Source organism: Drosophila elegans, unplaced genomic scaffold (genome assembly GCF_018152505.1).
Source record: "Drosophila elegans isolate 14027-0461.03 unplaced genomic scaffold, ASM1815250v1 contig_208, whole genome shotgun sequence".
In the NCBI taxonomy this organism is placed as follows: domain Eukaryota; kingdom Metazoa; phylum Arthropoda; class Insecta; order Diptera; family Drosophilidae; genus Drosophila; species Drosophila elegans.
The window spans coordinates 7,632,952-8,198,881 of record NW_024545578.1 but is presented as its reverse complement, the minus strand read 5'-3'; the positions used below and the strand labels follow the sequence as shown (position 1 = coordinate 8,198,881).

General features: G+C 40.6%; 55 protein-coding genes across 111 annotated transcripts in view; 29 read left to right on the top strand and 26 right to left on the bottom strand.

Annotated features, from left to right (window-relative positions):
- LOC108146820 (probable calcium-binding mitochondrial carrier CBG00135) overlaps positions 1–11,860 on the top strand; it is a 12,372-nt gene extending 512 nt beyond the window's left edge. For 2 of the 3 annotated variants that reach the window (XM_017273010.2, XM_017273011.2), the window contains exons 2-8: positions 181–821; positions 2,119–2,245; positions 2,302–2,389; positions 2,449–2,560; positions 9,765–9,923; positions 9,993–10,566; positions 10,975–11,860. In XM_017273010.2, coding sequence (XP_017128499.1) covers positions 366–821; positions 2,119–2,245; positions 2,302–2,389; positions 2,449–2,560; positions 9,765–9,923; positions 9,993–10,566; positions 10,975–11,210 — 1,752 coding nt within the window. In that variant the 5' untranslated portion in view covers positions 181–365 and the 3' untranslated portion in view covers positions 11,211–11,860. Of the gene's footprint in view, positions 1–180; positions 822–2,118; positions 2,246–2,301; positions 2,390–2,448; positions 2,561–6,273; positions 6,807–9,764; positions 9,924–9,992; positions 10,567–10,974 lie in introns of those variants that run through there. The other variant, XM_017273012.2, reaches the window with a different exon arrangement.
- Positions 11,861–13,186: 1,326 nt separating this feature from the next.
- On the top strand, positions 13,187–15,909 carry LOC108146979 (SET and MYND domain-containing protein 4). The gene is made up of 5 exons (XM_017273236.2): positions 13,187–13,896; positions 14,182–14,524; positions 14,585–15,121; positions 15,224–15,445; positions 15,512–15,909. The coding sequence occupies exons 1-5, from the start codon at positions 13,314–13,316 to the stop codon at positions 15,828–15,830; spliced, it is 2,004 nt and encodes a 667-aa protein (XP_017128725.1). The 5' UTR covers positions 13,187–13,313; the 3' UTR covers positions 15,831–15,909.
- Positions 15,910–16,118: 209 nt separating this feature from the next.
- Positions 16,119–21,956, top strand: LOC108146742 (RNA polymerase II-associated protein 1). Of its 2 annotated transcripts, XM_017272865.2 has the most exons (13): positions 16,119–16,310; positions 16,370–16,671; positions 16,739–16,967; positions 17,027–17,474; positions 17,534–18,019; positions 18,081–18,390; positions 18,461–18,546; positions 19,357–19,594; positions 19,732–19,889; positions 19,944–20,481; positions 21,015–21,153; positions 21,220–21,632; positions 21,700–21,956. In XM_017272865.2, exons 1-13 carry the CDS (start codon positions 16,184–16,186, stop codon positions 21,871–21,873), a joined length of 3,648 nt encoding a protein of 1,215 aa, XP_017128354.1. In that variant the 5' UTR covers positions 16,119–16,183; the 3' UTR covers positions 21,874–21,956. The 2 variants fall into 2 exon arrangements, with proteins under 2 accessions (XP_017128354.1, XP_041564386.1); XM_041708452.1 differs by lacking the exons at positions 19,357–19,594; positions 19,732–19,889; positions 19,944–20,481; ... (1 more) ...; positions 21,220–21,632; positions 21,700–21,956 and adding an exon at positions 19,173–19,274.
- On the bottom strand, positions 18,377–19,336 carry LOC108146744 (general odorant-binding protein 69a). Its single transcript, XM_017272870.2, has 5 exons — positions 19,159–19,336; positions 19,029–19,107; positions 18,875–18,966; positions 18,712–18,814; positions 18,377–18,658 (listed from the first exon to the last, which is right to left on the bottom strand). Exons 1-5 carry the CDS (start codon positions 19,300–19,302, stop codon positions 18,558–18,560), a joined length of 519 nt encoding a protein of 172 aa, XP_017128359.1. The 5' UTR covers positions 19,303–19,336; the 3' UTR covers positions 18,377–18,557.
- A 2,536-nt stretch (positions 21,957–24,492) lies between the features above and the next one.
- On the top strand, positions 24,493–48,455 carry LOC108146743 (bumetanide-sensitive sodium-(potassium)-chloride cotransporter). 3 transcript variants are annotated; one of them, XM_017272866.2, is made up of 19 exons: positions 24,493–25,281; positions 36,085–36,604; positions 39,589–39,768; positions 40,283–40,397; positions 41,917–42,175; positions 42,263–42,516; positions 42,576–42,690; positions 42,746–42,888; positions 43,041–43,206; positions 43,286–43,428; positions 43,488–43,597; positions 43,946–44,081; positions 44,142–44,952; positions 45,111–45,170; positions 45,647–45,694; positions 46,273–46,370; positions 46,428–46,657; positions 47,316–47,551; positions 47,875–48,455. In XM_017272866.2, exons 2-19 carry the CDS (start codon positions 36,327–36,329, stop codon positions 48,117–48,119), a joined length of 3,627 nt encoding a protein of 1,208 aa, XP_017128355.1. In that variant the 5' UTR covers positions 24,493–25,281; positions 36,085–36,326; the 3' UTR covers positions 48,120–48,455. The 3 variants fall into 3 exon arrangements, with proteins under 3 accessions (XP_017128355.1, XP_017128356.1, XP_017128357.1); XM_017272867.2 differs by lacking the exon at positions 45,647–45,694; XM_017272868.2 differs by lacking the exons at positions 45,111–45,170; positions 45,647–45,694.
- Positions 48,456–67,966: 19,511 nt separating this feature from the next.
- LOC108146877 (gonadotropin-releasing hormone receptor) lies at positions 67,967–80,725 on the top strand. Its single transcript, XM_017273109.2, has 6 exons — positions 67,967–68,448; positions 70,780–71,751; positions 76,003–76,186; positions 76,245–76,450; positions 77,742–77,893; positions 78,641–80,725. The coding sequence occupies exons 2-6, from the start codon at positions 70,948–70,950 to the stop codon at positions 79,071–79,073; spliced, it is 1,779 nt and encodes a 592-aa protein (XP_017128598.1). The 5' UTR covers positions 67,967–68,448; positions 70,780–70,947; the 3' UTR covers positions 79,074–80,725.
- A 1,695-nt stretch (positions 80,726–82,420) lies between these two features.
- On the bottom strand, positions 82,421–83,019 carry LOC108146638 (U6 snRNA-associated Sm-like protein LSm2). The gene is made up of 3 exons (XM_017272682.1): positions 82,948–83,019; positions 82,818–82,885; positions 82,421–82,744 (listed from the first exon to the last, which is right to left on the bottom strand). The coding sequence occupies exons 1-3, from the start codon at positions 82,948–82,950 to the stop codon at positions 82,528–82,530; spliced, it is 288 nt and encodes a 95-aa protein (XP_017128171.1). The 5' UTR covers positions 82,951–83,019; the 3' UTR covers positions 82,421–82,527.
- Positions 83,020–84,512: 1,493 nt separating this feature from the next.
- Positions 84,513–92,197, bottom strand: LOC108147001 (LIM homeobox transcription factor 1-alpha). Of its 2 annotated transcripts, none has more exons than XM_017273264.2 (3): positions 91,289–92,197; positions 85,799–86,677; positions 84,513–85,212 (listed from the first exon to the last, which is right to left on the bottom strand). In XM_017273264.2, exons 1-3 carry the CDS (start codon positions 91,962–91,964, stop codon positions 84,947–84,949), a joined length of 1,821 nt encoding a protein of 606 aa, XP_017128753.1. In that variant the 5' UTR covers positions 91,965–92,197; the 3' UTR covers positions 84,513–84,946. The 2 variants fall into 2 exon arrangements, with proteins under 2 accessions (XP_017128753.1, XP_017128754.1); XM_017273265.2 differs by having other exon boundaries at positions 85,799–86,674.
- Positions 92,198–111,713: 19,516 nt separating this feature from the next.
- LOC108146676 lies at positions 111,714–111,878 on the bottom strand. Its single transcript, XM_017272729.1, has one exon. The coding sequence runs from the start codon at positions 111,876–111,878 to the stop codon at positions 111,714–111,716; it is 165 nt and encodes a 54-aa protein (XP_017128218.1).
- Positions 111,879–127,179: 15,301 nt separating this feature from the next.
- LOC108146962 (LIM homeobox transcription factor 1-beta) lies at positions 127,180–133,238 on the top strand. The gene is made up of 6 exons (XM_017273219.2): positions 127,180–127,758; positions 130,547–131,261; positions 131,769–131,983; positions 132,040–132,227; positions 132,611–132,887; positions 132,946–133,238. The coding sequence occupies exons 1-6, from the start codon at positions 127,722–127,724 to the stop codon at positions 133,149–133,151; spliced, it is 1,638 nt and encodes a 545-aa protein (XP_017128708.1). The 5' UTR covers positions 127,180–127,721; the 3' UTR covers positions 133,152–133,238.
- An 11,031-nt stretch (positions 133,239–144,269) lies between these two features.
- LOC108146899 (inositol polyphosphate 5-phosphatase E) lies at positions 144,270–148,016 on the bottom strand. Its single transcript, XM_017273140.2, has 5 exons — positions 147,898–148,016; positions 147,445–147,479; positions 145,852–147,387; positions 144,877–145,791; positions 144,270–144,818 (listed from the first exon to the last, which is right to left on the bottom strand). Exons 3-5 carry the CDS (start codon positions 147,063–147,065, stop codon positions 144,710–144,712), a joined length of 2,238 nt encoding a protein of 745 aa, XP_017128629.1. The 5' UTR covers positions 147,066–147,387; positions 147,445–147,479; positions 147,898–148,016; the 3' UTR covers positions 144,270–144,709.
- A 607-nt stretch (positions 148,017–148,623) lies between these two features.
- Positions 148,624–154,790, top strand: LOC108146885 (spermine synthase). 2 transcript variants are annotated; one of them, XM_017273119.2, is made up of 4 exons: positions 148,624–148,982; positions 150,883–150,994; positions 152,851–152,973; positions 153,390–154,790. In XM_017273119.2, exons 1-4 carry the CDS (start codon positions 148,698–148,700, stop codon positions 153,971–153,973), a joined length of 1,104 nt encoding a protein of 367 aa, XP_017128608.1. In that variant the 5' UTR covers positions 148,624–148,697; the 3' UTR covers positions 153,974–154,790. The 2 variants fall into 2 exon arrangements, with proteins under 2 accessions (XP_017128608.1, XP_017128607.1); XM_017273118.2 differs by lacking the exon at positions 150,883–150,994 and adding an exon at positions 152,335–152,443 and having other exon boundaries at positions 148,626–148,982.
- Positions 154,791–155,326: 536 nt separating this feature from the next.
- Positions 155,327–156,753, top strand: LOC108146870 (delta-aminolevulinic acid dehydratase). The gene has a single exon (XM_017273100.2). The coding sequence runs from the start codon at positions 155,397–155,399 to the stop codon at positions 156,378–156,380; it is 984 nt and encodes a 327-aa protein (XP_017128589.1). The 5' UTR covers positions 155,327–155,396; the 3' UTR covers positions 156,381–156,753.
- A 139-nt stretch (positions 156,754–156,892) lies between these two features.
- LOC108146869 lies at positions 156,893–159,186 on the bottom strand. Its single transcript, XM_017273099.2, has 2 exons — positions 159,056–159,186; positions 156,893–158,959 (listed from the first exon to the last, which is right to left on the bottom strand). Exons 1-2 carry the CDS (start codon positions 159,074–159,076, stop codon positions 157,517–157,519), a joined length of 1,464 nt encoding a protein of 487 aa, XP_017128588.1. The 5' UTR covers positions 159,077–159,186; the 3' UTR covers positions 156,893–157,516.
- A 3,097-nt stretch (positions 159,187–162,283) lies between these two features.
- On the top strand, positions 162,284–208,598 carry LOC108146728 (the record flags this gene model as incomplete). Its single annotated transcript, XM_017272826.2, has 3 exons — positions 162,284–162,378; positions 187,439–187,460; positions 207,742–208,598. Coding segments are annotated over 3 exons (261 nt in total), but the record flags the coding sequence as incomplete, so codon positions are not given.
- Positions 208,599–208,702: 104 nt separating this feature from the next.
- Positions 208,703–223,568, top strand: LOC108146727 (palmitoyltransferase app). Of its 3 annotated transcripts, XM_017272823.1 has the most exons (9): positions 208,758–209,058; positions 212,794–212,954; positions 213,565–213,749; positions 215,438–215,549; positions 215,617–215,771; positions 216,285–216,406; positions 216,461–216,668; positions 216,978–217,110; positions 221,845–223,568. In XM_017272823.1, exons 1-9 carry the CDS (start codon positions 208,868–208,870, stop codon positions 222,660–222,662), a joined length of 2,085 nt encoding a protein of 694 aa, XP_017128312.1. In that variant the 5' UTR covers positions 208,758–208,867; the 3' UTR covers positions 222,663–223,568. The 3 variants fall into 3 exon arrangements, with proteins under 3 accessions (XP_017128313.1, XP_017128312.1, XP_017128314.1); XM_017272824.2 differs by lacking the exon at positions 221,845–223,568 and having other exon boundaries at positions 208,703–209,058; positions 216,978–221,838; XM_017272825.1 differs by lacking the exon at positions 216,978–217,110 and having other exon boundaries at positions 221,845–221,968.
- A 236-nt stretch (positions 223,569–223,804) lies between these two features.
- On the top strand, positions 223,805–225,210 carry LOC108146888. The gene is made up of 4 exons (XM_017273121.2): positions 223,805–223,881; positions 223,934–224,049; positions 224,112–224,299; positions 224,358–225,210. Exons 1-4 carry the CDS (start codon positions 223,820–223,822, stop codon positions 225,147–225,149), a joined length of 1,158 nt encoding a protein of 385 aa, XP_017128610.1. The 5' UTR covers positions 223,805–223,819; the 3' UTR covers positions 225,150–225,210.
- Positions 225,211–225,310: 100 nt separating this feature from the next.
- Positions 225,311–226,595, top strand: LOC108146890 (adenylate kinase isoenzyme 1-like). 3 transcript variants are annotated; one of them, XM_017273126.2, is made up of 3 exons: positions 225,311–225,540; positions 225,604–225,734; positions 225,790–226,595. In XM_017273126.2, the coding sequence occupies exons 1-3, from the start codon at positions 225,373–225,375 to the stop codon at positions 226,088–226,090; spliced, it is 600 nt and encodes a 199-aa protein (XP_017128615.1). In that variant the 5' UTR covers positions 225,311–225,372; the 3' UTR covers positions 226,091–226,595. The 3 variants fall into 3 exon arrangements, with proteins under 3 accessions (XP_017128615.1, XP_041563926.1, XP_017128614.1); XM_041707992.1 differs by having other exon boundaries at positions 225,311–225,552; XM_017273125.2 differs by having other exon boundaries at positions 225,311–225,734.
- A 306-nt stretch (positions 226,596–226,901) lies between these two features.
- On the top strand, positions 226,902–230,306 carry LOC108146889 (adenylate kinase isoenzyme 1). Of its 2 annotated transcripts, XM_017273122.2 has the most exons (5): positions 226,902–227,272; positions 228,923–229,006; positions 229,300–229,422; positions 229,585–229,962; positions 230,033–230,306. In XM_017273122.2, exons 1-5 carry the CDS (start codon positions 227,270–227,272, stop codon positions 230,132–230,134), a joined length of 690 nt encoding a protein of 229 aa, XP_017128611.1. In that variant the 5' UTR covers positions 226,902–227,269; the 3' UTR covers positions 230,135–230,306. The 2 variants fall into 2 exon arrangements, with proteins under 2 accessions (XP_017128611.1, XP_017128612.1); XM_017273123.2 differs by lacking the exon at positions 228,923–229,006 and having other exon boundaries at positions 226,911–227,272.
- Positions 230,307–231,651: 1,345 nt separating this feature from the next.
- LOC108146825 (brachyurin) lies at positions 231,652–232,991 on the bottom strand. The gene has a single exon (XM_041707991.1). It carries the CDS (start codon positions 232,822–232,824, stop codon positions 231,967–231,969), a length of 858 nt encoding a protein of 285 aa, XP_041563925.1. The 5' UTR covers positions 232,825–232,991; the 3' UTR covers positions 231,652–231,966.
- A 4,567-nt stretch (positions 232,992–237,558) lies between these two features.
- On the top strand, positions 237,559–238,824 carry LOC108146824 (THO complex subunit 6). Its single transcript, XM_017273015.2, has 2 exons — positions 237,559–237,795; positions 237,851–238,824. Exons 1-2 carry the CDS (start codon positions 237,683–237,685, stop codon positions 238,788–238,790), a joined length of 1,053 nt encoding a protein of 350 aa, XP_017128504.1. The 5' UTR covers positions 237,559–237,682; the 3' UTR covers positions 238,791–238,824.
- Positions 238,777–240,569, bottom strand: LOC108146822 (esterase P-like). The gene is made up of 2 exons (XM_017273013.2): positions 239,150–240,569; positions 238,777–239,093 (listed from the first exon to the last, which is right to left on the bottom strand). Exons 1-2 carry the CDS (start codon positions 240,540–240,542, stop codon positions 238,846–238,848), a joined length of 1,641 nt encoding a protein of 546 aa, XP_017128502.1. The 5' UTR covers positions 240,543–240,569; the 3' UTR covers positions 238,777–238,845.
- A 759-nt stretch (positions 240,570–241,328) lies between these two features.
- LOC108146823 (esterase P-like) lies at positions 241,329–243,047 on the bottom strand. Its single transcript, XM_017273014.2, has 2 exons — positions 241,640–243,047; positions 241,329–241,582 (listed from the first exon to the last, which is right to left on the bottom strand). Exons 1-2 carry the CDS (start codon positions 243,030–243,032, stop codon positions 241,344–241,346), a joined length of 1,632 nt encoding a protein of 543 aa, XP_017128503.1. The 5' UTR covers positions 243,033–243,047; the 3' UTR covers positions 241,329–241,343.
- Positions 243,048–243,769: 722 nt separating this feature from the next.
- On the bottom strand, positions 243,770–245,549 carry LOC108146911 (esterase-6). The gene is made up of 2 exons (XM_017273153.2): positions 244,108–245,549; positions 243,770–244,055 (listed from the first exon to the last, which is right to left on the bottom strand). Exons 1-2 carry the CDS (start codon positions 245,507–245,509, stop codon positions 243,808–243,810), a joined length of 1,650 nt encoding a protein of 549 aa, XP_017128642.1. The 5' UTR covers positions 245,510–245,549; the 3' UTR covers positions 243,770–243,807.
- A 410-nt stretch (positions 245,550–245,959) lies between these two features.
- Positions 245,960–247,842, bottom strand: LOC108146954 (inositol oxygenase). Its single transcript, XM_017273209.2, has 4 exons — positions 247,719–247,842; positions 247,481–247,655; positions 246,294–246,870; positions 245,960–246,235 (listed from the first exon to the last, which is right to left on the bottom strand). The coding sequence occupies exons 1-4, from the start codon at positions 247,734–247,736 to the stop codon at positions 246,127–246,129; spliced, it is 879 nt and encodes a 292-aa protein (XP_017128698.1). The 5' UTR covers positions 247,737–247,842; the 3' UTR covers positions 245,960–246,126.
- A 2,506-nt stretch (positions 247,843–250,348) lies between these two features.
- LOC108146944 (carbonic anhydrase 1) lies at positions 250,349–253,789 on the bottom strand. The gene is made up of 4 exons (XM_017273198.2): positions 253,530–253,789; positions 251,767–252,239; positions 251,475–251,702; positions 250,349–251,118 (listed from the first exon to the last, which is right to left on the bottom strand). Exons 1-4 carry the CDS (start codon positions 253,591–253,593, stop codon positions 250,864–250,866), a joined length of 1,020 nt encoding a protein of 339 aa, XP_017128687.1. The 5' UTR covers positions 253,594–253,789; the 3' UTR covers positions 250,349–250,863.
- A 4,492-nt stretch (positions 253,790–258,281) lies between these two features.
- On the top strand, positions 258,282–269,293 carry LOC108146601 (opsin, ultraviolet-sensitive). The gene is made up of 4 exons (XM_017272648.2): positions 258,282–258,570; positions 264,241–264,768; positions 265,664–265,989; positions 266,861–269,293. The coding sequence occupies exons 2-4, from the start codon at positions 264,533–264,535 to the stop codon at positions 267,751–267,753; spliced, it is 1,455 nt and encodes a 484-aa protein (XP_017128137.1). The 5' UTR covers positions 258,282–258,570; positions 264,241–264,532; the 3' UTR covers positions 267,754–269,293.
- Positions 269,294–269,826: 533 nt separating this feature from the next.
- LOC108146781 lies at positions 269,827–277,691 on the top strand. The gene is made up of 3 exons (XM_017272929.2): positions 269,827–270,106; positions 274,497–275,029; positions 276,216–277,691. Exons 2-3 carry the CDS (start codon positions 274,595–274,597, stop codon positions 276,573–276,575), a joined length of 795 nt encoding a protein of 264 aa, XP_017128418.1. The 5' UTR covers positions 269,827–270,106; positions 274,497–274,594; the 3' UTR covers positions 276,576–277,691.
- A 118-nt stretch (positions 277,692–277,809) lies between these two features.
- LOC108146779 (neurexin-4) lies at positions 277,810–288,478 on the bottom strand. Of its 2 annotated transcripts, none has more exons than XM_017272926.2 (12): positions 288,041–288,478; positions 286,053–286,169; positions 283,351–283,547; positions 282,302–282,443; positions 281,064–282,242; positions 280,876–281,001; positions 280,364–280,567; positions 279,376–280,305; positions 279,133–279,312; positions 278,726–279,070; positions 278,528–278,665; positions 277,810–278,466 (listed from the first exon to the last, which is right to left on the bottom strand). In XM_017272926.2, the coding sequence occupies exons 1-12, from the start codon at positions 288,144–288,146 to the stop codon at positions 278,276–278,278; spliced, it is 3,855 nt and encodes a 1,284-aa protein (XP_017128415.1). In that variant the 5' UTR covers positions 288,147–288,478; the 3' UTR covers positions 277,810–278,275. The 2 variants fall into 2 exon arrangements, with proteins under 2 accessions (XP_017128415.1, XP_017128416.1); XM_017272927.2 differs by lacking the exon at positions 283,351–283,547 and adding an exon at positions 282,592–282,788.
- LOC108146780 (L-aminoadipate-semialdehyde dehydrogenase-phosphopantetheinyl transferase) lies at positions 284,388–285,924 on the bottom strand. The gene has a single exon (XM_017272928.2). The coding sequence runs from the start codon at positions 285,338–285,340 to the stop codon at positions 284,471–284,473; it is 870 nt and encodes a 289-aa protein (XP_017128417.1). The 5' UTR covers positions 285,341–285,924; the 3' UTR covers positions 284,388–284,470.
- A 509-nt stretch (positions 288,479–288,987) lies between the features above and the next one.
- Positions 288,988–291,071, top strand: LOC108146846 (eukaryotic translation initiation factor 3 subunit L). Its single transcript, XM_017273048.2, has 4 exons — positions 288,988–289,125; positions 289,248–289,726; positions 289,786–290,758; positions 290,818–291,071. The coding sequence occupies exons 1-4, from the start codon at positions 289,093–289,095 to the stop codon at positions 290,950–290,952; spliced, it is 1,620 nt and encodes a 539-aa protein (XP_017128537.1). The 5' UTR covers positions 288,988–289,092; the 3' UTR covers positions 290,953–291,071.
- Positions 291,072–291,270: 199 nt separating this feature from the next.
- LOC108146847 (rho GTPase-activating protein 68F) lies at positions 291,271–296,166 on the bottom strand. Of its 2 annotated transcripts, XM_017273052.2 has the most exons (7): positions 296,062–296,166; positions 294,838–294,992; positions 293,562–293,593; positions 293,356–293,481; positions 293,228–293,263; positions 292,975–293,170; positions 291,271–292,899 (listed from the first exon to the last, which is right to left on the bottom strand). In XM_017273052.2, the coding sequence occupies exons 5-7, from the start codon at positions 293,253–293,255 to the stop codon at positions 291,855–291,857; spliced, it is 1,269 nt and encodes a 422-aa protein (XP_017128541.1). In that variant the 5' UTR covers positions 293,256–293,263; positions 293,356–293,481; positions 293,562–293,593; positions 294,838–294,992; positions 296,062–296,166; the 3' UTR covers positions 291,271–291,854. The 2 variants fall into 2 exon arrangements, with proteins under 2 accessions (XP_017128541.1, XP_017128538.1); XM_017273049.2 differs by lacking the exon at positions 293,562–293,593.
- Positions 296,167–296,718: 552 nt separating this feature from the next.
- On the top strand, positions 296,719–297,842 carry LOC108146598 (NADH dehydrogenase [ubiquinone] 1 beta subcomplex subunit 5, mitochondrial). Its single transcript, XM_017272646.2, has 4 exons — positions 296,719–296,895; positions 296,972–297,201; positions 297,408–297,514; positions 297,578–297,842. Exons 1-4 carry the CDS (start codon positions 296,811–296,813, stop codon positions 297,714–297,716), a joined length of 561 nt encoding a protein of 186 aa, XP_017128135.1. The 5' UTR covers positions 296,719–296,810; the 3' UTR covers positions 297,717–297,842.
- On the bottom strand, positions 297,796–298,401 carry LOC108146600 (autophagy protein 12-like). The gene is made up of 3 exons (XM_017272647.2): positions 298,238–298,401; positions 298,047–298,183; positions 297,796–297,987 (listed from the first exon to the last, which is right to left on the bottom strand). The coding sequence occupies exons 1-3, from the start codon at positions 298,311–298,313 to the stop codon at positions 297,865–297,867; spliced, it is 336 nt and encodes a 111-aa protein (XP_017128136.1). The 5' UTR covers positions 298,314–298,401; the 3' UTR covers positions 297,796–297,864.
- Positions 298,402–298,656: 255 nt separating this feature from the next.
- LOC108146921 (protein KRI1 homolog) lies at positions 298,657–301,401 on the top strand. Its single transcript, XM_017273165.1, has 4 exons — positions 298,657–298,825; positions 298,877–300,369; positions 300,433–300,596; positions 300,651–301,401. The coding sequence occupies exons 1-4, from the start codon at positions 298,708–298,710 to the stop codon at positions 301,309–301,311; spliced, it is 2,436 nt and encodes an 811-aa protein (XP_017128654.1). The 5' UTR covers positions 298,657–298,707; the 3' UTR covers positions 301,312–301,401.
- On the bottom strand, positions 301,322–303,016 carry LOC108146922 (differentially expressed in FDCP 8 homolog). The gene is made up of 2 exons (XM_017273166.2): positions 302,188–303,016; positions 301,322–302,134 (listed from the first exon to the last, which is right to left on the bottom strand). Exons 1-2 carry the CDS (start codon positions 302,927–302,929, stop codon positions 301,425–301,427), a joined length of 1,452 nt encoding a protein of 483 aa, XP_017128655.1. The 5' UTR covers positions 302,930–303,016; the 3' UTR covers positions 301,322–301,424.
- A 4,566-nt stretch (positions 303,017–307,582) lies between these two features.
- Positions 307,583–368,880, top strand: LOC108146739 (collagen alpha-1(XV) chain). 17 transcript variants are annotated; one of them, XM_041708465.1, is made up of 25 exons: positions 307,583–307,738; positions 308,336–308,518; positions 322,047–322,156; positions 322,782–323,320; positions 346,613–346,708; positions 347,230–347,265; positions 347,364–347,432; positions 347,727–347,793; positions 347,893–348,038; positions 348,480–348,617; positions 350,682–350,828; positions 354,502–354,615; positions 357,191–357,442; positions 358,939–359,016; positions 359,120–359,366; positions 359,545–359,622; positions 360,460–360,614; positions 360,708–360,800; positions 363,075–363,197; positions 363,853–363,879; positions 364,459–364,473; positions 365,791–365,921; positions 366,469–366,648; positions 366,714–366,947; positions 367,407–368,880. In XM_041708465.1, exons 3-25 carry the CDS (start codon positions 322,066–322,068, stop codon positions 367,510–367,512), a joined length of 3,162 nt encoding a protein of 1,053 aa, XP_041564399.1. In that variant the 5' UTR covers positions 307,583–307,738; positions 308,336–308,518; positions 322,047–322,065; the 3' UTR covers positions 367,513–368,880. The 17 variants fall into 17 exon arrangements, with proteins under 17 accessions (XP_041564399.1, XP_017128336.1, XP_017128338.1 ...); XM_017272847.2 differs by having other exon boundaries at positions 308,206–308,518; XM_041708466.1 differs by having other exon boundaries at positions 307,586–307,683.
- On the bottom strand, positions 337,570–338,739 carry LOC108146740. Its single transcript, XM_017272864.2, has 2 exons — positions 338,347–338,739; positions 337,570–338,170 (listed from the first exon to the last, which is right to left on the bottom strand). Exons 1-2 carry the CDS (start codon positions 338,590–338,592, stop codon positions 337,706–337,708), a joined length of 711 nt encoding a protein of 236 aa, XP_017128353.1. The 5' UTR covers positions 338,593–338,739; the 3' UTR covers positions 337,570–337,705.
- A 5,796-nt stretch (positions 368,881–374,676) lies between the features above and the next one.
- LOC108146860 (GTP-binding protein Rhes) lies at positions 374,677–401,289 on the bottom strand. 6 transcript variants are annotated; one of them, XM_017273083.2, is made up of 5 exons: positions 401,215–401,289; positions 378,639–379,463; positions 377,780–377,973; positions 376,730–376,913; positions 374,677–376,493 (listed from the first exon to the last, which is right to left on the bottom strand). In XM_017273083.2, exons 2-5 carry the CDS (start codon positions 379,160–379,162, stop codon positions 376,085–376,087), a joined length of 1,311 nt encoding a protein of 436 aa, XP_017128572.1. In that variant the 5' UTR covers positions 379,163–379,463; positions 401,215–401,289; the 3' UTR covers positions 374,677–376,084. The 6 variants fall into 6 exon arrangements, with proteins under 6 accessions (XP_017128572.1, XP_017128569.1, XP_017128571.1 ...); XM_017273080.2 differs by lacking the exon at positions 401,215–401,289 and adding an exon at positions 395,874–396,188; XM_017273082.2 differs by lacking the exon at positions 401,215–401,289 and adding an exon at positions 395,960–396,188.
- Positions 382,826–386,101, top strand: LOC108146861. Of its 2 annotated transcripts, XM_017273087.2 has the most exons (3): positions 382,827–383,228; positions 383,973–384,188; positions 385,875–386,101. In XM_017273087.2, the coding sequence occupies exons 1-3, from the start codon at positions 382,880–382,882 to the stop codon at positions 386,093–386,095; spliced, it is 786 nt and encodes a 261-aa protein (XP_017128576.1). In that variant the 5' UTR covers positions 382,827–382,879; the 3' UTR covers positions 386,096–386,101. The 2 variants fall into 2 exon arrangements, with proteins under 2 accessions (XP_017128577.1, XP_017128576.1); XM_017273088.2 differs by lacking the exons at positions 383,973–384,188; positions 385,875–386,101 and adding an exon at positions 383,335–383,421 and having other exon boundaries at positions 382,826–383,228.
- LOC108146579 lies at positions 392,163–394,080 on the bottom strand. The gene is made up of 5 exons (XM_041708499.1): positions 393,741–394,080; positions 393,557–393,683; positions 393,207–393,479; positions 392,886–393,154; positions 392,163–392,328 (listed from the first exon to the last, which is right to left on the bottom strand). Exons 1-5 carry the CDS (start codon positions 393,956–393,958, stop codon positions 392,163–392,165), a joined length of 1,053 nt encoding a protein of 350 aa, XP_041564433.1. The 5' UTR covers positions 393,959–394,080.
- Positions 401,290–405,664: 4,375 nt separating the features above from the next.
- On the bottom strand, positions 405,665–406,315 carry LOC108146603 (pupal cuticle protein Edg-78E). The gene is given in 3 exon segments (XM_017272651.2): positions 405,665–405,888; positions 405,891–406,152; positions 406,219–406,315. Coding segments are annotated over 3 exon segments (381 nt in total). The 5' UTR covers positions 406,231–406,315; the 3' UTR covers positions 405,665–405,781.
- Positions 406,316–407,674: 1,359 nt separating this feature from the next.
- On the bottom strand, positions 407,675–408,721 carry LOC108146602 (pupal cuticle protein Edg-78E). Its single transcript, XM_017272649.2, has 2 exons — positions 408,618–408,721; positions 407,675–408,537 (listed from the first exon to the last, which is right to left on the bottom strand). The coding sequence occupies exons 1-2, from the start codon at positions 408,627–408,629 to the stop codon at positions 408,031–408,033; spliced, it is 519 nt and encodes a 172-aa protein (XP_017128138.1). The 5' UTR covers positions 408,630–408,721; the 3' UTR covers positions 407,675–408,030.
- Positions 408,722–413,574: 4,853 nt separating this feature from the next.
- On the top strand, positions 413,575–414,219 carry LOC108146641 (pupal cuticle protein Edg-78E). Its single transcript, XM_017272686.2, has 2 exons — positions 413,575–413,682; positions 413,749–414,219. The coding sequence occupies exons 1-2, from the start codon at positions 413,671–413,673 to the stop codon at positions 414,118–414,120; spliced, it is 384 nt and encodes a 127-aa protein (XP_017128175.1). The 5' UTR covers positions 413,575–413,670; the 3' UTR covers positions 414,121–414,219.
- Positions 414,220–415,710: 1,491 nt separating this feature from the next.
- Positions 415,711–448,081, top strand: LOC108146784 (formin-J). The gene is made up of 11 exons (XM_017272948.2): positions 415,711–416,305; positions 433,118–433,531; positions 433,930–434,104; positions 437,987–438,020; positions 440,693–440,840; positions 441,383–442,407; positions 443,012–443,362; positions 443,429–443,808; positions 444,228–444,795; positions 445,774–445,907; positions 445,977–448,081. Exons 2-11 carry the CDS (start codon positions 433,349–433,351, stop codon positions 447,944–447,946), a joined length of 4,968 nt encoding a protein of 1,655 aa, XP_017128437.1. The 5' UTR covers positions 415,711–416,305; positions 433,118–433,348; the 3' UTR covers positions 447,947–448,081.
- A 346-nt stretch (positions 448,082–448,427) lies between these two features.
- On the bottom strand, positions 448,428–450,477 carry LOC108146785 (protein male-specific lethal-3). The gene is made up of 6 exons (XM_017272949.2): positions 450,284–450,477; positions 449,979–450,157; positions 449,352–449,915; positions 448,808–449,292; positions 448,667–448,751; positions 448,428–448,613 (listed from the first exon to the last, which is right to left on the bottom strand). Exons 1-6 carry the CDS (start codon positions 450,383–450,385, stop codon positions 448,496–448,498), a joined length of 1,533 nt encoding a protein of 510 aa, XP_017128438.1. The 5' UTR covers positions 450,386–450,477; the 3' UTR covers positions 448,428–448,495.
- A 551-nt stretch (positions 450,478–451,028) lies between these two features.
- LOC108146948 (Bardet-Biedl syndrome 1 protein homolog) lies at positions 451,029–454,108 on the top strand. The gene is made up of 3 exons (XM_017273203.2): positions 451,029–451,522; positions 451,859–452,926; positions 453,553–454,108. The coding sequence occupies exons 1-3, from the start codon at positions 451,243–451,245 to the stop codon at positions 454,020–454,022; spliced, it is 1,818 nt and encodes a 605-aa protein (XP_017128692.1). The 5' UTR covers positions 451,029–451,242; the 3' UTR covers positions 454,023–454,108.
- LOC108146950 (acyl-CoA-binding protein-like) lies at positions 454,052–454,366 on the bottom strand. The gene has a single exon (XM_017273205.2). The coding sequence runs from the start codon at positions 454,364–454,366 to the stop codon at positions 454,112–454,114; it is 255 nt and encodes an 84-aa protein (XP_017128694.1). The 3' UTR covers positions 454,052–454,111.
- A 614-nt stretch (positions 454,367–454,980) lies between these two features.
- Positions 454,981–455,532, top strand: LOC108146949 (acyl-CoA-binding protein). Its single transcript, XM_017273204.2, has 2 exons — positions 454,981–455,089; positions 455,155–455,532. Exons 1-2 carry the CDS (start codon positions 455,018–455,020, stop codon positions 455,392–455,394), a joined length of 312 nt encoding a protein of 103 aa, XP_017128693.1. The 5' UTR covers positions 454,981–455,017; the 3' UTR covers positions 455,395–455,532.
- A 1,398-nt stretch (positions 455,533–456,930) lies between these two features.
- Positions 456,931–457,605, top strand: LOC108146933 (acyl-CoA-binding protein-like). The gene is made up of 3 exons (XM_017273182.1): positions 456,931–457,006; positions 457,081–457,119; positions 457,278–457,605. Exons 1-3 carry the CDS (start codon positions 456,932–456,934, stop codon positions 457,521–457,523), a joined length of 360 nt encoding a protein of 119 aa, XP_017128671.1. The 5' UTR covers position 456,931; the 3' UTR covers positions 457,524–457,605.
- A 328-nt stretch (positions 457,606–457,933) lies between these two features.
- LOC108146934 (acyl-CoA-binding protein homolog) lies at positions 457,934–459,843 on the top strand. Its single transcript, XM_017273183.2, has 3 exons — positions 457,934–458,030; positions 458,825–458,856; positions 459,469–459,843. Exons 2-3 carry the CDS (start codon positions 458,842–458,844, stop codon positions 459,715–459,717), a joined length of 264 nt encoding a protein of 87 aa, XP_017128672.1. The 5' UTR covers positions 457,934–458,030; positions 458,825–458,841; the 3' UTR covers positions 459,718–459,843.
- A 1,126-nt stretch (positions 459,844–460,969) lies between these two features.
- On the top strand, positions 460,970–471,081 carry LOC108146797 (protein melted). 3 transcript variants are annotated; one of them, XM_017272967.2, is made up of 10 exons: positions 460,970–461,776; positions 466,400–466,524; positions 466,582–466,833; positions 466,906–467,707; positions 468,114–468,868; positions 468,924–469,161; positions 469,262–469,431; positions 469,498–469,626; positions 470,108–470,389; positions 470,447–471,081. In XM_017272967.2, the coding sequence occupies exons 1-10, from the start codon at positions 461,767–461,769 to the stop codon at positions 470,702–470,704; spliced, it is 3,021 nt and encodes a 1,006-aa protein (XP_017128456.1). In that variant the 5' UTR covers positions 460,970–461,766; the 3' UTR covers positions 470,705–471,081. The 3 variants fall into 3 exon arrangements, with proteins under 3 accessions (XP_017128456.1, XP_017128457.1, XP_017128455.1); XM_017272968.2 differs by having other exon boundaries at positions 466,391–466,524; positions 469,280–469,431; XM_017272966.2 differs by having other exon boundaries at positions 466,391–466,524.
- On the bottom strand, positions 471,001–486,515 carry LOC108146795. Of its 2 annotated transcripts, XM_017272964.1 has the most exons (8): positions 485,416–486,515; positions 474,006–475,900; positions 473,638–473,947; positions 473,277–473,574; positions 473,002–473,211; positions 472,771–472,942; positions 472,102–472,323; positions 471,001–472,018 (listed from the first exon to the last, which is right to left on the bottom strand). In XM_017272964.1, exons 2-8 carry the CDS (start codon positions 475,881–475,883, stop codon positions 471,782–471,784), a joined length of 3,327 nt encoding a protein of 1,108 aa, XP_017128453.1. In that variant the 5' UTR covers positions 475,884–475,900; positions 485,416–486,515; the 3' UTR covers positions 471,001–471,781. The 2 variants fall into 2 exon arrangements, with proteins under 2 accessions (XP_017128453.1, XP_017128454.1); XM_017272965.2 differs by lacking the exons at positions 471,001–472,018; positions 472,102–472,323 and adding an exon at positions 472,389–472,445.
- Positions 486,516–487,811: 1,296 nt separating this feature from the next.
- LOC108146624 (RNA-binding motif protein, X-linked 2) lies at positions 487,812–488,653 on the top strand. Of its 2 annotated transcripts, XM_017272669.1 has the most exons (2): positions 487,812–488,267; positions 488,323–488,463. In XM_017272669.1, exons 1-2 carry the CDS (start codon positions 488,003–488,005, stop codon positions 488,352–488,354), a joined length of 297 nt encoding a protein of 98 aa, XP_017128158.1. In that variant the 5' UTR covers positions 487,812–488,002; the 3' UTR covers positions 488,355–488,463. The 2 variants fall into 2 exon arrangements, with proteins under 2 accessions (XP_017128158.1, XP_017128157.1); XM_017272668.2 differs by having other exon boundaries at positions 487,812–488,653.
- Positions 488,654–489,067: 414 nt separating this feature from the next.
- LOC108146782 (Down syndrome cell adhesion molecule-like protein Dscam2) lies at positions 489,068–525,290 on the bottom strand. Of its 17 annotated transcripts, none has more exons than XM_041707934.1 (22): positions 524,652–525,290; positions 517,896–518,228; positions 517,658–517,819; positions 516,689–516,835; positions 516,450–516,567; positions 514,014–514,462; positions 512,143–512,287; positions 507,424–507,575; positions 504,903–505,175; positions 504,009–504,296; positions 499,703–499,822; positions 499,331–499,504; positions 499,038–499,188; positions 498,691–498,971; positions 498,134–498,634; positions 496,598–497,914; positions 495,992–496,282; positions 495,788–495,937; positions 494,813–495,081; positions 494,329–494,455; positions 493,216–493,306; positions 489,068–491,641 (listed from the first exon to the last, which is right to left on the bottom strand). In XM_041707934.1, the coding sequence occupies exons 1-22, from the start codon at positions 524,698–524,700 to the stop codon at positions 491,215–491,217; spliced, it is 6,015 nt and encodes a 2,004-aa protein (XP_041563868.1). In that variant the 5' UTR covers positions 524,701–525,290; the 3' UTR covers positions 489,068–491,214. The 17 variants fall into 17 exon arrangements, with proteins under 17 accessions (XP_041563868.1, XP_017128427.2, XP_041563869.1 ...); XM_017272938.2 differs by having other exon boundaries at positions 494,918–495,081; positions 498,134–498,619; XM_041707935.1 differs by lacking the exon at positions 504,009–504,296 and adding an exon at positions 503,305–503,589 and having other exon boundaries at positions 494,918–495,081; positions 498,134–498,619.
- Between the last annotated feature and the right edge of the window lie 40,640 nt (positions 525,291–565,930).

The following is a 565,930-nucleotide window of genomic DNA, read 5'->3' as shown; positions in this document are numbered from 1 at the left end:
GCCTTCAAATTAGCAGCGAAAATCAATGGAAGTGCCAGGAGACCTTTTACGAGCCAAGAGGAAAAACCAACCCAGATGACTTCATCACGGGGAAATTTGATACGCTAAGCTTGTTTATTTATCTCTCGCCCCAGACATAACATTTGAAATCTAATGTGTTCAATGTATAATACCTTTCAGGCCACTCGTTTTCCAGTTAATTTCCCCGAGGTGACCAAAATGCACCGGCCATAGGAGTAGAGCAGCAGTTTTCCCGAACACGTAATCCCCTAGAGAAATCGCAACCCAAAAACCGAGCAAACCCAGAGAAATCCTTCAGCTGCCAGTAAAAAACTCTAGGTAAAGTGTAAACACGAGTGTGGAGAATGGTCAGAAAGCAAGTTGGAATCGAACACAGCGCATCCTTAGCAGTAAGCAAGCAGCAGGATCAACGGGAGCAGGATCAGGATCTCAAGCAGCAGGATAAGAAGCCAAAGGATCAGGAGCAGCAGCGCATCGACTTGGACTTAACCCCCGATCCAGCCAGGAACTTCAACTTCGCACAGCAGGCGCAGGTCATCTACTCCGCCCGCACCCTATCCACCAGCTATGAGCACGGCCAGAATCTCGGCCTGCAGCATGCCCATCTCGCCGCCATGCCCTACGACCTGCACGAGGTCGCCAGCTCCGGCTCCATCCTGCCCACCGAGATCCCCATCGAGGATGAGGAGCGGCTGGAGAAGATCTTCAACAAGCTGGACCGCGACGGCGACGGCAGGATCGACATCCACGACCTGTCGGCGGCGCTGCACGATTTCGGATTGTCGAGCGTCTACGCGGAGGTGAGACAGGATTAATACAAAATTCTTTAAAAGGGCTAATTCAAGTATTCCTTAAAACAGAGTTCAGAATGTAAATATTTTGTTCATAATTTTATGGTTATGACTGAAAACAAGGGTGCATAAAACGAATTTATTTTATATTGACTTAATCGACTTAAAAAATTAAAAAAAAATGAGTTTTACAAACCTTTAAATATTTTACAAAGTTTAGTATCTTCTTTAAATTCATAATGTGTTCACAAAGACACTTCAAAAGATTAGAGAGCGATTTTATAGCTAAAGAAAAGATATGTAATTGTCTTTAACAATTGTTTTAAAAGGGTCTTAAAAATATCTTTAGAATTGATAAACATTTGTTTAAAATTTTGTGAGGGAAAAGATTGCCCGGGGCTTGCTTTTCTTAAAAAAAAAAAAAACTGCAGTGCTTTTGTTATATGTTATTCTATAGCAAACGGTATAGATCAATAATATGCGGCCTTGAGGGCGAATGTATCTGAGAATCTTAATTTATACAATGTACATTATTAGCTTGCCCTGATCTGGGCAAACCATTTGGCACGGCTGCTGACCCTGGGCAACTTAACCCTCCGTATCAAAGTGTCATATCTGTACTTCCCAAAAAAGGGCTCATTAAATCAAGAGCGCTGTGATTTGCCAAAAGAAGAAAAAGGAAAGAGAAAATCTATTTTTAGACGAGCACAACAATTTTGCCGTAAAAATGTTTTGTTTGTCTAGCAGATTCTGTTTTGCTATTATTACCTGCTTTATTTACATTTTAGACATAAACTAGTAGTCATTGCCCATGAAGATATAGACATCTAGATAAAATATGTATACCAGCTACTATTTCAGGCTTGTATAAACTGTATGGTTTTGTTCTTAAGTTTAACAATTAAATATGTTTCCTCTTGCTTTAATATTGTAATTTTTCCTTTAATCTTGTACAAATCATCAGATTGTGAAATAAGATGCCTCAAGTATTTTAACAATATAGAAAAGTAATCAGAATTGGATTAGCTGGTAAACAGAGGGTTAATGTGCAGACGACTGAGGCGATTTTTATGGTTTCTGCGGACGAAGCCCTCGTGATACGTGAAATTGATTTGTTTTTGACGATTCAGGTCGATACTCTAGTCGGGGGCTCATTATGCGCGAAAATGCCAAGCGGGTGACATTAATTTCTGGTAGTATTCCAGGAGTGATTAGGAGCCAGTAGCATTCCATACTAAATTTCCTGTACGGCAATAATTTCAGTAATTTTCCTTACTTATTTTCTGTACTCTTGTTTTCTTTTCAGAAATTCCTTCAGCAGTCGGACAAGGATCAGAGTGGCAACGTGGGCTTCGCCGAGTTCCTGCATTATGTGCGGGAGCATGAGAAGAACTTGGTCTTGCAGTTCTCGCACCTAGATAAAAATCGTGATGGTGGGTTTTCTACACATTTTAAATAAATTAGGTTTAACACATTAAAGTTATTGCAGGCAAAGTGGACCTGGAGGAGCTGATTTCCGCATTCAAGGACCTGGGCCTGGACATTGACTTGGATGAGGCCCGGAATCTGCTTACCAGGTAGGCACAACTATTATAATTTGATTTACATTTGTTTTAACCTATGGTTTATTTTGCAGAATGGACAAGGACGGCAGCCTGAACATTAGCTTTAACGAGTGGCGCGACTTTATGCTCTTGGCGCCCTCGACGGACATTCACGACTTGATTAAATTTTGGCGGCACTCTACTGTAAGTATTTTAAGTAAATACCCTAAAATCGTAGTAATTAGTGCAACCTCTTGAGTTTATAAGCAGAGAGCAGTGGAAAGGTCCTCACTGCCCATCTGAAATAGTTTTGTTCTGTCGTGTTCTTTTTACCTACCACTGGGCATTCAATTTAGTACATTTGTAGCTGTTTAACGTTCTCTTGTTTTAAACTAATTGCCAACTTTTACCCTTCTTATCCCTGCCCATATCCAAAACAAAATTAAACCAACAAAAAACACTCCACACCCTAACGATCTAAACTGTCGAATGTAGTTCCTACACCCACACTACTCCTGACTAACTGAGGAAGATCTAAAGGTACATATCCGTCAAGTTACATATTACGATTACCATTAATATTGTTGTAGACCCTCCCACGTAGAAGCAGGGCACTCGAACACACATACCCACATACTGAACACACCCATCCCACCCACTGAGAAAGGCCTTATCATCAGTCCCATTCGCTAATCAGCCACAAATTTTATTGCCTGCATGTGTATTATTTTTGTAGTATTTTACCTTCACCCGAGAGAACATTTCAATCTGACAATTTTCGAGGACCGAAGCTTTTGCTTTACCTTTTCGAGCTCTCTTAATCACACTCTTTAGCTGACGTAAATGTTACGCTTATTTCATCAGACTGTTTAAACTGCCGCTTTATGGGAAGTCCGTGTTTGATATCATTCCGCCCTCTTATCGGGATAATTTCCACATTGTCATAAACATCCAGCATTTTTTGTTACACAGCGAAAAAGGGATCACATTCAATAGTTATTATTTAAATAAAAGCTAACCCTCAACTGATTACTATATGATCTAACTTAAAGACCCCACTTTTCAAAGGTTTTTAAATAAGTATTATTTAGCTTTGATTGCCAATAATCAATACCAATATTTGCAAGTAATTTTTAGTTTTAAGCCACTTATCTGAATGAAAGAATTAGTGACTCATTGACGAAACTGTTAAATTGGTTTCCATTAGTAGTTAAACGTGTACCAGCTGCGATAACGCATAGAACCTTAAAATCTTTAAAAACAGCAAACAGTAAGAGGTTTCCGTAAAATTAAATTAGTCAAGGGCGCAGCTGTACTATAAAATTAAAATAGTTTGTTACTACCATTTTGGCTTTCTTTGCGCACAAAAGTAATTAATACTTTACTATTGATAAGTTAAGCTCGATGAATTTTATGAAAAATCATTGCTTTATCTAATTTTTTTCGGTGTGCTGGGGCAGGTGACGATGTCATCGCTTTGTTGTCTGCGTAATCATTTTGTTTACTTTTATCATCTTTTGCTCACTGTTTATTTCCACAATTTATATCAATCGCAATGTAACTGGAAAATCACATCAAATGAACGCCTCTGAATACTTGCAATTTTAGAGGAATCCCAGTGATTGTCGAACAACTTATTCAAATTTCAGATAATCAGCCGCGGGTTTTTTTTTTGTATTTTGCTTTCATCGACTGGCGACTGTGCAGACTTGAAATCTTAAGGTCAACCGGCTGGCTCCAGGGGATTGTTGTCAGGCAGACTTGGTAGAATTTGAGTACGCGGCAGCCGGTTCATTGGCTCTGACGTACTACTACTTCTACTACTGCTACTACCAGCTAGACAGGTCCAGTTTCGCTTCTATTTTTAGGAACCTGGCAAGGACACAGGTCCGGAATAGCAATTGTCTTGCATTAGCCTGATGAACAGGAAAAGTGAAGCCTGCGCACTAACTTGGCTTTAATTAAGTTGCGGCCGTAATTAAGTTGCCTGCAATACGATGATTGATTCTTTCAGAGATTGAACGCATTTTCACGCCGATAAGACCTTTGTATGTTTGTACTTGCTACGTCGTTAGTATGTTGCGAAAAATATTTACGCGAATTATGCCCCTGTAATCACTCTTGGCCAAAGTCCGCAGTCTGGAAGTTGAAACTGTCGCGCACTAGCGATATTTTTCGAGAACTCCCGAGGCAGCTGTAACTAGTGATAGATTTCCTGTTGAAGCCTCTTAAAGTGAGTTAACAAATAACAAATTGTATAAGTTTGTTGGGCAAGGTATACGAGAAATATTCTATCAGTTGAAAATTGGACAACTCTATTCACTAAGTACTTGGATGATACTTGCATGACTGTCGCGATCATATAACTTAAGTGTTTCTGGGAATTGCTGTTTATTATCGCGAGACATTGGCAATTTAAAACCAATGGGGGCTCGTTAAGTAGGCAATTGAATAGTTAACCACATCTATTTGCTGGGCATCGTAAATTAATTCGAGCTTGTTAAGGTATCACTTACTCTCACCCAGGGGCCGGCCCTAAAAATGGGTGTGTTTGCGGCTTTTCCTCGGACATTTTTATTTGTCTTATCTCTTGTGGTCAGAGCTCAGTTTTCAATGACTAGCTTGTTATTCGACTGTATTTTTTCTGGCTTGATAAGAGTGAGCCATTTTATTTTGCGTTTTTATAGAATTTTTAAATGTGTTTTCTGTTGACGACACGCGAAAGGTTCGCTGGAACCTTTTGGACTGGGACTCTGGCCTAATCGGAAACATTATTTACAAATATGACGAAAGCATACTAATAAAGTGGAAAAAGTTTCCACCGTCAGTAAACAATTAAGATCACCTCTGGAGAGAGCGTCATCCCAAGCGTGAAGCTAATAAAGTCACACGCCCGTCATGTGGCTATCAACTGGGTGGCAGACCATCGAGATGGTGCTAAATTCGGTGCGATCCGGTTTAGCATGCGAAAAGTGGCTTTGTGATAAAGAATCGAAACGTGTAAACAATAACAGGCATATAAATGCCTAAAGTGTCTGGCCCATTGACTAAAGATATCATTTATTACTAACTTTTCATACCCCATAGTTTGGAGTTGGAACAGCGTGCTGATTTCCAGTAGCTGTTTAGATTTCGCTTAATTAATTTCTTCTGAATTGGAAATTATATTCTTTTAAAATGCATGAGAATTGCAATTCCAATAAGAAAACCGCTAAAATAAATAAATATGGTAATTGTAAAATAAAATTAAAATATGTGAGCAGGATTAAGAAAGAATATACATGTGTATAAAGTATAGTCAAGTGCTAAATAAAAGAGATTTTAATTTTATTAAGTTTTGTAAGAAATATATTTATTTTTAATTCTGTATATTAATAATGTGTATTTGGAAATTCATAATCTATAAAATGTATTACGTATTTGGAATTACGTTTGCAAATTTCAACCCGTAATATACAGATTGGATTTGATCAAGTTTTATTAGAAACCCATTATTTATGTGTTATTTGTGTATACGATTTTTTATCTAACATGTTTTAGGTGTAGGGTATATATAACTTCGATCCTTCATCCCCAGACGTTCCTTTCCTTTATTTGTTTGTTTTGACTGTCAAAAATAAGTGGGAAAAAACGTAAAGGGGCATGGGAAATGGGTGTCGAGAAAAGGCTCAAATAATGATAACTAATTGGGAAGAAGCCGATTCTGGATGGGTGGTGGGGGTTTGTTTTCCCTGGTAGGGGTTGTTCAGAGGCCGCACGCGCGCTGTCCCATCAAAACGAATCAAATCAGAGGGAACCAGAGAGGTAGTCGCGAAAAGCACACAAAAACCCACGACGAGTGTACTTTGCTCTCGGGCGAACAGCTATTATATCGCGAAGCTTCGGCGGCGATCGACGAGGCTCTCACATTCGGTTTTAGTCTTCAGTCAGCTGGCTCCCGCGTTGGTTGTGCGCGCGTCGAAACCCCAAGCCCCAATTTGAAATAAATGCCTCTGCACTGGAGCGTAGTTATATAATTGAGCTTCGAGCGCTGTTCTCTTTCGCGACAAGTGTAAACACAATTGCAATCAAGCGAATCGGGCAAAGTCTGGCCGCTCTAAAAGGCCACAGCATCGACAAGATAATCTATATTTAAAGAAAATATCGAAAGAAAATTACAAAAACCAAAGAGAGCTGCTGAGCTGCACAACACATATATTTTGTAACAGCTTCGAGTGAAAGTTTGCAATTGTTTTTTGAACAGTGAAAGCCACATTCCGTAGCTAAAATAGGCGGAAACGGAAAACGCAGTTTTGGATCGGAAGTGAAACAGTGCAAACGTGACAAGATGCTGCGGAATAGCACCTATCAGTACAATTTGCCCGTCGATTACCACAATATCCAGCAAATGGCAGTCGCTGGCGACATGATGGAGGATTTCGTGGTCATATTCCGGGATATGATGGGACGGGTAGGTTGATCACAGGCCCTCTTTACGATCCTTTTCAGGCTGGTGTATTCTAAGAATCGATACTTTTTACGAGCAAGTGCAGCGGAAGCTGACTCATTCGTCAATTATTAGCTGTGATTATCTTATCGTTTGTGGTTTTTCCTGGAAGTTCAATGGGGATCACCATGAGGCAGTCTCTGTTTTTTATGGGATTTACCCTGTAACATGGAGAATAACAAAACAACTAATGAGTTAACTTTATCTTTATTATGTCAATAAACCAGAATTAAATATTAACTATTAATTCTCATAAATAATCTATAATAAACCGCTACGGTTTGGGCTTTAATTGTTTGCTATTCCAGTTGTGAGCTATTTTATTGATATTTTTTCTCTGTGCATCTATAAATACCCTTCGAAATGGCAGCGCGATTTAATTTCCATTCCGCTATTCAACTTCGCAGCTGTTGCAATTGTTCGCTGCACTTGTACTTACACAATATTTCATTTGGTCGTCTTGTGGTTTTGGTGTTCGTTTTTCAAGTTGCCCCATGGACGTTAAAGTCGCCTAGCAACAGACGATCGATGGATGGCGGTCTTAAACGAGCTCCGTCGGCTGACGTGCTGATATGGAACCGGTCCGTCCCCCTCCCCGAAGTCACCCTGCACACAGTCTTTAACTTTAACGATCGGCGAAGACGACATACTTTGCTCACACACACACACAAACTCGCGGCGATTGGCCTAAGATTTGCGATACGCGTGGCTCTCCCTCTTTTTTTTTAGTTTCCTCTCGATTTTAAACATTTTATACTTGTTGCCAGGCGCTTGCAAACGTCACGCTTTTGTGCTCTTGGCCAACAGGGCGTATGTGTGTTAACGTGCCTCAACTCAACATATGAGTGTAACAAGTATACGCATAGTGGGCGACTGAGTCAGCACCTTGTGACGACCCCTCCCTTGGCCCCTTATCCACGTTTTGGTCAAGCCCCCACAATTTGCGTGACGTCAACAGTTTTCTCTCTGTTATAAACGTGTTGATATTTACATTACACTGGTGTATACTTTGAAACTGACTGACGTCGACGGGGAATTTGACTCGCAGCGAATTCTGCGGGCATGAGTCAAGTTCATCGGTCGGTCGACGATCTACTCTACCAATATGCCTTGAAAAAACCCCAGATATCGGACACCTTTAGCCTTCATAGCTTGCTCGATCGACCATTCAAGCGTAGTCGCCTTGAATTTGTATTAGTCCAAGGCGTTTAAAAGTTTGTAATGGCTTATTCGTAATCAACGATCGTTCATTCATGGTTTTTAAAAACCTAGGTTAATCGTCTATTAACCTGTTTTTCTTTTATCAAGACTACGCTCCTTTCACGGCCGTTTCTACGTTTATGCGCCAATTTCACGGCTGAGATATAAATAGATCATTGTCTATAAAAAAAGCTCTTTTTCGCAGTCATGTGACTTGGTATCTGTATATAAAATATATATAACAATTCGGAAATTATAAATTCCATCACGAATGACGTTGCAATAAGAGGCCAATTAACATTCCAAAAAATTTCCATCGCTCTTTTTCAACCAGATTAATATTCCATTTTGTTAATTGAGCAACTAATTCCCACAATCCAGAGAATGGGCCCCATGTGATTGCTAGTCGCTAATTATGAGTGCAAACTCAAGTTGTTTAAATTGTTAAGTACACTTAACCCATTCAGTGAACTTAACCCTCCTTTTCCATCATGATCAAGGGTTGGTTTGACATTCTGCGAAAAGTATTTTCCAAAATTGTCACCGTGTGAATGTGACAAGCACGCAAAATGTGTTTTAGCACATCCAAAGCGGATGTGTTTACCGGGAAATACTGGATATTTCTTGCCATGCTAAATAGATAAACAAATCATTTTAGTGCTGTGATTATTCGCTTGCCTATTGTCCAAATTAATTTAAATGACATTCGGCCGTGAGGGGAAAAAGTGTAATAACCTCTCATTTTCGCCCTGAACTTGTGCGAATTTTCCTTATAACTCTGCCACTGGGAGTGAATCGGATTCAGTGCGGTTTTCGCTAGCTCGAAAGCTTTAGACATCACAAGACTTGATAATTGTTATCAATTTCAGACAGCTTTTCGCCTATCAGCGGCATTTATTCGATTTAAAGCCATAAGCTGTGCAATTCATAGGAATAAACAAAATTCCACTTCTCATTCCGGCCTATTCGGCGTTAGTTTTTTTTTTAAAGAGATCCGCCAAATTGCACAACCAATTGGCGAAGTATTGTACAAAAGGCGGGCCAATTATAATTATTTTCGGGGCGGTGAGGCTGGCACGTCTGAGGAAAACAGAAATCGAGAAAATTAAGTATATAGTTGCGGCACGAACCCGATATATAGTTGCATGTGTGCTTTTCGCTCAGGCAGCCAAACTAACGTGAATGATATAACATTTGTTTACGGCTGCGTTGCATCGTTCTTTTTCGCCCGCTTCCGCAATTCTCATTCAGGCGATGGGGATTTACGTGGCGCGTGTGGCTTGCGTAGTTCGCCCATCACATCACTCATTTGCACTTTGCATTCTGCACTGGCAGTCTGCAAATATATTGATATTACCTCACGGCAGCACCAGCACCTGGTTGTTTTTGAGAGCAGAGCAGATTAACACATGGCTGTGCTCAAGCATTGGGTTAAGGTTGAGGAAGAAGAAGTCCCAGGATGTCGACCTGTCGAAGAAGTTGTGGTAGAAAATCTCATTTTTATTTATATTGTTTAATCGCTTTGCTTATATGTTGTATTTTTAACTCGCTGCTAGGAAAATTGCATGCAATAATTAAATTTATAATCCCATCACCCTTCTTTACTAAGTAGTCTTTCATTTTAATCAACATATACTAGCTTAGTCCTATATAGCCTATATCCTATAGCCAGAAACCAAATGTATTCAATTGTTTTAACCTTTTCCATTTTGTTCCTTACAGTACCTCGACATTGGCGAGGATATGAATGTACCTGATGACTTCACACAAAAGGAGATGCAGACGGGCCTCTGGTGGCGACACTTGGTGGCGGGTGGCATTGCCGGAGCAGTTTCCCGGACGTGCACAGCGCCGCTGGACAGGATCAAAGTGTACTTGCAGGTTAGTCTCTTGCTAACATTTAAATGACTACCATATAAATATTAAAACAATTGAATCCTCTCGATGTAGGTACAAACGCAAAGAATGGGAATCTCAGAGTGCATGCACATCATGCTGAACGAAGGCGGATCGCGAAGCATGTGGCGAGGCAATGGCATCAATGTGTTGAAGATTGCCCCCGAAACTGCCTTCAAGTTCGCTGCCTACGAGCAGATGAAGCGACTGATCCGCGGCGAGGATGCCAGCCGGCAGATGAGCATCGTGGAGCGTTTCTACGCGGGCGCTGCGGCAGGCGGAATTTCACAGACCATCATCTACCCCATGGAAGTATTAAAGACGCGTCTGGCGCTCCGCAAGACGGGTCAGTACGCGGGTATTGCCGATGCCGCGGCCAAGATCTACAAGCACGAGGGAGTGCGCAGCTTCTACCGCGGCTACGTGCCCAACATCCTGGGCATCCTGCCTTACGCCGGCATCGATCTGGCGGTGTACGAGACCCTCAAGCGACGGTACATTGCCAACCACGACAACAACGAGCAGCCCAGCTTCCTGGTGCTCCTCGCCTGCGGCAGTACATCGAGCACACTGGGACAGCTCTGCTCCTACCCGCTGGCCCTGGTGCGCACTCGGCTACAGGCTCAAGGTGAGGAATATGGCAAACAACAAGGGCTACATTTAAACTAAACTTTAAACTTGATTCTATTTTCATTAACGTATCGGTTAAACAACAATAGTTGGGATTATAGATTAATTAAATCAGTTGGTTATCAATACTTCAAATTAAAATATCAGTTGCACAAATTTATTTGGAACATCCTTCAAAACTTATATATAACTGACTTTATAGATAAGTCATGAAAAGACTTTCAAATTAAATAAATCTTAATAGTGAAGTCTTAGTAAACATTTTATCAGTTGAACAAATATATTAGGAACTATGACTGATTTATTAGTTAGTTATCAATATTCATCATTAATTTCTTTGTATTTGAAAGTGATTAGTAGTCTATATATCGCAATGCTATAATTATTTTCGTATTTTCTCTTGCAGCCGCCGAAACCATTGCCAATCAGAAGCGGAAGACGCAGATACCCCTGAAGAGCAGCGATGCGCACAGTGGCGAGGAGACGATGACGGGCCTCTTCCGCAAGATCGTGCGGCAGGAGGGTCTGACGGGGCTGTACCGCGGCATCACGCCCAACTTCCTCAAAGTGCTGCCGGCGGTGTCCATCAGCTACGTGGTGTACGAGTATACGAGTCGCGCCCTGGGCATCAAGATGTCGTGAGATGTCTGTCTGCCCCAATCTCGCTCCGATCAGGTCAACGCGGCTCGACTCGGCCCGGTCGTCCGGCTGTGGTTCCGCTCTGCAGGGCGGATCGGGCTGCGGCCGGGCAGGCGGCTGGTTGCTGGTGATCCTGCCCAAGCTGTGCTCCATTTGTATAGTAGTAGCGGTAGGTTAAGACGGCCAGCCAAATCGTCCGCCACTCGCTCTCTGCTGCATCGAGACAGTCTCGTGCCGCTTTCCTTAAGTGTAAAGCTAAACAAACACAGGCCTCTTCCATGTTCTGGGTTATCCTTTTAAGTTTTTATAGTTGAATTAGTTTGGTTATTTTCTTAAAATACAAAATAAGTGATACTACGGCTAATTTATTTATAAATGCAAAGGCGAGAAAATGTTACATTTTGGCGCGTGAATGATGCGAGCTAATCCCACACATTTCTTAGGCTATCTATCCTGCGACCTACAAGTAGGTCTAGGCCACTCTATCTCTTAAGTGCTAATTTATTTACAAATGTACGCAGTCTACTTCGAGGGCAATCGCACTCAGTAAACTGCCAAAAACACACATACCAAAAACGGAACCGGCTTTGCGGAGTTTCACGGGTTTTCAGTTTGTCCTATCCGACTGCTTTCGAAAGCGAAAAAGCGAAATAGTGAAAAAAAAGCGTTAATCAGAGTGAGCGAGGCAGGCTGAATGTAAGGGAATCAGAAACCTAATGAACATATAGATATTCGGCAGCGTTTTAAGCTTAAACACAAAAGACATTAAAACTACGATGTACTCGTTTCTGCTTAGACTAATGGATTACACAAAATAATGAGAAACACTTAACGTTTACAATGTGATGATAATAGTTTATAATATACACATATATACACATATACCTACGATAATACCGACTTGTAAGCTTCGCAGCTGTCGCAGTCTTGAACAAGTTCGACGGCGAGGCTGAAACTTTTTGTAGCATTTTATTTGTTAAGTTTAGTAACACTTTCTCTTAGATCGTATTGCAATTGAAGCCAACGAGATTAATTGTGACTAAAGCTAACAAACAAAACACAACACAACATCCACACACCATGTAATTTATTTAATATATCATGTGAATCTGAACCCGACCAATCTTAAGTTTAATCCTTTTATATACACATTGTAACGGTTCTGAATTTAAAAGTTTATGTATAATCTGTACCTTACTCTTAATTAGCCAATTGAATTTTGTACGTCTATAGTGAAAATAATGACTCTTTAAATATGATTTTTCATTACCCCTAAACATGCTTGACCGCAACACCGCATTTCTATGAAATCATTTGACCTATTTAACTAAAATTGACCATTGAAAACCATGCAAACATTATTCGAGCAAATAAATACAACAATTAAAATGAAATTTCAACACAGAATTTGTTTATAATTTATTAGTCTTATGTTTCTCAATTCCACAGGATTTTCTGATACATCTAGTCAGAGATAATTTAAGTTTTGTCCCTAAGCCCGTATTTGTTATGACGAACGGAGTGCTACAGAACAATGTTTAAGAAAATACTCTCTTCTTCTTTACTTAAAGGTCTTTCCAAACTGAAAAACGAATGGTTGACAAAGTCAAAGTCTATCTAGTCCATGAAAAAATCTTAAACTTAATGAAAATTTAAACTTAACTTTAATGTTTTCCAGGCGAAGAAAATATACTTAAAACATTTAACTACGAATATATAACTATAAATACTCTGATATACATATTGTTATATTTTTGTACGTTTAGCTAATTTTTAAATAAATTATTTAATGTGATTTATAAGCTCGATTCCAGTTACAAATAAAAATGAATATTATAACTGATCGCTGGCGTTTTAAGTGGAAGAAAGTTCAAAATAAATCAAATCCCAAAAATATATCGAAAGCGAAAACCGATGACTACTGGTTCTAGTTCAGAATTCACCGTCGAGTATTTATAATGCGGCGAACTGAACGATCGGTGCTATTTTTGGAGAGCGAACGTCCGCCAGCTGTTTTCAATACTCAGTCGGAAAACGCGGACGAGATCATTTTTTCATCCGCTGCACTGAAAATCTGAATAGGATTTTACATAATTTGGAGTAACAATGGAGTTCGACACGTCCTATCATCAGATATGCTCGGCGCAGACAGTTCAGTCGGAAAAGAGGGGATTCTTTAACGAGTTCTGCGTGGATGTGCGGGATGCATGTGGCGACAAGTGGCTGCGGAACTACTTTGGCAAACTGAAGTCCAATGCGGCCCGTGTTCTGTCGATCTTCAGCGACCGCGAGGTGTGTGATCCCGTCCTGGGTGTCCTGGAGCACGTTCAGCCCGTCTTCAAGCAGAAGGATGCCCTCTTCTCCGCCCAGCGACGTGCCCAGGCGGACAAGTTCTATCTGATGAGTGCCAATGGCAATGGCAATGGCGAAGACGTGGAGAGCAGGGAGCTGCTGCAGCAGGCCCTGATGGCCGCCAATCTGGCCGTGATGCGGGCTCCGGACCGGAATGTCGATCCCGTCATCGACGATGGCCTCACCCTGGCCCTGGCCTACAGGTCGAGGGCCTCCATCCTGATCCGCCTGGGCGAGGGGGAGGCTGCCCTGAGTGACCTCAAGCTGGCCACCAACTTTGGACTGGAGTTGAAGTCCAGTGTGGAATACTACTGCAAGATGGCCAAAGCTTATGCAGGTGGGTGAACCATTAATGCCCTACAGGTTTAACCATGTTAAACTAAAATATAATTTTATTATCAGTGTGATCATCACCTAAAAATATTCAAAAAAATGTTCATTATGATGAATAAGTTTGAAATGAATATTTTAGTTGAATTAATTTTCTTTGGTAAAATAAATTTAACTTCAAAAAATAATCAATGTAATAAAAACCATTAGCTGCTGTGGGGTTTGACTAATTTTAATGGATTTTCTGAAATTTATGAATAAAATAATATAATTAATATTTAATTTCTTGCAGTCATGGGCGAACCGGCCCGTGCTGAGATCTCACTAAAGATTGCCGAGAAGATGGCTGGCTCCGATCCCAACCACATCGCCCTGTGTCGCAAGGAAATAGCTGCAGTGAAGCCAATTGCCAAAGTGGCCTCCTCAGAGCAGGTGCCACAGTTGGCCCATGGCGAGAACCCCGAACTGAGTGGTGCCTCCAAGGTAGTGAAGCTGGTTGAGACCAAGGAGAAGGGTCGATTTGTGGTGGCCAGCGAAGGCATAAGGACGGGCGATGTGCTGCTCTGTGAGGAACCAGTGGCCGCCTGTCTGGATCCCAGTTTTTTTGGCACCCACTGTCACAACTGCTTTAAGAGGTGAAATTACTCCTTATATTATCAGGATATATCTCTATATGAAAAAACTTTAAATTTTAGACTGCACACTCCAGTTTCCTGTCTGCATTGCTCGGGAGTCGCCTTCTGCTCGGCTCAGTGCATGGGTGAGGCTTGCTCCAGCTACCATCGGTTCGAGTGCGAGTTCATGGATCTGCTGATTGGCTCCGGAATGTCCATATTGTGCTTCATCGCCCTGCGCGTCTTCACGCAGGCGGCCAACTTGGAGCAGGGACTGGCCACTGCCAACCTGCTGTTCGAGCACATGTGCTCCCACGAGGACGAGCGCCAGCCGGAGGACTACTTGCAGCGATCCCTGATGGCTGGCTTCCTCATGCGCATCCTCCAGAAGTCCCTCTATTTTGGGCGTCGCAAGACTGAGGGCGTGAATCCCACGGCCGTGGAGCTGCAGGTGGCCACCGCCTTGCTGGGGCTGCTGCAGGTGCTCCAGTACAATGCCCACCAGATCTACCAGACCCAGGTAACCGAGGAGCATCGGTTCGACGGCAGCAAGATGGTGCATGTGGCTGCTGGACTTTATGGCACTGGTTCCTACTTCAATCACGAGTGCTGGCCCAGGTGGGTTTTTGTATATAAACAATATTTGAAATGCTAATGGAATCTTCACTATAATTTATTATTTATTTATATTATTAATTTTTTAAAACGATTTATTTTTAGCACTGCTTGCCATTTTGTGGGCAAAAAGTTAGTCCTCACGGCCAACAAGCCACATAGGCCCAACGAAGTGGTGGCGGTTAATTACGGACCCATTTTCATCAAAACGAATCTCAAGGAGAGGCAGCGAAACTTGCGGGGCAGATACTCCTTCAGCTGCAGTTGCATGGCCTGCCAGGAGAACTGGCCTTTGTTCCAGAAACTGGACAAACAAGTGCGATTCTGGTGGGTATTAAATCGAAAATAGAATCGATAATATTATATAAAAATTTTAATTTAATTTTATTAAAGGTGCACTTCAGCGAACTGCGTTAACTTGCTCAAGTTTCCCAAGGACTTGGCGAAGGATGTGCGCTGTCCTCGCTGCCGCAAAAACATTTCTCTTAAGGAAAGTGTAGCCAAATTGATCAAGATCGAGGAACTATATCGAGAGGCTGCCCGCGCCATGGTGGCCCAGAAAACCGGAGAGGCTATTGAACTTTTCAAGGAGGGAATCGAGATGTTCTTCCATGTGGCTGCTTTGCCCCACAAGGACACACTGTTGGCTCAGCAATCGCTTAATAAATGTTTGTCCGACACGGGCACCACTTTCAAAAAGGATGGAAAATAGGAAACAATTTGTCACTGGCTTATGCATGTATTATTAAATCGTTTTTTCTACTTGAATACAAAATAAACTTGAAATAAAATATGTAGTTAAAATATTTTATAGGACTTTAACAAATTGAAGAGCTTTTTCTGGCTCTCGTAAGGCTAACTGATATGTTTGCATTTGAGAATTTAACCGCCTGATTTCAAATTATAAATGTTCTAAATTCCGATAAGAGTCTAAGTCTATCGATATTTTTAGAGCGATTGTCCGATTCTCTTATTTAATAGGTATTTGCTGTCAGTCAAGATACGGTCACACTATTCCCGACTCGCATTTGTTTTGAAATATTTTATTTTGTTTTTCCGGCCAAAATGTTCAAAAAACTGAAGCCAGGCGAAAGCGAGGACGATGTCCTGCGAATGGCAGCTGAGTTTAATGCGGAGAAAGCGAAAAATCCCGACTTCCAGCCTGCTGCGGCCTTTGTGCGAATGGATAGGCGTAAGACCATATTGCAAAATATTTAATGAAATACATTGCTTATGTACCAAAATTTGTAGCCACTAAGGTGTCACTGTTTGCCCAGAGACGCGAGCAGGCGAAACTGGGTCGTATTACCTCCGTTCCAGAAAAAAAAGAAGAACTTTCTCCGGCAGCTGAAGAACTTCCAAAGATGTCAACAAGTGCCTCCAAAGAGAGTAGAACACATGTCAACCAAGTTCTGCTTGATGAAATTCAGGAAAACATTCTGGGCGATGTGAAGGGAACTAAAATATATCTAAGTTCCCTAGGCCATGTATTAGGTGAAATTGTAGAAAGAAATGAAGAATCCATACGGCCTGTCTTTCAGCCAATCAGACAGGTATTTTTAATCATGCAAAAAATTGTGGTACATGTAAATATGTAAATAATGATTCTGCTTACTTAAGGTCAACACCAACAAACCCTTGAGCATTTTTGCCAAACAACTTTTGGGATCACGTCCACAGAATCCTGAAACATCGAAAATCCAGTCGGATTCACCAATAAATGATACAAGTTCTATAGTAAAAGATGCTAAACTGGGCAAAGAACTGCACAAGGAAAACCTTAATGTCCTAAGCCAAATGAGCGAAAAGGATATTTTGGCAGAGAAGGAACGGTTGATGGCTTCTTTGGGTAAAAATTAGCTTTTATATAAGTACTATTACTTTAATAAACAAGAAATTACCTTACAGATCCCTCACTGATTGCTTTGCTGTCCAAGAAACGTCAAGCCAGTCAAAAACCTGTGGCAAAAACAGCTTCTCCCAGGATAATTGAGGCACCACCACAGCCACCTAAAACCATACAGTCTTCAGAAGTCCCTAGTCCAGAGATTTCCTCTCTATCACATTCGAATCCAGCTCTAGAGCTTTTGCAACAGAGTGATGCAGGCAATTGGGTTAATTTCAATCTCGTGGAGGAACACAAGCTGGCGTGGATGCGGGACATTCCAACCAAGGTAAGCGAATTGAAGCCAGGACAGCAGTTCAATGCCCGCTTCGATTGGAAGGGTGTACTCTTGCCCCACACGCTTAAGGATCAGGATATTTCAAAGCCATTGGATGAACGAGAGCTGTATCTACATGGCGAGGAGGCAGAACGTCCGGGCTATGCACTTCAAGAGCTGTTTCGACTGGCTAGGTGAGCTCTTCAAACCCTTAACGATAATGTTTACTTATCTTACATTAAATTGTTTCCAGATCCACTGTCTTACAACAAAGAATATCCGCCTTTGGAGCCATAGCTGGGATCTTTAGCATATATAACCAGGGTTTCTACGATCAGGTGCTGTCCCTGCCAATATCGAAAATATTCTTCCTACTGCGCTATGGTCTTGATGACAATGCCCCCGCACAACTTGAAGTTGTAAGCAGAGCTCTAGCCAACCTCTTCTACAACGATACGGACGAAGTGCTCCTTGATCATATTCAGGATAACGCGTACTGTCATTGGCAGCCAACGCTGCAGGTTTTGGGAAATGGCAGCGATGACAAAGAAGGAAATACAGATACCAATTCTATAGCTTTTCTACAACGCACCATGAAACTACTGACCACCAGTCAATCTGTGCGCGCGGAAGTAGAGGAAGATGAGTCGGAGAGTCGCATGTCCATGGATGACTTTCAACTGGCGGAGACTGACTTAATGGACTGCCTGCTCAGAACAAATATAGTGCAAAGGATCAGGTAAGCTATTATGAATTATATAGTCTATTATGAATTATACCTAACAAAGTTCTGCTTTTAGATTCATCTTGGTTTCAGTGAAACCAGACAATAGCACAGTAGAGTCCTGCCTGAAATTGCTTATAAGGATCGCTCGCACAAGTCTCAAAGTGGCTCGGCAGTTGGCAAACGAAAGCCATCTTATAGATATACTTTTCACCCATTTTCTACCCTCTTCGAATGGAAATAGTCAGTTTTATGGCCAGCCCCAAGTTCTTTTTCTAAAACTGATTCGAGTGTTGATTTGCCAACACTTGGATATAGCCAAGAGTCTCTCTAAAAGAGTCCTAATTGTTCGGCTGCAACAATACTTGTTCCTTCAAGATAATAAGGTTTGTATTAGAATTTATGTATAATTTATGTCAAAGTATGTATATGAATTAAAGGGAATCTCATTGGCAGGTCCAGATGGTGCGCGTTCAGATCGAGGCACTGCGCATCCTGCGCTGTCTGCTGCTCTTGGGAATCGTGGATCGGGATGTGTTCAGGTGGGTGAGCGCTACCCAAGTAGCACTATTATCTCATCCCATAAAAATTGGCCATTTACTGCGATGTAGCACTGGATGGTCTCAAAAGCGGTGTCACAGCCATCTTTTCCCTCTGTGGAGCGTTCCATATAAATCGATATATATTTACCAAAATAGTGTACCTACTCTTGGTGCCACATGCGCTGACTAGTCCATTGATTGTGTTGTGTATTTGCTCTGGTAGAATTTCCAGCAGTGACTCCAGGTGCATGACGTTCTGCGAGTCAATCTGTGGGCAAGATGGTCTAGTTTTTACATTTTTTTATGTATTTATGTAGAGTATACCAACCAGTCCGAACATGTCAAACATGCAGTGTACAAAGCATTTGATGTGTGGATCGTTGGGTATAACTCTATTCTTGGTCGACTGCTCCAATAATTCTTTTATTTTTTCGGATATTTGTTTATTCCTTCTGAGTTTTATACCTATAAATGTCACTTACCTAAGGAAGCTCCTGTCTGATTTAAGCATCGCAATTGTAGTTTCTTTACTTGTTTGATGATCATGGGGTTAATCTCCATCTATGGAGCGAAACTTAGTGCATTTTCAAGCAGTTTTATGAAAAAACTTACTCCTTGGTTTACAGGAATTGAATCATATATAAGGAACACCGCCAGAAGTAGTCCGAAGTTCCAGGAGGCCATTGTATAAATGATTTTGAATCCGGCCGTAAAATTGACTAAGTCGAACTGAGCTTCGTTTAGACGGCAGCTCATTTTTATAGCCAATACCGAGTGCTGATAATAACTATGATTTGAACTCATTTTCAGGCAGTTCCAGCCCGCCCTTCGTCAGCTATTGGACTGGCATGGCAATCATTGTACTTTTGAGCAAGTGGGCGGATCGCGGCTGGTGCGCCAACACGCATCCGCCCTGTTGGTCGCACTGGTGGCAAGTGGCGAGAGCGGAGCATGCGACGTCGAGGGTCAGAAGCTGCTTCTGGAATCGCTGAACAACTGCTGCTGCAGCTGGCTGCATTCAGCTGCCCGAGTCGAAAAGATCAAAGATGTAAGTTGTCATGGTCACTGATTCCAGTAGATCTCTGTTATCAGGTTTAAGATCAAATTGAGTCAATGCCGCGCTTTGTCCCATTGAAACCTTTGCACTTTATAAACGTGCATTTGTATTATAATTTTTATTCCTAGTTCAGCCAGATGACGCTTTTGAGTGCTGCCCTGTATGCAGTCACCTGGTTTTCTCGCAATGGCTACCTAGGAACTACCAGTTTCCAGCCCTTCCTGCGCAGCATCCTTCCGAAATTCGTGCAGTCCAGCGGCTTCATAGCAAGCGTTCATGACCTGGAGTAAGTTGAGTGTGGAAGACGCCGGTTGAATCACATTTAATTGCTATTTCGCAGCAAGGGATCCGTAATGCTGCGACGCCCTGTTGATCGGCGCCACGTGCATGCGGCGTTGCCCAATGTGGGCGCAGTGCTGATGCACGACTACGGTCCGCAGTTGATTGTCAGTGAGACGTATCCGGTGCACCTGTTGAGTAACCTCTGGGCCCTGCTCGCCGTTTCGCTGGAGATGGGCGAGAAGTCATTGTTTGCGGCGCTTATGCAACCGCCGGTGCTGGAGCCGCTGGCCAAGTATCTGCGCCAGTTGAGTTCCCAACTGAACCGCGTCCTGGCCACCAATTTCTTTGCCCGCAGCGAGCTGAGGTTCATCCACCAGCTCCTGACCACGGACGGAATGGAGACCTACTTGGAGCGCCAGCAGTTGCTGCAGTTGGTCTACAACTACCTATGCTGCCTGTCCACCGCCCATGCCACTCAGATCAAAAGCACATTTGAGCGCTACATCTTGAACGGAGAGTTCGTGAAGTTGGACGAAGCTAGTCTTAAGCTGCTGCAACAAACATGCCTGGAAATGGTCTATCCACACATAATTGCTGTACGTATACCATGACACTTTAATAAGGGAAAACTTATTTTCACTAGAGAACCAATATCCATTTATAAATAATTAGAGTCCTAATTAAAAATTAGACTTGCTGCATCCTGAAAAACCAAGAATGTTATTTGCCTTTAATATTTATGTAGTAATATATTATGATATACCTGTTGTGACTAGAGTTACAATTAAAGGTTTTTTATTTTGCAGCTTTAGGCTAAAAATTCTCAATAAGAAACAATAAGTTATCTTTGAAAAATAACCTCTGCAGGAATTTTAAAATAATTTAAAATATAACTTTTATATGATAATAACCTTAATTTATGCATTGCTATTCTTTTTATTTTTATAGTACTTATTAATGAATTCAAGTTGAATTATAAGTTTTGTGTTTAAAGAGTTTAAAAGCATTATTAGTATTAAATATAATTAAATCTAATTTTGCCAGACATCCCATTAATTTTTGTCGATGTAGCTAAACATCTCTTATTTCTTCCATCATACTTATAAATTTTTTTTTTGCTTTCCCCCAGGACAACTCGGAGCCGTCACTATCCTTGAGTTATACCCAAGCACCCATCCTGCCTGCCGACTGGCCTTTTTTCCAGCTGCGGCTTATCCTCAGCAATTACTTGCAAAATGTTCACCAGCGGCCAGCGGCAATATGCTCAGGTGAGAACGAACATCTCCAACTTTGCTATTCTTGGGAATTACAAATATTTTGTTTTTGCCGAGCAGAAAACCAGATGGTCCGCATGACGTTGACTTTCGTGCGGCAACTGGAGCAAGAGGGCTTGCAGATTGTAAGCCCGCTGGAGAAGCTAATGTATCTGATGATTGCCTTCATGGGTCCCGACTCACAGTTTCTGGCTCCGGATTTGCATGAGCTGCTCCGGGACTGCCTGATGGATTTCTACAAGCAGAACGCCTCGCATGACTTTGACTTTGATGCGGAGCTGGTAGATAAGGCCAGGTTCGAGCCGCTCTACTATCTCTTTGTGGAACACTTCGAGGCAGCCAGCTATGGCGATGAGCTGTTCAGTTCGCTGGTGCTGTTGCCATTGGCCCAAAAGTACGATAACAAGTGGCGAAGGCGTCTGTGGTCTGAGCATGTGCAGGCAGTGCGGTTTATAAACTGCGATGAGAGTTTGGTGCGTACATAAATGAATTTTAGTTTAAATAAGCAAACCTAGTTCTGGTTATTTTGAATATTTTCAGTTGATGGGCGGCTTGTCTGCCTATTTGGAGCCCGTGGAAGAGGAGCCTTCAATGGTGCAGCTCTACGGGGATGCTTTGCAGCAGAAGCTGGTTCGTCCAGGCAGCATTGCCTATCGGATAGCACAGCACCACTTCAACAACTCGAAGGCAGTGCATAAAGCCAAATTGTTTTGATTATCTGAACATTAATTGCTGATATTCGTAGGAGCTCTTCAGGGAATGTGATGAAACTGCGATAAAGCTATTTAATTTTGGAATCCAAAGTCTTTTGAATGTGACAATATGCTATTTTTGAAAGCTGACTGATTTGGGTTTATCTGTTGGCTGTTCAAAGTGCTACCTTGGAGTAAGGAGTGTATAATTTTTTTAAAAGACAATTAGTAAGTTGACACAAATTCAAAAATATTTTCTTCAGTTAGGCGATAGTTAAAATTGTACAACTTGTAGTACAAACATAAGTAATTGCTGGAAATTCCCTTAGGTCGTTTGTCATTATTGCGTTGCAGTTTGGCCAGAGTGGCCCAGTGGTCCATGGCGAATAATTAGTCTTGCGGGTGTATTTCGATTTCGGTTAGAGGATTCCGTGGTTGTGTAACAGTGCCTTTTGAGGTAATTACGACCAAACGTAATACAGTCTATGGCAGGCTGTCGGTTGCAGAGCATTTTGCTATCGACCTCAATTAATTAACATCATTTGACTTATTGACACATGGGCCACGACAACTTACCTCCTCCTTTGAGGCTATCGCAGCCGTAAGCTTTGACGGCTGATAAAATACATATATGTAATTAAAATGAACACAATTGAGGGGCCAGTGCTAATTAAATCATTTGATCTAAGTACTCGTGCATGTTCGTTTTTTGTTTCCTATTTCTATACTTGCCCATACGCCTTGGGTTCTTTTTCAGCACCCCACACTTGTCAAGTGACTTGTCACGGGGCTTTCGTTTGACACATGGCGTATGCGCAACATTATGCCACATAATTTCACTTTCGCATGATTTATACCCATCGAAATAAAAAAAAAAAACTAAAAATCGCGTGGCATAAGCCTATGAGTGTTTATGTGATAATTGGTTTCAAATGGACGCTAATTATTTTATTACTGCGAGGTGTGAGCGCCATCGGTAAATATTTGCGAAGACCTCATAAATTTAAACAACGCTAATCTCTTAAGTCAACCGAAATTATATTTCGATCGAATGGTCTATTAATAGGCTGTCCAAACTTGATTGCCACTTAAGAATCGAAACTGATATTGAATGAACTGCATAAATGTATAGCTTCAAAGCTAATTGCATTGTTATCATTGACTCCTTGAGAATTAATCATCGGTGATTTAAAAAGGTGTTTGATTTGGAAATAAAATAGTACAAATTATTAAAATAACATCTCAAAAAATAAACCATGCATGTTAACTTTATTCAAACTTCACTGGTTGAATGAGTTTTTCTTTACAAAATCAATAAAGTGGGCCAATGATTTTGTTTGATAAGGCACCAAGGTTTCACAGAGTTACATTTGCCCACTTTGATGGTTGTAGGCCAAATTTCTGGTATTTATATATGAATGCAGGTATCCGGAGTCGCTCCTTATCGTTGATAAAAACATTCGAAAAGCTAGATAAGCAAGCTCCCATTTATTGGAGGCCCTCGATATCACTGTGCTCGCCAGTTAATGAAACCCATTGGCCTCTGTTGGCGATCAACCTCCAAATATTTGCATAGCATGCACTTGACAAAGAAACCGGTTTTGATTGCTCCGAATCCCTCTTGGGATTCCCCAATTGTCATCCAGAAAAATATTTGCCCCTTTCTCTGTCGTCCAAGCGAAGGTATGTAAAAATGTCGCATAGCGATATCTGTCTCTTGTATTTGCCAACAGCTGGTAAATATTTGGAATTAGTCGTGGTGAAAAAACAACTGTCAAGTTTGCAAAATTACTTTTTAAGAATTCCTTATTAAAAGCTGTTAAAAATGGATTTCTCAAATGCTTATTTGAAAAAATTTGTATATCCATCTGATTTGATTTTTAAAATTTGTAAAGTGGAGTTTTTTAATTAAAAAAAACCAAGTAAAGATAACCTTTGGATTTCGAATTTTTAATCTGAAAAATATAAAATTCTTAATTGGTAAAGTTTAAATAATTAAAAAAGAAACAAGTCGAGCCTTGGCAGTAAATAAATATATATAAAATTGTGGTATAAATATTTCCAAATGTTCACATTACCTTCTATATTATTTAAATCATATTTTCTGGGCTTTATTATTATGAATGTCTTCTTTAGAGAAAAACCTGACTGTCTGATTGATTCACGAGTATAAATATTTTCTTAAAGTGATTAACTCGAATTTTTATCGCTCGAAGTGTATCTAAATGCATAGACTCAGTAACAAAGTTCTGGTTACAGCGCTACCTGAGTCATATTGTAACCCATTCAGTTTGCAGTCACGAAGGTATTTCAGTAACGTATACATTATGACACGATACAACAAACATTTGTAAGGGTGCAAAAGCCACCACCAAGTTTCAGAACTCAAGAATTGCAGATATCCCACAGATACTATTATACCAAACTCGGCGAACTCCGTTTGCGCGTGTGTGAAGTGGAATTTTTGTGCCGCTTGTTTGGGCAACTTGGGTTCGATTCGATCTCGCTATATACTATATACTATATAGGTCGTTATGCTGTCATTTGGTGCCTCAGCATTTGTTTGTTCGCCGCATTCGGCGGCGGCGAATTCGTTCGTTCGTCGCCGTCGCTTTTGATATTTTGTGGCGATCGCGGCGCTAGTTGGCCTCAGTCATTCGTCGACTCTCTGCACGTGCGTTTGGGTTAGCTATATAGCTCATAGCTCACAGCTCCTCATCGGAATAGGGAATCGAAGATCGGGAAGTGGGAATCGCAGGTCTGCCACGTTTGTGCGCCCAAAAAACATCCATCGATCGAAGAAGTAAACACTGCGTTATTTTCGGTGCTGGATATTTATTTTCGAAACAGGCCCCTCTAGGCAAGTGCTCAAGAGTGCAAGATACAAAAGTATACGCGTATCCGAGAGATACAAATGTATCTGCCCCACCTAGGAAACAATCCATACCCATCCTAGGCTGCTCATCCTACTGGAACACTATTAATTAGCTCGAAAAAAAGCGTTTTGCAGTGCGAGAAAGCGGAACATTTAATGAAAATGCAAATGCAATTGCTTGTGTTTAAATTCCATTGAAGTGCCCTTCTGTACAAACCAATTTGTTGTGACGGTGCAAAAGTACTTTTGGGGAATTTTAAGTGGGTCTTGCGACTCGTATTGGAATTCACCCGAATCTCAAGTACTTACCATACAGTTCCGCCACTGCTGATAATAAAATAATTACTTGTATGCCCAACCACAAGTGAGCTACGTTTTCATTTTCGTTTTCGTTTTCCGATTTCGAATTTCGCTGGCGCGGGTAAATATTTACCAAAGAGTACAAGAAAGTGTACAGTGAAAAGTTCGTAAATTACCGGCAATTTGGCACACACATGTAGAAGCAGAACAAATTTATTAATTACCTGCCAGTTGGATATTAATTTTTGAGTTTCGGTGAGTTTGCAAAGCAGCAAAAATACACGTTTAATTTTATTCACCTTCTGGTTTCGGCTTTTTGGCCAGCTGTGTTGCCTTTGTTTATCTCCCTGTTTGCGCAAACGTGGGTTTTTTTGTCTATGCGGCCTGCAGTAATTTAATAAACCTCACCTCCTCCGCGACCGCATTCAATTTAATTATGAAAGCTTTTAAACAAAAGTCTTCGTATACCCTCTATTCCGATTGTCTCCCCTTTTGTGTATAAAATATCTTAGGACGATATTCACTCTGGTCAGCAGTCTTATCAAACCGCTTTTCCAAGTTTTTCTTCCCGCGAAACGCACATTAACGTATTTTTTAGCATCTCTGTCAGTCTGTCAGTAATTGCCTTGCACTTGAACTTGAAAGCCATTTACCAGTTTTCCGGGTCCGGTCTCGTCTATCTTTGGCAAGTGCTCTCGTTCATCTCCACGTATTTGTGACACTAAATAGGGTAATAAATCATCGGTGCAGTCGTCTATCTTTTCGAAATTCTATAACGACAATCTTGAAGACGCTGTAATAGAATCATCCAGCTTGGATTGCGGTCAGTTGTCATTTATTGCGAAGCATTCCTATATATCTGGCACTAGAGTTCGTTATTTAATAGCTTACAACTATTTTGTTTTTATATATTTTTCCATGCCACTTAGTATACAAATATACACTTTAAGTCCTCTTCGAATTACGAAAATTTGGATTTTGTTTTTCATATTTCATTAATTTACTTTAAGATATGCAAGAAGTACAATTTTTAAATTTAATTTGTGTACTTTAAAGCCTATTAAAACTTGAAGTACTTATATAAAATGTATACAACATTTTCCAGAAATAAATGTTGGTTTTCTTTCAAGTACCTTTTCAAAACGGCTTAAAAGTTTTTAAGGGGAAAACCAATAACAAGTGCATTTGAAAGTGCATATCAAATTGTGTTAAAAAATGTTTAAAATTAAACAAAAATGAAGAACTCCTGAAATTTGATATTTTTTTGGACAAACTTAGCATATGGGAAAAATACAATCCCATCTGGCAACAGAAATCCTGCATATACCTTTTCTATCTTCTTAAAATTTGGAATCCATGGGAATTTCTTTGTTTTAAGGATTTTAAAAAACACCAAATATCTTTATATTGATAATTAACAAATATTAAATGCATTTTCACACCAGAAAATGCATATTTTTTCAATATTGAAAATTAAACAAAATTAAAGACCTACTGAAACTGGATATTTGGTATTAAATATTTATCTTAAAGTGTAAAGCAAACACTCGCAGAGTAGATTTCATAACTTTTGAACCTGCGCAAACAAAAGGAAAAGCCGAACAGCATGAAATGCAGCTGCATATGTGGTACGAAATAGCGCCTGGCAACAGAAATCCTGGTCCTGGGGTTGCAGTCCTGCCACCCCGAATGGCGAACCCCGAGCCCCGAACCCTGAACCCTAGTGATCGACATTTGTTATGGGGTTGCATTTGAAGGTCGTGGCCTATATAAGCCACACGGCAATGCATCCGAGTGTGTGTGAATATAAAACTGAACTGGATTCCGCGGGGCTCAGCTGGTCGCTGTCGGAGCCCATAAAGGCGAACTGGCGAACGGAATAGAACACATGCCCCGATTAACTTGTCCATTTGCCAAGCCATTGACACAGCCCGACTAATGGAAATGCAACTCAAATTGTCACTGCTCCTCTTAATGGTTGTCGACTGGTGCTGCTAGATGTGGGTGCGGCGGGGGTCGCTGGATTTGCGGCTCAACTGGCGCTAAAGCTGGCTGATCCAAGAGCTTTGACTGTCAGCCACAGACAGTGGGCACACCGCCCCCCCTGCCCATTCCCTAGCAAATGAAAAACGCGGGGAAAGCAAGACAACGAACCGGAGATCACAACAGAACAGAACGCAACGCAATGGTGAACAAATAACAAATAAACTAATAAATCATTGACCTTGCGAACCTTGACGAAGCGAGTGACTGCACGGGTTAGACTTAGACTGTCGACCAAAAAGTGCACGGATGTCATTTGATGGTGACTAGACGGTGATACACTAAAAATAATATGTTATTTCTGAACTAAATACAAAAAATATTTGCAAAAATCGGAACATATTTATATATTGAAATTTGTTTTAAAAAGAGTTTTTCAAAAAATACAAATAAATAGCCATTTAGTTCTTAACCTATAACTAAGCTAAAACATTTTAAATATTTTTAGTGCTTTAATTGAAGTATACCATTTAAATTTAAAAAAAATAGATTCAAGCAGTTCGAAGTATTTATAAACTAAACCAAATGCCCAAAAAGCACATGATCAAAGCTGTATGTATCAGAAAATTATGAGCACTCGGGAAAATATATATGGCTTCTAAGATTAATAGAAAACAATAAAATTTTTGGTATTAAGAAATACAATATAAACTAGTAAATGTACCCTGTAAAATTTATTAAGATTCTTCACTCATAAAAACTTATAAGCTGATAGCATATCCTATAGTATCGAAATCTGTCAAATATGTAGGATGACCATTAACATTTCTGTAAGTGCATTGAGAAATTGCAGGCCACGGCGGAAATGGGAATGGAAATGTGAATGTGAATGGGCCACTGGATCGAGAATAAGAATGAGAATGGACTCACATGAGTGGCCGGGGTACGGCTGGAAATTATGCAAAGCGCAGCGTCAAGTCACGAAAATACCGAGTAGCGGTGCAGTCGCCACGGCGTTGACAATTTTCACCTTTTCGCCTTTTGTCTTTGCACGACGACGTTTAATCAAGATTTATGGCAATTGACTGAGCGATTCCTGCCGAGATATATGTGATATAGCGATTGCGTGGGCGTGTGTCGGACGTCCAGCGGAATTCTTTTGCGTAAGAAATGCGCTAATCAAAGTGAGGTGACGTCTGCCCGCGGAATCCGCAAATTGAAAACGCGTATAATTGAAATTAGAAGCCGTGCCCTTTCAAGCCAGAAATACCCAGTGTGCATTAGCATTAAATAATTTGGAGATTGTGGCCAGTTGGCTTTGATGTCGGCTGATGGTCAGTAAATGGGTTAGAGTTACCCGCCCCATCCCAAAAATTCAAATTCTAGCCCAGAGACTGGGAAACAAACGTTTTGGCCAGAACAGAACAGAATACCATGGCCAATTGGGCAGGTAAACGGCTTTCGGTTCTCCGCTTTGCTTTGGCATTCTTATTGGTTTTTTAGGGCCACAAACTTGAATCTTCACATGTCTGTTGGGTTCGTATTTATCATATTTTGCTCTGTTCCCACTTATATACTTATATATACATACACTGATAACAAAATGGAATAGTAAAAATAAATATCTGACTATTGAGTTCAAAATTGTAAACTTAATATTTAAATTAAATATTAATTTCAAGTTTTAAATACAATGCGTATTAAATTACATGATTAAATGTCAAATACTTTAATTAATGTTGAAGGTATTAGATTTAAAATAGTTCCTAATTGATAAAAATACAATTTACTTGGATATTATTAGTTATCAGCTATTAAAATCAATTACGAAAATAGTCAAATTATAAATATTAACATATTTTAATATTTTTTTCTTTTTTAAAATAACTAAAAAAAATTAAAAGGTACAATTTTTAAATTGATTACAAAGTATTTGAATTTACTACGTTATTTTTACCAGTCTATTTATCTAGAACCATGGTAGATAGGTGTGTGCTGAATAGTGTGTTTGAAATCTGACTGAATCATCCTGACGCCGGTTGTAACAATGCGTGCAATGACCTGTGAAATTATGTGGATTATATGAACTTATCCCTCCCCCGTTTCTCTCATTTCTCTGGGATTCCCCGAAGGCTCAACCTAAGCTTTCCTGGAACTCCTCGTATTCTCACGCCTGTGTGAATGTTATTTTAAAGCTGAGTTGCGTTTAAAATACTGAGAGCGCACCCGTCTGCCAACAATCAATATATTAGTGCGCTTATTTACTTACTAATGTTTACCGTTTTCGATTTGCATAGCAAACCTGAAATATAGATCGAGTTTGGCTTGCCCGCCAAGTTGCTGATTAGACGGCTTAGAATTTGCTAATTGACAGCCAAAGTCATGTTGGCCAGGGATTAACTATACTATCCAATCAATATAAATTGGGAGAACGTGCAAATGACCTGCTGCGATTTTGTGCCTTAACGAATAAGTTCTCCTTTCGGGTCAAGTTTGCAATTGCCAAAGGTTTTAGTTGGGCTTATTTAGTGCTGTAATTTTCTTTGTAAATCACACATTTTGCTAATTTGTTCTTAATTAAATTACAACTCGAAGGAAAACTATTTTCAGGCTAGTACATATGGACTTAAACCAGACCTAAACCAATCATACATTCAGTACGTGCTTAAACCCAAAAGCATGCCATCGCAAAATGAAAAAGAATGACAAAATGCTAACAAGCATTCTTTGCAGTTTTTAACGAATGAACATGCTTTTGTCGATATTCCACTGGGTGTCATGTGATCCATTTGGCTACTGGGAAATGCTGGAAATTGATACGACTTAAAGGCTGTCACTGGCACATGCCACATGACCCATATCCACTTTTATTGCACACTTAGCCAGAGTCATTAAGCTGCGGTTAAGGCGACAATATTCATATGTGTCGCCGCGCTGCTTTACGATCTAGCTCTACCATTTCGCCTAGGTCTGTAGCTTAGCGGCAGGTGCTTACTTTAATAAGCTGCTGGCAAACAAACTGAGCAATCAGCACGATTTTGGACCGCCATCTCGAATCGTCAAAATTCTCTAGTTCAAACCACTTACCCAATTCAAAATATGGGTTTTCAAGTGCAGGAAATAGGTCAAATATATTCATCACCCTTTTTTTTGCTTTACAAATTTGTATAAATTATTAAAAATTTTCTCAAATTAATTTGAATTTTTGAGGCAACTTATCGTTTGCGTAAAAATGATTGCTGCATTTTAAGATTTGCTTAAAATTTGAAATGGTTTAAAACTTGTAAATAATTATAGCAAAAACAAATTGTCTCTTGAACTGTAACAAATATACTTACTAACGAATTTTAAGTGTACAAAGTTACATTTATAAATACATTAATACATCTTGATTTAAAGCACTTTTTTCAAAAAAGAAATGGAAGAAATCTTAAAGTAGCAATCTCAAACGAAATTGATTTCCTTGAACCGATTTTAGTTTCTCGGATTTCAGAGGAACTCAATTCGTGTAGTTTTGTTGATTCTCGAAATCAATCAATACAATCAGGCCTTGTTAAAGCTTTCCTTTTTTGCGAATCACAAAAAGTGTTCATCAAGAGTCTTTATTTCGCTCAAAGTAATTTTTCTTTCCTGCGCACACATACTCGTATAGAGGTATGAATATCCCCGACCCGTGGCAATTGCAATATATTTTTATTAGCCTTTCTTTCGATTCGGCTGCTTTTGTTTTCCCCGCCTGGCGTGTGATTTGTCCCGTGTTTGCTCTTGCGTCTGTGGGCCTTTGCACTTAATTTATGCCGCCACAAATGAAGCGGAATATAAACAGTGGACTCATTCGGGGGCCGCCTCCCATCTTTGGGCTCCAAAGTCAGCTGGGTACTTACCAAATGGCATGATATTTCCATTTCCGAGTCGTAAATACTTGCTGGCTCCACGCTCTTTACGACTTTAAATCATAAAAAGTCGTCGCCTGCTCCCTTGGACCCTCTGAACCCTCAGAACTTCAGATCCCGAACCCACTTACAAGTACCGTCCGGCCCTAGGGCTTCTGTTTGCGGCATAAAAGCCCGCCAAATATTATTTATGGTTATTTTCATTTGAAATTTATAACCGAAAAACCATATGATATAAATAAGCAAGTGTGTCGCACAACGGGCAGCTTTTCCTGGTCCCCGGATCCGTATTTTCATATTGGGAGAGGTCAATCCCCGGCGTCACACAACTAAATTCGTTTCATTGTTTCACGCTTTTCTCGAGCAGAGAAACTTATGGCGGAACACTTGACTGCTTTCATTGTTCTATTTATTTATAGCATTTCACTTGCCACTTGTTGTTTACCTATTTTCTTGAACGCAACATGAATGTGGCTTGAATTCAGTGAGAGGAACAACTTATTCGAGTGGTCTTGTTCAAGTGGGAGTTATTCGTCTGATTAGGAACTTCAAACTGCTTTCGCAGTTTTCAGGTGAAAAAGATTGAAGCTTATTGATAAGGTTTCATATAAAAACATTTACATTTATTGCATTGCATTCCAAAGTTTTCGTCTTCAAAAGTAAATTCCTGTTACTGTGTTCAAAGAGTTTATGTCTTTTAGTCCAAGCCTTTTTCCTGAAACTGATAAACTGCAACTTTCTTTAGTTAATTGAAAACAAAACTGTAACAAGAATTTATCTATGTTCGACAAGTAAATCAATCAGATATTTCCCAGTAAACCAAACGTTCAAACGCATTTGTGATTTACCTTAGGCAAACAAATCTTGCTATGTGGATAACATGTAGCTAAGTTTTGTGTTGACTTTCCAAATACACTCAATTCTGAATAACTATCAAATTAGTCTGTTTTAATGACAAACGAATTTTGATGGAATTCGGTCAAGCTTAAAAGGTGCACGCTATTAAAATTAAACCATAAATGGCATCTTCATTGCTATAAAATGATTCAGTCGCAACTAAAGTATGCACCTGACCAAAAAAGCAGCTCAATGAATATTTAAATTCTGTGGCGTATTATGGCCAACTATTTGGCAATAAAATTTAATGTTTGATAAGCTGATTCTTTAATAGAATGTTTTTAAAGGATACTTTATTTTCATAAATTCTGAATTAACTACACAAAGTGTGTTTTCGATGTGAACGCTCTGCAGTGCTTCATGTGAAAGGTGCTTTATTTACTTAAACGAATCTGTGGCCTTCCTTTTGAAAGGATTTATGTCGACATATAGTATACAGTGTATGCCGAAGAAGATACTTTTTCCCAGAGAAGACATTAAATTGTGCGCGGATAGCAGGACAGAACTTGTGGGCGGAATGAGAAATGTTGCGTCATTTCTCAGGACTGACAACATGGACGTTAACACTTTAATGCCTGTCAGTCGCATAGCTCCTTAATCGCTTAAGCGGTTGACGCGCGGGCGAATTCCCGGCAACCCTTTGGGACGACATGAAATGTGGGCCAAAAGAATTAGCCCGATTGCCAAAATGACTTCCATTCTTGTTTATTACCAAACAGTGCTTGCATTTTTTGGCTTAAAACGAACATCCGTCCTTTGGGTCCTTATGTCCATATGTCCATTTGTCCATGGCATACTCCTGGTATCCTGCCTGCCCCAGATGTTTAGCATTTTTCTCCCATTTTCCCTACTCGTCTGCTTAGTTTTTCTTGCCGTCTAGTAGCTAGTTTATTTTGGCCATTTTCGGTGGGCGTACAATAATGTAATGCGGATCAGCACGCTTGACTTGCGCAACTTCTGCTGTGTGCTTTTGACACTTTGTTGCTCCGGCTTTTCCGCTTTTCCCCCCAGCTTTCAGTTTTCAGCTTTCAGTTTTTTTTTGGGGTGGTCCTGGTTTGTTAATCCGCTTTGATGCCCATCCGTGAGATACACACATATAGTATGTTTGGCCTGGCCCGGTGACCTCCTGTCATCCACTGATGGACGGATATACTACCGTCATCAGTCAGTCAGCTGGGTGGCCGAAAGTTTTTCGTTTTCTGTGTTTTGTGCGTGCCACATCACTGATTGCCGATTGGGATAGATTGTATCGAGCATGGGGCATAAAAACGATTGATATCAATATCGGGCAATGGCGAATACAAGTAACACGTGACTGGCGATGACCTGTCATTAGGTCCTTCTTAGTTGCTGACGACGAGGCAGTGCTTTATGGCCATCGCTTTTTGCTGCTTCGAGCATCTTGTAATTGAGGTCGTGCAATAAAATTCTTGGCCACTTGCAATTTAATGACCTCATACCGTGTGTATTTTTCTCTTGTAAATTATGCTCGCTTTTATTTTGTTCTTTTCTCTCGTCTACCAAGTTTAATCCTAGATGGTTGCAACTTTTTAGCTGATGCCGGCAAAGAGTTGAAAACTCCGCGGGTGGAGCTTCAACATCCTTTTGAATTGGGTTTGAACTGGGGCTAGGACCATTAAATCTAAGCATTTAATTCGGTCTTATAGCCTTGGGCGTAGAACAAGCTTTATATGCAATTGTTGCCAAATACCACCGACGTTGTAAAAATCGTATTTTATGGTGGCAATTGAATGGCGAATGGGCGTGGAATTGAGTAATGAAAGCAATGCGGGTACCGCTTCAAATAAAATTTCCAGCGAGCGGCAACCACAGTGGCAATCACAACTGGGTCCCCAATGTCGCTGACATTGTCAACAATTATTACTCTGATACGTTTTTTACTGCACCCAACGTGCTTCCCTTTTTTAGCTGGCTTTTGAGCAATGACTTGCTAAATGCTTCTCCCAACCCCCCAAATGGCCAATTAATCAGAGATGTGGTCATAAATCAGGCAAATTTTGGTTCTAACTTGAATACATGGAAAAAATCATAAACTGTTTCATATTTAACCATCTCATGGTGAAGGAAAGAGGATAGAAATCAAGAATAATATAGTGTAATATATACGAACAGGTCATAAGTCATTCAAACTCTAACTACAATATAACGAAATTCGTAATTAAAAAAAAATCTTTTTGCAAAATTATGTATGTTACTTTTGTGCTTATAAACAGTCTGTTTACTTTTAAAAATACTACCTTTTCTGTTTTGAGGACTAAGTTTATTTGATATCTCATTCGCTTTAAAAATGTAAACATTTTTCTTTTAAATTCTTGTTTTTCCAAATATACAATTTTTTAATACGTTTAACATTTTGTAACAATTTTATATTTCACCAAATATCTTATTAGTTTTTTCTCCCATGTTAATTATGCATTTATGTTAGTCTACAACTTTTCTCACTGTGTATCACCCAGAGGACCAGGACCAATTTGCTATCTGTCGAAGGCCAGCTGACGGTTGGGAAACTTTTAGCTCAGCAGCTTTTGCGCTTTTCAGCGTACGACTGCCGGGGTGAAGGGTCAACCAGGCCATTGTGTCCCACGCTGATAAGCCGATCCAGAAGTTTCGCTGCACCTGCCCAGGATGCCTGTCAACTGTCATCTGACATCTGTTGGCCTGGAATTGGGATTGGGAACGGGTTCATTGAATTAAAATCTTAATTGCTGCAATAAATTCGTGCAAATTCTGCGCTGCCCAGCTGAGCAAAGTTCCCACAATTTGTGTAAAAATGTCGTAATTGGCGTAATTAGCCAGCGTTTTGCAATCTCTTTCTCGCAGTTTATCTCGGTCTCTTTCCGTTCATCTGTTTGGGTTTCCTATTATGCTATTGGGCGTTTTGTTATGCTAATTGTCCGTCTTTTTTGTGCCTTTCGCACTTGTCGCTCTCAACTTGACCTATAAACGGCACATGCAGAGCTGGCTGTCATGGAAAACTGTGACTGTGACTAATTGACGACCGTATACGCAACTTCTTTGTCACATCCGTTTCCGCATTCGTTTTGCTTTTCCGTCACCCTTTCTCCATTTTCCATTGTCCATATTCCATTTTCCATTTCTCATTTCCCCATGGGGGCAGGTGTGCCAGGGATTCCCATGAAACATTCATCCACCTGGCAACCACATCAGCCGACTAATCATGATTAATTTGCATCAATTTGAATTTGGGCTATTTTTAGTCAAGCGGCACTCGTTGCATTGTGCCGCCTTAATCGTTTCGAGTAGAGGTAGAGGTCTTTTATTACCTCACGGGAATGCCAGCGCGGCTTTCTCGGATTTCAACACTTGACACTCGTGTCACTCAAATGGACAAAAATTGATATATGACATGGAGCCAGCCAATCGAATCGCAATTTCTATATTGATGAACTTTGAAATCACTAAGAAGAACACGATATATCACCAGAAAAGGGGTGGCCTTAAATTCAATTTCATAGTCAGACAAGATTTTCCTTTCAAAGCTTAAATTTGATATAGTAGTTCAATATAATGTTGTTTTTGCCATTCTAAAGTTCTTCTTGCATTTTACGGGCCTAATTAAAATTCACCCTAATTGACTCCCAGTTGATGTGAGTAACATATTTAGTTACATGACTAATTACCACATAAAACAAATGATATTTGCAAATTACTTACAACTGACACTTAATTCAATGCCTAGTGATTTACACAACAATTATGAAGGCAAATTAAATTCAGTATCAGGAGTTGCCGTTTTAAATTTCATTACGAAAATAATTGATTTGTGTTAAATCCTAAATTTTTTGTTTGTGTGCGTTTCTAAGCGAATACCTCTGGGTCAGGATATTCAAACCTCGATGTGGAAAAATAAACATTCAGCTGTTTTCACTAAATGACCATCCGAAGGGTTGTGGGAATCTCGCCATCTGGCCAAGGCAGACGAACAAACTTCAGACAACTTGGGGATACAAGCTTACTGTTGTGCTTTCTTTGTCTGCGACAACAAGAAAATGTTTTCATTTTAGTGTCCTCAGAACGAAAAAAAGGACCCGCAGACAGGAATTACAAAACTACGTTTAATTGTGTATGCATGGGTCGGCAGACGACACACAAAACTTCCAATGCATAATCGAGTGTGTTTTCATAAGGAAAAAAACCTTTTCGTCATCGGCACACTCACTGATTCAGCGAATTCGGATCTTTTTGATGGGATTTCAGTTCAACTTGATTTATGGGACTATTTTTTTTTCTCCTCTTTTTGCAGATAGCATTAAGCGCTGAGCGAGTGCCACTTTAACCGCCAGCAACCAATGTCCTGATTTTACTTTGCCCAAGAACCGACGGAGGGATACCTATATACACAATTAGCCACATTGGATGGGTCGTCGGAATAGGCTTCCAAAAGTTTTGTCCCGCACACGGAAACCGCAGAGGAAGTTCTAGACAACATCTTCCCGGGGCGAGGAGCCCGAAATACAACCGGCGAACAAACAAACACAGGCCCAGATGTCGGACACAATCTCCTTCGAGTTGGGCTCGGCAGCCGACCGACCCCCCAATAGGTTTCAAGTGAACCCGGTCAACGGCAACAGTCGCAAGACACAAAGTTCGGGTTCGGATGGCCCAGAATCAGGATCGGAGGTAGTAGCAGGAACAGGAGGAGCAGGAGAGGATGGGCCCCATGAAGTCTACCGTCGCCTTACGAACGCCGAGGGCGAGCTACTCGAGGACGACACATTCGATGCCACACAAATGCTCAACCAACACCAGCCCAGGCAGCAGAGGTGAGTCGAACGGGTCAGGGATCAGGGGCTAGGGTTCAAACGGCATGGACCTATACACTTAGAAACATCAGGGTGTTGCTGATAAATCGAATATTTTAGTATGAAACAAACACAAACCCTTATTTTTAATATATATGAAAGATTATATTATAAATATTATTTATTGCACTTGTTAATTCTATATATACTACTTAAAGACTTAGAATATTTGTATTTATTTGAAGCATATTTCTGAGTACTATACCTCCATCCTTTTTTTTCTTTTCCAATTTTAGCAGGTTTAAAAGTTAAGATGCAAACAAAGGGTTTGTAAAATTCCTCTGGTAAAACTAGCACCTTAATTTGTAGTTTGTATCCTTTAAAATGGTTTTCTAAATTTGTATGTATTTCCCATTAAAATGGTTTTCATAAAGCTCATTGCATTATGGATTTTCTACTACTACTTCTTTTTTCCTTGCCAACTCGATAAAGGTGTTGGATACTAAAAAAAGAAATAATTTATTTAGTTGGACTTACACATTAAGCTATTATACATTTTCAACCTTCTCACAAATGTGACTTTATATAACATAATTTAATAAGTATTAAGTAGTTACCCCATTTTTCTCTAAGTTTAGTCAGGGCCTAGAACGGGTGCGGTTTTTAGGATCTCGTGCTAGCCGACCTTTTCCTTTGTGTATTGTGGCGGAGAATGTAAATTTTTTGAATATTTCATTTTCTGGTAATTGTTTAGTGTTTCATCAAACAAGGATTGCTTTTGTCGCCTCCTGTATTTTGTCCTCGCTTAATTATGGCGTTAACATTCCGCCCATCTTCCATCTGGTCACAAAGCACGCCGTGCCAAAGACAACACGGAATGCCTGAAAGCGTCTCGAGAATTACCGCTCCGGCAGAATGGGCCTTCGAATGAATTACCGCATTAGCAGGGCTCGAACTTGAATATCACTTGGCCAGAAAATGGGCAAAAATGCAGATGAAATTGATGTGAGAGCCCATGTAAACTGGGCTGTGGAGTGCCAACATGCCAGCAGCTCAACGAGTTGCCAGTTAATCATTCACGCCACATTTGCTGCAAATGCAATTTTCAGTCCATCGGCTTGTAGTGCAATCATTCAAAATTGATTAAACCCTGTTGAATTCCGTGGGCCCGTGGGCCCCTGGGCCCGTGGGCCGTGAAGCCAAGCCAACAATCGGAACATTCGCATCTATCAAATAGCCAAGGTTGGCCGACCTGAGGCAGGTTCAACACTCGCCTATGCAAAGTTCAACACTCGCCTGCGAAAATCAAACAATGACACCAATCACAGACCATAGTAATAACCATCACTTACGCTTGTGTTCCCAATTGCCAGTGGACAGCCAATTTGCATAGTCCTGGAAATGTCGACGGGGAATTGACAGACATCCTTTGTCTCATTTTGCCAACTATAAAATGTTCGTTTCGATATGTCGCCGTTACATTATGGCCATGTCTGCCCAAGTACCATTCAAGTTATGATAATGAGGCTTATGAAAATATTATAGCCCCGTTTATTTCTCCAGCCAAGTAGGAAACATTCTGGCAAGAGGAGACTGCGAAGCCAAGGCAACGGAATTTCGATTACGAGGCAAGCGGTTACGTATAAAAACTCAGTTTAATCGGCTCAAATTGGCAGTGAGTTCCTGCATAAATTAATGATAAGCTTACTTAAGGGTCTTAAGGCCTTGAGTTTTAAGCGACTTCCTTCGCCTCTCCAGATTGATAATTAATTCCTGAATTTTCCTCGGCTTTCCCCCCACCGTTGCCCCACAAATTAAATCAATCTCATTGACATACAATCGACTGGATCATCATTATGAGTGCGATTCACGTTCACGGCTGCCAAGCAATGCGAAGAGCCGAGCAGACAAGCCACCCATAAATTGCTCCACTGACAACGGAGCACATATCATATAAATATCTTGAGGCCATTGAGCAAAGTCGTTTGGTAAATTGGAAGGAGCAGTCAGCGTTTCTAGCACGACTGCAGGATACTTTTTCATTTACCACTTTGGTATACCTTTTTCACTATGAATTTTATACGACAAAGGGAACTTTTTTAATGGTTAAATGGTTTAATAAGCCGATTAAGCCGCTTAGGTGCAAAAAATGTATTTTAAATATACATAATTAAAGCATGAGATCTGGTGAAGCAGTTAATTTATGTTTTGTGAACTTATTACTCATACGCAGTGTTGCCTTTTAGCAATGTTTTTCAGGCTTACATTAATACTACATTCTAGAATATTTTTGTAATTTGTTTTCAAATTACCATTTTAATCCGACTTATTTATTGCTTCATTTTGTGGTTAATTATTAATATTTTGCTTTTGCAGCTAACAAGGTACTGTTTAAATGGGTCACTAATAATTAATACCTGAAAATAAAATTTTGAACAAATTTAAAAATGTTCTCATTAAAGTTTATGAACCATTTAGCTTGTTGTTGCGTGGAATAATGGGTTTTCGAAGTCCTCTCGATTAGCGGGTGCAACCAGCAAGGTGTCAGGGTGTCAGAATGTCAGGATGTCAGACGCTCGCTCATGCAACACATTATCGACTAGAAACGGGGGAATGCCGGTTGAACGGCCTTCTAGGCGCGTGGGCGTGTCCTCGGGCCGTCTGCTCTGTGGCAGACTGGCAGGAATCATCTGGGACACCGACACAATGGGCGGCAATCAGAAAGTGCAAGTTTGCGTTCCAGGGCTAGAGCTAACTAAATCGAAATAAATTCAATTGGATTTCGTTGAACTGAATTGGTCGATAATGAAACTTATTGGCTGCGGATTTAAAATTGAATCCTTGTTCACTGGGCGTTTCAAGTCGTTGATTGGCCTTTTAAATGTAATCCGAAACAAATCTTTTTATTCAATTTCCAATTAAAGTGGCACCAATCGGCCATAGGGAGAGACAGTGTGACTTAAAAATAAATAGCCTGATAGCATGTCTTTGTTTTCCCTTCGCAGGCAATCCATCAAAAGCAGTTTCCGCGACAAAGATAAACCTTCGCGGTTCAAGGACCTGCAGACGACGACCCGCTTCCAGGTGGACCCGCAAAATGAGGAGTCGGACGAGTCGAACGATTCGCAGGAGGAGCGCGAGCTGCTGGACAACGAGTACGACACAAAATATGGTAAAAGTTTCCGGTCAGTTTGCATTGCTCCCACCCTTTTTACACAGAGAAAAAGCTAATAATACTAATTGCAAAAAATATATTTTATTTCTATAGAAATAATTATTTAACTTATGTGGTTTTATTTATAATCAATATTTGGAGTTAACAATAATTCGACACAATTTAAAATATAGTTTTAAAGTAGTAACAGAAATAGAAAAAAACTTACAACGGTCGAAATTCATAGTGTTTTGAAACAATTTATAAACCTGTTTAAAAGTATGCATACATAAAACGATGTTATTTTTGATACAGCATACTTTTTGACATATTTATAAGAGATTTAAAAATATTAGGGACTTCTGTAGCACTCTACAATTGTATATTTTAATATAGTAAATTAGTTTATTAAAATTAACTTTCCTCATTCCCTAATTGCCTTTACTTTTATACCTTAATTTAAAGTTTTTGTTCGATACTTTTCTCTGTGTATCCGCTGCTTCGCTGTCGAATCTGCCAAATTAAACTCCCACGCTGTTCCACAGGCATTTTACGCGAGAGGCGTTACCACGTTTGGATAATTATCGTAACATGATGTCCATTCAGGCCGCCTACCGTCCAACGCTCGACGAGCTGCACAATGCCACGCTGACGGGCAAGGTAAGTCTTTCAAACCGCTGGGGATTCGGTAGACTAAATGAAAATTAACGCCTGGGTCATAAACACTACCGAGAACCCTAAAAGGCCACAAATTACATTTTCTCTGGACCCATAAAGTGGCATTCACATGCCTTACGCGCTCGGTGTCGCAGTAAAAGTCAAATTTAAATTTACTCTTCGACGTCTCCGCCAAATTCCAAAAAAATTCAATACCCTTAACCCATGAAGTGACCCGGACCCGGCAGTGTCACTAGCTCGGCGGCAAGTGTCACCCCGGCTCAGAAAGAAAGAAAGCCATTTGCAGGCACATGAGCGTGACTGCGAATGTTTGCCAGGAGTTAAAATAGGCGGTCGTTGGCACTGCAGGCTTTCAAATCCCTTGGAAATTACTTGTCAACTGCAATACTTGCGGTTGGGGTGCACACTTTACGTTAATTTATTCCCAAAATAGGAGAACTTCGGCAGACTTAACCGATTAAATTGGACTGCGGAGCTGTTAAATCTGACAAGTCCATTGACTTTTCATTTGACTTCTAAGCCCTGGTTATGATTCATTTCGAAAAGTTTTCTATACCAAAGACACTGTGCAGTGCCACCAATTGGTCCTAATTGATTTCCACACTTTTCAGACTAATTGCCGATGTTTTCGTCTCACAATTGGCTGAGCAAACGACTGTCAATAAGAGGAAAAATAAATTGCTTTTGGCTGCATACGAAGGTCCATTGAGAAATTGATGCATTGCACAATGTTATTGCACAGACAGACATATACTAGTAATCCATGAGGCAATCACTTTTTATATTAGCTGGCATCCAGATAACATGCCGTCCAATCCAAGACTTGATTCTACTAATTTACTACAACGGAGCTCTCTCAATGTCATTTGAACATCTTGTAATAATAAGCAATTAAGAAGGGGTCTCGTTAAAAGTGCAAAGTTCACAAGTTCAATTGGCGCAGCGGGTGTTGCGGTTTCGGGGGCGTATGATTAATCTATTAATAATGTTCACTGCGGGAGTGCGCCGGCTTGCCAGAATTCCTGGTAGCTGAAGTCATCCATTTCCGAGGGAGATCTTTATTCGTTTGGCAAAAGAAAGGCCCTTTAAAATTCCATGTTACTCCATGACCTGAAATAACCAAGGAAAAGACAGATATTTACCCCACCTGCAGCTTAAGGTTGAGCGTCGAATCATTTATCAACACTAGACAGCTTTATTGAAATTTTCTCAAGAACCCTCTACCCTTTGTACTAAGCGCCCACTTACACTCAGAGAAAATTTTGTATTTTGTATTAGAGCATTTGGGAGATAATTTTGTCCTAATGTATTATTTTAATAGTTAAAAGGAATTTGTGACTGATTTTCACACATAATCTAATATAGCTTACAAAATTATCTTTATGATGGATTTAAATAGACGAAATATGCTAATAGAATGTGTATTATTTATGAGTAGGCATACGATAATCCCATTTGCCTGTGTAAATTTACCGAAGTTTCGTTATCTGTACGCCCGCAGAACACGCACAGCTTGACGCGCAATCAGGACCCGGAGGCGGGCATTATGAACGGGGTCCTGAAATTCGGCTGGATCAAAGGTGTGCTCGTCCGCTGCCTGCTGAACATCTGGGGCGTGATGCTGTTCCTGCGTCTCAGCTGGGTGGTGGGTCAGGCGGGCATCATCGAGGGATTCCTATTAATACTGACAACGACTGCTGTCACGACCATCACGGCCTTGTCGATGTCGGCGATAAGCACTAATGGTGTCATCAAAGGAGGTGAGTTCATAGCCACACCGCTCCCGCCCCCGCCCCTCCTTCTTTTTGCGGTCGCTTTTAAATGGCTCTAAATGGTTTTGACGATAGGTGGCACATACTACATGATATCCCGGTCTTTGGGTCCCGAGTTCGGCGGCTCCATCGGTCTGATTTTCTCGCTGGCGAATGCGGTGGCGTGTGCCATGTATGTGGTCGGCTTCTGCGAGTCCATGCTGGCCATGATGACGACCTTCGAGTGGGAAATCGTGGACGGCGGTGTTCAGGACGTGCGCATCATAGGTTGTATCACCATCCTGCTGCTGCTGATAATTGTGGTTGTCGGCATGGAATGGGAGGCAAAGGTGGGTGTGCATCCTAACGAGCAGTTATTCAGTTAATACCTTCCTTTTTGATTAATTAGGCCCAAATCGGACTACTTATCATCCTGCTGGTGGCCATTGCTGACTTTGTCATTGGCAGTTTCATTGGACCCAAAAGCGATCTGGAACTTTCCAAAGGATTCTTGGGTTACAATGGTGAGATGGGAAAATATTGAACCGTCTTGTACTAAATTGCATTATTACTTCACAGCAACTCTGTTTAAAAATAATCTATTTCCCGACTATCGTCAGGAGAAGGGTGGTGTTCAGCACGATTTTTTCTCAGTATTTGCCATTTTTTTCCCTGCGGCTACGGGCATTTTGGCTGGAGCTAATATCTCGGGAGATCTGAAGGTAGGCTTTATTTATTCTTGTTTTATTACTGGCTATGTAAATGTATAAATTCGAAATACTGAAACGCTTTCTGGTACCATTTCTTATTATTTTCATTGTTTAATTAAATTTGTTCAATAATTGAGTTTTTGATAACGAATGTATATTTTTAGGATCCTCAAAAATCCATTCCCAAGGGCACGATTCTAGCTATTGTCATCACCACCGGAACCTATTTAATCATGGTCCTGCAGTGCGGAGCCACAGTGGCTCGTGATGCCACTGGCAATTTGTCTGATGTGGTTAATGGCTCCTTCGCCTTCCTCGACTGCCAGCCGGGTAAGGTTCTTTTTTAATTACCAGCACAGCTTATTAACCTTGAAAATTAATTAAAATTTCGCCACCTATCCCCCTTTAGGCGAATGCAGTTATGGTCTGCAGAACTCCTTCCAGGTGATTGAGTTGGTTTCTGGCTTTGGTCCTCTGATTTACGCCGGTTGCTATGCTGCCACACTTTCCTCTGCACTGGCCAGTTTGGTTTCCGCACCAAAGGTTTTTCAGGTATGCGATCGATATGTTTGCATGGGGATTAAATTTATATTTAATACAATTTTTTTCAGGCTCTGTGCAAGGATGAACTGTACCCGAAGATTGTTTGGTTTGCCAAGGGTTACGGCAAGAACAATGAACCAGTTCGTGGCTATGTACTAACTTTTATCATTGCATCCGCGTAAGTAGATATTTGAATAACATTTTGATTGTTCAAGTTAAAGTTAATGGAAGAAAACAGTCAAGTTAACCATGCTACCATCATTAAATGGCGATTATCAGAAGATAACTATGTATATTTCTATAAAGTAAGAAAGAAAGAAAAACTATTCATTTAAAAAACCAAAAAACCGAGTATCACAACTATTTAAGCTAACGAAATTGTAAGAATATGTAAGCAAGAATGAATGACATCTTCACAGAACCGAGGATTTAAATTATTTTAGTAAAAGAAAAACTAATAATTTTTATTTTATTATCAAAAATAATTTAAAAATAATTAATTAATTATTTTATCCCTCTGTTTCAGCTTCATATTGATTGGAGAACTGAATCTGATTGCCCCGCTCATATCGAACTTTTTCCTCGCCGCCTACATGCTGATCAACTTCAGTACCTTCCATGCCAGTCTGGCCAAGCCAGTGGGCTGGCGACCAACCTTTAAGGTGGGCAGTTAATATTAAGTCCCTCAGATAAATGTATTAACTAAAATCGTTGTGTTGTAGTATTTCAACATGTGGCTGAGCCTGCTGGGCGCCATTCTCTGCGTGGCCGTGATGTTCCTCATCTCATGGGCCACCGCACTCATCACCTTTGTGGCGGTGCTGGCTCTGTACTTAATCGTGGCCTACCGGAAGCCGGATGTCAACTGGGGCTCCACCACGCAGGCACAGACGTACAAGAATGCCCTGATGTCGGTGCAGCAGCTGAACAATGTGGAGGAGCACGTGAAGAACTATAGGCCGCAGATTCTGGTTCTTTCCGGCCTGCCCAACACTCGACCTGTCCTCGTGGACCTGGCTTACATGCTCACCAAGAATTTATCGCTGCTCGTGTGTGGCCATGTGCTTCGGGGCTCGAGTTCCCAGAAATACAGGACCAATCTGCAGGAAAGGGCGTCCAATTGGTTTCGCAAGCATCGCGTTAAGGGCTTCTATGCCTTGGTGGATGGTGAGGACTTCGAGTCGGGCACGAGGGCCCTAATGCAGGCCACGGGAATCGGAAAGCTGAAGCCAAACATTATCCTGATGGGCTACAAGACTGACTGGCAGACGTGCGATCGCAAGGAGTTGGTGCAGTACTTCAACGTGATGCACAAGGCGCTGGACATGTACCTTTCGGTGGCCATCCTGCGAGCTCCCCAGGGTCTGGACTGTTCGCTGCTGCTGGGTTCCCAGGATGGCTGGAAGCCCTCTTCCGAAGTGCCACGCACCCTGCAGCCAAACGAGAGTTCCGGCGACTTGCAGGCCGTGGACAACAATGCCCGGAATGCTTTGGGCGGCAGCATTGACTCGCTCAGCAGGAATGTGTCTCAAGGTAAGGAACAGGAATCTTGTATGAATTCAAGGAATTAATACCACAACTTAACTATTAATCTGCTTATATCTCGCATGTCTCTCTCTGTACCCCCAAACTCGCACCTGTTTAACAACCCACCCAATTGCACCTTCTGCACCACATTTGCAATCACGTAGAGGACCGAAACCGCAACCAGCTGGTCCACAGCGAGCAGAACAGCCTGAAGATAGTCAAAAGTGAGTAGCATGCTCAGCGAAATGGTAATGGTGAAAACTAGGGTGGACCTACTGCAGAAGTGGTTCTAATTGAAATCTATGAATTCCAAACACATTAAATCAAATATAGCGATTTGAGCTTAAGTTTTTATCTTACCTATGAGACATAAATTGTTTTTTTTTTTTATAAGTATTATTTTTTATAGCGAAACTAATGAATTAAATGAACTCATTACATTATGTTGTTCAAATAATACTAGATAAACTAGACGAATTTTTTTTTTTAATTTTATTAAACAGTCTTTAATTATGTGCAAACCTTATAGTTGGTAAGTCTATCAGGAATAGCAATAGCTTTTTTTAGGAGCCCAAAAATAATCTTTAACGGAGTTTAAATTTGAACCAAGTATAGGTCCACCCTAAATTCAGACCCAAATATCCAATTTTCCGTAATTATATCGGTGTATCTTCCTGTCTTCTGGGAAATTAAACCGCAGTGCGCTTCAAGCAGAGCCTGCGGAGAATCCGCTCCTGGCCAGGTGCAGGTGAAGTTATGTTTTTGCTAAGATTGCGTGTCTTAAGATACTTGAATGGAATGTGAAGTTGTTGTAGGCTGAGTAGGTAAATATGAATGAAATACAAGCAGATGAAACTCACACCGTCACCGAATCTCGCTACCACGCATGTCAGCTGCTGCATGTTGCCTTGACTCGCAAACAAGCCATTAAGTTTCCAGAAAATTAACGACATTTAACAGCCAAACTTGGTTATTTGGAGGTTGCCACTTGGGCCTTCTGGACCTGCGAACCCGTCGGCTGTTCGACATCTGTTCGAAAATTAAATGCAATGCTGGTAAATTTGAATTTTAAATTGTGGCCGAACAATGTCCGGCCAGGAGGCTGCCGTTGATGGGGAATTGGAAATCAGACTGGCCCACATGGTCGCAGCACGTGGCCCAAGGGGTCGGTTGTTTGTTTTGAATATATATGGCATAACCGTTGGGTTGCTGCTGCACTGTTTGTTGTCTGTGCATGTTCTGAATGAAGTTGTCTCGTTGTAGCCAAGTTTTTTGTTAAGCTTATTTGTTGCTCTTGTTTAAAGTGAACTTATATTTCCCATTTAGCCTCCAGCACGAGCGACCTGTCATTCATTGCGGGCAATCAGGCGAAGGATGTATCCGGCATGCCCGATCCGTTGGACACAAAGTCTGCAAATCTTGTGGTAATTGGAAATCCATTTAATTCACCATAATTTGATTAGCTACTTTGCTTCCTTTAGAACAACTCACTGCGCAAGTCGAAGCTGAAGCATGATGACCCAGCCTCCCTGTACAAGGGTCCTGGTGGCACGGAGCTGCCCAAAGAGGTCCTTTCCGATCTCACCCTCTTCACCAGGAAGCGCAGCCACGCCGTCATCGATGTCTGGTGGCTGTATGACGACGGAGGACTCACTCTCCTGCTGCCGTACATCATCAGTACTCGGCGCACCTGGCAAACGTGCAAATTGAGGTGAGCATATCGCGAATTACCGCGAAATTGTTATTGGCTTTATCGCTTGGCTTCTGGCTAACGAGGAACTTTGTGCCAGTAATTTTCACCAAGGGAATTTCCAGCCATGTGCGCGTCCGTCGAGAGCAGATTGGCTGATTACGCCATTTCAAGGTCACATAAAGTTGGGCCACGCTTAAGGGAAATATTTTATTAAATTTTGTTTGATATCTCTCACTCCGATTTTTCATAAAATACCTTTGCGTTGCAAAAGGCTTACTTTTTTTTGCCATGCCAGCCTTAGACTTATTAACCTTGCAATTTTTATTCTTCTTAAACCGAAATTTTCTTTAAAGTAATATTTTTGCAAAATAAAAAATTAGGAAAAAATTTCAGTTGTACCGAATGTTAGTTAGTTTACAAAAATAACTAAAAACATCTCAAAATAAATCTAAAAGTAAAAAATTGCTGCATTTTAGAAAAGGAAGAATGTAGTCAATAGTTCTGTTTCAGTTAGTGGAATCAGTTTGGCATGACTGAGCATTGTGTATTTGTTTCGTGTTTTTCTCTGGAAATTCACAATTAGTTTCATGTCTTTCTTGGGAAATTCACAATTGCAGCAATCAACCTTTGTTTCGTGTAGTAAATCCAAACATTTCAAAACATTTTCCTTTCGCAGAGTTTATGCTCTTGCCAACAAAAAAGCTGAGCTGGAGTTCGAGCAACGCTCCATGGCCAGTTTGCTATCCAAGTTCCGGATCGACTACTCAGACCTGACATTAATTCCGGACATAACGAAGAAGCCGCTGGAGTCATCTACGCAGTTCTTCAACGAGCTGATCAAGGACTTTGTTGTGGCCGAAAAGGAGGGCGAGAATGGAAGCAGCAGTCGGGCGACCCTTAATGAGGATGAGGGTGAGCTTAATTTATATTCCAATCAATATTATAATATTTTAAGACTATCTAGAATTGTTTTAAATTTGAAGTTAGCTAAGAGTAGTAGTGTTTAAGATAACTTTTCCATCAAATTAATCAAACTAATTAAATTACTTCCAAATTAAAAATAGTATTTGGTATGGTAATTTTTCGTAATCAAATGCAAATTGACACGGAATTCCATCAAAACGAGTATTATTTCTTATTTATTTTTTTTACTTTGTCCGTAGACTGCTATCTGAATACAAAACCATTTTGGGTCGCAAAAAATTTATTAATTTTGCACAATTCTGCTTTTTTAGCCCTGATAACCGATGATGATATGCTGGCGGTGCAGGACAAGACGAATCGATACCTTCGCCTACGGGAGTACCTGCGCGAGCAGTCGACCAAGTCGGATCTGGTGGTGATGACGCTGCCGATGCCCCGCAAGAACATCGTCTCGGCGCCGCTCTATATGGCCTGGCTGGAGAGTCTGAGCCGGGACATGCCACCATTCCTGTTCGTGCGCGGCAACCAGACCAGCGTGCTGACCTTCTACTCGTAGGATCAGGATCAGGATCTGCAGTCCGGATGGGATCTATTGTATTCTACTTACACCTACCGACACCCACACACTCTCACCTTTATTGTTAGGCGAACGAGTATTTTATCTCTTAGAAGTACCACCCATGTACATAAATTTAGGGACACCCAACGGAACGCACAGAGGCACTTTCAGCGGCGGAGGGATCGGGAATTGTCTGATGGCCCACTACAGCTGTTTCATATTATTTAATGAGAGGGCTGCCTTTCCCGGTCCATCTCGGCGTCGTCAATATTAACATTTGTCCTAGCTATCGAGTTTAAATCATATTTAAATACAGTGCAAATAATTTTTAAAGTCTCTTATTTATTTCGGTTTATACGGAGCTTGAGAGGTCCTACAAACAAGCTTTACCAATCATCTTAAATCAGGAAACATTTTCTTATATTCTATTGAAGCATTTAAAAAAAATCATGTTAGACCAATTTAAGACCAATTTTGAAAAGCCCCCTTGTTATATCGTAATCCATCAAATTATCGTCAAACATTTTCTGCCCTGTCAATTTAAGTGACTGTCTACTTCAATTTTAAACAGAGTAGGGTTCGCCTTCGAACATAAAACTAGTTGCAACATGTTCGAGTTGGTTGGTGTTGGAACGCAAAAACTGTAAGTGGGATTAGAGGTAAGTTAAGGACTTGAGCTGAATAAAATCTATCTTAAACATTTGTTTTATTTATATATTTGTTAATTATCAAAGAATTCCTTTGGTACGCAGTTATTTTTGAAAGGACCTTATTTTTAATTTAGATTTTAGTAGCTAAGCAACTACAGGACCTTGTGGACCTTATCAAATGTGTCAATTAGCTTTGCAAAACGTGGGGGTGCTATAAAATAATTTTTTTTTTTTGCAACAGTGTATATGATTTGTCTCCTTCTTTGAGCCAGCCAACTAGAAAATGGAGTTTGTACTATTTTAGCATGTAGAATGTTCCTGAAAGCTGAAGAGCTAAACTTTTGAGCCAATTTTGCAAAAAAAAAAACATATTTTTATCTTAAGAGCCAAATAGCGACAGCTTTTTATTAACATTGTGCAACCAATTTGTTTCCTAATAGCCAATTAAATTTGTCGAACAGTAACCATTATATTCTGTGAGTCCTTAGAAACATTTTTCCGAGCCAATACATTATTTACGAATATGGAAATAAAATGCACCCAGCGAAGACTAAATACTTTACACAGCTTTGAAGTCTACATTTGTGAGGATGTCTTGAGGGAGGGTATTTAATGTATCGGTCAGTTATAGTTTCACAAAAAGCCAAGCAAGCTTACCGTGCGATGTCATAGAAACGCTGAAAGGACATGTTGCTGAATGGTGTTTTTCCTTGTATACAAGCTATTCATATGTGCTCTCGTAATAACATGTCAGTTTATTTATTGTTTGGTTCATAGCCCCGCTATTAAACAATAATGAGTCTTTTCATTAAAGCCAAAAATGACGACCACTTCCGTTATTAATGATTGCCCTTGTAGTGGACACTAAGGATTTTTTTCACTTCCTTTGGCCTTAGTACGTGTTCTATCCTTTAAGCTCTTTTATTTTTGGAGTTTTGTTCAGCCAAGTTTTATTGTCGCTCGGTGACTCTACGCAATTCGTTTTTGCCCTGCATTACATTGTTTATTTCTGGTGAAATATTAGGGCTTAACTTTATGTCTCCTTCGGTTAAGATGAGATGGGTACGACATTTATTCGTTTTAAAATGCAAGTTGCACGGAGACTTAGTAAATTGTTATAAACTGGCATAAAACGTCGTAATTGCGGCATTAATATTAATGCCCCTGCGTGCGCTTAATGCTCCGGAAATCGAAGAGGGCATGAGGTCCTGCGGCGATTACTCCTTCGGCTTTTGGTATTTACCTGGGGAAACTTTTATGGTAGCTCGCGGAAGACTGTGGCTCAACTTAAATTGCATTCAGCGGCAGTCAATCGGTATTTCAATAAACCGCCATAAAGTACTGTACTATAGCCCCTGGTGTTTCGTTCGATTCGACCCCATAATCCACAGTCGAAGGTCACCGGCCCGGAGATATCGGACTTGTTGATTTCTTGCTGTGTTTTTCTTGTACTCCAAGCGTGAGAACATAAATAAATATTTAACGAGTAAGCCATTGTCACCCGCACGAAACCACAAAGAAGCACAAATCGAAGAATCGGAATGGCGTCCACGAGTCTCCAGCGGCCAACAAACTCTATGGGACACACGTGGCCATTTTTGAGAACTTTGCACTTTGTCTTTAAAAGTAAACAACATTTGAACCCTCGACTGGGTGGGTACTTTTACATATGTATCGATTTCTTTTGCTCTCGGCTAACTAGTGACTTGAATAATAACTTTTCCAGCCATTTATCTTTTTCTAAGGCCAACATGATACATATTGTTTGCAGAGAACACAAAACCTAGACAAACAGCAGTAACATGTTTTATAAATCACTTTTCTACTTGAGTTTGCCACTTTTTATATTTGACAAAAAGAGCAAACAACCAGATCTCTTGTTGACTGACACTATTTTTGTATTTTCTTTTATTTTTTTCTCACATCCTGTTGGATTTTCTAGCTATTTCCGCCTGTCTCGCCATGAATATTGCAAACGGATTTCTTTTTTTGTGTCCAAAGTGCAGGTAAATGTGCGTTGGAAAAATGTTTTGAAATCAGTTATCTAGTTCTTTTTGAAGCGATTCGCGAAGAGGTTACATTTTCTTTGTGCCTGGGAAAAAGGTTTATAAATCTTATTTCTTCTTCTTTGAATAGGATTATCAGGACACCCATTACTTTTTCTGCGAAGGAGGAGACTTTTTCTGCTGATATGCGTCAGATGGTTTTCTTCAGTTAGTTGGAGTCGCCTCACAGCTTTACCTGCAGGCATCTTAAAAGCAACTTTTAAACTGCATATTATATTTTCAGCTACCTAGCTTTAATTAACAACGTCCTTCAGGGCGTTTAGAGTGAAAAATAATTTTAACAAGAGTTTTACTCAAAGGCCTCCACTGACACTATATTTTTGATGAAAATAATGATGAAAAAATTTTACTGTTATAGGTATTAAATATTCAAGAAAAATGGTACAACGTTTATTCGGTTGATGGTTGAGGTAAATAAAAAAAGCAAAGTAAATTGTATTGGGAATTTGCAGTGCAAACTACCACAGCTAGCTATTCTTTTAAATGCAGAAGAAATACAATATTTTTAAAAGCCAAATTTTAATTTTAGGAGAAAGCAGAAGACTTCTTTTTTAATATCATAGAATGACTTGACCTTGACCTTGATTTTCCTGCAACGTTGGAGTTAACGTTAAAATTCTCAGTAGAAACTACATATTTCATCAAGGCTACCTGCCTAAGCGGCGCACGGCTCATTGTCGTGTGCGTTGTTTTAATCAATTAGGCGTTTTGAACAACAAATGAACTCGTGCGTCGCCAAGCGATTATATGTGTGGTTAAGGTTGCAGGACCCAGGACACAGGACTCCACTCATGTCCTTGCCAGCCGATTAAGCACTTTACGTGCTGCAGTTAACGCTGGTGGCTGACGTGACAGATGCTGTCGCGCAATAACATACGTCCTCGTACACCAAAACTAAAGTTTAGTCGGGCGTAACGTGGAGTAAAACTCTGTTATTTGATTGCCCGGGCCTGTGCCTGTGCCGATGGTCCCTTATGGGGTTACATCTGCAAGATGTCGAATGATGGAGATAGCTCACGCGAACGGGAAACTAACAGGAAGTGGGACAAGCATGACCTTTTTGCTCCGAACTCTACGAAATTCTATGCCTACAAATTTAAACAATTTTCTTTTTGCCCGACTGTGATGCTGATTGTGACAGCAAAAAAGAGAGCTTCAATGAAAGCACACTTGTAGGTCCCGTCATTCCAGTTTAATGGAGTTAAAATTCATTGAGAAAAATGTTTCGAATGATGGTATCAAATATGAAAAATAAGTTTTTAGCCTATCATTAAATGAATTTCCTTTTTTTGCGCCTAGCTTAAATTTATTTATTGAGTTGCTGAAATATAAATAATTTTTTAGGAGAATTTTGTGGACGAAAAACTAGTTTATTTAATAAAACATATTTTTTTAAACTTACGAACTAAATTTATACTACTTTTGCAAGCAAATAACTTTATAACTTACATAATCCATAACCTATAGTGAAGATAAACCTAAAAAGTTTGAAAAATTATAAAAATATTGTTTAAATAGACATACGTAGTTTCCAAATGTTATTTTTATTTTATTTTCGCAGCAGTTGGGTGCATGGCAATAAATTGCATAAATGAGCCAAGATGAATTTTTAGTAAAGCTCGTTTAATTTGTGGTTTTTTCAACCCTTTCTCCGCTTAATTTCCATGCTCACAAGTCTTTAAATGACTTTGTTCTCAGTGTTCGCGGATGTGTGTAGTTCGTTGCGTGGGCGCTGTGTTGCTGAGGTAATGTAAAACGGCGTTGACGCGATGTGGCTGTCACTGTCTGTTTTATGAGATTCACGCTCGGAAAACAGCAGTTCTCATCCCTTTGCGCCCTCGTTGAAAATGCTCCATAAATCTCATCACATTTTCGTTGGCCCTTAAGTTGAATGTGCGGTGCAGATGAACATTCTGAAGTGCGCCTGAGGGTGCGGCATTTGTTATTTGCTGCTTCTTCACTTTGTACTTTCGCAACAGAATGTCTTTCATTACTTTCAAATGAAAAAGTTCGCCAAAGTTGTGCAGCTGATTCATTGATTATCGGCGTAAAATTACACGCTTGCTTATTAAATGGCTATGGCAATAACTTTGCAGCGACATATTGGACTCCCTATTCCTCTTTCTTAGGGCGAAGCTCAGGGCACCTTCCTGGAAATCCATTGTAAGTAGCCTACGATGTCTGTCGCCTGGATTTTCTCAATGTTATCAATTTGCACGATAAGCCGCTTTCGAAAGTTATTAATGCCGTAATGACAGATTTGGGCCCCCAGTTAATGGCAGTAATTCTCCTGTGACAGTCTGATCGATATGCCTTTTGCCTTGAAATTCTCACCAGCACCTCAAACCATTTAATTAATTGCAAGCAAATTTTCGTTGTGAAAATTCATTAAGAGCTAAATTACGAAATAAAGGCACTTAGAATTCAATGATTTCTGTTAAACAGAAAGAAAGAAAAGGTGGGAAAATGCAAAGGAAAGCTCTTTTGCTTTATTGAAATGTGAGTAAGGTAAAGCTAATTTGTTTTTAAAAATCAGACAGACAAATTTTCTTTGTAAAATTCCCAGAAAGGCTTAGTTAGGTGCCTCAAAGCAGTTATTGATCTGTGTATAACTATTAAAGCATAGTTCAAAGATATTTGTATCAACTTAAGGATTTTTTTATGAACGGGCTGTAGAATATCCAGGAGTACTGGAAAATACGGCAATGAAGCTTTTCTATAAGTGACTATTGAAATAAGAATTAAAGTATGACCAAGTTGGGTATTAAGGTATCCTTAAGTGACTGATACGTTAATCTCTGCACACCTCATCACATACTTTAAATTCCTAGACTAGCACTTAAACGGTGAGTAGACTAATAAGATATAAATTAAAGATATCTGCCGCATGCAACTTAAGCTATTTATTTATACAGATGGGCTATTGATAGCACAAAATAAACAAGCCAACTTTTTAATAAGTGACTGTTTTACTAAGATGATAAGTATGTGTGCACACGACATGCACTTCAAATTTCTAGAGCATTTCTGGCAACTCTTGAACTGTGAATAGACTACTAAAGTATAAACTTAATATTTCTGCCACTTTTTTTATAGATATTGAAACCACCAGAGAAAGCACAAATACATCAATGAAGAAGCTTTTCTATTAGTGAAGTCTTTACTTCTTACTTTTACTTGTGTTAATGTACCCTTAAGTGACTGTTGCTTTAATATCGGCACACCACATATCTGCACAAATTCTTTGGGTGCTACTCGAAACTATTTAAATGGGCCTCGCCTATTAAAGTATAAACGAAAGATTTGTGGCACAGGCAACTTAAGCTATTTATTTATAGGTATTAAGAGGCCAAAAGAAAACAGAAATACATCAATGAAGAAGCTTTTCTGTAAGTGACTATTGAACTAAGAGGTAAAGTTTGGCAAAAGTTGGGTATTAATGTACCCTTAAGTGACTGATACATTAATGACTGCACACCCCATGCACTTCAAATTCTTAGGGTCTTACTCGCAGTTGTCAGGCTATTTCCGGCGATAACGTGTGCTCTCTGACCTACATCAATAATTCAGTTGTGGGCCCCACAACGGGAAAGCAATTAAAAACTGGCAGCACGCACATCCTAGCAGTTGTGCTTTGGGTGGCGGAGTGTTGCCTACTTTGGGACTTCGGAGGGGCGGTAGCCATAAAGCATAAATCACACGCACCAACAACACGTGCCCGCCGTAAAGGCAGCCCGCTCGCTGCTCGCTCAGTTGAGCTGTCAGCGGTACGGACCGGAAGTGGGCGGGGCTCTGGGCGGTGTAATTGCAAATTCCATGCCACGCACTGGAGTCCTAAATCAAACCGAATGCGAACCATTAATGTGACCGCAATTGCATAAAATTATCACGCACCAACACGGGGTGAAAAGCGAATGGAATAGGGCTTTGAAAATGGAGGAAGCCCATCAAGTTCCGCTTCACAAAACTCCCGTGTCAATGGCCCGGGGTATTTAAAAGAAAGGTACAACACGGCGTATGTGCAATGTTTGCGCATTTACTTTTTAATTAAATAAAGCCTTGTGGCCTGGCTGTCTGAAAAGTTAGCGGAAAAACACACACAAATAAATATTGGCAATGACTTTTGAAAAGGCGCGCGAAACTTTTCGCGGAAAGTTTCCAATACTTTGGGCTGCTTTTAATTGGCACCCACTGACTTGGCAAATTTCATTGAACAGCCTCTTAAACGATTTCGCCTGTGGCAAATCGACGAAACACAAGCCTGCCAGCGGGTGGAAAAATTTGACAAAGTATATAATAAATATTTTATTGCCGCGGCCCACGACCGTTGGCAACAGAATAAAATGTTAGCTAAAATAAATTTGCATGAGCAAAAAACAAAAGCAAAAAGGAAAAACAGGGTCACAGGACAATCTACTGCGGTCCTGATCCCAAGGATGCCCTAAAGTGACTCCCGACAGCAAAGCTACCCAAAGTTGGCCACTCATCATTGTTTCAGTTTTGTTTAATGTTCCCATTATGTGAGCAGATGACGAAAGTTTTTCGAAGTATCATATTCTAAAATGCCCTGCAACTGCAGTAAATCAGTGGGTAAAAATGCAATAATTATCCAGGGACAATGGGACGAGTGCTTTGCATTATTAATCAACTCGTCATGGCAAGCACTTCCGAGAAAAGCCCATTTTGGCCAGTTGCCTCATCGCCTGTATGTTTTTGTTGCTTTTTTTCAGACATGGCTCGCGTTTCTGCAGATGCGTGAATAAAGCACTAAACATTTTTAATGAAGCTTGAAATCGAATGCTCGTGCTGGCGGACTTCCCCGGGGAACACTTTCACGCCAAACTCATCCAAACCCATCGTGTGTCACGTGTGGGCTTTAAAGAACCGAAGGGACGAGCTAACCGAAATGGCTGAGCGAGAACAAATTGTCGAGCTTATTTATAACGACTGGAATTTGTTGTGTTCGCGTGTGTTTCGGGATGCCTTCCACGGAATTAGAAAGTGCGCAGGAAAACCGGAGGAAAACCCACTTGAGACTCGGACAGGAACTCGGTCTCACATGAGGCATTAGCATGTTATTTATTCTTAAGTACGAGCGCACATTACTTGCCAGGAAAACCACTCCTCCCAAAAACCCAACCAAAAAAAAATGCCTTCACTTTGTGTTTGCCATTTATTTTTGGGCAGACGCATCTGCTCCATCTGCAGACAACGAGACTATGACATGATTTGAAGAATTTTGATGATACATTCATTTTCCGAGCTGACGGAGAACGCTTTCATGGTCAGGACATGTGTGGCAGGCCACACATTGCCTTGCCAAAGGTATTGTGCATCTGAAATGGTTATTTGGCTCTCCACACATGAATTTCTCTACCGCCTTCCTTTAGCAATGAGCAAACACAAATGTTGGAATTATTGAACACACAGGCACAAAAACACTTGCGCTCTGTGGCAGAAACGAATTAGTCAGAGCCGAGAAATTTAAGAAACATTATTTGAATACTTAGCTTTTTGCACTCGATCCACAGATAACCGAATATTTGTTAGTAATTCCAAGTAAATTCCTTAAATTCCTTCAAAGCTATTGCTTCTCAACTAAATGATAAAGTAATTGCTATCCTACAAAGGGCTTTAAGGATAGTGTTGATTTTCCCTCTTAAAGCCAGCATATACCCCGCCCAACAACTCTGCACATTGTGTTGCTTGATGATGATGTGTTAATGAGCCCAAAGGGGTAACTATTTGGTAATGATTATAAGAGCATCGGGTCTCAGATGTGGGAAAACTTTTGGGGAAACACATACGTACTATACAGCCTAATGTTGATACATACTTGCTCCTATGTATTAAAGTAGTGATGCATAAATCATGGCACTCGGTTTGTTTTTATTTGTGGATTAGATTTTAAGCCGGGTCGGCCGAAAGAGCCCAAAAGAATTGCCAACAACATTGTGGAGTGACCTTGAAAAAGGCTCCGCAAACAATGGATAATTTTATGTACATTTCGGCCAACTTAATTGAATCGCCCGGCATTAATGAAGACGTTGCCAAGTGGGCAGGATGCAGGATCCAGGAGCCAGAAACCTCATGTTCGTAAGGTGGGCGGTCTAGGGTCGACTCGTGCTGCTCGAGCAGTTTGTTATGATAATAATGTAAATTAATTACCGCTAGCAGTCATGGATTAGGTTGGCCAGCGGGCCGTTAAAGTGCTGCCGTTTTTCGGCCATCGCCCGTAATAATAATTTCCGTTGCGGAGGTGCTGCTTAATGGCAAAGTCTTAACTTCACATTTCCGCATCCCTTGAGCTGACGGTGTGTAAATGGCTTACATAATCACTTGGCTTCTTGGTTAACTGCAATTTGGAATCACTTGGCCTTGTCTGATCCCCGTAATTGCGATCAACTGCCAGTGGCTGTGTGCGAATTAGGGAAATCCTGCGGTGCTTTAATTTATTGGAATTTCAACCAACTATTTGGGGAGCGTTTTTTTATTACTAATTAGCTTTGAATTTGACATAGAGCGAGTCGAACATAAATCACGGTCATCCGGCGCTCGCACAAGGTATTTATTGCCTTTTTAACTAAATGCCACTAATTACGAAAAGTAGCTTAAAGCGACCGAACGACTTGGCCAGCAGTTTTTATATGGCATAAAATATTTATGACCGGCCAGGTTCATAAAAAGTCAGACTTTTTGGGCTGTGGTTCTGGGGCTGCCAAAATACCGAAACACTCGCCAGAACCCATAAAACCCCAATAGGCGATACCCAATGGGTGAAATGTGACAGCGCAGTGGGTTCGCTCAGTGGATCACTGGCCAATGGCCCGAGGGACCGAAAGTAAGTCCCAGGCCCACCGAACCACTTTGTATGCACAGCGTTGTCGCCGTTTTGTTTGCAATAAATGTTTAAACTCTGCATAACTTCTTAATAATTAAGCGACGCCCATAAATCACGTAGCCGACTGTGGGTCGGGCGACTTGGCCGTGCTGCGTACATTCCATTAATTAAATCGCTGCATTAAATGTATTATCGTTGCTCCTCTCTTATTGTTATCGTTATTTGCTGTGGCCATGCCCAGCTGTCCTCCCAGTTTCGTCCTGCTGGTTTATTTATGCTCCTGTCTAATTGGCTCTGCTAATCACAATTTGCGGTGCTCGACGATTTGTGGCTGAGGACCGCAACATGTGTTCCCTACATTCCGAAATATTTGGCTTTTATTTTATGTATGTTATGTTTACCAATAGCTATTTGGGATTTTAAGCCATTTCACACAAAAATAAAGTTTGATTAATAAACTGTGGCTTATGGTAAAATAAATTTGCTTTAGGCTTCAACTATGAATCAATAAGTTTGTATCTAAACTTTGGCTTTTGTGTTCTTATCATTTTTGATTTAATCATTTTAAACAGAACACACGTTTTCACATTATAATTAATTAATTCCAAAAAAGTCTAGCAAGGGCTTTTTATGCATTTTTTGTTTCTTTAAAATTCTTAAATACTTAAATTTTAGTAATTTGTAAATCACATAACATAATTAATAGCTTTACTACAAATCTTCATATACACAGAGTACAAGGAGTTTCTCTTGCTCTTATGCCAGTATAAATCTTCTTACATGTTTACTTTGATCTGCAGAGCTTTAAATGCAAAATGTTAACAAGTTGTTTTGTAAGTTGCCAAGCTTAACATGTGAAAAATGCCGCAACATTCGCTGTAGACACTGATAAAGAGTTCACCTTCTGCGGGGTGCTGCACTGCGCAGCTTAATATTAAAACCCTTTGGGAGTTCATGAGGGCAGATGCGAATCGGTTGAGTGGGAAAACGCTGGAAAAGAACAACAATCCGTTGAGGAATAATATAAATAAGCCGGCATTTGCCAGACTTTGCTTTCGACTGGCTGTCAGTTTGCTCACAGGTGTCTTTGCCTTACAGGTGCTGCCAGTTCGAAAGTCGCTGCTGGCTGCGAATAAATGTTTTGCGGTTTGTTGTTTTGCCTAACGAATGAGTTCCTTAACCCATTGCCTTTATTTATGTTGTGCCAAGCAAATTAGCTTTGGGTTGTGTTATAAAATCATGACACGGTGTAGCATACTTTTTAGGGCAAATCGCGTAGCGACTGAAAAGAGGTAATTAATTGAATGTGTGGACCTCTGAAGCGATTTCACTTGAATATTCAAGTATTTGCAGCTGAGACAGGAGAAATCAATTGCCGAGACAGACACCTCTGAGTGGTCAACTCCATTAGCTGGCTCTCAAACAATTGTATCAGCAGTGATTAGACACTTTCACTTAGCTGTCGTGACTCTTGATTACTTGTTTGCTTCATGAGTGAACTTAGTGACACTTAAATACCCATGGGTTGAAATCGCTCTTGAACTTGGGTTCCCTGACCCGACAGGGAAAACAAAAACTGACAAGGTAAAAAGTAAATCTCTGCCAGACCTCTGAATCTCACAACCTACTGACATTTGCCTTACTCATTGGGTATGAATAACCGAGAACACACATTTGTTTGATGTTCACGTACAATCGCACATTGCTTTATCTCATTGTGTTCGTAGAAAATACCAGTTTGCTAGTGAAATTCCCTCGAACTGTTTGCACTAGCCAACGGCCAACCTGCCCTATCCACAAGTGTCTGTGACTGTGTCTGCCACTCGTTAGAATGTCATTGTTTTTATCCTGCCCGCCTTTCGTTTAAGGCGGCTTAAATCAATAGACCACCTGGCACTTTTGCACGTGCCCAAAAGAGCTGCGTAAATATGTTCCTTCCGAGGAACTAGTTCGGTGTGGTAGCGAAAACACACCTGTGTAAATATTGTTGCTTCTCCAACTCACAATGCTGACGCATTAACAAGCGTCATTCCATTCATGGCCCAAAATGGTCGGTTGGTCGAGAAACGCTTTATTATTTTAAGTATACGTCTTCCGTGTTTTGATTTAACACCTTTACAGGTGCTTCGGTTGAACCTGGCACCCATCAATTCCTTGCTGCCCTCCATTGGGCACTTGTATAATCGGGAACTCTGGCCTGCTCGGGTGATTTATAATTTTAATGATGCTGCCATACCAGGCATAAAAACCGAATCGGCAGCGCGTGTTTTGCTTTCAGCACATTGCCCTCGTCGAAGACCCCTGTTAGCCAGATTCCTACTTCCTACCACTCACCCACCTACCAGTCATTATATCGTACGCACAGAGCTGAGTTCCTGGTGCTCTTCTTCCTGGGGGATAATTCGGCACTGTTTGCTTACCACGTTTTACCCTAATTTCGGCCGAAAACACCTTTCGATTTGCGCCGATCAAGGCCTGTTGATTAAGCTGTTTACTAAAATAGTAGTGAACCGGTGGCAAATTCGGAGGCACAAGTGCCGGCCCACACCCCGCCAATCGACTCTGGGTAATGGACGCGGCCGCACGGCGTATACTTAATGTATCAGCAATTTGCCAAGTGTATTGATTTTGATTGGACTGCAAAGCCCGACCGCCATTAATTTTCTCGGCCATCCAGTCTATTTTATTTCGAATTTGGCTCTGGACCAAGTTAAGTGTTTTGTAAATTGCGTTACCTTACCTGCTGATTTGAGATACTTTTATCGTGCGGCAATTTTGTTTCAAAGTGTCGCCATGATAGAAACGTGTAGTAGATTAACTCTGACATTGGAATGGGCAAAGGTGTTTTTCACATCCAGTCAATGTGTCAATCACATTGAGGACAAAGTTTCTGTTTACCCATGTAAAGGCTTTTCAGCTTGTCCCTTCAGTTGTTTAAAAAAAAAATCGGCTTAGGCTTGTGTAAACCAATATTTGTGTATCAGTTCTGACCCCAACACACCTGCGAGGTCCTCGGGGCAGGATCTAATACCCGAATTGGAAAGACGATGACAGGCTAAGCCAAGCTCAGGAGCCCAGACAAAAAAGGTGATGCTATTACCGATTTGCCTTGTTATTGTTCGAATTGACCGTTGATGCTTTTGCGTCGAACAGTCACATTTTTAAGCGCATTAAGGGCAGTGCCTTCCCTCCTCTGCGAATGGAGCAAATCCATCTGACGTGGCGTTTCCTTTCTCTTGTTAAATTTGTACACCGTGTGCCGGCTTAGTGTTTGTCGCTCAACTGATTACGTCAACAACTGTAAACGATGAGTTATATGATACATGATTTGGTTTATAGTTGTTAATAGTTTCCATCAAAAAATGCACTTTATTCATAGGTTTCTCGATTTAGTGAAGTTTACTATTGCAAACTCAGTTCTGTGCATTTGTTAAGCCGTTACTTAAAAATTTTTCTTAACAAAAACTTTAAAAATATTTAACTTTTGCAAATCAGCATAAGGTGATTAGGAACGTTAATTGAGGTCGCTGTGCAAAAAGATTTTTAATTTAATCAAAACAAGCCAAATTCTTTTTTTTCGTCGTGTATTAGCAACAGCACTCACTACTTGGTATTAGGCCCATAGTCGATGGCTCTTATTGAGCATGCATTACTTTGGCACAGATAAAATTTTATTCGCACTTGGCGGGCCTGTCTCAGCGAAGTGCTTTTAGTTTTTACCCGCCAGATGGAGGTTTGAGACGCAGTCATTTGGTTGCGGTTCATTTTGCGTTCAGCTCCCTTTGACATTATCGCAGAGAGCTAAGGCCTGTCGTTAGTTTCTGCTACATTGGGCAGCACGTGATGCATACAGAGCCAGCTCGAGGATTCAAATGCCAAAGTCCGGTCTTAAGACTCTGTCACAAATGCTTGACATCGCCCCCGGCAAGGCTGTCTGATGATTTTGTATTCATTCCGCTTTTCACCGGACTGCGTGGGAGTGTCCTGGGCCGGTGTCCTGCCTATTAGCCGGCTCATTTATGCCGTTCGTGTGCGGCTGAGGCAGCAAAACGTATGTGTGTCTGACAGATTTGTGTAACTCCGGCACGCATTCAATTAAGCATGTGCGAGTCTGTCTTCAAATCACAATGGCGGCATTCATCGGTGGAAGGATAATGAGACAATGTCCGCTTAGCTTAATTAGAACACATGACCGGCGAGGCTTATTAATTCGACCTAATTGCAGGCATCCGTCACCACTCGTGGCATTTAATAATTGTTATATATCAGTGGGCAGTAGGGTGCCCATTCAAGTTCTCCAGGCTGGGAACCCTAATTAATCGGTTCGCAGTGCTATATTTCAAGTGGCGAAATTCACTTAATTGCCATTGCTGCGGAATGAAGGGGAAAATTCAAATTTAATTATACCGAATGCCTAATGGCCTTGCGTATTTAAAGCCCAATTCCTTTTACGACCCTCAAAACGGAAACTTCCCGTGCGAGAGCCTTTATGAGTGCGACGTTTCTTTGTTTCCTTTATGTCGAGCAATTTGCAGCTTGTCCTGCTCCTTGTTTGCATGGCTTTTGACACGCCAGCCGGAGTGAGTTGTCGTCGCAGGATGTGTTCGGGTTTGGGGTCCCTGGCCACCCCCCAAAACCCCCAAGCCTGCGACTAGACCAAAGCCATACCTGCCGAGCCAGGCCGCAAGTTGCCGACAGGGGAAATATCCTGCTTAAAGGCTGTTTCATTTGTAGGTTTAGGTCGGGAAAACTGGCTGCTGTCAGTGGCAGTCAGGATCATTTCCTGGGCTGCTCATATTTCCTCCCCTCTGTTCGGTGCTTACAGCTCTAGTTTATTTGATTAAATCAATAAAAACACTCATAGCTTAAACAACGGGTGCTTTATGTTTGATGAATGTGCAAAGCGCGAAGCGAAATGACTGCCACTGACTTTTGAATGGGGATATTTCCCGGAGACGTCTTAAGTGTATTATTCCTCCTCCTTGAAATAACAGAGTGAGTAAATGAATAAATATAAATGACAATTGGGCAGCCCGGTACTCCGAAAAATTGAATTTTGCTTATATTATCAATGAAAACATGCTGTCGCAAACAATGCCAGAATCTCTACCCTCTTTTCTCAGCTTTTTTCGATTTCTCTGACACTCAGACAATATAAATGAAAAACAGAGTCCATATTTTAAGTATCTTTTCATCTGCTTAGGATATTTTGATGTTTTGCATTATTGATATTCTTCAAGCTCTGACTATTTAATGTATTTGTTGCCAGAAAATTTGGCCCGTTAAAATCACTCAATGCAATACAAATTCTTGCACAAAGCAAGTACCCTGTATACATTTGTTAGCTGGAAAGCTCGAGTGTCCGTATCTTTGCAACCCTTTTGTTTTGTTTTGTTTTGTTTTAAGTGGAAAAAGGTCAGCGGGATTTCATCGAGGCCCAGACAGAAATTATGGCAACGAGATTGTCAATTGCTTGGACGTGGACCGTCCGGAGTTGAATGACAGCGAAGTTCAAAGTCCAGATTGGCATCCACCATTGGTAACCACGTTTTCCAGCTGGGGACAAGGGCCCAAATATCCGTATCTGGGCACAATTAGTCACTTGGAATCTGGGCACGCACTCTGGAATTGTCTCGCATCTGCTGGCCCAAGGCACAAATATATTTGCATGCGTTTATGGCTCTTTTATTCGAGGCTCGTAAAAATGTTTAATAAGCGCTTCACAAGTAATTCTGGCAAATGTTTCCATGGGCTCGAACACAGTCATAACAAACATATAGGCACGTAATTGAGCATGGCTTTTAAAAATGTTGATGGCGTAAGGCTGTATATTTTTTAATTGCATATTCCTCTGGTGGAACAACATGCACAACACACAAAAGATAACAACAACATGAAATTTAAGCAATCAAATTGTTTAGGAATTTTCCTGCCCGGGCAAAAATCAAAACACGAGCTACCAAAAACACAAACAACACACATTTTTTGAAAATGTAACCACAAACAAAATGTATTATTTAATTTAATAAATAATCAATTTTGATTTGATTTGAAACATTTTTCCAGGTATGAATGGGTACAGATTTGGGAAAATTGTGAATAATTTACGAACTCTGGTAAATTTGTTGGTACTTTTATTACTAAAACATTGCCCTCCCGAAATTGTGACCTTTGATTGACAACCGAATGATTGAAATGCTGTGGCGATGGATCATGAAAGAGGATAACAGGCTATTTTGTTCCCTGGAGAATTCAGTTCCTGACTGTTGGAACTATTTGTTTCATCTCTTTAAAAATTACTTCATACAACTCGGTTAGGAAGTAGGCCTTTAATAAACTGAAGAGGAATTGTGCCAACTCAAAGAAAAGTTATCAAACGAATTAAATAAACGAATCCGCATACTATGAATGAGGCATTGTAATTAATGAAATACTTTTGCTTGTCTACAAGTAACGCAATATGGTGGCGCACAAGAAAACAGAAATTCAAGTTCAACGTACGTATGCTAACAAGTCATTCAAAGAATAAACTTTCTTATTACAAGATACTTATTACACTTGGCATATTTTCCTCTCATCCCCGAAGACTGCAACTTGAGGCATTCCAGCAGAGGGGAATTTTGGCTTCCGTTCAGGCATGTGCCCTCGAAAATGCTTCCTTTACTTTGGTTTAAAGCCTTGGAGAGACAACAACAACAGCAGAAGCAAGCGGCACTTCAAACAACCAGATGTCCAAATAAAGTAGTTTAAAGCACCCAGCGGAGGATGGGAAAAAAGGAGGGGAAAATCCGAGAAAACCCGGACAAAAAGGAAAGGAAATCGAGAGACGGCATAAGCTCACGTCGAAGAGAAATAAAAAATATACTCGAATACTTTTCAAAATGAACAACGCCGAGCAAGAAAAGTGGGAAAAGCGAACGGAAAACCAAGAGGCTGTGCGACAATTTTCCAGGGTTTGTGGGCGACAGCCTCAAGTGGATGTGGATCCGGCCACAGTTGAAGCCACAGCCGCAGAAAGCTGGACGCCGCAGCCGAAAGCTAGCTGAAAATCAATTTGTTCGACATTTTTCCCAGACCGACACACATTGGCACAGTGGGCTGAAAACGATGAAACTTTTCCGGTTCGCAAAAGACGTAACTTGCCTAATACGATTTGCATTATTTGTACATATCTCAAGATGTTTTCTTTATTGGATTACCATTTCGGGGGCAAAGTTAATTTCTGCAATGCAAAATTTTGATTTGGGTCAATGTGGAACTCACTGTCAGTTATCGACTCAGCTTGCCTGGCCTCCCCTTTCGAATCTGTGCCAATTTGGGATCGGGATTTGGGTGCTGGCATTCGTGCCTTTCGTTTACTCATAAACTCTATTATTTATGCGGCACACTCTAGCAGCACATTAGTCGTAGGCACGTGTACAACGTGGACCTCGCCCAATATTGGGGAATGCTTGTTTGTTTTTTCCCGACTCTCCCTGTGTAATCAGCGAGGCATCCGAAGCTAATGATGGGATGCTGGGATGCGAGGCTCCTACAAAGTCCCCTCACCCACCTGCTGTTCAGTCATTTGCCTTCCGCCAAGAAAGCCGAGCAAGCCAAGCGATTTCACTTTTTAAACTGGCGTCCTTTATTGTGTCGAGTCGAGGTCTGGCATATACACACAGACATGCTTTACATACAACTCACAAGATTTTGGCAGCAGTGACAAACTTTTGCCAGTCGCCGGATAACATCTCCGCCGGGGCCCAAAAACCTTTCGCAAACATACATGTTCCGCAAAGAGCAGGATCCAAGTCGAATTCCATGACAACTTGGCGCAAAAGTGAAATAAATCACCGGAGAAACAGGAAGCGGGAGTTCCAAACTGGATGCCATAATTTTCCAAGGCAAATTATGCACTTTGCGGGGATTATACAACGTAAAGTTCTTCCGGTTGGGTCCCAGAAAAAGCTGAAAATTTTATACACACGAGTTGTTAAAGGCATGCGTGCTTGATAGTTAATATAAGTATTTATTCAATTTTAACCCAGCCATCGAAAGTTTTAAAATATAATTTCAAAGTGCGTGTCGGCATGGAAATACTGATGGTGGCGCCAGTGTGAGTATTTCAAAAGCATTTCTCGTGCCAATTTTGTAATGCCATTATGCGGGTATTAATTTGCCAGCTCAAAGAGGGCGAGCTTCTTTCTTTCTGTAAACACATGCGGTAAGCCTCTCAGGGTCGTAATGTATTAAAATTTATTTTGATTGTCAGCCGCAGCGCACTGCGTAAATTTAGTTGATAAATGTTCGAAAGTGTTCACCCAAATATTCGAGTGCTCTGATTTGCATAAATCTTTCATGATATGAACGATAATTTTTTTGTTTAAGGGTAAGCAAACAATAGATCGGCGGGAGAAGAAATTATTTAGTCATCAGTTTTCGCAGCTCGTTTGATGAGATCACGAAATGAACCTGAAGGAGCGGCTCACAACTCCTGACAGCTGCCACAGAGCGTCCTGGCATCGATATCCGCTGCTCACATAAGTGCCGGGAAAATAATACCCCAGGAGGCGGGTTTTTTTTGGGGGGGTTATGGCAGATAGCATCCCGTAGATTGGCTGACATTGTTGTCGGTTCATCACACGTGACTGGGTTGCCACTCAGTGCGTCATTTGTCATGTCGCACTCCTTTGTATCCTGCCAGCGGTATTTACTCGCATCTGCTCATCCTGCCAAATGGATTCCTCGAGCGACTCTGTAGTTTTTTGCTATGCCCTGGCTGCAAAATGAACTCCATTCGGCCTAATGACGGGTATAGCTCTCAGTGTGAAAACCACAGATGAAAGCATTCATCTCGTGCTTTTCTTTTCGGCACACTTAGGTTTCCCCATTTAAAGGCAGGTAAATGTACTTGTTTATTTTGTGGAAGCTTAATTAGGGCGGCCAAATGGAATGTGCCGTGAGCGTGCTTTAATGCCTTGTTATTTACCGAAAAAGGGTTTACGCACTTGAATTGCCTGCCTGGGCATGTGCGTAAATTAACTAATTGTGGTAAATAAAATAAATATGCTGGCCAAATAGCATTGCTGCTCCATTATAGAAAGATAAACATTTCTTACTAAATCTAGGCACGCCAGTCGCCACTATCGCCGAAGCAAAAACAGCTTGTTAGCACTCAGAGAAATGGCCGAAGGGTTTGGGAGTGAACTTTATGGTCGTGCAGGCAGGATAAGCCAACGTCGCGTATGAGTAATGTCTGCCGAGCATTGCCCTTGACGGGGACGCCAACAAGTTGCACGTCGTACGAGCGAGGGTCGCTCTATCAGGTGGCGTTGGTTTTATGAATGAACCCGCTGCTCGCAACATGTTTGAAGGCGACTCAAACTGGTTCGAACGAATGGCGCGACGATTTGACTTTGACCGCTTCGATTTTTCAAAATCAGTTGCCAGAACTCGACGTGCCGCATCGGTTGAAAAGCGGAAAAATTCAATTGCCAAGAATTGCTTGGGTGAAAACATTAAAGCCGAAACCAAAGAGATTGACGTTGCCAGAGTTCAGAGCAACTTAGTGATAAGATAAACAACAAGCAAACAAAAAGGGCAAATAAAGGCCAAAGTGTACCAAGTGAAATTTTAGCATTTAAGTAAATCCCGATCTAAGGGAATTTTTTGTGAAATCTCAATTTATAATCAGCTATTTAAAACCAAAAATCTACGTGTGCATTTATTTGGTGTAACATTTTAAATCGTTGTACTTGTCCTTGATAAGCAACAAATAAGTCTTTTAATGAAATAAGTTAAAACTCACAAGGCAAGTTTACAGTTCACTTAAGTAAACATTTATAAAAATATAATTTAATAACTAAACTAACTTAAGCTTAATAAAATGTTCAAAAATTAAATGCATTTTTTGTATATACATATATATATATTTTAAAAATTGAATATTTATCCTGATAAAGAAACATGCTTAAAAGTTAGTTTTATTTTTCAGGTATATATAATTTATTTTAAAATAAAAAAAAGTATTTACATTTTGTTTAAAAGTTTAACGTTGTAATGGAACAGAGTAAATTACGTTTCAATGAAGTGTGCATAATTTTTCAATCAGCTTGGTTAAATAAATTTCAATTAAATTTGGCATCTGATCAAACGTTGAAATTACTTTTTTTATGCGTGTGTGTTTGCGGACTTATCTATGTGGTTAACCCAGGGCAATAATCAAAATGGCATCAAGTGCTCAAGAGCTCATGAAAGCTATGTGATGTTAAGCAAGCAGTAAATTGTGCATACATTGGAGACACAGATATATTATATGTATAATAAAGTACTCGGATACTCCGCTAAACTTCCAGAGTTCTGACAGGGCTGCCAAAACATTAATGGCATGTTAATATTTAAGCTGGCAAGACCAAGACAAGTAGCCCGCGGAGTTCAGTTAAGTGTATTCCGTACTTCCCGTGTATTTGGTGAAGCGGCCCAACTGTGTAAACACCGCAGCTTCGGCATAGACAAAGCTCAAAGTGTCCAAATAAATGTGAAATGTGAATACAAACATGAACGACGACTCCAGAATGCCAGTATTAGCCAAGTTGAATGCAAATATCCCGACAATTCGAAGTAGTGTGCGTTTTCTTATCGTGAAAACTTTTGGGACACTGTACCCTTAAAGCTAATAGCTCTCGGAATTTTCCTTTTTAATCGACTGCGGATCGGGTGTGGGGGTTTGTCTGCCTGCCGTTTATTGGGCAGTTTATGAACTCGCCAAGTAATTAGAAAGTAGAGCCGTAAGTATAACAGAAAACTGCTTTAGGAATTACAACAATCGAAGTGAATGGGCAAAGTTTGCGTAAAAACAACTCGAAAAAAATGAACTGTAAAAGCGGCTCAGCTAAAATGCTTTCCATTCACAGAAACTTTTTTTCTTAAACTAAACTTTGGAAAATCAACCAAAAATAAAAATGTGAAACTGATACTACTTTTAGCATCACCATTAATTTTGATCTACAGAGAAGCTCAATGCCAGCAAGTTTTAAAAGCAACAAAAATATTTTATCAAGTTGCACAGTTGTTACGTATACGACACGTTGTTGAAAATATAAATATTCAGTTGCATTTCCATGCTGTTTTAATTGAAGGCTTTCATACATGCACAATCACTTTATTTATTTTCGGATTTTTGCACGCAAAAACAAGATGCAAATAATTCTATAAGAAAATATGTTTCTTTAATTGGGTTTTTTTTAAAGCATTTCAAGCAAGTATGTGGACAAAATATTCTGCACTTGTTCAAAAAAGATCTGATTGTGAATCAAAAGAAGCAATAGTCTAGACTTTTTGGACAGCAATTTTTTTCTGGAGCTGAGGCTTTTAATGCTGGAATGCAAATCAATCAAAATCGTTGCAAACAATTGGCTTAAAACTTTTCGCCTAAGTTCGCGCTGCTCATCTGTCGCCGCCATGGGGATTATAATCGGGATCCCAAGAACATGGCACAGATGTGCTTTTCGCTACTTTTTTGGGACCCCAGACGCTGGCCTCGGCTGCTGATCAATCAAATGCGCATTTGTGTATTAATCGCGTTGATTAAACGGCCTGCGAGGGTGACGAGCCAAATGGAATGGGAAATTTCACTTTAAGATGCGGGTCGGGGCAATCAAATACAAATTGCTTTAGTGTCACCGAGCCGCACAGGTCATGAGCTATTAATCTGGTTTAATCGAGTGTCTAGATTGCACATGGGTAATTAGCGATAAAATGCTGGACAACAACCCGATTCACATACGAGTCGGCCCAATTAATATTGTATAATTTTTAGCGATTTATTTCAATTGAACTGCCTATATTGGGCAGAAATATTTTGTTTTATTCGCGTATTCGATTGGAGAGTATGTGTTTTGCACACGCGTTCCGGTAAATTGGGTTTATTGCTTCCCCATTGGCGAGGGAACGCCAATAGCAAACGGCAAACCAAACGACCAATTTAATTTATGAACATAAATTAATTTGGAAAATGAAATTTTATGGAATTTTACTTTGAACCTACACTGCAGAACCAGCAGCATGGTCAAAGTCGAGTTCTAAGGCGAAGGCGATACTGGGAACATCGTTGTACAGTATCTATTAAATTTAAATTGAGCTCGCTGCAGCACCTAATCGCAAATACTCAAGGCAATTACACGCTTCCAGGTAATTGCAACTGCACAGGTCAGCGACGCCACCGATTATGAGCTTGTTACCGCTCAGGGTGGCGTCATTACGGTGCTGCAATATAAACTCAATCAGCTGGAATTGACCACTTTTGCCATCCAACAATCTAGTTCGTATCTTATCTGGAAACAAGTATTAGCCTCCCTTCGTTATTAAATTACACAGATTTATTTTTTCAAGATTTTGCATTTTTTTATAGCAATTTAAACTCGTATAATTGTACATTGCAGAGGTAACATTTGAATGGTAATGAGAAATTAATGTGGTTAATGCTTTTGTCGGCATTTTAATTTAAATGGCAAATCCTTACCGAGAAGTTTAACTCTGGTTTTGCATTTGCATTAGTAATGGATTTTTAAAAAGATTTTAAGCTTATTTATTTGTAACCGCTCTGCTTTCATTCTGCCTTGCTAAATTGTTTGCTGAATTGTACCTAGCCAATCAATATTCGACTTTGGTCGAGACTCTTCATATATTATTTTCAATGAAAACCATTAAGTCAACCAGACAGCTGAATAAAAAATTTTGAGATCACATGGTGTAAATTTTTTTTATCGAATAATAAATCTATGTTGGGAAGTAAGTTTTAATCTTATTTAAAATAAAATTCAACCAGGCTGTGAAGATTATTTTGCTGTTTAAACACGAATAAAATACCGTGCCTGGAAAATCATATTGGATATAATGCATATTAAATTTGATTTAAAGCCCTGCTGCCAGAATTTTTTCGAGTCCATGGAAACCAGAAGCTTATCAACGCAGGCAGCTTTAAGTATTACATTTCGTAGAATTTCCTGAAATCAATGATTGCCTGCCTCTATGATTTCAATTATGTTTTTCTCGTGAAATTGTTGAAGATTTATAATTAAAAAGCCATCTAATGTCTCTTAATATTACTCTACTTGCAGTTGGAACTAACTTAAGATATCATGTCGGTAGTATATTAATGGTAAAAGTAAAGATAAATAACCAAACCAAAATGTAAGAGAATGCAACACACATACATGGAATCACCCAACCCTAAACCACCGCCCAAACTCAGTGAATCAACCAATTAGGGAGAAATAGTAGCCAAAATGGAGGCCGAGTGGAGCTTGGATGACCCGTCCGCCTCCTTCGGTCGCCTGCCCTCCGTTCCCAGTGCTCCGATGGACTTGGAGGCGGATAACGAGGTGGCCAGCAACTGGTCCACATTGGCCAACTTTACTCGACTCGTGGCTGCCTCCGCTCCGGACATCGCCAACTTTACACTCAAAATGCTGGACTTGAGTGTGGGCGTGGGTGTGGGCGTGGGAACGGATGCGTCCAATTTGAGTGCCAGCACCACGCCCCTGCCCGCCTACGCGATCGCCAATAGCTCCTCACTGGCGCACACGAACAGCCTGCACGAATCGCCTCCAATGGCGGAACAGGTGCCCGAGCACGTGATGGACCACGCCCCCCAGTTGTCCCGTTCCGGACTGCTCAAGGTGTATGTCCTGGCGGTGATGGCACTGTTCTCCCTGCTGGGCAACCTGCTGACCATCTGGAACATCTACAAGACCCGCATTTCGAGGCGCAACTCCAGGCACACGTGGAGCGCCATCTACTCGCTGATGTTCCATCTCTCGATTGCCGACGTCCTGGTCACCTGGTTCTGCATCATCGGGGAGGCAGCCTGGTGCTACACGGTGCAGTGGCTGGCCAACGAGCTTACCTGCAAGCTGGTCAAGCTCTTCCAGATGTTCAGCCTTTATCTGAGCACCTATGTCCTGGTGCTGATCGGCGTGGATAGGTGGATAGCGGTCAAGTATCCCATGAAGTCGCTCAACATGGCCAAAAGGTGTTATCGACTGCTCGGCGGAACTTACATTCTGTCACTGGTGCTCAGCCTTCCACAGGTAAGTCCTAATATTTAAATGTTCTTAAATAAGACCATATTATAAATTCATACTTTAAAACCATTATTTGCCAGTCTTATAAAACTTTTTATATTTTATAAACAAATGCATTTTAATAATCTTTGCACCTTGTTTAAGAAATGTAAATTGTTTAATTCCTTAAGCCCATAAAAAGTATGCAAATAATTAAAATCTTTAAATAAAATGATAAAATGACTTAATATAATTGAAAATGCACGCCCTCAGCATTGTGGAACTTAAAACAAGACAATTTATTCTAGACAATGAAGGGCTCAACCTTTGGAATTTTAATATGTTTGATTTATGGAAATTCATTATTAAAAAAAAAAGATTAAAGCGCGTGCAGGTTATTCCCTTTCAAGAAAAAGCAGTTATAAGAAGGCTTATTCGCGTCGAAAGACTTTTAAGATAAGTGCGGCTATGGCACGCTTATGAAAATAATCTGGCCCACTTGCAGTCGCCTTCGGAGGGTGTTCCATTAACCCGAGGGTAAAGCTGCGGCTCATCACCCCTAAAAGCCACTCCAGTTTGCCCGCGCGCTGATGAAGTTGAAGTAATATGTTTACTTTACAATACGCATACGCCCCGTGGCAGGGCGCAAATAGTCTTGAGTAGGCGCCAGAATGTGTGCAGACATTAAAAATGATTGCCCTTCGCATAACAAGTGTGCACTAAATGTGGCTTTAGGCCGCTGCCACGCCCACATACGCACACACACGAGCCGTGGGCAGGCGGCCGGTCGGTCGGATGGGACAGCCAATCGAATTCCGGCCGCCCGACTTACAAAAGGTTTTTTTTTGGGAACCTACAAGAAAAGGTCCGGAACCTTGAATCCGGTTTCCGTACTGGCGGCAAGTGTCTGCCTGACGACAAACATTATTCATATTCCCGATTCATTGTGTGCAGATAGGCCGGCTCTGATATATTCCTTTTCCCTGCTAGCTGGCGGATAAGCCAGAATGGGACTGCATAAATGGGAATCTCTTGCTTTGTTCTACGATTCGGCTCCAGCTTTCCGGCACATTGATTGTATAATATATGCGATTGAATACTTGTCCGGGATTTATGGCCCCGGGTGAAGTGCTGCGTAGCCAGCTCGTTTATCAGATTAGCCGAAGTGCCGTGTTTCTGACTGTTGCTCCTCGAGGAGCAACTTCCAGGGCATTTAAGCTCAGGAGGTGTTGCCAAGGCAGGTAATTAGACAGAAAGCCACTTCAAAGTTTCCAAGGACGGGGCAGGAACTAATTTAGTTTGATTGAAAAGTGGCTGCTGAAAACTTTCCTCTGCTCCTTTGTGACCCGGTTCTTGAATATCAAGTGTTGACTGGCCATAAATTCGAGTGGACCTTTGGGTCACCAACTTATTCACCTTAGAGATCCCAAAATAGAAGAGTGCTTAGGCTTATAATTAGAGCGAGGGAAAGTTCTCCCTATATTCCCGACGCGAATTATGCTATTCACACATTTTCTCTTATTCGCCCCCGGCCTTGCGCTCAAATGTATGCTATATTTTAACGCTTTTAATTAAGGGAATTAACCACACTGACGCGATTCTGCGCGAGCCATGTTTTCTTTTATACGAATAATGTATTGCGTGAAGCAATAATTGCCAGCGTACTGCCAAATTCGAGGCGAGATTATATTGCCACGCTTTTCGCAATATGTGTTTTTGGGCTGGAGGGTGTGAAAAGCGTGTGCGTGCCTGCATGTCAAAGTGTCTGACTTGTTTAAATGCCACAAAAAATGTCGAGACTAATTACATTTAGATGTTTTCTCTCCCTCCTGCCGTCAACCGAAATATTTGGCAGTTTTTGAAGCGGGTTGGCGCTCTGTCAAACAATAATAAAAAGGATATAATGTATTGGCTTGCATTTTAAAAAAGGGTCTAACTTTGTTTAGCCGTCAGTTTAGTCGTAAATATTTTATTCGGCTCGTTGTTACGAGCATAAAAAGCTATTATGATATTGCAGAATCCATTTTTAGGCAGTCGCCCATATTGTTACATAATTAAAAAGCCACTGACACACAATTAACCGAAACTTGGCAATCATTATGCCATTTTTATAGACCACTTTTCGCCCTTAAGATGACCGTGGCTCGAAAACTTTCTTCATTTCGTTTTATTGAACATGCGACATAAAATTTATGCGGCTCACAGACGTGACAGCCCAAGCGCAGTGGCCAAAACATTCTGGCCAAAAATAAGGGAATCATCTCAAACAATTTTCCGGACAACTTTTCCGATGTCACACGTCCATGCACCAACCAGCACATGTTTGTAAGCAGCCATGAGCCACATCGAATCGAATATGAGACGCACCGCTGAGCTCTTTGGTTTCAAATAAAAAAACCGAAATGAAATTTCACTTCGACTGCCAATAAACAACAAATGTTTTCAACAGCGGCATTTATTTGGCTCCTTTTTCCACTTCGCAGCAGAATAAGGCAACACACACGCATACACACCCCAAAATTGCCGAACAATAATACTCAATGTGAAGTCAAGTCAGCACAAAGAAAACATGGCGACATACTAGAGTCAGACTAAAAGTTATTTACAGGGCTCCAGGACAGTATTATTGTGAATTTAATTGCAATAACAACGCCCAACATTAACATCCCTTCAAGGGAACAATTTTCAATTTCCTAGAATCAATTACAATTTGATGTGGAATTATCCCAACAGTCCAAAAACCTTTGTTAATTTTGCATTTAAATTAAACTTAAAGATTATCTAAGGGCTGTGTTTATTTAAAAGGAGTCCTCAAGGTTAGCTTAACCAAAGAAACCAAAATGGTTTTAACTGCTTTCAAAATTGCGGACACATTTTCCGTGTAACACTGTGGATTTCTGCAACTGAAAATTTAATGAACCTAAGCCACTCACACAATCTTCTGAATAAAAGAAAATCAAGTAATGTAATTTGGTCTGAAATACTTAAGTTCTTTTGTTTTGCTACCACTTACATTTCACTTCCAGGAGGCGCTTTTATAAAGTTTTTTGGTGCAACTTGCAACTTTTGAACCAATTTTTGTGTGAAATGGTTTTTCTCTTGAACGCTCTTTAAACTTCCTAGGACTTTTTAATGAAAATCAAATATAGAAATACCAACTATGTAAATACATGAATAAAAAGTTTGTTGTAAAAGTAAGTTAGTAATACCGCATTCAGTTTAAAAAAAAACATTGTTTAAAGGGAGCGAATAGGGAGCCACAATTATCGGTTCTTACAGCTGGTTTTTTCTGGGCGGCCCTGACCTAAATCAATCTATATCCCCTGGCCGTTTCGGCAAAAGGAAACGGCTTGGAAGTTATAAATGTGAAAAATTAATAAAAATCAACCATTATACGATCATCCGCTTGTCGCTAGTCCCCGGGGTTTTATGTAGTTTCACTGCGCTGCTTAGTTGTGCGTGGCAAGTTCCTCCATTCGGGTCAGCTGTTGACACAGCGGCTGACAAGAAACCCATAAAAAGTGCAAATAAAAATACTTTTAGCGCATTAGTTATGCGCCGCCACATCCAATGGTAGCTAAAAACAGGTCACAAATTCGCTATATTCGCTTTATCAGCGCCAGCCAGACCTGAAATTTTCCGAGAAGCTTTTCCTCGAACATAGTCTTCCTAGAAATGTTGAAACTAATGTACTTCAGGCGAATTGATTGCACAGGAAGCTCTAACAATGGAGTATTTAACTGCAAACTGAATGGAGTTCCCAAAAATGTTCCCTCAATTACGGCCATATTCAGACTGCGCGGAATTTAACCAAAAGGGCTTTTACTCATAACCGAGGTTCTTTTCCCGCAAAATGGGAAGCGGATCAAATGTTCTATTTGCGTCAGCAATTTGCTACTACTTTTAATGTTTTTTTCATAAATTCATGTCATTATATAAAATTTACTTCAAAATCATTCAAAAATATTTAATACTATGTAGGATACCTATACGCTTACGACTATTCATCTAATTTTTAGAACCTATCAAATTGGTATCTGCGTGCATTTATTTTGTTTTATAATTTGAACGTCTTACTCGTGGAAAGTGTTGCTCTTAATATTTAAAAAAAAAATACTTTTTGTACAAATAAATTGTCTTAAATATATATATATTTCTTAGTGGCACCATTGAATAAATCCATTTAAATGTACAAACGAATTTACATTAATCAAGTGACCTTTAATTCCTTCATCCTTTTTTCGCGTTTCCTTTTAATGTCGACGGTTGTGGCTGAAGTTCTTCATTTTCCACGTGGCTCGGGGTCCTTTTGTGGAGGAGTTCTACCAGTGCGTCACCCACGGATTCTACACAGCCGACTGGCAGGAGCAGATGTACGCCACTTTCACGCTTGTTTTTACCTTCCTGCTGCCGCTGTGCATCCTGTTCGGCACCTACATGTCAACCTTCCGCACCATTTCAAGTTAGTTCATTTTTTTTGTTTTTAGAAACACAGAAAACACTTTTTCTGCCATCCATAGGCAGTGAAAAAATGTTCCAGGGATCGAAGCTGGCCAACTATTCGACGGCAAAGCTGCCCACACAAACGAATCGCCAGCGGCTGATACACAAGGCCAAAATGAAGTCGCTCCGGATTTCAGTGGTGATCATCATAGCCTTCCTCATCTGCTGGACACCCTACTACGTCATGATGATTATGTTCATGTTTCTCAATCCAGACAAAAGGGTGAGTTTTAAAGTAGATTCCTATTACCAACGAAATTTCCGGTGGGCTGAATGACAAGCAGATAGGATTCCTGGTATCGCCCAAATGCGAGGGCACATCAATCAGCAGTCGATTTGTCAGTTTATTGCGATAGGCTGTGGGCGGGGAATCCTTTGTTGTTCTGCCCAATATTTTCAGCTCGGGCCTGGGGCTGTAAAACACGAGAACCCAGTCGCAGATGGCAAATCCGTTCAGGGCCACAATCTTTTCCACGCTTTTCAAACGGCCCGACGCACATAAAAATGATTTCTTATGCTCAATTTTTAATTAATCGTAACGGCACCCGACCGGTCGGTCGCAATTTTTCCTTAACGGCGCCACCGGACACGGCGTCCCAACTTTGATGACTTGCCCGAGATTGCCCGTAAAAGCTGGCCGAGGTAGGAGATTAAGGCTGGAATGGCAAAAGAAAAACACAAGCTCGGCTGGCCGCAATCTAAGCATCCTGTAAAGTTACGGGAAATGATTGGGCAGGAAAAAATGTATTGGGCAAGAGTATCGAATTTATCAAATAGATGAGTAAATGTTCCAATCGTATTGATTGAATCATTAATTTATTTCATGATTAATTAACATTTAATTTTTATTGTGTTTAAAAAATATTAAAACATTTTGCTTTAATATTTATGAGGACAGCTTATTTTTATAAGAAAACTATAATTTCTATTAATATTTTACTTATATTAGCATTTAAAATTAGTAAATTAGTGAAAATATTTATAAGTAATTTGTTTAGAAAAAAAATGTTAAATGCAAAATCTTTTAAGGATTTTATTTAGATCTTAGAAACGAATTCAAAAATGCAAATGACAAGTGAAAGTGTTGCCTATTAAAAATATTTATGAGTAATTTATTTAGATTTTAAAAACAAATTCAAAAATGCAAATCAAAGGCAATAATGTTGTTTATCTAAGGTTACATTTTTAAAATTTTTTGTATCTAGGAGTCATTGTTAAAATTCTACAGTTGATAAAAGTTTATAGTCCATTCTGCCCAATTTAAACAGAAATGAGTGCAAATCCAAGAAAAACTTTTTGAAATGAATTTTTCACAGAAATGGTCTCTCAATTAGTCGCGCTTACACAGTCCATTTTGGAAGAGTGGTTAAAACTACATTGAAGCACCTTTGAGCACAGGGTACGCAGGGGCAAAAAGGACCCAGTCCGACCGCAAAACGCCCACAATCTGCCCACTCAAACATAAAAATGGTCTGAATGAAAGAATTAATTTCAATTTTACGCAATGCTTGCAGCTGGGCGACGATCTGCAGGATGCCATCTTCTTCTTCGGCATGTCCAACAGCCTGGTAAATCCGCTCATCTACGGAGCCTTCCACTTGTGTCCCGGCAAAGGAGGCAAGTCGAGTGGCGGCGGCGGCAACAACAACGCCTACAGCCTGAACAGGTGAGTGGACAAGCTTGTCAAAATGAAAAAGAACATGAGCAACAAAATTACTCCTGCAATTTGAAACTTTTTCGTATCAAAATAGTTACATTTCACAAAAAGTGTTTATTTTCATGATAGTCAAACAAGATTCGCATGCTTAAATGGGCTGTTTTTTGTGGGGTAAAAATGAATAATTTAACTTTTTCACGGGCAGTGCAAGCTGTGATAAATGTTTTTAATAATATATTCATTGGGTATCTAAAATAAGTAATAACTTTTTTGTACTTTTATTGAACGGTATATTTTTAAAAATTGTATTCATTGAGTATGTATAATAACTATATAAGAGGATTAGATGTATTTTTAAGAGCTGTTACTATCACAGAAGGGACAACTTATTTTCAGCTCATTGTGCAATTTTACAATTCTAATTATTGCAAATCTCAAATCGACTCAATAATTTTTCTAAGGATAAAAAATATGATTGTTTTTATTCAAATTATATATTTTCTTCATAAGTTCACGGTCTAATGATTTATGATTTCATGCATCACCAGAGATTTCTGACTTATGTTATTTTTCCACTCCACTATGAGTTTACACGCAATATACTCTGACTTATATGATTTTTTCCACACTACCATGATTATTTTGATACCGCAAAAAGTACATAAAAAAGATTGGCAATAAACTGATAAATTCTTTCCGTCTGGCTTTCATCACCGTACCTCATCGTCCATTCCCCCACCCAATCCGCATCCTTAGGGGCGACTCGCAGCGCACTCCATCCATGCTAACGGCGGTGACGCAGGTGGATGGCACAGGTGGTAGTTCCCGCCAGATGAGGGCCTTCCGCCAGCAGAGCTACTACCGCAGTTCGAGCAACGGCACTGCTGGATCCGGCGGCGGTGCTCCGTTCAAGGAGCAAGTGGGTCTGCTGCATGTGGGTTCTGGCACGGGTACTTCTGGCAATGTGGGCTCCGTGTCCAGCAATGCCACGCCGCAGCTGCTGAGGAAGGGCTCGGCACTCCTGGCCCGACATCCCAGTTGCGTGCGGGAGCAGGAGCACCAGCAACGACTCCTGCTGCAGGACAAGCCCTCCACTCTGATCCTCAACTACGATAGCCAGCGCGGAGGCGTGGGAGTGGGCGTGGCCAGTGGGCTGTTGGACAACAACGAGCGGGTGTCGAGCGTGTGAGAGCAGCTGGCGATGGCGGCGGATGCAGCGGATGCAGCGGATGCGAATGCAAATGCAGATTTAAGGACGGAGGACGCCTGTTCCTGCTGCCATTGCCTGAGCAGGGAGCTGGTGCGACGGCAGCTAGAACTCCAAGAGCTTCCAGTGCAGTGAGGCGACCGCCAGAGGATTTGATCCCCAGTGGCCTCCCAGTGGGGAGTGGATTCCGGGTGAGAATCGAGGAAGGAGAGTGTGAAGGCTTCGATGATCAGATCACCGGGGCGCGCAACTTGTGCTTAGTAAATGCTAATCGAGAGTTAAGTCTTTAAACACAATGGGTGTGCTTAGGAGTAGCGTAGGATTAAAGCTTGTCCGTATGGAAAGGTTGCCCAACAATGGGAGAAACTCAGGTTACAAAACCTCTGCCGAATTTTCAGTTAAATTTCTCAGTTCTCAAGCAAATGCTCCAAAAGGTTTTTTTATTAAAAGTAATAACTCCAAATATTTTGCATTTTTTATATATCATAACTATGAAATATTTGAAGCAAAATCCGAATTATATAATATGAAAATGTACCTATTCATAAGTCTATAAAAAACTATCTTGTTTGTTTGCTAATTTATCTAATAATTAACCAAATCACTATTGAGCCCACAAATCAGGTTGTGAAAATAGGTTTAAAATCTAAAAAAAATGGTTCGCATTTCGCAGCTAGTTTGTTTCAGTGAAAGCTAATAAAGTACAATAATTACAATTACTTAATCTATGTGCAATCAATCTGCAATGATAATTTAATTGGTTAATTAAAATATATGACTTCAAATGTGTTTCTCCCATTAGCAGGGCAACATTGTAACGTTAATTAAAAACACGGATGTCCGTTTTTCCTTTTGTTTTCCCTTTTACGTTTTTCAAAAAGCAATTGTCAAATTGTGTAAAAAAATTAAAAGCCAAAAACAGGGTAAAAATAAACATTGTAAATATACTGAAATATTTTTCAAACAAATTGTGGCTACCACATTTTTAAAATTATATTTGGAATAATGTTATAACTGATGTAAAAAAAGATTGGAATAAAAATGAGTTCTTGTTCAAAAATGTAACAGTAAGACCTGTAATTTTAAGATGACCTATTCTTTGATTTAATTTAAGAAACCTATCATTATATTGTCTAAAATCCAAAGTCATGCTCATACTTTATAATTTTCAATTAGTTTTGGTTTATTTTCGTTTCAAAGCCCCAAGGTCGCTTCACTTAGAATCGTATTTTTCCATTGTAAATGGCACTCTCCCCAAAGGAATCCGCAGCTTACGACCAACTGGAAATATCAACTTAAGCCGGAGTTCCTTTAAACGTATTACACCAAACACCGCAAATCAATTTGGCCAAGAAGTCCCCCGAGACAAACGGATATGATATGCTTCTGACGAGTCCGGAGGAGGATATACAGGTGCACACATGCATGTGTCATTGAAGGATCCACTGCATTATGGGAACGGTTAAATTTCCACAATTCCGCATGCTAACGCCCATCATCTATCCCATCATCCCGTTTGCATATTCATGTGCTCGTACTCCGCAATTTTGGTGCGTACTTATGTATAAATAATCTGTGTCAAATTTGTATAGTTTATTTTTTAATAAAACCCGAATGATCCTTGCGAAACTTTACGAGCAAACTTTTACGCACCACGCGCACACAGGCCAACACGTTGATGAACTAGCTGGGCTTGGCTTGGCTTGGGCCTGGTCCCATAAATCCACATCCAGCGGGGCTCACGTCCATCCGGAGCTCGGGGTATATTACAAAATTTTATGGGCGGCGCAGGCGGAGGTCGCCCATCGCGATAGGTCATACCCGGGGACACTTGCCTTACGGGTGGGGTGGGGGGTGGTTGAGACCCCCAAAAATAAAAATAAAAATCACCCGCCCCTCCAAGAAAAAGTTTTAGGCCCAAATGCAAAACAATTTTTGCGAGCCGGCAAACAATGCGCCCGAAAATGCGCCGGGAAGGCTGAACGCTGAACTTAGAAGCTGCGCCGGAAACAGGAACCCAATTACCACAAATAATGAAAGATGGACTCTGCTGGGGAGTCTGGATGGACCCCCCCTTTAATTATGCACAGGCAGACGGGCTCCGAGTTGCCACACTGAGCGAAAAATAGACCAAGTCGTAACCAAGTCTGGTTACAAAGATTTTCTGAGAATTTCAAACAAAATTGCAATTAGTAAGGTTTTTCAAGGTTGTTGTATTTTCTTGCATTTTCTTTTGTTCAGTGCTGTTTTGATTGAAAACTTTTTAATAAAGACTAGAAAGTTTGATTTAATTTTTTGCGACCTATTGTGCAAGGGTATTATTTTAAACAGTTTTTGCTTTCATATTTTGATGCTTAAAAGGAATAAGTTTAAGTCAAACTTTTCTAAATAGAAGGCTAGAGTTCAAGTTGATATACATTTAAAAGATGCTTTAAATATAATTGATGTACTTAAAAAAAACTAATTTTTAATGTAGATAAATGCAAACATTTTTGTAAGACTTTTCCGATTCCCAGTTATTTTTATAAATGATGCAGTAAAACTGAATAATATAAAAAATAATAAAAGCTCATGTTTTTTTATAACCATTAAATTAAGAAACAAAACCAACTAACGAGAGTACACCAGAACATAAGATTTTATGATGAGAAATTATTTGAAAGAGGTAAGTATTTTGATATTTAAAACCTTGAAGTTGTGAGCTATAAATATTTTTTCTGCCTGTACCCCTTGAACTTTTGATTGCTTGATTTTCCGTACGGTTCCGCTGCCCAACTGGCAAAGTTTAGAGCGCGAGTCCTGACCATTCCGAAATGTAAATGCCGGGCCAAAGTGTGCCACGAATGCGTATTTTATTTTAAGTACGCATTCCATCCAACAAAGCGACTCAATGGCGGACGGAGAGGCACTTAACGAGCGGGTCGAGGTCCACAAATTAAAAGCATTCCGCCGGGCGACTCCTCCGTTTTATTGGGGATAAAAGTTTGAATTCGAGGGCCGGGCAATAAGAGCAATCGTAAAACGGGCTACAAGTATATACCATTCTGAAGTCCGAATGGAGTACACTAGTATATATATATATATATATCTAGTGATGTGTAGACAAGACATCAGAAGACATCGTCGTTACAGCAATTATATAAATTTATGGACCATTATCAACATGACAAGAAACTTGGCCTACATATCCGCACTACACATGCTCCATTCAAGCGTAGAGCGATAAAAACAGAGACATAAAGCAGGAGGCTCACCCCCCGGAAAGCCCAGTACAAATACAGACTGACTCATCATCGGGAACTGATGGACCGTAAATAAAGTAGAGGGGATTCTTACGGGGATTCCTCTTATTGGTTTTGCTTTAACATAATTTCACTTAGTTGTAGGGCAGATATTAGGGAACTATCCTGGGCAGGTCATGCAGATCCCGGGCATCCTATCTCGTGCTCACAACAGCCTCTTTTCGTGCCGCATCCTGGAGTAGCTGGGTGTCCACCTCGTCGCCAGGAAGTTGCACGTAGCGCACCACGGAGCCCCGGATAAAACAGTTCTTGACGCTCAGCATATGGGGGTATTTATCTGGATCCGTAACACTGATGTCCGTCAGCTTGATGTTCAGATACTGGTCCACGGAATGCAGAGTGCCACATATGCTTTGTTTAACAAATAAAAGTATGACTTTAGTTTTCCATTTTACCGGCAATGTGGTAAACAATCCGAGCTCACCTGAGGTCGTTCTTCAGTTCCACGACAACTTCTTTGCCCACCAGCGACTTGAAAAACGAGTAGAAGAGCTGGGGATTTCACAAAACATCTAGTATAATAGTTAAATCTCTTAGAAACTGACATTTCTTACCATTGTTATTGTTTATTGCAATTTTTGCAGAACGCGTTGTTTTTGGTGTTCTTTTTAACGTCTGGCAACGTTACGTGAGTGAGTCAATAAATATCGATAATATAAGTATCGGCAAAGGAAGTCTTGCCACGCTCAATAAATTTCCTTACGTACGGCAACGCTGCGATGCCATTTGGGAAGTTTCACAGCAGTAAGCTTTTGACTGCCTGCAAATGGGCGCTTGAAATATTCGTTTATAAAATTTAAATTTAGATGCAATTTAAACTGTGCTAAACTTACTTTTGCGTTAATAAAACTAAATTAAAAATAAAAGCAACGCCTTTTTAATAAGAACAAGAATGGGGGCAAACCTTGACAACCGAAGTTTCATACCCTTGCAGCTTATGCAATAATTGAATATTTTCTAAAACAGCTTTTATTCGATTTGTATGCAAATTTGTTTAAAAACTGTGAAACTATGACGATTTTTAATTTTAATGATGTAATCCCTTTTTAGTTTTAATTCTATAACTTTTCTCACAGACATTCCATTCTGAAGGGGTATATCTTTGAAGTCTTGTAGCTTTATTTTCTAAAAATCTGCATTTAAAAATTGGTTTCTAAAATCGGATCGATTTTTTTGTAATTTTAATGATGTAACACCTTTCTAAATTTCTGAAAAATGACTTGTCAGAAAAGTGACAAAAAAGCTGCAGTTATAATTCTATAACTTTTCTCACAGACATTCCTTTCTGAAGTGGTATATCGTTAAAGTCTTGTAGCTTTACTCTCTAAAAATCTGCATAAAAAATTGGTTTGTAAAACCGGGTCGATTTTTTTGTAATATTAATGATGTAACCCCTTACTAAATTTCTGAAAAATTACATTTCCGAAAAGTGGCCAAAATGCTGCAGTTTTAATTCTGTAACTTTTCTTACAGACATCCCATGCTAAAGTATATGGTATATAGTATATGGTATATCTTTTAAGGCTTGTGGCTTTATTCTCTAAAAATCTGCATTTAAAAATAAGTTTATAAAGCAGGGACGATATTTTTTGTAATTTTTATGATTTAACCCCTTTCTAAATTTCTGAAAAATTACTTTGCAGTAAAATGGCAAAAAAGCTGCAGTTTTAATTCTAAAACTTTTCTCACAGACATTCCATTCTGAAGTGGTATATCTTTCAAGTCATGTAGCTTTATTCTCTAAAAATCTGCGTTTAAAAATTGGTTTGTAAAATCGGGTCGATTTTTTGTCATTTTCATATGATATAACCCCTTTCTAAATTTCTGAAAAATTATATTTCCGAAAAGTGGCCATAAAACTGCAGTGGTATTTCTGAAAAATGACTTTGCCGAAAAGTGGCCATAAAGCTGCAGTTATAATTTTATAACTTTTCTTACAGACATCATATTCTTAAGTGTAACTCTTTAGTCTTGCGGCTTAAGTCTCTCAAAAGCTGCGTTTAAATTTTGGATAGTTATTTCAGGTCCATTTTTTGTAATTTTTATAAGGTTGACGATTTCTAAATTAGTTTTTAAGTAAGCGAGCCAAAGACATTTGCAAGAATTCGGTTAAGATGTTTATTTTAGGGGAACAGATTAAATTGCACTTGCTAATACAATTATTGACTTTTAAATTACATTTAATAACAATTTTTCGGGGGGTTTAAAACTATTTACAAACATAGGGGGCACATTGACCGTTTTAGCATTGCGGGTGTTTCACATTTTTTGCCTCTAGTGCTTAGACTAACAACAAAATATGCTGCCCGCCCTGTTTCGCCGCGTTCAAATCGCCAAGAATCTTAAAATTTCAATTAGCTTAAAAAAATCACATTTCATGTATCTTGTATCTGGTTCTACAACTCCAACTTAATGCCGCCGTCTCGAGTGGGTTTGCCAACTACGCGCTACGTGTAAAGTAACAGCAAGGACGCGGTGTCCTCTTGCGATCGGTGCCTGCCACTCTAACGCTAATAAATTCGTCACTATCCCGTCGATCGCCGCATTGCTCGCCTAATGTTCGGAGCTGAAATACGAGTTCTGCATGAGATACAGCTTGTCGATGGGGTTTATCAGGCTGTTGTTCAGGTTGGCCAGCATGTCGTGAGGATTCGAGTGGGTGTGCGAGTGGGAGTGCTGGTTGCCCGAGGAGCTGGTCGACTGCAGCTCCAGGTTGTTCAGCGACAGCGAGTCCGCGTCGTCGTCCAATTGGTCGAAGTTGCTCCCGTCCAGCGAGAGATCCGAGCTGCAGAAGCTGTCGTTTGAGTTGGCCGGATAGTCTGTAAAATCATAATTAATTAGTAATTATGTACCTTGGAATTACATAAAAACTTGTCTTATTCGAACCTCAATTTACCACTTTTTCCTTTATTTTTTAGAAAATGTTTTATTTTTGTTTTAAATATTTAATGGAATTTACAGAGTTGTTTTATACAATTAAAAAAAAACTCTGAGCTATGTGTGATTATTATCTCCTAATTTTATTCTTCTAAAGTTTATAAATATTTTGTTTTAATTTTGTCCAATTTAATATTTCGTTGAATTTTTTTTTTGGTTTTTGCTTGGTTTGTTTTTTTTTCGATTTATTTCTGCTTGATAAATGTTTCCAAATCTTGTTCTTCTTGAACTATTATTGGTTTTTCTAGTTTATTTTAATTTGAGTGTTCTTTAATACTAACATTAATTTGGTGGCTTTTTTCGAATTCTTTCATTTGCTTTTTATAAACTTATTAATTTTCGAAATGAGAAAATATAAAAAAATATTAAAATATTAAATTAAGAGGAATCTAATTTTCAACAATTAACTAGCTCCATTTAAAGTGGTCAAGTTCAACATAGAAAAGTTAAAAAACAGCTTTTGCTTACCATCCGGTGAGAAGGGCAAATTGGGATTCAGTGGCTGGCTGGCGAAAGTGTTGTCCAATCCGCCCAGATAGCCCGAGCTGTCTCCTCCCAGTTCCTGCTTGACGCACTTCTCGTCCTTCTCGTTGGTGTCCTTCTCATCGGTGGCACTCGAGTTGCCCGTGCCGCGCCCACTGCCCGAGCCTCCGCCGGAGCCGCCGTTCTGCTTGGCCTTGCGCTGGATCTTCTTCATCTTGGCGCGCTGATTCTGGAACCACACCTGCACAACGCGCACCGAAAGCCCGGTGTCCTTGGCCAGGGCTTCGCGCACCTTGCGACAGGGCTTGGGCGACTGGTCAAAGGAGGCCTTGAACTGTTTGCGCTGCTGCGAGGTGAGGATGGTGCGGGGACGCTTCGGACCCCTCCTTCCGTCCCGCGGCCTCAGTAGATCCTCCTCGTCCAGGCCCACAAATCCACAATGCTGGGCAGCGGCGGCGGCCAGGAACATCTCCTTCTCCAGATCGTGGCGATAGCAGAAGAGCTGGCCGTCCCTTAGAAGGAACTGCTCGCCCTTTTGCAGCGGTAGACGGCAGGCGTAGCACACGAAACAGGGCAGGTGAAAGACGAAGTTCGGGATCGGTCGCATCACCAGCTCCTGCGGCAGGATCGCGTGGCAGCAGGAGGCGCACTTGACCCCGAACAGTCGGTCGTAGTCCATCTTGCAGTAGAGCTTCGAGTTGCGCACGTAGCAGGTGTGGTGGAGCTGCATGCCGCAGTAGCAGCAGGCCAGGCATTGCTCGTGCCAGTTGGCCTCGCCCACGTTCATCAGGAAGCGGTCGTGGATCTTCTGGCCGCAGCCCTCGCACAGCTCAAAGTTCTTCTCACACTTGATGTGGCCCACTTCTGGGGAGCAAAGAAGGAAAGGGGAAAAAGTGGCGTTAGTAAGTCACAGAATCAAATTTGGGAAGCTCGCTCACTGAGGAAAAATAATGATCTGCCTCTTAGCCCTAAAATAAACATAAACAATGTTGACAGTCTTCAACCTTGTCACAGACAAAACATAATAAATTATAAAAAAAAAATTATTGCCACATGATTTCCGATAACAGAATATAATGAAAACAAGGACGAATACAATTCTATAACTATTTATTTGTTGTGTTAAGATAAAACTAGTTCAAAAAGTGTAAAACCATATTATATGTAAATATGAAAATTTATAAACAGCTTTGAACTTTAAATGAAGTCGAGTCTGAGAAGGAAACTAAATTTTAATACACAATAATATAAGCAATAATAAAAAACTCTTTAAAATTCAAAATATACCTAAAAACAACGTCAACCATCGGTAGTAAAAAATATTTAAGAAAATGTAGTTCTTTTAGTCTTCATTCAATAACCTCTGATTTTAACAAAAAAAAAAGCACTGTAAAAATATTAGCTCTACATTTTTGGAGACACGCTCCGAATAAATAATTTGTTTTTCCAAGTGCAGCGTTCGCTATTCGTTATTCCCCTATCCTTCATTGATGGGCGGACGTGGCGTATACGTGTTGGCAGCACACGTCGCTGCGAAATTATCATGACATGTGCTGCCAATGGCGCAAGGACCGCGCTGACAATCGAATCGTGTGAAAACGCTTCGACGTCTCTCTTGTTTTTCCGTTCGCTGTTTCGCACTTCACGGGGAAAAAGTGAAAGAAAGAAACTCTTGAAGGAAAAAAATTATCTGTCGCCGTGCTGCGACAGCTTGTATTGAAAGCTTGTTGATGCGTAATTGAAACGTAAAGTTTTCTTTATTTGTTTGCTATCATCGAGCAGCATCGCCTCGATTATCTGTATGTGTATTCCACTGACAATGGCTCAATTGATTGGGCACACCCTACCAAATTTAATCCGATATTTAACTCCCTTAAAAACTGGTACTCTTCTATTAAAAAGGCTCTGTATTTTAGCTCCCCATTCCGGCAAGTAAAACGCCCCTAATCCTCCATCCGTAGACGCGCTCTTGAAACTGTAAACCAGTCATAAAAAGTAGTACCCGAAAACACAACAAAAGCTGCCTGCAGTAATCATAAAAAATATATGACGACCGCCACGAAAAATGTATGGAAGCATTTGAAAAATGAGCAGCGAGTTGGGGAAAAAGTGGAAAGCTGGGGGAAAAGCGAGGAAAAGGGAGGAAAGCCGAGGACTGGGAGTGTTATATTATATGGCTGTGGCTCAGTGGCAGAAAAATGTGCATGATTTATGGTTGGCACAATGGCGTCCCCACACACAGTCGCCATATCTATGCAGATGTGCGTGTGTGGGTTATATATAGTGTAGTCGACGGAATAGGGACGAAAATCGCTCTACAGCGCTTTATCCGCTAAGCCAGTGCAGCGGCAAGTTGACAATGTCCTCGGGGGTTCTATTTTTTTTTTCAGTCCTATCCCATTGTGCAGTATCCAATCGCATCGCCGACAAAGGTTTTCAAGCTCAAAACAAAAAATCGACAATGATTCATTTGATAAAGCCCAGAGGGGCCAGCGTTTTGAATTTTTTTCCAGAGCTTTGAGCATCGATATCGTGACTGGATTTCGTTTGTGTAATCTAATCGAAATTTATGGCATTTCGCTGCAGTTTTATGAATGCTTTTATTCCTACTATTTTTTTTTTTTTATTTTTTTGTTTTGTTTCAGTTATCAAAGGACGCTTCATTGAGTGTGTATGTGTGCTTTTGGGCTTTTCTAGGCTGGGTTGGCTTTCCATTCAAGCCTTGGCGAAAGTTGTCCAAAAATCAACAAACAACAAGCGCAAACAGTTGAAACAAGTGCGGCACACTCATGTCGAATACATAGATTAAACAGCAGATAAATCCAAAATCAACTCGACGATAAACAGACAAAAAAATATAACCAGCTAATAGACGACAGCGTCGAAAGTGTCCTCGTCGTTATCGGCGATAAAATGGGGCTTATCTGCCGACCGCCCCTCGATTGTCGCACTATATGGTGCATTTATTGACACATTGACAGGCAGGCGGAGGTGTATGGAGATAAATTGGGCGACAGCTCCGAACTTCTGGCACTAATTCGGGCGCTAACTGGAGTCCAGTCCACGTGCCACGCAGATTTTGGCAGCAGTTCCCCATTGACAGACAGCTCATAATGGGACGGCTTTAATTACGGCTGACGACTGACTCTTTTAAACTCATTGCTTCTATCTACACGCAACCAAAAATGTTAAATACAACATCTTAGCTAAATTGGTTTACTTATTGAACAATGCATTTAGACCATTAAGGCTTGAATTTTAAGTTAAAGGGGTTTTAAAAAGCATAATATGATTTGGGAAAGCATGGAAAAGTTGGCTTAAAAATGTTTGGGGTTTCGAAAAGCTTAAATTGTTTTCGAAAAGGGTAGAAGAGTTATGTGACACGACTCAAAAACTTGTATGTTTAAGCAATTTTTGTTTATTAAGATTCTAATAATTCAAAGTTCATTTTTCAGAGTGTAACAAAATAAACATAATCATGATATTTTTCAAAATAGTTAATTAATTGTATTACACATTTGGCTTTACAAAATATTAAATGCTATGGTCTAAGAACAGTAGCACCTTGGAATAAAATATCTTATTCGAAGGGCGAATTTTCTTTAAACCAAATATGTCTTGTGCACTTAAAGTTGCAAAACCAATCGATTTTTTACATTTTTTTTCTTGATTTAAGAAAAAGTTTTTAGCCCAGTGCATCTGGATCTCAACGTGAAAGTGACATAGAGCTATGCGTATGGCATACTTCCGCCACACAAATGCACACCTATTCTACTGGAGAATATCCGTGCAGATGGGAGAAGTTGGAGCCACCGCAGAAGCCAGATATGTATGCTGATACGCTCGGTGGAATACCTGACACTGAGTGTGCTCATTTCCGTGGTCTGCCCTCCGATCCCCGCCCCTATAAACCTCGCCCATTCGGAATTCCTCGACCTCGCCAAAGTGTGGGGCATTGATAGTAGTTTAGCAGTCTACACGCAAGTGTTTGCGCAGGATAGTGGAGTTTGGTGTGGGATGCGGTCGGAAACGGAAACTATTTGCTGCCATTTTGGCAATGGCAAATGGCAGAATGCAAGCGTTAATAGAAATTTCATAGGCAAATCTAAAGTTTACCGGAAAAGGAGCAGTTGTGGACTGAGTAGTGAGTAGTGGCTGATGAGAGCCCCTAAAAAACCAAAAACACAATCCACTTAGCCTCGGACGAGGTCTGGTCTGCATATGCATCACACACATTGTTCGCACACTTTGCATTTCGGAGGGAAATTCGCAAAAGTTTTCCCAGCAACACTTTCGTTGCAGCTCGGCTGAAAAGTGTTGCCTATTTTGAGGCTGTCGTACGAGCTGATATGTGTGTGTGTGTCTGCATGCCAATGCACAAGTGTGTGTGTGGGAGTGGAAGTGGGAGGATGTGGATGTGGCATGCCTTAATAGCCTTTTATTGGTCGAGCCACGCCCTCTGGCAGGTTCATTGTCAAAATTATTTTGTGGTCAACTTGCGTTCATACTTCTGGAAATACTTTCGCCCCACGTCCCGCACATTTTGAACCACCAAACTATCCCCAACATGTGTGTGCGACACCACAAATTCATAATTCATTATCCGCCTCTGTCAAATCACTTTTAAGTCTGAATAAAATAATTACCTGTTTCTATTTGCCTGACTTCTAAAAGCCCGATACAAATGGAAACCAACGCCAGATTAAATTGAAAATCTACCTCTGGCAATTTATTAGGCAAAAAATTGACTCTGACTCTTTGAGCGCGCATAAACATGAGTTTTAATTAAGTCCTCAATTAAACAAAGCTGAATGTAAATATTGATAATTGAAATATAAACATACATACAAGTAAATTCATCGGTAATTTAAATAATTTAAGAGAATAAATCTGAGAGACCTTCAGTTGATTTGTTTTTATTTTTTACATGCATTGGTTGTAGTAAATTAACTCCAATTAAAAACGGAAAACAAAATCATAATAAAATTTTAAAGTCCTTTTAAAATGTTAAAATTTAGTTGCAAGAAAATGAGACCATTTTCAATGCAAAATGAATACAAATTTAGGTTCTAAAAAATTTCAAAGCTCAATAAAGAAATATGAAATAAGCAATAAAATATTCAAGCAAACAACTTTGAAATAAATACCCGCAACGTTAAAGTTGATTACCAAACAAAAATCAAGAAAATATATGTATTTCCACCTGAAGGCGAATTTCTCCGACCCGGCCCAAAAAGCCAAGAAAATCGCACGCAAACTGCCGGCATAGTCAGGTGTGGGCGGTCGTACACAATCTGGAGCCCCGTCCGTCCAATCCGGCCAATCCGTCCGATCCGGCCGACTTGGACTCACGGAGCTCCGACCAGCAGGCCGGGCACACCCAAGTATGCCAAAAACGAAAAGCGTGAAAACCCCAGAAACGGAACGAGCCGGTAAATGCCTCGACTGCCGGTGAAAAATACTTTTGGAACATACCTGTGCGTCCACTACAATCGGCAGACAATTTGGAAGCCGCTGCTGCCGAGGCCGTTGCAGCAGCTCCTCCGTTTCCATTTCCATTTCCGTTTCCTGTTGCCGCGGGGGACGATGTTGCTGTCGTCGCAGCGGCAGCAGCAGCAGCAGCAATCGCAGCAGCAACTGCTCCGCCTAATTGCGAGGTGGCTACTGAGTTGGCTATTGCCGATGGAGCAGCAGCAGCAGCAACAGCAGCAGCTGTTAATGTGTTGCAGGCGGAGTTGAGGTTGCTGTTGCTGTTACTATTGTTGTTGTTGTTGTTGTTGCTGCTGCTGCTGCTGCTGAGGGGGCTGTGTCCTGTGGGCGTGGGGCAGCTGTTAATTGGCACTGGCGTGGTCGAGGCTGCGTGTTGCTGCTGCTGATGTTGCTGGTGGGGGTGTTGCTGTTGCTGGTGTTGCTGCTGCTGCTGCTGTCCCGTTAATGAAGCCGTTCCTGTGGGACTATTGTTGCCGGAAATACTCGTTGGCAGATTGTTGTTGCTGAGGTGCAGGGAAGTGTTGCTGTTGCCGCCGTTGGCCGTCATGCTGCCGGGATTGGGATTGTCCAGGAAGCGTGCCCCGCCATGGTTCTGCTGCAGCGAGTACAAGCTGCCACCGACTGGATTCAGATTCGTGGGCATTGGGTAAAACTCCAGCATCTTATACAAGTTCCCACTACACACACTCTCTCTAATCAGTTTTTTTTCCGGTTTTAGGTCTGCAAAGCCAAATGTCACATGCAACACCACTTAAAAACACGCGAAACACACCCACGAAATCGGGTCTTTGATTATTTTTACTTCGCCTTATATACTGTTTGGTTTACGTTCCAACGGTCGTCTTTCGGTCGTATTTTTCCGTTTCGGGAGCGAGGACAACCAGCCGCGTTCGCTGTCAGTTGGCGTGTGATCGAACAATCAGCGAAATCAAAGCATTTCACTTTGCCCTTCCGAAAAATCCCAGCTGAAATGTACCCCCGCGCAATGCGCCTGCGCCTGTTTACAAAAGCAACGGAGCAACAACTGCCGATGTCCCCGCGGCAACAGCAATTGCCGTTGTTGCACGTGACGCCGGGGGTTGCCCCGGTGCAAGGGTTGCAGCAACCCCCTCTCCGCTCGCACTGCGCATGTCTCAAGTGATTATTAGCAGCGAGGGAAATTCTGCCGGAGAGCAAGTCCCTCGGAAATCGCAGGCCACACCTCAGCTGCGTTCCGATTGGCCGGCGATTTCCCCGGCGTCCATTTTGCGGCATTGCGCATGTGCGCAGGGGAAGTGGGTTCTTTTTTTGTTCATCTTATATTCATGCCTGATGTCTTGGCTTTAATTCTACACCAAGTTGACTTTTGGGCGGCCATAAGGGGGCGTGCTGCTGCTGGTTGTTGCTGCTGTTGCCGCTGGTGTTGCTGCTGCTGCTGGGGCACAAAGACATACTTGCACTTGCACTCGCGGCAACTTTGGCGTGTTCGCCGCTCGACGGCGACAATTTCCTCGAGTTGTTGCTGCTGCTGTTGGCTCTTTGAGTGGCACGACTGGACCAGAATGCCAACAACAACACCCGCAACAACACCAACACAAACAACAGCTCCAGCAGCATCAGCAGAGGCAGAAAAAAACAATGGCCTTGTCTTCTTTTGCGCTTTTTTGCAATTACATTTTACTTTTTGTGGGTGCAAAAAGTTGGCGATAAACAAGCTTGGCAAGAGGGTGCTCCAAAAAAGAAAACCTGCTCAAGTAATTGAATATGGTACATTTAAAGATTTAAAGATTAAAGACTCTATAGAGTCTATAATTAGTTAATGCAAAACAGCATTGAACTTTCATCTTTTGTGCTTATGTGGTATTATTTATTAAGTATTTCTTTTGACCAATTATTTCTTTTGAAACCAATATATTTTTCACTTAAAGGCTTACTTATGTGGCCTTTTTAAAAACATTTTTCTCGAAAATTTTAATATTTAAAAAAACACATTTTTAATTGTAAAAAGCTAACAGTTGAAACTGCTAGATTAATTTTATGAATCACATTAAAACTTAACACCTTTATGGGAAATAAAATAACGTAACGTATAAACGTATTTCTAAGCCATATCTAAAATTTATATTTTTATCTAATAGTTAAGATATTTATTTAGGTAGTACAGACTTATTATTATCATTTTTATTATTTATGTAGTTATTTTTCGTTTATGGATAAGCGACTTTGATATTTATCTTTTTATAAATCCTAATATGATTTTTCTTAAAAAGACAATAATTTGAGTTTACTTATAAAATTATTTGTAGAGTTTCTTTAATGAAAGCAAATAATTTTAAGTGTTCGAATTTTTATACTTTTTATGGACTTATTTCCCGGTTTTTAGGAGATAGTCTTAATGTCACCCTGTACGAGCATTAAAAACCAACCGACAACTGACTGGCAACCGGGGTGAAACCCCATTTCCGCCGCCCCCAAAAAGGCCAAAGCCAACTATCCGCCCACGCAAATACACACACACACACAATCCCTCGCACTCACACACAAAGAAAGGAAGAAAGTCGAGCGGCAAGGAGAAAGCGGAAGCTGGAAAGACAAACCAAACATGGTGCTGTGCATAAAAGTTTGACGTTACTTCTGGAGTCGAAGCTGGATTTCTTTTTGCCCCCGTCCTCCCCCTGGTAACTCTACATTTCGGCCCCCGGCTTAAGACTAGGCTTTGGCTCAGCGGGCTACTAGGCGTGCGACTTCTGGACCAAAGAGTCGCCCATCCTTGGCCGCCAAGTTGGATATGTTTTCGCTGGCTTAGGATACCTGCGAAGAAGCCCGGGTGCCGGTTGCCAGTTGGCCAAGTGGGAGAATTTCAGCTAACTTGTTGGCATCGAGCGGCACTTGTTCAAGGAATTGGCATGGCTTCGTCTTTTCCCCCTTGTTTTTCTGCTGCTTCGTTTCACTTCACCACTCCGGATTGTTGTTGCTGCCAGTTTGTGCAACTTTGAAAACTTTATTTACCGATTTCGACTGGCACAAAGGCCACCGAAACAGCAGCAATGTGCGCACTTGCTGTGGAATTATATCAAAGCAGCGAAAAAGTATCTCCTGCACGAATTTTCCTCAATCTGCACCGACCTAAAGGGAATTCACAAAACAAAGTCGACGCCAAGTGTGCCTAGAATTTAAAGCAATTATTAGAAGCTTACAAAGGCAATTTTCGAGATCCGAATCCCCAAATCGGTGGCTAAAATGGAACAAACTGTGTATAATGTTGGGACTTGAAGCTAGATTTTGCGATAGTTTTAAAAACTCTTAAAAAACTGTATAATCGATTTTTAGCTCGCATTATATGGGATGATATATATTTCAAAAATTCTAAAGCAATTTACAAGATTTAAATTTTAGAAAACATTAACATTGACTTAGTAAATAAAATAAATATTCTTGCTCTTTTGTTTTTGCTGTTTACATGTTACTTTATAGTTAAGTAAATAATTAATGCAATTTGTTGTAGTAGATTACTCAGAAGCAGGAAGTAATAGTTTGGTTAATAATATCCTATGAATAAGTCAAATGCCAAAGAGCGAAACCCTAGCCAGCGATATCCAAATAAAACATTTACGGCTATTTCACGGCAATCGCTTCGCTTTTCCGTCCAAAGTCCACTGGCTTTATGACGCCAATCGACTACAATTCGGAGGCGTGTGCATAATTAATCCTTTGCCGTAAAACCCATTGGACGGGGGATCAAGGAGATAACGTTAATGGAGAGGGTCAACCCGCCGCTAGTATCCTGGCCACTTCTGTGGCGAAATTATGGTTTACAGGCCCCCATAAAGATAGATGGTAGATAGGTGTACTGAGTAGTTGGCTCATGTTTATTTTAGGGAATATCTACAAGATAGCAACAGTAGAACGCAGCAAAGCGAAAATTCAATTAACCTTGACAACTGGCAAGCGAAAACCCAAAACCCATCCACTAATCGGCATAATGATGACAACATCATGCTCTCGATAAGTTCGAAGCCGACAGACAAAACCGAGAGCGGTAATAAAATCAAATCGACAATGGCAAAAAGTGGAAATTGTCATAAAACTCGTTGGCGAACAGGAACCAGAAGGGCAAAATAATGTTAGGGGCACTGGAAACAAATTTAATAAAACATCGAAAACGAAAAAAAAGAAAACAAATGGCAAAGGGTAGTGATAGGGGTTTTGGGTTGGGTTGGGTTGGCATTCAGATTCTGATTCGGGTTTGGGTTCAATGCATCCATTGTGTATGTCCTGCCCCTCACCCCCTCTCCATTTCCCCCTTATCAATGGACAACGACTGAGTAATATTGAATAACCACAACAACAGCAACAACAGCACGCTCGGCAGCCTCAGGATAAATAGTTTTTCTATGGCCCTTCAATTACCATTTGAGCATGATAAGCGCTAAAGAGGCACGAAGGGCGGCCAACACACAGACATTGGCATTGGAAAGTGGTAAGCGGTAAGTGGTAAGTGGCTGTAAGAAAGAAACCCAGTCGAAGGAACCGCACAAGACTCCTTGAAAATCAGCCTCAGGACCTACAGCAGGAATAGGGATACGGGTCGTTGAATGGAAACATTTACTCTAACTGAACAGCTCAACTCGCCTATATCATTGGCGGCCAGTCAAGGAGAAATTGCCCAGATGGAGCGGGTGGTGTCATTGTTTGTTTTGGCAATAGTCGGGAGTAGGGACACTATATATACTCGTAGGCACCCAGCCACAAGAAGGACGCCGCTGCAGCTGCTCAACAGACACTGGGAGAACTCCGTAAACTGTCAACACTACACGCGCCTCCTACACCGGAAAAAAATATCACAAGCTATTTTTATATCTACTAGTTTGACTCATTATAACACTCTTTTAAGCATGCATTTAGATTTTTTACAATATTATTATAACAGGTATAAGGGTAAATATAAAAAAAAAAATTTTGTTTAAACAAAACATAATAAAACACACTTTTCTTTGATTAAAAATATAGTATATATATAAAATAATGCGAGGTTTTTTATTTGGAAAATGAAAATAAATCATAAAACTATTATTATCAAACAAGTATTACAAAAATTTATAAGTAAAGAATTAAAAATTTAAATTAATATTTGCTTTTCAAGAACATTTATTTTACTGCTTGTTACTAAGTATTGTTTTTAGTGTGTACCTTCTCCGTTTCTCTCCCCACCAAGCACGATGTGTGTAAACAATGGGTATGAGATATGCTGCACTGCACCCGCTCCGAGGAATGAGTTTGAGTCCAGCGAGCAGAGAATAGAGGGCACGCAGCAGGATCGACCCTGAAGTGGGCTAATTTGACGGTGCCCCGCGTAGCAAACGCAACCCCAACAATGGGTTGTCTAGTGTCCAGGCCGAAGGAAAAGTGTTAAAGGATTTATGCGCGTAATTTTGCAGATGTTTAGATTTCGCTCTCGACTCGCTGCAGCTCAGATACACTAAGGGAAATGAGTACATCATTTACGGGTTATTATTTAAATTTAATAGGGAGTAAATAAAATGTTGCCAGCGTAAATATTTGTCATTTTTTATTTTAACTGAGTATTGTATGCAAACAATTTTAAAAGTGTTTTCTCTTATCTATGAATTTTGTATAAGCCATTAAGACATTCCTAACTAAAAAAACAAATTGCAAGAGTTATAACTGTAACTGCATTTGATACAGACTTTCTCTTCATAAAGTTAAGCAAATTTAACGCAGCTAAAATTATTTTTTATTGATGATTTTCATTTTCATTGTTGTCTGCTTGCTCTGAACTTTTTTCCAGTGAAACTCAGTCCAATAATTTTGTGCCTTGTGTGCCGATCTGTGTCAACAGCCTCTGCCTCCCATTTTAACCCCAATCCATTCGCAGGCAGGCTCTGACAGACATGTTGTCTCGCCTCACTCATAACCAGGGCATGCAGGACATGCAGGACCTGAGGGACACGCAGGACTGCTATTTCGGAGTTAGTCTAAAAACGGACCTGAGACGAATAAGTCGAGACTCGAGTGGAGGCTGGGACTGTGAAGTGGCGCAGCATGTGCTCAATTTAGTTTTGAATATCGTCTGTCTTTCCAAGTAATATTCCCTGTTTGTTCAATGTCAATTTTAGTGCTGTTTGTTATTGCCCCATATCACGGACCTCTTAAATCCAAGTCCTGAGGCGATTGAAATGGCCATCAATGATGACTCCCACTGATTCTCTGTTTATTATTGGCTGTTCTGTGGTTTATTTGTCTTTGGTTTTTGGTCCCAGGCTTTGTTTATAATCGAGAATTAAGCGAGCTCAGAGCCCTGCACTTTGGGAACAATGTTTACGCTAAGCTTTGACTTGATTTTAATGAGGCTGTGGGAAGAATGAGTCGACGTCAACCCGTCATTTTGCAAATGGCAATCACATTCGATCTGCATTCGTGCATTCTAGCGCAAAAACAAACAGTTTTGAGATGGTGTGAAATTTTTGAATTCTGTGAACTCCAATTTTGTGGCCAATTCCCCTCACTTTTGCACAAATATTTAAGCGCCTGCAGGTCATCGTCCTTCCCCGTTTGCCAACTCACCATCCAGTCTGTCAAAATGAAAATGATACTTTGAAGTTTTGGGCAACGACAAACGCCAAAGACAAATACAAATATTGGCAATACGCTAAAGCCAAAATCAAATAGAAACCCCCCAATGTTGGCCAAACCGAAACCAATATTCATTTGGCGTGCGCTGGAGCGGCAATAAATTGCTCAGCTGCCAGTGACTGGCTACGCCGGAGATTTGCAGATTTCAAGGTTTGGGGGCTTGGGAGCGGCCAAAATGGGGGTGGGCTATTAGGAGTGGGGTTTTGTGCCAGCACCATTGCGCGTCCATACGCGTGTTTAGAGCCGCCCAGCATAAGCCATAAAACTTATATTTCCAAATGGCCAGCGTCAATAGCCAGGCACTGTGATTCACAATTTTTATTTTTAATATTTTTTCTATTTCGAAAAATTAAAAACAACATTTAATTTGAGTGATTTACAGTTTTAACAACTATTAAATAAATTTCGCTTATGATCAATAACATAAATAATTAGACATAACTATTTATATTATATTGTTGTTTCATATTTTTGATACCTACATTTTAAAATATTTTGTTAAAAATTATCTAAGTGTATTGAATATTTTTATGTTTTAGTCTACTCTCGAAAACTTTAGCATTTGCTGAATAAGATAGCATTGGAGCACCGTGAGGAAATGTTTTACCATTACTTATTCTTTATAAATTAAAAAAAAAAATTGAAAAGGAGCGAAGCTTTAATTTTTGTTAGGTTTTTTTGTGTCCGATTGGTCATATGGGAGCTATATGATATAGTCGCCCGATCCAACTCGTTCTGTCTTATATACAACCTGCAATTGAAAGACCACTTTTGGTATACAAGTATAATAAGATAACTGTCTAAAATTGGTAAAAGAATTCTAAAACAATAACAACGACTTGATTTGATTTGGAAGAAATTAAAATAGAATTCCAATCTTATATGCAGTCGTTTAAAACCCACATCGATTTTAAAAGCTGAATTATTTATTATTTGTTTTTGAAAAATATGAAAAACATTCGTAATTTCCAGAACACTGTGCCACGCAGTATCGATGGCCCCGCAAATTGTTTGCGTGCTGCTTCTGCTTGACTATTTTTCATTTTGCTAGTCGCCGATCCGGCCGCGCTGCCCTTTCCCCCCCAAACCACTATACCCACCCACCAGATGGGTAAAATTTTCTTTTTGCTTGCCAGAATATTTTCCAATTTCATTTGCGTTGAGAACGCGGAATGTGAGCGCGAACGGGCTTTGGGCGCATTCATCATTGGCAGGGCGCCATCATCAGTTGCAGGCTTGGCATCATCGCCATCATCGTCACCATCACCATCTCCATCGCCAGCTCCAACGCCCCACAGTCACCCAATCCCTCAATTCCCCAACCAAAAAGCAGGAGCAGCATCATCATGGCCAGCCAGTTGGCCGTTTGAAAAAGCAACATTTCAGCCATATTTTTCTTGCTTTCAATTTGGCGTATCGCGCTTTGGCCATTTTTCATACGGGCGCTTTGATGCGTAACCCTGCAAAATGCCCTCCTCAGCCACCCACTTTATCTACCACTCTTTGGATCTCCATTTTTGCCTTCCCTTTGGCTGCGTTTTTTTTTTCATTTTTGCCTGTTTTTATCTCGGTTCTGGCCAAAACGCAAACGCATAAAACGCGTCCTTTGAGCGATTTGAAGTCAAGTGTAAAAAGCGTTTATGCCAAAAAGCGGAGAACAACAAAAGTGTTTTAAGTTTAATTTGGAAAGTATTTGAATTTTGAGCATTTCTTGGGTCAGTGGTCAGTCATTAGATCGCCCCCACAATTGGTGTGAATTCCGCTTATTAGCCATTGAAAGCGGGAGAAGTTATCTGCATATGGGTGTGAAAATCTACTCCGATACATTTCAGTCTTGGCATATAGTTTCGGCATTAATGGCTCACACAATCGTGGAAAACAAATAGCCCTTTAGAAAGTTTCACACACTCACACAACCTCCCCCAATAACTCCCCCTATTTTGTCCTTCAGTTTGTCAACTCCAATCAGCCGCACAATCTCTGATTGCGACTCGTTCGCAGCGCAAACGTTTCAATATTTACACAAATTGCCTTCGTACGGATACGGATCGCATCTGTGACCGCCCAGCCGTTATCCGTACTTCATGGCCAATCTCCGATACTAAAAGTTGTCATTTCAATCTGTCCCCGAATGTGTGTGATTCGGCCCATGGGAACGATTTCGAGGTTTGTTTAGTGTGGAATCAATGAGGACGAGATTGGTGAGGGCAAGGGCTGGGCTCTAAAAACAATCGCTTTGACCCTGGGTGGCATTTGTTCTTCCCCGATGAGAGATAGGAAAAGAGCAACTCATTTGAATTATGGCATTTAAACCAATCCCATTCATAGTTTTATTGTTGATCTTACAAATCAGAATTTAAAATAAAATAGCAGCCAAAATATTTAAAAAATATCGTAATAAAATGTAGACTTCATAAATGTATCAAAAATTGATTTATTAGTACAAATGTTCAAAAAATTAATAGTTTTAATGGTACTTTTTGAAGTTCAAAATTAAATGTTTAAACAGTCAATAGATATTACCAGCCATCAAAGGCATGGATATTTAAGTCCTTAATTGATAATAATTCTTTGATGATTTTACAGATCTGCATTATAAGCCATTTAATGAAATCGACTATTTTTAAATAACGACTAAATTTGAGATTGATTAAATTCGTTAAAAATATTTAGGATTATTTTTATAATTGAAAAAATGCATTTTTTGGCAGAACTTTATCATTTCGGATTCAATTGTTCCTCTAATACTTGGCCAACCAATCTTGGACGTTTCGCAACTCCCTGCCAAACCGTCTGGTGCGCTACGAAAATGGCCAATGGCTAGCCAGCGTTTATAGGAGCCAAACCAGCTTGAGGTCAGCATAAAAATGCAGAAGCATAAAAATACTGACCAAGAGTGAATAAACAATAAAAAAGAGGGAAAAATACCGAACCAACGACGTCACTTTCGGCAGTAGCTTTCTGTTGGCCATGTAGCACTTGTTGTGGTTGTCGGAGTTGTTTTTATTGTTCCCAGTGCAAAGAAAACCAATGGCGAAAGCCAGAAAAAATACGAATACATGGCCAACACACATACACACACAAACACTGGCAAACTTAGAGGCTCCATCTCATACATATTCCGTATACGTAGCCCGTTCGCTTAACTGTTGTTTTTATGCGCTGCAGACAAATATTTGCTTTCCGACAATAGTCATAAATACCAAAAGCTACATGCTCGGCATACTTAGAAATACTCTAGCACACACGCTCACTACTGGCACACACAGATACACACTCACACACACATATATAAGCGCCTGGGGCGCAAATAGAAATCGAGGAAAGCAAATAGCGCACAGGATATGGTTTTTGGCAGCACCACCAGGATAGTGGATAGTGGCAAAAGGAGCATGGCAAAAAATGTGATGCCAGCGAAAAATGCTAGCGACTCGATCCGAGTCGAATGCCATAGGGTTGGGTGAAACTAGTGTGGTGAGGGGAGTGGGGGAAGGGGGATCCAACAAAATGGCTGCGCAAAAAGCGGCAGCAGTCGCCAAAAATATTAGAAGGAAAAAAGTCCGCCGGCCAAAATGGCAGCAAAGCAATAGTGGCCACATACACAATACACACCCTTACGAACACGTCGCTATATCTACAGAAACAACACAGTAATGGTCATAAGGACATGCCAAAAGGTTTAACAACCAACAAGCAATATGAGAACGTTCAACTACAGTGAGTACTTTCGGTTAAGGAACCTTTGCTTAAATTAAAAGATAAAAAGATAAAAATGGTTGTGAAAGCTTACAATTATAAAATTGATATTGATATACTTCCGCCAACGATTTAAAGTATTACAAACTCATTTATATACAATAAATTCTTATATATGAATATGACTATTATAGATAATTAGTGAGTTCGTGTCCCTTAAATTATATATTACTAACATATTTTTTATTTTTCTCAAACCAATAATCTAACTCATTAAACTTAACATTGTACTTACAGCGCTGATATAAAAATTAATGAAATAGAAAACAACGAAATGAACTAAATATTAATATAGCTATTTATTTTTTCTTTTTTTTAAACCTATTTTTAACAAGACTATAACAAGTGCCCCTTGTATGTTACCTCTCAGATTCGATTTGAGCCAACTTCAGTGGGCCGCAAAGTTTTGACCCGCGAATCGGAAACAAGAAATGGGAAATTGTGCAAGAGCAAAGGCAAAAAGCGTATCCATGTGAAAAATCTGTGCCGCGTGTCCGAGGCACGCGCTCCTTGTTTTGCCCCGTTTTTGCCTTTAACATATTACACCTTTCGAGTCGTGGGCACCGTGGAATCGGCAAATCGTGAAATCGAAAAGTGAAGAGGAGCGACGGACTTTCTGGCTGGTCGGCAAACAAATAAACAAACAAGAGCTCACGTGCCTTGCCGGAGATTATCCGCGCATCGCAATCGCAATGGCAACAAACAAACAAATAAACTACCCGCCGCGGAGGATTTTGATCTGCATCGAAGTCCCATTTGGCATTGTGAGAGGACCTGTTTGACTTGCAAAGACCACACACCCCGAGTCCCTCCTTCGTTTAAACTCCCCTTTTTGTTCGCTTTTTGCGATGCTAATCTCGGCGAAATGTTACAAAATGTTTAACAATTAAGTAGCGACACGCGCTGCCACGTTTCGAGTGTGTGTGCCCATGGGAGTTTTTTTATTGGCAGATATCGCTTACAGATATGGATACTCGGTACTCGGATATACTACATATACAGATACCCGCCACTCGATGCTCGATTGAGCGGAGGGCTGATGATGACGACGACACTTGATGATGATGGGCCGATGTCGATGCTGATCGCAGCGATAAAAAATGCAAAGAGCTAATCAAGAGTTCAAGTTGCGCGGGGCTAACATGTGTAGTCCTTGAGCTCCTTGAGGACAAGTGCCCTGTCATCGGGAATGTGAGAAAAGATATTGTAAGGGGAACCGCAATACAACAAAGGCATTATGTATGCCTTGAATTTGTATTCTATGTTAAGTTGCACTTGCGATATGTTAGGAATATACAGGGAAATAGAATTATTCATATTTAATGGTGATATGTTTTGCGTTAGTACTTAAGAATAAGCGCAGATGAACGGGTCCATGTGCCTATTTATTGTACCTACAAAAATAATAAAAACTAAATATAATTCCTGTAAAATATTTTTTATATAATTTGTTGTTGACTTAAAATAAGCCTTTTGAATTTTGGATTTTACTAAAAACAAGTAAATCCCTGAATCCCAAAAAAATAAACAAAGAGATTCCAAAAATGTCTTTCGCTCGCGCAAATCGATATCCAAGATCCAGAAACTTAATTTAAAATGGAAAGCCTGAAAAAACTAGCCAAACTACTGGCGCAGCCACAGGAGAAATTAGAAAAAGCGGGAGCAAGTACAAGTAAGAAAAACCAAAAAAAAAAAAGAAACGGTGGCAAGATGGGCGAGGACGACAAGGAAACGATAAAGGACCAACGACAAGCGACAAACAAAAACGAGAACGACAACGACAAAGTGCGGGAAGTTTGCGCAAGGACATTGCATGCACACCACATGCATGCACACAAGGATATAAAAGTCCCCTCCCCTCACTCACACTCACACTATCTCTCACACACACACACAGTAATACATCCGCAGGCACACCGATACGAAAGCACTCGTTCAACCGCATGGCAGGCAAATGACACAAACAACAAGCCAACGAAACGAAGTGTAACCAGTGAAAAAATCAACATGGCTTCAGTGGAAAAGCAGTTAAACGGCAATGGCTTTTTGCCTTTGTATGAGTGAGTGTGCACATGTGTGTGTGCTCCTGGCAGGACAACCAATTGAGGCTCCACTTGTCATGCACGTACGGACATAAAAAGAAACACCCCCACTGCCGGACATCCCATGTCAATATGCCCGGTTACATTTTGGCGATTCAGGAGTCCCAGCTCCCCAGGATCCAGGGTTCAGGATATAGCATCCGGGAGTCACTTTTCGCCCGCCTCCAGAGTCCTCCCACTTTGGCCAGCCCCTTACAGTGTCCACTTGGTGGACGCTTCACTGCGTCCAATGACAAACCAAATATGTTTCGTGGTTTTTACGCAAGACTCGTTGCCGGCCATCGGAAAGGTTACATGCACACACAACCCTTATGCACAGAAAAAAAAAAAACAAGTACTGATTATATTTTCAATTTCTAAAAGGTTTTCGTCAAGAGCAAAACTGTATGATTAATTCAAAAACAACATTATATTTTAAAAGCCTAAACAATTATTTTAAGCTTACATATTTACTGAAATCATCCATGTTTTTTTGGAACTGGATTAATACATATAAAAAAGGGATCATAGACAAAAGCGTATATTTTTCATGACCATAAGGTATAATTTTGCTAAGGAATATTTATATTACTATGATTTTTTTTCCGTGTGCGGACACGCACTCGAAATCAATCAGTCGCTGAGAGCAGGACATGTTCCATGGACGCCCAGGCCATTGCCATCATTCAGTCAATGTAAATGTAAATTTGCGCCTTTTTGTGACTCGCACTGCGACTGCGGTGGAGTTCGGACTCGGGACTCTGGACTCCGCTCCGGAGTCGTGACTCCGGCCGTGATGAAGTACTGGCATGACGTTGGCGGGAGCAAAGGAGTTCGAACCGTTGGCCATTGTTGACATTTCAACGTTTGACCACCGGCCAGCTGACAAGGACACACATATTTGCTCCTGCCACGGCCACCGCAGAAAGCTGAATGCAGCATGCTGCGTGAGGGCCAGGTTGCCATTCCCATTCGGGGCCATTGCCACTGTTACGGCCACTGCAAGTGTTGCAAAGTTAATTACCAACTCGACTCCAGATTCGGTTGCAGTCGCAGGTTGTCAAAGGACACGCAATTTGCTGACCATTCGTCAGACTTGCATATTGAATATTGAATCGACTGGCCTTTTGGAAGTTAATCGTTTATGTAATCAATTGTTTTCCTGATTGAGTGTAAAAAGCTTGAAATAAATATTTTAGAAGAGGTGCAGCAAATATCTTAACACAAAGCTTAACTTTTTACATATTTTTTTTAAACATACTTTAAGTTACAATACGAAACAGACTTACAATAACATTTGAGTTATAATAAGCAAACTACCCTGCACTTCCAACAAAAATCAATATTTCTGTTTTCAAATTTCCTAATAAAAGGCTTTGATCTCATGTTTTTTTTTAGCAGAATATGCTGTCTTGTTACTTACATTTTTTTTTTAAATCTTAATCTTAAACCTTTACCTCAAAGAGAAACCGCACACATTATTGTCAGTTTAAGTTAATGTTTTAGTGTTAAACATGAGGCGAGTTGAACTTTACAAGCTGCTTCTACAAAGTCAAAGGAAGGCAACCCGGTGAACACCACACGTTTTGAAATCCAAGACTTATTAAAATTCATAGAAGAACCGAGAATTTCCTCCTATAGGGACCCCAAAGCCTCCTCGAAGGAAGCCAGCATAAACAAAGTAGTTGCCTTAGCTCGACGCAAAGTAAACATAAATAAGAGCAAACGGAAACTGGGAGCTCCGATTAAGTAAATACGAGGTGAGCAAAGGAGGCGCTTCAAAGGATTCGGGATGCGACGACATCTTAATGATGATGTCATGAATAAATTAGTCGGCATGTGACTGGGTGGAAAACTAAAGTCCTGGCTGGAGCTAAATCATCTCCACGTGGCGGGGCGTATTTGGATTTCAGTTCCCGCAACTTAATGACAAAAACGAAGTGAACCGCAAAAGGTGGCATTGCGGTTGGCTGAAGGGCGTGGCAGGCTTAAAGCTCAAAAAATGTGTGTGGCACACGTGTGAAAATCCCCAGCATACTATTCCATATAAAAACCAATGAAGTCATTTTAAATAAGTTGCAAATTATGTAAATGTGAAACTTCCTTCTCATTTGCTTCTTCCTTCTCCCTGTACGGATAAAAAGCGGATCGTCCCGTTTGCAGGTGGCCACCGGTTTGACATCATCGATGCAGCCACGCCCCCTTCAACACCCCATACTGTCAGGGTCGAAAATTAATTAGTTGCGCCTATTTTGGCGATCAATCATTCAATTTTCTGCGCCATAAAATCTCGCCAGCAGAGAAAAAACAAAAAAGGAAACAAGGCTTTCCGCAAAACAAGGGCGCCACTTGTCCAACAAGCTGCCTCATCGCCCCCGCCCTCGAATTCGTCCTTACATCTCCGTTCCGCACTGTCTCGCTTCAAACAGCCTTGTCATTTATGCGCTACGCTTTTTACGATGCGGCCTGCAACCACCCGAGGTCGAATTTTGGGATGGGGTTTCGGTTACGATGAGTTCAACCGGGTGGTTGAGGATGACGCTGAAATCGGGCTTGTCAGGCAACGCAATCTGTCACCAGAATGGAATAGTAATGAGAAAAAAGACGATCATGATTGCTATTACAATTCAGCAAAAACTATAATGTATAGTGCCTGTACTTGTCATTCTATTACAAAATATATTTCAAAATCAATTCACCAAACCTATCAACAGATCAAAAGTACCGAAACTTTAAGTGAAATAAAAATACATACCATTCTAGGCTCGGCGAAATAAGTTTTGTACTTTGAAACGATATTATATGCTCAAAAAAAAATATTAAATGTAAAATAAGAATCAAACGTTTATATTTCAAATTAAAATTATGTATGTTGTGTATAGTTTTAAAATTCACTTTCTCATTCATTTATTTGGTCATCACAACTTTATTAAGTCATGTGCTGACTTTACTTTGTATATAATAATTAAAATATGTAGCTATTAAAATAAACAAAACCATTACCAAGTGCATTAGTTATATTTATTTACTGTACCCACCAATACTCTAGACTACAGTGTTTACAAATTTATACCGCACTAAATCGTGGTATTCTTAACAAAATGAAGCCCTTCGGTCGCAAATTGTTTTATATAGAATAATTCGAAATATTCGAGCCCGCAGTGAAATTAGCCAAATTAACACCTTGCTAAGTCTGGCCCGGCTTAGCCCGGAAAATAATTGAAATATTTTTTGCTCTAATAAAAAGACCCAAAGTCAAGAAAGTTTGCCGGGGATGAGATAAGCCAGAGTTGTGTGGCACATTTAAATGAATTCGCAGGGGGGTGTGGAGAGAAAAAAAGGGTGGCGCAGATGTGGGTGCATGCAAAAAAGTTGACCTTTTGTGCCTTCCTTTGTTCCCCGCACTCAATTACGGCGGGCAGGCCGCGGCATTCTCCCCAGGACCCGACCAAACTTGGCAACAGCAGTCTATTTGGGCAAATACTTCGAGCCATTTAAACAATTTCCATTAACAAATATGCGCAAATTGCCCATCGGCGGTTTTACAAATAAATTGTACAATGCCAAAAAAAAAACACAACAAATATTTGTCAAAAATGGGCAGCAAAAACCGAAATACATGTTTAATCTTTTTCAACCGAAATGCATGAAATATTTGTACAAATTATTTTTATGCACTTCATTAAATATTTCAGCAATTTGGGTGCCCAAAAGCGCTCCGAGCATTGAGAATCGAGAATCGGAAGCTTTTGGAGCAGCAGCCTGGCGCACTTAAATCAACCATAAAATGTTGACCTTTTTGGATCCCGGGCCGCAACATGTTGTCGAAATTTCTGGAGCACCACCGGGCGGAGGATGTGGGTGCTATATGATGTGGTGTGGGTCAGGGATTTCGGGTGGCGCGCGTGTGGTGAGCCTAATGGACCGACGACCCCGGACTTGCACTAATAGTAGTAGGGTTCCCCGGATTGAGACAGCTTTCCCAGCCTGCATTTACATTTACATAATTTATGCCGCGCTAGGAGAAAGGAGTTTCGACTGGAGACGGATGTGGATGTGGAGCTATAGCCATAGCTCAGTTTATGACATCCTCGAACCTTGTCGTCTCCGGCTGCTACGCCATCTCATAATTTCCACGTGGCGAGTGACTTTGAGGTTTTATGGCCAGGACGTTTTAAATGAAAAGCATTACAATATGAAACACTGGTCCGTCACAATAGAATATTTAACATTTATTTATGCGCATATAAATGCACGAGGCAATATACACATATATTCAATGGCCATTCGGTCGCACATGCATTATTTATGCATTTATACGTGCCACAAAATTCATAAACATTTGTTGTGCAAATTTCCCTGCGATGTTTCTCACGCCCCTGCCCACCCTTCTGACCACGCCCCCCAACCCTCGACCATCTCATCTCTGGCGATTGCCAATAAATTCACATCAAAGGTCTTTATTTGTATTTGCTTAGCAGCGAGCTCCGAAAAGGATGCTCCCAGACTCACACAGCCAGCGGCCGGGCCTGTGCAAATATCGTTTTCGTTTCAATTGAGCATCTCGGCTTAGGGCATTACTCGTCCCAGGACTCCCAGCGACACTCCCGTCATCAGCTAATCCTGCTCATGCTCCTGCTGCCTGGCAACTAGAAAATCATTTAGCAGCAGCCCACAAGGAGCACATCCACAGTGCGAGCATATCCTCCACGATGCGACCGGCACGTGTCAATTGAGCGAACCTGAAGACCCTCTTCTACACTGGAAAACTAGTACTGCTTTACTATTTATTGCAATAATTTGTTGTATTAAAAAAAATTGGATCTGTGAATTAAAGAAGGAATTTTATTATTTAATTTAACGGGAACACTCAAGACAAATTTCAAATAAAAAATGGTCTATGTTGTCTTTATTTTACAATTTAAAAATTAACGGAAATAAATTAAAACTTTTTTATACAATTGACTTTTAACTTTAAACATTTATTTAATAATGTACAAAATTATTTAAGCCAAGTTCAATTTTTTCACAAGGTTAACGTAACGTTTTTTACAGAAAATTCTGATAAAATGTCGAAACCACTGTGTTTTTCCCAGTGGAGGGGTGTCTGTGGCCGTCCCGAAAATTGTCGAACGCCATGCATTGCAATGAACTCAACACTTGAGCCGCCGGACTGACAAAGTAACTCTCGGCTTAAGTCGAATGACCGCCAATGGATTTTTAAATACGCAGCACACGCTCCTCAGGCTCCGGTGGGCGGCCAAAATTAAACGCTCTGCCGCCCTCGGCGAAATGATGCCCAAATAAATAACTCAATTGTTTTGTTGACATTTTATTTGACACGTGACTTTGACTGGTTAAACACACGACCTTCCCCCGCCCGTCCCCCTTTTTGAGGCCGTTTTTGGGCTTAATGCTTTGTTCTTTTTGCGGTTCATGTGGTAGCCATCGTCGTTTCGCCGACGTTGCCGGGAGCAATTAATCTGGAAGGTGTCCATTAAGGCAGACACGCGCTTGCCGGCTGTGAAAACTGAACATACAGGTAGGCGACGGTCGACAGGCGGTGGGTTGGATTCGGGGGCGTGGTTCAGGGGGTGGTGCTGTGAATGACCGTGTAATAGTGTCAATTTGGTATTTATGGTCTTTTGCCGGCTGCCCCATTCAGTGATTTGTGTTCACTCCTTAAAGCGAAGGCATCATCGGAATACCTACGAAGGAGGGTTGAAATCCAAGCGATCCAATAAAGCTGGCTAAGTGCGATGTTTTTAAACGGCTTCATTAACTAAATATTCTAGGCAAATTACTTACGAAATTCTTAAAGGGAAAACTTGTTAAACTCAATTTAAGTTATGCAAAAATTTAAAACATGTCGTAATTGTCGTAATATATAAAATAAAATATGTTAGATAACTCTGTGGATAATGGATTCAAGTTGTATCTAATATTATTTCATAAACCTATTTTAAAAAAGTACATTTAAATGTAAATAAATTGGAGCTCCGAACTGATATGAAATAATCCTAAAAATTAAACATTTATAAGTATCGTTAAAATAAGATTAAATCAACCTCAGTACAGAAAAAAGTATTTTTAAATACAATACCAAATGACAATATTAAATAATAAAGGCTCAGAAATAGGCCTGTAAAAATTTCGGTAAGAGTTTTAATTGTAAAATAATACATATAATAGTATGCGTATATTAAATAATTCCCAAAATTCACAAAAGTTTATTTTTGCTTTTATATTATTAGCTAATACTTAGAACCTTAAAAGGACATTAATTATCTCTTTGAAGCGGTTTAATGTTTATCGGAACCAGTGACTCGATAAACGGGAGTAGAAGATTTTCGTTTCCCTCTGCAGACGAAGAAGTTTTCAAGTGAAATATGTAAATGTGCGCCGAGTTTCCGGCAGGACTAATGCAAATTTCCTCAAAATAACCGGCAGAACAGGCAGGCAAAAAATTAGCATACGTATGTGTGTGGGGTCTTAACTGCACTTGTATTGGAAACGGCAACGGAAACGGAAGTGTGGAGCACTCGCACTCACAGACATGCACACACACCCAACAACCGCACACAGGCAAACAGAAGCGCACACACACACACGCTCAGAGCGAGGCCGAAAAATGTGCATGAGTTGTTTAGTTTGAAAAAGTTTTGTCCGCCCGAGCCACCTATTTGCCATGCCGCCCATCTTTCTTGTTTGTCTGCAAAGACCTTTGACTTTCTTTTAAAACAATTTGGCTTTTGTGTGCGTTCGTGTGGTTGCTGACACAAACCAAATTTTAAACAAAAGAAAGCTGAAAGCATTCGGCGCTGCTCATGAGACAAACCAACTTAGGCTGTTGGCTAACGGATACCGCACTCACACACATACACTTGCTCACTCGCAGGATCTCCCGTTCATACACACACACACACACACACATATCCTTCCAGTGCTAAGTGACTCTTGTTCTTTGTTGTTCCTTTGAAGCAGCAGCAGCAGCAGCAGCAGAAGTAGCAGCTACAGCACTGAAGTATATTGTTAACAGGATATATAATACACAAAATAAAGTTTTCAGCCAAAGTTACACAAAAGTATTTTACAAGTCCTCCCGTCTCCCACGTTTCGCCCACTTAAGTCCTGGCTTTGGTCCTGCCCAGGATGCTGAAGATGGAAACGTGCATCACCTTTCAGCCGTTCTGTGTGTTTGATTTTTGGTATTGTTTTACTTTTCTTGATTCTACGTTCTTGCCCGCATAAGAGAAAACTCGAGTAGAATTAAATAAAAATGAATATCTGGCTGCGTCTCAGCACTTTTTTGGAATTTGGAAATTTCGGTCTAGTTTGAGATGTTCTTGCCATTTCGATTACTTTTAACGATATATAAATATAATTGGATGTATGGTCAAGGATTTTGTTTAAAAGGCCAATTGGATATAATATTAAGTTGCCTATAAAATTTGCATGTTAAGATCACTTTTTTTTACAACTTAAACCTTTTTCTATCAATATCTTACCTATCAATAGCTTTAGTTATATAATTCCTCTATTTTTATGATATTTTTTTCGTTTTTCGAATTTTTGTTAACTTTCAAAACTGGTAAAATGCTTGGCTTAACGCAACGAACGAGGACAAATAGAGGACTCCCAGCCATTTATCAGGATTCAGTTTACGGCTGGGAAAGGGAATCTGCGGATCCTGAGGATGGGCAAAAAATAAACTGACAACTGGCAACTGGCGACGAGCTGTCAGCTGGCTAAAGCTTTACGAGTATTGAAGTATTCGTATGGGGCAAAAATAAATGTTTTCAAATGTTTGACGCGTACTGACAACAAATAAGCACATCCGAGTGTCCCCCCACCCATCACCCACCAGTTACCAACACACAGGCAGACACGCACACACTCTTTTTGGCACGGATGGGGAACTGACTGTGCGTGAGTGTGCGTTAGTGTGTGCGTGCGTTTAATGTCTGTAATTTACCGTTAAGTAGACAAGTATTAATGGTAGAATACCAACGGAATGCGTAACAGAACGCAGCTCCACAAACATACAAAACAGGGCCATAAGAGTCACAGACGAGACGAGAGCAGTCAGAAGTCATGAAAGCCATGAAAAAGCAGCAGTGCACTGTGGAAAATTATGGCTCATATTTGTAACAAGTTCGACGAAAAGTGGTTTAAGCTTTTTACAAATAACGACAACCATTGCGAACAATGTTAATATAATAAAATTTTCTTTGATAGAAATAAAAATTAAGATTTAAATTTAAATTTATAGTTAACTTGAAGTGTTTATTTTCAAAGACACGATTTTCATGAGGTTTCTTGATATTTTCAAAAACATTTTTAATTGTGCAATGGTTTTTATCTAATGTTGATGTTTTTGATATTTTCTCTGTACGTTGGCATTGGCAAAAAACAAAATGGCGACGAGGACGAGGACAACATTCGTTTGACTTGACGTTGAAGTTACATGTTAACTGTGGCAGTGCCACCCCCACGCTGCGAAACCCCCATCCACCCACCACCCACTTACCACCCACACACACACAAGTAAGCAATTGTCATTGTGGCGCGCGCATGTTGCCTCCCCAGCAGAGATGTCAAAAACAAAAAAAAAAGGAGAAAAAAAAGTAAACTGAGCCAAGGAGCAAGCAAAAAAAGAAACGCCAAGAAATTCCAAAGAAAACTCAACTTTGGATTGTTGGCATTTTTGTTGTGTGCTTTGAATGTCGAGGGGCTGTGGAAAAGTGGGTGTATTGGGAATCGGGGGGCTCGAGAGGCAGAAATACTTGAGCGTTAAAATAGTAGATAAGGCGAAGCGAATGACAAGAGAGAGTGCCGACAAAACAAACGCGCCATTTTCCCTCTGACGTTTAGCAATTTGACATTCTACGTGATTTTGGACCGGGGCTAGCAAAGAAGCTCTCTTTTTTTTTTGTTTGGTTCCACTTAGCCCCGGCAATGTGACTTGCCATTTGCCGAAAATTACAAACTGCCAAACTGTGTGTGCACGCTGCTGCGCTTATGTAATTGAGTTCGAAAGCGGCCAGCTCGGCTCAACCACTGAAAAAAAGCCACCCACTGGTACGCCCAACCAACCAAACAGCCACCAACAGTCAAAGGACCTGAAGAAAAGAAGCTGGAGCACATTTTTCACAATTCATTTCATTTAGCCGCGTTCGCTGCGAGGCAACATTATTACAAAAAATATTGCTCAAAATAGAAGAAAGCTGCGAACAGCAGAAAGGAAACGAAAAAAATGGCAGCATAACTTAAGGCGCTTTCGCATGAACACACAAAAAAATGAAGCGCTTTAAAAAACAAAAAAAAAAATAGAAATAAAAAAACAAAAGCAGGCGGGTGAACAAATGCTGCAGAATAATTTCGTTTTTTGTTTACATTTGCACTCCATCTCTGAGAGCTCCGGCAACATTTCAAAGTCCTCGTTGTCGTCATCCCCATCCTTATTCTCATCCTCATCCTCATCCATATCCTTAGTAGTGGATGTGACTAGACTAAGATGGATTAAGCCCCAAGTAGAGCAGCCAGGCCATTTTTCTCTGGTAGCACGAGAGTGAAGCGAAAGAACTAAACAATTTTTCTTGATTTCGCTTTGCCATTTCTTTATTTTTTCCCCGTTTTCCCCAGCCACCCATCCATCCATTCTTGCCTCCGGTTACTGGCTTTGTTTGTGTCTTCGAGCATTAGAAAATAACATTTTATTCGCTTCACTTACAATTTTTCTTGTAGTGCTTGCGCTTGACTGCATATTCCTGGACGAAAACGAGGATACGGTTGTGGATGTGGATGTGAGTGTGTAAGCGGTTCCATGCGGGAAGTTGCAAAGCGGAAGCGCCGCCATATTGTTGGAGTTGTTGATGTTGAAAAATGTAACATGCCAGAAATTGCTGGTTACCCACATGGAAATTACGTTGCATGTTTCATTGAGGAAGCCCAGCCACCAGTGGCCCACCAAAGTGCAGCTGTTAGCTACTGACTGGCACTTTTCACACGACTTTCGAGGCATTTTCCGTCCGGCGTTCCATCTTGTAATCGACGATATGCAACCAAGCATCGCCACAACTAACATATTTGACCATGACATGACGCATCCTTGACATGTGTCATATGAAACCCCCACATTCCAAATTAAAAGCTAACACTGCTTACACTTGTTGAAAATAATAACATAAGTGTCTCATGGTTTAATAGTCTTAAATCATAAAAATATAAAATAGCATAATTGTCAATAATAATGATTTTAATATTTTTATTTGAATTAACTAAAATGAATAGAATTATCTTAACTTTAAAAATAAAGGATTCTTGTTATGCTTTATATATTTTTAAAATAAACTCCAAGAATTACAAGACTTGAATTATTTTTTCAGTTTTTTATTTAATTAAATCATTATAATGAGCATTTTACAGAATTTAAAGTAATCCTACTTCAGGGAAACGAAAGAATTTCGACTAATCCGCATACCGGCGAAAGAATTCGGAGCCAGGGAAAACATTTCGATCACATGTAGCCCTCATTTTGCAAATGATTTTGTTGTGCCGCATAGCTCGGTTAGTTGTAAACCTTTTTGCATTTAATTTTCCAACTATGCATTGAAGCAAAAATTCGCAATATGCGCGTGAACGCAGGGCTCTTTACACACAACACAACACACACAGCCGCACACACACTGCTCGTGGTGTAAGCCAACAAAAATCAATTTTATTTGAATTTAACAATTTAACCGTAAAACCACAGAAAGAATTTTAAACGCATTTTTAATAGACTCAAATATGTGTTACATAAAACGAGGATCCCAGGCCCCTCAACCGGAAGGGGCGGGCAAAAAAAATAGGGGCGTGTACCGCTGGGCACGCATCGATACTTCCGGCATTTTATTTTGTTTGTTACAAAATTTCGCGCATTTACAAAGCGGCGTTAAAATATCGTTTGTTTTGTGAACAACAGAAGCTGCATCCCTGCTATCCCGCCCTTCCGCTTTACCCACAATTTTCTCTTTTATTTTGCTGATGAAAAATTAGTTTTTCCATGCACATAGATCTATGTGTACGATGTGGGGGAGTGTGTGTATGGATGTTTGCACATTGTCTGCATACTTTCGGCGCTGGTACAAAGTCGCGTGCCTTTTTGTTCGCCATCGTATACGCGAACAGCAAATATTTGTGCAATAAAAAGCACTCACCTACGCACGCCACTAAGCGGCTTCCATGAGCAGCATAATAAGCAATTCGTCTGTGGTTCCACTGGAACTATATAGTGGTTTAACGCTGTATAAATTGGGGAGCTAATTAGGATAAGTTGAGTAAAATCCAAACAATTATTTTGCTGTTATCAAATGAATTCTGCAAAGAATTATGCTTTATGTTTTACAAGCCCCGCAGATAAATACATTTGTATGTTGCATTATATTAACAGAAAATATCATTGAATTGAATGATATAGAGATAATATTCAATATAACAACTTAAATTATTTAGTGTCCCTAATCAGACAATAAACTAATAACTTTGTATATAAATATAATTTAAAACATTAACATTTAATAAAGATTTTCTTTAACCCATAATATTTCTTTAAACTAAAAAAAAGACAATCTCAATTTAATTATTTTATCAAAAACATTTAATTTTCTAACAGTTCGTAATAATATTTATAACTTAAGGACTTATCGGTTTTGGAACAAAATTGTTTCAATAAATAGTTATTTACTAGTTAGTTTAGCTATAATTTCACAATTTAAAACATTTATCTACATATCTGTTGCCAGTTGAAAATAAACTGATACGAATATTAAGCTATTTCTATTTATCTTTTGTGTTCCCATATTCAAAGGAGTTTCTTGGGGAAATATGAGAGAAATCTACCCAAAGTGCAAACCATTGGCCACACATGTTGCTCGACCCGAAACCATAACGCCAACTGACCATGAAATGAAAGTGCATAAAATACTTCGATGGTGCTGTTTTTGCTGACAATTGCACGTTGTGTGGTCAAATAGAATGGAAAACAATGGGACAAAAAACTGAATAAAAGGGCTCCCGTCCCCACAAATGTGTGTATTTGCTTTGGGGTTTCTGGGGTTTCTGTGTAGCCAGGGCAACCTATGAAATGGTCAAGTTGGGGAAGAGATATCAAAAGCTGCGATTGACGTTACCATGGTTCAGTTTTGAACACAGCCACGTGCACCCATCTCCGAATCCATATCCACATCTTGCTCCCGGGGAGGTGACGAAACTCGCCTTCTGCTCTGACAATTTCAACATAAATTTCGTCAATTTTTACTTGCGACAACTACGTTGGGGCGCTTGGAAAACATCTGCCGCCATTTGCAGTTCAATGGAAACATATTGGCAGGCGGGGGCAGGTCACTGCTGCGTCACTCCTTTATAAATACTATACTATATAGTGGAGGCCCGAGCAGCAGGAGAAAACCATGTCCATGTCAGCACCACGGGATGCTCGGACGGCCATCGATGCTTTTAATTCCTGTCTAAGCCGGTTTGCCCTACAGGGTTTTCTTTTTTTAAAGCCTTAAAAACTAATGATGGTTTTATATATTGAATAAAGTTTTCATTTTTGTTCATTTTTGTTAGTTTTTAAAATTTAAATTGTTTTGCTATGTTTAACCGAGGATTATTGTATAGTTTTTTGGCCAATGCATTCCAATTTTATAAAGAATTAACTTTCGTTATGTATAAAAAATATTGTAGTTCCTAAAAATGATCAAAAAATTAAGATTTTGAATATTATTTGTAACGTTTTATATGTATATAATCAAGAAAATAACAAATTAGGTTAATTTTATAGGGATCACCCTGTTTTGGCCCGTAAAGATTACACTTAATATGTAGCTCAAGTAGCGACCAAGCAGCACAGGACGATCCGAAAGGAAAGGCAAAGCCGTTTGGCAGGCAGGACAATGGCGAAGGCAACGGCAATCTAAGAAAATGCTACAAGCTTACACACTGACACTTTGACTGGCTGCACAGCCGGACTTCTGTGCCATTTCCATTTCCTAAGTGCCAGCAGGTGTGTGGCGGCCTGTCCACCATCCTCAGTCCTCTGGCCTTGCCTCCTGGCCCAGATTCGAGTAGAAGGAGCACGAGGACGAGGACACTGAGAAGCTGGGATAACAGAGTCACGGCAGTTGCACAGGCACAGGCACTGGAACTGGCACTGGCGTCACGTGGTCACAACATAAAAACGTGATGAAATTTCACAAAAATAAAAGCTCTCACCCATACGGTTCCTGGCCGACAAACGACTCCCGACCTCGAGTGACAACCAGAACGGCCAAAAGCACTCAGAAAAAATATTTTAGTATACCAAACAACAGCCTGATTATTTATATTTACTGTCTTTATTTTGGAACATTACCGTTAAATTTTTTGTAAAAATAATAAACTTCATTCAATTTGAGTTCAAAGCATTTTTTAAAAGACAATTGATTTATACTGGTTATATCCTTCAATATGTTTTCAAGAAACCAAATATTTATTAATCTAAAAGAAGAAATAGTCTTTTTAAAAAATTATTTTAAGTAATAAAAATTGTACATCGTTTTCTGATATATATTACAAGTGTATTAATTACAAATGAAACAAAAATTATAAAAAGCTTTCATATTTAATAACAATAATAATTATTCATTTAAACAATTTTCTAACAATAACATACATATCTTTAAAAACTGGAGCTTTAAAGCGTCTAGGAATCGGAAACTTCTAACAGAAAAATGATATAAAGTGATATGGGAGTTCCTAATTATCAACCTTAGTTAGCTCGTTTTTTCTGTGTGCATTTGGCTATCGAATGGGGGCGAGTGCTGGGCTTTTACGACCTGGGCTATGCGATTGCTTCACACGGCTAAATGCGCCGTAGTGGCGTAAATAAGTAGTAAAAAATTTATAGGATTTGCGTTTTTGGGGTTCGCACAACAGTTGCAAAGGCACAACAGAGCACAACACAACACAACACAACACAACACGAGGGAGGGCAATTAATAAAAAAATCGCAGGCATCACTTGACGCTGTACCCAAAGCCGTTGCTTGAAGCATCCCGACCGCGACATGATAAACAATTAGAAATGTCACATCGAGAGAGACTACCCAGCAGAAACCATAATAACGTAAGCTGCAAATCCCCGACCCATAAGCGCAGCTCATAAAAGCCAAAGGCAACAAACAAAATAGCAACACCAACCGCCTGTAAACGGAGAGGAGAAAGAGTTCTCCCCGGGTTCGTCCATTTTTATAATCGCATTTTTATGATTAAGACGCATTTTATGGGATTTTAACTGCTATTATTTTCGCTTTTAACTGTCACAATAAAGTCAAACTTAAAGACAGCAAAAGCTGCACACAGAGTTCCTTTGTTTATGCGGCCCATCCACAGACCCTCGTCCTTCTTCCCTCGGATCCCGAACCCCAAATCCCCCTTCTCGGTATAAATATAAATGCCTTATATCCGATGGAGGCAGAGTAACAGAGCTGAGGGACTGGAAACTGAAAAGAATAAAGCGCTACAGAAAGCAGACAATTCATCTTGCCTGAGAAAAGTTTGTTATGCAGATTGGAAAAGAGTTTTTGCAGAGAATAGCGCTTGGTGCGATTAAATTATACCCCACAAATTGAATTGAGTATTGACCTCAGGGAAAATAACCTGAAGAGTGAATTAAGTCTGCTGAGTTCCTAATATTGTCAAAAACGATTGACAGTTTACTCAACTTAGACTCTTTGTAAAAAGGAGGTATTCGTTAGACTTAGAGAAACGCTTAGTAATAAATATACCTATCTTGTAGTTTATTTAAATAAGCAACTAAGCTAATAAAATATTGGCCTTAGATGCAATCTAAGCTACTTTATTTAAATATAAACAAAACATTTTAATGCTCTATATTTTAATAAAAGTTTAAAAATTGTGAGAACATTTTGATTCTCATTTATTTAGAATTTCAAAGTAATCGTTATATTTGAGTTTGTCTTTCTTGTAACTAAAGTCTACCAAAAAAGGACCAGCAATTAATGCTTTTATTAAAAGCCCGTTCAGTCTGGTGTGGTCGAAGCCAAAATGGCAAATAAATATTGTTGTAAACATTGATGTGCACTTCGATGCTGGCTGCTCCACATTAACGTTTACGGGTGGCCAGTAAAAAGAAAATCCCGAGACGGAATGGCCAAAATGCCCGACAACTCAGTAAAAATGCTACGATATGAACTCTTTTTTAATGAGGTGCTAAAAATGCCGTTATTGTTATGACAGCAAGGAGGCCATTTGACGACCGCACAGCTCGAAATCAGTCAGGACATTAAAGTGAACTTTATCCGGGGATGCGCATTCAGTCCCAGGACCGTTTAAGTTGTCTTTAAACATCGATTTGTAAATTGTTAAATGATTGCCGGCTAAATGCGCGTGTCTAATGCTTTGGCTTCAGCAGCTCAGCAACCCCTGCTTTTGTTTTTTACCCATTTATTTCCATCTATTTTCCCTTAGCCTTTCCATTCCGCTCAGTTTGGCAAGGGTTGTTTTTTGGTTCCGTGAGTCGGGGTTTCGCCTCGAATTCCAAGCATTTTCTCGCAATGCGCTCACATTTTTTCGAACGTTTGCGAGTTTGATTTTCGATATTGCATGCAATGTGGGGCTCCGCTGCCCAGTTTCTGTATTTACAACTCTCGAAGGGAGATTTCTCGGGTCCTCAAGTCACTTCACTGGAGGAAGCGCTCTTGGCGACCCCAAGTGCTACTCCAAGTTGAAGGGCGGAAGCTGCCATTGAATATTCAAGCGATGAAGCTTGGGCAGCGCCTTGTTTCATTGGCGGTTTTTATGAAACTTTGGCAGCCATTTAGAAAAAAATGTTGTCCCGAAGACAAATTGAACCGGCCATTTGTTCGTTGCTTTCTTCGCATTTCCTTCTGCTTTTTCCCTGGCGCACGCATAACACTTTGCAGCAGCAAAAGTAGCAGCAGCAGTTGGCAAACAAATTTGAATTTATATTAATTTATTAGCATAGGAAAAGCGCAGCCTTCGGCTAAGTGTTAGCCGTAAGTCGTCGAATCGCCGCAGTTGACACAAAAAGTTTGGCCAACGGCGAGTATAATGAAAATGAAAAGTAATTCCAGCATTTTTAGCAATGAACTTGCTAATTTGAAATGTAAATTGCCGTGCTAAGCGGCGGCCAATAAAAAAAGAAAAAATCTTAAAAAAGGGCAAGCCAAGGCAAATGAATACACAGGAAAAAAAAGTATTTAAGAACTGCTCATAATTACGTTACAAATATAAGAATTTTGTAAATATATCTAAAATGCAGCTGAGATACAATGTTATAATATATAAAAGATCATGTAACAAACTTGAAAATTTAACATGAATTTTAAAGTTTTCTTGAAACGAAAGATTTTAATTTTTTCAAAATTTCTCCAAGAATCTTTAATATTATAAATTAAATCGGACCATATGTATGATCGATTCCAAATTAAGAAATACTATAATATTAATATGATTTTATAAATATTATAACGTCTTATTATAATATCAATTATACATATAAATTAAATAAAAATTCATTTGTGTGTATCTTTGACGGAATGGTCGACTTTCAGCATATTTATTAATACGCGCATTTCTCACTTTGGATTTGCATGAAGTGGGGTCTTAGAGAACCCAAAGCAGCGACTTCATTTTGCGTTTTAAGTGGTCCCCAAAAATATGCAGCACTTGTGTGAAATATGCGCCACAAAGCCAAAGTGCCAGCTATGCAAAATTATGCTAATGCCAGGTGGGATTTAGGGGGGCATTTGGCCAAATGTCAACCGTTTTGGCAACAGCATGCATTTAGCAGCGAGTCGACCCCCAGGTGCAAACGCCACGAACTTTAACACGCCCATTTGCACTTTAAAGCTCTGCCCTCGGCCACTTACCCAAACCATTCCCAAACACTTCCATCTAGCCATCCTCACTCATAAAATGCGCATTAAACACACGCAGCTCGAAACTGTTGCCGGCTTGGCCAAATCCAAAGGATTTAGTTACGCCGCAGGAGGCGGTTACTCCACGTCTATTGCGCCATCTTTGCATACAGAGACCCATGTTGGCGCGAACCGTTGGAGCGTCTAACCAGCTAGAAACCCCAGTAAAAACACAATCCACCCACCCACAAGCACACACACACACACACACACACACACTCGCTGCTGGCAACCTTTGCGCCCCAGCTGGTTACATCAATGGCTTTTTCATCCATCAAACATGGCGTCAAACGTCACGGGCTGCGAGCGCAAAAAGGCGAGCTATTGTCGTCTAATACCGCAGCGACAGCCCGGCATCCCAACAACCTGACGGCCCAACAGCCGGATCCCCGCCAGCCGTATCCCGCATCCCGCAACCCGAACCTCGAATCCTGAACCCAGATCCCAGAAGCCAGAACTCTGAGCCCCCAAACCAAGCTCCCGGCAGACCGCACCCCATGCATCACATCACTTCCGCCTGCCTGCTAACACTGGCGATGTTGGTTGGCACAGAGGAAAAAATATAGCCCACCCATTATTAAAAATTATATTTATATATATGTTATATATATTTTATAAAATCAAAGTTCTCTTAATTAAAAAATGTATTTTTAAATGTAAAAAAGGTTTATTTTCAAAGAATTTATTAAGACACTACGTTCAAATATATTTATCTACATTTTTTAAATTTTAATAAAAATGTAAAGGATTCAAACTATTTTTTTTTTTTGAATGACAATTAAAAAGCTTTAACATATATATCTCCTATGTCCATATACTTTGAATTCTTTGGCTCTTATGTTAGTACTTTTAGATCTTAGGAATAAGCTTAATTTTTTAGAAAAATCTTTAAAATTAAAAAATAAATGTACCATTAGCCCTCTTTTAATTAAATTCCTGAGTTTTTGTTATAGTATGGTATAGTTATTTAATAATTTGATATCTATTTTTATAGGCCTTGTTCAAAACTAAATAATTTATATTTTTAATATTTTCTCGGAGTGCACAGAATGGGAGCGGCTGCCACCGCCGTGGGCTACATAATCTTGCCAGCTTTATGTGTGCTGATGACTTGCTGAGCCTCGAAGATGGAGATGCGAATGGGCGGAGTGGAGCAGGAGCAGGAGCAGAGCAGGAGTGGAGTAGGAGCAGGATCTATGGCCGGGGTCTGTGGTGCACTGTGCTGCGAAAGTGCTGACTCGGATTTTGTGCCTGGCCGGATTTTCTGTGTCCCAAAGTGTGGGGGTGAATGGGCCAATGGAATATGGTTGCTGTTGGCTCAGCATGTTGCTGGCGTCTAAATACATGGACACACATACACCGGCACTTGCATAAGCATAGACATTCATATAATGCTTGTAATATTTGCGCTTAGCCTTTGGGGGGATTCGTTTTGGCCCCCAAAAGCGGGCTGTCCGGCTGTTTGGGGGGTTTGCCTTCGCTCCAAGTGTCCTTGGGGCCTTCGGTCGGTTGGCGGGCGCTTCAGTCGAGTTCAAAATGTTTATTTTGTTGTCCTTAGGTTAGTCGTTTGCTCATTTCGCTTCCATTGCTCTGCCTCCCCAGCTTGTTTGCAGAAATGTTCGCTCGCATGTTCAGAGCGAAAGCCAAATGTGGATGTGCATTGCCTTTTTCCAGCTTGTGTGCTTGGGTGTGCTATTTGATTTGAACTGTTTGCATTTTGCGCTGTTTACATTTCTCAGGAATATCTAGCCCGTGCCTCTAGCAAATATCCTTGATCCATTTGCAAACAGTAGCAGTAGCTAAAAGTTGCCGAGCTTGCTCGTGTTTTAAAGTTATATTTTGGATCAAGAGAGCCTTTACATGAAGTTATGGTCTTAGTTATAAGCTGCAGCTCAAGATTACCTTGTCGTGAATTTAAAAGGACTATTTAATATTTTTTAAACACAATTTTATAACCAAGATAGGAGTAAAAAACAAAAGCATACCAAAAATGCTTATATAGAAATTAAAATAAAAATGTAGCAAAACTATTTAGTTAATTGTGCTGATAACAAGAAATGTTGTTATTTGTTATTTCGTATATTACAACTTTCAAAGTAATTTTTTCTAGCAAGTAAAAATATTCATTCCTCAAAATTAATAGTCTTCCAACATATTGGGTAAATTTAAGATATTTAAAAAAACGATAAGACCCATCCCGTTTAAAAGCTGACTTTTACGATTCATAACCACGACATAATTCGCCTTTAAGTGTCCATATCCCCCAGAGTCACTTCTTGTGCACCACAATGGAAAAGGCGCAATCAGCAAACAGTTTTCAGCTCAAAAAAGATTTGAATGTCCGTCATAGCCAAGCGCCGTGTAATATGAAAAGAGTGAGCCGCATAAAAGGAGCACAATGCTGACGCCTGATTCTGATTCTGATGCTGAAGCCAAAAGCTGATGCTATCCTGATGATGACGATGATGAGCGCAGCGCACAAAACGATGATGCACAAATCCCTTAAGAGCGGATTTGGAATTTCTGCGAGATGGTGGGTGTGGACTTCCTGGAGGGGTTGGGATGCGAAGGACACAAAGACGAGGCGTTTGGACGAGGCTTAACCGGAATGGGGGACCCTGTGCCAGGGAATATATAGTGAGAACGAGGGGGACAGGCTTTAAAGTATTGTGAAATAGATGCCAACTCAGATCCCTATAAGCCGCCTGCTGCGAACCAGCGGGATCCCATTGCGATTGCGTTTGTAGTCAATGTTTTTGATATGACATGAGGTCTCTATCGCCAAGGCGTTTGCCCAAAGGAAGTGTTATATTTGTAGTGCTGAAAACTATTTGTTTTAACCTGCTGTGCGGTCCTGTGAGCGAAATGTTCGCAATTCCATGCTATCTGCCATTCGTAATGGTTATTGGAAACACAGCCCAAAATTGGCATCAAATATTGACTCTGTCTGGCTGCGTTGCTATTTGCAATTCGTGCACAGAAAAAAATATCTAATATATAATATATATATATAATGTAGTGCAGTTTTGAATTGTAAGCTTACAAGCAATTATTTTTAACATATTTGTATTCTCTGAAGGAAATATTCATATTTTGAATATTTATTGGATATTTATATTATAAAGAATACATTAACGACATTAATTTTAATAACATACGATTTTAACAAGGTATTTGATGCTTCTTATAGTTTAATAAATTTAAGTTTAAGCGTTTAATCACATTAAAGAACGATTTTTGAGACACATTTGGTATGGATCTTTTTGCACTGTGTTCCGGCGAGTGAAACCCTGGAAACTTTCCCCAATTCGCTTTCGCAGCGCACTGTCAGCCATGAACTTTTATTATGCCTTAAGCTAAATTGTTTTATTTATTTTTTAGGCCTGTCGCCAGCCGCACAACGATGGCAAAAGCATCGCCAGTGGCGCTGGGTCCTTGGGCCTACGTTCTCGGTCCTGGTCAACGCATAACTCAGCGTTACTTTGTTGCCACACTGACACACACACATCCACCACCCACTGAGCATACAGCATCCGCAATCGCATCCGCATCCGCGTCCGCATCCCTTTTGGGCCGACGGCCAACAAAAAATCGCAACAATTTGTAATGCCAAATATTTTATTCATTCTGCGTTTGCCAAGCCGCCTCCTTGGGCCACATAAATAAATACATATTTGTGTATTTATTTTTTTAGCCCTGTCGGTCCGATTGGCTCAACAGGTCAGAGCAGCGGGAGTTCAGGACCCTCGCGGCTGTGTCCTCATATGCGGACATTTATGGGGCGGCTTTTCCTGCATACAAATGCAGCCAGTTTTTCACTGCCCCGGAAAAGCACGGAAAAGTCGAGCCGCAGAAATTTATCACGCCATTAGTGGAGCACAGTATGACGGGGATATGTTTACAATTTGTTCATGTCAATTGCATGTAAGCTTTTGTTTTACAAAATGAATAAATAAATTATATCTCCTGTTCCTGTATCTGAATTAAAGCATATTTTTTTAAATCAGAATGAATTAAATCTCGGCTTGTAATGGGTTTACAAATTAACAAATTTTTTGAAATCTTTAAGGTTACTCTTAATCTTTAAAAATGTAAAATGTAATACTTTTTCCATGTCGATTTGAGCAAAAACATAATTTAGGAATATTTAAGAACACTCAAATAAAACCATTATAATAATATATTTTAAAATTGATCAGATAATCTTATCAACAGAATCAGTAAACTGACTTATACCTAAAGAGCAGTTATAAAAGTACTTAAAATACATAATTTAAGTTTATAAATATATTTCTCTATAAATAGATTAGCACTTAAAGAAATATTGCCATTCGGGTGCCTTATTTAGGAATTATACCCTCAAATAGCCATCAGTTTTCAGTTCGTAAATCAGTTTTCCAACAATATTCGGGCACGCACTTGGCTGCCAGTGGAATAGCGCCTGAAATTGTAACTTCATAAACGCATCAACACGCCGACAATTCCAGCATAATGAACTCGGAGTTAGTGCGTCAGGTCATTTGTCTATTATGGCGCATTGATTAGCGCTTGGCACCCATTTCGCAGTTCACACTTGCGGGTCACCAGAGCTCCACCCCGCCCGCAAATGCACGCTATGCCACACATGTCGTGTTTAATTAACCCCGAACAATTTCTGTTTCCGCTGCACGCCGCCAAAATCCCTCCACAAATGCACACGAACACATGCACTCAGCTAGCTGCATATTCATTCATACAAAAGGCACGCGCATAATTCCCATCCGTAGTTTGTGCACTCCCCATCCGAACCACTTTCTACTCCCTCGCAAATGGCCCCAATATCGGGGACTGCCGTCGGCAGCACACTGACCCAAATTAATCTTAGTCATTAGCAGAATGTGTCGAGAGGTATGGGAACTCGGGGCCCTGACAGCCGATGACATCGGGATTGGGCGCTGGAGGGCGAAGGACGAGGACAGGGACGAGTCCTTCCAAAACCAACGCCCTTGAGTTTCTATGTCTAGGCTGCGCGTAGACAAATTTCCAAGAGTTTACACGCCGGTGCGAATCAAAATTCACAACATTCAGATTCAATCAATTTTTCTACTTATAAAGTATTCTTTTAGAATCTCAGAAAGCGTACACAAATAAAGACCTACCGCCAAAGATTCTGTTGATAAAAACTATTACTTCTAAAAGATTTAGCATTATGAACAAAATTTGTGAGACCTTAAAAAATTATGAACGCTGCATTGATGCTTTAATAAAAACTTACTGCTTATTTATAGCTTATTTTATCAAGGCATGGAATCAAGAGTATTTAGAGATTTAAACATTTGAAAGCTTATTTACTTCATTTTATGCTTTAAGAGACATTGTTCAAATTAATAAACCATAACATTTAGGTACCATAAATTAAACCACAATGTTTGTTGGAAAATCTTTTTAGAAAGAAATTTATAGAATATTACATTTTCCTACAATTTATTTCCTAAACCTTAAGGAACAATGTATTATTTATAAAGCATATAAGAACAAAAGAAATACCAACTAAATGCCCGAAGGGTCAACTATTTAATGTGGCTTTATTGCACTTTAAATTCTTCGTACATCCCCGTGTTTCGTGTAGCGATTATGAATCGCAAAGATTACCGCACATAATTATTATCATCATCGGGGTTGGGAAAAGAGGGCGCTGAAGGCGAAAGGTGGCTGGCAGTTAAATGGTCCGCCCGCACACTAATTGTGAGTAACACGTTCGCGTTTACGAAACTTTCTGAGTATTTTCGTCGGCAAGCAGGCAACAGCCGACCCAAGAGCCAGGAGTTTCGGCCAGACAAGTCCTCATCTCGCAGCTCGAAACTCTCAGCTAGACATGCAGTCAGCCGGCAAGTGCTTAGACATTAAAGTTTGGCGCGCTGGCTTAATAGACCAGAAATTCATTTGGACCAAGTTTAAAGGTCCGTCGTCATTAACAGGAAAGATCGTGCGTCCCGACACTCCTGGACAATCCCCAAACTTAAATTAAAGCCAGGACACTGCTCGGTGGTCTTTAATCTTAGTCCCTTTTATTATAGCGTTCGAAAATCAATAAATTTAAAATGTACAAGCCACTGCGGAAAAAGGGAATAAAATCGTAGCCAGCACACGGCGGAAAAAAAAGGAAAATAAAAAAAAAAATAACAACAAAAACAAAATTCCAGCCATAGAGGGAGAGTCCCTTTTGGGGGATGTTGTTGCTGAGGCGACAAAGCAAGCAAGAAATCGCCCAGCCAAACATCCTTTTGTCAATACAAAATACGTATAGTAGTGCCATACAACGAAACAAATAAAAGTACCGAACGAGCCCCACAAAGACAAAAGTCAAAAGTGCAAAAACAAAGGCAAAAAACAACTCAGAAGCGCCACCAGGACTCGGAATCGGAATAAACGGATGAGGATGAGGATGATATGGGGGCTCCGACGCATGCGCCAAATGCTGGCGAATCTCACAAAAGCTGGGGAAACTCGAAATGGCTGGCTCTCAACCTATTTTTTGCTTGCAGGGGATGGAGCACAGGATGTGATGTGGCTAAAATGGCGCACACGCACACAGACAAACACTTTGGCCATTTCTCCTTCGGATTGGAGAGAATTTCCTAGCGGCAGCACATCTCGGCAGCAGATGCTTGTGCATTTTGCCAAGGAAGAGCAAATGATTTTTAACAAATTTCATTAACATCAGAGGTCCGTAATCATTCAAGCATCGCGTTTCGTAACAGGGCCAGGTCAGAAGTCCGATTTTGGCCGCCCAAACAGTTCCCCACTGCAATTATATCGACAGTCCGAGTCTGAAATGTGTCCCGTTTGAAAGTTCTCGCCAAGGACCTCGCAAAATGTGCCAACATACGTAGGGAAAAGCCCGAGAAAAGTTTCTGCGAAAATTATGTAAAAGTCAGTGACCGTGAATTCACAGTTTTTCTTTTCAAAACTGAGCAATATCAACATGATCGACGAACAGCATCCCATGCAGATCGGAATGTGTAAGTATCAAAGGCTTTAAGAATGGCAAATTACGCTTTTTCAGGGTTCCGAAAGCCGACGGCTTTTCAAACCACATATTTATGCAATGCCGTCGGCATTTTTTTTATCATAAATTTTAAATGGTGACCTAAATCTTGATAAGAATTAAAGTCCGATAACTGCAGAATTTAAAACTGAACATATTAAACTCAACTTAGGAAAATTAACAAAATCAAAAGGAAAGGGATAAATACTAAAAAGCTAATACTATGAAAATCTTTTAGCATATCGATTAAACATACCACATTTATATAAATTCTTGTTCTACTTATCTACACAAAAACTGAAATGTCATGGCATAAGCCGAAAAAGTTATTAAATAAAAAAAAAAGCTATTCAGATTCTGAAAATGATTATTTGATCTTAACAGATAACTTAAATTAATAGTCATAGTCATTAATGCCCAAATTAATAGTTTCAAAACTTCAGTAATATTTCTTTACATAAACTTAAAAATAAAAATTAACCCATATCAAACCATGCCTTTATTAAAGTTTTTTTGTAACAAAATCGTGACAAATATATAAAAGGCTGTTTTGAGGACAAACACTCCCGATTTAATCTGCCATTAAAGATAGAATCTTAACACCAAAAGTGCCAAGTATGCATATGAGCAATTTCACAAACTTCAGTTGAACTGGCTCAGCGCCAGTGAAAATTATAACATATTTTCCAGAGCAAAGCAAATTTTGACTTCTGTCAGAGATTAGGCCAAAACAAAGCATTTACGCTGCGATTGCTGGCACAACAAAACGGCACCATAACTTCATTGTCTGCCCAAATCCGATTAAATAAAACGCTGTCAGTTGCTGCCGAGCCGCGAACTGCGAACAGCGAACTGCTGGCAACTGACAGCGGAATCAGGGGCAGAACACAGCATCCTGGCTGCCCCCGCAGCCCGACATCCTGGCATCCTGGCAAGGGTTTCCAAGGGTTTCCGCTCGCGAACTGCCGACTGCCGACTGTCGACTGCCAACATATGCCGCCAGCCGCCGAAACCAACATCATGAGCCCCGTGCCTCATCTCCGGTTATTTGCTAAGCCCGAGCATATTTTCCATAAGGGTGGAAATCCTCCTGCTAAATGCCCCCGATTCAATGAAATTCGTTTATAATCTAGTTATAAGCAGTGCAAGGGGTGGCATTTCCCGCCCCTCAGTTCCCGCTGCACATTAGAATCTAATTAGAGCGAGGGGCGGAAAAAGGGGGAAGGACTATCAATGTCGGCTTTGCACTTGTCTTCCCAAATCCTCGAGTTCTATGCTCTGACATGTCCGGTAAACATGTTGGAATATTTTCGAATGCCAAAAGCCAAATGACAAAGCTCAAAAAGTGTAACAGGTGCGACCGCTAAGCGGATTATTCCGCTGCACTTCTTAGTAAATAGCTCCCCTTCGATCCAAGTGTCGCAAGTTAAGGTTGGTAAGTAGATTAGGATCTGAGCCTTGCAGAGTGTGTGACAGATTTGTGAAGACTGCAGTTACTATTGACAGCTTGTAGAAAAATAATGTTTATGTTACGCCGAAGTCACCCCAAACTCACACCGAAAACAAATTCAATTAATTTGTCAGATAAATTAGCAATGATGCTACAAAAAACCCAAGCTTACAATACAAATGTTTCCTAATCTTAGCAAAAGAAAAATTATTTGGTGACCTTAGTAAAAAACTAAAGTAAACAAACATGCACTTAAATATAGCAAATTTTCCAAAAATCATCTAATTGATTAATAAAGAACCGACTGCTTTGGAAATCCATTTTCAGATGTTTTTTGTTTATTGATTTCCATAAATTTTTTTACTTACAGTATTCCTAGCTGCAAACGGCAATTAATTTTCAGTTCAATTAAATGTACTCAAAACTGCAAACGATTATTTTCGTATTTATTTACCTTTTAGCGACACAAAATAAACAAAAACACGAGTAAAGCAATTCATGTCAATCAGTGTAAGAGGTGTGGCAGAATTGTTAATGTGAACGATGGCAGAAATACTTTAACATTCTGGAAATATTTCTGGCATAAATTGGCATACCAGATATAATTTTTGCAAAACATTTAATGAAATTACGCACACACTTAAATCACTCAAATGCGGAATGACAAACACACACACGCAGACAAACACAAGCCGGGGAAAAATGCAACGGAAACAAGTGAAAAACCCAAACAAAATGAACGACACTTACACACATACAACCAGGGAAACAAATTACGGTGAAATTTCAGCAATTTGCCATAAATTGAGACAACAAGGCACAAAAAGCCAACCAGTCAGCAGGACCGCAAATGTACAGTAATTTTTTGCCACCAACCCGAACAATCGCACATACGCATCGGTTACGCATACGCAGCGTTGTCTGTTTTACTTTATTTTTTTTGTTTTACATGCCATTTTGCATGGCATTTCGGGGAATTTCGAGTGCAGTCGCACACACTCACTCTTTGTGTGTTGGAAAAGTCATTTCAATAATTGCAAAACCACAAATTTACTACAACTCGAAACGGTTATGGTCACAGTGCCCAGCAGATGGACACTGCCCGCAAATACAAATCCCTTTTTTCCCTTTCGGCCTCTGCTATAGTTGTAAATTTCAGGCAAAGGCTAAAAAGGAGCGGGCGGCACCGCAGTATGTATGCCAAAGTGAAAATAAAAATAACTGAAATGTTTCTCATTTGCATGTTTCCCGGCGGAATGGGGTGGGGATCGGCGATACTGGACCCACGACACGACCGCAAAAACCAAAATAGTTCCGATGGACATAAAATGTCAACAGCAACAGCAACTGGAAGCGAACCAACCGCAGGCTGGGGGCCTCAATCAACTGCTGTTGAACGGAAATGAACGCATGTTAACAACACCAACGACAGCATCAGCATCAGCATCAGTGGCGGTGGCAACCGGAAGGGGTAAGGTCGGTGTGCCCCACAATGACAAAATGGCGTCAGTCGGCAGAAATGTCAACGGAAGTTGCAGCAACAGCGGCAGCAGCAACCACAACAACAGCAGCAGCAACGCCATAAACAAGCAACATCAGCCGCAGCAGCCGATGGGCATGGGCCAAATGCCAGGCGGACCGGGAACAGGACCTCTGCCAGGACCTGGACCACCACCCAGCCACCCGTCCCTCTGCAGCCGCATCACCTTGGGCGAGTGCAGCCTCAATGGAATGGACAGCTTTGCCACACCGGCCGCACCTCCATCATCGGCATCCAGCACACCGCAGGCGCCTCAGGGAATGGGTCCTGGTGCGGCAATGGGCATGGAACTGGGTGTCGCCATGGGTGCCCAGCTCAGTGCCCAGTGCGCCCACTGCTGCCAGCCCATTTGCGATCGCTACATAATGCGCGTGGTGGAGAACTCCTTCCACGAGGGCTGCCTCAAGTGCACCGCCTGCTCGCTGCACCTGGTGCACTCCTGCTACGCAAGGGAGGGCAAGCTCTACTGCCGCATCGACTATGAGAGGTGAGTCCTGCCTGCCGGGTGACTCCCACGTGACCTCTGCGCCGAGTGCCAGCCACACAAGGCAACGCACTCCCATTTACTTTGAGCTTAGGGTAGATTAACTCCTCTATTTATATAAAATTAAGTTTTGTTTTTTTTTTCTTTGTTTATAAACATTTTATCGATTTCCCATAGTTTACATATTCAAATCCTTAGAAGATATTATAGCATTAAATAAACTTAAACGAATTTAGAAATTTAAACGTTATAAATTTATTTACTGCAATAATTTTTATTTAATTTCATTCATTTAAATATTTTCTTTATAATGCTATTGGCTGTTAAAATATAAATTACTTTTAAAGAAATAATTATTTTTAAAATAAATATTAAAATATTTCTTATAACTTTACTTGTATATGTTTTTCTGTATTTATTTTTAACATATGCATCTTATTAGTAGAAAATTTTCCAAAAATGGATTGATGGATAGTAGTTTTCTAAGTGTGATCCCTTCTCCCTTCGCAGACTCTACATCCGCAATCATTGCCTTGGCTGTGGCCTTAAAATCGCTTCCGATGAGCTGGTGATGCGGTGCCACGAGAACGTCTTCCACCTGAAGTGCTTCGCCTGTGTGGTTTGTGGGTCTCTGCTGAAGAAGGGGGAGCAGTACGTGGTCAAGCAGGGACAGCTCTTCTGCCGCTTTGACTACGAGAAGGAGGTGGAAATGCTACAGGGATATGGTGCGTACAATACCCATTTCAATTGAGTTCACAATGGTCATCATAATATTGAGTAGACTTCTATGGCGACGAGCTTTTTCCGCCCAAATTGGACGGACGTCGTGGACCCAAGCGACCAAGGACCATTCTAAATACCCAGCAAAGAAGGGCCTTTAAAGCCTCCTTCGAAGTTTCACCGAAACCCTGTCGCAAAGTGAGAGAGAATCTGGCCAAGGATACTGGTCTGAGCCTAAGGATTGTACAGGTAATAAACATATTGTTATTTAAATAAATGTTAAGACTAAATAAATGACTGTGCTCTAAAGTACAACCAAATTTTGTAAGGATAATTATTAAGTTGCTTTAGATAACCTTAAAATATTAACTTGAAAAGTTGTTTAAGTGCTTCTTAATGTAATATTTAAAACATATTGGAGAAGCTTATGTTTTAGGTCAAACTACCATATTATTGGAACCAAATAAGTAAGGCCTTTCTAAACTTGCAAATTATTCATGTTCTTAAAAGGATCATTAAATAAGCAATGTTGTTCAAATAAAAAGAGAAAAGTTGTTATCTAAATTATAAGCTTAAGAATATCAGATACCTTTAAAGTCTCACATTTTAATAAATTTATTTCCCAATATCAGGTGTGGTTCCAGAACCAAAGAGCAAAGGTCAAAAAAATACAGAAGAAGGCCAAGCAGGAGCCGCCCAGCAAGGGAGCCAGTGACTCGCAGGACTCGCAGGAGTCCCTGGACAGCAGCCTGGCCACCAAGATCAAGGACGAGGCGCACAGCGACAGTGAATCGCAGCTGGAATCGCCTTATTCCACGACCTCGACCTCGGACGGACTGACCCGGATGCGATGCACCATTAAGGACGAACAGGAGCAAGTGCCCTTCAGCTGCATGGAGACCAATAAGGGTGGGTGTGGTCCAAAAAAGGTGATAAAGCCCAGGGAAACTAACTAAATGACTTACAGAGAATTGCAACAAGAACAGCGAGCCCATACTGAATACCATTTTGGGTCTGAGTTATGCCACATTTCAGCAGCTAATGGGACCCTTTGCTCAGACGCCCATGATCAATCCGATCGACCGACTATATAGCATGCAGAGCTCCTATTTCCGGCCGGAGGAATTGCAGGCCTACGGCGAATGCGGCATCAAGGACTCCATGGATCACTAGTCTGGCCTCCAAAGGCCATCGAATTTTAAGCCCAAATCAAAATTAGACCTTGTAAAATAAAAGAATGTTAATGTGCTAGCAGTCGAACTTAAACACACCCCGGTAAAGTAGATTTTCTGCACTCTCCCCCGCCCCCTTTCCTGTCCCCTTGGAAGCTGCACCACTTGCGCAATCACCCCACTTGCAGCATCACCATCGCATGGGTATCAGAGGCATAGAAATCGGTGGCTCTGCAGGTGCAGCCTCGAAATTAGTTCCGCTCGGTTGACAGGCACAAAGGCATTTGCCACAGCAGTCGCAACCCCGTTTGGATTGCGTTTTTGGCCTTTGCTTCGGCCCGGGAATGGGCGTAAAATGCCGATTCGTCATGGATAGTTCAAAGGGACGGATCCGGATCCGTAACCTCCCCACGATGACGGCCCGTTTGACAGCGTCGACATGAATGTGTTGCAAATGCCGCCCAAGGACCCAAAATTCGACAGGCATCCAGTTCCACCGTCCTATTTGTTTGAGTTCAGGAGCAGGAACTGCATCGGCATGTCCTGAATCAATGTGGAAAGGAAATTTCAGTGGACTACATCTTTAACATTTACAACCAACACATTTTGGGTCAAAGCTAACCCTTAAACATTTAAATATTTTTGAATATGCAACAAATAAATAACATACAAATGTTTTCCTATTTCAGAAGGCCGTACTACTTGCTAAAATTATAAAAATACTGGTTTTTCTCCGTTTTACTACCTGAAGTTAAAAAAAAATTCATTAAGTCAATTCTTGAAACCAACATTTTATTACTTATACAAGGATTGTATTCATTAATTAATGTTTTATTAAATGTAGTCCTTAGGTTTTTAGAACGTAACACCTTTCAATATTTTACAGAAGCTTGCAAGCTTAAAAAAAACTTTAAAAAGTAGGAAACTTACAATTATGATTCTATATAATTTTGTTGTATATTTTAAACTGTAGTATATGAATTTTCAATTTATACTTATAATCTTTTCAATTTAGGTACCGCTCACAACATCGAAAAAATCGAATTAGGTATCCCTTTGCAATAAGTCGGAATCAGAGTTTCAAAACTTTAATGGAAAACACTTGGGCAATCGGTGGCTAATTGATTTACGAGGAACTGCAACACGTGTTTACACAATTCCGGCCGGGTCCAACCCCGCCAAGGAACAAACACCCCCACCATTCCGCTAAGCTCGGTACAAGTTCATGCAATTTGTCACAATATGTGTCACATTAGCCACAGCAATTGTGCTTAAACGTCACCGTCTCGCCGGGTATCCTGTTCTCCGGTTCTCCAGCTCTCCGGTTCTCTGGCTACTTTCCCGGCTGTCGTCATCAGGGCCGCTAACCAGATTAAACCCCAATCGCGACACCGATACGGCCAAGGATAGCCTTGCGGCCCTCGAAGGGGATGGTTGTGGTAGGGGTCGCTGCGAAAATGGGCAAACAAAGAGCCGGGACTCAACCACCATTGAGTTCTGGCACTGCCACCACCACTACCTAGTATAGTATCTGCACCCACCCCGTGTCCTTTCGTCCTTTCTAGGCATGTAAGTCGTTTGCAGATACACGCATTAACAGCGGCCGTAAAAAAGAGATCCAGTTCCAGATCCAGTGTCCGCATCATTAATCAAAAGCGGACAAGGCCAAACAAGTGCAAGGGGACATTCGGAACAAAAAAAAATTGGCCTGGCGAATGACGAGGTAAAGTCCTCTGGATTCTGCAATGTCCTTTTGCACTTGCACCTCATTCGAGCCACGTCCTTCTCCGCTGAACGATCTCTTTCCGCTCGTAAATGTGTAAATTACGTAATTAATTACCGTGACGGTGGAGAATGGTGAGGTATTCAAATGCTCTTTCACGGAGCTTAGAGGATAATTTTTTTGGTCTTCGAGTTCCGATTTTAGTCAGAAATATTTGTTTCAGCATATTTACTTTTCAAACAAAAATCTTCATCAGATTTTAAACTAAAATTTTAGAACTTAATAAAACAATCAAGCCATTTTAAATTCCCAATCGAATACCAATTGCTTGTTTAATTTTTAAATCGTTTTGCCATTTATTAAATGAATATTTTGCATACCCATACTCCAAATCAAACATCGATTTGTGGCCCCTAAATTGTCCTCGAAATCGCACAATGATTATTATAGGGAAATCACCCGAGAAAAGGCTTTTAAAATTGAATCAGTTCAAAAAATCGTTGACAAAAGTGGATTTTTATACGGTACTTGTGAATTTCCAGCTCTTAATACTTGCCTTCAGCATTTTATGTAAACAATAAAAATCAAAAATCAATTTCATGTTCCCATAAAAGACCATAATAATACTCAGTGCACAAGGATTGACAAATCGCAAAATAAACCATATAAAATTCGGCAACAAAATGTGCATTTCCTTTTATTTTCATAGGACGCATGTGTTGACAAAGGCTAAAAGCCCACATAGAAGCAGCGAGCACAAAATGAATGGATTTTTGGGTGAAAAATGTTAAAAACAATATTTGGATGACAGGGGAACCAAAATCGTGGAAACTATATCTTTGATTTTGATTTTTGACATGAAAACATACTTATTTAATAATAAATTGTATTTAAATTGAATTTCCGATAAAAATGTATACTTTGAAACAACCATCCAAACAATTTTACAAATTTTGATATCTAATGTTTAAGAAACTACTTAAGCTTAGATACCATTATGTTTAATCCATAAAGTTATTTTTTTGTTTTTTAATAACTTAGTTATAGATTTTACTTAACCTTTTCATAATATACGATTTATGAGGATAACATATAACATTTATCGTGGGAATACTTGGGAAACCATGATATCCCTTCTAGACAAGTACTCGGCAAAAATCGACAGAAATAAGGGAAAGCGGATTGTTATACCAGTAGTCGGTAAAACTATTTGTTTGGGAAACCATGGGAAACGCAGATTCTTTGTTGCAAACTTTCCACTTATAATTATGTAAATCGGTGCCCATGAACACGAACATCTTACCGCAGAGGGCTGCACAAATTGTCGAGCAGCAGATGTCACTCGCTGGCCTCTTCCTGACCAAACAGTTCAAAGAAGTCACTTGTGGCAGTTGTTTGGCATCATTGGGTTAAGGGGTTTCTGCGGGCCGGATGACTTCACTGGGCGGAATGGGGCGCAATCTAAATGCAAATGGACGGCCAATGACTAAATGTGAGCCGCTGGCCCAAAAAGCCACAAAGCCATAACCAGGAATCTCTCGCATAATACAGAGCAGCCAAAGAGGAAAGACGAGGAAAGGGATCTGGAGTGGCTTAAATGAGGGGACGGAACCGGCACCGAACCGAGTCACTCAATGTAGTTTCTGTTGGGATTGCCATGTGCATGTGTACGTGCCACGTAAGTGTTTGAGTTCGACATTTGGCACAAAATTCATAAATGCTAATTTCAACACATTGCGCACACGCTACAAATATGAATATTTACCATAACTACGCAAACAGCACACACACGCTCGAAGGCAAATCGACTTCGATTGCCTGGGATTCTTGGATCCTTGGCAGCCAGGACACCACACCACTGCCCCCCAAACCAGTCAGCCCACTTCCAACCCACTCTTTTCATCACCAAACAGCCTGGCACTTGCCTTTATCGACCAACACTTTGCTTCGGTTTCAACTTCACTCGGGTTCGGGTTTAATAAAATCCTTTTGCAAAATGAAGCAATTGTGCATTTCAGCATGCTGATGCCTCGCACATATACACTGGAAAAAAAAGTCTTATAAATAGGCAAAACTATCTACCTGTGAAAAAAGTCAATGTTGTCAAAAAATGTTTTAGTTGGAATTTTCAAAAGAGTTTTATTCAAGCGATTGTTGTATAATATTCTTACTAATATGTTGTATAAAAAACAATATATTTTAAAGAGGATATCTGTTTTGATTACCATTTTCATGCTCCAACTTGTTTTACTTATTTTAATATTTCAGGATGCTTCTCATGTTCTCCAATTATTATTCTCCTATCTTGTTCGTATTGTTTTAATGGGGGCAAAGTTTGAATGAAATGTTACAAATGATTTTTATTATTAAATGAATGATATAAAATCTATAACGAGTCTTTGCCAAAAGTCAATCATAAAATTAAATTTTGTTCAGATTTTGTATTAATTTATTTTTTCTACCTGCACAAATGTGAGTATCAATGACTAAGAATAGTGGGTGGGTGAGGTAGTTTTAGGCCAGGCAAATATGCGTCAAAATCGCACAGACGCACAGTTTTTGAATGCCAAAAGGAGACAGGATGGGAATGCATTACGTGCATAGGCATACAATAGTCTATATTTGTCTACTTGATGCCACAGATTGAGATTGGTATTATGCCCTGTGCCGGAGCCTGAATCCGTAATTGGCCTCTTGGCTGCCGACTCGGCGCCAATTGCCACTCTTTTGGTTTTCCAGGAGATGGAAACATTGCCCCGGAACCACCGCACTTTGCTGTTAAATTGGAAAATTTCTTTCAATTGAGCTGCCGATGGCCAACAGACGAGGCCACCACATTATTAGTTCAAACTTGGCCGGACCGTGCGACTAATGAGTTTCTAATAGGCCGGAAAGTGGCCCCTACAGTATGTTTCGGTCCTTCAACGGGCATCGGAATCTAATGAAAAAGTCGGTTTTTCGCCATATGCTGCAGTAATCACTACTAGTTTGTGAAATTTCTAGTTCTTGGATTCTGCATACAAATTATCCTTGTTACTTTTTGCCAATTACTTTGTAAAGGGTACGTCTAAATGTACTAAAAACTTAAATGATTCTATTAATAATATTAAGAGATTAAAGCAGATTAAAAATACCTACTTAAAATTTTTACAACATCTGGTGAAAAAATGTATAGTTTAAAATTTAATTGAATATTAAGTATAGCTAAAATCCAGACTCTCATAATTCGAATTTAATTTCATTCAAATATTATTATTTTTTTTACCTATTTAAGCGCAAATCCTTTTATTGCGAAATTTATCACTAAATTGAATTTACTGGTAGGCTTAACTCCTTAAGCCACAGTCATTATAATATTTTTTGTTGCGTTAAGTAAGAATCTCTTGCTGAATTTAATTGTATCCAAATTTGCCCTTAGACATTTGCCCTTGCTGGCCCCGCCCAAGATGCGAGGATGATGTGAAATTTGAATTGCAAAGCTCGACAGCTGGCGAATCGAACACGAACTACGAGAACGTGTGGTAGCCCCAATCCAATACCCAAATACCCAATGTTTCTCTGGCTCATCGTTGCCTTTTGCCGGCTGAGTGTGGCAGGATCGGAATGGGAATCCGAATCTGAATCAGATTCAGGACCAAAACCAGGACCAGTTGACAGGCCAGACATCAAAGGGGCGTAGTTCGAGGCAATGAATGTATAGCTACAGCTGGATGAAGATTGACTTTCAAGGCAAGGTGTTGCCGACGACTCAAAGCCAAATGCAAATGAGCGGCAGTCGCTTAATATGCAAATTTCGAATACATATTTAAAGGGAAATACAGCTAGTTCTTTAGTTACTGCAACATTTTGATGGCCGTAATTTGGGCAAAAACAAAATCAAGAAAAATCCAAAAATGCATCGCATATTTGTGCATATGACTGGAATGTTTTTCATTATGCTGCCAATAGGGCCAAAAAAAACCAAGGAAAGCGAACATCAAATGGATGCCAACCAAGAACCAACAGTACGGATGAGTGTTCTAAGTGGGTGAACCTACGCACACACCGAAAGTCGCGAGCATGTATTAAAAATATCTTGTAGATACTTTAGAAGCGGCGGAACTGAGAGTTCAGTAGCTCAAAGCCAGAAGTTGAGCTCCGAGCCACTAGAAATCGGCTGCAGCATACGGAATAAAAAATAAGATGTTGGCTGCAGCCGTTGGAAAAAATGTTTTTATTACATTTCGCGAGCGTATTTTACGCTACTCACGAAATACTTGAAAAGCATCAGCAGCACCGAGTCAAAATAAATAAATATCAAGGCGCATACAAAAAAAGGGAAAGGGGAGGTATAATTCCAGGGCCTCAACCTAGCGAAAGGAAAGAACCCTCGGTGAAAAATAAAAAACGCCAACATCAGTCACACTCCCGCACAAAGCCACGCGCATCAAAGCGTATTCACAAGTGGTCCTCGGCGCCTTACTGATTCTCCAAAGGCCATATCCAAAGGATATTTAGCCGGCAGTCCCTCGACTTTCTTTCCGCGGACCTGAAGGAGTTGTCTAAGAAACTTTTCTGCCAGCTACTCAAGTCGCTGCTCAAGTTGTTGGTCGTGCCCCGCGCAAATACAAGAAGCTGCCACGGCGGAAGCATCAAAAATTCTGGCAAAAAAATTAAATGGAAAATTGAATAAAATGGGGAAAAGAATGAAAACGCAACCAGATACTTGCCATTGCCTAGCGGATCGGATAGTAAAGAGAAGCCTTCAATATATGAACTGCCGGAAAAGCCGCTCAAATCAATTGAGTAAATAAGTTTCCAATTGCGTTTGTCATTCAAATAATATTTGATTTGATTGCGTGGTTACTGGTTCAAATGAAATAATTGAATAAAAATATACGATATATTAATATTGTAAGAGCAACTTTTAAGTAAACTTAAAATAAAGTCAATTTTGTACACTGAAGTTAAAATTGTATGTTAAATCCTAATGCTATTATTTTTTGTATGGCTTTAACAAAAAAAGGAATCTTAAAAACCTGTAGAAATATTGGCAAGCCTTTCCTCTTTAAAAATACAATCAGACATCTATTTTTATATTAAATAAGAAAATATACAATTTAAAAAAAATAAAGTTCAAAACTAGTTTTAAGAAAACTTATATTTAATCTAATTGTAATTAAATTATCAGTTCTATGATTTAAACAAACAAAGCTTCAGTCACATTTTCACCAATTATGAAGAATCTTAAAAACCTCTAGAAATATTGGCAAGCCATTCCCTCTTGAGAAATGGAGAACACAATCTGACATCTGGTAACGGAATTTGGCGACCAACAAAAGTCCATGAAAGCACTCTTGAGCAGTCCTGTCGCCATTTAATACATTTTTTCAGCAGGATATCCTTGGCGCTGCCTTTCCCTTTGCTGAGCGTTTTTCACTCGCGGGCTTGGCTTTGGTGTTCGCTCTGCGATTTTTCCTTTTCTGAATGCAGATTATGTTTTCATTAAATTATGGTAGCTATGGATACTTTTATACAATCCAAAGCTACTTCAAACGCGAGAGTGGTGCGTGCGAAGCAGTTACGACCCGTCGCCGCAGACTCCGCCCTTCCAGCGCGACTCCCTTTTCCTTTTTAAGGTGGCAGGACACCCCAAAGAAACGCCATGATATTCGCATAATACATATAAAGAATTGCTTGGTGGGCAGTGAATACATAGAAAGGGAATGGGAAAGGATATGGCGGGTGCAGGGCTCCAGAATAGTCAAAGAAAATCGTAGTTTATTTTTATTACATTTACTCGTATTCCAAGACTGCCATTTTTAACACACATTCGTTTCCATGCATTTGCATGCGTCGCGATCGTGACATGTGCGAAGCAGCGAACCAAGCGGAAACAAGGTATTTTAGTTTTTGTAAGAATTTTATCAAAGAAAACCTAGGATTTAATAACAAACAAGCATTTAAACTTATATCGATATATGTTTTTTCGGAAAAAATCTGAATAATAGTCGTTTCTTAAACAAACAAACATTACACCTTAACTTTGGGACATCAGTGAATATAAAAAAAATATTAATATATAAATGTTACATTTTTAGTTCTTAAGATGAACAAATAAATTACTCAATCAGACTCCCGATAAAGATAAAAAAAAAATTTTAAAAAATTATATAAAACGGCTTGAAAGGATATTTCCAACTTCGGCCAGTCGAAGTTTTTCTTATTTTATCGTGCTAAATTGACACGATGCATCGCTGTCTGTGAACGAGATGTGTGTAAGTTTTTCCTTCAGCTTTTCCGGGTGTTGTTGTTAGTGCGGCACGTACTTTTATTACTTTTCCCTTTCTCCTCGCTTTTCACATACATTCGCCAGCTTTGGGAGCAAGTGCGATTCGCAGTCTCCTACAGATGCATGCAAAACGGTATTCATTTTTTATTGCGAAAATGTAACGTGCCGCATGCGAATTGGTTGCTTTGCCTTGCCCGCCACCCTTTTTGCCCACCCCACTCCTCTTTGCAAGGGAAAAAGTCACTCCGGCAGCCTTTTCGGCACCGCCATCGCCATCGCTTTTAATGTTAACTTTTTCTGCGCCCCACTTGCGAAGAAAATATGAAAAATATTCGTAATAGAGTTGTTTGAAATGTACAATAAGCATTCAAGTGGCTTCGCGAATGCCGGGTATATTCCACGGAGGGTTATCCTTGGGGGAACAACACCAGTGTGGGATATCGCGTATGCGAACTGCCATTAATGTGGAGCCGGAACTTCGCCGGGTAAATGGGCCACAAATCACATTTTTACTACTAAGAGTTTCAATATTCAACAAAATATTTTTTTAATTTAATATACTAAATTATAAAGCTTTCTAATTAGTTTATGACCAATTATACATATTTAAAAACATACAATTAATTTATCCCCAATTATATGTATTTGAAAACATAAAATTAGTATCGTTAGGAAATTTCGGCTAGTAAAACTATAAAGATTTTTAAGAAGAGTCTGATAATTGAAAAGTAAATAAGAAAATTTTGGTACGTTAAAAAAAAGGTGTATAAATATCTTTTTTAATAATCTAACCTTATTCAATCTATTTATTTTTATGATGCACCTAAAATTTTATCTAACTTTAATCATTAACTTATGTATTTTTTTAATAACAAAAGTACGTTTTCTGGTACCCAAAAAATAACTACTCTATAAAGATCCCATCTTTTAATTACGTATACGCACTAGAGGCCCACTGTCCCCTACCCAAGACACCTAAAGGACTCCCATCCATCATGACGGCTCCTTTCATCGTTCCGGGGTGCATCTCGTGGCATCTCGCAGTTACATATGAAAAAGTTCAGTCTGTGACGGTGCAAACGACTGCCTGAGATACGGGTAGGGAAAATTTTTAATAATTTCTGCATCTCCGGCGCTGTGAATGAAAATTGTTGCTTTGATGGCAGCAGCAGCGTAACTAACAATAAAACTTTTTAGTGTGAAGCGGCGAGGACAAAAATATGGACACATATGAAGTCATAAAGTCATATTAACACGTACGAATGCGCACAGGATATTAATGTGCACACACACCCAGCCATGAGGACAGACAGCAGGGGCATAGTTTTTATATTCGCCAAGTTTTCCCGACTCCAATGCTAATATAATTTCATATATTGTGGTTAAATTTTCGCACCGGCCCTGCAGTCGGAAAAGGAAATGAGCTTCAGTTTTTTGTTCCCACTTTTCATATACAATTTTATTTCGCCAAACCGCCGCAAACTAATTTCAACCAATGCACCAGGGGAAACCAAAAAGAATGCAATGCACCAAAAACTTTATGAATTACAGCAGCAGCAGAAAAAACAATAACAGCCAGCACCCAAACAGCAATGCCAAGCCCTTTACCGCAACGAAAAAACTGCATCCAAAATTGTTTCTCGTTTTTTTAAACAAATTCTCTGGCTTCCATAAGAGATCCGTGAGTTCTCGTGGGGGCACTCAAAGTGGAAATGGACAAACGGATCCGAGTATGTCTGGCAGGGGTATTTTAATCACTGACTTCTTCAAAATCGTTTTCGAAAACGGATTTTGGACAAGTGGTTGGAACACTCGAATGAATATTCACATGAACGAGGGGGGATTAATAAATTTAAGAAAAAAAGGGAATTTATTTGAAAAACAAACGATTTTCAATAAAAATAAAAACTATAAATAATTGCAGTTAAAAGAGTATTCAAATATAAAACTTATTGAGCTCATATCTTCACGTGAATCGAAAAATCTGTCTATATATTTATAACATTAAAATTAATAAGCAAAAGAGATAAAAAATATTGCTTTATAGGCCATTAAATTTGTTCTTTGTTTTTGTGAAAATAAAATAAAGTATTATAAAAATCGCTCAGGAATATGGCAGTCTTCTTACCAATTCTAATCCTTAAATATTTTTTATCGATTTATATAGATTAAAAAAAAATCAAATCAATCATACCAAAATCCGATTTTTAATTACCACAAAGGTGACTTTACTTAACTTAGTGCCATAGACCATTCAGAATGTTGGTTTGTTTTAGTGGTAATATAATATAATATAATAAAATTCGCTCAGGAATATGGTAGACAACTTACCAATTTTAACCCTAAATTATAAACTTAACATCCGAATACTGTTAAATTAAACAAAAAAACTCACTTACTCTGATTAAAAAACGCATCAAACAACAAGATCAGCCCTCGGTTGACGCTCTCTCACACGCATATTACCCGTAACCACAAATGGCAACCGGCTTTTTTGGGTGGAGTTGCACTTGCAGGACGAGGGGATGGGTGCAAATGGGCGGAGGTGGCAGGCAGCAGGTTGAAGGTAGGAGGTAGGAGACCGCGAGGCCACTTGTATGGCGCACAAGTGGCGGTGCCAGTGGCAGTGCGACTGCAGCATGGCCATCAAGCGCCATCCAATCGCCATCGTCATCCAATAAATTGCTGCCCCCGGAGTGTGTCCGATGGCAACCAACTCAAGTTGAAATTGGTCAAAAGTTTAACATATTTGCGTGTGTGTGTCCGAGTGGCGTATTGGTTGCCGCGGGTTTGGGACTCGCAGTTGGTCTTTCCGGTCGTTTTTGGCGCATTTTCGGGGTATAAACGACCCCGAGCTATTGTTTTTGTCGAGTGCCACCCGCCGCAATTTTCGGATTTAAGTAAGGAACCGTCGAGCTCAACCGTTTAATCGTTTAATAAAAGTAAACAAAAACTTAACGTTTGCTTATAACAAATTAAAAACTTCATTCGGATTGTAAATTATAAAAATAATCAACTTCACTATACGTAATTCAACAGTAACTCTTAGAAAAACTAAATAAGAATTAAATAATAAAGCTAACAATAAATATTAAATGTATTTCAACAATTAATAAAGCTCTTTGCCAGATTCATATAGTATATTTACTGCTAGTTTAGATTACACATTCAAAGTAATTCATATTTCGATTTCATTTTAATATTTGACTAAACTTTAACTAACAGATTTAGTTTAACTACAGACTAAGCTTGTGCTTCAGAGTAGAGGTACAGAATTGCTGCTCGAGTATGTATTCAATAATCTCATAAGGAACGTATTACGACTAAGGCCTCGAGGCGAAAGGCAGCGCCTAAGAACTACCGCAGCATTGCAGGGTAAGTCACGGCTAAATCATTATTTAGGTATCCAAAAGCGCACTAGATAACAATCTAATCGGGGTACTACAAAGACGTCACACAACCGTAGGAAAGCATTGACTAGTACTTTGAGATTCGAGTAATGACTAAATAGATTCCCAGGTAAAGAAGGCCTACTATTCCTAACTTTGGTTAGCACCTCAGTAGTTTACTGTAGCACACACACGGCCGAGGCGCCGGTATATTGGTTATTCAATCGCCGTCGCATTCCCTCCAGGTAAATGTCGCGGCTGAAGAGGCCAGCAGCCAGGGGAATTCTGAAATAAAGACGACGTTAACTAGCAGTTCCATGGTACCAAAGAATGTCAAGCTTACGCATCGGTTCCTGCTCGGATGAGTGTTCGGAAGAGCGCCCACACCGGCTTGTGGTCCGAGGTGGTTATCGACGGCACCGAGTCGTAGAGCAGGCACTGGACGTAGGGCTGCGTGGGCGTGGACACGCCCGGCACAAGAGTCTGCCGACGGATGACCAGGCCCTGCATTTGGCGGTACTTGTAGAGAATCCGATCAGTATAAGCGGGCGCCCGCTGCTTCGACGAAGTGTCAAAATTCTGACTTCCCGGATCGTACTTGTACGTAGGTGGAAATGTGATGTTCGCCTCCATGAATCCGCGAAAAGCGGCGCCATCCGCAAGCACGGAAGTCAACTGATCCGTGTGCATGTAGCCGTGCGGCAAGTGCGATGGCAGCGGGAACTTGGTATTCTGAATCCACTCCAGCAGCTTCTCCCGTGGCTCGCCCAGCCGAAAGTTCAGATCGCCGCACCAGAACACATTGTCAAAGTTCTGTGTTACATCCTTATTCTTATGCCGCAGATTGGGCAAATTCCTCGGCAAGTCCAGAGCATTGATAATGCGCTTCACGTCCGACACCCGCTCCTTCACCTTCTGCTGGTGCGCCGTTAAATGCGAGGTCACGAACAGCATGGAAGTGCCGAATAGGCAAAAGGATATGGCCACGGCTCCCTTGGTGCGAAAGGCGGATCCCGTGCGCACGGACATGGAGGCATCCTCGGGCACCGAGCAGTACCAGATCAGATCCCGTCGCATGTAAACCGCCAGGTGAAGAGTGCCCAGTGTCGTGGCGTGAAAGAGCACGTGGGAAGGTCCTAGCGTCTCCTGAATGGTCACTTCCCACTCAAAACGGTCGGGCGTGGACTCCTGGGTGCCCATTACCACAATATCGGGAACGTGCTCCACATTGGGCGGCAACACAAAGTCGTTTAGTTGTCTGAAATTAAGATATCTCAAATTAAAATATATTTTTTTTAAATTTATTTGTCTTATTTACTTGGGCGGACTGTGTCCATTCATGTTCCACGTGCCCACGAAGATGGTGACCTCCTTTTGCGGCAGCACGCGACCTAGTTCACTGGGTCCCAACAGCGAAGACGATCCCAGCCGGCCATCCAGATAGCTTCGTTCCCTGGCCTTGTCCGCCGGGATGAGATTCAGTGCGTGTGCCGCCATCAGAGTCTGGCGGGCCAGATTGGAGCCGGATCCTTGTCGTTGGAGGGTCATGTTCTCGTGCGACATAAACCTCACACCGGGCTGCTCCTGTATGGGTTCTATTTCATCTGGCTGGGTGGCAATATTGGGCGAAGACATGTGCTGTGGCGTGGTGGCTCTCTTAATGTCCCCCGGCTCCTCGGCGGACTGCAGCGGCGGCAGCTCCTGCCCGGGTGGATAGAGCTTTAAACGCAGTCGGGAGCGACAGGCAGATACTGCAATGGGTCTGATGGGCGATCGATTTTGTAGACTTTCGCTCCTGGCCACCGAAGCGCTGGCCGCAGCCGGACTGCACTGGGCAAAGAAGGTTTTGGTGGCCACCGGCGACTCGGGGGCACTGGCACACTCGCTGGACGGACGCGGTCGATGCGAGGATCCCTCGCTGGAGTGCAGCGACACCGAGTTGTTGTCCACCATGCTCCAGCTGAGCGAGAGGTTGTCCCGCCGCAGCACGCTGTTGCTATCCGGGATGGAGTTGTACCGCACAGTGACAGGTGGCGTCAGCGGTTTCTTCTCCGCCTTGCAGCACAGACTGAACTGGTGGCTAAAGCGGTTGTGATTCGGCGATCGGTGTTTGGGCGATTTGCGTCGCATCACCACATCGGCTCCTCCATCGCTCTGGGATCCCGCATCCGTGCTGTGGCGGTGCGAGTGATTCTTGCTCTTCGCGGGCTTGGCACGCCTGTGGAAGCTGATCAGCCCGCTGTGCGACTTCTCCAGCGGCAGGGTTTGGCTCTTGTGAGTGCTACCATTGTTGTTCACATGATTGCCGGCCGTCTCGGCACTGCACTTGGCGAAACTCACATCGTACTGTCCGCAGGCGGACAGGGGTCTTTGCTGGACCCTTGGGGATTCGGGGGTAACAGGATGGGGCTCTACTTTGCTGGGTCGCTTGCTCAGCAGGCCAAACAGGGAGCCAGCGGTCTTGTGGCCGGACCTGGGGCTGCTGGTGGAACTGGTGATCCGCTCCTCGCTGCCCGCGGTGCTGTGCTGCATGGTGGCTGTACTGGTTCGTACCGAAATGTAGCTATCATCTGGGGTGCTAAGTGGTCATCGCGCCCGTGCCTTTTGTCAAGTAAATGAGCGCTATCTGGCAGATCTCTCGAACCCAGCTCATTGTGCTATGGCCTCTGGCCCGCTGGCCATATAAATAGTAAAGCCAGACGTCACCATCGAGCACAATGCAAAAGGCGACTTTGGTCCGGCGTTTTTGGCTGCCCGACCGCGCAATGCAAATTATTTTGGGCCCGGCGATGACGTACACGAAATCAGGCTAATTGGGTTGACTGGCGGGGATTGCGTGTGTGACGGGTTGGGCCTGTAGGATTTTATAATGGTTAGTTGGCAGTACCAAGGGTATAAAACACTTACTCACCGGCAGGTAAATATGAAGGATCCGGCGCCAGAGAGCTGAAAGGATTCAGAAAATCAATATGCTGGGTAATAACTGTGGCGACACCACCGCGAAATAAAACGAAAGGGGAGGATTTGGGGGTGAACTTAGGGGGTGGTTGGGCGCAGAGGGTGAGTGGGTGGGTGCTGCTGCCGACGACGACGACGACGTAACAACATTGGCATGCTGCGGCGCCCACACATCTAACATCTCTGAACACGAGCACAATGAACGTCGTCTGATGATTCTCGATTCTCTGGGATCGAGAGATTTATAATTAGCAAACCATTGTTGCCGCCAGCAGCCTTGTTTTTGTTGTTGTTTGCTTGGCCTACGTCTAGCATAAAAGCAGCAACAACACACGCGACATTCAAGTTCAGGTTCAGGTGCGCCAGGAATCCGTTTCTGGTATGTTTCTTATGGCGCGCACAGTACCTTCTATGTCTTTAGGCCACAGTCATCAGAGAGATTTATGTAATTTCACAAGAACTGCCGCGTTTTTAAGTTGTTTACGAAAATTGGGAGCAAGTGCGGCCCGTGCCGTGGGAACTGCGATTTAGTGGTGGCAAGTGGGTAACCAACCACCGAAAAGATATCGATATTTGCGATATTAAAATTTAGCAATCATCGACACTATCGATGGGACTGATTTTTAAAATATTTACCGCTTTTATTTTTAATTCCGATTTCTTCAGCAGTTATTTTTATTTGCAATTTGTTTTACTTTCTTCTGCTCAACAGTTTACCAATCGATTGAATTTCTGAATTGCTGAACTAAGCTTAGTTTGAAAATTCAACTGGCTAAAATTTCAGCAGGTTGATATATATATTGCCTGCTATATTGCTTGTAAAATAAATCAAATAGTTTGGCGTTTTCAATTCAAGCAAGATCTAGGACTTACCAAGCTAAGTCAATTAAAATATAAAATAGCTGTTTACCTCAATGGCTGAAAATTGATGCTGAATTTTATTGTCTCTTTCTGAGCTTCAACGAATTTGACAATGAATGTTTCCAACAATGTAGTGTCATAGGGAACGCCCAAAATAGTTCCACGTTTGAATTTAGGGGGAAAACTGGATTTTATAGCGGGAAATCGGGGTTGGTCGAGATTATTTAGGGGGAAACGGCTTTTACATCTGGCAACACTGACGGTGGAATTACATTTATCGTTATCGGCGGGTGACACTATTTCGGTTCGCGGTTCTACGGTTTTGTTTCACTGAATTTCGACACCATGGCGGCCCAGACAATATTGTTTGATTTTACGCTGGACAAGGACAAAACCGCCGACGAGGAGTCGCGCCTGAAAGTGGCGAAGATCCTGCGGAGCGAGCTGGAGCAGGTGTTCCCCCAGCTGGAGCTGGCCTACTCGATGGAGTCGCCGGAGAACGGATACTTTGCGGTGCTGCACGAGAACAAGGACACGGTGATTACCTGCCGGATCTTCCAGCACGGTCTGCTGACCCTCAACGTGGAGTACTTTCTGCCCGACGGCAAGGAGCCGAGCATATCCTTCGACGTACGTAGGAAGTCCCAAGTGTAGATTCCTTGGTTGAAAATTCGACCCAAACCCAAACACCCAACAAAAAAAGGAAACACCACCCACATTTACCGCCCGTTTCCGAGTCGCGGCTGATTAGATTGGGAAAGGGTTTTCTCCACCCACCAAGTAAAATTGATTTTCCGCGCACTTGCATACCAGTATTGTTCGTATGGTATATGGTTTATGATATATGTGTGGGTGTGGGTGTAAAAATGGGGGCTGGTGTGTGTGCTCTTGACCATTTTCCGTGCTCAAATCCCCGGCACTTGGTCAGGGTCAGTGCGTCCGTCCTTGGCCTCAGCCTCAAGTGGCCCCCAGCCATCACTTTCCCCGGTTCTATTATCTAACACCTATGTATGTACATGCCGCCATAGCACATTGGCTTTTTAGCTGGGCTTTGCTAGGTTAACTCGCAGCCCCAGTCCCGTTTTTATTTCTCTTTTGGGGCGGCGCACGTGGGTCCGATTCGAGATCTATTGATTGGATGCGCCTAGGCCCTGGGGCATGGTTCTTATACAACAACTACGGAGAAACACCGCCCACAGAGCCCATTAAATGTTTGTCACAGATAGGCGGGCTTTTACCTCTCCTTTTTTATGGCAAATAATATTTTATATTAACTGTTCTCGCCTCTTTTTACAAGAGCCACACTATATGCCTATAATCTCATACGCAAACATTTTAAAGCAAATAGCTTTAAACATAAAATCTATAAGAGATACTACTACTAAATATAAAAACCTTGGTTTGGTAACAAAAAAAGGAGAAATATAGTTCATAACTTCTAATTTAAGTATACAAAACTACGACAAAAGTAGAGCAGGCCCATGTATGCCTATACACTTATAGCCAAACAATTAGCATCAATATATACAGTTCACTGTTTTGCGAAATGAGTTTCTTTTTAATGCATTCTAAAGCAAAAATTATTTCAATCAGTTTTAAAAAAATATATAAATAAAATAATAAACATTAACATATAAAAATATTTTTAAAAAAATTTTATTTATTTGCTTTTGACTTACAATTAATTTGTAAGTAAAATAATAAATTCAAAAATATTTAATTATTAAAATAAAAATTATTTGTTATGATTTAGTTACAAATAAATCAATAAAATATTAAACGCATATTTTATTTTACAAACAATTGATATCAAGTTCTAAGACACAATGTTTTGCACATTTTTTAAAAATATTAAAACTAAAAGAACAAAGACAAATTTATTTTGATTTTGACCTTTTAATACAACAAGATAGAAAATGTATAAAATTTTATATACTCGACAAGAAAAAATTGAAGGGGATTCTAAAACTATGAAGATAAATATCCAGAGGAAAACGAATGGTTTTATAGGCGTTTCGTACACAAAAATTTACATGCCGAAAACCCACTGATTTTAATGAAAATCATTTTAAATTCCAATATATGCCATTATTATTTTGAGAGCAGCTGTTGTGGAACTTTCCTTATCTGGCCGGCATCGTGTTCTGCTTAGGACAGCTTGCTGTTGGTTCGGTTTGTTGGATTTCGCAATCCGCGTGTGGCTGAGCCTTCTATTGTAATTTTGCGATTTTGCAATATGCCTGCACACACAATCACCACATGCATATTTGCATGGCCCGCTATATATTCCCTTATTCGTTCTGTTCACTTTCCTTTTTCATAAGTATCAAGTATTTGGACTAAAAATAGGTTTTGTTGGGCCGGGCTGCCTGTGTCGTCTGGTGTGAGTGGTGGTGGTGGGCCGTTCGAAGAGTTTCCCGCTCGGCGGTTGAAGGTCACCTTCCATTATTATAATTTAGCCATCGTGCCCCCCAGCTGCCCACACACATCCGCCTTGCAAGGACTTAAATAAAGGAAATTACCATTGCAGACCATGCGCACAGTGGAACTGATTCTGCGCCAGAAATTTGATTCCGATCGGTCCAAGTACTTGCCGCCGATTAAGCGCGGTGGATATATCGACATATACATGACTAGCTCAGGTTGGTCGAACTTAATGCAACTTATGTACAATCAATCAACCAAATCCAGTTTAGTTCCTGCTAGTTCCATTTGCAATAAATATTTACTCGAAACTCACTTTACATACAACCTACAATATATGCCGAAATTCTCTTTCAAAATTCCACTGCAGAATCTAGAACACCCGTGCAGTTTTTCAAGTACCACTAGTTTTTCCGATTGCCGCAACCAAAAAAAAAAAAAAAAAAAAAAAAAAGAAAAACCCCATTACCATCACCTGAATTGGACACCTGCCTGGGTCACCGAATTTCAGACTTTGTAAATTCGCCAAGTTGTCGTTTCCACCAAAAAAAAAATCTGAACCGCCTAGTAATCTCTGCACATTTCCACAACCACAGATCATGTTAGCATAGTGTTACCTCCTAGGGGCATTACTTCCCTAGGCGATCCTGCATGCTAGTTTCTCCAACTTTTCAGAAGGTCCTTCAATCTTTTATAGCAGTGATGCCAATCTTTTCTTTCTTTATGTTTGTTGTTTGAATCTACATTTTTACTTTCTTTGTCTTTTGAATGAATTTTAAACTAGCTTTTAAAACATATTTTATTTTTCTGGATTTTGTTAAACATTTTATTAATTATACTACCAAAAGAACTATACGTCAAATAATATTAATATTTGAAATATATACATATATAATAATATCATAAATCGTTATTGCTACAATTTTATTTGAGTTTAGCAAATAAAAAGCTTACCCAAGAAAACTATCTAGTAAATTAATTAAGATTTTAACAATATAAGTTTTAAGATATAAGGAAAACATTTACCTTCCATATAATTTAAAATGTTTGGTTCTGTTTCAAGAACTTTTTGTAGTTTCTTGAATGACAAAAAAGGTTTCCTAAAGAAAAGTTGTTATGTTACCGTATTTTCTACAGTTATTTTATTTTTTCAATAGCCATTGGCATCACTGCTGTTTAGCTTCCCCACTTTTTGAGATTATTTTTAATTTAAATTACTTTTTATTTTCATATATTCCATCGACACTCGAACGATCATCGATCATCATGAACAACCGCTGCCACATCTCCTGGACCAAAAATTACACCTAAATTGCCTCGAACTGTGAATAAATGTGTAAAATATTGAATTAAACTACTTACGCCCCAACGCACATGTGTCACCTGCCCCGCCTCGATATCGACTCTCGTACTCGTAATGCTCCTCGTCGTACGCTCGCATTTATATTGGTTCCTGAACTATCAACTTCAACAACACCAAATCCACCACAAAAACAACATCACGCTCTATAAAAAATCGAAATAAAACAATGAAACATCGACGCACGAACATCCGCAGAGCGGTAAGAGCCTGGAGAATGTCCTGGCTGTCAAATTGAAGGCCATCAAGGCCCAGAAGCTGCCGACGCTGAAGCGCGGCGATGTCTCCAGGTATTTCCCGTCGTCAGGTAAGGCAATCCCAATCCGTTTGGTTACTCATATTGCAAGTATAGAGCAACTATGATACTCGTACTACCGCTACTGTACTGTATGTCATCCGAAATGTGTGAACGTATGACCGTTGAGCGTATGCAGCACCACCACACCACCCACCACCACCACCACCACCGAGCTGATGTTATCCGAGTTCTTCTAGTGGCACCCAGCATGATAGATCATTTCAGTCCATTTTCCGTTCAGTCTTCTGATTTTGCGTATCTCTTTGTTTTTCCGTAATATTCCGATGCATTTGTTTGTCGAACTTGTTTCTCTGCATGCGCTGCCTATAACAATTGAGCCAAAATCAGTATTCGTAATCAATATCACACTTAATGTGGCCACTGAGGCATCACTAATCAATTGCACTCTTTCGCAGATGAGCGCATCATCGAGTACGACATCGACAAGGTGGTTTTCGAGGCGCGTTCGCCCTTCCAGAAGATACAAATCATGCACTCGAAGACGCTGGGCAACATGCTGCTGCTGGACGAACTGCAAAGTAAGTCAAGATATACGTATATATGAACGTTATGAGTACTATACACTTTACACATAGTATTCGCGAACGGTGTCAGGGTCAGCAATCGATTGGCGATGGTGTCATAGGGTCACTTATAGTGCATAAGGTCACGTATATATGCCAGAAAACAATGTTTAACATTTTAAAGAAGCTAATTGAAAGAACATTATTCTAAATTTTTTTTTGTCTTTATTTGTATTTAATTTGTTGACAACCTTAAATGTAAATTTTAAAATAATAAAATTTTGTGACCGTTAACACATTTGTGAGATTTGATATTTTAAGAGCTAAAGGGGGCTTTTAGCCAAATATAAAATATATTTTAAATTTACAAGTTAATTTGTTGTAAAAGCTAATATAGATTTTAATGCTTTCAAATGGTTGTCCCACCTCAGACATTGCTGAATCCGATTTGATCTACACGGAGACCTTAATGTGTCGCGGCGTGGAGAACTACGAGGGCAAGGAGATCTGCATCCTGGGCGGCGGCGATGGAGCTTTGCTGTACGAGTTGCTTAAGGAGAATCCAAAGCATGTGGTGATGCTGGAGATTGATGAGCTTGTCATGCAGACGTGCAACAAGTACCTCAGCGTGATCTGTGGCGATGTGTTGGAGAAGCGCAAGACCGACCAGTATGAGATCATTGTGGGCGACTGTGTGGAGTACTTGAAGAAGTTCATTGCCCAGGGCCGCAAGTTCGACTACGTGTTCGGGGATCTCACGGATATTCCCATAACCGATGCTCCGGAGGGCGAGACCTGGGACTTTATCCGCACGATCTTCGAGCACTCGTTCAAAGTGCTGAAGGCCGATGGCAAGTATTTGACCCACGGCAATGGTTCCACCTGCAAGGTGCAGCTGCGTCTGTTCGAGGAGCAGTTGGAGCTGCTTCGTCCCAAGGTGAAGTTCACCACCACCAAGGCGTTTGTGCCGTCGTTCATGGAAGAGTGGCTCTTCTACCAAGTGACCTTCGCCTGACAAGCTCAGGGGGATTGTTCAGCAGCAGCAGCAGCAGCATCAGCAGTAGCTACTTTAAGCGCACCAACAACCGCCAATCACACACCAGCATCACACAGAAGGAGTCAGAGTCCGGAGATGCTCCAGTTGCACTCCTACACAGTCACTCTCCATGGAGCAGCAACAGAAGTTCGGGAGCAGGAGCAGGAGGACAAGGATAAGGATAAGAATAGGGGAAATGTGGGGCTATTGAAACCGCGACCAAGGCGTCGCAAGAAGCGTGTGCACTACCACCACACACTGGTTTCTTAGTCCATCGTACGGATGAGCACAAGCTGATCGACCATCATCGAAACCATCGCAACAAGACCCAAACAAAAGAAAACACGCACTTCCAATGGCTGTTACTTACAATTGAAAACCAAACCGAAACCAAATACTGAACCCAATTCGTTTACGCTTAAGTTAGGCTTTAGTTCCGTTTCTCGTCCACTGATTTCAATGCTAAAATTAAGTCAAAAGTACAACCTTTAAGCAAGGACAGGCTAAATAACTTATGTATTCGTGTTTATTTGAATTACGCCTAAGTATAGCATGTTGGACAACTATTTGTAATATTTCGTATAACGTATAAATCTATATATGTAGATCATAAAATGTTCAGTTATCCATTAACGAGCAGATTGTGGCGGGAAAGGCCCGGTCGAGAATGTGTGCATGAGGGTGTGCGGAAGCGTAGCAGAAACACCAACTTTTAATGCTGTAATAACGATTAATACCAAACATTTTAAACGATACAAATTACAAAGTAAATATATAGTCGTATGCAGAAATTTAAGACGCTGTTTTATTTGGTTGGTTTTTGAGTCAAAAACTTTGGATTGAATGGGCTGATAAAATATATTTTACATATAAACCACAATAACAGAACAGATGTTTGCAAACAATTATACTTTGATTTAAAAAAAATACTTAAGTTTATGGTAAGGTAATACACGCTGTTAAATTTTTCGATACAATTTAAGTGAGATAAGGTTCAGTGGTTTAATTAAATTTTTTTAAAGTTGTTTTTATGTATTATTTAAAAATTGAATATAAGATTTTGTTTGATTAGTTTTTGATTCATGAGTTTTAAATCATATCATATCATCATATCAAACAGTGCGTAGTTTCCCATCTTATCATAATGATATAGCTGTAAGCTAGTTATCTTAAGAAATTCCCAAAAAAAAACCGTTAATATATGTAAATTTCATGTTTTAAAATGATTGTTTAATTGTATTGTTAGATTACAAAGAACCACCCTATCTTCTTCAAACAAAAGTGTTGTAAAATCGCGCGCTACAAAAAGTACTAAATATGACCGCGCGGCGAGCACTTGGACGTTAGGTTTCACTTGTTACGCTGGTTTCACTTTTCACCTGGGGGCAAACTACCGGAGACCATGGAGCGGAAACTGCACAGTGGGATGCACCACGCCACCCTGCGCCTGCTGCAGGAATCGGGATGCGAGATAGCCCCTCACAACCTGATGTATCCGGTGTTCATCGTGGGCAACGACGACGATGTTCAGCCGATAGCCAGCATGCCGGGAATCTCGAGATTCGGATTGAACCGCCTGAGGGAGCACCTGCAGCCGCTGGTGGCCAAGGGCCTGTCCTCGGTGCTGCTCTTTGGCGTCGTGGATCCCGAACTGAAGGACGAGCAGGCCTCCAATGCGGACTCGGCCAAGAACCCGGTGGTTCTGGCTCTGCCCAAGCTGCGGGAATGGTTCCCGGATCTCCTCATCGCCTGCGATGTGTGCATCTGTCCGTACTCCTCGCACGGCCACTGTGGCCTCCTGGGCGAGACGGGTCTGGAGAACGGGCCCAGCATCAAGAGGATCGCGGAGATTGCCGTGGCCTATGCCCGGGCTGGTGCCCACATAGTGGCTCCCTCGGACATGATGGACAACCGGGTGAGGGCCATCAAGCAAGCCCTGATCGATGCCCAGATGAACAGTGTCTCGCTGCTGGCCTATTCTGCCAAGTTCACGTCCAACTTCTACGGACCCTTCCGGGAGGCGGCCCAATCCGCACCGAAGTTCGGGGACCGCCGGTGCTACCAGCTGCCCAGTGGCTCCAGGAGCCTGGCCATGAGAGCCATCCAGCGCGACGTGGCTGAGGGAGCCGACATGCTGATGGTCAAGCCGGGCATGCCCTATCTGGACATCCTGCGATCCACCAAGGACTCCTATCCCTACCACACGCTGTACGTCTACCAGGTGTCCGGGGAGTACGCCATGCTGTACCATGCCGCCAAGGCCGGAGCCTTTGACCTCCAGGAGGCCGTGCTGGAGGCCATGAAGGGATTCCGACGGGCGGGAGCCGATTGCATCATCACCTACTTCACGCCCTTCCTGCTGGACATTATCGGAAGGGTCAAGTAATCAAGACTACCTCAAAGGCGAAACCTACGATGTCTCAACACCATTTTCATGTAGATTAGAGTGGACTTCTTGAAGCTGTAGCTCAACAGCGATAACTTTTTAACATAGGTAATAGTGCAATGTTTAAAAATATAGTTTAAAGTAGCTGTTTAATAATTAAAGGGGCACAACTTAATGGATTTCTATAATTTCAAAATACTTTAAGGCTTTTTTATGAGCGATAAATCCTTTAGTTGTCTTGTAATCAATACTTTTATATTACCTTCAATTTTACACGCCACAGAGGTCCACTCTTATCTTCAATCACCATTACTAGTGCTTTTAGTTAGAGTGCCTCGCTCCATGTTGCGAAAATACACACACACACAAACTAGATTGTATATTTTAATGGTCTTATCAATCAGCCGAATTTGGAATTCTAATGGGTACATGCCGAATTTCAATTGCATGGCGAAATTCAAGCGGTCGAACCGGTCGATCCAGAACAAAAAAACTTGAACGAAAGCTATTCGTTTTGTGATGGCAATTAACACTTTAATGTGGACTCTGCGATTGCATTTACAAATGGGGGCTACGGTGAGCTCTGAACACTGCCTGGAGCTTACTTGCTAAATTGGTACGAGTTCAAGTCTTACAAAAGGATAAAAATCACAAAATCAAATGCATTAAGTACATAAACTATGTAGGTTTTTGTTTCTGATTAAAATTTGGCGGAAACGGATTTGGGAAATATATATATATTCCTAGTAATCTGATAGTAATCTGTTTACATATGTAAATACCAGCTTTTGAGAACAATCAAATTTGCGGGAAAACTTACAATCTCCAATTCATGCAACTAAACACAATAGTTTTCTTGTAAATAGAGACTTAAACAACTTACATTCTCCGAAATTTTATAGGAATGGAAAAGAAACCAAGCTGTCTCAGATTTCTTCAACTCCAGTTCCGCCAAAATGGATTTAAGATTGAAAACAAAAACATAAGCACATGTCTTTTGAGAAATCAAAACTAACTAAGATTAAAATGTAAACTAAAAACAAACTAAGGAAACTATAGCTACACATAACATAATGGAGTAGAAAATACTGAGTGCATTAAGGATAAATAGATTGGAATATAGCGGATCCCCAGCTTCAGGGACTCTCGCTGCTGTGGATGCGGCTGTGCTCCAGGATGTCGGTGTTCTGCATGGGCTCCAGATCTGCTTCCGAGATGATCTCCGCCAGCCACTGCTCGATCTGCACGGGATGGAATGAGTCCTCGTCGCCGCTGTTCGCCTCAAGGATGATCTTGAGGTTCTCGAAGTTCTTGAGGATGAGCCGCTTGCCCGGCTGCAGTTGTGGTCCCGATTCGCTCTGTGTGAGCGATGTGGTGGTCGAAACGGGCTCCTGCTTGGCAGCCGACGACTGCCTGGGATTGGAGTTGGCATCGCAGCTGGAATCGGCAGCGGCAGCTTGAACCGGCTCCGTCATTTGGTGGTACGACCGGCGCGGCTTCTCCACCATGCTCTTCTTGATCTCGTTGAGGAGGCGATTGTAGAAGTCGCAGGTGACGTCGTGAATCTCGGTCTCCTCGTAGCGTTTCCCCTGATGTCCTGGTGTGGGCGTGGAATCGGAGCTGGGTTCGCGCTCAATCCTCTCCTGCTTTTTGTTGGCCTTTTGCTTTTTCGACTGCGAGCGCGAGCTGGCATTGCTGGAGTAATTGGAACTGGAGGCGGTGGTTGTGGGCGTGGAGTTCGAGGGTTCGGTCGTACTGGAATCGGCGGATTTGGCCAGAGGAATCTCCGCACTGACCGCCTCCTCGCTGGCGCAATTGATGGTCAGGCTGGCAATGTTGCGCAGGTTGATGGTGCCATTGCAATTGTTTATAGTGATCTTTGGCTTGAAACGCTGCTTGCGGCTCTTGGTTTTCGGTGGTTCCTGAACGCTGCTCTTCGACTTAATCGAGGTTTCGCGACCCAAACTTGAGACGGCTTCGGCTATCGAGGACTCCAGCTCGTCATCCAGCTCCTCCAGGTTCAATGGCGGCACATAGGTCTCCCTTTTGATCTTAGCCTTCTTGATCAGGTCCTTGGCTTCCTGCAGCGTGATGTTGATGATGGAGCGCTTGGCATTGTCCTCCACCAGCGATCTGTTGCGTGAGAAGTCCACCACAATGGCCTCCGGCGGGGCACCATCCTCGTCCAGGTCCAAATATGACACATTCCCGTCCTGCAGGCACTTGTACATGGTCTCGTGGTCGTCCAGCGGCTCTATGTAGTCCTCGTTCCTCAGGCCCGTGGTGCGGTAGTCCTGCAGCGCCAGCTGCATGTCACTGTTGTCCAGCAGGAAGTGGCCGTAGCTCCGGATGGCGGTCAGTAGCTGCTCCTCGGCATCTTCGCCCTCGCCCGGTATGAAACTCACGCCACTGTGCTCCCTCTTGGCGTCGGAGTTATCCACTGCGTTGGTGGACTTCTTCAGCAGCTGCTGCTGCTGTCGAGTGTTCGCTATGACCTCCAGCTGCCGCAGGAGCAGCTTTTCCCGCATATGCAATGCCGCACGGATTTCATTGAACTTCTTTTGCACAATGCCTTTGACCTGGAAAAAAAAACAAGGCGTGTTTTATGAAGAGCACAAAGGATCCTAGTTATTAGGCCATCAAAGGGTTGAAACCTTTCCAAGTCGTTCACTCACCTCATCCAGATTCTTGTCCATTTCGTGCGAGCTAATGAATCACTTTCTCTTTCTATATTTAGAGCATTTTTTCCTTAATTCCTGTGTATCAATTTTTTTGTTTGATCGATCAGCTGCAATTCAAGAGTGCCCGACACTTTCATCCCTTAAAATACCAAAAAGGCTTTCAAAAGTACACACTTGCAAATGGTCATACTTTAAATTTGGCGGGAAAGTATTTATGCACTTAAAATAAATTGGCGGTAAATTTAAGTCGAATGAGTTGTCTTTTCCGTTTTAATTATTCCAAATACAAGCAAAATATACACAGTACAGCTTGGGGAAAAAATTAAGATTTATTCTTAAGATGTTAGAATTGTAATGGTCCAAAATTGGTTTATATAAACAATTTGTTGTTTTAGATTTTAAGCTTAGACAAGAATCATTTGTTTAAAGATACATTTATTTTAGTTCACTATTTTACGATGGCCATTATCTTTATTATGTTTTTTTTAAATATATTTTAATGGGGGCCAAGGAGTATTGTAAATTTTTTTGTGTGCTAAGTCACCAACCACTCAGATCTTACCACCTTTCTTGATGCGGTTAACAGTGAGCTAAGATCGGAATTAGCGGTTAAAAGATAGTATGCCCGTATGTCAGTTATGGAGACAAACTACTAACAGTTTGTTTTCGGTTTATATTTGCGTCAATTCAGCACTGCGGTCATTCGGTTTCATATTCATATTCAAACTCAAATTTTAATTTTCTCTCGGAGATAACTCGGAAGACTCGTTTCGCTTACATTTTTCTGTTAGTTCACTAACATTTCACAACAAGACACAAACCCACCACAAGCACGGAAATTCACCTCGCCAGGCAACATGTTGACCGTGGCAAACAAGATGTTGTCCAGCGCCGTGTTGCTTAGAGGTGGGAAAACATTGATGTTGGCATACACCTCTAGTGGTGAATTTGCGTGCTTTTTGGCGGGGTTTGTGTTTTGCAGTTAAATGTTAGCGGAACGTCGAACTAACAGCGAAATGGTAACAAAACCTTAAACTAACAGCGCAAAGTTAGAGCAACGTTGAACTAACAGAGAGAGAGAGAGAGAAATGGGCAGATAAGCATCGATAATCTCAGTCAAACATCGATATGACCGATATTATGGAAACATCGATGACATCCGTGTTGGCATCTTTTACTCCACCTCTATCGTCGTTTCGTCGTTTGTTTTCATTTCATTTTTAAAAAGGAGGCGCGCGTTTCAACAAGACTCGGAGGAGCGCTATTGCGCACGCTGTTCCGTTTGCCCGTTTGCCGTTCAAAAACATAAAGACGAAAAATATTGGTAAATTCCATTCGTTTTCTATAAAAACAAGAAAGAAATGTGAGAAAAAAAATTCGATAAATCGCCGGAAAAAATAAGACAAGATTTTAATTCATTAATTTAAATTTAATCAAGAACAATTGATTAATACAAAATCAAAACAAAAAAATTACTGTGAGAAACGTGTAAAAGCAATAGCAAAAACAAAACAAATCGAAAATCACCGCTTCCACGTACTCATCAGCTGTCTTTGTCTTTTAATCTGCCATCTCCTTTCCACGCGTCGCGGCGCCCTCAAGTGTTTTGGTTTTGTAATTGCCTTTGCTTCGCGAAACTGTGCTGATTTAAATGTTTTTGCTAACGCTTGTTCCTTAAACTGCATTTGAAACATAACAATCGTCGCGTGGCTTTTGCAAGAAGAGGAAGAAAAAATAGCCAGTGTTTAAATAACAAGAGTCATCGCTTATTGTTGTTGCCTCAACTAATTTGAGTGTGTGTGTGGGTGTGTGTGTGTGACGCGTTTGTGTTTCCCTTTTGTTTTTGCCGTTCTGTGCTCTCAGACAATAAAAAAGAAATATTCAGAGAATTTTGAGTTTATTTCTCATTCGAAATAGAGAGACACGGAAAAAGAAGCAACAAACAAACACACAAAAAAAATAAAAAAGGGAAACACACATGCAAAGCAACAAAAGAAAAGGCAAATAAAAGAGAGCGAGAGAGCACGAACTGTGTCAGTGACGCCAAAAAACACTTTAAAATATCAATAATTGCCTACTAGTGTTTGATGTTCGGTTTGCCGACGGTTAAAATTTAATTTGTGCAACTATATTTAATTGGTTTTAAAACATTGATTGCATTTTATTTGCCTGTTTTGCATTTGCGGTTGCGGGACTGTATTTGCAAATTGACTTTGCGTCGGCGGGCCGTGACTGGATTCCATTGAATATCTTACAAACATATGTTTGTACGTTTGTACATCCCATGTGCTTGGGCTGATTTCTTTAAATATGCTTTATAAAAATACAGTTATACGTTGCTTTTCGCTTTCTTGACTAGCTTTTTGTTTTTACTTCTAGCTTTCCGGTTTTTCTCTCTTTTCATTCCTCTTTTCCTCTTTTTTTGGTTCCATCTTGTTATCATCCGAAAACCAGTTTTGTTTTGTTATTTTTTTTGTTTTACCTGAGCTCTGACTTTTAAATTCGGAATTACCTCATTTTACACCTCAAGCTCTCGGTGCTTTTCATTTAGACGCTGCGTCTAACCCATTAAATAAAATCATTTTTACTCCGTACTTGTAGGTCGTTGAAATGTTATTACACTTTTGGGGAGTTCACACGTTTAGGTTGTTACCCCAAAAAATATTAAATTCGGAATTCAGAACGAGAAGAATCGCTCGTAAATATTTATCAGAAAGGGAAAAAATAAGGCAAACATCCAGATAGCTTATACACCTTTAAAACAAACACATACAACAACACAATATTAAGAATTCCAGAAGTAAACATTTCAGTGCACTTTTTACACTTGTACCTGCTGCCCCTGAAAAATATTCGCAAAGAAACCTGCAACAAAACCACAAAAACGCTGATATTATTTACAAAAATTGAAAATCCAATATTCGTATATTTTTTTTTGACTCCGCGAACTCTTATAGTATTTTATTAAGTTTTAATTATAATTTTTCCTACTTCTCTGAAAAATGGTATATAAATTTATACATTTTATTTTATAACAATTAAAACAGCACAGTCAAAATCCCAATATAACTATAAAATAAACACCACAAACAAGTGAAACCATAGATCAATGAATGCTATCTTAAAAACTATTAAAATCTATAGTTCTTTTAACCAAAAATCAATTAAACTATACTTTCCGTGAAATTTACGCGTGTAATCGAAAAAAGTACGAGTCTTTAATCAACATCGAAGGCGAATGTCGAAAAGTGTTTCGAGGTCAATGTGTCTGCTGCTGGCAACTCATCGTTTAAATTAAATACACAATCTGCAGCGAGGTGAGTTTTATTCGGTTATATTTGCTATGGTCTTGTAACATTCCCCTGACCCTGGCCCCACTTTTTGGAGTATGTATTTCGAAATGCCACCCACTTGTATTTGTTCCATTGAGAGCTATTCGTAGATGAGTTAGTAACTCCCTATCTCTTTCTGTCTCCGAATCGTGTGAATTTATTTACTCGCGATATTGTCGATAATGTGCGATGAGTAATTTCAGTACAAGTAGGCTATGTACATAAGTAGTAACTTGAATGGTGCTGCTAAACATTTTACAGACATCAGTCAGTATCGTAGACATGTTTGCTTAATTTTTTTATAATTTACCTGCCAGTCTTTTTTACATGTGAAACTTTTATTTGCTTAGTTGGTAAAAGTTCTGATTGTTAATGAATCGGTTGCTAGTAATCTCGACTTGTATTTCACCATGTTGTTAGTCAATCTTAATTTATGCTTTAATTCTTATAAAATTAACTTCGAAATGAGAGTGGGTGGTAATACCACGCCAAATTTAATAACTCAAAAAAATGTCTTGTTAAACAATGGAGAGTAAAAAAATACATTTAATATGTTGTCAACATTTGTTATCCTCTTAATATTTAAGCCAATTTCATAATTAATGAGCTGAGCTATCACCGAAATCTTTATATCCCAATTGTGCTACAAAAATTGCCACTTTAAATTGATTTACGCTTATTGTGTGTCATTGTTACTATCAGTTAATTAATGAATATTAACTGCACCTAATACGACATGGGAGAGAGCATAGGAATTCCTTTTGTTCGCCGATTTTAATAAGTTAATCTCGCCACGCGTTATAGAGTTCCCGTCGATGATGTCTTTACGAGCAATGGCAATTGCTGAGATAAATTGAGTGGCAATTATTAAATTTACTGTAATTGCAAATTACAATGCAATTAACAAAGCCTTGAATAATCGGTTGAAATCGAAACCGCTTTAACAACTGGAAATGCGATTGTCTGTCTATTTATCTATCCGTCTGCTTGGATGCTGCTCCTTCGAAGGAGAAGCGTCAAAACCAATCCAAACCAAACCGCATTCAACAATTGCAGAGTTCTCCGTCCCGTCCGTACGAAATAAATTCATTACTCGGCTTTAATTAGTTTCAATTTGCACACGCCATCGAGATATCGACGGGGTCAGAGTAGTAGAATTTCGACCAATTGTTTGCAGTTTCAGTTTTCTGTGTTTTTGCGAAATTATTTTTCAGTTTGTGCAATCAATTCCGATGAACAATGTGCAATATTTTGATTCACACACTTTTAGCAAATCTGGATGGCTGGCACGAAAATAAATTAGATATATGCATTATCCAGTTTAATTGTAAATAACTACTAGGACCCAAGTAAAACAAAACTAAAATGTCCGTATTTATTCGCATTTAATTGAAAGCTAGTTGCTGTGTGCATAGAAATATTTTGCAATAACTTTGGTCATTGTGCACTCTTATATTTAATCCGTATTGCAAAGTGGTTTTCCAAATGTTTGCCAATAGCAGACTTTTGACTTGTGAATTTTTATTACGGCCTGACCCCTTGACACTCCAATTTTCCCCAGAGAGTTGAAATTTGCATAACAAAGCCGCTTAGCCCCGAAGTGCTGGCGGTGTATTTTTGTATTCATGATTGATGGGCTGCGGCTTCCCATATATGCATAGATATGGCGTATATAGGGCATTTCAATCCCGGAATGGCCACAAGTGCTGTACTTTTATCTCGCTTGCAATTAAACTTAATCACTTGTTCACAATTAGCATGGCAGCTGCGATAATTTCGTGTTCGTGTGTTTATGGCCATTAGGCGGACATAAAAATCCTGTTACCCCCGAAATGAATTCCATTTCAATGCCGGCTGCCCGCAAGCACCAGAACATAAAAATCAAATCAAATTTCATTACTAATGCGCCGCGTTGTCCGCGACTAGGCCACATTCATGCTAACCCACAGGCATTTGCATTTATTTTGCCAATTTATTCTAGAAGCTGTGCAACCCCCGAAAGCCCAGATTCGTATACATATATCTCTCGGTTCGGACCCGGCCTAAGCTGATTTTATTTTTTTTTTAACTTTCTGCTGGCTTTCTAGCGTTACCTTCGCGTGCGTGTATAAAGCGCCTGGCCCACCCCCAAAAAGCAAGCTGGTGACTCATGGAAATGTTCGCCGCGTTGTCCTTTTTCCGAGGACGACGGCTGTCCCGGTCGTTTTGGGTTTTTTACGGCTTGAATCATGCATTTTTTACTATTCCCGGCTTTTTATTGGCTGCCCTTTTTTCGAAGTGAATGCGTTTAGCTGGGCGTGGATTTGCCTTTATTAGCGGGTCTCGGGCGGGCGTTTTGTAAACAGCTTGAGCAAAGATCATAATGTAATTCAAACGGTTTTACTGCACCAAGGGGACACTTATATGCCACGCATATTATTTGCAAGGTTAGTTATTCTGCTTTTAGGGTAATTGTTTAAGATGCGTTGGGGCAAAGTCCCAGTTAATGCGCTTAAGTTAAACTTAGCTTGTTGCTAATTTATTGAATATTTCGTGAGAGTGTATCAGACGAATGTGAATTAATTTTAAGCTTTTGAATCGCTTTTGGTAGTTAAAACTTTGACTATTTCAAATGCAATTAAATTAACTTCTATTGCCTTGTAATGTAAGAGTCTTTAAAAGTTTGTGTTCCATTTATTTTTAAGATTTTTGGTAAATCAAATTGAGTATGATGGATTGGTTGTTGACTTGTTTAAATGGTTGTAACAAAGTTGGAAACTTTGTTTTTTAAACGTTCTGAGGACATGATGGATGTGCTACTGCCTTTTTTATTTCAACTTCTTGTTACCTTGGTTGGAAAATTGGATGTTTAATTTGATTCTAATTCATCTGAGACCATCATTCGTAATCTGTATCGGGTTTCACAATATGTGACCTAACAAAAGCCCGAATCGATGGGCCACTCGATTGATGCTTGCCAATTTAACGAAATATCCATGCAAAAAAAAAAAAAAAAAAGGGGGTAGAGCATTTTTTGTGCTGCCCATACTAATGCGCCATGATTTATTAAAAAATCGACCACTCCACCGCACACATGACCGAATACTCAGGCGGATTGATTGGGAGGATGGACAGAGATGGCAACCAGAGACCCACTCGATGGCAGGAGCACTCGACTATTCATCTAGAGCAGACGGTCCGACAAGTAATCTCCTTAAAATGCAATTTGTTTTGTTGCAATCAACGATTTTTGATGATGACGACGACTAGGACTGGTCGAGTCGTCGGTCAGGAGTAAAAGCGGAACAGGAGGAGCAGCGGGTCAGGACCTGGCGATGATGACGATGATGATGGTGATCGAATGCGAGTTGGGTAACAATTTGCAGCGTGGCCAAATAAATTGGTTGTTATTCGGCCCGAACTCCGCTCTTCCGACCTTTCGCCTACTTCACCCCGCTAAAAAATGATGGAGATGAAAACAAAATTCGTAGGATGCTTCTGGTTTTTTACGAGCCCCACACTTGGCCCAAAACGCTTGGCTGCCATCCTGATGCATGGCCCTCGCAATGCGGTCCGAGCGTTGCGACAGCCCCAAACTGACGGATGGATGGATGGTTGCATGGTTTGAGTACCTGAATGACCGGCCAATGAAATGAATGAATCACAAGCTAGAGTCTCCCTTTACCTCCTCGCCCCTTTGCACAAAAATGCAACGCATACAGGCGGGCTTGAAAATACTAAAGCAAACAGTCGTCCACTCATTTTTGTTCACCAAGCACATTGGTATAGAAGCTTATTTGGCGTGAGTGGTCATTAAATTTTAATCTCAACACGTCATAGAAATGGCGATTATAAAATATACATTATTTTTAGGGGCTTATTAGTAAAGGTTTTCAGGTTTCATGATAACACAAGTTGGAAAGACGTCATCTGTTTTCTTTTTTATTTATGGGTAACCTCACAATTTATAGGCTCCTTAACAATAAAATTCTTACACGTCATTAGAATATGAAACAAATACCATTTTCAAAATCGGAATAATATTATGATGAAAGATAAGAAAATACCTTGAACAGACGTTTGCACGCTTATGGCAAAGATTTCGAAAGCAGATTGTGTTTATAAAATTAATAAAGGTAAGATAGCAGTAAAATCAAAGTATAAAAATATCTTTAAAGTAACTATAGACGAATTTAATTGAAATGTTAACAGAGTCGAACTACGATTGCACACCTTTGTTTGTCACTCTTTCGAACAGCGTCACACCAGAGTTACCAGTTACGTTTTACGAGGGTCACTCGGCCAGTTGTTGGCCTAGCGGTGCCTTCCAATCTCCTGCCCTCGGTTGCATAGTTTATTGCGTGTTTTCCAGTAACAGATTTGTTTGCGCTCCCTTTGTTTGTTTGCTCAATCCTTGTATTCTCTGCATTTTTTCCCAGAGCTTCCCCTGTCCGCCGTGAACTATTTTATTTGCCTGCACGTATCAGAAGCGTGTTTCAATTTGCACAAAAATTCACATGTCGATTGCTGCTCCATCCATCCGTCTATCTGAGATTGATTTCTAGCACGGGTATTTGTCTGTTCTCTGCCTCTCGGTCTATCATTCTATCTAACCATCGGTGTGCCACCTCTGACTGTTTTTCCATTTGCTTGGTTGGGCCGACAACACCGCGTATACGCAATGTGAGCTTCCCTCTTGCATATTTCTGCATACGCCGTGTGTGCATTACATTTAATACAGTCGAACTTCTGTAACTCGAATTTCCATTTATCACATAAAATATTCCAGTCATGCGGGACTTGCAGAAATATTGCAAATCACTTTTATTCTTTTAAAACTGGTGTTTTCCCTTATTATACAGTTTTTGTGAAATCAAAGCTACAAAAAAATAAATTTGTCATATAAAATTAATGTTATAATTGTTGTAGGAAGTATAATATATGCGCAATACATGTTTTTTATTTACTTAACTTATTCCATCTGATATTTAAGCAGCACTTACTCATTGCCATGCAAAGAATGTTTTGGCTAAAGCTAAAAGTGTTTAGCAGTTTAAGAAGAATTATGGTTGTGGATTTGAAGGATAAAAGTTGCTGTTATGTAAAAGCTTTCATTAAAATTAGAATATAAAGAGCCATTGACTCGTTGCGTAGTTTTATGTAGGGAAGTTCGCCTGTAGTTGGAATTTGAAAGCATGTTGATCAAACGTTGTGTTGCCAGCTGTCTGCTTGCTAAAGGGACTCCTGTCGCTCGATGGGATGTGCATTTATTTGAAGTCCTCGACAAATGGCAATTGATTAACTCGTTTTCCGCTCTCGACACCCGGGCCATCGTCATCTGTCAACCGATGTCCGCCGCGCCCAGGTACGTGCTCCATTCACCGTCAGATGGTCTGATATTGCGAGTGCATAAACACGCTTATCGGCAGTGCTTATAATCACACCCACGATATATTCCGTACCCGCCGTGGAACCGAAGACCGTAGACCGTAAACCGTATCAGACATTGCCTGAGATGACCCTCCGCCTCGTCGCCTCATCGCCGCAATGCCACCATTCTCTGTAATCGGGGACTGTGTTTTTTCGCTGTTATTTCAACAATTTGCTGATTAGATTTTCATTTTGTGCGACCCTCTTTCCCATTCAGAGAAAGTTGATTTTGTTCGCCGAGAGTTTCTTAATTGAAATAATTTAGTGCAATTCCCAGTGTTGTTTTTTTCTCTTTCTCCTTCTTTTTCGCTTAAAGCTTGCCTATTTTACCTACGGCCTTTGTCTGTATGTTTTTTTTTTTTTCATTTCCACCACATTCTTTGGTCGTTTATCTTGTTTACCTTACCGCACCCACAAAGGAAAAGAAACTGGGCGAAAAATACACGCTGTGACGTAGTTGTAAGGAAAGCTGCCGCAGTCATCGGTAACTAATCAGTGCCAGAATTAAGTTGACAAAATGCCATGACCAGGCACAAAGCAGAACTGCGATAAACCGCTTTTATGTGCCAGTTAGTCAGTAACCCCCGTCGACTGAGGATGTCATTTCCAAGACCTATTTGCAATATTCCACACTCGGAAAATGTTAATCAATTTGCTGGGGGCAACAATATTTTGAGAAATGAGCAAGAACTTTTCAAGATACTATATACCAAGAAAATAAATTGGTTAGTAAAGCCTTCAAATATATTATGTGCTTCAATTTTTTAACTTTAATACATTTGTCATGGCTTTGTTTAATAAAATTATTGAGTTAGACATCATCTTAAAAACTATCTGGAGCTGGACATTTTTTATTTCCACTGATAATGCGTATGCATAAATTAAATAGCCTGCCTATTAATGTACGCTAATTTGTTCAAGATTACACGCTGAGTGCTCATAAATAATTAATTGACTTTTTAATTGACCAGAGATAATAATTTAACAATTTGTATAGGCTTATACAGTCGTTCTGCAAATAATGACGGAAATTAATAAATTAAAATATATTCATAAATCTGAATAAATAATTGTTCAGGCAAATGCGTTCAGCTTGCGAATATTTCACAGCTTATCAAGTGGGGAGTATGCAAATGTCCAGGGACGTTGCATCCTTATGATAAATCGAATATAATCTCGGACCACTCACTTGACGCACAGCACTAACGTCGTGGCATATGATTAAATATCTATTAGCTGCCATAAATGGAACGCATGTCTTGCGCAAATTATGCAGCAATTGCCCGACAAGCTGAGCCTGAGCTCCAGCATTGAGCCAATGGAATTGGCCGGCTCCTCTCCTGGAATCTAATCATTCATATGCCAAACGACATGAGCGATTACGTCGACACATGGGCGGGAGAATGGGTTTTGAGCGGAGCCGGAGCCGGTACCATGATAAGCAAGACAAATGTGCTGGGTGAAATCTATAAAAGCAATGTGTTTCATAAAGCTGTGTGTGTTTTGGTTCACCAGTCTCTTGACATGCACATCATAAAGCATACGTTTCGAACGAGATATGCTGCTAAGTCAGCACACCACAGCCTGTCCTGCGTATACGCAATATTTGGCCGGCTTATGGATGGAGTCTGCATGCAGCATGCCAAGATATACCATAGGCGGGCACACAAAGAAAATAGATACCAGGGGAGATTTTTCATAGATCTTTATTTGATTTCTATTGGTTTTTTAAGCTCATTGGCACAGTCACAATGCGCCTTAAAAATGAAACCACTTTTCAAAGTAAATAAAATCAAATCGATAATATGATATACATAATAGTTTTATTATTCAAAAGTCGTAACAATCATAACAAATTATTGAGGCAAAATATCGATGATATTTTTCGCTGTGCAATAGAAAAAGCACAGCTAAAACTGAGAGCCGAAGCCAAAGATTGGCTGTCGTTGCCATGGTTTATTAAATTTATGTTATGACATTTTCTAATGCATATTTTGCCGGCGCTGTGTGCGTGCTTGAAATATTTTGTGCCCCGTATCGAGCGGGATTTCCCCTGGCTCCGACCACTCCGCTCCCATAATGTCCTGACATACTTGTGTCAGAGCCGGCGAAAAGTTGGGGGCAAGGAAAGGAGAGCAAAGGAAAGGAAAGGACGAGGCCGGAACATCACCTGAACTCTGATGTTACTTGAAAGTTGTCCCAACTATTTTTCTAGTGTTGTGATTTTCCCTTGTCACAGCGAAGAGAAGGTGCCACTAGCTGAGCAACTTTTGCGCTATGCCAACCATTTTCTACATTTTTTTCTTTATTTTTTTTTTCAGTTAGACAACTTGGCCCGACAAACATTTTCATTCCAGGCGAGAGCAGCTGGAATGCATTTGGCCTGCAGTCCTCGTCGTTGGCCTCTGGTACTGTACTGCCTTCATTTTATTTCAACGGCACGGCATGGCACCTTTAAGTTCGCCTCCAAGGCTCGTCAAATATTTGCGCCCTCCGATTGAGTCATCGAAAGTCAAACATTTAGCTCTGGCTTCGTTTAGCTGCCATTCAGTTCGATTCGTTTCGATTTCAATTTGCCAGGGCGCAAATTGTCCATGGCCAGTTGACAGTTGACTGAGGCGAGGCGTTCGTCAATCTTTTCTTCGCCTTCTCGCTTCCCTCCGGCCAGCAGAATTTTCCCTCCGCCGATTTTCCCTGCCTTGCGGAAAGCGCACATTCATAACCACGCACACTGGCGCGTGGCATTGTGTCCGCTGGCCATTATGTGTGCATTTTCACTAGTCCGCCTTTGTTTGCCCGATGCGTCTTTATGTTTTTATACCCCATTTTACCACTGAACTAGGGGCATGTTAGACCATCAGAACTATAAGCTTGTTATGGAAAATTGTTCAAAATTTTTGTGATTTGTTGGAACCAGAATATTATTCAAAACTTACATTTAAGCTGAAAACCATTTTAAATTGGTAATTGGTATAAATTTTGCATTGATTTATTCGGGTAGTTTTCTGTTGTTTCTGTTTAAAATCAAAACAAATAAAGAGTGGTCGTTTTTATGCCTGAAATATAATTTTTTATACATATCTACTTTAGTGCTTATATCTAGTTATACGTTAAAAATAACGTACTAACGTACTTATTATTACAAAGGTTAAAACAAACACACGGAAGATGAATTGATGTACTTTTTCACTGAAAATCTTAAGTATTTAATTTTAAATTGATTTTGAATGAAAATGTGTTGTTGTGTGGATTTATTAAAACTATGTTAAACAAGAAGTTTAAGTAAACTGTTTTTTGTTTTAAATACATATTTAAATGAAAACCTAAATAGAGTATTAATTACGTAATTGTTTTTTGTAGTTTTCTGAAAGTATTTTCAAAATTACTAGCGCACTAATCTGGAAAGTTAAGGCATGTCTTAGTCGACATTACTTTTTCTGTGTTACCTCTTCTCATTTCCTTTTGTTCGCCATCGTTGACCACATTTAGTCGTTGTGTGCCTGTGGCTGAGGATCACATCCTGCCGTCGTTGTTGAGAGTTCATAAGGTACTAGCCCTCGGTCCCCAACCCCTCAACCTCTATGGCCCTCGCCCACCAATCTTTTTTCCGTCGCCAGTTCCTCCTTCATCTCATCCGCAGGCTGCGGGCCATTGTTCACTAATTTTGTCACGTTTGCAGCTTTTGTTAGCAGTACTTTGCCGTCTTTCACTTACTTTTCTATACGTCTCTGCCTGCCATTGGCTTGATGAAGAGGAGAAAGGGGCAGAGAGGCAGTTGACCTTCCCCCGACGCCTTATCCAATCCCGCCCACTCCTACTACCGAAAACTATGCCTTTTGGCTTGTTTGTTTGATTGAATCTTTCTGGGCGATTTCCTTTTGCTGCATTTGCTCTAGGCTGCTTTTCTGCTTTGTTCAGTTGCTTTCATATTTTGTTTTTTTTTTTTAATTGTTCTTCTGCAGAAAACGTAATTATTTTCGTTTTCAAAAAAGCTGATGTCTGCATTTTTAAAAAATCCACAATAAAAAAGCGACACGAAATTTGAAATATTTGTAAAGCCCAAGTACCTTTACTTTTAAGTTCTATTCCTAAATTTTTTAATCGTTCTTTAAAAATACTAAAATTTTGTTTAGAATCTGAAAGTAAATGAAACTGCCATTGACTGATTTGCATCTCCTTCGGTCCATCAACGGTAATTTGCTTGCCTTAAGTGCGGTGAACGTTGCTGGAAAGTCCTGCCCACAAATGATATGCAAACATCCGGTGAGCCACATGCCACCTGGTTGCTTTTGTGCAAAAAAAAAGTTTATCCTTTCGAGGAGTGAGGTCAGCACGTGACTCACCTGCCCCGCTAAGCATGCTGCACATTTTTGTCGGAGGCCTTCTCGTCAGGTTTTTAATTTTTTTCTCCAGGATTTCCTCAGCTTTTTGCTGATGCCATGTGCTGGAAAATACATACTTTTAAGCGCATGTTTTGAATATTCGTGGCATATTTCGCTGGAGGTCGGGGGATTCCTGTTCCCGGGGTAAATCTACGCAGCTTATCTACATGCTCCCCCACGATGGCCTGCCATCATCATAGCTATAAGTATTTTTGCACAATTTTCCGCTGCCACACCGCCACTTTCCTCCTTTTTTTCTCAGCTTTTTGGCGCTGTCGTCGGGACTTTACATCTTTTTAATGTTGGAAAGCTTTGCTCACTTCCGTTGCCAGCGGAGCCAGGAAACGGAAGTTTAACTTTTGTTAAAATTTTTAGTGATTCGTGAAGCGCAGACATTTGCCTGGCGACTGGCTTCGGTTTTGGCTTTTTATTGTTATTATTCACTGTCATCACTCTTATCTGTGGCAAGTTTGAGAAAAGTGCCCGAAAGTTGTTAAGGCTAAGAGTGCCGCGTCGTTCGGTAAAAAGTGTGCCACATAATCTGTATCCTTCATCTAAGTAATACGTATTTGATTCAATTGAAAAGCTGGCTGGACAACTCAGTTTTCTAATATACCCAAGTTTGTTGTTACTAGACAAAACGATATTTTTGTATCGTTTTAAATCATTAGTTTCAATTTTTTTTTTAAATAATTTATTTAAAACTATGATATATTTTATATTATTGTAAAGGCTTTAAAGACATTTTGAGTTTATTTTCTTTTATTTTTAACTTATTTGTTAAGCAAATGCTTTTAAAAGACTGGCTGTAAACAAAATTGACTATTAAATTAAATCTATTTTCTTGGAAATTGTTGCTATAACATTATTGTTCACTAATAGTAAGAAAACGTTTTTCCCTAAACATTTCTTTATTCCTTTCAGCCTTTAAATAAATATGACATGTCTTTTGTAAGGATTTTATCGCCACTCCGACTGTAAAACAATATAGCTCCTGTTAAAAACTCTTTATAAAACTTTATTTTACAGGGAATCCATAAAATATCTATGTTATTGTGTGGCGGGTTCGAGCTGCTGGTAGATGTTTCCTGCCCCGTTTCCTCCGGTTGACCCGCCCATCTATCCAAAGCCTTTCTTTTTTCCCTTCCCCGCCGCACAGTTTTTAAGCCCCGGACTTAAGTAGTTTTCAGCACATTTTGAAATCATCTCTCCTTTGCTAGCTGCCACTGATTTGGCCGGCACTGACCTGCTTATAACTTTGCAACGTGGCAACGAGGCAACGCCCGGATTCCCCATAGAATTTCCACACGGCAAGGCAAAGTTCCTGTTCTCGGCAAAAGTTGCAAAAGTCGGCAAACAGCCAAACTAACAAACCGGTGAAGGCAGAGGGCTCGTTATTATTATTATATCTGCCTTGTTCGATGCGTGTGCAATCCTCCTCCGATCCGAACTGAACTCGAACCCTTCGGAAAACGGGGGAGCGGAACCTTTTAACTCTTAAACAAAAGTAGCTGCAGATTTGGCGTGAACTCCTGATGATTGCGTGCAGCACGGTCATGGCTTTTAGCGTTGCATGTTGCAGCAGGAGTCACGCCCTCTCACACGGATACAGGCATCTACGCCCCCCACACTCACACACACACACATACATGGCTATCGGAAATGCATTTTCAGTGGCCGTCAAGAAAGCAAGAGAAAGCCATTTCACTTTATTTTACGAGCATTTATTGCGCACCCACGACGTAACCGTTTTATTCCCTCCAGCCGTTTCAATTTTCGCGGAGTTAAGTGTAATCACAGCGGATGTGGGTCTTCAGGCCCTAATGGGGATAGTTTTGTTCCAGCCGAACTTCAACAAAATGTTGAATCTAACTGACAAGAAAATCTCTTTCGGTCTTCCGGCATTCAATGGGTTTTGTAATGGGATTTGAATTGATACGTGTATTTTTATTCACTTTTGTATTTCCGAATTACAATATAATCTGTTTATCAGCAGTCTGACAATATTTTGTGTCATGCTTAAAAAATCTTTTGTACAAAAACATACAAGTTTTTCCAAAGTATAAATTTAGATTTGATTTTCGTTTTTAATGTTTGTTTTATCAGAGTGATGTTAATTTTTCGACCTACAAATTTTTACAGGGTCTGTTGTCACTCGAAAAAGAAAAGAAGGCGAACTTTTTTTGCCTTTTCGTTTTGCCCTCCGACAAACTTTAACTAGAAAATTGTCGCTTGTTAGTAGTTTTCAGTTAAATAAACTCTAAACTCTGACATAGAGAAAGTAAATTATTTCAACACAAGGACAAAACTTATAATGTCAACTATTTTAAAGAGAATAAGATAGCTTTAGTAATAAATATAATATTCTTCCTCAAAATATTTACTGAAAAAAAATACTACAACATATTTGACTTATAAATTTACAAATGCCTAAACTGTTTGAGATTGCCATATATCTTATTAAATTGTAATCACCATTTCAGCCTATTAATGTTAAAATTTTTGGCTGACCTACAGCAACTTAAAATCACTTGACATTATGCTCATTTTCGAATGTTTTTTGTGGAAAAAGCAACGAAACAGCTTAAGCCATTACAATCTTATGCCCCTGGCGATGACATCACGACATCGCTACGCAGTAAAAGCATTATGGCAAATTGTTTTAAGCTGTGCGAAAATGCCATCAAAATCAGTTGACTATGCAAAGCAGAAGGGGATGAAAGGGGCGTGGCGTGGCAAGGGGGGGAAAGGAGCGAAGTGGGGAAGGAAATCAAGGGAAAGAGCAGGACATTTGTTGCCATGGCTGAGGCCATTGCATTTTATGGCATGTGCTGCATGTCAGCCATTGTTGTGGTCGTTTGGAAAAGGCAAGCGATTTCTTCTGCTCCAGCTTTTCCTTTGGCAGTAACTTAGCCGAGTCTCGAAGGAGCCACAGCCAGTGGTCAGCCACCAGTTTGCTGGTTCTCCTCCGTTTTGGTCTCTGGTCACCCACAAAAGCAACAGCTTAGGTCTGCCAGATGCCACCCATCTCCGTCTGCTGCTGAATGCTTTCTGTTTGGCTCCCTGGGATTTGTAAACATATGCGGGGGTGTCCCCGAGGAAGCAGTTTGAATGTGCAACAAAACTAATTTGATTGTCATGCAGCTGGACATAAAAGGAAAGGATAAGGCATAACTGGGCAGCGCCGAGCATGACAAATGGCGCATTTTTATACCCTTGCAGAGGGTATTATAATTTCAGTCAGAAGTTTGCAACGCAGTGAAGGAGACGTCTCCGACCCTATAAAGTATATATATTCTTGATCAGCATCACTAGTAGAGTCGATCTAGCCATGTCCGTCTGTCCGTCCGTCTGTCCGTCCGTCTGTCCGTCTGTCCGTCCGTTTATATGCAAACTAGTCTCTCAGTTTTAAAGCTATCTGCATGAAACTTTCCCAAAAGTTGTCTTTCTATTGCAGGTAGTATATAAGTCGAAACGAGCCGGATCGGGCGACTATAGCATATAGCTCCCATAGGAACAATCGGAAAAATAAATGAAAAAAAATTATAACTTTGCTGTTTTTTAATTTTTTGTTTAGTTCTTCGACGTTTAGTAATGGTTAAATATTTCTGATTTACGGTTTAAATTTCATCAAAATCGGACGACTATAGCATATAGCTCCCATAGGAACAATCGGAAAAATTAATGAAAAAAATTATAACTTTTCTGTTTTTTAATTTTTTGTTTAGCCCTTCGACATTTAGTAATGGTAAAATATTTCCGATTTACGGTTTAAATTATATCAAAATCGGACGACTATAGCATATAGCTCCCATAGGAACAATCGGAAAAATAAATGAAAAAAATTATAACTTTTTTGTTTTTTAATTTTTTGTTCAGTTCTTTGACATATAGCAATGGTTAAATATTTCAGAATTATGGTTTAGATTTTATCAAAATCGGACGTCTATATCATATAGCTCCCATAGAAATAATAAAAATATATAAAATAACTATCAAATAATTGAGTTGCTAATCATCATAGCTTCAATGTTTTTAAACATATACGCAGTAAATCATAATTTTAATGTTTTCAAAAATGTTAAATTCTTGCAATAGCTGCAAGGGTATATGAACTTCGGCTTGCCGAAGTTTGCTTTCTTTCTTGTTATGCTTTACGTAGTCTGGATGGACAGTCATAATTTTCAGCCGCTCACAAAATGTTTGCTTGAAATTGGATTAATCAATAAACGGGATTTGGGGCCTTATAATATACAAATATATTGTATATATATAATTGTGTATATAAAATAATGTATTTTAAAATAAATAGTGATGAAATCCTTATATAATCAAAAGAGCGTCAAATTAAAATTAAAAATCTGGTTTTTGTGAAATCTTTAAAAATGTTAAGTAATATAATAGTTTATACCACGACATACACAACTATAGCTTTAATATAAAGTACAATTTTTTCGCTGACACACACACAGAGCATTATAAAATGTTAAAGTTTAATTTCATAATCTTGGCAAGATTATACATTATTAAAATAATTTTATGCTGAGTATTTATTCAGTTTCGTGAGTCGGCTCTCTGTCACTGTGCGCTGTAGAGCAAAAGCGGAAATTATAACCTCATTTGTTATTGAAATTTCGCTTTCCTCAAATGCTTCATATCTAATTTCCGTTATCAGCCCGCTCGACCTGTCCCTCTTTACTCCTTTACGGTGTCGTCATGAACAAGTGACGCTGCCGCCTGAGTTTCAATTTAAATTGCACAAATTCTGCACATCAACTTGAGAGCCGTTGGCTGAGGCCCCTCGAGATACCGCCTCTGGGGTTTTGTGGGCCCGCACTTGTTCACGCGATCTGCTTTTTATTTTCGTATTGTTTGAGGGCCTCGCAGCAACACCCATTGAACTTCCCACGCCGCAACACCTCCCACAACCCACAGCCCACCATCACCCAACACTACCCACCTGCGTGAGAAATCGCGCGGCTGCTGACACTTTTCTTTTCCCTTTGCACCCTTTACCTTCGTTTACCTTCGCCGTATGCATAATTTAATGCAAATAATGCACTTGTTTCGTTTCATTTCACTTCACATGTTGCCTTAAACGCTCGCTCTCTGGAGATGAAGATGCAGAAAAAGGGAGGCGTGGCAGATATAATATATACATATACATTTCACTGACGGACTGACAGCGCGAGCCAAGTGCACAACTTCATTTCACATTAATGCAGTCGCTTTAACTGAATTTGTCGGAGTCGCTGTGGCAGCCTGTCTGTAAATTTATGCAAAAGAAAACATTTTAAACTGTGGAACCAGGCCTACAAATAAACAAATATGGCACGCACAAACACCTTAAATAAATATCTGATTTTACCTTGAAGGTAATTAAATACATGTTATTATGCTTTTCTTGTCACATGTTTGATTTAATTGATGAAGAAGCGCACACCAATATTTGCTGTTATATTTAAGTGTCCTTTAATGAAGAAAATGTGGGTATTTAATTGACCGCAATATTTGTAGTTGTGTACCAATAGGCAGAAATTGGATTTGATACAAGAAATTTTAGCTATCTTTTCAAAATACTCTTGGGCAAACGAAAATTGTTTTGATCATAGTTTTAGTAAATTATTATTATAAATAAAAAAAAACACATTTAATAATAGTTAATAAAGTCCACCAAGACAAATTCCCGTGCTAAAAACAAAGTGCAAAGCGTTAAACTTTGATGCAGGAAATATGAATTAAAACCAAACGTTTTTCATGTTAGTCATAAAATAGTTTTATGTTTCTAATGAACACTACTCGTAAAAAGGAATCCTTTCACTTTTATTTTAAGAAACAAGTAAAAATACTTAAACCGGGGAATTTAAAGTTCGACTAACTGAGGGTACGGTTTGGGGGCTCCGGTTGCTGTTTTCATATAATTTTATGCATGCACTCGCGTTTATTTAGCATATTTCGCGTTGGCCTTGCATTTCAGCTGGGTCGTGAAGGAAAGGCGACGCCATAAACTTAATTTCCGCCTGCCGTCGTCATTTGGCTGCTTCGTTTTTAATTCCTTTTGGTTGCCCCTGCACTTTTCCGCTTTTCCCGGTGTTGCTGTTTTTGTTGTTTTGTTGTTCTGTTTGCTGCTGCCACTGCCACTGCCATAGTCTTAACAACTTGTAGCTCTGGCGCCTCACCATCGCCATCGCATTTTCCGCACGCGGCAACGCGTCTCATTTCAATTTAATTTCCCTCTCGAAACGCGCTCACGTAGCTGGCGTCTCTGGCATTTGCTGCCATTTGTGGTAACACTTTCAACTGCGGCGCCGCCCAGCGTAGCAATTTTCATCATCATCAGTCGCTCCTGTTGTTTTGTTGCGCTTTTTGACTGTAAGTGGTATATGGGATGGGGTGGGGTGGTATTTGGCTTTTAAACGAGGGAAATTACTTTTCCTAGCCCGCTAGCTAATTGTTCGAATAGAATTCAACTCTTCAAGCTCCGGAAATTAGGTTGCGAATCTCCCAAGTGCCTCTCATTCGAAAACGGTGACGAGTGTCTTGTTGTTGTTTACTCCTGGCTTGAGTATTTTGTTGTGCATAATTATAAATGAGCGACGTCCATTGTCTAGCGGTGTGGCGGCACACGCGGCGTATGCGTAATTTGCACAGTTTATCAGAGCATTCTTATAATTGGCTTTGGCATTCGGTGGCATCAACAGCGCCATTATCAACATCATCATCATCATCATCACTCATACGCCAGGTGGGCCGGCAATTAAAATCGTTTGAACAAAGTGAATCAGGCTATAGTGCTGTTGGTTTGGGCGAAAATGCGACAAAGACGAGTTAATTAAACCGCAATATTTGCATATTTCTTTCATTACTCCTCCGGCAAACGAAAGGACGCAGCTGGCGATGAGTAGCTTCACCCAAAAAACCAACCAACCAACACTCCACCCAAATAGCAAACAGTCACGCTTGTTTAACTCACATGTGGGTGAGAGAGTGCGCGCAAAGTTTATTGCTCAATTTCCCAAAAACTTTTGCCAGCAACCTGCTTTTTCGGTTTGCTTTTGGGAAGGAGGCTGCTGCAGCGGAAGGCATTACCACTAACCCACGCACATCGAGTTAACATGCAAATTTCAGATACTTTCGTAAAACTTGATTGTGCCAGCCTAGAATGGCGCAGGCAATCCGCCGGAGATAGCCCAAGGCGATGTAAACGCAGATAAACCGCGACAATGTTTGAACAGTTGCGTTGTGTCAATGACTTTTACGTGCTAGCCAGATTTTTATTATCCCAACTTTGTTCCCCATAAGCAAGTTACTTAAGCTTTGGGGGGCTTTCAATAAGTGCAGAGAAAGAATCCGCATCGAAATTGTTGATTAATCTTGTCATTTTGATAAACAAATGTTAGTTTATTCCTGAAAGACTTGTTTTAATCCCTGAATAACTATTTAGATTTATACAACCCTACGGTATACAAACTTAATTTATAATTATTTGGTATTATTTTTATTGGCTTCTTGGTTTTAAAGATGATCAAATCTATTCAAACATGTATCGAGAAAATTAAACTATAATAGAATGATATTAAATTGATATTGTTATTATTTATCTAGCCTCTAAGAAGTCACGCAGCCATGGCGATAATAATTTATAACTTTAACCTTGGCCAGGAAATTGATGCTGCAGCTTTTCGAGTTTCCTTTGGCCACCTTACGGACTCTCGCCAATTTCTGGCGCTGCAGTGTCCACTGTGATTTACAGCCATGCCTGCCTGCAATGACCTGGCCGCCTCATTGTGGCCACGCCCCTTCGCAATTCGCCCCCTTTCGTCCTTGTCCATAAACTTCCGGGGCAAACGTGCGCAAAAAGTTTCCGATTCTGAACGCCGACCGCAACAAGGACATTTATGTTTTGCTGCAGGCCAATGTTATTCTTCCTGTTCGTGTTTTTGTTTTCGTTTGGGGCTACAGGCAGACCCACAATTACACAAGAACATAATGCGCCGCTTTGTTTCAAGCATTCTATTTACTATTTACCTTCAGCGAAATAAGCCGATGTGGTCGGGAAAGACCTCTGGGACTGGGACGTCGAGGGTCCTGCGTTGCTGTTGCCTGTTCGCAAATATTTCGTTATTTAATTCCATGTTTTGGCCGTAAACATAGTGGAAAATGTTGCAGCACCATTCGGGATTTTCTTAGTCGATGCTAAGAATGTGATGACGATGTACTATCCCATATTCTGTGGGTTTAATTAAGTTTAAGAATGTTTGGGGATACATGAACATTGCTAGAATCTTTAAAGGCTAATTAACTTTAAAGAGGTTTTACTTGGCAGTAAATGTACTTTAGGTTGTATAGGAATAGCTTTTAAATTTATTTAAAAAAAAAAATTTGAAATGCAGTTTATATTTTTTAGACAAAGTAAACGACTTAAATGACTACAATTTGTGGTATGTCACATATATAAAAATATATTATAAATTTGTTTATTGACCAACTTAACGTTTTAAATTTTTAAGCTTTTAATACCTGCTTAAAAATTTTATTCCAACATATTATTTTACATAAAAAAAAAGCTATTGAATTTTAAGGCAATATAACAGTTCGCAATATATCCTCAAGGGAAGCTTCTAATTAAGACTATCGAATTGGGGTCCGCTGCCATTGCCATTTTTATTTATTGAGGTCTTATTTATGAACCTGGGCCATTCACTGCGACCTGGTCCGGGCCAATAGATTTGTGCGTGCCAGAAGCTGTTAATGAGCCAAGTGCTCAGCCAACACACTTGGCCCCAATCCTCTCAATGCCAGATATTCTTCGCCATCGATTCCCCTCGCCTGTCGGGTAGCGAGTATTGGGTATCCACAGCTAAGCCATTTGATTAGCCATCGACGAGTAGTTCCAATTTCAATAGTTGGATTTAAGGGTGAATCGGGGGAAATGCCCCCATCCTTATCCAATTTGCTGGGCGTCTGGAAAATATACATCCAGACCATAGAAAGTAACCACAAAATGCTTGCCAGTTTGTTCATTTGTGGTCCCAAACTCCGTTACCAATTTCAAGTTTCAAGTTCTGTTTATTTGTATTTGCAACTGGAGAAATTTATAGAACAAAATTAAGCGCAGCACGATCTGCACTCGCCCTCTTGTTTATATTTTTATTTGCTTGGGTTTATTTTCTCAACTTGCACTCGGAATCCTTTGCTCCAGTTGCAGTTTAATTTGTACATCGATAAATTTTTTAAGCTGTCAGGATGGCCACACACACGACTGCACAGTGTGTGTTTGAGTTGGCCAAATAACCATAAATCGCCGGCTTGCCGTGCGATTGTCGCTTTGAAATATCGTTTAACTTGGCCTGCTGCTCTCTGAGTACTGGCCTGGTCATAAACACGGCTCTGAATCGTAGGATTTATCCCGGGCCGCTAAATGTGCAGGCATTTCGCTAATTAGCCGGCCATTAAAAAATATGTAAGCAGAGCTCGGTTTCTGCTGCCGCTGCTGTTTCCATTCATAATTTGCGCAGTGGCCCGGACATTAATCAACTTGGCCGCCGGTCCAAAAAGTCTGTCAATAGCCGACCCATCCTTCAATCCAGCCCCCCCCCATTATAAATATATATATATATATATATCCTCTCTATTATGCGCTAAGCGAACAAAGAAAGTTTTGAATCAATTCAAGTTGTCCAAAGTTAAATCCGCGCACTGCATCGCCAGCTTTGCACTCAATTAAGTGACTTGTGCCGGGGTGTTGCAAGTGCGTGATGAAGGCAGCTTCGGCAGCTTCTTTAACCTTCAGAAGCTATGGCAGCAACAGCTAAGGAAAACAATTTTCTCGCTGAGCAAAAATGGACAAAAAAGGAGAATCGAGAAGCGAAAATATAAAGCAAGCAAATCCACTTCAATGGCAAACAAGAAAAGCAGCAACAACGGGCCCAACTTGAGTGCCAACAATTGAAGCAGCTGGCCCGTCAAAAGTTGCCACTTTCTTGGCACTGTCCTTGCTCTTTCTCCCAGGAGTCCCTGCTCCCTACTCCTTACTCCATTTCCTTTTTCCATCGCCCGCACACGTGAGCTGGCAAAGTTTTAGTGGCATTTTCCCCCGCTTTTCCCCAGACTTCTGCCTGATTGACTTGCATCGAGCTCGAGTTCGAGTTGACTTAGCACAGCTTCTTCTTCACGGCATTTTCTTTATTGGCCGGGTAGATCCTCGGCAGCTCTTTTGCTCTTGGCATTGGTTGCGTAAACTAATTTTCCATGTCGTCACTCGATTGTTTTAAAAGCCAACATTGCTTTGTTGACACACACACACAGACAGCCAGCCACTCAGCCACCCGCACATATATGGTGGCCATAGTAAAACATTTAAGCCTTTCAATTGGCCGTGCTGAGATGCAATTTGTCAATGCGAGTGCCGTCGACCGTTGGGCCATTGCATCCAACTATTAGTTGCCTAATGCAGTTTTTGTGTTACAAGTAAACTCCTGAATAGAAGATGCATTCCGTTTTTCTCCAAGTACTAACTTCATACAAAAGTAGTAACATTGACTAGGCAATTCGATTTGAGAAACAACCATCTACCTTTAAATTCTTTAAATTATTTATTTTATCTCAAAAATCTGCTATTAGTTTTTGGAGATTTATTAAACATTTTCATTAGCATTCAATCCCTTGACATAAAATCGAAAAAAATATTTTTGTCTTTGTCCAATAAACTGAAAATTACTTTTTTGCCTTAATTATTTGGAAATAAATTCCATTTAATTTATTTATTCAAATATGTCAAAAGCTTTTAAGAAAACGCCATATTTTATCTACAGAACTCAGAAATGCTAATATTCATTTTAGTTTTATAAACTGTTATGAACTATATTTTTTATGTTAAATTTAATTGAGTAAGTAGTGAGTTTTTAGTACTTTGTGTATGCTCTCGAAATTATTTTCTTTTTATGTGTTTATGTTTATATGTTTTTTTATTAGAATTCGCTTTTGTAAACCTCTTTTATTTGATACACAATCGCAAGATTAACCCAATTCAAGAAACAAGCTTTAATACAAATATTCTCAAATGGATTCCCTTTAACCAAAGATATTTGATCGACTTTCCTTTGCCCCAGACCACACATTGTTGTGTGTGACTTGAGGCGGAGGAATGTGGGTGCCACAGACATTTCCGCTATGTATTTCGACTTGAGGCATTTGCAAGATGATGGATAATGGCATTCAATTTGCGAAATTGCTCGGCTCGAGTTCGATTCCTTGTGCGTCCTTGTCGAGTGTCTGGCTTAAATAGTTACGTCAATTAATTTACAACGCATTGTCAGTCCGTTGTCGTGTGCATTATAAATGATTTGTATGCGCTGGCTGGCTGCCTTTGGCTTCCCCTTGCGTGTTCATTAGCCGTCAGAAGGCCGGGGGCATGCGTTTATGGGTCAACTGCTGTGCTGTGACCTCGTTTGTGGGTTAACCCTAAACCTTACCCGCCTTCATTTCGATTTTGAACTGGAGGAGGAAATCGCAACGACGATGGCGGGCGACGACTCTTCAAACTATTTGCAGTGCTTTGCTAATTTTCATTGCCCCACTTAAGTGAATGGCATGCCCACAAAAGCCCTTTAAATATTCATGGGCCAGAGTTGAAGTCGAGTTAAATGACACAAACCCACTTGCAGCGCTGGCAGGCAACGCTCTTATCAATTATCAATTAACCTAAATTTAAGCCCCTGCGATTTTGGCACGGCCAATGACAGTCGGCTCCGGACTCGTTCCCTCCCGGGCAGGATGTCATCTGAAGTCGTCGTATGTGCCAGCTGAAGCCGGAGCAAAATCAGACGCGCAACGAAGATGGAACGTTTTCCAAACGGAAGTCGACAGCCGCCTTCGCAGGTGACTGGCTGGATAACTTTCTGATTAGTGTGAGAGCACTCTCAGCTGTTGAAGTGCCTCTTGCCAAAATTCGCGGGAATTGGCAAAGGGATTGATACCTTTTAGACTGTGTTTTTGCTACCGAAATTTTTGTTGGTTTTTAAATCATTAAATGTAAATGTTATTAAATGTTTAATTAATTATAAAAAAATAAACGTAACAAAAGACATTTTTGGGACACCCGTGATTGGAAGAATTTTACCTCAAAGCTATTTATCAATTTATTTATTTATTATAAAAACATTTTTTTAAGAAGAAGCATACAAGCTAAATGAATTCAAAGGAGATTCTATTTCTTGTTTTTCCACAATTTGAGTTGAGGTCTCCTATTTTTCCATAATATTGCTTGGCGTTAGCTCTGAAATGGGAAACGAAAACAACCTTCTGCTCGGTGCAGAACTATTATTTTGACCGCATTTATATGCGGGCGGGGTGAAATTTCCGGATCTTTTGGCTCTGACGACCCTTGACAATAATCATTTTCATTACTGTAAAATGTCAACAGTGTCAGCAAGTCCCCTCGAGCATCCTTTGCTCCGCTCTTCTCTTCACTCCACTCCACTCCACTCAAGGCAGGACATGTAGTTGAAATTTGATGATGCAGCAGTGCTCGAGCAGCAGGAGCAGAAAAACAGCAGCTGGCGGTGCTGATGCTGTGACGAGCAAAAGGATCCATTCTCCATCCCAGCCAAATCTAAAACAAACAGCCGAACTGAGCTGCGTTTAGATGAGAGTCGAGTTGAGCCGAGTTGAACTGAGCTACACTTTCAAGGCGAAACATTGACAACAACCCACTAGGTGGGATGTCGCCCCGGGGCGGCATTTTGCAGCTACTTTTGCTCCCGCATCCTTTCTATGCCCGCTGCCATGTCCTTTGGCTATGGCCAAAAAAAAAAAAAAAGGAGGAAACAGAGTAGCGACGTCTAGAAGACGTGCATTTGCTCAAGTGGAAATGAATTGAACTCGGGCAGCAGCAAAGCATCAGCAGCAGCAGCAGAATGCAATCTCATTCTCTTGTCAACTTAACCTCGACTGCCAGGATGGCATCGAGTCGTCGATGACGCCTGGCTGTGCCATTTGTTGTTCCTGCCATTGTCGTCAGAGGAGCAGCCATTTGGAGACGGAAAAGCACAGTGGGTCTCAAATAAAAGCGATAGATATAGGAAATTACCTTTATTATAGTTAAGTGTTAATCTTTAGACGTATAATTCTGAAAATAGATTATCATAAAAGTTTTTTAACTGCTCTTTGTCTTTGAGGCATTCGGAAAAGCAAGGTCATAATCATATAAATTTGCGACTGAGAAAAACAAGAAGACAAACCAAATTAATAATTGCATTTCATTCATTGTATGACTATTGTAGGTTTTAGTTCTCAGTTATTTTCGTGACTTATATTAAGAATTATTTTAATATTACTTATGTTGCCTGATTATAGAATAATTTTTATAGAAACAAAGCTGCTAATTGAGCCCTAACTAGTCAGGAAAAAGTTCAACTTGGAATTAATTATAAGTTTGAAGTTTTAAGTTCTGTTGCTACTTTCAAACATGCTAAGTAAATACTGCTTGACCATTTTTGGCGAAATTTCTTCTCTGTGCAAAGAATTGAATTGTTCTGAAAAGATTCCTATAAGATTTCTCAGCTCAATGGAAATTTATCTGCTTTGATATATCTCTGTGCGAGTCCACTGTGTGGACTATTGTTTGTGCGTCTGTTCTGCCTTTACTGCTGCTCGATTTTTTCTTTAAACAATGGCCCGGGCATTTTTGATTGTCAAATGTTTGCAGAGATAACATTTACTATTGCGGATTTGCAGTGGAGCGTAGAAGATGCCATTCCGACGACAGCACTGGAAAATGGTGCGAGTGCTGTAAGCGTTGCTAAGCTGCCCCTCTTCCGCATATAATATATATATAAATTTATATATATATACGTTTATACGAGGGTGATAGCATCAATTTGTAATGATCTTATAAGTGCTTGTATTGTGCTCTTGTCTGCAGCCATTCTTCCTTCCTTTCTTCCTGTTTGCGGTTTATAAACAAATGTCTCGGAAAAGTTTCCGCCAGTCAATTAAACGGCAATTAGAGAGACTCCATTGTGTCAGCATCCAAGTTCGGGAGTTTGGGAGCTTGGGAAATTGGGAGCTCAGGAGTCGGGGTGTGTCAAATTCACACTGCTCCGCATTTCAATTAAAATCCAATTTCCCAACGGAAGTGCTTAATTATTGGATATTAGCCTTAGAGCTCTACTCAGTCAAGGACTCTTGACACCCGATTCTGCAAGCTGACAAACAATTTCCTGAAAGTTGATCGATAGCTGTTGGTGGCATTAATTGAATGCTCTTTGGATTTGGATATTGGGTAATTTTTGATATAGAGAGGTTCTTTCATCCAGTCTCTGGTTACACGTGCACGTGTCGGTAATACTGTTCTGAATTTTACGCTAATTGAAATGGCAATCGAATTACTTTGCGACTGAGTCTGCGGCATAAGGCATAAAGTCCAATGAAAATATAATCACATTTATGCAGTTTTTATGCCATAAATGTAAATATTTTCGTTGTAAACATGTGAATGGTGTATGGCGAATGGTGAATGGTGAATGGCGAGTGCTCATGCCGGGAATTACGAGTATGACTGGCCGTCAGCGACAGCCGCCGGTCATGGCTGAATAGCCATAACGTCATATACAGAGAGAGATACAGATACAGACCCTGATATGGATACAGATACAGCACAGATGCGGATACAACTGGACCGACTGTCTGCGTCAGTCTGCTGTGGTCCTTTCGCAATGTCCTTTGGATGGTCGGCCCGCCTGCATGCGATTCCATTTCGAGTTCATTGAATTTGCGCAGATTTCTTCTTTTCATATATTTTGGACCGTTTTCATGCCCCCATGGATAGTGCATTAATGAGAGCAATAAGAGCGAATTGTAGCGTGAAATTTATGAAATCAAAATCCCACTTACATAAACGACAGCAGGATGTGCATAAATGTATTTTTGATATAATTGCATTTTCTGCTCCAGTACCTTGCTCTCCGATGATTGCGTAATTTAATAGTTTTACCGTGGCTGAATAATTGGTTTTAGGTAATATTATTGACATGTTGACTTCAGCTGTTGCATTATTAATGCAAACTGAAGAGGCAGCGTTTCCGTTTTTCGGCGGAAACCCGCTTGAAATTCCCATCACATGTACTAACTACTCCTCTATGATAAATGATATGGGCCAGCAGATGTGTGCTTGTGCTTGTGCTTTGTGCGTTGATGTCACGTCCTGATCATTAATTATATGAACTTGTTTTTGCTCTTGTCTCTATTTGCAGTTCAGCGAGCAGGCGGATAAAGGTATACAAACAAAAAACCCTTCGAATTTACGACCCGGGCGTGTCGAATTTGACAAGAGTAGCGTATCGGCGGCCCAGACAACCATAATCTCTCCCAGGTTACGGCCATGATTAGTCCAGAAGGAGACGGGACCACCTGACCAGCTGAACATCTGACCAGTTGACCTGCTACCCTGCCGACCGCACGTAAGCCAGTGGCAAAGTAAAACTTTTAACGAAAACTGACAACCGCAATGACCAAAGTGTCATAAATCCATAAATCCATAACCGAGCGTCAACAACATCAACAAACAGTTTGTTGTACGACCTACGACATGTGACGGCGCTCAGGACTGCACACAGAGAAAAGTCCGCAGCAATATCAGCTTGATTTATCTTATCAATTTGGTTATACAATTTGACTCTGACCACAAAATAATTGCAATCTTATCAGTTTGATCGATATCAAGTGTTAATATAAATAACAAATATTTCGTGGTTCTGCAAAAATCTCTAGAGATTAAATTAGTGAGCGAGTAAAAAATGTACTGAAGAGCAAATGCAAGAGAATAATATTGAATGTTTAATAAGAGAAAACTTAATAACAATACTTGGGTATTATTTGCAAAATAATAAAATATGAAGAGGTTTTAAATATCTAGTAAGGGATTCTTAAAGTAAGACTCGATATTTTTGAAACACAAAATCTTAATAGCTTTTTTTTCAAAGAAATTTGTTGGACTCTTTTAGAGAAAAGAACTAAGACCATTCAGAAACTTCTGTATTTTTGACTGTTTTTTCACTGTGCAGAGTGCAGGCCCTCGGGGGAGTGTCAGCTTGGCGGCCAATGAACTAAATAACCCTCAATCCCCAATCGGGGAGCGGATGAGGGAGGTCGCTAGACAGGCGGTACACGGCAGAGGAGCGGGCCAAAAAGCTCTCATGTCAACCGCAGTCGGCGGACTGGCAGACAAACATATTGGCGGCGATGGATTCGATGCTTCCCTGCCACTCGAATCTCGTCTCGCGTCTGCCAGATAAAATGAAGTATATCACTAGCTAGTAGTCGTTGTGTTTGTGCTGGGTCATGTGTGTGGAAAAACAAAACACTTTTCAGCAGGACAACGACAACGACAACAAGAACTTACATGGGGGCGGAACAATATTGTTTGTGTCGAAGTTTATCGATAAGTTGTCGTCGTCGTAGCTCCCTGAAATCGCAAAAGCAGAAAAAAAAAAAACTCGCACTGTGGCGCATAAATTAAATTTCTCGTCGCCGTCGACGCGTGCCCATAAAAAATCATAAAAATATATTAAATTTATACGTAGTGCTTACACATAAGATCGCTATGAATTCATAAATTCTCGCCGAGCAGTCGCCGCTGCCGTCCTCATCCGCATTCCCTGCCACAAGCAAAACCGTGGCCACAACCGCAGCATAACAACGGCATTGACAGTTAAATGAATGACTATGGGGGCAATGCCGTAGTCGAAGCCGGTGGCGATGCCGATACCGATGCCGATGCTCTAGCCGGAACTGAGGAGAGTCCTCCTTGAGCTCTTCAGTTCCTGCTGCGGTGTATGTGCACTTAAAAAAAATTACATCAATTATAATTGTATTTATTTTTTGAACTACACAAATTAGTAAATTTCTGGTTAAAGTTTTAATAGATTTTGGAATCTATTTTCGCAGATCTAAATTTAAAATAAATAAACTAGAATTCTACTTAGGTACTTTTATCTTTCAAAAGTTAAATTCTACCCTAATTGTTAACTAATAAGCGAAACTGTTGATAATTAATTTTGAGACTTTAAATATCATATAACAAATTTATTTGAGACTTATTATATATCGTATATATATATATATATCATATAACAAATTCCTCAATCTAACAATTTTTAAATTTTAAGCTCTTACCACAGCTTCCACAGATTATAATGTTTTAATAAATCATCTTATTACCATTAATTTGTTGATGCTTATAAGCTTGTCTTTTGTTTATCCAAAAAAGTGTTAATTGCTTTTAAAATGGTGGATAATGGCTTAGAATTTGCGGCTTCAGTTAGTTTTAAACACAAGAAAAAAGTCGAGTATTTTTTTCAGAGTGCGGACGTGGATGTTGGTCCGCCTGTGGCTCGTGCTTCTCCATCTTGTTTTGCTACGTTTTGTTTGCTTGGGTATAATTTATGCAAATCTGTTAAAGTTTTGCCGTCATCGGGAAAGTTGCCGCTGTCAGTGGCGCTGCATAGTTTTATGCTCCTTCGCAATTGCTGGGGGACCGAAGTGTATATTCAATTTGCGTTTGTCTCGTACGAGACTCTGGGAATTGAATTGAACACATCAAATCTGGTATTCTGATTTCGGTTTCTTGTTGTTTTGCCATGTGGTTCAGAGCTAAGGAATGGAAAACTAACCAGAGTTGGTTCAACATAAAATGTTCAAGTTTATCATTTGCATTTGATGCGCTATTATTCGCATATATGAAATGGTTTTTGGTTTCAAGTTGTGGGATTTGAGCTGTAGCTAGTTATGTAACTTTTATCAAATATATAATTGTTATATAAGTCTTTTTGTTTTGGAACTTAAGATATTTAAAATTATAGTTATAATTTTATGATATGGCAATGAATTAAATTAAATCCAGAATTAACCAAAATTTAGTGGGTAACAATCTAGTCTAATTTTGAGCCTCCTCTTCGGAACTTTTTGTTGCCGTCATTAATGTAATAAATAAAATGGGATTCCCGGGCCCGCGAACCCATGCATATATAAGTGCGTACAATAGTTTTACCGTTATATCCTTGTTTTTGTTGTTTTTGACGTTGACATCGGAGCAGTTTCGTCGACTTCGAAGAGGGTCCATGGAGATCCAAGGTCCTGTTTTTAATGTTTTTATGCTGCTGGCAGTTGCTTGAGCTTTGCCGCAGTTTCGCTGAATAGCTTCATATTTATGCAAAGTTATGCGGCCTAACAGATAAGTCGGCAAAGTTTTTGCCCCAGCAAAGAAGGGCCTAGATAAGGTGCGGTCAGGATATTGGAGCGGAAAGCAATCGAAGAGTAGTCCGAGAGAAACTTGGTTGCTTGATTTGCATGAGGGACAGATTGTGGTGTGGTGTCCATGATCCATGGGTATTTCCAACTATATATCCTACTGGATGGATGGGCCTTGCCTAGTTATTTATGTGCGGCCCAGGGTCCGTCCTTCACTGCACTTTTAATTTCACATGACAAACTGTTCCTTCCTCTGCCATTCTTCTGACAAAATGTGGGACAAACTTTGGCTCTACTCGCTCTCTGGTCTCTGGCAAACTTGTTCCAGTTTGCGTATACGCAACAAAGGAGCTGCCGCAGGCCCGCAGAACTCCCTGAATACTAAGTAAAAGCGCTCTTCCCTCCCGCCCGAACCAGACCATCTGCCACTCTAGCTAATTCCAAATTATATTAAAAACTTTCGGCTGTGTGTTTCCTTTGCCTTGCTTTTTCATTATCTGACGACCAACAAAGAAGAGCCTTGGTGAAAAGGATGAATATGAAAAATTGCTAACAAACTACGAGAGTCCCAGGAATAAACTCTCTTCTGTAAATGCGACCCCGTTAAAGTCCAACGCTGTTTGCATTGTCCGCTTGTTGCTCCCAGAAAAGTGGGGGATGAGCCGAATTACCCTTTTGCTGGCCCCCATTTTGGGGTCAAAGGCGTTTTGTAATTCGACACTTGGCCAACAGTAATCTTCGGCATTAGTTGCACTGTACTTCATTTGCCCACTGGCAACTCAGTTGCTCGGAGAAACTGCCACGTGATGCTCGGTCGCTCGTTTTACACTGACCACAGTCGCCAAACAAGGTTAAGGGATGGGTACATAGAGAAAATTATTGCGCGAATTGGTTAAAATATATAATTAAAAGACAATAACTTCATATGTCTTATAACACTTCTAAAATAAATACTCTTATTCTGTGATTTATTAATATTAAAATTGTAAAAGTTTTTAATTTAAGTATAAATATGCGGTTTTTAGGAACTATTTGGAATTTTTCAACATCTGTCAACATATTAAAGACTTTAGTCTGAAGGATCAACCAGTTTTTAATAAGCAAACTTAGGATTTGTGAAAAACCTTTTAAACCATTATTTTAGACTCTCTTTGTTATTCTGGGACTTCCCTACAATTGGAATACTTTTAAATATAATGGTATAAATCATATCAATAAGTTTACTAACATTTAAAGAGCCAAATTTTTATAAAGGACCTTGTTTGGTCCTGTTTTTATTTGTGCATGTAAACAACGACAAGCAAAACCCAGGACAACGTGCCTTCCTCACATTGATTTTCCACCCATTTTCCTCGCCGCTCTTGTGATTTTCCTACCTGTCCCCTTCGCTCCGCTTTTGCTCTGGCTGGCAGCACTTGACTGACCTCTTAAATTCGTTTAATGTTTAGTTAGGTCGAGCTTAGGCCCGTGCTCCGGCTGACAGGTCACGCTGACCTGGCGGCTCCGGCTCCCAAATTAATGGCCGGGCTGAAGTGCTCTAAATTTTCCATTTTTTTTTTTTACCGGGCGCACATTTCCTTTAATGAGTTTTGGCCCTGCAGTTTTGTATTAAGTGTTCTCGAAATGTAATTATGCGATTTCTGGGGCCCCCTGCTCTTCTGTATGGCAGTCATCTTCATAGACATTTATTTAATAAACTCGCATCCGTGCAATGCCCCGCTCGGTGGTGCCATGAAAAATGCAATTAAATACTTTCGGCTATTAAAATAAAAACTTTCCGCCGTCCCAAAAGTAGGTACACGGATGCCAAAAGGGTTGACTCGTCGGTGGTGTGGCTGTGGGATGGAAATGCATTCCGCGCTGTTGCTGCAGTGGTCGCCCTGGTGTGACCTAATAAAAAAATTATGCCAAACGAAAGTGAACGCCCAATGGCAGCGAGTGCAAGGGAATGGAAGCGGGTTGACCCTGTGCAAATTTCACAGCCGCCAGTGGGGCAGAAGTCTGCGGGAAAACGAAATGTACGTACTGTGGAATGGTGGCAGCCATTGGCCGATATGCACACTCAGCACTTATGAGATATTAAGTTGAAAACTTTGCCCGATCTCATCCCATAACTTGGCCACTGTGTCTTTGCCGTTGCCGCTGCCGCTGCCGATGCCTTTGCAGCGCTGCCTTTGCCACTGTCTCTGCCTCAGCCTTTTATGCCGGCTGACTCAAGTTAAATTGAGCAAAATAATGCGGTCAATTTATAACGAGAAGGCTACCGCACCACCAGGCAATTGTGGGTGTTGCAGAAAGCAAGAGAGATGCACGCGGCGAAAACTTCTGCATTAAATGGCCGATGCCTATTTCATAGGTATCCTTAATATTCTAGTTCTATCTAAATTTTTTCATAGTTTAAAAGTGTTGATAATAATAAAACCCTAGATTTTAATGTGGTTATCCCAGATAGAAATTTAAACTCTATTTAATAATTTAATGTATACTAAATTTATATTAAATTCATCAGATTTAAAAATAATAAACTTAGTGTACTAGAATAATAACAAATAACAAACTAAGTGTTTAAAGTATTTAAAATTGTCCAAGAATTTAAAATTATAATTAAATTCAATATACATTTTAAAGACAAATTTTGTGTTACCTGAAAAGTATGCTATGAAACTCGGCATGTTTTATTTTGCTTCGAACAAGTCTACTAAATCAAAAAATACTGTGAAAGTAGATGTTTAATCAATACAAAATATAATTGCTTGAGCCCTTTTCTTGTCTTCATGATAAACTAAATAAAAACATAAATACTATTTAACTTTTCATATGGCTTACCATGAAGAAGTCGAGAACCAATTACTTTTTTTTTTTTTTGCATATGAACTCTTAAGATCTGGTTTATTTAAATACTTACCCTTTGATTGTTAGAGGTTTTTGTTTGTTTATTTTTTTCTCTCTGTGCCTACGATGTGCATGCCGCCATTATTGCATGCTCAGGAGCAGTGTCAGGGAGCTTAAACAAAAGGAAGTGCCCTGGCTGCTACTTTGTCAGTTTAACTTGTTGTTGGTCTAGCAGGAGACGTCGGAGGAAGTGGGATGGGCGGTATGGGCAGTATGGGCGAGGACATCAGTGTTCCAACTGACTGCGGATGTACGGACGTCGTCCGCCTGCTGGTGTCATTTGGCTGTCTCTTTGGTGGCACGCAAGTTTGCAAAATTATGGCATCGAGCTGCCTGCATGCCTGCCTGGCAGCCCAGCTTAACATCCACCGACCGCCCTCCAATTTATAAGGTTAAAGCGAAATTATGGCCAAACGGGCTGGTATGGAACGTGACTGCAGGCGACCTGCTATTGAAAGTGCAAGTGACTTTCTACTGCTATTGGCAAATGACCCAATTTATGGACCGCATTCCGGTCAACGAGGAGAATCGTTTCGGCACACACACAGACTCCGGTCGTAAGGACATGGATTAATTTCGGGTTTCACTCTTTAATGAGTTGCCGAACGATAAAAGGAGTGCAGAAAATTCCGTAACTAGCAAATTGATGGCAAATTAGAGGAAATTCGATTGGCAATTACACTGGCGTTGTGTGGGTGTGTGTGTGTGTGTGGGACGACGGGGTCGAAGTTTGCGAAGTGGGTCATGGAGCGAAATCGAACTCGTTTTGCTTACGAAAACCATCAGTTGACTTGCCTCCTCTGAAGCTTCAATGAACCCAATTTGGCTCATCCGAATGCATAAGCTGGGATTTACCCGCGGGCACTCGAAAAACAGGCTTTGTCCGACGAAACCACAGAGCAAAGCACTTGGATTTAACAAACTTTCCAACACGTTGTGCAGCTCAAATTAATTACGCATGAAATTGCAATTAATTGGTTTAAGAAGTTGGCAAGTTTATCTTAAAGTTTTCCCCCACGGCAAAGAGCTTAAGTTTAAGTCCTCAGATAAACAAAAAGCGCCAAAGTCCTGCAAGGTGTGTGTGGATAAAAGGGGTAAAAGCGGTAAAAGCAGAAGCACAGCAGATAGCCAGGAACTGAAAACTGGCTGAAAGAGCAGAGAATCTTGTGAAAGTAAAAACATCAACAAAAAGTGAAAACAAAAACGGAAAGAGAGGGAATGAGTCTGTGCGAAAGAGATAGCCGAAACAATGGTGCAGGCAGCGCGGCAATAAAAATGGCGCACAAGTTCAGAACTCGAAGCACGTGAGTCGTCCGAGGACCTGAAATGTTTATTTGGGTCTGCCTCTGTGCCGTATGTATGTATGTATGTATGAATATATTTTTATGTGTAGGCCATATTCTGCAGCAGCATGGAAAAACAAAAACAACTACACAAATAACAATAACAACAACAACAGGAGACTGAGGCAACAGCAGCTCGACAACGACACTGTCACAGTAACCTAGATAGCTCCACAAAATTTCACCCAAAATGTGCCACTTTCGCTTTGACCCAGAGCCGTGGCAACGAAGGGCGGCCATCCATGCAGGCAGTCAGCCTTTCAGCCTTACAGCCTCAGCCTCTCTGCCTTTCAGCTGCTGATGCAGCTGGCAGCTACGGCTACAGCACCTCCCTGCGTTTGAGGGTCAATGTGGAGCACACCGAGACAAAAAATTAACCATATTGGTCTATTAAATATGTAATCATTCTCTTAGGTCTGACATATAGTATGCTAATTATTTAAATTATCAGGAACTCTACGCTAATCTCGAGCAAATTGTTTTAGTTAATTTCTTAACCAATTTGAATTTTTTTTGCACCCAAATCACTTAATAAAATTTTGTACACTTCACTCCTACACACAATTACCAAATATTTGAAGAGGCTTAAGAATTTTTCGGTTTTGTTTTCTCTGTAAATATATTGCATTTAATGTCGTCATGAAATCAATAAGTTATATAATATTTTAACTACTCAGCAATGTTCTTAAAATCTCTTGCAACTTAAAAATGCATAAAAGTGTTTCAAACGTTTTAAAAATGTTTTAAATTATTGTTTGTAAGTTTGACATTTATTTTTTTTGCTTAGCAATAAAGTGTTGTAAGTGATTTAAAAAATTCACAGAAATGGGTCTAATATAATAAAAAAGGTCTTTTAAATAAGCAAGTTTACAGTAAATTATCTTGTCTAAATGATAATGCATAACTTAAATTTTGTTTTCAGTAAATTCGTAGAAAAGTAGGAGTTTGTGGGTGGTGGTAGTTTGACAGGACCAATGGGTCACCGTAAGCCATATAAGAAATCATGCCTGAAATATTGCACTCGTATGTTGCGGTTAAAGTGCAGCAGCCTAGCTGAAAGGCCATGCAACCAAATTGCATCCATGCGTCACACACACACTGGTGACAATCCCCCTGGGGGACACTGTGTGTGTGTGCGAGTGCGATAGTGTGGGTAAATGTGTAAAACATGCAACGCTGTCTTGTCTGGAACTTGCTGTCTTTGCTGCCTTCTGCCCCTGACAAATGGTTTGATTTTAAGCTTAAGTCAACACACATGAACCCCAGTCCAGCAGTGATGCCACTGAAAAAATCTGCTAAAATTGACTATATCACCGAAATGCTAGACTTGGCAATTATTCAATATGTATAAAAATTCATTAACTTTAATTAACTTAACTTTATTTAGCCCGGCCTTACTATTATTTGAGAGTCAAAAACGTGTTCTTTTAAATTTCACTTATCTTACCATCTAAAATATTTGTATTTAAATTTTAAATAAAATAATTATTAATACAGATTCGGTTGACAAGACTTTAAAACGTATTTTGATTTGTAATTAACCGTTTGTTTTTATTAGCCAATCAATTGCTAATATTTGAAAACAACAAAGTCGTCCCGTAAAAGGTCAAATTGGCATTACTGTGACCCAACTTAACCCTTTCCCACACGAATGGTCACGCAGCGTTTTAAACATGCCACCTTGGGGAAATTTTCAAAATGACAGCAATTTATTTAGACGTAGAGTGTGTGTGAGAGGACGCGAGTGTGCCTGTGGTCAGAAAGGATTGCAGCGGTCGGCCCAATGGCAAATATTTAACTTTGACCGAATTCGCAATGTTGACATTCGGCGCTAACAAATTTCTGTGTCAAAGGCGTGTGTTTACGCATAAATAGCTTGGTATAGCTCTTTGAACTCTTTCCTAAGCGATGTGGCTTCAATTTTGGGTTCGGTTTGTTTTGGCTCGCTTGCTTTTCCGCGGTAATGCTGGCGCTAAAGGGATCCCCGAATTAATTATGCAAAATGTGACCTAATCCAACAACGGCAACGAAATTCCCCTCATATTCATGGCTCTCGCTGACTTAACCTTTTCTGATGGCCTTATAAACGTGCTAAAAATAAACAATTTTAGCCACCATTGGGTTCGGTTCCATCGCATGTTTTTCAAGCATTTCGCCTTAGCCCCGTGGCACTTGACGTGTAAATATTTTATACCATTTTGGCGACCCCAAAGGGCTTGCTCCGGCTCTTGATTTGGGTTTGGCAATTAGCGAGGGCTTTTCGGCCTTTCGTCCGTCCTTTTTACGGCCATCCCATTTTGTTGAAATGTATTAATCTAATGACTTGATGGCTTTCGATGGAAGAGCTGTAAAACCATTTAATTGGCTTAAGCCAGCTTGCCTTTTGTGAAACAAAACCTTAATGTATTTTATACCTTGCCCATTGGTGATTTTTAAGCTTTTATTTTTGTTTACTCCTAATGAGTTTATCTTCATTTGAGTTTTATTTCTAGTACATTTTTTATAAATTCCTTAACATTAATTGAACAGAATTGTATTTTATAATAAAATGACATTGCAAAGCAACAAGTTTGGAACTTAAGTTAACGCGCTAGTCACATAACGATGCAATTATTTGTTTTTTAGATCAATATTTCTTTTATATGTAAATAAAACAAAGAAGTGGAGTAGGGTTAATTTTATTTTTGGTGAAAAGATATGTGACACACTTCCATTAGGCATAAGTTTCATGTAATTGCGAGTAAGTTCAAATCTCCTTGACACTGAACCAACACAAGTTCGCAAAGGCCAAAGATCAACTTTTCATGTGTCGCTCCATTCACTTTCAATCCACTGTCAATCGTCAACCGGCCAGTGGCCAAGATGTCATGTGTAACACCACAAAATTGCCAAAAAGGTCCAGCTTGGGTCACGTCCATCCGCCCTCCATCCATACTCAGCAGCTCTCAGTGCCTAAAACCACACACTGCGTATGAGTGTTTTTCCTTTAGTGGCCAAAAGCCCAAAGAGCTAGGGGAATCGCAGTTCTCTTTGCACTTCGCCCACATCACTTTTGGTCGCTCTCACACCCCCACAACTGTCCCCACACAAATGAGTCAACAGTTTGTGGCCACCGTGGGAGACTGTTGGGAGGACGGTCTCCGACACTATCGGTGGTTCCATAGATTTTTCACACAGTAGTAGCCCGCGATGTTACCCGATTGGCTCGAGTCGACTTGACGCCTGAAAGTATGCAACGCGACGCGTTTGGCCCCAGTCCAAAGCATAAAAAAGGGGGTAAGTGGGTGGTTTTCCCAGAGTTTTCACCCCATCCGCCAATGCAGTCGTGCTGAATTTATTGTGTTTGTTGCGCGAAATTAAATAAAAATTGAATTATGTTTATATCCGCCAGTTGCTGTTATTGTTGGCACTATAATAACGCGCTTTGTTTGCCTTCCTCGAGTGTGTTCGTCTGTCTGTCTCTCCGTCTATAGCAATGTCTCCATGATCTCTGTCGCTATGATTCCGCCGCACTCCCCTCGCCGTCTGTTTTTCATTTTGCATAATAAATTGCATTTTCCATGCCAGTGAGTCGCCTCTCCAAGCGGCGCTCTCTGTTTGTTTGGCTGAGTGTCGTCACCGCCCAGCTTCTGCTTTTGTCCCATCCCGCCCCTGCAAACTCCTCCTGCTCTTTGGGTCCCCCTCCCTGATTTTCCACCTCCTCCATGCAGCGGAATGCATTGGAGTCGTATTTGCCGTGTGCTCCCTGCCTCCGCTATTTTACTCTGCCCTGCTCTTTTTTACTTCGTCTGTAAACGCGGTTTTGCATTAATCTCATTTCATTGCCCTGGCTTGTTCTACAAGCGACTTCAAAAAAACCTGCAGAGAGAAAAATCGTAAATCACACTAGATTAATTTAAGACCGTAAAGCTTCATCAAATCTAAATTGCTGTCTAAAGTCTAGTCATAAAATTGTTAATGTTATATTTAGGGTAAGCTAGGTAATACTTATGTAATAGCGAATATTATTCATTAGAAAATACTGTCATTACTTGAAGGTTAATGTAATTTTCGGTCTTAAATTAAGACCACCTTTTAATCCTTCAAAAACATTGAGCTTTAAAAATTCAATTAAGGATACGATTTTATATTTCATTTAATTTTTTTAACGCTTAAAAATGTATTACTTTCGCTTAGTTATTGAAGGATTAAATTGTATTATCTAAATTATAAAGGTTGCTTGCAATGTCGGGTAAATCAAAATAGTAGCCTTAAAATTGGTACCAGATATATAAACAAAATGTAATAACTTGCTTATTTGGATACTACTTTTTTAGCGTGCCTTTCCAGTCGTTTTTTCCCATCTACACTCTTCTATTTTTTTTTTGCGGATTCTTGTAAATCAGCGAGCTCCAACCAGCATAACCCAACTGATGCATCCGGGGCACAGCTGCTTCCGCTTGTACGCGCTAAATCAATTTGCTGTTTAAGCTCTGCCAGCTGTCGGCGCTTGGAGCACCTTTTTGGCTTTCGCATCAGCGTCAGTCAAAGGGAAAATGGGCGCTAAGGCGCTCCAAAAGGCGTTTTTCTCCGCATCTCTTGTGTTTCTCGGTTTTCCCGGGTTTTTACGTGCATGCTGCCGCTAAGTGATTTTCATGAGTTTAACGAAGTGGTTTCTCCCGAACCCGCCCCGCTGCTTCACTTCTTTAAACCAGCCCGCACAAAGGAAATGAAGCCCACAATAACAACAATAACAAACAACAAGGAGACGAGGGCGACGATTACTTTTTTTTTCATTTCCCCGGCTTGCGCCTTTGACTCGTCGAGCAAAAATAAAACCCAGCGTCATGAAAATTCGTTTTTCCCTTCATTTCCAAACGTACACCCTTTTTTGTGCTGGGTAAGCTCAACATGTTTGCAAAATGTAATTACGCATATACTTATGTTGATAAATTCATGGAAACAAATAAATAATGCAAATATACAATACCCATTGGTAGTTTCATGAGCCGTTCTCAGCTAAATATGACATGTTAAGTATACGACATATGTTTTAAAAAAGTAAATTTTATATATGCCCCTTATGCATAATTTTTCTCACTTAAACCTTTTGAAATGTATTTACAGTATTTTGGAAATACTAGACATTTCAAATACTATGTAAACGTCATGTGGTCAAGGAAATGAAAAATTTGATCTTAGCAGATACTTTAACTAAGTAGTTGTAAAAACAATGTATTTATTACGAGTCTATCGAAGGGATTGTTAACATTGATCCTAATATTTTTCAATTTAATATTATTTATACCAGAGAGAGTGTAGCACAGTCGAAAGCCCCAAAAATGTAGCAAAACAATAGATTTTTGAGTGTAGCCACTTTGTTCTACAATTTTATTGCGCAAATTTCGAGCAAAAAACGCGGCAACAACAATAAAAGCCGCGCTAGCAACAGTGGCATCATAACAAATGGAGCTCCCTTCAAAGAGTTGCCCTTTTTGTCTGCTCACGTCACACAACGCCATGCCACGCCCCCTTCCGCCTCCTAAGTGTGTTTTTGTGTATGCGAGTGTGTGTGTGTGTGTGGTGTGCGAGTTGTTTGATGCGCACATTTGAGCAATTTTAGCGGGCTACTGCTGTTTGTTTATGTTGCTGCAAAAGTGTCTGTGTTTTTGGGAGCGAACGCGTGTGAGTGAGTGTGGCGCGTGTCAAAATTGGTTAAACGTGAGTGGCTTTCACTTGCCACTGAGCTGCCGTTGTAGCCAAAAAAAAAAAAAAAAAAAAATAGGGACACAACCTGGGGCCAAAGGTTAGCCCACTGTCCGTTTAGGCAAATTAGCTGCGTACGCGATTAGCTTCTGCCCTGCTACCCTTTTGCCTTTGGAACCCTGACTCTGACTCGCCGGCTGACTGACTGGGTCATAAATCATGCCAACACAGCAAATGGCAGTGGAAAGTGGTTCGGATCAGGCAGGATCTAGCCAGCCAGCTCTCCGCTCACGGGCTTAATCAAGCAAATGGCCAGCACAAATCGGGAGCTCGTTTATTTTAAGCTGCCTCATAAGCAAGTCTAATTTTCTGCCATTCCAGTGAGTTATGTGGCCTTCCTCCCCAGAAGAAGCTGACTGGGAAAGCACTTGCTTACACCGGTGGGGATTGTGGAACAAATCGTAATGAGAATTTTTGAAAAATATATACAGTCTAGATTTTACACGAGCTACAGTTGAATTTGATTTTTAGTTGGAATGCTAACAGTTCTCCCAAGGAACTTGAAACTTCAATAGGCAATGAATGTTATTACCAAGCTTTTCTTGATTTTATAATTTAATTTTGGTTACCTAAATTATGTTCTTAAGTACAAAACCAAGATAAATATATCATTATTTTTCCTTTAATTGTTTAAAACATTTGATTTAATTTTATGAACAGCAGTTTAAGGAACACAGCGTTGGGAAATGCTTATCTGGTATATTAAAAGTGAAACTTCTCAACTTGGTGTAATTATTCCGTACTTTAAATTTTGCACTTTCTAGAAACTTAATTTTAAACAAAAAGCTCCAATGTCATGGAAAAACTACGAGAAAATCTTTCCTTTTAATATAAACACAATGAAAGAATATTCTAATTTTCTGCTCTCGCTCCAATCCGAGTATTATCGGTTTAATTCCATTGGCCACCCGCCCCTAAACGTTGACAAGATGTTCTTTTTTTAAATATTTTCCATGTGACTTTCGGCATTCCACTTGCAAATGCAGATGTTGCTGATGTTGAAGCGGCAAAACAAAAGCTGTCAACAACAAGTTGCCGGACAAAAGGCACCGCTGTCCGCTGCACATGCTCCGCAATGGCAGTGCTTTGTGTGTGTGGACCCGGCTGTCCAGTAGCAAATCCGACAATCCGGCAATCCGACAATCCGGCAATCCAACAATCCGGCACTGGCCAACTAGCAAACTAGCAGCCAGGCGAACAATCGCCCCGACTTGTATGGGGAACTCTTGACAAATAGCGCCTGGTTGGTCACAGCTGGTGGCGCATTCCGTCGGACAGATGTTCCTGTCACTCCCTGTCCTTGTGTCCCTGTATCCGTGTGTCCGTGTCTCCGAGTCCTTAGCCTTAGCCCTTAGTATGAGCAGCGCGCCTGTGAGAGTGAGTGCATCCGTGGCGCTCATAAAACTAAATTTCTAAACAATCTGCGTTTGGCAATCTTATGGAGCGCGCTGTCGACGATGCCGCTGCGCAACTTTATTGAAATGTTTGGCAGTTTTTCGTGTCCTACTCAATTTGTGTCACACAACGACAGAGATAGAGAGCGTGGCAGAGTGAAAGAGAGGGCAATATACTGGCAGTTGTGTCTGTGTTGCAATTTTGATTTTTGCAATTTTCCGTAGCACACTTTTCCGGGCCATGTGTTGTTTGCATGTAAAAGCAAATTTCTCGATTATACAGCGAATTTGTGCCATGAGCAATAATGACGAGTCTCGCCCATCATTATTTCCCCAATGTATGCATGTCTGCGACATTGGCAATTCATTGAATTTGTAAATTGAATTTCAATTGGATCATAATTCAAATTTACCACAGAAAGTAGCCCACGGGATTTGGCCACTTTATTCCATTCCCCCAGAACGAGTAGCAGGGGCAGTCGAGCATGAGCGAGGCAATAACCAGAACTTTTCACAACGATGCGATGGGAAAACGAAAATAAATAAATGCTTCGAATAAGCAATAATAATCCCCCTAAAAAGAAAATCCTGTGAATCGTGCGCGATGGGCGTGGAATAGATAAAGATAAGGCAAGGAAAGGGCCAGGGTAAAATAAACATTTGTACATAATATAAATCGTTTTGGGGTCCGTTTTCTTATCGGGCAACTGTTTCTCATTTATACATCATAAGCAGTTTCAGTGGGGCGTTTAGGGCGAATTGAATGCGGGTGCCAAATATGTTTTCCTCATCGGGACTGCCTTGTTTCCTTATTGTTGGTGTAGTCATAAAGAATCTGTTATCTGTAATCGCGCCCTCCTATTATTTTTATATGAATAGAGTATATATTTTTTTTGGGATCAATATTCTCCTCTTGTGATAACCAACAACAAATTGTAGACTAAATAAACTTTCTAGCTTTGAAAAGAATCATAAATAAATCATGACACTCTAATGTTTAAAATTTGAGTTACAAAAAAAAAAAAAGAAAATCTGGAGCATTTAAAAAGTGTCAGGAAAACAATCTTTTACGAAAGCAATTATAATATTTCCCACTGCTTCAATAACTTTTACCAACACTTACAAGTGATTGTCATAATAATTGTCATACTGGGTGGGGTAGGTTGTGGTTTAGTTCAAACTGTGCAAATTATTATCGTCCATAGAATGCTGCATCTGTGCAAACATGGCAAATGGCAAAGCAAGCGACAATTAATTCTACCCGCTGCAGTGGACGGTGGTCGCCGCATCTAAGTCGACTTTCCACAAATAAAAAACAAATGCAGAGTCAGTTCATCAGCAGGGAACAGTTGAACAGTTGAACAGTTTCTGCACACACTAACCAAACGAAAACAAACCAAAACCGATCTCAACCTGGAACAAAAATAGAAATAGAAATAGAAAAAGAATGAAAATAGAAACTGAAACAGAATCAGAATCAGAGAGGGAAACCAAACAACAAAATGAAAGCATACAAAGTACACAAAAGCACCAGCGGATGGCAAATAGAAAAACAAAAGTTGGCATCTGCCAAATGGACAGGAATTTATAAATTAAACCAAAACAATGAGCAAAGATTAACAACGGTTACCGACACAAGCAACGTATAAAACTCACATTTCGACGAGAATGGTTGACGATAGTTTGTTTGGTTCGAATGTTCGTTCCTCTGAGTGCACTCAACCAAAATACTGAAATACTTTTTTAAATATTTGCGATTAACAAACAATAACTATTTATAAAACAATCGCTTACTATACAAAATGGATTTACATTTTTAGAATTTGCCATAACTTTTATAAACATGTTCAGCCGAACTGATTTTTTTAAAAGGATGAAAAAAGTATAATTAAATCGATTTTATCAAATTGATTTTATTAAACAAGTATGATTAAATTGGTTTTATTTACTTTGACGACTTTTTTCGAAGTAGTCTTGAAAAAGATTTTTATAAAAGATTATATATATATATCTGAACCATTTTATGATTTCTATCTAAGTGATACTCTGGACGATTTTTAAAATAGTATAAACAAAATTACAAGCTAAGTTTGATTATAATAATTTCATTAAGCTTGTAAACTTATATTAAAGTGTGTTCAAATAAAATTTTTTTGAGGATATATGTTTGAAAAATCAATTTTTTCTCTGAGTGATTGCAATAAAATGGAGGAGAATCGTAGAGCAATCGTTGATGGCGACTTTTGGTTTGACTGTCAGAAAAACGGCGACTTGACGGCCTCGGCGGCGTCGGCGACTGTAAATGTGACGGCAACAATTACACCGACAGAGGCTAAGGGGAAACGCTAAGGCAAACACACAGCACCGAGCCACACACACAACACACATGTGTGTCCCGCTTTGTTGTCATAACGGAAATGGACGCCATGTCGGATGTTTGAGGAAATGTTCGTGTAGCTGTAACGGCAGCGCCGAGAATGTGTTTGAGTTTACCCCATTGCTCTACAGCCATATATGCGGTCTATTAGTTGGGCGACTGTTTCAAAACATTAAATTATATTGACTTTTGAAAGGGTAGGTAGAATGTTTTTGTCGAGTATTTCGATTCTTATTAGTTTTCTGTCCCCTCTTTTAAAATCGAAATTAATTGGTTGTGACATTATGTTTAATTGAAAGTTTACGGGTCAATAAAGTGGTAAACAAGCATCTACCTTATTGGTTTTTTAAATTGGCTGTTAAATATTTATTTAAGACAGTAATGAAGTTAAGTGTATTAAAAATACCGAAATTAGTACAGGCATGGTGTCAATTGATTTAGTTTAATTTAAATTAAACGAATTCTGAGTTATTAATGTTTATTGTTATCCTCAATATCTGAATTTTGATTCTAATAGGCAGGGTAAAACATTTCATACAAATTTTGTTAAACTCTGAGTTCCATTAGGAAACCATATTTCTTACGATATTATTTCGTACACAAGGACTTTCATCTCAATAATCTGGACACATCGACATCTTTTGAAGTAAGCCAAAGTAACCAAACCATCGACAAACATATACAAGATCTTTCCACACACTCACTATTCATATGCAGTCCGGCACTCAAACTTTGAGAGTGTGACTGCTGGTTTGTTTGTGTGTTTGTTTGCTGAACGAGTGGGCGAGTGCGAATGCAAGCGAGGCGTATGCGTAAATGAATGATCCCAGTCGAGTTAAACCGAACTAAGCCGACTTCCATGGCGGGCAAGCCAGGGGCTCAACTTGAGCACACACCGAAAAAAAAATAAGATTAAGGGTCAAGAATAGTTCTTCAGGGGTCAATTTTAGATCAATGCCCTTTTAAAATTTTAAAATGTTATCTTGACAAATTAAAAAACACAAAACACAAAAAATATTTAACATATTTTTAATCTTTTTTTTTATTATAAAATAAAAATTAATAACTTGTTTCTAATTTGTCACGAAATCTTTTCTATTAAAAAGACTTATTTTGGAAAAGAAAACATAAAAACGGAACATCAAAAGTATTCATTCATATACTTCGGAAAATCCAAAAATTATTATTTTTTTTTTAGTGACCAACAATTATTTAATTAAGATAGCAGTTTTGTTTTCGGTGTATTAACGCCATGCACGCATGGCTGCCGGAGCACTTGCCACGCCCCCTCCGCCTCTTTTGAATGCTAAGTGTGCTCGCCATGCATGCGTATGAGTAGCGATAGTGAGAGTGTGGGTGAATGGACTGAAGTGGGTGGTGTGGGCGTAATAGTGGCAGTTGTGGCCGCGTTTGAGGGGTAAGAAGAGGGGCAGCGTCAAGAGCACTGGTGTTCAAGTGCTTGATGTATTACAAAATACGTATACGCAACCGCAGCCTACAATTACAATGCCAAGTGTCGGTTACGTATTTCATGTTCACTCTCACGCTCGCTCATTCAACTCCGTTAAATAAGTGTTGGTACGGTCGTGTTTATTAAATTCCTATTTGGAAAAAGAATTTTTTTTTAAACTTTGTGAGCCTACGAAACTATTTACTTTAAATATTTCGCTGATTGCATAGTAATAGTTCATATTTAATTCATTAACTTGGTAATGTTTGTCTTAGGAATGTTTTTTTTGGGAAATTTATCGTAAATATTATTACGAAATACTTTAATAATTTCAAATAGGATGATTCTGATTTTCTGCTTATATAAACATTTTAAATCAGCGCGTTAAAAAATTTGACTGAAGAATTTTCTCTGTATGCTTTTCCAAATGTAGAATTCATGAAATTGAAAGCATATACATTAGAATTCATGAAATCGACAGCATAAACAAGGAATGTGCGAACAGTAATGTATTAATAGTGATACAATCTACGTTAGGCACTGCATTTTGTTTATACCAACACATGCTTTGCTTTGTTTTGTTTCCAGCACATTGATAAATATATACTATAATTGCCAAAGACTAGTCCGCACTCGTTCACTTTCACTCTTACACAACCCCACACCCTCTATTGAATTTGCCGTAAGTGGCCATTTATTTACATATTTGCGCTGAGTGGCACACTTCAAGCCTTGGCTCTTCTGTTGTTTTTGCCTTCGCTACTTTATGGTTATTGTTTTGCCAGAGACCCTGCCGCTAGTGTTGTCATTGTTGCTGGCACTTTGCGTCATTTCAGGCAATTTATGAGTTTATTGAACAGCTCGCAGCACGGCGAAACGCTTGTGTGCCTTTAATTGGCACTTCTTGGCGCATGTCATCAGCTGTTGTTGTTAATGTTAATTGGAGCCCACCCATTCCATGGCAAGCGAAATGCATGCGAATAATCGCAGCCAGTGTATATTAGAGCAGTCGTTGGCGCTATAATTGCAACACAATTTGCATAAACATTTTCCCCGCCTGAGAAAGCCGACCTCCGCAACATCTGCGAGAGTAGTCCTTTTAAATGGGCGGCGTGTGCCCAATTAACGCAAATTGCGAATGCAAACGCCTCTCACTCGTTTTGGGGGTCCGGATCCGGGTCCTTCGACTGCGAGTTTGTATTTGTGTTTGTCCTGGTTTATTGCCATCCAACGCGCCTGTTTGCCTTAGATAACGGGCTCTGTTCTGGAACCATGTTGCAACGCAGTCAACGCAGTCAGTAGAAGAGGACTGACTACTGCCTGTCGAGGGGGCGGCGTACAGTGCGTATGCTTAACTTGATTAGCGCCAATTAGTCGACAGTCGTCTCGCATAAAGCCGCGAATAAGCGCATTTCAGCTGTAAATAATCTATGCCTTCTTAATCCATTAGTCGGCTTATGCCAAGGCATATATTAAAACCTATTTGCATTTATGGTGGGCATGAATTTAAAATTTTATGAGCTTTCTAAAAAAACTAGGAGCATGCAAAATGCTTTTAATAGCAGAAATTATTTTAAAGTTGCTGAAAATTGGGTCTAGTAATATGCTGGATTCCCTATATAAAAATTATTTATGATTAAATAGATAATTCAACTAAAAAACCTTAGATGAATAAATTTATCAAATAATTTTTAGTTTTTATAACCGTTAAGTGAAAATAAACTCAATTTCATTTGCAAAAAGCTAAGTTAATAAAGGAAAATTTACTTCTCTGAAATTGCCTTGGATTTTTTATGGATCAAAATTTATCAGCAAGCAATAACAAGTCGATTGTGTTCGCATAAAAAAGTGATAAAATTTGTCTTATGAATTGGCCCGTTGCGGACGCTTTCGCCCTTGGCCAACTGACAATTCTCGGGCAATGCGATTAAAATTCGATAATAAAGACGGCATAAAGGAATCCCCGAAAGAGGACTTCTCTCCTTTCTGCTTGTCGGCGCCCGCACAAAAGTTCTTAATCAAAATAACTTAATGATTATATTTGCTTGCAATTCCACAGTTGCTCACTCCTTTCACAAGTTTCCCTCTTTCTTCTTTACCTTTTCAGGACGGCCCACTCGAACTCAGCTCGGCGCGACTAAACTGGAACCCGAACCTGCACCCAAACCCAAACGCAGACCCAAAAGCCAGCCAAACCAATTCGACGCCAACGCCAATTTTAACTACTGTTGGTGGCGCCAGCAGCGAATAGCGAATAATTGAATCATAAAGGACACGGACGGGCCACCGAAAGGATCCAGAATTCAGGATCAACAAAGCCGAGCAAATAATTGCTGTATAGTAGTGTGCACGGAACGTGGTCCAAATTCTACTCTCTTCTCCCCCCCAACCACTCAGTCCGGCGGAGGGGCGTGGCACATTGCAAAGAAGGCGGCTGCAGGGAAATGACAGGCGTCCTGCTTTAATTAAAGCCGGGACGTGGGCGTCGGCGTGTGCGAGGGTGTGGGCGTGGGTGTGAGGCCCGAAAGTGTGCGCTGCAATAAAACGGAGGAAATTGAAACGCAATGTGGCTGATGCCGCGGACCGTGGACAACGCAACAAAGTGGACGAAATTGCTTTTGGAACAGCACGGGATAGTAGAAGTGGCAGCAGGGGCAGTCGAATTAGCAGAGCAAGACATTAATTTTGATTAAATTCACCTGAACATTTCGCATTCAAACAACAACCGACTGAGTGAAATATTAGTCCAAAAAACAGAGCGAACAATTAAAGCGAATATTTCAAGCAGCCGAGCCGCCTGGAGTGTGCATAAAATTCTTTGGAGCTGCAGCAGCAGGAGGCATCTTGTGAAAGTCGTCGGTTTTGCGTGCCGCAGGCATTGCAACAGCCACACATGAACACGTCGCTGTGACAGGAGGTGCGCAGAAGGGAGGCGAAGTCGGGACCCCAGCAAAACAGCATAATTTCGTCAACTGCAGCCGGGTGAACTGTCGGCGGCAGAGCATAACCCACCATATTCCCCTGGATCCAACGCAACGCAACCAAACCAAACCAAAACCCAACCCACATCATCACCATCACCAGCAGGAAAGGCAAACGCAAACGCAAAGACGTCGCTGTCACAGTCAGCCACTGTTGTCAGCAAAGGAAAAGTATCAAAATCAGAATCAGGCACCGGCACAGGAACAGGAATCGCAGCCCAGCTTAAAACCCATTTCCCCAGGACCGCCCCGATGAATCTGCTGTGCTGCTGTTGTTGCAGTAACATGGCACCAAACCAGCGCGTCACACGCAAATGGGAACTGTTTGCCGGACGCAATAAATTCTACTGCGATGGATTGCTAATGTCCGCACCGCACACAGGCGTCTTCTACTTGACGTGCATCCTGATTACCGGCACCAGTGCGCTCTTCTTTGCCTTCGAGTGAGTATACGCCCCGTGCTCATTTCAACCATTTATCTGTGCACACGGAAAAATTTAGAGTTACTTGGGTTAAGTTATAATACATTCACCGATATTTATATGCCCACAAATTCAATGTTGTCTTTAATTAACCAATGTTAAAAATTTTATCCATACTTGTTTACTTAGCTTGTTAGACGGAAATAACTTTTACAATTAGGAACTTAAAGAAAATTAATTAATAAACTGTTAATAAAGACACTTTTCTTTCCGTGTGACGGATTGAGTGTCTGGGTGAAGCTGGCCTCCCTTTAGTTGCATTGTGTGCAAAATGTATACGTTGCTAATTAAGCATTGCCCAGTAACCCTTCCGGAGCACCGGATCCCCGATGCCCGACCCCCAACTCTTCATCCCCCCGATCATGCTTGATTTCCAATTACGCCCACATTAATGGTCTCTGACTTTGGTCTCTGGCTCCGGTTTCATCCGTTTCAACGGGCCCCTCATCCGGCTTCTGTTCCCGACCATCATCGTCTGCCGTCCGTCTCCGTATCCAATGGCATGTAATTATTGCTGTGCAACGTGGCGTATGCGTTATGCTTGGCCTGGCAAAGGACATCGGGATCCAAGTTGCTACTGCCGCTGCTGCTGCTACTTTTTCAGCTTGATGTCTCTGTCCCTGTTGAATCCGTTGAATTACGGGTATCCGTGTGGATTGCGAAGGGGGTGGACAAATAGTTTCAGCTTTTGATTTGTCAATCCGTCCGATGGTTGTGCGGCATTCAAATATGTTCAGGCTACTTCAGGCCACAGGCGAACCACGGAAGAGTGTCCCCACCCTTGGGTTTAGTTTTAAACAGAATTTCCATTTCAAACACGTTCATCCGGGACACATTTCCATTTCCTGTTGTTAAACTTTTCCGCTATTAAGCTTTGGTGATGGAGTTTAATGGTGGAAAATTAATGTTTTTCAATTATTAATATACTTTTTAGATACGGCTATCCCAACCCCTGCATGCTCTCTTTCCTAACCTTTTTTTCATTATCCCAATGTTATTATTGCCCCAAAGTATATGCTACGTTTTAAAAACTCAGTAGAAAGTGAACATGGTGAACAAAGGCTTCCTTCTTTGCGCTGATAAGTAGTCAAACGACTTTGCATATATTTCTGAAAGAAGATTATAGTAGCAAACAAAAAGTGCAGCTCTTTCAATTGGAAACTCTGCTGAATATAAGAAGAAATATAAGAAAAAAGATTTTCTTATTTGGGACAGTACAAAGTACAAAGGAAAATAAAGAATTTCGCCGAACAGAGCAGTCGTTACTATCACGTTGCTCCGATAATAATACCAACGTCCAATAAATTGCTTTTTGCCGGTATTGAGACTAAATAAATATCCAAGAGGCGTGCACATATGGAAAACCCGAAAACCCACAAACGTTTAACTAGATTCAATTTAGTTGCACGTGAGCGTTTCCGTCCTCGTTTTCCGGAGACTGCCCAAAATAACGCATACGTCACGTAGTGCAAATATAAATGAAACACAACGTTAAAGCTGCATCCTATTCACCACTGACAGCGCGATTAGACAAAATTATGCTCAACATTTTCTGCACGAAATCATTTGAGCAACACTGAAAGGAATTGCATGTGCGGAGGTGGTGTTCCCACAAAGAAATTGAAATTCCCATGCCTAGAAAGCATGTACCTACATCTGACTCCTCTTGCGCGATCCAAATTTATTCGCTGCTGAAAAGCGGCTACAGCGCGATTTTATTTTCATTGCTTGCTTTACATTAGCGCACAGTCGAGTGGAAGGCGCCCCAGTATGGATGGGCATTACAATATCCGCAATGCCTTTGAGTGCTCGCATAGTTATTCCTGCAGATATTCGCACACGTCCTCCCTATGCACACATAAAAAAAAGGTTGCGGTAAAAAGCCGAATTTTTAATAACAGAGAAATAAATCTAAATAAATGTTCTACCCTCTGTTACTTAGAAAACAAATTTTGTTCATATAAATATAATTTAAGGAAGTTGGTAATTTATCCATATAATAAACCTCTTATCCTATTCACAGTTTGTTTAAGACTATAACTATAGAACCCCTTGGTTAACAAAATTTTGAGCAGTATGTTTAAATTTGATTTTAATTTGAATAATGGTTGCCATTCGAAAGATATTCAAGTTGCGAAAACATTTGGTCAGTATTACTTAAGGTTGCATTAGGACTAACTAGGTATACAACTAATATATGATTTAAAATACATTTTTCTTAAGCAATCAACTTTAAAATGTTTTAAACTATTTAACAAGCTATTCTTTTCTGAATCAGAAACAAGGGAATTTAACACGAAAAAAACTGAAAGAACAATTGAAATGATTCAATTAACGGAAAGCGAGAAGGGTTCGAAAAGCTTTAAATTTTGTTAGGTGACAACATGCAAATTCGTTTTTAATAAAATTAGATGACGAAACTAGAGTATAACTGTGCCAAAGTTTCACCAGTATCATTGGTAGATTTATCCAAAAATATATGTTTTTTTCTGTATGTAGGCAGCCTGGGGATGTGTGGGCAAACTCAAATTGTGTTTCGTTCGACGCTCTCCGGCAATGCAAATCGCTAAAAGGTAGCACAAAATGCAGAAGGGGCTCTTCTTCGTATTTCCCATTTTCTATTTTCTATGGCATTGTCAGCGATTTGCAAGCTGAATGCGAGAAAAGCATTTTTTGAATGCATTCGTATTTAAGCTTTACTACGGCAGGCCAGAGGGGGAATCGGCGTTGTCATGACAAATGTATTTAACTATTTTCGGTTGGTTCTGCTGACTGGCGTCCTGTCCCCGAAATGAAGCATACACCCTGGTACATCTGGGACTTGTCACACATAATTGTCACTGAGTACTCGGGTCCTTTGTGAGTTGATAGCGAGTGAAAGTTGCTGCTGGTGGATGCGGCGACTTTTGCTATTCACAAATCGCTGGCACGCATCGGGCATTAAGTAACAATGCCGGGCGGAGCATTGTCCTATCCCCCAGCTCATCTATCCCCGATGGCATTCCGGTCCGCGTTCATGGCGCCCCAGTCCCCCATTTCGGGGGCATATTTGTTCGGGTTCCCACATTTGGGGCATTGCCAAATCACCGGGGACATTTGCATGCATTTTTGAGCAAGGCAGGACACCCTCGTCGCCCACGAAGGGCTGCAGTAGTGAAACCAGTGGCAACCGCTGCCTGCATTTGGACGTTTTGATGCAGTGCATGCAGGATGCATGTCAAGTGACAGATTTAAGGAATCAAATTTCAATGGGTGCTTTCCAAAAAGGACATAATCGTAGCTTACATTGGATTCTACGTTCAGTAGTCTCTGAATGACTCTCACGTTCGTCCAATCAAAGCGGATTAATCAACATTGCAAGAGTTAAGTACATGTTTTTCTCTCTTTTACAGATTTAAGTAAATCTGCTTTAAGTTTGAAAAAGTGTACATTCATTCTGCACTCCATTCTGCATTAATTCGGTGTTTTATTATTCTTTTTTTTTTTTTTTTGTTAATTTGTCATGCTTTATCAACTAGGCATATGTTATTACCATAATCATTAAAAAACCTTCAATTTATCTTAATTTATTGACAAGGCCCAAGTTTATTACTCCATTTACTGAAACAATCAAAACAAAATCAAGCTGTTTCCATAATCAATATGACAGAGAACATCATTAGATTAATGATATATTTCTTCATTTCCTTTTTTTAGCTGCCCCTTTCTGGCGGACAGCATCAATCCGGCCATTCCGATTGTGGGAGCGGTCCTCTACTTCTTCACGATGAGCTCCTTGCTGCGCACAACCTTCACGGATCCGGGCGTCATACCGCGAGCCTCCAACGATGAGGCCGCCTATATCGAAAAGCAAATTGGTACGTTACTCATCCGCCCCGTAGTCGCAATAGCAATCGCAGCCGTAGTCCCAATCGCAATCGCAGGCACAGTCGAAGTCCTTGCGTCCATCCAAAAGGAAACGTGGCCAAGGTCGTTGGCTGCCTGGCTGCCTGTTGCCTGAATATCCTTTTTCTTCGGCTCCAGCCCGCCCCCTGCCAAACACTCGCCCCACTCAAAGACATACAGAGACACTTGCGTATATATATTTGTTTTCACTTCATTAAGTTTGTATGTGAGTGAGGGGGGGGTGGAGCACATAACGTAAAAAGTAATGAGCGTGGCATGACATAGAATAAAAAAAATAAAACGCGCTCGCAAAAAATGGGAAAAGAAATAAAATATTTCCCGTATAAAAATCATCATCAAAGGCGAAAGCTGCGTTGCCTTTGCACTAATGAGTTGCTGTTGTTGTTGCCTTTGTAGAAAATATTTAAAATGAGAAAACTTTTGCTCTTACCCCTCTATGTCAACAATGTTCTCCTGTCGATGATGGTGATGCTGATGTCGCTGCTGCTGCTGCTGCATTTCCTCTGCGCCTTTCTGGGATAAATCCTGTGTGGATAACCTGAATTCGCATAACCAAAACAGAGGTGCCAAACTCGCTGAACAGCCCCACATATCGACCGCCGCCCAGGACCAAGGAGGTTCTGGTCAAGGGCCAGACGGTCAAGCTGAAATACTGCTTCACCTGCAAGATCTTCCGGCCGCCGAGGGCATCACATTGCAGCCTTTGCGACAACTGCGTGGACCGCTTCGATCACCACTGTCCCTGGGTGAGTCGTAGTGTTATTGCTGGTAGAAGTAGTAGTAGTAGTAGTTAGTCACCGAAAGTGGGTCCTTGACAAGGACACCCGGCAGCACCTCGTTAGCGTTGGCGCAATTTTAATCACTCCCCCCTGTCCCAAAAGAACCAGAAGAAGCAACTGACATTGAGCCAAGCGCCGTATTAGAGGCGCTGGCGAAAAGTGGGCCACAAAACCAACAGCCTCTCGTCGTCTCTGACTTTAACCCAATTCCAGTGGCAACCGCTGTGGTTGCTAATTTTTTAGTAAAAATAATTTCAGTAGAGCGCACGTCACGTTTCAAGCTGGAGCGTACATATAAAACAGCACACTCCCTCCAAAATCCTTTGCCGGTTTTTTTTTTCTATTTATTTTCTTTTTTTTTATCCCCGCCAGCGACTCGCTGATGCAACAAGATGTGGCTCTGAGTGTGTTTGGACACAGGACCAAGCAAACAAACCTCACTGGCACAAACCCATCCACACACACACTAACTTGAGTAGCCACACTCACATTCGTAATGGTTGTGTTTTTTCGGTGCGGAAGTGGATGTTTGTTTTAGGTCCAATATTCCCTAGCGACTCAGATCATCGCACTTACCCTTACATATTAAAATTAAGTACTTTCAATTAACCGTATAGAACCGTATCAAAGGTCCTTTCAAATAAACCACAGCTCTTAAATTATTAATATAATCTAATTGATTGATTGTTTTATCTATCAATGGAATTCTACCCCTCTCTAACAATTCATTTGTTTACCTTCTAATTGATTGCTTTGTCTTTTTTTATTTCATATCTCACGACAATATTGATTTCCATTGTCTTTTAGTTTGAATATTGGTTTCACCTTGATTTTAGCTTGCACAATTCACAATCAATTTATATTGACCTGCAAACCATTTAACTTGAGGGAGGTCATTTGAGCCATTAAATATTTACACTTTGATGAGCTTTCAATTTCTTTCTACCCAGGAAACTAGTGCCTTTTCTATGACCTATTTATATAAAAAATGAAAATATTTACAGATCTATTGTTACATTAAAAAAAAAACAAGGGTATAAATATTTCTAAATATCTATAACATATGACTTATTTTAGCTGTTGGCCTGTTTTGTTTTCCATAAATTTTAAAATAGATTACTAGCTATAAGGGCTCTAAAATATTTTATATTTTGTGCGGTTAATAGCCTAGAATATTTAAACATTTTTTTTTGTTTGTTTTATAAATAGATATATAGTTTAAATATTTAGTGTTTTTTGCGGATAATGTCCTAAGAGGAAACCGCGTTTATTAAGGGTATACGCTCCTCTGTCTGTTGGAAATCAAATCTCCTCCAGTTAGTGTTGCTGTCATGCCTTTGCCATCGCCCCTTTTCATTTACTTGGGCTCGGGCGTAATTTAAACCCCCGGAGGAGTGAAAGTACCGACACAATCGCATCTGACGGCTTGAAGGTCGGCTTGAGCCTTTTGGGGATTTGGTTCGCAGTTCGCAAGTGGCGGTTGCAAAGGGTTGGGGGCTGAAATTAAGGCATTTCTCGGTCGTTATTTTGGTAATGCCACACATCTCGTGAAAATGCAATTAACCTTTTTTGTTAGTGGTTTAAACAATGATTTGTAACCGACTTAATTTTGGCTTGGTTGTGTCTTTATAACCCTGTTAACGTTCTCTTTACAGGTGGGAAACTGCGTGGGCAAGCGGAATTATCGGTTCTTTTATTTGTTTCTAGTCTCATTGGCATTTTTAGCTGTATTTATATTTTCGTGCTCTGTGACGCATTTAGTTTTATGTGAGTACCATGGAATGCCATACCATAAACTAGATGAATTATATGTGTGTTTATATACCGCCGGCAGTGATGAAAACCGAGCTGGAGGTCTTCAAAGTAATCAAGAAGGCGCCCTTCACTGTGATTGTTGTGTTCATTTGCTTCTTCTCGATATGGTCGGTGATCGGCCTAGCCGGCTTCCATACCTATCTGACAACAAGCGATCAGACAACCAACGAGGATGTGAGTATAGCTTAATAATTTAAAATTTAATGTTTTCAATAATTTAATGAAACTAATTGGAACAATGAATCCCTGTTTGTAAGACCTGAAATTGTAGCATTAGGGGAGAATTAAAACGGATTTTAAACTGATTATTTTAATATTTGAAAGTCTAAAATACGTGTGTATAAAAATAAGGATTAAAATTCCACAATTTAATTCTCCATAAAAAACTTTCAAATTTAAATTATGTTCTTTTTGATATCTAAATGAAATTTCTTTTGAAAAAGTATTAATATTTATTATTTAACATCAGAGGCACTATCGTTTATAGTAAAAAGAGACCAAAGTCTTAATAAATTTTGTATAAAAATAAATTGTGCTTTAAATGTATATACAACTAGACAATCGAGGTAAAATAACAAACCAACCCCATGTCACTATCTTATAGGAAACTGAAAGACGTTTAATGGAATTTGTTAATATTATATTAAATAGTTATTTCTTGAATAAATTATATTCCCTCCTTCGCAGCTCAAGGGATCCTTCTCCTCGAAAGGCGGTCCGCGCACCCAAAATCCCTATTCGCGGGGCAACATTTGCCTGAACTGTTGCCACATCCTGTGCGGACCCATGACGCCCTCGCTGATCGATAGGTAAGTCAATCCCGGCAGAGTTACTCATCGTGTATTTAATGGATTGATTGACAGACGCGGCGTCGCCACCGACGAGTTCATCCAGCAGATGCAGCACCAATCGAGTCCGCGGCACGCACTCAGCGATGTGCTGAGTGCCTCGCACATGGTCACCACCTCGCAGCCCATGATGGGCATGGGCGGCGGGGGGAGTGGGATCGGTGGTGCCGGCGGTGGCATCAGCATTGGCGGGGCGGAGCTGAAGCCCCGCTTCTACGACGAGGTAAGAGGGCCCAACCCACTGGGCCATTGAGCCACACCCAAGCGCACCCTTTCACCACCAAAATCTCTAAAAATATCTAAATGTCTGGGCACTCTGCTTGCTTGATCCTTTATATATTTATATCAACTCAAAACTCTCGTACGATTAACTTTTGTGCACATCATTTTGACGATCTGTAATTCAACTTCAACTTTTTTCTTTTTGTGTTCTATGCAATGTTCTTTTTTGGTAACTACTACTACTACTACTCGTATCATACACCACAATCGACACAATCACACCACGATTAACAACAACAACAACAACCAGTCCAATCCCTCCTCCTCGACACTGGAGGGCAACGGAGGTGCCATCAATGGCCACGGGAATGGCCATGGCCATGGCAACGCCAACGGCACCGGCTTCGATCATCCGCCGCCCAGCTACGATCTGGTCCAGAACGGTAAGTCCCGCAAGCAGCACCAGCAGCGCTGCTCCCTGCAAACCCTGCTGCCCGCCAGTGCCCAGCAGCAGTTCAAGGCCAGCAAGCACAAGCACAAGCAGCTCAAGCAGCACCTGGTGGCCTCCGCCGAGTTGCAGCAACCGGAGGGCATACCCAACTCCCCCTCGCTTCTCCGCTCGCCGGCCACCTCCTCCTCGTACCGGCTGAACCTTAGGCGGTCGCTGCACCTGCCGCTGACACCGTCGTACGACGACGTCCGCCACTCGCCGCTGCCGCTGCTGCACCACCACGTCCATGCCCAGCAGACCACCGCCATTGGCAGCGTGGCAGCAGCGGCGGCGGCGGTGGCCTCCGGCGCCAGCGGTACGGGAACCGGATTGGGTACCGGAATGGGCACCGGAACAGGTACTGGTGGTTCCTCTTCCTCCACCGCCACGGCACCCACTTCGGTGTCCGTGTCCCTGGCCACGGCTCCACCGCCGCTGGCGCCGCGACGACCGTCGACGCTGCAGCTGCAGGCCAGCGCAGGGATCTCGGCAAGCAATAGTACGCTGACCACCATACACACCACGGCGCCACAGCCGCCGGCGCCCACGGACTACAAGTACTACTCGCCCCAGCGCAGCACCGACTCCAATCTGATGCGGAACTATCCGTTTCCCAAGGCGGCGCGTGGCATGCGTCGCCAATCCACGATGTCGGTGGACTCGCAGAAAGTAAATATTGCCGGCTATCAGCCGCTGCCCATGAGGAAACCCTACAAACACCAGGAGGTGATGTTCGAACTGAAGTCGCCGACCAATCGACTGACCATCCGCGAATGTGACTTTGGCGGTGGCGGTGAACCCTGCGACGACGATCAGTCGATCAAGGACAGCCAGATCTTTCGTGTTAGTAAACGAAATCTTTATATGAATCACCGGTCGCCGTGGAAAGAGCGCGACCGCTACTCCAATCTCTACGAGTACTCGTTCAACATCGATCTCAACTCGATCATCGAGGATGCGGCGGGCAGTGACTCGTCATAGTACGCAGCAGCAGTCCGCTGCTCCTGCTCCTGCTCCGAGGCCCATCTGTTCCATCTGTTCCGATCCGTTGTCCGGCTCGGTAGGATGGTGATTCGCCTCCTAGTCGTCCATCGACTACTCCTCCTCGTTCGGTTGTTAAGCGCTGTACATAAGGCCGGGCTCCTTCGGTCACCCCGATTCCTAATGCTTCCACGCTTTTGCTAAGGTGGCCAAATCGGGTCCAGATTCCGGAATTAGCCCAATTATATAGTAGAGGCTTCTCGTAGGCAGCTATCCGAATATAATTTAATTAAAACTTCATTTAGGATCTATTATATAATAAGGGCTTAAGTAGGTTTTGTAGCCTTTTTTGAGTAGTTTTTATTGAATTTAAAACAAGGCTGCAAACTGTTTTTAACCGAACCGCTTTAAAAGGTTCGGGTATTTGTATATTTGGACTGCAATTCATTTCAAGGTACAAAATTATAAGTAGCAACATAAATATTAGACCCCTTCTATAGCCCACAAATTTGAACACAATAATATTTTGAATTATAAAATGAATTTACTTTTGTTGGTTAAAAACAGCTTACATTTTTGTGTGAACAATTTAGCAGAGCAAGTTTGAACTACTTTTGATTTGCAAAGTAAATATTTTCCCCAACTGAATGTTCGAGCCAACGCAGCGAATAAATTTAAAAGTTTGCAGCCTTGATTTCAACTTTGAGGGAATCTATCACAGTCTGATTGTGGCACATTTTGTGAGACTCACTTGGCTTCCACGCGCTGCAACTGTATAACTGCTACCCTTTTGCAGCCTGAATTCCGAATTTGTGTTTTTGTGCACCCTTTGTAGAAGTCGAACTTGTATGATTTTGTGTTTAATGTATGAATCCCTTGCCCTGCCAACCGCTGTAGTAGACTCCCCCGTGTTTTCACCCCCCACTCGAAAAAACTTGGTTCATAGAAACTTTTGCGTTTATTTAGCACCTGCTTCCCAGGCTATGGTGAGTCGGATCTCCTCTGATGCAAATGCGATTGCAATAGAGGGGCTTCGGCGCCAGGGGCCGCAATGCCACCCATGTATATGTATCCACCTTGGTCTACGTCCCAGCGCCGCCACCTCCAATAGTGAAGACACAAACTAACCAACTAACCAACCAAGCAAACCTACTAACCAAAATACCAAAAAACCATAAAACCAGTAAACCAACATCCCAAACCAAGCATGTTTGACTTTGTTCGCCTAGTAAAATGCTTAAGTTTTTGATTTCTGTTGGGAACCTCGTGAGATTCCCACGCGGCTGAATGTCCTGTAAATGATCGCAGTCACTTGGGCCTTAAGTTACATTTTTCAATAATTTGGAAGGTTTCAACCGAAAAAACGTAGAAACGAAAGAAAACTTTAACTTGCAATTAGAAAATGGGAAATTAGCAAAACACTTAATGAGCCAAAATAACTGCCATTTATCGAAGCAACATTTTGTTAGGACTTTTTTCATTTTTACAATGAAAATTAAAATTAAATGTAAACGTAAACGTAAACTAAAAAAATGGAATTCAACAAGAATTTGATAAACTATGTATCAGTGTTAAGGGAGTCATTTTAAAACTACTAGTCGAATACAAAAAAAAATGTTGCAAAACGGATTGAATATCAAATATCGAATATGTCTTAATCTTGAATATTGGAACATTGCCAAGTGACTGCTGCAAATAATTAGCATTAAACAGAATACCGAAACAATGCGTTGAAATTGAAAAAAAATTTAATGAAAATTGAAATTGATAATATTTATACCTAGTTGTAATAGTTACAAAACATTTCTCGGGCAGGAGATTTTGCTGGACTTTTGGGGAGGTGAAAATCGAAAAGCGCATTAGGTGTATAAGCCAGCTTGAACAAATAATTGTGGCTCACATGCCGCCTCCAAGGCTTTAAATCTTGAGCATTAACAATATTATGGGTTCCTTTTATAATTAATTGCAAGTTTAATGCGCATTAGCGAGGTAATTGAAATTGTAGGTAGTTATATATATTATATATATATATTTTTCATGCTGAGTCACAGCGTGAAAGCGAGTGTTAACTGATGAAAAAGTAAATTTATATACTTATATATACACAATATGTATGGTTAAATGTTGGGCAATAAAGTGTATCTAGCGTATATTTAAAATCGATCCAAATGAAATGTTGGCGGATCGTAATGCAGATCTATAACTACATATAAGTACTAATCCCGATGTTGAAGCGTATCGCAAACTTTCAGGAAGAGCGTGAGACCTACTCACGATCCCGATCGATTATTGGAATTATATAAACTATATATCCCCCGAATCACCCACACACATATAGACACGAACCGGAGGCTTGGGCTTGAAGCTTTCGATTTTTAGTTTCCGTTCGCGTCTCGTCTCCTCTACATTTTCCATTATATTATATATTTAGGTTACCTGATTTTGGTTTTGACTGGCTAAGCGCGCACACCACCACCAAAAGCTATAACCTTCTTCTTGATTTATCGCACACTAATGTCAAACTCTTTCTGTATCTTTCAACTTGACTCTGGGAACTAACAAACAATACTTACAAATTTGTGTCTGTAACTATTTTGTGAAACTTACCAAACCGTAAAAACCAAAACAAAAACTGCAATTGAGCGAAAGTTGTCGAGGGCCGCTTAAGACTAGAGTAAAAATGCATTTTAAGCCTTAATTGGGTGAGTTCTCTCCTATTGCAAAAACATTTAATTGTTGTATGTACCAAAATAACCGAAAACTGAAAATTTAACCAAAGCTTTAGAGTTTCGTTTGAAATTAGCTACACCATCGCATACATGTACCCATATGTTTGAGTTGATTTTCCTGTTGCTTAACCACCTGCCAGCGCGAAATAGCTGAACTATAATATTCGTTTGGTGTTCTATTAAGTTGCTCATGCCGATTCGTATCCATCAAATAGAACTAATGGCATAACCATCATCCCACAAAAAAACACACAAAAAAAACATCCCAATCAACACAGCCCAAAAATCAAAGTTTGATATGGTATTTAGCGATAATTTATTGGCAAGCTCCAGTTGTATACACCTACTAATTGTACTCACAACATTTTGAAAGCATGCTTTAAAATGTTCAATTGGCACCGACTTACCCACTAAACCCATTATGCATTAATTAGCGCTTAGTTTCGCTCTTTATTTGCGCATAATCTCGTCCATTTATCAGTTTAATATTCAGTTATCATTGTTTATTGGTTGAAGAGCTTATCACCTGATGAGTTTCGAATTATGTTTGATTTCTACCAGTTCTGAGCCAGTTCCTCCGGAGGGAGGAATTCAATTACACGTGTATTTGTACGTTTTAAGTGACAAACCCCATTTAATTAAATTGCGATTTTAATTTGCCGCCTTTTCAGCGTTTATGATTATTTGCATATTCAAATTGTTTTATTTTCCCACAGCTAAAACCAAACCGAATCAAAACAAACCATCATCGACCACTAGCAAAAGAGCAATAAAACCACACTCTAGATAAAAATGCTCCAAATTGAAATTCGAATTTTAAATTAGTTGGCAAATTTGTTGTAATGAGTAATTAAATATTTTACATGCATTAATTAAGCATACAAAAGAGGCGAATTAAATACCATATACTAATCAGGGTCTTTTGTTACGCCCTCTCCCCTCTTTTTTTTCTTCCCTCTTTTCCGTTTCATTTGCAGGTAATTCCAATAGTCTAGCTCAGTTGGTGGACAACGAGATTCCGCTGGCCCAAATGGACATTCCGGCGTATACCCATCAGACGGCCACGCAGTCGCGTCAGTACCGCCATCGTCATCACAAACAGCGCCAGATTTCCAATGGTGGTACGATCAGCTACGAGAATCAGTTGGCCACCGCCAGCAGCGAGGATGAACTGGACGATCCGGATGTGGTGGTGGTGGGCAGTCCGGAAGTGGTGGCCGCCGTGGCCGCTATAGCTTCGAACAAGGCGCGCGAAATGCGCAATCGCAGCGGTAGCTACAGCAATCTATTCGATGCGGACTTTGAGACGGCCCTGGTCAACTCCTCGCTGGCGGACATCCATGTTCCGCAGTCGAGTTCGGGCAAACCCTCGGCGGGAGCAGCTCTACTGGCGGCTGCCATCACCGGCAAAACGGAGAACATGTACAGCAATGTGGCGCCAAGTGTGTCGGAAGATTCGGCCCTGCATGTCTACTCCAACATCATCGATGAGCGAAAGCAGCAACAGCAAAGGGAGGCCAACAATGTTCTGTCCTCCACCCTGCTCTGCGATGATCTGGACCTGGACGATCCGGTTAGTGCCTCGTGTCATGTCCAGCGAAAGTCGGCGGGCGATGGAGCCGAGCAGGTGAAGTCGGCGGAAAGACTGAGAATGCTGCACGACACCACGATGATAGACACGGCGCTGGATTTGGACAGCCTGGATGGCTCCAGCATGGGGAACAGTTCGCAGTCATGCCTGGTGAAGTCCGTCAAACCGAGTGCCACCTCCTCCTCGAACGTGGCCATAGTCTGAGCGGTCCTTTCTGTCCTGTATATAAGTGTAGATATCGATATTCATGTCAAACGGCGTGGGGAAGAGTATTATTAATTTGTCCGTGCTTTTACCTACAATTAGAGCTTTTTAGTTTCGATTAACTCTATGTGTGATGCGGCGGTTACGGGGGAGAAATAGAGAAACGACCTATCAGCAGGCAGATAAAATATTACCTTAACGCGTTACGCATTCAGAACAGATATATGCATATATGTAGATGATAATAACTAAAGCATTTACGTATATATGTATGCATATGTATAATACAAACACAAATGTGGTGAACAATGTTAACAATTCGAAGGCATTAACGAGGACAAAATAAAGAAGATGAAACCAATACTATGGAGAAACTGTTTATACAATACACGACGCATACATATAAATCAATTATAAGTACATATATATAATGATACACATATACAATGTACGGTTAGTTATAGTGTATAATTTTTGTATTTAAGTTTTTACAACAGCAGAAACACAGCAGGTGTCGTTTCGCAGTTCAGAGTTTAAAACCATTTGCGGTGTAGTATGAAACCGAAGAAACAAAGAAGAAAGCCAACTAGAAATATCCTGCAAAATATATGATATATGTACCGTGAAAGTTGAAATTGTCGAGGGAACGAGATATAAGATATGAGATATGCTGGGAGATATGTTAACAGCGTAAGAGTTAAAAGCAACAATGTGGTGTATTAAATGTTCATAAATCTACCATTAAGTGTATTTTCAAGGTGTAAAATGTTATATGACATCAATTAAAACGAGTTCGAGATTTCGACAAGCTCCATTGCATGAGAGAGCAAAAATGTTAAGCGTATGTTATGCGAAACTAACAAAACTACAATTATACAAAGAATAAAGATTTATAAATAGAGAAAACTGAAATGTCTTTTATTTTAGTTATAAGGGGCAACTAAATATAATAATGTTTAATTGTGGGTTAATTTTAATCAAACTTAACTTAGGTATATTAAAATATAAATTTGTGTGACCAAAGTTTTATTTAATCATAAAAATTCGAATCCGATGACATACCGCCAAAAGCTTATCGATGCATCGATAACTGTTTAAGTTTTTGCATGACTCAACTGAACGGTATGGTTGTATCGTCTAGATTGGGTCACACTGACATGGAAACGAAAACATTGGATTCGGAATTTGTTGAAATTCTTCCAAAACACTCCAATTTAAGGTAATTCCTGAATAAAATCTTTTTGACAAAGCTAAAAATCAAATAATTTCAGTGCTGAGGAGCTTATTGCTCATCGTCACACGGATTTTGCAGCGCCAAGTGGAGGTCTAAAACGCACTCAAAATGAAGGCACTGCTTTGGAACTTGGGGAGCTTAAACGGGCACAGGGTAAAAATTACATATATATGTTTATTAAAAATCGCTTTATACATATGTTTATTAAATATTAGATCACTTGCGAGCTCAGTTGTCAGTGCCTCGTATAGAAAGACTTGGAGGAAGAGCTCTGGGTATTTGGAATGAAGATCAACAAGTGGCGGAAGTCCTACGCAAGGATGGTAAATTCGAAAACTTTGGATACAGTGAGAAGGGAAAGCTCTACTTGGAATACTATGAGTCTTTGTTCTTACTGGAACTGGTGCGATACTAAATCATCATATAAAATGTCTTTAATTAAGAAGAATTACCAATTTCAGGGACGTCTGCAATTGGAGTATTATGGCTCAGTAGTTTCAATAGAGCAAGCTTATGTGCTCCTCCTTGGCGAGCTGGAAAGTGAAAAGTACACAAATTACCTGGTTTATTCCGCCTTATCCCGTGCTGGCTATATAGTCGTCAAACATAAACCACCTGAAAAAACTCCAGAATCAGTTACCAAGGCAGATTGTATCTGGGCCTTGTTAAAAGAAAAAGTGGGAAATCAATTTTTACCGGATTACATTAAAACTTCGCCATTTTACCCTGTCGTTGAGAAACAGATGGAAGATATCAAGGAACTCATTATATCGCAAAATATAAAAGAGATTAATAGCACAGAAGAATCCATTAATTTACAATTCGACTTAAAAAAGCGTAAAGCAAATGATGACCTGATAGAAGAACCTCTCTGTAAAAAGGAAAAGCTTTCCACATCAGGTCGAAGTCTAGTTGATCACCTTAAAAATGAAATTTCGTATGCCAAATTCGAAGAGGTCTTTAAAAAATTCGATATTGTACAACTTAAAAGCCAAGATTTTGGCAAAGAAGAAATTACTGTACCTTCTGCCTTAAAAATAACCTTCGATCTGCATCTACACAATGAGGGTTTTAAGAAGAGTTCACCAAAACCACCCAATTTTAATGTAATTATTCTTCCATCTCAAGAGGCTTTTCCCACTCACAATGATATCTCAAAGATTCAACATCAATCTCTTCACACCGCTCAATTGCTTGTCATATCCGTTGGCGAATCCAAACAAATACAGGCCTTTCTGTACTTTATAAGTTGATGATTACCAATACAATGTGGATATGCCACCTCAATAAATTGTACGTGTGAATATTTTTAAAGCTGCCAAAATGTATTTTGTTTACCACGCCACACATTCTTTATTTGGAGTGCCGACAACAGAACTACTGAAAGAGTGCCGACAACAGAACTACTGAAAGAAAAAGCAACATTTGTTATAATTTTCGAAATCTTTTAAAAATTATGTATATTTGTGCCCAACAATGGTAGGTCGATACCTAACCATTATAGCAACCTTAATCCACTGTAAATATGTTACAATAATTTGGGTGATTGGTGGACCAGGCAGCGGCAAAGGAACTCAGTCTAGTAAAATAGCACAAAAGTATGGATTCATGCATATTGATCCCGTCGCATTGGTTGGTGAAGAGGTGGATAGCTTGGTAATTTTTAAAGGCATGTCTTTAAAACTTACAAATTTATGCTTTACACAGATTGTAGGACAAACGGCTACTGGTAAAAAATTTGAAAAGTCACTAACGGACGGAAATTCAGTACCCTTGTCAGAAATTATACTTGAAATGAATAGCAATCGTGATGGTCTCAAGGGATTCGTCACTGATGGGTAAGAAAACGTAGTGTTGAGATATGAAATAATAAAAATATATATATAATTTCAGATACCCTGTCGATATGGAGGAGGCAAAAGTATTAGAGAATGTGTTTGGATCGCCCAGTATGATCATTGCGTTGGAATTGGAAGAGCAAATGGAAAGTCGTAGTAGTTCCACTTCATATGGCCCTGCAGCTCGGCCTTGTTTAACTTCGTATATTGATACATCGAAAGACGTGATGGATAATTACGCAGAAATCACTCTGAAAATTGATGCCAACCAAGCACCAGAAAGTGTTTTTAAGGAAATACAAATGAGTATGGATACGTGGGTCAACAGAAATCGCCAGATAGTGTTGGCTCGATAGACAAACGTTTTCCTAAACTATGGGAAAAGGTGTTCCATGAAAACACTCTTGAAATCCGATAAAGAATCAGCTTTGATAAAAAAAAAGCCAATTTATAACTCCACCCCGGAATTGTATTGTAACTGAAAAAGTTCCAGTTCTTATGTATAATAAACTTTGAAGGAAAGTATGCAACCAGTTTATATAATCGTATAGGATATTTTAATGAAGTGCGAAAAAGAATTGATTTCCGAAAGCATGGTGGTTGGAAATAATGAAAAAAGAAAAGTCCAAATTGTATGTTTCAATGTTTTAAGAAATAAGAATATTTATAGAGCAGAAAAATGGAATTGCCGGCTAAGAGTCTTTATCGAATTTAAAGCATCAACCTAAAATGGTTACAAAGATACATACATCGAATTTCATTTCCTATGTTTAAAGAACTCAAAAAAAAAAAATTAAAAGAATATTTTTAGAGCAGAAACATGGATTTGCCGATTAAAAGTCCTAATCAGATCAAACCAGAGTTGAAATGACTGAACTTTTAATCTTTAAAGTCGGTACTTAGCATCAACCTAAAATGGTGGAAAACATATAATGACAAAATGTATGCCAAAATCAGTTTGGAAAACGTTCTGTTTCGATGTTTCAGGAAAGACTGCTCTCTAAATATGGATTTTCCCATAAAGAGTCTAGACGATACTAAGCTTCAACCTACAAATGTGAATTTGGTGGTCAAGAGTTCGTATCGCTCCCATCTCAGATATAACACTCAAAATTTGAACTGAAAAAGTTCAGTTTATAGTATAGTATAGGTGGAACGGCTAAAACGAAAGCACTGGTAGCCGGACGGACGGACGGACGGACGGAGAGCTTTGCAGCAAAGCTCGCTCGAGCGAATGCGAATGCGAGTGTCTACGCGCAGTGAAACCGTTAGCCGAATCGCCTTTTCATTCCATTTAGTCACTCTCAACACACGCAGCACCGAGGGTGGTGGAAAATCATCGGGCGGAGAAATCACAATCGAAATCGAATCGAATCCGGGCGAGACTCTCGACCACAACAACTGGCAGCAGGAGGAAGCAGGCTAAGGCTAAGGCTAGTAAGGCATCGGCTCCCAAACCACCGAAAATCGAAAATCTCGCGATTTCTTCAACCAAAGGCCCGCAGCAGCGTCGTGTGCATATATTATACATCATCATGGTGAGTGTTTTGTGTGCGAGTGCTGCTGTGATTTTTAGTTTTTTTTTTATTTTTATTTGTTTTTCGTTCCTGCTTATTGCCCAATTTATTTTTATTTGTATGTAACCTACACAAAATGTTTTACTTTGATTTAAATCCCTTTGGCACTCTAAGGGAAAGTATTTTTTTTTTTTTTTAAAATTAAAGATTTAGAACAGGCAACTCGACCTTGAGCCAAATTGCACATGATGTACTTGACCTTGCCCAGCGATGCAATCAAGAAACTTTGGCGGGGGGGCACAAGCTTAGCAGCTCAGCTTTTTCGAGCTGAGAAATCCCCAAGTCAGCTGTTCACTGTTTACTCTGCTCCGGTATAAATAGAGCCTCTTACGAACCTGTGAAATCCCCCACCAAAAAGAGCACAAACAAGCAAACAAATTAGCCAGTCTTTGGAGGCAAACAAAAACGAATCCGAAATCCGAAATTTCACATTCCAAGCCCCGGCGAATTTTGACGTAAAAATCCCGATTTGCATAAATTTATGACCAGTTGCCGCGCCAGCTACACAGGAATTTCTGGCGGGGCTTGATTCATTAGCAAGTCCCCAGCCTCGCCGCCAAAAAGCAGTTTAAATGTGTTTATTGGCGCTACTCAAACTAGACAGTCATGCCGGTTTTAGCCTTAGTCGCGTCGCATTATTTAATTGTCAAAACAAAGAAACCAACAACAATGAAAAACACCTTATAAAAGAAATAGCCCCAGCTTGAGCTGGCTTCCATAAAAATTCCTCTGCGTTTAGCTGGATAGTTTTGCGGTTCCGTTGGAGCAGAACGCATGTGCTATAATTCTACAATTAAAACTAACTACTCGGGAACTTAAACAACTGTTAGATTAGTGAGTTCAATTATTAAGAGCTGCCAATCCTTGGAAATGACATTGAAAAGTCACTGAACCACTCTATATATGAACATATATATTACGTAAATGAGCCTCAAAATCATAAATTCTCACACGCAACCATTTGGATGCGTAGAAAATGTGCCAAAAACAAAACGTCAGAGAAAATGAAAAGCATTGAATTTATGCTCTAAGGAAAAACCAAAGGTGCTAGCAAACAACCTGGGCATTCATTTTCTATGTTCTTTTTTTTTGCACCCAAATTTTCGATGGGTGCGACAATGCGGAACAAGCGAAAATCGGCGGGGGCCTCGAATACTGTACTATATCAAAAGCAGATCTGTATACATATAGTCTCGGGCGATTCAATTGTTTATAGTAATTGGGATTTTTTGATGAAATCAAACCATTAACAGCGCAGTTTGTGCGTCTGGAAAAGAGGTGCCAATTGCCTTAAATTACCCACCCAATAGCGATGATGTGCTACGCAGTGGTTTCTGTGCAAGATCAATGTCATGGACCAATGTAATATTTATATCCTATATATATACTTTGTTTTTTTGTTTTGCCAAACTGTGTAGCGTGTGAACTTTAGTGTCGGCAAACATTTGAGGTGTATACATACATACATATGTGTTGCTGGCAGGGTGCCCAAAACGAAATACTAATAACTACATATTAACCCCAAAGCCAAACACATCTCAGACATATAGTTGAATAGCACTATAACTTTGAGATATCTAACCAACCCCACCAACTGTCTCGATTGTGTAGTTATTTATGTGTCACCAAATGGCCATGAAGAAGGAGGCCATGGAGAAGCTCAAAGCCGAGGAGCTCCGCAGGGCACGAGCCGCTGTAAGTAGCCCATCCGGATGCCAAATCGATGGGCACTCTGTGTCCCTTTTCTAGGATTACTTGATGTATATGGCATGTTCTGTCTGGCCGCCGCTTCACCAACAACAAAAAACAAAAGTCTTTAGACCCGAGAATACCGAAATGCAAATATCCTTTAAAATCCCATCAAACCAAACCCCCTAACCAAACTAAGCTTGCTGCGTACAAGTGAAACACTAACCACTCTAATTGTAGATGTTTCTGTGCCTCGGTGTTGTGTCCTAACTAACTAACCCAGATTTATCTGTTTGCAGGCTGAAATTCCCATCATCTGGATCTTGGGTGGACCCGGCTGCGGAAAGGGCACTCAGTGCGCCAAAATTGTGGAAAAGTACGGATTTACACACCTGAGCAGTGGCGATTTGCTTCGCAATGAGGTAATTGAGCCAGAAATACTGGAATAGTTCTGCTATCTGTTGTTTGTGTTTAGTAAGCAAATTTTGAATCTGCAGGTAGAGATAATATGTATCTAGTTTATGGGACTTTTGATGACCCTAGTTTGAAGACTATACTAATATTAATATCCACCCACTTTACAGGTGGCCTCTGGATCGGAAAAGGGTCGTCGGCTGCAAGAGGTAATGTCATCCGGTGGCTTGGTGTCCAACGACGAGGTGCTGTCGCTGCTCAACGACGCCATCACCCGGTCGAAGGGCGTCTCGAAGGGATTCCTCATCGACGGTTATCCGCGGGAGAAGAACCAGGGCGTGGAGTTCGAGATCCGTGTGGCTCCCGCCGATCTGGCGCTGTACTTCGAGTGCTCCGAGGACACGATGGTGCAGCGCATCATGGCGCGGGCCGCAGCCTCAGCCGTGAAGCGGGAGGATGACAACGAGAACACCATCAGGGCTCGCCTACAGACCTTCAGGCAGAACACCAACGCCATTCTAGAGCTCTATGACGCCAAAACCCTGACGGCAAGTTTAATATAGAATTTATATCCATACTAAATCCCAAGCTAATTAAACGCTTCTACGTAAACCGCAGATCAATGCCGAGCGTGACGTGGACGATATCTTTTTGGAAGTCGTCCAGGCCATTGACTGTGTGCTGAAGAAGAAGCAGCAGAAAGCCGCCGCCCAGTGCTAGTAAAATGTGAAATTAGAATCATCATTGTTATTAGGAAACCGGTACCAAAGTCAGCGACGCAAGCAACATTTTTAAATGCACTTTTTAGCGCGAATCTCACAATCTAAAAGCTGAGCACAAATGAAAGCGAAACACCAAATAAATTAGTCTAAATCTATATTATGTTACCACACTTAATGGCATTATCCTTCAATCGATTGCAAGCAATAATGGATATCTAGTGCTTTAAATAAATTTACACACAGAAATGGAAAATAAACTCTGTAAGGTTTGGATGTACTATAACTATTATATTATAGAGCTTATAAAGTGTTGTTAAATCATTGAATAATGACTGCAGTTTAATAGCTTGCATTTTCCCATGATTTTCTATAGAATGCTAATCTCAACTAGACACGATTAAGGGATTTTATTTAGCAAGTCTCTGGCCAATTATTCATAAACTAATTGAAAGTTCCAAGGGCGCGTGTGCTGGAAAGGAAAACATACGAAAACGAAAACATTTGCCTTGAATGGCGGCTGTGAGAGCCACGTGATTTATTGTCGAAAACTACAAGCTCATTTAGATCACTACTGAACCAGTTTGCTATCAGCATTTAAATGTTGTGGGAGTGAAGTAGAACACATTTAACCTCGCATCGAAATACCTCACTAAACATCTCAATTACACGGGTTTTTTTTGGCACTAAATGAATGTCAATAAATGCCTTCTGAATTGATGGACTGGTCCTTTCACTTATTCACTAAGTCAAGAATTTTATTGAGGAACTTTCCAAAATCTTTGAATATATCTCGGCTAAACATTAACAAGTTGCACCCGATAAACTGCCGAAGTCATAATAAATTATATGGCTTTGCTAGCGCATTTAAATCAGAGCGAGTCATGGAGTTAATTGATCGACTGCCTCGAGAGCTCTTTTGAATGTGGATTGGGGATTTGTTTCTGAGCCCAGTTAAATCAGAATTTCGGGCCATTTGATGATATCAATCTTTGATAAATTTGCCATCGAAAGAATCTATATTCTAACGCAAGAGTGCGTCACGGAGTTCAGCTCTAGAAGCTGAAATAGATCTGACACAATTCGACCACAACAAAAGGCTGGAAGAAAAACTTCTCCGAAGTCAGAAACTGGTAGTGATAGAATCGTCCATCTATCACGGAACTAAATACCAATACCAAGTGGCATGGACGAGCGTCATCATTGGAGCTCCCCTTCGAACTGGAGTGGATTCTCGAGTTCGAGTTCGAGTTCTTAAAGATCGCGTCAAGTGTAAAGTCAACACACACAAATATTATGTAAAATAAGTGGTTTTCGAAAGATGCCCAATAATTGAGCGGTTCGTAGATTATGTAAAACGCACCTGCTGGCGAAATAAGCTAACAATATGGGATAGAAAACGAAACAGTTATCACTTGGCGACGTAAAAGTTTTTATCGAGCGATTATCGCCGCTCGAGATCAGATCCCCGCCGAATGCGGGAATTCCAATTCCACAAAAATCAGCATGACTAAACAGACAGAAAAGCCAAAGTCGAAGCAGGTTTCTTGCTATTATTGTTTTTGTTTCTTTTATTTTTGTTTCTTTTATTTTTGTCATACACAAAATTTCTTTATAATTTTGCATCATTTGTTGCTTTCTTTTTGTTTCGGCTGGTTTTTATTTTTTTTTTTCACCTGGCCTTTGTCACTCTTACAACTAAAATAAATATAGATGTTTAAATAAGTTAGGGCTATAAACAATGTACAGATTTCAATGAGAGTTGGTATCACAAGATTGGGTAAAGCTATAAGGATTCAGTCGGATGGCGGACGAGCTGCAGGCAGACCCATCTCAAATGAGATTGTTATCACTGTAGTGGTGGTGCTGGGGTCGCAGATACTGCCGGTGTGCTGGCTGTCCCTGGCCCCCAATCTTGCTCTCGATCCAGTCCAGGTAGTAGGTGACCCGGGTGAAACCGCCGGGAATGTTGGTCTCACAGCCGTCGGCGGGTCCGAAGCTGGTGATGCCCACCACCATCTGGGTGTCCTTGAGCACCAAAGGACCCCCAGAGTCGCCGGTGCAGACGGTCTCGTCCTGCAGGCCCTTGGCACAGAGCACCCCGGCGCTGACCACGTCGTACTCCTGAGCACACTCCGCATTCGAGATCACCTTCAGCTCGGTGTACTGCATCGAGTCCGAGTTGGTCATCTCCACCATGGCGCCCCATCCGCTGGCCACCACGCTCATGCCGGCGAACTGATCCTGCCGGAATCGGCTGGGCAGCGAGGCGGGCTGAATGCGCGACGTGAAGCCAATGTCCTGCGGCAGCTTCACCAGAGCAATGTCATTGGCCGCCGTCTCCGGTCTGAATCGCTCGTGGACGATGAACTTGTTGGACCGCAGCACCAGTCCGCCCGACTGCTGCGTCTCCTCCACGCTCTTGGTGCCCAAATACACGTCGAAGTGGGTCACTCCCATGGTGCAGTGGCCGGCCGTAAGGATCCAGCGTCGATCCAGCAGGGTGCCGCCGCACAGGATCCGCTTGCGCCACAGCTGCTTGCCGATGAGCATCACTTGGTAGGGGAACTTCTCGATCCGGCCGAACTTCGAGTGCCCCAGGGCATAGCTGTCCGCGGGAGTGGGTTCCCACACGAGCAGCAAGATCACTAGTCCCCATCCCAGCAGGTGGGCCATTCTATTGGTACTCATTTTTATTTGTGGTTGTTCTGATTAATTGTAGATTACACTTGTCACTGACTCTTTTTCTCCCGTTTAACTGATCCTCAAATTTAGTCTCAGTCTTCGTTTTTGCGTTTGCGTTTGCGTTTTCGCTGATCTGAGTTCTGCGCGCTTTGAATGTTCGCTTCAATCTAAATCCATTCTGATGGAGCCGTGATATTTTATACCTCGTCGCTCGCGCTCAGCAAAATATTTCGCCGGTTACTCCGGCTCTGTTTTTTCTCCTCTCAGCTGGCCAAGATCGGCAGATCTTCTCCGGTAGCCTGTTGTTATGACAGCAAACAAGTCGTAAAATCTCGTTTTAAACAGCTAGTCGGCCGATCTGATTTTCATTTCGCGCGCGCTTATCTCTTGTTCAAGTAAAGTTCAAATTTGTTTTGGGAAACGGAAGTGGAATTGGGTTATTGCGATTGCGTCCATTCCCGAATTATCAAATTTCGCAGATTTGAGGGCTCAATGATTTTGGGTTCGCTCAAAATTAAAAAATAAAATTGGCAAGAGAAAATCGATATACAAGAGTTGGCAGACAATAGAACAGGTATTCCAGATGGAGTTTGGCAAAAAAAAGAAAAAAAACCTCCACCCCTTTTCGATGGGTTGGATTTTTGGGTGACAAATACGATTTTAATTATGTATAAACTATAGTGGAATTCTGTTTAGAAAACTCGTTTTGCCTGTCGTTTTCCTTTGGCATAGCCAAAATTCAAACAGTTGGAAATGCTTCATTCAACTGAAAAAAAAGATGGAATTTTTATTTGAAAGTTGCTTTTGCGCATCTTCACTGGCATTTTCGTGATCCGTAAACAGCGGGGACTCCGATTTGTTTCTGATTCAGTGGCGCCATTAGAATTTCGTATCATACTATAAGTTATTCATTTACGCCTCAAAGTCCAAAAGCCAAAAATGTTGATAATTCCGAGCAAAACCAAAACTTTCGTCCGAATTTCGGGGGAACGGCTATGAATCAAGTTTGCTGTTTGTTTATCATAAACAAATATTAGTATGTAGATTGCGCTCCAGATCGAAATCACAACAATGCTGACTCAATATATTTTAATCAATTAATTTGGTTCTACTGTTTTCTTTCGATTTTCCTGTTTCCTGCGCAGAAATTCAAAAATTCCCCAAACCCAATGAAAATAAATATTGAAAAATGGTAGTTAATTGGCTTGGCGCCAGCCTTTTGTGTTGTCAATAAAAAAACAACCGAGATTAGCATTCGCTTTAATTTTATTTACTTAATTAGCAGGCGAATTGTAAAAACAGCCAGCGAATGGCTTTGTTTTTCAGTAAATCCAGTGCGTCAACGGAATGTTAATCTTCAGGCGGGCAAAAGGAGTATTGCTAAGTGAAGTCGGCAATTACACGTGCCTTCGTGCTTCGATAGAGCATCCCGGATTCGGGGATCACTCTATCCCGAAGATCGCAATATTTGCATTACTCATTGGCAGGTTCAAGTTTATAAATACGCAAACACTAATAAAATTAATCGGACATGAAGGTGCGAAACACTTGCTACAAGATGAGAAATCCTCCTCCCTTAATTTAATAAACCAAATATGCACGTGTTGGACATATGAACTATAACTTCCCGTTCTGGGAGGTGTCTTTTATTGATGGACAGGCTAATCTTCCAATTAGTTTTCAGCACATCGTCAAAGTTTATAGAACAGGTTCGGGAGCAAATAAAACTTTACTTTCTTGCTTTTTTTCGGACTAATTTGAGTTTTAGTGCCGCCGTCTGAGTGCATATTTCATTTTTTGGCGAATGCTTTGAATAAATTACTCCGCCAACCGGCGAGATTTATTCGACAATCTAAATTTAAATAATGCGACTGGGAATCCGAGATGTAAATTGATGCAAATGAGAGCCCAATCTCGGGCCCGGGAACACCCAAAAAAAAAGCGTTGTTTTTGACCACAAAGTTCAGCGGCTTTCGTCTTTGGCGCCATATACTATATGCCATAAATGTTGCTTACCTTGTCCGAGAAAGTAGCTGACCTTGACGGAATTCGTAACGAAATTAGAGATCCGAGTCAGAGAGATATCAGCTAGAAAGCTGGATTATGCCGATCTGGTGTCTAATTGAGTGGGGCGCATGCGGAGTGCATTGACCAAAGATCTCCTCGTTCGGCGTAGGCGTAAAAAATGGGTCTTAAAACCCAATCAAATCGTCCGTTGACGTCAGCTAACACCATTTGTTTCGTACGGCTACGGGCCTCGGAAATTAATTAATGTGCCGGCGAATGAGCTTTTAATATGCAACGGCGTAGAACCAGTAGTCGCCATACCACTTTTCGCCAGGCAGTAAAAGTTCCACTCCTCCCGAGGGCTCGATCTTTTTGAACGTTTCTCGGCCAGAGTTTTGGGCAAACTAGATCCGGTTGGACCCCAATTCGTGATGAAGACCGAATATGTGAGAATACCGCAGCAAACAGCAAACAAAAAAGAAAGAAGAAAGAGCCGCTTAGAAGAAATTTATGGCGCTTGGGGATTTCCCAACAAAATAACCGACCGAATACTGGGCCACAAAAACAAACTCCCATGACGACGACGACGACGACGACGCTGTGTAGCAAACAAAATTTGCTGAAATTCATCAAAAGCATTTATCATTAGTCGAGAAAGAAAGATGATCGCTTCATAGCCGTTGGCCCAAAGCAAAGAAACTCTTTGGCGCCAGTTTGCCAGTTCGCAAGTTTATGTATCTTTGCATCTTGTCTATTGATCTGCAGTTCCGACAGCCATGGCTATGGAATTCCCGAAAAACACGTGCAAAATGCCAATCCAAATCCAAATGGTTCCAATAAAAACCTAAGAAAGTCGTCAAAACAAATCGTCTTGGCATCTCGCTTCGAATTCGCATAATACGTCAAGTTGTCAAATTAAATTTGCATGCCATTAATATGCTGCCAACTGAAGCCGCTTATAAAACTTGATATGTCTTGCCCACCGATAAGGAATCGATTAAGCTGGGAAACCGCTCTTCAAACTCGTAAAGCGAAGCTCACGCCCAAATGGAGAAGTTCTTGGCTTTAATGGGAATCTGGGGAATTTTCGATGCTTGGAATTGGAATTTAAACTTATATGTTGGGTCGGCGGCGACTAGGTGAATTATTCTGCGACAGATAGAACAACTCGGTGGCGCCGAATTAATTAATTATAAATCGACTCTCTCGACACTAATAAGCCATTTGAATTTGCATATAAATTAGAGCGATTAGAACGGTCGAGAACAACAACCGGACAAATATGTATCAAACAACGCACAAACAAATTGGTGCTAAAAAATTGGTGAATTCTGTGCTATCCTAATTATTGATAAGTCTTCAAATTTAACAGAATAGAGTATTTACTAAATGGTGTTGCCATTTATTTATTTACTTACGACTTTGTATCATTTTTCAAAAGATTATAGTCTTTATAAACTTCTAAGACAGCTAATTATACAAATTTTTAAATAATAAATGTTCAATTATATTTTTTATGCAACATCCTGAAACACAATCTTTATCTGTAAAATTGGAAATAAAGAATTTAATTTATATATCTCAATCTCGAACACAACATTCTTGATGAACCCATCAAATCGCAGAATTTATTTGGTAAATAAAAGCTCAGGCAAATTATGCCATGTTTGATTGGTAAACAACAGAAACCTGATGTTAATAGCAATTTAATACCAAGCAAGCTGTCTATTATTGTTTTCCAATCATAAGTGGGCAATCACCATTCGTTTAAAAGCAAACATGCATATGAGCACGCTCTCCAAATTTTAAGAGCGCTTAAAACTTGACGTCATGCGAAGACTTTTCCAATGAGTCGATGATTCACTCTCCAATCCAAATTGCCAAGTCAATATTATGAAACGTCATCGTTGGCTTACAAATTAATATTTTTAGGCGATTAGTCAACTAATATTTTGACTGTCTGACAGGTCCCAGACTTTCTCAAAGTTCTGCGCTCACTGTGACAACGCAAATAAATATCGCCTTTGCGGGATGCCATCGAACTTATTGTCTGATTTAATTCAAAATTAGACCGCTAAAGGCATTCCAGCTTACAATTAATGAGATTAATCGTAAATAAACATTTACGGCAAGTACACTTACTTCTGAATGCATCTGTCAGTCGATAATTCAAGGCACACACATGGCGAATATCATTATTTATAAGGAATGCAATAAGCAAAATGCGATCACCGGCGAACGATTTTGTTCGGATAATTACAATTGTAATTTGCTGTATTTCCTCAAAATCAAACGAATTTTGCAGTAATTTAAAACAGGTTCTTCACAAAATTCAAAACAATCTTTACGTTGGCTAACGGTTTAACGTAACAAGATTCGTAATGGGTTCATTACGAAAATCGACTGCTTTATTAAATATGAAAAGCAGTAAAATGCTAATTCGAAATTTTTAAGCTGCTTACTTCTGATTGGAAAAATTGGAAGATTCTTACTGCTTGAAAAATTAAAACGTAGTGGAGACTTAAACCATGTATAGTGGAGACTTTCTCTGCGACTAGCAGATACTCCAACCATTGTTTACTCGATGCCAGTATCGATTTGAGGAATACATTTTTCAGTGCTGAAAAACGACGATGCCATTCACACTCAATTATTATGGTAACATTGCATGCGACTGCCACGATGCCGATGTAACGTCGATAGTTGAGCATTAATTTTTCAGTGCTGAAAAACGACGCGAAGTGACTGTACTCACAATTGCGCGGTGATTGCCACCTGATGACATTCTCACAAAATACAACCTGAGAACCGTTGTGGCTGTTGATTTGATTCTTGTTGATATTTTGTATTTAAAAAGATGAAAGAAAAGGATCTGAAACGAGCTTATAACAATGTCCTGGCACAGGCTATATCCACCTCAAAGCAGTACCTGTTTGCGGGCAATCTATTTGGTGATATTTTCGTGCTTAGGTAAGACTTCTCGGCATGGTCAATCTTCACTTAATAAAGTTCGATTTCTTTAAAGGATTAAAGAACTGGACAAGGGTTCCGAGGAGCCCCCAGGCAAACTGAAGATCTTTCCGCAGGGCAGCGGTGTGGACATCAACTACCTGGCCTTCCATCGGGATTTCCTAATAGTGGGTGCAGTAGGCATGATTTACGGATTGCCCTGGAACGAGGAGGAGGAATCGCTGGCCACCAAGCGCTCCTGGGAGGTGAAGATACCCATGCAGGTGGACGCTGTCGAAGTGCCCGATGTGAACTCCATGTGGCTGGACTCGGCAACTAGCACGCTGTTCGCCGGCTGCGGTGATGGAGTAATCTACCAAGTGAGTCTGGAGGATGGACGCATTCAGCGGGAGTACCGTGGCCACACGGACTACGTGCACAGTGTGGTGGGCAATGCCAAGGGTCAGATCTTCTCGGGCGCTGAGGATGGCACCGTGCGAGTGTGGAGCACCAAGCAGCAGGAGCAGACCGCCTTGCTGGAGCCGCACAAGAATGCTAATCTACTGCGCCCAGATTGGGGCAAGTGGATCGGAGCAGTGGCGGTCAACGAGGATTGGCTCCTCTGCGGCGGTGGACCCAAGGCATCCATTTACCACCTGCGCTCTCTGGAGTGCACCCGGGTCTTTGACTTCCCAGGTCGCGTCCATCTGTGCGAATTCGTGGACGACTGCGTCTTGATTGGCGGCGAGCACAACCATGTGCAGTCCTACACCCTAAACGGAGTTCTGCAGGCCAATATTCCAGTGGAGCACACTGCCTGCTACTCCGCTGTCTGGCAAACCTCACCGATCAAGCTCATGTCCATTGCCGGCTTCAGCAACAAGTTGCACATCCTCAAGGACTTCCGCTTCCTGGACAGCAAGATCGAGCTATACGGCAATGTGCTGGGCGAGGGGGATAGCCAGGATGATGACGAGGAATTGATCGAGGATCCCATGATAGTTGAAGCGGCATGATAGAGGTTTAATAAATCTCTTTTTTGATAACATATTATATTTATATTTAAATTTCTCAGAGAAACTGATCATAGTGCTCATTCATACAACTGTTTCCTGTTATTCGGAGCACTTGATATTCGCTGCTGTTCACATTATTTTGGAAATCGCATTCTCCAAACGTTAAAATACCCTTTTCGCTAAGTGCAAAATCCTCTATCATTTTTATGAACTTTCTTGAAATGATTTCTTCATCAAGACGAATTGCTTTCCTTAGTGTCCCAACGTCAAACATCAAGAAGAAATCATCCCCGTGGACAGTACCTTTAAAAAGTATGTCTTTAGCTTGTGTTATTGTTTTAATACAACTTCATACAAACCAAAGAATATATCAGTGCGATTGGAAAGCACCTGACCCACTCCAGAAATAGCAGGATTGTCGTAGACAAACGAATAGACGGGACTATGACCATGTTTCCGGTGAAGATCTAGTGCTTCTGGCACGCTATTCTTGAAAAGAATGTCGGTGAACATCCGCTGCAAGTCCCAATAGCTCTCCACGCTGAATCGTCGATCTCCCAGATACTTCTGCCTCAGATCCCTAGAGAACTCGTCCATATCCTTAATAGTCTTCTTTGAGTCTCGGTAGAATAGTAAGTAGGGAGCCCAGTCGAACCAGCGATCGTTTAGTGTTTCTATCCAGGTCTCTCCGGTTGTCTTGTTCTTTTCCAACAGTAAAGCCGAATTATAGCCACCATCTTCAGTGGTGTAAGTCACAACCCAAGGGACTTGTGCAAACTTTCCGCTTTTGATCACATCTCTCGGATCTTGAGTGAGAAAGGCATCTGGAGCATCTGCTGGTTCCACAACAGGTCCAAAAGGCGTAAAGGGAACGTATGAAAACACGAGGAAGCTACGAACGGCGGAAACTATTTCCCTGGCCGGTTTGGACTTTAAACATTTCTTTAGTTCCACAGAGTCCGCTGCTTGTCCACATCCAACAATGCGCCCCAATTCAAAGGCTCGTCTTCGTCCCCCCTGCTGGACAACCCAAGGGTCAAGTGCATTTCCACTCACCGATATGGCTGCCCTGGCCAACTGGCTGAAGTCCTCATGCAGGAGCTGCAAGTGAGTGGAAGCTCCGCCTGCAGAATGACCAATGAGCACAATATTCTCCGGCATTCCACCGAAACTCGCTATGTTTTCCTTAATCCATCGAAGAGCCAGACGTTGATCTTTCAGTCCATAGTTTCCGGGCAAGTCCTTATCCCCGCTGCTGGCAAAGCCCAAAGGCCCAACGCGATAGCTTATTTTAACCAACAGCAGTCTGCCCTCGCGCATAATGTACTCGTGCCCATTTGACGCTGCTCCACCGAACATAAAGGCACCACCATGCAGGAGCACCACCACAGGGTAGCTGCTCCGAGTCGTATTCTTTGGCTTATAGACGCTCACGGTCAAGCAATCCTCCACCCCCTGGAGCTTTTCTTCCCTGAACTGGTTCCATTGTAGGCAGGCTACTGGTGGCTGCGTTGCGTTGAAAACATCCGCCCACCGTTTACTATACGGTTGAGGAGCTTCAAATCGGAGTTCCCCGATTGGGGATTCAGCATAGGGAACCGATTCGTAGCTGTAGTAGTGGCCGTTGTCCCTTCCACGCAGTTTTCCATTTGGGATCTCAACAACCAAGGGATCTGATGACAAGGCTGCTTCAGAAGACTCTAATTGCACCCAGAGCAAAATCAAGCACATCAACCACTTGAATATAGACATGTTCTCAAATCAGATGAATTCTTAACGCGACTGCCAACGAACAAAGGTTGCTTATTGCTTTATAGCCGCGAAAAACGAGTATTCCTATAAGAACAAACAAAATTAAACGCGTTTTGAGAATATTTCGGGTGTAACAACAGTCAGTCGGGAATTACTGAGTTAGCAATTAATTTAGTCTTACACTGAAAACATTTTTACAAACGCCTAGCTGCAAAAAGGAGCATTGCTACAGCAGAAAAACAAAAATTCAAGCAATTCAATAGAACACCAACCTACAATTTTCTGTTCCTTTACATCAAAAAATGTTTATTGATAGCTAGTATGTGCACTGCCATTTAGTACATTTATCCGCATGTTCTGCCATTCCTTTACTTTAATCACCATTCATTTTATAATACTAAAAAAAATGTTGAATGTATAATCTTCAGAACAGCCAAAATTACGATTTGTCGTTCACAAATTCTTTACATTATGAGAGCAATCATTACCTTTATTTACCAACATTTTAACAAAAAACGCTTTTTAAGGCTAGATAATTATTTTTTGATAAAAGAGAGAACAAAATTAAATGTAGATTGCGAACTCTGAAGCTATTTTCGCAATCACAAGTAAAACAAGAACATATTAACTACCCAAAGAACTAAGGCATAGCCTTGGCCAAAAGGCTCAAATCTTAATGAAGAGTTACAGGTAAACAGAAGCGTCTCTAGCGGATTGACCCACGATCAGGATCTCCTCCACCAAAACCTGCCATAGGTTGCTTGATCCACTGGAATATTTATTTAAAATTTTTCAGAGAAACTAATCATATTGCTCATTCTTACAACCCTTTCGTGTTATTCTGAGCACTTGATATTTTTTGCTGTTCACATTATTTTGGAAACTACATTCTCCAAATGACAGAGTGCCTTTATCGCTAAGTGCTAAATCCTCTAGCATCTTAATGAACTTTCTTGAAATAACTTCTTCATCAGGACGAATGGCTGTCCGTAGGGAAACACCGTCGAACATCAAGAAAATATCATCTCCATGTACGGTACCTTTAATAAGGCAAACATTAGCTAGAAAACATTATTTTAATACAACCTTATACTCACCGAAAAATACATCAGTGCGTTTTGAAAGCACCTGACCCAATCCAGAAACAGCAGGATTGTCGTAGACAGACGAATAGACGGGACTCTGACCATATTTCCGGTGAAGATCTAGTGCTTCTGGCACGCTATTCTTGAAAAGAATGTCGGTGAACATACGCTGCAAGTCCCAATAGCTCTCCACACTGAATCGCCGATCTCCCAGATACTGCTGCCTTAGATTCCTAGAGTACTCATCCATGTCTTTAATGGTCTTCTTTGAGTCTCGGTAAAAAAGCAAGTAGGGAGCCCAGTCGAACCAGCGATCGTTAAGTGTTTCTATCCGGGTCTCTCCGGTTGTCTTATTCTTTTCCAACAGTAAAGCGGCATTATAGCCACCATCTTCAGTGTTGTAAGTCACAATCCAAGGGACTTGTGCAAACTTTCCGCTTTTGATCACATCTCTGGGATCTTGAGTGAGAAAGGCATTTGGAGCATCTGCTGGCTCCACAACAGGTCCAAAAGGCGTAAAGGGAACGTATGAAAACACGAGGAAGCTACGAACGGCGGAAACTATTTCCCTGGCCGGTTTGGACTTTAAACATTTCTTTAGTTCCACAGAGTCCGCTGCTTGTCCACATCCAACAATGCGCCCCAATTCAAAGGCTCGTCTTCGTCCCCCCTGCTGGACAACCCAAGGGTCAAGTGCATTTCCACTCACCGATATGGCTGCCCTGGCCAACTGGCTGAAGTCCTCATGCAGCAGATGCAAATGAGTTGAAGCTCCGCCTGCAGAATGACCAATGAGCACAATATTCTCCGGCATTCCACCAAAACTTGCGATGTTTTGCTTGATCCATCGAAGAGCCAGCCGCTGATCTTTTAATCCATAGTTCCCCGGCAAGTTCTTATCACCCGTACTCGCGAAACCCAATGGACCCAAGCGATAGCTGATTTTTACCAAAATCATTTTTCCCTCGCGCATGATGTACTCTTGCCCATACGAAGCGGCTCCACCGAACATAAAGCAACCACCATGTAGAAGAACAACGACTGGGTAGCTGCTTCTAGTTTTGTTCTTCGGCCTGTAGATGCTCACGGTCAAGCAATCCTCCTCGCCTTGCAGCTTTTCATTCCTGAATTGTTTCCATTGCAGGCAGTCTACGGCTGGTTGTGTTGCATCGAAAATTTCCCGCCACTTTTGACTGTACGGTTGAGGAGCTTCGAATCGAAGTTCCCCGATTGGTGGTTCAGCATAGGGAACTGATTCGTAGCTGTAGTAGTTGCCATTGTCCCTTCCACGGAGTTTTCCATTCGGGATCTCAACAACCAGGGGATCTGATTCTGCTCCTGCTTTAGTATATTTTAATTTTGCCCAGAGCAAAACTAAGCAGATCAACCACTTAATCAAAAACATGTCCAAAATCCGACGAATCGTAAACGAGACTGCGAACAATCAAAAGGTTGCCTTTTGCTTTATAGCTTAAAGCTTATCACGTCCCATTACCATAGCTTTATTGTCGCAAAAACGACTCTTCCCCGAATGAACAAACTAAATTATACGCGTTTTGAGAATGCACTCAATCGGGAATCAACTCACTATCAATTAACTAAATACTACTCAGAACCAAATTTTAAATATGGCTTTCCAGAAACGTTACCAAATATCACCACTTTTAAGTCCATAACTTTTCTTACAGATGTCCGATTTTGAAAAGGCATAGCTCTATAAGTTTGTGGATTTAAACTCTGAAAATCTACATTTAAATTTTGGTTTGTAAATTTGGGTTGATTTTCTTGAAATTTTAATGTTACCCTTTTCCTTTTTTTCAAATATGGCTTTCCAGAAACGTTACCAAATATCACCACTTTTAAGTCCATAACTTTTCTTACAGATATCCGATTTTGAAAAGGCATAGCTCTATAAGTTTTTGGATTTAAGCTCTGAAAATCTGCATTAAAATGTTGGTTTGTAAATTTGGGTTGATTTTCCAAAAATGGAGTTTCAGAAAAGTTTGTAGAAAACTGACCTAAAACCAGCACTTCTAGGTGCAAACCTAGCAAAACCTAAAAGCAGACATTTTTTGTTTAATACTAATTTTTGTGTTTAATTAATTTATGTACCTAATAAATGAAAATATTTAATGCATAATGTTGTTAAATCAATAACAGTTTTATTTCGGTGAAGAACTTTAGGGAAACTGAACATACTGTTTGTTCTCACATCCGTTTTTGTCTATGGATAACAAATTAAATTTCTCACTGCCCACATTGTCCTGGAAAACGCATTCGCCATAGGTTAGTGTCCCGTTGTCACTCAGAGCAAAGTCCGCCAACATACTGATGAAATTTCTCGAAATGCTTTTCTCATCCGGACGCAACTGCGGATCTCGTACAACGTTTTCGAATATCAAAAAGTAGTCGTCTCCGTGCACCGTTCCTGAAAAGTGACCATTTAATTTAAGTTGATATAATAATAACGGTTCACATACCAAAATTAATATCCCTTCGTTCGGTCAGCACCTGGGCGATTCCTCTGTCGGCTGGGTTGTCATAAACAAAGGCATAGGCTGGACTCTTTCCATGTTTGCGATGAAGATCCAAGGAGTCCTGTGTGCTGTTCTTAAAGAGGACGTCCGTGAAGAGCTGCTGCAATTCCCAATAGTTTTGGCTTCTAAATCTCTGATCGCCCACATACTCCTGCCTAATTTTCCGGGAGTAATCGTCCATTTCCTCGATAGTCTTCTTTGAGTCCCGGTAGAATAGCAAATACGGGGCCCAGTCAAACCAGCGATCGTTAAGTTCCTCAAGCAATGTCTTTCCACATTTATTCGATTCTTCCAGTAGCAGGGCGGCGTTGTAGCCACCATCCTCAGTGACATAGGTCACGGCCCAGGGAACTTGTCCAAATTTCCCGCTCTTGATGACATCTCGGGGATCTTGGGTGATGAAGGCGTCGGGAGCATTCAGCGGTTCCACCACAGGTCCAAATGGTGCAAATGGAACATAGGAAAATATTAGGAAGCTTTGCACAGCACTTACTATTTCACTGGCAGTCTTGGATTTGAGACACTTTTTAAGGGTTGCCGAATCTGCAGCCAGTCCACAGCCCACAATGCGCCCCAGTTCAAGTGCTCGGCCTCGTCCTCCCTTCTGGACAACCCAAGGATCCAAGGCATTGCCGCTGAATGAGATCGCTGCCTTGGCCAGCTTGCCGAAGTCTTCACGTAGGAGCTGCAAATGAACCGATGCTCCTCCGGCGGAGTGACCCACGAGCAGGATGTTCTCTGGCTCTCCACCAAAGCGGGCTATGTTTGCCTTAATCCATTGCAGAGCCAGTCGTTGATCTTTCAGTCCGTAGTTTCCGGGTAAATCCGCATCACCGGTGCTCGCGAAACCCAGTGGACCCAAGCGATAGCTTATCTTCACCAGTATGAACTTGCCCTCCCGCATCACATTATCGTGCCCATTTTGCGCAGCTGCCCCGAACATGAAGGCACCTCCGTGAATGTGGGCCACCACGGGAAGGCCATTGCGACTGCTGCTCTTGGGCCTGTAGATGCTGACAGTCAGACAGTCCTCTTGGCCGGCCAACTTGTTGCCTCCCGGGGTGAACTGGTCCCACTGCAGGCACACCACCGGTGGCCGAGTGGCATCGAAAGTATCCAGCCACTTTTGTGTGTACGCCTGCGGCGCCTCAAATCGCAAGTCATCGATGGGGGGTTCGGCATACGGAATCGATTCGTAGCTGTAGTAGTTGCCATTATCGCGGCCACGAAGTTTGCCCTGGGGCAGCTCCACCATCAAGAGGGGATCATCCGGATCACTGCTCGCCGACGAACCGAGCCACAGGCAGCTCAGCACAAAGAACAATCTCAATCTCACGCAGTTCATGTTGCTTACTTTTCTGAATTCAGACCGCAACTGTCTTGAGAAGAGGAAATTGTCCCGCTTTTATTGAATCGATCGGTAGGCGGCTTATCGCCACCGAGACTCCCCACCACCTGAACAACCAGTCTCAATTGAGATCTGGGCACGCTATGCGATTAGATTTCTAATGCCTGATTTTGATTTGGGCAGATCTCTTCGTTGGACATCTATACGATAGCCGTATACATATTAAGGTTGTTAGATATCCACTTGATTTAATTTATTTTTTAGACATGCATCGCCTACGAAATATTTCCTTCCCCACAATAGGTGTTCTCACAAATTGATACAGCCGAAAAGTATGTACACTTTTAAGAAAAATGAAGGTCGAGTACTTGTTGAAATATATTTACATTTTCTGAATTCTTACATTTTCAAACCCGTCAAGAATAATAAAAGTAAATCAAGACAGTGTTTTTAGTATTTGTACATAATTTTTATATTGGATATACAGTATTACACATGTTTTATATTATATTACAAGTATATGTGTTATCTAAGAAATAGGGTTAAATCGCTTGAAAAAATAATGGTTGCTGGTAAATTAAGATCTATAAAATAGGAAATCTTTAAACATTTGCTTAGAACTCCAACTCTCCTGGCAAATATTTATCGATCAAAGTCTGATAATAAGGCCACAAAGCCTCAATATCCGGAACCACCTCGCTCTTGGTGTACAAATCGTAGCGACTGATGGGAAAATGGGTTATTAAACTGGGGTTTAAATTAAAAAAATAAATAAACTCACTTGAAGATCAGCACCCACTTCTTGGTCTCCGCATCTTGGGGAGCCTCCAGGTGCTTATAATCGCCGCCGTTGTGCCACGGGTAAAACGAGTGGAAGCGAATGATGTTGCATGCCACATGGGGCAGCTTAGTCTTGTTGTGCTTCAGCACAGAATACATGTACTCATCGTGTCCCCAGGACATCAGCAGATTGTCCACACCACAGTTGGGCTTGTAAATGCCCAACTCGGTGTTATAAGCGGGATTATCCCCGTCGGGATTTCCCTCGAAGCTCTCCTCCCGGTAAACAATGCTGTCGCCCCATCGACAGCCCACGGCGAAGGTGTCTCCGACCACCGCCCACTGGGGCTCATCGTAGAAGGCCATGATCTTGCCCAGATCGTGGATGAGGGCCGTCAGGTGCAGCCAATCGTGCTCCGGGAACTCGGCTCGTGCCCGTTCGGCGGCCTGGAAGGCGTGGATTATGTTGGGCAGATCCAGGTCGGGATCGGACTCGTCCACCAGATCGTTCAGCTTCTCCAGAGCCTCGCGCACAGTCATCTTAATCGTGTTGAACTTCAGCCAGCGATCGCGGCGACCTTATAAAAATAATCACAATTTAAATATAAAATGGATAGCTAAGTTCTGAGGAAAGGAAATATTTTTAATAACATATTAAATGGCTAACCTGTTTTGAACCCACACCTATACTTTGTAGATTCATTTCTAAATGAAGTCTACAACTGTAGCCCTTATGTTTAAGCCACATAGTTTTTATTTTGATGCTTTTGTGTTATTATTTTTATACTCATCTTATTGACAAATTTGTTATTCTTAATTCATTTTACAATAGCTTAATTTCTATGACTATTTTTTTGGTTCATGTGTTTTAATTCATGTCTAGGAATTAAAGTAGTTTAAAATGTTGTAATGTTTCTCACATTGAAATTTAACTAAATATTTTAACTCAATGTTTTTATAACTGTGCAATTTGTGCAATTTTTTATTAGATTCCAGGAATAATTTTAACGATAATTTTAAATTGAATCACATTTGATTAGGCTTTAAAAGTTTTTCTTTTGTCTAAGTTTTTAAGTTTAAAAAATTGCATATATTATTCAATATTATAATTATTATAATATTATTCAATAAAATGATTGATATCATAATTATTATTCCTTTTTAATTGCACTTGCTTTTGTAACTTACCCTTGACAAAGTCCACGGTCTGGTTCAAGTGCATCTGGCGATAGGTCTGACGCACACGTTCCTTTAGGGGATCGTTGGTGTCCACACTGTAGTCCCGGAATTTGGAGGGATTCTTGTCGGCAAATGTGGGCTCAGGGCGCATCAGTTCCGAAGGGTCCAGAAGATGGATATGGTTCTATCAATAAAATGCACTATTGTTTAAGACACTTTAAATCACTAAAAGTAAACCAATTTTTACCTCCGCAAGGATTCTCATTTTGAAGAAAATTAAATGTTAAGTAGTATTTAAGAACTTGAATTAGAATTTTGGGTAGTACCGCGCACTTAAGCAAGCAAAACACTTTTGAATCGCTGGGCGCTTAGATCTCACACTTTTATAGCCTGCCGACCATCGGAAATTAAACGGAATACACAATCACATTCCATATAGTACACTCTCTTCTATTCTAAGTGTACTCGAAAATGATTTATAGTATGTTTTTTATTTTTCAAAACACGAGAGTCGCCTGCGTCGCTTCCCGTGCGGCCTCTCCCAATCATTATCAATATTACGCCTGAAACCCGGGCTCAAACATTTATATCACCATATATAAGGAGAAACATAAGGCCTTTTAAATTGCATTACATTTGGTTTTAAAATTCCTTATCAGAAGTCCGGGACTCCCACACAAATTCTGCTCGACTTATCTAGAGCTGCATTACTTTTTATTTCGCTACATAAACTCATAAAACTGAAAACTGCACTTGACTGATAACATCGAAAGGTAGGCTATAAAAATACATAATGAGTCTGTTTCACATATATCTGGATCAAGTGCAAGGCCACGGCACTGAGTAACGATTCTGATGGTTGGGGTCGTTACTTGAGGACTCATGAATGTGTTTCTTTAAGTTTAAGATAAGAATTTACTCGACTCAATAGTTATATATTTTTTATATTTATATTATAAATAAATTTTGTTATTTTGTAAAATAGCAAAAGAAACAAAAACTTTTGCATAACAATAACGAAATCAAAAATCTAACGGGATAGTAACATGACTTCAACGGATTTCCAGCATGTGAGATCAGGCATACAATACTTCCCTAGATCAGAAGTCACGCCTTAAGCACCCAAAATATTCCTCCGATAGATCTCGGGCCATGGCTAACCTTGAACAACCGCCAGGAAAACAACAGGTCCATAGCCAAAAGCCAACGCTCCACATCCAGCGGTCAGACGAACGTCTAAAAGTAGAAACAACGGCCCGCAATCTGGGCACACAGTCATCAAGCTGAAGCTTAATGTGCCATCAAGGGGGGGATTGCCTAAAGAAAAGTTATCAGTCGTCTACAAACATGACGTCGATCCCATTCGATTCGATCCAGACTCACATTCGTCGCAAGTGCGAACTACAAGTTGAGATTTCACACTGCCCACGAAGGGGCGGACTGATCGCCATACTTAGAAGTGGATGGTGATGGTGATCTATATAGACCTGGGCCGGAGGGGCTTGTTCCAAGTTTCCCGAGTCGCAATATCGCCGTTCGTCACCATCAAGGGGTCAGTTTGTAACGATCTTTGTCAACAAACCTTATCACCTATTAGGGGAGCGTTTCGCACAAAGTACGGGTATTGGGGAAGCTGGGCGGCAATGGAAAAGTTTCATAATATTTTTATTTCACACCGATGCCGTTGCCCATGTCGATGCTGGTATCATCAATTAAATCAGATCGTGCCGGCGAATGCAATCGGTCGAGGAGAGAGTTATAAAAGTCAATAAAAGCAAACGGAAACTGGACAGGCCTTTAAATCGTTTTATTTATAGTATTGCTATTTTTACTGCATATCTAGATCGCATTTTGATTTCCCACTGCGCAGCATTGGCCCCAAGTTCTAGGTCGAATTCGCCATATTGTATGGTCGATCACATTCATAAACAAACATGATAAGGTTATTAAAATGCTATTATTATTCTATAATTAGGTAGGGGATCATACGTAAAGTTCGAGAGGTCGGATGGACAAAGCTATTAGACGCAGAATGGGCACAAATGGCAAACAACGATGATCAATCCGTTTTCCAAAATACAGAGTCCTCTCACTAGAGCCTCCTGCGAATCTATGTTGTCCCATAAATGAGATAACTGTTTGTTATAGAGAGGCTCCACCGTTTTTACTACGGCCTCAAGCAATTATAAATAAATCATGTTGGCGAGCTCGACTTTCGCCAGACGAACTCTTCGACTTTAATTCAAAAGTTGATATTTTGCTGATAGATTTGTGCACATGCTTGCAATAATTCATTAGGCTTCAGCTGACAGCCAGGGTCATCGGGTCATCAAAAGTACTCTCCCCTGCCAGCACAAGACTCTTAGATTACATTATCATGCGTCAAATAAATCAAGTACACAAGCAATCTAGACAGGATATGTTAAGCTGTCGAAAATACGTAATTTATCAGAAAAAAAGGGATTCATAATTTAAAGGAATTGTACATTTTTATGCTCGCCGAAAAGTATACATTACTATATGACATCTTTAAAATAAATACAGAAATAAAAACAGTGTAAAAAATTGAGAAGAAGTAATTAATATCTAAGAAAACGTGATCTTTAAAGCTCATGGCAAACATATAAAATTATTATAACACAAAGTCGCTTTGAATGTTTATTAAGTTAAAACCGAAACAAAATTTAACAAAGTCTTTTATTAATAAATCATTCATGACCTTTAAAACTTTTTTGCAATTATATAAAATTATTATTACAAAAAATCAATATAAATATAAACTTTAAATTAATGAGTACATTAACTAATGAATTCCGTAGTACTACAAAAAAATAACCCTTTAATAAGCTGTTAGTAATTCCACAACACAAGCAAACATAAATTAACAAAAAATACATTTTATTACGGTTTTATGTTTACAAAACTTAAGCCTAAAGTACATAAATAAAAAGCTTTGCCTGTGCCAAGCATTAAAAATCACAATGTGCAATTCCAAGTGGGTCACCCTCGCACTGACAGGCTTCTTTGGATGAAGGACGTTTAACGTTGGACGGACGCGAATACGAATACGGATGCGATACGGTTGAAGTTGACAGTCTTTGTGCGAGGTGCTGCATAATTGATGAGTAAAGGTATCGTACCAGCTGAAAAACTCCCCCCTTTTGGGCTTAATAATTTCCCTGTACTGCCGCCTAATTGTTTGCCCGTAGATATATATGGTTGACCTGCCGGCAGGAGCCCGTGCCGAGGAAATTACCGGCACTCGTGTTTGAACAACAAACAGCGACGGCGAACAAGAGCGGAAAATGTAAATTACAGCGCTTAATTGGACGCCTCAACGCATGCTAGGCATTTAACGATTTAACCTTCGATTCCCCGCCGCAGAATTCTAATTAAAAACCACTGAAAACGGAGGTCCTTAGCAGAGCCATGAGGACAAAACTGGGTAGCAGGACTGCCAGGCAAAGGGGCCTCCACCTCCCATTGCCAGCCGCATTTTCCGCATTGACAAACGGAATCGAGCCCATGTTGAATATCGGTACCACTATATAGTTCTTGTACAAGGTGCGATCGTTCAGCGGCTGGATGGGTCGGAAATTGTTCTTTAGATGATCATCATTGGCCGTCAGCAGTCGGAAAGCGCTCAACTAGGGAAAAATAAAAATTAAAATTAGTTTTGGGAAAAATGTCACGCTTAGGTAAACATTAAAATATAATAATAATTCCGTTTGACCTCTTTGTATTATCATCACTATAATAAATGAAAGCTACATGCTAATCAAACCAAACATACAAACATCTTTTCTACTATTTAAAATTATTAGTGCAATAATAAGGTTGACAAAAAATCACACTGTTTTTTATATAACTTCTATAATTTAAGTTCCACAAAGAATGACTTTTAAATATAATAAACTGACAAATGATGGCTTTATTTTGTTGGGTTAAGTAACTCTTTTGACCTAATATTTACTAATTGTCTCTTTTCATACAAGATATTTACCTGTTTCTCCGTAATGTCTATGGGCACTGTGAAATCGATCCAGGTAACCTCCTCACTGCATGGCGGAGTTGTCAGAGAACCAGTGTAGGTGTAGTAACTTTCCAAAGACTTCGAGATGTATTGTCCCAGGGGAAGTGGGTTGGTCATGTTCACGGTTTTGCCTTTCCGGTCAATCTGAGACAGCAAATTCGTGAAACCCTCATAGCCACCAGTTGAATTGTTGCTAATCTATAAATGGAGAGACATTACATTAAAAACGCTTGTTTTCCACAGTCAACAAGAGCTTCCTCACCTGAAAGAAGAAGGCCATCACGGCGATGCCATGATCCTTGTCCAGAGCGCTTGCAAAATCAGGATATTCGAGATTTCGCAAGACCACATGGAGCTCGGCGGGATAGGCATGGTTATCGACCAGGTCCTCGCTGCCTATCGTATCGTTCTCGCCCCAGTGGAAGTGGAACTGCTCGAACTGGTAGCCCAAAGGAGTTTTCTCCGCCAAAGGACCTCCTCTCACAGTCGGCACTGTGTCCTCGTCGAAACTCATCTTCACCAGCACCGTGTGACCATTATTCGACATTTGAAAGGCATGCGGCACCACGTTGAAATTAAAAAAGTCCAGCTTGGGAAACCTTTTCTCCACAGCCGTAACCTTGTCGATATTTATGGGACTCTGGTGTTTTCCACTGCATCGGGCATAATCTTCACCCCAGTGCTCGGGTCCATATCTGCCCTCATATCCAAAATCTTGGGCCAAAACAACCGAAGCTAAGAGAACAGTTTTCATTAAAATAGTTGTATTTAAATAAAATATTTATACGCTTAAACTTAGTAAGTAAATGGTTAAAATGACATGTACAGCCTAAATATTAAGTATTGATCTCTGCGACAACAAGTCTAAATTATATGAATTTATTTTTTGAGAGAAAACAAACAGAGACAGTTAATCGAGCTACTTGAGGTGCTAATTGAAAGATAATGTCGGTGACATTTCGTGACATCGAGTGGGTGTGTTATCACTAGACCTGTTGAGCAAAGCTATCAACTATTTTTGGTCGCGGCGAAAGCTATAAATACGCGATATGTGTGTCCTATTAATTTTGCACATTTTATTAATGTGGTGCCCGTCGTCATTGGGAATCAGTTCAGGCAGTTCAAACATCAAGACACCCGTAATTGCTCATTCAATTAGCATTTATCGAGCAACAGTTAACCGTGTAAAGTTCATTACAGTTTGCCGAGAATTTCTATAAAAGGGCGCAACTGTCAGTTGTAAATACCACTTGTAATATTTTTAATTTGTAAATGCCAGACAAAAATGTTGGGCTACAAAAAAGTGTAAACTAAAATAGCAAAATACATGTGCCAAATTATCTCTCATTAACGAGTTGCCATATCTATGATAAATTTAAGTAAATTATGGTATAATTTCTATTAGCCGCATGTTTAGAATACTGTTTCCCAAATTAGCTCACACCGTAACTAAATAAAGTTTATTGAGCTAATTGTAAAAATTACAGTAGAAACAATTTCCTATTACAAAAAATCCCTTTGTGATTGTCTACGACAGGTATCATGATCATTAAAGCTTCACACTGTGATTTCCTCCAGTTGTTAGTTGATTAAAAACCAAGATAATCGGGCATTTACAAAATGATAATGACTTAGTTAATTATTATTTTATAGTTTAACAACTTTTAAGTGACAATAAATTTTACTTATATATCTATCAACACGATAAAATAATTTATGATGATTTTCTGGAAAATGACATCAATCTGCAAAAATATTGTCTTACAACATTTTTCAATTTGTTAATTCGGTTACTTATTACACAAAGTTAAATTATTTACACATTAAACACTTTTTTTTCTGCGTGTAGCAAGGGCTATCACAGTCCTGACAATTGTTTAAATGTTTATAGCACTTCGTTATGAAAACACTGTGTGGCATATGTGGCTTAATTGCAGGCCTCGTATCTTGATTAAAGCATTTTTGTCAACAATGTCTCAGTATCAAGTTACTCCTTTGTTTGGCTACTATAGTATTATAGCTCACCACAAATCAAGATCGGGGCAATGACAATTGCAAGTGTGGTGTTGGTGTTGCGAGACCTCCCCATGATTTCACTTCGCCTTGGTGTAACTTTCGCGGAACACTTGCCTTATCGGGGCTATCTAGGCACTGTCACCAATCGCCACTAATTTACGAACTGTAACTATTTATGGCAACGGCAATGCACAAATCTGGCGGCTTACTGACTTATTTTCCGTGCTCGCCCGCCGAACGCGGTCACACAACTGCGGTTAGGGCCTCGACGAACCCGCAACTTATATCGCCTCGTCGGAGGTTTGTGTCTGCCGCCGATTGCTTCTGCTTGTGTTTGTGCTTGTGCTTCCGCTTCTGGCTCCGCTGTTTGCTGGCCAATCGAGTTGGAGGCCCAGGGGTCGGAAACTTTCCAATGTATCCACTCAAGTGCTGAGGAAGCGACCAATTCGCAGGCCAAGCCCAAACCAAATACCAGCCACAGCCGATTAAAATTTAAAAGGTTAATCATTTGGCTGACTTTACCTTGCCTTTGAATCGTGGTAACCGTTAAACTATTCCACTCAACTAGATTCTACAAACGGTACAATTTTGAGTGTTTCTTCATTACACGAAGCTACTAAAATAAAGTAACGACCCCAGAATATCGCCTTCTTTCGAGTGTTTATTGTGCTCATCTAATAATAAACGGTTTATTACTTCAATGTTTAATAAACAGAACGAAAATTATTGGTCTTTTAAAGGCTTGAAATGGCTTCAGTTAAGCTATAAAGTTTCATTTAGTTTTACGTTTTCCATACATTTACAAAATATTTATTGGCAATCACAATTACGATGTTCTTAATAACTTAAAATATTTAATTTATTAAGCTTTATAGCTTAAACTTAATTTGATTAAAATTATTCCCCTAAAATGTAATACAAATTAAAAGTGATGCAGTCGTTTTTAAACCATCGCCCCTAATTTGTCAGCCATGGGTGTACTTCTACACTATCACCCAAAGCTTTTGAAGTTTTCCGTTAGTTTAGTTCTACCTTCCAACATTATGTCTCTTTGATTGCTTCAGTATGCCGAGAAATCTAAGGTACCAGAGGGTATGCTAGATTCGAGCAGTCAAAAACCCCTATTAATTGAATGACTAATTGTGTGCGTGCTGGAATCAACTGACGATGAGTAACTGCCGAATCGGATGACTATCATAATCCAAGTCGGGGAAAGACCTGAAGACGAGACTGGACAGTCAAATTTCGATTGTTCAGGGGACTGTTGAAAGCGCTTGAAAAAAGTGAGGTTGAGGGGGTTACAAAACCGCAGGTTTTCAATGATCAACAGCCAGCAGTATTGTTTGAATGTGGCTGGTGAAATGTGGGGGACTTGAAGGGCTTATCTATATATCTGTGCGATACTTAGGCTGATTGCTTTGTTGTTTATCTTTGCATCACATGTCAAAGCCACAAATCGTAGAGAAATGGAAATGCACAGGCCATGCACATTAAGCGGCATTACTATTGCATGCTAATCGCGTTGTGCAGCTTGTTTGCCTTGCACTGCGTAACCAATTCCCCTGACATCGATACCTTTTCACTGTCACCAGAACCGATCAATAGTTTTCATTAAATTAATTTGTTTCACATACATATGAAATTTATAAAGCGAGCCCATCACTTGTACACATTGCAGGCTTTCGAAGGTTTAAGTTTTACAAATAAGAGTCAATGGCTGAAATTGTTTACTCTTTTGTTAGATTACCCAAATTCGATAAACAAAATATTCTATGCCAGATAACTGCGTTAATTACGCTGTATTTTCAGGACTGCGTTCAGATATCACTGATAATTTCATAAAGATTTCAAAACACTAGTTATTTGATTTTGCTATTTTAAAAGGTGGGAATATTTCAAAGGTACACTTTTGTTACAAAGCTTAAAAAACAGTATAAATACAAATTGATAAAGTATTTTATTAAAAAGAAAAGGTGTTAAGTCTAGTTAAAACTAGAAAATTGTTTCTTGTATTGTTATTAAATCATTGAAAGATTGGAATCGTCAGATGTCTTATTTTTTTACACTCTACGGATACTTGTTTAGCCCATTTACTTTACCGACTGACTCATCCCGCGAAGTTCGGCTTTGGCAATGGAAATTTTTACCAGAGCTGTTAAGCATTTCGCATTGTCGTTCATCAGGGCAAGCTGAGTGGGGCGTGTATTAAAACGACCTCCGTGATATGTCAAGCGGGAGCATAAATGTCTGTTTCCCCGAGCACAAAGTCTACAATCTGGAAAAGTTGCGCAGAGAACACTTACGCTTATGCCCGCTTTAGAATAGACTCTTTTTGTATTCCTATTTTTTTGTACAAGTCACTAATTACTCTGCTCGGGGTTTTGGGAAAATAAGAGTGGGGGAATGGCGGCGAAACCAGAAGTACACATCGAGACAGAGACAGTGATATAAACAGAGAGAGTAAGTGCTTTTTTCGTGCTTTGAATTACAAACTGAAAACAAAATATATACTACTAACCGGCGGCAAATGCGTAAATGTCGTATAATTTAGTGCCACAAAGCAAAACTTTTAATATCTAACCCGGGAAGACAACCTGCAAAAGTTTGAAGTATATCCTGCACATATAAATATGTATTTGCGTTTTTTTCAATACTCTTTGGAGAAGGTCTTACAAAATGTATCACATTTTAAAAACATTATATTATTTTAGATGTTAGAAGTATATACAAGTTTTTCTCATTTTTGTAATGGATTTAAGGATCAAATTTCTATCTTACCATAAATTGTTAAATGGGCTAGTAAATGTATAATAAAAGTCATAAATATTTAATACAGTGTATGTATTCCTTAATTTTAAAATTAAATAATAACAAACATTTTGTTGTGTACCTTTTTATTAAAGCATAAAATACAAAAATGTTGTATAGGTGTAATTCATATTTAAAAGTTTAAAATTAGAGATATTTTTAAATACCTCTACATTTTTAGTGTAAATATTTTAAGCTGTACTTTTTTTTAAGGGTATTAGAATATAACATTGGCAAATAAGAAAAACAACCATTTGAGCTGAATGTTTTTTATTTTCACTGATTACAAGCCCTCATTTTGGCCAAGTTAAGCCAAGAGCTCTTGCCAACAGCGAACACAGAAAACAACAGGGAATTACGAAAATAAAAAAATATGCACAGCTGAATAAATCGGCAGAAATGTAAAGAGTTTGGGCTCGTGAATGTAACCCGGAGCATTTGCCTTAGACCAGACAACGGCAAGCTGCAATCATTGTTGGACAGGTCAGAGAACAGCCAGTAAACAGCCAAGCCATCAGCAGCCACATCAATAATCATTAGAACTAAACTCGTTGGCATTTGCTAAGGGGAAAGCGGCAGCATGGGAAAACGGCCTTTATCCGTATTTATTTTTAATTAAAGTGCAACTGCCGACTGGCTGCGGCTGGCTTTGCTCAATTTACGAGCTCTGAAACGGTTCATGACGATGCTAAACCAGAAAAATGCCGCCAGTTTGTCATCGCCGCTCGAACTCTACTATTTCGTACCGCAGTCAACCGCATAAATTCCTCGAAATATAATAGACCAAGGTGTTTATGAGCTAGTTAATACTGTGTAATTATTATTTTTGATTTGTGGGCCAACTCAACCATGTAAATGCCATAGAATGTTAAATTAAGGTGGAAAAATACAAGTTTTGGTAAGGGCTGTTTTAGTTAACTCTTTTAAAATCGACAAACTATTTTTTTTCGCGCAATGTGCTATTTAAATAATTCTAGTTTTGATAAAATATATAAATTTGTCTTTTGGGGAATTGGGGAAAATAGATGTTGACTTTTAAAAGTGATTATAATGATTTGTATCATTATTTAATATTGATTAATTTTTATAACAAAACTAATGTATAATCAATTAATACTCGCTTTCTCTCTGGTGTAATTTTTAATTTTTTTTTTTTTGTTAATATATAATTTAATAAAAAGGTTGAGGATATTCACTTTGAATAAAAATGAAAGGAATCCCCTAAAGTCAGATCTAAATACCCCTCTAAGCCACCTCATAATCATGATGCCGTTTGAGTTTATTATATTAAAAGATACACTGCAGGATTGCGGCTGTTTTGGCACGCACACCTGGACCTAAAAATGAGCAGGGCGGCGCTTATCAATGAACATCCACTCGATGGTGAAACACTTCACCCACTCGAAACCAACTATTGACCACACAAAGTAGAGGAGCCAATAACTGACCCGCACACCGATAATGTGTGCTTAAAAACATCCATTTTCCTAGGGGGCTTCTTCGTCTGTCGAGTTCAAGAACAACACACAAGTGGCAGTAATGAAAAGTGAATAGCCTCGGCAAATATGAACCAACAAGCCAACTTTTGCTGGGGCAGATAAAACCGCATCCTGCATTTAAGAGCCGAGAAAGCACTTTCTCTTTCGCGCCTGCTCGCTCGTCGAATCTCTCTTTACCATCCTCCGTTCGGAAAAAAGGATGCCGACAAGCAACAATTTTCATTGATAAAACTACCAGCTGCTGCGTCCTGGGATTCAGTCGCACGCGAGTCCACAGCCCAGTCGGTTTGCACCTCTGCCATTGTTCGGATGCTTTTAATCTCTAAGCAACTGGCGGTTTAATTAAAAATTGCGTATACGCCGCGTGTCAACAAGTAATGGCTTTAGCATCGCTCTGAAAGCCGCTAAGTCGTCAAAAGAACGGCTTAAAAGCTGCTTAAAATTTCACGAAAATAACTTTTCCGGGTAATCGCCGGAAATTGAGTTAAAGTTTTGTCTCCGGTTGGCGCCAGTTGGCCATTGGCGCTGGCCAACTTTGGACCTGACCGATGATAAACTGAAAAGTGAACTTTTGTAAGAATTCAGCTCTTTTCAGTACCAAGTGGTCTTAACAAAAATAATAAAATCCAGAATTCAAAAGCAAACAAATTTGTTGAAAAATAGTTGCAATGCAAGGCACTAACAAAACTAAGTAGAGTGACCTTTAAGTTTGCGTAAACAAAATAACTCAATAATCACGGCAGGTGAGCACAGCCAATTCCTATAACCATTTTTACATATTTCTGTAATCAGATTGTATGCTTTGGCAATACTCAGTGGCATAGGCAATAAAAACTGGGGTAAAAACTGTGATTGAACACCCCACCCTCACAAATAGACCTGAATGCGCCACTGATCATACTTGTTAGACTTTATTTACTTGCAAACAAAAAGACCATTTATTTTCATTGATTCTTGTCACAGAATAATATCAATCAGCAGACTCAACGAGTATTTACTTTTCAAATGTTTCGTTTTATACAAATGTGCTGACAAACTCTTTGATTTGAACCGAATCGAAAACTAAACTTTCTGTCAATTTAACCCGCATTTGTGTTTATATTCTTCTAAATGCTAAGCGAATCACAGAAATGAGTACACATCAAACGCAAAGCAAATATGAAGTATTAACCTATAAGTCCCACTTTTCCCAGAAGCTATTTTTATCCTTTGTTGGCCAGTAAACTGCGCTGCAAACGATAGAAATCAAATATGAAACTGAAAGGGAAATGCAGAAAATAATTTAAAAAATTCCTTTGATAAGGGCTTTTATCGAAATTAATTTTTAGACGTGGGATTTGCCCTTTATTCATTTGTATCCGTTTTCATTTAATAAGCAAATGCCTTTGATTTTTCTGTTGTTTGTTTATCAGATTATTTGTAAAATGGATGATTTTGTTTGCTTAATTTGGATTAATTTGATTGGGGTCTACTTGGGAAGGGCTTATTATTAGCAAAAAATATACTTAAACAATACACTTCAGGCAGCCAGCTGGCAATAAGCGGCTTTTCCTAATGGGAAAAAGGGGATTGCCTAAGAATTAATGGCCAAGTGCAGGCTGCTCTTTTTCCGGCAGTCCGAGTCCCTTCGTTTTCGGGTCCTCCTTTGTCAGGCTGACACACCTGAGTACTGGGACTCCGGGCAAATAGGAAACGGCATCTCACAAAGACCATGGCGAACGAACTGTAAGCCCCATGAAGTGGTCTTCAGTGGACGTCAGCCGCATGTCTTGGGGCGCTTCTCGAGCAGTTGGCCTCGTAGATGGCTCCTTGGATGTCTTGAAGATACGCAGCCCATGCATTCCGTTTCATTTCCCCAGCTAGCCAACAATTCGCATATATGCAATGGTGAGTGCACTTGACTGTTTTGCCTACATTCCGGCCACTGCACCAGCTGATGGTTGATGGTTCGCCGGCCGGTCACAATGGCAATCCGCATCTTAAAGGCGCCGTGGCTTAATTCAGGCCAGATTGGATACTTGACATGCTGTAATGCAGAGCATATTTCAGTTTCAGCAGTGTGCCCTGCCTATCTCAGTCCCATGAGCCATCAGCATTAGCATTCATCGCCGCTACACAGGGGAAAAAGCATTGCGAGCAAAGCTGGTGAATTAAAATTCACGTTCTACGCCAGCAAAAAAAAATGATTAAAATGATATTACACTTCAAAATAAAATAGAAATTAATTTTTTTTTTTTTTTAATTTTTAGGTTTGTTATGTTTTTAACAATAACATTGCATTGGATTCCTAATTTTTTTGAAATGTATAAATAACATATTTTGTAGTTATTATTTCTTACCTTTAAAATACAAATCTGCCTAGCCTAGAATACTTTCCAAGTGTACATACAAAAAAATTGATTTTATTTGTTCACCCAACTGACATGTACACTCGTGGGTACCATAAATTTAATTTTAGAATGACAGTTAATAAAAATTTTGCAATTTGCACTGTTAAATATTTGTAGTCGTAAAGTAAATATATTTATATGTCTTCTCCAAACAACTGTTTTTGGAATTTAAAAAGCATAAAATAATATTAATATAGTGAAGTACACTTAACTTGCAGGAAAATTAAAAAGAATATTATATATATACATACACAATATTATAATTATGAAAATAATAATTAATTTGATTGAAATTTAAAAACCTTTACTGATTTATACACTTCAAGTAATTTTTTTTTACACTTCACTTTACATATTATTTTCTCTATGCATGTTTAGGCTTTTAAAAGCCTGTTGATGATGGCGGCATAGAACTCTGTGTTTTGCCACAGCCTTGGGTCCCAAGCTTTCCATACATTTGGCGGAAAAACCAGACCAGCCAGAGCACGTGTAGTGGATGGGACAAGGGGATTCGGGAAAAGGCTGAGGCTGGGGCTGGGGGAAAAGGCTGAGTACAGATGAGGACTGCAATAAACTGCCATACATAAGTGAAAATTGTGAAATGAAAACTTGCGCGAGCATAAATCAATATACCCAGGGGGTCATGGGTTCCCAAAGCGAAAATACAAATTGTCCACGACTCAGATTTACCTTCTCTTAAAGCTTGGATATCGCCTAGTTTTCATGTTTATGAATCAGCTTTGAAACGTGTCCTTTCAGCTGGTGTTACCCGATTGAACAAAGGATGCATGGCAGAAGTGGTGGCACATTACACGTCCTATCCAAAAACATGTGCTTGCTTGCGTGGCAAAAATTTGATTTAAAAAAATGTGACTTAAATTGCTTATGGATAAACGTGATTTCGTGACTGTGTGCCCCTTTAAATTGGGAAGTTCTTGTCTATGCGAACAAATTTATACCTTCCCTTAGTTCAAAGATAACTTTTTGCAAAAATAATTATAATTGAGGATTGTATTTCAAGCAATTAAAGCTATCTGCAATTTAATGTCAAAGGATCGGCAGTATATCTGTAAAAAAAATAAAATATTAAGGTTTACTTTCACCACTTTTTTGCGTTAGCAAAAGCACTCAGCACCTTTAACTCCCAACAATTGCAATGCAATTATTGTGACAGCTTTTTGTGCAATCGAGCAACGATCAAACCAGCAAAAATTAAAGCTTAATTAAAATAAATTATTTTCTTGCTCTCTTGCGACCGTTGTCAGCAATTTCGCGCTTTTTTAGCAAGTGGCTGGATAAATGCTTCCGCGTAATCATACCGCGGTTCCAGTTGCCGCAGGATGAACAGAACCGAACTGAACTGAACAAAACAGCACTGAACACTTTAAGCCATTTCCACTCGTAATTAAATTTCGAGAGCGGATGAAATTGTGGCGGAGAACTAAAAGACTAAATGCATTTGCCAGCGAATCGTTTTTGCATTCAGCCAAAATGCGCATATCCGCCAACTAAAAAATCTGCGCCTAAGTGATGGTTCCGCTTTTGTTTAGTGCTCACTGGGATGGCCTTGCATTACCAAAGCGGCTGATAGTAGTGGATAATTTGCAAAAGTATGGCCCTGGCCGTTAAGAACCTGGCCTAATCGAATGAAAGTCGAATGGGCCCAAACATGTCACGCCCACTTGCACTTTTTCTAGAGGGACGACAGGCTTCTTAACAGCTCTCTGCTTAGTTGGGTCCTTTGATCGTCCTGAATGCCCCTCAATTGGCTAATCGGGTTCTAAGAAGCCTCCATTGAAGACGTTTTTGTTTTTGTGTACGCTTTATGCATACATAGAGAAATTTGTTTCACCCAAATTGTATTTTAAATTTGGAACTGTCAGTTTCAAGTCCAGCAATTTAAATCGCTTGACATGGGTAAACAGGCGTATGTAAAACATGACATTCAACAGGTTTTGTTCAATTACCCTGAACCTCAATCAATCCATTGTATAATTTAAGATGCTGTGAGTAAAACTTCATTGAAATGCACATGATTGAGTCTGAAATGGCCAAAAGCAATTTTCATGTAAAGGAACAAAGTGAATTCTGAAAGTCATACAAAATGTAACATATAATTAAAGTTTTTTATATGACATACAACATTTACAGCAAAAACTATATTATTTGATTAAATTTAAATTTTATTTAAAGTATGTTTGAAGACCTCTTATTAAAGTATTAAAAGTATTAATTAAAGGTAAAATCAAAAACAAAAACCGGCAAACCCAATATTAGCTTGAATATTAAACTACTAAGAACTTTTTTATAAAATCAGATTCGTTTGTTAAAATTTAAATGTTGATTTCCGGATATCACCTTTAAAAGTCTGAGACTCGGCCATTTTAACGAGCATTCAAAAACAGCATGCGCACTTCTCAATTTAACTGACACAACTGTGAAAGCCTTTTGATTGCTAACAAGCAGGAAAATATTACCGGAAAGGAACCTACTTCCACATCATTTTGGAATGATTAATTGCCAATGCCACAGCTTGCCTCCTATGGAAACGCATTCGATATTCAACAAAATTTAGTTCGCATTCAGTCGGAGCAAGTATCAAAACAAAACCCTGTACCCTCTGTGGAAGCTCCAAAGGCGAAGACAAATTTCAATGGGCCAATTAGTGATACTTAAATGGAAAAGTGTGCTATTTTCAAAGCGGAACTATATATTTGCCAGCGGATATAACACAAAAGGCAGAGTCGTCGACTCTGTTTTGCTCTTCACCAGTTGCTGTTGTAAATATAATAAGCAAACGCTTGAGCGGCAACTCCTGGGACATAGGTCACTTAAATAGTTGTTCCTGTGCAGCTGCTGCAGTTGTTGCTGCTGGCAAAAGTTTCCGGCTCAGAATTTGTCTTTGGCCAAGTGCTGTTTATGCTTGGGTTCCTTTCGCAGAAGTTCGTGTTTAAGTTTCAGTTGAGAAGCACTTGAGGCAAGACCTCAAATTCTGAAAGCCTGCCGGGATCACGTGGCCGCCTGCAAGTTATTTAATAAGCAATTAAGTTGCCTAATTAAATACATTAACTCAGAGATTTACATAATAAGAAATCACACCGAACATCCTTCCCAAACTAGATGTTAATTAATTTGGCACGTCCGAAAACAATCGGCATGCGTTTCCGAAACTAGATTTGGTTTCGGTTTCGGTTTTGGTTTCAGTTGCTAGCAGTTTACGTGGGCAAAATAAAATCAAACAAGAAATGAAGGCTAAATAGAAATTTCGGGGGGTGTTAAAAAATAATTTATTTTGATTCGTGTCCCAATTTTACATGTATTTTTAAAGTAATTAAGTAAAAAGCATGACTACTTTGCATAGTAATTTTATACAAGGAATGAAGTCTGAATCTACTTCACCCCATTCCAGGGTAAACATAGTAATTACAGCTTAATTCAAGGTGCATTTGAATACTTAAGCTTTACAAAGGGTTCGAACACAACTTGTGGCCCGCACTTTGGAGCATTTAAGAGCAATTGAATTAAGTTCAAGTTGCGGTGTAGCTCAGTTGGGTTGGCAAAATACATTAAAAACTTTCGTAATCAGTATAGAGCAGAGGAAATATTAAGTTCGGCATTGTGTTAAACTGCAGCTGAACAGTTAACACAATGTTATTGGTTTCCTGCTGCTTTTAACAACTTCCTCGTTCGAAGCCCACCTGCCGTATTTCGCCCGATGGCCTGCAAAAAAAAGGTAAGCTCGAGTTCATAAATTTCACGCTGCTTCAAATAAGTACTGAATTCTCGGCATTCCAAAAAAAAATTGCCACCCTTTTGATGGCGCTTGCCATTACCAACTTTTGTAATGATTTTTAATATAATATAAGTTGGGAACGAATTATACTATTCCAGGGAAACACAAAAATGCGAGTTTAAAGACAAAACCTTAACCTTTAAGATGCGATTGAAATTGCTATACCGATGCAGTTAATTAAATAAGAGCCTCGATTAAGCCAACTCTTTTATTATTTGTTCCACTTTTAGGGTCACCGGCGGATAGCTAATTGCAGCTAACCCCATTGGCGTTTAGCAAACGGAAAATGGTTCGTGACCGCTGCAACCGCATTGCCGCCAAACCACCGACCGCACCACCGAAGGCATCCCCGTGGCGGCGACACACGACATCCTTGCCAAATGCGGCAGTTGAGGCGCTGGCAAGAAAATAAGCGCCACTTTCGCGTCCACCTTTGCGGGCACGTTCCGGATCCTGTTTGGAGAAGCTCGTAAATTCGCGGGGTTTCGGGTTTTCGTGTTTGCGGGGTGAGGCCAACCAGACATGGAGGCCATCATCATGACGACCCTGCCCACACTGACAACGGATGCGGCTGAGAGCAGCTTTTGGCTAACCGGAGCCCTCTCGCTTTCTACGATCTTGGCCAACTCGAGCCACGGCCCAACCGGCAGCACTTCCTCGGCGGCAGGCAATCCCTCGGCGGCATCCTCGGCGGTGAATGTGGGCAAGGACCATGACCATGACAAGCACGTGAATGACAGCGTCTCCACAGCTCTGAGGTGAGGGGTATCCTTACCCACATCCACGAATAACGCATATGCTCATGCTCACGACAAGCTCAACAAGTCATCGCGATAAGCTTGGCTTAATTTTCTAGGGCCCGCATGCATTGAATAACATTTAAGTACGTATCACTTGCAAAGTGGAGAATAATCAGAGTACTTATATTTAGGTAGGGACAATTTGCTAATAGATACTTGAAGCTTGCTTTTAATTATATAAATATTTGTGGAACTATCAATTACTTTTCTGAGAGCAAGCATTCATTTACAATTTTTTAAATTACTTAGAATATAAAATTTCAGCTTGTAAATCGCTTCTCAAAATGTCAAAATTTTTATATAATATTCTAAAGGGACATAAATTTCCCAATTTGCATACCCAATTTCACTTATGAAGCACATTTTCATGCTCATGACTAACTAAAGAAGCCATTGTGAAAAGCTCTACATAATTTTCTAGGGCGAATGCTGTTATTCTAAGAAATTGCATTGAATAGCACTTAGATGGAATAGGTGCAGAAAAGGGATTAATCTACTAATGCAAACTTCTTACTGTAAACCTTATCTTGATTGGTTGTTAAACTATCAATATTTAAGAATGTAAATACTTTTCATATTAGAACTCTTTTAGATTAACAGCAAAGAAGGGAATAATCTTCTAATGCAAACTTATTAGTGAAAACCCTCTCATGGTTTGTTTCTCAGTTGATTAGCTATGAATATTAAAACATGTAAATACTTTCGATATTGGAACACTTTAAGATAAAGTGTAAGCAATAAACAAACTACAATTTCTTTTAAAATCTAAATTCTGCCAAATATTATTTTACATAATTAAGTATACTCACCGTATAAAACTCGCAGCTCAATAATGTTTCTTCCAAACATTCAGCAATTACAGTTCATACCCCAGCTACATCCACTACCGGGACAAATACGATCTGAGCTACATAGCGAAAGTTAATCCTTTTTGGCTGCAGTTCGAACCGCCTAAATCCAGTACATTTCTCGTGATGGCCGCCCTATACTTCGTCATTTCGGTGGTCGGATGTGTGGGCAATGCCTTTGTCATCTTCATGTTCGCCAACCGCAAATCGCTGCGAACTCCGGCCAATATTCTGGTGATGAACCTGGCCATCTGCGATTTCCTGATGCTCGTCAAGTGTCCGATTGCCATATACAACAACATCAAGGAGGGACCGGCATTGGGTGATGTTGGTAAGTGAGTAGAGTAGAAAATAAAAAAACATTGGGCCATCCCTCCAAAAGCTCTAAGAATTTATAAACAGTTTCTACACTGATAGAAACATTGAAGAGGAAAAAACAAACATTTTATTAATAATATTTAGATTAAATATTAAATATAGTGTATATTTATTTGATTGATTTCTTGTAAAAATACTTTAATAATTTAGAAAATATTAGATTAACATTAGAAACATATTTAATTTAAGTGCATTTTCTTTAAGATACAATGTTAAATGGAAAATAAACTTTCAGATTTTTTAAATCAAATCCGTAAATATTTAAATTAAAAACTTTGAAAAATGTTTATTTAAAATAACCATAAAGAGCAATAAAAAAAATCAAAGCGAAAATTTTTAAAATTAAGTAAAAAATATTTGACTTAACTATGTTTTTTTACCAGTGTATAGAGTCCAAGAACCCTTGAATTATTTTAGCAAGCCAATCAATGCTGTCAATTATTTCTTTATCTGACAGTTTTCTCCCTTTTTAATGGTATTTCCCGGTAAAAGTGCCTCAAGTGTTTCATAAATATTTATATAGATATTTCTTAAAGAAAATCGATTCTCAAAAAGTCTTAAACTATATTTTTGTTGCTTAACCGATTTAAGCTCGATGACATTTATAATTTAGTTTACAAAGCAAAACTAAAATCTAAGTCATAGATTTTTCTGTAGGCTCAATTTGTGGAACTCTAGTTATTCGAATAAAGGAGCGCAATATTTTGTATGATACGAAACCGAGAAACTTCAGCTCTCAAAAAGTTCCTGAAGGTTTTTTCTGGGCTTTGGCTTGCATAATTCAAAAAAAAAAAAAAAAAAAACTCATTATTTTCCTTCCACAGCCTGTCGCATCTACGGATTTGTGGGCGGTCTAAGTGGCACCTGTGCCATCGGAACGCTCACGGCCATCGCTCTGGACCGGTACAATGTAGTGGTGCACCCGCTGCAGCCGCTGAGACGTTGCTCCCGCCTGCGCTCCTACCTGATTATCCTGCTAATCTGGTGCTATAGCTTTCTGTTCGCAGTGATGCCGGCCCTGGACATTGGCCTTTCTGTATATGTGCCTGAGGGATTTCTGACCACCTGCAGCTTCGACTACCTGAACAAAGAGACCCCCGCCCGCATCTTTATGGCCTTGTTCTTTGTGGCGGCCTACTGCATTCCGCTGACCGCCATTGTGTACTCGTACTTCTACATCCTGAAAGTGGTCTTCACAGCCAGCAGGATTCAGTCGAACAAGGACAAGGCCAAAACGGAACAGAAGTTGGCGTTTATTGTGGCGGCCATAATTGGATTATGGTTCTTGGCTTGGTCCCCATACGCCGTGGTGGCCATGATGGGGGTCTTTGGCCTGGAGCGGCACATCACGCCCCTGGGATCGATGATTCCGGCCCTCTTCTGCAAGACAGCTGCCTGCGTGGATCCCTACCTGTATGCGGCCACTCACCCGCGGTTTCGTGTCGAGGTGCGCATGCTCTTCTACGGTCGCGGGGTCCTGAGGAGGGTCTCCACCACCAGGTCTTCGTACATGACCCGATCCCGATCCTCGTTCACTCACCGATTGCGCAGCAGCAACACCGGCGACACAGGAATGGGGGATCATCGACTGGAGGGCTACCTGATGAACAACAACCTCATGATGGTGCCCGAGGAGACGGAGGAGAACGAGGAGATCATCGTGGTGGCCGAGATCAACAATTCGGTGAGCAGTGTCATGGAACAGAGTAAGTTCTGAAGCGGCACTACAATATAACCTAATCTGCCAAAAAAAAACAATGCGAGCATCCATTCAAACACTGTATTGTAGAGACCGAAATAACATAAAACCACTTGTTAACATTGCTTATAATTTGTTTTGAAAGATCGTAAAGATACAGAACTTTATGTTTCTGTGTCTATGTTTCAGTATATTGTTTTAACCCCTTTGTCTTTAAATAACTGGCTGAAACTATACTCAATTTATGATTAATTCCCTTTTTGAATACGTTTTCTTTTATTACTGTAATATTTTGTGTGCTTTACATCAAACTATTTAGTCTGATTGAGATGCCTAATCATGAGTTGAAATATATCAAGTCATTTTCCAAAGCCGTGGAGGCTTCATTGTTGGACTAATTTAACTGAGTTGTATGTGGAAATAATAGGCACAACTGAAATCAGGCGGCAGGACATACGCAAAGTAATTTCACTCTCCAACAATGGACAGCAATGGCACTATTCAGTGGGCTTCATGCAATGTCATTGATGGACCTACAATTGAAATGAAAATAATAAATAGAAATGAAGCAGGGAATTCCGACGAGCAGTGGCCGAGGGACAAGAAACAACGACAGTGGCAACCACACTGGTGATAGTAAACATATTTAATGAGCTTATGTGATGATTAGACAGGGACAGTAAGGAGCAGACAGGACGAAAAACAGAATGGACAACCTAGTCGATATATGTATTTATGACAGCGTATGAAGGGGAGGCATATTTTGGGGGGCAAAGGAGAAAGGTTGAGTTAAGTACAAAGAATGGGGTGGGCATGGTAATTCGATAGGAAAATTACGCAGAATTTCAGGGAAAGTCACTCAGAATCAAGTTTCCGCCGTGGGTACAAGCGGATTTACAGAATGTGTGCATTGTAGTATAATATTGGGTATAACACAATCAAAAACAGATTGCGGACTGCTTGGATTTCAATTGTGTAGGTCTCAATAAATTAAATTAATTGCGTTCATGTCTCAATGTCTAATCCGGTGGTTCTGTGTATAGATATTATAGATTGTATACAATGTCTACTCTTAAACCTAAATAAGCAAATGACTTTGATAAAGTCATCGAGTACTTGTACCTGTAAGGATAATACAAAAAAGCGAAGAATTGTAACTAAGCCAAATATATATCGAATTTATACTCTTGATACTTAGCCGTATCATTTTATATATGTACATGTATATCGGGGACAGGATGTCTTGCCACAATGGGCCAGAGAACAATGGTAACGCCAGATGAATAAGTCTCGGCCAGCGTTTTAATTACTAGAACACAAATTTAAGCCATTGTTGCGACAAACCTATATATTTCCTTCACTACGTGAACGAACAATGGACACTGCTGTTTGTAACTGTGCTCAAAATGAAAATGCAGAAAAATACCAAAACAAGTGGAAGCGAAAAACAATGAGAAAGCGGGAGAAAACCATTTAATTAGCATATTTAAAATGCACTTTGACAGCAATTTTCTGTGTGCATTGTGTGTGTTTTACTCAAGCAGCTTGTATTTAAATTAGTTTAACTCAGTAATTGTTTGACAAGTACTTATGTTTTTGTTGTGGTGGTAATGTTAAAATCCAAGCAAAGCTCGAAATAAATGTGCGAAAACTTTAAAATAACAAAGAAAGAGTTTTTTAAAAGTGCAAATAGGTGATGGGAAGCCAACCAGTCAACAGGTGCAAAAGAAAATAGTTGTGACTGGGTAAGTATCGAAGGTAAATATATTTGCTGGCGAGTTTCTGTGAATGGAGGATCCACGTGAGTCCGTTGCCTTTTGCTGGCAGCTGATAATGCAGTGAGCGGACACGCCGCGTATACTTAACGTACCCCAAAGGAAGCCGCATGCATTTCCCAGTATTTTCAGCGCACCTTTTGACCAAGAGAGAGCGCAGCTGAGAGAGCCGGCTACAGTGCGCGCCATTTATACATGAGCATGCCAACCATGGAAAACTCTCATCAGCTGAGAGCTTTCCCCCTATTTTGTTGTTAGGAAACATTGGCCAGACAACGACGCCGGCGCCGGCTGCAAAGACAAGAGCAAAATTTCACACGCAGCATAACAATTATTTCAGTCGCGTTTTTCACGACCTGCCCGCGGTTGTTGTTTCAACAAAGTTTCCTTCTTTTTTTTCTCCATAAAATCTCCAAAAGGATTTGTTTAAACAAAATTGTATTCAACGCAGACACATATCGGTGCAATTTGACCGCATGCTGGCCGCGTAAAGTGAGGAAATCGAACAAGCCGGCGAAATAAAGGGATACCGAGTGGCAGTGCCAGCATCCCAGTGAAGAAACCCGCCCAAGGAACTCACAACTGTCGCGCATTAGGTTCGGTTCGCTTTTATGTACCCATTCTAGTGCTTTGCCTAATTGTATTTCGATTTTTCGCTTTTTTCACGGACCGGAAAATTCCATTTAGCTCCGATGGCAATCGTCTTTCATCTGTGTGCAATTGCATTTCGACTGATTCGATTTAATTTGCTTTAATGCCGATTGTCTGTGTTTGTGTATGTGTGTGTTCTGCTTAATGCCCAAATAAATATTGACCAAACAAACGGCATGCAGGCTATGTTATTGCATGCGATTTATCTCAGTGCAAAGCCAGCCACCCACATCGTTTACAAGGGTGCCTAAAGGCATGAACCCTGCCAAAACACACTGTGGGAAAAATCATTGCACGACATTAAGAACAATACAATTTTTGCTAAAAAATATTTATGTAGTAATTAACAATTTATTTAAGTAATAAAGTCTTAAAAAAACATAAATTTTTCAAAAATTAAAAAAAATTCAATGTAGTAAATAATTAAATATAGATAAATTAATTATCTTAAAACAGTCTAACTTAGTATTCTTTTGCGTACGCTCTAAGGAGGAATACACAATCTTTTAACTAGTAAAGTAACATCATAAATTATTATTCTTTTGATTTGAATACTTTTAAAAGCGAAAGTTTAAATTATATTGATGTACGCAAAGGCTTTTCCGAAAAAAATTAAATAAACAAGAATTTGAATTACAGATCAATTATTTTGGACGATCTTCATTTCAAAAATTGCAAGTTAAAACTATTTTCTCTCCATGTATACACTATTTAAATGCTCGTCTAAGCTCATGTGTTTATGTATCCACCTAGATACAAGCAGAAGTTCGAGTTTGAGTGTTGCGTGTTTACAACATTCGGCTTCCTGCATGCTCATCGCCAGTTCGTTTATTACCTGCTATTGCAACGGCTATTGGGGTCATCGTCGTGTTGCCTTAAATTTATTCTCAAGTTTAGGGGGAGCCACATTTCCATACCTCTTACAACTCGCACGACTTGTAGACAAAGTGTCTGGCGCACTTCTTCGACAAACGCCAGCAACGAAAACATCAACAGCAGCCCGAATGACAATTGAAAGGGACACAAATGAGCATGCAAAGAACGCCACTCGACTGCATAGACTCGCCTGCCGGGGAAATCCCACCCGGTTTGCCTTACTCCCACTCCCACGCCCAGTCCCACATTACTCATACGACGCGTTGCCTGTGCGACAAATACTTGTACAACAATGCAGCTCAAGTGATGACGCGACGACTGTTGACAGCTTTGCCGCCACTCACACCAAGTTATAGTTGAAATGGTTGTTTTCTTCCATAGCCCGAGGTGTTGTTTACACACAGCCTTTGAGAGAAATGTGAATTTGTGCACGCGATTTGAAAGGGGGCAACTACTAGCGGGATAATGCTCAGACAGAATAGCAAGTGTTTGATTTTATACACCAAAGTGTGGGTGGCTAGAAGTTCCGGCTTTTAAAGGGTTCAGTCAACATAATTTCAAAGTTTAAACACAGTACTTTCTTTATTCGTTCTAACATAAAATTGTTAAGGAAACACATCACTATTTGAACTTAAAATAGACTTTAAGTGTAATGAATATTTTAGGGAAAAATAGTTTATTAGATCTCAGGCTTACTTATCTTTTAATTATAATATGGCGCATTTGGGACTTAAAATCGTTTTTAAACAAAGAAATTATTCAGATATTAAATAAATGTCATGTTGTCTCAATCACGACGTTATTAACATCTGCTGGGCTATAAAAACATTGCAAAAAAGCAATAAAATTTCAATAATATCACATTCATATTTAAAGGCAACTTTTTAAATTGGACATAAAATGATTGTTCATGAAAGCACAGAAATGTAAATGCTCAATAAAAATGACATAAATTCAAGCAAAAATGTATTGCCACTCTGAATTCAATAAAGTTAAAATAAAATTATTTCCAGTTGTGTCTTTTGAACAAACAAATAAATAAAAAATGTTGTGTTTAAATTATGGCAAATTGAACCTTGCATTTATTTCGCCACTGAATACATTAATTTTGAGACTGGACCCTTTTCCTGACCCGAAATGAAAGTTGGCTCCTTCCGATTGAGTTCCTACCTTTGACAAGTTAAGGGTCTCCTCACACACATTTATTCAGTTTTCTGACACATTTTGTGGGTCAGTTCGGGGAAGTAGCACACATTCTTGTCCATCTGCTGAGTGTTCCGGGTATAGTTTATACGATGTTTACAACGTTCCGTTCTCAATTTGAAATTCATATCGTATGCTGCACTGATTTTTCACTTTTATGCTCAGCTAGGTTTTCAATACAATGCTCCTGATTTGCGCCGTGACGTCAATTGTAAACGGTTGCTTCCATTTGGCGTTGTTCTTTTCTATTGGTTTGGCCTGCCTGCTTTTTATAGGGCGATGTGGCGCAACAAAAGCAAGTCAGGAACCGAAACAGCAGCGGCAATCAAAACAAATCGAAATAGTTTTTCACTGGCAGCTGCGCATCGCAACGCAGGGCGATGGGCGATGTATTAATTAAGTTGAGGAACAGCCGCGCACAGTACTCGAAGTTCATTTTTACTTTTCGTACTCTACCCTCGGGGCTATTATTTTTGGTTAAAATTTGCACGACGGAAAAACGATTTTCCAAAGGCTATCTATAGATTTTTTAATGTTGCATTTAAAATGTTTTTTCAAATGTTTTGAAATTCTATAAACAATTTTAAATTGAAACTACTAAAAATTATATAAAATGCTTTAAGAGCAGCTTCTGAAGTCATTTAAACCCTTGTTATTTCTGTAATGGTTACTTGTAAGAAATTCCTATAAATGTTGTACAATTTTTACAAAATCGTTTTTTTTAACAAATAATTTATTTAAACCATGGAATCTTGATAAGATAGCCAGGATTACGTTAATCGAACATTTCCTGAGGGATGATCAAAAGTGGAAGGGTATTCAAGGCTTCGGTTCAGATAACTATACCTCTTTTTTGATGCACCTTGCATTGTTGGCTCAATTGCAGTTGCTGGCTTTTCCACTCCCATTCGCGTTCCCATTCAGATTCCCATTGAGGGGCTGGCTTCGTGTCCGCACTAATGACCGCTCGCTTTGCTTTTTGGTTTTTTGGCAGCAGTGCCACCGTTTGGAATGCCATTCATCGTGCGTATTCGTATGTACTATATGGTACACCCATCCTTTGCCTCTTTTTCTCTCCCCTGCAGCACATGAATTTATAATTGCATCATTTTTGGGCACACAAGTACGCGAGGATGACATTCAGTTGGCCACTCGGCTGCAGTTGCATTCGCAGTTGCACGCAAATTTGCATGCGAATCCACGAAGAGCCAGAGCAATGTGTCAAACTGGCAGGTCTCTCTGGGATAATTTAAAAAATACACCGATGCATTGCACTGTCAAGAGGGCGGAATATATTTTCAGGGCGCCCTTTTTTTGTTTATTTTCAAAACTTGGCAATACAGAAATAACACACTGGTCGAAAGCCAAATATTGAAATATTTACAAACACGCGAAAACCAATCGCAGACACATTTCTTGAATTGGATAATCTCTATGTGATTATTAATTTTTAAGTAAACTTTTGCCGCAAAATATTTTCTTTGGCTCTCAGACCTATAAATCTAAATAAATTGATCGAATCAAAACAAAATTTCAATTCGTGCAAGTGATAAATATTCAATTGAGTAAATACAATTTAAAATGTTTGTTGTTTTTATAATAATAATTAGCATGAGAACGGAAGCTGAAATCTATTAATTTTAAATTGATGGAAAATTATATAACTTGGTGCAATATGATTAATTTATACCGAAATCACATGTATGTCAATGGTGAATATATTACTGGAACAATGAATCGCCATTGGAAATCCCCTTCAATTAAATTTTCTGATATAGACTCTAATGGTGAAACGAACAGTAGTAATTTGCTTTATTAATAACAACATTTAATTGAGAATTAAATGACTTACGAAGTTTATTTTTGAGATACTTGGCTTTACCCCAGAAATCCAACTAATTGTGTCCGAATCCAAAAAAGTTCATCTTCTAAAGATAAATAAAAACCAAAAATAATGTTTTCAAATTTAATTGCATTAAATTTAATTTAAATTATTTATTCCAATTGGGGTCATGTCTGAGGAATCATAAAACCCAAAATTCTGTTGTTTCAATGAAAAAAATGCATTAAAATTCATCTAATTCAATTAAAATTGTTTCAAAACCAGCCAAATTAAGCAATTTAAATTATTTAGGTATCATTTTTGTCATTATTTTTACTTAGATTTGCATATACCTATGTTTCATTTAAAAACTATTTTAATTTTAAAAATTAATAAGAAATATATATATTAATATATACATTTTTCCCCTTTAGACTGGAACGTGATGACCACCCAAATTTGAAAGGAGCACGAAAGACGAAGTCAGAAAAGGACATATCATTAGCCAGTTAGCGTTATACGTATTTGCAAAATGTTTGACATCACCTGGCTGCCCACCGCCTGCGGATCGCTGGCTCCGGCACTCATACCGCCGGCCCACATCGTCATCCTGTGGTACTTCTGGGAGAACTACGCCCGCTACGTGGACAGGCACTTCTGCACCTGCTCCTGCTGGGACACCGTCTTCAAAGGACCCTACGAGTCGGGCGTGGCCGCCTACAAGCACATGTACTTCAACGCCACGCCCAACAGCTTCAAGATGTGGATTCTGACCGTGTTTGCCGTGATTGCCCTCTACGAGTGCATTAAAAGGCTAATCGCCCTGATCCTGCAGCAGCGCGTGCGGTACTCGATGCTCCTGCTCTTCCTGCTGTCCATATTCTCGCACTACTACGCCTGGTGGGCGTACATCAACTACTACAACGACGACTACTACAATCAGTGGAACCACCAGCTCTTCTTCACGGTGAGTTCCAAGCCGGCACACTGCTAAAAAATGTCAAGTATAAATATATTAAATTAATCAGCGGACCACGTTCGGAAAAAATTTGCATAACTTAAAACATAATTAAAACAATTATCAGCGTTTAATTTAAAACTAGGTTACAGGTTCACTATTCAATTAGTAGAATTGTGATGAAAGCTAAAAACGTTAAAAATGACAATAATAATAATTTTAATAAATTTCAAATGCAGATTTTTGTTTCAATGGCGAGCGAGTATTAGGTTTTACTATTATATGAGTTTATACTTACGTTTCAAGAGTAAAGATTGGTGTTAACTTAAATAATAACACATTCATTACATATACATTGTTTTAATTTTTGATGTGCATATTTCAACATGCAACTTGCAACTCACAAGTCAATGTCAAATATCAAAGATACGTGCCATCACATGTGCCCTAACCTAAGCCAGTTACTGGCCATCCATAATTTATTGGCAAAGTTCGTCCTGCGCGAGTGCGCTCCAAACTTGCACAATATGCGCTCCAGTTTGAACACTTTTCCGCACAATTTTCGCACTTGTCCGCACTAGACCGCCCGCCATCTAGATCCTGGCCTGCTCAGCTCAGCTCAGCAGATATCCGTGCTCATGGAAATAGATGTAAGGCAGAGTAATAAGTTTCAAGAGCAAATCCATCCATCCAACCAAAATTTTAACTTAAAAGTTTAGCCCTGCTAATGAGCAAATCGCCATGCCGGTGCAATTTCTCGCGAGGTAAATGAAAAGTGGAAAATTAACAAAAGGACCGATAGCTATAATTATAAAAGTGGGCCTATGGCGTGCCCACATTTCTATCATTAAGTGAATTATGGTATAGAAACTATTGTATAAACTATTTAAATTCATGCCAAGTAGACCTTACAATTAAGAAGTAAGTCCCATTCATTTAAAATATGTTAAACAACTACTTTAAATTCCAAAAGGAATCTAAAACTTTTGTTTTATCACTAATTTAATTAAATAGTTTAGACTTTTTTCTAGAAAAAAAGGTTGAGTTATATAAGTTACTTAACAGATCAGTAGTAGTTTTTAAATAAATTTTGCCTAAATATACATTTCTAAATCTATTTTAATCCCCATATTTAGGTTATACATATAATAAAATAATTTATATTAATTTTTAATTTATCAACTTACTTTTGCAGATAACCGAATTGTTTTCAACGGTCCTGGTAATGCACCTGGCCAACACCACAAATGTGGTTACCCCGAAGAAGGTGTTCTGCATTGTGGGCATCGCTCTGCTCCACATTCTGGCCAGCAGTTTTGACCAGTTCTTTATGAACGTTGTGCGCGGCGAGGGTTATGCCCATCAGATAGTCCGGGACATTGGGTTCATGGTTCCCGATCTTCTCCAGCTGTTCGTGCCGGTTTGGCTGCTCAGGCAGGCGCGTCGCGAGAGTTACACCACACGACCCTTTCACCGGGATCGGAAACTTCACCGGGACATTGTGGCCATGCTGTGCCTGGTGTCGCTGCTCTTTGTCATCTGCACGGTTTTGTGAGAGCGGATCATGCTGGAGGTATACGAGGAGCGGTACGGAAAAGTGGTGCCCATGCAGGACAAGGCGGTGCAGCTGCTGAATCGCTACCGGATGCTGGCCAGCGGAAATGTGCACAATTAAAGGTGATTGATTGCTTTCGTTACTGATCGGACTGTGGGTGGACAATAGCGGCACTTAGCGGCAGTAAGAGCGGAATATCCTGAATTCCTGTAGAATTTTCGTATTTTCATTTACCGTTTGTGATAGTTTTTTCTTTTGAGAAGAAGTGAGTTGAAGACGAGCATATCGATAAGCGTAATTATCAACTAACCATGGTACATAATCAATACAACAAAACTGTAATCTTCCATTTAGAACCGTTGACCGATGTTAAGTGCATTATCATTAACCCATAGTTGAACTTAGGTACAATGTAGTGAAAACCAGTCCTGGAAGTCCCAGAATCATACGAGTAGAAGGGTGTAGCCCCGATAGACACAACGATAAACAGTTATCACAGACATGCACACATGTGTAGATTAGTTATGGAACAACGATGCGAATACTTAATATTGATTATGGATAATGGAAGTGGAGACCCACCCAGTGTTACAATACATTAACAAGTTACATGTGACTTAGACTGTTGTTAGATAATAACAATATTATACATGTTCATCATGGCAAATCAATATATTCCAGTACATCTAGTAGACAAACCGCAAACAAAATAACAAATAAAAAAAAACCAAAACCGTAGTAATCAAAATAGCGTTATACTATGTTGTTACGATTAACTTTACATGAAGGAAATCAAAAACATGCAGATATTAATATTTGGAATAGCCTATACTTATACACATATATATTTTAGTATACAAAATTATATTGAATAAACTTTAAGAGACTGAACATTCCAGTAGTTTCCTTAGAGTTCCAAAACGGTGAGTTAAACACACAACCTTTTAAATTATTCGTAGTTTTCTTTTATTGAAGATAAAAATATTAATTTTTTCATTGTCTCTTTTTTCGTAATTATATATATTTATATATAGCTTTATATCTATATACACATGCTAATGTATATTTGCAAATTACATTAAAGTCAAGACGTTCAAAATGTATTTTCCAAAAATACAATTTGTTGTTACTAAAGTAGCCGATTTTGTTAAGCCACAAAATTATGCTCGTGATTCTTTTGTGTGTAAAGTAGAAGACATTTTAAATTAAACGTATAGCGAAAGAAACAAATTAATAATAATGGAATGTTCGTTTTAATATACTCTCGCAAAAAATACAAATAATCAGCTCCCTTCGGTCACCTGCTCGGGCAGCCACCAAAAATATAAGTTTTTAACTTAATTTCGCAAACAAAATATGTTTATAAAATTAACTAAAAATGGACGGTATTCAATGACTATTGAAAGATTTCAAAAGTAAAATAAGGTGAAATGCCGCCAGACAGAACCAAATAATCAAAAATAAGCTTTAAGAATTCAGCCAACCAATTCTGAATCAAGTAGTTAGCAATCACATGCACAAAACAATTGGCAGTGCGTGTAAAAGTGAAAAATTCTCTGTCTGTAATACGTTGTGAGCCTTCTTCGTGTTCATTTGATTTTCATTTTGTGTTTATCTTTTTTTTTGGTGAGTCATATTCGTCGCTTTTGCGTGTCTAAGGCGATTTAAAAACGATTTGTGTGCATACTTTAGTGACAGGATTAGATGAAGATCTCTGTTCGCTTCCTAACTTGATGGCCAGTAGTTGAGTGGAGGACAGCATCATCCGGATCGTCTGCTCCATCGGCGCCTTGATCCTCGTGCGTCAAATAGTCGCCTTTGTGTCGGTGCAGATAGCGACCGATGAGGAAGAACATAAGGATCAGCAGCAGGAAGAGAATCACTAGCAGACCTAAAATGCATTTATATATATGGTTAAATTGTTTTCACTAGAACGAGGTGATTTCACTTACATGCCAGCAGCACAGAGTCCACTTCGTTGTACGCCTTGCGCAACTTCTCCTCATCCACCAAAGGTGGCGGCCTTGTCTCAATTTCAATGGGCGGATGAGTCACTGGCTCGACTCCGCAGAAATCTTCTGTCAATTGGGCTGCAACGTAAAAGTTGGCTTAATATTCATTCTCAAGTCTTGATTAATTTCAATACTTACTGCCCAAAGACTTAACATTCTTGGGTGGATTCTGCTGGAACATCAGTTTCAATGGGTAAATATCATCGAACTGAACACGCGACACACAACCCACGAAACCATCTGCCATCGACTCATTTTTCCCAATGTACATGTACTGAATATTATTAAACTGAGCGTCTGCTGATGCCTTGATGTCAAAGTTATACTCCACCGGCTCATAGTTGTCAACTGTTAAAACCACTGTGGATCCGCCGTTTTTGCGCATAAAGTGCATATCGTGGTACTGACCAAGGCCAAAATGTTTTTTGGGGAATATGATTTCCTGTCGCTCGAACCCAAAATCAAATACGCAGCGCAAGTGACCTAAAATGTGTTTACCAAATAAGTCGTTCGCACTTAATGCAAATGTGTTTAAAGCAGTTTACCAGAATTCGATATCTGAATGGTCAGATATTCGCCAGTTAAGTTGGAAGAGAAGCCCAGCAGGAAACCCTTCGGAATGGTTGTGGTAAAGCCAACGCGAATATTCTCAGCAATCGTGGAGCGGAAGGAGCCCTCGAACTCGTAGCGAATAATCGAACTGGAGCGCAAGTTGACACCAATCTCTGCATAAGTAAATGCAAATTAAATGAGATATAATTACGGCTGCATGCAATGCAACAACCCACCATCTGCGCAAATAGGTCCTTTGAAGGCGCTCCAACGGCAGTCGCAGCTGTAGCCATCGTATCGCTCGATACAGGTGCCATTGTTGAGGCAAGGACTCGACTCACAGCGGCCCACACACCCAGTGTGAATGCCGTAAAGTCCACGCTTGGAGTAATCCTTCAGGTCGACCATCTTACCGTTGAGCAACAGAGCACGAATGCAGCCCACGTAACCATCGCGGTACTCAGTGGTAGCGCCAATCACCAAATCCGAAGTCAAGTGAAGAGCACGCACTGGACCTGGCGGCTCCCGGACCTCGGCCTTGATGGATCCATCCACCACCAGGCGAGCCTCCTTCCTGTTGCGCTCCACACTCACCGTGTGCCAGTTGTTGTCGTTCAGGTGATAACTGGTGCCCACATTCACGCCCAGTGGCCCACTGCCCGCTTGGTACTGGAACTGCAGTTTGTTGCCGCCAATTAAGCTCAGCTTGATGTAGTCCGTAGGTCCAGTGGCATGGAATAGCACTGAGTTCTCCTGGGTTGTGCGGAATTCCAGGTAAATGTCTCCAGAGTGGCCCATATCGAAGGGTGGCAGGTTTATGGAGGCATCGGCAATGCGGAAGGTCACCACATTGCTGAACAGATCATCACCCTCGCAGCGCAGCGGTCCTAGGGTATAACGACCCATTTTCTCGTCCAACGGAGTTCCTGTGTCACCAAACTTCACAGCCCTCACAGGAAGGTACTCCTTCTCCCGGATATCACCACCATCCTCCATCCAATCCAGACTATTCGAATCGCAGTTGCACCACTTGGTGGGATCATGGCACTTGCCCAGGATTCCACACTCGCACTTACGAGATCCGGGCAGAGCGCCAGCCCAATAGTCCATCGGTTGGTTGTGGCGCGAGATCCACCAGGAGAACGGTCGGAAATTTCCTACCTCAGCTGTATGGAGAATGCATTATTATACTAATTAAATAAGAGAAAACCTATAAATACTCACATGGCGAGTTGAAGAGTCGGGAGGACCGGCAGGAGTAGCTAAGCCGCTGCCAGCAGCTGTGAGAGCGATTGAGCAGAGCTTCGATTTGCAGTTGATTGGCATCGTACATGATGGACTGTTCGAAGGAACCAGGCTCTTGGAAACCATCCACAGTGGTGGTGTGCTCTTGGCTATGGCTGAGTGTGGTGATCACGCGTCCATCCGCTAGAGAAACAAAACATATATTAATCAATCAATGTCAAAAGAACATAAAGTTACTTCTGAACTACTGTTACTTTAGCCACGTTTAAGTACTTCACAAAGAATTTAATAATGTTCCTCTTTATGTCATGAGAATTTGATTGATGGGTTATCTTTTAACTCAAAGGTTTGGGTTATATTGAACACAATTGCCGCATAAACATTACTTAAAAAAATAGGAGTTAAGAGTTCAATACAAAAAAAGCTCTTCTTATATAGTTTACATTTAATCTTGAATTTTATATAAAATTAATAAAATTGTAAATACTTACAGTAGAATTCGCATGTGACTGGGAAGGGCTCCAGAGGACCACTGCCATCCACATCGAGGTTAAGATTGACACGCTGCTGCACATGCTGCACATTCTTCAGAGCCAGGCAGGATAATGGATTGTTGGCTTTATACAAAATGGAAACAATAAGTAAAGGAATATTAAGTAAGTAATTTGTGTGCACTCACATGTATGACAAACGGCTCCGGCATAGCCTGTGTGTGCGCAGTCACAGAAGAACTCCCTGGAGTTCTGGTGACAAGAGCCCTTGTGCTGGCAGGGATTTGGATTGCAGCGATCGATCATCTGGCAGGCATCCACGACGACATCGTCGCCGCAACAAACCTCTTCGCCCTTCACCCAATCCTGGGGTAATTTGTAGTTTCCGTCCACCGAAATCAATCGCATGCAGCCAACAAATCCGTTTTTGTCCTTTCCACCAGCTATGTAGTACTGTGCGCCAGTGGCAATCTGCAGGCTCTTCGTTGTGGTCATCGGTCGCTGGTCAATATTCAGAACCAAACGGTTGCGGTCGATGGAGATCACGAACGAATGCCACTTGCCATCATTGAACTGTTCGTCGTAGTTGTCCAGAATGATGCGGGCTTTTTCTTTGGCCTTCAGGTCAATCTTTACTTTGCCAAACTCCAGGAAGACTTTGATGTAACCACCGGAATAGAAGTCATGGTGCAGCATTACTCCAGTCTCCTCGTAGGTGCGGAAATAGAAGGAGACATTCAGGCGCTGGGAGTTTTCATAGCCCTTCAGACGAACGAACGACGAGCGGGTGGTGAAGGTAACCGGATAAATTGGAGGCGATGGACACGCATAGATGGTGTTCACCCTTGTGAAGAGATATGCCTCTCCCAGCTCGTAGCTGTCCTTCATTCCGCGAATAAAGTTGGTTGAATTGAAGTAGATATTCTCCAGGCAGCCCGAGAAATTCTGCTGGACAATCAAGCCCTCCTGTACATTTGGTACACCGCCAAGATATAGTTCCCGATTAAGATTCAGCCGACTGAACTCGCCCTTGATGCGACCCCGTACAATGACACGATCAACCGAGAAGATTATGTCACGCTGGTTCCTTGAGATCACCACATCGTGCCACACATTGTCATCCAGCAGACTGCCCACCGACAAGGAGGTCATCACCCGCGATCCCAGGTCCAGATTCAGCACCATCTTGTTGTCCTTCAGCTGCAGGGCATAATAATCGCCCTGGGTGCCACGCGAATACATCATCACTCCGTTGGCAAAGGCAGTCTTAAAGCGGAATCGGATCGACTCCTTCAGGGACGCAATGGGCTCCCGTCTCAAATCGTAGCGCACCAAACCAGTCCCATTAAAGTAGAGGTTCTCAGAGGCTGCAAATAAGATATTTTGGATAAGCAATCGCAGTGGGATTGTAAAAGAAAAAACATACTGTAATCACAGCCGTAGAGCTCCACTCGCATGGAAATGCGATCGTGCCATCTGGTGGGATTAATCCTCACCCATTGTGCGATAATGGGCACCTCGAAGACGTTGTAGTGAATTGAGTTGCCATCGGAGTTTCCCTTGAACATCTGTGTTGGATACCATATTTATATTTAATTACATGCATAAGATTAAACGTTGGGAGTGCTAAACTAAAGCCAAAAGCATTAATCGTCCGCCAACCTTTAAGCCAGGATTAGTTGTGTTTGAATCTTAACCTAGGTTTAGTCACAGTACCTGCGGCTCGCTTGTTGGATTCACGTACGAGCGCCAGAACTCGCCATCGTCCGAATACTGGACAATGTACTCCGTCACGAACTCATCCGTGTGCATGCGTCCCATGGTGGCGATCTTGCGCACCATGCGTGGATCCCCCAGGTCGAGTGTTAGAAAGTGGTTATAGGTATTCTCGACCGGTGTCCAAGCAGCGTTACCTGCACAAGGTGCATTTACCCATCTAGTTAGTCGCAGTGTCAGAGTGTAGAAAAGGGTATGCGTGTTTTTTATAGGAAGTGAACTACAGGACTAGTAACCAAACAAATAACAGATGCATGCGGGGTGGAAAAAAATAAAGGCACACATAATAAAAAAGTACAAAGCACAAAAGCAAACGTAAGTGTTAATGGATTGATGAAATGATAATCGGCTTTCGCAGATTTAAGATTTTTCCAGCCACCAATATTTGTTTTTAGACAGAGAAAAAACCTTAATAGTTATTAGTTAAAATTATAAAATATATATATATTATTTATTCAATAAATTTGGTTAACGATTAGATAGTATTTTAATAAAGTTTATATTTTGAAATATGCATTTTTTGTATATTCTAAGGAAATTTAATTGTGATGAAAATGTAAGGACGGGCAATAATTGATTACATTTAAATTTATACCGACAATGCGTTTTTTTCCGTGCAGTTATCCCACCACCAAAATAATTCCCATCCAGTTTGGATTGGGGAAACATTCGCAATTGTGTTCGAGATCGATTGTTTACCTTGACATTGCCGCCCGGCTCTTTATAGTCGGCGAACTCTAGATCGGTTATGCCGTAGCTAATGGTGTACTCGGTGACGTACTCATTGCTGTGGGGTCGTCCTTGCAGGGCGATGTGCGTCACGTTCCGCACCACGCCCAGGTCAACAATCAGACGCTGGTCGAAGTCCGAGTTCTTGGCGGACCACGAGGTGCCAGCTGGTGGTCGCAAATGGTCATGGGATGATGGGCAATAAAACGAAAATGATACATTTTAAGCCAAAACAAAAGCAAAAGAAAATGCACTTAAAGTGGAGGAGTGTGGAAGGAGGTCTGCCCTATTTAATTTGCTACAACAGTGAGTTTAAAATTGCCTAAATTTCCAGGGGGTGTTTCCAATTAATAAACCATAATTTAGGGGCGATTCCGATTGACAGCTGCAAGTGGTCGAGTCCTTCAAAACGGGGTTCAACCCCTGCCAAAAAAAAAAAAGGATTTCGTAAACCCGGGGGTTAAGTTGGTGTCAACACAAAATGGTTGAGCTCTAAAATGTTTGGGCATAACCAGTCGCGACCGCGTGCCTTTGTTTTAATTGCAATCCGCGCCAAATTGCAAGCAGGTGTGACAAAATAGTGTGAGAAAGACCAGACTGCAGGGATTTCTCATGGCAAACCCAGTACACAGTCGCCATTATATTTTTTCCGCATTAAAGTTTCCTTTGTCCGCCGTTGGCAACAACGTTCATATCAGCCAGCCATCGTTCCCATCGATAAAACTTTCGGGAATGCCAAAAATAATTCAAATAAACGAACCAAGCAGAGCTACCCTTACGAGTAGCTATCCTGTTGGCGCATAAATTCAACCAAAGCGATGTCTGGCCCCTGTCTGAGTCCCATTACGGGTTCCTAAATTTGGGTTTATGGCCTTTTAAGCATATTTCCGGCTTCGTTTCGTTTCGTATGGTTTGTTTATCCAGTGCCAGGCAAACACAACCGATTTTTCGGGGGTGCGCGCAACATGACAACACAAGGATTACAAATTATTCCGATTTCGGCACAATTATTGAAAAAATATAAATGCATGTTTATTTTGGGGATAACAAATGAATCTAGATATGCAGGAATTCCTTAGAACCTAATATTTTAGGATCGCTTGTAGGGCTTAAGTAGAGCCCTTTGGCAGTAGCTCAGCACTTCCTCCAGTTCTGATTTCGGACTCTTGACAAGAAGTTCCTCAATTCCTAGTATCTTGAACCTTCCTTGCTCGTGTGGCAAACAATTCCGGAATGCAATGGCCGCACAGTATTCCTCCTGCAGTAAATGCTCCTCGAAGTGCCAGTTATCCATGAGTTTGTCGTGGCAACGCAGGCTGGTGCCGATTAAAGGGGAATTCACCGCCTCCAGGGAGTGAGTTGTGTCCACGGAAAAGCTGATCTTTTCCAGATCCACAGTGATGCCGACGCCCAGCTCCTTGACGTAGGCCTCCTTCAGGCACCAGTGTCGCATGAAGGCCTTCACCTGGTCCCGCTCATCATGTTGCGGTCTGCCAATGTAGCTCCATTCCTGTGCCGAAAACTTGCTCTTCATCAGGCGAAAGAAATCCGCCAGTGACTTGCCACCACTGTACTCGATCTTCATGACATCCGTGCCAAGGCCAAAGTCGGGATCACTGCCTTCTCCCGAAATCCCTGCCAGCAGCACTAAGCTTCCCTGATGCGAAACATTAAAGCTGAGAGGTGGCCCGGCGAAATCCTCCCTCACCCAGTACGGTTTTCCCCTCACATCCCGGGCGAACTTGACTTGGTCGGACGGCAATCCGCTGCATGTGCTCACATATTTCCGCATCAGTAGACGACCAATTAGCGAAGACAGAAAGTCGTCGATGAAGTGGAACTTCATGAGTCGGACACGTTCCTCCGGCTGAATTGAGGCCACCGCCTGACTCAGTTGCGGGAGTGAGGGCTTCCAACTAGTCAGGTCAAAGGCCCAGCGGGTGCAGATGTGTTTGCTCATTTCGGTGCGTTCTATAACTATCTAATTGCCTTCACAGTCATTGTTTTTGGGGCGTTTTCGCCTTGCAATGTTTTTGCTAATTCGCTTTTGTATGGCAGTATGGCCACAAGTGGTTAGGGTAGAAATCCCCCAGTGATTATGCCCAACAAATATACTGCAAAAATACTGCGCTACACAATTAAACTGTGTTCCCGTTTACAATTTCGATTTTGTGGTAATTTGTAATGATGAGTTTTTTGAAATAATATTTTGTAAAATGATTAGGATGCTTTATAGGTAATTATATTTACATTTAAAGGTTTTGTAACATTCATACAAGTCTACGAAAAAAGGTTTTAGTCTCTGTAATTAAAAACACTCGGTTTTAAGTCGCCTGGCTTTAGCAGTTATGAAACTTATACATTTAAATCCTGTTCTATATTTCCGAAAATAAAAATTAAAATTACCAAATCAAATTAACAAAGAAAACATGTTTATTTAGAGCGCCAAATTGTCTAATTTATTAGACTACCAACTCAATATAAAAATCGACGCTTAATTTAAAAGGTTCAGGAACAACACTTAAAAACAAAGCCAAAAATTAATAATCTATAAAATCAAAATGGATTGGGGCAGCATTTTAAAATAATAATTGCTAATATAAGAAATAAAAGGCAACGGGAGTAACACAAACACAAATCAAGAATCACCTGAATAAAGCAATATTACATACCGTTTAAACGGGCTTTTTCGGGTCCTCGTTCTGTTAACGATGAGGTTGACGTGAGGACAGCTCTTTCAAGGAGCGGCTGGTTGCACTCATAATCTGAGAAATAGTCTGTGAAGGCATCTGGAAAAAAACAAAACCGATCTATAAATATTCGAATTTCCATGACCCATATTCAATTTTACATTGTCGAGCGAAGAAATGAACGCAAACTGTCACGGGCGTAATTAAAATTGAGATATGAAGAATCTGTTTGGATGGCGGCCAATAATTTTAAGCACTTTACTCGGTCATAATTGGTCCAGTGGCCTCTTTTTATGGGGCCATAAAAAAGCCACATCAATAAGGAATACGTAAACAAGATAAGTCCAAACTAAAGGGTAAATATTTGGCATACAGTTGAGAATCCTTATTCTCTGCTTTCTAGGAAGAATGTTTTATACATAATTGATTTGAATTGCTTGCAATGAATAAATATCATTTAAAATGTTTTCACACAATTGAGTTAGTAATTAAATGGAATTTTCAATAGAAATCAGAAGCATTCCTGTTTATATATTGCTACACATCAAATTCGATGATTATAATATAGCAATATGACGTAAAATGATGACCTTAAAAAAAAAACATCTAATAAATATTTCCTGTTATTAACGATAATACCTCTGAAAGTTAAATTTGTTCTTCTATGTAATTATATGTGAAGATTTATTGAGGACCTACTGTGCCAGCAAGTGCAGATTCTTGTCTCATATTTGCACCATAATATTTGGTGGTGACGAGAGTCCTTCGGTCCTTCCCTGGGATCCGTTTCAAAAAATGTTCGGAAATGGGGGCAGGCAGTGTCGGAAATCCAGACAATTGCCCCTGTCTGTTGCAACCCCCAAGAAATGTTTTATAATGGGTGCAGCAGGAGCTCCTAGGCAAACACACTGGCATTTCCTCCTTGTGGGTGTGGGGAAAACAACCCTTGCGAGGTCATCCGGAGTTCGTGAGCACTTTAAGCTGACTTTGAGGCTTGTGTGGATGGGGAAAAATCAACCTGATAAGCCAGGCAAGAAACAGAGCGAAACACGCACGACAATATCTCGCTAAATAATCAATACTTTTGGGAGCAGGCAAAAGGCAGCAGGTTTGAACTACTTTTCCGCTACATAATTGCCCAATTCAAGAAAAAAAATCTGTTTAATGTTCTTAATGAAACAAAAATGACGAGGTCTATGAAAGGCAATTTCCGCCGATCTGGAGAAACTTGAAGTGCGAATGATGCTATTTTCGGGGCAATAAGAACTGAAATAAATTATGGAAATCGACCAAAGACTGAGGATACATATATGTCGGCTGTCTGCTTTCGACGCTTCAAGGCGTGAAAGTGGCAAATTAATTGCTTGGCATTGTTTATTTTTAGTCATAAAAATGTTTGCATATGATCTTTGGATTGTTTGTTTTCCATGGAACGGGCCAAATCAGGAGGAAAATAACTAAAGTCTGTTGACATATGGAAGGATGATGATAAAAGCACGTGTTCCCCGGCCAGCATCATCAATCAGCAGATGCTTTTTTCGCCGCATGCGCATTGGAAAAGCCGGAAAACACTGAAATGCAGGGATGCGGCCGGCAAAAACTTTGGGCTTATTTCCCCCGGGCTAAAGCTCCATAAAAAAATATAAATCTATAAACTAAAGTCAGTTTCACAAAAGAACGAGTAAAAAACGGGCGTTGGTAATCGACGGTTTTGTTTTGCCACCGCTATTCGTAAGCAACGTTTTGATCGCTCTCTAGCGCTCTCCCCCACTCTTTTCCACACGATCGAAAAGAGCGAGTTAAAAAGCGAAGCACGGAGCAAAAGAAAATGGAGGAGCGAGTCTCCAGCTTTGGGGAACACGCCCAAAACGTTGGCTTACAAACAATCGAAGTTTTATGACACATTTCATAACAAATCAAACTAAATCTATTCAAATTCTGGGGTTATTTGAGTAAAATATTGTTTTTACCTGCTTGCACCGATTTAATGCCATTATTGGCCAGCAATAGAAGGCAAAATAGTCCAAGCTGAAGCGAAGAAATCGCTGTTTTCGTATTACTCCTGGGCAGCCTCATCTAAAGGCTGTTGATCAATACTTCTGCGGAATCGATTTAGAAACACATTTATATCCGACTTCCGAGAAATCTTTCACTAAATGCACTTTTCTACTGGGAAAACCACCGTAAAAAGCAGATGATTTATGACAACGCTTCCGCAGAGTCCAAAATTCTCCTCCAACACTTTTTGCTTTTGTTTATAATTTGTTTTAATTAATTTATAGCGACGCCCCTGTTGCACTGCGACTCCTCCAGATCACGCCCACTTCGAAAGAGTTTCGTTTGAATTAGGAAAATAATTAACGCGGATGACACACGAACACTTCCAATCCGTCTCGCTGCCAGTGTGACCGTAGCTGAAACGTGGCAAGATACCGTTGGGCTTAGGAGAAAATACTGCAAGCCACATTGAAAATATACCAGAAACTATCGTTCTGTTCTGATTTTCACTTCCTCTTAATCTATTTCGTCTAGTAGTTAACTCATCCAAATTAAAAAGTCCAATGAAATTAATAATAATAAAAAGGTTTGAATTTCAAAAGGTCTTCAACATTCGGTGTACATATTTTTTTTACATTTCTTATGACATATTTAATGGCAATGGCGAATTAAGGTGAAACCGTTTGAATTCAGTTACAGAGAACAATATAATATTAAATGTATTTATTTTCTAGCAATTAGCTGGAGAGATACAAATGATTTTCTGTCTCAATCAAAACCTAAAATATTTAAAAAGGCCTCATATCTGTTTTATTTCAAAAAATATACATTCACAAATTTTGTATCGTTTTCAGAATACCCCAATCGTTTGAGGAGCGAAAAAGTCGATAGTTGGTCAGCCCGGTGCTATCGATAGTCGGTCACACTCTTTTCGCCAAAAATTTGTTGGCGTGTTGTCAAATTCTCCAGCGTTTTTATAGGCTTTGCGACTTGTGTAGAACCGGAAAATATAAAAACAGCGACAATGTACGGCGGCGACGAATACCCAAGCAATTCGGTGAGTGCAGGAACTCCGGCAAGGTCCCTGATCGGGAATGCCAATCCCGAGACTCCGCCATCAACATAACCCAACTTTTGTGCCCCACACACAAATCGAAACTCATTTTTTGGGAATTTCAGGAGTACTACGATGACTTCGCGCACACCGGCGATCCGCAGCTGGACATGGAGTACGAGAGGAACTACTTCTCCACCCGGATGCCGGACAATGTCAAGTACTTCCTGATCAACTTCTGCCAGGCGATCAAGGAGGGCAACCTGTACGACATCCAGAACATGTACGAGAACACCTTCCCGCAGATCAGCGACCACCACTTCGATAAGACGGCCTGGCCCGAGGAGCAGGAGGTGGCCGCCATCGTGGACAACGACAAGGTCTTTCTGATCCTGTACAAGGAGCTGTACTACCGCCACATCCACGCCCGCATTCCCGGCGGCCCCAAGCTGGAGCAGCGGATCAACTCGTTCTTCAACTACTGCGATTTCTTCAACCTGATCATTTCGGCCCAGAATCCGGTGATGCTGGAGCTGCCCGACATCTGGCTGTGGGAGTTGGTGGACGAGTTTGTGTATCAGTTTCAGAACTTTGCGCAGTATCGGTGAGTAGCTATTCCTACTCTTTGTGGATGTGTTTAACCCTAAGTCCTATCCGTTGCAGTGCCCGCCTGACGGACAAGTCTCAGGACGAGATCCAGCAGCTGTGCGTGAACCACAGCAACGTGTGGAGCATTCTCTGCATCCTCAACGTGCTGCACTCCCTGGTGGACATCTCGAACATCAAGAAGCAGCTGGAGGCCATCTCGCAGGGCGTGGATCCCCAGACCGTAGCCGGAGACTTCGGCAAGCTGTCCTTCTACAAGATGTTGGGCTACTTCTCCCTCGTCGGCCTGCTGCGCGTGCACTCGCTGCTGGGTGACTACTACCAGGCCATCAAGGTTCTGGAGCCCATTGAGATCCACAAGAAGTCCGCCTACTCGCACATCCCCGCCTGCCAGATCTCCACGTCCTACTACGTGGGCTTCGCCTACATGATGATGCGCCGCTATGCCGATGCCATCCGCACTTTCTCCGACATCCTGCTGTACATCCAGCGCACCAAGCAGCTGTACAGCACCCGCTCGTACCAGAACGACCAGATCAACAAGCAGGCGGAGCAGATGTACCACCTGCTGGCCATCTGCCTGGTGCTGCATCCCCAGTGCATCGACGAGTCCATCCAGCAGGTGTTACGCGAGAAGAACTACCACGACGCCATGTTCAAGATGCAGTGCGGTGACCTGGAGGTCTTTAAGTCGTTCTTTGTGTTCGCCTGCCCGCGATTTGTGAGTCCCTGCCCGCCGGCCGCGGATGCGCCCATGGAGGACTACGTCAAGGACCCCATGGAGCACCAGCTGCTGGTGTTCATGGACGAGGTGCGCCAGCAAAAGGATCTGCCCACCACGCGCTCCTATCTGAAGCTGTACACCACCCTGCCGCTGACCAAACTGGCTTCCTTCATCGATCCCAATGCCAGCGACGATGACGTGTCGAAGCTTCTGATCCGTTTGCTCTGCTTCAAGCACAAAATGCGCAACCTGGTGTGGAGCAAGGGACCCAGCGGCCTGGAGGGAACGTTCAAGTCGGGCTCTGAGGTGAGTTTAACACAGAAAGATCCTTAAAAGTGGTATCTAACCGTTGATTAATATTTCAGTTGGACTTCTACATCGACGACGACATGATCCACATAGCTGACACTAAGGTTTCGCATCGCTATGGCGACTTCTTTGTGCGTAAAATCCTCAAGTTCAACGACCTGAATCGCAAACTGAAGAACATCAACATTTAAGCCATTTATGTCGACTCCTTGTGACCCTTAATGATCTATTTAATATTCCAAACTGGACCGATTTGTTTTGATATCAATAAAAAATCGCTTGTGATTATGCGCAAGTTTGGTCCTCAAAATGCTTTAAAAACTCTTGCGGTTTCGCTTCGGCAAGGTAATTACATGAGTCTGCCTACAACTAAATGATTAATTTTTACTACAAAAACGTGATTCATTAATCTAGGCAATGGCATAAAAGTTTAATTAAAGAGATGTGCATTTCGATTCTTTTTATTCAATTTTTGCACAAAATTAAGCCCAAAAGAAGGTCTATCCCAATTCGTGGTTTTAACATTTGCTTTATTTTTAACAATACCGTTATTTTATAAAAATTGTTTGTATGACTATAAGGAAATTCAAAATTCTACACATTATACGATTTTTGAGTTCGCCACAACTCCACTTACGCGTGGCAGGTGCATTCAGCAACGCAGCCAAGAATCGTGTTCGTTTCCGGTCATGGGCATGTGGGAATGTGCGTTAATACATTAGCATAATAATAACATCTCATTTCGAATTTCTCTCCTGTTCGCCGCCGAACGAACACAAGCAAATTTCTTTGGTAAATCAATCGTACTAAGCGCTTAGTGGGGGATGTGGGTGGGTTCTAGATAATTGTGCTTTAGGGGAAGTTGGCGTGGAGCGTGGAGTTGGGTCTACAAGCAGTTCCACACACACTTACACACAGTTTTAAATTCAACTTAGGATTACAGTACACTTTATACACGAAACTGCCTTCTGCTCTAGCACTAGCTTCGATTGCCTTTTGTGTGTTCTCTTTTTAGCTAACCATTGGTTCACTTAGGACTAACATTAAAATCATACAATTTACAATTACGGACTTGTTTGTGGGGGGCCAGTCGTTAATCGACGGACACCGTGCTCTGATTGACGTCGATCAAGTAGATGTCCTTGTGGTGCTGCAGCACAAAGTCGACGAACGCGTTGATGGGGGCGATCTCCTCCAGGGAGGTGCTGGTGCTGCGCGACCACAGGAAGTTGGGACCGAACACGATGGCCAGGTTGGAGGAGGTCATCTTGTTGAGGTCCTCGCAGTCCATCACCCTGACCAGGAACTCTACGATGTACTTGAACAGTTCATAATTTTCCTCGGGCAGTTTTTCGCGTATCAGTTGGGTGACATTCCTGGACCGCTCCTCCTTGGGCCAGTCCAGGAATCGGGTGACGTCCTCGTACAGCTCGAAGGTGAGCAGCGGCTCGGCGAGATCACGCAGGAAACTCTTCAGCAGGCCGGCTATCACGTGGACACTCACGCTCTTCAGATCCACATCCTCGCCTCGGTTGACGCGCTCCTTGAGCGCCATGATCTCATTGTGGTTTCCGGATCGCCGGAATATGCCCTCCGTGTCGATCACGCCAGTAATGGACAGTGAGTCAACGCATTTGCGCACAATCGGCGGAATCGAGTTCAGGCATGGACTGTTCATCACGATGAACTTGAGGGGCACTCCGAATTGATGCGTCGTCGCCATTTTGAGCTGCTGCTGCCGGGATGCATTTATGCTGCTGCTGCTGCTGCTGGGTGGCGGCGTCGCTGGCTTCCGACTGGGATTGAGCTTGTCGTCCAGGTCGCAAATGTTGTCCGGCAGCTTCAGCTTGTTCAGACCGAGCGCCTGGCGCAACTCGTCCAGGCTGGAGATATAGACTAGCTTCTTGCGGAACTTGTCGCTGATGAAGGGGCTGAAGAAGTTCCAGATGACCCGTATGAACCACGTCGGATGCACCACATACAGCGTCTTCAGGTTCTTGCGGAAGTTGCGATCGAGCTCCTTGTACGAGTTCCACAGGAATTGTGCGGATGGTTTGTTGTCCTCCTTGAGGCCTTGATGGAAATAAACCAAGATGTAGTCGTTCTCCACAAATGGTTCGATCTCTTTGATGATTTCACTGTTGGCATGAAAGGAAACCAGTTTGTTTAAGCTCTTAAAATATTATAAATATATTATCAAAAATAAGTCTTACCGAACGAAACCTTCCAGCTGGGATTTCTCGGGAAAGCGAGATGCATAAATGCCGAATATGTGACGACCTTGTTTGTCGGTTCCCAGGAAATCGCATTTGTTTCTGGGCGCCTGAAAGTTCTCCGACTGTTCCCTGAGTTGGTCCTCAAAATCGTCCTCCAGTGAATTTACATCTTCTTCGGGTTCTAGTTCTGGATCTAAGCGATTTGTGAAACGTAATGCATTGACTAACAGGAAAGGATGCCCCAACTCACCATCTGCCAGGACAAAATCGCCGACCATAACATCTTCTGTGGGACAAATGAGATATTAAATTAGTTGATTTCGTATTTCAGGGCAGTTACAAAAATGTTCTTCTTATAAAATTTTATCAGTTACTTACTTTCTAGGGGCGATGGGGCCAGCAGTTCGGTGTCGTCAAACTCCAGCTTCGGCTCGAAGTCGTGGAGATCGGAGAGACTGGGCTGCGGCTCATCCGAGTTATCGACGATAGGATTGATGGCAGGACCTTGGGGTGCGAGAGGAAGGCATTGTTAAGTCTCATAGGTTTCCCTGTCGCGGACTGGTATTCCAAAAACGTAATCTTACAAGTAATGCTTTCAGTTAAGTATTTTGACGGCCTGAGGCAACAAGTTTAGTTCGGATTGAGTTTGAGTAAGTGAATAGACATGAATCGGAAAAATTTAATTTGATGAGTACGTTTGGCATCTGAGTCTTACTGTTTCGATATAATTGGCAGACGGTTACTGAACAGAACAGAACAGAACAGAACAGAACAGAGACGATTAGGGAACGCTAAGCTAGGGCTAGGACTAAGGGCTAAGGTTAGGGCTAAATAGGACTAAACAGAGCTGGGGCAAACACACGATCACACAAACCTCATTAACAAACATTGGCAACAACACAGCTAGCAAAAAGTAGTAAACACAAATAGGATCCACAAAAAACCAAGACCAAGCAAACACGTTGGATAGTTAAAAATGCAAGATATGTATGTACAGTGAGCTCGGTGAGCTGCCCACACAGGCTGGGTTAAACAGTTTGGAATGGGGTTAGTAGCGCAACTTGATACCAAAAACAAAGAGGTGGGTTAGGGGGCGGTTGGGGTTTAGGCTAGGCGGGGGAGGGGGCGGGACAGGGCTTTGGGTAAGAAAATTAGTCGTAATTGCTGGCTATTACTGTTAGTTCTCAAACGAGGGCACTTCTCCCCTCAAAGAAACTACGATACGGTAATAAAAACAAAATAAAGCAACGTAAAGAAATGACTCCCAAAACTTGAAATGCAGATTAGAGGCATACAAAAAAATCAGGTTTATTTTTATATATTTTAGGCCCATTTTAATTATCTTGATGGTAAGCTGACTAAACTTAGAAGTGAAGTCTGACCAAAGGTTTGATTTACATTTATTTGAAAAAAAAATTTTTTTTTTCTTAAAACTTGGGTATCAACTCTGATCGTCTAACTCTGCTCAGAAAGTGAAGTTATCTTAAATTATCTTGCTAATAAGATAAAAGGTAACCACATAAAAATATGAAGTCTGAAAATTTGTAACCTGGTCTTAGCTTAAAATGAAAGTATTAAGTAACTTTTATATTATTTGAGTAAATGAACATAAAAGTTGTGTTCCTTAAGTAATCTGTTATCTTAAATGATAAAGTAACTTTTTTATTTACTTAATCTCAAAAAAATTATTTTGTTCCTCTGTGTTTAATCATTGTTTTGGGAATTCTTTCTCTCCGCCAAAACCAAAGGCAAATCGATTGTTATTGCGCTCAAAATGCTAAGCAGTTACAAAACCAAAGATCAAAACTAGGTATTTTCGGATCGAAAAGCATAACTTGGCCGATCGGCCGGCGGACTTACCTGGCAATCTCGGTGCGAAACGCGAATGGGAGTCCATGGCGGGTGCTGTCCGTTCCAGGTGCTGTCCGTTCGATGTGATTGGAATTCTAGCGGTGACGCAGGACGTGGCTCAGTCGTTGGGCTCGATAATTGGCATGTAGAATATATATATGCGGCTGAAATGTGAGAATAAATTAGCCAAAAGCAGCAGTGCCAGTACTTTATCGATGACGTCATTAGCTAGCTAGTTTTCGTTTTCATGGTTGTTGATTGGTTGTTATTTCTTGGTATTGGAAATAGTACATGTTGTATGGCATTGCTCATTCACATCAATGGAGTTAGCCAAAGTCTTGGTAACATGGTAATTTAACCCTGAAAGACGCCCAAGCCTTCTTCTACGCCCACATTGCCTTGCCTAAAAACAGTGGGGACATTAAAAATGGTCATGCCAGTGGTTTCACGACATATGAATTACTTTTTGAAAGATAACAGCACAGAATGAAATGAACTGAGGCTGCTTATCGCAATTCCAACGCAAAGTCACAAATTGCCTTTCACTTGGCGCTTTTGGAGTATCCATATTTCTTCTTCAATACGTACATAATAAAAAGATAAAGTTATCCCATAATTAAGAAATTGTTTTGTTTACCATTTTATTACTTCAAGATGGGATAAGCCCGTGTTCAAGTTTCACAGCTGACCAATTAATTTTTGTATATTTGTATCAACGCTTTTGAAGTACACTTATTAAATTAAAATTATATTTGTCATTTGATAGATATAAGTGTTTTAACAAAAGTTCAAATGTGATACAAATAAATAATAATTAAGAACATGTAATGACTACACATCCTTTAAGCCACCACTGTAACAATCCTTTCTGCCACCACTGTGACATGGAGAAGGCTGATCCTTTTTGCCATTACTGTAAAAGGGAGTAGGCTCCTTTGTCCCGCCACTGTTTACACATACACACACAAAGGAGTTAAGTAAATTTTGCACAAGTTCCTTGGGAAAACGGCAACTGCTAGCAGTCACAACCGGAATATAAAAACTGCGCAATTGAATCTTGCATCGTCTTAATGATATTTACTTTTTTTTTGTATACTGAGCTACAAGCTTTTATCAGCCCCAAGAAAACACTCCAGTTTGCGCGATTGCAATTGTTTGACTTTACCAAACTTTACCCCACATTTCCCTGAAGTTTGCACTTTGTTTGTGAGTCAGAAGTGGCGAGGAAAGTACCTTTTATCAGTGGGGAAAAATATCTTCGTTAATTTTACTGCAGACGTACGTTGTTTTTGTCTAATGCCAATCAGACTCAGTGTGGCCCTGTCTTCAAAACAGATTTGTTGCCATATTTTTTTCTTTTCAGCACTGACAGTTTAGCAACACTAACTTTGTTCCATCTCGAAAAAAATGCAAACTTTTTTGTTTATTGTGCCAATCAGACTCAGTGTGACTCTAACCCCGGGTTTTTTAAGGTTTTTTTTTTAAATTTAAATATAAGTTATTCAAATTAATTTAATAGTAGGTTATGTAAATAAATCATTTCTTTTAGCTGGGGCGTAATACAATTTGAGTAATAGCTGTAAGAAGCCAAATAAAGGTCTTATTTCAATAATTAGAGTTTTAAATAATTAAAAACCCCTAAAGTGAATTTTTTTAATGGATTTCGTATATATAAAAACTTTTTCGACTATGCAAAACGAAAGTGTTTGTAAAATTGGTCGTAACAGCTTTGTGAAATATTTTAATACGTTGCTTTGGATGTATTTATTCTAAAAAACTTATTTATTTTATTATATTTTTCGTGTCTGAGGAGTTAAGTAAATTAAACAAATGCAAAATAAATCACGCTGCCATCTCTGCTGTTATCGATATATCAAAACACACCAACGGTCCCTCTCAAGTGTGACCGTTCGCCGTGCTGCTCACAACTTTGACACGACCAGTTCCAAAATATCGTGAGATCTACAAAAAAATACAATAAAATGGTTGGTTGGAGCCGTTTGCTGTCGCCGGCGGCGAAGTTCGCCAGCTACCGGGCTGTCCTGCAAGATCCCGCCTGCCGGAATGGTGAGTACTCCACGGAAATGTCGCGGTAAACACACTCCACATTACGCAACCGCTACAAAATATTCTGGATTTCTAGCCCTGCAACAACAGCTGCGCAGGATGGGAGGCGATCATGGCCACCACCACATGACCATCAAGCCATCCCGCTTCCAGTGGGACAAATTCAAGGATCTGATGCACTTTTACGTAATGCTCGGCTTGATTCCTGTCACCGGATTGATCCTCTACGCGAACATCTTCGTGGGCCCGGCGCAGCTGGCGGAGACTCCCGAGGGCTATGTCCCCAAACACTGGGAGTACGAGAAGGTATGATAGGTGTCCAAAGCTAATGACGGATTATACTATCTGAAATACTTAAGAAAACTCCAAGATCAAACAATTTCCACCAAACCCATTAAAGCTTTTATATTAATCATTCCCATCTTATAAACTATTTTGAACTTGGCAAGAAAATGAGGCTATACCAGTTAAAAATCCTTTTCTAATTCCAATATTTCTCTTTGTTTGACCAGCACCCCATCTCGCGCTTCATTTCCCGCTACATGTTGAACTCGGAGCAGCAAAACTACGAGAAATCCCTGCACTATCTCTTCGAGGAGAACGAGAAAGCCCAGATTCGGTAAGCCTAAGGGTGCTCCTTAATATTATCTCCCTTTTAAACTGACTTTCCTTGATTTTGTAGCCTCCTGGAGGACGAAGTTCGTCGCAAGATGTCCGAGCGCAACGACTACCAGGCCTACTACTACCGACCATCGGTGGCCAAGTACCACAGGGTTTCCAAAGAGGCTGCCGACGAGCTGGAAGCCCTGCGCGGCGACTAGACCTCTTCTAATATTCATTAAATACAATTGTTAGGCTCCCGTTTTGGGGGAAATAAAGTGTGAAGACGAGTTCGCAACATCAGCTTAGTCACATTTAATAATATACAAATAAATACTTAAGATTTAGCCTGGTCAAGTGCGTATCGATTTAGCCCCACGCCTGGTTCTTGCAGTAGTAGAGCACCAGTTTCCCGTTGGTGCCGTGGCATTCGTAAAGGTTCTTGATTATCTGATCCGGAGCAGGGGCAAATGTCTGATTTACGTACAGGAACTGCAATTAGAAGATTCCGAATAAGATAGTGTTTTCTATAACTCTTAACTGGTACTTGCAATCTGCTCGTTGGCATCAAGTTTCAAGAACTTGTGGATGAACTTTTGAATCCAGCTGACGGTTTTGTTGGGATCGACTGTCCAGGTTCGCTTCTTGATGATGGGCACATTTCCAGTGGCGTTCAGAAGGATACAAACTGATAACGAAAACGTTGTGATAACAAAGACCCTAAGAAATCATTACAAATTACTTTTGGAGCCATCCTTATCGGCGGGCGTGGAAGAGGAGGTGCTCAAGGCCGCCTGGGATTCGGGTGTGTCTGCCATCTATTTGGAATGTGGCTGTAACGCTTAGTTTTAAATGAATGGGTTAAAAAATTGCCAGTTGTAAATAAAGTACAAAATATTAGAGATGGCAAAGCTATGATGACAACATCGATAGAAGTCACGAGATCGGTGGTTATTTATTTATTTACTAAAAAATAAAATGTTGTAAATATATAATATCATTTATAAATTCGAATTTAGAAAACGGTTTCTCAGTGTTACACCAATTAAAATTAAATTTATAGTTTTTATAAATATAAATTATATGATTGAAAAATCACTTTTTATATTTGCCCATCTCTAGCGATAACACCGACTATGTTATTTAACATTCGGGTGTTATCGTAAACACGTGTGGAACTTTATAAAACAATCCGGGAAAATAAACAAAATCATGAATAACAATCTTTTCGAGGGCTCTGATGATGACGGAGAGGACCTGCAGTTGTCCACCAACAAGGACTATGCCAAGACCTACAACATCCTGCGCAAGAAGGAGCTGCTACAGAAATGTAACTACGATCATTTGGAACTTCTCAATTATATCACTTGATATTCCACAGATAAAGATCGCGGCTTGGATGTATCCGAATCGGAGTTCGATAGCGACAGCGAGTCCTCCGAGGAGGACGAGGTGGACCCCAAGTTCGATCAGGACTTCTTTAAGACGCTGTCCTCGCTGAAAAGTAAAGACCCACGGATTTACGACAAGGGCACGAAATTTTTTAATGAATCCTCAAGCGACGAGGAGGAGGGGCAGCCAAAGAAGCAGAAGAAAGCGAAGCCTGTCACCTTGAAGGACTACGAACGAAAGGTGATCCTGGAGCACAATGGCAAATTCGAGAGTTCGGATGAGGAGCAGCAGGAGAAGGAGCAGGAGGAAATGCAGAGGGCCCAGTCACCCACCGCCGTGGAAGCGGAGCGGCGACTCAAGGACGAGTTCCGGAGTGTGATGAACCAGGAGGACGATGGCGAAGATGAGGAATTCGGCGGCATATTCAAGAAACGCACCAAGACCAAGGAGCAAACGGCGGCCGAGGAGGCGGACTTTGCCAAGTGGCTTGCGGGAAAGCAGGAGGAGATCCAGCAGACCGACAAGGAGCAGCTGGAGCCACTGAAACAGTACTGGAACAGTAGCAAGCTGACACAGGGCGAGAGCTTCCTCAGGGACTACATCCTCAACAAGGGCTATGCCAACACCGATGAGTCCGCCATTCCCACCTACGACGAGATCGTGGGAGAAGCGGCCCCGCTTTCCGAGGACGAACAGGAGCTGGAGAAGCAGGCGGAGTTCGAACAGAAGTACAACTTCCGCTTTGAAGAGCCCGATGCGGAGTTCATCAAGCGCTATCCCCGCACCATCGAACAGTCCATCCGGCGCACAGACGACAAGCGGAAAGAAAAGCGCAAGGAGGTCAAGGAGCGTAAGGATCAGGAGAAGCAGCAAAAGATGAAGGAACTGGAGCTGATCAAGGACATCAAGCGCAAGGAGATCGAGGAGAAGATACGTAAATTGAAAGCCGTCACTGGCAACGATGAGCTCGGTTTCCGCGACGAGGAGCTTGAGGAGGACTTTGATCCGGCGGCCCACGATCGTCGCATGCAGGAGCTCTTCGACGATGAGTACTACAATGTGGACGAGGGCGAGGAGAAGCCAGAATGCCCCTCGGACATCGATGAACTCGAGCTGGAAGACTGGGACAACTACGATCCCACAAAGCACACTAATGCGGGCGATCAGGACTACGATGGACACTGCGAGGACGACGACTTTAACATGGATTGCGACTACGATCCGTCCACGTCCAAGCAGCAACTGCAGCAGGAGCTCATCGAAAGTACGCGCGGTCGTAAAGGCCGCAAGGGTAGGCGGAATCGCTTCATGGAAATGATCCAGGCGGAGAAGCCGGCATTCAATCCGGAGGACGAAAAGACCTACAGTGAGTACATCGATGAGTACTACCAAATGGACTGCGAGGACATCGTGGGAGATCAGCCGTGTAGGTTTAAATATGTGGAAACCACACCCAACGATTTTGGTTTAACGATAGAAGAGGTACTATACTTTAAGACCGCTTATATACTCAGTATATTATAATAATTTATTTCTAAACTGCAGATCTTGCTGGCCAAGAACAAAGAGCTCAATCAGTGGGCCAGCCTTAAGAAAGCTGTTCAAAACAGACCCGAACATGTCGAGAAAAAGGAGCAACGTCTGTATAAGATGAAGGCCAAGAACGAAGATCTTAAGCGAAAGATATTTAAAAGTCTGTATGGCGAAGGGTAAGTTATTATAACAAGTTCTTTATCAAGCAATTAAATTTGACCTCCTTGCAGATCTGATGACGAGGAGCAGCCAGCAGATGAGACTCCGGAGACTAAGTCTGCTGCTGAAACGACTGCCGCCACTGATAATGCTCAAGTCCCAACAGAAGCCTTATCGAAATCGAAGAGGAAACGCCTAAAGCGGAAAGCAGCCGCAGCTGCTGCAGCCAGTTCCTCTCAGAAATCCAATCAGGAACCCAAGGAATCAACAGAGCAAGGACAGGCAGAGGAAAGTAAAACAAAGGCTGATCCTTCTGCTCCAAAGAAAAGCAAAAATAGTAGCAAAAACACAATAGAGCCCAAAAATGGGGAAAACGGATTGAAGAAATCACAAAGCCAAACTCAAAAGAACAATGCTTTTAAAAATTCGGAAAAGTCAAATGGAAATAATCCTTTTAATAAGCAGCAGAAGAAACCCAACCAGAAACAAGGACGACAACAAGTGAATAACAACCAAGGCGAATACAAACAAGCTCCTTCTGGTGCCAATCCCTTCAGGAAAACAAGCGAAAAGGCCAGCGCTCCCTTCCCAGCGAAGAAAACGAATAGCTTTAAAGCTAAAAATAAAATAAACAATAACAGCAGTGGAATAACCGACGATCGATTGAAAGCCTACGGCATAAATCCCCGAAAGTTCCACAAGCGGGAAAAGTACGGGAAGAAGGATAAGTAAAATGCTAGGATTAATATAATAGTAATAGTAAGATACATTTTGTAGTTAAATCTTATGTACATATGATAACATTAAAATCCAGCACAGATACGAGTGAAGTCTGATTAAATCAGTTACTCCGCGACAGCCACTTCATCATCGGTGGCCACCTCGTCATCCTCCGTGCTCCTCATGCGATCCAGTTGGAGGCGTCGCTCCTGGATGCGGATGCATTTGGGGCAAATCATGTTCTTTCGCGTCAGGCAGACACGGTGGTAAATGGAGTTGCATTGCTCGCACTTGATGCATCCATCGTCGAAGGGGAAGATCACCTCGTTGTTGCTGCAGATCTCGCAGATGTACGCCTGGGCCAGGCACATTGGGCAGCATCTGATGTGCTCGTCGAAGGCTTTGAACACGCTCTGCAGAAATTCGGCGAGGGCACCCGATTCCACCTGCGTGAGATCCTTCAGGGAGTAGAACTCATTCGACTGGGCCAGGTGACGTCTGCAGCCCAGCTGCTGGTCCACCAGCTTCAGCTCGCTGGCAATCCGACAGGCGGCCAGGTAGTGGCGCATGTGCACCAGATTCTGGCGCAGTTTCTTTACCGCACACAGCTTCTCCACGAACACAAAGAGCTTGGGATTGTCCTCTTCCAGGCGGATGAGGGGTTTGTTCATGAACAGCCTGATCTCCTGGAGCGCCGCCCGCGAAACACGGCGCGGGGAGAAGTCCCAGTTGTGGATAATGCGGGCTGGTATAAAGTTGCTGTCGTTCCAGTTGCAACGAGGGCAGTAGTACAGGCCGCTATAGTCGCACAACCGAGGTTCCACCCAAGTGTTTTCTGCAAGAAAGCATTCTATAGAGTTGGAATGGGAAAGGAAAACCGTAACTCACTCAGATTAAGCAGCGTTTCGCATTCGGCGCACTTGTAACCCTGGGCAGCCAGCCCCACCTCCGGACAGATCTCTGCGACGGGATGCTGGCGCTCGGAGACCTGTACGTGGGCGCACACCCTCTTCACGCCATCGATGCACTTCTGATGGACCAGGAAGCCGCAGTCGCTGCACACGTAGGATGCCTGGACCACGCTCCAGATGATGGCAGTGCAGTGGTCACAGTAGTGGCGCCTGGCCGCCGCCTGCAGGCGACTTCGCTTGCCGTGGTGCGGATGGTGGGGCACAAAGTGATGGCCAACCACTGCCCGGATGGCGTTCATTACAACCATGTCCGGGGCCAGCGACTGCTGCTCCTGGGCCTCCTCCAGTTCCTGCAGAGAGTATCGCAGGTCCACCAGGTGGCGAACCAACCAACGTCGCTCATCGCTCAGTTCGTCACTCAGCAAGACGAGATCCCTGCAATGGGCAATGGCCGCCTGCAGGTCCTGGATGTTCGCATCGCTGGTGAAGATCAGGCGCCACTGCTCGCGCACCAGGGAGGCCGGTATGGGCAGTGCCCGATACTCGACCTGCGGTCCGCCCTCCTCGGAGTCTCCTTCCGATCCGGAACCAGTGGAGCCCAGGGGCCCAACTGTTGAGCCCAGCGACGATGAGGTGTGCAGCAGGCTGCTGGCACTATCGTTGATCAGCTGCGCCACCGTGCCCGGAATGCTGGTCAGGCTCTCTCGCCAGGAGCTCATTTTCAAGGGAAAAAGACAAGAAAAATAATACAATGTACGAAAAAACAGCAAAACAATGACGATGGACGTGGGTGGGGGAGGAGCAGAAACAGCTGTTTTACCAGCATTGCCACTGGGACCGAAAAAACATTTTTAAATTCAACTGGCGTTGCCAGATTGAATGATTCGACTCCTCCCCCACAAAACGACCATAGATGGCGCTGCCATTCGCTGAGAATATTTAAAAATCCAGAAGAGGGAAACTGTTTGTAAAAAGTCGACAGATGTCGCTTACGCAATTCCCATAGGCAAACAAAGATATAAGAGTATTAATTTTTGTGTAAGTATTGAATCATTGAATATTTTAGTAAACAAACATCGGCAACTGAATCACGTTATAAGACTTTTAACTTAACAAAATAGATTTGAAACTTCACTAGATTTGAAACTAAATAAGTTAAAAAGCTTAGCAATTCATTGGCAGTGCGGCGCAAAAGGTTTGAAACTTGGATATACAAAAAAAAAAAAAAAGAAGCATCGCTGTTTTAACAGCGCTGCCACCAGGACTGAAAAAGATGTTTTTAAATGCGACTGGAGTTGCCAGAAGGACTAATTCGACTCGACCCCACAAAACGACCATAGATGGCGCTTCAATAAGGTTTGTGTATTCGCTGAGAATATTAAAAAATCCAGTAGAGGGAAACTGTTTGTAAAAAATTCCTATAGGCAAACAAAGATATAAGAGTATTAATTTTTGTGTAAGTACAAGTATAAGACAGTTTTATTTACAAGCCGCCTATTGGTGGTGACTTAGTTTCCGTGTTCCCAGTATTGTACAAAAATGATAATAGATGGCGCTTGTTTGTCTTGATTTTAAAATTTCGAGAACATTTGGAACCAAAAAAAAAATGTTTTCTGGAGTAATCTAAGTTTTTACATAGTTTTTTTTCCAGAGAACTTCGGTTAATAACCGTTAAAAAATTCCAAAATGCAAATGATCTCTTTACTTAATTAGGGGAAATTAATAGGATAATCCCAATCAAAGCGAATCAAGTTAAATGCTAATCAGTCTTGAATATCAGTATCAACATCTTTAGCACCTTTTAAGCGCTTTTATATGAGATCTATAAACGGTCTGGAAATAATAAACTTGGTCATCAGAATTGACAAGCAGGTTTAGCAAATGCGTACAAATTTTTGTTAAATTTTAGTAGGTCTTAGATTTAAAGGTATAAAAAAGATGACTTTAGTTTAACAGAATCATTAAATTGCATGAACCAGTATTTCAAACGGAAACGATAGCTCTCAAGGCGCAAAAATCGGATGCAATCAGATTGTTATCTATTTGCTGGGATGCAAATGAGTTTTTAGATCAAGTTTATGATTAAGTTCATTTTAAATCAGAAAATGGTTAGAGGCTAGTCATGGCGACTCACATCGTTATTTATGTAAATTAGTCATGTTTTTGGTCCGAATTTGAAATTTTTGGGTCATTTATTTAAGAACTTTTTTTTGGGTCCGATAAACGGTGTTTAAAACGAGGAATAATCGCAAATCAAAAGCCCCGAAAAGGCTTGTAGACCAGGTTCTGCCAGTGTAATAAAAAGTGTCGAGATCAGAGATTTAGATTAAGGGTTTTAAGAATCCAACTCGTTCCCCGACTAATTGAAAAATCAACTCTGCCGAGACTATATTGCAAGCCTCTATTTGATGTTGTTTACTCAGAGATATGGCAAATGTTTATTTGTTTCAGCTTACGTTTTAGCGGTTTATGCAAATCAGTGGCGACGCAGCTGAACAAGTTTGCGCTCGCTTTCAGTATTACTTTGTTTTTTGTGTTGCGGTTATTTTGTTTAACGATTTTTCACGTTTTTGTTTGGCCCCAAATGTCCAAGTGGCATTTGTGTTTCTTTTTTTCTTTTGGTTCGCCATATTCAACAGGTGGGCATTTTATAGTGCCGCCAAAAAAAGGGTACAAGTATTTAAAAAAAAGATCTATGCAAATTCCAAGACTTTGTCCAGCTCACGGTGCGTATACGCGACCGGCTAAAATGGTTCAGGGGCGTGTAGGAGTAACCGGCTTCGATGCACGGTCAGTTGGCCATTAAACAGATTACATGTTTGGCCACTGATTCACTGCCACTAAGAGCCGTTTAAGCCCGGCGACAACAACAAACAGCGGCGATAACAACTGCAATGAGCGCTTCCTACACAGAGACAAATATTTTAGCAAAAAGCACTTGCAAGAAAAAAATTTGGGTAGATGTTTATATTTACGTTACCATCTAAAGTTTTGAAAACGATTCTTAAATACTATTTAAATTTATATTTTTAAAAAAGAGAAAAAAATTTTCGAAAGAATATTTAAATTTAATATTCAAAATTTATCTATCTATTTAACTATCCATCTATTTAACTATCTATACTTAAGTTTTAAGAAAATTTAATTTGTTAATTTTAATATGTTAAATGGCAAAATAATTACGTTACAACATGTGCTGACAAAGTAGAGATGGCAGATTTCCTTATTTAGGAAGTGACCACAAAGGACAGGATAGATTAAAACCGTTTTCAACTTGAAACTTTTATATATATGAAAAATGTAACTTTCGTTTTGATTGCCAATGAAACCATTTGAAATGGAATCGTTCACCAAATGGGCTTCTAGTTTTTCTCAGTATGCTAGGCGGAGACTGGCTGCAGAGGCGGAAAAAAATGGCCAGACAAACACATCGCCGGCCAAATGAATGCACAGGCATGGCACCGGCCAAAAGGCAGCTGGGGATGGGGATGGAGGAGCAGCTCGGTCGAAGGCAGTTCAAGTGCATATGGGCAACATGAGCTGGGATTGGGATGCCGTGGTGCTGCGATGCTGCTTGAATAAACAATTGGCGGGCTTTGGGCAGCCAGCGTGCAAACAACGCGACTCTTGTGGCTGAAATGGCTGAAGGGAGGATGTATCCCAAGGGGGGATTGGGGGCAACTGGGACCGCAGGAGACAACACGTTGCAAGTTCGATAAATGGCCCGGCTCTTTAAAATAAAGTTTGCTTGCAATGGCTTTCTGATAAGACTGACAAAATAACGCATACGCCACATGTGACGCTGCTGCCGCGTAGTCGACGTCGGCAGCGCTCTCTTCCTCTGCCACTGCTATCTCTCTCAATATCTCTTTCGATTCTCTCTCTCTCTCTCTCTCTCTCTCTCTCTCTCTCTCTCTCTCTCTCTCTCTCTTTTTTTTCTCAACAACTTGTATGAATGTGTTTTCAGTTTTTCCGGCGTTTTGGGAGTGAGCCTTTAGAGCCTTTTGCGATTCGTATCAACTGCTTTTCAAATTATTTATAGAATTTGAAATGAGGCGCAAGTGCGTTGCCGGTTTAGTTGTTTGCTGGAAAATTATGCTTAGTTTTATTACGTATAAATAATTAAGACGGCAAACTTGCTACGGCACATGTGGGACCAGGGGCACATGTTGTTGTCTATTGACTACTCGTATTCCCCTCCCAATTCCCTGCCTGATTCACCCTTTCCCTTTGGCAAAGTATTATAAAGCCGCCTGGGAACTAATTTCTGTTGCTTTCTTGCCTGTTTCCCCACAAAAGTTAAACGAAAGTGTTGCCCCTTGGGTTCGTCTCCAGTTGGTCCTATTTATAGCCAAGTGGTTGCAGTCAAGAAGACTGGGGGAAAAGCCGGGAAATGCAGAAGTCAAAAGCACCTGAAGTCTTTGCCTGTCTTGCAGCGGAAAACTGCACTGCGTTTGGCGTAATTGCGCTTAGATTTAACTCGAGGCCATAGCACATCACACAAGAAATGAAAAAGCTATGGTAGGTCGTGCTTATAGGAATCTTTTTAAAAAGGATTCTCAATATTACTTAAATTATAGTTTGAAATGTATTTATTATAAGTATTAGGAAGATTTCAAATACTTAACGATTGCTACTACGCCAAGTAATTAGCATACCTGTTAGACAGCTTTTGGGTCTGATAAATTCAATATTATCTCTAATCTTTATGTTGCTATGCTATACGAAAAGATAAGATTAGGTAATTTATATTAAATCTTTATATTTTGTTAAAAATAAATTATGTCTTTTAACAACCATAAGAGTTATTATTAATATTGATTGAAAATAAAAGTATATTATTAAGTTCAAAGCCATTTCAAATTCTTTAGAATTTTTATATTTAAAAAGATTATAAGTCTAACAAAAAATTTGGCTAAAATGTTTTAATTCATTCCTATTTCGTTACCAAGCAATTTTGTAGAGATTTAAATGATTTGGTAAAAGTACACAACTTTAGATTAAAAATCAATCAAAATTATTTAATTTGTATAGCAAAAATTCGATTCACAAAAAGCAGAGATTGTTGTTTACTAAACACAGTTTTCGTTTTCATTTAAATGCTTTCTCTCTCTCTCTCTCTCGTGCCGCCTGAAAAGTTATCTACTGTTTTGAATTCTTTCAAACAATGCTTTTAATTGCATTTCGAATATTGCGCTCCATCAGTATCAGCAACAAAAGTATCTGCCAAAATGTTTTTCCAAAGGCGGAAAACAGTAGCATTTTAGCTTTGGCATTCTCCCGATGTCGACGACGTCGCTGCTTTTGGCGCCGCCGACGCAGTGTTTCCTTCTCGCCATCAGTCGAAAGTTTCGGTTTCAGGCCTCAGTGTTAGTCTCAGTCTGACCGCTGAACGAGGCACTTCGTAGGGCATCCACACGCGAATTCAGTGCCGGTGTCTTCAAAGCGTGCTTCTCCCAGCGATTTAAAAAACGTAAAACTCGTAAAACTCTTGTGTGCGAGTGCAGTGTTTTTACCGGCTCAGATTGGTACACAGAAATAAATTGAAGATTGTGGCTTCAAATATAAGAAATATAGCTTTTAAAAAGGAACACTAATTTGAAAATTTTGTTTCAAAAAATTTAAATATATTTTCAAGTTAAAGGAAAATAAAAGAAAAAAGAAATTAAGATTGTGCCTTTTTTCAACATAGGATAACGAAATCTGTAAATTAAAAATGATGTTTCAAAAAGTTTACTTTAATTTTTAATCAAAATTAATTAAAATCTAGTTTTTGTAGTAACCAAACCTAAGTTTTTGCTCAAACGGAACTTCTTTTAATCCAAATGATTAATTTAAATAATTGTTTCTTGATATTCAGGCAAAAAAGTGATTTATAAGCAAAAAATCGTTTTTATTTCGACAGTGTATTTTTGCGCGTGGAATTTAGTCGTATTCGATCGGTCTACTTTGTGCTTTGTGTTCAAAAATCCTTCGGACTTCCTTTCCTTTGTAGTGCCTACTTTGTCCCACTGCCGGACAATGGCTGGCCAATGTCAATGCCATTTAGCATGAGCCGTTTCCATTGATCTGCCGCAAGTACTCCCCTTTTCAAAATCAACCCCTTTCGCCCCCGTTTTGTGCAGTGTAGTGAATTACTAGAACGAAATACCCGAGGGTAAAAGGAAAACGGATCCAAAGTGTCCGAAGGCATTGTGAATAGTGTCCTGCTGCCGGAAACTGTCGCCCGAAACTATGCAGCAGTAGAAAGGCCCACATCCGCCAGGAAATACGTGGAAATATTCATTGGCATTCAACTGGAGGCTGAGGTAAGTCCGAAAACTATTTGAAACGATTACCTTTTTGATGGCATTACTCGGTCACGTAAATGGCTAAAAGTCAAAAAATTCCACATTGCCCGCAAAGTCCACTTGAAGTCTGACATTCCCGAAATATAGATAATTGGTAGTGGAGGAAATGCAATTTAGTTTGTGGTAATCTCTGCCCGCCCCAACTGATAATTGAGTTGAGCGCTTCCATTTATGTACTTATTAAATAACATTTAGTTTTCTCTATTTCTGCCCATATCATCACCCATTCATCATAGCAAACGGCAAACAAAATACTCGACAAACAAATAAAGCAAAAACAACGGCAATGAACTGAAAATTAACTATGCATATTTGCGCAGCTCATTAATAAATATAACTTATAGTCAATACAAAGAGTTGAGGCAAATTCGGCTTTTGGTTGCCCTTGATGGATTTGTTGACCAGATGTTGTCTTAAATATTTGCCAAAAGTCTGTAATCTTGGTAAAAACTTATCCCCTTTGTATGCACACTTTATTAACGTTTATTTGGGAATGACTCAATTGCAAAATACCAAATTTACTGCCAATATACAAAAAGCAATGTAATTTCAAATTTAAGTTATATCTTTTATCAACACAGGAAAGCGGAAACTCATAATGCTTTCCGTTTTAAACTATATAAAGAGTATTTATATAGTTGCTTAATTACTGAGTAATCTTTTAAAGACGGCAATATACCGTCTGCAATGTTTGCCTTGCCTAATTTGTCTGTAATTTTTTTCCGAATATCTGGCCGGCACTAAGAGTTTCAGAGATTAATGATCTCCCAACGGCATTATGTTGATTGAACGATCTTTGGCACAGCAGCGGAAATTGAAGCTGTCGCCGGGGCTAGGCAATATGTCAACTAACCGCCTGCGATTTTCCGATTTATAGGGGCACAGCTTTATATATTTTTAACGCGATAATTGCATATTGCAATCATGTCGAAATAAACTTGTAATTATTGCATATAAATTTAGAGTGAGAGTTGTCGCAATTCTATGAATATGTAATTAATTCTTGGGTGGCTTCTTTGACAGTTTGATATTCTGGTGAATTATTTTGCAATGCGTGAATTGCATCTGAATGGTATTGATTAAATGCAAAAGAACAATTAATAATATAACGATGAATGATGATGATGAATGCCCTTTTTAGGTGAAAATAACATTGGCTATTCTTTGGTTGCTATCTTTGACAGTATTCTTTTCTGATGGATTTTATAGGAAGGCGTGATATGCATAGTAAATGCCATATTTAATAATATAGCTTTTTAATGGATCAAGGATTGATCTTTCTCGTTTTTAGAACTTCAACCGGTATTTTACTTTTTGTTGCCAAATAAGCATTTGTTAAATCCATGCGGGCTGTCCCCCAACTTGTCTTAATTAAATGACAAATGCCTCGGTATGCCGCTCTCCTCCAAATTGGCAGGACAAAAAGTTGAGACAACAAACATTTTCGGTACACATTTGTTAACATTCGTGGGCCTGACATGGCCGACAGTGTTGAAAGTGCCCCTTTTTGTTGCCGCTGTGACTCTAATTCACGGCAACAGCAACCGGCAGCGACAACCGCCTGAAAAACAAATGTACTTTGATGTAATGCACATAAACATTTGCACGATGCGGATAACTGCGAAAAGGGAACGCCACCAATATTAGTTGCAAAAGCTGAAAAGGCGGGGGAAATGCGAAACAAAAAAAATTTCATAGATCCAGCAATGAAACCAGAACAATGTGTGCCAATTTAAAAGTCTGTAGGAAAAACAAGTATAAATCTTCATGAATCACTGGAAACTTGTATGACTTTTCACTAAAATAGACATGAATAGAAATATGTACGAATCAATTAAAATTGGCTACAAATTTGCATGTGACCCCCGCCACACCTCCTCCACGTTGATGTCGTCATTTGGCCAGTGACTCAGTACAAAGTGAGTAGACAATCACTGCTTGAGATAACTGGAGGAACTTACGTCTCAATTAGGTCATTGGTGAATGGTTTTGCGCGAACTCGATTCGCGCACTTGCGAAATATTTAAATTAGAAACATGCCCAGTACTCGCAAGTTGTTGCCCCGTAAATACCACATACTCGCATCTCATATTAATATTGTTAAATGAAACCAGGCAGTTGGCGCTGAAAGATCGCGAGGGTCCCTCAGCAACAAGCAGTCTGCAAGTTAGTGCTACACATGGAGAAAAATATATTAGAGAACCAAAATGATTTTGGCAGCCAGAGAATCGAAAAAAAAATTGGTTCTAAAGAATTTGTAAGTAAAATAAATTCGGTGAAATAACTTCAGTTTTTATTTTTTGATAGACCTTACATGATTTTATTATTTAAATTTTAATCAATAATTTTGTATTTCTGTACAATATTTATTCTGCTCCCATTTTAAGAAGAAGCTTTTTACTTATTTTACAATTTTATATAAATTGAATTTCATTAGCTTATTATAATAACATTATTTTTTAAATTAATAATATAATATATTGTATAAAAAAGTATATTTTCGTTTAGTGCCTCTTTGTGTTTGCATATGTCAGCGATTGTTGAGATTGATAAAAAAAAGGTTGCTGTTTGTTATCAAATGTTTTTTTATGTTCTCAAAGGAATTCAAATTATTTCGGAATCGTAGGAAACTATTGGGTTCTAAGAAAAAAAAATTACTAAAAAAAAAGGTTGCAGCATTAATAGGAAGATTGTTTCACAAAAAAAATTTAACAATAAAACCCATTTAAAGCTAACAAAATACATATGAAGTATTTCAACTATTTTGTGACTTCTTTTTCGGTGCATGACCATAGGTAAACTACTAAATCAAGTAGCCAACCAGCCGGCAAAACAGCTTTAAAGGTAACAAAATTAACAAAATATATGCCGCAAAATAAATAGCCAGAAGACGAACAGGTTTTGGGCATTAACGCGGCCTTACACTCCGATTGATTTTCAGATGCTCTCGGCATGCCGAGATGCAGATGCATTTGCATCCCACAGATACGTGTTCGGGCCAAGTGAAAATAGCTGTCCGTGTCTTATGTTTACATAAATATTAGCTCGGAAGTGTTGCGCATAATTGTTGTGAAAGATTGCCGTGAATTATTTGCGGTGGGCGTGGCATGCGGGCTTCGGATTAGTCTAATCAGCATTTTGCATTTGAGGCTACATTCCCACGATCTGAAAGCCGCAGTATTGAATTTTGATATGGGGTGAGTTGGCTTTAGTTTTGAACAATTTTTGTACTTTCCCAGAATATTGTCTCCTGCAATTTCAGTGAATCATCAAGAGTTTATTGCGCTGACCTTGCCTTTATATATAAATCGTTGCAGGCATTCCTCTTTTTTTCGGAACTTGTTGTCATTGTTAACGGGTGCAGGACAATGGCCATTGTCCCATGTTGTTTATGTGACTTAAGTTAAAAATGAAAACAAAGAAATGCATTGCCTGTTGCTTTTAATCATAATTCCCATTCGCCTTATTACACTTTCATCACCTACGAGAACGATTTAATGACCCCCTGTCCAGCCCGCACCTCTTAATTGCCCTTGTACGATGCCAATCTGTAGCTAAATAATATCAATTTAATTTATGCAAAACGCTCAGCGCCGTCACCTGAACTGGCGCCTCTGAATCAGTATTTCGATCGATTTGCCTGCCCGTGTTAACAATAATTGGCGGCTGCCTTTCAAGCGCGTGCGCAACGCAACCCGTTTTAATCTAAATTTGCCCACCGAATGTGGGCTGGAATAAATATATTTATTTTTTTTTTGGCCACTATCTGGTCGATCGCAAGACAATTAGCCAAATAAGTCGACGGGGGAGCTGGGAGACCCGTGGCAGGTCTTAATTAATTGGCATGCATTGTGTGTGTTGCCGACCTGATGCGATGCCAAGTTGGCAGCGATTATCCGCCTCGATTGGCGCGACTAAGGAGTTATGCAAAACTTGTAGTCCACTTTGTCTACACTGGAAAAAAACATTAAACTGGATGATATTTGTAGTTTTCCATTGAAAAAATTTGACAATATTGGTATTTTATATTGTTATATTGTTAAAATTTAAACAGGAGATTTACAAAATTGTTGTACACTCCCAGAATATTATTATTTTATACAATTTCACTGACTGATCATTTCGTTAATGCGCTGATCTTGCCATTATACATTGATACAAAATGTATATGAATATATAAGTTACAATTTTTGGACAGTATTGATCTCTGTATATAATATAACTAAAAGATATAACTTATCAACTTATACAAAATATTTGTACCTTTAAGCTAACAGAATGGGAAAACAAATTAGAGGCATAAAAAAATCCCTTTTATATATGTATACTATAATATCAAAAGCAAATAAATTTCTTGCTGTGCCGAGATGTTCATAAATCTCGAAATGTTTTTTATCAGATCTGTTAGAGTTGGAGTCTGGTTTCCATCGGATTGCGGTTGTCCTCTAGCCGCAGATCTTTTTCCAACTTTTCATTCGCCAATTTATGCAAAACTTTGCAAATTGAAATTCATGCATACTCATTGACTAGACATCATTTTGACGTAATGGGAATTACTTTACATATTACGACTAAATTTGCAGGCGCATTTAGTTCAGACCTCCATTCGATTGGGAGTTTGAGTGCAATTACTGAAAATATATATTCTCGAACAGCATCTGGTAGTGGAAACTAGTTCCTAGCCTAATGATGTTAGCTCCCAGACACGACTACAAATTTGAATTTGTAAATAAATTAAGGTGAAATATAAACAAACATAAACTACATCAACAAATGGTATTTTTACGACCCACGTACCATTGGAAAGTTTTTGATAAAAAGTAGCAATAAATAATATGAAATATGAAGGCTTTTTATCAGCCAATTCATGTATGACACTTGGTAAAAGCTTTTGCTAAAGTGTCGTCACGATTTGTATATTAGCGAACATCTCAATTTAGATAGCATTTATTGCATGCTATAGAAGGTAAACTTGCAGATTGAATGGCTTGACATTTCATTATTGTTATGCTCAGCTTTTCAAGGCGTTAGTGAACTCGTAAATAAAGTGCATTAAGATGCTTAAGCAGATTAAACAGATTGCGTAATCCGTTTATGTGTGTGATGTATCGGTATTCTCAGATAGTGGATTGTGGATTTTTTTACATGCAGATTGATATTTTCAATTAGATCAAAAAAGATATTTTTTATTTCGCTGTTTCCATGGCATACAATTTTTATTAATAGATACGCAGATGACTGCAAATAGTCCAGCGATGAACCTGCTCGTCGCGTGCTAGTCATAAATTCACATATAATGTGCAGGCTTACAAAATATTGTATACACTGGTGAATTGGCATGAGGAAGACATCTCTTTGATGGTCCAGCTGTCCAATAAATTCCCGCCTGGCTGTGAAAACACAAGATTACACTATGAAATCATTTGTGAGCAATGCTGAAAGTTCTAGCTATCTACGAATATATAGTATTCCTTATATATTACTTATTGTTATATTTTTTTGCGTATAGCCAGCGACAATGAGCTCAATACGGGCGACGTGTGAGCATTTTAATATATTTATTTATTACTTCATTTCATTATCTCTGGCAGGGACATGTCGTCGGGGTTTGGGGGTTACTTAGTCGGCTGTGGGGCAGTCTTGGAACCAGTTTCAATTAGGCGGGGGCGGAGAGGCCTTTGACTAATAGCCACGTATGCGTAATGCGCCTTTAGCAGGGCGAGGATGTGACTTATCGACATCTATCGTGTCCTGGCTTCCGTTTCCTGCCTTTGGCAGTCAAGTGCCACTCGACAACTCGCTACTTAACCTTTCAAGGAGTAACTGCCTTCTCCGCCCCCCACGCACACATTGATTATTAACACAAAACCAGGACGCAGTACGCTTTATTGCCGACTTTCGTGTGCGTGGTGTCCTGGCCAGGGGATATGTTGCCTCGAGCAGCCGCATCGCTTCGAAATGGATATTAGATTTCGTTTGGCCAGGACTCCAAGTCCGGTTAATAGATTTTTTGTGTTTATCCGGTGACAGGGAGGACCAACCACTCATTGATTGCCAATCAACTGCAATCAAATGGGATTCGTTTGGCTTTAATTCCAAGCTTTAACTAGCATTTCTCGCCCATATTTCTGCTGGCAAGCTGATAACGGGTTTTTAGCCACTCGCCGGCCATAAATACGTTTTCAGCCTGTATCAGTGGTGGCATTACGCATACGCCACCATATCCTAGACCGCAAACTAGCATGATGAATGTTTTTTCCCCCAACCCATGAATACCATAACTCTTGGTTTTGTTTTTGCGGCAAAAAAGAGACATACAATGCATATAAAATATTTTTCTCACTAACATTAAAATTTTATGCGAAAATGAGCAATAACAACAACAAAGTCAAATTGGAAATAAACTGAAATGTTTATAGGTATTTTATGGGACCATACAGTTGTCCCTACATCTGTTGTCACAAGGTCAGCGTGGAAAAATAATTCCATAACAATTGGACAGACAGAAAAGACAGACAGATGGACATATAATTGTCTCCCCGGCAGCTGTCGTCTTTTGAAGTGTGAAAATTATGCCTATTTTTAAAGCGAAATTAATTGTGAGTGGCTGATGTTTTTATTCGGCCTTTGGAGACTTTGCCATATATATTATTGAGGTAATAATAAATATTTAAGGGTATCATTTCGGCCCGAAGAATGTTCTTAGAAATTTCCCTGGAAAGCAAAGATAAATAATTTGGTAATTTTCTTCATCGGTTGCCACCACACATATTGCGGCGACTGGTAGCCAGATTTTTATGAACTTTTGCTCCATTTCGAGCTACACTTTTGCATTGCGTGGCTGGCTGGCCAACTGCCAGCGATGGAGACACCAAATAAAAAAGTAAGCAACTCTCCTTTCCCCAGGCGATTTTCGATACCAGACTGCGTGAAATGAAGGAGCCACAGCCACAGCCACTGCCACAGCCTCAGCAACAGCCACCCAGTCAACCTTGAATCCCTTGAGCCAAGCAAGAGTTCAACTACCTATTTGGGCATTTGCGTTGCCGGCGATCGTTGATCATTCATTTTTTGGCTGCCACTTTCAAGCGGCCAGAAGTGTCCGAAGAAAACAAACACACATATTGCATGCGAGATAAGCGGAAAGTAGCTATAAATAAATGCAAAGCATTATAATGACAGCAATAACGAACACGCTGATGTCTCGGCACACCCCATTCATCAAGTTCGATGGGACACGCACGGCCACAGCTTCAGATCTGGAGATCTCCCATACGATTTACATTCCCAATCCCCAACCCAGTCCCCTCATGATGCACATTTCATTGAACTTTTTCGCTGTCTGCGCCTTCGTTTTTGGGATTGCGACAACATGTTGCATATGGCTGGGGCCGCCTTCCAGCTAAGTGCAATATGAGTAGCACTCGTCGCTTAGAGATTATTTAAATCACTCGCCGGCAGCTGTTTCACACTAGAAACAAATCGAACAACTATCATGAATTAGTCCCAAAATATGTGATTTTTAAATGGAAAAAAATCAGAGAGAAAACAAACGTAAATTGTCTGCAACTAATCTCTCAAGCTTAAAGTGATTACCTATGAAGTAAAGGTGCTAAAGAAGTATCTTGTTTTGCCAATGGTTTCATAAGGCAATATATTTAACTTAACTTCTCTGAAAATATTATAAATTTTTTAATAAATTATACCTCAGTTGATAATTTTTTAATGGACTAGTTTTAATAGCCAGCGTATATTTTTTGTACGAATCACATCTAATAATAAATTATAATAGAGAATTGCCTAAACATATTATTATTTTCAAGGTATAGATTTTTGCTCAAGGCCATACATTTCTCGGAGTGTAATAAAAAAGAAAAGAAAACAACTTTGTTGAGGGAGAAGTTGGAAGCAAGTGGCACCATGGCAGTTTTAGCTTCTGTTCTTGGGGGCCCAAGGCATGTGGCCAATTAGTAGGACTGCAACTTAGCCACGTACTTGGGGAGATCGGGGTCAGAAAGTAAATGTGAATCAAAATCGAGATCGGTGGATATTTATACTTTTTGTTTTGCCATTTTTATTTTTGGTCGGCTTATGTCTGGCGATTCCGTTTTTATGTTGCCATTTGCCAACATCATTATCAAGGGAATTAACCCAAATGCTAAACACAGAGATGATGCCTTTCTCTAAATCAGAAGGAGTCGAAAAAGTGAAGTCTAGTAATATTAAAACTATTAAAAAACCAAAAAAATGTGAATTTACTTAAGCCAAAACCCCTGTGCACTTAATACTTTGATTTATCTGCCATTTTTGTCTGGGAAAACAAATCATTTAAATTTACTGCGAAATTTGTTAAATATTTAGCATTCTTTGCCATCCATCCTGTCAGTCAGTCATGTGTTTTATTGTTTCCTATTTTAATCTTGATGTTTCAACGACCTCTTACTGAAAAAATATAATTTTGCGAAATTTTCGCGGAAATTTTCAAATTTAAAGTTTTTTGTACAAACAAAGGAAAGATATGTTATTGCACCTTCGTTTCATTTTTGTTTAATTTAAAAAATACGAATTTTTTCGGCAAGCGTTAAGATATTTGCTTTGGAATGTAATTGGCACACCTCATTAATAACCTACTCAACTTATTTTCCATTCTGTTTGGCCAATGTTTTCATTCAGGTATTTCAATTTATACCCTGCATGTGGTACTTTATTATCCATTTATTATGATTATGCTTCTGCAACTAAATCCCACTCTTTACCTTCGTTTTCGGCTGTCAGCTGACCAATATCAAATTACACTCTGGGCTTCTATCGTTTGTCCATTTCACACTCACACGAATTTCTTCAATATGCAACAGTTGGTCTGGGCTTAAATGTCTTTGTGGAGTTGGTTTTTGATGCTTGGATTTGGCAACTTGTATTTCAATGCATTCTCGTTTATTTATGCAAAGCTGTTTATAAAATATTTTCCCCCTTAAATGAAGGCACTTAAAATGTTAAACAGTCAGCCCAATCACATGCCAAACACGTTGATGTGTTTGGGTTTTCTTGTTTGTTTTCTTTCAAACAAAAGGAATCGCAACCGGGTGATGGTCCTGGGCGTAACAAATAAACCAAGGCCAATAAACGTCGGCAGGCGACACGCCAGCTGACAGCCAAATCTTTGGCACCCTCAAGCCCCTTTTTTCATCATCCCCCCCTCCGCACAGCAAGTACATCACAAAACAAATTGAAAAACATAAAATCAACAGAGCTAATAGTTCACTTAGGGCGCAGAACCGGCGACAAAAAGTACGCGACGAACCGAACACAGCCCTCGGGAATTACAAATATGGCAGGTAGAATACTGAATACTCTTCAATCCTAAATAATAATCTCAAAGATTATAAGATTGGACTTAAATATTTTGTTGAATGATTAAATAGCTATACAGATTTAATCTACAATTTAAAGTTTTGGTATATTTTTAATTTTATAAATCCTATAGAAATGAATGAATGGACTTAAAAGGTTGTAAAATGTAATAACTTGAACAAAAATGTATTAGGTATACTAATTAAATCTGCATTAAATAGCTTCTGACATATTTTGTATGGTATTCCCGGTTTTGCTTTTAATTTATAAAATTGAAGGATTCCAATTTCCCTACATCATACATTAAAGTATTTAAATCCAAGACCTAAAAGTTCATAAAATATTTCAAATTATGTCATTTTATTCGAACTATTTTAAATGAAAAGAACGAACTTAAGAATCAAAACTTGAGTTCAGAAACAAAAATAATAAATGCACATTCTTCACCAAAAATGTTTAAAACCTATGAAAAGAGTATTTTTGACTGCGGCTGTCTTTGTGGCAGTTGCTGCAGCTTTTCTGCCTTTTTTGCTGTCAGAGAAAGATGGTTCTTTGGTCCCTGCCTCGTATGACATAGTGGCACAGTTTTGCTTCTTTCGTTGGTCGTCTGGTTGGTCTGCGACCAAAGAGCCCTTTCATATGCCCCCAGTCACATTGAGCCGATTTACTATTGAAAATAAAATTTTATTAGAATTTTCTTCACTTTTTTTGTGTTTTCTACGGCTGTCGGGGCTTGGTTTCCCTTCATTGGGTCTTCTCCGGCGGTCTTCCTGCCTTTAAAATGTGCAACGCTCTGACGACTTTTGAATTTGATGCGCGCAACTTTTTACGACACTAACCACTCCGATTTGTTGAGTTTGAACGGGGGCCGAATTTGATTGAAACAGAAAACTGGTGGCAAATTTGCCGGTTCACGCAGCTGTTGCTGCTAGTTTGAATAAAATTTTATTGCTTATTGGTTTTAGGAATTGCATATGGTACGGGCCAAATGGCATGCTATGAGCATGACCGGCGGATGCAAAGCGGAAAATCATAATGACTCGTAAATTCATAAGTGAAATATATGGGAGTTTTTGATTTGGGCCAGGCAGGGAGTTTTATTTATTATGAGTGTTCTTTCGACACATTCGGTGGCATTTACATGAACCGCGCTCCGTCCACGCCCAAGTTTGCCGGTTAGGCCCCAATAATCGGCCGTACGTGCGTCGCATTCTAAACAAACAGACGGAGTATTATTATTGCCCTCGCCGGGAGACAGACAATTCCGCGCTAATTCTTACAGATAAGGCCAAAGCATTAGAACTTGCACACATAACTTTAAAGATGTTATGTTATTTAACAATAGCCTTTTGATTTTACTTAACTAACTTTAATTTAATTTAATACGCTGATTAATTGGCTTAGATTCAGAAAGGGGTATTAATACTTAATCGGAAGCTTAAAAGTATAAATGTGTTTTTTTTTTCAACCATATACTTTAAAAAAAGATCTATGGAAGAGTCCAGTAATCTTGGGGGTTTCAGCTAAAGTAATCGCCAGAAAAAATAAATTGAAATTGCGACCCAAGGACTATTTTTTTTTTAATTTCCCAATTTTTATATAGTTTTTCTTAGCTTATCTATTTCTTAAAATTAATTTCAAAACAAAGATACAGTTTCGAAACTATTTTTTCCTTCTCAGTTGTATGTGTTTTCGAGGGGAATCTCCATTGGGAGTGGGACTAATACAGAAGGGGTCGCCTCTGACATTGGCCACGCGGTCCATGTTGCACGTGCTGGCGGCTTTCAGTTTGTGAACTGCATAAACGTTGCCTCATTATGTCAGGGAGCCAATTGTGAAAACGCCGAGAATCAGGAAAGACACGCAGCCAGAATCGCCAGGAATTCGTATGATAATGCTTGAAAATCAAATTCCTCTGCGGGGATTGTTCAATTTGTATGACTGTTTGTTTTATGCGTCTAATGATGGCATTAAGTGGCTGGAGCAGATTGCTGAACAGGCTGTTCGGAGAAGGAAGTCTGTCGGCCCAGAATGATGTAAGTGCACATATGTAGACAGCACTTATTGTGTTGTTGGCACAAAAAAAAAGACTGTCAAGTTTTTGGATTACAATATTTCATTCAGACTGCGTTTATGTTCGAAAGACGAAGTAATTCTTTATTTATACGTGACGCAATCGGATCATTATTCTTTTATTATTAAATAAATAAAAAAAAATTGACAAAAACAAAACAAAGTTAAATTTTAGAAATTTAAGGTAATAAAGCAAACTTAATACTTTCTCCATCATAAACATTTAAGTTATAAAATTATATAATAATATACATTGTTCGTTTATGTTCATATTAAACGAACAGAAAGCTACTAAATGCTAATTCCCATACAATTTCTTGCTAATTTGTAGTTCATCATTTTTTCATGACTGTTCTTAATAAAAAATGGTCGTAAAAAGTATGTATTAATAGAACAAAAATTAAGATATAGAACAGCGGTCTGTTGCAAGTGTTTAATTACTGCAATTTCTTTGATATTCATATGCCTCAATTAGTAGCCATGTGAAATGGAAAGCGATCTGGAAGAGCAGTCGATTGCCGAAATGTTTTGAGGGAGCTGTCAGTCGACTAATTGAGACAAGAATACACTTTTACTTAATGCTCACAATTGAAAGTAATTTGCATTCCAGACCCAGAGTGAAAGTGTTGACTCCAAAAATTTTTTCATGTTCGATTCTTGTTACGCTGCCTAAGTCGCGCTTGATAAATATAAATTGCTCGGAGACAGTTCGGGGTCAGCGACATAGTTTCCGAATGTAAATTGTATCTGTACATTGGATCTGTATTTTCTGGCTAGCTGGCGCCCATTAATTGTATTATATACTATTACGCATATTACGTTTGTCATGTGATCTGAAACCGAAAGTTTCATGAGAACTTTAAAAAGAATGGGTTTATCAGCTGCCCTTGGCCACGGCCAATTACGAAATCTATAGAAGCTGGGATCCAAAAATGATTTATTGGTTGGGCGATTACAGCTTCAACGCTGCTAAGTTGACAAATATTGTATTTATGGGATAATGATTCACATTGATCTCTGACATGCCAACTGGCACAGTGCCTCTCATAAACAAAGTAATTTTAATCTTTGTTGGTTTTTTTTTGGGTTCTAGGTGTGTCCCTACATTTTTAGGCAAAATGATACACAGGAAAATGTTAATGATGATCTTTTCTTATATTCCTAGTTTTAGATGTGTATATAATGATCTTTATAATCGTAGGTAATAAGAAAACAATAAAGGAATATATTTCAGAGGAAAAACTTGTTTTTTAAAAAACATAAATCTTATATATTAAAAAAGATAAATAGTATGTACACCTCAACTTTTCAATTATGATATTGTATATAATTCTTTCAATGAAAACAGGACTATAAATTTTGTTTTCTTAGTAGTGATTATTTTTGTATAAGCATTGGAATTCAGTTCTGACCTTTTAAGCAATCATAACGATTCCTAAGATATGAGACATTCGACTGGAATCTTATCAGGCCCACAGAATCTATTTTTATTTGTTTTATTTTGTGTGTAGCATTTCTGCCAATTCTAATTACCATTATTTGGCCAATCTTGCCAGGCGATCTGCCTGATTTCGATCCCTACGAGTGATTCATAGCTCGTTCCGTTGAAGTCTGCGATTTTCGTGGGCCAATGAATGAAGACCGACCGCAGAGTTGTGTGGCTTCCAGATGAACTATCTTTTGGGTGTGTGCGATGGCATGGAAATCGGAATGGGAATGGGAATTTGTGTGGCACAAGGGCTTTGCGGTTTGCAGGGAGGTAATTACAAAATGCTGGCAGCCAAGTGGGCCAAAACCGAGGGATGCCCGTGCGCATATAATTTCAGCATTGAGTCACTTGTGTTGCCAATACTGGTGGCCATAATTGCGGGCGGCGGATAAAGTGTCTGCGGTTGGTTTATTTCCACGCATAAGTGTCCATTCGAGGGGAATTGTTTGTGGGTGCAATTGGAACTGGCCACATTTGTGTATTGATTACCGATGGAATCGGAAGTACCGCGTTAAACTCATAATTTTAAGGATTCATACGGATGATAGCTAATGTTTGTAATACTTTTTGCAGAATTCCTGCTTTGATCAAGATGCGTGTGGTATTGCTGTTATTGGGCCTGATTTGGACGCTTCTGGTTCCAGCATTGGGTTCATTTGAGCTGGTCGGACAGTCTATAAAAGGTAAGACATTTGTTTGTTTTTAGACGTAACACTAGGGCAAATTAATTTAACCAATGCTCTTCGGAATGGTTCCATGATTTTAAATATTATTAAAGATTTGGGAACTAAGCCATCTAAAAAATTGTTTATAAATATTTGATGTAAAAAAAGAAAGCTTAATAATAAATTAACGAACCTAAAAATGAAACGAGCAAGTCAAATTATTTTTAATTTGTTAATCAATAAATCAATTAATTTTGCCGACTAATAGATTATGGAAGAAAATCTGATGTGACTATTAAATGAAATAAGTCTGAGAATTTATAACTATATACAATAGATTAAAATTTGAGTGATTTAAATATTCCATAAAAATGCATAACAAACTAAACCTTTTTTTAATTTCTAAATAAATAATGTAATGGCTTGTGCCTTAAGCTATATGACCAATCATTTAACAAAGTAAAAATATCATTGCATACTTACGGGCAGTAGTTCGATAGCTTGAGACCCCTTGAAAGTTTAGCATACTTCTAGGAGTTCCCCACTGAACTCCCAGAACCTTTTCAAACTGCAATAAAGAGCGATTCCGTGTTTCAATTAGTACGACTCAAGCGGCCAACCGATTTGCACCCATCCATTTCAGACGCCATGGCCGAGTACACGCTGACGGACATAATGAACAACAACCAATTTACGGGCATCGAGTTCGGGGAGGCGGAGGACGGCTTCCCCGCCTTCCGGTTCCTGCAGACGGCGGACGTGAAGTCACCGTACCGCATGCTCCTGCCGGAGAAGCTGTACGAGTTCGCCATCCTCATCACTTTCCGGCAGAGCTCGCTGAAGGGCGGCTACCTGTTCAGCGTGGTGAATCCCTTGGACACGGTCGTCCAGCTGGGCGTTCACCTGTCGCCCGTCGTGAAGAGCAGCTACAACGTATCGCTGGTCTACACGCAGGCGGACCAGAGCATCGGCCGCAAGTTGGCCAGCTTCGGCGTGGCTCATGTGCCGGACAAGTGGAACTCGATTGCCCTCCAGGTACTCAACGACAAGGTCTCCTTCTACTACGACTGCGAGCTGCGCAACACCACTGCGGTCACAAGGGAGCCACCCGAATTGGTGTTCGATTCGGCCTCAACCCTCTACATTGGCCAGGCGGGCTCCATTATTGGCGGCAAGTTTGAGGTAAGTTCTGCCGGCGGCCAGTTTGATCACCTTTGATCTACGATCCATTGCAGGGGAATAATTTTCGAAACGCAAGCAGTGGCACTTACAAGTTGCCCAAGATCTAATTGAAGTGGCATTTTATTACCGAGTAGGATAGGGGTTCTTATATTAAGAAATCCCTGCTAAGTGGGGGTTTTTTTTTGTGATCGAACAGTTTTGTTTCTCATTAAAACTGAAACATGATTTAATTGCTTCAATTCTTTATAGCGGCTAGAAAAATATGTTTTTTCAGAGAACTGTTTATACAATCTGATGATCTTTTTGCCATTATTATTGTGTCTTTATTGAAATTTGTTTAGTGTTTAATGTTTTCGGTGGATATAAAATTTATTTATTAAACTAGTTGAATGCTACAGATATGTATACACTAAGTGGTTTTTTTAGAACTAAATATTGTCATTTTGAATTATATGTGAAGCCTAGACTTAACATTCATTCTTGATATTTCGTAAATTTGTTAAAGAATAAAAACGTATACAAATATGGGTTACATTTTTTGGTTTAATGTAGTTAACTAATATTGAAATTTACTTAAATATAAAAAAAACGTTTTTTTTTTAATTTTAGTTGTATGTTCAATTCTCTGTCAACCAATTTACAAACGAATTTGTTTGGACTTTCGGTTGGAAGGTATTTTTATGGCAACTCGAATAATAACTTTAATAATATTCGTCAGCAGGGGAAAAATACACGTTTAATATGTACTAATAATCTTTTCCGACAGAATTTTTGTTTTATTAAAAACAAATTAGTAAGAAAATTCTTCTAAATTTTGTTGTAGACCATTTTTTTTTTGATGTGTTATTCCATTCAGCAAATGCTGAGAGCTTTCCACCACTTTACTCTTGAGCCACCCTCAAGTGGCGCCACTCGACCACATGGCGGAAGAAGTTGGCAGCCACTCAGGGGAACTCAAACCAACCCTCTCTTTTTGCTCGACAAATTCCACTCAACGCTTGAGTGGAGTACTCCAAAAGTATATTCCTCTTGGCGAATACGCCATGTGGGCTTGAGTCACACTCGAAACATTGCGTATACCCCCCGTGGGCCGGAGACTCACTCGACTCGCTCTTTGGGAGGAAATTCAGCACTCGGCTCCATTCAGCAACCGAGTGAAGTCGGGGCTGGCACGAGACCCAATGTGTTGTCTGTGGCCCGAACAGATTGCTGTGATTTGATGGGCCTCCTTGGGCAGCGAGTGCGTTTACCTTTTCAGTTGCGTTCGCGTTCCCCAGCAGTTCAGATGGCCACGCGGCCGGGCCTAAGATGAGCTTTGCGTTGCTGCCGTGCGGTACTCGGTACTCGTCCTCGTACTCATCCTCGTACTCATCCTCGTCCTCGACTTCGTCTGCGTCTTCGTCCTGCTCGTCTTCGTCCTGTTTTTCGGACGTCGTGAGTGCGGTGGCAGCTGGTACTACTACCACTACTCATACTCCTGCCGTGGTCCCAAAAACAACTGCAAATAAGGCCCTTGTGCTGGCTTAGCCACAAAAAATGAAAGTGATTTATATGGCCAAATGAAATATGCTCGCCTAAGTGAACCGACCAGGCCGGAATCGAGTCAATTAAAATTCAATTATGCGACCAAAGATGAAGGAGAGGCCGCGCAAGCGTTTGAAAATTCGACCGCTGAACTCCTGACTGCAATCCCAAGTCTAAACTGCCATTTAAAGTGTGTTCCCAAGCATAATCCAAGCAATCGATCATATCAGCAGAGCCCCAAGCACATATCGTGAAAAGAGAAACAATCCCTGTGCCAGACTTATCAACTGCAAGGATAATATAGTACGTCAGATATCAGAACTGCAATTACATTTACCCTTGTTCTGCTTGTTGCAATTGTTATATTGTCGGCATTGGCATCGCCGTCGAAGTCGTAGTCGTCGTTTTTGTTGTTTTTGCGTTGCGTCTGCCGGTTGTAAAAGTTCAAGAAGTGGTGGAAAAACGAAACTAAACCCCCCACCTAAAAACTCCACTCGGCGAGCTTGTTCGAATGGAAATCAATCAATTGCACAATGCTAAAGTGCCAGAGTGCAGTGCGGTGTGAAAAAGTGAATTAATTGCACAGCACGACGTCAAAGCTAAGAAACATACCGAACAGCAATATAACAATAAAATATCGTAAAAAAACGCAAAAAAAATAACCCACATAACATGGCTGTCATTTGTAATTACAAATGAGCCTGAAAAAGTAGCAAACATAACTCACAATTACAATAAATTTTAAAGCAAAACTCATACCTATAAATAAAGCAAAGTATTTGCAATTAAATTATCTGTGATTTTTGTCAACATATTGAAAACATACATATATAATTCGCGCTCGCATGCATAAATACGGATCCCGTGTCCCATAATTTAACGTGAATAGTGAGTGAGGTTTGAGTGCGTTCGGCTTAAAGGTAAATATGGCCAGCTGGCCAGAACTATGGGCCCCTCGCACACACAAATGGTCTGGAATGTCGCCCATCAAATTGAACATGGTTGACGCATAAATTATGACGAGCTAGGCCGGGTCAAAACCCACTCAAAACGGGCGGGATATAAGGTCTCATGGATTGCCGGGAACGCCTAAATCAATGGCAAAGTCATTAAAGCGCCAGCGAAAACAGTTTTTGCCCCAACGCGTCACTAACCACTGACAGAGTTGGCCTCTACCGCATCCCTCATCCCGCAATCCGCATCCCATTTTCCATTTCCCAGTTACCAGTTACCAATTTCCCACTTTCCACTTCCCACCCATCGCTCCTGCATATGCATATTAAAGCAGCACTGGGGCGTATGCGTAATATGTATATGTATACATTTATAATACTGTGGGCTGTCTGCCCGCCTTTTGTCTTTGCCTTCTGCGCTGCGCGTTCTTCGCATATGGCCGAAAGGCAAAAGGAAAATACGTTTTATTTATTAAATAAAAACGCTGGCAAGCGAAGACAGTCGCGGCTGGGATTTTAATGGGCATCGGGTGGATCAAACAAAAGGCTCGCTCACGGGCCCATAAAGTGAAAGTAAAGACTTTCACGAGACTAGCATGAATAGAGTATCTCTGGCTATTTTGAGGCAAACTTCAACTTTAAAGTCCTTGGCCATTTGGCCTGCATTTAATTGCACAAGAGGCACAGCAAAAATTTCAATTACAAAACAAACTTTGCTCTGCATCTCTTGGCCTAAGTGATCATAAATATTCATGTGCCTCCGCCTTTGTGTTTGTGTGTGTTGCTTTGCTTATATGCATTTAAATATCACAGCCTGATTGTTTTGCTGTTGTTTTGTAACGTTGACTTGCATCATCACTCAACCACTTCGCTTTCAGTAATATGTAATTTTGATTTGTAAATTTATCAATTTATCATCATAATGCAATATTAGGACCCATTTATGCTGACACAATTTTGAAATTCAATTTGAAATGTTTATTTACATATTTGATGAAATCCACTCCCCCACTGCCACTCAATTGTGTTGGAATTTAGTTTTCTACTAAACAGTCAGGTCCTGGCCATTCAAATTGACCAGTTGACTTTGTTTTGTTAGTTCATAGTTGGCAAATATGCCACATGTTGAAATGCATACAATGAAGCAAGATTAAAAAAATAATTGGTTTGCTGTTTTAATGGGAAATATTTTATTTAGATTCATGGCTTGCTTACGCTTTCATTTACAACAATAAAGCAAAATTAATTATAGGTAATTTTTTTCGAATAATAAGTTTTACAATTAAAACCAGTAATATTTTCCTTGCTTGTTAAGAAATGAAACATATTCATATGTCTTATATGTATACTATAAAAATAAGATGATTTCGAAAGGCTAGCATTTAATTTTAAAGTGGTAACTTTTATATATCTTCTTACCCATACCAGTTAAGTCAACATAAACTTGGCTGCAGAATTTTGTCTAATTTTGGTCACTAATAGAGAAACATCTTTTTATTTTGGAAATTCGTAACAGCAATGCCATTTCCTTTGATTTTTCGACCATTATTTCCGATAAATTTGTTTTTCAATACTCATTTTACCGAATTTATTTCAGCTTGAATAACGGCCATGACTGCAATTTTGGTCCGGGGCAAGAACACATGTACAGTGCACACATACCTTTTGTATTTATGTCCATAAATGGGTTTTTTATTACGTCTAGAGCTGTAGGTCGTTAAAGCAGCACATATTCGGTGCCTATTTTATGAATCTTGTGGAGCTTCTGATTTCTGGTTACCCATTAAACCAAAACCCTTACAAAAATGCGAACCGAACGGAAATGTCTTCGATGACACAAGAGTACGGATAGCAACGACAAACTATGATTATTTTGTAATTTTATGACTTCGCCAAAAGTGGTGGGCGGATGGCTATCCCAACCAATGGGGCGTCACCAATAAACATAAATTATGCAAATTTTTGACTTTAATTATACGAGCTGATAGCACCGCCCTACATTTCAGGCCCGATTATTTGGGTTGTTATTAATTAAGCCGGGACTTCATGTGCGCGTTTTAATCATTGGGAACACGCGTCCCCGTTCCCACAAGCTGTGCAACCCATATATGGTGTGTGTTGTGTGTGCTGTGTGTGCTTTGTGTATGTGGGGAAATCTTGGGGTTTTCATAAGGCTGGGAGGAGCTGTCAGGCCAGTTTTGCTTATCGATCAAACGCTCACAGAAGTCACAGAAGCCTGAGGTTAGACATTAGACATTTCTTGCACTGACGGTTTGTTTTGTTCCGCCTTCGTATTAAGGATACATGTGTGACACATTCCCCCACACACACAACCTTGTCACAGATAACTGCAGACAAAGACAGACCCACAGAAAAAGGGAAATTTGTGCGGAAAACGGTGCTTATTAAAAATTACATGTCAAACGGAAAAGCGGCTGAGGAAACCCAAAAACCCACACGCACACATTCACCTACGAGATGACTTAGCACAAAGCTTTGGATTTGGATGTTTCGCTTCATTTTTTCTTTTTTAAGGAGAGGAAAAACCCTTTTTAAACATGTCGCCCCATTATCTTCATTAGGCGCTAATGTACAAAAGGGTTTTTGCCGCCCAACTATTGCCCTTTGTAACTTTCTTTTATACCCCCATTTTGGCTACCGGCCACCATGACAACTTCAAAAGTCGTTACTCATTTTTGTGTACTTAATTTGGTAAAAGATATGAAATTTCCTCCTTATCGCCCTTCATCGTTTTTTTTGTTCACTTCGTGAGACAGCAGCAGCAGCACAAGCTTGCCCCTTTTCATTAAAAGTAGGGCTGAGGACTGCGCAGAAGGTAATTTCATTAGAAAACTTGAACCGCGTCAAACTTTAAGCCGAGACTCGGCTGTGTGTGTGCAGTCGCAGAATTTTAATGCCTTGTGAAGAACGCCAAGTTGGGAGTTAAGAGTAGGTGTGGGCCCAGTCGCTTGACTTGGCATAAAAAAGTTTCTGTTCGGCTTCCACTTTTTGGGCGAGCACAAAAGTTTGTGTTACGCCGCCGCCGACTCGTTGACTCAATAACTGTTTGGCTTTACCCCAAAATACGAAAAAAAAGAAGGAAAGCCCAAAAGGTGGCCGTGTTTGGGACGGGGGCGTGGCCGGGGTGTTAAAGACTTAAGGTGAGCGCATGGACGCTGCTGGTGGCTCCTCTAGACTGACACGATTATCGTAATTATGCGCTGGCTGTAGCATACTTTTCTGAGCCAACTCTTCTTAGCCTCATAATAAGTATTTGTTGTTGTTCTGTGAGTGTATCTGTGTTTTTCCTACCATCTATCTATGTGTGTTTGTGTGTGTGTGTTGGCCCAACTTTTGCCGCAATTATGTAGGTTGGCAAAAGTTGCTGCTCGCTTTTTATTTAATTTTTATTTGTATTTTTTTTTTTACTTTCATTTTTTGGGGGTGCACTGGCTCAAGGACACACTCATAGCCCGCTGCAAAACATTCGGCTTATGCCTTTATGCGGTTGCCAAAAAAAAAGGAGGAAAAAAAAAAAACGTCGTGGCAAGACATCTTGCAAACATGTGACCAATTTTGTGAACTGCCTTCATTCCTTGCCTTTAACGCAGCCATAATTCAATATTTTTTCCCAAATAAACTTGTTGGCAGCTTAACTTTTCGAAAAGTTTACTTCAAGTAATACCCCTGACATTTGAGGTTTTTTTTTAGGTTGAAACCCAATGACAAATCAACTGCGGCGAATATATATAAACTAAATTGAAAATATTGTAAAAATAGCAATTATGGTTTTCTTACAATTTTGTTCTAATTACTGGTGGAACACTCCGAAAAAATTACTGTCTATAGAGGGTGTCAACAAGGCTTTTCCTCGCCTTAAGCCATATTTTTCAGCCGCCACCCTTGGCGCCGCAAATCAGTGAGAAAATGCTGACAAGCGACGGGTGGAAGGAAAAAAAAATACGGGAAGCAGAATTAAATAAAACGTATTACATTTGTAGCGTTTACAGGAAGTGAGCGTGGGGCTGAGGATAAGGGTCGGAGGTCCTTGGTCGAGTGCCTGTTAAGGGGCGTATGCGTGTGAGTTCCTTCCCCTACACACTGCACATGTACGAGTGCTTGTGGCATGTGTACAAAAACGCTTTGTGGTAGGGAAAAGCACCTTCCTTCCTTCCTTTCTTCTCGCAAACATCTTAGTGGATGTCGGGGGAGTGGGGTGGTTCACAAGGTTAAGACTTGGCCACAAAAGCCATTAGGCATCAGCATCAGCGCAGCAGCAATATCCCCAAGCCAAAGTCCAAGCGGGTCAAATACACTTGCAGACATCTCAATAACCAGAGATGGCAAGCCTCTAATAGTACCTAGATTCTCGGAAGGGTACTTATTCCTAGGGTCTCTTTAATAAAATATTTAGATTGAAGTACCTATGCAAAAACATTTCAGCTTCCTGTTGAAAAGGCAGTATTACAATGAAAAAGGTATCACTGCGACAAGATTGAACCTAAATCGAAGCAGCAGCGTAATCCAAACCATTTGTGTGGCGAGTGCCAAAGCAATATACCCACCCACAGCTAATTAATATTCCAATTTATGCATTTTCTTTCAGGCAATTCGATTCGTCGCCGGTTGTTCGTTCGTTATTCGTTGTTCGTTTCGTTTGCATTTGATTTCGTAGTGCTTTAAGTGTTGTATATCGAATCGGTGTTGAATCGGGACGTGTAAATATCGTACAAAATGGCAATGGTTATATCGACGCGAGCCAAGCTCGTGATTACCGCGCTGATTCTCTTCTTCCTGCTCGGCATCGTCCTCGTAACGGGCTCCACAAAGGGATGGTTCAATCCCAACCGCTTCAACGGCGAACGGGTGGCAGCTAGGATTCAGGTAACTAACCAAACCTCAACACTTGACCGCAACAAGTTTTCGGGTTGCGTTCTGAACTGAAAGGCATTTCAGAATAATTAAAAAGAACTAGCCAATTAATTATAATCATAATCAACACGTGTCTGGCGCACAATTTGCCCTTTTTCTGTTTCTATTTTTTTTCTGTTGTGTTTTTCCACGACCACTTTACCAGGCTTGCCAAGCATCTAAACATTACGAACTGTTTAATGTGTAAGCCAAATGCTAAATGCTAAATGCTTGACATCCTGCCCCTTTAAAAGCAAACAAATGTCACCGCTGTGAGCTCCTGGACTGGGATTGCTCCTATAGTGACCAGGACGAGGATGGTCTGTGGTCGGGTGGATGGGTAGATGGGGGGCGGGGGTCTTTGCCAGAGCTATATCGCGGCTTATGCGCTTCCAACACGCACACAGCAAACACACCGAGAACTAACAGCCAGCACCCACAACAAGTTAGGGAAACTTTTAAACACACACTGGCAAACATGGCCCAGTCACAGCGAGCGGAGAGCAAATAAAGCATGCGAGGGTATACACGGAAAATACACTTTGTAAAGCAAAGCTAAAGTTTCCTGTTTGTGATTTTAAAATAATCAAATTGAGTATTTTCTATTGCAGAAATCTCTAAAGTGCCAGTGTTGCACAAAATATGACAAGCTAAATTATTCGTCGAGCAAGGATAACTTTCAAATGCAGAAAGTTATAATTCTTGTCTTAATGGTTATCTTAAAGTTGGACTGGAACTGTAAATTTCCTTACAATTTTTGAGCTTAAATCTGACTTTAAGTTTTTTTTTTTATTAATTAAGCGGGCCTTACAGGCATAAATTCAATGACTTTGATTATATTTAAGCAGATTTTTAGAGAGATTAAGCCTTAGTTATGAACTTCTTTTACAATAACACAAAAAGTTGGTTAAAAGTTTTTTCGTCGCCGGATATGTGAAAATCTAAAATCAGTTCCAAGCTTTTTACAACTTATTAACCAATCGGAAATAAGCTATACAATTGGGTAGTATATTGTATGTAAATCATTAAAAGAATTAACATATTTTCGTAATTATAAAGTTAACATTTTTTTTCTGTAAAATTAAATAAATTAAAAATTTTGTATGGATTAATTTAACTTTTGTTCACACTTGCCAGACTATTATTTTCCGTGCACGTATACCTGAGGTACACGAAAACAAATAAAGTTTATTGTGACAAATGTTTCATGACAACAGCACATTTCGCTCTGGTCGAGCACACCTGCCCCCCTTTTACTACTTTCTCCTGCAGGTGAAAACACTGCCGTTGTTGTTGGGGAGCGAACAAATAAAAAGCCATTGCAATTATTAGAACACATTATAAGCATTTTGTTGCCGTCGCTCGGTCACAAGATAAATTGATAAACCTGACACGGGTCCGCTCACCTGTCCAGCACTTATTCTTGTGTTTTGTGTAACGTAACGAGCTGGGTTTAAGTTTAGTTGGTTTTGTTATTGGCCACATGGCGTATACGCAATGCGAGTTTTTGCCACTGTTTTGCGGAATTCATTTGGTGGATGGGTTGATTGCGGCTTAGATGCTTAATGATATTCCATCAAAATGTATTTTACATTGGACTTAATGGACTTCGGTTGTTTTCTTAAAATTGTTATTCCTAAAAGAAAGGCGCAAGTATTTGCAGAACCAAACCATAATTTTCTTTGTGTGGCAGGTAAAATGTGATATTCCAGCCAATGTGAGAAATATTTGTATTAGATTTATTTGATGAAAGCTTGCCTAACTGGTTTACCACAAAATATTTTAAATTTTCACACAATACGATAAACTAATGACAAGCAAACGGGAAATAATTTAATAGTGATTAGAAAATACTATATGAGACATACATACTTTAACTTAATTAATTTTAGTCTGTTTTATGTTTGCTTGAATTTGATTAGTTTGGTTTGCTGTTATATATATTTGCTATATTATTTAACATGCAAAACTGGCAAGTTATTGATGATGTTCGAGCAAGAATGAAGGCTCAATTATGAGTAACAATCCTGTATGATTTGTTGAGTGGTTAAATATGCATCTCTATTTGTGGTCAAACTATAGACACATTTTTAACGAAAAATAATTATTATAAATTAGTGTCTAATTTGGGTACAAATGTATGAATAGAAATGACTGTATTGCTTTTGACAGATTTTATTTCTCAGGAATGCTGAATACGTTCTTTATAATTTAAATAAATGATGGGACATTTAAAAAGGCAGCAGAAAAGAGCAAAGGGCTCCAGTTCCCATGTTGATACAACTTTTTCTTTGCTGTCAAACGCTCTCCTCCGTTGTTTTTCACCTCGAAAGGCCTTCCCCAAAGGACCCGCCAATACAGACCCACAATACGAGCAAACTTCGAATAATACCTGCATAATTGTTGTGCTAATTTTGTCAGCACGCCCAGTTAATGTTTCTATTGACACCCGCAGGATGGCGAGGGGGCGGGTGGGGCGTGGCCGGCACGGGACGAGTCCCTATAGTTGCACTGCTTTGACATTATTTACGCTTACTTATGGGTTTGGCTGGCACTCTCACCTGCCATTTTCCCCCCCTTGGACTCTGAAAACAGTGATTAAACTAATTTTATGCAGCAGCACAGCAGGACGAGGGCGAAACAAGGATACAGGCGAGGAAAGCGAGAAAATGGCAAGAGGCGAGGCAATAAAAAACCATTTAAAACATTCAAAGTGTCGCATGAGAACGGGCGAAGTGAATGTCGACAAGCGTTAACGGGCTTGCTTCGATATGGAATCATAGTCGTTGGCTCTATTTTTCCATTTATTTCCATCTCCATAGACAAACAAAGAAGTTGTCAGTACAAAAAATAAAGCAATAGAGGTTTATATCCGTAGTAATCTGAATTGATTTTAGTTGTGCATTTTATTAAAATGATGTATATTTAGGCACCATTTTTATTGTATTCATAAAAATATTTAATCGATCTGGTAGTGCTTAGCTATTTTAAAATAACGCAAATATTTCCTTAACCGATTTTATTTTTATTTAAGGAGATAATCTATAATATAGGTATATGGTATGTATTTATTTTAAAATCATTTAAATATTATCTTATCAAGTTTTTTTTTGTATTAAAAAAGGTATTGTGTTATACTTATGGAAGTAAGTTTGTTAAATATTCCCTTAATGGTAAAATTTTTTTCATAAGATCCTGTTAATATTTCCCTGAAAGATTATTGCTCATACTTTTTTCCCAGTGCATTACCAAATATACGTGGTGAACGCGGAAAGTAAAACGAGCCAACAACCAAAGAAACAAAGTTTGGCAATAAAAATCTAAAAACAAGAGCGTGAGCTGTGAGTTGAAGCCAGGCTGTTAATAAAGCCATTTCTGCATGGGCTGTCTCACCTGTCAGCTACCACCACCCACTACCAATCAACCCACCTCCCACCACCCACTGCCTCCCATTAAAAACCACCCACGGCCAACAGGCGATGGGTTCATTAGCAGTGGCTTACATTACACAAGCTTGGCACAACGTGGTTGTTGTCGCTGTTTTCCTAGTTTCCTTGGCGCTGTTAATTACGATCCCAAGCAGAAATGGGGGAAAAAAGGGGAAATGCGGTAAGAAACTGAAGGAAAAAGTGGCTGCCGCACAATTGGAAAATTTATAAAAATTACACGTAGATTGACAGGCAATTTGTCCTTGCTTAATACGAGGTGGTTATCCACTGCCGGCGGCCGTTGGCTTATTGACTGATTCCCCGAACTCCCGAGGCTTAGATATGTGGCTTTCTTCGTCTATTAGGTTTCATTAGTGCCTAATTACCCAAAAGCGAAATTAGGCGAAAGCCAATTATAGTTAATGCATTTAGCTATTCGATTCGTCGAAAGTCGTTGGACATTTATGGGCTGTCAAGCATTGTGTTACAGTTAAACTCGTCGACTTCCACTTGCCTGCTGCGCAATTCCAATTAATAAGGTTAATATTTTATGTGGTACCCCTCGAAGGCATAAAAAAGCCATTCACACTCGTAGTCAGACTTGATTCGAAAGGAGCATTACTGCGGAATGGAAACAGAGTAGCCAACCATTAGCATTAACTCACACACCCACTATCCCCGTCTCGATTGAGCAATAAAAAAGTACCGGAAAAGCATTCCCCTAGATTTACCTAGACAAACACATGTGTGTGTGCATTCGTGGCTGGCAATAAATAATGAAAATATCCGAGTGTCTCAGAAGCAGAGGAAAAGTTTCTGGCTAACACAGAAACAACAAAATGCCAAAGAGAAATGCTGAGAAACGAATTCATGTTTACTAGCATATAAACCTTGTTTCATTTATTTATTTTGGAATTAAGTTTCATGGGTTACAATTTTTAAAAAAATGCAGTTATAAAATATTTTCTTTCTTTTTAAATACCTTGAAATACATTGCTCCTGGCTTTTTCTGCAATAAAATAAACAATTTTCATATTCATGACTGTCGTGCTTTTAAGTTTTTCTTCTGGAGATTTCAAATCAAATCCTCACATTGCAGATGTGTATAAATTCCGAAAAGCAAAACATTAAATATTGAGCAACGCTCCGTGCATTTGATTTATGAAAGCGTATTACGGTCGTTGCTATCCTGCAAAGGGAAAGGAAAATGGTGTAGCAAACACACGGATATTTGAGAGGGCTGCTTCCACAGTCTGGGAATAAGCATATGAAAAACTAGCTTCCGTTACGTTTATGATAATATTTTATTAAAGCGCAGCATGCCACCATAACTATGGGTTAGCGGGCAAATGGAAGGGAGTTGTTGCACGCACCCAAGGAGTCGTAGAATCGCACAAGAAACTTGCAAGTTCGAAGTCGATGTCGATGTCGATGTCGATGACGACGTCGACACGCCCCGCCAAGCGTCCGTAATAAATTTATTATTGTGCTGCGCCAGAAGTTCGAGGACGTTGCTAGTTCAATTTTGATGGCATAGATAGCGCAACTTTTGTCCGACTTTTGCGGTTTCGACGCTGCGATAGGCGCAAAGTTTTGCCTTTCAAACTTGTTGCATTGACAACCTGCAGCGAAAGTTGCTCTTCATAGATTGCACCTGTTCTGTATCTCTTAGATACTGATAAGTAGAGTTAAAAATTTGAAAAAAGCATTAGGTTTTAAATTTTAAACATAACCAATCATAATGAAAAAACCCAGACACAGTTTTAAAACAGGGAAGAATTTGTTTTGAATACTAAAAAATAATTTTTTAGCATAAGTATGTTTTTAAAGAAATTATTAACGAATGTGCTTTCAAGAGAGTTTCCGAAATTAGAATAAAATTTGAATAAAACATACAAAAAACCTAAGATAAACAAAACAAAATAAAATATGACCTCAGAGGTAAATTTACTAGTAAAAATTACTAGTGTTACAGAATTAAGGAAAGAGAAAAGTTTAAAAGACAAATGTTACCCTTCTCGATATAAGTTATGCAAATAGTTAACTTTCAGCTTGGCCTTTTTTCGGAGTGTGCGAGTGCATCTGCATCTGAGAACGCGTCAAATTGGATGCAACCCTCGCAACCGAACTGCAGTTGGCAAGCGTGTTGACAAGCGCCACGCAATACGATAACCCCGAGAGTTGGAGTTTGGGGGTCGGGGAACGGGCATCCAGTATCCAGATATGGTGAGAGATATGCCAGGATATACCTTTCCACCGCCGAAATATAAATAGCACTGATTTGCGCTAACAAATACGGAGCGGTGGCTGTCGCTATCTGCTATCTGCGACTTGCTGGCAACCCGAAAGTTAAGCCAACCAACCATACAACCCATTTGTTTATTATGAAAATACGGGCTGCTCGGTCTCGTGAGTGGAGCTCCTCCGTATCCGTATCGCTGTCTCCGGCCCTCTGAGCTTGTGTGTGTGTGTGTCTGTGCGGCAGAGTGGATTGCCGTCTGTGTGTGAGTGCTGCCCACAAAAACCTTAAACTGATGACACACTTCACATGGAGGTTTCTGCCTCTGGCTCTGGTTCTGGTTCTAGCTCTTTTTTCGTTGCCGCGTGCCCGTTCACAGAGAGCACACTGCAAAGAAATTTGAAATGTTTTCAAGATTTTGGTATCAGCTTCAACAATTAAGTTATTAGAATAAATTTTGATTAGAATAAAATATCTAAAAACAATTCTAATGAACTTTTATTTATTTTTATTTATTTCTTTTAGCTAAGAAATTTTACTACAGCATGTTTGTATTTCAATTTTAATAACATTAGGTATGGCACAGAAATCACTCTAGCTATGAAACAAGTTTAAAAAAAGATGTGTAAAAGTATGTTACAATTTATTTAAAATATAAAAGTGCATTGTGATATATTATAAAAACCGACGTTCATTTTTTGCCGCATACTTTTGGACACCTTTTTAAACTATTTCAACGCGCTTACCACCCCAATTATTGAAAATTATTCAAATTCAAATTTTTTAAATGAAGATAAAGAACAATAAACCTTACATTGACCAAAAAAATATATAAATTAGCTCGAAAATTAAAAAAAAAATTGTATTTATATTTGTAATTAGACTAGATTTTTCCTTAGTGTGGTTCATAGCCGGCTTTCGGTGCTGCATTTCCGCTTGAATGGCGTCTGTGCTCGGAGCAACTAACAGCCCATTGACAAGGGGCCGTCGGTGGGTGGCTTTAGGGCTGTGGGGATGTTTGGTGGCATGGTGGGCGTATCTGGATGTGGATGTGGACGAAGGGGGGCAAGTGTGTCACCACACACGACCACGTAACTGAAAGGCATACTTACCGTTTTAAAACTGTTCGCTCTGTACATGGCACACTACTATATTGACTTTGAAGCATAAAAAGCTTTCCCAGATACTGCAATACACTGGAGGCGAACTCTTTATTACCGCCCAAGCCGGAGTCATGGAACTGTATCTGCTTGTATGGGTATTGTACAATGAACGCGTGGAAGCCATGCCGTGGGAATAAAGGACGAGATGACTTCCTGATCGATCCGGCTTAAGTCCGTACCTTATTGACGGCTCCCGCTAAAAGCGGTCCTTGGGGTTTGGCAAACTTAGAGAGGGGTCCGGACTTGGCCTCATCTTTGAAATCCACATGGGCCTCGAATAGGGCACAGAAATCCCTAATGTAGTTATCCAGATTGCCAATTCGAGATTGCAGTTGCACAAAAGTGCGTTCGTCGAAGATCTTAACCTTTATCCTGTCGCCAGTATCCAATGTAATCGAAGCCAAATCATGAAGATTCCTGCGATCGTCAAGAATCTTGGTGCAAAGGCGGCTGAAATGCGTTACAAAGTCCTCCAAGTCCTCTATTAGTTCGTCCACCAAAAGGTACTTTTTGCTTTTATTTTGAATAGTTTTGGGTTTTGCAACGGAATAGGCAAAATCGAACTTCTCGCCTATGGCTTTCAGATCATCAGGCATACCCTTTAAGGAATCCTGGGTGCAAACTAGGAGACCCTTTAAATATATAAATAAAATAAATTATTCTTTATATTCAAATAGAAATGAAATTTAAAACTGGTAGTTCATAGGCTTATTAGAAATATTAAATAAATATTTGTTTTCAATGACATTAAAACATTATTTTATTATTTTAAAGCAATTTCTTTATGTTTTAATAAATTACAACTTACGTTCATATCGGTGATGGCATGCGAGTCCGAGTACAGTTCATAATCTGGCCACCAGTCCTCTCCTTCATCCTGAAAATCATCACGGGTTGCTGGCACCATGCGAAATCTCAAGATTTGATTAAGTTTGCTCAATCGCGGATTCATAACTTCAACGATTAGATTTCGTAGCTCGGCGATCTCTTTGCTACCTTTTGTATTATTAGGGGCTTCTTTGAGCAGTTTATTAATGATTTTGGCGGACTGCATATTAAAAATAAATAAACAGAAAATTGGTCTATTGAAGTTTTAAAGAAATAGCTCCAGCAGACAAAAATTCTCTATGATATGTTTTCTAATGCACCATTTCAGCTTTAGTTTTGAAGTAAAATTCTGAAAACGTGTGACTCCCAAAAATGTCCCATCCTTCCTGTTTTCTGGGCTTAGGTTTTGTACATCTGCTTTGAAATGTATTTCGAGTGGTGAATATTTTTGATGTAGCTGCAGCTGCCTCAGGAGAACGGTTTACGCTGCGTATACGCAACGTTGTCACAGTCTGTTTGCTTAGGGTTTATAAAACTGTCTAAATCAACACACAAACATTCACATACACAAGGGCACATAAACACTGACAAATCTTCAACATAAACATAACTTGTTGGTTTATGCACAATGGTAGTTGTTATTGTATCGTTTTTTTGAGCTTTTCTTGTTTTTTACTAATTGTAGAGGGCACTTTTGACCAACAATAAAATGCAATGTGACTTCTAAGCTTTAGTATTCTGTCTTGGGGTCACAAAATCATAAATATAGAGGTGCAAATATCGTTAAAAATTCATTGACCAGAAAAGTGGCCCAAAAGTCTTGATAAATTAAAGGGAAAAATATTCCAATTGATTTATTAAATAAAAAGTGTTTTTTAGGGTGTATTTAGATTTTTGGATACAAGCTATGCAAAGAAACGAATTAATTTATGTTTGAGGTTTTCTGTGAGTAATAAATAATTTCATTTTGGAATTATGGCTTAATTTACCTTTTTTTCTAATAGGCAGGTTTTACCATACTATTTTTAGATTGAGCAATTTAGTATAAAATCCTTTTAGCACTTGCTAGAAACCCAGAAGCTCCTCTACTCTGTTTTTATGCTGTAGTTGGTACCTATCTACTTGTGTATTTCTGTATATGTGCCTCGTACTCTGCAGGATAAACAGGCTGCCAGATAGGCATTGTGACAGTCGCAGAGGCAGAAGGACAAAGTGACTGAAGGACCGACCGAGGGAGACAGACGCTTTTGCAAAAACGTTGGCGCAAAAACTTTTCGAGATTTGTGTCAGCTCGTTTGAGAATTAGTCGTAGGTTTTTAGCAAAATTAAAAAAATCTGTCACTATGCGGTTGGCATTTGCCGTCTCATTGTTTTTCGGTCCCCTCTGACTGAGACCCAGATCCCCTTTTTCCCCCATCACCACTTTTCCCCCTCCATTTCCACTTCCCTCGCTCCTTTCAGCTTCAGCTTGTGTTTCCATTTCTGTTTCCCTGCCACTATGTAGATAGTCACTTCTGCTTGCTGCACACGGACACTGCAAAATGTACACAATTAAAATATTGTTATAAAAAAGACATTTTCTTAAAAATTGTTAAAAAAAACTTCAAATTTTTATCGATTTCTATCTGTTCTAAATAAAAAATTAACATTTGATTAATTAAATATATAGAACTCTTTCTTAGTGCATACCTAGAAAACTTCGATTAATTTGTGGAAAATTAATTTAAATAATAGGTGTTTGTACAAATTCAATGCGCTTTTTATGATTTCCTCTATCCATGAATGGGTATTAACTTCTTTGTTAAGCAGTAAAGATCTTAAAATTGGCTTAAAACTTATTGAGCTTAAGAATACTCATAAGCAAATTATTTTAAAAGGTTATAAGGAAATAAATTTCATTAAATTTAAAATAAATAAAATTTCATTTTATGATTTTCCCAAACTTCGAAGATTAATAGAAAAGTACTTTTATTTGGTTAAAAAAATTTGTATTTGGAGCTAAAGAAAAATTAGAAACTGATATTATTTCGGATCAGTTATAAAACGACCTTAAAAATGAGTATGATTCTGAGGATCCGTATTCGAGTTTTGTATTATGTGCCTTCTGCGCTTTGATGTGACTATGTCTTAAATAATTTATGTGCCGCAAAATGTGCAAAGTAATTTATTCTGATTATATGCAAAACAAGAACCGGAGAAAAAAAAATTAAAATGGGCATCAAATAAAATGTGAAACGGCCGACGAGTGTCAAAAAAAACCCTGGAGTCAAGTGCAGAGTGAAGAGAATTAAGTCCTGCACCTGAACCCAGTCTTATTTTCGTTTGCCAAGGATTCTGCCTCTTAAAAGAGGGCCGTAAAAATTTATGTTGCTATAATTTAGCTTTAAAATCGCACCAAACCTCAACCCAGCTCATCCGAAAAGTGAAAAGTGGCAACGAGGAGGCGGGCGGCACGCATTTAAACGGAAATAAAATAAAATTACAAAAAGTGCGCAACTTTTTGACGTTGCGATTGTTATCCTCGTTGCTCCGGTGTGTTTTCCTTTTTTTGGTTTTTACTAAGGGGCCGAAACGGCTGTCAGAAAGTGATTTAGAAACTATGCTATGACCCGGGTAATGGTACCTTGGCCAGGTCGAGAGCCGAGTTCTACGGGAGTTGGCATTTGTTTGTTGTCGGCTGTCGGCCGCCTGTCGTTTGGCGGCTATAAAGTTGAACTTAAATTTTACCATTTTCGGAACTCCCATTTTCCATTTTCCACTTCTCAATCCCCATTTGCATTCGTGTGGCTATTGAAATACCTTGAAATGAATTGAAGCCCAATTGTTTGCACATTTCTGCGGCTGGCTAATTGAAGCCAAATTCCAGTCGAAATTATATATTTACCGGAGTCAAGTGGCAAATGCGCATAATTCATATAGTTTTTGCCTCCTCCCAAAAATGCCGCCGGCAAATATGCTGAAAATGTCAAAACGTCGCTTACATATTTAATGCGCTCTAACAGGCTTAATCAACATTACAAAGTAATTAGAGTTAATTCTTTTGTACTTGAGAGCGCACAGACACCTGGCAGGTGGTAGTAGCTTAGGTAGTCGCCGCAGTCAAAGTGCTTACGCATGTAGCCCCGTGACACAGAGCCCCGTGATGATAATGAAAATGGAAATGAAAATGACGATGACGATGACGAAGCCAATGATGATGACAACGTGGATGAGACCCGTATCTGTAAACTGTTGCGCGGCAATTTGCATGGTTAATTATCTATTAACTTGAGCATAACTTTTGGGGGGAAGGAGTGCAGGATTCTCAGCACTCGAAACTGCTCACAAATGCAGATACCCTCGCAGATACACAAACACACGCGAACCTCATACTGTGCCGGAGCCAGGCGAAAATATATACATCCGCTTCCGCTGTTGTTCTGGCAGTGGCTGCCATTGTCATTATACTATATAGAAGGTTAAGCGAACTGCGAAAAATTAGAAGGCTTTATACCCTAGATCTAGGCATAAATATTGGAGGGAATTAACACTTACGATTTCCCCAACTTTATTGCGTTATTTGATTTCCCTAATTATTGACAAAAAAATAATGATTTTAACAAATCCTATTTATTGTTTTTATTAAAAAATAGACAATGTTTCAAAGATAACATTTATCATAAAGTACAATCTATTGTATTTAAATCACAATACAAAACTTAGGATCGGCCTAATTTCATATTTGTTTCCAGTGAGTATAAGGCGTAAAGTCTTAGTTACTTTAATTGGTCAAATCATGAAGTCCACATACCCCAACAGACATTTCAGAATTATAGAGTACATGAGCAGAGTCAGCGGAAACAAGTTTATGGTAATCTTGATGCCTAAAGCTTTCCTTTGTTTTGATGCCGCTGCATGCCGTAAATTTCACTTATTAAATATTTGTGCTTAATTAAGAATTAAACTCTCGCAACAAGAGCAATGTTGGGAGGTAAGTGGCGTCATGAGCAGACTTTCACTGGCATTGGGAGAACAATTCAAACTAGGCTTTTAGTTTTATTATTTATAATTCCACACATTTAAAGCTGCCTTAAGTTATGACCTCCACCAAAAGTTTCACACGCATTCACTAAATTGGAGAAAACTATTAAATTCATTTAAATATCAGATTATAAATCTTCTTGGTTTTAGACAGTGTAATAGTCAGTAAAATATAGAAGTTTAATATAAATAAAATGACCATGAAACTGTATTGATTTGAAAAAAAAACAAGTGACAACATTTGGTCAAACAATGTGTAGTAAATCTCCCCATGCCAGCGACTAAAAAAAATAAATCTAGTTCTGTAAATATAGAGAAATAACATTTTATAGTTTCTATAAACATCGATTGAACAAGTTTCTTTCAAAAGTTTTTGATTGATACAATTGGAGAGTTATTGCCTGGCAATGGGTTTCTTTCGACTTGCAAACACATTCGAATCGAATCCATTTTCGGTTAATTTTTAAGAGCCCCCAATCGATCTCCATTATTGACACATTTTTGACAAATCGCCAGATAGCCGCAGAAGGCCGTGGGAGGGGTCTGTGAGTCTGTGGCCAGGACTTTCTGGGAGTCCTTTTTCTTGTCCAGCAACTCGTAACTCGCAACTCGCAAGTGAAACGTGTCTGGCATTTTTGAGGAGCATGGACAAAGGGCCGGTTTACCTTTCTGGTTTTCCGGCGAATGGCGAATGGAAAAGGGTCAACGATTTGCGTATTATTTGCTTTATTTTCAATACGCAGGACGACCCTCGTCAGGAGCAAAGGACTCATTGCTAGGCAATGAATGTCTCGCTGCTACTGCGCAAATATTACCCTCCTGCTCACTCCATCTGCCTCCATGTTGTGTCCTTGCTCCGCTTCTTTCGCATTTCAGTTCATTTCTGGCCTTAATTATGTGCGGCACAGAACAAACAACAAATGCACAAGCTGAAACAGAAACAGAAGCAGCACACACATGCCAGCCTATGTGCACATGCACTTTCAGCCCAGTTAATTGCTCATGGCACTCGGAGCACTCTGCGGCACTTGACCGACCTGCCGCTGCTGAGACGTCCTCCCATCCTCATCTACATCCTCATCCTCATGCTCATCTTGCCACTCCTGTCCTGACACTATTTAAACTAAATGCCCACCTTAAAATCATATTCCAGCAGGATCTCGGCACCGAAAATTTTTCTTTTGCCTGCGGCCAGCTTTTCGTTATTTAAAATGTCCTTTCTCTGCGCTTGACCCTCTGTCACAACGGCTGTTGTCGTCCGCCTCTCAAATCCCCGACTGCACTGAGAAAAAATGTTACAACTTATTAAAATTCCTTATATATTTTTACACACATTTTATTTATTAAAATTTTTAATAACTTTTAATAAGTTATATCAAAGTATGTATGTTGAATGCATAGAATGAAAGCCTGTTAATAAGACAGATTTCTTTTCAACCTAAAATAATTAGTTTATCTTTTTAAATAAATACTTACTAACGTGCACAATAAAAAATGTACAGATAGATTTTGTTGGCTGGTTTTTTTAATTTCATTGATTCAGTGACGTCAATTTTAATTAGGAATAACATAGACATTTGAATCAACAACATTTTAAAATATAAAAAAACATACTAACAATTATGAAACAATTTTACAAACTAAATATAATATTTCTTTCATTATTTAAGACATTTAATTCAGATATTCAAAATATTGTTAGTGAAAACTTTGAAGTTTTGTTGGTTTTCAAATTCCTTGATTCAGTGAGACTGTCAGATTTCATTTTTGTATGAACTTTGGACCAAAAAGACATTTGTTACAAACAGATTGAAACAACTGAATTTTAATACACCAAATGGACGGTTATTCCGGTTTCGATTTTATTTTTTCTCCGTACACTTGTTTACTTACGCCTTTTCGTTGGACAGTTGCCTTTGCAACTGTTCGTTGTCGTGCACAATATTGCGGAGGCGACCGGCTTTGATGTCCTCTTATCAGTTCATCGTCCTGAATTTCTGTCTTACTCAAGGAGCGGTCGAAAAGGGTTCTCGGTGCCGTCGAGGTTAAGCCCTTTTTGCGATGCCCAGATAGTTTTCCTTTGGCAGATCTGCATTGAAATAAGGGATAATTCGGAATGTGAAAGCTTATACTTGGATAAGCAAATGTACACGTAATAATATGGCCACTGCAATTATTATTATTCTAACAAAAAATGTGATAGCCTTAAGAAAGGGACCCAGTAATGCGATACAGAAAGGACATTTTCTGTTCCATTATCCTGGGCAGGGGCACAATGGCCACGGCTGTCAATTTACTTAGCCAAAAATGCAGGTTATAATGAGAGCAAAGCCAGCGGCAGTGAAAACATCCAAAATGGCGACGTCGACTCACGCCCAAAAATGCCACTTCCTGCGGCTTAATTTCCGTTTCAAGTGAATTTCCTTGCTGCTAATTTTGTTGCACAAAAATACACACTTACTTACATAGTTCCAAGGAGCACGTGCTGCTATGGAAACTGGGCCACACGGACAAAATGGCGGACAGGCGGACGGACACGGACACGGGCACGGGCACGGACTGGGACTCGGACCCGGACAGAAACACGGACATTGCTTTGATGCTTCGGCTCTCTCCGACCAGTGATTTTCGCCGGCTTGCCATTTGTTTAGCGCATAGTTTTCTTGAACCAAAACAAAGCAAAGCCAGAAACAAAGCGAAAACTTTAATATCCGCACTCAGTGGCACAACAGCAACAAGCTACATGGCGAACAATGCTCACTTCAATGTCTATTGATGGGCGGCCACGTGTGTGTTACTACCCGCTATCTTCCCCTCGGTTCGCATTCATTTATATCCTCACCAAAACGCTCGCATTGTCATTGACCAAAACTTGGTAGCGTTTATGCGCAGGAAATTAAGGATTTACAGGAGTTCGTGGATCTGCAGGGGATTTTAAAAATTATATGGTAATATTTTGAAGAAAACTATGGTTTATTGAAGTACATAAAAAAATGTGTAATATTTTTTAAATGCAAAAAAAATTTAAAGATGTTCTTACTTTTATAAAATTTATTTTTATTTAAAAAAAATCTTCTATAAATGTTGCCTTAACTTTGTCGGACACTCGGAAAACAAAGCTCAGCTTTAGTAAACTTCAATAAAAATAGGTGTTTGCTAATACTAAATTTTATAAAATATGTCTTTGAATAATAATTATTACACTTTAAAATCTTATACATTTGTTTATTAAATTTGTTTAGGAACTCAAATCTTTCAAAGAAATTTGTATAAAATCTTGAATTTAGAAGCCTTTTAATAAACACCTCAGCAGTATTTGAACTTAAGAGTAATATAGTTTCCCCATTGCGATTTGGTCTACATATATTCTTCGTGCGCCATAAACCCAGGGTCCAAAAGCCAGATAGTGAGTCCGCCACAGACTCTGCGAATATTAAGCCATTGTGAGCCTTGCCAGCACGCTTTTAACCCGAAACTCAACGAGTTAGCGTCTCAGACAAAACTTTTTTAAGTGAGCGGCAGCATAAAAGCTCCTCGGCCATTACTATCATTCACAGGACTCACTGCCTGCAACAACGACTACAACTACAATAACCGGCTGCTATTACGGTGGCTTAGTCCTGGGATCCTCGGAGTCCTGCAATCCGGAGTCCTGGGCCTGAGTGTTTGCTACCATTTTTATTTGCAGGGGTTGAGTTTATGGGCAAATGTGCATTGAGCATTTGTGTCTCTATCAGGGGAAGAAGTGAGTCTGTGTGCAGCCAGGAACAGAAACTGGTGCAGGACTAAGGACTGGGGAGTGGAGAATGCGGCGCATTGTTTGTGGTTCATTGTCTTCATAGGCCCATTTCGTATGCCGTAGTTAGGATCTGCGGTTAGCAGTTCGACTGCCGGCCTGCAAGTGGTTATTTATCCAGGCCCCTTCTGGGCTAATGTGAAATATGCATGCTTAATTGTAATTCTAAATCCGAAACCACGGCACATTAGTTGTCCGGACGGCAGTCACTGTTGCAAATTAACATCAATAATAAATTTCGATTTGCGGCCATTACGAATGGGCCTAGTCCAGGATATACTTTATATATACAAATTGATTGATTTATTATGTATGTTATAGAACTGTGGGCATTCATTGTGCAGCATGCGTTTCGAAAATTATTCCGCTTGCATTATATTGTGCGTGTATACATATTCCCTCCTAACACAAACGTTAATATTTAACACAGGGCTATTTAGAAAAAATCAATGTCTATGGTAATCCCGATGCCATAAACGTCACATGCATGCCGCCCCCAAAGGCAACGGTCGCTCCCACCACGGCGGTAAGTCATCATCGACGAAGCCACCAAAACCAAACCAACGGACTGCAATGGCTTGCATTTAAATTAATTAATGAATAGCCAGGCGGGCAGGGCAAATCATCTTACTGATAAATTACATTAAAATTGCATTATGTCCGCTTAAGTGAGAGAATATTTGCATGGGATTTGCGTTTATTTACTGAGACTGCTAATGCTGCAAATAACATGTAATCAGATACACTTATGTGGGGGTTTATTTTTAATACAGGCACACTAAAGCTATATTTGCGAATTAAACAAGCTCATCGGGGATAATCCTGTTGGTTTTTCAGTCTGCAAATTTGCAATTCAATTTTGCACTAGAAATATCATATTTAAAATTCCTATTTACACGCTTTAATTAAATAACAAAGTGGTTAGGGAATATATATTTTCCATTAAAATTCCATTACTTATTTTATATTTTATTAAATCCTTTTCTTTAAATTTTTATTTTTACTATCCTAAAATTTTGGCTTTTAATTTTTATTTATGTTTTAAAGGAAATGGATTCCCTTTTTGTTGAAGGATCTGGAGAGGTATGTTATTTTCCAAATTGTAATTATTTATTTAAACCTTTCTTTCCTCTTTCATTTATTTGTTTGCCTTTCCTCCTTTCCATATTTTTGGCCCCCAGAGTACTCCATTCGAAGATTCAACGGAAGTGAATCTTGAAAGTGAGGATTTTTGGAATTCAGCCGATGAGGTTAGTCTGCCGTGCGAAATAAGAGTGAAATTATAAAAAGCATTTGTCAGTTCATCAAAAAAGGGCAGAGCTGAGTTTTCTGCTGCCATTGTTCTGTTATTGCAATTGACAGTGCTCTTCGAACGCCATGAAATGGGGAATTTGGTCAGACCGAGGTCAGCTACACTGTGGCTGCACTTTGCATAATTAAATATTTATATTTAGTTATAAGTAAATACCCCGAACGGCAAATCGATGCATCCGACAACAGTTTGCACTCTGTTTTTAATGAGTTTTCGATCTCCCTCTCCGCAGGCGACTGACATCTTCGACGCCAGTGGAATGCAGCCCCCGGGACAGACGCAATACACGCACGAGAGGCGTAAGTGCATCCTCGCCGGAATCCATTCCACTCCGGCACTCGGGCTAATGTGTCCAAAGCTAATGCATATTTTTGCCTTTCCATTTCCATTTTTTACAGCGTACCGCGGCATCAAGGGCGAGAAGGGCGAGCGGGGGCCCAAGGGCGACAGCATTCGCGGTCCGCCGGGACCGCCGGGTCCGCCCGGGCCCAAAGGTGAGACGGCCGCCTATCCGCCCTTTGTGGAGACTACGAGTGCGGGGGCTGTGAGTATTGCAAATTGAGACTTATTCGCCGCGAGCATCTGCACAGAGAAAAATTACATTAATATAGGTCAACTTGGGTCTCTTTGGTCAATGGAAACAATGTTTAAATGGAATTTCTAGAAGTTTGTAGTAAATACCTGTAACAAAAAAGCCTGTAAGCTTAAGTACCAGCCTAAAAATTTCCCGTTGAGTAATTAATGTTTTAGTAATTGCATTAAAATTCGCTGGATAAAAAGAATCTGTTTTAAAAGTAAAAACGAAGCGGAACAAATAAATAAATTCTGTTTAGTATAAGTTATTATTGAAAAGCTAACAATTTTTCTCTGTGCGGTTGTGGCGGGCAACGCGAAATTGCCTGCCTGCCATAACGATAACGATGTGCCGTGGAAATGTGATCCGATACATAGCGAGGTGCTAAGTTTGTATTCCATTCCTCCACAGAAATACACTGGCGAGTGTACATGTAATGCGTCTGATATCCTAGAGGCCATCAAGGACAATGAGTCGTTGCGGGAAACGTTGCGAGGAGTGCCCGGAACGCCGGGCAAGGATGGAAAGCCAGGTACCCCTGGTCATACCGTAAGTACAGCTCCATTTCACTTAGAGTGACTTTCTTTATCTGTTTTGGTACTCTAGCAGAGGTTTTGTTAACTATGGCAAGAAATTTAACAGGAACTAATATAAAGAAAAAAGAAGTACCCCATAAGATTGTACTTAATTGGGCCAAATATAGAAAAGAAAAAAATTTAAGGGTTTAGTTTTACTCAACTAAGTATTGACAACCTGGAATTTTGTCTACCCTTAGAAACTAGTATATGACATAGTTTTATAAATGTAAGACTGCAGTTTAATTTTAATCCTAAAGTCGTGAGGGAGCTATCGGTCTTAGACAAACTATATAATCAATCTGAAAGGTAATTTAAGCCTCGGTAACTGGAGCAAAACTTTCTACCATGTTTTTCTTTCGTTCGTTGGGCTTATCTGTGTGTACGGCAATTTCGAGTTACAACGGGTTGGCAAAAAGGCAATATTTGACATGAATCTAACACATTTTCAATTTCATTACACACATCGTCTAATCTCCAAGAGTGAGTGCCTGAACCAGGAGGATGTAGGATGTAGGATGGACTGGGGAATTGGCGAAGAGGGAAGGAGATTTCAGAAGGGGCTGAATGTTTTCCTATGTCAAACATCATAATTTGCCCTGTGTATGTGAGTGTGTGCATGTAACCGGAAATGGAAAAAACGTTAACGCACACACACGCACACACACACATACACACCCTACCAATCACACTCACAATCGCGCAGAAGATGAGGAAAAGGAGAAAATGGGACCGAATCGTAACGAAAATTTCTTTATGCGCCAGCTCACGCTTAAACACTTATCCACTCTCTCCTCGGGTGCTACTCGTTATATTATCTCATCAAAAAAGGGGAACGTCTTTGGCAACCATAAGAGTTCACTGTGGATACACAAAGGATGAGTCTTCATGTCTCCATGTCTGCATGACGTCGTGTGTTGAACTACACTTGACTATGTACTTGCCATTTACTTTACTCCATCTCCAAGCAGCGTGTGTGTACCCAGTGCGGGTCAAAGGCAAAGTCCACAATGTTACAACCTCCTCTTCGCTCGGCCACTCGACTCACTTAAGTGCTTATCACGCAACAGGGCCAAAAAAAAAATTCACTTTGAGCAGAGCAGCTAACCGAAAATGTAGAAAACGTTGAATGCATGTCCATTACTCTGGGAATTATTCAAAATGCGACAGCAGGCCAAAGACAGACCATACAATACTGCTCACCATTCAATCTCGCATTTTCTGGGGCACTCCAGCAACCTGTGGAACGCAGCCTCTTCAATGCGATGCAATACATCAAAAGAAAAGCGGTATGCCGGGCATTCTGTGGTCCATTCGCCAGCAGCTAACTGCTAGGGAAATATGCCAGCTTACCCTAGAAACCCGCTCCCAAAATCCCAAAACCCCCACCAAAAACTCCCGAAAGGCTTTCTGCTGGCACGGTGAAATATGGCAAGCTGGCGCGCATACCGGAAATTCCTGCGACAACTTTGTTGCCCCACTGCTAATCCCTTAACTAATAGCAATTAATTTAAAAGACGACGATAAGCAACAGCTACACGGCTACACAGCTACATAGCGAAATAAGAACATGGCACGCAAGTGGCTCACAGCGTGACCATTTTGCATAAGATTAAGAACATCGGGAGACACATTTTTTGTGTGCCCATCCATGTCGCCTATTGGAATGTTGCGACCCCCCAACCCAAGCCTTATCCCGATCCCAGATCCCCTGGCTTCGAAAACCGAGCCACATACCAAGCGGACGGGCCCAGCCGCTTAGATTAATGAGCTCGGACTAAAACGCAACGATTATGTAAATCGACCGCAGCCAGTTAGGAACCCCAAACACCAAAGTCGAACTCTCCAAGTCGAACCCCGTTAGGCGTAGACCTTGTAGAACTTGCCATGTAGACGTAGATTTGTAGCTCGAAGGACGCAGGACACGTTATATGCACGCCCACTAATGTGATTTATTTCTCTGTCGCTGCCGGCGACGTTTCTCCCTTTCTACCCTTTCTCCACCGCTTTTCCTCCGTTTCCGTTTACATTTATCCAGGGAGCCACCGGAGTGCCAGGAGCTCGGGGCGCCCGGGGGTCCGAAGGTGCCCAGGGGCTGAAGGGCGAGCCAGGCGTCGACGGACTGCCCGGAGTCGTGGGTCCGCCGGGACCACCGGGTCCGCCTGGTTTGCCCGAGAATTACGATGTAAGTATCCCCCAAAAAGGAGAACCTATTTGAATTTATTTACAAGTTTAAATGCTAAATTACGTTCTAACGGGTCTCGGACGATGAATTCATTACAACATTTTAAAGTGCATTGCGGGTTTCATGTAGAGTTTAAGATTGCTTCTTGCTTGTGTAGTCCGAAATAACAAAAACATCTTTAAAATACCTTAATTCAAATAACATATCTAATCAATCTATTTTTATATGAGTAATTTTTTTCTAAATCGAAACACATATTCCTTCATGACCTCAAAATGTCGTTTTTAAGTGGATTTTAATTAAAATAATTTTAAATTTGAAATGGTGTAAAAATTTAATAAGAAATTAGCAAACGTTTTGATACAATGATTTAAAATGTGATACGTTTCATATACCTTATATACCTTTTGATGCTTCTGATATCCGAATAAAAACTACTAATCTATTGTATAGTAAAAGCAGAAAATATAAAATTAATATTACTTAATTTAATACTTGTTATGCACAAACTATGATGTTGTACAATATTTTATAATATAAAAATTATATTAAAGGTATTAATATTTTAATAATAGAAAGTGTTAAAAACTTTAAAGTAAACCCTAAAAATGTTTCAATATGCACAACAAAACTAAGTCTTAACAAAATCAATTTTCAAACGTTTTATGATCTGAGATAAATTTTTGTTATGATCAGCATATTATTTTTGCAAATGTTAAATAATATCAATAACTTTTAAGATTTCTCTACTGAAACCCCCAATAATTTCTTTGGATCAACCAAAGATCTAAGTCTCTTGCTTTAAATATATTAACAAAATACTTTTGCTCTTCATAGTTCATGTTAAAAATTCAATATTTGGTTAAACATATTCAAAGGAATTATATTTATAGAAAGCAAGAGTATTCATTCTTCGGCTAATCGAAGACAAAGTTTTTTATAATTTTCCTTACTTCGTTTTCGCTTTGCTTTCGATCAAAATTGCACCTTTTATCTTGGACAAACAGAGGCGTGATGGCTAATGCAGTTGCTCGATGTCTGGGCCCGTATCCTGCCTCGTCTTCCGTCTTCCGTCCTCCGACTTCTACTCCTTGTCCGTCTGTTTTCAATCACGCACATCTTTATGAATTGCGCCTGGCCAAGGTAAACGTCCGTCGTGTTTTACAAGCCGCACAATTTGCCTAAACTAATTTCCTTCCTGACTCGCGCAGTAACTGTGAAAAATTACCACCCAGCTGGTGGGTCATGGCGTCACGCCAGCTTCAGGTTCAGATTCCCACTTCTGAGTCTGCCAAAAGCGGGCACGTTCAGTGGCCACCATTGTCGTTGTCGCGAATGCCACAAATGGCCTATCTCAGCTAATAATCTTAAAACCGCAAAGGTTCCGCGAAAACATCTCCTGGCGAAAGGGCCGAAACGAAAGCGTCTTGAGCACGCGAGCGGCCAGGCCTAACCCAAATTCAAGTGGAGTCGCTGTGTCGACGTCGAAGTCAAGTGGAGTGTACACAGGGAAAAAAATTATACGTATAGTAATTTATTTTTATTTATTTTGCATCTAGCAAGCAATATAAAGACTAAACAAGTTGTAAGATGGAAAATGTTCAGCTCATCATACGATCTAGAGAATAATTATTATTATTTAGGAATTTAGATTTCGTTTGTTTTTATTTGTATCCAATTTATCTGAGTACAATAAATTAATACACAGCTCATTATGTCTGAGAACATATTCTCAATATTTACTTACTAGCTTTTTATTTCATAAAATCATTAAAAGTGTACCAAACAAGTTTGTTTTAACTTGTGTTTAATATTTAATTTACAATTTTCTTTAGACCAAATGCATACGACTGATAATATTAAACTTAAATTACAATAATTTTAAAGTAAAATTATAATTTTTTGTTTCTATTAAAAATAATTTTCTAGTTAAAATAAAAGATTTGGCATCGACCTTATTTTTTATATTTTTATATGTGGTTTCTGTAACAAGTTTCCTTTGTTAATTTTTTATAATCAGGAACTAGCATTCTTTATGATTTTTTTTGACATAAACCTAAAGCATGAATGTAATAATTTTCTGTGCAGCTGTAGTCTTTGGCATAGGCCCTTGGCTGGCATGAGCTCAGTTTTTAGGACTCCTGATTCGGGTGCCGCCAGCCGCCTGCCGCATGCCACATGGCAATGTCGATGGCGGTGTTCCAGCTGGTGGCAATTACCGTTATCAGCGCACGGCGCGCAGTTCACGCGGTTAAATGCGGTAACACGCACACAGATACAGATACGGATACAAATACAAATACAGATAGGGAGCAGGAGCAGAGGAAGGAGCAGCCAGTCACCCACACAAAGGCGAGGAACACATCACTCCTAGCGCACTGGCATCCTTTGAACCCTTTCATGCAAGAGTGAAACTTTTCTTTTTGTCGCCCCGGCTTTATCGCCGCATTTCAACGCCGTATGTTGCCCGCCGCTTTCCATCTTTCCGTCTAACCGTGTTTTTTGCAGGAGTGGGTGGGCCGTAATCATTATCGCACTGTTACGTTTATGAAAGTGTCAAGCTACTTGTGGTCGACGAGGCGGCAGTAAAAATCAGACAGCCACTCGCCTGTCGGCCCACCGCCCATCGCACATCGCTCGTAGCCCATTGTTTAATGTCGGCGGGTTTATCATCATTATCATCAGCAGGAGCCTTTTAAAAGCTTTCTGTGGGTGTCATACCCTCGGTGTTATCCAGCGGATTGGGCGGTGCCAGGAGACACGACTAGGACAAATGGGTTCGAATTTTGGGCAAACAATAATAAAATAGGAATCAGGAAAAAAAAGGGTCGCTAGAAAAGTGTCAATGGAAAATACTTAGCAAATATTTAAGCATAAAGTAATTTAATAGAATATATAAATCCTTAACCCCAACATTTTATAGGGTATACGTATACCATTAGCTTAAAGATCGCAACACCCCAGACTTTGTAAAGGCACATTCAGAGTGCTTAAGAGGAAAATGCTTTTATGTTTATTAGAACGACTTTTGATTGTTGACACGACTTCCACTTTTTCAGATGTTTTATTCAGAAATCCAATTAGTCAAGCCAATGAGTGTCCCCCCAGTAAAAGTTGCAATTTTGAAACATTTTCTTTCTGATTTGATACCAGTGAAATCATCTACTAATACGCTTTAATTTCACGCCCATTGCTCTATATTATTATAAAACGAAAATCGTATCCACAAAAAATTATGTATTCTTGTAACAATCAAACCATAAATAACAGATAAATTGGAATCCAACCAGGACTTTCAAGGTATAAACATTTTAACAATTTCATCTTATGTTCCCATCACTACCACCACTTAAATAAAACAAAACCAAAAGGTTTGCCACTGGGCTAACCGATGGCCATACAGCCTTTAATGGACTAGAACCACTTGGCATCATTAGCCACGCCCCGAAATCTGAGTGCGGCGGTCCGCCCACGAAAAAAAAAAACTAAATAGATCATTAATCAAATTTCCGCCGTGTGTTTTCCTGCATGTGGTGTTTGTTGGTGTCCCTTCGTCAAAAAGGGCCGCCTGCTGCGGAAAAAAGATCTGGGAAATGGGGCCATGTATCGAAAATAAATTGTACAACAAGCAAATATTTAACAAATTACTATGCCCATACACATACCCGCACAGGAATCCCTAATGGTCAACTCGATGGGCACATTCCGGGGCACGACGCAGCCGGGGGCCAAAGGTGTGGCCGGCGAGAAAGGTGATGCCGGCCCGAAAGGAGAACGCGGCGATCCGGTAAGTCAGAGGGCATGTCTAATAAATGGCCCGGGTTTTCCGCACCTCCATTTTCCCATTTTTCCCTGTTTTCCCTGTTATCCAGTTCCTAGTTGTGTGTGCGTGGGTGTAGGTATTATAAAGTGTTTCCCGGGCCCACACGATTGTTGTTTCAAACATATAATAATTTCTGCCCTATTGACTACTCAATTGATTTTGAGGCTCCTTAAAGGGGCAATCGGGCCAAGGAGCTGGCCGTTCTCCTCCAAATGAGCAAACACAGGCTGCGACCAAAATTTGCTTTTGGTCTGGGTCTTAATCGTTTTTGGTAGGCCATTTTGGGGGAAGTTGGTTGAGGCTTAAATATATGATATAGGAGTGTGTTTTGGCTATAGGTTTGAGTATAAAGCACTGAGAAATCAGAAAATTAGCTTTTACAAGGTTTACAAATCATTAATAATAGTGGTAAATAAGGTAGAAACCCTTTTATTATTAACAATCTCTGGATAAAAAATATAGTTGTGTCTTTTTAGAAATTTAGAAATATTTTAATTCGAAATCAACATATGCTTTCCATAATTTAATATATTATATATCATCTATGCCCATTCAAATTCAATCCTTTTTTTAAATAGCTAGAATATTATGATTTATGATTATGACTTATGGTTATCAAAGTACTAATGGCTTGCTGGCTGTCCAAAAAGCTTTAAATTCTTGAAATTTTACTGCTCTCTAAAAATAAATATCTGGCAAATAAATTCCGAGCTATTAACCCCGTGAAAGGATAAACGCCCCAACTGCTGAATTACTTCTCTGAGTTCAAGCTAAATTGTACCCAATTTGATAGATAGTAATAATTCTCTTTTTTGGGGCGCTCACAGTTCCTCCAGCTGAGCTCCTCCCCCAACCGCTTTCATATTTATGGCATCGCAGTCATTTGTGCAGGAAATACACAATTTGGGACATAAATTTCTATCAGCAGTTGTTGGCCCGGAATGCGTCACTTGAGACGATGCCGATGTCTCCTGATTTCTTGTCTGGTCGGGGGCCAATTTGTGTGCATTTATAGCTCATTTGATTTTCACTGGATATGATGAGGGGATGAGCTACTATACTATGTGTACTATATACTCTATGTCCCATTCCATAAACTATTCCATTTCGTTTCTTTTCACTTCTCGTTTGGCATTACTTTCATAATAAGTTTTGGCCATTTGGGGAGCTCATCCTGCTTAGGCGACGCTTACTTCCCAGCCATTACCCTGTATGCCATTTAGCAGCTTAGTTGGTGTGGCTTTGCACCCTCGGACTCTCCAGGACTCTTCAGGACCCTTCAGGACTCTCCAGGATCCGTATCCGGATCGCCCCTACGTATTTCTTTTATGTGCAACCTCAAAACTTAAATCCGCCAGCAGGGCTCGCATAATGTGCTTGTTGTTAGTCTGTTTGTTTGTCGGTTTTGGCCCGGTTTTGGTCCGGCTTTGGCTTTTGCTTGGCCCGTTTGCCTCTCACGTGGACGTTTTCCGGTGTCGCAAATTACTCCTCGCAACACAGCAGCCAAATTGGGCCCATAAAGACACGGCCACGACCTTTGATATACATAAGTAATATTTATGCGGCTTGTGGCAGAGAAGGAATCTGGCGTAACAAGGTCGCTTTTAAGTAGTTTGCCCCCTCGTAACCACACCCGGAATTAATCGTGCGTGAAATAAAAAGAAATTATGCAAACACCCACACAGCACAAACACAGCACATATAACGTATAGGAAAAAAAAAATCGATTGGAATTTTATGATAAATTCACGCCCAATTTGTTGGGTAAACGACGGTGAGACCCCAGCCCGCAGCCATTGCATTACAAAATTTCGGAGAAAACTAATATGGAAATTAGCATTTTAAACGTATGAATACACGCACAATTAGGTACGTTTCATTAAGCCTAAAAAACAGACGCACGCAGGGATCTTGAAAGACAGCCTGCGGAGCAGTCGAGTGTTAGTGTGTGTATGAGTGTGTGTGTTGCCTTATTAATTATTCATTAGTTGGTATTAAGTTGGCGATATGAAGAAGGGCCCCGAAAAACAGAAAGCTCAGCCAGCCAGCCATCTCCCCACGATTTTACCCAACTTGAAGCGTGCGAATTTATGGCGAACCATTTAAGGCGCTGATGATGTGGAAGACGACGACGCTGGGGATGAATTGAGTCGAGCCCTCGAACGAGGGAAAGAAGCAAATTTCCACAAACCGGAGGAACCGGAGAAAGGAATATGGTTTTGTGTTTTCGGGCTTGTCACCAGGCATTGCATAAATTTCTTCTCTGTGTGTGTGGGTGTGTGTGGGATTTCGGAATTGATTTGATTTCAAAATGAGTTTGAATTGAATTTTTTCTGTCGTCGACAAAACGTTTGAAATTGAGTTTTACGGCCAAATTAGGCGAGAGAGCGGCTGCTGCTATCCCGATTCCCGATTCCCATTCCCAAGATCCTTTTTCCCCCCCGGCACATGTAGCCGTATATTTAAGACCGTAAATCATTGCACACACTTGCTTTCGTTTCTCCACCATCTCATCTCGTTTACGTTTACCCAAAAACAGGGTCACAAAGGTGCGCACGGACCCAGCGGCGCAAAGGGTGAGCCCGGCGAACCGGGAACGCCCGGACTGCCGGGATTGCCGGGCCAGGCCGGACAGCCCGGCGGACTCGAGGGCCTCGCCAGCGTCAACGTCAACGGGACCAAGGGCGAGAAAGGCGAGAAGGGGATGCGGGGACGGCGCGGTGGCTCCGGCCCCATTGGGCCCATCGGACCGCCCGGAAAACCCGGCGCCATGGGCGATATTGGACACTCGGTAAGTGGGAGAAAGAAAACGGACTTTAAGCCACTCGCAACTTTTGCATGCATATTCATGAGATTGACCAACTTTCACATGCTTTCATTTCACCCATTTTGGCCAGCAGCGTAGCCAAAATCTGTGGTGACCAAGTGAAAACATTGTTTAAGTAGAGGAAAAGAATTGGTCTCCAGTAGTGTATCAAATTATAAGGGAACAATATTATTATTACTGTACCCAATTTCCTATATACTTTTCAACAACCAATAAAGACAATGAAGGTATTAATTTAAAGGAAATTGATGTAAACTACAAAATATAAGGAAAACTGTTTAACAAATATATTGTTTTAATTGAACTTAACTTGACTTTCCCATTCAAAAATTTGGAAATCATTAGACTAATTGTTTTAAAAAAATTAAAATAATTATTTTATAATATTATAAAATTATCCCTATAAAAAAAACAATTTCAAAGCGACTGACATTAATTGCACTTCCATTTCTTTAAGCAACAGCTTTTAAGTTCTGTTGTACTGTACACATTGCAATATGAACTTCTACAAAGGTCAGCAATCTTAAATTTGTAAATCATATTTGGAAATTTTTGCCTCCTTCCGACGTCCGTGATTGAGATTCCATTGTTGTTCCAGCCTCACAAAGTTCACAGACAAACAGACATTTTTTTGGCCGCATTCGCGATCTAGACAATCAGGGCACTGAAAGTGGTTGAGACACAGGATGAGAGCAGCGGCAAAAAACGAACAAGAGCACTGGAGTAAACTCAAACGAAAAGTATTTTAAGAGCATTTTCATCACGGTTATTCGGAACGGAACGCGGCAGTCGGCGCATCGCACGATTCCAATTGCAGTTTACCCCGAATTTCCGCCATTATTCCGCAATAACAACAGCTATGCAAGGGCAGCAAGGAGAAAAGTTTCCCTTTTCGGAACTGAGCCAGTGAATTGAGAGGCAGGCGCGTGTGCTGCACTGTGTCCTTTGGCATTCCTCGGCATTCTGTGCCAACTGGCATCGCTTACCGCCCCGAAATCAAAATCAAGCAACGTATTTACATGAGCTGCCAGGCCAAATGGAATGGGACACACGGAACTTTGGCTCAATGGCCGGAACGAGCGGAGAGACAAGAAGCGTTGCGACTCGAGGATTGTTGCACTTCGGAACGGCAAAAGTTTGCCCGTTTTTGGCCATACTTCAAGTTGCCAGTTTGGTCCGATTGCCTGCACTAGAAACTGCATTCGAGCCAACTTCGTGTGGCTGTTAGCTGTTGGTTCTTGCTGCCAATGATCTTATAATTTGGCTCCAACTTTCCCACTTACGGGCTGGGGAATGTGATTTTTGCTGGCCATATTCAAACTTTGCTACGTGCCACTGCCATTTAGGCAATCATTTTAATCATTGAACGCATTTTAAACTGGTTTTAGTCACAGATCTGTTTTTTCTACCATAATATTGGTTCCCTGACTCTAAAGAGCCTTAATTTAATTGATTCGCAGGGGCGCCCTGGCATGACAGGACCAAAGGGTGAGATGGGTCCCAAGGGACCAAAAGGCGATACCGGCGGACGCGAAGGGGTAAGTGCCAAAAGTCGATGTCAAGTATACGCCCGTCTGGCGGCAGAATGGTGATGGATCACCAAGGTTTTCGGGTGAATTGACCGGCTGGACTTGTCTGCAGGTCAAGGGTGAAAAAGGAGACCGAGGTCAGGATGGTCGCGATGGCTTGCCAGGACCTCCTGGAATGCCTTCCAACGGAGGAGGTGATGGGGATAGCAGCGGAGTGCAGTACATTCCAATGCCAGGACCTCCAGGACCGCCGGGACCACCGGGACTACCGGGTCTCTCAATTTCGGGGCCGAAAGGAGATCCCGGAATGGATTCGCGCAGTCCCTTCTATGGCGATGCCTCCTACTACGGCCGACCAGGTGAGTTAACTAAAAAAGTCATGATACATATATATTGTAAATATGTCAATTGTGAGCTTAGTTAGCTAGTGGTCAAATATCTGTATATAGTTAGCATTATCCTTGCCCACGAGCCAAATACCTAACTTATCCAACCGATATCAATCCATGTCATTTGCATCGTTAACTCGTCATCAAGGAGCGCGCTCATCCTTAGACGAACTCAAAGCACTGCGAGAACTGCAGGATCTGCGCGATCGGCCCGATGGCACAGCCGGTAATCGAACAACTAACTTCAATCTACAATCTCAACTCCATCTACCATATTAGCCGTAGAGTAGCCTTTTTTAATGTTGCATGACTTTCCCCCGCCCGTTGAACCATGCTAATTGCCTTCAGTTCCCAAAACCAAAAACATACAAACACACACCTTTTCTTTCGCCATCATGCCTTATTCACACCCATTCATGAACTAGCACCATTAATGGGGCAGCCAGTTCCCCATATTTGCACATCATCATTAACTCATTTGCCGTTGATAGAGTACAACGTGTAAACATTTTCTTTATGCGCGTACTTTCACACCGTCATGACTTTTCCTCCGCCCAAAAAGAAAACCCGCGACTCATGGCTTCCACACAAATATTAAATCATTCAGTTACCAGTAACCGAAAATAGTAGAATTTTGCCTATTTTTGGCGAGCTTTTGACTCCTTTAGTCTGTTTTGGAGAATATCATATAGGTGAATGTGCTGATGAAATTTAAAGCACATATTCGAATATGTAAATTCAGGCACAAATTTGGAGCATAAGGTATCCATTTCCATATTTCTATTTATTTTTGATTATTATACAGAATGCAAAAAGGTCAAAAAATATTTGGAGAATAACAATTTTATTATTTGTTTTTCCAATGAAAAGGATGGCTTTACTTTTGTTAGTGCATGAACTCTAGGTTGGTTAAAATATTTTCAAATATCAAATGTAATGAAATTTTTAGCTTAAATAAATAAATAAATAAAACAAATACTTAGAGAAATTATAAATAAACATGTATTGAATAAACATGTATGATATCGAGCAATGTGTCATAATGCATGAATTATCCTTTCAGAGACGCCCCGGCAAACAGGACATTCCCACAAACATGAGGAGACCCTGGGGCTCATGGAGGGCGAGGAGCCCACCTACTCGGCCTCCTCGTCAAATATGAACATGAAGATTGTGCCCGGCGCAGTCACCTTCCAGAACATTGATGAAATGACAAAAGTGGGTGTCGATTGGTTAAATTTGGCAACTGCCATGTATTTTTAAACTCTTTTGCTTGGCTGTTTTTTTTTTTTTTTTGTATTTCCACCGCAGAAATCGGCCCTCAATCCGCCAGGCACGTTGGCCTACATCACCGAAGAGGAGGCGCTTTTGGTGCGCGTCAACAAGGGCTGGCAGTATATTGCGGTGAGTTTCGGGCCAAATCCTTTCGACTATGGGGTTGGATTTGATTTCTGGCTCCTAAGCAAACACAGGAACCGTCGGGTAGCACTTTTAAAATGCCAAATATGACAGGCACTGAGCCCGCTGGCAGGCGGTTATTATTTTATAGATCCCGCTCCATTATGGCCATAAGCTATAAGCCCCCGCCGAAAAGAATGAAAGGCGAGAGACAAATGCATGCAAAAATAGAAAAGACAGGCATGGCCAGAAGCCTTTGTTTGTCTTCTGCTCGCCTTATTTATTTATATATTTTTGCTGCCATAAAGTAAGGTTTGTTTGGCATTGCCCTTGTATCGACTCGTTTTTTATTTGCACATTAAATGTTGCAGACGTACCGACTGATTGCCATTGGATTCCCGCCTGTCACATGTGTGTATACTATGTGTGTATCTGCGTTATTCAATTATATTGACTTGCGCTTGGTTTTTTTTACTTGTCCCGCTTAACGGATACGGATACAATGGTACAAGGAACATCCAGAGACATGTGGCATGTGGCAGGCAATTTGAGCCGATGAAAGTCAGTCGGAGGTTCAAAACATTTATTGATGAAATATAAAACATGCATCGGTTGTTCTGGACGGGGCATAAGTAGGCAGGCAGGACCGTCCTTGGAGCCATAAATTCCTTTTGCCAGATTAAAAATAATATTAAACGGAAATCGAAGGTTTTATTGTCGTCCCCTGGACACTCCCAAAATATTCCGCTGCCACATGCCAATTAATCTCGCCCCTTCGACCAAGGTGAACTTGGGACCAATGGGAACCTTTTATTACCCCGATTTGCTCCCCGGCAATTTGCTCGGGTCAGCATTTGTGCAGGCTTCGTCTGAAGTTGGCAAAATTACACCCGAAAGTGGTCGATTCCTCAATAGGTTGTTACACATTAAAGTGGCCACAATTTCGGCTGCTTGTTGCGTTATTGAAATCATCAGAAAATGAAAAATGAAAGGCAAGCGATGGGAAACTAGTGACTCGATTGTGCCAAAGTGTACAATATTCTCAGAATTGGGGAGCAGCAAAAAACTGCTCGAGATTCGATTTCCGCTTCCGTTGTTGCAGGGCACAAAAGCCAGCACAGCATGGTTTTTTTTTTGCCTGGTGGGCGTGGCTCTGGCTTCAGTCTCCTGCCTACTGGCTCCAGGATCCCGGATCCTGGCAACTGGCATGTGCATAAGGCAGCCCAGAATGAAAACGAAATCTCTTGCCTTTGACGGCAGCATTTAAATACTTTTGACAACAAAAACCCGGCACCATGGACCATGAACAGTCGGGGTGCGACGAGTAATATTGCAAAATCGGGCGAAAGCTAAGGACCCTTTGTTGGCGAAATCTGTAGAAGTCAGGGAGTCAGGAAGCGGACTGCACAGAAATAAATATTTTATAATTTTGATAGTTTTTTATAGCAACAACATTTATGTTATTTATAACTGGTACAGTTTTAAAATGGGTCGAAAAAATCAGGTATATTTGTAAGCATTTTAATTTTATGTTTTTTGGCAAAAATAACAATAAAATCAAATTTTTCTACACTATTGCTATACAAATTATAATAGAATTGACAATAGAAATCAAGAGCACAAATTAACAATATCACTTACATTTTTATGTTATTGTTTAAATTGCAAAAAGTCAAATTTATACTTCCCGGTGTATTTGGGCTCCCATTTGCATTTCCCATTCGTCTGGGCGAAATACACAGCTGTCTGCCGAGATACCGAGATGGTAGCCGAGGCGCTAGCCTAATTAGATTTCAGTACACGAGTCGACTACTTAAAGTTCAAAATAGTAATTAAAACTTTTGTCAGACGACGTCGCGCATTATGGCTGTCGAAAATTTGACCCTAATACAGTGCTGGCGACGAGGTAGAGCTGCGAGGATTGAGACTGAAGCTGTGTTTGGGACGCGGACTGGCACTGGGTTATGGGTAATGGGCAATGGGTAATGGGTCTGGGACAGTTGCTACGTATTTCCCTACACGTAATGCAAATATTTGAGCAAAAGTTTCAATACAACGCTGATTTCATCGCATAACGGCTGGAGTGCTCGTGCTCGTGTTGTGTTGTGTTTGCCTTTGGTTCCTCCTGAAATATTAACTACTTGAAAGGGTCTGCCGAGCATATTTGCGCAGAGCTCTTGTTTTATTAATTACAAATTCGTCAAACGCTTGTTTGTCACCGCGCCTCTTAATTACGATTTCACATTTAATTCTTCCTTTGTATTCTCCTCCTGTGCGAAGCTGGGAACCCTGGTCCCGATAGCCACGCCCGCCCCGCCCACCACGGTGGCTCCATCGATGCGCTTCGACCTGCAGTCGAAGAACCTGCTCAACAGTCCACCGCCCCTGATCAATACGCCCACGGTGAGTGATGGAAAATTGTCATTATTTTTTTGTATTTTCCGCATTTTGTTTTCCACATCTACTCGCATCTGTCGGTGGGATAATGGCATTGACGCTGGCGAAATTTAAGAGCGCTTCGAATGGAAATCAGAAGTCCTAGCTGGGATTCCCTTTGTGTGTGTTAATTGTACTCGACTTTGATGAGTTCAAATTGAATTATTTATAAATCGGAAGGCTGTGACATTGATGTTCCCGCCTGAATGTCATTTTCCCGCCGATAGTCTCTAACAATAGTAACTACTTTTCCATTAGTCCTGTCAAATTATCGATTGTTCCAGCATTATTAATAGCGTTTAAAAAGTGTATGGTCATAATAAATTTACCAATAATTCTACACCATTTGATGCAAATTGTGCTTTAAAAATGAAACAATTATATTTTATAATATCTTTAAAAATTATTACGTACTATATTAATTTAACAATCGATGTTTAGACAGCCCTAATACTAAATTACCACATTTATTTCAACTATCAAAGAAGCAACATAAATACACCACAAATATACACGCTACTTGTTCCTAATTTCATTATTAATACTCAGTGAAACGAGCTGAAGCAAATGTTATCGTTATAACCTACTAAACTTATTTTTAATTAATTGTCGTTAAATGCAGTTTACAACCGCGCCCGAATACGAAACGGTAATTAAATCCATAATATCGCATATCGTAGTGTCGACTAAAAAATAACAAAAACCAACGGGAAAATTTAAAATAGAAAACGATTGTTGAATAAATAATTTGATTTTGTTTGCTGGCCAATGAAAATATTTCTAATTAGCGAAAATTGCATTTGGAGTTCTGTTGTACGCGGAACAATTGGTGTAGTTTGATTTTCAGCTTTTGTCTCTATCCATTGATGGTTTTGTGTTTTTATTAAACCGATGGAAGCTCAAATCTTTTCCTATTCAAAAAGTTATATGTTTAATTCCATTCCTTGTGTGTTGTTGTGTGATTGCTTTTTTAACTAGACGCTTCTTGATTAAATTTTGTCCTTTATTTTTGGAAAATCCATGTAGCTTAGTTCTCAACAATTCGCAACCCACACGAAAGTCAAGAATGTTGAGAGCTCGTCTTTGTTTGTGTGTCGGTGTTAGAATGCTCAGAATTTCCATTTAGATTTATTAAATTACAAATATTTTTGTCCCACATCTTACGGCTGCGTCTTCAAACAAAATTAACGGAATCGAAAATAATATCAAATTAAATTCGCATTTCCAGTGGTATCCGCGAATGGTGAGTTCTCCTCCTGTTGCCCTTCAATTAAGCTAGATTCGACCTTTGAACTCCTGCCCACGTCCCAGCATTATATTGAGTGCTTCATATTTATCTTTTTTGCCCCGAAGGATGTTTCAGCATTTTTATACCCTTGCAGAGGGTATTATAATTTCAGTCAGAAGTTTGCAACGCAGTGAAGGAGACATCTCCGACCCTATAAAGTATATATATTCTTGATCAGCATCACTAGGCGAGTCGATCTAGCCATGTCCGTCTGTCCGTCTGTCCGTCTGTCCGTCTGTCCGTCTGTCCGTCTGTCCGTCTGTCCGTCCGTTTATATGCAAACTAGTCTCTCAGTTTTAAAGCTATCTGCATGAAACTTTCCCAGAAGTTGTCTTTCTATTGCAGGTAGTATATAAGTCGGAACGAGCCGGATCGGACGACTATAGCATATAGCTCCCATAGGAACAATCGGAAAAATAAATGAAAAAAAATTATAACTTTGCTGTTTTTTAATTTTTTGTTTAGTTCTTCGACATTTAGTAATGGTTAAATATTTCCGATTTACGGTTTAAATTTCATCAAAATCGGACGACTATAGCATATAGCTCCCATAGGAACAATCGGAAAAATAAATGAAAAAAATTATAATTTTGCTGTTTTTTAATTTTTTGTTTAGTTCTTCGAGATATAGTAATGGTTAAGTATTTCAGAATTATGTTATAATTTTCAGCAAAATCGGACGACTATAGCATATAGCTCCCATAGGAACAATCGGAAAAATAAATGAAAAAAAAATTATAACTTTTCTGTTTTTTAATTTTTTGTTTAGTTCTTCGACATATAGCAATGTTTAATTATTTCAGAATTATGGTTTAAATTTTATCAAAATCGGACGTCTATATCACATAGCTCCCATAGAAATAATAAAAATATATAAAATAACTATCTTATAATTGAGCTGCAAATCATCATAGTTTCAATGTTTTTCAGCATATACTCAAGTAAATCATAATTTAAATATTTTCAAAAGTATTTAATTCATGCAATAGCTGCAAGGGTATATGAACTTCGGCTTGCCGAAGTTTGCTTTCTTTCTTGTTTGTTATGGTTTCCTTAGAGTCCCGACAATTATTTGAAATATTTTACTATCCATTACTCCCACCTATCGTTTTCCCCACAAACCCCCAAAAGCTTTGCCCGCTTTGCCCGCGGATGGCGACCTTTGTTAAACAAACAATTTCTGGCTATTAAATTCTGTATTAATTAGATCTTAAAATGCTTGACATAAATTCCGCATTAATTTCATGCCATATTTTCCTGAATCCGGAATAGCTACGCGTGGCGGCGCTGAACGAGCCCTCCACCGGCGATTTGCAGGGGATCCGAGGGGCGGACTTCGCCTGCTATCGGCAAGGACGACGGGCAGGCCTTCTGGGCACCTTCAAGGCATTCCTCTCATCCAGGTAAGTACTTTGTACTGGTACTGGGTACTGCAAGTGTGTCTTATCTTTCTTTAGATTTTTCACGCGTATTAGGCCTGTTTTCCTGTTTAGTTTTGTTCGGCGCAGGCTATTAAGATTTTTCCACAACAAATCCGAAAATCCAGAGCCAGGGTGTTTGCCGCTCCAATGCTCGGCATTGCTCATACGCCACGTTTCCCGGCTGAGCCGACACTTTGGGAACTCATTAGTTGCCGCATAATCTTGATATTTGAAGCGAGGCGAAAGCGCGCTCGAAGTATGAAAACAAAAGCTTGTGAAAACAATTTCGTGCAATTTATTTACCCAGTGGCTCCGGCCATGAGGGTTGGTGTTGTAATTTTTTTTTCGTTTTTTTTTGGTTTGAGAGGGCAAAACATAAATAAATGAGCGAACAAAGAGCTGGCACGCTGGCAGGCAGCACCTGCCCTTCAGACATCTTTTGATGGCAGTTTGTTTGTTCGCGTGTAATTGCCGCTCGTATGCTGGCAATAACTTGTACATAAACGAAATGCTCAACTCTCGTCCGCAGGGTACAGAATCTGGACACGATTGTTCGTCCGGCTGACCGGGATCTGCCCGTGGTAAATACGCGTGGCGATGTACTCTTCAACTCCTGGAAGGGCATTTTCAACGGCCAGGGCGGCTTCTTCTCGCAGGCGCCGCGAATCTACAGCTTCAGTGGCAAGAATGTGATGACGGATTCGTCCTGGTAAGCTGGCTAATTATTATTTTTAAATTGTATAATCAATATATTTACAATTGACAACTTCGCAGGCCCATGAAGATGGTCTGGCATGGTTCGCTGCCGAATGGAGAGCGTTCCATGGACACGTACTGCGACGCCTGGCACTCGGGTGACCACCTGAAGTCCGGCTATGCCAGCAATCTGGACGGGCACAAGCTGCTCGAGCAGAAGCGCCAGTCCTGCGACAGCAAGCTGATCATCCTGTGCGTGGAGGCCCTGTCGCAGGATCGCAAGCGGAAGAAGCGGGACCTCGGCGGCAGCAGGTACTTATGACACACCTTACACGTGTCCTATTGATTTGGCATTAACGTTTTATGACTCGCCAACTTTGCTCATTACCTCTGCGGCCGCAAACAATTATACACGGCAGAAAATACTTCATTTGGAGTTTGTTACATCATTTGATGCCATCATTTTTATAATTTTTAATTTTTCTAATATTGTAATATTTATTTTTGGCTTCAAGGTCATAAAGCTGGTGATTTGCATATAAACTTTTGAGCAACAGATAATTAAGTTAAAATTTGTATGTGTAAAAATGCCATTAACTAAAAACTGAAGCTTTTAAAAATTATTTTAAATTTTTAAAAAAATATCTGAATCAATCAGTATTCGTTATATACACTTTTCTAAACAAAGTTGAAGATTAAAAAATATATATACATAAATATCGATAAAAATATGTTAAAGGCTTTGTTTTTTTCAATGTATTTCATTCACAGCTACCGCAACAGTCGCAGTTACAGTCACAGCCACGACGAGAGTGAAAGTCTGGAGTTCAGCACGGCCGAGGAGTATGCAGCGCATTTAGAAAATTTACTGCTGTAAGCGGAACCGGAAGGAAGAACAAGAAGCGGGTCACACCAAACCATTCTCATACATAAAAGAAAACAAATCACAGCACACACGTACATACATTGAATGTAAACGTAAATCATGGCCATGCATATAATCAGCGAATTCCAAACAAAAACCAAAAAGAGAATACTCAGACGACAGTTGGATGTTGCATATAAATACATACTTATATTAACCATACGCATACACACACTATTCGTAGGTAATGTCTAATATATTTCTACACATATATCATTAACGCAAATAGTATATATCGTGGATATATATGAGTTGTGCTTTATGTTCAGGACAAGGCAACAAACAGCAAACAGCAATTTTTGTACAAGCAGGAAACGTATTCGTAGTTTGTAATCTGTAATTTGTAACTTGTAACTTGTAACTTACCGATAGCCGTTACCGAACTAATGTAATTTTTGTAATTACGTAAGCTCACTAGCCCGACACAGCAGCGGATCACCCAGTCGCCTCCGCCTACGCAATACTGGCCAAATTAGTATCCTACTTAGCTCGTATGGAAATGCACCCAAAAATCAAGAATCGAAATGCGAGGAACTCTTTCACAAGGACCCTGTATATGCGTGTATAAATGTGTATTTTTGTCAAAAGACTTCTAGGTGTGTGTACATTATAAGAAACCCAAGTGGGTACGATACGAACCGTTTTTAACTATCGCACGCAGCCCTTTCTGCCCAGTCTCCATATATATATATATATATGTATAGGAAATATGTTTTACGACCGATTTCTACTCCTAACATAGGCCTGAGATTTTCTGCAGTGTAGCCCGCGATTCCCACAATACTCGAAAATGAAATCGATATCTGAATCCAGATCGCAGTTTTTATATGCATCAAATGAGAGATAATGAATTATAGCATAATCCGCAGACACATACTCGTACATACATGCACATCAGTGGATGGTAAATTCGTAATTTATTGTCATTCGATAACGAATACTTAACTAAATTCTAATTATAATTATAATTACCGAGCATAGTTAGTTACATAATAATTTCTTTTTGCATTTAACCAATGCATTTCCAACTACAAAATTTGTAATGTAATTAAACGTAATTGTAATGACAGTTAAGGTATTAATTTAAAACAATAAAACACAAACGCAGAGCACGAAGCGGATGGCGCGGTAGCCAGCCGCAAGGTGACATTATATAGTACGATTTAAGTAAATATATATTTAGTGAAATCAAAACTGAAGTGCAGAACCCTCTAGTCCTAAGCCTAAAATATGAAGTAAAGAGAGCATAACAGAGATACATAATAGCATAATATAATTGAATAATACGAAACAATAAAAAGTAAACTATCAAATGAAAAATAAATATTTTAACTGGCGAATTCGGAAATTAAAAGAGGTAAGAACAATGCGTTAATGGTCTCGCGTTGCATATATCTTTTTAATCATTTAAATTTGAATAGTAGAGAGATGCACATGGAGGCAATCAATAAAAATTGGATTCGGGTGTTTTTGGCTTTGCAATATTAATACCCATAAACACGCATTGAAATTTCAAAGTGAGCTGAACACACTTGGCGTATCGACAAATCCCATATGGAATATCTGTCTATCTGCATTGCACATATTTTATGAGTCTCATGTATTTTTCTCTAAATAAAAAATATTACAAATTCATCTACCCTGGCGAATGGCAAGAAATTACTTTGATCATATTTTCCATTTAAGTTGGAATCAATTTTTACTTTATTTCCACCCATAGCAGGAAAAAAAAACAACGAATATTTTGCCATTTCCCCAAAATGAATGTCTATAGAGCGTTTACCTGTAACTGTATCTGTACCTGAATCTGTTTCTGTATCTGCCTCCATAGCCACATTGATGCCTGTCTGAGCCGCACGTTTGATAACCAATTTAAATAATTTTTCACTTGAATTAAAGCAAATGATTTCAAACAAAAAGAGCCTCGAAGCTCGCCGGGGCCATTGATGCTTTATGAATTTCAATAGCAGGCCAACATAGTTTCCGGATACGGATTTGCCCCTGTCTGAGCTACTCAGATACTCCTGCAGGTACAGACACATATACAGATAGGGATACAGATACAGATACTTAGACTGGGGTATGACTGCTGTCGGGGAAATAAACAAACAAGCCAAGAAGCCGCCGAGTCCCAACAGTTGCGATTCGGTTAGGGATTGGGACTGCCAGCTCCAATTGTGTTGGAAGCCATAATATTACGGGGAATCGGGAATGGGCGAGTTTCTGAAGGAACGACCGCCACTTAGGCACAAAGCAATCAAATCAGATGAGCGGGATGAAATTTTAATTTAATGAATGAATGCGGATCTGTTGTATTAGTTGATTAGCTGCGAAGCCAAATCAAATCTCAGCCCAGCCCTTCCAAAAACTTAAACTCCGGGAGGCCAAACGTTTTGAGTTTTCAATTATAAGCCTTGCTCGAGGTCCCAGGGCAAAAAAGTTTAAATTCCGTGTGCGGCTGACAATGTCATTCATCATAACACATTTAGCCGTGAGCTTATTAGATTCCACTTTTGTGCCCAGGCGCATTTACAAGTTTCCCAAGCTTGTTCTCCAGTTTCTTCTCCGTTTATTCTTTGGCCCTGTGCTCCTTTCTTTTTTCAGTTATTCTGTTCTTTTTTTATTGAAAGCAGAGAAAACACAAAACAACTTTCCCCAACCCACACACATACGCGGCCAGCATCCGTAACAAGTTTCAGCACACACACCCAGTCACAAGGGCGTACATATGTCACGAGTAAAAACAATTTATCATTTAGCTTATCAAGACGCGCGGCCTAACGTCCATTATTTTGCGGACGCTACGCAGAGAATTGTTTTTTGATGATAGCCCCCAGTTGTAGGTCTTTTTCTGGACTGCGAGCTATGTGAGGGGTTTTCCGGGTGCTAGGTGAACAAACACGAAAATAGCAAATGTCTGAGAAATGATTATGGTTCTGCCCGCATGTGATTTACAATCTATCATAGCCATTGGGAATTTCGAATTACGCAAAGTTATGAATGGGTTCTAATCAGATGGGACAATGAAGTTTATTTGAGTTCAAGCTGCGCGAGATCTTCTGTAATCCATTAGAAAACATAAATAGAAACTGTATTTTAGAAATATATAGAAATTAATATGCCCTACAATTATAATTGAATATGTCTAGGTACTTTTTTTGGTGTAATGAAGCCTTTATCTCAGACTTACTCCTTTCCATTCCCTTTCTGTTTATTTTTAAATGTAACTTTTTAATTTTTAATCGCTCAAATGCTGGTAGTACCCAGGATAGACAATTACGGCAAACGAATAACATGTATGAATATGCCTCGGGAGGGGCGTTTAAAGAGTTTGGGGGGCGGAGCCGCACGGCCGCTCTCACGTGTAACTAAAAACCAACAATTATGCATGCCAAACCGCAGAAACCGATGCCACGCCCACAGCCCCCAACCCGCAGCCCACATCCCAAAGCCCTCGCGACGTCAACATAGCGGCGACAGCGACAACGGAATCGGAATTTGCATAACTTTGTATGAGATTCTTGCAACGCAGCCATGTCGAGCCACAATATCATTCATACATGCATGCAGCTCACAAACACGTGCACTGAGAACAAATCAATACCTAGATCAAATCAGACTTTGGTGTCAATAAATCAATATTATAATTTTAAGAGATCAGAATGGATGATGGATGGATATAAAATGAAATCCTTGAGTCAATTGTATATAATTGTAAAATCCCTTTTGATCGAGCTAAGAAGTTAGTCGTTCTTTAGAGCCTCACAAGTCTTAAGCAAATACACTGTACAGTCAAAGTTATACATTTTATTAAATATAGAATTTTTTCAGTGCACCCATACAGCCATGTCAAGCTATTAAGTCATTTGATTTTTTGTACATATCCAATTTTAAAATCCATTTCGATCGATTAAGGGCACTTTGAACCTTATACTTTTCCATCAGTGAATTTAATTTTATAAAATAACCAAATTTTTTCCAGTGCATCCATACAGCAGGGCACGTATACACTGGCAGACAATGTCAGTGAGCCGTCAACATTTCAACTTGTCATGCGAGCGGCAAAAGCGTGGAAAAGGGGGTGGCGGGGCAAAGGTGGGCACGGCAGGGTCGTGCCGTAAAGTCGAAGACGTTGCCCCGGGCTGCCACATGGCCTACCTTCAATTTGTCCGTGTGCCCCGCCATCCGATAACCACTGAGGTGGGTATATAGTACGTAGAAGTTACGTAGAAAAGAAAAAGCCCAACCACAAAACTCCAGCTCCAGCTTTTGTTGCATACTTTGCTGCGTTCGCTGGCAACGTATTATTTCAGTTACGTTTTGCGGAAATGCAACTGAAAACTTGCAATTTGTTTGACGTTTCGGTATTTTTTCGTATGAATTTATAATGCCCTCCGACTTCAACACCTGTCGTTCGCCGTTTGTTTGTTTGGTTTGGTTTGCTTGCGTTTGGTTTGGGGCTTAGCAAGGTTGGTTTCCTTTGCTGGTTGCTGTTGATTTACAATGCAGGCGATCCTCCTCCGTTTTTTGCCCTGTGGTTTATTGATATATCAGGCGGCATCGTGATTAGGCGAAAAGTCAGGAAATAAATAAGTCCACGTTCGCAGAGAGTGTATGTACACACAGGCGTATTTATGTTATGCCGCCGCAGTAACACACAAAAGGTAGCAACTTTTAATTGAAAAACTTGGGCACTTACAACTTGCAAGGCAGCGGTGGTGAGTCCCCTCTCTCCCCTCGTCACTCTATTAGCAGTTGCAGGCGTAGGTGTGGGCGTGGCAAGTGGCAATACTGGCATTGTCGCCGGCATTACTCAAGTTGTTAGCAATGTTTACAAACACAATAAGCAAATACGCGAGCGATGGCAGTAGCACCGGGAATGGCACTGAGCAAAAATTTTCTTAAAGCGGGATTTCGTTCTTGAAATCGAGAATAAGATAATGAGGCAATTAAAATACGGGTTATCGCTTTTAACCCTGCTACATAACATACAAATTAATTATTAAAATAGTCTGTTTATTTTCAAGTGGAAAGTAGGTATAAATATTTTTAAGAATATTTGTAAATTTGGATAAGTATAATTACAAATTTGCTTAGAATTATAGCCCAGTTATGTAGTTTAGCTATGCTAAAAAGCGAAAGCTAAAATACTATTTAATGATATTTAATGATAGATAAACATTTTAAGCCAGTTAAAAATGAATGGAAATAGTAGAAGATCTGGTCTTAATTGAATTAATGGATTAAGAATCCATGATAAAAACCGTGATTTCCATGTTAGGAATGATATGAAATAAAGCACTTTAATTTGTATATAAAATAAAAAAATAAAATAAATAACGCTTATAAATTTCTTAAAAAATCATAATTATTTTTCCAGTGTCGCTCCTTGTTGTTAGTGAACAGGTTTGGTTGACTTAAAGACGGCATCGTCAACACGACTCCTGTTTGCATAGAAAGTTTTTCCGCTCTGCGCTTCTTTTACCTCAGCCCACTGATAGTTAAACAGCGCTAAGCAAAGTCTGGCCGGGAAAACGTGCGATAAGTTTTCCATTTTGCTGCTGGGCAAATATTTGCCACCTCGCCAATCGGCATTTACCACCAGGTGGTGCTGGTGCAGGTGCAATGGCCATGACAGCGCGTTTACTCATCTTCCCCTTATTAAACTATCCATGATCCAGGATCATCGAAATAAAGCAATCAAATCGAATTGCTAAAATGCTTAACTTTTAATTAGCAGTCGTGGCGAAACACCAGCCAAATACATAATTAAAATTATGATTTGGCTTTTTGAGAACTAATCTATTTTGGCCCAATTGTAATTGGCAGACGGAAATTTCATATGCAAATTGTATTAGGTATCAGGGGAGGTCGGTCGTATTCCGGGTTGAAATGACCTGTGTTTCGGGGGCGACCAGCTAACCGCAGCGATTATCGGGATGAGGGGGCAGCTGGGGCATCTGCAACTGCAGGAACAATCCACTTGCATAAGGGAGCAACTGCTAACGCCCCCAAAAGCCACACGGCGGAGGCTTTTGCATATCGGTATATCATGCAAACCATAAGCCTATTAATAGCCCCTGTCTGCGATCAGACAAGCAATTAAAATTGACTGCTCTTTTGAGCGGATGCCCTCCAGCCACATGGGCCATCTCGCATTTCTGCGTTACCGCTTCCCCCGACTCTCCTCGCATTTACCCGCTTTTTCCGCCTTTCCAGGAAAATTGTTCAATTGGACGTAAATGTGTCGGCATCATCGCCACGTGCACGTGCTCCTGTTTTTTTCCAGGCCGGCAACTGGCAATTATTTAGGACCAGGCCGTCGCGTCGGCAAAACATTCATTTTTTCCCAGCAAAATGTCTTCTTATTCGGGTCAATGTGTGGCAGATTGTTGTTGTCATCTGACATTGTTGGCTTTGATTTGTTGTTATGGAATATGAGAATGGATATGTTTTCACATCAAGTATACGCCAGGTGGGATGGCTTTGCAGTTGGTTTATAGGTGGTTATTTAGTTAAGCATAGATTACGTATTTATTTTGTAGGAAAAAGCTCAGTAGGGAAAGATTATTTTGAAAAAAGTTTGGCAAGTTTTTAAGGCTTGTGCTTCTTATTAACAAAACAGAAACCTTGATTAAAGCTCTTCCTGTGCTTTAACCCAGTATAAGCTTTTATTTAAAAATCTGATATATTACAATGATTTCAAAACTAAAGGGTCCTTAATCCTTAAAAATTTTGAGTGAAATTAAGATTTATATGCGTATTTCTATGAGCAATTGATAAATTAATATTAAAAGCTGCAATTTTTTTGAAACTCAAAATTAATGAATAAAAAATTGTAATAAAAATGAAAATATGTAAAGCCATAAAAGTTCCGCACGCAGTAATTTTCTAATATTTCTCAGTTATACATAGCTTAGGTTTTATAAAGATTTTAAAACGAAATTTTAAAACTAACATTTTCCTAGATTTGGAACTACTAGTTCCACGTGAGCCAAAGTTCGCAGCACAATTTGAGCTTTTCCCAAGTTTCACTTTCATGAAAAGCTTGAAGGATGTTAGGTTTTTTCCAAGGCTATCAAAGCTTTCACAATGAATTCCAAAACAAAACCCTCGTTTTAAGTTGTGTTTTAAATTTTATTTAATCGTAATTGAATCGTTTGTAATATCCATAATATGTAAATAAACAATGCAAATCCAAAGCATTAAAAAGTTAGCTTTCTTGGTTAATCGTAAATCATGATAACTTCGACGAATAATCACCCAAATTTCGGGTATTATCCTTATTTAAATTTATATTTATTTCATATATTATATTCGTGCACTTTGGCCCAACGCGAAATTTGTAAATATTTGCACTTTGCTTTTTTTATGTTTACATTAACGATAATTGCCTAAAAAATGTTTGAAATCTTATTAACTTGTAAGGTAATACATATTTAGGTTAGCGTTTATGTCACTGGTAAGTATAGCTAGAATAATCCTTTGGTCTTGGTTTCATGACGCGATGAAACGCATGTTTTGTAATTCCTTTATCGATAATACTTGATAAATGTTAAACTCGCGAAAATTGTTGCTGTTGCTTAGGTTAGATTGAAACTCGAATTTGCTAAACTTACGGAGCTGTTCTCGATTGGAAATCCGCCCTTTGAGAGCCAAAATCGAATCGAGAATAGATCTGATAAATTCGGTTTAACGCTAGAAGTGTGTATCTTATAGGTTTTTTTTGTTTTTTTAATTTTGCAATATAGTTAACCATAGTCGGTGTACAAGTGTTACAGTAGAGTTATTTGGTATGTTTGTTGGTCAAGATTCCCTTCAGTAGTTTTGATTCGGTGTGTATCGGTTCCAGTTTTGGCTGATATGCAATCTTTCGAAAGGTTTTGTGGGCTGACAGTTGAGTTGTGCGCGTGCCGAAACAAAACGACTTCCTAATGGTCAAATATTCAAATTGGTATCATCAACAATCAACGGTAACATCAAATTAGCTCATTGTTAATTCATCTAAATTCAGTTGGCTAAATCTATAAATTAAATTGAATAACAATTACGAATTCCGCAAATCCGAATACGTTTTAACATTATTGTCCTCTGCGTTTTGGTTTTTGTGTGTGCGTCAAGTAAATGTGCAATAACAACGATCACAATAACGAATACAATTAAAATGGAAAATGTAATACAAAAATGAAGGGGGAAAAACTGAGCATCAAGTGCGTAGGATTATTCAGATTGGACATTGGGCAGGCAGAGGTGGGTGGATGCTTCTGTTCGGTATGCAATGCCAAAGTATCGCTTCAGATTTTAATTATGCATATGGCGCGGTTTTTGCCTTTGTCCGTAGATGGCGAGAAAGTGCTAAATGCATAATTAATTAATAGTATTTAACACACTTGCCGCGTCCAGACTAAACGAGTATTTACACTATAATATCGAAATCACCCAAACGCTGCGTTTATAATTAGTTGGGAGTTTACTGCTGTCCCCAAGGATCCGCTCATCACTACTATCACACTGCCCTCGTTTTCTACATTAGGGCGCAGCGGTTCCAACGCGAGGGATTCCGAACCCCCTCGCCCTCGTTCAAGGCCATCGTCTTGGATCGCATCAGGTTGAGATCGGTGCGGATGCTGGGCCGTCGGGCATTTGGGGTCACCACCCCGCAGGCATCGCTGAATCGCCGCTTGATGGACAGCGCGTTCTTTTTGGTTCCACCTACCGCGGATCCGTGCGGTGGGAGGGGCGAGGGTGCCCCAAAGACAGACACCAGACGACGATGGTGATTCGGGGTCATCTCCAGCGGCAGATTGGAGACCGTGAACAGGGAGTGGAAAAGGTCATCGATGCGGTAGTTCTGACGCGCCGAACACTCCACAAAGGTGCAGCAATTGTCCTGACCAGCGATGTAGCCCATCACTTCGTCCACTTGCACAGTTCTGAAAGGATAAAACATTTATTGGGATTATTCAGCCTCAATCGTTTCAACAGGTGTCACGGTAATCTAAACAGAAGTTTGACTGTCTTGAAAGTCTAAAGAAAAAGTAGTGTGGCATTTCACAATTAAAAGAAATGTGGAAAAATAAATTCAAAAAATTAATTGTCATTATGCTTTTTGAAACTACCATATTTATTTTTTCCATGACACCTGAGATTCTTTATTGATTGTACTCACTTGAAGTCGCGATCACATTTATTGCCCGCTAGAATCATGGGTATCTTCGGAAGACTCTTCTTCTTGAATCCAGAGCCGGGATTCAGGGCCGCCCATTTGGTCTCCAGTATATTCTCCCGCAGGCGCACCACCTCCTCGAAGGACTCTCGGGAGTCCATGCTGAAGACGAGGATAAAGAGATCCCCTGCAAAGGGCGAAACCGAAAACCATAAAGAAAAGCATTAATCGTTGTTTGATTTTGCAAATGTAAATTTATTGCTTATTTATAGCCCCGCATCTATGACCTACGCACTCGCAATTTTCCAGACACTATATGAAGCGGTCCTGACATCTGAAGCTCATCTCCGCAAAGTTAATGTGTTTGAGATTGTGTGTGAGGGCTGGGTTGTTTAGGGTAACTCGGATAACCGAAAATGAAGCATAGGAAAATCAATAGCCGCATGCCACTGATATATAAATACCCTACTTATTATTTGCAATTCATATATACTTCCATACGCTTTTAGAAGTCAAAAGAAGTTATCGGGGAGGCGTGACTAAACAACAAGTAAAGAATTATTCTAGAGACCAGAACGAATTCTAACAAACGTTGAGGATAACCTTGGATATTTATGTATATCACTGCTCAAAGTGCCAGTCGTAGTAATGTGTCACTATTAATTTATAATGCTGATTATTATTTCGAGCCCTACCTAAGTATCTTCAAATAAATATGAATACCAATTCAAACTAATTTGTTGGAAATTAGTTTTAAGGTCTTAATTACAGTTTCAGGTTTTTTACTTCAAATATTAACGACACCCTTGATGACCAGGGAAAGTTACCGAAAACAGTGCCCACGCCATCAAATCGTTTCAAAGGGTATAGAAGCCAACTTTGTTTACCAGCAGCTGAGCCTGATTTTTATGATAATTTATAGGACATTAAATGGCACCCAATGAAGGAAGTCGGCAACTTAAGTGATAGAACGTGCGTTCGCAGCGTTTGCCGCATATCCCTGGAATGCCGCACATACATGCAACTATTTGGTGTCCAAGACGTCACACTCACCAGTTAGAAATGATAAACGACGCATTGCGGGAAACGGATGATAGCCAGAAGTATCCAAAATATCCAATTGGAAGACCTCATTCCGTATGCGATACAACTTGCGATGGAACTCCTCGATGGTCGGCGTGTAGGCCTCCTCGAACCGATTACCCAGGAAACGTGCCACAATCGACGACTTGCCGGCGCGTGATGAGCTGCATGGGAAGGACGAAAATTGCAAATCGAGATTGGATTTCAAGCTGTCGCCGTCCAGTTGGCAAATGCAGAGTAACGTCAATAAAAGCTCAAAATTAACTTGAATGGGCGCCATACACTCGACGGTTTTTGCATTGAAAAAAAACTTTCGGGTTGTGAAAAATCAAAATGTCAAGAAAAATAGGAATTGTTCAAAAAATATTGTTGTAAAAACGAAGTTGGCTAAGCTCTAAATATATTTTCAACTAGTTTATTTAAAATGTCAATTAATTTGAATTTCATGTTCCAAGCTAATGAAATGTTTTGACTAGTGGACAGTACTTTATAAGTTCCATAAGAAAAGTTTTAATCGATGGAAAGTACTTTATAAATTTATTTTCAGGATACATTTACATTTTCAACCGATAAAAACATTTTCTTATAGATTCTTTAACCGATTGATAGAAAACAGATACCGATAATTGTAAATTCAAAGAATTTTAGTTCATTTATTGGTTCACTTAACATTGGAATTTTTGTCGTCCTGAATGTAAGCACTCTTAAAAAGCATTTACAAAATAATAATAAATGCATTCAAGAATATAAAATATTTTGTAGAAATGGTATTTTCAAATTTGTTACGCCCCGGATTTTCTCAGTGCGAATCCACAGGTCGTATACGTACCCGAGCATGACCAGTCGATAGCAGTTTTTGGCCGAGGGCAGGCTGTCGTCGCAGAGGGACAATCCTGCGCCGGGGCCGTAGATGAAGTCGTCCGCCTGCTCGATGGCGTCCAGATTCGAGTGGTGCTCCAGCATGTGGGCCTGGTGGAGTTCGGCGGTGGTGACCAGGCGGTTGCTGGTCACGGCTCCGTTGCTCCCGCTCGCAGTGGTCTCGTCCAGAAAGGTGACCACGTGGACCTGCGGCGGGGAAGCCTCATCGGTGGTGGTTGTGTGGGTTGGATGGGTTGGATGGGTGGTGGTTGAGTGGATGGTGACAGCTCTGTGACCCGCTGCGGTGGGGTTTGTCTGCTGATTGCTTTTGCTGCTGTTGCTCCTTGCGTTGTTGTTGTTATTGCTGGCGCTGTTGTTGCGGCTGTTGGGTGTTGTTGTTGCTGTTGTTGGGTGAATGGGCACCTCATTTAGTGCCACATCGACATAGTTGTTGTTGTTGCTCCTAGCACAAAACCAATTTTTGCAGCGATACATTTTGACTGTGTCATTTCCGCCACTTTAACTGGTTGTCGTCGGCACCGCCGGTGGGTTAATTTGTGGCTACAATGCTGATGGTTGTGGTGATGGTGGTGGTGCAGCACCTGTTTTCCACGATATACAGCCTCGACAGCAAGTCAGTGGCGGTTGCAATTTGCATTTTCAATCATTCAACTTTGTCGTTAACAAGCTGACATTTGCATATGTACTATACTATACCACTACACCTCAAGCCGCCTTAATGGTATAACTTTATCCCGGGCGAAATGCATTAGTCGCGCGCTTCCTCCGCGCCAAACTGCAAAAAGATGTAAGGACGTAAAAATACATTCAGCTCGTAAATATATAAAAAAAGTTACGCCAGCTGCTCAAAGGAGAAAGCAAGAAAGTTACTGGCGGTAAGTCTAGGCGCGCGAAAAGGGGGGAGTCAAACATTTTGGAGGCCATTAAGCGGGGTAATTGCCTCAGGCCCATCCACACGAATAAACCACACACAAAAACCCAAAGGGAAAATAGGGGGGAAATGCAACCGTAAAACAAAATCCTCGACTACCACATACCCGTCACTCCAAAAACCAGATTATCTGCGGTTGGGAAAAGTCCTCTTGTTAGCCAAATGCAATGATAATCCGATTGTTAGCGAATTTACCTAACATTTGCACCACTTTGCTGCTTAAGTAGTGAACTTTGTGATTTAAATTACCTTAAGCCTGAGGGAAGCGAATTTCGGCAGCTTTTTTAATAAAACTGTGCGAGTGCAAGAAATAGCAAATTAAAAACGTTGGTAAACTTAAGCTGCATTTAGCTATGTCATAATTGGATTTTTGCTTAGAAGTTAACTTAAGAATTTATTTTAAGTCTAAATTATTTTTTATATTAAGAATAAGAACAATTGGATGACAATAATAAATTAACATTTTTAAATAAACAAAATATGTATAAAATTTCGGGACTTTTAAGTTCTAGAACATGTTTTAGTTCTGGACATTATAGCCTCCAAGTGCGATAGCCGCCTTTAATTGGCGAAACCACGAGTTCATCAAAGTCAATGAAAAGGAAATTTTGAAAAGCCAGCTGCACTCTTCACATTAAAAGGGCTATTGGGTTGACCGTAACCCCCCTCATTCGGGCCTTAATGGGCATCTTGCCGCAAATCTAATTAACTTTGTTTTAGCATGCTACGTGCTCCTTGTACATCAGCCGGAATGGCCACATTGGCTCAACTCATGCATATCGCATGCAGCAACAGCGGGCGGGGAAGGAAAAAGTGGGTGAAAGTGGGCGCAAAGAGGAAGTGGGCGGTGGGAAATCAGACCGGAAAGAGCCGTTACCGTTAATCGAGTGCACCAAGAGCTCGTACTCGCGTTCAGATTTCAGCTCATTTTCCCCGTTTTCGTGCACTTCTCTTTTCGGTCGACAGGATGGTGAAAAGAAAAATAGGCGGATGAGGGCTGAAATGCCTGCTTACAAAAGGAATTCGAGTGGAAAATTTGCAAGAAAAGAATTCACGGCATAGTATTACACACAGAATGCGACACTCCATCCAAAAAACACGAGTTCCAGTCCCAGTCAAATAAAGGCCATTTAGCCCAACTACTGGTCATTTTTTCATAATTGATTTTGGCTTGCGGTTGGGACGTCCTTTCATCTGGCCATGTGTTTGTAAGGGGGACAGGACTTATACACCCCCACACACACACAAATGGCTCTTTGCCTTGGCCGTAAGAGGAAAAACATACAAAAATGGCTGCGGAAACGCCTTGAGACAATGGCGACATTTGCAAGGCAATGTGGAAATGGCTGCTGTACAAAAACAGAAAGAATAATCAACTAAGTGACGGAGCAGTTCTGTTATTTGCCGAGCACCTGTGCAGCAGGTTTCCAGAGGCCTCCCCTAAAAAAGGGGAGATCTTTATAAGTGCAAAATAAAGTTAAGAACTCAAAACTTAAAGACAAAAGTTTGAGAACACATTTTTAGATAAAGTTAGTTTTAAAATATTAAGAGGAAAGGAGAGGGTGCCTCATATATTACTAGGTTTTTTAAATAATTCCAAATGTTTCCAAATGTATGCAATATACAATATTAAATAAACGTGTTTTATTTTAAACTTTTAATATTGTTTTAGTGAAGACTCTATTTAAAGGCTATAAATTTAAAATGAATTATTGCTTATTGCGTTGCTGAATAAGTTTTAAACTTTAAAACATATCTATTTCCTTAACAGCTCGTGAAAAATTGTATGCCTGAAGCAACTAAAGCTTCGAGGATGCAACACATCTGCACTTACGCAAAAGTGTCAATTACTTTCCTTTTGTCTCACCACTTGGAAAACTTTTAAATAGTTTTATTTTATCATTCTTCGAAAAACGTAAAAGGACAGAAAAATCTTTTCTGACACATCGATTTGTACAGACTCGTGATCGAAGGTATTTTAAAAATAATATAAATAGATGCGAAATAAACAGGGATATCTTGGAATGCAATGCACGCGTGAGCCCACACTTCGCTGTTGACAGATTACGATGGTCGTGGAGTTAGTTTGCGTATGACAAGTGCCACTTCAGGAGGTGCCGAGCACGTCTGGTTCACACCCCTTTGAATGGCTCCACCCCTGGATCCACTCCATTGGATCCTGCTGTTGCTTGCTGCCCCCACTATCGTTCCAATTTCGCCGCAAGAGTCTCAACAATTTCTCATATTTGTTTACAATTCGCGCATACAAATGCGCAAGGTTGTCCGCCAAAAGCACCCAACACCTCCCACTTGGCAAACATCGCCACCCATAGCCCCTTTCAATGGGCGCCTGCCATAAGTTGTCATGTCGCAAATGGAAACGTAGTGTAATCGACACCCAATCTAAGGAATACACAAACAAAAATTGAGGTTTTAAAAAAAAAGAACTTTAATTCTTTAATAATAATTTACTAACAATTTTACTGTATTTATTTTCAACTGATAATATAACAAACTTAAAAGCGATAACCATCTCTATTTTAAATAATATAAAACGTACTTTGTGCTTGAATGTTGTTAATTTACATAAATTAAACCTTAGGAAAAATCTAGGAAAAACCGTTTTACACAACAAAACTATATATGGAATTTTAATATATATGTTTCAAAACAGGTTACCTATGCAACCTAATGGAAATATTCAATGACAAAACTGGTTTATTTCCATGACTAATAGTTAAGCGATTCTTGTTATAGGCACTTTTAAAATATAAGCAAAATTTAATTAAGTTCAGACAAAGAACTTTTGATCAGCTAAAATGTGGACAAATATTTGGTTTCACAAAATAATGAAAACACTTTCTACAACAAAATTTAATTAGTTTGTGGACGATTTTCAAAATACACGCAACATTGATACTGAAGGTCCTCAAATATGTGTTTATAAAATAAACAAAGCACGAAATTAAACGCGGGGAACTTTTGTGAATGAAAATCACAACAATTCGGATTTGTTCAGGTGTACGCGTGGTTGAGAAAACTGAGAGAAAATTCGCCAAAATGCCAGAGAAGCGGAGAACAAAAGCTGGAACAGATTAGCTGGGTGAGAAACCGCAAGCAGTGAGCATCAATTACGCCGACAACATTGAGCGATAATCGAACGGAGGTTATCTGGGGCAGCACCTGGAGCTTGGAGCTGTGTGAAACTACCAAGTCGGGCTAGTCAGGTTGTGACAGCCTAGGGGAAAAGCTGTCCGGCAATGGAACAAACCACCAGCAGCAGTATGGCGGAGCTGGCCCAGAATGGTGAGGAAATGGAGACGGATGCCTCGAAGGTGCCGGTCCACCAGGAGTACGCCGAAGCCCTGTCAATATCCGGTCGAAGTGGAAAACGGCGCTGGAGCAAGAGGTGGTGCCGCGCCCGGGAAGTCCTAAGTGTGGGCGCCATTTTTATCGCCTTGTTGCTCATCATCGGCGCCATTTACATGCACTTAAGACAGAAGCATCGCCTGGGCCGACTGCACATTACGCTTAAGGATCGGGAAAGGGTGGATGATGGCCTGGCGGCGGAGGACGAGGACTTTCATCTGGTCACCGCAGCCGCAGTGGGTGAGTTCTTCAAGGACCCTTGTTCAATCACTGAGAGCACTTCCCCATCAGATAATTTTATAAGCGGGTTATATTCTTGGGGTGTTCTTTTTTTTCTCTTCCCCAGTTGACTGATTAGAATTGCCATTAGGAGAGCCAGCAGATCAGCGTTTCGAAATAAAAGCGATAAGAAATACATGCTTGTTTCATTGTATGATTTGTTTTTATTATGCCGCTTAGATTTTTTTATTCGATTTTTAGTAAGTCATTTCAATTTGTCATAGTCATCATTACTTTTCCACTGTAAGATTATAGTGAAAAAATAATACAAATCTTTACGACTACATAGAAAGTAAAAATAACACAAATCTATTAAACTATGTTCAAAACAAAATTAATTTGAGCTGAATTTTGGGCTAAGAGTGCTTTCAAGTAAATATGTAAATGTTACTGAGAATAAGTATATGAAAAGGTTTGGTAATTGAACTTCATTTTATTTTGAACACTCCTGCACAGAAAGGCTTATTTTAAGCACCAATTTATAGTTTGTTAAACTACAATTTAAAGTTTCTTTGCCCAAATGGCTAATAGAACATACCCAATTTGTAGTTGGTGTTATCTTAAAAGTTTTCAACTAAAACGTGAGGTCTAAGAGTTATTTAGCCCTGGGTCACCCCCTTCGCAACTATTCTGTTAGCTATATTGTGTGGTAAATGTTTTCGTTTAAACGGCTAATTGGGCCTGTCTTTGGAATGCATTTTGCAGCTGCCCAGACGATAACAACATTCCGGCCATCTCCTAGCTCATCGCAGCCGAGCGACGAGTGCCTGGCCTGCATGGCCACCACCGCCACGGATAATATTCCGGCAATCTGCGGGAACCGAGGGCGGGGTAAGGAGCCGTGCGGCATTTATCGCATCTCCCACGGCTACTGGCAGGATGCACTGCGGACAATTGACACGGACGACTCACTGGCACAGGGTAAGGCATACACTGAGATTCAAATTGAAATGCATTTTGGATGCTAAATTCAAATATGTGGATCAATCTTAAGCTTTTGTCAAACTAAAGACCAACGCTTATCTTATCAGGCACTCATGATTTAAGTCATCTACTATTCATTAAAGCAATTAGTAAGCAACACAGGCTATTAATGATTATAGCCTTGTTTGCAATTAAAAAGATAAACATGACCACCCCCAACATGTTTAAATATTATTTCGACAAAGCCAAAATAGCCAAAAACAAGAAAGAAAGCAAACTTCGGCAAGCCGAAGTTCATATACCCTTGCAGCTATTGCATGAATTAAATACTTTTGAAAATATTTAAATTATGATTTACTTGAGTATATGCTGAAAAACATTGAAACTATGATGATTTGCAGCTCAATTATAAGATAGTTATTTTATATATTTTTATTATTTCTATGGGAGCTATGTGATATAGACGTCCGATTTTGATAAAATTTAAACCATAATTCTGAAATAATTAAACATTGCTATATGTCGAAGAACTAAACAAAAAATTAAAAAACAGAAAAGTTATAATTTTTTTTTCATTTATTTTTCCGATTGTTCCTATGGGAGCTATATGCTATAGTCGTCCGATTTTGCTGAAAATTATAACATAATTCTGAAATACTTAACCATTACTATATCTCGAAGAACTAAACAAAAAATTAAAAAACAGCAAAATTATAATTTTTTTTCATTTATTTTTCCGATTGTTCCTATGGGAGCTATATGCTATAGTCGTCCGATTTTGATGAAATTTAAACCGTAAATCGGAAATATTTAACCATTACTAAATGTCGAAGAACTAAACAAAAAATTAAAAAACAGCAAAGTTATAATTTTTTTCATTTATTTTTCCGATTGTTCCTATGGGAGCTATATGCTATAGTCGTCCGATCCGGCTCGTTCCGACTTATATACTACCTGCAATAGAAAGACAACTTCTGGGAAAGTTTCATGCAGATAGCTTTAAAACTGAGAGACTAGTTTGCATATAAACGGACGGACAGACGGACAGACGGACAGACGGACAGACGGACAGACGGACAGACGGACAGACGGACAGACGGACATGGCTAGATCGACTCGCCTAGTGATGCTGATCAAGAATATATATACTTTATAGGGTCGGAGATGTCTCCTTCACTGCGTTGCAAACTTCTGACTGAAATTATAATACCCTCTGCAAGGGTATAATGAAGGATTTATGTTAAACCTTTTGTTAACATATATGCATGTTGGAAAATGTGAATTTTAATTTGTATGAGCTGTAATAAAAACTTTTTGATTATTAATTGGGGTATGTTACAACAACATAAATGTGTTAGCGTAAATATGTTTCAAAGGTACAAAGTACATACCAATTTTGAGCAAAAAACATTAAAATTTTGTGTAATATATATATTTTCATATTTTTTTTTAATATGAGTTGTGATACGTACACACAAAAAGTGTTGTTTTAAAGTGGCAGTCAATTAAAATATATATATTTCAATAATAAAAATTATTGCCATTGGTATGAGAAAAATAGTATTCTGTTTTAGATTTATTTAAATTTAAAAAAAAATTTCCGAGTGTAGCCCCTGTTGGCAGTCTGCCACAAGCGTGTAATGACCATCGCCTAACCCGTTCTCCCCACTCTATGCCCCGCAGACTACGAACGATGCGTGGTGGTGAAAGACTGCGCCGAGAGGATTGTGCGTGGCTATGTGCAGCGATATGGCTGGGACTGCAACGGAGATGGACGGATCGAGTGTCGGGATCATGTGATTCTGCACATGCGAGGACCCGGCGGCTGTCGCCGGCAAAAGCCCCTTGGGGAGGGGAATGAAAATCGCTTGGAAAACTGTTTGAAATACAAGGGCATGGTATAGAGCGGACGGCGCGTTTATTGTTTCAACTGCAGGCGCTGCATTATGGGTCGCCAGTAGAGGGTCAGCACAAAGAGACCTATGAACTCGTGGAACAGCAGCAGGGCGGCGAACTTATCATCGTATAATCCGGTCGCGGACCTCCTTCCTCCCATGATGCACTGCACATGATACATCAGGAACTGCAAGTGATTTGTGGTTATGCGGCGGACAGCAGCAGAGTATGAAATTCGGAATGCCCTTACTATCACCACAACGCAGGCGATTAAGGCCGCGAAGAGGTAAAATCCCCAAGACACATCAAGAACAGCGAATAACACCAGGAAATATAGGCTCAGCATGTAGGCTCCAGTAGCTAGAATATATAGGTAAAGTCCAGTACCTGTGAGGTCGTACTGTGGGTGGAAAGGATTTTGTCATTTTTCGGGGCTTAACTCTCACTTCCATACAGCCACTCACCGGCATTAAAGCAGAGATTAAAGTAGCAAACACAATCACCAGGGCGACAATTAAAAATCCAGCTAGCATATACAACATTCCTGAAGTTGCAATCAGTACACTGAGAGAAATCACCACACATTCCACCTGAATACGATTTTTTTAACCATTTAATGCTAATAATTTAATACCTAATAATTATTTCTTCTTTAAAGTAGCAACTTTTAAATTAAAAACTAGAAGTACATACATCTACATTTTTAAAATTATAAATTATTTGAGAGCTTGTCTAAATTTTATAATTTTATAGTTTAAGTAACGTTTCCCTACAATATATATAATTTAAGTTTTGGAACACCCATTCTGATTTAGCAAGTATAAAGTTAGATTTACCAATTAATTTTCTCTCAAGCAATGAAAATATGAATTATATAACTATTAATTTAGCTTACTTACTATAATCATGGTAATCAGCCAATTGACACAGGTCATTTTTCGCAGTGACTTGCTAATGGCAAATAGCAGCAGCAGGAATATACCAACGACAAAGCTGAGAAGCAATGCAGATGAGTGCTCTCTTACCAAATCAAAAATCCAATCTCTAGCAAAATTTCTTATTAACTTACAAAAATCAAGGATTAAATAACTGAAAATCTTACTGCAGCAACGTTAGCATCAAGATCCAATGTACAAATCCAAGCACGACGAACCCAGCAAACTCCAAGAAAACAGTTATTACGAATTTTCGTCGCTGCTCGACCGTTTCCGTGTAGTAAAACGGCCAGAAGCTGATATTTGCGTCGAACATGGCAGCAGATATATAGTTTAGTTTGATTTGGGTCGCCTGGAGCTCTGAGATATACGGTCTAGTCGGTCTGAGTTTCGTATCAAAAATTTACGCTTTTTCCCGGCACTAATTGCACATCAAAATGGGCCGTCCGAAAAAGCAAAAAGTTTCCCGAGCGAATTAGAGCAAACAATGCCGGCGATTCGACGTACATAATTGAACTCGACAAAAGTTTATAATCTGGCAGCATCGCGAACAAATTGAACAACAAGTCGCAAGTGTGTAATAATTAAAAGTTTGAGCAAAATGTTGCGGACAAACAAGTGGTGGGAGGGACAAAGTTTGGCGTAAGTTTTAAATCATTTAGCAGCGTTGGACTAATTGCTGCCATGTCGCATTAATTTGTTCAGACTGATAGCTGGCAAACAGTGCGTATGCGCAATGCGTTTATACATAGTTTTGCGTTATGGCTTATTTAATATTGACAAGAGGTGGCTTTTTCTAAAATTTGAGGATAATAGGATTTTCTAAGATTATTTTGAGAAATGCCATTAAATTCTTGATTCTATTATAAATTTAATGTAATTTGGTGAGTTTATTGACAAAGAGAAAATGTGCACTTTGCCAACTCTTGTAAGTATTTGCTTTTCATTTTGGTATGTGAAGCTTTTTGGCAGGACATCTTCATTTTCATGTTTTTCCCACGAATTCATATACTCTTTTTAAGCTCTAAACGTAAATATAAGAACCTACTGAATTTTAAGTTGCTTCTTATTTGAAAATAGTCTTTGTTTTTATATTTTTACCATTTAATTTTATTAGCTCTAACTTAGTACGCAGACAGTGTTTGTGTTAGGCCTTGCCTCAGTCCTAATCTGTCGATTGCATGACAAGTGTACATCAATTTATTCAATCAAATGTGCAAATAGCACATAATGCAAACAGAAATATTCCAAATGAGCAGACAATATATAGTACGGCAGGGACAATCCGATAAGACTGAGCGACTCAGACTCGCGATTCGTGTTCATTACTTATTGTCGATATCGAGCGCTGCAGATAAACATGGCTTGATTGTTCGATTGATTGATTGAGGACCGGGTGAACTGCTGAACTGCTCAATTGCTCAACTGCACAACTGCTCAACTGCTGAATTGCTGCCAACTCGCCACGGCCAAGGACAAAGAGTTTCATTTAAAAACAATTACGAATTCGGTTGAATAACTCGCTTCACGTCGATATTTTTCTTTTTCAATGGCCCGTGTCAAAGGTGTCGTTCATCGTTGACTGTTCAGGTTAAAAAAAAACAGGCGAGAGATGGAAAATGCCGGCGGGGGACATGGACTCAAAATTGATTGCTTTATTGCAGTAGTACTGAGAGGAGATAGAGTGGAAGATTTGGGGGGCAGAAAGTGGTGCAAAATTGATGGAATGCACTGCAAGTTGTGATAAGAATTTTTGGCGCTCAACTTGGAAACTTTGCTGGGAACTTTTTCAGCTGGCAGCCGGATTAGGTGCGCTCCTCTCGGTGTCCTTTGCAAGCCTCTGTCATTCATGAACTGCCCCCATCGCTCCCCGCCCGTTTGTTTGCATTGCCAAGTTGAATGAAAATGTCAAAAAGTCTAACAGCATTTGGCAAATGAAATTTACATGACATGGCCGAAATGGGTGCTTGGGACCAACCTGAAAGGGTTGCTCTTTTTCGCATGGACACTCAGCCAAGTCCCCCGGCAATCAAAAGTGTGCCACATAATTAAGTGTACATCAGAGATTAGCCACCGCCATCAGCAAAAACAAGCTGGCCGCTGTCCCGCGGGCGAATTGTCCTGTTCTTGGGCTTCATCTCATTCGAACTCATTCCCATTTTTGTCCTCGTAATTTCTGCAAAACGCCAGTCTTTGTGCGCATACTTAAACAGACATTGGCAATGACATGACCTACAACTGTTCCGACGAACCGCTTTAATGTCTCTCTCATGGCTGCCGGCTAAAAGCCGAGGCGCTTCATTAATTTTATTGCCACCTTCCCGGCCCTCCGCTTCTAGGCCGCCGGTTGTCTTTGCTTTGAAGTTTCCTCGGCTGTGGCAAAAGTTTTGATTGTCTGGCCACACACTCACATGCCACAAACATGCTGCACAGAAAATAAAAGCCACTTAAGTTTGTCAAGTCTGGAAGCAATTAGGTCTTTTAGTGACAATTCGTGGCATTCAAATGTAATGTGCTTAAAATAAACATAATTTACTTTTTCATAATTCTGTGTTTTACTAAGTTAGTCAACAATTAAGTTAATTTCTTGGGTCAATGCTTTTAATTTTATGTGCATAAAATAAACATTATGTTAAGGTTAACTTAGTTTCACAATTTTCGTAAATATATATTTTTCATAATTGCCTATTTATTATTCCTATATTTGTTTTAAATTAATGTATTACTATTTTGAGTCATTTTTAAAACTGCATTATGAACTTTGAAGCTGATATAAAGAGAAAGAAATTTACTTAATTTCAAATAATATTAGAACTGTTTTAATATCGTGTTTTCACAATAAAATATTTTTTTTATATCATTTGCCCATTATAACAATTACAAAATACATAAATAAATTGTTGTTTTTATTAAAATTATTTTTCCTCAGTGTGCGTACACACATGCCTTCATGGGTGTGTTTGAGCCAGCTCAAGTGGTTAAACGTAAAACTTTTTTAATTAGAGTTGTTTGCGGGCAGCGCATTGTGCACACAATTTCTTTTCGATCGTCTTCGTCTTCTTGGGCGAATAGTTTCGCTCTACTCACCGCCGGACAAGGAACCGAAAATTTGATGCCGCGGGAGCGAAAATTCCCATAAAATCGGCATCCGTTGCTCGCGAGCCAAATAAAATTCATGAGCCCTTGTAATAAAAATGTCACAGCAATGCAGGCTACAAAAGGCAACCATCAACGGGAAAGGGGTGGCGGTTTATACCTTCCATAGTAGAACATAAACGGAGGGGTGATGGTTTTTTTGGGGAGCAGCTGTCAACGTCGTCGCTCGACAATGACATTGGCTTACATTTTACAGTACCCAAGGAGCGCGACGGGGGAAGCGCATAAATTTCACAGACTTCTTTTGTGCTCTAGCCCCAAATGTAAATTCAAATTTTCACAGCAGTTTGCATTTATTTAATTTTACTATTATCGGAATAAAAAGGCTTTGCGCCTGATTAGTGCTTGCCGCGCGACCAAATGTGCTTTCCCGAAAATTAAAGGAAAATTAAATGAGGCCCGGGCGGCGTTGTGTAGCAAACCTTCATTGACACAACGTGCAAATCTAATTTGGAATTTGCCCGCTCCACCGCTTTCTCATCTTTTTTATAATAATGAGAATGCTTCAGACCCTTGATGGGTGTCCAAGTACAAAAAACACACTCACACAGCAGCACTTCCTGCAATCTTCCACCCTAGGCCGGCGAATATCCGCAGGATGTTTTGTTGCTCCTGCTTCTACACATGGAAAAAATATCATTGTTCAGCAATTTGGGTGTTTGAAAAGAACATGCTAACATTTTAAACAAAAGGTCACACAAAATTCCCGACCAATTTAGCTTCTTTCTGTAAAATGAAAACCCACTATATAAAGCTTTCATAATTCCACCAAAATTAAATTGTTAAGCTCTTTACGCTTGAATTCTTAAACAATATAGGTAGAAATTCCAAATTAAAAAAAATTTGTCACTTACATAATTGTGATATATGTCCGTTTTTTTTTGCTGTATTGCGCGCTCGTCAATGCGATTTCGTCAACGCAATCAGCCGGGGAATATCAACGAAACAGCATCGCGACGCCGGGAAAATACATTTTCCTGTTGTTTCTGCCAATTTTGCGGCTGGTGCCATATTTGCCTCCCTCGTTTTTGTCCGCATTCGCGCACTTTTCATCCTTAGCGATTTTAACGATTGCTGGCTCAAACATTCGGCACTCAATATACAGTTTGCAATCTAACAATATAGATGCCCATATAGCTGCTTTGCGTATCAATGAAGAAACCGTCTTTATTGCACATTTGGCAATGTGTACAACGCGGCGTATACGCATTTTACGGCATATATCGTTTAGCAGCTTACAGTGGTAAAGCTCTTAAGAGGCTTTCACGTTATGGAATATGTTATTAATAATATCCATTATATGCTTGAGCTTAGATGTAATAGATTTTATAACAATCGTAATGAAATTATTTGGAATTTCCTGGATTTCTAAGATTACATTAAATTCAAAAGGACTTCTTAATTTAAGGGAGTTTTTATAGTGATTATTATTTAACCGCTTTAAAAACATTTTATATTATTTAAGGCTATAAGCGCATTGTTCCCATTCTATTACCTTCAGGATTTAAGTTCTTCAATAATAATACAACTTAGTTGAGCTTTCCAACCACTGTGCACCATTGAAGACAAACAGTTTTTGTGGCTCTGCCGTTTCGTGTTCTTCGACCGCTTTTTTCGTATTTCGGTCAGGTCACATTTATGTTGTATACATTAATTATGGCTATTTACTTTGTCCACTTCGACTCATGCTGCCACTGCCAATTATGTGCACGAAATTGCTTATTATTGGATGATAAACACTCATACACCCGCACAGCCTTATGTACGCGGATAAAAACGAGTGTATAAAGGCGGCAAACGGCAGGTTAAATGGTGGTCAAAGGGCCAATTCATTTCTGGCCTAAAAGGCCCATCAGCAGCCGTTCTAACGAGGAAAACGAGGAAAACGTTTCGGGTAAACAAAAATATGTCATGTTTACTCAGCGAGTAGTCCTAGCAAAAGTCGTTTTTGGCTTTTTGTTTTTTTCCCATTTTGTTTATATTTTTATTTGTGTGCTACTTTGGCAGTTGTTGTCATTTGTATATGGTCCAGAATGATGGATGTTATTATAATGTCGACGGGGAGGCTTAGCCGGCGCCTGCCGTCCTGAGTGGTCACCGAAAACGCCTGACCCAAAAATCTCCAGTGACAGTTGTGTTTTGTGGCACAGCTTTGTCAGCGACTTAAAAATTACAACAATTTAATACAAAATAATGCCCGCTGCACAGCAATGGCCAACGACTAGCTTGGAGGAGCAGAACTGCGCTTTTCATGAACTATTTACCAACTAAAAGTGCTGTTTTTATTTTCCTTCCCCTGGTAATTATACTAATTGGTATCATGGCGCGACGGGCGAAAAAGCTGAGCTGCAAGCATAATGCGATAATTTATATTCCCTGACGGGGAATCCTTTGAGCCACTTGCCAGATGGCCACTACTCGCTCGGTCTCTCTTTGCGGATTACGACGAAGAGAGATAATTCCCGACTCAATTTTATTAAAACAACACTGGGATAATTCTTGCCATAATAAGACGGCGTTTCCACTGCACATTCGAATTAATTACGAATTAATTTCTGCCTGGCAGCTATAGGAAATTTTAAAATTGTAAATGTCTGTTTAAGTTTCCTGATGGCAACTTTAATTAAACATATCACCGAATTGCAATTAAATAAATAATTATTGCTTTACTTTTATTAAGACGAATGAAGCCGATTGAGTTAAAAATTAAAGCCTTATAACGCCTTCATTAAATTCATCAGTACTCAGGCCTCTAAAACCTACAGATTCATCGTAATTTTCAGTGATTTCATCAGAGAGATCATCAATATCCTTTACTGCGTCATATTCGTCGACATCCTTCCATTCCAAATAGCAAAAGAGCATCAGCATAATACAGAAATGACAAAATAGAACGATCACGGCAAATAGTCCGTCGGTGGTATATAGTTCCGCATACCGCCAACCTCGGATCAATTGGGCATGGTACATGGTAAACTGGGTACAGGAACTGATTGAAGGAATCCCTTAATTAAACAGATCACCTTACCATACAGACAATCACCAAAACCAGAGCGGCAAAGGGATAGAAAAATCCATCGGCCGAATCAATCATCATAAAGGTCATCAGCAGAAATATGCTCACTAGAAATATCTGTATGCTGACCATGAAAACGACAGCCACATTTGCGGTCAAATCGCAGGGAATAAAGGAGCCAATAAGCAGAGAGGTCATTATGAGCATTGCAGTTATGGTAAAGTATATCAAGAATTGCCACGCATCACAATAAGCGGCAAATGTGCAAATGCCAATTACCATAAGCTCTATCTGTAATCTGAAATATGGTTCATAGGAATGAACTACTTTTAAAATATACCTACAATGAGACATAATAGTACCCATCCAAGAATAGGCATATATCTCGCTTTGCGGACGAGCAAAAATAACGCGAGAAGTGGAACTGAAATCAGCATACAACACACACTCAGCCAGTACTTGGCCAGAAAGAAATTGGTTAATGGTTTACTGTATGAAGAAACACTTATGATTGAAGAGAAACATATATTTTAAGAAAAAACTTACTAATACGACACAACCTCCCATTGGACCAAAGCAAGCAAAAGTAAGACCACGAAGAGGAGATAAACCAGTACCATGTACCTGCATCTGGAAATGCGCTGCTCTTCGTGGGGCTCAAACTGCAGCATACTGGGGCGTGGTACAATAACAGGACGAGCTGGAACCAGAGGAGGCGGTGGTTTTTTGTGTGCAAAAGAAGTCCGGGAACTAGGAGACGCCATTTTGTGAATTAGCACCCCAAAATTATATAGAGCGGAGAAAATGAGTTAAAACGGGGCGAAAAAAAACACAAAAACACAAAAGAAACCTGACACGCAAAACAATTGTTGCTGGAGCATACAACTCACTTTACTGCCACACATCCGGCATAAACATCTGGCATTTTAAAGGGTATCTTCATGGTATTTCCCTCATAACAATACCCCAAAATTCCAGCAGATAACACACTCTGCGGGAATTTGCCGCCGCATCCAAATCAAATGATTACGGCGGCAACACATGACAGCCAACAGGGAGTTCTTTGAATTGAATTGAAGGACTGCTAGCCCTGTTGTACTCTGTTTGAATAGATTCTGTCGAATGATAGATGGCCCGATTTTCAATGGATAAATTTCAAGGATTATGGCGCAGGTTGATTTATCTACTTATATTTGAAGCTGGCTTCCAGTACCCATGCCCTTTGCATTTCTATATCGCTTTTGTGTAAGCGCACAACAATTTGTTACACCCTTAAATAAAGCTCATGTTCATGTAGCTTAAATTACAGCAGTTTTTTCAACCAGACTCCCTTTTGGTCTTCTTAAATGCCCCACATTTTTTATAATAATCGTTTGCCTTTTCGCTGGAAAGAATGCAAACATTATTTTTGGGCTGAAAAATACTTCTCAGAACTCTCATATTCTGCATTTGATATGCGCTTCCTGATGTTTTCGTATATTTCTTATATTCAATCCAAAATCAACAAGAATGTAATGAGTATTCGGCCTCGAAGAAGGTTTTAAGCCAAGTTGCACAACAGATGTGAGAGTCAAGCCAACCAACAGGGATCCCATAAATTCGTTCCAGTAAACATTTTTGAATTGTTAAAAAGATTTGTAGGAAAACAGGACAGGCAAACAAACTCGCACACACATCCAAATTCAGATTCCCATTTATGTATTTATTTATATATGCCCTAAACCGAAGCGGCTGTAAAGTTTTGGCCAAAGTGCTAAGAGATGTGTGAAAGGCTGCGAAAGGCTGCGACGGAAGTGAAGGACAGATGGGGGTGAAAGGTTCTTGCGGAAAGCGCCTTAAATTACTTTCTTTTTGGGGCGTGGGCGCAGCTGTTGATGGCTCCTGGATCTCGGGCATTTCTTTTTTAATTTGATGCTGATTCCTGATTTCAGAGCTGCGATTTCAGCCCACGTCTTTTCCAGGACTTCGACTTCAAAGCGTATTCGCATTTACCACTCAATTAGCAGGCTGAGACACGAACTGCTAACTAATTTATTAATGGCCAATGTCGAAATTCCGTTGCTGCCTTTAAATGACATTGAAAAATGGCCTAGCCGAGAGTATGTGTTTTCTGTTTAATGGCCCGACCGCCTTTTTCCCACTTGTGTGAACTCCGGGGGAACTGGCAAAAACAATTTAGATAAGCAATATGCAAAGCATGTGAGACTGCTGTTTGCTGGCGCATATATATATATATATTTTCTGCTGGTTTTGTTGAATTTTTAACTGCCGAAGGAGCAACATAATCAGCAGAGATTTACGGTCCTTCACTTACCAGAATACACGAGACACATGACAGCCGTTTAAAATTCAAGCACCAACTATAAAAGGAGAGACAAAAGCCAAGACAGCGATGCACTTAAGTGGTAGACCATAAAATATTTGGACCGCTTTGAGTGGGTAATGTGGCTGTACCGGAGAAACCCCAGAAAGTCTTTTTATGGGGCAGTTGGGCGTCTTAACATCAAGTATACGCCCTGCCCGCAGGTGTCCAGCAACAAATTAAAGACGGATCAACAATAAAATCAAATAAAGGCAAGGCAAATCGAATGAAATAGTCGTCCCCAAATTGCATTAGAAGAAATCACATAGCATAATGGCGCCGCGATAACAATGTCCTGTCGACAAATTTCGGCTCACCTGAATGGACAACAACTAACTCGCTTGTCCCTTGCAATTATTATGTGTGTTTTCTCTACTATCACCTTGGTCAGTGGATGTATTACCTGTCGGCACAAAACACACACAATACAGCACTCACACGCACACACACACACGAGTGATGATGTCGTTGTCCTCCAGGATGCGAATGCGTGTTTGTTGTGGCTTTCGCGTAAAAAGACACGGCTTTATGAATGAACAAACGGATTCCGAAAGCGCCTTTATTACAATTTTCGTTTTCTACTTTGCGGCTAAAACACGTCCGACTCGCAGGCCGACAAGTGATTATCTGAAGCGTATGCCAGTCGTGGCCAGGAAATTACTGTGAAATTCAATTGCCAACTCCGGCGACCTGCGCACTGGCTAACAGGCAAAGAGAGTTGGCTAACAGAGCAGCCGGGAAAAAAGAGAGCCCCAGATTATGTAGGTTGACAAGAAGTTAAACAAACAAAACAAAAGTCAAGCTGTATCATAAATATAATGAAAAGTTTTTGCCAGCAACAAGCGGGTGGTTGACTCATCTCCTTTTCTCCCAATGGATACTTTATTCTTCATCCAACTTAAATGTGAACACCACAACACACACAAAACAAATTTGACACTGTCTTAAATCGATTCATTACTTTTCTTTTTAAATTTAATATATTTAAAGAGTCTGTGTTTGAGGGATAAGATACATTTAAAAGTCTAAAACCTCTCATAAAATTTCTTACCTACTTTAATTTTAAGTATGCTAAAACTGGCAAAATTATAAAGCTTAAAATAATATTTCCTAAATAAATTCAAATTCCATAGCTGTAAAATGTTGTGTGTGCTAAAAAATGTTGTATAAAGTTTCTTTTTTTGGGTGCAATTTTGTCAGCTTGAATATTAAGCAAAAATTATAAATTTTTAATAATTTCGTGGCTTGTATGAACACCAACCAAATACGTTAAACGGCTGGAATTACAACATTTTTGACAAATTGTTTATTATGCACAAGAAAATTTCTACACCATCAAAATAGTGGGCAAAAAAGAAATTTCAAAATAAATACTGGCATTCAAAGATTCATGGAGGAAAATGGAAATCGTAGTGGAAATGCTGTTTAACAAAAATATATGTATTTACAAAGTCAAAATCCATTCCCGTACCCTTGCCCAGAGATTAAATAAGTCACCTTTAATGGTTTCCCAGGAAATCAAAATCTTAATTTCTTTCCGTGCAGTCGTGTGTACACATAATTAAGAAATCGTGCTTACTCCACGCACTTTGATTCAGTTGAGTACCGAGCTGAGAATTTGAAATGTCTCTGGCATGGCAAATAAGCTGTTGACTTTGTAATCATTTCATCATGTTTATCAAGTCGTTTATTGACCGAGGTCCTGATTAGCGGCAATCCCGCTGCGCTTTTGCTGTTTTTTTCGCCAAGAACGCGACTTAGCCGCGGCAATTATGAAAATAAGCCAGTGCCTCTGCGCTGAATGGCTAATGCTAATGCCTGCCTGCGACCCACTAGCACCGCCTCATTACCTCCAAAGTGGGCTCAACTGTTTTCACTTGTTTTTGTTGTCTGCGGTCTGCCGCGTGTCCTTTGCGGTTTGCGGCGTTGATTCAGGACTCACGACTCCCGGCTGCGTGGGGAATCCCCCGCTGTGGGGCAAGTGGGGCAAATGGGGCAAGTGCCCTGGCTCAGGTGAGGAAACTCAAAGTTAACTGCCACTGGAGAGAATGGGCAAAGCAGAGGACGCCCATCATATGCTCACTTTAAAGTATAACTTGTTACGAAATTCAAAATATTTCAGAGAATATGAAAATGCCTGCGGTTAGAGCTTCACAGTTGGTCTTTTTTGGTTAGCCACTTTTAATAGTTTTTTTTTTTCTTTAGCTTTTCATAAATCTAGCATTTATAAATAAAGACCAACGCAAACACAACCACCCCAATGCAATCTATCTCCCAAATCAATAATGGCAAAAGGATAACAAATAAGCGAAAATGAAAATATATAACATTTTCCATAGCCAGTGCGCTGGAATCAATATTTGCTCTTTGGATTAAAGCATCTTAATGGGATTTTAAACATATCTGTGATTTTCGAAAGGATATTACTTTGTTATTTTAGCATTTATTAACTTTTACGCGTATACTGATAATATTTGCTCTTTTGATTTAAAAATTGTGATGTGAATTTGAACATTATTGTGATTTTATAATTGGCTTTTCATATACCGACAGTTAAAAGCTCGAGGCTTGTTTTCACCCATTTCAGCAGGATCTGTATGGTGTGTTAGTTTAATTACCGCCGACAGAAAGTCAGCCATCGTATCTGAGAGATACGAAAGTATCTGCTGCCAAGTGGCATGCTTCACTGGCTCCGCAGGGAGCAAACTTATCGCTGCTTTTACCGCACACTTGGCGAATCAGTTTCGCTATCAATAAGTAAGCAATAATCAGCCGAGTGGCGTCCCAGTTGCAAGGGAATACCTTCTGCGGTGTAAAAGTCCCTCATGTGTGGGAGAACTGTTTGTAGTACGAACCACCGTAAAACACCGTAATGCAAGTCAATGAATGTGATTGTTTGCCGGGAAGTGCAAAGTGTTGAAAGGACTCACGCAGAATGGCAGTCAGACAGGATGGAGCCCACAGGAGTGCATTGCGTTGCCGCAGAGTGGCATTCAATTGCCAGGCGGCAGACAAGTGAATCAGCAGTTGAGCGGACAAACAAACAAACATACAGGCGCATTCAGTGTAACGACCACAAGCCCGGCTTGATAGCATCACTTGACAAGTCAATGGAACGGCTCCTGAATTCAAGTCAAGCGGCAGCTGAAAGCTGCAGCCCTCCACAAACAGACCACTGATTCGGTGACAATGCCATTTCGATCACAGTTGCTCAATGCACCTGAGGCCATCGGCCGTGTTTTCACTTTCAGTTTAAGCTGCGATTCGACATTTCATCAAAACTGTTAGATGACAAGTGATTAGCTTTTTGTAAAGGATTAAAGATTATGTGAAATGAGCAGAACAAAATTTGTAATGCAAAGCAACAAGAATTTTGCTTCATTAATTGTTAAATAAATAAGAAAAAAAAAATATATATATATAATAAATATTATATTATATTATAAATAAAATTATAAATTAAGTAGAAATAAACAAAAATGTGTAATGTTTAAGCCACTGGAAAGTGAGAAAGGTAAAACTTAGACCCCAACCAAAGCCCGTAAAACGTTTTGTAATCTAATGAATGGCCCTGCAGCAGATAATGGGCAAGTGTATTCATAATCCCTGGCAATTTCGCATTCATTAAAAGCCAATAAAAGTGAAAATTATAACGCTCAACTCCCTAGGATCAACCCACTTCGGCATCTAGCCAGGTGAATGGTGAATGGGCGCCCCACTTCATTAATTGCCCGCGTGGGTGGCTCGGCGAGTAATGGAAGCTAATGAAATAACAATTAATTGAAAAAAGAATGAGTGTGTACACGGAAGATGGCCGGCCATCAGCAGCCGGCCGATGGGTTTCAGGGCCACGGGCAAATACAATTTGTTTTAATTAATTGAAGCCACAACCGCACAGCGAACCTGATTTAGATGAATTGCCGGCAGTTCAGACGGGGCTTTGCCTCAGCCACCGGCTTAATGTCTAACTTGGCTGCCCAAATCCCACGGAAAAACATCAGATTTCGGATTCCGTATTCTGTATTCCGGGGCCAGAGCCACCGGCCTTGGACGGCAATCAAGCGTAAAATGATTGGCAGCCAGGAGTTGAAATGCAGCCCCATCAGATATTCCCATATGTCGCCCAGCACAACTATTAGCGTGGCTATCGATTAAATCCACCGCAATCCCAGAGTTTCAAAGTGCCAAAGTGCCACAGCCCAAGGGCTGAATCTAAGCGTGTCGTCAACCAGACGATTTGAGGACGGAGATTGTACTATAAGCATTTTTCTGGCAGCTACTTTCGAACTTCGGTCTTCCAGCATTTAAATATGCCAAGCAGTAATAAAAGGGTATTTTGGCTATCGTTTTGTTAGTGTGTTGACAGCACATGACAGTAAGTCAATAAGGCCAAGAAAAACTTGAGCACGTTTTTCGTTTATTACACAAATTAAGTTTCTTATAAAAGGTTTATTTTAATTAAAATTATTTTATTCAAAATTAGATGTATCGATCTTAACTTCAAATTATCCACATGGTGGCAACATTGCATATGATTAATATTCTTATGAACCCTATAGCAGCAATAAAACACCAGCCCTCCTGTCACAAGCTGTTAGGGTATCAATTAGTCAGGACCAGTCCACTCCCATTTAAAGCTCGCTTCTGGCAACGGAAAGTTGAACAAAAAACTTTGGCAAGCTAAGTTGCGCTTATGCTTATGTTTGGGCGAGTATGTAAATGTTGCCGGGGGCATTAGTATCGGTGTCTGCGGTTTCTGGGTGTGTGTGTGTGCTTCTGTGTATCTGTGTCCGTGTCAAGTCGCTTTGTATGGGTGCGGTAAATGCGGGTGAGTTGGTGTGTGAACCACAACATGTGTCGTCGGGCGTGAACAAAAGTGCTAAGAAAATTACATTTTGGCCGCTTGGAAGGGAGAAGTTCTCAGCCAGAGGCAAAGACCTGGCCTAATGCCTTAATACACCTAAAATTCGCTGTAAATCAGGGAGCTCTCGACTAATTTTCAGGTGGCGAGAAACCACTTGGCTTCACGAATCACAAGTTACTTGATCCCCACAGCAACAGCAGCAACTTACTCAGCGGGTTTAAATGGAAATTTTAAAATAAATGAGACGTTTGCCATATAAGAACGTATGAATGTGTAGGCATTGAAAAAAATGGAGATGTAATTTTAAATATATTTTTTTTTGTTGTCTTGTCACCATCAGTTTATAAAACAGACCACACATTTTTAAAGCCAAACTAAAATAATAAACCCAAATTAAAAATATCGAAAATATATACTATATCACAAATAAATTATACATTAAATATTCCCTCTTTTCAACTGCATAATTATAATAATTTTTTTTGAGTGCTAAGTGTCCGGAATGAAAGCGACTCCTTCCGCTTTTCGTTCTCCTGGGTGCTGCTGCTCATGTTCTTATGCAAAATTCACATCCACAACAATCGCCCTAAACTTTTTTCCACCGCTTTTGTTCCAGTTACAACGGGCGAAAAAATATGCAAAGCATGAAAAACGCGCCAATATATATCGCTGCGCGGAAATAATGCAATTTGTGTGTGAACTTTTTAACGCGCTCGTAGTTTTTTTTTACCCACTCACACTCGTAAAACTTCAAGCTGGAAACGCGAAATTCCCAAACATAAATATTTACGTACGAAATCGAGTCGTTTTCGGTGGATGGGGGTGGGAAAATCGAGGAGCTCGGAAAATCCAGCTCCTCTTACGAACAACAGACAACTGAGGACACGAGGACGATGCCTTTCAGTTAAAAAGCGCGAATCCTCTCATCTGTTAGCCAACAGTTGCTCTTAACTGACAGAAGACTGTTGATGTTACTGTACGTCTACTTTTGCCCTGTCTAATATTAAATTATTGAAATCAAATTTAGTGCTTCCATCCATATGTGTGTCAGCATAAGAACGCATTATTAAATTTCCATGTACAGAAATGCGTGCGTAATTATATTGTAGTTTAAAACATGGCATACTTTTCAGCTGCGACGGAAAATTAATAATATGCGGTCGCAATCAAAATGTCACATCTAAAGTGAAGAACATATTTCTGGCTTATCGCTCGTTCGCTCCACTGCCCCCAACAAATGCGGCCCAATTAATTGAAACTTTAAACAAATGACCGCGGTGCAAACACTCAGGGTTGCGACACACCGGAAAAAATAATGAACGCTTGATAACCGACCCCAAAACTGTTTTGCATTGCAGCTTCAAAAAGTAATAGATTTTAGCTATTTTTAAACTAAAAATAAAATAATTGTGATACTGGAAAAACAGAGCACTCACAAATTAAACAGACATTGGCTTATGTTCAGGATCACTTATTAGTAAGATTATAATTTACCAGACCAACAATTATTATAGCTTATTATATAACAATTAAAAATATAATAAACAGTGTATCTCAAGAAATATGAAATATATTCTCCAATTATATTAAATGCTTAGAAATAAGAAATAAAATATGGATGTCTATAGAATACTGTAAGAAAAAATAATGTCTTGTCATTTTCAAAATATATGGCTGACATAAAAACGACTTTATTTATGCATAGTATGAAATTTTAAAAATATTCTTTAAATATATAAGCGGCTCTAAAGCTAAGCATCAAATATTATATTTACGAATACACAATACTGCGAGAAATCTCAAAAAAACGTCTTGTGATTATTTAAAGATATGGCTGACATAAAAAAACTTTTGTATAGTATGCAAGAAATAAGAAAAATATCCTTTAAATATATTAGCTGCTTAAAAGTATAACATAAAATATTTACGATTGCAGAACACTGCGAAAAAACTACAATAAATTTTTTGTTATTTTCAAGTTATATGGCTGACACTAAAAAGCTTTAAATATGCAAAACTAGCACCTTGGCTGGCACTTTTCTCGGTGCACTCATTGTACTTCATCGCATGTCAAATGCATATTTTACTATTAAGCGCCACCGTTGTTGTCCTTGTCGTCCTGGCTGACATTGTTGTTGCTGCTGTTGCTGCTGTTGTTGTTGTCGCTATCCTTGTGCGCTACTTGGGTCGCAGTTGTTAACGAAAAACGGATTCCGGAAGCCCGACGACCGATACGGATATAAGTGCAGCATGTTCGGCGGAGTGCATGGCATGAATTGGATGGGGAGGGGGAGGGGGTGGAATGGCACAGGAGGTCACTTTCGATTGACGCAGAGTGTCCGGCAAACTCACGATTCGAGGTGGCATCTTCACGTACACGCGTTGATGGGCCACACACACACACTCACACTTACACTCGGGCACACAATTTTGTCGCCTCTTCAGAATTTGACGTTTTTTACGATTTCCACGTTAGTTGACCCCGTGGTTCCTCCTACTTGACTATTGATTTTTACTTGGAAATAAATTGGTTTCGTTTGTCCGTCTAGCTATGGCTGTTGTCATTCCGTATTGGTATGTCCAAAGAATGGAGGGAATTCGGCACTTCGCTCACCCGCACTTTTGGCCCGAAGTTTTCTTTGCCAATTATTGTTGAAAATTATTTTTCATTTTGCTAGCACAAGCATCCTGGTTTTTTATCCTCCCACCCATCGCCATCGACTGGCCTCCATCGCAAATGGCCGGAACTATTGTTATTAAGACAGCCAGTGAATGTTTTTCCTTATTCATTTCACTTCTTTATATTTTCTGGCTGAGAGAAAAATTGCACAGCAAATGAAAAGTGAAAACTGGAAAGTGTGTAAAGTGGAAAGTAAAGCATTAAAGTTGGATAGCTGAAGAATTTCGTTTCCCGTGAATCCCTATAATTATTACTATAACAAAAGGGCTCTTTTCACTTTTTACTTAATTGAAATGCCCTAGTCCGGCCCGTTACGGGTTAAGCTTTCCATGGAAAAGGGAGTCCGGCGGAGTGGGCTGGTCCGTGTCATTTTCAAGCACTCGCTCGCATATTTTTGGCAGCTACGTGACACATGCCGTGACCATGTTCCGGGAGCTGCAAACAAAGTAATTTTTTGTATTCTTTCCGCCGTTGTTTGGCTGCTTAAATATGGACATGGTAGCCCCTCAATGCCACTCCCCACCATCCCCTCTGCAGTCGCCACTCGGAATCCGGACAAATAGAAAAGGTATCCCTATTCCCCACAAACGTATTTACATTGAAACGGTCACAAAAGGGTAGTTGTGTTTGACTATCCTTGTCGGGGCAAAAAGTGGGCCAGTCATCGGGCCGAATGCGCTACAGTTGGTTGAGTTATGGCCAAATAAAAGACGAACGGAGAAAGGCTAATTTGGTGCATAGTTTATACTGACCATAAAAGTAAATTGCACGGCTACTGAGCTTAGGGTTATTGGCCCATTTGTTTGATGCCGTTATATATAGGGGCTAAACTTCCGGAAAGTGCACCGGCTTATCTGCACCCGCATTACTCAAGGGCATAGTGGCGGTTTTTTGATTAAACGGCTGCCGTTTATTGGAAGTTCTAGAGTGCATAAATTAGTTATTTAGATATTCCACACCATAAAGTGGGAAGAACTTAAAATGCCTTAAGACACGCGAAAATATATCAGCACGTTTCAATTATTTAAACTTTACAAACTGTTTATGCATGTTTGACCTTTTACGATTCAGCTCAAATCTCGCATTCATTTAAAAAATTTTATTGCCTTTCCAGCACCAACAGCAGATCAGAACCGAGCAGCATGCCCGTTTACGACTTGCCACATGGGCGACAATCGCCGGGAGTAAACAGCAGGATACGGATACTCACAGATTCAAACCATACCAAACCACACAAAACAATTCACAATTCACGGGCACTGTGAGCGGAGCGAGGTGAACCGGAAAAAAAGAGCCACATTGCCACAAAGCATTTATAATTAGATTTTCAGCAAAATGATAAATAAAAGTTTTTGATTACACAGCAGCTTTGTGTTGTTGTCGCCAGCAGGAGTGGCAGTGGCAGAGGCAGAAATCTGAAGCACCTGTGCCTAAAGTGGCGACCGCAGAGCCACAGACATAATGGGTTGACATTTGCATAAGCGTTGTTAAAGACCGAAATTGAAGCCGAAATTCGGGCGGAAACAATGGCCTGAAGTTCGTCCTTTGGCTGGCTGAGTTTTATGGCACTTCACACATCGCATATTAACGCTGCTTGCGTCCCAATCTTTTTAATTAACTACTCATATCCGCCGCTGAGCGTGTCTGCCTAATTGTAATGGATATGGGAAACCCGGACTCGGAGTCCTCCCAATTCCCCTCCGAAAACCATCACGCTTCAATAGCGCTATGTGCGTGTTAGCCAAGTCGTAGCCAAAATCCTTTTGTGTCTGCTCCTGCTCCTCTGCCAGCAAGTGTCTTAATGAATTTCCATTTCCAGCAGACACTCATTCAATTCCCCTCCATAAAATCGCAGCCAAAAGCAGAAATTAACTTGCCTCATGTCAACTGTTAATGAGCAGCGAAAGCACAGTGTTTTCGCCGCACAATTTAAATGCATATTGCTTAAGTTTATAAATATTTTATTAAAGGTAATAAATATTTTTAAATCTTTATTAGTCAATTTAACGAATTGGCTATTTTAGTTTTCAATTTTCTCAAGCAATTTAAAAAGAATGTTACCTTTATTTAATTTTTTAGGCTGCACTTATTTAAATATTTGAAAACTTTAATCTTGCAATGCTTCCCAAATTCCGGCAATATTTATTTACCAACAGCACGTGTCTTAAAACTTGCAGACTTGTTTTTTGGGTCCAAACAAGTTTAACACCAATTTCTTTACAATTTCCAAAATTATTTCAATCAAAGTCTCCCTTGAAGGTATTGTTTGCGAGTTTCGCCCATGTTCACCTTGACCTTCGTTTGTATAGATTATCACAGAAAGTTTATTACGTTGGCCCAGACTTTGTTTTGTGTTCCGAAACTGAAACTTTTGAAAATTAGCTGCAGTCGAAACTGCGAGCTTAGACAACTTTGGAACCACTGTTCACAGCGAGAAGAAGTCAATGTTAGTATTAAATATTCAGTATCAAGAGCTAGGCATTGTCTCAGCTGTAGTCAAACTAAATTCTATTCCATGGCCCTGCTAATTAATTCTTTCCCAAGCAAATTACATAGGCCGCAAATCAGTTCAATTAACACCAGCCGGTGGATGGCTGGATGGCTTTAATCGTATGGAATGGATGAAGACATCATGCGAAGACTACTTTGGCAAACTAAAGACTAAGATCGGTGCTCCGGGATTAGATCTGCTGGGCGCGCACCGCACGATCGGCCAGTTCCTCGGGGGTGGGGTGCTCCTGGATATACTGGATGGAGCGCAGGATGGCCTCTGGGATTGGTGGGGGGTGGGCAGGAGGTCGGACTGTGGGTGGAAGCCGAACTCATCGGCAGTGTAGACCAGCTGGACGGGAACGCCCTCGGGGGAGATGTAACCGAAGGAGCCGCGAGCATAGTGTCCCGACTGACCCTCCTCCTGGATGTGGATACCACTGGACTGCTCGACGTCGTAGGCGTAGGTTCCGTCGGTGTCCTGGTTGGCCAGGAACTTGGTGATGGTATCATCATTGAGGGGGGCGGCCAGGGCACATCCGAAAAGGGCGACGACGAGGAGCTGTTCGAATTGTCCAAGGAAGTCAAATAAATGGCCTGAACCATGGCTACGGACTTATCCACTTACGAGCTTGTACATGTTGCTGCTGATGCTGATGCTGCTGCTGCTGGTTTGTGGACTGAGAGGCTAATGCTGTCACTCTGGGCCCCCGATTGACTATTTATAGTGCTGCGGCGGTCAAAGACAACGCCAATATGCAGACTTCGAATATGCAAACAAGTCGAGCATGCAAAGCGACCCATATTTCGCCCAATCACACTGCTTTTGGCCACACGTTTCGAGTCATTAATGCAAGACATGGCGTTCCCATGATGGAAGGATGGCAGTTACTAAATACTCTCTACAAGTAAATGTAAGTAGTGCTTTAAAATTTTAGATATTATATTTAAAAGGTAGTAAGAAAGTAATATTGTAAAACAATTATTAAATTACATTTTTTTAAATATGTAATATCATGTTCGATATGCTGTAAAAATATAAAAATCAAATAAATTGTATTAAAAGTAAATTTTAAATTAATTTTGTGTCTAATATTTTGAAAATTCATTAAAGTGAACTAAGTACCTTATTTTATGAATTAGTTGTAAGTTCATACTTTAAAGGTATAAGTGAAAAAGATCTGTCACTCATGAGTGCGATTATCTAAAAACGGATAATTAGTATACTAAAACAACTACTCTGCAAATCTGATGCTGAAATGAGTATACCCAATTAAATCAGCGACTTGGGTGGAGTTGATGACACAACCTCAATGCATCAAAATCAAAGTCGAATATGGCTCTGCGGCAAACACCAACAATGGTAAACGCTACCGAGATTATCAACAACAAACAGCAGCAGCATCATCACCGTCACAACATCAGCAACAACTTGTTAATTTAATCAACTCAACAATGATATTTGAAGTTACAACATTTCTCGAACCCGAAACGCGAATCAACTTGAATCGAAGGGCCAAAGCCAATTTGCATAATACAACCGCCCAACAAGAAATACGAGCGTGCATTTATTAATTTCTGATTGAACTTCCCCAGCTCGAACTGATATAGATATAGTCAAACCAGATCTGCACACTTGAAGGAAAATCTCAAGGGGTAGACGCTGCGATAATGCATGTGGGCGATGCGATGGCATCGGCACAGAGAGAAATGGTTTCATTTTTTATTTTTGAAGTCACAATAATATCAATTATTAATTCGCATATTTAGTGTGTGTAAATATTGACGTGATAAACCTGTTTCTCACACGTGGTGACAAGTAATTCACCATTGCCTTGCTCGCGGGAAAACCCTTAAATTTATATTAATTTTCATATTTACCACAAAAGGCGATGTGGGGATTAACCAAAAACGTTTAAATTTAACACTTAAATATTATTTAAAATTTAAAAATAGTGTGCCATGGAGATGACTTGATGACCCTCTATATTGCTGATATGGTATTTTTTTCTTCCCGTGCAATGCCTAAGGCATGGCCATATGCTCTCATCTCGGCACAGGCATTCATAGTATAAACAAGCATATTAAATTGTATTTTTCTTTTATTACATTATTATTATCTCTGGCAATAAATGTCAACGTCAGACGAGCCGACAGCAGAGGAGCCGGGTCAGAGGGCACAGGACTCAGGACGAAGGACCTCCTAGCTGCCCGGGAGCATGTTGTTGTTAATGTATGAGGGTCTATATATACAGTGGGTGAGTGGGTGTGCCCACGCCTCCAGATGTAGTTGTCTCTGCTGTTTGACGGGCACTGTCTGTTGTATGCTTTGACTAGGCAAACAGACAAGCCCAGAACATGAGACAATCTGGACAGGATGGATGCGGATGCTATTGCTATTGCTATTGCTATTTCTATGGATGCATGGGATGATGCTGGCCTAAACCTTCCTGTCGTAGGGACCCACGGACGCAGGCGCTAACAAAGCTCCAGCTGGCTGCAGATACTGCTTGCCCTGCTCCTGCTGCTCCTGACCATGACCATGGCTGTGACTGTGACTGTGATGGTCGTGGTGCTCGTACTCTCCAGTTTCCTCCGGGTGGTTGCGGTTCCACTCCAAGGACTTCAGGATGGCCTCTGGAATGGGCGGCGGTGTGGGCAGGTGCTCGCCCTGCGGCTGGAATCCGTTCTCGTCCGCCGTGTAGGTCAGCTGGATGAGCTGCCCCTCCGGAGTGTAGTACTGCGAGGAGCCGCTGGCGTAGTAGCCACCCACGCCCTGCTCCTGCTGCGCAATCCCGTTGGACGTCTCGAACTGGTAATTGTAGCTCCCGTCCTCCTGCTTCAGCTCGTTCACGAAGCTCCGGATCTCGGCGTGGGCATCCGGGGAATCCGAGGGACGAGCCTTAACTCCGAGCAGGATGGACACGGCCACAAGTACAACGACGCTCTGCAAGCACATGTGATTTGTTATTATTATTTGTTATGGTATGTATCCCTTTTGAGGGCAGCCCAAAACCTTTGACTTACGATCTTCGACATTTTCGCCTGGCTTAGGTTGTTGAGATTTGGTTTATGGTTTATTTGCTGGTTTGACCCTAAGAGCTAAGCTGTGTTTGATGCCTCAGTAACCTCGACCCGTCGCTTTTATACCCAACACAAAATCCAACTTGATCTGCAACGAAAGTGAGGAAAGTGGTGTGCAGCCATTAGACCTGATGGTGATGATAATTGGCGGATTGCTGATTGGGGTTTGGGGTTTGGGGGAACTCATCACATCATATCGTCAGCATATGGCAGCTCATTTCGGATTTCACAGCCGAGAGCCAGCAACGGTTGCAGCACCAATTATCTCGACCCTAGGTGGCTTCCACGGCAAATATTCATTAAAAGTTTTGAGTGAAAACGAAACCAACCCGCTGCTGACCACCTGGCTGAACCTTCTTCACTCCGCTCCAATCCCCGCGGGTCAAGAAACTCTTCACTGCCGGCCCTTGGGTAATTAAGTGTTAGTGTTAATTCATTAATTATCCCCGACCAAGTTGCTCGTTCGTATTTTACGAAATCTGTAATGGATTCGCTGTTCCCAAACATTTATCAGGCCGCAGAGCATGGCATAATGCCGTCGCATCGAGATAAGTGGACGCATTAAGCATATATGTATGGCTCGTGCTGCATGGACCGGTGGGTGGGTGGGTGCAAGGTGCGTGAAATGGCCACTGAAACCCCTCTTCCCCAACCAAACTATTGCTAGTTTCATCCGACTCCGAAAGGCAGATGCTAATCGAACATTTCAAAGCAGTCTGTCCATAACTCATCATACACATAACGAACCTAGTTTCATTGTGCAGATAACTGGTTGCACTCATAAATATTAGTTAATGAATAGTGCTGCTACTGCCAGTTGCCTACAACTAAAAATAATTACTCACATAAATACTATTAGGATTAATATTAAGAAATATGATAATTGTGTACCTGATATTTATGGTTTACTCTATTTCTACCTATTTATATATTATTTTTCTTTGATTAGTTTAAAATTTGAATTATTTTTTTATAATCTTAAAAAACCTCCTTGACAGTAAGTCTCTTAAAAAGAATAAACACATTTCGCACCCTTAAAGCTCACGAAATTCACCGCATGGCATATTCACGATGCCAGAAAAAGCCATATTTCTGTCGTTATGCTCAGTAAAGCTGTGAAAGTGCATTAATTTTGCATCTGATGCACAGAAGTCATAAATAAACCAATATAACTTTTATTTTTACGCTGGCACTTACACGCATGTTCATAAATATTCCGTAACTTTGATACGTTTAAATAAATAAAATATTCTTCTGAGTGCCTCGCCCTCTTGTAATTTAATTCAATCCACATAATAAAAGTTGAAAAACAGCAAAGATAAAACATTGATAAGCTGCTATAATTTGTTCAAAGCTTTTATAATGCATCGCCTACAAGTCAAATCAATTAGTAGTGCGATGTTATGGCATATTCACGCATTCAAATGAATTGTCAAGAGATGTGAACCAGCGAGAGGAAACGGACTTGAAACATGCAAATTGAATCAGGTTTTTGATTAAAAGTCCATCAGCCAGCCTTAATCATTGGCCACGCACCAGAATTGCATATACATATAGTATACATGTAGACCGTTTGACTGTCAAAAAAATCAATCGGATGAAAAACCAATTGATTGGGTTATTCAATAAAGCCGTGAGCTGATTTAAATTGAAGCTACAAGTGCGAACTGGCCGAAATCCCACCACGAACAAATTTCCAAAGCGAATCGAAATGAAAGTTGCAACAACAAGCAATTAGCAGACCCATTTCGTCTCTAGCGATTGAAGGTCGTTGCGGCCAGATTTTCGAAAGTCGTTGACTTTGTTTGGCGGCAAGCCATGCATCCATAAAAAAAAACCCCCCAAGGGCCGACCTTCCACGCCCAACGCCAACGCTTTCTGCTCGATGTATGGGCGCTGGATAGGGTTACATCTGCAGCAGAATCGGTGAAGTCTTAAACGAGATTTCTAACAAATGAATGAAACCGTATAAACGGTCCATAAAAAGTGGCCAGCCAGTCTGCAAGCGTCGCTTGCGTTGACAGTGTATTAATTAATTAAGCTCGCTAAATGTATCCGATGAGTGAATGTAGAGCAACGGATTGGCCATAAAAATTCAAATACCAATCTCTGCCAGACCTGCCCGAAGTACACGGAGAGAAAATCAAAGCAAAGTTGGTGGACTGAAAATTTGTTAAATAAATAAAAAGTATATTGTTAAAATCTATGAGATGGAGTAATGTTTATCTATTAGAATATAATCATATATTTTATATATTCTTTTGCAAAGAATCTCATTGAAAATATAATTTAACATACTTTCTTTAATATATAACACAATTTTGTGTATGTTTTAAGAAAACCATTCTGATATCTTAGTAAAACATATATGTTTTTATATAAAAATTTAAATAAATAAGTTTAATAATTGAATTAATGATTTTATTAATTAACTAAAATGGAGAATTTGTTGAATAGCCCATCTGTCCTAAAACTCTTTTACAGTTTAAAAAAATATTAAGAATATTTCAATTTAATAAATGAAGTACTTAATATTTATTAGAAATTGCAATAGCTTTTTCTCCGTGCAGATGCGGCAGTGGTCGTTAAATAAATTTCCAAAGACATGCCCAAACTAAGGCTAAAATTGAGATACGCGCGCTGCGCCTGAATGACCTTCGGCGGGACTGGATGGTGGACCGGAATGGGACCAGTCTGAAGCGGACTGGACGAGTGGCCGCCACCGAATGTGGGTCAATTAATGTGGAGCAGGTGAGCCGTGAGGAACTGGCCAAGGAGTCGCTGATCCACAGCGTGTCCCCTTTTTGCCCCCTTTTACTTTCCGCTGGTGCTTCTTGTCTCCGCTTAATGCGCGCCAAGATGGATTGATGCCCTAATGGATGGATGGTCTGGGAGAAGGAGCACTGGTCAGGATGGTTGAGTACAGCGGAAGCAACTTAAGGAAACGCCATCGAATCGTAACAACTTTTTCTTTCATTTAAAGCCGCCCAAGCGGCAGGCACCGGACAAATGTGTCGACCAGACCGACAAAAAAAAATGAAGCCAAATTGCCGAACAGCCGGTTTGGAGCATAAAAGCCGAAAGTAACACCGAAAAGGCCAGCATAGCAGAGGGCAGCAAAAAGCAGATAATGCTGCTTTTGCTTCTGGTGCGACATCGTCCATCGTCCATCGTCCCTCAGCACATTCACATTCACTTTCCTCTTGACTCGCCCCCATCCCAGGTTCAGATTGAGTCCCAGTCGCAGACGCAGTCTGGTTGCCATGTACTTATAAAAGGCCAACACAAATCTTATAAGGGAAACAGCATGCGCCCCGAGTCAAGCTCTCTTGTTGTTGGCTGATGCCTTTTGGCCACTTTAGTGATGGCAGAACGACAACGACACCTTTAATATGACCCAAATAAAAGTGGGTACTAAATTGGGCAATGTGTTAATGGAAATATTTCTAAAATTGTATATTTGGCACATGGAGGTCTTGTTGATTTCAATTTATTGACACATTTTCTAAAATTTATTATCACTCATATAAGGTTTCGAAGTTTATAGCTAGATTTTTTTTGTATTCCATTAAAACATAAAATATGTTGACACAATTCTTTAAAGTTTTGAATGTAAATTGTAAAAATGTAAATTAATTTTGTGAAGACAACTTAAAAAAAAAAAAATAAGTGAAATAAAACCTTTTGGTATATTTTTTTAATCAACTTAAAACCCTCTGCTTTTAAATTATTAATTTAAGCTATATATTTAAATAAATATATATATATGTTAATTTCATTTATTTTGTTTATTTATTGTATTAAAATAGATATTAAATTAGTGGTTTCCCTTTTTATTTTTGACCTACGTACAATTTAATATTATTGTTACAGAAAATTATACCATAAATTTTATAAATTTTATAAGTTTTTTTTTTTTATTGTATTAAAATTAATAATAATAAAAATAAAATTATGTAAGCTACACTTTAACATCACTTTTACTGGGCCACAATTTCCCATTTAACCAGATTCACCCATGGCTTAGCAGTTTTATTTTGCACTGCCCCAGATGTCTCGTGTTTCCCGTGAGTCACGTCATCGCCGGCTCATCGCAAGTTCTCTTATCAAAACTTAATACAAACTTGCCTGCTCCGCTGTCGATAAACTGTCGTACTGTCGTACTTTCGGACAGTCTGCTAAAATGTTGCGCCGCGGTGGCAAGGTCGTTCGTCTGCTCTTGCCCCAAAGTTGAGCTTGCCTTTTTCATTTTTGGGCGCGCTTGGTGATTTTGTAATAAATGAATCCGTTGACCTTAGCATGTGAGGTTCTTAATCGATTTCGCTGATTTTGCGAACGATTTATTATCAAGTTTCGCATATGATTTTGGGTAAAAGGACTAGGCGTTACATTTATTAATGATGCTGCAACACAGCTAGGCACTTCAAAATAATTTGCCAGCTCATGAGACCTTATATTAATTCTTGAGCCAGGAAATAAAGTGGACTCTTTGATGGGGCAACTACAAATTGCGCTAACTAAACAATTTTCGTAGGTGTTAATGAAAAATTAACCCCCGGCCAGCAATTCTTCAACTTCGAATTGATTAACCGGCTGACCACAGCTTGAACAAAAAGGAGCATAAAGTTTATGGCCAAAAAAACTATCACACACACACACACACACACACACACACACACACACACACACACACACGGCGATTCACCGAAAAAAAAATGTATCGACGGAAGAGTCAGTCTCCAGCGGGGTCTTTAAGTGCCAATGTGTGGGTTTTTCTTTTTTGTTATCTGTGAGGGGCAGTTCATGTTCAATGCTGAAAATTATACGCGTTTTCGGCGACTGCGACGACTGCGAGTGCCCGGCCCAAAATGATTGGCGTGCCAAAATGCTATAAATGCGCCGCCAGGCCAATTCAGTCACATTCATTCTCGTTGCGAGTTCACAGTGACAACAAGTCAGTTCAGCCCAACCCAATTTAGTCCAGTCCAAACAGAAAATGAACAAATTCGTAAGTGGGGAAATGGTTTGCCAAGAGATGATCCCTTTCAACTAACTAGTATCCTTTGGTCCGCAGTTCGTCCTCGCCGTTGCCGCCTTGGCCATTGCCTGCGTTCAGGCCGATTCCTTTGATGCCGCTGCCGAGACGAGGGAGTACAAGAGCGATTTAAAGGAGGACGGCAGCTATGCCTACCAGTACCAGACCTCGAACGGCATTGCCGGGCAGGAGTCGGGCGTGGGCGGATACTATGCCAGCGGATCGAACGCCTACTACGCCCCCGATGGCCAGCTCATCCAGCTGACCTACTCCGCCGATGCCAACGGCTTCCATCCCGCCGGCGCCCATCTGCCCACCCCTCCCCCCATCCCGGCGGCCATCCTCAAGTCCCTAGAGTACATCCGCACCCATCCGCACCAGGAATCTCGTCAAGGCCAGGGTCGATTCTAGACCCCAACCGGGCCACCACTTGTTGAGCGTTATGCGAGCTAGGCTTAAGTCATTTGAAAATAAACACCGTTTGAGAAAAACATACATTTCCATAAACAAGTCGAAACCGTTGTTAAATTTGTATAAACGCTGCATAAATGGGGGCATTGTAAAAAATTCGCTATTTGGTTGATGGGCAAATTTACGTTGGTAAACATTTCTCTATACTTAAAATTCAACATGCGTTGATAGTTGGTAAACAGGTATGCATGCTATATAAATGATTTTTAGGTAACCCTCTACTATGCAAATTCTAAAATATTATGTCTATGAGCTGCTCATTGCCAATTATATAGTATAGTATACTTCTTGCTAACTTGTGTACATTTGGTGTTTTGTTGAGAAACGGTTTCAGTTAACAAACTACCTCCAAACGATCACTATTAAACAATATTGAATTACAAAATTGAATATCTCAAAAATAATATAATGATTCTAAAAATGCCAAAAAGTCATATATATAATTTTGAATTTGAATAATTGGCGCCTATAAGGTATTTGGAGGGAACGAGGGCTGCCTTAACGCTTATCGTAAAGTATTCACAACGCATTGACATTCACACCGAAGCTCACACAATATTATATCGATACCTAATACCTATCTCATAACTTTGTCTTTTGGGCGGGAGTTTGAAATTATTTGAAATGAAAATAGCATAGCATGAAAATAGCATAGAAAAATAAACTTTAATACAAAAAAAATAAAATAAAATAATTTATAATTATATTGGCTTTTATTTAACTTGATTTATATAAATGTAGTTATGTGTAAGTACTTTAAATATATAATTTATATTTATATACATAACAATAGTGACATGCTAATAATAGTGTAAATTCTTTTCAAAATTAACCGTGGCTTATTGTACTAATTTTTTGTTTTTTTTTTACCAAGAGCTGAAACGGTTATTTAATAATATATTGGCGCCTGTTTTTTGAATTAGCTGTACACTGATCGCAACTGTTAGCAGCGGCTCTGTTAATCGGAGCTGGTTCGCGAAGAGCTTAGCAACGCTCAGCAGTGCTGTTTGTCTGTTTCAGTTATTGCTTGAAATTAATTTTGTCAGCTTAAGTTTTGTTAAATAGTTTTGTATATAATTTTATTTCAATTAAATTTAGTAAATTGACTCAAAATTAAATTATTTGTGACTACAGACTAATGCCGAAAAATACTGAAGTTTACTAAATGTAATGCACAATACTACTTCCAATTTTTTTAAAAAATCTTTGTGTTTGCTTGTACCAATTAATGTGCAAAAAGTGGATAACGAATCCAAGATATATAAATATAATTTTTTTTTTTTGTAAAATAGCTCCTACGTGTAATTACGTATACGTAATGTTCTTATTTTTTAGTGGTCAAATGGTAACGTATGATAGAATAGATTTAGGTTGTTAATTGTAACGTATTTCATGCCAAAGATTTTAGTTTGTTAGTCTTTTTAAAGTTGATCCGTACTGGCAACAAAAATCACTCAGCACTGTCGCTCGTCAGAGGCGCGCGCAATCGGGCGATCGTCGGAAAATCAAACCGCGCAAGCTCGCCGTTATTTCAGTCACTCGCGATCACTCGAACGAATCGGTTATCCGGCAGCAGGCAAAAGGTGTGTTGTGAAGGTGTTTTGTGGTGTTTTGTGTTGTTTCGAGTTGTTTTGAGCTGTTTTAAGTTGTTTTTGAGGCGAGAACTCCGCTGGCAGAGGCAAATTCAAAGTGCATGTGCAGCGGTCAGTACTCGCCATTTGCTGTCCAACTGTCCAGCTTGTTTGGCTCTTATTTTGTTTTGGTTTTGAATTTTGATCTGAGTCTGCGCGACATCGAGTTCTGTACGCGTTGCATTTTCAATAAACGCGTTTGCCTTTGGCTTTTCTACGCTTTTTGCACGCTGCGTGGGCGCCAATTCGTGTGGCTGTGTCTCGTGTGTGCATTAGCTAATGTGTTTGTATTGCTAATTAAATCGGCAGCAAAAGCAAAAGCAAAGGCAACCGCAACGGCAACCGCAACCGCAAAGTGGCAGCAACAAGAACCCCCGACAAAAGCGAAACAAAGTGCATTCGATAAGTACGATAAACCAAATCCATTCCCGATCTAAACTGGAATTGGATCGACATCGGACAGGTGTTTTCCCCACATTCCCGCATTTCCCATGGTGAGTTTTTCACGCGGTCGCCATCAGAATGTTGACCAGCGGCCTATTAACCGCTTTTGTTTGCCCATTAGTCGCGGTCAGCTGTGATAATATTTATTACCAATCGCACCCAACACTTCCTTCGATTCCAATGCAGCGTGGAAGGCGAACGCCACGAAACTAGATCAATTACGCGCAACCATAATAATGATAAGACTTTGGCGCCCCCTCTTAAATATCAATAATGCATTTGTCCATTGAAACCTTAGCAACATTGTTCTACGCATAAACATCGAGTGGGATAACAAATTAAAGTTTATTTTAAATAAGGTGATTTGAATAGCACAATTAAAATGATTTTAAACTATAGATATAGAATAAATATGTTTAAAAATTGTATATATTTTTTATCTAAATGTGTTCATTTTGTTCTGAAGATCAAAAATAAGTAAAATGGATTATTTGGTGAATATGCATCATGTAAAATATATTCTAGCTTGAAATGCTAACTCTATGCTCTGAAAGTTTTACAAATTATATTGTGCTTTATATACTATTTTAAACAATAAAATTTGTTGGTTTATGTTAAAAAAGGCCGAATCAGCTTGCAAAATAGTTTGTATCTGACAAAAACCAAACAATATTAATTTTTTTTTAATTTTGTATAAATTGTTTTTGCAATTTATTATTTTAATCTTATAAAAATAAGCAACATTAAACATGGGATAAAAGCAATGTTTCTTTAAAGTTATCCCACTTACGATCGTCTTTAGCGGAGACATTCTGTAATTACAAATGTTCCACTTGTATGACGAAAATCGGCGGTAATCGCAAGACAAATAAACAATTAATTAACGCAAGCATAATGCGGCAATAACGACCAACTCCCAACGGAGCTTACCTTGCTCTTTAAATCTGGAAATCTTTAGCTCTTAAATGTGTTCGAATGAGCCGAATCGACGCGTCGGTTCCATTTCGTTGCTCGAGGGAATTAGAAGCCGTGTTCAGATCTTTGCCGATACGAATCGGATTCGAATTTTTTATGGGAGCCCAGGGCGTCTTAGCAAGAACAAGAACAAGAACATGAACAAGTGGGGCGGCTACCTGCCTTTCGGATTCCGAGAAGTGTTTTCGGTCATGATATGCCCAATCTGAATCAAGGCGGCGGGCTCCACCCCTCGAGGCCAAAGAAATCTCCGCCAACTCTTCAAAGCGCGGCGGCTTAATTCAAATTGATTTCATTTTTCGATTCGTTCCCTCTCCCTCGGTTTTTTGGCAAACAATTTGAAGTGTCAATTTGTGTTTATAAAACTAAAATTATTTATCAAGCCCAGGCCATCGCATGTGGGCAGCGTAAACAGTTAAAAGAAGAAAAAACCAAGCACGCATATATATTACGTTGATACAGAGATAAAAAACATGACTACGTTTTAAAGTTGCCAAACTTAAAAAAACTATATTAAAAACTATATTAATTTTTTCATTTTAATCAAATGAACTAGAATAATTATAATTTAGCAAAATTTCTATATAATGTCTAAAATTATCATATTATTTTTCTGTGCATTTGGAACAGTGTGTATGTAGATATATATCGCGAATAGCACTGTTGGCTGACTGCAAAGTCAATTGCCAAATATGGCGGACTTGTTTGTGTGTGGTTTAATGTCACACTCGCACACACACACACACACTTTGGCGAAGATAAGTGTAACTCTCTGCCTGTCAATAGCTGAGCTTTAAAAAAGGAAATTCAACTACTTGTTCCACCAAAAGTCGCTGAAATAGTCACCCAACATTGGCGCTTCGCTAGCTGCCTTTCCTTTGTCTCCGCCAATAAATATTGAAATTAGCATGCGGCCAAATAAATTTATTCTCTAATTGTTATCTAAGCTGCTGGGGCCCTAAAAGGCATCCCAGATCCAACCCGATCTGCGGATGAGTGTGCCGCACCACCCAAAACAGATCACAAAAGACCTCAGCTGGCTTCAGCTGGGCTTTAACTGGAAATTCTCTGTGACTAATTGGCGGGGAGCTTGACTAATTGCATCGAGCTCGATCAGAAGTGAGGGATGGGCTACGAAGCAGTTAGTCAATAATTAAGTCAGCTCTAACGATCTACAATAATATGTGTTTGCGCTTGGGAAATCACTTCTGTTTTCATTGATTATATATTTTTAATCCATTTCCGATTAAACACAAGTTCTGCCCTTTCTTAACAGATCTTATCATCTAATTCATATCCGTTTTTTTTTTTAATGAGAAGGAATTTTTACATATGCGAATAATATTTCCAATATTCATAACCCAAATATTTAGCACTTTATTGTCAACGGCTTATTTTGATAAATTTGATCACTTCATTAAATTTGTGTTTCTTTTCACCTTCCACCTTTTTTTCAAATTCTTCCATGCATATTTATAAAAATATAACTTTCTTAATAAAATTGAGTTAATTCTATGTGATTCAACATAGCTTATTAAAACATCTGAAAAGTCTCTAATTAGTTTTAAGCTAACAATTTGTTTACAATTTCGAGAATAGTTTAATGATTTTCAATTTTCTCTTAATTTTCCTTTTACAAAATTGTTAGTCAGCTATTTTATATAGTTTGAGAATATATTAATAAAAATAACTTTTTTGAAACAACTTTATTATTTTATAATTCTATTTGTCCAATGCCCTAAAACATTTTTTCGAATTCCGTGGGCTGCTACGGCGAAGGGCATGTAGCACACTAAACCACTTCCAGCTTGTGCAATATCGTTTCATTCTTTTGCGTCAACGAGCCAAATGGAGAATACTAATAAAAATCGCGGCTCCCTCGCGTAATACGCTGGCCAACCTACGATCGAGCGTCAACGTTCTTTGCATTGACGGCAGCTGCTGCCGCTTAGAAACTAACCAAACAGCAACAAAAAATGAAATTAAAAAAAAAAAATAAAAATATAATCAACAACCACGAAGTGCAGCCAACACTGATGCAGTGGCAGCCGCTTATTTAATATGCAAATGAGCGCATAAAGGCAATTCATTGCAGGGAGAGCGAAGCCCAGATATTTGCTAAACAATAAGTAAAATGGCTGCGAAATGCGAGAATAATTGTTATTCAGCAGCTGACGGGAGGATGCGCAGTTGTCACTTGGCAACTGTTTGCTGATTGCTTTTTGCACTGTTTGCAACCTTTTGCCGAGTTTCATTCATATTCATTTTTATAATTTTTTTGAGCCAAGCCAACTGCCCACGCAAGCCAATGATTTGATGTGGCAATAAGCGATAATTATGCGAGCACAACGCGGCGTATGAGTAATTTGCGTTCGCAATTAGAAACAGGCGCCGACTTCGTCGACGTGCTGAAATGTTCAAATTGCATGTATTAATCTCAAAGAATACTACTCTGACACAGACACAAAAGCAATGCAGCCACGAAAATCAACTAACAAAACCACAAAAAATAATAACAAATGCGGCCAGCAGCCAAGAACAAAAAAAAATACGACAACGAAGAAAAGAATCCAAGCAACTTGACAAATGCTGTGGGTGTTCGTGTTATTGTGAGCCCACGTTTAAAATTAATAATAAAGTACACACTCAGTACACACAGTCGGAGCAACGAAAGAGTTGTATATTGAAAAAAGCCCATAAGAATTTGAGTGAAGCTGCTGGTTGTTTTATTTCGTGTGCCTGGCATACGAAGCAGCAGCAATAAACTTAAATGTGTAATAACTTTTGAGCAGTAGCATGAATAAAACTCGAGGGCGGGGGTGTTTCGCTCCTCCGGTTAATGTGCTCATCAAATGGCCATAAATCAGCTCATTAAAAGTTCTAAAAGAACTGAATGTCATTTCCGAATGGTGTAAGGTGTGGATGTTGTAAATAATAATTCTTTTGATTTTAAGTACAGGAAACTGAGATTTAGATGGGAATGGGACACCTCACTTAAACTTAGTTTTTCCCCTTTGTTAGCCGAAAATTTGAATAAAAAAAGAAATCGCAACAAAGCCAAATTCGCCTTGCTCAGTTGCGTTCCCTATTTGGAAGTTCTCTCGCCTGTCCATTCAAAAGAAGCGAATAAGAAATCAAAGCCAGCGTGGCGTATGCGTAATACGAAAGACTACTACCGACTACTGACCCATCCAAAGGCAGCCCACACTCTCGTAAAATAACCGAACAAAGGCGGATAGGAAATAACTAACCAGGTCCAAGTTGGCCAACAATAAAAGCAACAACATCACTGATTACAAGCGAACAGTCATCTCTATGCAAGTCATTGTTGCTGTTGCTGTTGCTGTTTCTGTTGCTGTTTTTGTTGCTGTTGCTGTTATGTCCATTTAAGCCTTGCCAATTTTGGCAACTTGTCGACCACTTGGCGCTTCAACATGAGCGATCGAGAGATGAGAGCTTCGAGCTTCAAGCTTCAAACTACGAGCTCTCCACCGCCCATACCCATTTGTTTCCCATATTAATTTATCATTTATAAACGATTATTGTTATATAAATTAAATTGCGCGCCCAAAACAAATTAAACTAATAATAGGAAGCGTTTTTCACGCTTCGAACCGCTTAATGCCATTTCAGAGGAGTAGCATCGGGGGAAACTGTGTAATTATTGACTTAGTCTTTGACTTTGTAAGAAGCCGACAGTCGGCGGATAATTCGCAGAACCGATATGGGAAAGATATATGTAGAGTGGTCGGGGCCAATGGTTTGCCACTTCCGCCCCCCGATTAGCTGGCCCAGTTTGCTTTTTGGGCTGCGCCACTTTCTAGCCATCCATTAGCCGAGTTCGCCAATATATATCTGAAAACAATTTCTAGGGCGGCTCTGGCCAAATATGGCAACGCAGTCGATTACCTTGGCCCGACTTGTCAACAGGTGAAATTTTTTATACGCCCGCCTAATTTGTTTGCCTCGCCGTTTGCCATTTTTTATTTTATCTCTTTTCTGCATAATTTGTCCGATAATCACCGATCCAGCGATCTCGGAAATTTGCATTCTTCGCGAAGACCGCAAAGACAGCAAATTCATAAAGCCCCAGACAAATAATGCGTCAATAAAATGTCAAGCGAACATCGAAGGTTGAGCAAACAATTGACGAACGGCGAAAATATTCATTATTTAATGTTATTACCCTCCCGCACGGGCAAACCAAACAACATTAGTGTAAAGAACATTGTGAATCACGCAGGGTCACAAAGACTGTGTCACGGATGTTACGATCGATTAATCGAAATAAGACTTTGTTGAAATATTTGGATGCCTTATGGATATGGCTAATATCAATCAAGCAGATCTATGGAAACGTACTTGCTTGAACGATCCGATCAGGCCATATTTGATCGCCAATTATCGGCTAATAAATACTCGTTTTGTGTTCCACAAGTTGCATAATACATTTCGTAGCAATGATCAATGGGCAAGGGTGTAGCCGACTTCGCTGTGCCGCGCATTGCTAATTCAGCTCATTTGTTTTTGCCTACTTCTGAAATAATAAAACATTACCCTCGAACACGAGCATAAATATTTATTCGATTCGCCGAGGATGGAACGACATATGGCAGGCATGGCTTTTGTCGCAGATTTTTGCTCAAGGTCGCTGGATATATTCTGGGAACATCTGAGCAGTTGCGGATTCTTATTAAATTTTTGTTAATTTACGAGCAGCACTCGATTGAAAGCGGAAATTCTTGGCTAATCACCGCATAAGTTAGATCTGCGACTGGCTTACAAAATAAACAGCTCTGGTCGGCTAATCCCCAGTCAAGTCGAGTCAAGTGCCGCCCTGGGGATTTGTTTTGTATTTTGTATTTGGTGCTGCTCTCTGCGAGCAAAGTGTTTTTCGACGGCGCCTTTGGGTTTGTTTGTCTGAGCTGCGGTTGCCGTTGCGGTTTCCAACTGCCAACTGCCGCCTCTAAATTCTATTAAGGCCCGAAATCTGCTATTGATTTGCATCTATACGAGCGAGTGGATTGCCGGGCTCTTAAGTTTGGCATTTGCGGGAACTTGTTTCACCTACATTGTTTTACGTTTCCGCAGCTGCGTGTGCGGCTGAAAGTATATCTGTATCTTTGTATCTTGGTCTCTGCCGGCTGTTCTGCCAACTTGCTGTTCTATCCACTGAGAGAAAAGCGTTCTTAAAATCAGATTTTGATCTGGAAGTCTGGATTAAATGGCTTATAATTAATTAATAACTAAAAATTTGGTATGACTTAGATATGTAAAAAATAACCAATCAGATTATATTTGATTATAGAAATGGTAAATTAAGAGCATACTAAGACGTTAAGATAATTATTCATATCTCTTTGAAGAGTATAATGTTTTCGAACAAAATGGTAAAAATAATTATTTTTAAATAGTAAAAAATATTATTATAATTATATAATATTATATTATTATATTATATACCAAGGTGGCCCAAAACAGCCCATCGGTCCAAGGTTCGTCGGAAGAAGCTCGATTGAACTTTGCGACCAAAGCGAAAATCCCGGACCAAAGCTGAAGATTTTTGTTGTCATTATTTCGTGGGCCCATCAAAACACGGCCGAAGCCAATTACAAACCGATCAATCACATCGATCGTCTCCAAATGAGGCGGACCTTAGACCCCGACCCCGAAACGCATGTAACTGTGGCCCCCGACGCTGCAACGGTAAATTATAGTAATTTATGCGACTCGCACATTACAATAACTCAAATAATAACAGCACGGCCGTGGCTAATAAAGTGCTCGCCACTCGAAAAAGTGCGTAAACGCTGCCCAGCCATAAATCGCCGAGTGGGAGACAAAGCAGAATGGCACTGCCAATGGCAATGCCAATGTTCCGAGAGGTGATGGTGAGCGCTGGGATAAGTCTTTTCGTGGGGATTGGCGGGGCTTGCTCAGACGGCAACGACTCATAAATTCATTTGTTTTCATTAAGCAACAGTGTGCTGACTGGAGGAGAGGGGGATGGAAAGGGGTAGGCCATCCGACAGGAAGGAAACAAGCTATCGAAACGTGAATGCTCTTCAAGTCGTGGGTGGGTAATTTTTGCAGCACTTCAAACGCTGTCCAAACTTTGTCGATTTGTTTACTTAGGCCATTGTCTATAAGCGAACATGTGAATAATAGCATTAAGACTTAATTTTTGTGCATAAACAATTGGAAAAGAAGTAATTGTGGTATATTAGTTATTGCTAGAAAAGAGAGTTGATTAGGAATGAAGATTATTATTGAAATTATCGGGAGTATCAATAGGTTAATAAGACATAATGTTACAAAATCTTTTCAAAAATTTTTTTTGGAAAATTAATTTGAAATTAAATTACAATATTCATTATTCATTCATATGCATTGCCATTAGCACTTAAAGGTTTAATATTTCCATTAAATGTTGCAATATTTGTAAGCCATATATCCAAATTTGACAGTTACTTCTTTATAAAATGAAATATTTTTTTTTATAGTTTTATCATGTTTTATAATAGTCTTTTAAATGGGTTCATAACTTATCTATTCGATTGTGCAGCTGCATTATGAAGTAATAGTAGTATAAGTCTACTAAGAATTCATAACGATAGTGTTGGCTAGAAATTTTTAGGTCAGCATAGCCAAAGAGAGGCAGTGTGGACTTGGCCAGCTGCTGTTTGGCCAGACATTAAGTTTGCCTGGCACGTATGCGGATGTCCGTGCTCAATACCCATCCCAAATCCATGCCCAATCCCAGTTCCCATACCGTTTCGATTATCGGATGGCAAAACTCCCTCCAAAAGTAGTTAAGCACGCTGGATGGGCGTGCAATGCTCTTGAGTTTTTTGGGAGATGGGGGTAAAAAGCCTAGCCTGGGGGTCTGAGACCAAGTTGAACGACGCCTATCGAGCGTATGTGCTTTGTCAAATTGAAATTATGCACAGCTGATACAGCTGATATAGTTGATCCTCAGCCAGACAGATGGAGAGATCACACACTCGCTTATGTAATTGGAAATGCGCCTGGGGATCGAAAGGGGATTGAAGTAGGAGCAGGAGCACGAGCAGGGAATTGGATTGGAAGCGTCAAACCAAACGCTGACAATTGCAGACAGCTAATAACTTAGACGGGCAACGAGCGATGAGCGATGGGAAATAGCTCTGCCAGACGATCTGCTCATGCAGACACTTCCTCGAGAGCCAGGGATCCCGATCCCAATCCCGATCCCGGCTAGTCATGTAACCGCTTAAAAATAATTTGCACAAATAAATCAAAGTCATAAAAAGCACGGAGCTTGGAGCAGTGAAGATCAGCCGATCGGCGGTGATCACCACTCTCCAACACTCTCCACCACTCGCCATCACTCCACGCCAATCCAATCCAATGGCAATCCAATCGCAAAAATGTTGCAATGCCTAATGTTGCTGATTTTGCTTTTGCTATCGCATAAAAGAATTTAATGAAATTTAATGAAAAGCTACGCGATCGCAGACACGACCGCTACATTTGCACTTTGTTGCAATCGCTGGCGATGTCTGCTGTGAATATGAATTTGTCTCTAGGACATTTTCGCAATTAATTGAATTATCGTCGTGAATGGCAAAAAGCAAAAAGGCAAAAAAAAAAAAACAAAAAGGCAAAAAGGCATCCAAAGATCGATCGTTGGGGTGCAATCAAATGCGATCCGTGCGATCGCCAGATCGGCAGTCATGTGTTGTCTGTTCATACATATCTTTTATGGCATTTTGGATTGCGGTTGCAAGTTGTTGTTGTTGTTTGCTCGGTTGCAACTTTGCAAGAATATGGCATTAGCATGGTAAACCGATCGACGGGGTGTGGCTGTTGCACTGCCAGTAGAATTGCGACGGCGATGGCGAATCACTTGCCACAAACCACAGGCCGCACTGTAAGGTTAAAGCCAACCCGACAAGCTATTAAAATCAGCCACGCTCCATTAGAGCCACGATGCTGGCAGCGCTGTCAGCGTCATTTACGCCTAATTAAACAAATTATTGCATGTTTGATGCTCAGAGCGCTGCAAGTGGCAGCGTAAATTGCCTTTGATTCGGATCGAGCAAACGCCGTGTGGCCCATGCCACGAAATCTCACAATGAAATCTTAATTGTGAGACAATGGCCGCAGCCCAGCTAAAGCGTTTGCTATTTTTATAAATAGCCCAAAGCGAGCCAAACGCCACGAAGACAATGCAACAAAAAAGTAAAGTTAATGCTGGCAAATATCAGGTTACAAGTAACTTACAAGTTCAACAATGAGCTGTAAATTGTGAGTGGATCGTGGCGAATATGGGATACACTCATGGCTTAACTGGGTACATTTTTTTCAAGTTGGTAATAATTTGCATAGCCTTATCAGTGAAAATATAAATATAAAAATTCCTTATTCACTCAAGAACTTTTTAAAATATCTTCAACAGTATAATATGATGTTATGTAAACTAATTGGTGGACAGATTTAACTATTTTTCTTGGTAAATAATGGCAAAATGACTGCCGTTTTGGTAAAACTTTTCCGCCTCTGTCACTGCCATTCAGTGGTAAACAACAAAGGCAAACCAACGGCGCTGTGGGCGATGCGGCTGCTTGGAGATCTGTGGATGCACGGGTAGTATCTCTTTTTCAGCTGCCTCATGGGCTGCCCAATCTGTCTCGGTCTGTGCCCTAAAAAACAACAACAAAAACAACGACCGCCAAACATTGACCAACGAATTCGCCAGTCACGTGGTGTGGCCTGTGCCGCACAAGAAATGGGAGCAATCCACGCTTGTTTTATATTTACGATTATGTATTTATTTTGATGTCCAATGCAATGTAGTTCAAGTTCGAGTTGGCGCTGTGAAGATCGTTGGGCTTGGGATTTAAGCTTGCGAATCGTGGAATTGCGCAATGGCAGCAGCAACATATGGGGCCGAAAGGTAAAAGTAACGAAGGTGCCTGGGCTGGCCTTTAATCTCCGCATGGTTATAGAACTGATTGTCTGTCTGTCAGAACAGCGCTTTTCACGCTTGTCACCTGATATCTTTTTTCCCCCTTCGACACTTAATTTATGCAGTCAGTGCGAGCTTTGTTTAACTTTGCTATTCTAGCGATAGTCCACTGCAGCTGCTCGGGATAGATCTGCAAAATGTTGAACTTACATAAATGGCAACTTGTTGCCTAACATTAAACGTAGTTTGTTGCAGGGAAAACAAAACTGTAAATAAATCTAAGAAAATGTTTAATTCAATTTTATTAAATTGGTATCATGTCTAAGATATATGAGTAATTATTATTAAATATATAAATTTAAATTCTAAAATGATGAAAGATAAACCTCCTTATGACTACTAAAATGCAATCTAATATACTTTCAAATTTAAACAAAATTTCATTAAAAAAATATATTAGTTTGCTTAATTTCTACCAATGTAGTTTATCATTTCAATTGATGACGATGAATTTCTCCCTCTGTGACTCATTGCCGCCATTTGTGGGCGATCCAATGACAAACAGACTTAGAAATATAGAGGCGATAAACTCGCCTAATCTCGCAGGCTAAATATAGTAACAAGATATATCGATAATCCATGTATGATGTACGAGTGTTCATGCGGAAGTTCGAGCTCAGATGCCGCAAACCACAAAAACTATGAGCTGCGATCCAAACAAATGTTTGTGAAGGACAAATACAGATACCACGCAAAAGTAACAAAGTAAAAAGTAGAAAAAACTGTGGCAAGAATCACACCCAAATCGCAGCATAACCAACCAGCTGAGCTGCTCCCCAAAAGCCAAGAAGCTGACTAATCATTTAAGCGCGAGTTTGGACTCTATGAATGAAGTGAGGAAAACAATTCCAGCCCACACACAGAGACTATTTTGTTGGAAGCTGAGAAAAAGAGCTGAAAGCCTGAAAAGCTGAAAACTTGAAATGCGGCAGCGGCGGCAACTGAAACCACAAGTCAATGTCAAAGCGGTGGCAGCAGCATCCAAATTCATCCGAGCGGCATATGCAGCACATACTAGCATGCATATGGCCCACACTTTTCAAATGAATCAGAGATGCACAGGAAAAAATATTGATTTAAAAAGCCATATGAATATACTGGATTTCCTTAAGTTTCAGTAGGTTAAACATTGAAAATGTTCTGCAACACAGTTTCATTTTAAATATATCAACATAAACTCCAATTAGATCTCAATTTTATTTGCTGTGTATCCATTTGAGTTTGAGCCAGAGTATGTAGGTTTCCGTGGCTCACTTCTTTTGTGTGCCTTACGCTTTGTGCTTATTGTTTGGAGCTTTGTGTCTGTCTGTTTGAACTTTTGTATTTTGACAATTCAAAGTTAAGGTCAACAAGGGATTTTAAATGCTGCAGCGGTGCATTGAACCTTTTTGGCAAGCGATCTCAGCATAATTAGCGCATTGTCGATTGGCCCTGAGAGCCAACCAGTCGGGTAATTTTATTCAAATCTTTTTTTGGGGCACTCAAGTGGACATGGACCACTTTACACGTACATTTGTTGTTTGTCTCACATTTTGTTATTATTTTTGGTGTTGGGCACCTGTAAATGCGGCCAAACTTGTTGCATGTTTTTTCGGGTGGCTGTGCTGTCATAAGTGCATAAGTTTTATGCACTTTGGTGGCCGTAGAATTTCCAGCACCTGGAACCAGCGACCAGCTGCATGCAAACAGTCGAAATCCATGACCCACCATAAAGTAAAACTTTCGCTTTTCCATTGTGTAAATAAGCGTGAAAATTGCCCATTAGCGCCTTATATTTTATAGGCTTACAACAGCCCAGACCCAATTTCTGATACGGACAACCAACCTGTTCGCTTCGTTTTCACACTTCGCGGCGCTTGCGCAAAGTCCCCCCAAAACTCGAAAACGAAAGCCCTAAAACAATAGAAAATTTTCCAATGAAGCGGCTTTTGACACATTCGATGGGTTTTTCATAAGGTTCCAAGTGCACGGCTCCGTCATTGCCAGTTGAGTCTACTTAACCCGAAAGTCTGTGGGACTGTTCATAAATTCTCATCAATGGCACACAGAGTTGGGGGAGTTCCCCAGTGTTTATACCCGAAACTATGACACTGCCCGCGTTTGCTGTCAGATGTCAACTAGCGCCACGCGGCGAACTCAATGAAGCCCAATCAAGAAAGTCACGGATAATCTCCCTTTTTTAAATGAGAAGAGGGGCCTCAGAAAGAATAGATATTAATAGAAATATAACATTTAATTTTGAGAATGAGAGATTACTTTCATGGCTTGCTTTTTTATTTTAAAGTAATATGTACAGTTCCAAAAAGGCAATTGCAATGCAAAGATATTTGTTAACAAAATTAAACATAAATAAAACATAAACACAATTGATGAAAACATGTAAAATTAAAACAAGTCAGAGTAAACAAAAATCTTTTAAACAAGTAACTAAAAAAACTTTATATAAGTGCTGACGAGTAAAAGGCGTCAAATTCTTACATTTCTGTATGGCAGATATTCCACTTCAGCTACTTATCTATGATATATACTTAAATATACATAATACAAAATAACAAAAATATATCCAAATTATTTTCATAAGGTACTAAATAAGTTCCAAAAATAAGTACACGATTGTTTCCTCAGTAAATATTTTTATTATTACAAGGTATTAGATTGTTATCTTTAAAGTCAGTGAAGAAGATATTTCTGGTGGATTACAAAATTTTCAAAATCATCCACGCTACTTCTCAATCTCTAGCCAAATAGAATTATTTAGTTTTAAATGAGCTCTGCTGGCTGTGGGGTCTTTGTGGCTTTGCGGTCGACTTTTGTCGTAGTGGTCATCATCGAAATGCAAAACCTACGCACTATTTTACTAATTTTTCGTCTGTTTTCTGGTCCCGTGGGCTGCATTTTATTTATTTTCGTAGTCAAATGTTCTTTGTTGACCATACAATACACATGAACGAAATCATTAAAGTTATTTGCTTTGTTGTGGCTCTTGAATTTGGCTGCTGAACGCCCACAAGGAAATGAATCTGAATCTGAATCTGAAGTGGATGAGGTTGTCCAGTTTCCCAGTTGGCCAGCTGGTTTCAGCAGCTGGAGCTGTGATTACCTTACCTTACTGGCTAATTGACGAATTAAGTCAAGTAAGTGCAAATGAGGCGTACTCGGCCACGCCCTAATTGCTCAATTTGCAACGCCTTCGAGTTGCTGCGGCGACCTTCATCGCGTCTGCCACTTAAACTTGACATATAACCGAAAATGTGCAAAGGCAGTGCATCCTTTAAAATTATGGTACAGCTCACGAGTGCCTTGCACTTTTTCGCCTCATGAATGAGTCGCATTGAATTGAAAATGGCAAAATCACAATTTATATATATATATATATATATATATATATAAATGTGTAAAGGCTATAAAATGTATCCCAATTTCAAGTACGCGGCTTCTCAGCTTGGAGTTTCGTATTTTTAGCTCATATTGGAAACACATCGCCGCGACAACAACAACAATCGGCAGTGCCACATGGAGCTGTAAAGATGTTTTTACCGATTTTAGAAGTCATAAGGTCAATGCTGAGCGCCAAGATCGTGTTTTGATTGCAACTCGCAGCCGGAGACATCGTTGCTGTTGCTGCTGTGCTGCGATGTTGCTGCTGCTGCTGCTGCTGCTGGCATCGTCTGCTGTCAAGTGTTATGAGTCGTTCTGTCTTCTCTGAAACCCCAAGTCTGTTTTTGTTTTTCCGTTTCTCATTTTCTCAAATCGAAAGCTGCAACAAAGCGTCTGCTCTGTTTTTAATTCGGTTCCCAGACACATTCTCACAGTTTTGTGGGATTTGTTGATAAGGAGGCAGCGCATTTAATAAACAACTCAATGGAAGTTGCTCAAACACAGATTAAACACTAAGAACCAAGAGATCAAGGTGTTCACTGGGATGACAGGAATAAATAGTGCTATTAGCCTAATGATACTCTTCCATTTTCGTAGCACTTCTACTTATCAGCGGCATTTACTATTAAGTGCAAAACACTTTTCTCAATGGCTGTTTGTTTTATTTTTTATGTTTATTTATTTTGTGTGCTTTTGTGTACACATCAACATGCAAATTCAATGCGACGATGACGGCTGCCTGCAGCCATAAAAATTCAATAAAAATTTATGAAAACTGTGCAGTCGGAAAGCAGCAGCAGTTGCTTTCAGATTAGAGCCGTGCGGACACACCCGTTAACAAATGTTGATAGAAAAACCCAGAGACGACCACTTTGTTCGACTGCAACAGCACCAGCAGCTTCATTTGCTACGATTTGTTACAGGTGTCGGAGGGAGCAGAAAATAAATATCAGAAAATAAATATATATATATATATGGAACGACCTTGCGCCTATTGCAACACATAAGTGCCGCTGCTACGGTAGTCGATCTTCAGCTGTTTACATTCGTAAGCGCTTGTCTTGATTTTTCTTCATCTAAAGTTGGTCAAGTGTCCTAGTGTCTGACAGACTCAATTTTCCTGCCGATGAGCAGGAAATCACCTGCCCAACCCAGATTGCTTACATCCAAAGCCCAGCCCAGAAAACATGCACTTTGCACAACATTTAATCACATTTAGCCATTCGGCATACGCCCCGCAGGCAACAGCATAATTTATACAACAATATTATAATGTCGCGAGACGAGAGACATTGAAAACGATCGAGTGGCCCGGAGACTTTTGAAATTCATGAGTTATTACTTGCACTTTAACGTGGCTGGGAGCGAGGCGATGACGACGGAAATATTTCCACAATAGCGGCGCGGGGCGGGCAATTTGTGGGCATTGGGTATTGGGCATTGGGCTTTGGGTTGACATTTTATGGACGACGCCAGTGAGTCGCCACCTGTCCGCTGAAGGAGGCAAGTCATTTGCGCCTGTCAACGCCCAAAAAAAGGTTTTTGTCTCGGCTCCGTGGATATACGTACACAAGATAAATGGGCAACCGAGATCTGGGGTTTCAGTCAAATTCTAATTAGGCGCTTAGTTATGGGCGGGTTCATTAACATTTCGGCTGGATCATTTCCACTCCGAACCCAATTCTCCAGCCAGCTTCCTTCGGAGCTTTTCAACAACTCAATTGGCTTTCACGTGGCTGCCGCTGCTGCTGTTTCGCAATAAATAGCAACAATAACGCGATGGTTGGGCTAATGGAACCAGTTTAGAGATAAGCATTATTAATTTATCGTCCTATCACTCTCGGATGTCGCGGGTGTTGTACTAAACTATCTAGAGCCCATTCGCAGCACACTTGGACTGTCCACACTAGGGCACAAAATTTTAAATAAACTAAGTTGGATTTAAATAATGGTTAAATATTTTATTCAATTGTGAATCTTCCCAAAAAATAATATGAAATTTAAGAATATTTATAAAACGGTTAATATTACTTGAAATTACTTTCGAAATAAACACATCTGCATTTAACAGTTTTGAAGTTATATTCCAATAAAGCTACATACACTTAACATAGGTATCAAAATTTAGATATTATCATTAAACTCATAAAACAAAGCTTCAAATTACTTTTAAAACTTGTTTCAACAAAATTCAAATAATAGTTATGTATATCAAAAATTAGATCTTTGTTATTTACCAATAAAGTCATGTAATACAATATAAATAGAAACAACCAATTATACCACTCGCTAAACCAAGGCAAATATTTACTTTTCTTACCAAACCCTATAATATTTAATCGTATCATTAATCTGTTTCACTTCACAAGGGACTGGCAAAATTCCCAGTTTTCTATCGACTGGATCGAAACAAACAAAAAATACACTTAAGTCTTTAAAGAGCGAAATTTACATAGTTAAGCTATGAGATTACTATCATTCGCTAATTGGTAAAGCTCATAGCCCAGTTGTGTGACACAGTGTAGATCTACATTCGAAGTAGAAGTCCCAATGAGAAAGCCAAGCTGAGAACGAGATACAGAGTGGCAAATGTATCTGTGCTTCGATTGAGAACTTGTTTTTTGTTTTTCTCCAGAGAATTCACCATCCACTCGAGAGTCCGGGCACTTTGCGGGAATTATCGGAAATATCATGTTAAGTGACGACCGACAATAAGGCATATCGCAAGGATGTCACTTTGTGATGTCTGTCCATTAATCTGAAATCGTTGTATGTGATTTCATTAGCGCCGCCGCCTCAGAACGTCAAATGCGACGATCCCACAGCCTTTTCAAAAAGTCAACTCAATAAGCCAAGCAAAACAATAGCAACAATGGCAATAACATGAGCATTTAGCGCACACACAAATTATAATTTCAAATAACGCAAAGTGCCACTCGAGATCGGAGCTCTTAACAAAAATGTTAAGCATTTTATCGGCGTTTTTTGTATTTTTAATGAAAAATCGCATTTTAATATGCGGGCTCCTAAATGACAGACTTTGTCGGCAGTTTAGACGGCGACTAATCGAAAGTATCGACTGCGTCGAGTGTAAACAAATTAACGAGATCGTTTGCTGGTAATTGAGATGCCGATGCCGATCTAGAAGGCGGAACCCGCCGCCATTGCCAAAGGTTGCCTTTGATCGTGCCTCCTAAGCCAAAAAAGTAATCCTAAAAACGAAAATCGAAAACTGAAAAAAATTCCAAATCTGTTACGCCCCTTTGGCATTTCTCGTCGGGCCAAATTAATTTATGACAATTGCGGCCCGAGGCCTAGAGAACCGATCGTAAATTAATTAAATCGGTATTTGTTGAGGGGCAGGGGACTATTTGGTCTGCAATAGCCAGAAGATATGGAACAACGCGTGACAGGGCGACAATTGAAGGGCCCCCAAATGCAATCACAGCTTGAACCCGTTTACTAACTGAATTTTCCGATTTTCCCCCGTTTATTTCAGATTCTGAGCACGAGGAGCGTTCGTTCGGAATGACGTGAACTACTGCTTAGATATTCCATGCGAGAAGAGAAACCTTTGCAACTGACCGCCCCAATCGATCGTCTCGCCTCGATTCGATCCGATTGCCCCCGAAAAGTGTCCGCTTTGGGGACGTGATCAGACCTTGATCAGGAGAAGATTTGCCTGCTCCCCCAAAAATAAGAAGTGGAATCCAAGCACTCCCCCGCCACCATGGACTCACGCATCGGCCTGGACTACATTGTCGAGAATCGTGACTACATTGCCAAGCTGGGCGCTGCCCTGGACACGCAGAACGCCACGGTCAAGAAGCAGGTCTTCGAGCTGCTCTCGGCGCTGTGCGCCTACAGCCCCGATGGCTACGCGCGTGCCATCGAAACCCTAGAATTTTACAAGGTGAGTGGGGGTTCTCTGAGGGACGTTACCTACTTATAACACAAAAAACGAGGGAAAATAAGTTTAAGACCAAATTTACACCACCTAAGTTTTAAACTGAGTTTTATGCCTGAAGTTTCCAATTATTTTAGATGATGAAATAGAGAATAAACTAGATAATAAACTTACACTTAGCTGCATTATTAGATGTGATTTTTTTGGTACACATAGATGATGCGTTTGTCGATGAAATGGATTAATGTTAAATTGTTAATTGTTTTCAAATATTTTTCTCAGATATTCAATATTAGATGTGTAAATTTATAATAATGGAGGATGCGTTTCATTCTTTAGTTTGATTATAAGTTGAACCCATCGAATTAAATAATCTTACACCTTAACCCCATTTTTTTTGACAGAATCTCAAGAAGCAGCGATACCGCTTCAAGATTGTCATCAACGAACTGGAGCTGTCGAGTGCCGCCGCCCAGCCGCCCCTGGATTACCAGGCCGCCCTGCTGGCCTTCATCAACTGCGTCATCATTTCGGCGGCCACTTTACAGGAGCGCATTCGCATTCGCAACGAATTTATAGGTGAGAATCGCTATTCCCATCATCTAAAAGCCAAAAAAAAAAAGAGTCATAACTCGCAACAGAGGAGATAAACCCGCAAAAGTCAACGGGTTGTTCCCCCTGCGATTGTTTTGTGCCATTGGTGCTGTCTTCGATTCCATTGATTTGATTGATGTGCCCGCTGATCCAGTGCCAGTGCCCTTGACCGTATGTGCCCGGCTGTCTCTTTGCTTCGGCCAATATATATATGCTTATATATCTATGCATACAGTATAGTATATATACTGTTTGCATGTCACCGGTTTTTAGGCAGCCACACCAGCAATAGCGACCCTCGGGGGCTACTCGTTGACTTGAGGTTAGATAATGATGGGTTCGAAGAGCCCAAAATGCCAAATCGCCTTTGTCGAGTAGCCGCGTAACCTTAGCACGTGCCGGCGATTTAGAGGCGCGTCTTTAAGCCAGTAATTGCTCGCGCCGAGTCATTTGAACTGGATCTGGGAAAATCGGTCAAACGAACAATGTTTACTTATTGCTGATTTATTAATTGTGGCGAAAAATTGTCGGGTCATTGATGACGTTTTGATTCCAAACAACGATTTCGAAAATTAAATCGCTTATTTGCCGGGTAACTGCAAGACTTTTTAACGCTTATTTACAACTTAATGACTCGTAAAACTGCCATTAAGAGGAGCGTTATTGCATTGTGCACTTATCTATATCATTGATCTTTGTTGATCTAATTTTGTATGTACATTATTATACATTGGTAATTTAAAAAGGTCAAGTAACTTTAAAGGTATTTATTATTTTTCAGACTTTCATCGTAATGATAATCCCAAAACAAAAACTAAAACAGTAAATTTGTCAAAGATTAATGGCAGTCATACAGTTTTATAACAAAGGGATTGATCTATGAAACGTGACTATTTTTTGGATGTATGACATAGATTTATGTAGATAATGTTGAACACCCAATCGTGTTTACACTTAGATTTTTAGTATATTCATACGTGCCACAAAACAATATCGTCCCTTTCATTTTATTTCTTATTCTGCAGATAAGTACCAAAAGCAGAATAAGCGCCCAATAAACAAAATGTACTTAATATATAACAAGACGTCTGTTGACAAACAAGGGACTCATTTACATTCTGTCAGCGGCAGATGCCACTCCCCCTTTCAGCAGTTGTTCAAAGTTCATGAACTGCCCTCGAACTCCACCAACCCTCCACTCGACCTCCATCTACTCTAGCCTTCTCCTTCCAATACAGTCGAATTTCAATAGATAGGGCACCATATTTTTACAGTTTTGTATTTAACGTTACATATAATTTTTTTTAATTTCCAAAATATTTTAAAAAGGTTTTATCATTTAATATTACTATTAAATTACAATTCAAACTAAATTAGAACGATTGGCTTAAATGTATTTACACACTATTTTCAAATATATTAAATAACTACGTTCAAAATATATTTAAAAAGAGATCAAAAGTTATGATAAAAAGCATAATATTTATCTTTATTATTTTATAAAAAATCACTAGTGACAGCAGTGGTGTAATTGTAGGCAAGTTCCACTGTACTTGGCAGTCGACAACCCGACTTTCTGACTTTGATTGAGCGCGGTTGTGCGTGCGTATTGGTTGTTGTTTCCGATGTTTCCTTCTGCGCAGACGCAGCACCACCAAAATGTGTTGCACTGAATCGCCTGGTGCACTTGCCTGAAAAACGAAGGGGGAAAACGAGGGGAAAAAGGCAGGGTAACTTTACCGAGAAGCGGCGTTTTTATTGTTCTTAATTAAAATAAATTGAGCTGCGCTTTTTCAGCATTACAGCAAGAACACAAGAGTGACAAAGCAAAGAAGTAGCAAGACAAATTCGAAATCTCAACGGCTCTGCGACAAAATGTAAGTCACGCCGTCAGCGCCCCCGTAAATTTTCGCCCAACTTCGATTCCAATCCCAAACCGATTCCTGGGGCATTCCTGAACGACACTTTTGACAAGCAACGGCCGCATTTTGTTTGGCAATGAAACAAAGTATTCAGTTTCAAGGCTGTTGGCCTGTTAGCCTGTTGGCCCGACTTTGACTTTGTCTTCGAGCCATTCAGTTTTTCTGCTGTGTTCCCTCTGTTTGGATTTCCAGGAACAACGCCCCGCAAATATTTGCATTTTTCAATTCAAAAACTCTGCGAGCCTCGCCGCTAATGCCACTTAAGTGCCCAATTATCGGTTCGAACTCGGAGTCATTTCCATTCTATAGTATACCGACCATACAGCATACAACCATCATATCTGCTGTATGTCATCTGTCAGGCTGGGAGGCATTTGCTTGGGCCTGATTTATGCCCCATGATTTTCCACTTTGGCACGCAACAGTTTTTCCCATAGTTGACCATAAATTTATTCGTTCAACTGTTTCGCTGGCAAAATTCAATTTCAATTGATTTATAAATCATCAACAGATTTACTGTATTGAGTGAAATATTTAAACCGTTTGCGAGAATTGATTTTCGAGCTGTTGAGTTGTTGAGTTTTTGAGTTCCTATGGCTGGCATGTTATTAAACAATTAATTGTGGACTTGGGCGTGTCCCCGATCTGAACTATTGTTCTGTAAATTCACATAAATTTGGCTGTAGGGCATAAATGGTCGAGCTTGAGCAATCGTCGATCGATATACCTATGCACAGAGCAAAAAAACAGAAGAATATTTAATATATATTACTGCCTATTTAAAACCTCATTTATAAATATTTATTTGGGTTGTGTATGAGTGTACCGATCAGTGATCTCTCTTTTTAGTTAAGATCTCTCAACTTCCGAATATCCAAAAAAAAAAACTAAGATCGGGACAAAGAAACTTTTACTATACACTCACACACAGAATCGCACACGCATTTTAATTGTACGCCTTTTATGGATTTCAATTTCAAACAAATAAAATGACAGCGGAGCGAAGTCGTAAAACGAAATTATGAACGTCAAGGCACCAAATAAGGCGGATCGAGGGGATCCGAGGGACATAGCACAGAAGCGACAACGACTTTCACGAGCTTTTCGTAATTAATTTTTTTTATTGTTATTATTATTATTTGTGTTTACAACACACGGATAGAAGTGTGCCTCTGTGTACGAGTGCATAAATTGATTGGTGAGTGCGCGAATAAAATCAAAAAGGCGAAAAAACGAGCTTGACCGGAAGTCGGTCGGGATTCATTGGACATTGGGCGGGCCTTAGTTGTACTTGCCACCTAAGGCTATCCCGCTGCTCCGGGGGGCAACGAATCATCTCTATATTACTCACAAGTAGGCAAGAAAATAACCTCATAGAGTTAAAAAAAAATTCTCTAAATACATACAAGAAAATAACATAAAGTTTTAAATAAAGTTCCTAAATACATTCTCCATGAATTAAGATTTTATAATTTTATATATCACAAGAATTACTTTTTTCAATAGTCTCCCATTAAAAATAATTTAAAATTGGGAAAAGCTTTTGTGAATGCATTTAAATTTTTTTGGTCAAAACAGTAGAAATTTAAAGTCCTTTAATTTATAATAACAGAAATATATAGATATGCTTGTATTTTATTTTTGGTAAATGTCATATTGTCATTATTTGTAAAAGCAATATTTCAAAAGTATAAGTACAAATGCCTAGGTTCATGGTCAAATTGTTTTCTTTTGTGTGTGAGCTTAAATTGGCTGGATGAAAGAAGTGCAACTTAATGGAGAATTTTTAAAGTCATATCGTAAAATTCATTTATGACTCTCAGAAAATAAAAAATGCCTTTAATAAAAATATGCCAATCAGAGGAATATATATAATTTATTTTCTTTTTTAAGTGTTCTTTTTCAACACCTACCTCAATTAATACTTTTCTCCTTTGTCTTGCAGGTCTCAAAGTTTTGCCGCTGCTCAATAACCTAAGGTGAGTTTTGTATTGTGTTGTGTTGAAGTGCAGCGATTAAGAGGACGCTCAATAAAAACCCAAAGACGAGACACTTTTAAGCACCCAGATTTGCTGAGGGCGTAGTTGTTATTCCGATTGGAGCGTGTGAAGACCGCTTGGGTAAAAAAACCCTGAAAGTCTCCCACAATCAAGCAAATGAGTATCACAAACAGTTTAACGATTGCCGTTTGCTGTTTGCTATTTTTATGCTTTATTCGAATCGGACGCACATTTAATTTGCATGCGACTACATGACGAGACGGCCAACAAGACAAGATCAAGGTATATGCTGATTTTCATTGGTTTTTTTTAACCATTTTCTGCACAAGGAGTGGGGGGAAATGGAGGCGAATCGCTTATGACCGCTGGAATGCTTGTCAAACACTCGTCAAAGTTGAGGAGATGTCCGTTTGGATGCCCGATGATCTCGGTCTTATGCAAATAATTTACGCCGCCTTCGAGTCAACCAATTAATTCAATATTTAATTAGTCAACAATAAATCAATTAGTCGGCCCCCCGTCTCTCCCTTTAAAAAACGAGTTTATTTATGGCCCTCTGGTTGACAAATTTGTGGCTCTCTGCTGTAGTCTGCCTCCAAAAACGAGGAAAACTAGCAAATTCAATTAATTTGAAATAGTTCAAGCCCAAAAGCGAACAATAACAAACAAGCTGTCCGCATTGGCAGATTCCTCAGCTTGTCAGTCGGAGCAGAGTTGACTAATTGATTGTCCCGGCCCATTTGTCTTGTGGCATTTTTTGTGTTTTTTTTTCTTCTGAGTGTGAGGACCCCCTTCAGTTCTATTGTTATTAAAATTTTAACGCGCACACATCAACGAAATGCGTAGTTTCTGGCGCTATTTAATTTATTTGGAATTTCGAATCGCCTTAAACGTTTTCATTCAGCCACGACGCGCTTTGATTTGAGACCGCCTTCGAGGGGCGAAAACCATTGAGATTCATTGGAGACTTGACTCTGCGTAGCTTGGAAGCTGCCCAGATGCTTTAAGCCGATTTTAATTGTTCTCCTCATAATGGATTCTAATCGAATCGAAATCCGAATCCAAGTTGTTTATCAGTCTGAGAAAGATGGATGTGTGCTAGTATCGAATTACCATCAAACTCATAAATGTCTGCTAAAAATAAACTCTAAAGTATCGCATTTCATGGGGATTATTAGAACCGTGTCAAGAATAGACATTTTCGATTGTTCAAGTATTTTTATGGGATGTCTGAGGAGTCGGAAATTTAATTGAAAATGTTTATATTGTCTTAACAACAAACCACTCCCACTTTGATATTTTACGAACATTTTTTCAATTTGCTTTTTTGTTAATAATAATACAGTCGCTTAACAAAAAATCAATATAAAATAAAAATACATGTTCCACTATATTTTTAAGTTTCAACTATTTTTTATTACATTTATGCCCCCAAATTGGCACCTTTAACTTCTTCGTACTTGTTAGTCGTTGGCTTCCGTTCAAATTTTTGTAATTTGGCGTTTTGGTTGCCCAATTTTCTCAGCCCCGCAAATAAGTCCCCGCAGTTCCCTAAAAACCGTAACGACTTCCGTGACGGACCGAAATAGAAACCGGTGGCCAGAAGGCAACAAAACAATGGAGCATCACGTGCCAATGTCCGGGTGTCCAATGTGCTCGATGGATGTTGACGAAGTTGCTCGACAAAGTACGAAAAAGAGGCCGCCTGCGGAAAACTCCTGCGCGCGCAGCACGTGGCAGCCAAAAACAACAAGGAGATTCGTATGGCTCCGAAGCTCTCCGTGGCGCCAAATCGTGTCCATAACTCAAAACAAAAAAAAAGAAAAACACATGAGTCGTGCCAGGCTGTCTCGTCCTCGTTATTGCCGTGCTGGCCGTTCTCTCGTTCGAACCGCAATAGCGATTTTGGCAAAGCAATTAAAAAGTGCCAGTGGCAGTGGCAGTGCCAGTTCGAGTCGTTGCATGGATATCAATTGTCTGGCCAAAAGCGGAGCTGCTGAGCAAGGACATTGCGCAAGGCTAACGATTTTGCACGCCGCATAAAATGGTGTGCCAGTAGGCAGAAGTTTTGACTATTTGATTGCCAAGGCTGTGCTGTACAGGCAGGCAACGTGGAGTCGTCAGCATCGCCTTCGCCGCCGTTGTCCCTCTCATCGGAATCCGCATCCGCGTCCTCGGCGACGTCATCCGGTTCCGCCTCCGCTTCCGCTTCCGTGACGCCATCGCCCGGACCATCGCCGTTGCACCTGCAGCGGCGGGTGACATTCTGCGGCTCGCTGTCCCGTTACAGCTGCGCCGCCTTGCAACTGGTGCAGAATCTCAAGTGAGTCTCCTTCAACTCTTCCCTGGCAGCCTCCGGCACTTACTCAATGTCAGCCGGGGAGTTTATCGATTCTGGCCAGCTTCAACTACTTGTAGACATCCCCTCCTCCCTCCCCCTCCCAAACCATCAGCCGTCAGCCATAAACATATCTTTATTTATTTATTTCCCATATATTGTAAATACTTGTGCATAAATAAGAAATCAATTACAAGGCAGTGAGAATTGTCAGCAGCATGCAAAACAAATTGCCAACTGCAAATGATTTGAATAATTAGAGCGGACAGAGCTTAACCCACTAATGCCCAATAACCTCATTGCCTCATTGCAGAAAAGTCGCACAAAGTGTGGGGGATATCATCGTACAATTGGACGTATTTGTGGAGCAGCAGGAATGCGACGAGGCCCAGAGCCTTCAGGCGCCCGATGGCATCAATCTCAGCTCGCATCTTGATGTCTTCTATGCGATTCTGCGACAGGTGAGTTTAAGGGCAACAGAGTGCAACAGAGCGTATGCGTTATTTCGGCTGGTATTGGTCAGAGAGTTACGTATACGCAAAGTGGCCATTAGGACTTGACCAAGGCTATGACCATGCAAATATTTCAAGGCCACAATTGAAATGCTAACGATGTCCACTAAGAACGTTTAATATTCATTTAACAGCTTCTGTAAAGTGAAGCATCTGAAAACATCATTATTATTATTTCAAAAATTGTATTTTAATTTAAATCAGGTTTTTATAATTAAACATTTTAGCTAATTGGTCAAAACAAATAACATCACTGACATATTTTTATATATTTTAAATATTTTTCTATTTTTACGGCAACTTTGAAACTGTTTTTAAATATATGATTAACACTTTTAACATTTGAGATGCTTAGCACAGTTTTTATAGATTTCAACGAGTTATTATAAATCGGAATAATTATTTTTATGTTTTGCGTTAGAATAAATATATATTTTTTAAATGTTTCATTTTATAAATCATGAAGTAAAAATATTTTGTAAATTTTACAGGTGGCTGATACGCCGCAGGAAGTGCCATTCCTCAACATTCTGCAGCACCTGCTGCGCATCGATCCCAAGGAGCCGGTCAGCGACATCATCTGGGACACCGCCGAGCGGCTGGTCCACCGTGCCACGCTCCTCGAAAGCCACGAGGATTCGGTGCGACTGCTGCGCACGCCCAGTAGCCAGAAGTTCGCCTGCCAGAGTTGTCGCGGCAGCGATGCCAGCAGCCCCACCCGCAAGCCCGCCCAGACGGCGGGGGGCGTGGCAGCCAAGGCGACGCCGCCCCCGCCCCCGCCACCAATGGCGCCCCTGGCACCCATTGCACCACCGCCCCCGCCTCCGCCGATAAATGGCCGAGCACCGCCCCCACCGCCACCGCCCATGATAAATGGTGGCGCCCTGCCCCCTCCACCGCCCCCGCCCTCGATGAAGATGGCCTCCCGCCCCAGGACACCGGATCCCTTGGCCGCGGAGACGGTGGCCACTGCCATACTGCTGCCCCAGCAGGACACGCCCGCCCCGAAGGCCAAGATGAAGACCATCAACTGGGGCAAGATTCCGCACAACAAGGTCCTGGGCAAGCAGAACATCTGGAGCATCGTGGCCAGCAACCACCAGGACAGTCCGATGCAGGACATCGACTGGAACGAGATGGAGGGGCTCTTCTGCCTGCAAACGGCCAGTGCCCAGGGATCCCCGAAGCTGGGACGGGATGGCAGTCGGGATGGTGCCAACGGATGCGACACTTTGGACCGCAAGGCGAAGAAGGAGAGCACGGAGATCACGCTGCTCGACGGCAAGCGGAGTCTCAATGTGAACATATTCCTCAAGCAGTTCCGCAGCAGCAACGACGACATCATCCAGTTGATCCGGCAGGGAGCCCACGAGGAGATCGGAGCGGAGCGGTTGAGGGGTCTGCTCAAGATTATGCCCGAGGTGGACGAGCTGGACATGCTGAAGGGCTTCAACGGCGACAAGGGACGACTGGGCAATGCCGAGAAGTTCCTGCTGCAGCTGCTGGAGGTGCCCAAGTGAGTGTGGATATTAATAGTATCAGTTTTAAAAAATGAAAAAATATTGTTGATAATTAGATCCAATTAAAGTCGATTTTATTTTGAAAAAAAATATTATCCCAGTTACAATTTTATGCTAAGATCAATTTGAAAAGCAAGCAATCAATTTAAAATGATATTTAATACTCATGGTCTAGTTCAAAATGGTTTTAAATTAAAAACGCTGATCCATTAAATTATTAAGTTTATTTTAATTGAAATAAAAAGTTATTCTTTATTACAAATAGAATCTCAACAACAGTTCTAAAAGTTTGTCCATTTTAAAAGCACTAAAATTATATTAAATACTCGAGCTCTTCCACAAATAGGTTTTAATTTAAAAACATAGATCCAGTTATTTTATAATTTTATTTTAAAGATGTTTCTTTCCAAATATTTATTTAAAAAAATTCATTTTATATTAGAAATAAAATAGAATTGAATTTAAATTGAATATACAAACTACCTACTATGTAGATCGGGTTTTAATTTATTTCTATAAAGTCAAAAGAGAACTTAAATAATTTAATAGTAATATTTTAATTTTGGTAACCTATATAACTTTATTTCTTCTGTTTCCCAGCTACAAACTGCGCATTGAGAGCATGTTGCTCAAGGAGGAGTTCGCAGCGAATGTGGCCTATTTGGAGCCCTGCATAAACGCGATGCTCTATGCGGGCGACGAACTGCTGAATAACAAAACATTGCAGGAGGTCCTCTACATGGTCGTTGTGGCCGGAAACTTCCTCAACTCCGGCGGATATGCGGGAAATGCTGCAGGAGTAAAGCTTTCATCATTGCAAAAGCTTACAGATATCCGAGCAAACAAGCCAGGCATGAACCTCATCCATTTTGTTGCCCTTCAGGCGGAGAAACGTAATCCGGAGCTGCTGCAGTTTACCGGACAATTGAGCACCCTCGAAAGTGCCAGCAAGTAAGTCAATATTGGAAGTTCTTAAATAATTTCACTCTTATTCAAATCTTTTCTACTCCACCTCAGAACAACTTCAGAGCAGATCAACAATGAAATCAACACACTGGACGGCAGGATCCGTAGAATAGCCAGGCAGATCGAACAACCTGCCACGGATGCGGACATCAAGGAGCAAATGGCCGACTTCCTGCAGGCCGCCGAATCCGAGTTGGCCGTACTGCAAGCGGGCATGAAACAGGTGGAGTCCATGCGCCTCAAAATGTCCGAGTTCTTCTGCGACGATGCGGCCACCTTCCGGCTGGAGGAGTGCTTCAAGATCTTCCAGAATTTCTGTGATAAGTTCAAGCAGGCGGTCAAGGAGAACGAGCGTCGCCAGCAGCAGGAGCAGCAGGCCACGCTGAGGAGAAAGCAGCGGGAGGAGCAGCTGGCCCGCAGAGCCAGGCAGAGTAAGTGGCTCCAAGAAAAAAAAAGAAGGATTTTTTATATTAAGAGTAATCACAAACCCTAAACCCTTTTGTATTTGAATAAAATTAATTAACACTAAAAATTTAACAAATAATTTGACATAATAGTTAATATTATATGTCATTTATTTAAAATTAAACTGAACATATTATTGTAAAGATTTCATATTTCCAAGTTGAACATCTTATTATAAAGATCTTTAAATAAAAAAATAGTATTATGCACTTAAAATTTAATAATACATATTATGTTTTACATAGATTAAATCTCTCTTTATAAAAAGATCTTCTTCAAACTTAAGGGTACTTAAAATCAATTAAATTTTTACAATTCTTAAAACTTATATTAATTATAATATTTTATTTATCTAAGTTTCATAAACCTCTTGTTTAACTCACAGTTGGTCAGGCTGGCACTCCCGTGTCCGACTCGGAGCACTCCTTCCTGGGCGATGCCCTCTTCGATCCTCGAGCCAGTCCCGCGCTGAGTCGCAGGCACCTGGGATCCGGAGAGATCAGCAATGGTTTCATTCGCCTGGAACAGGACGGTGCCTCGCCGGACATCACACCCAACGGCAGTCTGAGGCGCCGGCGCAGTCGAGTTCTGGCCGAGGAGGATGACCTCATGGAGTTCTTGCGCAGCTCGACCGGAGGTCCGCACGATGGGCACAACAGCAGGGAGCGAAAGGCGGCCTACGGCAGCTTGGATCGCTCCTGGGCCCGTCGCGCCCGCTCAGGAAGTTCCAGCCGGAAGCGGCCCGACTTGCTCAACATCGACTTCGGCCTGGATCGCGAGCGGGCCAGCTCCCCGGCTCCGCTTCTCCAGCAGCAACAGCAACAGGCGCAGGAGCGCCTCCAATCTCCGTTGGCCAGTGCCGCTGGAACACCCACAACGGCAGCCAATACGCCCACGGGCAGTGGATCGACGATTGCGCAGACGCAGCCCGCCAACGAGGATGCGAAACCAAGGTAAGAGATTATTATAAAATAACAATTGATTAAGATTGAAATTATTGTGTTGTAACCCATCATCAAAATATCACAGCTTATTTTGCATCTTAGTACCAGCATTCACATTTTTCATTGAAAATTATGTATGCTTATATTTATTGAGTAAACATTTTTTTTTGCTTTGAGCTTTTGCGAACAAAAAAATAATATTTTTTATATAAAATGTCTTACCTCGTTAAACTCTTAGTTCAAATTCTGTATTTCGGCCATATAAGTGCTAATAATGGACTCTATATGGAATGTCATGCACCGTTGAATGCAATTATTTTGCATATCAATCTAAAATTATTTTTTTTTTTAAATTTTGAAAAAATTGTGATGTTTACCCCTTATAAAAATCGCAAAATTTTGCCAAAAATTTAATTTTTCGAAATCAACTTGAAAGTGATGGGGATCATTAGCTCAGATATTAAGTTGAACAAAACAGTCAAAATGTTTGTTGTATGTCTTCAATTGGATAAGTTACAGCCAAAAATCTTTTAAAATACGAGTATAAAGAGTAATAATTCTGGATTGAAAAAAAATGTCTTAATACTCTGCTCAGAAAATGTTGTATTTTAACCATAAAAATGGAAAAAGTGTGCTCTATAAGGAGAGACATACCCCGTTCAACTAGTAAATAAAATTCACAATCAAATGGCATTTCAACCTGGTGATTTTTTAGTTTTTTTTTCAAATTTTGCAAATATTTATGATGGAACAAACACAAAAATTGCCAAAAAATTGTATTCATCGAAATCATTCGATCATTCGGATGAGGATCGTTAGCTTAGGTCTAGGCAAACACTTAATCCTTTTGCTAAGGGTCTTGTTTTGATTAACTTACACTCAAAAAACATACCAACTATATTTAAGTATTTAAGCCAAAGTCATGATCCTGACTTGAATATTTTACTTACGTGCACCTTTTCAAACATGATGTGGTTGCTTTTCCAGGATATCCCGTGAGTGGCGCCAGAAGATCGAGACGTGGCTGCAGTCGAACGAGAGCGACGAGAAGCAGAACGAGGAGTACCGGCGGAAGCGTCGTCTGGTCAACGCCAATCGGCGATCGCTCGAAAACGAAACTGGTGAGATCCCCTTAAGAATTCATAATATCTATATCTATCCAAGCTATAACCCACCGATGCTGTCCACAGAAAACGAACGAAAACTGGACCCCTTGCCGGAGGAGAAGATCCTGCCTTCGACGACGACAGCAACGCCAACGAACACGCCCACGACCACTAATCCCACTAACAGGCCGGATCAGGATGCCGGCAGGTACCAGCGCGTCTACGCCGACTGGAAGCCCTCGAAGACGCTGGAGCAGACGGACGTAGTGGCCAACCTGCAGGCCATAGCCGATGCCCAGCCCCAGGAGACACTGCGTCAGTACCGCCGCCAGCGGTCGCAGGATCAGTCCGGTCCCATTGCCCTGCAGTCGATTGCCGAGGAGGATCGGCGCAAGTCGCTGATCCAGAAGCTGGGCGAACGGGACATTAGCAACGAGCGGCTGCAGATCTTCATAAGGAGATCCTCCAGCAGGGATCTCAATTCGGCCATAACGGAGGAGCAGCTGCTGCCGCCCAAGTCACCAAAGCCGCAGGTGTCCACGGACGACACCTTCGCCAGTCTGCTGAGCCACCACAAGAGCCAGAACGAGATGCAGTCCTCCAAGGCCAAGGACGTGGATGCGGATAACATAGAGACGCCGCCGGTCAGCCGTCGGGTGATTGCCACGCCCACGACAACAGTGGTCACGGTGAGCATGACGGACAAGCCGAAGGCAGTGGCGGAGGAGAAGATGGGCTCAGCGGAGCAGGATGCGCCGGGTCACTTCGATCGCCATGCCCTGGCGCGTCGCACGCGGCGCTACAAGAGGCCGACGGACTACAGCAGCGGCAACGAGGAGTTGCTGCCCACCAGCACACCGGAGCCGAAGGCCTCGCCCTCGAAGCAGGAGCAACCGCCGCCCGAGAAGTCCAAGCAGAAGGAGCGCACGATCAACAAGCTGGAGAAGGTGGGTCGTCACATCAGCTCCATCAACCAGGAGGATGTGCGCGAGGCCATCCGCAATCTGAAGTCGCCCACGGGCACGCCCGAGCGACCCTGGAGTCCGCCGCGAGAGCTCACGCCCTCCAAACTGAAGCTCACGGCCAGCGGCCACCACGAGCTCAACGACGAGGGCTTCGAAGAGACCCAGAGCCTGGTCTCGGACACCCCGTCCCACGGCAAGGGCGAGAGCACCAACTCCTCCTGCAACGAGGGCGTCAGCGAGACGCCTTCCCGCCAGCGTCCGCTGCAGAAGCAGAAGCCCACCACCACCTGCATCACGCAGATGGGCAGCCGTCTGGCCGATCGCCTGCAGCAGGCCAGGATCAGGGGTTCTGGCTCGGCCACCATCAAGTCACAAAGTTCACAAGCACAAGCACAAGCACCTGCCACCCAAACGGCGACGGTCAAGAGGAGCCTCTCCGCCAGCAGACCGCTGCGCATGCCCAATGGCCAGCCGTTGGTCAGTGCCGCTCCGCTGAGATCCGCCTCCGCAGTGAGACGCTCGCCGCAGGAGCAACAGGTTCTGGCGGGAGTCGAAAGAAGCAGCTCGAGGAACAGTCTGCGCTCGTCGCGATCCTCCATCAACAGTGGAGCCTCCACGCAAACGGTGGTGAGACGCCTGCCCGCCGTCCAGCGAGCAGGAGCCACCGTGTCCGTGGACTCGTCGCCCAGCAAGAGACCACTGGCTGCCCAGAATCTGCGACCCACGCCCGGACGCGGAGTGCCGGCCAGCAGGAGTAGCAGCAGTGGCTCCAGCGTGGGACCCAGTGTGATCCTGGTGCGCAGCAAGATGTCCAGTACCACGCCGAGAAGTAACATCAATGGCAGCACCAGCTTCAAGGAAAACCAGTCTCAATCCCAGTCCCAGCAGCAGCAGCAGCAGCAGCCGCAGTCTCAATCCCGGATGAGCGCCGCCCGCAGTGTGGTGCTGGTGAAGAACGCCCTGAACCAGCAGCAGCAGGCCAGGATGAGTGCCAATGCCAGTCCCCAGCAGCGGAGCACCAGCAGCAGCCGATCCGTGAGCAGCTTCATGCGACCCACGGCCAGCAGCGTGACGAAGCGCCAGAAGTGAGGGCGTCCAGTTCGGTCCTCGTCCAAGTTAACGTCCCTAGTTTACACAAGTTACAAACGCGAATGCATCCAAATCCAAGCCGTCCAAGCGACATTTTCGAATTTCTAAGCAGGATCTGAAAAACACACATAATTGTTACAGTTGCAATATTTTGAGAAGTTATACAAATCTTGAGAATTCCCTGCACATTCCAACTGAAGGTCCGCAAATCCTTAATACAAAAAGACAAAAATCTTTCAAACTCTTAAATGTATTTGAGCACAAACAAAAAAAAACACGAGACAAAAATACTAGCATGTACTACTCAACTAAAACTTAGGATAAGCGAAAAAAAAAAGAAAATGTTAAACTCGTATTTTCCATATTTAACATATAGTTGTAGGCATTATTCGATTATACGATCACGTTAGAAGACTTTTTTATAGAAGCGCGTTGTTTACAAAGTGTGTAGTTGAAGAAACCAAAACGACAATTACAAATCTTTAAAATAAAAGAACATAAGCTTTAATCTTCATAATAAATAAACTAGATAACTACGATCGACTAAAGCTAAGCGGCTATGCCGTCCAGGGAGTTCAACAGCTCGCGCTGCAGCTCGTCCTGGGGCAAAGCGGTGGGATTTACATAGTTTTCCTTGTCGAACCACTCCCTGTGGTTTTCCAAGTAGCTGCAAACGTAAATAATTAGATTGGGGATGGTCTGGAAAGGTCATACACTTACTTGATAAAGGAGTCGAGGTGGGGAAGTAGATCTTCCAGCTTCCTATTGCTAATTGGTGAGGCATTGAGGAACATGGGCATTTTTACTAAAAGAAGCAAGGATATTAATTGTAATGTAAGAAGGAAAAAATCTACGACCTACTCATCAGTCTAGCCAGATGGGGGGCGCCAAATACCATGGACTTCTCCGGCGGAGATTCCGCTGACAGAAGCCGCCAGTTGAATGTTTCGTTTAGAAAGCCGCGCATCTCCGGTGGCAATTTGTAGGCAGCCGTGTATGGCGATGAGCGATCGTAGGCCTGCGCCGTGTTCTTCCCGCTGCTGTTCACTATGTAGAGCAGGCACTTTTGCAGCTGCTTCTCGTACTCCTTGCCGCCGAGAATGCCGACATCGATCTGGCCGTTGGTCTGGCCCACGGGCGTACCATCCAGCGAGATCAGCTCCGTTTCGCCACCGGGATTGATGAAGTCATATGACTTGTTCAGTATCAAACTACAGTTGCGCATGTTGTCGTCCGTGAGGTAGTTGTGGATGTACTCCTTCTCCTCCTTGTACAGCAGATGATCGTCCAGGTGGAACTCGAAATAGATGCGCAGGCCATCCACCACCTCCTTCAGCATGCAGACGCTGTGAGACACAGACAGAGTTATTAGATTGTTAGGGGTATGATTAAATGGTCTCCTTACTTGGACATGACCCGATCGTATTCCCGCTCCATGCGCGCATTCCGGCTCTGCGTGTTCCTGGCCCGCGAGCTGTCCTGCTTAATGCCAATGGCCAGCTCCACGGCCCGCTGCTTGACGAAGTTCTCCATGATGGACACGATGGGCATGCGGGCGGGGAGGGCATGCTGTTTGCCCAGCTTCTTGACCATGTTCCGGTCGTACTCGATTAGCTCGCGCAGTCGCTCGCTGACGCGCATCATAATGCGATCCTCCTGGTGGACAAAGCGCTCGGCAGCGGGATCCATGATCTCATGGTGCTGGCTGGCCTCTGTGGGTCGTCCTCGAGGATTAGCCTTTGACCTGCCCTCGCCGGGGGCGGGCTTTTCCTTCCTGTTGCCACCGCTGTTGTCCCGCGAACGGTTGCCACCGGCTGAGCGATGTGTGGGCGCCATTTCCTGTTCCGCCGGTGGGTGTCCCGTGTCCAGTGGATCTGCCAATGGGTCTTCTACGTGGGCCCCCCGAGCGCCGCGCTTTTTCTTGGCCACCGGCTTGTCGGGCGTGCCCTTGTAGGAGTAGTCCCCCCTGCTGTGGGTTCAATAAAGTACTATTAATATATCCATGGCTTTATCTTTATTTAGGTTAACTTACATTTGCAGCTGGGCTGCCTCAGCCAATTCGCGCTGCAACTGGCGATTTTCCTCGGTGTCTTTCAGCAGCACTGTGGCGCGAACCGAGCGGTCGTACGAGGGCCGCCAGCCCTGGAAGTGGATCTTGTAGTCGTAATACCTCAATCCATATTCGTCGCGGCGCTCAAAGACGTTCAGAACCTGCAGGGAAACCCGGGTTAAAGCAAAATTTGCCGTGAAAACTTCGATTTTGACATTTGTTTGACGTTTCGGCGTGCGACTGTGTGGGTGTGTGTGTGCGTTGGCGAGTGTGTGCAATAGCGCTACCTTGCTGGTGTATAGAACTCGGGCCTTCGATTTATCCGGCTCGTAGCAGAGGACTATCTCGCCCTTGCGGAAAATCGGGATCTCGTCCTTCAACTCCGTCATCACTTGAGCAAAGAATAGGGTAAATAATTCACTTAAGACTAGTAAATATTAAAAATTCAACGCCGAGCGTCGCTAGTGGTGGATAAACATCGATGACGGCATCGATATAATTGATGTTTTCAAAGTATCGGTACTATCGATATTTGGCAGGGGTCATCGATGTTTATCTAAATTCTAAGTTCTTAAAATGACATAATTATATATAAAGAAAGCCATAAAATAGAGATTACAATAAGAAATCACTGCACAATTAAGTATTTTATTTGAATTAGGCATCAATCATAATTTTGGCCCCATTTAGAATTGCGGGCAGTGATTTAACCAAAGACTTTCCATTGTTATTGTTAGTTTATTTATAAATCTCCAAACAGATATTGACGTATTAAATTTTGTTTCAAACATCGATGAGACATTGATGTTTTCCGCCAAAATCATCGATCTACAATGTTATTATTCCGTGTGACCAGGTCGGGACAGGCAAATAAACCATCCGGCTTCGGAAATATACTAAAATCTTAATATTACAATAAAGATTTTAATGATTAAAATAGAAAAAAGAGATTGTATTTAATAAAACAAAACAAGAATGATAAAAGAACAATAATTCAATATTTTTGTTTCGGATTGCTTAAAACTAAATTTGAAAATTAGAAATTCTTTTATAAATTATATTTAAGTACAGTATTCCAATTATAATAATTTTCCTATAATTACTTTGTGAAAGGCAGGCCTATCAATATACCACGAATTAACGGTCATCCCGGTTGCTAAGGAAAAAAAAAACCAAAACAAAGGAATGTCCTGAATCACCTGTTCGTTTTCACACTACGCTGCCAAGTTTTCCGCAAGATCCTGCCATGGCCGGAGCCCCCAACTGGCTCCATGTGGACACGGAGGACGAGAGTCCTCGGCCGCAGCTCACCACCCTCTCCAGCTGCATGGCCCTGAGCGACGTGCAGTGCGACGGATATGTCCGGCTGCTGGCGGCGGACATTTCCCTGGACGACGCCGCCGAGGAGCCCAGTGCCACCCTAAAAGTGTTCAGGGGACTCAAGCTCAAGCAGGAGCAGCCGCTGCCGGGGATTCCCACGGCCATCGAGAGCCTCTACATCGACGAGTCGGAACCCAAGACGCCGGGTAAGCTTTGTCAGGGGACTTAGCGTGACACACCTTCCTGCAAAGCAAATAGATTCATATTTTCTTGCTTTAAATATTGTACACAGTTTTTTTTTTTGTTTACGAGTTGCTCACTTTTCACATTTTCACCAATAGAAATATATAGAAGGAATAATTGTCTGCCTATTTAATACCATTAAAATGCTTATTTAAATGAAGTATATAATCATTATATTATTTATTATATATATTGTGAAATTGGCTCACAGCATAGTTCTTCCATTTATGAGTTTCGCCCTAAGAAAACCCTAATTCATATTAAACGTAGTTTGACTTTATGTAAACTCATATTTCCAGTAATTGCCGTGGCCATCGCCGAGTCCGTACTCTTTTACCGCCACCTGAAGCCGTACTTCAAGTACACAATTCCCGCCCAGGAATCAGAGGATCTCGAACTGGAGGTGTGGCGCAAGTTGCCGGTAATGAAAACGGACACCCATCCCGGCCTGCTGGACTCGCTGCGGAAGATTGACCACTCCAAGCTGTCGCGGAAGTCGCAGCGCCTGCTGCAGATGGGCGAGGAGGAGCGGGAGGCCTTCATCACCACCCACAAGGACTCGCCGGTGGGTCGAGTGGGCAGTATAGTGGCCATGTGCTGCCTGAAGCGCATCTCCAGCGACTCCAATCCGCCCTCCCACTTGGTACTGGCCACGGACAGCGGCCATGTCCTGATCCTGGAGCCGCAGGGCTTTAATCTGGTATTCAAGGGCAGAACCTGCGAGGATGAGACCGCCGTGCCGAGCCTGATCTCGGTGCAGGGAACCTATGAGACGGACTTCTGCATCGTGGTGGCTACAAGGAACGGCGGTGTGTACCTCCTGCGAAAGACCCAATCCGAGGGACAGGAGATTTTCAAGCTGGGCACCCCACTGACGGGACTGCTGCTCCTGCCCATCGATCAGACCATCATCGCCTCCACAATGGACAATCGCTATCTGTGCTACTCGAAGCGGGGCAAGCTGCTGTATCAGGTGCAACTGGCCGATCTGCCCGTCTGCCTCCTGCCACTGCCCATGACCCACTTGGGACTCACCCTGGTGGCCATCGCCCTCAGGGGGGGCGTGGTCAAGTTCTATTTGCAGCGGTATCTGGTCGATGAGTTTACCCTGGACGAGACAGTGGATGCCATGCTGTACGGTCGCATGGGCATGGAGGATCACGTTCTCACACTCGTCACCCAATCCGGCGGAATTGTGGTGAAGATCCTGAGAAGGGTGTCCCGATTTGAACCCAAGCCCGGAGAGCTGGGGAACAAGCGATCGGTCAGCGACCAGAAGTCCATCGTAGATGCCTCTATTTTGGACAAACCCAAGAAGAGCTCCATCTTTGTGGAGCAAGCAGCAAGGGAGAAGCAACAGGCCAAATGTAAGTGTAGCTTATTTATATATGTAGCTGTTAAATATTTTAATTTATTTTGATCACAAATATTAATTTTAATATTTGTCCAGTTTTTTTCATAGATTACTCATTCAACGGAAATGGAATTCCTAAAAATCCCACTTAAATATAAACCATTAATGTTGTGATTGATTTGAGGTGGCGTGTTATTCCATAAGATTATAGATTACACGTTAAATTGATAGCGGTTGGAATACCCAATAATTTTGATTAATAATTGATTTAGACTTATAAAAAAACCGAAATCGAAAGCCTCATTAGTAATCTATCTAAAAGGATACATTTATTTTTAAACTGCCAAAAAACGTACTAATTTTGACATACGACAATTTTATTTTAATTGAATCCATATCAAACTTAACTATAATGCATTTAAATCAAATAGATCCCATTTTAAATCTTATATTATGCACATTAGCTTACATATTTTAATATTAAATCTTATTAAGTGCATTGTATTTAATATAATGATTTTATATTTAATTTAAATGTACAATTTTGAATTCAATAGCAATTTAATTATTTTAACTAAAGCATTTTCTATCAGTTTGGCGGTGTTTTATATAATTGCCCAATTTTATTCTCACTTTCAGCAACCTATGGCAGCTTTCAGGTGGAGCTCTGGCGACTTCGCCACTCGGCAGCCCGTGCGACCATCGACGCCATCAACTCCTCGGAGACGACGATATCCGGGGACCTGACCCACGCCCCCGTGAAACTATCCGCCGAGGTGTGCGGCAGTGGACCCGCATTCCGCCTCTACCTCACCGTCCAGAACCTGTCCACCTTCAAGATGGCCTCGAATCTGGTGGTTCTGCTGCACGCGGACCGACGACACTACACGATTCTGCAGTCGATGGCCCGCTTGCCCAGTGTTTTGCCAGGAGTTCCGCTGCGAGTGGACTTCGAGGTGGTGGCCGTGCTGGATGCCATGGACAAACTGCCACCGCCCAGCCTCAGCCCGGACAACTCGCAGATTCGCGTGATGCTGATGAAGTCTGGCCAGGCCAAGCCACTCATTGCTGCCGCCGTTGCAATGCCCCAATCCGAGGCAGCCTTTTAGGTATATATACTATGCAAAACGATATATGATTGTCATGATAAGATTTCGAGTTTATTTGGCAGATGGAGAGTAGTCCGTAGGTTGGAACCTTAGGCGTATTTGGGGGCGTACTTCTCGTACACCTTGATGTAGGCCTCCTTGGCCGCCTCCTTCGACAGACCCTTGTGGGCGCTCCAGGCCTCGTACATGGCCTTCTTCTTGAGATCCAGAATGCCGGGCTTGTCGATGTTCACGTCGCCAACGGTGGACTGCTTGAACAGGCCATAAAACTCCAGGAACTCCGAGTCGGTGGGCTTCTTGGAGAACTTCTTGGCGAGTTCGGCGGCTTCCTCAAAACTGACCATCTTGCTGGATTTACGATTGATGCTTAGTGAAGTCACTCCCCGTCAACAACTGGCTTTTATAGACCCCCATTTAGTTGATATTAAGAAATTTTAATTAATTTGAATACGGGCAGGTGCATTGCCCAATTTTATATCTACATTTGGGGACCTGAACCTGAAACCGAATTTAATTAATATTTTCCATGGCACTTTAAAGGTAGATACTACTATCTGCTGGGCACTATTCTTAGTACCACAGAGATCGTGCGACTTCACCATGATAACACATGTGATAGGAACTGACTCACGTGAATTAGGTGTAAAAGCAGTGTCGATGACTGTTGGCTAGCCTTTAATTAAGTTATTTTGGGCTGTTGGCTATCCAGATTTTAGTATATCATTCGCTTCGGGGCTCGACCTAATCAATCAATCAGATAGTGGGCACATAGTGTTTGTGCATAGTATATGGCCGATTCAATTTTTGGCAAGTGCAAGTGGGCTGATAAACTGCCGTCTGACTAATTATATATTTCAGTGCCCCTAAGAGGAACTCTCACTTTTCATGATTACCCGGAATATATACTTTTACGATTAGGCCAAGTGGCAACTACAATTGCAGTGGGGGCCAGATAAGATTAGCGAAAGGTGTGAGCCATGTTTGCCAATATATAAATGGTGTTCACGACCAAGTCCGCACAGATTGTTTTTGTTTACCGAAACCGACTAGCTGCCAACATGCCCACCGTAAGTTTTAAGCTACTGCTAAAGCCTTTCAATTGTCTAACAATTTCCCTTTTGCAAACCTTAAGTTTGAGGAGATCGTCGAGAAGGCCAAGAGCTTCAAGAACCTGCCCACCAAGGAGGAGTTCCTCGAGTTCTACGGCTACTACAAGCAGGCCACCGTCGGCGACTGCAACATCGATGAGCCGGAGGACGAGGAGAAGAAGGCCCGCTACAATGCCTGGAAGAGCAAGGCCGGTCTGACCGCCGACGATGCCAAGGCCTACTACATCGAGGTCTACAAGAAGTACGCTCCCCAGTACGAATAAGCGGTGCACTTTCATCTCCATCTGAGAACCCCTAGACTTAGACCCCTTCCTGTGACCCTTCTAGCGATGCATGTGGTTAGTTGTTGTAACTCTGTGTATTTATTGTAAATTTATAATAAACCAAACACCTATGCATTTAACATAAACAAAGCCTCTATCAGTGCCGAACTTTCCACTCAAGTTGCCGAATGCGATCATGCGACCCACTCCCCACCTATCTTAATCTGATTGGGAGCTATTAGCCCTGATATGTTCTGCAATTTAGAAGTATAATTAAAGAAAATATATATCTTTAATCGAAGTGGTTTGGCAAACATGCGATTGTTAATAAAAAAAAGAGTAATTAATTTTTGTTAGATTTCTTTCTAATGACAAACTTTTTTATATAACACAATTATTACCTGATCTTATTATTTTATTGCTCTGTGTGAAGTTAACGGAGCAGCTCGATCAACTCTTAACTTATTTCCTTTCTGCTTATTAAATTTCTAAGGACGGTCGGAAAATCTATTTTTGTCGACTTCTCCAACGATCTGGTTATCATAAGAAGGCTATGCATCCATTTCGTGTGTCTCAAATTTACCAAAGACTTAAACGTCTAAATCAAAAAATCACTAGAACTAAAAATCTATAAATTAAATTTTTTTATTGCTGTTCTTCGAAATGTCTCACTATTTTTTTTTTTAAGTTAATCATAAAGAAGACTTTGTTCTACTATGATTCAACGAATTGAATAAATATTATCAAGATGTAGGTAAAGTTAATAATTCCGGTCAAGTGAAAACCAAATTACCAAAAACCAAATTAAATACATGTAAAAAAGTATATTTTTTTATATTTTGGCATTTAAACATATTTTTTTTTAATTAAACAAACAATGTTTTTTTAAAGCAATATTTTGCTTTGGAAAAAATTAAGAATTATTTACACGCTTTCTACAAAAATATTTTACAAAACTTTAACAAAATTAAAGCAATCTTTTAGGAGACACGCTTATAACTGTTATTAAGTAACGTGCGTATTTGTAGCGCTCAGTAAACTTAACTTACTTTGTAGCAATACTGCATAAGATTTCCGAAAATACGTGGTCAAATTAATTATTTAATAGCCAAAATGTATGTTGTTATTTAGTAAGCTTACATATATTTGCAGTATATGTTTGTAATCAGCTGATGCTGACAAAGAAGCCACGTATATACGTACACTAATAGATTTATGCCACGTAATAATATATTAGATTAATATGTCGTTTATAACGGGAGCCGAGAAATTCGTCATTATTTATGGGTAACCATAAAAGTTTTCCAGCCCAAAGTCGAATTCGCAGGTGAATCCAACTGTGCCCTTGGATTCTAAAACATGTTTCTTTGGTGCAATAAACGATAAGTGTATCCGGGGGCTATCTTCAATATCGCTACCTTTGACAATGTCGCACGCTTGTAGTTCGGCAACGAAATTGGCGAAATAAAGATATCGATATCTGCTGATTATCAGCAAAATGGGAATATTTTACTTGGACCAATAAACCAGCAGAAATATGAAAGAGTTTCAAAGCTATATAAGCGCGCCTAAAAGGCCTAGAAGTATTCAATCGTCTTTGCCTTTTTCAGTGGTAAGCACACATTAGCAAAGAATCCTTGTAGTTAAACTACATTTAATTCTGTACTATTTTGTTTCCTACATCAGCATTACCAACAAGAATCCAATTTTGACAACATGGTCTCCGTAAGTATTCTGCACTTTGGATATAGTGTTAAATTGCTGAAAGACTGTCAAACTCAATTTTTGAGTTGGAATAAAAAGATTTTAAAGTGTCACATCAGTCTTAAAGTAATGATTTTGGAGAGTAATTTAATTATCTTAAATTTCCCATTGCCAAACAGTTCGAAGAAGCCTCTGAACTCGCCAAGAAGTTCACCAAGAAGCCCACCGATGCCGAGTTCCTGGAGTTCTACGGCCTCTTCAAGCAGGCCACCGTTGGCGATGTGAACATCGAGAAGCCCGGCGTTCTGAGTCTGAAGGAGAAGGCCAAGTACGAGGCCTGGAGCTCCAACAAGGGTCTGTCCAAGGAGGCCGCCAAGGAGGCCTACGTGAAGGTGTACGAGAAGTACGCCCCCATTTACGCCTAAACTGGTTCCCGTTTCCGGGCACCCCATTTCACCTGCCATCACCATGTTGAACAATAAAGATTATCCGAGATAACAGCAATAATCAAGTGTTTGTCCGGCTTAGCGGGATTTTATTGGAGCTTTTCGTGCAATAAGGCCCATTTCCCTCCACCACTCCTGATCCTAATATCTCCCAAGTTTTTGCGATAGGAGGTGTCCGCTCGAACTTCGATCCGAACACGATTACGTGGCTTCGCTTCGATTTGGTTTGGTTGCCTATCAGGGAATCGGTACTGCTATCAGTGCGGTCTGCATTATCACCACCGCGATTGCCTAACCCACTCGAACGAAAGCTCCCCGAGATCCACCGAGAATTTCGCCGGAGCTTCGCCACACTCTCTCCATAATTCTCGCCAGTGGAGAGCTTTCTCGTTGAGGGCGATCGCGCGTCATGGAAAGACTTAAATTGAAAGTCACCGCCAGATTGGAATTCAGACAGTGTTTAGTTCTGCGACAGCCAACACAAAAGTAAGTGCCCAATTTAAGTTGCCCGCGGTCTGCATTCAATTGTCCCAAAAGCCCTCACCACCTATCAGTGGCAACTAATTGTAGTTGTGACACGAAAAGTTCAAAATTAGATAGTGTAAGGTGTGTGAATTTTGGGTACCTGCACCTAGGGAAATTCACAAACCAATAAGGCACTGAGCAAAACAAGTGTTCCTTGTGACAATCATTCTAAAGCGAATATTCTGGAATATACTATACAGAGCTTGGTTTGTTTTGAGTCACTTTGACCTTTTGATGTTTGTCGCTTGCTATTTTATAAGCTAATAAATTAAATAAAAGTTTACAAATGGCAAATACAATTCTAGATTGCAAGCTTTTGTAACCATATTTGGCAAGTATTTTGCTCAGTGCTCGACACGTACCAAGCCCACGCCCGAATCCATATTGGTCAAAATTGGCCGGCCAAAAAGCGGCCGTTAACGGTTTGTCCGCTCCCTTTCAAAAATCTCGACCCAGAGACAAATATTTGCGTCTTCTGCTTCCGCAGCATAATTTCCAAATTCTATCCAAATTATGTATTTCTGCTGGGTGAAAGTCGGACATGCGTGTGGCCCAACAAACACCCATTAGCAAAACACCCATTAGTTCTTTTGAGATCACCAGATGGGGGGCCAAAGTTCAGTTATGTTCCACCTGGCTCTGTTTGGCACACGCCAGCCTCCTCATTCGGAACTGGTTTTAGTTATTATGACATAAAACCAAGCACTTTATAAAGAAGACTAATTTAACTTTTTTTACAATTCCACTTCTTGCAGATAAAATCTAACCCAGAATGTCCCTCTCCGAGGTAAGTACTTCCACCGAAAGATTGTGCACTGATCGCAGCAGTGTACTAAATTTAGGGCGGCACTGAGCGATAAGCCGGCTGCTAATCACCTGTTCGATTGCCCCACACTCAGAAAAAATATATTTTAAATGAAAAGCATTTAATTATAGTTAATGCTTAAAAAGCTGTAATACATAGAACAACTATAGAAATATAAACTGATTTTGCTTAGGGAATTTCTTATTTCTTTCTTTTTCTTATTGACTCTTTCCACTATAAAACTGGTTAAAATTACAGGCATTAAAATTACCTTTTACCTAACAAAACTGATTTTAACAATAGCAATATTTTTTAATATATATACATTCTGGTAAAAACTGCAATCAAGTAAAGATTTTGATTATTATATTCCAAAACTCTTTACTATGAGCTAAGTATATTTAAAGTTTGTAGGGGTACTTAAACAAATCGTTTCGTTTTATATAAAGCAAAAATGACGTAACATAAAGTAAACATATACAGATTTACGAAAATATTTCTATAAAAAATTAACAGCACGGTTTTTTTTACGGACCCTATTTAAAAACCCTCCCTTTTTGGTTGTTAAGTAACATGTCCCCTTCTTTCACCCAGCAATTCAACGCCGCCGCCGAGAAGGTGAAGACCCTGACCAAGCGTCCCAGTGACGAGGAGTTCCTGGAGCTGTACGCCCTGTTCAAGCAGGCCAGCGTGGGCGACAACGATACCGCCAAGCCTGGACTCCTGGACCTGAAGGGCAAGGCCAAGTGGGAGGCCTGGAACAAGCAGAAGGGCAAGAGCAGCGAGGCCGCCCAGCAGGAGTACGTCACCTTCGTGGCCGGTCTGGTGGCCAAGTACGCTTAAGGGCATTCAAGCCATTAAACCACCCAACCAACCACCAATTAGCGATCTTAACTCAGCTAGAGACTATACACCTATAATGTTACCTTTAATGCGGAATAAACTTTGTATGTTAATTTTGTACTAAAATATGTGTTGACCCCATGCATTCGCTTAGCCTGGCGCTATTTACCTGGTAAATAGAGGAAGTGGCTGGGGAGCTGCATCGCTTTTTTCCTGTACTTTGGACCAAGAACTGGCGCTTGTTAGCGGCGCATCGTTAATGGATCTTCGAGTGTGTGTTTGCCCAAAACGCAAACCGGGTTTATTGTCGGGCGGAAGATATCCCAAACCGACGACCTTGAGGCTCCCATCGAAATCCGCTTAGGACGTAATAGAAGATTGACGAAAAGCTCACGATAATTAGACACGATTTCCCGATTTAAGTGTCATTTTTATTAAATGCTTCCGCAACATTGGTTGCAACATTTTAAATGCAGTCGCAACATCAACATGTTGCTAGTTGCTGAGCCGCGCAACAGGTGAAGCAGAAGAAGAAGCAGACACACAGTGAGAGAGAGAAGAGAAGAGCAACAAAAATGCCGCCAGAGTTTTTTGTTTATGAATGAAAAGCGCAAAGGCAAAACAGCGATAAACGGGTGTGGGCAAAAAGAGCAACAAACTAGGGTAATTTTGGGGGATCGGTAAACAGATACCCTACAAATTGTATCTTAAGCTGGTTTTAAGATACCTTACTGAAAAACCAACTAACCAACGTTAATTTATCCAAGATTAACGTATGTAGTAAAAAGATACAACAAAAATGATTGAGAATGTTATATTTTCCAAAACGTTTTTTGAATATTCTTTTAACTCAGGATATAAGTCTGGTCAAGATAGTTTTTTCTGGGTTAACATACTTAAGGTCTTAGCCACTTAAAAAATGCCCAAATGTATGCTACTATTTATATTTTGAAAGCGAATGTATGAAAACAAACATTTTCAAAAATCTGAAAATGTTAAATTTAGTTTTGAATTAATTTGTGGGTGTAACGTTTATAGGACCGATTTACCTGTTCCAAAGCACGGTAGCAAAGGTGCTCATGACTAGAAAGGTGGTCCAAAAGAGAGTCGCAGAGAACTTGGCCACCAGAGAGAGAGCCGAGAGAGCGTCGCAGAGAGCGAGCGTCCAGCGATCGCGCAAAACAAACAGGCAACAACAACCAGTCGGTGTCAGCCAGTCTGAGGCCTTTGCCGCTGCTTTTGCCATTCCGCTCATTCAGTCTTCATTCGGGCCCAAACGCGTTCGCTGGCCAGCCCGCTCGTCACTCCGCTGCCAAACACCCGCCGCCCCCCGCTCTCTCACTCGCTTTTGCCGCCCGCTCTCCGCTCGCCTTTCAGTGTGTGCGTGCGCCCATACCTATAATGTGTGTGTGTGTGTTAACAAAATGTGATTAGCAAAAATACAAAGAAATCAGGCATAGTGGAACAAGGCATTGTGGCTGAAACAACAGTCAACGGCGCAGTGGACATAAGTATAAAAACAAAAAATATAATCTACACAACAAAATATAAAAAACAAATCTTTAAACATATACACGAAATGCGAAAATTTGCATAAAAAGCAATGCGCTGGCGCGGCAACAAAGCGCGGCCGTAAAAAATAAATAAACGCCAACGGCAATTCTGAATTTTGTGCTTTATCGGCAACAGCAGCAACAATTAAATTAATATTGAACTACACCCAAAGTTAACAAAAGTGGCAGCCATAAAAAAAAAAAAACAACAGCAAAAACTACGGTTGCGGCTGACTTGGCCAACACAACAACAGCAACCAAAGCGGCAACAGCAACAACCATCAAAGTTGTCTACCTTTTTTTTGTGTTGTACCCTTTTCAAGTGTTTTTTGTTGCTGCTGCACCAGAGATACATGTAGAGAGATCCGGAGAGCAGGAACCGCAGACACAGAGAGCGTCAGAGATCGGGGCTCAACTCCGACTCCGACTTCGACCAATCCAGTTCCAGTTGAAGGCAGTGATACTGATATGACCAGCTGTCCGCCAGCAGCCACAGATGCAATCCGGTGAGTTTCGCCCATTCACCGTTGCTGCCTTGCCTTGCCTTGGCTTGACTTGGCTTGGCTTGGCTTGGCGCATTCAAATTTCCGATTCAAAGATATACTTTTAAGCAATCTTGAACGACTTTCGATTGACTTCTCGTTTTTGAGCCATCAACATTTTATTAAATGCGTAAAGATAAACCCTTTCATTTTATTGAAAGCGATTTAGCTGTGTTAATAAACGTGATAAAATATTAAACATTTTAAAATACAATTTGAATTATCAATTATGTGCTTAGATTGGCTTTTAATAATTGAAGATCGATTAAATGATTTCATATTATTATAGTTACTTATCACATAGATACACACAAAATAATGAAGATATTTTAAAGAAACAAGTCATTTCTTTTTAATTATTTTTTTAACATTAAAAAAAACATTGAAATATTTATTAGGTAGGTATAGATAAAATAATAAAAAACACGTCTTTCCTTTTTAATATACATACATGTCTAACATTCAATGTATATTAGGAAATAAAAGTGAACGAATAGATAAAGACAGATGTGAATAACAATTTTTATATCAAAAAAAAAAAATATGAAATTCAATGTGAAAGTGCGTATAGACAAAAGTTACCCATGATATGTCCAATTATATTTGTGTAGAACAAAGTCATTTTATTTGAAAGAAAAAACATTTAATATTAGAATTTCACCAGTATTTATTTGTTCTTGTTGGGCAGGTATAAAGTTAGCCAGGTAGCAGCCTTAGAGATTCAGCGATCGCAGACTCCGCAAAACCCATTATGAAGTGCCAAAATTTGTGAGCCAGTGTTAGTGGGGCTTTTTGTATATTTTCGTGTGAGCTTCTTGTTGTTGTGCTAATTCGCAGCAATTTCTTCGTTCGCGGCCTTTTCATTAATAAGTTTCACGCGCCGCTCATTTTTCAACATACTCGCACTCCTGTCCCCCAACCACCTCGTCTGTGGATCGGATTACGGTGTTGATGTTGTCTTTACTTTTCGCAGTCCCCAAATATTGGCAAAAGGGGCCAGCGGGACGAATAATTATAATTCTTTGCTAATTCCTCCGTATAGGAAGTTTTTGGCTCCGTGTTGGGTTGATAACATATTTTAACTGGTGATGCAATAAACGCAAAGACTTGGCTAACAACTTTGATGATTGATTTTCAATATTATCTGAGCTACAAATATTTTGTGCATTTTTTGATTAACGTTCAAGAGCGTACTACAGATATCCAGAATAAAACTTGTCAAACATGATCGCAACCAGATTTTATAAATTAAAGTCATCTAGGATCAATTACAGTTGACTTGGCAATTTGTTATTTTGAATAATTTTCTATTCCAAATGATTGCTTAGCGCCGTATTTTCGCTTTGTCTTTTGTTGTAAATTAAATTTTATATTAATTAAATATTTGCATTAATAGAATAAAACAATTATTGCTTCTGTCTTAAACTAACAATTTGGCTTACTTTGGAATTAATATTTGAATCCATCCCCTTATTAAAGTTTCGATTGTTTCCATACAATCACGACTCGATAAGCAATAATTACGGATGACATCTGCAACCCAGATTTCAGACCACAGACAAATATATTATCAATCTGAGCCATCCTATCCCACCCAGCGGTGGCGATGACTGTCTGCGCATGCGTAGGGTAGCCAGAAATGGATTGTTAGAGGTAGTGAGTGGAAAACGAGTTTTCCGACAGCTACTAATACTAGTTGTGTTTTGCGACTGGCCGCCGCCAAAATCTCCTTTCCCCCATGCCGCCGGGCAGACTTTGAGCCGACGACGTGTAATCACAGTCGCAAGTTGCAGGTTGCAGGTTGCAGGCTGGCCACTGGCAACCAAGTGGCAGGCTGCCGAGACACTTGACGCTCCTCCGGGCACATTGGCCAGGTATGACAATGGAATGCACAAACAAGAACCAAACACTTGCCAAGCACGCAATGCGACTCGGTTTCGGAAAAGCGGAATGCTCGCTGGATCAGAATACGTATACGTCCAGTGTGACGGTTATGTGAGCCGGCAGCCCGTTTCGCGGAAACTCCCTACAAGGAGACACACGGAGGCCGTGCCACTTGGCCGGTTGGTCCAGCCCTGGCCAACAGGTAGGGTTACTCATAGCGGACCATCTCTGCTCTGTCTCCATCGGAAAATTGAGTCATTCGCACGCTCTTATGAAATACAGACGAACTTCCATAAATCGAACAGCGATCTTGTCACGTTCAAGATCTAGAGCTTGCGTGCGAATCGTTTTTACTAAGAATATTCATTTATCAATTTTGCGTCATCACATTTTTTGGAACTTTTCTTAAAAAATTCTACTCAAGAACCTTTTATACTTCAAAGCTGTCTTTTTTTAAGGTTCAACTTTTATAAAAAATATAATAGTTTTATTGGTTTATTTAAGTAACATTCCATTTTCAGTTCCAAAAATAGTGATTTATATCTCCGAAGTTTAAATTATTGAATTGAAATTGCCAATGATTTTGAAATTTATATAGTTTGTCATTTAAATACCTTCAAGGCGCGGTCATTACAAATTTTGATGGGCAAATCATAATGATGAAAAGGGTAATTGGTTTGTTCATAATTTAAGAACCAACATGTTGTCCGAGATTAAGAAGTTGGACTGTATTAAAAAAGGCTTAACTAACTAATCTACTTGGTGGCTGTTTTACCATTTCTGAACTCTGCCATTTTGTGGAGCAATGCAAATAGAATCTAAGCGGAGAGTTATGGGGCCTCGAATTTTGGCACAGCCTTTGTTTCCACTCTGTCTCCGAAATCTGGAGACCACGGGGGCACCATACCCCATACCCTATACCACTGTCCCCTGCCCCCCGTCTGCTTCCCTCGATTGTTGGGCCTGGGGCTTCGTGTGTATTAACCTGCCGCACCGGTTTCGGTTTATGTTTTAGCCAACGCCATCATCCATTACTTATACCCAAACCCGAACCCGTACCCCTGCCCGCACATATGTGTGTTTCTATTTCTCTTTTAATTTTCTCTCGGGCGCTCAAAGTTGCTGCTGCTGCTGCTGTTGCTGTTGCTGTTGCTGCTGCGACTTGTTGCTGCTTCTTTATTTATTTTTTAACCAGTTTTTCTGTTTGTTGTTGGTGCTGCAACCTGAGCGCGAATGAGCCATAAATAACAACAACAACCACAGCAGCCCAGTCGCTGTCTTCTGTCCCGGTTTCCAGGAAGCAAATGTCTGTCCGTCCGTCAGTCCACCAGCCCGCCAGTCCACCAGTCCGCCCGTCCTCTCAACGGCTAAAACCGTCTGCAATTCGCGTGCAGAGCCGCTTTGCCTGCCTGACTGGCCTCTATGGATTATGCAACTCTTGGGTTTTGGTTTTGGTTTTGGTTTTTATTTGAAAATTTAATAACCCGGGCGTTGGCGTTGGCGTCTGCTTCCTTGATGGCGCGACAGACCCGAGAAATGACTTTTCTGCCAGCTTTTCAGCGCTCAGCGCCCACTCATTTGGCCAGCCAGCAAATTCCCGGGTGATCCGCTAAGTCGCGGCTAATCCCTTGCCGGAATTTTGCGCATCTAATCAAAAGACCGTGTCGCCTGCATTCCACGAAGGTCCAAAGAAGTCGACGGCAAGTTGGCCAAGAATTTAACGAGCTGGCAAACAAGCGGCCAAGTGCAAGTGGGCAAAAACAAACACCTTTTGCGGGAAACCCCACGGAAAACAGAACCGAATCATTTCAGCGGAATTGTTGGCAGAATCGCTGGCAGGCCATACGGTGCAGATTCTAGAGTAAACAAACTACACTGCTTGGACAGACCTGCACTCGTTGCTAATAATTTGAAGGTTCCATAAAGATATTCGACCCTTATTTGATGGCCATAAAGATAGGAGTTATGGCAAATCATAATTGGCTAGGATTTCTAGTATCACAGAATATATACATATATGGGTAATCGTACGTACTCCTCGTCAAGTACTTTTGTACAAATTCCATCAGAGGCTGTGCAAGGGCATCTCGGTGCGAGTATCTAAGATAAGCATCGAGGCGATGCAACAAGTATTTAATGTTCGCGAAATATCTATATTTATACAACTATATATGCACTTTCGCGGAACGCGAGTATAGAACTGCTCTGGAAAAGCAAATATTTTGGGCGAACCTCACACATTCGGACTAGTTCGCTTTTGCAAATGCCCGACGATAAGATAAAAAGTGGCTGCCAGAGGCGCATGGACTTTGGCAATGGGCCAGCGCCAAACATGGCAGTGAAAAATGCAGTGACTAAAATAAATAAATACACCCGACTAATTCTCATTTGATCTAGTCGCATTCCAACTATGTGTGATTTCTGTTGCACTTGAAAAATTTTTTTTAAATAATTAATAAAAAGTAATACCAAATATTTGTTTTGAATATCTTCAAAAATATTAATATCAATATTTTACAAAATGGAATATATATTTTTTATTACTCAAGAATTTCTAAATTGTGATTTTAATAAAAATATTAGTATATATTCTTTTCAATTATGATTTACATAATTTCAGTCGTTTGAATTTGTAAAGAAAATATATTTATCTCTCTAAAATCCTGTTTTCTACGATTAATAAAACTTTTTTAGTTGCCACAGATGAGGGAGAATTCTCCAGGATGCACGAACTTTTTAATAAAGTGCTCGCCAAGCGCGATCTCTCCCGAGCCGGAGATCTCTTCTCCGTGCCGGATGCTGATATTGTAGACGACATCACGGAGGTGGTAAGTTTATCCCCGAATGCTCCCTGAAATATAAACTAATTTCATTACAATTTTTAGCTCTCTGAGATCAGTCCTATCATCTCGCATGCGGACTACGTGAAAAACAATAATGACCAGAGCGTGGTGGAGATCTGTGTGACAAGGGTGCTTTCCTGCATTCGGGAAACCCGCTCTGCGGAGCGTTACTGTGCTGCTCTGGTGGATCTTCTGAAGACCTGCCTGCTGTGGAACCTGCAACCGTCGGGAACCACAAAAGAAGAGCCACCTCATGCCAAGATCGCCGCCGACATTATCTCTAGCATTTTTCTGGTAAGATTCTGGTAGTTTATTATAATATATTATAAACATTTACTGATATTGTTTTATTTAAACTACTTACAGAACTATGACAAGAAAGAACTGATGAAAATAGCCCTTCCCGTCGCCGTGCAGTTTTTGCCGAAAGGAAACCGAGAGCTATCAAGAAACCTAGCCAGCTACTTGTCGCTGGCGGCCATTGATCATGCCTGTCTGCTAAGTCCGCACACGGAGTCCGTGATGGAATCGATCTTGTCCGGAAACTACGGTCTACTCCGGGTGCTCTCGCAGGTGTACGAGGTGGCTCCGGAGGCGGTGACGCCACATGCTCCGCTTCTAATGCCCCTGCTGCCGCAGTGTGATCCCCAGGAGCGGATGGCGGTGTTTCAGCTGTATCTACTAATAGTGCAAAAGTCACCCGAGGTCCTTGAATCGTGCGTACCACAGCTTTGCGGCTTTCTGCTCGATAGCGACACCTCCAGCATCACCATGCAGATCCTGCTGAAGCTGGCCCAGCACTCGCCGAACCTCCTTATCGATCACTTTGAGCAACTGCGTCTGGCGGCCAAGACGAATCCGGGAACGATTCCGCTCTGCGCCCAGATAATGACCACCGCGGGAATCGGAAGCAAGGAGACTGCTCAACAGGCCCTGGACTTTGTCCTGGAGCACCTGCCCACGCAGGCACTGCTGCAGCAGGAGGCCACTCGCCTCTGCTCCGCCTATCCGGTGTTGTTCACCGAAAAGGTCCTGGCCTGCGTGCGTCAGAAAAATGCGGCTCTCAGTTCGCAACAGGATGTGGGAAATGGCTTGGGCAACAAGACCTCCGGCGGTGTCACTATTGTCAGCCTGAACAGCTCCAGTCCCAGTCCGCCGCCAAAGCCAGGTGAGTTTAGTTTTAAGGTCTGTTGTAAAAAATATTAATATAGTAAACGTATTATAAAAGCTTTATAATCTATTTCCCCAAATGAAAAGCGGCTATCTATAAAGTATTTGATATAAAACTCCATTCAAAGAAAACTCAACTTCTTATTTAAAATTAGGAATTACCCATTCGTTTTAAAATAAAAATTTAAATTAAGGTCCTGTTATATATTAATTAGTTAAACAAGTTATATAAGAATTATTTGAAAGCAATCTAAGAATACCTAACTACCTATTAAAAATTACGAATTTAAATGAGGACTCTATTATTTATTAATTAATTAACTTTAATATTATATTATTTTACCTTTTCATTTTTAATTATTTCATCTGTTATTTATCAATTTATTAATTGCAATACTTTCTAGTTCCCATTGCCGCACCGTCCATCAACACCACTATCATCCAGCCGGCCAGCGGAGCCAGTGCCATGCCCACAGCACCTCCCGCAACCGCCTCGGCCTCGGCGCCCATTGCCACCTCCACCCCCGTATCTGCTGTCACGCCCACTCCCCAGCACGCTGGCTACACGCGACGGGTGAAACTGGGCGATTCGAGGAGCACAGGTCGCCTTCATCCCGCCAGCAACACGCACCGGAGTGTGACCCGGTTGAATGTGGCCAGTGGATCTGTGGGAGGACTTCACAAGAGCATGACCCGGTTGAGTAACTCGCAGATTAACCAGCAGCCAGGAGGCAGCTCCAACGGCAATGTGGTGGTGCAATCGGGGGCCACTCCAAAAACGCCAAGTGCTTTTAGCAATCCGCCCGTGACACCAGTACCGCCACTGAGCAACAACGTAGTCATCACTGGACACAATCGACATGGAATACCAGTGACCTCCGGCGGAGTGACGGTGACCACGTCGCCCACGAAGGTGCGACCCCACTCCCAAGGACCCTCCACGCTGCTCAACTCGAGTACGGTGCTGATGAAGTACAGCACGGATGCACTGAACCAATCGGTCGGCTCGATCTCCATACCACAGTCTTCCACGGCGGCCAGTTTGCCACCAGTGCAGACGCAGAATGCGGTATCCGTACACCATGCCTCTCCGGCGCTGCCCCAATCCTGCAGCAACGGCAATGCCAAGTCGGTGATGAAACTGCCTGTCAATGGCAATGTAAGTGGTGTAAAGATGTAATCAAATCAGTTAACAATAAGTAATGTGTTTACAGAGCGAAGTGATTGTCTCGGGACCCACCACCAATGTGGCACCTCGGCGCAGCGATAATACCAGTCGAACCCTACTAAATGCCAACAGTGTGATGGACCAGCGGATGAGCACCTTCGAGCCATACCAGATAATGCGTGATCCTGTCCAGCAATTCTGCGAGAAGAACTTCAACTCGATTAAGTCGTACATGGACGAGGTGTCGCAGCATTTGCCGCCGCCCACGCGCTGCAGCATTGAGGGTAAGTCCTTGGAGGTCCTTCTCCCTCAATCTCTAACTCCTTTCCCCCACCATCCCCCACATAAATACACACACACCCCGCACACAAACACATCACACAGTTTCCAATGAATTCGCAGAGCGTCGGACCAAAAAAGTGGCCAAACTTCACTTCGCCTGCCAGATTCGTGGACCCCATTGCCTGTACTCCAAGACTTGCTTCACGATGCGAACGCGAAACCCCAAGACCTGGATACATATGATGTTCCTGGACTTTCAAGTGCGGCATTTTGTAGGTTCTAAAACAACTTAATATTAAACGACATCCTTTTAATCTTGTTTTATTTCTGTATTTTAGGTCAAGGAGAAGTGCGTGCTAAGCACGCGAGAGTCTGGCATTAGCAATCTCAAGAATATCTGGCAGATACTCAAGTGCGAGAATCGCAGCTTCACCGAACTGGTTACCAGCCAGTTTCCTCAGGTCAAGGTGGGTTCTTTATTATTAATAAAACGATTTCTATATAATTTCATTATCAATAGTTTCAGTGTATATGTATTGTATTTATTTTCTTTGAATTACTTAACTTTCAATAAGAGCTGAAAAATATAAAAAAATTGTGAAATAATAATAATGTTATTTTGAAAGACCTTTATATTAAAAATATTTTGAATAAATATTTATGTTTCTGAAAAGTATAACGAAGATTTTCAAATCAAAACCTAAAAATACTTTAATAATAAACTTATTCAATATTACTAAAATTCGCGCATAGCAACATTTTATTTTTAAATGTTTTAGAAGATTAATTTTATCTTGCATTAGACAAGGATAATGAAGATTTAAAATTCAAAATCAAATTTAGCAATTTTTTTATGTTTCTTATTAACTATAATTCAGGAGATCTTTTGTCTGAAAATTCTGAAATGTGTTTTTTTATCGATTCGTTTTGTTTTCTTTAATCTTGCAGGACCGGGAGATCCTGGTGAACGAGCTGCGCCACTCGGGCTTCCTGGACGTTTTTGAGGTCTCCAAGACCGACAAGTCCAATCCGAACTGCAACGAGTTGGAGTACCAGTGGGGCTGTTTCCTGTGCAACCATCCGGATAAGGCAGTGGGATTCCTTAACGGCAGCAATCAGCCCATGATCGAAGGTCAACTGAAGGAGAAGAAGGGCAAGTGGCGGCTTTTCAGGCGATGGCGCACGCGGTACTTTACCCTGTCCGGAGCACATTTGTCCTGCAAGGGATCTGTGAGTATACCACATAAATTGTTCCCCAAAAGATACTAAGTCCAGAACTATTTTCAGAGCGGTGGCGAGAGCATCGATGTGAACCAGATTCGATCGGTGAAGGTGTCGCGCGGTGCTCGCAACATACCCAAGGCCTTCGAGATCTTCACCGCCGACCAGACATTAATACTCAAGCCCAAGGACGGCAAGAATGCCGAGGAGTGGGTGCAGTGCCTTAGCATCGTGGTGGCCCACTCGCAGGCGCGCGACAATCCCACGGCCAAGACGAACAGTTTGCCGGCCCGCAGCATGGGCAGCAGTAAGCCCTCCTTTTAGGACGGATGGATCTCATGGTAATCCCCTCCAGATCCATCCCAACCCAACCCCATTGTGAGATTATTTGTAAATGTAAAGACAGAGCAACGGCAACACACAAAAGACAAAAACATACAAAAGGAGCAGCGAGCAAAGGACTCTGCTGTCTATTATACATACACACCATATATAATACTATATATCATTCTTATATATCGATATATATATATATACCTTAGGCCTACGCCCATAGACTTATCTAGCGTGTACTTACCATTTCAAGGGATTTCAAAAATTTTGCGAAATTGTTTTTATCATTTATAGTTGATTTTTATACATATGTATTTAGTTTATGCTTATTTATTGTACGTGTATTAAACAAACAGCTTGCTTTCGAATTCGAATGCATTAGTTATCATTTCAGTACACGGGGTCTGGTCTAGTCTAAACCCTTCTTTCACCTTCCACTAATGACTGAATAGCAAATTGTAGCTGCAATTGTAGTTTTGGCAATGCGGCAAGGAATTCGGTTTGAGGCGTGCCATATCTCAAAGGATATTTTTATGGCGTTTACTCTTAAGCAAATGTTCGCTTCGCTAAAACAAAACTAAATATATTCTAAGTCTGCATTGTGATTGGCATTCTTTTTGCATAACTGATGTGGCATGATGGAGCTTTTCTTTGTAAAGTGCAACTCAACTTAACTGTAGGATAAATTTATTTCTAGGAATTGTATAATACTTGAGACCGAATACTGGTTAACCCATTACTATTGAACAGGGCCACAGAAAAACATTTTTAGACGAAAAGTATGCAGCATAGAAATTTGTTAATGCTGCAATGCATGCTATGTAAGCTAACTGAAATTCATTTTAAGATCACTTGTGCAGTGGCTTTAAGAAGTCTAGTCGATTTATGGAATGCAATGATTTCTTTAAAATATTCTTTCCTTTGGACGTGGTTAAAACATCTAGAACTGTAATCGATGCCAGTTTCGCTTTGAATTGGACGCAAACATTTGTAACTAACTACGTAAAAGTAAACAACGCTCAAGATCTAATAGTTAACTAGACGAATAACAACAATTTTTGACACAATTCAAGGCTTGGTGGACGGCACATCGCCATTGGCATTGTGATCCGTTTCGTTGAGTTCGAGCAGCTGCGTCCAGTTGGCATTCGTCCTGACGACCTCGATGTCCTGCCGCAACTGCTGGAGCGGAGCATGCAGCTCCATGGGCAGTCCATCGTCCAGGACTCGGGACACATGCTCCAGTTGATTGGCATAGATCCTAAGGCGTTCCACATTGTTGTTATCCTGATGTATGTTTTGGACCTAAATAAAATAAGTTTTTATTGTGAAGATTAATTATTATTAATCTTATTAATATTATGATTATTAAGTGGGATAAATCTCACCTGGCTGCCAGCCATAGTTTGAAGGTATCCGCTGACTCGTGGATCCTGCAGCTGCCCGCCCGCCTGCCACATCTTGAGCAAATTAAGGATTCCCAGGACATCGCCCTGCTCGGAGTCCTGGCTGGGAGAAAGCAGCCGCATGGGCGGGAACTCCGTGGTGGGCGACAGCTTTTTGTAGCTGCTGCAGAGTGTGCTCAGAGTGCAGATGTCCTCGTTGAGACGCTGGCCAGGATTAACGAGGAATGAAGGCGATGTTGGAGAAGCAGTTGCGTAGTGGTTACATGGCAATTAGTTTGGGGATCTCATTTTAAACGAAATAGTGCACTTTTGAACTTGATTTGCGACTGTCGTACCATTGAGAAGTCGATTGATGATGTTTGTTTGATGATTGTGGTGATGATGAAACAAGGTGAAAGAAATTATATCGAAAGATCGTTCAACAGCTACGACTACGGCAAAGATAACTCAAGAAGTAAATAAGCCAGGTAATTTATTCAAAATTAAGCTCTAAAACTAAACTAAATCAATCAAATAAAATAAGATCGTGATCGACATATGAGAATATATCTGGCGTGGCAAAACGATAGCGATATATAGAAATGTCTTCGAAGGAGGCGCAACACAAAAGTCCACAAAACGCTCGGCGGCGATCAAGTCTTAAAACCTTACGTCGATCTCGTTGCGATGGCGCTGCATTTCGGCCTTGGCGCCGCCAAGGTCACTGCCCTTGATCATCAGCTCCTGGGTGGCGTCCATGAGTTCGTCCTGCAGCTTCAAATTGACGTCCTCCAAGTCTTTTAGTTTCTCCAGCATGTCCTCCTTATGCTGCTGCAGTTTGTTCCTAACACATAACAAATATTAATATAAATTCCATTGTATATTTAAGTTAAAAAGACTTACTTGTCAACAATCAATTGCTGTATGCAATTGTCGTTGTCGAGCTGAACCAGTCGGAGGACCTTGAGCAGTTTGGTCACCAAGGTGTCCACTTCGATCACCTGATCCACGACAGCCTGAGCGGTACTGTATTCCATTAGCGAAGGCAACTCGGCCAGCTCCGCCAGTGAATCATGGCAGCTCAGCTCCTCTGTGTTACACTGATCGCGAGGACTGTAAGGGTAATATTAACAATATAAGTAATGAATCTTCTACAGAATCTAGCTGAAGTAACTCACTTCATGGGCAGGCCATTCATCTTGTGCATATGCAGCTCCATTTGCTGCCTGTTGGTGATGGCCTGGGACAACTGCTGCAGGGAGTCATCACCACCTGTTCCTCCATTTAAATTGTTCTGATGGCTACATTGACTAATTAATTCCGTGGGCAGCTCTATCTGGGAGATCATTCCCGTGCAGGAGGAAACCATGTTGTGCGAATGCGAGTCCGGATGAACCACATCCTCCAACACATTGTCCATCATCAGGAGGCAGGGTTCCGTCTCAGAGTCCAGCATTTCCGTGGAATCGGAATCGTCTGAGGGGGTTTGTAAAATTAATATAAATTTGAAAGTACTTAGGGGTGTTATGCTTGACCCACCTCCATTTCCCTGAGGCTCATGAGCCGTGGCTCCTGTGTTTCCCGCCTGAGCCGATCCTGCTGCTACTCCGTTCCGTTTTCCCGCCTGGCGAAGGGACAACCGCTTGCCGGAATGGGTGGTGGCCTGGCGAATGGCACCGATGACAGCGGCTATGAAGGACTGATTGCGCTGCGGAGACAAGGAGCCATCACTGGCCAGGACCAGGGTGTGAATTGCATCGCCTGGGGCTGCCGGGCAGATGGGCAAGTCTAGACCATTGGGCCTTTGGCCGTTCTGAACCTGCTCCGATTCCGCTTGGAAGCGAATGTCCTGGAAATATCATCAATATCATCAATAAGTACTGAATAAGCAACTCAACAACACTTACCTCCAAGTCCTGCTCGGAAATACTGTAGGAGTAGACCAGTTGCTCCACCAGTCCATCCAAACGGGAGTGCAATCCCGACAGGGCAGTGGATGCCCCGGCCACCGAGGCATTCTGCTGGTGGATTAGCTCCCTCGATTTGTTCTCCAAGGCGGAGAACTTAGTCTGCAGCAGGCGGTTCTCCTGGCGACGCTGCTCATTGAGCCGCACCAAATGCCGGCACTCATCGCGCAGCACTTTGGCCTCCTCCCCGCGATTGGCCAACTGGGATTTGACGGCTTGGTAGTCGGCTTCCAAGTCCCGCAGAGCATCGCACTGGGCTGCCTTCTCGTGTTGCAGGAAATCCTGCAGTTCACTGGACTCCTGTTCAATGGCGGCCTTTTCCTGCAGCAGCAATTGCTGAGTGGCCAGGGATCTTCGCATTTCCAGCTGCAGGGCGCGACACATGGCCCTCAGCTGACCGATCTCCTGCTGGCGCTCGAACAGCTCATGGCCACTGATCTGGATCTGGGACTCCAGCATGAGAAGACTGTCGTGGCCACTGCCATCGCCACTGTCCTCCGACGTGGGTGTGCCCGCACTGGCACTCGCCACTCGCGCCAGCTCCAGCATGCCCATCACCCGCTCCGTGTTCAGGTGCAGCTCCTGCTGCATGGCCAGCTTCTCCTCCCGCTCGCGCTGCAGTTTTCCACTGAGTTGGCGCACCTCCTGACGCAGCTGCTCCAGCTCAAAATCCCTCTGATCCGGCTCCGCTTGGGTGCTCTGATTGCGCTGCTCCACGGCGTCCAGGGCACGGGTTTGCAGCATACCACCGCCCAGCACTTGCTCCAGATCCTCACTGGTTAGAGCTGTTTGTACGGCTGTCTCGTGATAGATTCGTGTTCTGGGCGTCACCGGCTGAGGTCTCCGCAGGGAATTCACCTTGGCGGTGGCGGGAGCCAAACTCCTACGACTCGTCGGAACCACCATCACGGAGGAGGTCATGCGGGAATCCACAGCTGCTCGACTGATGGAGTTGCTCCTGGACAGACGACCACCGGTCAGATCCTCCACGGACTGCTGCTTCCGGCGACGCGGTAGGGTTCCTCCGGGCGCAGGACTGCCCCGCATCCTGTTTGCCGTCACTTCGGGGGTCACTGACATCCCGCGACGAGCTGCCCCCCGATTCGCCGGCCAACGACCATCGTCTGAGGGAGTTCCCGGGGTCCTAGCTCGACTCAGGGAGGGAGTCCGCTGCACCTGGGTGAGCCGCTGAACGGACTGGGCGCGGTTCAGGGCATTAGGCAGCGTATCTGGTTTCTGGGGGCGTGCCAGGCGAACCGAAGTGGGCGTGGCAGAGGAGCTGGGCACTCGAAAGGAGGAGGAGGTCGAAAGGCGCGACTTGTTCGAAGCGGGAGTGGTCGGCGTTCCCGGCGTCGCACTATTTCTGGGCAGGCTCTCGGCTCTCTTTAAGTTGGCCACTCGACCACGCAATTGATCCTTGGCCGGAGTTCCCATTGGCTCCGGCTCAAACATGGCCACTTTCTTCTTCACCGAACCAGTTCTCCTTGGCGGCGTCGTCTTCTCACTGCCCGTCTCGCTAGGAGTTTGGGTCACAGTGGCCACCTTCAGTTCGCAGCTGTCGTAGATCTCCTCCAGACCATTGCTGCTGGTGTAGCCGCCACTGGTGCTGCTCAGGCCACGTTGCAGGGTGACCCGCGAAAGGCAACAGCTGGCCACATCCAGCCCACTGTCGCTGCCATCGCAATTGCTCGGCGTGACCACGGATTCGCTCAGCTCCAGGCTGCTCATGCCCACAATCAGCTGCTGCTGCTCCTCCAGGCAGACCAACTGCTGCTGTTCCTCCGCTTGCGATGCCATCTCGAACAGAGTGGCGGACATGGCCGAGCACTAGTCCTCTGTGGATGTAAAGAAGTGGAAAAGGAGGGATTGTTAGTCAGAGCACTGGAGAACAATAGATTTTTTATATGTTATATGTGGCACACACGATTTTTAAGAAATATTTAATTTTACTATCGATGTGACTAGCGCAGTTATCATAACTATTTTTTTATTAAGCCATCCCCGTTTTATTTTTAGGTGTCTCTTATTTATTAAACAAAACTGCTTGAGAGGAAGGATTAAAAAAACCAAATTAATCTGTTTATTGTATTTATTTAACTTGTATCTAATAAAAGTAATGTTCCCACCGCATTACTTTAATCAATACAACATCTTACCCATTATTTTTTAATAAAACGATTTAACTATTTACTTCTTTTAACTAAAAATAAAAGGATGGACAGCATATGGGATCTGTTATAGACTTTAACATAACAGTTGATAAAAGTCAAGTCAAAATCTTTTTTCCTGTGATTCACAGTGATTCACTTGGGGCGACCCACATTTCGGGATGCGTATTTTTGGGATGCTGGCATTTCGGACCGATCCCCATTTCCCGCTCCCATTCTCTCGGCATGCGACACAAAACAAGTTGCATGCCACCGACCTTTTCCCGAATGCAAAAATAGGATTTGTCGAATACAATTCATTTTTCGGTCAAGTTGCCCGGCACGCAACCCGAACAGATGGACGATGGACGGCGGAGGACGGAATCGTGACCAGGACAAGTCGGTTGGATATGATTGACTTGAACTAGTTTACAGGAAACCGACACAGCACGAAATGTTATGCACCTGCCGACATCCCAACGAACTGGGCCAGAGCCTGGGTCTGTCGCAAATAAATTATGAGGAGCATTGTCTCGTGGGGTCGTCATCGTCGTCATCGTCATCGTCGAAATACTTGAGGTTGCCTGTGCCAGCACACACGTTTATTTGGCTGTGGTTGTGGCACGTTGACCCACCTCGCAGACATATGTGGCCCATCATCATTGCGGAACTTTCCAAATTCGCATTCAATTTGGCATGCCACATTGTTGTGCCAGAAATTTGCTTCGCAATTCGCACTTTATCACAGCCATCATCATTCTAGTTGAATCACATTGAGATTCATACCAGACCAAGTCAGTCTGGCTTATTGAAAAGTGATTTTTATTTTCGCAGGGCCAAATAAGTCAAAAGGATGCTAATAAAAGCTAATTATCTCGAACGTTTCAGCATATCAATGTTTTTAAGTATAACAAAGTATCAACTAATGTTAAACAAATTTTAATCCTAAAGACTAAAACAATCTTGTGTTTATTTTTGTAGTTTTTAAATAACTTTATAATATTTATATTCTGATCGCTTTCTTTGTAAGCTTTAAACATGTACCGAATTTAAGTAATATATATTTAAAGCCGAGTTAGGGTATTTAGTTTTCACCTCATATATATTATACTTTGGTTTAATTTTCCCGCTTGTTTGGCTTTACATTACGGTCCCAGTTAGACACACGTCATTAGCGTCATGTTTGTTATGCGATCTCCCAGAGATTTGGGCAAATTTTGACGATTTCATCACGGCAGAGGTGATTTTGAGTGCGAAGAAGGGAGATTTTAATGAAGCTGCTCTAGTTTTCAGCAAATTGAAGTTTATTTGAAGCAAATTACTGTGCACAGCGAGTGCCCAGACGACCAAACCTGGCCAACTGCCAACCGGTTTTGGAAAGGAATGCCCTACCCCTCTTTCTCTACCAGTTTTTTATTTATTTTTTTCAATTTTCTCCAGCCAGAGTGGAAGATCCTGCAAACGACCTTGTTTACGATATGTTAAAGGCTGTCTCAAGTCGTGCCCGCCACTCGGGCAATGCTCGAGTTGACTTTAAAGAGACGTTTCGCTGCAGCCGACTTGGCTCGTTTTCCCATCTCGACATCCAGACAAGACAGCCCCCTAATGAAGACCACTCGAAAGCCCTGATGGGGAAGAGCCTCCAAGAGCCTCCTCCTCACTGACCCCCCAGTAGGGTGCTAAGAACGGCAAAGCGAAGCCATAAACAGTCACATGTCTACACAGAGATACAATGCTATACACACACAAAGTATCTGATGGATACTGGATACATAGTAAGTCCCAAGCGGAGAAGGGAAAAGGAAGGAAAGTCGGGATTGGGAACGGGAACGGGAATGAAGTTGTCGCCGCTAATCCACGAATCGATCGAAGAGCCATGGCCCTGGCAGTGAAAGATGCAAGTCTGCCGAGATGCCAGCAGAAACTCGTTTCGCATCTCAGGCAGAGACTGAGACTGAGGCCTTATCGAAGTCGAGTCTGTCACTATGTCGGTGCCAAGGCGCTTGGCGGAATTGTTTGAATAAACCGGAACTGACGTCGCATTTGTACAGTGAGAAAAAAGAGGAGTGCTTTAAATAAGTTTAAGTACATATTTCTTGTGAAATGCAAAAAAAATTTTAGTTTTTTTTGTTCCATATGCACTATGGCAATAAAATGATACAATTTGTAACTTTTTCTTCGGTGTATGCACATGCATAGTACTTTGTACAATATGGCAAAGATGCAACAAAGTTTTAGCGAATAATAGTTCAAGGCGAATGGTATATAAATACATAGGAGCCCACACTCGTTGAGCGGGGAGAATAGAAACCCTTGAGGGCGATTTCGTCACGGCACATTAACTCCAATCAATGGGCAAACTATTCCTCGCAGAAGGGCCGCTAATTCGATTAAGGTGCTCGACAGAGCAATAATATACTTGTAGCCCGGGCACCGATGTCGCTAACTTTGCCAAGTTAATTGCACTTAGCCGCGCTGTGTGGATGGAAAATGGAAAATGGGAAATGGGAAAAGTTGCAGGAGATGCAAGCGCCACAAGTGCTGCGCTTAACGCTTCGCTCGGCATTAATTGCGGCGTTTGATGTCTCTGATGCGTCGTCTGGCGGTGACTGTCAACGGTCACACTCCAATCTCACCATCTCCCAGACATCTTCCATTCATCTCGGATTAGCATCCATTCATTGAACAGAAGGAGAAGGCCTCGTCTCAGCGATTTCGCTGATTTTGCAGCCCACTCCTGGGTGAGAGTTGTAGATCGTTAGGATAAGCTGGATTAAGAAAACTCATAGTGGGTAGCTCCTAAGCTAAAAATGAAACCAAAAACTATACGTTTCTCTCGCATCTAGACATAGATCTGCTGATCTGCTAAATTCAATGGGTTATCGCATCTCAGGCAATGGTCAAGCTTTTTCTGGGAACCGCTCGGCAATTTGTTCCTCAATTATGCATTTCCATACAAGCATATATATGAGTATATGTACTCCGAATCGCATGACAATTCAGACCTTTATCTGCATAAACAGTGCGTTATGAGACTATAAGGCTTGGTAACATTTTTGATTTGTAATATCGATGTACAAAATAACAAATTAGTTATAATATATTTCAAGCATTAAGCTTAAATTTGTGAAACCAAATCTTTCTTGACATTTCAATATGTTGACTTACACTCATGGCAAGCACTGTATGCATATGCATGTGATTATTTATGCGATCTCAGTTCCTTGGTCACTGATTCTGTGCCATATGTTCTGGACTTGTTTTCAAACTAAAAAAAGGGGAAATACAAACGTTCACTTGCATAAATTTCTCCTCTCGTTTTATTCTGTCTGTTATGGCAGTTGCATTGAAAACAATTTATTTCCACATACAGTACAGTGCTTACAGCAATTTATTTTGAGTCGCAGCTTGGGGCAGGGGATTAGCGGAACCCCTTTTTCAATGCCCACTTGCTGGCATTGTTATCCCAGATACTTGCGGCTCGTGGAACTCAATTGATAGGGCTTCTTTTTGGGAGGCAGTTGGTTCTGGCGCTGGTTAATTGATATGGAAACGGGCGTTATTGGAGACCCACGTTCTAACTGTTTAACAGGTGGTCGTGCGTGGGCGATTGCCACGCCCCGGATTGAAACTCCACTCCCCGAAAAACGTTTTGTTGTTTGTCAAAGCACTTCCTGCGTTGCCAGCGATCCACGAAACTCAAATGAAGTGAAACATTTGTGCCGCGAATTACAATCGAGTTGCCCCCGGTCGGTGTGCCCTGCCCCATCCACACCCCCTTTTTTTTTTAGTTGCAGCCCGCATCTGCTGAACAGCCGAGCCCCTGGCCCTCCTAAGCATACACCATCCCCTCCACCTCCCCCCCTTGCAGTTATAATGAGTTGCAGTTGCAAGTTGTGCGCACCGCACAGTTTTCGTCTGGGGACGAACGTCAATTGAAAACTGCGCACACGGAGAAAAAAATATTCTAAAATTAACACTGCTTCATTGCCGAACGAAAACAAAACAAAACATTTAGAGGCTAGCAAAGAAGTGTAGGTAGTCATCGTGTGATTTCAAGTAAGAGTTGGTTACTGTGCCCAGCAAAATACTTGTTTTTGTTACTACTTTTGTAAATTACCTTAAAATTATTTGAGATCTACTTTAAAAATTAAATTTAAAATAGTATGCTAGGCTAAATCATTTAATGCTAATAATATAATTGCGGGATATACTGAAGTAATAAAGAAGAATCTTCTTTAAAGCTCAGTTCATTAATCAAAATATATTCTTTTTTAAGAAAATCATTTAGAAACTGAATGTTGTTAGTCTATAGTTCAGTTTAGTTTAGGATTCAAGAACTACATCTTGTCTTGTTTATGTTTTGTTATTACACATTAAGACACAAAGGTTCAAATAATTAATATTTGTCATAAAATAAAATCAATTAATCAAAAAAGATGTAGCAGCTCCCTAAAATGAATCACGTACCTATTGATTGTTACAAAATTTCAGAATGTAAAATAAATAATTGATTGCTTTTAATGTAAGATCGCAAATTCTAAGTCGAACTTTTTTGCCCCAGTGCACTGAGTTTATGATTCGGAGAAGGGGCAGGAGTCATGGCAGTGGGCAGTGGGGGAAGTCGAAGAACTTTCCGACTCTTCCGGGTTCTTTCCCTCTTTTTCTGGCTTCGCCCATATTTTGGTGTTTTCGTTCTGTATTGCACCTGCCGACTTATCGCGCATTATGCACACAACAGAGCGGACCGGAAAATTGTAAGCATGATTTTCTAATTTGTAGCCGATTGCCTTGTCTCTTCTTCGCGGCTTTGCTGTTCTTCATTTTTGTATTATTTCCTTTTTTTACAAACAGTTTCAATTTGTTTTGGGGCTAGCACCCCCAAGTCTAAAAGTGTGTGTGTGTGAGTTTGGGGTATCAAAGAAAGAAGAACTACAACCGAAAAGAGGCGGGGTATTAAAAACAGGGGACTTGGGGGCGTGGCTGGGCCTCATAGCGGTGTCAGCTGGCTATCATGAACATGGATTTTGGGTCTCTTGCGGATCCGGAATACTGGGTAACGGGGATAGGCATTTCGGGAATCGGGCATTGGGCATTGGACTCTGGGCATCAGATATTGGGCAACAATAGTACGAGTAGTCGATGTAGCAGGAAGAAGCGGCCGACTGAATCGCTGAACGCTTTTGAAGTTTTAAAGTTTGCCTCTGGTGTTTTGTTGTTGATTTAGGCGGCTATGTTGCTGTTTTTTTATTTCTTTAGTGCCGCGTATACTATAAACAATTTTTGGCGGCTTCTCAGTCAACGGCAACGGCACGCAAAAGTTTCGCTTTGCATTTACTGGAAAGTTTTTTTGAAAAGCAGATTGGGCAACAGTGAAAAGTAGGCAACTCCAAAAGCTGGAAAATACTTCAAATTCTGGGGAGTACACTGGGCTATACATTTTCTTTAAGGTTAATGGATGTGCGAATAAAATTTCTTTAAATTTAATGGCTAATTAAAATAAATATGTTCTTAATTGTTTTGCACCGATTTAAACTGGATTTATTGATTTGATTTAATGTTAAAAAAAATCAGTAATTTGGTCGTAGCAATGAAAATAATGCATCAAAGAAAAATTTATTTTTGCCCATTTCCACAAAAATTGATGTCCATAACAATGCAACTAATTGAAACCATTAAAACAAGAGTACCAAAAGTAATGATAATGGTTTCAAGCCACGAGTCAGCCATAACAATTTCGGAATGTCATACCTCAATAAACTCGTAATACAATTCCCAATAAAATTACATTAAAATCTAAGCATTTTTTCTTATTTGCAAACTTTGCAAATATTTATGATGTAATTTTTCGAAATCAGGGGATCTTTAGCCTAGGACCTTAGCTTTACAAAGCTCGGCTGCGGGTTCGTTTTGTCTAGGTAACAAGATTATTTTAATTTTTCAATGTTTCTAATTATAAAATGCTTTCAATTAATTCTCAATTTAATTCTCTCCCTAGTTACTTTAAGCTGATGGAGTCATATGATTGAACACAAGAGTCTTCGCATCTTGAAACTCTTTTTGCATCTGAGAGAGTGTGTATTAATCATTGTTCCCGCATTGTCTATAAATAGTTTTTTATGGACTGCCAGCGAATGAAACGTACTCCGCGAATAGAGTTTTTTGTGACAAATGTGCCGCACTTGATTTGTTTTAGATGTGCGGAACTGCTGAGGGCGGAATATCGTTCGTTGGCCTGGTCCAAAAGCGAACCGGAATAGACCGGCGTAGACCGGAATGAAATGGTGACTAGCACTTCTCTTTCCCACTCGCTGCAGCGCTCTCTTTGTGAAACTCTCCGGCTTAATTAACAACCCATTGCGTTGGCAATTACGCCAACTACTAAAATTATTTGTCATATGGCGGAGAAAGTCGGGATTGCGGACTGTGGCTTGATCTCCATTGCGACGTTCGGATACTTGGCCTATGGCAACTTGCTTTGGTCTTTTAACAGTTTGGATATCAAGAAAATGCCTCTTTACGGCATGCCATAATACACATAGTTTTCATACCAATGCGAGTAAAAACAATGAGTGGTGTACTTCACGCTCCGCGGAGTTTTTCAGCGGCATGCGGCACACGACACTCTCCACCGCCAAAAGTGGGCGCAAAAAGAGGGGGAAAAGCGGGGGGAGGCGGTCTTGACCATTGACCAGCACCGCTCAGAGTTGAGCTTGACTGGAGGCAATCTATAAAGTCGAGGCAAAGCCATAAGACCACACAGCGAATATATCAGATAAAAAACGTAAAATCACTGAAAAAAAAAATATTTTAAAATGTTTCGAACGTCGTTTAACACATTATTGAATTATTTTTGAAAACTACAAATTTATTTTAGATATTAAAGGAATAACTTAACAATAACTATCCAGATTGCTAAATGATTACCTTAACCAAAAGTATCATTATAAGTGCATCGAAAGGTTTTTCTAACGTTTCATATTATCATCCGATAATATTATTTGTTTGGTATCATTATATTCCTTTTTTGATATGATAAGAATATATTTTTGGAACCAAATATGTCTAGTAGATAAGCCATTATTAGGCACCATTTCGATACAATGAATACTGCCATTTATTTTTGTAATACATTTCCTCTATAAAAGAAAGATAAGTTCAATGGAACGTTGGATTTCAAAAATCATCATGATTATAATAAGTAGATTTTATGATAAATGATATATTAAATATTTATTTAGTCTTTAACGGTATATATTTGTAAAAGGTATATTTATAGTTAATATTCAATAATTTCGACTAATTTTTAAATATTTTCTCTCACTGTATAAACAGCCAAAAGCGGCACAGACAAAGCGAATGAAAAGCATCTGGAGACGCCTGAAAGTCTCGCCTGAGAGCCTCGCTCATTGTCAACGCGTGTCTCTAGAGCTTTGGCAAGGTTCCAGGCAGGGTTCCAGAACCGTTCTCCAAGGCACAAACCCCCTGAAACGCAATAGCCGAGTGCCTTTTGTCTGGGGAAAGACGAGATGAGGCTCTGCAGCCGCCTGAATTCTGCTCTGTTTGCCCTCGTTTATCGTGTTTCAAGGGTTCACAAATCGAAACCGAAGCAAAACTGGCCATTCAACTGACCTTGAAAACCACCCAGACATGTGCTCGTATATGCGACCGTTACTGATTATAAACAATGCAAAAATTTGGACAAGTTTTTAAGGGAGAGGGGTGTTGGAGTGTCGCTAATAAAAAAATCAGGCTCGCTGATTCGAGCTGCTATATTTCGCACACTTAAAAAACTTGTTTATCATAAATTATCGCCATTGTTATTGGGAGACCCACTAATCGGACATTTATTCGCCGGTCGGTGGTCGGTTATCAGGGGAAATACATAGAAAATGCACTACTTATCTTGTGATTTCGGGGAAGCCAAAGTGGTACAAAGTGCTAAAACTGGAAAGTGCTGATAAGTCGTATCGGCGAAAGGCGTGTGGGAAAGCGAAATGTGTCACACGAAATGTGTGGAAAGCACAAGAACGGAGGCTTGTTTCTTACGACTCTCAGCGGAAACTGCATTAATTGCTGCTTAATTTGTTTTTTCCTGAACTCACTCTCCATTTTGCCATCCCCTCCCGCAAATTGTCGCATTATGGAGTAACGGTTGCAATGTCCGCTTCTCCATCAATCGGGGCTTATGAATATGGTAAACGCCACTTAAACAGGTCGCAATACACAATAAAAAATCGTTCCAACAATAAAACCAAACTTAAACTCCTACTAATTTAATAGTTGCAAAAAATCAAATTAACAATTATTGCTACTCCCTTAGTATATTCCTAAAATCGATATAAAAATCATTAAAATTAAAAATGTTAGTATAATTTCTTTTAAAGATATGACTATGATCTTAAATGTTAATATCCTAAAAACAAAAACATTTGTTGTAAGCAAAAAACGTACTAAATCGGTTTTTCTTCTATTTTTTCGTTGTATCGCAAACGAGAACACGTCATGTTGACCCCCATTTTCCGGCATAACTTTTTTCCAGTGTGTTAGTTGTGATTGTTTGACTGACTGACGGACTGACAACAAATTGCACTCTTCCTGATTGCTTCGTCGCTTCAAAATCGATTATCGCTGAAGTCATGCAACTGAAATTATATTCATCGCTTGCCCCATGTATATACATATACATATAAAAGTTAACGCTGCATAATGAATCGCGGAGAACGTGGCTAGGATACAAAATCCGGAAGCCCCAAGTAGGCCAGTCCTGACCTTTTTAATTTCAGCTAAAAACCAAAGCCACACGACGCCAAGACAGGAGGCTTGCCACCTCTGACCCACCACAACCACCCCCTCGTCCCTCATCCACACTCCGATGTGGCTTCAACTTAAGTCGCAGCTCATATTCGATAACCACTTTCTACCCGCCAATGAGTTACAGTGGAGACTCAATATCGGGCTGATCTTATTCAATAACAATTTAAATTACTTTGTAGTGCAATTAAACAAATTTGAAACCTAACGTATGTTAAAGAGTATCTGGACAAAATTACTTCAAACGTTTGCAGTACGAATTTTTTATAAAAATTAAAAAGTTTTTAAAATACGTAACCTGGTAGTTTTTTGTTATAAAGCAACACTTATTATATGTACTTTAGGGTTTTAGAATTTCGTCATAGTAGAGTTGTACTGTAGTAACTCACCCACGGAGTTGGAGTTGAAGGAGGAAAACTGTGCCAGCGGTGTTGAGGCTGCTGGAGTTTCGTTCGTTGATTTGCTCGTTTTTGCTGTTTTGTTTGTTTATTTCCTGGGCTGCTGATGTTGTTGTTCAGTTCAGTTCAGTTGTAGTTGTTGTAGTTTCTTTGGTGGGCGACGATGGAAATGTCAGAGGGTCGCGGCATTACGGCCTCCCAGGGCATTCTCTTTTTGGTTTTGTTATTTTTCCAGCTCTGCCTGATAATTCTATTATTGCTCTCGCTCTCTTGGGGGGAGTGCAAAATAAATGGATGGCAATTCGCGGACGGAAATTTGCGAATTTGGCAAGCCGCTCGCTTTAGTGCAAATTGAATGCACAAACAGAGAGAAATGGAGTGAAATTATCACCCGGTGTTCTTTTTCTCTCCCACACACACACGCGCGCGAATTTTATGTGACAGCTGCAGTTTGAGAAAAGGACACAATGAGTGATCACTCATGGATTCGTCCTGTCGTTCTCTCTCTTCTTTCTTGTCCCTCTCTCTTGTTCACTTCCTTTTGTTGTTTCGTTTACCTAACCCAACTGCTTATTTGTATTGCCAGGACTCGCACACTCACTCACACACACCAATACTGAACTCGAAGGAAAAATCGATGATGAATCTGCGAATTAAAAGTCTGCACGGCACATCGATTAATTTGCCGCAAAAGCCTGTCGCTTTAATTCAGTTTTTCAGCCTTGTTTTTACTGCCCGAGAGCAAAATGACTGCCAGGCTTCGCTGGAAAACCCGTTCCGCGCGCAGGAAAAGCGGAAAAAGTAAAATCGAATAGCGGCCAGGTAACAAAACGCGCCCACTCGCGGAAAACAACAAGTTTAAAAATTAATTAAATCGATATATATTTACTAAAACATTATATATATCATTAAACTTCTTTTAAGTATCCATGTTTTTGCTTTGATGTTTGTAAGGCGGACAAAAACACACAACCGCGTCGATTTTCTTTTCAGTTCCTCTACAAATCCCTTCGAATGCCGCAACTTTAAAGAAATATCGATGTTTCTTTAATAATATGTTTTAATGGGAACCGAAAACAGCGCGCGCTGCAGCGCTCTCTCGAAAACTACAGAGAGAATAACGGTGCGGGTTGCTTATATAGACTTTAAATGTTTAGAGAAACCAAGTAAATTTATGGTGAAAATACCAAAAACCAAATTGTCTCTCTCTTCATCTGTTAACAGTCTGTTATTTGCAAATGTTAAGTTGTATCTTTCGGTTGCATCAAAAGTATCTGAAAGTATATTTTAAAGTAATAATGAATATTTTCATTTATATTAAAGAGGCGAAGAATCAATATTCCATCAAACCTAGAGCAAAAATAAAAATAAAAACGGTTTTTGATAAGACAGCATATTTTTGGCGCCTAGTTTTCAAACACGATTTTGTAAGTCCCAGAAAATATACTAGTCAGATAAGCTATAGTCTTATACGTTAGCTTATACGTTAAATAATCCGTTGAATTTAAATAATACTTTATTGAGGTTAAGCAACGAATTAAAAAAATGTACATAAAATAATGTCGGCCAATGCCTTATTGTTTTATGAATGAGTCTCCAAGTAAAACGGAATCTTAATTTTAAATATTAATTTAAGAAACCTATTTATGTTTGTAATGTATTATATATTATATACTTTTATATTTTCTGTTTTGCATACAAACAATTGTATAATTAGATATATGTTTTAAATCTAAATTTAAATAAAGAATTAATGATTGGTCAAAATTATAAAAAGTGTATTTCCCAAATATATGAAATGCCTCATAATTAAATTGTAACAATTATAATATTGTGTGGTTATAAACAAGCAAAATATTTTATGTTTTAAACATTTTAAAAAATGTTAGAGCTTGAATCAAATATTTTAACTTACTTTTCTTGCGAAATATAAACATACATATTAATTTTAAATGTTTGTTATTTTCTATTCACGTGACCAGTTGTATTTCACAATTCCATGAAATCAATATGCTATTTATAGACACAATGACTTTATTTCATTTTTTAGCAACATTGCAATATAAGGCTAAAAAGCTAATTAAGCTAATGTTAAAATATAGTGTTTTTAAAATTATTTTAAGCAAGTACATATAAGTTGAGGTTAGCTTTGACTGTAAAATTATGTAAGTATTAAACACGTGATCAAAAGAAACATTTTCCCAACTCCATGAAACCGCTAAGTCTAAAAATAGCAAAGGTGACGTCACTTTTGTCGTACATTTGTATGTGTGTGCGACTGATAAACAAATGCAAATGTTTAACTTCCAAAAGTCGCGATAAGCTTGGCGCCAAAGTTGCCTATAAAAGCTGAGCGGCTAAGACCCCAGAAGCCAGTCAAATTTGAGTGTTCAAGTGAAGCAGCAGCAATATAAGCAACAGTACCAGCAGCAACATCAACAGTTTCAGTAGCAATTCCAGTAGTTCCCGCAGCAACACCTGCAGTTGCAGCAGTTAAATCCAGTCCAACAGCAGCAGTAAATCAAAAACAAGGTGTTAAGTGAATTTCTTATCGAGTCAGGTGTAAACTAGTGCAAAAATGTCGCAATCTGATAACGCGGCACGTGAGCAAACTGCGGCAAACCCGGTACCCGAGGCTTGTCAAGGCTGCCGCGGCCAATTGCCACGTGCCACGCCCGTGGAAGTGGAGGACATGGCCACCCCGTCGCTGGAGAAGCTCATCCGCAAGGCCAATATGGCCCAGAAAATGCTGAACGATGTGATGAAGCAAATCCAAAAGCAGCAGCAGGAATCTCAGGTGTCCGCCAAGGAACCAAAGTCCAAGCACCTAACATCCGATGGAGGTAAACGACGACACAGGGGACGCAAACATGGTCACCACTCTAGCTCATCTTCCAGTTCCAGTTCCGGCCACAGTGACTGCGAGCTGATTCTCGCCGAGAAGGAGGAGATCATGCCCAGGAGGAGACACGTTCGCGAAGATCGCAGACGGGATCGCTCTAGGTCCCGCGGTCGTTCCCGTGGCCACTCGCGTGGTCGTTCTCATGGGCGTTCTCGTTCCAGATCCTACACCGATTCCCGACGATCCCGAGCACTGCCCCTGGCTCTGCCCGTTCGCATTTCAGTGTGAGTATCTGGCTTCATTCAGTATTATGCATTATCCATATTATCCATTAAGTGTGCACACGAACAAAAATCCAAAAAAAATAATAAAACATAAAAATTATTATAAGAAAAAATTATGAGCGAGTTTTATTTCTTGTTTGAGGGGGTTTCTAAAATAAAAAATTACGCTTCATGATGAAGTTTAGATAATTTAATTTAATGCAAAATTTTGAAATTGGCAAACATCAGAATATATTTAAAAGGCAATATTTGTAAAATATTAAAATACATTGATAAACATATTTTTATGTAAGAGACTAATTATTTCGAAAGTAAAATCAAGCAGGAAAATACCAAAAATTAAAGACAAAAGTTTAAAAAAAAATTGTTACCACAAAATAATTTTTTATTGAGGAAACTACGGGTTTTTCGATGGGTGTACTTACTAATAACAAGAACTGAGTCAATTACAAGTTTGTTTTTAATGTTCCCTTACCTTTTCATAAACAATGAAACACGTTTTTTTTATTTTTAAATATTTCTTATATTTTTTAAATGCCGTTTGTTTTTACATTAATAGTTTTTATTTTGTAGTTGTTGTGCTAATTATATGTTAAACATAAAAATTGTTTCTTCCTCTCGTATAAGTAATTGGTTTTATTCTTGTTTTGATTGTGATCTATTAAGTTAATTTCATCTTTTGATTTGTAGACTTTGCGGTGAGGTTGCCCCTTGCAGTCGCAACTTGCTGTTGTTTTAATAAATTCGTAAAATTCGATGTTGAATGTAATAAACCATTTCATTGCTTCGTACAAATAAATGCATATAAAAACCGACTAAAATCGCTGCGGCGTTAATGCCGCAATCGCTATATAAACAAAGAGTGCTGCTGTATTGTGAACTTGCGTTTTATTTGAAATGAGACACGAACAAATTATTCTGGGGCTAGGGCCCAATAAATTGCCCCAAGTGAACAGCTTAATCTGCGACTTTATTTTGTGGATTCTGTGTCTTTAATTTGTATGTTCATATTTCATGGCTGCTATTTACTCGCTTTTCATGGCTTGCATTATTTATTGTATACTCGTAATTTAAGAGAGCTTTGTCTAAAAACAAATTTTGGCACATGGTTTCCGAAATGGGTTCGATCCTCTGATCCCTCCGATCCTCCTCGCTTTTATTTGACTGTTTAATGGGTTTCCTTATGCTTTCGTAGGCTAGTTAAAATACAGCTATGTACTCGTATTATTTGGATTATTCGATACGAACTAAGAGTTATATTAATTTGTAGTTTGTTTGTCTGCTCCTAACTTGGCTTTCGTTTCTTGTTGCTGCTTGATTGAGTGTTGGTAATAATTCGAAATTTGATTACGACTTGTATTTGATTCTCCTACAGGCTCTTTCTCATTCTCATTCTCTTCCCTTTATTTATTTCGTTTTTAAAAACATTTATCTACAACTCGACGAATGACAGTTTATTGTAATGGAAACACTAATGTGTGGTTACTGCGATCTATGAATACTGCTTTGAATTCAAATTCAGCTGGCGACATATTCGAGTGTGTGTGTACATCGGCTATATCGAATACATTTAGTTAACATTTTCATTGTGGCTTTAATTGGTTTCTGTGTATCAGTTTTCTCAGCGGAGTCATGATGTCAGTCCTTTGAGGGTTTACTTTTGATTATTTACAAAACATACTCAATACTCTACATGTACGTGGTTTTGGATTTTCGGTTTTCGATTTTCGATTCGCTAACAACTAGATGAGTATTCTTCGATCGTATGTATCGGTATATATCCTATATACATGAGCACACGACAGTCTCATAACGTAGACACGCACACGGACACGTATAAATATACATTCATATAAATTTGTACACAGCATATATCTGAGTTTTTGGTTTAGTTCAAATTTCAAGATTAAATTCCTCGTTACATCGCTTGGGTGCACTATAAAACCGAAACTTATAGAACTACTTTAAGAGTAGCTATAGGCCAAACACTCATAACTCATTACTAATTGGAGACATCCACACTTAAAAGATCATCCCTTTCCTACATACGATGAAAAACAGTGTCGAGTTCGAATTTCGATTCGATACGATACGATAGTATGCGATAGTTTTGCAGTTAGTAGTTTGAGTTACAGTTTCGAGTGATATACGCATTAGTCGTTATGGATACTTAAGAGACTACGTTAGTATATATACATACAACATTTTTGGAAGTTCGACAACTGACCTGGGTTCTGTCTGGACACATGCCATATTCATTCACATATGTATACGTGGGTATATAGCATGCACAATCGTTTAATACTTAGATATAGTATGACCTCTATAAATACGGGCAGGAGTTTATAATGGGAAGTGTCTTGATTCGGTATGCTTGGTATTTGGATGGTTGGTGCAGAATTTTGATACTGATTGTCCGAAAGTTGTTACTGAGTGTAATTAATTTTGTTCAGTGGGGGGGCAGGATTTGATTTACTGGGTTAGGGGCTCTGCCGAAAGGTTGGAGGGGTGATCGAACTGGGGGCGTAGTGGTAAGGTAAGGTAACAAATGCATTACAAAAATGTACAAAAAGGGCCCAAGTGCTGATTCCTCAATAATTCTGGCTATCGGGGGGCCTGGCCTCATCCTATCTGCTGATCTTGCGATCAGATCTTACCAATGTCTCAGACGGATATCGAATAATCCGATTTCTCGCTAAGCAATTTCTGGCCAGGAGCGGGTGAATGTTGTTGTTGGCGTTGCTGTTGCAGTGGCTGTTGTTGTTGTGGCTGCGGTGACTTTGAATGCGCTCGTTTGTGTGGTTGCTGTGGTGCCTGTTGCTGCTGTTGCGGGTGATGTTGCTGCTGCTGTCGCTGTTGCTGCTGCTGCTGTTGCTGGTGCTCCTGCTGCAGCTGGGAGGTGGTGGATGAGGGTCGGGACCAGAGAGATGACCTCTGACCCAGCTTCAGCTTCTTAATCGTGTCCACATCGACCTCCACCTCGGCCAGCTCGATCCGTTCGCCCAGTCCACCATCCTCGGTGCGATGGAAGGCGCCGGTGGTGCACTCGGCCTGCAGCTGAAGCGGATGCAGCGTGCGCAGGATGCCGGCCCTGGATGCGTGTTTGTATTTTTTTTTTTTGGGGGTTGGGAGGGTGGTGGGTGACGATCGTTGGGGGGTGAGAGGGGGTGCAAGTACAAGAAAGGGTCCAGAGTTGGTTTTCGGATTGCAACCACAGCATTCAAGCATTCATTCGGTTAAAGACCTAGTGGTGTAGTTCTAGTCTGGTTGTGTGGTTGGGTGTGCGTGGGTGAGCACAGTTTTCACGACTTGATCTATAAGTTGGGGTTTTTCAGGCGATACTGATCTAATATTAATGGCTTTAAAATCTCCAGAATGTACAATTTTTCTTACGGAGGAAAGGAAACCGAAATCTATAGAGTTTTCAAACAATTTTTATAAGTGGACCAAATACAATTTTTTGCCTACCATACTGTTAAGAATCTTTTGATTTAAACCTGAATAGATTTTTTTGGCAGCTCTGTTATATACAGGGTTGCCCTCCTAGTTAAAACTCTTTAACAAGGGTGTCTAAAAGTATGCAGTAAAGAATGTAATTTCGTAAATCCATCGAACTTTCAGATTCAAATTATTTTGTTGCATATTTTTGAGACACTTCGACACTTAAACATTTAAATATAATTTACAGGAAATGTTACCATGATTTGGCACTCAAATCCAATTAAAAGAGAGAGATTTTTATTAAACCGTATCCAAGATCTAGTCCACCTGATCCCAGCTGAGCTACCATGCCGTGAAAAGCGGCCTTAACGGGCCCCCTCGGGGGGACCACACACCTCACCGTAGGCCAGGTCTCATGTCTGATCTATCGGGTCCATGTAGGTGCAGGAGATCTCGCCGCTGTCGTAGCCGAAACCGTCCATGGCCTCCATGGCCCCACCAACGTACTCACTATTCCCGCCCCCATTGGCCGTATCCTATTTGGGCAGCGTGGGCGCCGTGAAGAACTTGGAGGAGAGCATGGCCGTCGAGGGGTTGAGCAGCGTGCCCGGATGCGGCTGTTGCTGCTGCTGGTGGGGATGTGGTTGCTGCTGGTGGTTGAGGTTCTGGTGGTGGTGGTGCGGTGGCTCATGCGCGGGCATTATGGACTTGTGGGGTATGGGGCGGAACTGTGAGGAGGGCGGCATGCAAGCTACCAACGGGCTATTGCCGATCCCGTCCAGCCCCATCAGCTCGGGGCTGCCATTTCCATTGGTGGCCTCCAGCTGATGGAGCTTGGGCGTGATCAGGAGGGGCTGCTGTTGCTTCAAACTACTACTGTTCGGGTTGGAGCTAGTGGAGCTATGCTGGGAATTGCTACTACTCTGCTGCAACTGCTGTTTGTGGAACTGTTTCTGCTGCTGTGTACTGATCGATGGCGATTTGACCAATGTGGGTATGTGGCATTGTATGGAGTCTTGCGATTTGAAGGTGCTCGATATGGATTTCAAATTTCCGCCGCGCGGCGATAGAATTTTGTTCGAATTGATCGATGTCGATGGCTGTGTGGCTGTCGTATTGGTGGCTGTGGTGTTCGTGTTGCTGGTTGTGTTGTTGTTCATTTTGTTGCTGTTGTGGTGGCGCGGTGTGGTATTGGTGGAAAACTGATATTGCTGATGATGATACCTGGAGCGACCGCGGCGGGGCAATGATTTCTGTTCGGACATTGGTGACAGATCGGAGGAGGTGCTGGACTGTGCTCCATGGTAGATGATGCCTGATGATGCGACAAATCGCAACATCGCAACAGCGGATCAACGGATCAATGGTCGCAATGGTCGCAGTGATCGCAGCGTAGCGCAGCGCAGACGGAGATGTTAGTGGGGAAGAAAAGAACAGAAAAACAAAGAGTGGGCTGATAGAGAGTTCTTTTTTTTGGCAGAGGGGGAACATCAAATATCGGCAAATAAAAACTTATCACTAACTTAGCACTAGGTATTACAAATTGGGTGGCTTAGTCTTATTTGGTTGGCCTGATCAAAGTAGTTGGTGTAGAGTTTTTGGTGCTGTGTCAGTTTGGCCTACTACAGATATGTTATCGATATATTGTGGTTTGGAAAGTGTTGTATTAGTCTAGAGTCTGCAAAAATAAAGCAACACAAAAAGAGAGTTCAGCGGGCAGAATACTCAAGGTCAAAGCCTAGGGACTGAGATCAAATTAATGGTGCAGTGAAAGCTTTTCTAAGATCACTTATTAAAAGTAGATGTTTATAATAGGAGTCGATATATGTATGTTGTTAAATTAATTGCCATGTTATTTATTTACTAAAAGTTTTATTTTTTATAATAATAATATTTAGACAAAGATTTTAAAAATGTATTTAGTGAATGTATTTTATCGTTTTTTAATAAAAAGTTTATTTAAAAACATAATGATTGCAAAAATGAAAAAAGTAGTTTAGCTCCTAATTTAAAAGACTTTGATTTTAAGCTTTTGTGTATAAAAATCCATAAGATTTAAAAATAATATGGAAAGGTGTCTAAAAGAATGCAACATATAGCTTACGAATATTTTTTATTCAGAAAAGTAAGTGCCTATTTTCATTGCATACTTTTAGGTATACCTTATTTTTAGATCTTTGTTAATTCTGTATCACTCTTCACAGGTTTTTAAAGCTTTCACCGCTAAAGGAAATTAAAGAAATTCATAAGTTTTGTTTGATGATCTGAAAGAAGGGCCTTGGACCTCCTTTCAAATACATCCCATAAATTACAGAGGTCCCCAAAACTCGGACTTACTGTGCTTGATCTTGCCCTCGTGCTGGTTGGAGGACTCAGTGCGGCTGGAGGTCAGCTGGTCCTGGTCCGACTCCGACTCCTCGCTCTCCGGCTCCGTCTTCCGCGAGTGGCGCCTCCGGTTCTTGGACTGCACATGGAACAGAGCGGGAAATTAGTCTGGATCTGCATCTGGCAGCGGGAATGTGGCAGCTAGCGACTACAAAAGCGCCTGGGGACGGAACGCTTCTCGAACAAAAGAAAGGGTAACTAAAGATTGGCAGGTGACATGTATCCGGGGGAGGTCAATCCCCACCCTTCGCATGGTTTACGGCATTGCAATTAAGTGAACTGAAGGGCAAACAAATACTCGAGCAGAGAACAACAGAAAAAAGCACGTAGTACACTTAGGAAAACACTAATTGTGTGGCGGAAACCACACAGATCAATTGAAGTAGAGAGTAGATGGAGAGAGAGCTAAATCAAAGAAATGAATAAACAAACGCACGATATTATGGAACGGTGAGGTCTGATAATAATTATGAATTGTCTTTAGTGGACGTTGGTGGTTGTGGTGGTGATGGGTGGTGGTGGTTGTTGGTGGGTTCAGTACCGCGGCTGGTGGTGGCGACGAGCAGCCCTCGGCCAGGGCCCGCTCGTGGTACATGAACGAGTGGAGCAGCGTGTTGGCCGGACCGCCGTGGTGCGGCTGCGACATGTTGCCCCCAGCCTCCGACAGCTGGAAGGTGGCGTACGGCGAGATGTCCTCGGAGGTTTCTGCGGAAAGGCAAAGTCCTCGGGCGGTGAGCGGAGCTGATCGAGTGCATAACACTGGCTGGCAGGGGGTATCACAGAAATCTCAAGGGGTTTCACGGCCCGCTATTGTCAAAACTGTCCAGGAATTGTTGGAAGTCCCCAGATACTTGGTCATTTAATTCCTCGAATCACTCATCGACTCTCAATTCTCTCTTGTTCATTAATTATATTTATGTTTTGAAAATGAATTGCTTTATTTTTTTGTTTTATCTAACCCTTCAACGACGGGCTATTGTCCAAACTGTCAAGAAATTGTTGAAAGTCCCGAGGATTTGAATGAATAGATTTAGCTTTCTTCGTAACTTTACGGTTCATATGTGGACTATTTTGTATTTTAAATTTACTAGTCAAAAACTCAAATATAAGTGAATTATCTTTTAGGCTGTAGGTCTTATTAAAATATAATATTTTTAATTTTTGATTATTTTAAAGTCTTTTGTTCAGCTATTTTTAAAAAATATTTCATTGCCTAAACAACTGCTGAAATATTTTAATTGTTGTTTTCAAAAAAGATTTATTTTACCTAGATCCTAATTAAAACACTGAACATTTCAATGACTTTGAAAATTTTATATAAACTACGATATGTATGCAGTTTATAAAATTACGTAATTACGCCCTAAGATGACTGAGACTTCTGCGACACCCCGGAAAGCAAACAACTTACCTGGAATCTTATCATTGTTCTGCATGGACACCTTGTGAATGGTGGCATAGTAGCGCTCCCGCTGAGCAGCTTCTGAATTAGCGCGGTTCTCCAGCGACTCCTTTTGAATATGGTTGGCTTGCTCTGCGAGCGGTTGTGCATTTTTTAGCACTGAGTCAATTACTGGATCACTGCATTTAATCAAAAAAGTATCGCTATACTCACTGTGTCTGTAGCACACGATGACCATGATGATGGTGCAGATCAATCCCGATACTGCCGCAACGCTTGGAATTAGTAGGTTGATATTCCCGAGGATTACGGTGGTGTGACCGCGATGGCCACGATGCATGATTTCCGGTGGTGGTGGATCTCCATCTTTGGTCAAAGTCACGAACGAGAAGTCCGCCTGCGAGATTCCAGCCACATTGTGCGCCTCCATGCGAAGTTGGTAGAGGGTTGAGGGTCGCAGATTATTAACCACAATGCGTCGCTGGGGCTTCAATGCATTGGATACTGCAAAGAGAAATTGGATATAAATAAATATAGTTATGTGACAGGTCTTAAATCTATTGATTATTTTATAAGAGATGTTAATACTCTGACTTGTAATACTAAACATTCTTGCAGAAACTTTTAAGGTAACATATTGTTCTATGAAAAAATTAAAATTTTGAGTTAAAACAAAATAAATGTAAAGGTTTTTTAAAAAGGTTTTTTTTTAAAAAGGCATAACAATTTTTTAACACTAGTGTCCTTACTGTTTTTTTAAATTTTTTTCATTTTACCTCTCTGGTTATAGGATATTGTAACTAAAATGGTAAAACTCACCCAGCACCCATTCCGCATCCGGATCTTCGGTGACCGCCCGGTATTGCAGCACGAAGTAGAGCAGGGGACACCCGTTGTCCGGCCAGGAGTGCAGTCGCACCAGGAGCGAGGTCGAGTTGGGGGCCAGCAGGGCGGTGGAGGCGGGATGGCCGGGTGACTGACCCTGAGTGCGCACGTGCAGCGTGGTGCTGGTGGGCGAGGTGCCCACCTTGTTCTGGGCACTCATGTGGATCTGGTACGTGCTGCCACAGACCAGGCCCTTGAGTTCATGACTCGAGGCATGTCGCGACAACTGCATTTCGTCCGTGTTTCCATTAGTCCGCCGATAGAAGAGTGTGTAACCGGTGATGGGGGCATTGCCCGTGAATCCACACTTCCAGTGCATCAGAATGCTGCTCGAGGTGGCACTGGTCACATACAGTGTGGGCGATGTGGGCGGCACTTGGACCAGGAGCGTGTGGGTCAGTCGATCGGTGCCAATGCCATTGTCCACCTGGCAGCTGTAGTTGCCTCCATCCGCCAGTTGCAGGCTGGAGATGATCAGGTCCCCGCTGTCCAGCATTTGCGAGTTGTGCAGACCCCCTTGGCGAAGAGCCACATCGCCCTTGAACCACTCCCTCTTGGGTTTTCCCACGGCGGTGCAGGGCAGGGTCACGGTGGATCTCCAGGGTCGGACCACAGGACCTCCGAAGGATATGATCCTCGCAGGCACCCGATTTGTGGTGATCTGTGAGGAGACCCGCGAACTCTTTCCCTCGCCCACTCGTGTGCTGGCCGTCACCCAAAACTGGTATTCCATATGCGGATGCAGGCCCTTGGCTTCGTAGTAAGCCTGCTGCGATGGAAGACTGCGTTTCTCATTGTTCAGCTCCTCGCGTCCGTTCACCACACGCGTGTACAGACTGTACTTGGTAATCACTCCGTTGGGCTCAGTGGGTGCCAACCACGAGATATACAATGACTGCGATGAGCTGGAAACCACCTTGATATCCGCCGGAGCCTCGGGCACATCCTCTTCACTGTGGCAAAACAATGGCTTCGACACTGCTCCGTCGCCCATTCGCGTGTGGGCCAACACCTGGATGCTATAATTCGTATACTTTCGCAGACCCGTCAGCACCATTGTGAGCGCTGTGGTCTTCCGGGACTCCACCTCGTCCTTGCTCGGCTGGATGTCGTCGATAATGGGCTCAAATATCAGCTTGTATCCCTGCAGCAGGCCATTAGTGTGGTAGATTGGCGGCGGTTGCCAGGACACCTGCAGCGATTGGGAGGATAGGGCGGCACACCGCACATCCTCCGGCGGGCGACTGGGAACTGCGAATAGGAAAATGTAATTAAATTTTTCAAGCCTTATCAATATCTACACACAAAAAATATTGATAATTTTGGGAGAACATTTACTTTTTTTTGCTTAATATCACAATTATATTTTAAGAACAATAGTTTCTATGGCAGTTTTATATAATTTCGTATGTAAATTGACTACCACCACATTTCTGAGAAGACCCAATAGTTTGTAAGTATTTAACCTACCATCTTCCATAGTCTGGGCGGCGGTGGGTTCCGAAAGCGGGCCTGGTCCCACCTGGTTGAAGGCCTGCACTACGACAGTGTATCGTGCGAATTTGGCCAGTCCGCTGAGCAGTAGCTCTCCATTGCCACCATCTCCGTCGCCGGAAATGGAGGTGAAGTTGTAGACCGTGTTGCCCGAACTGGACAGCTTGTAGCCCACATTGTAGCCCTGGATGTCGCCATGTCGGAGTTCGGGCAGCGGAGCCACCCAACTGATGAGCAGCTCGGTGGAGGACAATGGCCGGGCGGACAAACTCAGGGGAGGTCCTGCGGGTCGCTGAGGCTCCGTGCGCACGATCAGCTCCTGGCTGGGTGCACTCCGTCCGGCCGAGCCCTCGGCAATCACCCGGAAGGCGTAGCGCGTGGCCGGCTTCAGGTTCTCGATCAGGGCATTGAAATGTGGGGGATCCTTGACCTCGATCTGCTGCCACTGCTCCACGAACAAGGCTGGTGGGAGAGAACCTTTTTCAAGTGGACGCTATGTGAAATCTATAAGTAAAATGGGGCCCTATACGTACGATCTGCCTCGCGGAACTCCACCAGATACTTGGTCACATCGCCGGTGCCCAGGGACTTGGGCTGCCACTTGAGATTCACCGACCGACTGCTGATCATGGCCGCCTCCAGGACACTGGGCGGCAGAGGTGGCTCCTGGACCTGCAATTGGACCAGCTGCTGATCGTTTCCATACAGATTACTGGCCCGGCAGAAGTACGGTCCACTGTCGGTGGCGTCCACAGTGCGGATTTGCAACTCGGCGGACACTCCGTCCGGCGTGGCCTCCTGTTTCACCGAGATCCTGAAAGCGAATGCGACACCATTACTTTCGTGCTGCCACCCAGAAGTAGCGGCTAAAAGCACTCACTTGTAATTGGTTGATGGGTTCAGCGTGTTCTTGCCCGAGCGCATCCAAACAATGTTAATCGGCTTGTCCCCACTCACGGCGCACTGCAGCAGCGCCGTGTCGCCCTTTTTCACCATCACCGAGCGGGAAGTCGAAGAGAAGTACGGCGAGGCTGGAAAAAGGCAAGCATTTTGCCCATTTTAATTACGCCCCTGATTCCCTCGGGGCCACCTCAGCCTCAGTCTCAGCCTCAGCATTGCAATTAACCAAATTGCCAGAGCAGCTTCCCCATAACTTGCCGCTAAAATACTCACAGTTCACTTTCAGCTGGATGACCTTTCCGATGCCGGTGCCGATGCCATTGTTGGCCTGGCACAGATAGAAGCCCTCGCGGTCCTCCTTAACGTGCTGCAGGAGCAGGGACCCATTGCCTAGTAGTTTGGTGAAGGGACGCTCCCGAACCTCTTCGTATTCGCCCGATTTGCTGCCTACAAGGACACGTTAAAGAACACAGGAGAAGTGGGTTAAAATTGAAGGTCGAATTAATATCGAATGTGTAAAATATGCATTTTTATAAAATAATGTAAGATGCCTTTTTTCTATAGTTTTATGGAAAGGATGCAATCTTGGACCCCTTTATAAGTTTCAGTCTTATTTTTTCCACATTTTAGATAACTGTGTCTTACCTGTAGCCTTTTTCCATACTATACTCGGTGTGGGAACTCCCTGAGCCTGGCAATGCAGCATGATGTGGCGATTGCGCTCCACATTCGCGTCGACGGGCTCGACAATCCAGCGTGGCGGCACTACGGGGCGTATGGGTGACGGGAAGAGTTAGTTAGCATACTCGGAATATAACTGGGAACGCAGAACGAATGATTCAAATTATAACTGCTAAGACATACAGTAAGAGTAATGGTTCTTAGAGAGAGATAGAGATATATAGAGAGAGACAGAGACAGAGAGGAAAAGTGAAGATTTCTGGCAAAGTAAAAAACGGCATAAAAGAATTTTGCTGTTTACGATCTTAAGATTTTTCATTGTGCCTAGCACAATTGTAAAAACTGGTTGAATAGTGGTAGCAATATAGTAGGAACTGTTCAACTAATATACAAAAGTATAGTTTGCTTTGGGGTAGTTTGCTTCAAAATCAAATACAAAAAGAATTTCATATGCAACTCAGTCAAAAATTGAACAAAAATGAATGTTGATTTTTTTATGTTTTGTAGTTGTTTAAGGAAAATCGTTTAGGAATGACCGTGGGGAAAATAAATTGTTGGTGTGCAAGGATTTTATTTTTAATTCTCATTTTCTTTTGTTCAAATTGATCGCTTTTCTCTTTTGTGTGTTTTCTTTGATTCGCCCACGCTCTGTGCCTCGCTGTTCGTTGTTGGTTGTTCGAAAAAGTCGCAAAAAAGGCTTAATATGTTCTCGTATATTCGGCGCATAAATTAAATAACAAAGGCATGCCAGAAGCGAAATGGAAAATATATTTGCATAGAAATTATAGAATGCGCAACATAAATGTGAACGTAGTGTGAGTTTTATATTTGGACACGCAGCTAACGAAACACGAAAAAAGCGAAATAATAATATTGGATATCAATAAAAAAATCTCCCAACCCACCATCTCGCCCACTGGCGTTTTCAATAAATTATAAACTGTTTACTTGGCAGCTGCACTTAATTGCCAGCTTTTGTTTGTGCAGCAATAACGAAATAAAAATTATTAATTAAAAATTAAACCCGAACAAGGAGCAAATTAAAGAGCTCCAAATGAAATTAGCATCTGGCCCAGGGCAGAGTATTAATTAAAATGATTTCTGGTTATTATAATTTTTTTGTCATGGAATATTTTGCATGGTACAAAGCGGTTTGGGTTTTTGGGGGGTTTCGATGTCAGCATGTCTAATTCAAATAGGGAAAAAAATCTTTGCACACAACAACATCAGCGGCAGCCTGGGAAATGGAGCATTGGCAAAATAAATAAATTAAATTTTGAAAACTGTATACGTCCGAGCACTTTGCCCGGCAAATGAAAATAAATATAATTGCCCACCCCCGTGACCGGCTGGTTGGTTGAAATCGGGTGGAAAAAGCTTAACGGAGCAATCTGTGTGTGAAAGGAGGAAAAACCCAAAAACAAATTAAAACCAGAGCTTAAGAACCGAGGAAAACGGAACGAAACAAAACGAAATGGAGAGCAAGCAAATCATAAATAAATGGAAATTAAAATTCATTTGTCACAGCACTACGCGCATGCAGATGGCACAGAGCAAACGAAAAATTGCATTTCTACAATACTATATACGTACAGTCGGCATGCAGAAACAAAAAATTGCAGCTGGGCATAGTGCCGATGGCCACTTTCTAGAAAAAACATTCATTCTCAACTACATTAGCAAATACTGCGAAGCTTTAAGTTTCTTATCCATTTATTTTCGGTTGGTTTCTCCGTAATTTATTTTCTTTATTTCTGTGGTTTAATTCACTTTGCTCTGCAATAAGATTATTTTTAAGCGTTTTGTCACACGCACACACAGGCAATCAGGCACTCACACAAGCGAAAGGGGTTTATAGTACACCGAAAAAAATTCAAATATCTAAGCATAAATAAAATAAACATACTTTAGATGTTTTTTTTTTGATTTGAGAGCTTTAGATGTAATTTTTTTCGGTGTGGAAATATAGTAAGCGATTAGAGAGGCCAAAACCAAATTGAAGCATAAGCGTGAGCTTTACAGCATCTCCGAAGGATTTTGGGCGGATTCGTTGCTTTTTTTTTTTAATGCGAACTCATTCTTTTGCCGCGTTCGCCTTGTTTATTCGTTCGTTAATTAAGCACAGCACATTGAGCATAGTAGATGAAGTGGAGTTTTCGGAAGCTGCAAGTCAAAAATGAAGAGAGGAGCCAAGGGTAACAAAGGAGTTTCTGCATTTCGTCCTGCGGACCGGGCTGCGCAGCGCAGCGCGGTGGACGGCAACCAAAAAGAGTATATAGCGAGTAAGGTAAATGAATCTTAAAGCAGCTTATCTTTCCATGTTTATGCAAGATTATTTGTATAAATTATAAATTACAGCTAATCACGAATGCCGTGCGCCCTCCAAGCTTGCCAAAAAAATGAAAGTACTAGTAACCGCCAATTTAATATCCGGAATGCCCGGAGAGCGCACTCGATTTATGGATCTAAAACCCGACTTGTCGTGTAAGAAGCGGTTAAAATAATGTAAAGCAAATCAAAACAGATATTCATAAGCGTTATACTTAGTTTTTTTAGATTATATTTTGGTTACGAAGCGCATAAGAAGCAGTGCAGTTAAAACGTTTTACCTGGTGAGACGGTTGTCAAAAAAACCCACAGCGTGCCAAAGCGACTTAAGGGTGGCGGGGAACTCTTAATTGTAGATTAGTAGGGGTTTTTTTCGGGGGTTTTTAAGCGGTACGTATTTATGAGATGGGGTTTTATTTTTTATTTTGGGGGGAGTTTTCTTAGTGAGAGTCAAAAAATCAAAGCACCTTTTTGGGACTGGGCAACGTTCAGCTGCACCGGAGCTACCAGAGAGCTCCAAAAAAGTTTGGCTGGCCTAGTTTTCTTTGTTGTTAAAAATCAACCAAAAATATCATCAACAACTGAAAATACCATTAAGAAGCTGTTCTTGAATACATCAGCGGGAAAGCAAAAAGTTATTGAGGGGCAAGTGAAGTTCGCTTAGTTTATATGCGTGTGTTTTTTGGTAGTTTTGTATGTGTGTGTATATGTGTGAAAAGAAATAAAATAGCCATTGTTATATATATATATTTTTTTTTTAGCATGTTTATAGAATGATTTTTTTAAGGTCGTTCCAGAAACTTTATTATAGATTTTCTTTAAGTTTTATTTTGGACTCAAAAACAATTATTTGGCGCCTAAAAGTATGCATTACCATTTTCCCAAGTTACATTTTATTGCTTTGCTTATCTGGGATGCTTTTAAAATCTCTTTCAACAGAGTGCTAACTATAGTGGTCCATAAAAAATTGGTTGTACTTTGTTTGGTAGAGAAAGTAAAGTGTTTCATGATAATCACTAAAATTAGATTTAATTGTGTAAAAATTACTCAATTATCTATCGGATTTTGTGAGGAAAAATAGCATTGCATACCTTTGGTAAAGCTGCCAAATTGTTTAAAAGCCTTGAAAGAGCTCTTAAACTGTTGTACTTTTGGTTAAAATAGATAATGGCTGAGATATATTTCTGTATTTGTGTGTCTGGTGTGTATCTGTGTTGATGGGTACGCTAGTACGCTACCTTTGACCTGCAACAGGGCCGTATACTTGATCTCGGCCGCCGGATTCTTGGCCACGCACGTATACTCGCCGGAATGCGTGGCGGACAGCGACGGAATGCTCAGCAGCGAGCTGTACTGGTCTAGCATGGTGACATTGGCCCCCAAAAGGTCGGGCAGCGGGTCACCGTCCTTCAGCCAGATCAGCTTTAGCGGCGGATCGCCCCTGGAGACCCCGCAGACGGTCCGTGTCCGCATGCCCTCGGCCAGGCCCTCCTGGAAAGCGAACGGTTCTATGCTCGGCGGCACTGCAAGAGGAAAGATCAGGCGGAAAGGGTTAAGATTGGCACTGTTGAGTGACCGGAACCGGAACCGGAATCGGCAACCATTGAGCGGAGGACACCTGCGATTCCCACGATGCTCTAATTGCTGATTGTCAATTTGTACGCTCTGTAAACCTTCGCAGTTTTGTTAACACATTCGAATGAAAACGCTACTTAATGTTGTACAAACATTCCGAAAGTGGAAACATCATTTACAAAGGATAGCAAGGATGTATGTAGATATATATATATAATGGTATATAATGGATCTGCATTTCTGTGTTACATGGTACATGAATCAAAGTGCATACGAAAGTAAACTCAACTACTTGCAACTAAACGGGAATACGGATACTGGGATAACCGGACTCGGCAGTCACAGTCACTCCAGTCGTTATTTTTACCATTGACCAGCAGGGCCTGTGAGTTCTCCACCTCGGCGGCGGAGTTGCGCACCACACAGGAGTAGTTTCCGGTGTGGTCGCTGCCCAGGTTCTCGATGACCAGGATGCTGTTGTACTGGTCCACCTGCTTCACGGACATGTGCTGGGTGGGATCGATGGGCCGTCCATCCTTGCGCCAGTTGATGGTCAACGGCAGATCGCCCTTCACCACCGAGCAGGTGAGCGAGGCCCGATCGCCCATGTTCAGCTGCAGGATGTTCGTTTGGAAGGGACTGAGCTTCGGCGGCACTGCAAGGGATCAGCCAGGGATTGGTGAGTTAAAAGGGAGGCGAAAGGAGCAATCACTGCCTTGCCCGCAAAAGGGTCCGGCGATTTATGAAAATTTAATCAGCAACGGCGCTTCATTAGGGCGCGAATTCATTAACATTAACACTAATGAAAAAAGGGTACCGCTCTCCTTCAGCTTCCTTTTTTAATTTACCAACTTTTAAGCTTAGATTATTGCGCATATTTAATTACAGAAGAGGCAAAAAGTACACACACCGAAACGGCTCAGAGCCAAAACAAAACAAAATTAAGCGGAATCAAAAAAGGGGGGAAAAAACAAAATGCAAAAAGGTTGGCTAAAAGAAACAACTTGAAGCGCCATAGGAAACTACTTAGTTTGCTGTTAATAATTAAAATGCAATTTTCACTTCGTTTCGTAGCCCGCTGCTTGATGTCATCGTTCGGGGAAAAAGCTGTGAAAGAAACCAAGCTCGACCTTCTCTTGTTCATCTATTTTTTTTCTGAGTTTTTTTTTTCTGGGTTTTTCTTTGGGTTTTTAGTTTTCTTTGGTTTTTGTGTGTTTTGTTTTTTTTGTGTGTTTTTCCGGCAAAGGCCTCACATACTAACCTATGACCGTCACCTCGCCACTCCGCCGGGCACTGTGACCCTGTTTGTTCCGCGCCCAGCACGTATACACGCCGGAATCGGAGTTCTTCTGCACGGGGCTAATGGTCAACGAGCCGTCCGGCTGGACACGCTGCCTTATGTCATCCGGCAGCTCCCGGCCGCCCCGCTCCCAGTGGATCTCCTCGATGGGATACCCGGCCACCGGGCACTTCAGATTCAATGTCTCGCCGGAGACGGCGGTTACCTTCGGAATCAGTCGAATGTATGGAAGACCTGTCATTGGTGACGGCAAAAAGGGTTAGCAGGAAAAAACCCAGTTGGGGCAGGGATATAGAGCCATGGGGGAATGTAAATGCTTAACAGATTTGCGCGCACGTTGCTTTTTTAATAATGCAGTAAACAACTGCACACACAACAGCCCAACGGGCACCGCAAGAAGCACTTACACAAGGAGAAAAAATATCACCAAAATTAAATTACCTTACTAATGATCTTACCTAATTTAGAAACAATATTTTAGATACCTAGATAGCTGTGACTTAGGTGGTTTGGCTGTTCGCTGGTTTGTATTAAACTAATTTCCAAAAACAATATTTTGTTGCCTATTAAAAGGAATTCAAAGTTCTACTGTATGTGTGGATTCGTGGATCTAACCAAAACTCAAATTAAATGTAGATTTAAAACACTATGAATCTTATTTTTTTGATTTCTATTTCTTGCCGAATTGATAAACAAGAAACACCCCAGCAACCCTTTGAATATTTTTCTCTGTGCAGACAACAGGAAGCGGAGCACAATGTAATATGCATATCCTGGCTCGTTTCGTCCTGACTGCCGGTGCCCTCCGCCAAAACACTTTTCGGGAACGTGGAAGGAAATAATGCAGCAACTGTCGACTCTGGCAGCAGCTGAAGAAGGAGCAACTCGGCCAGATCCTGCGGCTCGGTGGCTGCTCCTCCGGTTGCCTTGTGGGCTGGGCTTTTTTCTGCGGAATATGCATAATTTTCGAGCATGTCATACGTGGTCTCTGTGTCCGTGTTCGTGTCCGTGTCCGTGCGAGGATGGGATGGGGATTTTTGTAATCACCGCCATTACCAAGTCGCGCAATCAGCGACATCGCCGAGCTTTAAACTAAATGATGATGGTGGAGGCGGGATTTTTGTTTTCTGTGCTCCGGCGGCAAACAAATGTTTGCAGGGTATGCGGAAATTGTCAAAGGTCTTGAAAGGAAGCCTCGGCTACGAGCAGTACTTCCGACACACTTTTTCTTTTTATTTGATTATCATACCAAATCACTTGGGTCTTTAACTTTATCCCTTATTTGATTTCAGTGATAAATGTCGAACAGGGACTTCACCCCCCCCCCATACTTTTCACTTGCAGAGCATCGTTTAGTCGAGAAAGGATTTTTTTTTGGTGAATTTACTTGACTTTATTTTTCAACTTTTTCACTGCAAAACTTTGTAAACATGGCGCAGTTTTTGCCGCCGCTGTCGTTTTGTGTTTGCACTCCTGCTCCCGCTCCTTGTTCGCTGGCAACGCCATTTTGTTTGCCTGGCGACACAAAAATATTTGATTTCTTGCAAAAACAAGGCAGATGGTGCGCGTGCTGCTGGGAACTGAGGGCTCCGAAATGGGTGGCTTTTCGGGTGGATTTTTCGACTGGCAAGGGTCTTTCGGTTGGGGGAAAAGCACTGCAGCCAGCCGAGAGCCATGTTCAACAAAAATGTGCGCCTCGAACAACACTTCACTGCTGCAGAGGCACAAAAGTAAACTTGTTTTGGGGTAGACGCGGGATGGGGGGTCTTGACGACCCAAAGGATCTGGCCAAACTGGGGGAACGCATGGAGAGAAGAACATTGCAAACGTGTTGTAAAACAAAATCAAGCAAAAGTAGGCAAATGCCAAGAGGAAAGAGGATCCAGCCTCGAGCATGGTGAACGTTTAAGTGCATATGTAAGTAGCTGCCCATATTTGTATCTGCACAGAGGGAAAACATTTAAATCAAATTGTAAATGCCCGTTTACGTTTCTTATTTCCACAAAACTCAGGAACCACACCTAAAACTACTGAAACTTGTAGTCGTAATTCTCAAAAGCCTGCTGTTTTAAATTCAAATAATAGTTCTTATAAAATCTGATATTTTCCTAATCGATTTTTTTTTAAGAGCTAAGCGTTTAATATAAAATAAGAATTTTAATGTTATTTAAGATTACTCTAATTCTTTCAATACTTATGCCTTTTAAATTTTTAAATTATTTGGTAAATAATTGTTTAGGATTTAAATTAAGTTAGTGATAAAATATACAAATATAAACTCTGTCAAAATTGCATAGAATTAATGCCCTTTAAATATGATGTTGCTAGGACAGACTACCTCAAGATACTTGCGTTTTTTTAGGTACCCAAAAATTTAAGAATTTCTTGAGTTTTAAACGAACTACATACTTAGCATTTAAGCCCCTAATTTTGGTGATATTTCTTTGTCTGAGTGTACGCTTTAAGTGTGAATACAACGTACCATAAATATTCAAGCGGGCCGCATGCTGCACTCGTCCCGCGCGATTTTCGGCGTTGCAGGCATATTCGCCGCCATCCTCGACCATGACGTGGCTTATGTTAACATGACTAATTACATCGCCATGCACGGTGATGTATTGTCCGATCATAAATCTGGAACGGCAAAAGCAAAAAAAATTAGGATGGTTTTGGATGAGAGCACAGAAAACACATTAATATTGGGTTGGTTGCGATTTGAGCGGGTGCACGCGGCGTATGCGCAATGTGCGGGTGTACTACAATTGTTTTCTTGTTTTCGAGCTGTCGCTGCATATTTAAACGAGACGCTCAAACACACACACACACCACTGCATTTGCACACTCATCAGCTAGGCACACTTCAAAAATGCAGCCTGACCCAAATCCCTTTTGGCGGTAGGCTTCATTTTGTTTTTTTTTTAGTCGCATTTCTGCGCTAGTTTTTCGTACTTTTTCGTATTTTTTCCGTTGCCATATTTAGTCGTAATGAAGGCTGTCAGTCGAGCTGTCGGAGCTTAGCATAGTTTCCATATTGCTGTCAATGTCATGTGCCACGCCCACGAATACTCCCACACACTCACACTCACTCTCACACACACACAACCGACTTCCACTTAATGCGGCCGTTATGCCTCAGCTCGAATAATGAGAGGAAAAAGGATTTCACGAAGCGCTCAAGCTGGCATTAAGTTCTGCGTTTGTTCCTTTGTTTGCCTCGCCTTCTACTATTGGCACAGTCGTTAATTACAGGCAACATTGTTACGCATACGCCATGTGGCACTCACACAATCGGCTTTTGCGGCATCTTATATGGCCGGGGATTGCGATCTAAGCCCAGCACTAGCACCACACCCGCCGGCTCATTAGTTTGTGGCCCCGGCTCGGTGGCAACTTTTCAATTGGCATTACGGCCGCAGTTGGGAAGTTGGAGTTGGAGTTGAAGTGAAAGGCAGAGCCGGAACAATAATGGCGGAGGCAAAGTAATTACAATTTTAATTAACTTTTGCAGCAGCACCGCACTGTGCGGCTGCTGAGGGAGGGAGGGAGGAAGGGGAATCACACGAAACGTAGAGCTTATGAATGCATTAGGCCCGGCCAGCAAACGCTGATTTCCCCAGAAAGAGTGGCCAAGCAAGTCAAGCCGAAAAATCTTTATGGAGTGTGCCCAGGCTTGTGAAAACAGCAACTGTAGTTAAATGAAAACGAAGCTGGCAAGCTGAAATGCAGAGTCGCATGGGGACGACACTCAGTCGTGGACTGCAGCACTTGAGCGCATTGAAACAATGGCGAGGACAAAATTGCAACAAAGTCGTACACATCCGCATTCGCAGCCCAATCCTCTGATGCCCCCACCCACACCCACATCCACATCCGCGTACACATCCGCATCCGCACAACGCCGGCTTAAACGGCATTGCTGAAGTTTAACTGTGTGTGTGTGTTTGGCAGTGTGTGGAGCGTAAAACGCTTTTGGCTGCAACAATATAAACCTAATAGCTTGGCGCGGCTTTTGTGTGCTGTTTTAGCTGATTGCAGAGTGAGTGCCCGGCTCTGTGGGTGGCTTAATTCCCAGTCAGCCAGCTAAAAAAGGGGAAACAATACCAAGAATTTCTGAAGGTGCCACTTGCAGTTTGGCCCTGTCTCAGGTGGCAACGGCGAAAAGTTTAGTGGCAAAAGTTTACGAAAAAATTATGAATTTCAATTTACGCGAATCGAGTTTGCACTTGGATCCCAATCGGTTTAGTTTGCAAGCACGGATTAAGCGCAAAAGGGTGAACCTTATTACCGATTAATAGAAAACTAAAAATACAACAACATTTTAACACAACATTTTTAATATATAATATTTGTAGGCTTACGAAATTATTAACAAAATCTTTAAATTAAATCATTGATAAAATTAAAAACAAATTGGTCGTCAAGGACAAAAGTTCGTGACTATATGTGCCTTAACTGATAGTTATTCCTGAATTAAAATTAATGATCACAGTAACCTAGGTATCCTGAAATATAAATTTTGTTAACTTCTTAATCATTGATAAAATTGGTCACAGTAAACTAGGCATCCTGAAATATAAATTTTCTCTGCGTATCCTTGGTATATCAAAAATTATTTTTTTTTAGTTTGCATAAGCCTTAATTCAAGTTGAATTTTTCTATTTTACAAAACCTGAAGATAATCAGTAAACCATATCGAACATATAAGGTAAGATAACTTACTGCCCACATCGGACACTTAAAAGAAGTTCCAAAATTTTAATTAAAAACCGGGTTCACTCAAATTCACATGCTTAAAAGGCGTTCCTCCTGCAGCTTAAGCGTTTTCTCATTTAGGCCAAAATTACACACATTTCCATAACGCCTGCAGTTGTAGACAAACGCATCACGCACACACGCCTCCGTCGATGTCTTAGCACAGCTCCACACGAAAAGCGGAGGAAAGCTGGGGGAAATGGCTGAGGAAACCCGGAGGAAGAAGATGTCGCCTCAACGGCCTGGGCCTCAGTTTCTGGCACCGCCGCAGACAAACTTTTGAAAATGGCGTAAAATGAGCGTTTGAGTGTTGCGTTACCTCGTGCGCGCAATCATTTAATTTCCGCCCCAAGGCGTCTTCTCCGCCCCCTCGACCCCCACGCCCATTTCCACCGACTTGCCTGTTTGTCCGCCTGTCTGTCTGGGACTTTGACTTGTGTGTGCATGTCTGTGTATTAAATAAATACATTTACCAAGTTGATATACCTTTAACCCGAATAATGTAAGCCACTTAAAACTCGGCAATAACAACGCAAACAGCAGGAGAAATTGTGCAGCATTGCGAAGGATGCTGCTGCCTGGCAAATTAGGTTGCCAGCGACGCCAGGATATTGCCTGCGGGCATTATGTGTCAAAATTGTGTTGCTCAGATAACTTTTAAATTAGAGCCATCGGCATCTGCATGTCCGCACAAGTTTTCCGAAAGCAAATTTTCACACCGACCACATAACACACAAATTTTTGTAATCAATTTTGCCTTGTGGTCAAGCCATCCTCCTGGACCCCATCCCGATGCCCATCTGCGAGTGGAATGGTCAAGGGAAAAGGTCCCAGGGCCCAGGAAAGGATGACCACTTGAGCGAAGCAAATTCATGGCGATGTCGTCGACAGCCTTAAGTTGCACTCCATGTGCTTTACATGTATTAAATCTAGTCATATTTTTTTATGAACTTTTAAATAGCTTAGAACTAATGGAGGTTGATGGTCATACAGTTCATATTACGTATATAGACTTAAGTCTAGCTAGCTAAAGGTAAAATATAGACGTTCTTAAGAACCATTACTATAAAGTCATAAAACCCATTTCTTTTAAGAGAGACTGTATTTTTATTTATAAGCAGAAAGCTATCCGAAACAAAAAAAAATCAGTGGGTTAAATTTGCTTGTATAAAAAAAGAAAAAAAAAATATAAATCTAAATTAGTTTAACAAAATTTCAAACATTTATAATCAACCAAACTAAGAGGTATCTTGGAGTCTAGTCTATTTTCCACAAAACCCTCCTGTCATTGAGTTGATTGGATCTTGTCTCCTGCTCTTGACATATTGCATAAGTTTTAATTAAAATATTGCACAGCTGGTCGACGCAGGACAACAATCAGGACACGGTTGCCTTAGTTTTTATTATTCCACGTTTTTTTTGCTGCATCACCAAGCAAGAGCCAAAGACAAAAAGCGATGGCAAATGAAAAGCGTTTGATTTTCATGATGGTGCTGGTATTTTTAATCAACAACAAAAGTCAACAGTGGGCGGGCGAAAACTTTGACTTGCAAATCATTACAGACGTAGCTCAAACAATTAGTGAAAGCTGCCGAACGAACTGCAAATGAAGCAGGAGCGCCGCAAAAAAGAGTTTGCCATCAGGTAAAGGAAGAGTAAAGTTCGATAAAAATCAAATGAATGACGAACTGACAATGTCGCAGACCGAATTGCCAATCAATCGATTCGCTGTTGCATTTTATTTGCCAGCACTACCCATCGTCAACCAGTCAACTATTTGCGAAGTCTGGATTCAATTGGATCCGATCGCTTCGATTTTATATTCGGCCAATGCAAATGTCAATGTCATTAAGGACCATGGCACGGCATGGCATTTAATTTTAGTTGGCAACGGGCCAGCTAAAAATGCAATTAAATGCGTAAGGCTACTGCCTACAGTTTGGCCGACCGACCGACCAACAGGGCTTAATTAACAAATAGAAAGGCAAAGTCGGAACCTTGGGCCAGACGCAGACACAGATGCAGAAGCCGAAGCAGGTTCAGATACAGATACAGATACATATACATAGACGGGGATGCGGATTCAGATACATTTACAGTCGCAGAAACAGGAGTGAATGAACGCTGGAGCAGACGAGGCCGACCCAAACCACCCACCTTTGTAGGCGCGGCAGTCGGCAGCCACTTTCTATATATGTATATGTTTTTCTATATATTCGTGGGGCAATGTTTTGAAAGGAAAGCGCAAAATACAAAAAAAAAAAATGGGGGAAAAAAGCAGAAAGTACACACACAAACACACAACGAGTGCAATAAATGCAACCGCAGCCGCAGTTGAGATAAATTTCTGCAGGGCACCCGCAGCGTTGCCATTGCCAAGCTCCTCACGAATCCCCAACCTCCACCCCATTCTCACCCACTTTCAGCCCCTTTCAACAAGTTCAATTACCTTCCGTTTGACGGCAGCGGAAATCCGTCCAGTGTCCATGAAATCTGCGGCGTAGGATTGCCGGCAGCGGAGCACTTGAGGCTCACAGCTGGTCCTGGCTGCAGGGTCTGCTCGATGAAGCTGTACAGCAAAACGGGCGGCGCATCTAGGGGGTACAATGTTGTGGCAAGAGGTCACATTAATAATTTACCCATAAGCTAGTCGCATTCACTAGGGGGCTTTTAGATTCTACAAAAATCAAGGACCACCAAAACGGGACCAAAGTGGTTTGTAAGTCAGAAGAAAAAAAAAATACTGTTGTTCTATTTATGGATAGATGAATTATAAAAAACATAGAAATTCTTACAAATATGAAATCTAGAAATATTTTCAAATAAAACAAGAAAGAAAGCAAACTTCGGCAAGCCGAAGTTCATATACCCTTGCAGCTATTGCATGAATTAAATACTTTTGAAAATATTTAAATTATGATTTACTTGAGTATATGCTGAAAAACATTGAAACTATGATGATTTGCAGCTCAATTATTAGATAGTTATTTTATATATTTTTATTATTTCTATGGGAGCTATAGGCTATAGACGTCCGATTTTGATAAAATTTAAAACATAATTCTGAAATATTTAACCATTACTATATGTCGAAGAACTAAACAAAAAATTAAAAAACAGCAAAGTTATAATTTTTTTTCATTTATTTTTCCGATTGTTCCTATGGGAGCTATATGCTATAGTCGTCCGATTTTGATGAAATTTAAAACATAATTCTGAAATATTTAACCATTACTATATGTCGAAGAACTAAACAAAAAATTAAAAAACAGCAAAGTTATAATTTTTTTTCATTTATTTTTCCGATTGTTCCTATGGGAGCTATATGCTATAGTCGACCGATTTTGATGAAATTTAAACCGTAAATCGGAAATATTTAACCATTACTATATGTCGAAGAACTAAACAAAAAATTAAAAAACAGCAAAGTTATAATTTTTTTTCATTTATTTTTCCAATTGTTCCTATGGGAGCTATATGCTATAGTCGTCCGATTTTGATGAAATTTAAAACATAATTCTGAAATATTTAACCATTACTATATGTCGAAGAACTAAACAAAAAATTAAAAAACAGCAAAGTTATAATTTTTTTTCATTTATTTTTCCGATTGTTCCTATGGGAGCTATATGCTATAGTCGTCCGATCCGGCTCGTTCCGACTTATATACTACCTGCAATAGAAAGACAACTTTTGGGAAAGTTTCATGCAGATAGCTTTAAAACTGAGAGACTAGTTTGCATATAAACGGACGGACAGACGGACAGACGGACAGACGGACGGACAGACGGACAGACGGACGGACAGACGGACATGGCTAGATCGACTCTACTAGTGATGCTGATCAAGAATATATATACTTTATAGGGTCGGAGATGTCTCCTTCACTGCGTTGCAAACTTCTGACTGAAATTATAATACCCTCTGCAAGGGTATAAACATATACAAAAGTATGGTTTCTGCTACCGAAATCTTACTAAAAAACATTGAAAACATATGAGTTAAATAAATTTAAAAATATATATTAGTTATTTGAAATCCTTTAAAGAAACGTTTGAATTAGTTTATTTTGAACTACATTTTAGAAACATAATATAACTATCTTTAGAGAACAAATAAAATAGTCAATTAAACAAAAAAAAAAGAATATTTAAAATAGGCTGACTTTTTATAGAATTGCCTATGCTTTTTAGCTAAAGATCCCTTAAGATATACCTCGATGATCATTAAAAAGACTATTTTTCAAAAATATAAATTAAATAAGGAGCTGAAAGTTTCGCTTTAACAATTTGAAGTATTTTAAGTATTTTATGAACTCACCTCCCAGCTGTAGTTCGGCGGTGGCCTGGAACGTATCGCCCTCGGGCCGTCGCACCACGCACTGGTACATCCCTCGGTTTTCCCGACTCACTCGCGGCACCACCAGCGTGTCCTCCACTCGTCCCGAGGAGGGCAACTGGCGCCCGTCCTTGTACCACAGGATGTTCTGCATGCCCACCGGGCTGCCGTTGCTGGTGACCAGGCAGCGGAACTCCGCGGTGCCGCCCATGTGAACGCTGAGGACATTCGGCGAGATTTCCACTTGGATGGGCGTGGCCACTGTCAGACGGAGTTCGGCACTAGCCTCGCCGCCCACATTGCCGGCCGTGCACTTGTAGACGCCGGAATCCTCGCCGGTCACGGCCTCGATGGCCAGGATGGGGCCGAGCAGCCGGACACGGGGACCACTCAGCACGGGCAGGGGTCCTGCTCCATTGTGGGTGTACCAACTAAGTGGAGAGGGAGGAGGTGAAAAGAGAAGATTTATGTGAATCAGACTTTTGTAAATCGACTCCATTAATCGCGACTTTCAATTGGAAAATTATAAAAAAAAAGAAAAGAGCTGGGAAAATGTGGTTATTGCAATCTATTCCATTATTCAATGCAGTCTCGCAGCATCCATTCTGCAGCCAAAATGTAATTTAGAATTCAAAACACATACCTACACTCAGACATTTTAGTTTTTCTGAATGTACTCTGTTTTCCTTAAGGCAAAAGTTATTTCTTATTCTAGTTTCTTATTATTTAATAGTTACTCCTATTTTAACAGAATACAATATTTACACCAAATTTTTAAATGTTTTTGTAGAAGTTTAGCCTGGATTTAAAAACCTCCGTTAATAACTGTTAAAACTATGGGAGTTTTTTTTAAAGTTATTGTTTTTATTTATTTGACTGCTTATCGCTTACAAATTGATAAAAAGACTTTGTCACCCGATAAATTCGATTACAGATCATGATTTTTAAGATAAAACGGAGGAATATTTGGAACACTATGAGCCAAACCTTGTAATTTTAAGTAAAACGTCTACTTTTGTTTCCAAGTGTATCACATTTATAATTAAAAGCTTTGCTTTGCAATTTGGGCATATCATTCTTGGGCGAGCTGACTTAAATTAATGGAGTTCAGCTTTTGGGCAACTGAAGCCCATTTGTCACGGACCATCTGGTTTCGCAGAAGCGAAATCTAGCACCCGATACCTGTCAAAGTTTTGAACATTATTGAAAGGGTAGTGTCATTGGAACTATCAGCCAACCAAGCGAAGTTCAAGGCCTGATAAACTACCTTTGGCAATCTTTATCCGTAATACCTCATCCCAAACTGTCTGTGCTGATGGAGCCTTTGTTTAATGTTGCATTAATCCTTTGCCTCGCTCATTATCTCGTAGGACCCTCGTCCCGCTCTGTTGTATTAATTATGAAATGGCTACAAGTTTTTTTCCCCTGGCACAGCTATCTATCTATATGTGAGGAGCCCCCCGAGCATACCGCTGCTTATAGATTCTTTTGTTTTCTGTCAGCAGTCTGACATTGTTGTTCATCCTCCGCCGCAAAAACCCCTCGGATCTGGCATTACTTGTCTGCTTATCAAAGCGTAATTATGGGCTCATATATGCTGTCAGTGTGTTCGATGTGGCTGCAGACTTTCTATCCGAACTGTATACACATCACTACGTAGACCATTGTTGCCGTGCAAGCGTATACGTTACGCTGCATAACGCATACGACCCGTCGGCTGTCGAGAAAGTTAACTAACGCTTTTAGTTCACATTTCAATTAAGGCAACACATTGCCAACTCTTTAGACACATTTTACAAAATAATGTGCACGTCAGCTCACAATTTACCCCTCATCATCAACATCACCCCCTTGGAACCCCAGAGCGGTTGTTTATTTATTTGGCTGGCAAACTAAATGCCCTGGCCGCACATTTTATAGATGTATGCGTTTCAATTAACTCACACCAGCAGAAGGCATAACTGACTTTGCACAGGGGAAAATAGTTTGAAATTATCCATTTTTTAAATGTCTTTTATAGCTTGTTGGACATAATAAATAAAAAATATATGCAATTTAAAAAAGAATAAATTTAAATGGTTTTTTAATGTGTATGCCTTTCGTTAAGAAAACATTTTTAAGAAAGTATGCTTGTATATGGTTCCAGTTTTTATAGTTAAAGATTTGAAAAGTTTAAGACTTTGTTCTCTAAGAGAACAAAAAATTCTTGGAACAATGATACCAGATCCTTTAGTTTTCCCAAGTGCACTAATAACTAATAGCACAGCGTTATGATGTTTGTGCGGCCAGGACCTGTCAACGTCAAAAGTTTCCCCAGAAATGTGTGCTAAAGCTCTCAGGGAGCGGGCTAGTGAGTGAGAAAGTGGGTGGAAGTGGGAGCGGGAGTGGATGCCATCGATTTGCGGCACCTATACACACCTGTATTCGGGCGAAGGACATCCCTGGGCGACGCACAGCAGCACAGCGCCCTCGTCCTGCGACACCTGCACATGAGCCGTGTGCTCCACAACGCTCGGCGAAATGATGCCGCGATGCGCTGCGGCGAGAGATGATAGAGATGATGGTGATATATGCGACATTGGTTGTCGTTTATGGTCTGGGTCTTTGGGCTTGGGTTTAGGGTTGGGGATTTTGGCCTGGGGTCTGGGTATACTCACAATTAATACGCAGTCGGGTGGGCGAACTGACGACCACCTGACGGGTGAGTCGGTGCATGCTGCGGCAGCGGAAGGACTGCGACTCGTCGCTCTCCTGCAGATTGTGGATGAGCAGCTCACCGGTGGGCAGCAAATGAAATTTGCCATCTGTGGGACCGCAAAACGAGAAAAAATGTAGATGAATACATTACTCTGGGAAAAACTGATGCCAGGACCCGATGATTCCACAAATCTGATATAAGTCATTTTTAAAGAGTTGGAAATAGGGAAAGGAAAAACTACCTTAAATTGATTGGAAACAGGATTTTTAACATTTCAAAATTTCCTCTTTAAGTAATTAAAAGGACTAAATCCTTAAAGGGAAACCATATACAACTTATGCTAAATTTGATCTTATTCTTCGAAAGCGAAAACCAGAACGAGCTAATCCCCTTTTTTCAAAAGAAATAGCAGTTAAAACCAAACAAAACCAAAGAATAAATTGACATTCCTGTTGACAAGATTAATAAAGATGGATGCCCTTATGCTGTCGCATGATTTTGATTTAAATCTTCCGCCAGACACTCTTGACCTTTCCGAATAGTTTACCCGCCACAAAAGCCGGTCAGAAAAAACGAATTTGTAGAAAAATAGAGAAAATGTTCTTTGTAACACAGACAACCAGGAGTGGCAGCTCATTGAGGAGTGGGTTAAGGCAGGCCAAAAGCTCGTCTCAAATTGCTAAAGGACAATGTTAATTATGCACCAAAGGACCTAGGGAGAGGGGTGCAGGTGCGGATGGAAATGGCAACTAAGCAGGCAAACATGTGAGGCAAATACTGCAAACAAACAATGCACTTTGTTGGCTTTGGCATAGGGACAAGGATGCAGAGTTGAGCTCCGCTTCGCTTCGCTTCCTTTTCGTTTCGCTTTCTGGCCGAAGGACGAAAGGACGAAAGGATAAGAGAGAGCCCCGGGTGGGTTACTTACCGCCTTGCAACGAGGGATAGATGTAGATAGCGGGTTCATGAACCCACGAGACCACTCGTACCAATTCCTTGACGAACGTGGGCACCACGCAGCGCAGAATGGCGGTGCAGCCCCGGGACGCAGATAGCACCTCCACATCCACTTTGTAGGCCTGGGCGACGACTGCAGAGATAAGTATATATTTTAATATGCCGTTCCGTCTCTGCCTTCGAACCCCTTCCAGGCTGTAGCCACTCACCTGCCCTCACTTGCACGTCCCGCGAGACAATGCGACCCACCGAATTGCTGGCGATGCAGCGGTAGATCGTGTTGTGCACATCCTGGTGGTAGGCGGCTGCCGCGAATGGCATCAGGACGAGAGTTCCGTTCCGCAGCACCCGCCGCACGCCGTGGATCTCGGTCACCGCCGATCCGTCCGCGTGCACCCAATCGACCGTCGGCTGCGGACTTCCGGACGCCGAGCAGTCCAGCCAGCCGCCCGAGGAGTTAGAGAACTCCACCCGCCCCGGCGGCTCCATCACAAATCCTGGTCCGCGCAGGTGTGCTTCGAACGGTTCACTGCAGGTGGTATCTGCAATGTGTACAAACAATTTTAATTGATAAGGTTTTAATAAAAAATAGATCATTTACATCAAAGGAGTGTTTATGATTAATATTTGTTTTTCCCGTATTTGAATAGTTGGTATTCTTAGACTTTCAAGTCTTTAGGGAGGCAGAACAAAATTTTTACGTCTTAATATTTTAACTAAGACCACAATACACTAGCTAGCTTATAAAACCGTCAGAAAAAACACTCCTTAATCAGTTTTTTTTTACCAATAAGGACTTACTAACATATGTAAGAGTAATTTTATTGACTATATTAATTAAGAAATATAACTTCTTGCACTTTTCTTCAAAATCGACTTATACTATTGTTTTTATTATTTTAAAAGCATTAATATACATTTTTCGGGAAATTGCTCGAACAAAATCCTGATTATTTTTAGGCGGCATATTTATTATTTTAGTATTGGTATCTGAATAGTCGGGACGCTCGGCTATAACGTTTATTCTTGTTTTTTTTTTAAATTATTTCTGAAAAGAACAACATTTTTTTATCTTTAGATATATTTATTTTATTTATCCACTATGTCCGTAACATGGGCTAATATATAAAAAACCTTTATGCCTTTAAGGTGACACAAGAAAGCTATATACCTTTAAGGTGTGGGTCCTATTTTAATTTGATTTTTAGAAAGCAAAAAAAAAATGCAGATCAGTGTTGCTGTTGAAGATTATCAAGCCTTTCAATTTAGTGATAAACTTGTTAAACGTAAATGCATAAAAAATGAACCCTGCAATGGCTGTTGAGTTTATGCATTTCGAGTTTAAAATTTTTATTGGTCCATACATATTTTACAAACCAAATATAAATGCATGAAAATGCTCCTCATTGTATATCAAATTTTGTGAGCTGCCATAAACAAAAGCAATAATCCCTGAGAGATATCAAAAATTCATAAAGGGCCGCTGGCCTTCTTGGGTGCGCAAATCCCTTGATACCTTTTGGCACTTTAATAAGCATTTACATTTTGTTATACGGCCCAGCCATTGTCGCATTCGAAACCCGTTTTCGCGAACAAACAGATTTAGCCTTATCCCAAATTAGAACAACAGTTTCGTCTTTAGCTCTGTCCAAGTTCCCTATGGCCCCCAGACCCAAATACATACTATAGATGCGACGAGTGCCAGGGGTATATATCTATATGTATATATTTCTCCAAATTGACATTTCGCTTCATATTCCACATGAATGCGCCTCGGCTTTCTGTCTGCCACCGGAGCGGGCATCTTTCCCTGCGGCGCTGTGCAAATCCCTGCAACTCGTTCAATCTCTAGGATTCGTCCTGCCCAGGACTCAGGAATCCCCTGATTCCCCCTAGATCCCGGCCCTACAAGTCATTGTGTCTGCAATTAGAGTTGTTTTTTGTTGGTTTTGTTTTTTCCCCTTTTTTCCCATTTGTTGTTTTTTTTTTGCCTTTTTCTGTTTTGTTCTTTTTGCTTTTGTACGCTTTTTGTTGTGCCTGGCCAGGCGCTTTTTGTTTTATGCTCGACAGCATGGATTTTTATGTAACTGCTTTCTGGTTTCGACTCCGTCTGTCTCATCGCCTCGTTCTCCGAGATGCTTCCATTTCGCTTTTCCCCGCTGATTTCATGGCCTCCAGCGGCTCAAGTCTCACGGAAAAAAATTCACATATTCGGTATCAAAAATATCAATTAAAGTTTCTAATTTGATCACAACTGTTAGTAAATGCGAATTAAATTTCACATTTAAATTTTTTGAGATTTAAATAAGTATATTTATCTTTGGAATTGTAAAATTTGATTTTATATTTGTGTCCCAATAAAATAAATAAATCTTTACCAGAAACTACCAAAAACGATGATTGAGAATAGATGCTTTTAAAGTATCTAAATACAAAATGTTTTTTATATTTCGAAACCTAATACAAAATGTATATTAAGTACAGGATAAAACATAACGAGCACTGGTCCTTTTAAATTAAATAAACTAAAACTTAATTTTTTACAATAAATTACCAAAATATTTTATATGCTTGAAGAAGATCAGTATAAAATTTTGTATGCCAGAGTTATTTTCCTTTGTGTAAATATAGCTCCTGGTCCAGGACTCTGATAAAGACGAAGCCTCTGCCAGGCCATAAAATTATTGCAAGTATGTCTTGAGTATGCTTGCCACTCGTTTCTCATTTTTTCCGCTTTTGGGTAGAAAGGGTATGTTTTACGAGCCTATGCTTGTGCCTTGGAGCAGGATCCCATGTGTGTACATATGTATATGCGGTTGGGCGCATGTGAGTCGGCCTGTGTATACATCCACTTGTAGGGGTTTTATTCTTTCCTGCGAAAACAAAAAGTCCACCCTCTTTGGGTTCCTGTGCGTTTGTTCTCCCTGAACGTCCTGCATTTATGCATGTGCGGATGAGCTTTGTTCCGACTCGGACTCTTTCTTTGTTGCCTACTCGACTTGCCTTTCGGCCGTTATCAAAAGGGTCCAATGACAAATTCAAAAATCAAGCAAACTACTAAATTGGACTGAGAGTTACAGAACATGAAAAATTAAATTCATAAAAAATAAAATCAAAATCTATTTTAAATTAAGATTTTCAATTTGGAACTATTGTTGGAGAAATTCAAATGCTATTGAATTATAAAATTGTATTATATTTATCTATGTTTTTCGATTCTTGATTTTTCTTTCATGAACCGAATAAAACATATTTGAAAACACTTTAATATATCTTAAGTCATTTAATGATGTGTCTTAAGGTAATAATATTTGTCAGAACTATTTTGTTGTGATATGCTAAAAAGCAACAGCATACAACATCATTCCCTGATTATATGCAAAATGTATAATGACCGGAAGACCCAGTCATCAATTGTAGATGCAAATGAAATACATTTGTGGCAATCTGCCAATGTTTTTACCTGCTTATTTACTTAGCAAAAAATAATTCCATCACCTCTACGTCGATACAATTGAGTGTTCCCCAATCAATTCGGACAGCATTCTTTGGCCAATGCAAAAGTGCATTTGGACCGTCTACATTTGCCACAAATTTATTTTCCAAATTGTTTTCCCAGCTCGGTTTGCTGTAATACCTGCAGCAGTCATGGAACTCTGCGTCTACGTCTGCATGTGCAACTGCCCCCGGCTGCGGCCCCGCCCCCTTTACACCCGCCTTCTTTGGCTCGCACTTCCGCTCGTTTTGTGTCGTACATTTCACTCCTTTCACTCCGAATGTGTTTCCCATCCACTTGTGCGAGTCTTGAGGGGTTACTTTGCCAAGCTCCTCAGACATTATTTTCTGTGTGTGTGTTCTTTATTTCTTTTTTTTTTTGCCTGCTCTTCGAAATTTTTTTCTTTTTTCTGGTGCTGTTTGGATTATGCCCTTTTGGCACTTTTCGAAATTATTTCGTTGCCTCCAAGCGGGCGGGTGTGATGCATGTTTTGTGGCTGCAGTGTGTCTACATTCGGCTGGCAATGCAGTGGTAATATTTCTAATGGCCCACGAGCCAGGGAACAGGCCAAGTCACCCATTAAAGCCAAACGACAACAAAAAAAAATGTAGTAGACTTTAAGACCACAGAAGTATTCCAGGCCACTGCCGGAAATGAGGGGACGAACCTTGTAAGCAATCAGCTCGAAAAATACAGGAAATTCAATTTTTATGCGCAAAAACGAGCGGCAGGAAGGCGTGACCCAAACACCCAAAGATATCCACTCAATATTGCTTGGCCAAAAAAAAAATAAAAGGAAAACTTGAAAGAAGTTAAAACGTTTACAGACCAACGCGCAGCCCAACAAAAACAGCCCCGGACCGAATAATAATTGTAAATAACTTGATTTTGTTGCTGCTCCGGCCAAGGGAGTTCTAGTAAGATGTGCTCCAGTTGGCTCAAAGTGCACACAGGAATCGGGCGGAAAGAGGGCCAAGACGAGTCCAATAAGACGCTGAAAATCTTTTGTTAGCCGGTTTTGGTTTGCAAAATAAGAGCAGAAAAATAAAATGGTATACATTGAAGAAACCGGGGTTTGGGGATCTAAGCCATTTATGTAGAAGTTAACAAAGTTCGCAATTATATATTTTTTTAATATTAATGTTGGAAATTCATTTCCCAAAAATAAAGTAAATATTATTATCAAAATACAACCGATCTCGAATATATATATTTATATTTTGCTGTTATATCACATTAATTTGATGTAGGATATGCATATAGTACATCTTAGTTATAGAAAAAATATAAACCTAGTCCAATATATTTGGTAATCAAAATATTTTATTTTTGACTGGGCATAGTTTGGAAAAATTTTTGTAAAACACATCCATTTCTCGACATCCATGCTAAATTATAAAATATTTTATAATCTTAAGCCTTTTATTTTAATTTTTTGTTTACTATTTTTTTTTATTTTCACTAGTTTTCTTAAAGAACAATAGAATCTCATATTTTTAAAATGTAAGTCCCAAAGTAAAATAACTTTTTGCAAGAGATTTTATGTAAATGTACAATCTGAAAATTGAACTAATCTGATATTGCAACACTTTAAAGCTTGAAAGCACAAATTCAACAAACTTTTAGTGCAGTAGATCAAATCATTAATAACGCCAGCCACAGAAACTAGGGTTTCTCAGCCATCCGGCTTTACGAAGTTAGATTGCCATCTGGTGAACATTTAATTTAAACTTTATCCCTTGCACTTCATTAATCCTACAACAAATTAAAGCGTTTGTCATAAACGGTTAAAAACATAATCAATCATAGTGTGCTGGAAACTTTTCCAGTTGGCCATAATTTTTCATAATTTTGCCATCACAATCCCCAATCTTTTTCCCAGCTCTCCTCTAATCGGATTTGTGGCGCTGTTGTTGTTGTCGGTGCTGCTGATTTTATATAACGTATTATATTTTATGATTATCTGCATGGAAATGGAATAACAACACCGAAAAATGTGAGCCATCTCTCACAACCCCAGAGCAAAAAGTGTGTGCGCTTAGACATTGAGCAACAATTTCATTTGCATATTTTTCATTTGCTCCCAGCTTCGAGTTTCGGCGAGGGTGCGAATGTATATGTTTGTGGGTGAGTATGGAACATGAAATATCTGTGCGGCATTTTGATAATTTTTTCTCTTTTTTTTGTTGGTATGGCGAATAGACATGTAAGCCAGTCCCTATCGAATGCCAAAGCTAGGCAAGGAAAATTGGAAAATATCAAATTTCCAAAAGAGGTTTTCCACCCGCACATACAGCTCCACGGATACGAAAGGGTCGGAGGGTCGATCGAGTGCTCTGCTCCTGACACATTTCATTAGGCTGTCCCGCACACACTTTCATAAATACACAGAAAAAAATTGTTTAAGAAAAAGTCTTGATTCTAGAGTCATTCGTTCATAATCAAAATATTGAGTCTGAAACGTAACAGAAGAAGATTTAAATAATTGAGAAAGGATAAGTATGTGATCGTCCGGATAGATGATAAAATAAAATTATAATAATAATTTCTAAAGAAAATCCGGCTTCATTTATTTGCACAAATATCTATTGTACAACATTATTACTTAGGAAACTTTCCAAATTTATATATATATTTTTTTTAAATGCTTTTAAAAGTGTTTTTCTATTTCTCTTAAAGCTCTAATTTTTTATTCAAAACGTTTTATGATTCGGAAACTTTTTATGATAAAAATGTTGGCTGTTAAAATGTTTTTGTCTCTGTGTACACACATATAACGATGAGATGGGGAAGTCGTTTTGTGTAACATAAATTGACGCCTGGTTTTTATCATAAGGCAATTTCATATTATGTAGGGGCATTTCGGCTTTAGTTTTGCCGGCAATTTTATGGTCTCTGTTCTTGGCTGCTCCATAAAGCGACCAAGTCATTTGCACTTAGTTCTGGGCGAGAGACACTCAAATATATCATAAATTATGGCACCTCCTCATACGTATGAATCACCATAAATTCAGGTCTCTATGCGGCACTGAAGATTCCGCTTTGAATGATAATAAAACGAGTAATTGCCCAGGCCAAGGATAATTCTTTGCCAGCAACGCTTTTTTCCTTCTTCTTTTCTGCCTAAGCCGGCAAGAATATTCCGCAAAAGCCCCAAATCCTTTTGTTTTACTCGCAAGTCTTAATAATAAGTTCCGTTTCGGAGGCGTAAACCGAGATCCGAGATTCGAGAAGGGAAAAAAAACACGCCGACAGCTGTTGGGTCTTATGGCAACAAAATCACACGCACAGCAGCAGCAGCAGTAGCCGGTGGAAAAACAAAAAGCACTAAGCATACTTTGCGGCGCGTGCCGAGCGACTTGGGAAAAACCAAGAAAAGAGGCGCCTAAACTGCCGGCAGCCCGGCTTAAGAGTTTTCCCGGGGAAAAGTTGCAATGGGAATGGGAAATGGTTGATGGTTGGCACCTACCGAGATGGAGCAGCAGGAAAATCACAAAAAAGCGGCTACTAATCCACATGTTTTCCGGCTTCTGTTTTGATTCTGATTTGAATTTGAATTTGAATTTGTTGGATTTGATTTTGTTGTTTTGAGCTGAGCTTTCTTTTTTCGGGAATTTCCGTGGGCAGTGACTTGTACAATTTTGATTTTGGCTTTCACTTTTGAGCGGTTTTACATTTCAGACACTCTAGACTCTTCTCCTCTCATTCTTTGGCACATTTGTATAATCTTTTTGATTTTGTTTTCACTTCGGTGATTGGGTGATTTGATGACGTGGTGTTTTGTTGTTGTGTTTTGTTATGTTTTGAGGGACTGCATGGCCCGGAGCCGGCACACTACACTCCTAAGCGAAAAAAACACTCCTGGCCAGGACACAACCGACTGCCAGAAAGGACTCGACTTGACTGCGCCGCCACACGAATTCTCGGCCAAGTTGGGAGCTCTTACTAGAATTTTTAAAATTTGAACCGATAGGGACACTTTGCGGCTCTCTTCCGGACTCTCTTCGGCGGAAATTCACCACACGCGCGCTCACTCACAATCGCACTCAGTCCCGATGCATTTTCAATCCAACTTCCGTCGTCCGCCAGAGCCGTGCGTATCCTTCGAGCCTCGAACAGCAACTGCCGGATGCGGTGGCCAGTGGCTCCATCTCCGCTTCATTTCAGTGGTGCAGTTGGCAGCCCCGCCAGCCTCGTGCTCTCCACGCATGCGCACCACCATTTGTTGTCTGTGGTTAGGCACGACGTTTTTCGAGCGGGTTCGAAAACAGCTGTGTTTACACTGGACCAGTTGGGTGGTTGGGTCGAAGTGGAAAAATGTTATAAAAGTGGGTGGCGGAGGGTGGCAGTGGGTGGCAGTGGGCGGCAGTGGCCTTTCCAGCCACATGCGTGAGTTCCTAGCCCAATGTTTCAATTATTCGGCCAGCTCCATCTTCGTTGGCATAGATTAGGCATCATGAACTCTGTGACGTTGATGGCTTTTTCGTACTTGGGAATAGGTTAACAATCTCATTTACTTTCAATTTATAAGACATCAGATAAATTTGCATTTAATTAATAAAGCAATTGGGTATCTTCGCACTGATTCCCAGCCAATATTGCATAATTCACTTGGCATTATGCAAAGCAATTTCACACTTAAGACCGTTCCTGCCGCCGCATAAATGTTGTATATTTTTTTGGCCATTTCTGCTAATGAGCATCAGGGGAAATTATGGCCAACAAGGCGGGTAAAAAGGAGAGAAAACAACATCGCATTCAGGCAGCTGCCAAGACTCATAATATTTAGTCTAAAAACGTGCGTTTTAAAAGCTTTAACACTCAGAGAAAACCTTCATCGAAAATAATGTTCAGGAAGATATTAAGGATAACTACTTGATAATAAAAAAAAAAAACATTTTATAGAGAAGAATCCTTAAATCATATGGATATAAAAGGTATTGAACATTATATAAGTATTTAAATATCATTAAAACTTTAAGGGTTTGGGAATTTCTTTTTTTCTTATTTAGCTTTTCTCAGAGACTTCTTTTACATACAAATATATCAAGGATACCTAAAAAGATAAATATAGTTTTAAGATGAAGTGAAAGCCAGCCAATGCAAAACATAAAAATATTATTATTATTATTAATTTCTCAAACCATATTTAAGTCCCAGTGCACTGATTTTTTTGTGGACATTTGGGGCTGCCCAATTTCTTGTTTTTAGGACGCGTGAATGCGTAAAAAGAGGAGAGCAGAATGCGGATGGTTTGGTTTTGGCCCACATAAGGCGTGCCAAGGACAGTGGTCGCCGCAGCCGCAGCCGCCGCACAGCCACAATAAAGGCAACAACAATAAAACATAAGCCAAAAACGTGTTTGCCTGCCAAATTTATTTCGTACCCGGTAGCATTTCCCACAGCAACAGCGATAGGACACCAAACACCAGCCAACAAACGACAAATAACAAACGACAAGCAACAGTAGCCATATTCGAGTCCTCTATGTCCTGCATTTGGGAGTGTGTGTGTGTGTGTGCGAGTGATTGTGACTTGCATTTGTGAGCGTGGCGGTGTCCGTGTTGGTAATGGTATTGGTAGAGGCAAAGGCACTGGCAATGGTACTGGTGCTGGTTCTGGTGTCGCTGCTAATGACAACGGGACCGCGTTGCGCATCAACGAACGACACCAAAAAGTCATTGACTCATTGAGTTTAGTCCCAGTGTGTGCTTGTGCATGTGTATGTTAGCAAAATTTGCAGGAAGACACTTTTTATACCCTCGCAAAGGATTTTATAACGAAGCTTACGAGTTCGTGCCAATAAATCACTAATGCGTATTTACATCAAAAAATATATTAATTTAAATTATTATTATCGAAAATATATTCATAACATCTTTACTTTATTTTACTTAAGCATTTCGGCTTATAAATTCAAAATAGGTAGAAAATCTCTTTCTTTCGTGACTAAATTTAATAATCTTTCTTTTTATCTAGGGTATATTAAACTTTGATATTTGGGCCCCTCCTTTTTCTGATTCCCTTGGCCACCACACTCTTTGGCTCAAGCAGTGTGAGCTTGTTTGTTTGTTGGTTGCCTGGTTGGATGGCTGACAAACAGACAAACTGAAAAACTGGCAAACTGACTGACTGCCAATGCGTGTCAGCTCACGTTGGCAGCGTTAACAGGAGTAAATGCAGTCACCGGGCAGCAAAAACAACACCGGCGGCGACCAGGGAAGCGTCAAGCGTTATGGCCACTGTTTTCACTCTGGGCCACTCGCCCCACTCTGTCATCATTAGCCGTGGCCAGGTGGGGTTGGTGGACTGCTATGTGGGTAAAATCGTGAATTGGTAGGCAGACCAGCTGCCTTGGCACTTTTGGCCACTTTCTGTCGATGCATAGTGCCAAAAAAGGGGCAAACTCCCCAGCGGTGTCGTAAATTTCAGTTGGAAAAGTAAGTTTCGAGACTCCTGCTTTCAAATTCTATTCAATTCAGTTCAGTTGGTCATTCGTTTCTTGGCTCACAATGCAGGCCAGCATTGTTCGGATGCATTCAAAGGTTTGGTTCATATCCGATGCTGGCCACTGGCCACCGTTGGCTGTCAAGCCAATTCTATAAATCTACATAACAATTATGATGCTGGTAAGTATTTAAAACAAAAACAAGAATGGGGGTGCACGGCAAATAAGTGGTGACTAGTAGAAAATTCTAGATAAAAGAACGAAGATTTCCTAAAACTATTTTATTTTAAATTTATTCATAACTAACTACACGTTTAAGCATGTATTTTAAAATACAAATACAAATTAAAAGAAATAAGACTTAGTGCCCCATCTTCTGGATTATTCTCTACATTTCCAGCGCTTTTAACGGTGCATATGCAAAACTATAGATTTGGCTGTGGCTATGGGCTGTGATACGACTATGGGCTATTAACTATGCTGGCTGGCCATGTCCTCCGACAATTTCTAACAATGCGTTGGCAGCTGGGCAAAAAGGCGGACTTATCTGCAGTGCGCGATGTTGTTGTTGCTGCTGCTGCTGCTGCTATTGCAGTTGTTTAACGTGGCATTTATGCGCCTGTTTGCTCAACGTTTTGTATGTAGGTCAACATTTGCACGCTCTATGACTGACGTCAACATGGACCGGGAATGTTGTCCAGGCCGCCCAACCCCAACCCACCCCATCCCACCCCACCCATTATCTCGCCCCCTCCTTAGTCCTCTTGTCCGTTTCCGTTTTCCGTGTTTATGTTGTTGTTGCCACACCCCAGCCGCCCCCTTGTCCCGTGATTACTGTTGTTGTTATGACAAACACCCACGAAGCCTATGTAAAAAGTGGCAGTAGTACAAGCTGCAGCAGCAGCAGCAGCAGCTGACCATACCAGCATATGAATTGTGTGTGGTGCGTTTTATATAAGAGCGATATATAGAGTATATAGGTAGAATCATGAATTTATATGCGGCCGTGGCATCACTATTGATTTTCATTTTTGCGCGTTTTACAACACGCTTTGTTGCATTTTATTTGCCCTGTCATTGACAGCAGTCGCCACATGGTGAGTGCTTTTTTCTGCCTTTGCTGACCCATCCTCCATTGCATAGCATAGCATACTTTTTTGGGCGTTGTCCATTGCATTTTTAATTGGTATACAGCTGGTCGTGCGCGAACTCATGTGAGTTGAAATGTGACGGCGATGACGGTGATGACGACGACGGCAGCGACTCTTGGCTGCACTTGAAAAACGCAATCGTCAACGCATTTTACATGTTTTTCAATTTCAACTGCAGCCTTTCCCTTATACCACATACATATATATCTTTTTTGTTGCCGCAATTCCTTTGACAACATGGCAAACGTCATTCAGCATAATTGCAGCCTTGAGGCCTGCGGCAGGCATATTTTCATTTTGTTTTTATTTTTTCTCCACGCCGCACCGTTGATTGTTTATTGATTTTTGCCTGGCACTTGCATTTAGCATTTTTTAATGACTTTTTTTCGTCTCAACCATGTTGTTACTTCATTAAGCGAGATGTTTGAAGATGCTTTTGTAAGAATGTAGCATTTTTTTTTCTGTTCGAAAATTTTCTTCAAGTGGTTGTGAGTACTTGAGCAAAGCAGTGGGAGGGGAGATATTATGGATGGGATAAGGATAGGGAGTGATTTCAATCAACTGATGATAGAAGGAGAGTCGGAGGGAGCCTGGCACAAAGGGTATCACATCACATACATCATTACAATATTTACCCACACTTAACCCTTCGCTGGCGAAGAAGAGAGACAAAGGCAGGCAGGCTGGGAAGTCAGGAAGCGCATTTGCATGTAACACGTGAGCTTACAAAAGCCAAGTGACATTGTTTGGGCCACGCAGAGGGTCGTGGCACATAAATTTAAGTGAGAGTGTAAGTGTGTGGCAAGAGAGGGTTGATGTTTGACACACACACACACGCACAGGTATGGGAGGTATATACAATACAGAGTGTCACCCTAGAACTCCTCAACTGCACCCTCCCCGTGTTGACAGTCAGCAAATGGGTTGAGCCAGGAGATTGATATGACAAGCTACGAAAACGACGATTGGAATGGAAATGAGAATAAGAATGGGCAGAGGGGCTCCTGAATGACGATGACGATGACGAAGCCTGCGCACGCCTCAGCGCACAAACAAATTATGCAAAATGCATTTGCAGCCCAAGTCGAAGATGTCATTGTGTGTGCCAAACGTAGCACGTTAAATAATTAAAAGTTGTCGCAACAATCACTCAATATCCCAGCTTGTTGCAACTTCGAAAGCAACAGATGAGGGCAGGCAAACAAATCCAAATCGAAGCATTAAATACTCAAAGTTCTGTCCTGGTTGGTGATACTAAGCACAGAAAGTAAAGAATTAAAAGTTTTAGTTGAAGCGTTAAAAAACTTTGTTTTAAAAATATAGGTCAGTAAGTTAGTTTCATTTACTTTTGATGTTATTAATAATTGTTTAAAGAAAGTCAAAACTATAAAAAATATACAAGGTACTAAGTTAATTTTTGAATGAATATGTAATGTTATTATAACTATATATAAAGTAATAGTTAGTAAAGTTAAATATCCAAGTCAAAGTAACTTAGATTTAAATTGTTTATATTGTGTTATAAATTTAACCACTATAACATCTCCCTAATGCCTATTTAATCACACCCTAAAATATATTTAACAAAATATATCAAACGATAAAACCAAGCAGACTAAAAGAAAATCTACTGGCGATAAAAAAAAAATTGTTTTAAGATCGTTTTTGTCTCTATCAAACGGAAATTGCAATGGCAAACAATTTGCCAAGTAGTTGTTGAACATTTGAACTGAGTCTCTTGCCGAATGTGGCAAAGTTTTCTAAACTTTTCCTCTGAAATCAGAATTTCTATCGGCGAAGCGGAAATTGCGATGAGGAAGGCCAAAATAACATACACAAATGCACACTTCAAGATGAAATAACCGTTACTTAGTTTCCGTTTTAGCCAGAGACAATTGAGAAACTATAACGGCTCAACAGAGAAGTCTATTAAAGAAAAGTTTAGTTGAAATGATTTGGTCATAAAATAGGACATTTTCAAATAGTCAAAGTTTTGTGAAAGCAAGCAAACTGAATGCGATAAATGGAAACTTCATAAAACATGGCAATTTAGAAAACAGATTCAAAGGAAATGAAATTTGTTTATTTAAAGGGTTATGGTTTAATTTAATTCTGAGAAATTTAGCAATATACAAAAACTGTTCATGGTTGTTTGGAACTTAAGCTCCTTTTCTTTATGTATTTTTTTTGAGGGAATGGTTTTTGTTTTTGAAAAACAAAATAATATAAAATGATAAGCTATTAGAATACATACTAAATCAACTTCCTTATCTCTTCAAAAATTCTTGTGCAATTTTAAATATGGTTTCAAAAGACTTAGCCCATTTCGATCAGCACAAAAGCAGCTTACCGCGCACTTTTCCATTTCAAGTAAATACACAATAAACATCTTGGCGGTGGAGACAGTCTCTGCCGTTTTTGTCCTATCACGTTGTAATGTGGCGCAAAAAAAATGTAATAATCACGCACTAAGAGCCATTTTCAATTACCGTCCTCAAGGAATCAGGGCAGAAGACGTCGTCCGAAATTCCCCTCGTTCCACCAGCTAACCACATAAAAAACTAATCAACTTATTTATGAACATTTATTATGAACAATGGAAACGTGCTGAATTGCGCATTCCGCAGCGTACCAAAGTAAATACTGTAAGAGAAAATACTTTGGCTCGCAAAATGAACTTCGGCGAAAGTTTTGTGCTGGTGGCAAAAAAAAAGAAACTGGAAAATGTCCCTGCTGTTTATAATTTCTCAGCTGAAATTACATTCTGTATGTGCCGTGTGCGGTGGGCAGTCGGGGACTGTCATATTTGGTAGGTCCTGGTCTGGTACGCACATAAAATGGCCAGAAATTGCCTTGGGCAGGATATCTGGAGAGCAGGAGCCTCACACATGTAACAAAGCATGGACCAGGGACCACGAACCAGGGACTCGGAAACAGGATAATGGGCCATCGCTGTTGCCCTTTTTCGGTTCAAGGGTTCAAGGCGGTGGCCAGCAACCTCTTGACCATAATTTACGCCACTTAAATTACAAACCCATTGCCAGCACTACTACGACTCCACTCCAGAAAGGAGCATGTGCTGGCCATAAACATTCGAGGGCTGGGACTTGGACATTGGACGTTGGACATTCGACATTGACGACGACGTTTTTATGGCTGCCGCAAAAGCCTTTTATGCCGCCAGCAGGCGAATTTGATGATTTTATTAAAAGAAGTTTTGCGATATTTGAATCGTAATATCGACTGGCCGACTGCCCGACTGCCGCTGGCTTTCGGCACGTTAATTAGCCATAATTACCAGCACAGCTTTTGGCTTTTGTCGGCTGGCTTTTGCGCCCTGTCACGCTCCTGATTTATGACCGCCATTTGCCTTTGAGCGGCTTAAAGCCGCACAACTTTAACGCAATCAAAATGGCGTCCGCACATCCTTGCTAGCCACCCACCCATACAAACACAACCACACGCACACTAATGCAGACACTGACAGCTCATGCGTGTGCTAAATGATTTGGAATTGATTAGAAGCAAGCAAGAAAAATGAGCCAAGCGGGTAGTGAAGAAGGGCAAATAAAAATAAAAATAAATAAAATATCAAAGCAAGTTCCCATGAAATTTTTATACCGCCGCTGCCGTTCGGGACGAACGTTATTGAAAAACAGCGAAAGGGTCTCCGATGAAGGGTCTCGGCACTGAGATATTTATATATATTTTACCCCGACTGACTGTTCAGAGATAATAACCCTACGCCGCAGATAAACAGCAGACGCCACTCTCGACTGCTGCCTGAATGTTGCCACATGCCAAATAAACTTCAAAACTGTTAGCGCCTCAACGCCTCGGCTAAGTTTCGCCATCCTGACAGCGACAGGATCTGAGAAAGGGATATGGCCAATGTTTTCGTTTCTTGTTTGCGGGACATTTTTAGAGTTCCATTTGAAACTGAGGCAAGCCAACCGCAAGCAGTAACAAAAAATAATAGGAAATTGGGTATGCAAATATCTATGACAAATTATTTCAACTAGAATATGTTGCAAGAATAAAAGTCATTTCTTATTTTTAAAGCTTGAAGCCTTTTTTTGTAACAAATTAAGAAACATATTATTAACTAACAAATTTGCGTTTTATCTTCTTTAACCTTAAACATTTTGTATAATTTATAAGCCCTTTTTTTGAATATGAGTTGTTGTTTTTACCATTTGTTGGTATTATTATATTCAACCATGTTCATAAGGTCTATAACACTCCAATTGTATATGACCCACGCAAATTTGTTTTCCCACTGCCAATTATTATTATTTGTTAACATGATGTTGCTGCTGGCAATGTTATTATTGCGGCTGTTTCGCTCCCATTTCTGATGAAAATATATTCAATTTATTATATTCGATATAGAGACACTTATTTTCAGTTGACATAATGATACGCATGATGCGGCTTGCTTTTGCCCGCCCAACCGTCATGTGAAAGATGTTTCGTTGTTTTTCTAGCCCAGAGGATGGAGCCTCGACATGTGAGTATGTGTAATGAATCTATTATTAAATTGTTGTTGCCAGTGACAACAAACACAAGGCGGGTATCGGTGATGGGGCAAAACAAACAACAACACGAATAACGTCAACAACATCAACACCATCGCCTGGTCGCACATTTTGGCCCAATTCCGTTCCCCTCCCTATCCCGCCCATCAAGTATCAATCAAATGCAGACTTCGGTGCCAGAAAACGACAGCTTCTCATGGAGGAGACGGAGGAGATATAGGAGATGGAGCCTCCACTGCTCATTGGCTGCTCTCTGGAATTTATGAAGGTTCTTAATGCCAAAGGCCATGAATGTTGTCGCCCCTGTCGCAAAATATGAACAGCGTCGGCATTGGCATCAACCAACTGAACAGCGTTGAGTGGCATAATGTGGAGATATTTTTGCTGCTTCTTTTGGCTGGTTTTTCGTTTTAAGCAAGCTATGCAGCTGACATGTTGTTTTTCCAAGCTGCAGTACACAGCGAAAAATTTCAGAATAATTTAAAAATAAATTATCATTTTATAATATCAAGCATATAATTGCAAGTACATTTAATTTTTAAGCATATTCATCAAGGCATTTTATTAAAAACAAAGATAAATAATAATAATGGAACTATTTAACTATTTAACCAATATTAATAAAACGAATAGCAATACAATTAATTTTTTATATAAAACAAAATGTTTTGTATTTGTTCACAGTGTACGTTTGCCAACTGCTCATTGCTCAAAAAATAACTTGCGCTGAAATTGCAATGGACCAGTTGAGAGATGGTATTAGCCATCATCTGGTCTCAGACCGCCTGCATCGGTGTGATGGCCCTGATAATCGCAGCCAGCTTTCTGAGCTCTCATTAGCAAAACGTTCAAAACTCTTTTGGGCCGGTTGCCGCCACAACTTTTGACTTCATTATGTCGCATTTGTCCCTTGCCTCCGCCCCCCCGGCCACGCCCCTTCCATCTTAGCGCTGTCGCCGCAAAATTGTGCAACGTTTCCGTTGCTGCTTTTGGCGCACATCCGTTGCCGCCAACATTCTGGTCGTGATCCTCATCCTAAGTCCTGCCATTCTGGCATTCTGGCATTCTGTCGTTCTGGCTCCCTCGCTGTGGTTACTCGCCCTTCCATTCCATTTTATTTTGCACATTTTATTATGACTGCCGCTTGCCTGGCAGCTCATACATTTTTTATTATTATGTCTGCTTATCAGCATGTGGCAAATATACTCCAGCTTCGTCCGCAGGACTCGCAGGACCCGCAGGAACGGCAGGAACGGCAGGAACGGCAGAAGCGGCAGGACCCCCCGCGCGTTTGGGGCCAACACAAGCCAAGCGTTGAACTGCGCGTTTAGAGCCGCTCGTTTGGCTGCTCCGCTTCACAGTTGGCTGATTGTTTGAATGATGACGGCGACCCTGGGGAGTCGAATGCGGATCCATAAAGCCGGGCTTGCTAACTAAATGCCAGCGGATTGTCATGCCCAGTTGACTATCAGCGCTCAATAAGCGCAACCGTCTTTCATAATTTTATCCTTTCCTTTCCTGTTATTTTTTAAGATATTAATACTTTTTTTTCGAACATAGTTGCTCTTAAACTAAATTTCATAGGTCTTTTAAACAACTATTTAAATTACAAAGTAACTTTGAGCATATTAAATTGTTATATTTTATTGTTGGAAGCACAAATGCATATATTTATTTGGCTTTAAAATGATGCAACATAAAAATTATCTGTGATTTATGATTAAACATAATTTAGAGTGAGCCATTTAAAGTTTAAGTGAGTTTGTAAAAGCCTCAATATATAACATAGCACTTTAAAATATGAATTGACTTTTTTTACCAAGTGGTTAACATGGAGTATGAATAATATATAAGAAAACATTACATTTAAATTTCTAAATCATATTAACCTGAATCAAATTTAAAAAAACAAAATATTATAGCTCTAAGTTTAAGTTAAGTGAATATTATACTAGCCCACCCCAGTCTATAAAAAATTGTTTTGTAAACATAATCTTTAAATTTGTAAGCTAAGGTTCACCCCAATGTATCGTCCTGTGGCAAGCATGCGGCTTGATAATTGTTCAATATTTTGCCAACTTCCGCAGCGTTTTAATATCCGGCCAACGCAGAGCAACTGCCATTGTCATTGCAACGGGGCAATGTCAGAGGCGTAGGCTGGAAATGCCGGTATATGCAATCCGGCAAAAACTCCGCCGCAGGGCCTATTGCAAGGGCGAAAAAAAAACAAAAACAGGGGCCGGGCCGGGCCGAACCGAACCGCAAAAACTCCGCCGTAAACAGTGGCCAGGTGATGAGTGAGAGCTTGCAAACAGCAAATAGCGAAAGGCACACGGCAAAACACAGGGATCACAAGGAGCAGCAGCAGTGGCAGCGGCATCGGTGGCAGCATCGTAATGGAAAAGTGGCTGTAGCGGCAACCATCATCAGCCGGCAGCGAGCAAAGTAATTTTAATTAAAACTTATGGCAACGTCTGCGAGTGGAGTAAAACACGGCGAAACGAGTTGATAAAAGCGTAGAGCTGGTTCAGCCAACAAACACAACCGAACACAACCAAACACACACACATACACACACACAAAGTGTGCCTTAAACGAGGTAATTAAAAAACGTAAGCACCTTTATGTCGAGCCAACTCCCATCTCACTCCGTGTAATTCCCATTTTATTTTATGCGAACGTTTTTTGTATTTGCTGCACTCTTTCCTTTTCTGTATTTACCTTTGTTGTTTTGTTATTTTGTTTTGTTTCCGCGCTCTGCTTTATTTTTTTCTTTGGCTTTTTTTTTTTTGTTTTGGCTTGCCTTTAAGCCGTTGCCGTAATCTGATATTACGTATACGACGTGTGCGCCCGTTATTTAATAGAAATTCAACGTTTTTAAGCTTTGCAGCCAATAAAACGTAAAAAATGTTATTTTCAACCACCTCAATTTTTTTTTTTTTTTAGCAGATAGTTAAACTGTCAGTTATATGGCCAGAGGTAATGCAGGGTAGCTGCGGAATTTACTGCTGCATCTGGTCTTATTTATTCAGCTTTTGCCTAGCCTGATCCATAAAGCAGCTTACTGCAGTCGTAAAAATATATATTTCCGGCAGGAATGGAATTCGGTTGGGATAAATATTAAGTTTATGATTTAGAACCAGACATTTTAATACTCCGATAGGTTTTGAAATGAGATTATGTGAGAGCGAAGTAAACTAAAGCAAAATTTCACGTCATAAAACCCGTTAAAATATGATGCTTTAAAGGAAGAACTATTATTTGCTGGACTTAATAAAACTCTTTGTTCATCCAGTCCCTTCATTGACCGAACAATCCGTTTCCGAAGTGGTTCAAAGTCTCGGTTTCGCCTGCCTGTCAAGTGCATTCATCAATTACATATCAGTGCACAGTGGCCTTTTGCAGCCTTTCCCATTTACTTTAAAGTTTAGCCAGGCATTATACTAATTCCCGTATAGTTGGCAGGTCCTTTCTGCGGCCTGTCCATGGTCATGTCAAGCATGGCACACCTTTGCCGGGCCAGCATTTGCCTCTTTGCACTCGGCCTATTTAGCACCGGCTTTGGGCTTTTGTTTATGTGCGTTTTCTGCACATAATATACCCGCTCCTGCACTTTCAGTTAAGCAGCCAGCACTTGGAACTCCTCACCACTGAAAACCACCCACAAAACTGAAATGCCAGCCCATTCCCGTTCCCATTCCCAGTGCAACTTGCTGTAAAATGAAGCCAAAAGCTGTTCAAGCCGGCTGCTTGATTAACCATTCATTGCAGTTTTGTAGTGGCTCACTGGGAGAGATGCACAGAGAAAATAACATAGGCATATTTGTGTCGTATTACTTGCCATATTTGTTCACAAGTAACTAAATCTGGCTAGACTAAGGCTATAAGCTTATGCTCTTAGTCTCTAAAAAACTATTTTATCAAAATTTTCATGACAATCAAATCATTGTACTTTAAATTTGCTTAATAAGACTGCCGTTAGTAAAACCTATTTCACATACTTTCACTTTATTACCATAACAACAACATTACCAAATAATTTGTAAATTTAACAACAATTCTAAGGTAAAAGGAAAAAAATCATCTTTATCATTTGCGGTATTTGTCTACATTAGATTTTTTATAAAAAGACTTTAATCAATAATAAGATTCAAATACATTTTTTCTGTGTGCAAGGACTGAGAACTGGAAACTGGAACTCGCCTCGATGCCTTCCTTGGTCTCACGTTTATTTCATTTGCTGCCCTTTTGGACCGACCCCTCGGGCTTTACTCGCCTGACTGCCCGGCTCTGTGTGTGTGCCAGGATGTGGGGTGTGTGGGGTATCTGGGTGTGTGTTTGGAGGTTTGTGTTTGAGGCTCTGAAACTGACTCCGACTTCGAGTCTGGAGCTGTGCAATTTACGCTCAAGCAGCTGGCAGCAAACAGCGAGCAAGCCAGTAAGCAATGAGCAGTAAGCAGCCAGCGAAGACTTGCCAAGTGGCAATTCGTGCAGAAATTATGTTTAACTTTTAGTTTCAAAGCCCCAGCAATGCAAGTAATGCTCAACAACTGTTCGGGCCAGTTTTTTATACTTTTCGCAGTCAACCAGCATTTACCCTGGGCTGATAGCGTTTTAATTAACATTTAATTTGGGCTAAAAGTTGTGCCTAGGCAAATCTGCAAAAACAAAGCCATGCCGACTGCATTCGAATTAAGTTTTCCTCTCTTCCACTGACAATCACAGCACGGATGCCAGCAAGGACTCCATATGCATAATAACGTTACAGCTCCTTGGTGGAGGGTTGGCGAAAAACCTTTCTCGTAGATGTTGCAACAGCAATCCTGCTGCCTTCCTGCATCCTGAAATCCTTGCACGTAGCGGAAGCAATGATCTGGCAAATTTTAGTTTTACTTGTAGTAGCTGCAAAAAGTTTCGCTGCTTCTCACACTAAATAGTGTTGGCTGATGAAGGTGAAGGAGCTGGATGCCTTGCCCCCTTTTTCGAGGGGCCGTGTTGTTGACGTGCTTAGGTGTTGGCTTATGATTGCGCTTGCAGCTGCCCTGCCAGATGCTACATTTCTCCCCCTCATCCTCATCCTCGTGCTCGTCCCAGGATGCCCCAGGATGCAGCGGAAGAAACTGCAAGTAAGTTTCTCAAATTGCTGCAAATTTGAAAGCTACACTGAACGCTTTTAGCCTGGGGCTAGCACGAAGTGCGACCTTTCAGCTAGATGCCAGCTGTTGCATTTTGCTGGGGGACACAAACTTGTTGGCGAGCTTCAATTCACCGATCCGATAACAAGTTTCCTTTTGCATTACGTCCGGGAAAGGCAAGAGCCCTTTTCAACATAAAGTGAGCATCATTTTGGGAATACTTTAAGCATTGTTAAATTTTTTTTTAAATTTAAAGCAGATGATGTAGGTAAAGATACAATTAATGTTTGCCTTTATACTTTTAGGAAGTTGTGGCTTCCTAGCTAATTTTAATCACATTTACAAGTAGTTTGTTAAGCTTAATTGTCTTATCAAATTATGAACACACATTATGTAAACATAATGAATAAAGATTAAGATACATATATTCAAAGCCTAAATATGACATAAGACTAGACCAAACAAGTCTTGAGGAAAGCCATGATTTGATTTTATGATTTGTTTGTATCTCCAAAAGCCATCACATAATTATTATTAACTCAAGCATAACGATAATCCAAGAGCATATTTCCTGAGTAAATGGAATTAATATATTACTTAACTAATTTTCAAAAATATTTAAAACAGTTATGTTTTCTGTAGTAAAGATAATTTAGATAAAATCAAACCATTCTTATAAATTCGTAAGTCTTCAATTTTCTATTTAACTCTTTTAAATCCTTAAAAACATATAAAACTCGTTGTTCGGTCTTTTTTTTTCTAGTGCAGTCCCAACTAAAACACACAATCTGAAATCACATTCGCACAGTCATAACCTTTGGCCCGCCCACTGCAACGTCACGACCGCAACTTTCAGTTACTTTCTACGTGTGGATTTAGGCACTTGTGCCTGTGTCTGTGCAAGTGTAATTTCGCAAGATTTTATATTCATAGCATAATCCTTGGGTATAAAATAGAAAAGTTTTCGTGTACCAACTTGAACGGGCCCCATGGGATGTCAAGGGAGGGAAAGGATGCACGCAGGATGCAATTTTCAATTTGTTGGTAATTTTATTTTATATTCCGAAATCCAAGTCAAGACGAGTTTACCGAAAAACGTGTTACCGTGCAAATGATTTTCACTCTGGCCCGTGATAGCCAGAAGTCCAGGAGCTTCTTAACCTGGCCGACACAGAAAAAAATTAACAATACTTGGGACAACATTTATATCTAAAGTTAAAGTTCATTATTTATTTTCGATAAGAGATAGAGAGTAATTCTGATTTTGGTATTTATTTCAGCAACGAATCCTTTTAGTAATGAAAAATGAAGTCAATCTCAAGAGAAATTAATATTATTTTCTGTGATGACTGGCGAGAAGTTGTCGGAAAAAGTTGTAACTGTAATCAATGGGCGAGTGAGTGACAGAGCAAGGACGCAAGTTGGCCAAAAGCTGAGGGCAAAGTTTTGCCGCCATCCCTTCATTGTCATCCTCCATTCGTCCTTTCGTCTTTTAGTCCTGCAATCAGCAAGGTGTGCTTGATGGAGCCGCAGGGAGAAAGCTAAATTCATTCATAAAACGCACAATCAGACACACATCTAGCCAGGTGGTAGGTGGGTAGGTGGAAGGTGCTCCGCATCTTGGCCAGGCCAAATGAGTTTTCACGCAGACAGCAGCGAGCGAGTTTCGGGCGATGGCAAATAACAACACAATTACCCCAGGACAACGACGCCTGTGCTGAGTTTTGTTAAATCGCAAAAATTCTTAACACATAGCAGGAAAAGAGAGAGAGAGACTGATTAAATGCGAGCGAGACAGGGAAGTTTCGCGCAAACGTATGTCTGCTGGCATGCCAATTATACAAACACAATTAACACTCATGCACTGAAACTAAAAACAAACTAACTTATCCATTAAATTAGAGCTTTAACATTGTTATCTTAACTTCTCTAACATATAACATTGTTTTGAACAATTTAGGTTTTAAAAATAAACTAAAAATCATATTAGTTTAGTTTATATTATGTTGTGTGAAATAAGCAGCAATCATTCTAACTTTAAATCTTGACTAAAATTTCCAATAAAATAATGATATAAATAATTTATAAAATATAAATTATTTTTCTTTGTGTACATACGCTGGCATACTCACATATTTGTCGCATTTAAAGTCCTTGCCTTTGCTGCCTTTTTGACTTGCCCGGCAGCATTCCACAGCAGGATCCCTCTGCCATCTCTCTCCTTCTTCCTTCCGGTCGTGGGTTATTTAATCAGTTGTAAGATTTGAGTTTCATGCGGAAATATTTAATTTGGATTTTAAATGCGTGCCGTGGTGTAATGTGAGAAGACCACGACCAGAGATGCTGAGCACGGGAGACTCTTGAAGGCGACAGGGAAAATGAGACAAACGTTGCAGCCCACAGCGAGCCCACACTCACACTCACACTCACACTCACACCTCGCAGCGGGAAGCGGTGAACGGTGAGCGTTGAGCGAAACTTTTTTATGGGTGTTGGATGGAGTTGGAATGTCCTTGGCATCGCAGGTGCAGGACTGGAAAAACTTTGAGTGTCGGAGCGCTGTAATTACTCAGATTTCTTTGGGAGTTGTGTGGCGACTGGTGGCTGAAGATTTGTGGTCTCCAGCTTGTTTATCTTTGTTTAGCTCGAAACACAAATCAGTTTTGTGATTTTAAGTCCTGAAGAGGTTTTCACTCTCAACTTGTTTGAAAAAATAAATTGAAATATTTACATATGTACTTCTTTGATAGTTTAAGAAGTTGAGCAAATAAAAAACGGCAGATAAATAAACACTTCGAGTGGCAAAAACTACACTGTAAAATGTATGAATTAAAAATATATAAGTTTAAGCTTGTAACGAACGCTTAATTAAAGACACTTAATTTGTTACATCCAACCACTTAGCTCAATGCATTGCCAAGACATGTTTATCTATCATTTTCATTTAGTTTCAGCTTGTTTGCCAACCTCTTATCCTGAATTTCAAGTATTCCCATTTTGGAGCATGCCATTCATAGTTCCTTTTCAAAACATGTTTTTCACTTTGTACCTGAGGTCCCCGGCTGAACTCCTGACTGCGGACCAAGTAAACACGATGCACTCTCCTGGAGCGGCAAATCCTTTGAGAAGGATGTGTGTCAGGAGATGCATCATATCACATGGAGCATGCTCGGGCACAAGTTAACCCACTTAGCTCCATCGGCATGCCGGCAAGCGGTCTAAGTAGCTCCGAGCTTCGAGCCTCAGCTTCCCGTTTTCCATTACCCCGTTGCGCTTGTACATGCATTTAATTTGTTACATAATTACGTAATTAATAAAACACAAGACCCGGGGAACCACACAACACACATGCATGTGTATTTGTATATGTGTAAGGGCGTGTCCAGGACCTCATAGGACAGGCGGTGTAGCTTAAATAAACACTCGTGCATCGTGGCCATGTCGGTGGCGTATGCGCAATATTGACATCGGGGAAAGATTTACGGGACCCACGGTGAACTTCGACACACACACACACGCACACGAACGTACACACCGACACTCTGGCAAAAGCCAGGAACAAGGATAATAGCAAAAGCAACAACAACAACAACAACAACAACAAGACGAACATGAACCAGCAAATGCTTTCAGGCAATGCTTATATTTGATTACAATGTCATTGAGTAATTAATGTGTCCTTGTCAATAAAAATGCCAACAGGCATACGCAATGCCGCCTGTCAATCCAGCAAGGATAACGGCAGCAATAACAATGTACGCTCGTAGCATGTGTGCCAGGAGTAACAGTATCTGTATCTGTATCTGTATCTATCCACATGAAACTAAAATCCTTTTGTTTGCCTTGCTTAATTAATCTCATCAGTCAGCATCAGTGGCAGAGTTTTCGCATCGTTGTCCTTCGGGCGGATGTAACTGAGACGGAGACCCAGGTCGAGAGAGTCTGTTGTTGTTCAGGTGTCAAGAATAGCTCCACAGCGTCCTGCATCCGGATTGACTCCTTGCACACACACACACACAAACACATACACATACACACACAATCACACAAGCACACCGCCCCTGGGAAAATTGTATTTCTAATTAATGGTCATAAAAAGCAATATTGCGCATTGGTCGTAAAAGTTTTCAACCAAAAATTAACATGGCTAGCGTGGTAAAAACTAAACAGCAACAGCAACAGCAATAGCCACAGCCAGTTGAAGGCAATGAAAATAATTGCCGGGTCCTGGAAAAAAGCCATTCGGATATAATTAAGAGAACATTGCCCGCAGCAAAAGCAATTACAAATCCAAACAGCATTTTGTGATAGTCTATCTCGATTATAGTTTTGGCGACAGGATATTAGCTGAAAGTCAAGGCGAAATTGACTTTGTCCAGAGGGACAAATCCCAGACTAATTTGTTTGATTTATTAACACAACTGATGAGAGAAAAACATATAGATAATTGGGGAATTTGCATAGCAAAGTAAGTTTGGCTACAGTTTGTAAAGTTATTCCGCATTTAGTCCGTTTTTCTATTGAGCACAAAATGGCTTTGTCCTGTTTGTTACAACTTGTTGCACAGCAACTTTCCGCAGAGCTGCAGCTAAAAGTATTTTAAATAAATTAAAAAGGACCCAAAACCCAGGCCCGGGTCCTTCGGTGACAGCCGCAAAGCGATATGCTGTGGCTAAAAAGTTATGTCATGGCCCAGAGCAAAGGGACCGGCTACAGTGGAGAACACAGAGGCCAGTGGATCGCTGTGGGTTGTGCATCTAATAAATGCCAAATGCTCGGCTCCCCGGCTGCCATCCTTTGCTGCCTTTTGTTCTGGAGGGTCCTGGCAATTGCTTAAGAAACTTTCGAGTCGCTTTGCCTTTGGCTAAGCGAACGTAAAAACTTTTGCAGCATTGTAAACAATTCCCAATACACAATTCAATGCGCTTCAACACGCTCTAATGTATGCTACAGAAAGTTCTGCGAAACTAGAGAAGGGGATAAAAGTGTAGATAGTTAGGATGGATAGGATAGGCAAAGACTGGCAAAATATGGAAAAGTTCTGCTGTTTATGATTGTTTTACTTTTTTCTCATTTTGTTTTTTTCGTTTTTACTTTTTTTCGGACAACCTCTAGAGTTGGTCTTGTAGCGTATGTTTGGGGTAATCCCGCCGGGTTTCCATATGATACGCATTCCCAGATGCGGAATGTCCATTTTTCCGTCTTCTCTTTGCTGGTGGTATCTCCAACGACCCACAATCTAAATTTGCCTTCGGCATTATTGTTTGCAAAATATATCAAAAAGTTTTCCCATTCACTCCCATTCCCCTCTGTCAACATCTTTTATGTGCATTTGGGATTGGTCATCATCATTGTGGCCTGATTATTATAATATGCTTATTGAATTGACCCGAGTTCGTTGACCCGACACTGATGCGGGCGGACAAATCGAAAACGTTACCTAAACAAAGTTGATTTTCCATAACAACGAATAAAACCCAAATCAATTTCCGTTCTTCGTTTATGTACAAACAGAAAGCCAGACACGGGGCTTTAGATCGTTCAGTTTTATTTGTGGATTTTGCGGCGGACGTTTAATATCGAAGCACGCAGCGGAAATGGAAATCCAAATACATAGAAATCCGGCTTAATTGTGTGTAATTGACAGTCGCTTTGCATTCGCAGTTGAAGCATCAGAATTGAAATCAAAACGAACAAGCCGCAAACGGATGTTATTAGTTTTGCTTGACGTGGGCTCAAAATGATGCGGAATCGTGGTTAAAAAATAAAATAAATTGAGAAGGACTTAATGAAAGGCTGTCAAGAAAAAAAAATAAAAAAGAAGGCCGTTCGAATTTAATGAACTTTAGTAAAAAAAAATGGATTTAGTTGGTATGCATTACTTTATTCTTTGAGCAAATTTGTTGTGAACATTCTGCAATAAATAAAACCATTTCAAACAAATAATAGTTGTTTCTTACTACGGTTTTTAAAAAAATTGTAAAGGTGTGTAAGAGTCTAAAAGTCCGTGAGATTTAATTCGAAAGGCGGCGTGAATTAATTTAGTGCATGCTTTTGAGCACCTTTTAATATTATCTTATTGACGCTCCAAATAATTTAATAAAACTGTTATATTGCATTTAATGATATTATTTATTATTCAATATCGAATTAAAGATTTTATTTCAAATCATCCCTATCATTCCATGAAAATAACCAACACTTGGAAGAAATCGCTTTAAAAATAGAGCAAAAAATAAGGAATACCTACAAAAAATTGCCACAAATAAACCTCGATAAAAATATGCCAAAAACCTCGTAAAAAGTTGGCTTTCCGTTGCCTGGCAATTTTAAATGCAAATATCGCGATTGCAATTTATTCACGTGAGTGTGTGTATTTAAACGTATATGTATTTGTGAATGTGTGTATGTATGTTTTTCCAAATACACTTCGCTTTATGCGTTTGGATACGGTCTGCGTATGTGTGTGTAGAGCACGTTACATTTAAAATGAATTGTTCGCGCATTTGTTTGCACAAAACGCAGCGGCAAACAGCAAATTAAATAAATAAATTTTATTTTTATTCACAAAAAAACGAGAAAATTTAAAACGATATGTAGGGATTGCCATTTGTGTGTGCTTGCATATAAGCCGGGGACTATAACGATTCAGCTGCCGCAAATGGCAATTTTAGTTGGCATTTTTGTTAATTCTTTTTTTTTTTGTTAAGCCCACTCACCCACCACAACCAGCATTTGGGTCAATAAAAACGTCAACGACAGCAATAATTTTGTCGTTTTAAATTAAATAAAATCCCCGATATACGGCATGGGCCTCGTCTATGACATTTTTAATAATTCATAATTTCCGTATAATTTATAAAAGTTTATAATGCCTTTTGCCTCTAACCTGCGGCTTATCTCGCTCTCGGCATTAATTGATCCTGTATAGCCCAAAAAAAAAGTAGAAATAAAAACTAGAATTACATAAAGTTTTAGCCCCACACTCGCGGCTGGCTTTTAATTATGCTGCTGGTCCTGATGATGCCGGCAACCCTTTGCCGCAAAACTCAATCCTGGCACTGCGCCACCCACGCAAAACCCCCTCAAAAATTGTGGCTCATGAACTGTGCTCATTGTTTAAACTTTCAAGTTGGCGACAATAAACGTTGAAACTTTTAGTTTTATTGCAAAACTTTCGACGAGATTTTCGGTCGAAACAAAATACAAAAAGGCCAATGCAAACCAAAAAATAACTATAAAAAAAGGAAATTCGTAAATGTATAATAATAACCGCACAAGCATTTTGGGGTATAATTGGTGGCCAAAAGAACGTAGTCCAGAAAAATACTTTCACTCATATTCTTTTCGAACATCAGAGCAAGGCAATCAAGTTGCTGACTTCTGGGGTCCGAACACAGAGAAAATACACTAGACCAGCTTTTAAAAATTTGAGTGGCATTTTATAAGTTTCCAAATATCTTTGAAGTTTATAAAAATAATCAGATTTGAAAGTAAATCTAAAAACTCAGTAACATAAACGGATTTTAAAAAGATTTTCAGATAAATCTCCTACAAAATTTAACCTGTGATTTGTTTGCAATGACACTAATTGAAAAATTTTTAAATAAAAACAACTAAAATTAACTCGAATTTAATAGATACAAAATTTGTCATCGATTTAAATATTATTATTCTCTCAAGGCTATTTAAAAAAATACTAATAAAAATAGATGTAATCAAAAATAATGTATATGTAAAACAATTCTGATAAATAGAAATATATAATTTAATTAGGTTTCCGCTAATTATGTAATAAATTGTTTCGGTGTAGGCAAAAACTCTGCGAAAGCAGTCAGGTAAGAGACGTATTTTTCTAACCTTTTCCCATCCCATTTGTAAGCATTGTAAGCCAGCTGGAATCCAAAAGGAAGAAGCCCCAGCAATGAGCCAAGCCCACGTTAAACGGCGCCCAAGTCAAACTGTGCAAACCTGCACGTACCTGCACTTGATCTATGCGGATATTAAGATATTGAATTACCTTCTGTTTTTTTTTTTTTTCGTGCAGCTCAGACTAAGACGCCATCGGGGATGGAGATGGAGACCGATACGGACACACGGATAGACTCTCACTTGGCACCCGGAGTGCCAGGGTGATATGAAAAAATGCCGAGACTCTGTAAGCTGAACGATAAATCTTAGCGGCAATTGAACGTTAATAGTTAAATAATACAGTAGCCAGAAATATGCGGCAAATTATGCTTGAAATTCCGGGCATAACCCAGGCGAGGAGCCCAGACAGAGCCGTTCCTGTGTGCAATGGATTAGGCTGTCAAAATCCATTAAATATGCAACATGCGTACCAAACCCGAAAAGCCAGGAAGAGAAAATGGGTCGAACACATGGTAAAGTGGGAGGCGTAGGAAGTTTCCAGAAGTCCTTAGCAAGTTATTTCCATCGAGGACTGCTTACGATTAGCTCAGTGCTTGACTGATTTTCTGATCAATGCTGCTGCATATATGAATTTTAAACTGTTTTGGGAAAGTCCAATAAAGCTTTTTGAAACAGAACTTGAGCACCAAGAAATCATAGAAATAAATAAAGTCATAAAAATCATATTTGGTATAACGTTAATATATTTATTGTATAGAATATATTTACGCTGTTATGCATTACATTTAACAATTCGTTATAAACCCTTTCAGAATAAATTTAGTTTTGTCTTCAGATCTTAAAGACTATCAATATTGCCACACAAATTTTTGGCAAACTCCAAAACAGCTTAATAAATTAGTAAAATAATTTAAGAGTAGATTTTACTCCTTTCATCCTTGATTAAGTTCTGCCATGAAAAATGTAGGCTCATTAACATTTTCCCCTAGAGTTGAGACACGACAGGAAAACCTTTGAAGCTACGCCAAGTCATCAGGCTGTTTCATATTTTATTGCGTTTCATTAGACGACGACGAAAGAAATTATTGTTGCAGAGCAGCGCGTACGCGTAATTTAATAAAAACTGGAACATGCCAGCGATATGGCCAACGAATGTTGTTTATAGCTCGAAATATTTGTAATTAGCCCAACTTGTTATGTGGCAGCTGCTGGGGGTCCAACTCCATTTGGTTCTTTTGGGTGGTAGCTTCGTCCCAGTAAATCAGTTTGTGTGGAGCTTTTAATGGGAGTTCCGGGCTGAGCTTCATAACATTAAATGGTTGTTATCTTTACGAGTCTCGTGATTGCTTCTTCTGTTAATTACAGTGATGCAATTTGACAATTTAGTCATTTGAAATTGATTGCCAAGTTTGGTCATATTTTAAGCTGTGTTTGGTAAAATATTAAAAAAGTTGATATATTTCAATCATATAAACTTGTTCAATTTAAGAAGACTTTCTCAAAGAAATTAATTTAGTGAATAAAGTTATTTAGCTTTCGATAAGGTTACAAAGGCTGTTCATATTTAGGTACCTACTTTTTTGTATAGCCCATATTTTATTTAACTAAATATATTCCAATAGATTGTTTAACATAAGCTAGGCCATATTGCATTAGGTTTTTTAACTCAATTTGACTCGGCCAAAGACTGTATTACATCAAATTTGTAATATCTCTTTGACTTTATTTAGGGCCATGTTGCATCAAATTTGTTATTTCAATTAGGTTAAGCCACACCGCATTTGCAAGGATGCAGGATGGGGGTCAGGGGGCAATGGAGACCAGGGTGAATCTTATTATTTAAGCATTTACATAATTCACAACTCCCGAAAGGAGAGCAGGAAAGCCGAAAATGCAAATGCCGCAACAGGGCCAGACAAGACAAGACCAAGCCCACTCCCGCTCCCATCCTGTGTGACTCACGGCATGTTGCAATATTCGGCAGAGGCACTTGTTGCGCCTAGCCCAAGGATATGCCGACAGAGGAGGATGGTGGATGTAAGATGTCCTGGCCGACTTACCAGAAAAGGCACCACCGGCATCCCTACCCTTTTCAAAGTTTTCGACATAAAATTCACTTAGAATGTCGTGGCTGTCGTGTGCGTTGGTTTGGTTTCTGCGCCGGCATCTGCATACATTTGTAGCTGACAGGACTAAGGATGTAGCGCCTTGCATGCAAATACAATTTGGCTGGCTTGTTAGCAACTGCTCGGTATCTGAGCATCCTCATCCCCATCCGCATCCTGTCTTTGGCCGGGTTATAGGAGGGATAACTCCTTGCGAAACAATAAGACGTTGGGCTTGGTCTCCTTTGCGTTGCTTTTTCATAGCTGTCACATGGACAGCCAAGCCAAGCCAAGCCAAGCCAAGCCCAGCCAGTCAGCCATTGGAAATGAGCTTATGCGGTTGTGGTTGTGGCTGCGGATCCTGCGACTGTCGCGTGGCAGCTCTAATAAATGCCACAGCTTAGTCGACAGCCCTGACAGCCGGCAACTGCCCCCCATTTTCCCATTTCCCCACTTTCCCACTTTCCCGATTTCCCAGATCTCGCCATTCCTCCTCAAGGCAAAATATCTTCGCCCAATGTCATTTGCGTGCGGTTCGCTTTTACGAGTCGCTTGGGTGTCATAAGTGTGTAAAATTAATGCTCCTAATGCACAACATTTGTAATATGTGCTAACGTTCAGCATTATCTTTTTTTAAAATGGAGGAACGCAGTCATATGGAAATGCATTAATGAATGGTTTTTTTGGGGTATCTTCTAGGAGTAATCAAATCTCTGATAAGTTATCTCTGCTTTGAAGTATCTTGTGTCAAAAGTCCCAAAACAGTTGATCAAAACCACAAATAAATTCACAATAAATTTAGTGCTTACATTTCACTTTGTTTTTGTTTTATATAATACATGTTTGAAATTATCTCTTGAATTTTTAAGAAGTATAGAATTATCGTATTCAATTATTTATTTTATTTATTTATTTATTTATTTAAGTCATAAATAACAACAAATGGAAATTCACATAACACCGACAATAACACCGATAAGTGTTTGTATAAAAAAAACTGAATTTGAAATTTATTTTGATTCCAAAGTCAGAAGACATTTTTAAATTAAATTGATTGTATAAAATAAATACCACATTAAACTTTAAACCTTCAATCTTCAATATGCAGTAAACTATTTTTGTTAGAAATTCCAGAAGCCTTAAATCGTTTTCTGGCAAAGATAAATCAATCACAGATCTGGCAATAAACAAATTAATTGAAATGAGTAAGACCTCCTGCTAATGGCAATCCAATAAGTTGTTAAGAACTGACCTCGTCAATGAGAAGTAGAAGTGGGTGGCATTCCGAGTGGCACAGTGGAAGGAGGAAGGAGGATTTTGACACACATTTGGTAAATTGCTCGGCCCGTTCGACATTGTTTGTTTGTGTTTGGGCGCCGTGTGGGTATTGTGCGCTGCTTGTGCGGTTGCTGAAGTGAGAAATGCCAAAGCAAAAGCCGTAACCACTTTGTAAGTGTCAAAAACATAGCAGCAACGAAAATTGGATTGCAGTAAGAGCAGCCAGCACCTCCGCCGCCTACATCCGCCCACCTCCGACTCCTCTGCACCTCGACCAAAGCCACCGATGGCAGGACCAACGGGCACCAGCCGGAAACGGAAGCGGCCTGACCCATGGCGGAGCCGGCGTTATGACCAATGCGAAATTGCTGCCAGCAGGATGCTGTTTTGGTGCACAGGGAGAAACACTTAGTACTTTCCCTCGAAAAGTAGTTTTAACAATAGAGTTTTGTGCCAATAAAGTTTTTAATGAACCAATATTTGAAATAGAGGTAAAATACCAAATCGTTGATTTAAATTTAATTGCTATCATTGCTTATTTCTGTCAATATAATGCTTTTTTTAATTATGTAAAAATATGTAATACAATTTTTCATATTTCAAATCTTTAACTTTTTAAAACTTTCAACTGAAATATATGCATATTTTAAATATTTTCATTTAAACTATATAACCTCATATAACCTCACATCTGATTTTAATAATCCTACTTTTCTTTCTGTGTGCCATTGCTATTGCCGTTTGAGCTGTATGTTGCTGCTGTTGCGGCCATTATGTTGGCTAATACAATACATACAAATAGGCACATGCACATGGGTTGGGTGTTGGTGGCAAAAGCAGGGATGCTGGGTCTGTGAGGCCGAGTCAGGAGCACTCATTCGCAATGTGGTCTCTGGTCATTCATACGCAGAACACAATTGCATACAATCAGAGAGCCTGGCAGAATGTGGACCCATGATCGGGCTAGAGGACGAAAACGAGGCTTGGGCGTTGGCCGGCTGAATACTGACCTGGTCCATTGGAACATTCAGAACCCTCACAAGCACACACCCACCCACACCCACACACAGAGCCCCAGTTCGATATATATTTGCTCTATTGCACCATCGATTTTTTTGGGTACGGGGTTTGCCTGGATGTAAATCTCTTTTCATTTGCAGGCCACAAATGATTGCATAATTGCTGTTACATTTGTAAACAATTTGCGCACAAAAGCGGGGCATTGAAGAGTTGATTGAACTGCAAAATATGTCGGAAAAAAGGGGTACGAGTATGCTGTGGCCATAAAATCAAGGGTCCAGTGTGTGTTTTGTAAGTGTGGGTGACATTTTTCATATGACATATTTTATGGCCAATATAAAGCGCTCCTGCACGCACTTGGGAGAAATAACAATAAAACTTCCGCTTTGGCGTTGAAGTTGAAGTTGACGTTGGCAAATGCCACAACTGAGGGTTTTCATCTCCTCCCAGGGGCGTGGCAAAGCCCCCAAAGTGCCAGCAGTAAGCCAAACAGAAGCCAAGGAAAACAACCAGAATTATGAGAGAGAGTGGGTGAGAGAGACGTTAGAAAATGAAAGAAAATTGTGGCTGCCCGAGAAGCGGAAGGGAATGCCAAGCTCTTCAATTACATACCATCTCTTTTTTTTTTTGCCGCGAAGGGGGTTTGTTAATTACTGAAAATGTGAGCGGACTCAAAAGTTTGAGCAAAACTGTATGGTGAGCTTGAAGAATTGCGATTCTCAAAATCCTACGCCTTTCAGTGTTGCCACAAAGGCTTTTAACACTTATGTCCATAATGTCTATGTATTCCCAAGCAAACACACACCCTCGCACACTTCAACAGTCCTTGAGTGGCCAGGAGGCGAAGGACTTGGGAGGTTTGGTCCCAAGTCTGCCCACAATACTTCGCTTGACTGGCTCAAAGCATTCGTCCAAATGCTGCTGTCAACCAAAGGACGAAGGAAATGGGCTGTGACATGCATATGCCATACACAAGCCGAAAAACTTTTCCGTTTTTCTGTTCAGTGTATGAGTGTCCTAGTAATGTGATGACAAAAATGAAACTTTATCATGCATTACAAACCAAACATAAACAGCTTAAAATGAAGTGCAACAGAATTGTCAATAAGGGAAGAAAAACAAACGGGGACATTTAAGATAGCATTTTGTGTTGAAGGGGAAAACTCTATTACGAAATGTGACATTTTAAGACCTTGATATTCTTTACTCTTATGAACCAATTTACTAGAACAGCAATGACATTTTTGCTGATTTGCTGATTAAGAAAAACTTACACTTCAATCTGATTTGATTACATACATAAAAAAGTTATATTTCTTGTACCTCTTCGGGAATTTAGGAATAAAGAATACAATTATTAATACTTTTGTTAAACAAATTAAAGCACTTCTTGGAATTCCCCGGCCTTAATTTAATAAATACATTTTCCTGAAAAGTCAGAAAATTCATGGAGGATAAATTATAGGCAATGAATCACAGTGCTAAATGGCTAACCCACGGGTGAAATAATTGAAGCTAGTGTCGTTGTTTAAAAAGTCAAGCACATAAATTAAATTGATGGAACAAATAAATAAAATGGAAATATAAATAAAACGAATTATTTATATTTTATTTTTCATTTGAAATATGTTTTATATACAAATTTATATATACAATTAAATTATATTCAGCATATTCACGTATAGTTTTCAATAATCAACTGACTTCTGGTCAGATATTTCATATTATTTCCGACATGACCAAGCCAGATATCCGCTCAGCTACTTTGAACAGCTCTTTGAAACTTTCTAACTAAGCGGCTTCCAGCTATTTCAAATTTTTAATTATTTCCTCTTTTGCAAGTAACGAAAAAAAATTAAACAAAAAGAACTTTACCAACTTCGCGCAGCGGCCACTTGAAAAAGAACAACATTTTATGAGCATGCACCGCAAAAACTAATAACACTTTTGGCCCTTGCACCCCAAGCTTCTACCCTACCCCCTCCAAACAAGCCATCCCCCCTGACCAGCGGAAAACTTGAGAGCCAAGACTTGAGGTTGACCCTAGAGAAGATTGGCCAGCTGGGCAGCAGCGTTTTTATTTTTCTTTTTTCCCAGTTTTTAATTTTTATTTCCTTTTTTTTGTGACTCGCGCTCTATGATTTTTACGAAAAAGTTTTGCATCACGAGAAACAAAACCAAAAAAAAAAAACAAAATGTGCCAAACGAAATGCCAACAAAACTCACATAATGAGTGAGACTTTTTTTGGCGCGCTTACAAAGGGCAAAGTCATAAAAACCAAATTTGGTTCAAGGGCCAAGGAAATGCTGTGGTGCCACTATTTTCTTCGTGGAAAATAATACATATATTTAAAATAAAATGTTGCATATCCGTAGAGTAAAAAGCTTTATGCTCTGATAGATGAGTGGATTAATGACGTTCGTTTAAAGAAATCACAATTACAATTTTCATTCAAATTCAAATTTCAATAACATTTTATATTTCATTTTTAGTTTAATACACTGAAAGGGTACGATTTCAAAGCAATAACCAAAACATTAATACTCTTGCCTTTAATGGGAACAGAACAATGTTTCTGTTTGTTAAGTGGTCTGTATTTTTTAACCGAATTGCTTGTCCTATTCAGAATATTTTGGTTTCAAGTTACATGCCTGTGAAAGATTTTGTGGCGAGGATTTTCACCAGGATGCAAATCCTTTCCATTTCCTGTGCATGTTGCATAGGTGTTTTGCGTGCATGCCTGCGAATGCGTGTGCGTGAGTGTTTGCGTATTTGATTGCTGCTGATTGTGACATTACACTTGACATTTACGGCTCCGAACGGCAGAAACTCAACTCTCTTGTTAACTTGATTCAGAGCCCCCGTAACCCCCATTCCAGATTACCGCCCCAGAGTTCTCTTGTTGGTGTAGGCCGCCATTTTGGCAGCTGAGGATAGTGCGCATGCTCACCATGACACAAAGAGAGAAGCGCTCTTGAAAGCCACATAGCCACAGAGCCGCATAAGGCCAACAGGCAACATATTATGCCGCAGTGTGCGTGCGACATCCATCCACTGGCACCTACATTGCCACCCATAACCACCCACTGCGACCCACAGCCACCTTCTATCAATCCCCAGCCTCCTCTCTTAACCAATTCCCCGGTTTGCCACCCAACTTCCCTGCTAAGTGGCACATTTTTATGAGTCTCAACGGGTTTTCGGTCCAAGTTGATAATTTCTGTTGCCTTTGCTGCTGTATCTGCCGCCTCTGCCTCTGTTTTTGCCTCTGTAGTTGTTATCATTTTGCATGTGCTGCGCATTTAATCAATTTAATGCAAAAATCTCCCAAGCGTATTTGCTGAAAGATTGTTATTTATCACGTTCGCCTTTTATTTAATTATGCAGTAGCAGTAGCAGCAGCAAAAGCAGCGGCATTCGCTGGTAATTTGCTGATTTATGCATCTCTTGCCAGATGATGATTATAATTATTATTGTGTTCCTTAATTACCATTCCCTAAAGAGAAGACCCAAAAAAAAGGAAAGATGATTATTAATAAGCAGGCTCAGGCTAAAGGGAGCGAAAACGAGTCAAGTGAGCCAATTTGCTGATTTAGTTTAGTTGGGCACTGAGAAAAGAAATAAAAGTGTAATTTAAATTCTTGAAATGTTTAAAATAAATATACTTAGACTGTTCATATGGCCATTTATTTTGTTGTGGGATTATATAATCGAACTATCCTATTTAACACCTAAATCTCTAATCCCTAAATGAAATAGTCTTGTTCTTGAATTATTTTTCTCTCTGGAGGAGCGGCGGGGATACCGAGCTGTTGACACACTTATCAGACATCTACAGTGGAGCCTGGTTGGCAACCACCACCACCCACTATCCACAGCCACAGCCACAGCCACAGCCACTGCCACATCCACATCCACCCATCAAGCATCGCTTGGAACGTGTTCATTTGCAAATTTATTTGTGTGTGCTCGGGTAAGTGGCAGTTTGATGCGCAATGTGGCTCTTCAAATGCCGCCTCATGTGCAGAGCTCCTGCCCATGATGTTGTTAATATTAAGGCACATCAACGTTGCCACCAAGAAGTCATTGACTCGTTGAGTTATGCTCAGATGTTCACCTCTCCTCTACATTGGCCCCCCATTTTCCCCCGAATGCACTCGCCTCGGTTACACAATTTTGAACAAGCGAAAGGACCACCACAAGCACAGCGGGCAAAGGGGTGGGATAAAGGGGGGATAAGGGAGCGGAAACTGGCGGAGGACGTCGGAAGACATGCAGACAGATAGAGGACGGTGGCAGCGCATTCGTGCCTAAAATTATGCTAACATTTTGTCCGTGAGGCGGTCTCAGTTCGTCCTGCAAGGGTTTGTCAGACCTTACTTCTTCGTGTTTGCCCAAGTATGCGTGTATTGTATTACTTTGGCAGGACGGAAAAGCCGCTTTTGTATAAACGTTTTGGGAAATGCACTGTCGAAAATATGCCGCCTCAACTCACTGTTAAAATTAGTTGTTCGCAAAAATGGTTTAATTGTTGTCTTTTCTTTAAATAGCTGTACATACTCACCATAAGTTCATAAAAAACTTTATTATTTAGTAAAACTTTTCATTGTAATTTATTTTATTAAAGAGGGATAAAAATCATTATATATGTATAACAATTTTTTTTATTAAGAACACAAAATATACAATTTTTGGATCTGTAAAAACTTTGATATGTAGAGTTCCTGGTATGTGTGATTCGCGTTAAGCTGGTACTATACTTTCGTATGAGTGCACGACCGCTTAGTGTTAACCGATCGTGGCTGCGAAGCCGACTCCACTCGAGTGGCAGGAGCCCGGGCAAACCGAGGGCTCGGGCTCTCGTCGCTCATCAGCTTTACGCCCTGGCCAAGTTCCGTAGCCACACACCAGATTCCGACCCCATTCGCCCCCATTCCTGCGAAAACTTCTCGGTATTCCAGCACTTTGCCTTAACATGGCCTAACACCCATGGCGACTTTATATACCACGCACGTTGCCTAATGCGGCATTTTGCGACAAGTGTTGCTGAAATGTCGCTGGCATCGTCATCAGCACGCACACACTCACCCTCCGACTAACACACACACACAACGTAGAGCAATTGTACGTAAATTGCGTTGGGGGCGGCGGTGAAGGGGGAGTGGCAGATAAGAGGAAAGGTTTCGCTCATTCACTCAAGCAAGAAACCGCACTTCACATGAAAGAGCCAAGCTGCAGACGCCGCGTTAAGTATACGCCATGTTACATTCGCTCCGTCACCAAATTAGGCAGTAATCAAAATACCCACACACACAAACAAACCCAAGCACACACAAATTGAAAAAGAGGGCGGGATTTAACCTACTTTTTAAGAGAAAAAATTTGAAAACAGTTTGGCCGGAGCTGCCGTTTTTTGTGTCCTTTGGGGACAGCACACTAACCTGTTGACCTTAATATTTTCTAATCTGGCTGCCAGGCTATCCACACATTCCTCTCCCTTTATTCCCTTTTTGCGTGAGTGTGTGAAGGAGTAATTTTAGATAAGCTGAAAACGAAGCAAAGGAAATGAAAATGAAAACTTTTCATGCCCATTGCTTGCTGAGTGTTTTCCTTTTACAAATGTACACAGAAAACAAATAAATTAACTTAAATGATGATTGCAAAAATAATTTATGTGCTAAAAGTAGGCAACGAAATATTTTGTACAACCGATTTTCAAATGCAAAATGTTATTGTCAATGAAAATAATGTTTTTATACCTTTTAACCATTATAATCATAGCAATTTGTTGTTTGTTTGTTTGTTTGTTTAAGAAGTACAAATTATTGTTTGTCAATTTCTAAAATATTCTGAAAGCTTCGACTGGTTTAGGTCTTTGACACAATGGATTCTATAAAATTAGCATCCAGGTGATTTCTTTAGCATTTTTTTTTATTTTCTTTTAGGTGTATAAGATCCATCTTTTAAAAGAGGATGGTCATGTGTCCTGTGTGGCAGGCCACTGATAAATATTTAGTGTTTCAGCCCCTTCACCGTTAATTAACAACATGGAAACTTCGTTTCTGGAAATTAAAACAATTTAATTATATGTGCGTACATAATTGAAATTGCATCGTAGGTGGATCGGAGCGAAGGCAGCCGCAAAACACTTGAAAATCAATCGATAAAGCGGCCAACGCCCAATAAAAAATGTCGAAAAAAGATTGCAGCTGCAACAGCAACATCAGCAGCAGGAGCGGCAATTTGTTGAGAGTTCTATATACGATATAAACAAATATACATACAATAAATAAATTGGAGCAGGCGTAAATACAAAATGCATACACACAGATATACACACACACACCCACAGGATGGGGGAGAGATATACAGACGTACACACACGCATGTAGAGGTGGCAATGCAAAATGTATGGATGCAACAACATCCAGCCTGTGGAACAATAAATAAAATGCAGCAAAATGCATTGCAAAGAAGATGAACAAAAAGAAGAAGAACCGAATGACGACCAGCACACACACACAAACACACAGAGTCCACACAGGGCTGAGGCAAACGTATATGTACACACTCGTATATAGAGTAGGTGTGGGTTGCATGAATGTGTGTGTGTGTGTGTGTGTGCCCGTAGAATGCAATAAGGGGTCAGGCTTTAAGAGCCATAACAAATGGGTTAAGTAAGACGGTAGATGGGCGGGGGGTACGAGAAGTAGCCCTGTTATGCATAACAAAGATAAATGGCATATCACAGGAATCGACGCAGAAACTTGCAGCTGAATTAGAAAGTAATAGATGGGAAAGGCAGCTTCTCATATTTAAGTTCAATATTTGATGGCTCTTACTCGTGCGAGCCATCTATTAAACGCCTGTCCGCAGAAAATGAGAATATTAAAGCAATTAAAGCTATGATTAAACAATTACATATCAGACAAGATAAAGATTATTGAAATTGATTTTTTTACCACGATGTCGGAAAGCTTTAAAAGTTTATTGAAGAATCGAAAATGTAGTTTTTTTTCCATAAATTAAACTTACCCTTTTTTAAAAACAAACTTTTAAATTTGTTTTAAAATCCAACTTTATTTCTGTACCTCTTAAATTTATTTCCTACAAAACATGTAGAAATACTTAAAACTCTTTTGGAAAACTTAAAAATTAATATTAAATCTGCAATCTTTCTATTTTAATTAACTCATTCAATAAATAATACAAAAGCTCGAAAAACCTCTATAAATTCACGTTATAAAATATTCTGATAACAGTGGCAATATGTATGCCCTTTGCTGGCATCGAGCGCAGCCAATTGCTTGTTTGCACATTAAAATTAAAATATTTTCGAGTGGGACTTCATCAATTCGTAATGCATTTTAAAGGCTTCGATTGCTGACCCAGTTTCGTTCGACTTTCAGCCCGTTTATCGTCTGTTGTGGTGTAGCCCTGGTGCGCCACGTAAATGAATAAATTTTTCTGTGCAATTTTTTTTATTACTTCTTCGTTTGCGATTCGCTTCACTTTTTTGTTCTTCTTTTTTTGGTATTTCGTTGGTTGCTGTTGCATATGAGTAATGCAAGTGGACAGGCGACGGTGAGGAAGGTGAAGGAGGGAGAACGAAGCGAGGCGCGGCTCACAATGGGCCACGCGGCGTATACGCAATACAGGCACACATGCCAGACGGATACTGGACCGACGAGGATTGTATGTATCTGTGTATTTGTAGCCGTATATCTGTCTGTGCATCTGGCAAAGCGGATTTCGTGTGCACAGTGCGAATGCAAATGGAAGCAGGCAGGCGTCGAAAACATAAAAACCTGAGAACAGGGAGGGTGCGGAGTAGCAATGGGGAATGGGAATGGGAATGGAAACGGGAATGGGAATGGGAACGAGAATGACCCACAATGAAAACGGACTGCACATGGAGTGCACATGCCTATAAATATAGCACACACATCCACCGGCGAGGGAGAGGCCTATGTACTGACCGTACAACCAGAACATCCCGGTATATAGCCGAGCATCGTAGTAAAATTCGCTGGCAGGTGTCTGCAACAGCAACAGCAACATCAACAGCAGAGAAGAGGACGAGTAGGGCTCCTCCAATAGAACTTTGCAAATGTTTCAGCCGAAAGCTGCGCTTTGAACAATCAAGCGGCAAGACAATGAAAACACACTGAACACAGAGCTGAAAACCCATACAAAAAGCCAGGCACAAGACGCTGGCGAGGCCCCAAATGAAACTGGGGAGCTTGAAAACGAAAGACCAGCAAATTGAAGCAAAACAGCAATTTGCAAAAAAGGAAAAAGGAAAAAAAGAACGGCAGCAAACCAAACAAAACAAATACCATTTCCGTTACCTATTTCGAGGCGTGCGTATACGTTATATCTGTGCGTATACGTAATATCTGAATGCATGTCTGTCTGCTTGTCCGTGTGTGTGTGTATGTGTGTGCCAGAGTCCAGAGTTAATCGGCTGCAGCTTTTGCGTATTCAGGTCATCATTATTGATTCGCCAATGTTGCCGCCTGTGCGTATAGAGACATGAATTTTGCGTACGCACTCGGCATACACACATACACACACTCAGGCTCACATTGGGATACAAATACACATTTTGGGCATTATGTAGTTACATACGCACATGGCCACATGCTCTGGTTATATATTTTGAGGCCTAGATGCAGGCGCTATTAACTGTGGCCAGTGCGAAGTGGCAGGGGGTAGAATGCAGGGCATGCCCTTTGCTCTAATCAGGCAGGCATTATGTAAAGTCAGTCAGCCAGCAGGATACTGTACTACTGCACCATGCGGCGTTTGACCAGCCCAATTTAAATCGTTTCCAAATTGTTGCTGCCACACACGCACACACACACTCACCTGCATATGAAGAGCTGAGTATCCGGTTGCAAATCAGCAATTCCTCTTTGCAACATTATCGAGTTTCAATAGTCGCTCTTGCATTTAAGCCCTCATCGCTTACAATTATAATTTAAATTCCTGGTCATAAATTCCGGCGGCAAATCTGCCAGCCAGCCTGCCAGTCTATCCGCGTAACGATGTTGAGTCCCCCAATTTGAAAAAATTAAAACGATATCCATTTTGGCTCAGCAATTTTCACTGTCGCCGACAGCACCACGAATCCGCAGTGCGTTTGGCAATTTGCTGACTGCCATCAAATCCAAGTCAAGGATGATGTTGCCTAGGCCAGCACAAACTCGTTTAGTTTTCATTTTACCCACAGAGCTAAAAAGAAAAATGAAACTGAAAAGATGAGTCTAAAAATTGCGTTTGCCTGGCAATTTCTGCCATTTTCACAGCTGCCGTGGCATAACCTTCCCCATAACCTCATTCAATTTCTTTTACATTTATTAGAATCTGCGAGCACTCGCACCATCCGTTTCCTCTCCTCACTCAAAAATTTCTGTCAGTCGGTGTATCTGTACCCTGTATGTAAACATCGTCGTCGCCGTCTTTGCCATCACCAACTCTTGTCTGGTTTCCTTTCCAGTCGCACGGGCCCAAGGATCTCCTGCCTGGGCGGACGTCTTCTGTTTAGGTGTCGTAAAAATGCCTTTTGCCAACAAGTCGTTGGCGACAACGGAAATGGCACACCAAATGGTCCAGACACCATGGGTGTGGAGGAAAAAAGTTTTAACATTAAAATAATACCAGCAAAATTTAAGAGGCCTTTGACTATTCGTCTAAAGACGTACTTTTATTATACTAAGTTTATCAAAACTTTAATATTTAGGTTAAAATATAAAAAAGTCTAGCTAGGAAAAATATAAATACAAAAAAGAATGTTTTCATTAATTAGTAAAAGAAGCAAAGCTTAGGTAAACCCGAATACAAATAGCTTTATTAATATTTTTAATATTTTTGGTAATAGTATTAAAATCGTATAAAATCAAATATAAAAAAAAACCTCCATTTTAATGTAAGTTAGTGTGTAATAAATATTAAATAAATTCAAAAAGTAGGTCAGTTATACACTTTTAAGTGATTTCAATTGTATATAATAGTAATAATACATTGATTTATTTGTATTTAAATTGTTGTTGGAAATTTAAATTATTTTTTGTCCATATATTTGTATTCCTTTCCATTGTTGCTAACTGACTTGCACCTTTGCCTTCTCGTTGTTTATTCTTTACCCTCTGTCTGTTGTGGAATTATTTTGTACACACTTTTTCCTGTATTCTCCGTGTTTTTATAACGCTTATTTGCCTGTCGGGTGGGTGTATCTTTTTTTTCTTGTTGTTGATGTTCTTGTGGGTTGTTGGGTGGGTTGCAAGCCAAACATGTCTGGTGGAGGAGGGCATTTTGTTACCTTGCCCTGATTAGAGGCGTTGCTGATAAGCCGTCTTTTCATTTAGAGCCGAGTCTGCCGTCTAAATTATGCATCAACAGTTGCGGTGCTTTGTATTAGGCGGTAATAATCGTTTCCCCTCTTTCCCCTCTCCTCTGCAATTAAAATTAACATGTTTTTCACTTGTTGTGGAAGTCGTTGCATTTATATTCATATATCCACATGGCCACAAAAGCTAGAAAGGCCGCAGGCTCTGGCGTAAAGACAACAACAAGAAGAACAACAACTGGAACACGAAATGCTGTCATCCGCAGTCAGTGGCATTGTTAAAACTAGAAGCTGGCCAAGAAGAAGACCACATTACGTTGGAACAATGGTGCAGCACAACATGCACTTGAAATGCAAGTCAAGAGCAGCCGCATCCGCATGCACATCCACATGCACATTCACATTCACATCCCAGTCGTCCCTTGAAGTATGCAACGAATTCCGACTCGAAGTTGGAATCGAAAACCTTCAATTCGGATTGGTTTCGATTCGTTTGTTGTTCTTTCTGGCTAAAAGTAAGCAAAACAACGAGGGATTTGTGCCTTGTTTGCTGATGAAATTACTGTGGTGTTTATTGGCTTAGTGGCAACTAGAACAAGTTGGTTCAGGTACATATGTACTTTGGTGCAGCACATATGTATGAAAATAGAAATGGTTTTGTCCTCGCCGCATCTGATAACTTAACACGTTTTGAGGCAACCAGAAAACGACCACAACTATAACTGACATTAATTTAATTGTCAGAAATTAATTGATAAGCAGCTTATTTTTCCCAGAGAACAATTTCCCACGGAGGCATTTTATTCGATCATTGAAAGCTCTGTGCCAACGTCAGTTTCCATAAATATTGGCCGACTCTTGGGAGAAGCATGACGATAAGACAAATTCAATGTTATGCAATGCTTCGACTGCATTTTGCTCAAATGGCGTAAAAACTGAGCTGCAATATGATTCTCGTGCCGGAACTGGCGGTGATGCCCCCTTGAAATTCCAGCGAACAGAAATCAAATATGCGCCCACAAGTCAACCGAGCGGCGGACAGAAAGAAAAGCAAAGAATGCACGTTTCATTCGGGGTAGAAGGAAAATGAGAAAGCAAAGGAAAATCGCGACCGGCAGCACACAGGCAGCATAGGAATGAAGGCCCACCCGCAGGACACACGGGAGAATAGCACGCTTCAAGTTATTTTTTGCCATGAAATCTCTAAGGAACTTCGAGTCGACTTTTGCACACTATGCACGGAAAGAAACGGGTAAAGAAAATAAATCAGGCAAAGCATATTTAATGTTATTTAAACAAATTTTATGTTATGTATAATATAGGTATGCACCAAACCAACCTAAATATATTTTCGACTTTTTAACTTTTGATTTTATACCACAATCTTCTTTATCTTGTTAAAGAAACCTATATAATTAATTGATAAAAATAAATAATAATAAATAAATCTCTTAAAATAATTGTATCTCTTAAATGGTTTCCAAATAATGTTTAAGGGTTTTAGAGTTTTTTTAAACATAAAAAATTTTAAAATGTAAAGCTTTAAAGACTACTAGGAATGTCAGATAGCTAATGCTATTGCTACACTGATGATGTTGTTATGGTAAGGGAAAAACTATAAAACCCAGCTGATGACCATTTCTAGTAATATATTTTCTCTGTATAGTTACGTGTGTTGAACAAAATGGGAATGAAAGGGGAAGGCAGCTAAAAACACAGACACCACGTTCATCTCATCTCCTGGCTTCTTTCTGCTGGTGGCTGGCTGCTCAAGTAGCTTCAAGTTAGGAATTCATTGTTAGTTATGCGATTTCATTGCTTGTTTTCTTTGCGAATTCCTCGAGAAGTCGCAGGACTACGACACCGAGGCGAACTAAACGTCTTTCATTGGATTTTGGCATGCCAGGCATCACGGAATGGAATCACGACATCGTACGGAGGAGTAGGATAAAGAGAAGGAGGATCCTGCCTCAATCGCATCGCATTGCACGGCCCCAGGACGAAGTCAAAGTGTTCGACATTATTTGAAATTCATGAATGGCAGCTTGTCCCCCGGCATTCGTGCTTCTGTGCCACCCTCATTCCACCGCATTTGGTTACGTGTTACCCGGGCTTTTAGCTTTGTTTCTGCGTGTTTTGTCTGGGAAATAAATTCAAGTAACAGCAGCTGATAATGGCTTATTACCAGAACGACAACAACACCCAATCTCCCAATCTCACCCAACTTACGATGGAATCGGAATCCCCACCCAATCGGTGCAGCACTAGCTTTCTTGATTGTAATTGAACACGCACGCTAATTAAGACGCCAATAGTTTTAGCTTTTGTTGCACATTGGATTTTGACTTCCTTCCCTTTGCTTTCCCTATTCCTCTCGGTGTTAAAATCCCCCACTGTCTTTGTGTGTTTGAATGAACGCAATTATTACGCTAATTAACTGTTCGAGTTTATGCTAATTACGCTCCGCAAGTCGAGCGAATAATTTTATTGGCCAGAATCCAATTAAAAGGTTGATCCCAGTGCTTCTTTGAAATATAAAGCATACGCCACGCAGTCTGAGTAATTTCTAATTGGAACACTATGATGATTTGTTGGGTTAATAAATAAGCATGTTTGTTAGTTTGGAAATATGTATTCATACTGGGCTGTGCTAAATAAAGATTTCTTAAAGTTCTTATTTAAAAAAGATATATCATTTTATCTTTATTTTTAAAAAGAAATACTGTTCAAATTTTACGAACTGGCATTCAGTTGATTGATGTTTTTATCCATTTAATATTTCTCAATCACATTTCTCTGTGAATTTTCCATCGAGACCATTATAATACTGACCTATTTAATGCAAAGTGTATACAGTTTATTTTGAAATATCTTAGCTATTCAAAAAAGACGACCAATGACAAAGTTGCCATGTTTTCTGCATCATTACTTTGGGGTCCCCTCGCTGTCATTATCATGCAGTGAAATGCTTTCCCCCAACTTTAACTAGTGCACATACTATTTCATCACAATAATTCTCTCTCCTCTTTACCCCTCTCTTTCTCTTACACCGCCTTCTCTCTTTTTCACTCCCTCTCCCTCTCTCTCTCTCTGCAATTCTTCTTCATTCCTGGCATTTGCACGTCACTCAGCATCAAGCGGAAACAGTTAGCAACCATCATGGCTACCTCGCCATCTTGCTTTCTCTCGCTCTCTCTTTCTCTGTGAGTGTGTGTGTGCCCGTGTGTGTGTGTCCGTTGCATTTATTTTTTTTTAAATGTGTGCGTAATTACTGTAGGTCCAACATCAGCTACGTGTTTGTGTCGAGACGACGCCGCCAACTTGTTTGCATACAAATTAAACTCGTCATTTATGTTAGCTCTCCATCTCCGTCTCCTGCTGCCCCACCCTACCCCTCTCCTTCACTCTTTCTCCCCTCTCTCCCTCTCTCTCTCTCTCTCTGGATCACTCCCCATTTTTTGTCCCTTTCGCTGCGCCCACTCAATAGCGCGCTTCGTTGCCCGCTGTAGATTAATTTATCATCTCGCTTTACAAGCATTCTATGAGTTTAATGAACTTTTAACAAGCAAACCCCTCCCCGCCTCCTGCCACGCCCGCCGTTTCCTACGCTTACCGCTGCGTGGTGCAATTTTTTTCCGCCCAGCACATCCAATTAGTTTTCGCAATTTTTCCCTAGCTTTTATTAGCGCAATGCAAATATTTCTCTACTATTTGACCATATGGAACATGTTGTAGTGAAGTCCGTTTAAATGAAACCCTTTAACATGCTTTTAATAAAGAGAGAGATAAAAATAGTTTATATATTGTTTTATTTCATGTGCACGTAGTTAGTTGATTTCTGCTGTACATTTGGATAGACTAACAATCTAAATCTTTTTAGTAAAGAATTTCTTAAATATCTTAAGGTTGTGTTACACAAAGTTTGAGGGCTCAAGATGCAATAAACTTTTTATTTACTTATATAGCATAATTGCTGAAGAGCAAGAACAAAAGTTTGAAATTGTTATCTGTTTTTACTGATCTCCCTAACCGATTGAGAAAGAAAGAGATGTTCAAATCTTGTACAACTATATCAAAAGTATAGAATTAAATTAATTTTGGTTATGTTTCAATTTCTTCACTATGTTTTTACTGTACTCGCCGGAACATTGTGTGAGTTTTAAATTGAATAATTTTTTTTTGTATATCATGCATCTGCTTAAATAAACAAATATTTTGAAACCACTCAAAGCTCAAAGCCGATGCCGCTCATTAAAATTTCAAAACATAATTAAAGTTTCAGCCGTATATTGTCGGCCAAGTCCCCGGGGGAAATTTCCACCCCGCCGGCATTTCTGCGACTAAAGGTCTGCTAATGCGCGCAGCTTTCACGCGCCCAAAAGGTAATTAAAATGCTAATAAACACTCGTTAACTACATAATAACCGAGCTGAGGCAGCACGATGGAAGGCCCAACTAATGCTACTTATCTGCAAATTTACACCCGACACGAATTTTGTGCGGACACGAAAGCCCAACAACACGTAGCGATTCCGAAATTTGCCAAATTTATGTCTCCAGTATTCGCACACGCACCTACGAATAAGGATGCTTACGGGCAAAATGAGAGGAGCTCAGATCCTGGCTGTTTTGCAGCAGTCCTTAGTTCGTATCTCACTATTACTCGGCTTGGAATTGCTTATTATGCGACTACGTCGCTACTGAAATATGAATTACAAGTGAGATTTAAATAAATTAACTCACGCACATGCGGAGAAGGGCAAGAGTAACTACCCAAAGCAACGCAGCCACACTCAAACACGGAAAACTTAATCCCCTTCATTTCTTACTGGAGTCAGGTTTCTCACTAG

Coding starts and splice junctions, on each gene's coding strand:
- LOC108146624 (XM_017272668.2), top strand. CDS start 488,003: ATGTCGCAATCTGATAACGCGGCACGTGAGCAAACTGCGGCAAACCCG.
- LOC108146797 (XM_017272966.2), top strand. Junction 466,834..466,905: donor TTATCTCTAGCATTTTTCTG/GTAAGATTCTGG, acceptor AACTACTTACAG/AACTATGACAAGAAAGAACT. Junction 467,708..468,113: donor CAGTCCGCCGCCAAAGCCAG/GTGAGTTTAGTT, acceptor AATACTTTCTAG/TTCCCATTGCCGCACCGTCC.
- LOC108146638 (XM_017272682.1), bottom strand. Junction 82,745..82,817: donor GAACTGAAGAACGACCTCAG/GTGAGCTCGGAT, acceptor TGTTAAACAAAG/CATATGTGGCACTCTGCATT.
- LOC108146782 (XM_017272930.2), bottom strand. CDS start 524,700: ATGTGGATTAGTAGCCGCTTTTTTGTGATTTTCCTGCTGCTCCATCTC. Junction 507,576..512,142: donor CCGCTGCCGTCAAACGGAAG/GTAATTGAACTT, acceptor TTGCCGTTCCAG/ATTTATGATCGGACAATACA. Junction 498,635..498,690: donor GGAGTTCCGCGAGGCAGATC/GTACGTATAGGG, acceptor CACTTGAAAAAG/GTTCTCTCCCACCAGCCTTG.
- LOC108146825 (XM_041707991.1), bottom strand. CDS start 232,824: ATGAGTACCAATAGAATGGCCCACCTGCTGGGATGGGGACTAGTGATC.
- LOC108146962 (XM_017273219.2), top strand. CDS start 127,722: ATGATCGACGAACAGCATCCCATGCAGATCGGAATGT. Junction 131,262..131,768: donor TGCCGCATCGACTATGAGAG/GTGAGTCCTGCC, acceptor CTCCCTTCGCAG/ACTCTACATCCGCAATCATT. Junction 131,984..132,039: donor GGAAATGCTACAGGGATATG/GTGCGTACAATA, acceptor AATATTGAGTAG/ACTTCTATGGCGACGAGCTT.
- LOC108146860 (XM_017273083.2), bottom strand. CDS start 379,162: ATGTATCGCTGCAAAAATTGGTTTTGTGCTAGGAGCAACAACAACAAC. Junction 376,914..377,779: donor TCGTTTATCATTTCTAACTG/GTGAGTGTGACG, acceptor CGCCCTTTGCAG/GGGATCTCTTTATCCTCGTC. Junction 376,494..376,729: donor AAATGTGATCGCGACTTCAA/GTGAGTACAATC, acceptor TTATCCTTTCAG/AACTGTGCAAGTGGACGAAG.
- LOC108146739 (XM_041708465.1), top strand. CDS start 322,066: ATGCGTGTGGTATTGCTGTTATTGGGCCTGATTTGGACGCTTCTGGTT. Junction 348,039..348,479: donor AGACTACGAGTGCGGGGGCT/GTGAGTATTGCA, acceptor ATTCCTCCACAG/AAATACACTGGCGAGTGTAC. Junction 366,649..366,713: donor GTGATGACGGATTCGTCCTG/GTAAGCTGGCTA, acceptor ACAACTTCGCAG/GCCCATGAAGATGGTCTGGC.
- LOC108146743 (XM_017272866.2), top strand. CDS start 36,327: ATGTCGGACACAATCTCCTTCGAGTTGGGCTCGGCAGCCGACCGACCC. Junction 45,171..45,646: donor CAGCCTGAAGATAGTCAAAA/GTGAGTAGCATG, acceptor ATTAAACCGCAG/TGCGCTTCAAGCAGAGCCTG. Junction 45,695..46,272: donor CCGCTCCTGGCCAGGTGCAG/GTGAAGTTATGT, acceptor TTTCCCATTTAG/CCTCCAGCACGAGCGACCTG.
- LOC108146824 (XM_017273015.2), top strand. CDS start 237,683: ATGAAAGAAAAGGATCTGAAACGAGCTTATAACAATGTCCTGGCACAG. Junction 237,796..237,850: donor GGTGATATTTTCGTGCTTAG/GTAAGACTTCTC, acceptor ATTTCTTTAAAG/GATTAAAGAACTGGACAAGG.
- LOC108146933 (XM_017273182.1), top strand. CDS start 456,932: ATGAAAGAGTTTCAAAGCTATATAAGCGCGCCTAAAAGGCCTAGAAGT. Junction 457,007..457,080: donor CGTCTTTGCCTTTTTCAGTG/GTAAGCACACAT, acceptor TTCCTACATCAG/CATTACCAACAAGAATCCAA. Junction 457,120..457,277: donor ATTTTGACAACATGGTCTCC/GTAAGTATTCTG, acceptor ATTGCCAAACAG/TTCGAAGAAGCCTCTGAACT.
- LOC108146869 (XM_017273099.2), bottom strand. CDS start 159,076: ATGGACAAGAATCTGGATGAG. Junction 158,960..159,055: donor TGGACAAGAATCTGGATGAG/GTGAGTGAACGA, acceptor TTTTTTTTCCAG/GTCAAAGGCATTGTGCAAAA.
- LOC108146600 (XM_017272647.2), bottom strand. CDS start 298,313: ATGGCAGACACACCCGAATCCCAGGCGGCCTTGAGCACCTCCTCTTCC. Junction 298,184..298,237: donor CGATAAGGATGGCTCCAAAA/GTAATTTGTAAT, acceptor TTTCGTTATCAG/TTTGTATCCTTCTGAACGCC. Junction 297,988..298,046: donor TTGATGCCAACGAGCAGATT/GCAAGTACCAGT, acceptor TTCTAATTGCAG/TTCCTGTACGTAAATCAGAC.
- LOC108146877 (XM_017273109.2), top strand. CDS start 70,948: ATGGAGGCCGAGTGGAGCTTGGATGACCCGTCCGCCTCCTTCGGTCGC. Junction 76,187..76,244: donor AACCTTCCGCACCATTTCAA/GTTAGTTCATTT, acceptor TGCCATCCATAG/GCAGTGAAAAAATGTTCCAG. Junction 77,894..78,640: donor AACGCCTACAGCCTGAACAG/GTGAGTGGACAA, acceptor CCGCATCCTTAG/GGGCGACTCGCAGCGCACTC.
- LOC108146744 (XM_017272870.2), bottom strand. CDS start 19,302: ATGAGCTGCCGTCTAAACGAAGCTCAGTTCGACTTAGTCAATTTTACG. Junction 18,967..19,028: donor TCAGACAGGAGCTTCCTTAG/GTAAGTGACATT, acceptor AAAAAATAAAAG/AATTATTGGAGCAGTCGACC. Junction 18,659..18,711: donor CAGCGCATGTGGCACCAAGA/GTAGGTACACTA, acceptor AACGCTCCACAG/AGGGAAAAGATGGCTGTGAC.
- LOC108146823 (XM_017273014.2), bottom strand. CDS start 243,032: ATGTTTTTGATTAAGTGGTTGATCTGCTTAGTTTTGCTCTGGGCAAAA. Junction 241,583..241,639: donor ACGCACTGATGTATTTTTCG/GTGAGTATAAGG, acceptor GCCTTATTAAAG/GTACCGTACATGGAGATGAT.
- LOC108146885 (XM_017273119.2), top strand. CDS start 148,698: ATGGCGGCCCAGACAATATTGTTTGATTTTACGCTGGACAAGGACAAA. Junction 148,983..150,882: donor AGCCGAGCATATCCTTCGAC/GTACGTAGGAAG, acceptor TTACCATTGCAG/ACCATGCGCACAGTGGAACT. Junction 150,995..152,850: donor CATATACATGACTAGCTCAG/GTTGGTCGAACT, acceptor ACTCTTTCGCAG/ATGAGCGCATCATCGAGTAC.
- LOC108146911 (XM_017273153.2), bottom strand. CDS start 245,509: ATGAACTGCGTGAGATTGAGATTGTTCTTTGTGCTGAGCTGCCTGTGG. Junction 244,056..244,107: donor ACGAAGGGATATTAATTTTG/GTATGTGAACCG, acceptor GTCACTTTTCAG/GAACGGTGCACGGAGACGAC.
- LOC108147001 (XM_017273264.2), bottom strand. CDS start 91,964: ATGCTGGAGTTTTACCCAATGCCCACGAATCTGAATCCAGTCGGTGGC. Junction 86,678..91,288: donor CGATTGTAGTGGACGCACAG/GTATGTTCCAAA, acceptor TTTGCTCCCCAG/AAGTGGGCCACATCAAGTGT. Junction 85,213..85,798: donor TTTGCCCTTCTCACCGGATG/GTAAGCAAAAGC, acceptor ATGATTTTACAG/ACTATCCGGCCAACTCAAAC.
- LOC108146795 (XM_017272964.1), bottom strand. CDS start 475,883: ATGTCCGCCACTCTGTTCGAGATGGCATCGCAAGCGGAGGAACAGCAG. Junction 473,575..473,637: donor TGAGCCTCAGGGAAATGGAG/GTGGGTCAAGCA, acceptor AAACCCCCTCAG/ACGATTCCGATTCCACGGAA. Junction 472,019..472,101: donor AAACTATGGCTGGCAGCCAG/GTGAGATTTATC, acceptor TATTTTATTTAG/GTCCAAAACATACATCAGGA.
- LOC108146740 (XM_017272864.2), bottom strand. CDS start 338,592: ATGCAGTCCGCCAAAATCATTAATAAACTGCTCAAAGAAGCCCCTAAT. Junction 338,171..338,346: donor ATGCCATCACCGATATGAAC/GTAAGTTGTAAT, acceptor ATATATTTAAAG/GGTCTCCTAGTTTGCACCCA.
- LOC108146676 (XM_017272729.1), bottom strand. CDS start 111,878: ATGGCTTTCATGACTTCTGACTGCTCTCGTCTCGTCTGTGACTCTTAT.
- LOC108146781 (XM_017272929.2), top strand. CDS start 274,595: ATGTTTGACATCACCTGGCTGCCCACCGCCTGCGGATCGCTGGCTCCG. Junction 275,030..276,215: donor ACCACCAGCTCTTCTTCACG/GTGAGTTCCAAG, acceptor TTACTTTTGCAG/ATAACCGAATTGTTTTCAAC.
- LOC108146598 (XM_017272646.2), top strand. CDS start 296,811: ATGGTTGGTTGGAGCCGTTTGCTGTCGCCGGCGGCGAAGTTCGCCAGC. Junction 296,896..296,971: donor AGATCCCGCCTGCCGGAATG/GTGAGTACTCCA, acceptor CTGGATTTCTAG/CCCTGCAACAACAGCTGCGC. Junction 297,515..297,577: donor AACGAGAAAGCCCAGATTCG/GTAAGCCTAAGG, acceptor TTGATTTTGTAG/CCTCCTGGAGGACGAAGTTC.
- LOC108146742 (XM_017272865.2), top strand. CDS start 16,184: ATGTTCAAAAAACTGAAGCCAGGCGAAAGCGAGGACGATGTCCTGCGA. Junction 17,475..17,533: donor GAGCTGTTTCGACTGGCTAG/GTGAGCTCTTCA, acceptor AATTGTTTCCAG/ATCCACTGTCTTACAACAAA. Junction 21,154..21,219: donor GCCAGCGGCAATATGCTCAG/GTGAGAACGAAC, acceptor TTTGCCGAGCAG/AAAACCAGATGGTCCGCATG.
- LOC108146727 (XM_017272824.2), top strand. CDS start 208,868: ATGAATCTGCTGTGCTGCTGTTGTTGCAGTAACATGGCACCAAACCAG. Junction 209,059..212,793: donor GCGCTCTTCTTTGCCTTCGA/GTGAGTATACGC, acceptor TCCTTTTTTTAG/CTGCCCCTTTCTGGCGGACA. Junction 216,669..216,977: donor AGCCCCGCTTCTACGACGAG/GTAAGAGGGCCC, acceptor AACAACAACCAG/TCCAATCCCTCCTCCTCGAC.
- LOC108146888 (XM_017273121.2), top strand. CDS start 223,820: ATGGAAACGAAAACATTGGATTCGGAATTTGTTGAAATTCTTCCAAAA. Junction 224,050..224,111: donor GGAGCTTAAACGGGCACAGG/GTAAAAATTACA, acceptor ATTAAATATTAG/ATCACTTGCGAGCTCAGTTG. Junction 224,300..224,357: donor CTTTGTTCTTACTGGAACTG/GTGCGATACTAA, acceptor TACCAATTTCAG/GGACGTCTGCAATTGGAGTA.
- LOC108146780 (XM_017272928.2), bottom strand. CDS start 285,340: ATGAGCAAACACATCTGCACCCGCTGGGCCTTTGACCTGACTAGTTGG.
- LOC108146944 (XM_017273198.2), bottom strand. CDS start 253,593: ATGGGGAGGTCTCGCAACACCAACACCACACTTGCAATTGTCATTGCC. Junction 252,240..253,529: donor TGCCCCGATCTTGATTTGTG/GTGAGCTATAAT, acceptor CTGTTCTCTTAG/CTTCGGTTGTTTTGGCCCAA. Junction 251,703..251,766: donor TGATGGCCTTCTTCTTTCAG/GTGAGGAAGCTC, acceptor CTCCATTTATAG/ATTAGCAACAATTCAACTGG.
- LOC108146899 (XM_017273140.2), bottom strand. CDS start 147,065: ATGCAGCACAGCACCGCGGGCAGCGAGGAGCGGATCACCAGTTCCACC. Junction 145,792..145,851: donor AATGGACACAGTCCGCCCAA/GTAAATAAGACA, acceptor TCTTAATTTCAG/ACAACTAAACGACTTTGTGT. Junction 144,819..144,876: donor ATCCGAGCAGGAACCGATGC/GTAAGCTTGACA, acceptor TCTTTATTTCAG/AATTCCCCTGGCTGCTGGCC.
- LOC108146950 (XM_017273205.2), bottom strand. CDS start 454,366: ATGGTCAGTTTTGAGGAAGCCGCCGAACTCGCCAAGAAGTTCTCCAAG.
- LOC108146954 (XM_017273209.2), bottom strand. Junction 246,871..247,480: donor GACCGTGGACTTTGTCAAGG/GTAAGTTACAAA, acceptor TATTTTTATAAG/GTCGCCGCGATCGCTGGCTG. Junction 246,236..246,293: donor AAGTGGGTGCTGATCTTCAA/GTGAGTTTATTT, acceptor TTTTCCCATCAG/TCGCTACGATTTGTACACCA.
- LOC108146579 (XM_041708499.1), bottom strand. CDS start 393,958: ATGGCGTCTCCTAGTTCCCGGACTTCTTTTGCACACAAAAAACCACCG. Junction 393,480..393,556: donor ATATGCCTATTCTTGGATGG/GTACTATTATGT, acceptor TTACAGATAGAG/CTTATGGTAATTGGCATTTG. Junction 392,329..392,885: donor GAAGGCGTTATAAGGCTTTA/ATTTTTAACTCA, acceptor TCGCTGACAAAG/CTGTGCCACAAAACACAACT.
- LOC108146949 (XM_017273204.2), top strand. CDS start 455,018: ATGGTGTTCACGACCAAGTCCGCACAGATTGTTTTTGTTTACCGAAAC. Junction 455,090..455,154: donor TAGCTGCCAACATGCCCACC/GTAAGTTTTAAG, acceptor GCAAACCTTAAG/TTTGAGGAGATCGTCGAGAA.
- LOC108146890 (XM_017273125.2), top strand. CDS start 225,373: ATGGTAGGTCGATACCTAACCATTATAGCAACCTTAATCCACTGTAAA. Junction 225,735..225,789: donor AAGGGATTCGTCACTGATGG/GTAAGAAAACGT, acceptor ATATAATTTCAG/ATACCCTGTCGATATGGAGG.
- LOC108146785 (XM_017272949.2), bottom strand. CDS start 450,385: ATGACGGAGTTGAAGGACGAGATCCCGATTTTCCGCAAGGGCGAGATA. Junction 450,158..450,283: donor GAGTTCTATACACCAGCAAG/GTAGCGCTATTG, acceptor GTTTCCCTGCAG/GTTCTGAACGTCTTTGAGCG. Junction 448,614..448,666: donor CACCTCGACTCCTTTATCAA/GTAAGTGTATGA, acceptor TTACGTTTGCAG/CTACTTGGAAAACCACAGGG.
- LOC108146779 (XM_017272926.2), bottom strand. CDS start 288,146: ATGAGGCTGCCCAGGAGTAATACGAAAACAGCGATTTCTTCGCTTCAG. Junction 286,170..288,040: donor CATTAAATCGGTGCAAGCAG/GTAAAAACAATA, acceptor GTTTTTTTCCAG/ATGCCTTCACAGACTATTTC. Junction 281,002..281,063: donor CGGAGCCGTTTGTCATACAT/GTGAGTGCACAC, acceptor TTTTGTATAAAG/CCAACAATCCATTATCCTGC.
- LOC108146784 (XM_017272948.2), top strand. CDS start 433,349: ATGGACTCACGCATCGGCCTGGACTACATTGTCGAGAATCGTGACTAC. Junction 443,809..444,227: donor GGCCCGCAGAGCCAGGCAGA/GTAAGTGGCTCC, acceptor TTTAACTCACAG/TTGGTCAGGCTGGCACTCCC. Junction 444,796..445,773: donor AACGAGGATGCGAAACCAAG/GTAAGAGATTAT, acceptor TTGCTTTTCCAG/GATATCCCGTGAGTGGCGCC.
- LOC108146601 (XM_017272648.2), top strand. CDS start 264,533: ATGGAGGCCATCATCATGACGACCCTGCCCACACTGACAACGGATGCG. Junction 264,769..265,663: donor AGCGTCTCCACAGCTCTGAG/GTGAGGGGTATC, acceptor CCAAACATTCAG/CAATTACAGTTCATACCCCA. Junction 265,990..266,860: donor ACCGGCATTGGGTGATGTTG/GTAAGTGAGTAG, acceptor TTCCTTCCACAG/CCTGTCGCATCTACGGATTT.
- LOC108146847 (XM_017273049.2), bottom strand. CDS start 294,874: ATGGACTCCCATTCGCGTTTCGCACCGAGATTGCCAG. Junction 293,482..294,837: donor TTTCGCACCGAGATTGCCAG/GTAAGTCCGCCG, acceptor TCGCACCCCAAG/GTCCTGCCATCAATCCTATC. Junction 293,264..293,355: donor GGCCCCATCGCCCCTAGAAA/GTAAGTAACTGA, acceptor TTTGTCCCACAG/AAGATGTTATGGTCGGCGAT.
- LOC108146979 (XM_017273236.2), top strand. CDS start 13,314: ATGGAGTTCGACACGTCCTATCATCAGATATGCTCGGCGCAGACAGTT. Junction 14,525..14,584: donor TGTCACAACTGCTTTAAGAG/GTGAAATTACTC, acceptor TTTAAATTTTAG/ACTGCACACTCCAGTTTCCT. Junction 15,446..15,511: donor GACAAACAAGTGCGATTCTG/GTGGGTATTAAA, acceptor ATTTTATTAAAG/GTGCACTTCAGCGAACTGCG.
- LOC108146870 (XM_017273100.2), top strand. CDS start 155,397: ATGGAGCGGAAACTGCACAGTGGGATGCACCACGCCACCCTGCGCCTG.
- LOC108146861 (XM_017273087.2), top strand. CDS start 382,880: ATGGAACAAACCACCAGCAGCAGTATGGCGGAGCTGGCCCAGAATGGT. Junction 383,229..383,972: donor GGTCACCGCAGCCGCAGTGG/GTGAGTTCTTCA, acceptor TGCATTTTGCAG/CTGCCCAGACGATAACAACA. Junction 384,189..385,874: donor GGACGACTCACTGGCACAGG/GTAAGGCATACA, acceptor TATGCCCCGCAG/ACTACGAACGATGCGTGGTG.
- LOC108146948 (XM_017273203.2), top strand. CDS start 451,243: ATGGCCGGAGCCCCCAACTGGCTCCATGTGGACACGGAGGACGAGAGT. Junction 451,523..451,858: donor GTCGGAACCCAAGACGCCGG/GTAAGCTTTGTC, acceptor TCATATTTCCAG/TAATTGCCGTGGCCATCGCC. Junction 452,927..453,552: donor GGAGAAGCAACAGGCCAAAT/GTAAGTGTAGCT, acceptor TCTCACTTTCAG/CAACCTATGGCAGCTTTCAG.
- LOC108146822 (XM_017273013.2), bottom strand. CDS start 240,542: ATGTCTATATTCAAGTGGTTGATGTGCTTGATTTTGCTCTGGGTGCAA. Junction 239,094..239,149: donor TCGCACTGATATATTCTTTG/GTTTGTATGAAG, acceptor TACTTTTTAAAG/GTACTGTCCACGGGGATGAT.
- LOC108146846 (XM_017273048.2), top strand. CDS start 289,093: ATGTACGGCGGCGACGAATACCCAAGCAATTCG. Junction 289,126..289,247: donor ACGAATACCCAAGCAATTCG/GTGAGTGCAGGA, acceptor TGGGAATTTCAG/GAGTACTACGATGACTTCGC. Junction 290,759..290,817: donor CGTTCAAGTCGGGCTCTGAG/GTGAGTTTAACA, acceptor TTAATATTTCAG/TTGGACTTCTACATCGACGA.
- LOC108146921 (XM_017273165.1), top strand. CDS start 298,708: ATGAATAACAATCTTTTCGAGGGCTCTGATGATGACGGAGAGGACCTG. Junction 300,370..300,432: donor TTGGTTTAACGATAGAAGAG/GTACTATACTTT, acceptor TCTAAACTGCAG/ATCTTGCTGGCCAAGAACAA. Junction 300,597..300,650: donor AAAAGTCTGTATGGCGAAGG/GTAAGTTATTAT, acceptor ACCTCCTTGCAG/ATCTGATGACGAGGAGCAGC.
- LOC108146889 (XM_017273122.2), top strand. Junction 229,423..229,584: donor GCGATTTGCTTCGCAATGAG/GTAATTGAGCCA, acceptor CCCACTTTACAG/GTGGCCTCTGGATCGGAAAA. Junction 229,963..230,032: donor ATGACGCCAAAACCCTGACG/GCAAGTTTAATA, acceptor CGTAAACCGCAG/ATCAATGCCGAGCGTGACGT.
- LOC108146922 (XM_017273166.2), bottom strand. CDS start 302,929: ATGAGCTCCTGGCGAGAGAGCCTGACCAGCATTCCGGGCACGGTGGCG. Junction 302,135..302,187: donor CGAAACGCTGCTTAATCTGA/GTGAGTTACGGT, acceptor GCTTTCTTGCAG/AAAACACTTGGGTGGAACCT.